The sequence below is a fragment of the Bos indicus x Bos taurus genome, chromosome 1, assembly GCF_003369695.1.
Source record: "Bos indicus x Bos taurus breed Angus x Brahman F1 hybrid chromosome 1, Bos_hybrid_MaternalHap_v2.0, whole genome shotgun sequence".
Lineage (NCBI taxonomy): Eukaryota > Metazoa > Chordata > Mammalia > Artiodactyla > Bovidae > Bos > Bos indicus x Bos taurus.
The window spans coordinates 111,247,568-111,824,283 of NC_040076.1; the positions used below are offsets into that span (position 1 = coordinate 111,247,568).

General features: G+C 40.3%; 4 protein-coding genes, 2 non-coding genes and 1 pseudogene across 17 annotated transcripts; 5 read left to right on the top strand and 2 right to left on the bottom strand.

Annotated features, from left to right (window-relative positions):
* The first annotated feature begins 361 nt into the window (after window positions 1-361).
* LOC113893162 lies at window positions 362-1,684 on the top strand (annotated as a pseudogene).
* Window positions 1,685-20,712: 19,028 nt separating this feature from the next.
* Window positions 20,713-41,530, top strand: SLC33A1 (solute carrier family 33 member 1). Of its 2 annotated transcripts, XM_027542957.1 has the most exons (6): window positions 20,718-21,944; window positions 32,167-32,357; window positions 37,692-37,876; window positions 38,150-38,267; window positions 39,252-39,467; window positions 40,483-41,525. In XM_027542957.1, the coding sequence occupies exons 1-6, from the start codon at window positions 21,170-21,172 to the stop codon at window positions 40,648-40,650; spliced, it is 1,653 nt and encodes a 550-aa protein (XP_027398758.1). In that variant the 5' UTR covers window positions 20,718-21,169; the 3' UTR covers window positions 40,651-41,525. The 2 variants fall into 2 exon arrangements, with proteins under 2 accessions (XP_027398766.1, XP_027398758.1); XM_027542965.1 differs by lacking the exons at window positions 32,167-32,357; window positions 38,150-38,267 and having other exon boundaries at window positions 20,713-21,944; window positions 40,483-41,530.
* Window positions 41,531-67,839: 26,309 nt separating this feature from the next.
* On the top strand, window positions 67,840-97,217 carry C1H3orf33 (chromosome 1 C3orf33 homolog). Of its 3 annotated transcripts, XM_027542984.1 has the most exons (6): window positions 67,907-67,992; window positions 68,343-68,443; window positions 69,852-69,911; window positions 72,743-72,890; window positions 89,968-90,128; window positions 92,909-93,976. In XM_027542984.1, exons 3-6 carry the CDS (start codon window positions 69,867-69,869, stop codon window positions 93,308-93,310), a joined length of 756 nt encoding a protein of 251 aa, XP_027398785.1. In that variant the 5' UTR covers window positions 67,907-67,992; window positions 68,343-68,443; window positions 69,852-69,866; the 3' UTR covers window positions 93,311-93,976. The 3 variants fall into 3 exon arrangements, with proteins under 3 accessions (XP_027398778.1, XP_027398785.1, XP_027398795.1); XM_027542977.1 differs by lacking the exon at window positions 68,343-68,443 and having other exon boundaries at window positions 67,840-67,992; window positions 92,909-97,217; XM_027542994.1 differs by lacking the exons at window positions 67,907-67,992; window positions 68,343-68,443 and adding an exon at window positions 68,067-68,090.
* Window positions 97,218-106,757: 9,540 nt separating this feature from the next.
* PLCH1 (phospholipase C eta 1) lies at window positions 106,758-360,322 on the top strand. Of its 9 annotated transcripts, none has more exons than XM_027543071.1 (25): window positions 106,758-106,983; window positions 137,266-137,384; window positions 248,265-248,411; window positions 250,411-250,654; window positions 261,060-261,189; window positions 265,261-265,431; window positions 277,284-277,377; window positions 279,347-279,550; window positions 285,458-285,578; window positions 290,799-290,970; window positions 297,782-297,889; window positions 317,924-318,085; window positions 322,724-322,795; window positions 325,839-325,930; window positions 333,465-333,562; window positions 338,171-338,350; window positions 338,442-338,549; window positions 341,055-341,179; window positions 349,951-350,035; window positions 351,983-352,129; window positions 352,351-352,430; window positions 353,945-354,004; window positions 354,445-354,799; window positions 356,858-356,885; window positions 357,179-357,267. In XM_027543071.1, the coding sequence occupies exons 2-24, from the start codon at window positions 137,306-137,308 to the stop codon at window positions 356,866-356,868; spliced, it is 3,045 nt and encodes a 1,014-aa protein (XP_027398872.1). In that variant the 5' UTR covers window positions 106,758-106,983; window positions 137,266-137,305; the 3' UTR covers window positions 356,869-356,885; window positions 357,179-357,267. The 9 variants fall into 9 exon arrangements, with proteins under 9 accessions (XP_027398872.1, XP_027398878.1, XP_027398833.1 ...); XM_027543077.1 differs by having other exon boundaries at window positions 357,182-357,261; XM_027543032.1 differs by lacking the exon at window positions 356,858-356,885 and having other exon boundaries at window positions 106,760-106,983; window positions 357,182-360,322.
* On the bottom strand, window positions 279,835-279,907 carry TRNAG-GCC. The gene has a single exon. It is a non-coding gene; the product is annotated as a tRNA-Gly (tRNA).
* Window positions 360,323-425,715: 65,393 nt separating the features above from the next.
* On the bottom strand, window positions 425,716-425,841 carry LOC113899712. The gene has a single exon (XR_003512968.1). It is a non-coding gene; the product is annotated as a U6atac minor spliceosomal RNA (small nuclear RNA).
* A 129,757-nt stretch (window positions 425,842-555,598) lies between these two features.
* On the top strand, window positions 555,599-559,036 carry LOC113893240 (sarcoplasmic/endoplasmic reticulum calcium ATPase regulator DWORF). The gene is made up of 4 exons (XM_027543086.1): window positions 555,599-555,670; window positions 555,756-555,949; window positions 558,750-558,848; window positions 558,946-559,036. Exons 2-3 carry the CDS (start codon window positions 555,937-555,939, stop codon window positions 558,842-558,844), a joined length of 108 nt encoding a protein of 35 aa, XP_027398887.1. The 5' UTR covers window positions 555,599-555,670; window positions 555,756-555,936; the 3' UTR covers window positions 558,845-558,848; window positions 558,946-559,036.
* Window positions 559,037-576,716: the final 17,680 nt, after the last annotated feature.

Here is a 576,716-nt window from a genome sequence, read left to right on the forward strand (position 1 = left end):
TTCACTTAGAAAGAATTTTACTGGCCAAATCTGGAGCAGTATACTGAAATAGTAATGATAAACAGAGTATATTCTCTGAATAAATTAAGAATCCATCAATCTGTAATGATATAGATAAATGAATGAGTAAATGGAAAAAAAATACTTTCTTAAATATAATGTCAACTAGTAAAATTCAAAGGATTGAGTTAGAAAATCATTATTTGTACACTCTACTATATATAAAATAGTCAACATGAACCGACTGTACAGGGAATTCTACACAATATTCTGTAATAACCTATATAGGAAAAGAATCTGAAATATGTGGATATATGTATAACTGAATCACTTTGCTATCCACCTGAAACTAACACAACATTGTAAATCAAGTATCCACCAACGTAAAATAAAAATTAAATTTAGAAAAAATCATCATTTGGCAAACATCATAGAAATAATAGATTCAGACAAGCAACATCACTGGATGGTAAAATTCATGGATGAAAATGCAGGATTAAGAACAGGTTTTATTTACATTGTCTCAATAATTATACAAGGAAAATAGTAACTTTACAGTGGAGAAACTTGAGGAACTTCCTTTCTCGAGTGATAGAAGTTAGCATCAACAGTAGTGGAAAAATCAATGTGTATCATGTGATGGCTGCAGTAAGCCAACCATAGTATTACTTCAGTAGTGTTTGCCTAAAATGTGTTACCTAAGGGTGAGTAAACATCAGGCAAAACCAAATGGAGGCACATTTCAAAAACTAACAGGTCTATCATTGGTCCATTACCTTTGCTTTGCAACAAATACCCTAAAATCTAATGGTTTAAAATAACATTGTCTGGGGGTGGGACCAAGAAAAAATGGAGGGTCTTCCACAACGCAGGAAAGGGGCCAGAAATGAACCCAGGTTGCAGAGTGTAAACTACAGCTTGTTGTGGGCAGCCCTGCTTCTTGCATGGAATTGGAGCTGTATGGACCTGACGACAAGTTCTACTGCAAGCTGGATCAGGATGATGCGTTGCTGGGCTCCTACCCCGTAGACGACAGCTGTCGCATCCATGTCATTGACCACAGCGGTGCCCGCCTTGGGGAGTATGAGGACATATCCAAGGTGGAGAAATACGAGATCTCACAAGAAGCCTATGAAGAGAGGCAAGACACAATCCGCTCCTTCCTGAAGCGCAACAAGCTAGGTCGATTCAGTGAAGAAGAGCGGGCCCAGCAAGAGGCCGAGAACTCCCAGCACCTTATCGAGGAGGCGGCCCAGGCCAGCACCATCCCTGTGGGCAGCCACTGTGAGGTGTGGACACCTGGGCAGCCCCCTCGCAGGGGCACTGTCATGTATGTAGGACTGACAGATTTCAAACCTGGCTACTGGATTGGCGTCCACTATGATGAACCACTAGGGAAAAACGATGGCAACGTGAATAGAAAACACTACTTTGAATGCCAGGCCAAGTAGGCGCCTTCGTCAAGCCATCAGTCATGACAGTGGGGGACTTCCCTGAAGAGGACTACGGTTTGGATGAGATGTAATGGCCAAGGAAGGGCAGCCCCCTGCTCCAGCTAACTCGCCTACTCACTGCCCTTCCCTGTGTGTGCCCATGGCCCTCTCCCCATGAGCCTGTTTTTATTTTATTGACTACCCTCACCATTGACTTTTGAGACACATGTATTAAATTTGCCGAAAACCTGAAAAAAATAACATTGTCTGTTGCTGTTGTTCAGTTGCTCAGTCCTATCCAACTCTTTGCACCCCCATGGACTGCAGCATGGTTTAAAATAACATTTACTTTATTACGGTTTGGGCAGGGTAAGTGGCTCGAACGGTAAAGAATCTGCCTGCCATGCAGGGGAAATGGGTTAGATCCCTGGGTTGGGAAGGTCCCCTGGAGAAGGGAATGGCAGCCCACTCCAGTATTCTTGCCTGGAGAATCCCATGGACAGAGGAGCCTGGCTGGCTCCTTTGGGGAGCTGCAGTCTTTGGGGTCGCAAAGAATCGGACACAACTGAGGGACTAACACTTTCACTTTTCACATTCAGCAGGAGCAGCTCTTGTCTGCCCTAATATGTCCGCAGCTCCACTGGACCTCAGCTGCTGCTGCTGCTGCTAAGTCACTTCAGTCATGTCCGATTCTGTGCGACCACATAGACGGCACCCCACCAGGCTCCCCCATCCCTGGGATTCTCCAGGCAAGAAGGTGGTCAAAGGCCGGGAGCTAGAACCATGTGAAGGCTTTCACACATCTCTAACACCTAAACTGAGAGACTCAAATAACTGAGAGCCAGGACAGTTACAGCCCATCTGGCATCTCTCTCTCTCTCTCTCTGTGATCTCCCCATTACCACAGTTCATGGTACCTGGATTTCCTATGAGTCAGCTCAGGATTTCCAGGGAGTATGAGTGTGTGTGAAAGAGACACACACAGAGACAGAAAGAACTGGTGAGAGCCAAGTAGAAGCTGTGTGACCTTTTCTGTCTAGCCTTGAAAGTTACAGTTTATTTCTCTGCACTGTATTCATAGAATAAGTCGAAAGGCTCTTCCAGGTTCTGGAAGAACATGAGAACTGCAAATGTGGTACAATGCTTGGAAAATATAATCAGCTAGTGATCTTAGAAAATGAAGGTCAGTCTGAGGAACTGTTCTAGGTTGAAGGAAAATAAAGAGACATGACAGTTGAGTGAAATATACACAGCTAGATCGAAATCTTTTGCTATAGGGTATTACTGGGTCAGTTGGCAAACCTTGAATACTCGAAGTGAATGGTTTACGGGAGCTCTTTGTACTGTTATTGCAACTTTGCTATAAGTTTAAAATAATAAATGAAAAAATAAAATACTCCTTAAAATTTATTGTTTAAAAATCTTACAATTAATCTTTTCATGAAGCAACAGATGACGGTGTAATGAAATAACCACCCACATTTGATACAGGCATATTTTTGAATGTCACGTTTTATTAAAGCAAATCTTTAAATGCTATTATCATAACTATATTTTTATTAATTACCCCTGCCGTGCTCTTTGTCTCAACCATTCTCTCAAATTTTCGTCCCTTTCTCTTAGAGTTGAACTGACAGTCTCCTGGTGAGAAATGATTCAGCCAAATCCTGTCTCTTCTTCATCTCTAGGAAAAGGAGGAATACAACTTTTGCCTTTGAAAAGTTTTTAAAACTGCTAATGAAGAAAACCTGTAACAACAGTAGTATCAACTTAGAAAAAATGCACAACATAAGAGTTGCGAGTTAAGTTTTATTTGAAGCAAAATGAGGACTTCAGCGCCAGAAGACAGCACCTCAGGCAGCTCTAAGAAACTGTCCCAAAGAGACGGGGGGAAGGTCAGTGTATATGTGATTTTGGTGAACAGGGAATACATGTCATCAAGCATATATTTTTTCAGATGGTTTCTGCTAGTGTTGTGAAGCTTTTAGTCATGAGGAAAAGTCATCACCTTGAAGGATGTTAGTGCCTTTGTATATATGAGATGATGAAAGAATTGGACTCATAAAATTGGCTCGTGAAAATATCTATCTGAAGACCTGTGCTGCCAGTTTTCGCCACCGCCCCTTCCCAGCAGCATGTGACTTAAATATTACAGAGGTAGATGGCAAGTGCCGATTTGTGGTTGACAGCAGTAGTAGTAAATCTTACATAGCACTTTATATGCCAAAGCACTGTTCTAAATTTCTTGTATATATCAACTCATTTAATCCTCATAACAGTCCTAGGAGATGGATACTATTATCATCAGCTTGTTGCCCTTTTATGACTGAGAAAACAGAGACAGACTAAGGTTATACAGCCAGTAAACCACAGAACTGAGATTCAAACCAGGTCAGCTAGCTGTAATCTTTTATTGTTTATTAAACATTCAAAATAGACACTGCCAGACAATCTTCAAAACCCACATATCACTTGGTACTTTTTAAACAGAGCAATGGCCCTGTTACCACTGTTTCTTTCAGCTGTTTGCAGTGCCATGATTTTGGTGGATTTTTTAAAAATTGGTTATCCTCAACAAAATTCACGGCACAAATTCACTGAGTGCTTATATATTTGTGTGCATGCATAGTGCCTCAGTTGCTCAGTAGTGTCCAACTCTTTGCGACTAGCCCACCAGGTGCCTTTGTCCATGAGATTATCTTGGCAGGAATACTAGAGTAAGTTGCCATTTCCTCCTCCAGGGGATCTTCCCCACTCAGGGATGGAACCCATGTCTCCTGTATTGGCAGGCAGATCCTTTACCACTGAACCACCTGTTAAGCCTTTGTTTATGTATTTATTTGTGGTTTTAAAGGGCTTCCCAGGTAGCTCAACTGGTAAAGAATCCTTGGCTGGTAAAGAATGTTTAGCTGGTAAAGAATCTGCCTGCAATGCAGGAGACCTGTGTTCTATTCTTCAGTCGGGAATTTCTCCTGGAAAAGGGATAGGCTACCCACTCTAGTATTCTTGGGCTTCCCTGGTGGCTCAGATGATAAAGGATCAGTCTGCCATGCAGGAGACCTGGCTTCAGTCCCTGGATTGGGAAGATCCCTTGGAGGAGGGCATGGCAACCCACTCCAGAATTCTTGCCTGGAGAATCCCCATGGACAGAGGAGCCTGGCAGGCTACAGTCTGTGGGGTCACAGAGAGTTGGACACAACTGAGTGACTAACCACAGCAGAGTGGTTTTAAAAAAATATAAAACATAAAATTTACCTTCTTAACCATCTTTAAATGTACAGTTCAGTAGTGCTAAGTATATTCACATTGTTGTGCAACAGAGAGACCTCCATAACCTTTTCATTCTGCAAAAACCAACATCCCATTTCTTCCTCCTCTCAGCCTCTGATAACCACCATTGCATTTTTTGTTTTTATGAATGTGACTACTTTAAATACCTCATATAAGTGAAATCATACAGTATTTGTCTTTTTGTGACCAGCTTATTTCACTTAGCATAATGTCCTCAAGTTTCAACCGTGTTATAGCATTTGACAGAATTTCCTTCCTTTTTAAGACTGAATAAAATTCTATTTTATATGAAAAATATATATGTATTATTGTTTATCCATATAACTGTCCATGGGCATTTGGGTTGCTTCCACATCTTGGCTATTGTGAATAACACTGCTGTTGGAGTGTTCATATATTAAAAACTGAAAATATAAGAATGAAACATGGTAACTCAGAAAATAGCTCACAAGAAGGGTGAAGAAAATGAAGCTCTTCAGGTTTTGGAATGTAGTATGCTTTCATACTTATACTTTTTGTATAATTGATGATAACACTTTACATGGAATTTTAAAATTTAGGACTTTAAGCTGTTTTCATATATCAAAATCACCTTTTATAATGTCCATGAGTTTAGAGTTCTGGCAATAGGCATCATAACACTTGTACATGTGTTACTGAACTGAACTTGGGGCTACTCACCTACCACACAGTAGGGGCAATTTATAACACTGAGTTATGGTAAAGGAAAGTACAGCGTTTATTGCAGAAGCCACCCAAAGAAAACAGGAACCTCATGCTCAAAGCCTAGAGAAGGAAATGGCAACCCACTCCAGTATTCTTGCTGGAAAATCCCATGGACAGAGAAGCCTGGCAGGCTACAGTCCATGGGGTCACCAAGAGTCGGACACCACTTAGGGACTAAACCACCACCACCATCCTCAAAGAACCTGAACTTCATGGTTTTCAGCGGAAGATTATTAAAGGCAACATTTAGGGTGAGAGCTGCAGGGTACATGACTTTCTTCTGATTGGTTGGTGGTAACAGATGTTTTCAGGAATCTGGATCATCAGCTTTCTGGTTCCACCAGTCTGGGGTCTACTTCTTGTGCTCAAAAGGTAATCACAATCCTCTGCCTTGGTAGGGGTCTTAGTTCCTGCAGAACAACTGAAAATATGTGTCAGATTGTTACCTAAGACAGCTTTATCGCTAAACATTGTTTATTGACTGATTTTCCTTTGTTTCCTTCACTTTCTTGATTAGTAACTGCTCCAGTCTGCTCTTTGGAATTCAGGGAAGGTCTAGGAGGACAAAGCCTTTTTGTTTTTTTTCTACAAAAAAGAACTGGGGACATGAAGGGACTTTGTACTATACTTGGGAGGGCCCCCAGGATGCTGCTCAGTTTCAACCCCCCCTTTTTCTTTAATACTCCTCAATCTTGAGGGGGATCAGGAGTGGGACAAGAAAGGGAATCAAGTTGTGGGTAGAGAGGTTAATCATAAATTTGACAGGGGAACCTGGTTTTAAGGGATCTCAGTTTCACATATATTATGGGCTTAATTTGTAACCAAGAGCTTGCTGTTTTTGAATTCCTACATTTTCCTAGTAACAAGCTCTACATCCAGAGCTTGAATCTGAAACAGGACTGAAAAGGGCAGGGCACAACCTTTAGAAGAATGACATAGCCATTTAGTTTAGTTTAGTTCAGTTGCTCAGTCGTGTCCGACTCTTTGCGACCCCATGAATCGCAGCACCCCAGGCCTCCCTGTCCATCACCAACTCCCAGAGTTCACTCAAACCCACGTCCATCGAGTCAGTGATGCCATCCAGCCATCTCATCCTCTGTCGTCCCCTTTTCCTCCTGCCCTCAATCCCTCCCAGCATCAGAGTCCTTTCCAATGAGTCAACTCTTCGCACGAGGTAGCCAAAGTACTGGAGTTTCAGCTTTAGCATCATTCCTTCCAAAGAAATCTCAGGGCTGATCTCCTTCAGAATGGACTGGTTGGATCTCCTTCCAGTCCAAGGGACTCTCAAGAGTCTTCTCCAACACCATAGTTCAAAAGCATCAATTCTTCGGCGCTCAGCTTTCTTCACAGTCCAACTCTCGCATCCATACATGACCACTGGAAAAACCACAGCCTTAACTAGACGGACCTTTGTTGGCAAAGTAATGTCTGTGCTTTTGAATATGCTATCTAGGTTGGTCATAACTTTTCTTCCAAGGAGTAAGCGTCTTTTAATTTCATGGCTGCAGTCACCATCTTCAGTGATTTTGGAGCCCAGAAAGATAAAGTCTGACACTGTAGGACATGACAAAACCTAGTTAAAACCAACTAGGTCCAAGATGGCAGATTTGACTTCCAATGGAGCTTGAGCCTCATTATATGCTCATTATGATACATTTAGTTCAGTTCAGTCGCTCAGTCGTGTCCAACTCTTTGCAACCCCATGGACTGTAGCACGCCAGGCTTTCCTATCCATCACCAACTCCCGGAGCTTACTCAAAATCATATCCATCCAGTTAGTGACCCAACCATCTCATTCTGTCGTCCCCTTCTTCTCCTGCCCTCAATCTTTCCTAGCACTAGAATCTTTTCCAATGAGTCAGTTCTTTGCATCAGGTGCCCAAAGTATTGGAGTTTCGGCTTCAGCATCAGTGCTTCCAATGAATATTCAGGGATGATTTCCTTTAGGATTGACTGGCTGGGTCTCCTTGTAGTCCAAGAGACTCTCAAGAGTCTTCTCCAACACCACAGTTCAAAAGCATCAGTTCTTCTACCTTGCTGGCATGTGAAATGAGCGTAATTGTGCAGTAGTTTGAACATTCTTTGGCATTGCCCTTCTTTGGGATTGGAATGAAAGCTGACCTTTTCCAGTCCTGTGGCCTTTGCTGAAGCTTCCAAATTTGCTGGCATATTGAGTGCAGCACTTTCATAGCATCATTTTTCTGGATTTGAAATAGCTCAGCTGGAATTTCATCACTTCCACTGCCTAGCAAATTGTGGGTACCCAACTAATAAAGATTCTGCCTGCAATGTAGAGGACCTGGGTTCAAATCCTGGGTTGGAAAAATCCCCTGGAGAAGTGAATGGCAACCCACACCAGTATTCTTGCCGGGATAATTCCATGGACAGAGGAGCCTGACTGGTTACAATCCTTGGGGTCATGAAGAGTCAGACATGACTGAGTGACTAGCACTTTCACTATATTCTCTGTCCTAATTTTTAAGACCATGTACATTAGAACATGACAACAAGTAGGAAAATTTTAACAGCAGAAGAACAGGTATGTTAATTTCTAAAATATATGCAGCACATTATAATAAATAAAATAAAAATTACCAAGACCTGAGTGAGAAAGGTGCAGGCAAAATTCACAAAATAGGCAGTTGTTGTTGTTTACTTGCTAAGTCATGTCCCACTCTTTTGCAACCCCATGGATTGTAGCCTGCCAGGCTCATCTGTCCATGGGCTTTTCCAGGCAAGAATACTGGAGGGGGTAGCCATTTCCTTCTCCAGGGGATCTTCCTGATTCAGGGATCAAACCAGCATCTCCTGCATTGACACTTTATTGCATCCACTCAGTGGATTCTTTACCACTGAGCTACTTGGGAAGCCCAAAATAGGCAGTACTGCTGCTGCTGCTAAGTCGCTTCAGTCGTGTCCGACTCTGTGTGACCCCATAGACAGAAGCCCACCAGGCTCCTCTGTCCCTGGGATTCTCCAGGCAAGAACACTGGAGTGGGTTGCCATTTCCTTCTCCAATGCATGAAAGTGAAAAGTGAAAGGGAAGTCGCTCAGTCGTGTCTGACTCCTAGCGACCCCATGGACTGCAGCCTACCAGTCTCCTCCATTCCTTCTTCTCTAGTCAGTTCTTTAAAACAGTGGTTCTCAAACCTAGCTACACACTCAAATTACTTAGTACACTCAGGTCCCATTACACATCAATTAAATAAATTCCATAAAATGAGAGAAGAAAAAATTTAAGTATGGCAATACTGGATAAATAGGTAGAAGGTAATAAGCAGAGAAAAAATGTTTCTGACAGGAGTGCAAAATGATACAACTACTTTAAAAACACTGGCAGTTTCTTGTAAAGTTAAATATACACATAGCATGCTCTGCTATGCTTAGTCACTCAGTCGGGTCCAACTCTTTGCGACCCCATGGACCGCAGCCTGCCAGGCTCCACTATCCATGGGGATTCTCCAGGCAAGAATACTGGAGTGAGTTGCCATGCCCTCCTCCAGGGGATCTTCCCAACCCAGGAATCGAACCCAGTTCTCCTGCATTGTAGGTGTATTCTTTATGATCTGAGGCACCAGGGAAGCCCATACACATAGCATACAACTCAGCAATCCTATCCTAGGTAATTGCCCAGAAGAAATGAAAACTTTATTTACATAAGAACCTGTATGCAAGGGTTTATAGTGACTTTTATCATCAAAATCTGAAAATAATCCAAATGTTCTTGAACTAGTGAATGGATAAACACATGCTGGTACATTCACACAATGAAATGTTACTCAGGAAAAAAAAAAAAAGCGGGGCTGGGGGGAGGTACACAGGAAGGAACTATCAATACAGGCAACAACATGGATGAATCCCAATGCATTATGTGGACTGAAAGAAGTCAGAGTTAAAGGCTACATATTGTATGATTCCATTTAATTGACATTTTGGAAAAGTGAAACTATAGGGATTAAAAACATATCAGGGGATCTTCCCTGGTGGCTCAGTGGTAAAGAATCCTCCTGCCGATTTAGGAGATGTGAGTTCCATCCCTGATCAGGAAGATCCCACATGTCTCAGAGCAGCTAAGCACCACAACTTTTGAGCCTGTGCTCTAGGGACCAGGAGGCACAACTACTGAAGCCCATGTGCTCTACAGTCCATGCTCTGCAACAAGAGAAACCATCGCAATGAGAAGCCTGCCCACCGCAACTAGAGAGTAGCCCCCACTTGCTACTAGAGAAAAGCCTGCACAGCAATGAAGACCCAGTGAAGCCAAAAATAAATATATACAATTAAAGATATTTATTTATTTATGGCTATGCTGAGTCTTCATTGCTGTGCGGACTTACTCTAGGGGATACTCTCTAGCTGTGGTGCACTGGCTTTTCATTGCGGTGACTTCTCTTGTTGTGGAGCACCGGCTCTAGGCATGTGAGCATCACTAGGTGAGGCACGTGGGCTGTCTAGCACATGATCAACAGGCCAGGCTCATGGCTTAGTTGCTCCACTGCATGTGGGATCGTCCAGGATCAGGGATCAAACTCGTGTCCCCTGCGCTGGCAAGCAGATTCTTTACCACTGAGCCACAGGGAAGCCCCAAAATAAATAAATAAAATTATTAAAAACAAACAAACAAACACATCAAGGTTTTTCAGGGACTGGGGGCTGGGTGGGGAGGCTGATTTCAAATGAGCCCAGAGAAGTTTTCAGAGTGATAAAACTATTCCATGTCTTGATGGTGGTTGTGGTTATTATAACTATTTGTGGAAAATGGCTCATATTTGTCAAGACTCATAGAACTGTCCACTAAAATTTTACTCCTCCCTGCCCCCGCCAAAAAAAGCAATTAAAAATTCTGAGGAAGATCCTGAAGATTCCAGTTAGAAAAGTTAAGAAATCTGCAACCACCCACAGTTTTAGGAAGAGACCACTAGATGGCGGTATTAATTTCTTAATAGAACCCAGGAAAAATTTGAAGCTCAAAGACCAAAGGCCTGGGGGTGGAGCAGTTCTTTGAAAAGTTTCCTGAAAATCCATAGCTATAACTCCTGCTGTCAAGACTGCAGTGGTTTCTGTGTTTTTCCTAAGGTCGGTCTTCCCAGTCTTCCACAGCTCTTAGTTTGTTTTTGTTTTCTGAAACAGATCAAATAGCAGAACCCTTGTGGCAGAAAGTGAAGAAGAACCAAAAAGCCTCTTGATGAAAGTGAAAGAGGAGAGTGAAAAAGTTGGCTTAAAGCTCAACATTCAGAAAACTAAGATCATGGCATCTGGTCCCATCACTTCATGGGAAATAGATGGGGAAACAGTGGAAACAGTGTCAGACTTTATTTTTTGGGGCTCCAAAATTACTGCAGATGGTGACTGCAGCCATGAAATTAAAAGATCCTTACTCCTTGGAAGAAAAGTATGACGAATATAGATAGCATATTGAAAAGCAGAGACATTACTTTGCCAACAAAGGTCTGTCTAGTCAAGGCTATGGTTTTTCCAGTGGTCATGTATGGATGTGAGAGTTGGACTGTGAAGAAGGCTGAGTGCCGAAGAATGGATGCTTTTGAACTGTGGTGTTGGAGAAGACTCTTGAGAGTCCCTTGGACTGCAAGCAGATCCAACCAGTCCATTCTGAAGGAGATCAGCCCTGGGATTTCTTTGGAAGGAATGATGCTAAAGCTGAAACTCCAGTACTTTGGCCACCTCATGTGAAGAGTTGACTCATTGGAAAAGACTCTGATGCTGGGAGGGATTGGGGGCAGGAGAAGGGGACAACAGAGGATGAGATGGCTGGATGGCATCTCTGACTCGATGGACGTGAGTCTGAGTGAACTCTGGGAGTTGGTGATGGACAGGGAGGCCTGGCATGCTTCGATTCATGGGGTCGCAAAGAGTCGGACACTGCTGAGCGATTGAACTGAACTGAACTGTTGTTGCTCAGTCGTTCAGTCGTGTCCGACCCTTTGAGACCCCATGGACCACAGCACGCCAGGCTTCCCTGTCCTTCACTAGTTCCCAGAGTTTGCTCAAACTCATGTCGATTAAGTTGGTGATGCCATCCAACCATTTCATCCTCTGTTGCCCCCTTCTCCTCCTGCCTTCAATCTTTCCCAGCACGAGAATCTTTTCCAATGAGTTGGCTCTTTGCATGTGGTGACTAAAGTATTGGAGATTCACCAACAGTCCTTTGAATGAATATTCAGGGTTGATTTCCTTTAGGACTGACTGGTTTGAATCTCCTGGCAGTCCAAGGGATTCTTAAGAGTCTTCTCCAGCACCATCCATAGTTCAAAGGCATCAGTTCTTCAGTGCTCAGCCTTCTTTATGATCAACTCTCACATCTGTAAATGACTACTGGAAAAACCATAGCTCTGATTAGGTAGACCTTTGTTGGCAAAGTGATTTTCAATACGCTGTCTAGGTCCATCAACTTTTTTCCAAGCAGCGTCTTTGGACAGCACGGCTGTCCTCACTGTCCACAGTGATTTTGGAGCAGAACATTAGTTAACCAATTTTTTGTTTGTTTTTCTTACTTTTCATTACCTAGAATCTTGAACATGTATGAAATAAACAGAATGGTATAATGAATTTCAGTATTACCAAACATCAGTAGTTATTGGTAATCTACTATTCTTAATTTATCAAACCTTCATCCTTCCCAATCCCCATGCAAATAGCTTTCTATAGTCATTTTCCTAATGAGATAAGTTTACATCATTTTGAAATGCAGTTTTTAAAAAATAGGCTTATTTTTTCACAGCTGAATTGAGCAGAACACAAATACATTTCCTACATGCCCCTTGCCCCACACATGCATAGTCTCCCCCATAATCAGCATTGCCCACAGAGTGGTACATTCGTGACACATCAGTATCACCCACAGTTCATAATTCATGTTGGTGTCACACATTCTATGGGTTTGGACAAAAACAGTGACATATAACTATCATACAGTATCGTAAGAGTAGTTTCACTCTACTAAGCGTCACTGTGCTCCCCTTATTCATTCCTCCCTCTCCCAAATCCCTGGCAAAATGCACAGATTTTGATTATGTAATTCCCATTTGTTTTGGATAGACCTAGTTTGGAAGTTTCTAGTAACATAAAGCAAAAAGAAAAGGGAACATTGAGGGAGAATGAAATGGAGCAGGACCTTATGGTCCTTTCCACCCCCACCCCCACGCATATCCTCCGCTTGCCTTTTGTCTGTGGAAAAACTTTAGCCAAAGAATAAATTTAATCAGAGAAGTGAGAAAATGCAAAAGCAAAGAAAAGCAGTCAGAAAGGACAATGCAATAATAGTTTGGTCAATAAGCAAGATCAAGGACCTTTAGTTCTTTCTCAAGGGCTATAGATAATATTCTGAGCCATATCCCATGAGCCATCTTATGGATATTGAAACCTCCACCAAGTGAGATGTTAACTACATGACCAGACTGTAGCCATGATATAAGCTGCCACAATTCCAAGAATTGACCTCAAAGAAATGGAAACAAACTGACCCTGTAGCTGAAGATTAACTATACTTAAAATAATCAAGATGACTCTGGTCAGACTAAGGTGACTGAGCTGACTGTGCTATTTCTGCCTGTAGCCCGCTCCGTCTATAAAAGCTCGTCTCCTAATTGTTGAGGATAGGCAGAGTTGGCCTTTGGACAGACATGTGTCTCTTCCCCGACCACTACCCTGGTTGTCTGAAAAAAAGCAAATTTTTCTTTTCACCAATCTGGCTTCTTTACTGGCTTTCGAGCAGCGAGCACCCAGACCCTACTTTCAGTAACAAGAAGGCTAAAGAGAGAAATCCAGTAAACAACTGGATTTCCAGGAAGAGTTAATGAAGAGGAAACAAAGAAAGGAAAAATCAAATGTATTATAAAAGAAAATTTCCCTAAATTCATGAAAAATTCTAAACTTTGTTCAAAAAGACCTAATAAATGTTGAATAAGGTTAACAGAAAAACATACATGGTGAAAATTCTGAACTCCAAAAACAAAGGAAAACTCCACAGGCTTCCAAATGGAAAAACAGGATACTGGCAAAGGAATAAAAATTGATAGTGTCAACTAAAAAAGTAAAGAAAGCACAGTGTGACAGCTGTGAGTTCAGTTCTGTTTGGGAACTTATTGAAGACTATAGCCCAAGAGACAGTCTCTCAGAGAGTTCTGATGAACCACTAGGAAGAGGTAAGGGAGAGATCAGTGTATACGTGATTTTGGCAAAGTATATGCAATTGAGTAAACATCCAAGTAGAAGGTTGCTGCTAGTCAGGAGGAGCTGATGTCTCCCTTAATGATTTTAGAGCTTTTCTAGACATGAGAACATGCAAGAAATTTGAGTCATAAAATCTTCTCCTGAAAATAGCTTACTATGAGAAGGTCTGTTCTGCCAGTTTTCCCGAGCAGAGAGTGCCTCATTCTTGATCTTCACCCTGAACTCCTTTCAGGGTATGTCAAAGGTCAGCAACTTCAGTGGCTAGGGACTTCATTCTTGTACAACCAGATGGTGAGCGACATTTTTTTTGTTGGTAAAAGTAAATAACAGGGAACTTCCCTGGTGGTCCAGTGGCTAAGACTCCTTACTCACAATGCAGGGGGCCTGAGTTCAATCCCTGGTCAGGGAACTAGATCCCACATGCTACAATTAAATAAATAAATAATTTTTAAAAGTAAATATCAATAATATAATAAGTAACTTTTTTGATGTAATTAATACCTTGTTTTTGAGAACTTCAGCCCTAAGTCATAGGAAAAAAGAAATAAAATTTTTTAAAAATTGATATAAAAATATGTATTTTCGTTGTTCTTTGCTTTTGGCTTCCTTGACCATGGACTGAACCCTGACCTCTGGGGGGTTCGATTCACTAGACTGCCAGGGAGTTCCCAAGGTGAACATATGCTTTTATCATTAATAGAAAACAATTAAAAATAGCATCACATTTTGGTGCTCTCATATTGGTGTACACTGACAAGTCTGAAATACAAAGGTTGATGAGGGGCAAGCAGATACAATTAATCACAGCTAAACATTATACATTAGTATAAAACTTTTTGGAGGACCATTTGGCAATATTATACTTTACATTTTAAATATATATTTCAACCCAGAAATTTAACTTTAAAATATATGTGTGTTTTATATTTATACTATTGATAATACTGATATATATTTTACATTTTACATGTGTATTTGGGGGAGTTTTGAAAAAACAAATCATCAAACCAGAAAGAAGCTAAATGGTCATCAGTGTTATAAGTATGAGCCTGGTTGGTAAATTTTAGCAAATCCACACGACTCTGACAGGCCTAGTGTAGACCCTGTGTTCACGCTTAAGATTATTCAAGTGTAAGTAACAGAGGATGGAGTCGGGCAACTGAAGGCAACAAAGAATTATGGCTACCTCCAGGAGGGTTTCGGAGAAGGCAATGGCACCCCACTCCAGTACTCCAGTACTCTTGCCTGGAAAATCCCATGGATGGAGGAGCCTGGTAGGCTGCAGTCCATGGGGTTGCTAGGAGTCGGACACGACTTAGCGACTTCTCTTTCACTTTTCACTTTCATGCATTGGAGAAGTAAATGGCAACCCACTCCGGTGTTCTTGCCTGGAGAATCCCAGGGATGGGGAGCCTGGTGGGCTGCCATCTCTGGGGTCGCATGGAGTCGGATACACTGAAGCGACTTAGCAGCAGCCAGGAGGGTTTTACATTGGCAGTTTCACTAGCTTTGTCAGAACGCACCAATCAAGGAAGGCCAGTTTCCCAAAGAAAAGGGAGTTTTACTCCCTTTTACTCCCTTTACTCACTTAACAGAAGTGAGTAAGGGGCATTCAGTATGTAAAAAGAGCAGCTGCTCTCGACAGTATTGGCTGAAAGTCCCCCGCAGTAGCCGCCTTATTTTCATAGTAGTGGTGACAGTTGTTCCACATTTGCTGAGCCTGTCGGGGGAGTGCTCCCAGATGTGTAGGAAAATGTCTGTCTGTCAGACAGGAAGACTACCACAAGGCCTTATGATGAGTAAACAGTAAATTTGGGTGTGACTTAACTGTGGACATCCCTGGTGGTGCAGACATTAAAGAATCCACCTGCAATGCAGGAGATGCAGGTTACAGCCCATGAGGTCACAAAGAGTCAAAACGACTGAGCAACTAACACCTTCACTTTTTTCACTTTAGCGGGGAAGACTTGCCTCTGTTCCATGTGATGGCTGCAAGGGCAGCTCAACCTGGGGCTGGAAGATTCCATTTTAAGATGGCTCACACACACAGCTGTCAAGCTGATGCTGTTGAGTGGGAGCTCAGCCAAAGCTGAGAGCCATGAGCCTTAGTTCCCTTCCAGGTGCATGGAATTCAATTCTAAGTGATTATCTCAAGAGACAGAAAGTAAAAACTACCAGTTCCTTAAGACTTGAGCCTGGAAATTATCCCAGCATCACTTAATCTGTATTCTATTGTTCATAGAGCCTAGATTCAAGGAAAGGGACATAGATTCTACTTCTCAAAGGGAGAAGTGATAAAGAATTTGGAAGCTAAGTTTTAAAACTGCCATATCAAGTTGAGGGAAGACATTAGGGTTGGAAGCTCTAAAAAGCCTCAAGAGTTTAGATACTTAATGTGAAATATACATAATGTATGACCAGCTGGCTTACTATACATAATATCTGGCATTATATTACACGTTACTTACACCAAGATTGCACCATTATCTTATATTAGAATTTCCTGACCCATCCTTCACCCTCAACATGCTTTTGGTCAGAATTCAGCTTCTAAATGAAAAGGAATTGACCAAGATGGCTTTGGACTCTTTGATTCAGTATCATCATTTGAATGTCAGATCTGGATAGCCATGCTATAACGTTTAAACCTCTGGCAGATTGTGGAAAATGGAATAATGAGGACAATCATAAATATATGAGACGTTTAGAAACTATTTTGTATTTTTTAGCTAGCCTGTACATAATCAGGGGACTAAGTATCAAAGACCAGTTTGATCAACTTCAGGTAACCAAGTGAAAGTGAAAGTGAAGTCACTCAGTCATGTCCAATTCTTTGGGACCCCATGGACTGTAGCCTACCAGGCTCCTCCCTCCATGGGATTCTCCAGTCAAGAGTACTGGAGTGGGTTGCCATTTCCTTCTTCAGGGGATCTTCCCAACCCAGGGATCGAACCTGGGTCTCCCGCATTCCAGGCAGATGCTTTAACCTCTGAGCCACCAGGGAAGCCTAACCAAGTGGCCTTTAAAATAAAAGAGTAATCATTTCATCTTTTCTTTTTGATGGGTTCAAGATGTATTAGCTATTATATGGCTCTATTGGTTGGCCTGAAAATAGTCAAAAGCAATTGTATTATTTTGGATTATTTTAGACAACAAATTAATATTAATTGTTGAACTTCTTGGTTTGTGCTTGTGCGTGAGTGTTGAGTCATAGCCAGTATGACCACATGTTTTAGATTAGAAACTTATAGTCAGAGTAGACACCTATGTCTGGATTCCTCCTGACAGGTTTACTGGACTTTAAAAAACAATATATTACTAAGAGACTTGTTTTGACTACTTAGAAATGCAGGATGACTTGTCTACACAGGTCACAGTTGATATAATAAGTACACAAAAGCTATCTGTACACCTAAGAATAGTTCTGAGGGCTTACATTAACAAGACACAAATTTTTTGTTTATAATAATCCACTAGTACCAATTGCTATTGAATTTCTTGGCCTAACAGACTTCAGTATATTTTGTTATGGCATCTGAATATCTAAAAAAATAATTGGCCTATAGCATATTTCAGTAGTCTATGTTCTTTTTTACCCTTGACGTTCCTAGAGTTTCTTTGAGGCTCTAGGAAACATCAGTAACAATATTGGTATCAGAGGTACTGAATACAGTATCAGAGTAGGTGTAGGTATTACAGAGTTGGTATGCTGAGGTTAGTTATATTAACAACAATAATAATATAAATAGTTATAAATTAATATATAAATATTTAATATATGTAAATATAGTTAATATTAACTCTGCAACCTATAGGATTTATGGGTTAGATGACAAATACAATAGCAAATTATAATTCAAATGATTTATAATATATCAAAGTCCTTCTATTGGTACCTACACTTGAATTAAGCCAAAATTGCACCTTTCCTTCATGAGAATGTCGCAACTTTTAAAACCCTTAAAAACCTACAGATAAATTATTACATGTAATTTTTTTTTTAATAATACAAGAAAACTTCACTGAACTGGAAGAAGATTTTTATCTTCAGATTGAAATGATTCACTGATTCCCAGTGTGACAGATTAAACTATGTTTACAAATCCTTTGACATGCTTCCCTTCAAAAACACTTTACTGCCTGAGCCCCAGGGAAGTCTCTCTTCAAGAGGTGGAGCTTTATTCTCCTTCTCTTGAGTGTTGGCTGGACTTTATGACTTGCTTCTGATGAATGGAATATAGTAGAGATTTTTTAAAAAGTGACAGTATGTGACATTTGTGACTGAGTCATAAAAGCATTGTAACTTCTTCCTTCCTCTTTCTCTTAGACCACCTTTTCTGCAGGAGACCAACCACCATGTTGGAAAACTATCTAACCAGTTTTACAGGGAGCTTCACATGGCAAGGAACTGGGGCCTCCTTCCAACAGCCATATGAGTGTGCCATCTTGGAAATGGATTCTCCAGCCCGTCAAGCATTCAGATGATTGACAGCCCAGCTGACATCTCACTGCAACCTTGTGAGAGATACCACGCCAGAAACACCCAGCTAAACCATTTCTGAACTCCTAGCCAACAACTGTGAGATAAAATGTTTACTCTTTTAAAGTGCTGAGTTTTGAGGTAATATGTTACTCAGCAATAGATAATGAATATAACCAGAAAGGATTATGATTTATTTTATAAAAGGCACATCTAGAAATTAAGAAAAAAACAAGTATCAGACAGAAAGAACAACCTATTTACAAAAGAAATAAAATCAGGTGAATATTTCTTCCTTATCAGTAATAGTAGAAGTTGGAAGTCAACAACTACATTTTTTGAACATGCAAGGATTCAGTTTACCTATACACCCAGTTTTTTAAAAATAATGAAAGAAATTCTCTAACCATATAAAAATTGAATAGAATTTAATCATGATTATACCAAGAACTTATGGGCAAGATAAAAAGCACACACACACACAGATAGCTATTCTGCAACATGTAAATCTAAATGGATGCTGACAATATGAATGGGAATTTGTAATATGTTATAAAATTAGTCTCGAAATGGAAATAATTTCCACTTCCATACTTACTAGCTTAGTATTAAACTTTCTATTACATAATTCACTATTCAGCAAGTATTTACTTTTAACTTAATATGCCTAAGTACTTTAAAAAAATTCTCAGCAAGTACATAGACCTTTGATGCTTACAAATGGAATTTCACCTAACAACTACCATCTCTGCCAGAACTTTCCCGAAACATTACAGAATGTTAGTCTTCAGAAATGCATTATTTGTATAGCTTGGTTTCATGTGTAAACTATAGGTTACATTTAATAAATGTGTAACTTTTTAATTCAAATTTAAGGTCCATCTTCAGGAATCCACACTTTTTCTTCCCTGAATAATTTTGAGATAAACAGTTGTCAAAATGTCAACATTTATATATGGAAGAGGCCAACAGTAAGATGCTTTATCTCTTAAATGGTGTAAGATTTAGTATGTTTATCTTGAATTATATGTTTTTCTTTTTGGCCAAGCCACGGGACTTACCAGATCTTAGTTCCCTGCCCAGGGAACAAAGCTGGGTCACCCAAGTGAAAGTGCAGAGCCCTAACCACTAAACCACCAGGGAAATCCCTCTTTAATTTTAGGATTTAGTTTTGTGGGGGTTTTTTTGGTATATGTAACCTAGTTTTTTATTGGACTATAATTGCTTTACAACGTTGTGTTAAGTTACAATTGTAGGATGAAATGAATCAGCTATATGTATACATATATACTCTCCCTCTTGGACCTCCCTCCCTCCACCCCATCCCACCCACCTTAGTCTTCAGGGAGCACTAAACAGAGTTCCCTGTATTATACACCAGGTTCCCACTTCACTTGATAGTGTATTTATGTAAAACTTAATCTCCCAATTCATCCCACCCTCTCCTTGCCCCCTGTGGCTACCACTGGTGTTCCAGTCTGCGTTTCTATTCCAGACCTGCAAATAGGCGCTACAGGTTGCTCAAGATTAAGTTCTCCGTGATCATTTCAACAACGCACACCTGTTAACAAGAAACAAAATTTTAATATTTGGTTTTTACTAGATATTTTACGGTAACTAAAAAATAGAACGATAAGGAATCATTCCAATCTATTCAATTTAACTAGTTATGCAGACACCAGTTCCCCTAAACTTCTTCCCCCACTTTGAAGAACAGACTACGAAGAAAGCTAGCGCGCCTTGAGCAGTTTCATTCATTCCAGGAATAAGGAGGTATTGTAAGGAAGGCGCTTAGCCTTTTAGCCAGGACTATTTTTTACCCTCTGGAAGGCACAAACCGTCTCTGCCTGCTAAGTAAATTCCATAAACGCAATCCTTCTCCTCACTGTTTCTACCCGGCCCATGAAAGCAGGAGTATCACAAAATACCCAGCCATTGTTTGGGCTTTGCCCACCTCCAGCCTAGTGACTAAATCAGTCCTGAATATTCATTGGAAGGACTGATGCTGAAGCTGAAGCTCCAATACTTTGGTCACCTGATGAGAAGAACTGGTTCATTGGAAGGGACCCTGATGCTGGGAAAGGTTGAAGGCAGAAGGGGACGACAGAGGATGAGATGGTTGGATCGCATCACCGACTGGATGGACAGGAGTTTGAGCAAGCCCCGGGAGTTGGTGAAGGACAGAAGGCCTGGCGTTCTGCAGTCCATGGGATCGCATAGAGTCGGACACGACTGAGCCTCTAAACTGAACTGAGCTTAGTGACAAGCCCTCACTGAGTCGCCGAGAATCAGAGGATGCACCGTAGAAACCTTCGGCTATCCGCACAGGCCTAGCTGACTCCGCCCCCACGTGCCTGCAGGGGCCCAATGACCGAGACCCACGCTTTCCATACAGTCGCATGCGCTCACAGCGCCGGAGCTCGTGCGATGCCCCGCCCCGGCTGCACGGTGCGTTCGCGTTAATCCTCCCAAGAGGTCTCGGCCACTCGGGCTTCAGGTTCCTACCGAGCATTGTTTCCGAACTCGGCCACGAGAGCGTCTCCTGATTGGCTTGCCCTGGAGGCGGGTTCAGGACTTATTTGAGACTAGGACCACTTCCTGAAGCTCCAGACAGGAAGTTATCAGATGTCTATGGTGTCCGGTGGAGAAAGTGCTGTCGGCTTTTTTGGTGACGGCGAGAGAGGACCGTGGATCGGCTGGACTGGCCGTTTGGCCTCGCCGCAGCTAGGAGCCCGTTTCCATAGCAGCACCACGGCCCCGTCCTCCAGCCTAGACCCCGGCGCGACTGCCCGGGGGATTTCTTCAGGCTCCTTGACGCCGCTCCAAGGGGCACCTACCTGGGTTTTGCCTGGGCCTGCAGCCAGCGGACTGGCTCCCGGCTTCAGCTCTGCGGGCCACAGTAAGAAGTGCCCTTATCAACCCGCGCCCTGCCCCACTTCCTGAGCCATAGAGAACCCGGTCCAGAGCGACAGCCTTGGACCTGGGACTAGACGGATCCAAGACGCTCAGCCCCGGCCCCCCTCAAACGGGGCTCTGCATCGTCTCTGATATGTCACCCACCGTCTCCCACAAGGACAGCAGTCGGCAACGAAGGCCAGGGACTTTCAACCACTCTCTAGATTTGAAGAGTGGTCCTCTGCCGCCGGGCTCCTGGGATGATAATCTTCCGGAGGTGGTGGGCGGGGAAGGGGACAAAGAAGCTCTTCTTCGGGATATCAGCACTGTTGATTTCTCAAAAACCCCACGGAGCTGCCGGGCGGAATTGAGCAGTATTTTGCTGTTGCTCTTTCTTTACGTACTTCAGGGTATTCCACTGGGCTTGGCGGGAAGCATCCCACTCATTTTGCAGAGCAAAAATGTTAGCTATACAGATCAAGCGTTCTTCAGTTTTGTCTTTTGGCCTTTCAGTCTCAAATTGCTCTGGGCCCCGTTGGTTGATGCGGTTTACTTTAAGAACTTTGGTCGTCGTAAATCTTGGCTTGTCCCAACACAGTATATATTGGGATTCTTCATGATATATCTGTCTACTCAAGTGGACCATTTGCTCGGAAATACAGATGGCCGAACCCCCGACGTGGTTGCTCTCACTGTGACTTTCTTTTTGTTTGAATTCCTGGCAGCCACCCAGGACATCGCTGTGGATGGTTGGGCGTTAACTATGTTATCCCGGGAAAACGTGGGTTATGCTTCTACTTGTAATTCAGTGGGCCAAACAGCCGGCTACTTTTTGGGCAATGTTTTGTTTTTGGCCCTTGAATCTGCCGACTTTTGTAACAAATACTTGCGGTTTGAGCCTCAACCCAGGGGAATCGTCACTCTTTCAGGTAGTGTATTTATTGTGCTGTTGGGTTTATTGTACGTTTATAAATCCTTTCGACAGTGTGTGTGACTGTGTGTGTTAGAACCGTTATTTAATGAACTGGAAATCATATTATGGGAGATGATCGGAGGTAAGTTATCTGTTCTGCTAACATGAGCTTCAGCCAGAATGATTACATTAAAGCAGTCATAATTGATCTGTATTCTGAAGTGATTAGGGAAAGGCAGCTCATCCAATAAACATTGTTGTGTAAGAGCAAACAAAACTCTGAGTCTAGGGATACCTTGGTGCTTGCATAATAATAGGTGCACATTTTTTAAAAGTCTGGCTGGTGTGAATGCATGAACCCAGCCTGACTCTATAATTTTCCTTTTGTCTTTTGTTAGATTGAGATTTCTAGCTCCATGCTTTCTAGTCCATTCCTACCCTTACTCTTATACCAAGACCCTGTTTCTATCTCATCTAGTCTTCTGATGAATGGAACAGGGTTAATCCATTCAAACATTAGTGAGTGGGCTAAGTGACAGAGTTCAAAGGGCCTTCTGTGATTAAAGCCAATTCCAGCCCTCAAAAAGAACTTGTGAGAGTCAGGCTTTACATTTGCCCTTGCTGAATAAGATTTCATGATGTGGGTAAGTAAAGTTCCCAGAAGCCACCAAACACCAGCTGAAAATACAGTGAAGCAGCAAAGTACCAAAAGATACAAGATAGTACATACAGTGTTCCAAATTCCTGAAGCACTGGTTTGTGGCATCTGCTTTTGGGAAATGGTGCTGAAAGAAAGGTTGTGACCAAATTGAAGGTTGTTGACTGAATTGTTTAATTGCTACCAGTAAGAGTTTAAAGTTTGTCCTGTAGGAAATTGTTAATCCTATAGATTTCCCCTTCTTTCTACATGAGCATAACACATAGCCCTGTAATGTTTTCTGTTTTTTTGTGTTTTGGTTTTCTTTTTGTTTTTTAACTTTCCTAAAAACTAAGAAACAGTGTAAAATTGCCATTATCAAAAATAACACTGGGACTATTCGTAATAAGAGTTCTTTATTACTATTGGTAATAGAGTTCTTAATTCTGGTAGTGATGATGAATTTAGGATGAGTTTATGATTGTCTTTTGAAGTATAAAAAGACAGTGGTAAAGTTTAAAAAGCTCAGTGGTGAAGAATCTGCCTACCAATGTAGGAGATGAGGGTTCAATCTCTGGGTCAGGATGATCCCCTTGAGAAGGAAATGGCAACCCACTCCAGTACTCTTGCCTGGGAATGGACAGAGGAGCCTGGCAGGCTACAGTCCATGGGGCACGAAAGAGTTGGACACGACTTAGTAAACAACAACAAGGTGAGTGGCAAGGGCATTTTAAGGGTTACAACATTCAGGGAAGGGAGGAAAGGGTTCACAACTGTATTTCTGAAATCGTATACACCCCCTCCACATCCCTACACCCTGTCAGGGACCCCCCTTTCTACTTTAAACTGCTAGTGAGCCACTATTACTGATAATACTAATAGTTATACTTTTTCTTAGTTGGTTTAAGGCTGAAGATAGTTGAGTGATACTGCTATGCACCTAGCCAGATTTGTCTCTTAGTGTTCTGGGGTGGCACTCCTGCTCTATGGATAATTTTCTGCTCAGAAATCCTTTGTGAATGCATCATATCAGCACCTTGTTGCTTTTTACGTGTTTTGCTTTTTGTTTTTTATTGGACGGTTCATATCACCAAAAAAGGCTAATAGGATGATGTGTTCCTTATTACGAGAAAGCCTCAGTAGAGAAATCAAGATTGAAGAGGCCATGGAACCTAAATTACGGAATAAGTTAGAGCTTTCTTGTGTGTTAACTAAGTGACTCATACAGTATCCTTCCAGAGAATGCAGTTATCCGTTCAAGGACCATTATGGCTATATCCTCCCTCAGCCACAGCCATGCCCCTTTGGGAAGATCAGAGACATACCACTAGATTTTTATTTACACTGGTTTATTATTTTGAATAGCTGTCTTTTTTTGAATTTGAACTGTGTTCTCTAGGAAACTGTAAAAATAACTTACTTTTTAATTGAGCTTTTATATCCGTAGTATATTGCTATTTTGGGTTCAAGCATTTTAATAAGAGTTGAAGAATTCCTGCTTTTTTCATTCTTATTTGTACAACTGTACATACCACATTTATAATTTTTTTTTTGAGGGGGTGGGGGAACTTAGTATAACTAAGAAGAACCAGTGGCTTTGAGAAATTTAGCACAGAGAGAATCATGGAGGAAATACAGTCGCTCAGGTAATAGAAGAGGCAAACACTGAGGTGACTGTTTAGAAAACGAGAAACTTTAAAAGAGGCATAATTTTTTTTTTTTAATTCTGAAATATATTCTTTGATTAGAACTTTGTTTTGAGCTACACATACATAGAGATAGAATACAATCAGAAAGAACAGTTTTTACATCAAGAAAGTAGTAATCTAAATAGTCAATTTAGAATGGAAGGATAGGATGAAAATATTTAATAGAATCCCTTAGAAAGAAAAACTTAATTATGCTGAGATTGCCTTTTGGTTCCTTCAGGAATACAGGACAGTCCTTAACCCAGAGGTAACCTTCTTTTGGTCCTGCCCCGTTGGTTTTCAAGGATCTTTAGTAGCAAAAAGAGACAACCTTTTAAGTTTCAATAAATACGAGAGTAACCCAGAAGAACACAGAGATTACAACATAAAGTTTTATGACTTGAAAAGATGTATTTTAGTCCTTTCATTCTTATAGATGAGGAAACTGATAAGGAAACTTAATTGGCTAGTTAGAGATTTACTTATGGCTTAGATTTGCTAAGCCATAAGTGTCTGGTGTTTATTTGGTGTTTTTCCTTCAGTTGTCAGAAAATTAGGAAAAACTTCAAGGAAAGCTTCAAAACCTAAATATAAGATATGCTGATTGGGCTTTTCTGCCAGAGAAATCAGCACTCTGACTGCTGATGTCTAAAAAAAAACATCAGCATGCTCCCAGAATGCCAGATGCCCAGAAGTGACAGATTAAGGGGTTTTTGTTATTTTGTTTCTAAAGTGACCCACATCTTTTTGTTTGCTTAGCATTGATTCCCTTTTTGGTACTAGTCATATGACAGGTGTTATAATTTGATGACTAAAACCTGGCCATTCTCTGCCCACAAGTAATTTATAGTGGAGTTTTGCCAACTAAAATGATCTGGTGCAAGACTGGTGCAAGTTATTGGAGAGGACAATGATGACCTGAAAAACTCATGCCCTTTTAAAGGCAGGTAGGTAGCCTCAGGTCTGGGCTTCTCAGGAGGCGCTAGTGGTAAAGAACCTTGCCAGTGCAGGAGACGCGAGAGACACAGATTCAATCCCTGGGTCAGGAAGATCTCCTGGAAAAGGAAATGGCAACCCACTCCAGTATTCTTGCCCAGAGAATCCCCAAGGACAGAGGAGCCCGGTGGGCTACAGTCCATGGCATTGCAAAAGAGTCCAACATGACTTGGTAACTAAACAACAACAACTGGGGCTACAAGATTCAGGAGATATTAAATATTAAAAGCTGGAGACCATACCCCAAAATTTTAAAACAAAGCAAAAGAGAAATGGTACTATAAGCTTTCTTTGTCCAGTAAAGAACTGTGAAATTTTGTGGATGGGGTGCATAAAAGCCAATTTACAAAATACACTGTAAACTAAAAATGCATTTGATTTTATTTGGTATATGTCTTATTTGGTATATGTTGAATTTCACTTCCAATTTCATTGAAATATACTTGGAGGCCAGTTGAATTAGCCTTTAGTATGTAAATGCATCAATAAAGGAATTATAGAACCTCACTAATTACAGTCTTCTACTTTGATTTATAGTGTTCCTAAAAACTCTTCAGTGGAGAAAGCAAAATAGACTTAATACAAGATACTCTCCTAGAAAATGAAAAATATAAAACCCCTGATTTCATCTGTTCTTTTAAATACAATTTGGGATAAATCTTGCATTTTTCATGTTCTTTTCATTATATTTTTTACTGTGGAGTTTATATCTTACAATGTGTGTGTGTATGTGTATATATATGTGTATATATATATATATATATATGTGCATGCATGCCGTGTTGCTTTAGTGTGTCCAACTCTTTGTGACTCTGTGGACTATAGCCCACCAGGCTTCTCTGTCCATGGGATTCTCCAGGCAAGAATACTGGAGTGGGTTGCCTTGGATCTCCCATACTCATATCTTGGTATGGGAGATCACAAATATGTATTTTATATGTCAATGTACATGCTGAAATATTTATTAAGGAAAGGGTGCATATTCAGAAAGCAAGATGTTTGTAACCTTCTAGGATTTCTATTTCTTGGTTTGGTGTTAAATAAGAAAAACTTTTTAAATTTCATTTTTTCCCCTTTACTTTTGAACATGATAGCTGAATTTCAGTTGTTATCAGTTAAAGCTATAAAATACATGATTTCAGCACATCTAAGGATTTCTTTCCTTTTAGATATTTTATATTGTCATGGGTTTGAGACCTACATTTCTTTACTTTAAAAATTTTTATTGTATAGTTGATTTACAGTGTTGTGTTGAGACCTGCATTTCTTATTCCTAGCCCAATCATAGAACTTTTAGTAGAACTTTTTCTCGTTTAAATTTCCCACTAGTTTTTAAAAACTTTATTTTTAAATAATTATAGATTCACAGGAGGTTGCAGAGAAATGTTTAGGGAAGTCCTATGCACCCTTTCCCTAGCCTCCACTGTTAAAATCTTATATAACTATAGTACAGTATCAAAACCAAGGAATTGACATTGGTACAATCCATAGAGTTTATTCAGATTTCAACAGTTATACTCATTTATGTTTGTATTGCTGTATGCAGTTTTATCACATTTAAGCTTATGTAACCTCCAACACCACTATCAAAATACTCAGCTGTACCTTCTCCACAATATACTTTGCTGTTGTTTCTTTACAGCTATGCCCATTTCCTCCTCTCCATCCCTAATCCCTGTCAGCCCCTAATCTGTTTTCCATCTTTATAGTTATGTTATTTCAGAAATGTTACATAAGTGAAATCATTTAGTGTATGTCCTTTGGTAATTGGCTCTTTTCACTTAGAATAATTTCTTCGAGGTTTTTCCAAGTTGTTACATGGATCAGTGATTTGTTCTGTCTTGTTGCTGAGAAATATTCCATTTTTTTTTTTTTTTACATACTACACTTTGTTTTACCACTCATTTGTTGAAGGTGATTTGAGTAGTTTCTAGTTTTTTGATGATTATTATGTGCAAATAAGTTTTCATTTCTCTCAGATAAGTGCCCAGGAATGCAAATGCTGGTTTATTTGTCAGTGCATTTTTAGTTTTGAAAGGAACTGACCAGATTTTTTCTGGAGTGGCTGTATCATTTTCTCTCCTTACCAGCAATATATGAGCGATTCAGTTTCTCTGCATCCTTGCCAGCATTTCCTGTTATTATTTTTCATTTTAGCTATTCTCATGTACCCTGCATCTTCATGCGATAGTTTGGACTACTTACTGTCAACTGTTTTAAAAAGTCAGAATTCAGCTTTCATCTTACAAAAAGTGATTTTTGGGGTGTCAGGATATAGGTTGTACAAAAACTGAATGCAAGAGCCTCCTATCATAGCATCAGAGTAGAGATATATATGTATGTTTAATTAATACGGATTTTGTGCTTGACCTGAACATATTTTGAAACATGGAAAAGTAAAAGTGAAAGTTCCTTAGTTGTGTCCAACGCTTTGTGACCCCATGGACTATACAGTCCATGGAATTCTCCAGGCCAGAATACTGGAGTGGGTAGCCTTTCCCTTCCCAACCCAGGGATTGCACTCAGGTCTCCCACATTGCAGGCAGATTCTTTACCAGCTGAACCACAAGGGAAGCCCTTAAAACATGGAAAGAGTGGTTCATTTTCTTCTGTTCAGTGATACATGCTCCAGATTTAGCATGAGATGGGAGCGTTGCATCTATTGGTCTCTAAGCTTCAGTTTTGCATCCTGGGCTGAGTTTAATGTTTTGGGACAATAGGGCTCTTGATAACCAGACAGCTGCTTAATCGGGTGCTTGATTGAAGAAACCATTTCTTCTACCCCAGAGGAGAACCTAACATTGCTGGAGTTAATGAAAAAGTATGTGATCTCAAACATGGCACCTCTCTAAGGGGTTAGGAAAACCAAAGGATTATGAAGATTTCAAAATTAGCTTTGTGTTTAGTCAGTTTTTCCATTGCATGCTGTCTTTCAAAAATTCTAATCCTCAAATAAGATATAGTATATTGTATAATCAAAACAGCATTTTCTGGGAATGCTCTTTGGCATAGATGTTTTGAGAAAATGCTTAAGGGAGTGGTTTGTGACATAGAAGAAAGTTCTGTTTTTTGTTGAGACTTAGCTAGTGATCCAGGGCCAGATACATAGTATTTCTATTTCAGTGTCTTCCATGGTGAAAGTGAGAGCAGTGGACTGATGATAGCTGTCTAAAGTCCCTTCATACTCTGACTTGTGAAGCAGAGAAAGCTGTGCTGAAAGCAAGATAAAAGGAAGGCCTGATGGTAATGTAAAACAGAAACTGAAAGTTTGTTTTCCTGCCACTGACTTCTGAAGGACTGAGGTTAATTCCCACACTGTGAGAGTTAGAGAGAAGCTGTTCTGATCCAAGGATGGTTCTTATCAGACTGTGCTTAATTTTTCTACCTTTTCTGATGGTGGAAGAGAATGAACCTACGCCACAGAGGATCTGGAGGCCTGGTCCAAAGCCTTGAAGGTTTGCTCCAGTATCTACGTTCCAGACTTCATAATTGGAGCTAAAATAAGTACCTTTTTCCTCAGGTCTGTCTGTTTGATTGGAAGAGAGCTTCCTTGCAGTAGGTGTGTCTGAGCATCTGAGTAGTATAATGGGACGCATTCTTGTTTCAGAATCAGATCTGAATTTGAATCCCCCCTCTGGTACTTTCTGGTTTGTGATTCTCTTTCACTGAGTATAAAGTAGGAATAACAATGCTTGTCTTAGAGAGTGATTTGGAGACTTACTGCACTGTCCTGTGTTTTGCCTTGGCATAATAGACATAATAATAGACATAATAGACAACAGGAGTTGACTGTTATATCCTTTATGAATACTGGTGAATTGTTGCATAAGCTTATCTGCAAACAATACTGAACCTGTTTAACTTGTTCTTATTAATTTTTTTTCTCTCTTTGCACTGGATCAAAGAGTTTAAATTTAGATAAAGATTTTGTTCATTAAAACTGGGAGAATAAACAAAAAATACTATACTAAAAAAGTTTTTGCTGAAAGTAGTATATAACTTAAAAGTTTAAATTTTCACTTAAGATTTTTATAAAGACCGTTAATTGAAATTTCTGGTGACAGTGAAAGCTTTTTTCAGGGTTTCTTGAATTGCTCATTTAAATCAAATAATGAACAAGAACTTTAATGAGAATAAATATTACAGATGATATTCCATAAATGTCATTATTTGTCAGTTTCACAGACGAAATTAAGAATGCAAAAATAATGAACATTAGCCTCACTTAATTGTAAGAATAATCTTTAAATTGTTGTTCATTGGTTTTGAACTAGATTTCAAAACTATGTTAATACAAACTAGAAGTTATGTTGTGATGTTATTTTAATGAGCTTTAATCATAAGATATGTATTTATTAGTGCATTTTAAAGTGAATACCTTTGCATTTAGGAATCTCAGTTTTTCCTATTTCCTGTTTTTCTTCTGATATCTAGAATTAATGATGGCTTCTTCTCAACTTTTGATGGGGTTATGTCTAGTAAGCCCAGTATAAGTTGAAAATTTTTAAGTCTTAACTTAGTCTTGCCTACCTTAAACGTGCTCAGAACACTTACATTAGCCCACAGTGAGGCAAAATCATCTAACACAAAGCCTGTCTTATAGCAGAGTGTTGAATATCATGTAATTACTGAGACTGTACTGAAAGTGAAAACCATAGTGCTTGTCTGGGTACAGAATGGTGGTGCATTTAGCCTTGTGATTGTGTAGCTGACTGGGAGCTGTAACTTTCAGGTGCTGCCCAACTTCACAGCAGAGGTTCATAATGAATATTGCTAGCCTGGGAAAAGATCGAAGTTTGAAGTGCAGTTTCTACTGAAGGCATATTGCTTTCACACTATCATAAAATTGAAAAATCTCAAGTGAGACCTTCATAAGTTGGGGTCCATCTGTGTAAATTCCTGTTATGGAGAGAAGAATTCATCTCAGAATACAAATTTCCATGTATGTTTGAGAAGATTTAGCTTTTTTATTTGCATAATTTGAATAGCAGAGCCTCATTTTTGGTTACCCTTCTGGAGACTAATTAGCCAATTCAAATAGATTCTTTTTATGTTTTAAGTGTATTGATTTAGTTTTGGCTGTGCCGGGACTTTGTTGCTGTGCCGTCTAGTTGCAGTGAGCAGGCTGCTCTCTGGTTGTGGTACATGGGCTTCGCATTGCTGTGGCTTCTCGTTGCAGAGCACAGACTCTAGGGCATGTGCGCTGCAGTAGCTGTGATACATGGGCTTAGTTGCCCCACTGCATGTGGAAGCTTCCCAGACCAGGGATCAAACCCATGTTCCCAGCATTGGTAGGCAGATTCTTAACCACTGGACCACCAGGAAGTCCTAGTAGATTCTTAATTCAACAGTATTAAAAAAAAAAACAAAAAACTTTATATAAGCAGTATGAAATAATGGAACCCAAATCAGAAGATTTATTAGGTTCTGCCTCTTAATTGGACCTATGGCAAAGATTTAAATATTCTGAGCTTTTCCTTGTCTCTCATAGTAATAATGCCTGTTTTGCTTGTCTCACATGTTGACTACAAAAATCAAATGAAATAGGGAGCTTGCCTGATGGTCCAGTGGCTAAGACTCCATATTCCCAATGCGGGGGGCCCAGGTTTGATCCCTGATCAGGGAACTAGATCCACATGCAACAACTAAGACCTGGTGCAGTCAAATAAATAAAGAAGAATATATAACATTTTTTTAAAAAATGAAAAAACAGCTAAGAAAGGATTATTTAAATACTAAGGTGAATTTGATCTATACTATGAGTTAAGTTGATCTATGATGCTGTTTGCCTTCATCATAAGTGAGTTTTAAACTGTAGTAGCTACCTTTACCTAGCACAGCAGAACAAGACTAATAGAGGAAAACCTTGACTTAAGGAAGGTCTACCTTTTTTGGAAAAAGATGGCTAGACTTCATGAACAGTTAGTTGATTGTGTTGCATTAGCAATAAACTAAAAAGCAAACACATGTAATACAGTTCCAGAATGTTAGAGCTAGAAAACACCTGGAATTTTCTAGGCAAGTCTTCTTACTTTACAAATGAAGGAACCGAGAGAGAGTTATGCATTTTCATAGAGATAAAATAAGATGCATTCTCATGGTAGTTAAGGAGATACAGTTTTTAAAATGGGTTGTATGAGGCGCTGACTTCAAATGTAACTTCAGGCAATGTTTCAGCCTTCTCTCAGCCTGTTTCATCATCTGAAAATTGGGACTGGTGATAACTTCATCTATTGTGTTGTTGTAGTAAAGGGAATGATATGTGTAAACTGCTTAGCACATTTATAGCACATGGTATGCACTCAAGAAATAGTGCCTCTATTATTAATATTATTTTTAGCTATTATGCAGAATCTTCCAGAACATTATTCACTCTCTCTGCTTGTTTAAAATATTGGCCAGTGGCCCAGCTCTCTTCCACTGAAACAACCAAAGGAGTGTGTTATGTTTATGTATCACAGAATTGAAAGAGAATATTCTTAAACAGATTAAAAACAAAGTTTAAAAACAAAAGGCCGAAAATTTAATGTAAATGATCATGTTTGTTGTCTAAGTTGTCAAAATTTAATAAAGAACTGAAATGATTTAGGTGCTTAAGAATTTCTTATGACTGATAGATCTTATGGGATATGGAAATCATCTCCTGCCCTTAAATAAAATGACATAATAGACTTTTATTTCATTCAACCCACTAAACCCTTTCCTTTTTCCTTGTTAAGTATCGCTGTCTGTTCTGGGTCTGTGTAATGTCTTGTATCTGCTGTGCTTGGTCTGGTGCCAATGACAAGCCCTATGTGTTGATTTTTTTTTTTTAACAGATTTTAGTTGAGAAAAAGTTGTGTACAGAATTATTTAGTATCAGTGAAGGTACATTATTTCACATGTTAATTATAGATATAAAACATTTTAAATTTCAGATTTCCTTTTCTTCTGGGGAACTGTATTTTTGATAACAACAACTTTAGTTGCCCTACTGAAAAAAGAAAACAAAGAAGTATCAGTAGGAAAAGAAGAAACTCAGGGGATCACAGACACTTACAAGCTGCTTTTTGCAATTGTAAAAATGCCCGCAGTTCTGACATTTTGCCTTCTGATTCTAACTGCAAAGGTAAGAGATTGATAAAGCAAATCCCCCATTCTGTTACAAGTACCGATATCATGGAATACTTCTGCTGCTGTTTTTTAAGTCCCTTTTCACTAATACTAGAATTTAACAATGATAACTAATATACTTTATTTACTAAATGTATTTAAACAGATGTGATGATAGCAAATCAGACATAATTTCAAACTAAGCTAAATGTCTTAGGATCTTGAAAAAATTATGCCAATTTGAAGTACTTCTAGTCATTGTCAGTGTTTTTAATGAATGATATTAATGCTCGGAAGGGAAATGAATGCTATGAAAAACTAACAGCATTCTGCTATTAGAATGAGTATATACTTAATGTCAAAGGTATTGAAATTACTTACTTAGAAAGTAATTTACAAAGATATGGAAATGAATATTAGAAGTCTATTTAAAAATCAGTTGAACTATTTCAAAATGTTAAAAAGAAATATACCATCAAACAAATGGATGTTTTGGTGACAATTCTATATGTTTTCTCTATTAAGATGTCTTAATTTTTTGTACTTCTAAAATATTTTAAAGATTTTATGCTACAAGAAAGGTAAGTATACTTTGTTATAATGAACTATTAGAATTATTATTCCTAAAATATAAAATTGGTTACAGGATTTTTGAACTATATATTTAAACCTATCTATATAAACACTTTCATAGCTATATTTTGATAACACTAAAGTAAAAATTATAGTCTCATTGTTTTGAAATAGTGAGTTTTCCCTCTCTGATAGGGAGGGTTGGGTTTTTAGGAAATTTTAGGAAGGTTTAAACTTAAGGTTCAACTTTAGAAAATGCTAAAAGGTTCAGTTCAGTTCAGTCACTCAGTCATGTCCGACTCTTTGTGACCCCCATGAACTGCAGCACACCAGGCCTCCCTGTTCATCACCAACTCCCAGAGTCCACCCAAACCCATGTCCATTGAGTCGGTGATGCCATCCACCCACTCATCCTCTGTCGTCCCCTTCTCTTGCCCTCAATCTTTCCCAGCATCAGGGTCTTTTCACATGAGTCACCTCTTCGCATCAGGTGGCCAAAGTATTGGAGTTTCAGCTTCAACATCAGTCCTACTAATGAACACCCAGGACTGATATCCTTTAGGATGGACTGGTTGGATCTCCTTGCAGTCCAAGGGACTCTGAAGAGTCTTCTCCAAAACCAGAGTTCAAAAGCATCAATTCTTCAGTGCTCAGCTTTCTTTATAGTCCATCTCTCACATTCATACATGACCACTGGAAAAACCGTAGCCTTGACTAGATGGACCTTTGTTGACAAAGTAATGTCTCTGCTTTTTAATATGCTGTCTAGGTTGGTCATAACTTTCCTTCCAAGGAGTAAGTGTCTTTTAATTTCAAAGGTTCAAGAAAGTTAATACTATTATAATGTATTATCTAATTACATCATTTAGAGATAACCATTGGTAATATTTTTGGTATATTTCTGCTTTCCCCTATGTAGGTACATGTATGTGCATGCACATGTATATACACACTTTACATGTATAAATGTAATTAATACATTAGCTATAGTTAATATATACACACAAATACTTTAAAAGTGAAATTGTATGTAATTTTTATCTTGTTATTGTCTTATTCCATATTCCTATATCATTAATATTTGATAACATACTTTTTAATAACTATAAATTGTTACAGTATATAAATGTGCTATGATTTACTAATTTTTTCTATTATTGTATATTTAATTTGCCATGTGTTTTAATTACAAAACTGTACTAGTGAATATATTTGGGTGTAATTCTTTGGTGTTCTGAATATTTCCTTCCAGTAGATTCTTAGGTTCTTTCCTTCCAGTAGATTCAGTGAGTATGATTGTTAAACTGCTTTCTAAAAGATTTTATAATTTATACTGTCACCAGGAGAAGGCAATGGCACCCTGCTCCAGTACTCTTGCCTGGAAAATCCCATGGACGGAGGAGCCTGGTAGGCTGCAGTCCATGGGGTCGCTACAGTCAGACACGATTGAGCGTCTTCACTTTCACTTTTCACTTTCATGCATTGGAGAAGGAAATGGCAACCCACTCCAGTGTTCTTGCCTGGAGAATCCCAGGGACGGGGAAGCCTGGTGGGCTGCCGTCTATGGGGGTCGCACAGAGTCGGACACGACTGAAGTGACTTAGCAGCAGCAATATATAAGGAGTTGCTTCAAATACAGAGTCTAGAATTCCATGTTCCCCCTTTAAAGTAAACCTCATTAAAAGTAACGTCTCTTCTAACTTTTAACATCATAGATTAGTTTTCCCTACTTTCCAGTTTTATATAAGTGGAGTATCCAGTATGTTTTCTTACGTCTGGCTCTTGTACTCTTTTACTCAACATCATATTTGTGTAATTTATCCATATTATTTATAGCAATAGTTTGTTCATCTTGTTGCTTATAATATTCCTTTGTAGGAATATACCACAGTTTATTTATCCCATTCTATCAGGAGATGTTTAGGTTATTTCTACTTTTGGACCATTATAACTAGTGCTTCTGTGAACTTTTGTGTACGTTACTTTTGGTGAATGTAGGTAAACATTTCTGCTGGGTAAATACCTAGGAGTAGAATTGCTGGGCCATAAGAAATGCATAGTCTATATGCATTAATATAAGAAATGCATAGTCTATACTATAAACAGTTTTGTGATTGTTCCAATTTTCCCTACCACAAGCACTGTTAGAGAGTTTTAGTCATTACACAGCCTTGAAACCATAGTATTATCTTTTCAATTTTAGCCTTTCTGGTGGGTATGTCATAGCATCTCATTAGGATTATAATTTTTAATTTCCCTGATGACTAAAGAAATTGAGCATCTTCTCATATGGTTATTGGCCATTTGAATATCCAGAGTTCCCCCTTTCTTTAAATTTGTAGAATTTTTATTTTTTATGTATCCTGGATATGAGGGCTTTTGTTGGATATATGTATTGCAGATATCTCCTACACCACTTTTAAGTTGGGAAGAGAAAGTATGAAATATCTTTGACTTTTAATTTTTTGTGTGTGAACTTTGCTCTTTGGCTTCATTCTGAGAAGTTAAAGTATTTGAAGTAATATTTAGTGTTAAAATATTTTTTGTTTGTATATTTTTACTTACTGAAAATTTACTTGTATAATTGGAGGAATACCCATATGTTTATCCAAATTCTATAATTAATTGTTAATAGTTAGGTCTACTTTTTTATTCTGTAAATTATGTTATTTTACATATTTCTTATGAAGTATTAGATAGTAATTTGTACATATCATGCCCTTTTATCCATAAATGCTTTAAGTATGTAGTATATCTCCTAAGAATAAGGACTTCGTCCTGCAAAGCCACAACTTGATAAAAAATCAGGAAGTTTAAATTGATACAATACCATTTTCCTTTTAGCAAATTATTTATTTTCTGCTATGCTGAGTCTTCATTGCTGCATGCGGGCTTTCTCTAGTTGCAGTGAGTGGGGGCTGCTCCTTGTTGCAGTGCCCTTGCTCCTCGTTGCAGTGCGCTGGCTCCTCCCTGCAGTTGGTTCTCCTCTTGTGGAGCATGGGCTTCAGTAGTTGCAGCACACCAGCTCAGTACTCGTGGCCCACGAGCTCTAAAGCACAGGCTCAGTAGTTGCAGTGCTTGGGCTCTAGTTGCTCCACAACATATGCGATTTTCCCAGACCAGGGATTGAACCCGTGTCCCCTGCATGGGCAGGTGGATTCTTAGCCACTACCACCAAGGAAGTCCAACACAATACCGTTTTCTAGTCATAGTCCGTATCCAGATTTCCCTAGTTATCCCCTAGAGCAGCCTTTATAACTTAATTTTTTTCTGGCCAGCAATCCAATTTAGGATCACATACTGCATTTAGTTGGTATGAGCCCTTCTTTGTTCTTCATGACCTGCTGGGCACACTTTTTTTTGTTTTTTTTTTTAAGATTACTTATTTGTTTATATTTGGCTGTGCTGGGTCTTTTATGCTGCATGGGCTTTCCCTATTTGCACCGAGTGAGGGCTATGTTCTAGTTGGAGTACACAGGCTTCTCATTGTGGTGGCTTCTCTTAGTGAAGCTCCTGGGCTCTAGGGTGCTGGGCTTCAGTATTGCAGAGCACAGGCTTAGTAGTTGGGGGGCTTAGTTGCTCTGTTGCATGTGGAATCTTCCCAGACCAGGGATTGAACTAGTGTCCGCTGCATTGGCAGGGGGATTCTTTATCACTGGACCACCAGAGAAGTCCATCCTGGACCTTTTAAAAAATATTATTTTATTTTATTGGATCATAATTGATTTACAATGTTGTATTAGTTTCAGGTGTACAGGAAAGTAGTTCAGTTATACATATACATATATTCATTCTGTTTTAGATTCTTTTTTCATATAGGTTGTCAGAATTTTGAGTAGAGTTTCCTGTGCTCTACAGTAGGTCATTGTTGGTTATCTATCTATATAGTGGTATGTAGTGATCTAGACACTTTTAAAGAAGACAGGCCGGTTATTCTGTAGAAAGGCCTTCCGTTTATGTTTGTCTAATGTTTCTTCATGTTTAGGTCCATTTTGTGAATATATGTCAGAAATATCACAGAAATAATACTGTGAATCTTCAGGGAAGTTTATCAGGAGCCATATCATGTCCCTTTAACCATTAATTATTGTGTTAACCTTGATTACCTTGTTTAATACATTGCAAGATTACTATTTTTCCTTTTGTAATTAAAAATTCATTTGTAGGGAAGTACTTTGAGACCATCTAAATATCTTGTTTCACCTCAAACTTTGCACACTACAATATTTTAGCATTCTTACTCTTTTTTTTGTGGTTGTTTTTAAGAATTAATCTAAGCATACTTTTTTTTTTATCCATCATTTAAATCAACCTCTTAGATATGTTTTCTCAGAATTACTTTTGAAAAGCTAGATGACTTTTTGTTGTCAGTCAGAAATCATCAAAAATGTGTATGGTATGTGGCAATGATACTTCATTTTAACCAGATTTATTTGGAGTCCAGAGCTTTTCTTTTAAACTTAAAATATACAGAGCAGTAAGTTTAGACTTGAACACTGTTGATTGTGAGACAGAAATTTTTGAAATGGAAATTTAATTGTAATTAAAATTACAGTTCAAAGACTGCTGAATTTTCACTTGTTTTCACTCCATATTTGTAAGTAGACCACAGAGCTAAGTATGCCTCCATAACTTGCTTGTTGTACCAGATATGATACTTACTTCTAACTGGCATGAGTCATTGATAAGACTGAGGTTTCTAAATTACTTACGTATACTTGGAAGAAAATATTTCATAAGTCATAAATTAAAATATTTTTTTGTTTTTATATTGCAGATTGGTTTTTCAGCAGCAGATGCAGTAACAGGACTGAAATTGGTAGAAGAGGGAGTACCCAAAGAACATTTAGCCTTACTGGCAGTTCCAATGGTTCCTTTGCAAATAATATTGCCTCTGATTATCAGCAGATACACTGCAGGTCCCCAGCCACTAAACATATTTTACAAAGCCATGCCCTACAGGTAAAAATGAAATGAAACCTTACTAAATAAGAGAGGTTAAATGAGGAACAGTCATCAGTATCACTAATGTCTATGTATAGAGTGTAAATGGTAAAAGGCTTGAAAAACATCTTAACTTCTGTATCATTTATATGCACTTTCATCTCTTTTAAACTTCCTAACAGGTTTTAGATTCAGGCTTCTTTCATATGGTAGGCACACAGATTTCTGTTTCTGTTATTCTTTTTTAACCTAAAATAGAAGTCAACTCCACCTTTCTTTCTTATTCTGTAGATTATTGTTTGGATTAGAATATGCTCTACTGGTCTGGTGGACTCCTAAAGTAGAACATCAAGGGGGATTCCCTATATATTACTATATTGTAGTGCTGCTGAGTTATGCGTTACATCAGGTAAGCTTGCAGTGGTTTTTCCCAGGCAGTAAACTGTCCTGTGTAAAATAAAGATGTTTTTCTACAGTTTCCTTAAAATAATGATAATAAATTTTAAGATTTATGCATGAATTGGATACTGAAGAAATTAGTAAACTTTAAACCTTGTGGATTTAAATATATATACACACACACACATATATATATATTTATTTGGCTGTCTTGGATCTTAGTTGTGGCACTTGAGATCTTCTCTAGTTGTGGCATGGGCTGCAGAGTGTGCAAACTCAGTAGTAGTGGCACACGGACTTAGCTGCTCCATGGCATATGGGATCTTAGTTCCCTGACCAAGGATCGAACCTGTGTTTTCATGTTCCTAAATGGAGGGTTAATTCTTGCTGCTTAAGCACTTTTTGCCTCTCAAGGAGATTTTCCTCTTCAGTTTGTCATGTAAATTTTTAATTATATATAAGAAAGTTATATGCATATAATTATATATTCATATTACCTTTGAATATTTGAGTGCTTACATGTATAATACATATATCCACACATATGATATCTTTAGGTATGGTATAAATATGAAGTTTTGCTTATTACTGTATGCATCCTTCAGTGCCACCTCACTTGTCATTCTCAATTGAGCCTTCCTTGAATACATGTGATAGAATTAATCTCCTATTTATTTAGGCCCTGATAGCATGATGTATGCACTTCCTCTTTTTACAGTATTTACTACATTTAATTGTATTTATTTATTCCCGTTTTCCCAGCTTAGAATAAATTCTTCAAGGGCACAGAAGGACTGTATCTTATTCATCTTTGTATTTCTGTGACCAGACTTAGAGCCTGGCCTGTAGCAGGGGCTCAATAAATATTTGTTGGTTTGAGTTTAAAAAGAGTCATGAAAATTAATTTTCAGATTTATGCTTTTAATGTTCTTAATTTAGACCATATCTTTCTAAAGTTTAGTTGTCCTGAAGATGTTTTATGTTTTCCTTGTAGGTTACATTGTACAGCATGTATGTTTCCATAATGGCTTTTAATGCGAAGGTTAGTGATCCACTTATTGGCGGAACATATATGACCCTTTTAAATACTGTGTCCAACCTGGGAGGAAACTGGCCTTCTACGGTAGCTCTTTGGCTGGTAGATCCCCTCACAGTAAAAGAGTGTGTAGGAGCATCAAACCAGAATTGCCGAACACCTGATGCTGTTGAGGTAAGTAAGTTGCAATTTTAGTTAATAGTAAGTGAATATTAAGATACTAATTTCCTCATTTTGCCTCTAGAGGTACTTCATCTTTTTAAAATCATATCTGCCCAGTCTCTAATAGTTTTTTTCTTTCCCACCGTAACTGAGGGTATAACACACTCAAGTCAGTAAAAGTAGCTCACTTGGAGTTCCTTCTCAGCAAGGAAGGAATCTCCTCTACCTTGTGTACCATTGTCCTATACAATAGGAATTTAATATTAGTACATGAAAGTTTTATAATGATAGAAGGGAAATTCCATTGGCTTTCATGTTACAAATGGAGCTAAAACTGAGTGGTTAGTAGTTCGTTGGTAAATTATTTCAAAGTAACATTAACCCACTTCTAGAGTAAACTCATTGAAAATTTCTGCACACTTCCAAATATGAAAAGCTGTATCTTGAAAATGAATATTGTTTACAGCAAGAGCTGAAAATTGTTTTTAATACTCTTAGTAGCATTAGACAGATTAAGATACATTAACTTTGGAGAAGGAAATGGCAACCCACTCCAGTATTCTTGCCTGGGAAACCCCATGGACAGAGGGGCCTGGCAGGCTACAATCTGTGGGTCCAAGAGTTGGACACGACTTAGCGACTGAACAACAACAACAAAATTTTACTTAACATTGTGACATGAGCATGACCCTGTATCCTTAAATACTTCTTGAGTGCATACCTTTTTTCTTTTTATAGTTGTTTTATTTAAATTAGGGTCCATATAAGTTCCCTTTACTGTGTTTTATTATTTTTCCTGTTACATCTCTTTAATTCTATAACAGTTCCCCTCTTTTTTGGGGGTAGTAATAAAAAATATATCTAACATTAAAAAAAAGATACATTAAGTAGTTTTTTCACTTGAATGAAATGTTTGAGCACAAAAGTGTTTTGATTAATCCTTTAAATCACAAAGTAGAAACGTATAAAGTGCTGAATACTTCCATTTTGAAATTGTGGAGTATTTATTATAATTTTGTTTTTACAGCTTTGCAAAAAACTCGGTGGCTCGTGTGTTACTGCACTGGATGGTTATTATGTGGAATCTGTTATTTGTGTTTTGATTGGATTTGGTTGGTGGTTCTTTCTTGGTCCAAAACTTAAAAAATTACAGGATGAAGGACCATCTTCATGGAAATGCAAAAGAGACAAGTAATGCATTCACAACTGGACATTCTAGGAAGGTAACTCTAATTTAGTTTTAACTCAGAGAGTTATGATAATCAGTGTACAGGAGTATAAAATATTATTTTAAACAGGAAATTATTAATATAAAATGCCAAATGGTTAAAAATATAGAAACCTCTCTGTATATTTAAATATACTTTTTCCTTACCTTGTCAATGTATTTAAAGTTTACTTAAGTTCAGGGAATTGGTACTAAAATAACTTTTCTGGTCTTGTTATTTGATTTATAGATCTTTTTAATTTACTGACCAAAGCATGTTTTAAGCTGCAGTGCAGTAGTCATGGGTGATAACCATGCAGTCAAGTATTGTTATTGTACCTATCATTGAGCTATGTTAAAATTTTTGGTAAAATATGATAAGTGGAACATAGCTTGATATTCATGTACTATCCACAACTAGTCTGGCCTTGTCAGTTAAATCTTATTTTGAATTGCAAATTGGTAAAATGTTATGTGGAATTTGCTGAGATGAGAATGTAAACTACTGAAATACCATTTTAGTTGTTATTTTCTGACTGTAACCACATTGTGCTAATGAATCTGTGTTAAAGACTATTTTAAATGTATTTCCTGCTTTTGTAAACATTAAAGATTTATAAGAAGATTATTCAAACTATTTTTTATAAAATGAAAGCTATGACTTCTAATTTATTGATTCCCCTTCTCCTCCCCCTTTTTGGAAGCTATCTTGATTCCTTTTTAACTCTTATCCTAAAGCATACATATGTTTTTTGTCATAAGTACTTCATGGCACATGGCCCTTGATGCTCACAAGGGCATCACATTTAATGTTGTATGTATGTTTGTGGCAAAGTTTTGAAAATAAAAATTAAATGTTTTTCTTCAAGTAGTTTGTTTTTGTTATTGATAGGAAAAAAAAAAAACAGTAAAACTTACTGATTAAGTAAAATTTAAATTAATAATACTGTAGTTTTAGAAACTAATGTTTTGAAGAGAGAGACAAAGACATTTTGTGCCTTTGACACGTTATGTACTGGAAAAGGTTTCTTAATTAAGCACTTTACTAATGAGAAAAGATCTCACAATTGCTTTATACCAAATCAGGTACTAATTTTTACTTATTAAAGCACAGCCTTCTGTTTGTAAACTGTAGTTTCCAATTGAGAATTGCTTTCCCAGGAGAATTAAGGTTTTGAGTACTTTAGCAATTTCCAGCATATTATGTGAACCTGGTGATAAGGTTCTATGCGTGTTTTGTGTTGTATGGTACTTTGACTCTTTAGAGAGTACATAAATCTTTCAAAAGTTTGAGAAAAGGAGATAGTAAGTTGACTCTCATTTAATAACTATTATCTTTGTGGGAAAATGCATACTAATGTTTGATTATGTTAATTTAATGACATAGATTGAGTTTTAGGGTGGGGTTTTTGTAAGTAATGGAGGAGAAAGTAGGTGGGAGAAAATGGCATCTGAAGAAACATAGAGGCACTGGCTTCTAGAACTCACACATTGGCATTGGAAAGCCTGTGTTAGGCATTGATGTCAGATCCTGAAGAATCACCTGAAAAATCATCCTAGAAATACACCAAATGATAGACTACAGTACTTTATCTGGTGGGTTTTCCATTGTCATGTATTATAGTCAAAATATGTACTTGAATAAAGAAAACCCACTTAATCCACATGTGAAATTTATTTGGATTTTTAACTTTTGGATTAAGACACATCGCCATGATTAACTTAATTTTTTCCCCATATTGTTACAAATTATACATAAACGTACTTTTAAGTTTATAGATCGTTAGGACTTAAAGTTTTAAAGTGTATTTTAAGCCTTAGCTATAAGGTGAAAGCCATTCTTTGCATTTGCTCAATAAATGAACTCATGGTTTAAGTTATAGTCCTTTGGGTATTTGGATACATGCTTGTAATATATGTCACAAATGACTTGTTAATATCAATGTTTATACACTGATCACTGATGGCATCTTATAAATGATCGACCTGAATGTGAGGATCTGTTTGTTGTAAATCTACTAGAAAATGCCTATTTTTGCGCGTAAGTGTTTTTCCTTGTATTAATAGATATTAATAGATATATACTAATAGATTAACATATTAATGTCTTCCCTGGTGGCTCAGACGGTAAAACATCTGTCTGCAATGCTGGAGACTCGTGTTTGATCCCTGGGTCGGGAAGGTCCCCTGGAGAAGGAAATGGCAACCGACTCCAGTACTCTTGCCTGGAAAATTCCATGGACAGAGGAGCCGGGTAGGCCACAGTCCATGGGGTTGCAAAGAGTTGGACATGACTGAGCTACTTTACTTACTTAATATATTAATAGATATTAATAGATCCTGATAAACTCTATCCTTAAGGGTGAACATTAACTCCTCCAGTTAATTATATATTTCAGTTCAGTTCAATTCAGTCGCTCAGTTGTGTCCGACTCTTTGCAACCCTGTGGTCTGCAGCACTCCAGGCTTCCCTATCCATCACCAACTCCCAGAGCTACTCAAACTCATGTCTTGAATAAGTGATGCCATCCAACCATCTTATCCTCTGTCGTCCCCTTCTCCTCCCACCTTCAATCTTTCCCAGCATCAGGGTCTTTTCTAGTGAGTCAGTTCTTCTCATCAGATAGCCAAAGTATTGGAGTTTCAGCTTCAGCATTAATCCTTCCAATGAATTACATATTTACTGGCTAATAATGGATATCAGTATCAGTTCAGTTGCTCAGTCGTGTCTGACTCTTTGCGACCCCATGAATCGCAGCACGCCAGGCTTCCCTGTCCATCACCAACTCCTGGAGTCCACCCAAACCCATGTCCATTGAGGCAGTGATGCCATCCAACCATCTCATCCTCTGCGTCCTCTTCTACTCCTGCCCTCAATCTTTTCCAGCGTCAGGGTCTTTTCAAGTGAGTCACTTCTTTGCATCAGGTGGCCAAAGTATTGGAGCTTCACCTTCACCATCAGTTCTTCCAGTGAACACCCAGGACTGATTCCCTTTAGGATAGACTGGTTGGATCTTCTTGCTGTCCGAGGGACTCTCAAGAGTCTTCTCCAACACCATAGTTCAAAAGCATCAATTCCTTGGTGCTCAGCTTTCTTTATAGTCCAATTCTCACATCCATACATAACCCCTGGAAAAACCATCAGATCAGATCAGATCAGTCTCTCAGTCGTGTCTGACTCTTTGCAACCCCATGAATCGCAGCACGCCAGGCCTCCCTGTCCAACACCAACTCCTGGAGTTCACTCAGACTCACGTCCATCAAGTCAGTGATGCCATGCAGCCATCTCATCCTCTGTCGTCCCCTTCTCCTCTTGCCCCGGATCCCTCCCAGCATCAGAGTCTTTTCCAATGAGTCAACTCTTCGCATGAGGTGGCCAAAGTACTGTTCAGCTTTAGCATCATTCCTTCCAAAGAAATCCCAGGGCTGATCTCCTTCAGAATGGACTGGTTGGATCTCCTTGCAGTCCAAGGGACTCTCAAGAGTCTTCTCCAACACCACACTTCAAAAGCATCAATTCTTCAGTGCTCAGCCTTCTTCACAGTCCAACTCTCACATCCATACATGACCACTGGAAAAACCATAGCCTTGACTAGATGGACCTTTGTTGGCAAAGTAATGTCTCTGCTTTTCAATATGCTATCTAGGTTGGTCATAACTTTCCTTCCAAGGAGCAAGCATCTTTTAATTTCATGGCTGCAGTCACCATCTGCAGTGATTTTGGAGCCCAGAAAAATAAAGTCTGACACTGTTTCCACTGTTTGCCCATCTATTTCCCATGAAGTGATGGGACCAGATGCCATGATCTTAGTTTTCTGAATGTTGAGCTTTAAGCCAACTTTTTCACTCTCCTCTTTCACTTTCATCAAGAGGCTTTTGAGTTCCTCTTCACTTTCTGCCATAAGGGTGGTGTCATCTGCATATCTGAGGTTATTGATGTTTCTCCCGGCAATCTTGATTCCAGCTTGTGTTTCTTCCACTCCCGCATTTCTCGTGATGTACTCTGCATAGAAGTTAAATAACCAGGGTGACAATATACAGCCTTGACGTACTCCTTTTCCTATTTGGAACCAGTCTGTGGTTCCATATCCAGTTCTAACTGTTGCTTCCTGACCTGCATATAGCTTTCTCAAGAGGCAGGTCTGGTCGTCTGGTATTCCCATCTCTTTCAGAATTTCCCACAGTTTATTGTGATCCACACAGTCAAAGGCTTTTGCATAGTCAATAAAGCAGAAATAGATGCTTTTCTGGAACTCTCTTGCTTTTTCCATGATCCAGCGGATGTTGGCAATTTGATCTCTGGTTCTTCTGCCTTTTCTAAAACCAGCTTGAACATCAGGAAGTTCACGGTTCCCATATTGCTGAAGCCTGGCTTGGAGAATTTTGAGCATTACTTTACTAGCGTGAGATGAGTGCAATTGTGCGGTAGTTTGAGCATTCTTTGGCATTACCTTTCTTTGGGATTGGAATGAAAACTGACCTTTTCCAGTCCTGTGGCCACTGCTGAGTTTTCCAAATTTGCTGGCATACTGAGTGCAGCACTTTCACAGCATCATCTTCTAGGATTTGAAATAGTTCAACTGGAATTCCATCACCTCCACTAGCTTTGTTCGTAGTGATGCTTTCTAAGGCCCACTTGACTTAACATTCCAGGATGTCTGACTCTAGGTCAGTGATCACACCATCATGATTATCTCGGTCATGAAGATCCTTTTTGTACAGTTCTGTGTATTCTTGTTACCTCTTCTTAATATCTTCTGCTTCTGTTAGGTCCATACCATTTCTGTCCTTTATTGAGCCCATCTTTGCATGAAATGTTCCCTTGGTTTCTCTCATTTTCTTGAAGAGATCTCTAGTCTTTCCCATTCTGTTGTTTTCCTCTATTTCTTTGCATGGATCACTGAGGAAGGCTTTCTTATCTCTCCTTGCTATTCTTTGGAACTCTGCATTCAGATGCTTATATCTTTCCTTTTCTCCTTTGCTTTTCGCTTCTCTTCTTTTCACAGCTATTTGTAAGGCCTCCCCAGACAGCCATTTTGCTTTTTTGCATTTCTTTTCCATGGGGATGGTCTTGATCCCTGTCTCTTGTACAATGTCACGAACCTCTGTCCATAGTTCTTTGGGCACTCTATCAGATCTAGTCCTTTAAATCTATTTCTCACTTGCACTGTATAATCATAAGGAATTTGATTTAGGTCATACCTGAATGGTCTAGTAGTTTTCCCTACTTTCTTCAATTTAAGTCGAATTTGGCAATAAGGAGTTCTTGATCTGAGCCACAGTCAGCTCCCGGTCTTGTTTTAATACTTTCAGCTAAATTTCTAAGAGTCTTTTTGCAGTACTAACCAGGAGATGAAATCCACCAACCCTCAAATTAAACTCCTTTAAGGACAAATTCTGAAAGAGATGGGAATACCAGACCACATGACCTGCCTCTTGAGAAACCTATATGCAGGTCAGGAAGCAACAGTTAGAACTGGACATGGAACAACAGACTGGTTCCAAATAGGAAAAGGAGTACATCAAGGCTTTATATTGTCACCCTGATTATTTAATGTATATGCAGAGTACATCATGAGAAACGCTGGGCTGGAGGAAGCACAATCTGGAATCAAGATTTCTGGGAGAAATATCAATAACCTCATATGTGCAGATGACACCACCCGTATGGCAGAAAGTGAAGAAGAACTAAAGAGCCTCTTGATGAAAGTGAAAGAGGAGAGTGAAAAAGTTGGCTTAAAGCTCAGCATTCAGAAAACGAAGATCATGGCATCTGGTCCCATCACTTCATAGCAAACAGATGGGGAAACAGTGGAAACAGTCACTGATTTTAGTTTTCTGGGCTCCAAAATCACTGCAGGTGATGATTGCAGCCAGGAAATTAAAAGATGCTTACTCCTTGGAAGGAAAGTTATGACCAACCTAGATAGCATATTCGAAAGCAGAGACATTACTTTGTCAACAAAGGTCCGTCTAGTCAAGGCTATGGTTTTTCCAGTGGTCATGTATGGATGTGAGAGTTGGACAATGAAGAAAAATGAGCATCGAAGAATTGATGCTTTTGAACTGTGGTGTTGGAGAAGACTCTTTGAGAGTCCCTCGGAGAGCAAGGACATCCAACCAGTCCATCCTAAAGAATATCAGTCCTGGGTGTTCATTGGTAGGACTGATTTTGAAGCTGAAACTCCAATACTTTGGCCACCTGATGCGAAGAGGTGACTCATCTGAAAAGACCCTGATGCTGGGAAAGATTGAGGGCAGGAGGAGAAGGGGATGACAGAGGATGAGATGGTTGGATGGCATCACCGACTCAATGGACATGGGTTTGGGTGGACATTCTAGGAGTTGGTGATGAACAGGGAGGCCTGGCGTGCTGCAGTTCATGGGGTTGCAAAGAGTCAGACATGACTAAGCGACTGAACTGAACTGAATTTGACAGTGCTAATTTTATAATGCAATTACTATTTAGTCTGAGATGGGGATCCGTTCCATTTTTTACGTGTTAAAATTACTATTAGAGTCTGTTAGTCTTCATTTTAGTCCTCTAAGTTGTTAGCAAGGTGAATGGGCATGGAGATTAGCTCTCCATGCTAATAGTCCTTCCTGGAATTCTGTTTTGATAGAAGCAAAACCTGTATCAGAGCAGAATAGTTAATGTACAGGACTCATATCCTCTCCTTAAGCGAAGAGAAACTTTGTTGGATATTGTTTTTAAGGAGGTCTGTTTGTTGTCTTTTTTTTTTGCCTTCAGGGGGCAGGCATTATTTTTGGAGAAAATAGTTTTATATAGCAGAATGAAAATTTTATTTATTTAAATAATTGATTTTATTTTTTTATTATTTATTTTATTTTTTGGCCACACTGTACAGCATGTGGTATCTTAGTTCCCTGACCAGGGATCAGACAGACTCCCTCTGCAGTGGAAACATGGAGTTTTAATCACTGGACCACCAGGGAGGTCCCAGAATGAAAATTGTATGATTAATTATAGTTTCTCTTTTTAAAAAATGTTTAAAAGATCATCTTAATGTATCAGCAATATTAATTTGCATAATTTATAAGAAGTCTTGAAGCATGGAGGAAAAGGTTGCTAAATTTTAATAGTTTTCTATTATCAATATAGGTATAACTTTTTATAATAATTTTGTGTGAAGAATAATGATTAAATAGCATGTTTGAAATAAAGATTTTGGTACAATTCTTAGGGAGTTATCCTAAGTATCTAAATTTAGCACCTTAATTTCAATAAATAAGTCAGTATTATAAATTATTATTTATATTAATAAAATTATTATTCTATATTAATAATTATTTCAACTAAATTGAGTCACTATTATAGAATATGAGTATTTAAGTCTAGTCTTAATTTCATCAAAGTGACTTTTAAATGTTGGGGAAAGTTTACTTTTTATAGCCTTATAGTTAATGAAATTGAAATTTTTTATCACAAGCAACTATACAATTAGGATAATATAAAATTGGGACAAAATTTTGATATTTTAAAAAGTGAAACATATCCCATAAATTGGTTGATTACCATTGTCAAATTATATTGATAAATCTGTATCTATTGTCCTCTGATAGTGCCTTTGCAAGGATTACTGTAAAATTGAAAAAATTACTCAATTTTGAAAGCCACCATTGTTGAGGTTAATCACTGCCCCTGTGTACAGTTTTGAGTTAAAAATGCACAGTCCAAAATCATTTTAATTATCATCTTTGGAAGATCTAGCATTAGTTTTGATAGCTTAGCATTAAGTACATGTGAAACATTTATTTGGCTTATTTATTAAAAGAGGTGCATTAAAGTTTGATACTTGTGCAGTATTTAAGTATGTAGAGTATATTTGAAATAAAGTCTCCATATTTTTATTTAAAGAATGATTTAATGCTCAAAATGATTGCTTAACAATCTCTAAAGTATAAAACAATGGAAGATTGCTTTCATTTTTATTAAGTATTAGCTAAGTTTACCTTCAAATCATTCATGTCAAAATTATGCTAGCTTGGCATTATATAATAAAGCAAATACGGTGATTTCAAGAGATACGCACTTAAACCACATTTCTTTTTTTCTGTTTTTATGAAGTCAGCCTGCAGTGTTGATTGTCCTGTTAGTAACCCGGGCAAAGTGAAAATAGGTAGAGGCATGCCACTTCTCCTTCAAGAGAAGGTAATATATATGGGCAGTTTGAAAATATGTAGAATTTCCTTTGACACATTTGTGTATGGATGTGGCTTCTTTAGTAGTTATAGTTTTGAAAATTTATTTAAAGGACAGTTTGGGACTGTAGGTAAAATGTTTTGTTTCTACAGAGTTAGAGCTTTCTGAACAAATTTTACTCAGACTTGGGACTGAGAAGAGAAGTCATGAAAGTTAAATTGTGACTGAACAGATAGTGAGAAACCATCCAGAATGTATTAGTTTGCTAGGGCTGCCTTAACAAAATACTGTGGACTACAGGCTTAACTAGTGGCTCAGACCATAAAGCGTCTATCTGCAATGCAGGAGACCTGGGTTTGATCCCTGCGTGGGGAAGACACCCTGGAGAAGGAAATGGCAGCATTTCCAGTATTCTTGCCTGGAAAATCCCATGGACTGCAGAGCCTGGTAGGTTACAGTCCATGGGGTCGCAAAGAGTCGGACACGACTGAGCGACTTCACTTTCACTTTCACAGGCTTAAACAAAGGAAATTAATTTTCTCACAGTTGTGGAGGCTGGAAGTCTAAGATGAAGATGATGGTAGGTTTGGTTTCTCCAGTCCCTCCTTGTTTTGGAAACTGCCACCTTCTTGCTGTCTTCACATGACCTTTCCTCTGTGTGTAAACATCCCAGATGTCTCTTCCTCTTACAAGGACACCAGTTCTGTTGATTAAGACACCCACCCTAATGACTTAACAACCTTATTTGCTTCTGTAAAGGCCCAAGCTCTGGGAGTCAGTGATGGACAGGGATGCCTGGTGTGCTGCAGTCCATGGGGTCCCAAAGAGTCAGACACGACTGAGCAACTGAACTGAACTGAACTGAATTGAAAGGCCCTATCTCTAAATACAGTTATATTGGAAGTTAGTACTTAAACATAAGAATTTTGGAAAGACACAATTCAGTCCATAACACAGATGGTTACATCTCTACTAGGCACAGTTCAAGGGGGATGAGAATGAAGACTAGGGAGACAGCTCTGGGCTGTAAATCTGGAGGTACAAGTCTTGTCTTCCCACTAAAGACATAAAACATTCCAAAGGATAAAAGTCTAGGATCCTTACCAAGGAGAATTTGGTTAAATTAAGGAGATAAGATATATCTTCCTTTTCCTGGAAGAGAGGAGAGCTTCCATACAGCTATCCTTTATAGGGCCCCAAATTCATATTTTGAAGTTCCTCCTCTATAGTACTAAGCCTGTTATATGTCAGCTTTTATAACTTTTATCAATCTGGCTCACTCCACAGGTGAGAATTGAGAATTGGAGTATGGGAAACCGGTGTGGTTATTAAAAGTAATAATTAAGTCCTGCTCCAGAAACTTTGTGTGTACATTCAGTACAATGTGGATAAATAATAGCTTAACAGACATGTAAGTTTCTTGAAACTGAAACCTACAAGTTTCAATTGAAATTGAATTCTGCTTAATTCACATTTTTTGGTTATATTATGGTCAGAGGCCTGGGGTTATGAAAACCTGTGTCTTAGAAGCAAGTCTCAAGTGATTAGATATTTCTTTTTATGTTTTCTTCTAGCCTAAATGGGGCAAATTATCTAAGTAATTCAATTTAAGGTTATAATGAAAACAAAAGTGCAGTCCTTTGGAGGAAAGGAAATTGTAAACTTATAAAAGTATTTCAGTAGTGAAGTATGAGCTGAGGCAAAAATTGTAAGGTTTAAGTGAAGAAGTAAGTTGGAAAATGAAAACTACTACAAAAGCGAAACAACTGACTATGAGTTGAAAAAAAAATTGATGCCCCGCAGGGCCTTGTGGGGCTCCTGGGCACAGAGGCCTTTTTGTCCCTCATTTTTAGAGGCAAGACTCCACCCTCCATGACCTTCTCTCCATTCCAAATGGCAGAACAGTTGCTAATGCCAATCAAAGGAGGGAGAGCAAGGAAACCACCTGAGGCAAGATTAAAGGACCAGATCAGGAGACCACCTAGGACCCTGCACATACCCTAATCTTGTCAGCAAACTGCCCACCCTTTTAAAACTTTGTAGAAGAAAAAATGCAAGACTGTTACTGCCTTGATCCTTAGCTTGTACTCCTACCTGATAAGAAATCTGGGAAGATTCCTTGGAGGAGGACATGGTAATCCACTCCAGTATTCTTGCCTAGAGAATCTCATGAACAGAGGAGCCTGGCAGGCTACAGTCCATAGGGTGGCAAAGATCAGACAGGACTGAAGTGACTTAGCATGCCACCCCTGACTATTTTACCTTTCCCTGCTCACCAGAGAGGGGGGCACAGTTCTTGAGGCACTGGCGTACTGTGTTCCTCCTTTGCCTCGCAAAGTAATAAAGCCCCTTTTTCCTTCTCTGTAACCATCTCTGTATTTCTGTTTGGCATCAGTACATAGCCAAGATTTTGGCAGCAAATTGATGAAGTGATTTCAAAATTGTACTTTAAAATTTTTTTGAACATTTTTGTTTACTGCTGCTGCTGCTAAGTCGCTTCAGTCATGTCCAACTCTGTGTGACCCGATAGATGGCAGCCCACCAGGCTCCACCATCCCTGGGATTCTCCAGGCAAGAACACTGGAGTACGTTGCCATTTCCTTCTCCAATTCATGAGAGTGAAAAGTGAAAGTGAAGTCACTCAGTTGTGTCCGACTCTTAGCGACCCCATGGACTGTAGCCCACCAGGCTCCTTCATCCACTGGATTTTCCAGGCAAGAGTACTGGAGTGGGGTGCCATTGCCTTCTCTGATTGTTAACTAGGCTTCTGATAAAAAATAAGAGTTTAAAAAAATTTTATTTCATATTGTCGTGTAGTTGATTTACAGGGTTGTGTTAGTTTCAGGTGTACAGCAAAGTGATATACATATATTAAGTAGAGTTCCCTGTATTACTTAATAGGTCCTTGTTGATTATCTATTTTATATATAGTAATTTGTAGATATTAATCCCAACCTCCTAATTTATCCCTCCCTGCCACCCACCTTTCCTCTTTGATAACTGTAAGTTTATTTTCTAAGTTTGTGAGCCTGTATCTGTTTTTGTAAACAAATTCATTACTGTAATTTTTAAAGATTCCACATGTAAGTGATATATTTGTTTTTCTTTGTCTGACTTAATATAATCTCTAGGTCCATCCCTGTGGCTGCAAATGGCATTATTTCACTCTTTTTTATGGCTGAGTAATATTCCATTGTATATGTGTACCACATCTTCTTTATCCATTCAACTGTCAATGGAGATTTAGGTTGCTTCCATGTCTTGGCTACTGTAAATAGTGCTTCAGTGAACACTGGGGTGCATGTACCTTTCGAAGTATGTTTTTTTCTGGATATATGCCAGGAGTGGGATTACTTGATTGTATGGTAATTCTATTTTTAGTTTTTTAAGGAAACTCCATGCCATTCTCCATAGTAACTGGACCAGTTTACATTCCCACCAACATGTAGAAAAGTTCCCTTTTCTCCACACCAAAAGTGGAGTGCTTTTTAAAAATTCATTTTTCAGTCCTCAAATTTTTAAAAAAATTGCCAATCAGATACTGCCTACACTGAGACTGACTTATACATGGATCATTAGGTATATACAGTCAGAGAATAAAAAAGCTAAGATTTTACAGACTATAAGCATTGGTTTATTATATTTATTATTTTTAGTATTGGTTTATTATTGGTTTATTGTGTTTACTTTTTCTTTTTTTTTTTTCCACCAAGTTCTAGTAAAATGAAATAGGGGGAGAGATCAGTTAAAGACCTTCATATGATACACAGTCTAAACTAGACTAGTAGCATTGGAAAAGAGGAAATGGATTCCAGAGACTGTGAGGGTGAATCGCAAGGACAGTTGGATGCCATTGGAAGCAAGGACATGAGATTTTGAGTTTAGATGATATAGGAAATGTGGATGGGGGAGCAGCTTTGAAAGAGAAGGCAGTTTTAGTCAGAAGATGATTGTTATGAGTGTAAATAGGCACTTGTTTTGAACTTTTTTTCTCCTAAGGAATTGAGACTTGAGCATTCTCTTGAGAAGAAAGGGCGAAAGTTTGTAGGACAAAGTTCTGGAGAAGTCAGGATGAAGATAACATAGTATTCTTTTTAAAAATTAACATTTATTACTGTAAAGAAATCTAATGGTACATCTTCATCATTCCAGTCCCAATAAAAATAAGAAAAGTTAAGAGTTGGAATTTTGTTATTAAAGCTCATACTCCTCATGGTGAATATCAAAAGTATTTTTTGAAGGGCTCACCATCTATCAGCCTAGGATTGGGCCATAGCCTTCTAATGGTTCTTCTTACTATCAGTTCTACTATATCTATATTTCTCATTACAGATATTATAGAGTTCTTCCAAAATGCAATCAGAAATTATGGGGGAAAAAAGAAGTCATTAACACCTTTCTTTAGAATAATTCTTCCCTTAAAGTAATAAAATCTATAATTTTCATGATCTTGTTGCATTTTCTAACAGTCTATGTTCATTGCATAATTTACATACCAGCCACAGTAAGAGAATTCCTGATTTTTAGAACACTGTATACTCACTCTTCAAGGCAAGCCCCAAGGTATTCTTCCTCTAAAATTAGCAGTGGGCTTTCATTCACTCCCTTGTCCCCAGGACCTCAGCTCATTTAATCTCCATAAAAATCCATAATCTTAAAAGGTAAGTATCATTGTAATTCCTATTTTATACAAGAGCAAATGGAGACATGCAGAAGGTAAGTGATTCATTCTAGGTGAGACTGCTAGGAAATGGCAGAGTCAGATTCCAACCATGGTAATCTAGCTGAGTTCACACTCTTAAATCACTTAAGTGCCAAAGCTGTGCTACCAATACAAGCTCACCCAGCCCACCTCACAGCTTAACATTATTCTATGCTGAACTTTTGGAGAAGACAGTGGCACCCCACTCCAGTACTCTTGCCTGGAGAATCCCATGGATGGAGGAGCCTGGTGGGCTGCAGTCCATGGGGTTGCTAAGAGTCAGACACGACTTAGCGACTTCACTTTCACTTTTCACTTTCATGCATTGGAGAAGGAAATGGCAACTCACTCCAGTGTTCTTGCCTGGAAAATCCCAGGGACAGAGGAGCTTGGTGGGCTGCAATCTATGGAGTCACACAGAGTCGGACGACTGAAGCGACTTAGCAGCAGCAGCAGCATGCTGAACTTTGCCTCTCAGATGATAACTCAATTCCTCATGAAAGTTAGAGCTCCTCATTCTTGAGCCAATATTCCATTTTCCTTTTTATGTTCTTTGGTTCATGCCATCTCTTATTCTTTAAATACTTTTCCTCCTAAAAGTGACCTTTAATGAGGATTAATTATTTGACAGGGATAAGAGTTGTAGCCAGATGAGACATATCATTCTCTGAACTTGGAGAAAAGAATATGAGACAAAATTTAGAATCTGTCGGAGTGGGAACAGAAGTTGAACTTTTCCCAGGTATTTTGGTATCATTGACTAAAAAAGATGCACAAGTTGAGAGTTGGGAGTTAAGTTTTATTTGGGGTAAAATGAGACTGCAGCCTGGGAGATAGCACCTCAGATAGCTGCTCCAAATAGGCAGTCAGGAAAGGTCAATATGTAAGATTTCAGTGAAGGGGGAGTTCAGTGCAATCAAATACTTTACCAAAGGTTTTCTGCTAGTCATAAGGAGCTGATGTCACCATCAAGGGATTTAGTGATTTTCCAGATATGAAAGGCTTCCCTGGTGGCTCAGATAGTAAACAATCTGCCTGCAATGTGAGAGACCTGGGTTTGACCCCTGGGTTGGGAAGATCCCCTGGAGAAGGAAATGGCAACCCACTCCAGTATTCTAGCCTAGGGAATTCCATGGACAGAGGAGCCTGACAGGCTACAGTCCATGGAATTGCAAACAATTGGACACAACTGAGCGACTGACTAACATATAAAGAGATGCAAGGATTAGGATCATGAAATCAGTTCCTGAAGACATCTAACTATCTAAGACCTGTTAGAGGTACCATGGGAATATTTCATGCAAAAATGGGCACAATAAAGGACAGAAACGGTATGGATCTAACAGAAGCAGAAGATAAGAAGGTGGCAGGAATACATAGAAGAACTATACAAAAAAGGTCTTAATGACCCAGATAACTGCAATGGTGTGAACACTCACCTAAAACCAGACATCCTGGAATGTGAAGTCAAGTGGGCCTTAGAAAGCATCACTACAAGCAAAGCTAGTGGAGGTGATGGAATTCCAGCTGAGCTATTTCAAGTCGTAAAAGATGATGCTGTGAAAGTGCTGCACTCAATATGCCAGCAATTTTGGAAAACTCAGCAGTGGCCATAGGACTGGAAAAGGTTGGTTTTCATTCCAATCCCAAAGAAAGACAATGCCAAAGAATGTTCAAACTACCTCACAGTTGCACTCATTTCACATGCTAGCAAAGTAATGCTCAAAATTCTCCAGGCTAGGCTTCAATAGTACGTGAACCGAGAACTTCCTGATGTTCAAGCTGGATTTAGAAGAGGCAGAGGAACCAGAGATCAAATTGCCAACATCTGTTGGATCATCAAAAAAGCAAGAGGGTTCCAGAAAAACATCTACTTCTGCTTTATTGACTATGCCAAAGCCTTTGACTGTGGATCACAACAAACTGGAAAATTCTGAAAGAGACGGGAATACCAGAAAAATAGTCTGTCACTGTTTCCCCATCTATTTGCCATGAAGCAATGAGACCAGATGCCATGATCTTTGTTTTCTGAATGTTGAGTTTTAAGCCAGCTTTTTCACTTTCCTCTTTCACTTTCATGAAGAGGCTCTTTAGTTCCTCTTTCCTTTCTGTCATAAGGATGTGTCATCTGCATATCTGAGGTTTTTGGTATTTCTCCGAGCAATCTTGATTCCAGCTAGTGATTCATCCAGCCCAGCATTTCACATGCTATAACCTGCATACAAGTTAAATAAGCAGGGTGACAATACACAGCCTTGACGTACTCCTTTCCCAGTTTGGAACCAGTCTGTTGTTCCATGTCCGGTTCTAACTGTTGCTTCTTGACCTGCATACAGATTTCTCAGGAGGCAGGTCAGGTGGTCTGGTATTCATCTCTTCCTGAATTTTCCACAGTTTGTTGTGATCTACACAGTCAACATTCAAAAAACTAAGATCATGGCATCTGGTCCAATCACTTCATGGCAAGTAGATGGGGAAACAGTGGAAACAGTGACAGACTTCATTTTGGGGGGCTCCAAAATCACTGCAGATGATGACTGCAGCCATGAAATTAAAAGATGTGTGCCCCTTGGAAGAAAAGTTATGACCAACCTAGATAGCTTATTAAAAAGCAGAGACATTACTTTGCCAACAAAGGTCTGTCTAGTCAAAACTATGTTTTTTCCAGTAGTCATGTATGGATGTGACAGTTGGAGCATAAAAAATGCTGAGCACCAAAGAATTGATGCTTTTGAACTGTGTTGTTGGAGAAGACTCTTGAGAGTCCCTTGGACAGCAAGGAAATCAAAGCAGTGTACCCTAAAGGAGATTAGTCCTGAATATACATTGGAAGGACTGATGCTGAAGCTGAAACTCCAATACTTTGTCCACCTGATGCAAAGAGCTGACTCATTTGAAAAGACCCTGATACTGGGAAATACTGAAGGCAGGAGGAGAAGACAGAGGATGAAATGGTTGGGTGACATCATGGACTCAATGGACGTGAGTCTGAGTAAATTCCCGGAGTTGGTGATGGACAGGGAGGCCTGGCCTGTTGAAGACCTGTTGAGACCATGGGGTCTCAAAGAGTTGGACACAACTGAGCTACTGAACTGAACTGAACACAGTCAAAGGCTTTGGTGTAGTCAGTAAAGCAGAAGCAAATGTTTTTCTGTAACTCTCTTGCTTTTTCTGTGATCCAACCCATGTTCGCAATTTGATTTCTGGTTCCTCTGCCTTTTCTAATTCCTGAAGGGACAGCTGTTTAACTGTCTATTTTCCACTTAACATAGTAGCGTGTAAGAATAATAACTGACTTCAATTAGAAATTATTCCCCTGTTCTTTTTGTTTGTTGCAATTCATACATACATAACACATGTGCACACACACAGAGTATTTGGATGTGTGTAATTTTGGACAACAAGCTCTTGTGGTTTAATTTGCATTTCCCTAATGACTAGTGATGTTTAGCATCTTTTTTTCTTCCAAGTGGTATCCAGAAAACATATTTAGATTGTGGATTCTTTGGTTTTGTGTAGTAACTCCATTCTAACATTTCAGTCCTTTTTTGAATCCATTCTTCTGCACTCTGCCGAGGCAGTTTAGCATCTCTGCTTCATTTACTATAGGCTGCTTTAAAGATAGGTGTCCTTGCTTTAAAGATCCATCCCACTTGTATAGTAGAATTGGCTCTAGGAGCTTCCCTGGTGGCTCAGAGGTAAAAATTTGCATGCCAATGTAGGCCACACGGATTAGATCCCTGGTCCAGGAAGATCCCATATGCCGAGGCACAATTAAGCCTGTGTATCACAATTAGAGCTGGTGCTCGAGAGCCTGGGGAGCCAAAACTGCTGAACCCATGTACCACAGCTACTGAGAGCCCGTGCTCTGCAGCAGGAGAAGCCAGCGCAAATGAGAGGCCCTCGCACCGCAATTAGAGAGTGGCTCCTGTTCTCTGCAACTAGAGGAAAAGTCTGCACCGCAATGAAGACCTAGCACAGCTAAAATATATATATAAGAAAAAAAATAATAATTAATAACCTGGCTGTAGATTTCTTTCCCAGGATGCTCACTAACCTTATATTCTGTTTCCCTGTTTCCACACCTGTAAGATTCAATCTCACAAGTGTTTTCCCATCCCCTGCTGGTACACTAAAGCCTAAGTTATCTAATTTTCTCTGTGAATAACATCTTTCCACCCTGAGCAGATTTGGTATATTTCCACTCAGATTGTGCTCAGATTGGCCTTATTATTGACCTGGAGGCATTGAGTGGAGGCTGTGCAGATCCCAGAGACTTGCTGCAGCAAGTAAGCTGTAGATGCAAGGATACAGAGACTGTGTTAGGTGTAAACTGTGAGGCAGATGATAAGGTTACTTAATTTCCTGTGTTTGTACAACAATACAAGTTTATGCTTGCTGTCCCAGCAAAATTTATTTTTTTATAATTTTATTTGTTTTTGACTGCATTGGATCTTTGTTGCATGCAGGGTTTCTCTAGTTGTGGCAAGTGGGAGCCACACTCTAGTTGCATGCATAGGCTTCTCTTGTTGTGGATCATGGGCTCTAGGTGATTGGGCTTCAATAGTTGTGGCTCCTGGGCTCTAAAGCACAGGCTCACTAGTTGTGGCACACGGGCTTAGTTGCTCCTTGAGATGTGGGATCTTTCGAGACTAAGGATCGAACCTGTGTCTCCTTCATTGGCAGGTGGATTCTTTAGGACTGAGCCACCGAGGAAACTGCCAGCAAAATTATTCCTAGAACTTTGTTTTAATACTGAAAAATGTCATGGTTTTTAATTGTATGGTCATCCTAGTGATAGAAAAGAGGGTAAGGAAGTTAATTTCATGATGAGAAGGAAAGTGTAAATGGAAGAAAAGAAAACCAAGATCAGGTAGGTATAGAAGTATTAGCAAAGAGTCACAAATCCCTGATGTGATTCTTAAGACTTCACTGGGGCTATTTTCCAGTGTCTGAGATTCCTAGTATGATAATTTTGTGAGGTTCCTTTCCCTCTCATTTCTACCTCAAACATTTACACTGGGAGGACTGTTTCTCTTATTTGAAGTAGAGAAAGTAAATCTCTCTTCTTAAACAAGAAGTCAATAAAATAAGTATGGTCCTACCACAAAGGCTAAGCTTGGGGCTATATATTAATATAATAAAGATTTCATCTGTATATAATTTCCAGTGTTCTGCCAGAAATTCCTTCCACAGACTTAATTGCCAGACTAATGCCCAGAAGTGAAAGTAAACAGTGCCTGCAAATTTAATAAGAGCTAAGGACTGCAGTGATAACCCTGGGAGGCAGACATTTCAGAGTTTTACTATCTCATTTTCTAAATTAAGCTTATTACATGATGGAGTGGAATGGCAGAACACTGTTCTATAAATAGGAAAATACTATAAGAATATTTAATTCTTGAACTTGATGTAATATAAAGATTACAAGTAACATTGCAGAAATGTATTCATACAGTGTCCTTGTCATGTTGGTTGTAGTCTTTAATTCTTACTTATTTTTAAAATAATTTTATTTATTTATTTATTGACTGTACTGGGTCTTCGTTTCTGCACGGGCTTTTCTCTAGTTGTGGCGAGCGAAGGCTACTCTCTAGCTGTGGTGTGAGGACTTCTAATTGAGGTAGCCTCTCGGTTGTGAAGCACAGACTCTAAAGTGTTCTGCCTTCAGGAGTTTCAGCACAAGGTCTCAGTAGTTGTGGCTCCCAGTCTCTAGAGCGAAGGCTGACTAGTTGAGGCCCACGGGCTTAGCTGCTTTGCCACATGTGGGATCTTCAAGGACCAAGGATCAAACCTGTGTCTCCTGCATTGGCAGGCAGGTTCTTTACCACCGAGCCATCAAGGAAGCCCTGATTCTTATTTTGACTCTTATTTTGATTCAGCAAAGTTATTATATTTTCTTCAAAATGTACACTGTGGAAAGAATAGAAATATCTTGACATGTCTTTTCCTTTAGAGGATCATAATTTACTGAGCAAAAAAGTGCTATGAAAAAATTGAGCAGACAGTAATTTTGTTTAGGAGAATGCTCTGGAGAGGAGGTTTTATCTTTTATATGCTTCCCACATCCCCTTCTGAGGGTGAATGCTATGCCAAGAGCCCCAGGCATAGCAAAGCAACTCTGGCTTTTTTCTTAAGCTTAAATGGCCATGTTTTTAACCACTAACCCTTGTCATACAGACTCCAGCTGATTGTGCTAGAGAAGTGAGCCCCTGACTGAAAGCCACTTTATAGACCAGCTATCAATCTATAAGGCGGCTTGGCCTGAAAACTCTTCTTGATAGGAATGATAATGCTTGGACCAATTACAGTTGGAGGTTATGTGGGAGAGGTACTAAGTGTGTGTTATACTGTCAAGAGAAATACACAATGAGACAGAAACTGAGTCACTAGGGATAGGTTAAACATTCATAGAGACTAATGAGCTTCTGATCCTGAGAAGAGATCCATGTTGGTGGCTGACTCAGAGTTGTATAAGTTCTTGAACAACTTTTTTGTTCTCAAACTGCATTCTAAACATAAGACCTAGCTAGACTGCAGTTACTGATCACTGCCCAATAACTGAATTGAGGTTCCAGGGTTCCTAATTTCTACAAGTATTATTATAGTATTCAAACTCCTCCCTCCTACCCTATTTTTTTTTAAATCAAGTTATAATTTACCTGTAGTAAAGTACACAGTTCAGTCACTATTCTACAAAAACTTTGCTCCAATATAATTCTGTTCCTGCCCCACTCCTTTGTGCTATTCTTTTGTCATAGAAATATCTTTATTTATTATAGGCCCTCAATACAGTTTGTATTATTGCTTTATCCAGTTGTATTTTGAATCATACAGGAGAAGGAAAGAATTAGAAACAAAAATATTTGTACAGTATCTTATGTTTACCTATATAGTTACCTTTCAGTTCAGTTCAGTCTCTCAGTTGTGTCCGATTCTTTGCGACCCCATGAATCGCAGCACCCCAGGCCTCCCTGTCCATCACCAACTCCTAGAGTTCACTCAGACTCACGTCCGTCGAGTCAGTGCTGCCATCCAGCCATCTCATCCTCTGTCGTCCCCTTCTCCTCCTGCCCCCAATCCCTCCTAGCATCACAGTCTTTTCCAATGAGTCAACTCTTCGCATGAGGTGGCCAAAGTACTGGAGTTTCAGCTTTAGCATCAATCCTTCCAAAGAAATCCCAGGGCTGATCTCTTTCAGAATGGACTGGTTGGATCTGCTTGCAGTCCAAGGGACTCTTAAGAGTCTTCTCCAACACCACAGTTCAAAAGCATCAGTTCTTCGGCACTCAGCTTTCTTCACAGTCCAACTCTCACATCCATACATGACCACTGGAAAAACCATAGCCTTGACTAGACGGACCTTTGTTGGCAAAGTAATGTCTCTGCTTTCGAATATGCTATCTAGGTTGGTCATAACTTTCCTTCCAAGGAGTAAGCGTCTTTTAATTTCATGACTGCAGTCACCATCTGCAGTAATTTTGGAGCCCCAAAAAATAAAGTCTGACACTGTTTCCCCATCTATTTGCCATGAAGTGATGGGACCAGATGCCATGATCTTCGTTTTCTGAATGTTGAGCTTTAAGCCAACTTTTTCACTCTCCTCTTTCACTTTCATCAAGAGGCTTTTGAGTTCCTCTTCACTTTCTGCCATAAGGGTGGTGTCATCTGCATATCTGAGGTTATTGATATTTCTCCCGGCAATCTTGATTCCAGCTTGTGCTTCTTCCAGGCCAGCATTTCTCATGATGTACTCTGCATAGAAGTTAAATAAGCAGGGTGACAATATACAGCCTTGATGTACTCCTTTTCCTATTTGGAACCAGTCTGTTGTTCCATGTCCAGTTCTAACTGTTGCTTCCTGACCTGCATATAGGTCTTTAATTCTTCAGGTTACTAGTTCTGCACTCCCTAATGCCTGTAGTACTGAATTGGTCTGAAAGAGAATGGGGGGAAATGGAAGGAAGGAAGGAAGATGAGGACAAAATAGAAGTGGAGAGAAAAGAGGTAGAGATTTTGCTGTGCAGAAAATGGAAGAGATTCTCTCTTATGCAATTAATACTTGGAAGATTCTTCTCTGTATCAGGAAATACACTAAGCACTGGCTGTTCAGTCATAGACACACACTAGTAAATAGACATAGGCCCTGACCTGCAGGCTAATGGGGAAGGAAGAGAATAAAAAGGGAAGTCTTACCAGTCCATCAAACTACACATTAAATTTTATGTTGTGTATGGTATGGGCCTATCTGAGATAGTGTTTAGAAAAGACCTCTTTGTGCATATGATATTTAAACTGAGACCTGAAGGATAAGGAGCCAGCTTGGTGGTAGTGATGGGCCAGGGAGGTGAAGAGGGAAGAGGGATCAGGACATTATAGACAGAGGAGCAGTATTTGCAGAGGCTCTAAGACAGGGATGAACTTGATGTGTGTGAAGACAGATGGTCAGAGAGGGGACTTCCCTGGTGGTCCAGTGGCTAAGACTCCATGCTCCCAATGCAGGGGGCCCTGGTTTGATCTCTGATCAGGGAACTAGATCCCACATGCCACAACAAAGATCAAAGATCCTTAGTGCTGCAACTAAGACCCTGAACAGCTAAATAAATAAATATTAAAAGGCAGCTAGGAAGCTGACTGTGCTTGAGGCATAGTGAGTGAAGTGGGGAGTAAGAAAGAAAAAATAAGCAGGGCCTTGATTATGTAGCACCTTGTATGTGATCCCAAGGAGTTCTGACATTACTTGAAGCATAAGGGAAAGCCATTAAAGCAGAGGTAATAAACTGAAGGTCTGTAGTCTCTGTCTCAAGACATATCTTGTACCCAGAGCAATGTGTTGCCAACACTTATTCTTTAAAATTATTTATTTATTTTGGCTGCACTGGGTCGTTGTTACTGCTCTTGCGCTTTTCGCTAGTTGTGGTGAGCACGAGCTCCTCTCCAGTTGAGGAGTGCAGGTTTCTCATTGTGATGCCTTCTCTTGTTGCAGAGCACAGGCTCTAGGGTGCTCACAGGCTCAGTAGTTGCGGTGTATGGGCTTAGCTTCCCCAAGGCACGTGGAATCTTCCTGGACCAGAGATTGAACCCATATCCCCTGCATTGGCAGGCAGATTCTTAACCACTGGACCACCAAGGAAGTCTGCCAACACTTAATTTTAATTTCAAAGTAGGATGATTTCATATAAATGGTTAGATTTGCAGCTCCTCTTTAAAAAAAAAACAAAAAACCTTGAAGACCTCCCTATACCAAACCCCAAGTGTTTGCTGAAGGTTCAGTATAATCCAAAGTTGGGGTTTTGCTGACAAGTATAATAGAGAAGTCAGAGGGGGATTGGAGTTGAGCCTATCTTTAAGAAAATGATTATAAAGCTAAATCATAGAGTCTAAGCTGGATAAGATGGGAACTGAGGTCTAGAGGGGGCTGAGGAATAGGACATGGTGCTTCAGTGGATTGCTCAAAGAATTATTGCTTTAAGAAGTATTTTGACAAGTTAACCAGAAGAACAGGAGGTTGTATGGGAGAGTGAGGTGTTAAGGGCTATGATGGCAGGCATGGTAATTTCTGGTGAAAATAAGATCCAGGGTATAATCATGGGAGTGGATGACTGACATGGGATAGAAGGAGAAGTCAGCAGGCATGAGACAGTCAGCCACCTGAGAGATCAGAATAATGACAGGAACTGAGATGAAGAGAAAGACTTTAAATTAGATGCTGAAGTTTTCAGTGAATAGGAGAACGTGGCAAGGAATCAGAAGATGACGGCCTTGATCACTCCTGACAGTCCTGAAGTGGGGCGGGAGGCTGACAGTTTAGGGAGCAAGGAAGTTAGGAGCTCCTTTCTGATCCTGCGGTACACAGGTGCTTTAGTTATCTCAGGCCACTAAGACAAATGGCCATAAACCGGGTGATGTCAACAGACATTTATCACAATTTCCGAGGCTGCAAAGTCCAAGATCAAGATGCTGCCAGATTTGATTCCTGCCACCTTCTCTGTGAAAGCGCTGCACTCAATATGCCAGAAAACTTGGAAAACTCAGCAGTGGCCACAGGGAGAAGGTCAGTTTTCATTCCAATCCCAAAGAAAGGCAATGCCAAAGAATGCTCAAACTACCACACAATTGCACTCATCTCACACGCTAGTAAAGTAATGCTCAAAATTCTGCAAGCCAGGCTTCAGCAATATGTGAACCGTGAACTTCCAGATGTTCAAGCTGGTTTTAGAAAAGGCAGAGGAACCAGAGATCAAATTGCCAACATCCGCTGGATCATGGAAAAAGCAAGAGAGTTCCAGAAAAACATCTATTTCTGCTTTATTGACTATGCCAAAGCCTTTGACTGTTTGTATCACAATAAACTGTGGAAAATTCTTCAAGAGATGGGAATACCAGACCACCTGACCTGCCTCTTGAGAAACCTATATGCAGGTCAGGAAGCAACAGTTAGAACTGGACATGGAACAACAGACTGGTTCCAAATAGGAAAAGGAGTTCGTCAAGGCTGTATATTGTCACCCTGCTTATTTAACTTCTATGCAGAGTACATCATGAGAAATGCTGGCCTGGAAGAAGCACAAGCTGGAATCAAGATTGCCGGGAGAAATATCAATAACCTCAGATATGCAGATGACACCACCCTTATGGCAGAAAGTGAAGAGGAACTAAAAAGCCTCTTGATGAAAGTGAAAGAGGAGAGTGAAAAAGTTGGCTTAAAGCGCAACGTTCAGAAAACTAAGATCATGGCATCCGGTCCCATCACTTCATGGGAAATAGTTGGGGAAACAGTGGAAACAGTGTCAGACTTTATTTTTTGGGGCTCCAGAATCACTGCAGATGGTGACTGCAGTCATGAAATTAAAAGACGCTTACTCCTTGGAAGGAAAGTTATGACCAACCTAGATAGCATATTGAAAAGCAGAGACATTACTTTGCCAACAAAGGTCCGTCTAGTCAAGGTTATGGTTTTTCCAGTGGTCATGTATAGATGTGAGAGTTGGACTGTGAAGAAAGCTGAGTGCCGAAGAATTGATGCTTTTGAAGTGTGGTGTTGGAGAAGACTCTTGAGAGTCCCTTGGACTGCAAGGAGATCCAACCAGTCCATTCTGAAGGAGATCAGCCCTGGGATTTCTTTGGAAGGATTGATGCTAAAGCTGAAACTCCAGTACTTTGGCCACCTCATGTGAAGAGTTGACTCATTAGAAAAGACACTGATGCCGGGAGGGATTGGGGGCAGGAGGATAAAGGGACGACAGAGGATGAGATGGCTGGATGGCATCACCGACTCGATGGACATGAATCTGAGTGAACTCCAGGAGTTGGTGATGGACAGGGAGGCCCGGGGTGCTGCGATTCATGGGGTTGCAAAGACTCGGACACGACTGAGTGACTGAACTGAACTGAACTGACCTTCTCTGTGTGCTCACATGGCAGGGAGTGAGGGAACTCTTCCTCTTCCTATAAAGACATTAATCCCATCATCAGAACTCCACTCTATCTAAACATCAGAATTCCACCTTATCTAAACCTACTACTACTACTAAGTCGCTTCAGTGGTGTCCGACTCTGTGCGACCCCACAGACAGCAGCCCACCAGGCTTCCCCGTCCCTGGGATTCTCCAGGCAAGAACACTGGAGTGGGTTGCCATTTCCTTCTCCAATGCATGAAAGTGAAAAGTGAAAGGGAAGTCGCTCAGTCGTGTCTGACTCTAGCGACCCCTATGACTGCAGCCTACCAGTCTCCTCTGTCCATGGGATTTTCTAGGCAAAAGTACTGGAGTGGGGTGCCATTGACTTCTCCAATCTAAACCTAATTACCTCCCAAAGATCTCATCTCCTAATACCATTGTATTGAGAGTTAGAATTTCAACAAAGAATTTTGGGGAGATGCAAACAGTCCATAACAATGGGTGTGTTAGAAAAATGGGATGAGTGAATTTAAAATCAGAAACCAAGGCTAGAAACTGGGATGTTTTTGTGAGTGGTCCCATTCAATTTGTTTTCCTTTTACTTTGGATTCTAGGAACATTCACTTTAATATCTAGTTATTTTTTTTAATGTAATTGCACCTCGTTAATATCCAACTTCCCCCAAACCTCTATTATAGACACAGTCTTTGTGTCTATGATATTGTGGGAAATTAAGGGATGGGCAGAGAATCTAAGTATACTTTTCTGTGCCTACTGCTACTGGCATAAGCAACATATCCAGTGAGTTCTCAGAGGTCATCAGCAGCAAAATAAGCAGGGTTCCTTGGTGGAGCTACTCCAGAAGAATGTTAAATTTCGGTTAATCTGCAGAAATCCTGGGGCAGGCACTATACTTCTCACACCAATGGTTAGTGGGATGATGCTAAAATATTACTGAAAAGACATTTTCAGAAATCTACAGAAGTTAGAGACACCCAGGTGACTGATTTCTGGGGTACAGAAAAAAGACTTTGGGGTGGAAACTAGGGAGAATGGACTAGTTATCTTCAACTAGGACAGCTGGAGTGGGAGCAGAAAGGAGGTAAGAGATACAGGACATTTAGGAAAGCAAAGGAAACAGAATTAGGCACATAATTGCCCATTGTCTTTCTTTTTTTTTTTTCATTTATTAAATAAAGCTATTCAAAATCTAATATGCAGAGCTTCTGTTTTCCCTGGTGGCTCAGAGGTTAAAGCGTCTGCCTGGACTGCGGGAGACCCATGTTTGATCCCTGGGTCGGGAAGATCCCCTGGAGAAGGAAATGGCAACCCACTCCAGTACTCTTGCCTAGAGAATCCCTTGGAGGGAGGAACCTGGTAGGCTATAGTCCATGGGGTCACAAAGAGTCGGACACGACTGAACGACTTCACTTTCTGTTTTTACATGATAGAGTGATTAAAGATTTTGGTGTAGTGTATCTTTTTTTTTTTTTTTTTTGGATTTTCCTTATTATCAGTTGTGTCTTTTCTTCCCTGGAAATGTATAGGGATTTAGGTGATTTAGCTGATTGTCTTTGTGGGAGTCAGTATTGTGGTTAAGTACACAGACTGAGCCAGCTGGCTGAGTTGAATCCCGGCACTACAGCTCAGCTCACCACTTCTTGGCTTGGTGACCTTGGCTGCTGGCTTAACACTTTCTAAGTACTTCCTCTTTAAAACTGGGGTTAATAACAGTGCCTGTCTCATAAAGTTGCTATGAGGATCAAAAGAGTTAATATATGAAATAAAGTATTTAGGACAGGGCCTGGCACATAGTAAGCAAGATCTAAGTGTTAGCCATTGTATTTACTATTAGCTACAGTACTCAGACAATATATTCCTTGCAGGCAATCCTTATAATATGTGTTATTAGGGATACAGCATACTCTATTTTGATCTTTAAAGGTAATGATATATATGCATAAGGTTTAAAAAAAAAAAAAAACCTGGCCAATATGGTAGCCACTAGCTAGTTGTGACCATTTAAACAAATTAAAATTAATAAAATTAAAAATTCAGTTCCTCTGTTACACTAGCTACATAACAAGCACACAATAGCCACATGTGGCTGTTTATGAAATTGGATAGTGCGATACAGAACATTTCTGTCATTGCAAAATGTGCTGTTAGAGCTGGTAGATAGTGAAACCTCCCTCCCATTTCCACAATCCCTCCACCCAGGGGCCATCCCTGTTACAGACTTCTTGCACAACTTTCCATGGCTCAGACACAACTTTTTTACACAAATATAATTTGCATTGTCCTGTGACTTTTTTGTTTTAAAATACATTAACTGTATTGATTTTGAACGGATATATAATTGACAGCATTTCTTAGTTGTAGGTGTACACTGTAATGCTTTAATATATTCATACTATATTGCAAAACAATTACCACAGTAAGTTTAGTATGTCAGCTCCCTACATTTAATCATAGATTTAGAGCATCTGATATTTAGCTTAGGAAGCAACTGTGACAACTTGAAAATACAATTCAAATATAAGGAATACACATTTTAATATATTTGGGAGCAGGTGTAAGAATGGTCTACTTCAATTTTCTTTCTTGTGTGGCACATGCTACCTACACTGAGTTAAGCGAGTTGAACTGATCATCTTCCATCAGCATGCCCTGTAATCCTGCAGCTCGCATCCCCTAACGACAGAGATCTCTCGCGCTGTGGGAAAACCTCGTGTAAATACTGGAGGATCACTGTAAAGACGTCTTCTAACTGGTCGGGAGGACCGCCCCCGGCCCCTTCTTGGTTGCTGAGACCCCGACCCGAAGGTCGGCTCGCGAGGCGCCCCCTCTAGCCGCAGGAGCTTGGATCCCGCCATCCGCCCGCCCGCGGAGAGCGGCGCCCCCTGTCGTCCGGTCGAGGAGGCGGCGCCCGCTCCTGGGAGGCCGGGAACATGGCGGGGCAGCCCGCGACCCCGGCCACACCGCCGCCCAACCGGGACGGAGCAGCGCCCAACGTGGTGGCGCGGATCTCGCAGTGGGCCGACGACCACCTGCGCCTCATCCGGGTACTGCAGGTCGGGCGGTGGTGGGCGCGGGCCGCGCAGCGCCAGGCTGAAGGAGACGCGTCCTGGGGGAGGCCCGGGCAGCGGCGGAGGGCCGCCGGGTAGGGGCGGCGTGTGCGGGGCGGCGGGGGCGCGCGGCCTGGCGGGGCTGCCGCGACCCCATCACTGCCTTGACCGTGCTGGGCGCCGGGATGCCTCCGAGGGGAAGCTGCAGCCCAGCGCTGGGCGCCAGCGGGGCCATTGGAGCAGTTGGGGAGGGGCGGGCAGTTTGAAAAAGGCGGGGCGTCGCAGGCGACCAGGGGAGAGAAGATTGTGACTAAGCCCTGGTGGTGATTTCTTTCTTTGTAACAAAGAATCAAGGGGGCTGCCTGCTTCGTGGATGATGTGGAAATTGCTAAAATGGAGGAGTTGGGATAAATGATTTGTTGGGGAAATCTACAGAGCTTTTTGCAAGGTGAAATTGAAGATGCCTATTAGACTTCTAATGGAGATGTGTGAACTTGAAGGTGGTCATTAGACTTCCCAACGTAGCTTAGGTGTTCTAGGCAACTGGATACAGGAGTCATGTCCTGAAGGGAGATCAGAACGGGAATCTGGGAGTGGGCTGCATAATACCTTAAGTATTTAAAGTGTAAATAAACCTTATAGTATTTTAGTATTATTATAGAAAACTTCTAGTATTCAAAGCTTGGAAGACTTCGAGCGAGTCAGAAAAGCTGAAAAAGCTCTAGGACTGAGACCTGAGGGCGTCTCTAACATTTAGAATTTGGAGAGTGAAAAGGAGATCAGCAAAGACTCGGAGGGAACAGACAGAGGGGAAGAGGAATATCAGGAAAACCAAGTGTGCTAGAAGCCAAACGAAGAGAATGTTTTCAGATGGGAGAATTCTGCTGAGAAGTTGAGTAGGCTCATTATGTTTGCAAATACTTGGCAGCCAAAGTGCCAGGACCATGTCTATTTTCACTCACCAGGACTGCAGCTCAATGCTGAGACCGCAGCTCACTCACCTGCAGCTCAGTCCTGAGAACAGTACCTGCCACTTATGTTAAACATAAATATGTTTAACATTAATGAATTGTATACATATATGTGTGTATATGTGTACACAGAAACACGGATGTTAATTGACAAGGCCTTGGTTCTTCCAATTAAGCAGGAAGAGATGCACTGGTTAATTTCAAATAAAAAAATAACCTCATCAGGATTGGGAGAGCACACAGTATTTAAATTAGTGTATGGATGTTTTATTCCAAATAATACAATCACAGAATGTACTCTTGTATATATATATACTATACATATAATCATCTCTTATATGCTTAGTTGTGTTTATTGAAGGAAAGCACGTTAGATTACCACTGTTGGTGAGGGAGTTGCAGGATCCTTATTAATTAAACTTTAGATCGATTTCAGTTTAAATGAAATACATTGCTATGATTTTCCTGACTGTTTGCCTCATCTGTTTCCCAAGTGCTGTGTTTTATGGTATCGGTAATAAAGTTTTCTACTAAATACTTTAATTCCACCTGCAGACTTAGGGTTATGGAGTTCCTATGGGCCTTGCACAAACAGTATTAATATTAGACTGATTCATTCAAGGGACTCATGGTTAAAGCAATACAATCAATAGAAAACAGTACAGTATTATGTATATAATTACTGTGTGTACTAGATTGGGAGAAAAAGGGGAAGATTAATGGGTGGTGGGCAGTTGGTTTTTTTGGAAGAAGTGGGCCTTAGTTGAAGGATAAGCCTTATTTGAGAAGTTAGGTATAAGGGATGACTTTTTTTCCTGCCTTCTATTTAGTACTTTCAGTATTGTGAATAATAATTAGAATTAATCATAAAATCTCTTTCTAAAGAACATCAGCACTGTAATGGCCATGGCCGGAGTAATGTTACTTCTAAGAAGTGTTCGACTGGTAAGTTAAAAAATTAAGACATTATGATAAGCACTAGACAGTTAATTTCTCTCACTTCAGATGATTTTTATCTTAACATGGGTATCATTTTGTTATTCATATTAGAAGCTTTTAAATAACATTTTAGAACAGTGAACGTACTTTAAGATGTTGGTTTAAAAATAACACATCCACAGGGTTTTATGGAAAGAATTGCACAACCTGTTATTCCATAATGACTTTTCTTCATGCTTGAAATAAATAATCACTAAATTTGCATTTTAGATGCTGAAGAATATCTCAAAAATGTTTTTTGTGGCGGTTTTAGGTTTAAATTGAGTTATGTCCCTTTGAACTAAATAATTTATGCTTATTTAGTGTGTTTTTTTGCCCTTTCAAAAAGTATTTTAATAACAGACATTTTGGAAATGTATTTGATAATTCAGGATTTACAAGTACTTTTAATGTACCTGATTGTTGTCATAGGATGTCATTTCAGTGTCATGTTATGAACTGGAATAGATATATTGCTTCTGTATATATTTATTTCCTATACTTATCTCTATATTGTTTTGTATTATCATTGACTACACCTTGTTACCATACTACATTTTTTCCAACTGTTGCCTTTACACCCAGACTCCGATTTCAGAACTTTTGTCTTTTTCCTTCTTTTTTTTTAACACCTTGAACTCACTTTTTTAAAGCTGAGATGTAATTGTCCTATAGCGCTGCCTAGGTTTAAGGTGTCCAGTATAATGATTTGACTTACATACCTCAGGAAATGATTACCACAGTAAGTTCAGTGAACCTCCATCATCTCATATAGATACAAAATTAAATAAACAGAAAACAATTTTTTTCCTTGTGATGAGAACTCTTAGGATTTACTTTCATGTATAACAATTTTCATGTATAACATACAGTATTATTAATTATATTACTCATGTTGTACATTACACCCCTAGTATTTATTTATCTTATAACTGGAAGTTTGTATCTTTCAAGTTCTCCCTCCCTCCATCTCCTACCTCTCATAACTGCAAATCTGATATGATTTTTTATGAGTTTGTTTTTGAAGTAAAATTGACCTACAACACTATGTTACTTCCTGTTACACAACATAGTGATTTGATATTTCTATACTTTTCAAAATGATCACAAGTCTGTCACTCTACAGAGATTCTGCATAATTACTGACTGTATTCTCCATGCTGTACGCTTCCTACCTGTGACTCATTTATTTTATAACTAGTCCCATAAAGACTTTGTAGTGTACTTGCTAAGAGCAGGATACTTTTCCTCCATAATCACATTAATATTTTTGCATCTAATAAATTTAACATTTTTGTAGTAATTTCTAAAATCCAGTTAACATTCATGTTTATCTCTTGAAAATATCCTTTGTAGCTGTTTTTTCTCCCAGTCTTAAGTTTCAGTCAAGGATCATGCACTGTATTTGGTTGTCATGTCTCTTTGGTCTCCTTCAGTCTAGACTTTTACGCCCACTTTAATTTTTGTCTCTCATGACACTGTGATTTTGAAGAGGCCGAGTTAGTCTTAGAGAATCTCCCACAGTCTGGATTTGTGTTTCCGCCTTAGATTTAGTGTGAACAAGAAGGTGATGGAGTATGCTGCTTCCTGTTATGCTGCATCAGGAGACTCACAGTGTCTGTCTGTCTGGAACATTATCACATCTAACATAATTAATAACCTCTTAGCATCATCTAATATCCAGACAATATTAATAATTCTTTGATTGTTTCAATGGTGTCTTTTTTTAAAAAAGTAGGTGATCTGTTCAAAGCAGGATTCTAATGGTCCATATATTGTATTTGTTATATCTGTCTCATTTATTTTATAACAGTCTATACTCCCACTCATTTTTTTCCCCCATAAGCCATTTATTTTTTAGAATAACCAAGTCATTTATCCCATTATTAATGTTCCACATTCTGGATTTGTCTGCTATAATGTTTTTCTTGTTTGGAAAAAAATTTTTTTAATGTTTAGACCAACTTTACTATCTTAGAAAGTTGGTTACTAGTTTATCCTTCTGCCTGTTACGAGGCTCTCACCCAGCCATGCTTATGAATTAAGCTTGTTTCTATAGTACTGTTAATGTGAAAGACACAGGTATAAAATGTTGAGTAACTCCAAGGTGTTAGGTATTTAAATAAATTCCTAATGTTGGCCTTTTTGGAGGGGAACAATTTCTCCTATGAGATTGAAAAATGAGGGCAAGAAACTTGTTGATTAGTAGTCTAACTTAAATGGCCTCAGTTTTGGCTAGGTTCTCGCAGGAGTTGCTGCTGTTGCTGTTTAGTTGCTAAATTGTGTCCAACTCTTTGTGACCCCATGGACTATAGCCTGCAAGGCTCCTGTGTCTGGCATTTCCCAGGCAAGAATACTGGAGTGGGTTGCCATTTCCTTCTCCATCTCCCAGAGTACCTGTATGAAGAGATAGTACATTTATAGAATGAGATAGTAACTTAACCAGTAAGATAGTAAGTTTAACCAGATTTGTGTAGTGCCAGGCACAGCTGTATGCTCACTGCTTCTTGATAAATTGTGTCACATTTTAAGGATGTAAGCTTTTCTAAAAGTGAGGAGTCTGTTTAATGTTCTCTATATAGTAGTCTCAAATAGTAAAACAATGACTAAAGGTTTCTAAAAATGTGCTTATAAACACCTCTGTTAAGTCTTTTAAAAATATTAATATAAAATTAAGAACCAAATTAAAAATGTTCAGTGGTTATGTCTTCTTTGAAATGTTTAGGGAATATAACATGCTTAATTTTAAAATGAAAATAGTAATAAAATATTATACTTTTCTCCTTGTAAATCAACAGACATCAAAATTCACACGTTCTTCAGATATTCCAGTAGAATTTATAAGAAAGAATGTTAAACTACGAGGCCGACTACACCGAATAACTGAGAATGGTTTAGAGATTGAACATATTCCCATTGCTTTACCTGCTATATCTTCATGGAGAAGTAAGTAAGGCATAAAAATAATAGCACTAAATAACTATTTTAAAGTTCCTGTATTAGAAGTTATTTTAAAATAGCAAAAAAAAGTCATTTTAATTTTTAATAACTCTCCATTGTCTATGAGAGAAAGTCCAAACTCTTAACTTACACAAATGAACTATTTATTATTATTTTATTTAATTAATTAATTTATTTTAATTGGAGGCTAATTACTTTAAAATATTGTGGTGGTTTTTGCCATATAGTCACATGAATCAGCTATGGGTGTACATGTGTTCCCCATCCTGAACCTCCCTCATACCTCCCTCCCCATCCCATCCCTCAAGGTCATCTCAGTGCACCAGCCCTGAGCACCCTGTCTCATGCATCGGACCTGGACTCGTGATCTGTTTCACATATGATAATATATTTGTTTCAATTCTGTTCTCTCAAATCATCCCACTCTTGCCTACTCCCACAGATTCCAAAAGTCTGTTCTGTACATCTGTGACTCTTTTACTATCTCACATATAGGGTCATTGTTACCATCTTTCTAAATTCAATACAGTATTGAATTGGTATATTGGTGTTTTTCTTTCTGACTTACTTTGCTCTGTATAATAGGCTCCAGTTTCATCTACCTCATTAGAACTGATTCAAATGCATTCTTTTTAGTATCTGAGTAATATTACATGAAATTAAAAGACACTTGTTCCTTGGAAGGAAAGTTATGACCAACCTAGAGAGCATATTAAAGAGCAGAGACATCGCTTTGCCAGCAAAGGTCCATCTAGTCAAGGTTATACTTTTTCCAGTAGTCATTATGGATGTGAGAGTTGGACTATAAAGAAAGCTGAGCACCAAAGAATTGATGCTTTTGAACTGTGGTGTTGGAGAAGACTCTTGAGAGTCCCTTGGACTGCAAGGAGATCCAACCAGTCCATCCTAAAGGAGGTCAGTCCTGGGTGTTCATTGGAGGGACTGATGTTGAAGCTGAAACTCCAATACTTTGGCCACCTGATGTGGAGAGCTGACTTATTTGAAAAGACCCTGATGCTGGGAAAGATTGAGGGCAGGAGGAGAAGGGGATGACAGAGGATGAGATGGTTGGATGGCATCACTGACACAATGGACATGGGTTTGGGTGGATTCCGGGAGTTGGTGATGGACAAGGAGGCCTGGCATGCTGCAGTTCATGGGGTCGCAAAGAGTTGGACACGACTGAGCAACTGAACTGAACTGAACTGAATATTCCATTGTGTATATGTACCACAGCTTTCTTATCCATTCGTCTGCTGATGGACATCTAGGTTGCATCCATGTCCTGGCTATTGTAAACAGTGCTGCAATGAACATTGGGGTACACATGTTTCTTTCAATTCTGATTTCCTCGGTGTGTATGCCCAGCAGTGGGATTGCTGGGTCATATGACAGTTCTATTTCCGGTTTTTTTAAGGAATCTCCACACTGTTCTCCATAGTGGCTGTACTAATTTTCATTCCTACCAACAGTGTAAGAGGGTTCCTTTTTCATCACACCCTCTCCAGCAGTTATTGTTTGTAGACTTTTTGATAGCAGCCATCCTGACTAGTGTGAGATGGTACCTCATTGTTGTTTTGATTTGCATTTCTCTGATAATGAGTGATGTTGAGCATCTTTTCATGTGTTTGTTAGCCATCTGTATGTCTTCTTTGGAGAACTGTCTGTTTAGTTCTTTGGCTCATTTTTTGATAAAGTCAGGTATTTTTCTGGAATTGAGCTGCAGGAGTTGCTTGTATATTTTTGAGGTTAATTCTTTGTCAGTTGCTTCATTTGCTATTATTTTCTCCCATTCTGAAGGCTATCTTTTCACCTTGCTTATGGTTTCCTTCATTGTGCAAAAGCTTTTAAGTTTAATTAGGTCCCATTTGTTTATTTTTGCTTTTATTTCCATTGCTCTGGGAGGAGGGAGGATCCTGCTATGATTTATGTCACAGAGTGTTTTGCCTATGTTTTCCTCTAGGAGTTTTATAGTTTCTGGTCTTATATTTAGATCTTTAATCCATTTTGAGTTTATTTTTGTGTATGGTGTTAGAAAGTGTTCTAGTTTCATTCTTTTACTAGTGGTTGACCAGTTTTCCCAGCACCACTTGTTAAAGAGATTGTCTTTTCTCTACTGTATATTCTTGCCTTCTTTGTCAAAGATAAGGTGTCCATAGGTGCATGGATTTATCTCTGGGCTTTCTATTTTGTTCCATTGATCTATGTTTCTGTCTTTGTGCCAGTGCCATACTGTCTTGATGACTGTAGCTTTGTAGTATAGCCTGAAGTCAAGCAGGTTGAATCCTCCAGTTCCATTCTTCTTTCTCAAGATTGCTTTGGCTATTTGAGGTTTTTTGTATTTCCATACAAATTGTGAAATTATTTGTTCTAGTTCTCTGAAAAACACTTTTGGTAGCTTGATAGGGATTGCACTGAATCTATAGATTGCTGGGTAGTATACTCATTTTCAGTATATTGATTCTTCTGATCCATGAACATGGTATATTTCTCCATCTATATGTGTCATCTTTGATTTCTTTCATCAGTGTTTTATACTTTTCTATATACAGGTCTTTTGTTTCTTTAGGTATATTTATTCCTAAGTATTTTATTCTTTTCATTGCAATGGTGAATGGAATTGTTTCCTTAATTTCTCATTCTGTTTTCTCATTGTTACTGTATAAGAATGCAAGGGATATCTGTGTGTTAATTTTATATCCTGCAACTTTACTATATTCATTGATTAGCTCTAGTAATTTTCTGGTAGAGTCTTTAGGGTTTTCTATGTAGAGATCATGTCATCTGCAAACAGTGGGAGTTTTACTTCTTCTTTCTAATTTGGACTCCTTTTATTTCTTTTTCTTCTCTGATTGCTGGGGCTAAAACTTCCAAAACTATGTTGAATAGTAGTGGTGAGAGTAGGCATCCTTGTCTTGTTCCTGATTTTAGGGGAAATGCTTTCAATTTGTCGCCATTGAGGATAATGTTTGCTGTGGGTTTATTATATATGGCTTTTATTATATTGAAGTATGTTCCTTCTATTCCTGCTTTCTGGAGGGTTTTTATTATAAATGGATATTGAATTTTGTTAAAGGCTTTCTCTGCATCTATTGAGATAATCATATGGTTTTTATCTTTCAATTTGTTAATGTGGTGTATCACATTGATTTGCAAATATTGAAGAATCCTTGTATCCCTGGAATAAAGCCCACTTGGTTATGATGTATGATCTTTTTAATATGTTGTTGGATTCTGTTTGCTAGAATTTTGCTAAGGACTTTTGCATCTATGTTCATCAGTGATATTGGCCTGTAGTTTTTTTTTGTGGCATCTTTGTCTAGTTTTGGTATTAGGGTGATGGTGGCCTTATAGAATGAGTTTGGAAGTTTACTTTCCTCTGCAATTTTCTGGAAGAGTTTGAGTAGGATAGGTGTCAGCTCTTCTCTCAATTTTCGGTAGAATTCAGCTGTGAAGCCATCTGGTCCCAGGCTTTTGTTTGTTGGAAGATTTCTGATTACAGTTTCGATTTCTGTGCTTGTGATGGGTCTGTTACGATTTTCTATTTCTTCCTGGTTCAGTTTTGGAAAGTTGTACTTTTCTAAGAATTTGTCCATTTCTTCCAAGTTGTCCATTTTATTGGCATATAGTTGCTGATAGTAGTCTCTTATCATCCTTTGTATTTCTGTGTTGTCTGTTGTGATTTCTCCATTTTCATGTCTAATTTTGTTGATTTGATTCTTCTCCCTTTTTTTCTTGATGAGTCTGGCTAATGGTTTGTCTATTTTATTTATCTTCTCAAAGAACAACCTTTTAGCTTTGTTGATTTTGGCTGTGATCTCCTTTGTTTCTTTTGCATTTATTTCTCCCCTAATTTTTATGATTTCTTTCCTTCTCCTAACCCTGGGGTGCTTCATTTCTTCTTTTTCTAGTTGTTTTAGGTGTAGAGTTAGGTTATTTATTTGATTTTTCTCCTGTTTCTTGAGGTAGGCTTGTATTGCTATGAACCTTCACCTTAGCACTGATTTTACTGAATCCCATAGGTTTTGGGTTGTTGTGTTTGCATTTTGATTCATTTCTATGCATATTTTGATTTGTTTTTTGATTTCTTCTGTGATTTGTTGGTTATTCAGAAGTATGTTGTTTAGCCTCCATATGTTTGTATTTTTAATAGTTTTTTTCCTGTAGTTGACATCTAATCTTACCGCATTGTGATCAGAAAAGATGCTTGAGATGATTTCAATTTTTTTGAATTTACCAAGGCTAGATTTATGGCCCAGAATGTGATCTATCCTGGAGAATGTTCCATGTGCACTTGAGAAAAAGGTAAAATTCATTGTTTTAGGGTGAATTGTCCTATAGATATCAATTAGGTCTAACTGGTCCATTATATCATTTAAAGTTTGTGTTTCCTTGCTAATTTTCTGTTTAGTTGATCTATCTGTAGGTGTGAGTGAGGTATTAAAGTCTCCCACTATTATTGTGTTACTGGTAATTTCCCCTTTCATACTTGTTAGCATTTGCCTTACATTCTGTGGTGCTCCTATGTTGGGTGCATATATATTTATAATTGTTATATCTTCTTGGATTGATCCTTTGATCATTATGTAGTGTCCTTCTTTGTTTCTTTTCACAGCCTTTATTTCAAAGTCTATTTTATCTGATATGAGTATTGCTACTCCTACTTTCTTTTGGTTTCCATTTGCGTGAAATATCTTTTTCCAGCCCTTCACTTTCAGTCTGTATGTGTCCCTTGTTTTCAGGTGGGTCTCTTGTAGACAACATATATAGGGGTCTTGTTTTTGTCTCCATTCAGCCAGTCTTTGTCTTTTGGTTGGGGCATTCAACTCATCTACACTTAAGGTAATTATTGATAAGTATGATCCTGTTGCCATTTATTTTGTTGTTTTGGGTTCGAGATTATAAACCTTTTCTCTGTTTCCTGTCTAGAGAAGATCCTTTAGCATTTGTTGAAGAGCTGGTTTGGTGGTGCTGAATCCTCTGAGCTTTTGCTTGTCTGTAAAGCTTTTGATTTCTCCTTCATATTTGAATGAGATCCTTGCTGGGTACAGTGATCTGGGTTGTAGGTTTTTCTCTTTCATCACTTTAAGTATGTCCTGCCATTCCTTTCTGGCCTGAAGAGTTTCTGTTGAAAGATCAGTTGTTATCCTTATGGGGATCCCCTTGTGGGTTAATTGTTGTTTGTTTTTCCCTTGCTGCTTTTAATATTTGTTCTTTGTGTTTGATCTTCATTAATTTGATTAATATGTGTCTAGGGGTATTTTGCCTTGGGTTTATCCTGTTTGGGACTCTCTGGGTTTCTTGGACTTGGGTGGCTATTTCCTTCCCTATTTTAGGAAAGTTTTCAACTATTATCTCCTCAAGTATTTTCTCATGGCCTTTCTTTTTGTCTTCTTCTGGGACTCCTATGATTCAAATGTTGGGGCATTTCACATTGTCCCAGAGGTCACTGAGGTTGTCCTCGTTTCTTCTAATTCTTTTTTCTTTTTCCTCTCTGCTTCATTTATTTCCACCATCTATCTTCCACCTCACTTATCCTATCTTCTGCCTCAGTTATTCTACTGTTGCTTCCCTCCAGAGTGCTTTTGATCTCAGTTATTGCATTATTCATTATTGATTTACTCTTTTTTATTTCTTCTAGGTCCTTGTTAAACTTTTCTTGCATCTTCTCAATCCTTGTCTCCAGACTATTTATCTGTAACTCCATTTTGTTTTCAAGATTTTGGATCATTTTTACTATCATTATTCTGAATTCTTTTTCAGGTAAGCTCCCTATCTCCTCCTCTTTTGTTTTGTTTGGTGGGCTTTTACCATGTTCATTTACCTGCTGAATATTTCTCTGCCTTTTCATCTTGTTTAGCTTGCTGTGTTTGGGGTGACCTTTCTGTATGCTGGAAGTTTGTGTGTTCCTCTTTATTGTGGAGGTTACTCCCTGTGGGTAGAGTTGGACAAGTGGCTTGTCAAGGTTTCCTGGTTAGGGAAGCTTGCGTTGGTGTTCTGGTGGTGCAGCTGGATCTCTTCTCCCTGGAGTGCAATGAAGTGTCCAGTAGTGAGTTTTGAGGTGTCTGTGGGTTTGGTGTGACTTTTGGCCACCTGTATTTTCGTGCTCAGGGTTATGTTCCTGCATTGTTGGAGAATTAGCCTGGTATGTCTTGCTCTGAAACTCGTTGGCTCTTGGTTGGACCTTGGTTTCAGTGTAGGTATGGAGGCTTTTGGATGAGCTCTTGTCGATTAATGTTCCCTGGAGTCAGGAGTTTTCTGGTGTTCTCAAGTTTTGGATTTAAACCTCCTACCTCTGGCTTTCAGTCTTATTCTTACAGTAGCCTCAATTCTTCTCCATCCATACAGCACTGATGATAAAACATCTAGGTTAATGCTGAAAAGATTCTCTACAGTGAGGGACACCCAGAGCGGGTCCCAGAGTTTCATGGAGAAGAGAAGAGGGAGGAGGAAGATATAGGTGACCAGGAGGACAAGAGGGGGAATCCAAAGGGGAGAGAGTAGTCTAGCCAGTAATCAATTCCCTATTTGCTCTCCAAGTCTGGAATACTCAGAGAGGTTCACAGAGTTCCATAGAGAAGAGAAGAGGGAGGAAGGAGGTAGAGATTACCAGGAGGAGAGGAGGGGCAGTCAAAAGGAGAGAGACCAATGTAGCCAGTGATCAGTTCCCTAAGTGTTCTCCACAGCCTGGAACACCCAGAGATATTCACAGAGTTAAGTAGAGAAGAGAATGGGGAGGGAGGAGGTAGAGGTGACCTGGGGGAGAAAAAGGAGAGTCAAAAGGGGAGAGAGCAATTAAGCCAGTAATCACACCCCTAAGTAAAAATGGGTACTGAAGATTGGATTCTTAAAGGTACAAAATTGATAACAAATACCAAAAAGCAAAGATTAAAAATCTAGAGTAGAAGTTAGATTCTCAAAAATACAGTATTAAAAAAATAAAACAAAATCACAAAAGTTATAAAATATATATATATATGAAATTTGCTTTAAAAATAGGGTCTTTTTTTTGCAAGGTAATAGGTTTTAAAAATGAAAATTAAAGGAGTAATAACTTAAAAATTAAAAAATGACAATAGTAGAATCTTTGGCTGCAGAGAATATAATCAGTTTGATTTCGGTGTTGACCATCTGGTGATGTCCATATGTAGAATCTTCTCTTGTGTTGGAAGAGGGTGTTTGGCCATGACCAGTGCATTCTCTTGGCAAAACTCTATTAGCCTTTGCCCTGCTTCATTCCGTACTCCAAGGCCAAATTTGCCTGTTACTCTAGGTGTTTCTTGACTTCCTACTTTTGCATTCCATTCCCCTATAATGAGAAGGACATCTTTTTTGGGTGTTAGTTCCAGAAGGTCTTGTAGGTCTTCATAGAACCATTCAACTTCAGCCTCTTCAGCGTTACTGGTTGGGGCATAGGCTTGGATTACTGTGATATTGAATGGTTTGCCTTGGAAACGAACAGAGATCATTCTGTCGTTTTTGAGATTGCATCCAAGTACTGCATTTCAGACTCTTTTGTTGACCATGATAGCTACTCCATTTCTTCTAAGGGATTCCTGCCCACAGTAGTAGAAATAATGGTCATCTGAGTTAAATTCACCCTTTCCAGTCCATTTTAGTTCGCTGATTCCTAGAATGTTGATGTTCACTCTTGCCATCTCCTGTTTGACCACTTCCAATTTGCCTTGACTCATGGACCTGACATTCCAGGTTCCTATACAATATTGCTCTTTACAGCATTGGACCTTGCTTCTATCACCAGTCACGTCTACTACTGGGTATTGTTTTTGCTTTGGCTCCATCCCTTCATTCTTTCTGGAGTTATTTCTCCATTGATCTCCAGTAGCATATTGGATACCTACTGACCTGGGGAGTTCCCCTTTCAGTATCCTATCATTTTGCCTTTTCATACTGTTCGTGGGGTTCTCAAGGCAAGAAAACTGAATTGGTTTGCCATTCCCTTCTCCAGTGGACCACATTCTGTCAGACCTCTCCAACATGACCCTCCCATCTTGGGAGGCCCCACACGGCATGGCTTAGTTTCACTGAGTTAGACAAGGCTGTGGTCCATGTGATCAGATTGGCTAGTTTTCTGTGATTATGGTTTCAGTGTGTCTGCCCTCTGATGGAGAAGCTCTACAGTCAGCAAAAACAAGACTGGGAGCTGACTGTGGCTCAGATCATGAACTCCTTATTCCAAATTCAGATTTAAATTGAAGAAACTGGGGAAAACCACTAGACCATACAGGTATGACCTAAATCAAATCCCTTATGATTATACAGTGGAAGTGAGAAATAGATTTAAGGGACTAGATCTGATAGACAGAGTGCCTGATGAACTATGGACGGAGGTTCGTGACATTGTACGGGAGACAGGGATCAAGACCATCCCCATGGAAAAGAAATGCAAAAAAGCAAAATGGCTGTCTGAGGAGGCCTTACAAATAGCTGTGAAAACAGAAGCGAAAAGCAAAGGAGAAAAGGAAAGATATAAGCATCTGAATACAAAGTTCCAAAGAATAGCAGGGAGAGATAAGAAAGCCTTCCTCAGCGATCAATGCAAAAAATAGAGGAAAACAATAGAATGGGAAAGACTAGAGATCTCTTCAAGAAAATTAGAGATACCAAGGGAACATTTCACGCAAAGATGGGCTCAATAAAGGACAGAAATCGTATGGACCTAACAAAAGCAGAAGATATTAAGTATAGGTGGCAAAAATACACAGAACAATTGTACAAAAAAGATCTTCACGACCCAGATAATCACGATGGTGTGATCACTCACCTAGAACCAGACATCCTGGAATGTGAAGTCAAGTGGGCATTAGAAAGCATGACTATGAACAAAGCTAGTGGAGATGATGGGATTCCAGTTGAGCTCTTTCACATCCTGAAAGATGATGCTGTGAAAGTGCTGCACTCAGTATGCCAGCAAATTTGGAAAACTCAGCAGTGGCCACAGGACTGGAAAAGGTCAGTTTTCATTCCAATCCCAAAGAAAGGCAATGCCAAAGAATGCTCAAACTACAGCACAATTGCACTCATCTCATACACTAGTAAAGTAATGCTCAGAATTTTCCAAGCCAGGCTTTAGCAGTACGTGAACCATAAACTTTCAGATGTTCAAGCTGGTTTTAGAAAAGGCAGAGGAACCAGAGATCAAATTGCCAACATCCGCTGGATCAATGAAAATGCCAAGAGAGTTCCAGAAAAACATCTATTTCTGCTTTATTGACTATGCCAAAGCCTTTGACTGTGTGGACCACAATAAACTGTGGAAAATTCTGAAAGAGATGGGAATACCAGACCACCTGACCTGCCTCTTGAGAAACCTGTATGCAGGTCAGGAAACAACAGTTAGAACTGGACATGGAACAACAGACTGGTTCCAAATAGGAAAAGGAGTACGTCAAGGCTGTATATTGTCACCCTGCTTATTTATCTTCTATGCAGAGTACATCATGAGAAACGCTGGGCTGGAAGAAGCACAAGCTGGAATCAAGATATTTCTCAAGCTGGGAGAAATATCAATAACCTCAGATATGCAGATGACACTACCCTTATGGCAGAAAATGAAGAGGATCTAAAAAGTCTCTTGATGAAAGTGAAAGAGGAGAGTGAAAAAGTTGGCTTAAAGCTCAACATTCAGAAAACTAAGATCATGGCATCTGGTCCCATCACTTCATGGCAGATAGATGGGGAAACAGTGGAAACAGTATCAGACTTTATTTTTGGGGGCTCCCAAATCACTGCAGATGGTGATTGCAGCTATGAAATTAGAAGACGCTTACTCCTTGGAAGGAAAGTTATGACCAACCTAGATAGCATATTGAAAAGCAGAGATATTACTTTGCCAACAAACATCCGTCTAGTCAAGGCTGTGGTTTTTCCAGTGGTCGGTCATGTATGGATGTGAGAGTTGAACTGTGAAGAAAGCTGAGCGCCAAAGAATTGATGCTTTTGATCTGTTGTATTGGAGAAGACTCTTGAGAGTCCCTTGGACTACAAGGAGATCCAACCAGTCCATCCTAAAGGAGATCAGTCCTGGGTGTTCATTGGAGGGACTGATACTGATGCTGAAACTCCAATATTTTGGCCACTTCATGCGAAGAGTTGACTCATTGGAAAAGACTCTGATGCTGGGAGGGATTGGGGGCAGGAGGAGAAGGGGACGACAGAGGATGACATGGCTGGATGACATCACCGACTCGATGGACATGAGTTTGAGTGAACTCTGGTAGTTGGTGATAGACAGGGAGGCCTGGTGTGCTGTGATTCATGGGGTTGTAAAGAGTTGGACACGACTGAGCGACTGAACTGAACTGAATAGTATAATATGTCTAGGAATTTCTCTGGAGCTGTTGAGGGCAATGGGGTCAGTTCAGTTTCAGACAGGTCCTTGTTCCAGCTTATACTTCCCAAGGTCTATATGTCCCTTCCAGTGTAGCCAATGCTAACTACAGGGTTTTAATCTGTTGCACCTGTCACTTCCAAAGCGGTTCCCTCTTGTTTGTTTATTTTGGCTTCCTCTGTTTGCAAGTCTCTTCAGTATCTAACTTCTGCCCTGACCCAAGAGGGCGAAGGTGGTCATTTATTTAGGCTTACTTGTTCAGTTGTGCTGTGGGGAGGCTGGAACACTGCAAACAAATATCACTGGTGTGTGTGGGGAGTGCTTGCAGTGACTTGGCCACACTGGGTTTGTCCCCACTGATGGTGTGTGTGTGCTTTCCCATCTACACTGCTCAGGCTCTAGGTTGCTCTGCAGGGGAACTGTCTAAGGTGGGCCCTGGGTTGCGTGCACTTCCTATGTCTAAGCCACTCAGGTTCCGGTTCTTGGGTACTCCACAAAGGCACTCAGTTGGGCCAGTGTTTTGTGCCCTTCCCAGGTCCGAGCAGCTCAGGCGACCAGGTGCTTGTCGAGCACACACTCCCCATGGGTGGCGCGTCTTGTCACCTCCCCTGTCCCAGCCGCTCGGTTTCCTGGGTGTGCAGCGGGAGTGCCATCTCAGGTGTGCTGTGTGTCTCCTCTGGGGAGCTGATCTCTGGCTGCGACCCCCCTGGCGGATGTCAACCGTCCAGGATCCCAGGAAGATTTGGTTAGCAACTGGGAGCCTGCTCACAGTTTGGTAGAGGATGCCGTCTCTGGGGCCAAGTTTGCCCCTTCCCTTCTGGCTCTGGCTGGGGCCCGCCTGCCTCCCTGCCTCCGGCGGGGATGGGCCAGTGCACTGCTGGCTAGCTCTCCTCTGGTATTCGCTCAGTCCTTTGTTCTGTGAGTGGCCTGGCGGTGCCGTAGGTTAGAGGTTTTTGTGGGAAAGTTCTCTCTCTCTCTCTCTCTGCTCTTTGTTTTTTTTTCTCTCTGGCTATCCCACAGTTTGGGTTGCTATCTCAGGTTAGCTCCCTCAGATTGCCCTCAGGGCATTCAGGCCCGGTCCTTACCCTAAGCAGTGCAGCCTGAGCCTCGCTGTTCAGCCCCCGCTTGCTGGTGGCAAATGCAAGCGTCTGGGGTACTTCTTCACTGGGAGTTGCTGTTAGGGGCATAATCTATGGGTTTTATTTATTTATTTTTTCCTCCCAGTTATGTTGCCCTCTGAGATTCCAAAACTCCCCAGGATGGGTCTCTGTCCCTAAATCTTTTGTCTCTCTTTTTATCTTTTATATTTTGTCCTACCTCCTTTTGAAGACAATGGATTGCCTTTCTGGGTGCCTGGTGTCCTCCGCCAGCGTTCACAAGTTGTTTTGTGGTATTTGCTCAGTGTTCAAATGATCTTTTGATGAATTTGTCGGGGAGAAAGTAGTCTCCCCGTCCTATTCCTCCACCATCTTAGGACCGCCCCCCACAAACGAACTATTTAATTTGGTTCCAGATTTCTTTTCTTCCTTCCCTCCTTTTTTCACTTAGCTACTCAGGCATTCAAACATTTATTCCACAAATACTGAACACACATTATGTTCTAGGTCCTAGCTAGCTGTACATGCTGAGTGAAACAAACAAGACCACTCTACCCCTTGGAGCTTACAGTCCAGGTGGAAGATGGGCAACAAAAAAATGAAAAATTGTCCTAAGGGCTATGAAGAAAAGGATCAGGGTGTAGGATGAGCATTACTGGAGCTTTTAAGAAGAGGAAATCCACATATATGGTGGTCAGAGAAGGCCTCATCAGAGGCCTAGAGAATGGGAAGGAGCTGGCTAGGAAGAACATGCGTGGGGATGAGCCCGGCTCTTTTGGTAAGGCACGTGAAGGCTCATGTGGCTGGAGCATAGGGAAGAAGGGGACAAGAGACACCAAAGAGGTTGGAGAATTGGGCAGAGTCCAGAGCTTGCTGCTGCAATTCCCTTTTCTCCCTGCTTCTCAGCAAAGACCACAGCCACACAGACCTTCCTGCTGCTTCCATGTGTTCTCATGCCCTGGGCATAGATCTTTTCCAAGTGCCTGAGCGTCTGTGGATTCTTTTTGTTTGTTTTTTCTCTTTTTCTTTACTATGTGGCATGTGTCATCTTAGTTCCCCAACTAGGGATTGAACCTGTACCCCCTCCACTGCAAGCATGGAGTCTTAACCACTGGACCACCAGGGAAGTCCCAGTCTGTGGATTCTTTAGGATCTAGCTCAAACTTCAGCTCTTTTGTGAAGCTCTCCTTAACTCCCAAGCAGAACTGGCCTCTTTCTTTCCTATGCCCCAAGCAATTTATACATACTGCAATTACAGTACTAAAACACATTTTCCTGTAATTATGTATCTAGGTTTATATCCTTCTATTGAACTATGAGCCCCTAGTGGGCAGGGAACTTTTCTTATCTAATTATTCACAGTCCCTAGAAAAATAATTTTTAGCCAACAGAGACTTGGCAAAATTGTCAGATGATTTAATTGAGTCATATTTAAAGATCTCCTTAATATTATTTTAATGTTTTAAAGAAAGTTCTTATTTCTTTACCCTGAGATGAATGAATCTCACTCTTCAATTGACATATGGCTATAAAGGAATAAGGTTGATTTTTTTTACCTCAAGCACACCTGACATGATTGATTTTATTTCTTAACAAATCAAGCAGAACTTACACAACTTACAACAGTCATTTGAATGACTGTTGTTCCCTAAAGAAAGATTACTTGGGATGTTTATTTGTTGGCCATTTCAGCTCTAAGCATGGTTTATACTTCTCAGTTGTTGTAATAATGCAGTAGTAATTTAAATCTCTCCTGTCAGAAATAGTGATGATTTTTTAGTGCTTAGACAGCAAGGCCATCGGTGCATTGCACAACTCCAGGGTTGGTATTCACCAGGTATCTGTCCTGAAAGGTGTGCAATGCCACAGCACTTTAATTGCTATATTAGAGTGCTATAATTGCTATAATATTAGTGTATTATTAGTATATACATCAAATAATAATGTTTGTCAACTTGGTACAATCAAAATTTTAAAGCTAAAAGGAAACTTACTTCCCCTACTTATTTTAATATTTTCTATAGAAGTTAAAGGTCATTTATGCAGTCATCTCTGTGACAGTTGATGGAACTAAAGATAGAAAATAGATTCTTTGCTACCCAGTCCACAACTTTGTGTATTGAGTTGCAAAAATTAAAGAAACAGACACACTGACAGATGCTAACCAGTGCAAATGTAATGATAGTGTTAATACTTTTTGTAACTGACATAAATTGTTCATTTAAAAAAATATTTATTTATTTGGCTACGTCAAGTCTTAGTTGGGGCATGCGGACTCTAGTTGAGGCATGCAGGCTTAGTTTGTCCCACTTAGTCGTGTGGGATCTTAGATCCCTGACCAGGGATTGGACCTGTGTCCCCGGCATTGCAAGGCAGGTTCTTACCAGAGAAGTCCCCAAATTGTTCATGTTAAAGAGATCAATTTGCATTTACATTGGTTAAACCTGTTTACCTATAAAACAGTTATAGAATCTAGAAGTTGCTTTCCAAGCACTATTTTGAATGACATAAGATGTTAGAGCATAATCTTGTTCATTTAAGAATAGCTATTAATTGAAAGCTCCTTATGTTCCTTTCACTGTTTTTACTACCTGGTCTATAGGATAGAGATGGACTTTTGATTTTATTGTAAGGAGGGCTAAGATTCAGGCCCCCCAGATTGAGGCCATTCTAACCAAATGGTTGGGCTCAGATAACTACATCAGAGTAGTCTGTGTGGCGTAGTTGAACGTGTTTGGTGTAGAGAGCTTGTGTTCTGTTTCCAGTTCAGCCAATGGTTTCCACCACTATCAAACAAGAGAATCATCACATTTCCAAGACTCCTTCCTCATGACTATTTTGTGATATCCTTGCCTTCCATGATCTTATCTTTGGTTTATGTGATGAGGCAAACACACAGAGCTGAAAATTTTTATGAAGTGAAACTCTTAGAACACTTCATTTCTTCAGTAGATGTTTACTGAAGACCTGCTCTATTGCTGCAGTTTCAGTACACAGTGGCAAACAATGGATGTGAGCCTACGGTAGTCAGAAAACCTGCAGTCTAGTGATACTATTTCAAAGCTTCTCCTATTCCTAATAGTAAATTTTACCATAATCTTTTTGATATATGTGATATACCTATCTCATGAAATTGTCCACTGTCATGAATCCATTTATAATATTTATTTATTCAGTCATTTATTATTTCTGTTGTAAGGTTGTGGAATCTGAGTTCCCAGACCAGAGATTGAACCCAGGCTTCCATAATGAAAGTGCAGAATCCTAGCCGCTAAACCACCAGGAAACTTCTTGATTTTTAATATTCTATAGATCTAGGGGATGAATCAGTTGTTTTGGGATCAAGTACTATCTTTCTAAAAACCTTAGGAATATTAAGTTGTGAAGTTTCCTACCCATCTGATAGAACATAAATGTAACAAAGTCCTTAGTGGCGGTTTACCTGAGTATTCATCTTATGTCTGCAGTTTTCTCCAGGTGCCCATGGTCTTTCCCTTACTTGACATGCTCACTCCCATTCCTCCCTGTGCCTCTCTGTGTTCATTCTGCAAAACCCAAGCCGTACACTTTTCATGGAGTGCTGTTGGGCTCCTCCACTGGAGCCCGTTTTGCTGTGCCCTTACAATCCTTGGCATTGTGTCATCCTACCCAGTATGAATTAGGTTTTTTAAAAGTATGTATGTAAAAGATTTATTGAAGAGCTGGAAAGACAGGGATTCACACAAAGCTAAAATTAGAAATCATAAATATTAAAAGTAACCTCTCCTTTTTCAAGAAAACATCAATTGTTTGGGCAAAAATATTTGATGGATATAACTTACCTTATTCAGTAGATTAGCTTCTGGAAAACTTATGTTTACATTGGTATTGACCATATCATATTTTAAATGCTTAATTGGGACTTTGCTAATTTTAAAGGAATCCCATGACCTTTGTTGAAGTGAAGAATTAGGACATTAATACTCAAGGTTGATAGTGTTGATTAGATTCATGTTTTTGGTCCTAAAGATTTGGTTTTAAAGACTAGAGGATACTTTATTGAAAGACAGTTGGTGTTGATGGTAGCATTAAAGGGCTGAAGAGAGGCCTCAGAATCTTTATACTTCCCTTCACTCATTAGGTATTTCGTCTAATGATTTCATCTAATCTTTGTTATGTGTGTTCTGCCTTAATAAAATTTGTGAATATACTGTATCACAGAGTTTCCTAAGGACATAATCCTCCTACTTATACCTTTTGAAACTTCTCTAACTGAAGCTCTAGGACAAGTTTCAAGAAACCCAAGCCTTAAAGAAAATGATTTTCTATCATCAAATAATATCATGAGAAACTTCTGGGATATCTTTCTGAACTCAAGTGTTACTTTTCCCTAGCAATTAAATGGACAAACTTTATACTTTCAACTATCAATACTTGTATAAGAGTTTAATATATGTTAAATGTATCATTTCTTTTAAAAAAAGCATTAACTTTTTTTTTTTTTTGCCAGCCATTTTCCCTTTTTGGAAAGTTGTAAACTTTTTCTAAAATAAGATCCTATTATTAAAGTTCAATTGGTAAAAATTTTATCCAGAGTTTGCCCAAACAAACTTTCTTAATGCTATGTTGTTGTTCAGTCATGTCTGACTCTGTGACCCTAATGGACTGTAGTACGCCAGGCTCCTCTCAGTTCAGTTCAGTTCAGTTGCTCAGTCATGTCTGGCTCTTTGCGACCTGTGAAGTCCAGGCTTCAGTCTGTCAGGCTCCTCTGTCCTCCACTATCTCCCAGAATTTGCTCAAATTCATGTTCATTGAGTCAGTGCTTCTATCTAACCATCTCATCCTCTGCTGCCCCCTTCTCCTGTTGCCCTCCATCTTTCCCAACATCAGGGTCTTTTCCACTGAGTCGGCTTTTCTTATCAGGTGGCCAAAGTATTGGAGCTTCAGCTTCAGCATCAGTCCTTCCAATGAATATTCAGGGTTGATTTCCTTCAGGATTGACTGGTTTGATTTCCTTGCTATCCAAGAGACTCTTCTCCAGCACCACAATTTGAAAGTATCATTCTTTAGCGCTTAGCCTTCTTTATGGTCCAACTCTCACATCCATACATGACTACTGGAAAAACCATAGCTTTGACTATATAGACCTTATTACTTGGAATATAAATTGATAAAATCCTATCTGGAAATCAGTTTTATAAACTGTATAAAAATAATGTTGACATTAATATTTATTGAGTTGGGAAAACAGCCTCAGTAAATTAAGTGAAAAAGCAGTTTATACGGTTTTATTGATAGTAGGAGGCTATATTATTGAAAGACATGACTTGTAGCTTTATGTGTATGTGTACATAGAAATAAATCTGGAAGATTTTTTTTTAAAAAAAGATAAATTGGTTAAACCCCACATCCTGTTCTGGATCTTACTGAAATTAGTTTTTTAAATTATTCCATCTGTTACCTACTTGTATTGTTTTAAAAGACAAGTTGACTATAGAAATAAATGGATCTACATCTAGAGAGTCTGGGTATTTATAAGTAACATATCCAGTTGTGTTTTGAAGCACAAATGACTTTGGAATTTGCTTTTGCAATTGTGATATTAAAGGTAAACTCTTCTACCTAACCTTTTTAGAAGAACCATGTGGCGTTTTGCTGATTAAGTTGGCTGGAGTAGAACTTACTGAAACTGGGAAGGTGTGGTTACAAAAAGAGCTAAAACCTTCCCAAGTACTATGGTTCCAACTTCTTGGAAAGGAGAATTCAGCACTCTTTTGCTACCTTTTAGTGAATAAGGTAAGTAGTGTGAAGAAAGAACTAACAATATTTTATTCTTATTATTTATGCATAAGTGAAAAGTGAAAGTGTTAGTCATTCAGTCGTGTCTAACTCTTCGTGACCCCATGGACTGTAGCCCAATATATAAACACATCATTAATTAGAACCTTGATTATATAATGAAACAGGTTTTCTTTTGTCTTTTGTAACTACTACTGCTAGTGATTATATATAAGGAACCAGGTTTCATATATAAATTTTTCTATAAAATTTATTATAGAAAATATTTATTACAGAAAAATAATAAATTAAGAAAAAGTAAAAAACTTCAAATTATTAATGACTGGCTATTGCTTATTTAAAGAGTATCATATATTTATTTATGGACAAGTGTATTATATCACACTTGTTATAAACAACTTGTTGAGTGTGGTGTCAACTGGTAGTTGCAAAGAGCAAGGATGTTTTCTGAAGGTAAATATTGCTCATTCTGATCCAATACCTTGTAGAAAGGTATGACTTAACATGTAAGTCTTTGAACTCTAAAAGCATTGATCATATTTAATATTACTGGACATATTTAAATGGAGCCTATTTAAGTACTATTTACTTTTTTAAAAAAAATACTGTTTATGATCCATAGTCAGTCATTGCTTTAGAATTTCCTTACTTTTGTGATTGACCATAGCCATTCTGTCGGAGAAGGCAATGGCACCCCACTCCAGTACTCTTGCCTGGAAAGTCCCATGGACAGAGGAGCCTGGTAGGCTGCAGTCCTTGGGGTCGCTAAGAATCGGACATGACTGAGCGACTTCACTTTCTCTTTTCACTTTCATGCATTGGAGAAGGAAATGGCGGCCCACTGCACTGTTCTTGCCTGGAGAATCCCAGGGACAGGGGAGCCTGGTGGGCTGCTGTCTATGGGGTCACACAGAGTCAGACACGACTGAAGTGACTTAGTATAGCATAGCATAGCCATTCTGTAACTGGGAATGCCACAGAGCCTCATTGCTGTTGCTCTGTTACTGTCTTGAGTTCTTCAATGTGCCTTCCTCCAATTTTCTTTTGGTGGACGATTACTGAAAAAAGGACATGGAAAAATGAAATAGTTGAAACGTTAATATGAAAGAATTAAGAATTGTTTTTTTAACTTACATTATTATGACAGCATTAAGGGTAGTTTTTCTTTTAAAGTTCTTTATTATACTACAAGTGAGAATAATCTGAAGAAAAATAATAATCTCACACTAAAGTGATTAGAATGGTAACCATTTTAATTATAAAAAGCTTTCTGAATTAATAGAACACCTAATGAAATCCATTAATTTTTGCATGTCCAGGTCATATTCAGTTCTTTCAAAATAAGAATTATCCAACCTTGATTGGTTGAGGCATCTATATTTAACTAAGTTGATAATACAAAATTATATAAAAATCCCAAAGGCCTTATTCAAATATTAACTTCTCTTTTAAATTGAGATGTATTATTTATTCTCAAACCCCGCTATGGAATCATTTTATTCCCATATAAAGGTGGGACTCTGAGTAACCAAGTGGAAAAGCTGGTATTGAAGTCCAGCTCCTTGGGGCTCCTGAGCCCGAACTTTACCTTTTCTGTCATTACCTTATACCAGACTATACGCATATTTCAGTATTTATTTCTGTTGAACTTTTCTGTAGTGTGAGGTTGAATTTTAATTATTCTCATTTTGGTTCAGCTCATTAAATTTAAAAGATTGAGACAAATATGATATACCCTTTAAAACTGTATTTATTAGCTGCTTATCATCATGTACCAAAAGTTACTGCATTTAAAGAAACAAAAGTTTCCTATATTCTTTTAATCTTAGAAAATGTTTACTACTTTAAACCTTTAGTTTTCACATTAAAAAATTTTAACTGTGAATTACTTGTCTAATGAAGCTATAAAATTTCTAACACCTTGTTAAAATTAATCTTAAATTAAAATCCCAGAGGGACTGTGGAAACAGCTAAGCAGGATCTCTTTTACACTGTAAATTAGTAAGGGGAAAAACGTTCCCATTTATCTGGTTTCACTAGGCAGTGAGGTATAACTAAAATTTCTTGAAGTTTGAAGATTCAAGGGCCAGGGCTATTTTTATGTTCATTATTTTATGGTCCATCTTTTAAAAACATTCTTACATGCCAGGCCTTGCTAAACACTGAAATTCTGAACCTAATTTAACAGTTCTGTGATGCTTCAGTCCATTTTGCATTTGTCTACTTTTTAGTTTTGTTAATTTCTTTTGCTGTGGCCTCCTGTCATTTTCCCTAACTGGTGTGTGCTCCATTCTCTATTCAAACATCAACCAAAAAATCAAAAATCTCTTTTCATACTTTATCGCTTCTACACACTTTTGAGTTAGGTGACCAGTGAACCTGTGGAGAGCTATGTGTTATAAAAGAGTCAGTTGTCTTTGAGCAAAAGTTTCATCTAGTAATGAAATTCTTGGATTTAACATTAGCTGTTTAAAGCTCTTAAGGACCCCTTTGCATATATATGTATATGTATGTGTGTGTGTAAATATATATATATGTATATTTTGTGGCTATACCACATGCCATATGGGAGCCCTACCAGGGATCAAACCCATGCCCCCTGCCGTGGAAGCACAGATTCTTAACCTTTGTGCCACCATGGAAGTCCCATCATTTATATTTTTGACTTTTCTCTGGAGGACTCAAATTGCAGATTGACTGATTTTAAAGTAAATAAGGTACTATGGGTATATTAGTAATTTTATTAAATAATTGGTTTGTGTTATTTTTTATTCAAGGGTAGATTTTTTAGTGTGAATCTGAATGAAGAAATCCTGAGAAGAGGTCTTGGCAAAACTGTTCTTGTTAAGGGGTTAAGTCATGATTCTAAAATCTACTGGAGAATTCACAGAAATTTACTTAAAGCTGAATTAACAGCCTTAAAAAAAGGAGAAGGAGTATGGAAGGAAGACTCTGAAAAAGAAAGTTATTTGGAAAAACTGAAAGGTTCCTGGAGAGAAATATGGAAAAAAGACAGTTATTTAAAAAAAAATGGATCAGATTTCAACTTGAAAAAAGAAAGTTATTATGACAAATTTAAAAGGTCTTATGAAACATGGAAAGAGACCATGAATAACTACTCCTTAATACTGAAGTTCAGAGAGCTTATGAGTCGCATACACTTTCGTAGAAAAGAATGAAATATTCCAAGCTGTCTGGAGGTGACCTACTCCAAAAAGAATAAAACGTGTAATTATAATGGATATTTTTCATTGAGTTGAAATGGGAAATTTCCCCAGAAGATCAAAGTTGCATTCTAATGGTATTTAAATATTTAAGAGATGATTCTTTGTACATGTAATATCAGAGTAATGTAAATAAATTGTGATTAATATAGTATGGTTTTAAGAAGAATGAAACACTCCATAAAAGTTACAGGTTGGGCTTCCCTGGTGGCTCAGTGGTAAAGAATCCACCTATCAATGCAGAAAACAACTAAGCCTGTCCAGCACAACTACTGACCTGTACTCTAAAGCCCAGGAGCTGCTACTACTGAATCCCTGCGCCCTAGCGCCTGTGCTCCTCAACAGGAGAAGCCACCACAATGAGAAGCCCATGAACTACAAATGAGAAAAGCCTGAGCAGCAGTGATGACCCAATGGAGCCAAAAAAAAAATTTTTATCAGGTTGAAGGAGATATACATATAATGATAGTACATGAAGAGAAAGTTTAACTACTGGCCATTGTATTATTTTAGTCATTTGGGGCAGCCATATTTAGCTTTTGTTGAAAGACAGTATTTGTTTATTTTGCCGGTTTTTTCAACTTTGATTACTTATAATAAAGGAACTCTTTAGGCAGCATGTCTGAGGCTGCTCTTTCTTTTTCACTGCTCTCTAACTGCTTGTGAATTTGGGGCAGAGCCACAAGGGAAGGTCACTTAGACCATTTCTAGTAATAAAGAGTAGCTTATTTCCACCTATTGTTAGATGAGGGGGACAGTCCTGAGAACAAAAGCACAAAAGTGTTGAGGATGGCAGCACAGAGACGGGAAAGAACAGGGATGCCTTCTGACATTGTCAAGATCCCGAGGACTTGAACTCTCTTGCCTCCCAATTTCTCATTATGCAAGGTAATATATTTCTTTCTTTTTTAGAGCCAGTTTGAGTGGCTTTGAGGATGTGGCATACAAAAACATGTACTTGCTGCTAAAATCTTCCTGACATTATAAGCTTCTTTCAAAACACCAGCAGTGATCTACTCACAGGGTCTCCAGAAGTTTTTCCTAACGGGTTGCAAAGCAACTGACCAAAGTCAGAGGACTCATCTGGTCCTCTTCATTCTGACTCCTATCAGAATGCGTGATTTAGAAGGGGAAGTTTACTGCTGCTACCTGATTAAAGCAGGAAACTGCTGCTTCTGGGATAAAACATAGCAAGGTAGCATTTTTCTGGTGGTCCAGGGGTTAAGAATCTGCCTGCCACTGTGGGGAACGTGGGTTCCATCTCTGGTCTGGGAAGATTTCACATGCTGAGGGGCAACTAAGCCCCTGTGCCACAACTACTGAACTTGCACTCTACAGCCCTGGAGCCGCAACTACCGAAGCCTGTGACCGAAGCGAGGGAAGAGCCCTCACTCACCACAACCGGAGGAGGCCCTCACCTAGCAGTGAAGACCCAGCACAGCCAAAAGGAATAAATAAATACTGTGTTTTTTTTTTTTTTTTAATAAATGTAACCTAAAAAAACCACACACACAACAAAGTAGATTTCCCAACATTTTCTAATTAAACAACATTAATTTTTAGTGAGGTCTCAAATCTTCCAAAGTTCTTTTTGTGTGCGTAACTTTATTTCATCATCTTTGGGGTAGGATAGGAAGTTATGTGGTAGATTTTGTTACCTGGATCTAATGCCTCAATAGCTTTCTATTTTGTTTTAAGGGAATGTGTTATTTTTGTTTACAGAGATGTTAAGATTTTTATTTACAGAGATGTTAAACTAGTTTTGTGGCAAGCTCCTGAGCCTTTCCCCCCGCCTCAGTTTGCCTCCAAGTGATGTCAGATCTCATCATAGTTATCACTGGAATTAGTTCTGATGACCTCTGCCAGCTCAGCCAGTGCACTGTGATCTTTCCAGTTGAACTGTTTGAAGGCGGGGCTGGTGAAGCCCCTCCTGAGGACTGTGTAACCTGGTCTATTCTTTTCCTTGAAGAGATAGTGACCTGAAAGTGAGTGAAGTCGCTCAGTTGTGTCCGACTCTTTGCGACCCCACGGACTGTAGCCTACCAGGCTCCTCCCTCCACGGGATTTTCCAGGCAATAGTACTGGAGTGTAGTGCCATTTCCTTCTCCAGGGGATCTTCCCGACTCAGGGATCAAACCTGGGTCTCCCGCATTGTAGACAGACGCTTTACCGTCTGAGCCACCAGGGAAGTTTGAAGAGATAGTAGGGAACACTAATTAAACCAGCTTTTGGTCCAAGGGCAAGATGAACTAGATAACTGCAGAGAGGCTAGATCTTTGTCATTGGGGATGGTTATAACAGGACTATCTAAAAATGTGAAAAAGTCCATTTAGGCTAAATTTCTGACCAAAGTCTAGGTTCTTAACCTTTTTCAAATAGAGGATTTACTGCTACTTAAAAAAAAATTAATTAATTAATTAGTTAGTTTTTGATTGTGCTGAGTCTTCGTTGCCGCATTTGGGCTTTCTATAGTTGCAGAAAGTGTGGGCTACTCTCTCGCTGTGGTATGAGAGCTTCTCATGGCAGCGGCTTCTCTTGTCGTGGAGCACAGGGTCTAGAGCATGTGGGCTTTTAATACTTGTGGCATGTGGACTCAGTGGTTGTAGCTCCTGGGTTCTAGAGCACAGGCTCAGTACTTGTGGCACACAGACTTAGTTGTTCCTTGGCATGTGAGATCTTCCTGGACCAGGGATCGAACCTTTGTCTCCTGCATTGGCAGGTGGATTCTTTACCTCTGAACCACCAGAGAAGCCCAAGGATTTACTACTTCTTGGTCTCTTGCCTTCAAAAATAACAGGGTCCATGACCACCTTTCCCCTTGGCTTTCTTTTTTTGGTATTTTGGGTATTTAGGCTCCTTTACTTTTTAAATATATTTCTATGACATGACTTTAGTTCTTACAGTATTTCTAAAGGATTGGATTATTATGGTCCTTTTCTATTTTGTCTTAGATCCACATTTCCTTTTGCGGGTTTTATTTATTTTTCATTTTAAAATCATACTTTCTAAAAAATATTTATTTATTTATTTGGCTGCATCAGGTCATAGTCGCAGTGCACAGGTTTAGTGGCTCTGTGGCATGTGGCATATGGGATCTTAGTTTCCCAGCCAGGGATTGAACCTGCATTGTGGATTCTTAAACACTAGACTACCAGGAAAGTCCCCACACTTTTTATATATGAAATGCTGATAGCATTACTAGTTTTATCATAATTAACAGTAAACAAAACTTGAGAAAAGAGTGAAAGCTAGTCCCATATATATCATTCAGCACTGGTCATTTTTGGCAGCCAAAAGCATATTCCACCAACATCCAGAGGAGGAAAACAGACATCCAAGGGCTCCTTACATGTGGCTTTCTGTTTGTGGTGCTAGTGTTTCTGTTAGTTCCATCCATGAGACAAGTTCTGGCTCTTTTCTAGCACATTGGGTCACAGTTGCTGTTCAGTGAGGAGTCTGTAGGGCTTTCTGTCATTGTCCCCAGGCTTGGGAGATTAACTCTTCTTTTCCCACTTGCTTGATTCCCAATGCAATCTAGTTCACAGCCTTTAACTGCTGGATTCCTACCATCTAGGGTGGGAAGTGCCCTCTCTATAGCTGGAGGAAAGAAGCATCCTTATCTCCAAACACAAACGGATGCCAAGAGGATTCCTAACAAACAGGCTTGCTAAATTTCCCCCCAGTAAATGTACTACGTTTACCTCACTCCTTTCCTATCATATTCCTCCACAACTGCATACTCTTCCATCAAACCTACCATAAAGTACTCAGGTCTATTTCTTTGGGTCTTTATTTCCTTATGAAGCCTCTTGTGTCACATAAAACTTGTATTAAATAAATTTGTGTGCTTTTCTCTTGTTAATCTTTGTCAGTTTAATTTTCAAACCCAGCCAGAGACCCTCAGAAGGTCAAGGAAAACTTCTCCCCACTCACACCACAAAGAGCCGGAAAAGCCATCTCTACCCCAGCTATCCCAGAAGCAGGTGCATCTCCTTGGTACATCTGCCATCACTTTTAATGGTGACTTAAGCAATAATAGTTCTGTTGGTGCCCTGAACTTCTGAAATGCTGTTTCTTGGCTTCTTGAAATATGGCCTGTTCCAGGGAAGAAGGAGGAGAGGAGGTCAGAGTGAACCTCTGCTTTTGCTGCTTTTTCAAACTCCTTAAGCTTAAAATATTCAGTATACTAAGGTGCCATATTTTGGGGAGAGTGTGTTTGTGTCTGTATGCTCAGTCATGGCCGATTCTTTGTGACCCCATGGACTATAGCCTGCTAGGCTTCTCTGTCCATGGAATTTCCCAGGCAAGAATACTGGACTGGGTTGCCATTTCCTTCTCCAGAGGATCTTCCCGACCCAGGGATCAAACCTGTGTTTCTTGCATCTTCTGCATTGGCAGGCAGATTCTTTACCACTGTAGCACCTGGGAAGCCCATATTTTGGGGGTAGCATGTCTTGAACACCAGCAGTGGTTTGGAACTTTTCTAATGTTACCAAGGTAGCTATTTCAATGAAGGCAAACCACAGGAAGAAAGTAATGCAAATTTATGAGAAGACTGAAGAAAATAAAAAGCCCAGGGTTAAAAATTAAAATGTCAATAGATATTTTAAGGTAAAATAGTAAAAAAAACTTAAGAAATGAACCATATTTCTATTCCAAAATGGTTCTTGAGCTCACTCATTTACCTTCTTTTCAAATTATGTCAAAATATCAAAGAAAGAATGGAGAAAAATGGTATCAAAGTTGGAAGGCTGTATTAATAAGGCCTTTAATTAGCTAGATATTTTGAAGTTTTGCAAACTATGATGAAAAGAGTTTGACTGAGATACTGATGATTCTAGGGTTCATTATTCCTCAGGAAAGAAGGTGAGTTCCCTCTAGGAAGTAAGTCCCTGCACCAGTTTGGGATCTCTGAGTGATGTGAATTCCTCTTGCTCAGGTCTTGAGGTGGGCTTCCCTGGTGGCTCAGCTGGTAAAGAATCAACATGCAATGTGGGAAACCTGGGTTAGATCCCTGAGTTGGGAAGATCCCCTGGAGAAGGAAATGGCTACCCACTCCAGTATTCTAGCCTGGAGGATTCCATGGACAGAGAAGCCTAGCAGGCTATAGTCCATGGGGTCGCAAAGAGTCAGACACGACTGAGCGACTTTCACTGAGGAAGTTCCTCATGATCTGGAAGCCTAAGGCCACATGTCAGTTCATCCAGTTTAATGTATAACACAGAGAGAAAATAGGATGTCAATAGTTTCTAGAATATGTTCCAACCTGCTGGACAGGGATAACAATGCCTCCCAGTCTTGGCAGTGTGCACATTTCTTAGTCAATCTGGGTGCCCAGTTCTGCTCTCTGGAAGATTACCTTTACCTTTCATAGCCTCTTCACAAGGGGGAGGATCTACCCTTTGAGGGCTGGGGAATTTCAGAAGCTCCTTTCTGTTGCTGTGGGTTCATGGTCAAAGGGTTGAGCAATCACATACATTTTTTTTTCTCCCACAGGTTTAAATCTTTATGGTTTTGAGATCTATCAGTGTACTGAAAACTACTGCTTTTCCTTATTTTCATTTAAAAGAAAATTATTTATTTGGCTGCTCTGGGTCTTAGTTGCGACCTGCAGGATCTAGTTTCCTGACCAAGGGTTGAACTTGGTCATCCTGCATTGGGAGTGCAGAGTCTTAACCACTGGAAGGCTAGGGAAGTCCCTTTTCACTTTTAAAGAACATTGTGGAACCACGTTTTTCAGCTGTACGTCATGAGCTCTAATTAATGAGATGGACATCAGTTTAATGTGTTGTTGCTGCTGCTGCTGCTGCTGCTAAGTCACTTCAGTCGTGTCCGACTCTGTGCGACCCCATAGACGGGCAGCCCACCAGGCTCTCCCGTCCCTGGAATTCTCCAGGCAAGAACACTGGAGTAGGTTGCCATTTCCTTCTCCAATGCATGAAAATGAAGAATGAAAATGAAGTCGCTCAGTCGTGTCTGCCTCTTTGTGACCCCATGGACTGCAGCCTACCAGGCTCCTCTGTCCTTGGGGTTTTCCAGGAAGAGTACTGGAGTGGGGTGCCATCGCCTTCTCCGTAATGTGTTGTTACTAGCAATTAAAAAAGATAAAGAAACAGAACAATATATGAGTGCATGGCACATAACAAAAATAAGTGTTTTTTTAAAAAAAAATTTTTTTTTACAAATATGTTTGAATGTGTGTACTGGCTTGGAATGCAAAACTATATGGATTACTGAAAGTCACAAGAGAAGCTTTCATTCTCCAACAAGCTCTTCTGGAGAATCCTAATCTGTAGATTTATATAACTAAGTTAGCACTACAGCTAATTCAGGCAGAAGTGAGATTTTTAGAAATTGAGGTACTGGGATCATTACTTCTATTTTCTGTTCTGTTTTATTATTAAAACAGTTTGTAGAGACTTTGTCAATGAAATTAAGTAATTAGCGCCCTCTTCTGTTCTTTAACACCACTGCTGCTGCTGCTAAGTCACTTCAGTCATGTCTGACTCTGCAACCCCATAGACGTCAGCCCTCCAGGCTCCCCCGTCCCTGGGATTCTCCAGGCAAGAACACTGGAGTGGGTTGCCATTTCCTTCTCCAATGCATGAAAGTGAAAAGTGAAAGTGAAGTCGCTTAGTCGTGTCAACACCACTACACATACCTATTTCAAAGAATCCCTGGTGGCTCAGATGGTAAAGAATCTGCCTGTGATGCGGGAGACAGGTTTGATCCCTGGGTTGGGAAGATCTCTTGGAGAAGGGAATGGCTACTCACTCTAGCATTTTTGCCTGGAAAATTTCATGGACAGAGGAGCCTAGTGGGTTACAGTCCATGGGATCACAAAAAGTTGGACATGACTGTATGACTAACACTTTCACACATATTTATTTTAGCACTTGACATGTTGTATTAATATGTAGGAAATCTACGGGATCTTCTTTCACATCTGAGGTATAGTGCATCCTGTTACTCAAACCATCCCTTATAAATTTTAAATCATTTCTGCTCCTTCCACTGCATTTAGCTTAGTTGCTTGCTTATTGGGAACTATGCTGCTGCTGCTGCTAAGTCACTTCAGTCGTGTCTGACTCTGTGCGACCCCATCCTGTCCCTGGGATTCTCCAGGCAAGAACCCTGGAGTGGGTTGCCATTTTCTCCAATGCATGAAAGTGAAAAGTGAAAGTGAGGTCGCTCAGTCGTGTCCGACTCTTAGCTACCCCATGGACTGTGGCCCACCAGGCTCCTCTGTCCATGGGATTTTCCAGGCAAGAGTGCTGGAGTGGGGTGCCATTGCCTTCTCTGATTGGGAACTATAAATATTCATTTAAAATAAAGGAACCAAATAAGGAATGAAGTGGACCATTACAGCAGTGCCTTCTCATTCTGACCAAAACTTGTTTTTCCAGTCTAATTTCCCCTTGTACCTCTCATGATCTTACACCAAGAAAATTGATTTGCCTTAAATAGTCTGAAGGAACATTTTTTAAGCTAGTCAAATTTGAACATGATATTTTGAACAGATCAAGCCCCCAAGTACATATTTAGTTTAAATATGCACGTAAATGAAACAAAAACTAACATATGGTTTTTAAAACGCAGTTTTTCCTTTCACTATGTTTGTGTGGGAAAACCTAACCATTTGTTGTCTGGTTTAAAAAAAAACAACTGTTACTAATAGAGATTGCATGCTTCATTAGGATTCCAAATAGTCCTGGAAATAGAATTTTCCTCATGGTGTAAATTGCCTTCCCAGCCCCCAGCTTTCAAAGTTTTGGAATTTGTATTGTCTCACCAGTTTCTTCATTTTTCACTCTGCAATATGATTTGCCCATGTGCCTAAACTTTTGTTCAGTGACTATAAAAATAATTCCTGTATTAGATGACTGGTCTGCAATTAGACTTTGATTATATTATGGGATTCTGCAGGAATTTGTAATAGTATGGGAGGGGGAAATCCCAGTATATTCCCTAAGGGAAATATGTAATGTCAAAGTTTCAATATTATTTCTTAGGCTGTAGGAAGCACTTCAATTATATGTCTGTCCTGCCCATCAGGCTCTGGCCATCTTGAAAGCGTAGATGTTGGCTCTGTGGGAGGTCTTTCTGGAAACAAAACACATAGAAGCTGAGTTGTGAAGCTTTTAAGAGGAAGGAGAGGGGACTCTGTCCTTCTCTGACACTATTGTTTCCTCCAAAATACTTCATTCTGCTCCCCAACTCCCAACAACAACACAAGTTGGGAAGAAACAGAAGATGGGAGAGTTCACATTAATTAGCATGCTTTCTTCCTTTTACAAAGTATTCATTCTGTGCTAGGAACTGAAACTCTTGAGATGTATAATTGGTTATAAGAAAATCTTAGTTGAATCGAAGGACTTAGGCGGGCATAACTCAGCTACTTTACCTTTATTCACATTCAGCATTCACAGGATGAATCTCTTTCCCAAGGTATTAAAATAGGGAACCTGGAGTTTAGAATTCGGATATCTAGTCCAGACTCATTCTTGATCTTGACAATTTAACCTATATTTTTTCCTTATTTGTAAGGTGAAAATTGCATTTGCTTGTAATATTTTTGACATTTCCATATAAAAGGGGAAACAATTATATAGGCTTGTTGTCTATTGGTAAGGAGTTTGGGGGCTTCCCTCATGGTTCAGACAGTAAAGAATCTGCCTGCAATGCAGGAGATCTGGGTTCGATCCCTGGGTTGGGAAGATACCCTGGAGACGGGAATGGCAACCCATTCTAGTATTCTTGCCTGGAGAATTCCATTGACAGAGGAGCTTGGCAGGTTACAGCCCATGGGGTCACAAAGAGTCAGACATAACTGAGCGACTGAACAGTAACAAGAAGAAGGAGTTTGCCCTTAAAACATTTTTTTCTTTTGTAGGCAAAATATGTTTCAGTGTGTAGTTTGTTAGCATTTAAAAGCTTAAAATGGGTTGCCAATAAAAACAGTGAACATAACTGACATTTTTGAGAGCTAATTTTGTACTAGACGCTTTGCTAAGAGCACATATATTGGTCTTCAGTTTAGTTATTTTGGAGGCATGCATTTCTTTCATTAACTAACATTGTAGAACCGCAGAAATGTGTTTATTATCAATTTAAGTATTCCAGTGAATTTTCCACATTCCTGAATAGATAAAAGATTACCAAAATATTAATAATTGTTGAACCTGGATAATACAATACCTAGAGTGTCCTTATACTATTCTGCTTTTGGGTACGTATGAAATTTTCCATAGTAAAAAGTGAAAAACAAACCGAAACCCATAATACAATCCCATCATCCAAGATCATCCATCTTGCTTATGTTCCTTTCTTTCCATCTCCTGCTCCACATGACAGTTGGCCACATATGTGGATACACGTCTCTCAAGCTGGGGAGGGAAAGACCAGTGACACTTACCCTGGTCTGCCCACTACCCCCTACCCCATCCTTCTTGATGGACTTAGGAAGTTTCTCTTCTCGTTTTTCTCCCTCTCATACGGGTATGAATCTGTACAAAACGTGTGCTGTCTTTCTTTGGTGGCACATTCAGGAGAGGGTACTTAGGGGACACCTGCTCTTTTCATCTGCCAGATTCTCCTCCTACCCTTATTTGGGAAGAGCAACCCCTTTCCTATGGTAAGCAAATCCTCCCCCAAGTTCTGGTGGGGCTGTTCCTCATAATATTCCACCTAGCCCTGGGGAGGCATGGGTATCTGGTCAGGAGTGGGACACATATATACTCTGTTGATGACCAAAATAATTGATCTATATAGATGGACACATGACTTGAAGCAGGTCAGTTAGAATCCTTTCAATCTTATTTACAGATGGTAAAAGCAGGAAGGCCTCCCTCCCACCCCCAATTCCTCCAGGGTGTTAGCTGAGATGGTTGAAACCTGGAGCTGTCCCTGGCCATGCTCCACCCCCACCAGCCTATAGAGGACGCTCATGTGTAGTAGGAGAGAATACAATCAAAACTTTGGAAAAAAGCAGAGAAAGAGTAGGAACAAAAGTGAGAATGAGCGTAATGATGACTGAACTCCAGGATCCAGTCATTACTGCAGCCCTTATCCTTTCTCCTGTCCTAAGTTAGGAGTCAGCACATTGCCTTTTGCCCTCAAGCTAATTTGAGTTGGGATTTTAATCTAAAAGTCTTCATCATTACAGGGAGCAGATCTGTGACAGCTACTGCTCCGTATTTCAGGAGTACTATCTATATTCCAGCTAAGACTTCAGCAACGCCTGGTACATGGCAAGTGCTTCAGACATAAGTGTTGAAAGCTCAATAGGTCTTCCTTGATAATTGTTAAGCTCTTTGGTCATCCTCTTGATTTCTTGGTGCATTGATTAAAATAGAATATTCATCTCCTTCACTCTCTTGTTTCATGCTGGTAACTTAAAGATTTGATTTGAGTCTCTCAAACACAGCTATTTTTGCAACTGAAAGCATGATTTTTTTGCACAGCTAGAGAAAGCTATTTCCAACACAGATTTCTAGTTCAGTTTTCTAAGAACTCCATAAGATTTGCAGCACAGCGGGCCCACCGCAAGGCACATCAATCATCTCCCGTTTATCAGGCACCTTTTACAGGATTTTCTGTGATCCTGGTGTCAGTGCGCACTGTGTATCAAGGCAGAGGTGATATGGAGGAGTCTGGCAGCTATTTAGAAGGGAGGCCAGGCAGTGCCATGCCAGTATAATTAATGAGAGTCATCGCTCTGAAAGCCAGAGGAGAGTGGGGGTTGGGAAGGATGTCTTTCACCAGTCAATGGCATTTAAGAAAAATTGGTGCTTTCATAGCCCTTTTACTGCTGTGAGGAGGTTAAGTCAAAGGAGTGCTGTAAAGGGCTTTCTGTAACTCCCTGCGAGGATGGAGGTCCCTGTGTATGGGGAAGCAGGGAGAATTCAACCCCAGATTTTTCAGCAAGGCTGATTTCAACCTTGAATTGAGCTCCCAGCAGGAGTTCCTTATGCTTGGAAATCCTTACTAAAAGATTATAGCTTACGTGACCAAGAGACCAGTCAAAAAAGGTACTTTATTACTATTTGGGACTTATGTTTTACCTGCTCAAAGAAGTGTTAACCTAGGTCCCATTTTCTCCAATTCCCTTGTAACCAGTGAAGGAAGAACGGGGTGTTATTTGGTTTGTTTTCCTATGGACTGTTCAGTAACCATGTAAGGGGTTGTGTAACCTAGAGAGGCTGTTTACTACCACTGTCTAATCCCTTTGTTATCGTTCTCCTTGATTGTCACAAGCAGGGGAAAATAGTTCTGTCCTGCTTCTAAAAACTTAGTGTAACAACCACGTTTTCTTGGTTTTAGTTAGTAATTTTTCTCTGATTAATGGTGAAAGAAAGACTCAGAGGGAAAAGCTACATTAAAAGATTTATGGATATATACACTTAAGACCATGATGAAGTATGATTCACACCAACTTCAGAATGATTGCCTTTGAGGAGAAAGGGAGGGAGAAGGGCCACGAGATGGGGTTTTAGCTGTATCTGGAATGCTTTATTTAAAAAATGAAGGGATGAAGGAATGAGAGTATGATTTGGGTTGTTTGCCTTGTTTTTGGTAAGTTTGAAATATTGTATAATTTAAAAAAATGTAGTGTTCTCAAAATTATGGTAATTGATTAAAACTATCAAAATAAAGGATGCATAGCAAACAAGTGCCCTTGTTCTGAACATTTTTATGCATTTATTTCACCATTTGTCTTCTTCCTATCTGAAAAATTGCAGATGCAAACACAGAAGGTTGGGGGGACATGGATAACTTCTAGGGTTGTGTGAGGGGTTGTCCTGAGTATCTTTCTCCCCCTTTCTCTTTCATGGGGGAGGGTGCTTCCTAATCACCAGGGAGATTAACAGTCAAACAACTCTCCAAAAAGCAACCTAGGGCTGGAAGGAGGATCTGCTTCATTTCTTCTAAGCTGGGAATTTGCAGCTGGGCCAGAAAATTTGGGACAGTGTCTTTCTATGGAGCCAAAGGACCTTCTACATCTTTTCCCAAACTGATTTCTTCCTGGTACTCCTGGCAGGAAGAAATCCAAGTAACTATTCAGGTGGCTTTTTCCTTTTTTCTGAGAGTCCAGGATCGCCTTCTGGGATAAAGTTTCTTCTTGCCCATGGTGCTTTGCTGTGACATTGTAATTGCCTCTGTTGAATTGAATAATACAAATGGGTTGTTTCTATGGTATCGGCTAAGTGGGATGAAAAGGTGAAACCCTAGATCTTGCGCTGGGAGGTCACGGTGCTACCACCCCCCAACACTAACTGTCCGTCAAAGCTGACCGGCAGCCAGGCCCCCTGTTCTCCGAGCTCTGGCGCTCATTTGTAACTTCCTGAGCAAATTCACGCTTGACAAAGAAAATGACTTTAGTTTATGTTGTCACTAAGCCCAGAAAATCCCTGCCAACCCCCAGCTGCCAGCTTTCCTAGGACCTTCTTATTGGTGGAGAATTTTAAACTGAAGGTGAGTGAGGAGCCGCGTCTCCCAGTCCCTCCCAGCCAGGCTTTGAACTAACAATAGGGCAGGTTGAATGAAGGCTGATAAATGCAAATCCCGGAATGCCGACACCGGATCACAGCGCGACCGCCTGGGTGCGCGCTCCAGCCGTCGCAGCGACCTAGTCACTCGCCACGTCGGGATGCTCGGTAGATTGCATCGTTTTAGCACCACTGGAGTCCCTACTGCTTCCCTCCGCAGGCCCGAGCTCTCGTTCATCGCCTGTGGGCCGCCCGAGTCCCCCTGCCACTAAATTGATCTGATTGAGTAACTGGCATGTTAACTCAGGAGAAGCACCTGGGAGAGGGGGCGGGGAAATAAAAGTGGGCTTTTACCCTCTCTTGCTCAGTTTTAGCTCCACTTTACTCAAAGCAGGTTTTCCTGGTTGTAACAGAATAAGAGATGCTATTTTCTTAGAATGGTAAAAGCAAACAAACAACAAAAAAACAAGAGGAGAGATAAGATGAGCAGGTGGGAATTTCCCTTAAAATGTACTTCTGGCACTTTTTACTTCGGTGCAAACTGCCCATAGTCCCTGCTCCCTTCCTTCCCAGTTTCATTTCGCCAGACTCCTTTACTGTCCCACCGCGGACGTTCTTGAGTATCTCAGCCCCGAACTGAGTATCGAGGGGTTTCCCTAGGTTTGGGACCCTTTGAAACTTGAGGGAGAAAACAAAACAACAACAACAAAAAGAGTTCATCTCCAGTACTCCTGACCTTGGCTGCCGGGGAACCCCTCAAGGAGGTGTAAGCCCTGGGGTCCGGGCCCAGCGCTCGGACCCTCGCGCCCAGTCGCTGGGTCCCCTGGCGGTGGCGCCAGCTCCAGTCCGCTCTCCGCGGCTCCAGTTCCTGATTTCCGCCGGAGCTGAGGCCTGGCAGGGAGGGGGCTCCGGAGTGAGTGTGAGGATTTGAATGAGAAAGCAGGTTGTGGCGGCGGCGACCCATTCTGTCCTGCCGGTCTCTGGGGATCTACAGGCTGGTGTGCAGACGAGTCCTTCTGGGGGGCTTTTCTGCTCCTCCACAGGGTTTTGGAGTTGGAGTCACAGGGACCAATAACTCATCAAGCCAGCACTTCGGAGGACTCAGAGGAATCCATCTCTCGAGCACTCAAAGTTGAGCAGGTCAGTGCTTTGGGGGGAGTCGGGGTGGCGGACGGGAAAGAAGAGGACTGGTACTGCAGTCCAGGTGTGCAAGTGGCTCGAGTTCCTCTCTCTGCAGTTCCGGCCGGGACACGCTCTTTAGGACAGTGTGAGGTGTGCGAGTGGGGATCCCTCAAACCCCCTGGCGGAGAACTGGACCACAACTGGTCTTGAGGTCCCGTAATTTCGAAGGATGGGTGTGTGAGCCTGCGCCAGGATTTAACTCTCAGGTCTCTTGTGGTGGTAAGTGGGGGTTTATGCACGGTGAGGGGGTAAAGCACCGCTCACTGCAGGGTGCTTCACCTCTAGGCGGGCCGCCTGTATGACCCGCAGTCGCCGCAAAGAGCAGGTCCGCTTTTCCCAGCAAGGGAAGTGCGGTGTCCATTACATTTGGTGTCTCACGAGCTTTTCCTGCGCCCAGTGACCTCACTCAGGACCCTTTCAGAGAAGACCGGGTGCTCTCAGTGCTGGGAGGATTTACTCCATTGCCCTTTCCTGGAATAAACCCGGGGCACCCGAGCGGCGCGGGGCAGGGCGGTGGAGGCTAGTCCTGGACACACAGCCGCGCGCTCTGCGCTTGCGTGGGGTTCCCATAGCGACGGCGCCGCGAGTCCGCAAAGCCACCCGGAGTGCCCCAAGCCTTGCTCCCTGTTGAGCGTCTGCGGCGCTCTCTCCCGCTCCCCCAGACTTTTTCTTTGTTATTTGTAACTCGGAATAAGTTTATGATCTCATTTTGACGTTAGGAGTTCAGCATTAGAACAATAACCAGGTAAAATTTTAAAGACCCCCCCTCCCACGTCCTAGGGCAATACCGCTTTGATCATCGACGGAAGAGATGAGAAATTGCTTATTGGGACGGTGTTTTGAGATCCACCCCCCCCCCCTTCTTTTAGCCCATGAAAGTGGACCCGAATAAAATATTCTTACTAGTTAAGCAGTTTAAAAAAACATTGGTCAGGTGTTCTTGAGCGTTAAGAGGACAGACCTGTGCCGCTTTCCCGCAGGTGTAGAGACGGGCGTGTACAAAGTAGAAGCACCTGTGTCCTCTTTTGGCTTGTTTATGAGAACTGAAGGCGATCCGAAGTGGACCAACGTAAAATGGCAATGAAAAGAAACAAAGGCTTTCCCAGAAGTGATTGTTTTTCCAGTTGCTCAGGCGTTTTGATCACTTCTGGGGTTAATCATCTGCAGGGAATGTTTCAAGAAACTTAGACACGAACCAGTCAGATCCCTCAAGCTTTCTGTTGAGAGAGTCACTTTTTCTTAAAATTGAGTCTTGACAACTCCATTGCCCTTTAAGAGTTTCACTTGTTTACGCATAGGTTAGCATTTGGCAAGGGTACACATCTTAAGGGTTATGCAGAAGGAGCTGTAGCTTCTTGTAGTACACTTCTTAAGTTACAACAGTATTTGGCAGCGTGATTGGTATACTTACTTGCTATTAAATAAACATTGGTAAGAATTAACTGCTAATAAATGTATGAAAATGGAATTACTCTTTCTGGGATAAAGTGCAGCATAAAAAATACCGTAAGTGTAGTAATACATGAGCACTGTCTTGCTATATCCTATTTTTAAGTAATTTGCCTTCAAGAATAGCAAATGTTTATTAGTAGTAGTATTCAGACAATATCCTTCCACCATCAGCAAATGAAGTCAACGGTAATATGACTTTTCAGATGATTAACAAATAACATGCTGTTAAAGTTCTCTTTCCCATCCCATTCATTATGAATGCCGAGACATTATGCAATCCATCTGGCTCAAACGTTTAGAAGTGTCCAATTAAGTTTTTTATCATTAAAAATATAAAAACTCTTAATTTTCAGGTTCAGATACTTTGTGACCCTATTTTGTGGCTTGTAACTGGCTCCAATTCCCTAATTCTCAGTGACATGTGTTTCTGCTGGTTCCAGGAGGTAAACTGCAGTTTAGCAGATCATGGGATAATGAGACTGGGAGTGCTTGGGGGAAGGCTGGGGAGAAGCCATGGGATGAGACAAAGGGAGGGAAGGTTGATGGGCAGAGCCAGGATTTATAGCTGCACCAGATTATTCATAAAAGCTGTTACAGTCATTGCTTCTGTTTGATACATTTCCCCACATCACCAACATCAATTAAACTTATTTTTAGAATCAGTTTTCTAAATAATTATAAAGACAGTTACAGAAATAGAATATGATAAAGGTGGCTTATATTAGGGTGCTATAATATACTGGGAAAACTCTTAAATCCTTCCTATTTAATTTATTCATTTAGTCAACAGTATTGAAAACCAGTTATATATAAGATATACAACAAAGTGATATATAAGATATAGATAAGTAAACCTAGATTTCTGTTCTCAGTGAACTAAGAATTGTGACTTAATCTGTGAAATAATTTTAATCCTGTTTCAGGTTTTCAGGGAAAAGATGCTATCTGTGGCACTCTTAAGGAGAGCGCTTAAATAAGTGCCAAGCAATCAGACATCTAGATTCGGAAACAAAGGCTTAAACTTTGATAAAAAATATCCTGAACCTTGTTTTTAAGCATTTTAGATGAGTCATATATACAGTAAGAAACATTATGTGCATCTGTCTTTTTACATTTTTGTAATACAGTCTCAACCATAAAACCTGCAGTCTTGGCAAGTGCAGTTCTTGAATTTGGGAGGAAAAGAGAAACCCTGTAATTCTCAGGTTTCTTAGATGAAGATAAGGTGAGTGATTCAGTAGTCCTTTGTTCTGGCTCTGTGTTTCATGACATAATAAACCTCCTGCAGCTCCCTTCTAAGAATAGTTCTGGTCTGCATGCTTGAAGGATCATGACTATTATTTGTCTGAGGAAAAAAAAAAAGATATAAAATTATGGTAGAAGGTTAAAAGGAATACAATAGGGTATGTGAACATTTTAACTTTTGAACTGGAATAATTTCTAGGCATTTTTCATGCATTTAGACTCCACTGAAATCCATTATAGTCATGACAAACCTCTGGCATAATAATAACCAAGGTTGACAAACGTTTCCTCTGGTCACTCTTGGGACACAGAAGATGAGGGAGACTGTAGCCTCCTTTTCTTCAGCCTCATGAATCTGCTCAACATTATCAGCTCAGAGAAGCTTGCTAAAGAGCATCGCCATTTGGTTATTGCTCTTTGTTTCAGAAAATCAGACTCAGCTGTGAATTGTGGCCGAAGTGGTGCAGAACTCATTTCTTTGAACAATGCCTCCTCGGCCTGGGAAGCATGTTCTCTCTCTTCACTAGTAGGGGCTTATTCCAGGCTGGCTTTGCTCACAAGGAAAATCATTTAGACACAGTTCAGTGGACACTCACTCACATTTCTTTGATACCCGTGACCATTTTTGTTTAAGGAGAAATCCAGGACTGTTGTGGTAGGGTGTGCCGAATTAGAAGTGCATTTTAAGAAGCCGTGAAGAAGTTTACACAGCTTTGTGTTGTTATCCTCAGGGTCTCTGTCTTCTGTGCTTCAAAGTAAAAGAGTGCAGGATGGACACAGAAGGGACAGCTAAGAAAACTTTTGTAGCAAAGTTAAAGTCTCATCAAGTTCTACATTTTCAATGCATTAAAAGCACCAAATGCTTGTGCCTCGTGATCTGTCGTGTTACAGAGCAGAAAAATATGTCTACTGTGTTTATTATATGACTCGGGAAGCCAGAGCCCAAGGTTTCCAAAGGATTTCTTAAAGTCCTACAGCTAATAAATGAAAAAACTGGGGTGAAAATGTTATGATTACTAATGATGCTGCTGTTTCTAGGAAATCTAGGGAGGGCGGATATGAAATCCTTTCTCTAGACTTTGGTGTTTGTAATATAAACTTGTAGTTATAAAGTGGTCAAACACCAAGAATGTTTTATGATTTAGTTTAATTTCACTGAGTGGAATTGACAGTGGGTACCTTCTGATTTAAATATTTGGTTATAAGCAAATGTATGTCATGAGAATGTGTATGGTTCATATGTATAAACAAGAAAGAGATCTTTTTTAATATGTGTTTTGGCCTGAAGAATTCTACCGTGATTAAGACAATGTAAGGGAGAGCAGCGTTTCTGGTTATTATACAGTAAATATCTTAAGGAGTTCTAGAAGAAAAGGAGAAAATGAACATTGATATAGTCCAATCATGTGCCTATGCATTTATTTTAGTTCAACTTTAAAATTCATGAAGAGATTCAGGAATTATTATCCCATACTACTTAATGAAACAGTGAGACTTGGAGATTAGTTTCCTTCCCCAAATCTAAGTGAGTATGAAAGTGTCTTGGAATTAGAACCCAGGTCTGTCTGCCTCCGTGTTCTGTTATGTCATGTTGTCATTCAGAAAAGCAAGGCTAAATTATGAAAAATAGTTTTCATTCAAACTCAGCATGCCATCCAAAATACAGACATTTAGAAGTTTCTCTGATAAGCTTTCTGGTGAATGGAGACGCTGCATTCCCTGTATGGAGTTTAGGAGGTTATAAATTCAGATCTGGTTCCAGAAAAACATTCAAGGCTTTGTTTATAAACTGTGTTGGCTATTTGTTTAGAAGTGAGTGGTGTTTAGATTCTCTTGTGCAAATGCTTTTCCACATCAAAGTGGCCCACTTATCACTTTGAGATTGTTGTCAAATTATGCTGGTTCTAAGAGGACCTCTCATGATTTTAATGTGTGTTCTCTGGCATCCCAAGACTTAAATGTTGATTTTTATCTTGTGTAAGCTTTGCTCACTTATTTTTCTTGAAATAATGACTTACTGCAGGATGGAATCAGATGGCATGTTTCCGTAATGTTTTTAAATTGGGGACCTGAATCACCTCGGACAGTTGCTGAAAATTTCTTAACTTTGGCCAGAGGCTGGAGTTTTGATACTCCTGAAACTACTCTGGCCATGGTATTGAGACTATACTCAGCTGGTTTCAGATTCACAGTGTTTTTGAGAGGGTTTACCCAGGAAGAAACTGAGGCTCAGGGATATCCATCTCAAACAGCTGGGAATTGAACCTTGACTTGCCAGCAGATGCCTGGTCTAGTGACCTAATTAGCACACTTCGCCTTAAACGCACCCCTTTCTCTCCTGGGCCTTCTTTTTCTGCCTGTATCTCTGGCTCCAGGGGAGAAGAAAAGGCTGAGGTTTTCAGAAGACTGGATGCCAGACTTCACTTTGGAATTCAGCCCAGCCTCGCTTCAGGCAATGCAAAGGACCCTGGGGTGTGCTCTGAGTTTCCCTCTGTTTCTCTGTGTCTTACCCTCCTAGTGGCCTCTTTTCTCTGTGGCTCCATTTTCAGAATCTAGCAAGGTGCTTAGGAACCTGTCCAACCATTCATGTGCCCATGCATTAGCTATTCTGTTGCCACTGGAAGGCAGAAAGATCTAGTTGGTGCTCTCACTTGTGAGTTACTGATTAACTGATCTAAGGCAGTCATGGTTTCTCTTTCATCTGCCTTCGCTTCCTTGTTGCTAGCCCACAAGAACCAAACATTTGAATTCAGCTTCCTACTTCCCTCTTCTCTCCCTCTTCAATTTAACTAAAGGAGCCACTGGATCTTGGAACAGGTCTCTGTGGAGCGCTAGTGGAACCTCTGGTGGGAACTTTAAAGACGTATTTGCTTTTTCCAGGGGTCAAAATCCTGGACCAGAAGTTAAGTGAGTGGATTTGCTGTTTGATTGCACGTAATTTAGTTTTCTAGACTTCCTATTTCTTTTTGCCAAACAACTCTTCCTTAACTTTGAGTGATATGGGATTGAAAATAATTTTTTAAAAGATGATTTCTTTATTAAAAAAAGGAATTAGGGTTATGAAAGATCCTTTGATTTTTATTTCAATTCAAAGACTGTTGGTTCCAGACAACCATTTGTGTAAAACAGAAAGAAAAGGAGAGGTGGGAAAAGAAGGTTTTCTTCTCTGCATATAGAATACCTCTGGAAGGGTACACTAGAAACGAATCATGTTGGTTGCCGGGAGACATACCAGAGGTAAACTCTTCACTGTATACCTTCTTATGCCCTTGGGTTTTGAAACTTAATGAGTAAAATTAAAACAAAAAAACTTGGGTTTCAATATTAAAGAAACAAGTAACTATCTCCTGGGACCTAAGTGAAAGAACTGGAAACTGGGAAGCAATATTAAAGAAAAGAAATTCTTTTTTAAGCTATCTTTTTAAGGCTCACCAGCATTCACATTTAGTAATTTCTTTTGTATTTAGTAATTTTTAAAAGCAGTGTTTTTCAACACTGGATTTCAATAACAGGGCTTGGGGAGGGTTTTTTTTTTTTTTAATTTTCATAGTTTTCTTCGCTCTCATAAAGCATCAGCTATTGGCTGCTCCCAGACTCAGTGGGCCAATGAGAATCTATTCCTTTCCTGAGTCACTAAACCTGTCTTCCGCTGGCAGTGTGTTTATGGAATGAAGTGTAGAAAGCCCTCTCCCCAACCCACTCAGCCCCCTGCCCTGTTTTTTTCTCCCATGGAGAAATCCCTGTAATGTGATTATTTTATTTTCCTAATCAGTGTCTAAATGCGAATGTTAGAGGAATCTTTTCTTCTCAAATTGAAAAGGGGGAAAAAAAGCTTATACAACTGTTTTATTCTGAACCACAGCTTTTCTTTTTGAAATAGGTTGTGAATTGGAAGTAGTTTTCTGTTTACTGGGTAAATCTTGAAAGTACAATCTTGGAAGAGAGAGAACACAAAACTGTGTACCAACTTCTTTTTCACTTGTCCAAAGAGAAGTGTGAAATGTATTATTTAGTGTCCAAGTTTCAATCAAAAGCAAAAAACTCAAGTCAGGGTCAGTTCTCAACTTTTTGAAAATTCCTCATTGAAAACTAAAGTTAATAAGGTATTCTTTCCTCACAGAATTCTTATTACTCTGTTACTTTTGTTAGAAAAGAATAACTGAATAGATCGTACGTTCTCATGTTTTAATTTTTTAAACCTAAAAGGGCATTTAGTGAAAATTCTCTAACCTCTGTCCTTCAGCCATCCAGTTATTTCTTTAATAGACCAATAGTTATTGGTTTCTTCTGTATTTTTTTTTCAAAATATATAAGCAAATGCATATGGGTGCTTTTTGGCTTCTTTCAAAAATCAAATGATACTGAACCATCCATATAAATCTGCTTTTTTTTTTTTTTTACTGTAATAATATATATTGTATGTCATTCCATATCAGCATATAGGGCTTCTTAACTTTTTTCCTTTTTACTTAATTTTAATTATTTTTTTGGCTACACCATATGACATGTGAGATCTTAGTTTTCCCAACCAAGGGTGGAACCCACACACCTGGTGTTGAGAGTGTGGAATCTTAACCACTGGACCAGCAGGGAAGTCCCCTTTTTATTAATAGTATACTTTAAAATAGCAGTTTTAGGGTCACAGCAAAATTGAAGGCAAGGTATAGACTTTCCCATGTATTCCCTACCCCCACCCAGTACATAGACTCCCCATTACCAACTTCCCCTACCAGAGTGGTACATCTGTTATGATTGATGAACCTACATTGAGACATCACAGTCATCTAGAGTACATGGTTTCCATTATAGTTAACTCTTGGTGTTGTGCATTCTGTGGGTTTGGACAAATGTGTAATGACCTGTATCCATCACTATGATATCATACACTGTGTTTTCACTGCCCTAAAAATTTCATGCTCTGCCTGTTCAGCTCTCTCTCACCCTTGAGCCCCTACCAGTCACTGACCTTTTCATTGTCTTGCTAGTTTTGCCTTTATCAGAATGCCCTATAGTTGGTATCACAGTGTAACCTTTTCAGATTGGCCTTTTTTCACTTAGTAACATGAAAGGATTCCTCCAAGGCTTGATAGCTCATTTCTTTTTAGTGCCAAATAATATTCCATTGTCTGCATGTATCAGTGTATCCATCCATCTATTGCAGAATATCTTGATTACTTCCAAGTTTTGGCAATTATGAATAAAGTTGCTCTACACACTCGTGTGCAGGTTTTTGTGTGGACATAAGTTGTCAACTTCTTTGCGAGCTGACAGTACCAAAGAGCACAGTTGCTGGATTGTATGTAAGAATATGTTTTGTAAGAAACTGCCAAACTGTCTTCCGGGGTGGCTGTAGCATTTTTCATTCCCACCAGCAGTGAAGGCAACTCCTCTGTTGCTCCACATGCTCGCCAACATTCGATGTGTTAGCTGGATTTTGGCCATTCTCATAGGGGTGTGGTGGTATCTCATTGTTTTAATTTGCATTTCCTGAGGACACATGATGAAAAGAGTATCTTTTCATATGCTTCTTTGCCATCTCTGTATCTTTGGTGAGGTGTCCAGGTTTCTGGTCCGTTTTTTAATTCCGTTTGTGTGTGTGTGTTTTAAGCATTCTGTGTATATTTTGAATAAATCTTTTATTAAATGTCTTACAAATATTCTCTCCCAGTCTGTGGCTTGTCTTCTAATTCGTTTGGCATTGTTTTAAATTTTAATGAAGTTCTGCTTATCAGTTCTTTGGTGTATCATCCCTTTGGTGTTGTATCTGAAAAATCACCACCATGCCCAAGGTCATATAGATTTTCTTCCCCTATGTTATCTATCTAGTTTTTGTGTTTTAAATTTAGGTTTGTGATTCATTTTGAGTTAACTTCTGTGAAGGGTATGGTTAAATTCATTTTTTTTTGCATAGGGATGTTCACTTGTTCCAGCACCATTTGTGGAAAACTGTTGTTCCAGCACCATTTGTTGAAAATTGTTTCATGGTATTGCCTTTGTTTATTTGTAAAAGATCAGTTGACTTCCGTTTATGTGGGTCTGTTTCTGGGCTATCTGTTCTGTTCCATTGATTTATTCATTTACTCTTTGTTCAATACCACAGTCTTGATTACTGTAGCTTTAGAGTGAGTAAGTCTTCAGAGAAGGCCATGGCAACCCACTCCAGTACTCTTGCCTGGGAAATCCCATGGACGGAGGAGCCTGGTGGGCTACAGTCCATGGGGTCGTGAGGAGTCAGACATGACTTCACTTTCATTTTCACTTTTCACTTTCATGCACTGGAGAAGGAAATGGCAAGCCACGCCAGTATTCTTGCCTGGAGAATCCCAGGGCCGGAGGAGCCTTGTGGGCTGCGGTCTATGGGGTTGCACAGAGTTGGACACAACTGACACGACTTAGCAGCAGCAGAGTAAGTCTTGAGTTGGATTGTTTCAGTCTTCCAACTTTATTGAATATTGTGTTGGCTATTCTGGATTTTTTTTTAATGGCTACATATTTTACAATGTATGGATATATTAAATTTAACCAGATTAATTCACAATTAGGTTGTTTCTGAACTTTTGAAAACAATGATGTAGTAAATAACCCTGTACATACTCTGCATGCTCAAGTATGGCTATAGAATATATTTTTGGAAGTGGGATTGCTAAACGAAAGGTATACACATTTGTAACTTTGATGAATAATGTCAAATCAACTTTAATGGAATTTGTACAGTTTTTGTTCTTATCAGAAATGATAAGAACATGATGATTTCTCCACATGTTTTCCAACACAGTTTGTCATCACACTTTTTGATTTTTGCTAATCTGATAGGTAAAAAATTACCATCTTGGTATAGATAAAACTTGCTTTTCTTATATTCACTTATGGGTGATTTTGCAAATTTCCATTGTGAGCAGAGTCTCAGAGTAGAAAGTGTCACTTCATTCTCCCTATTATAGATGAAAAAAAATCAGTTTTGAAGAAGCAAATGAATAGGTTTCTGATCACTGCCTGATCACAGAGTCAGCACACTTACTTTTCTTAAATGATAAGCATTTAGTTGCTTTTCATACTTCCTTCCAAGCCTCAGTATTTCACTCCTCTCCCCATGTCTGGGAAAGTTGATATCTTCGACATCTAAGAGCATCTCCAGTCCTGGCAGGGTGGTGTCAACAATGGACTCGGCTGTGGCCCTGCTTGTTACCACTCCCTGGTTTGAAAGCTAACTTAAATTCCTTATTGTTGTCTGTGGCATAGGTTCTTGTGTCCTAGCATTACTGAAGGAAAGAAGAAGTGGTGAGCGTTCAGACTTCGGTGGGTTCAGCTGCTGTTGTTTGGACACTCAAGAGATCCCTGCTCTTCCCTGAACATGGATGAGATGCTTAGGAATAATGGAGAATTCTGAGGGTGGCAGGGAACCAAGCCCTGGCTACAAGAATATTGTGCTTCCCTCTGGTTCCCATAATTTTAGTGTGAACATATTAGATATTCAAGGGGAGGAAACTGTGCAGGAAAATATAATAGGAGAAGACCCACAGGCCAGGGACAACCAGGAGTTAGCTGCTGTGTCTAAAATCTTGTTTGTACTAATTTAAGGAAAATACACCACACTACAAATTTCATTTGAGGAATTTGTAATACCGTTTGGTTTTATTTCCCTATTTTGTCTTGTTAATGCTTTCTATGACACCTTTTTTCAGATGGCAACTTTGGACAAGCTGTTTATTAGTTAGATTTAAAGAATCAAATACTTATACGCTTGACCAGGAAGTATGTTAGATGCATTTAACTTGGGCTAACTACATCAGCTTCAGATTTTTTTCCTCAGAGCTTCTTAATAATTAAGAATTCAGCACATGAAAAACAAAGCTTCCAAAATTTAAGACATTTGGCTAGATTTTTTGATGTTCTTTTGAGCTTGAAAATTTTTATAATCAAATTAGGTTTACTATCCCATCTTGTTCTTTACTGCTTTGAGGACCTCTAGCCTTTCCTTTTACAATTTCTGATGTCCTAATATTTGCACTGATGTAAGTTCTCTGTTGAACATCTAGAAGGTTAACTTCTCTGCTGGCTTTAGAGAAATTAAACTCTAAGTCTTTACCCCCGTTATCTTAGGCTAAAATCTTTGCAAAATTAGTCTTTATGGTCACTGCTGTCCTATTGCTTAGTCACTAAGTCTTGTCCGACTCTTTCACAACCCCATGGACTGTAGCCTACTGGGTGCCTCTGTCCATGGGATTTTCTAGGCAAGAATACTGGAGTGGGGTGCCATTTCCTTCTCCAGGGGATCTTCCTCACCCAGGAATCAAATGGCGTTTCCTGAATTTTAGGTGGATTCTTTACCACTGAGCCACCAGAAGGGCCCTTTATGATCATTGCTGCCGCTGCTGCTAAGTTGCTTCAGTCATGTCTGACTCTATGCGACCCCAGAGATGGCAGTCCACCAGGCTCCCCTGTCCCTGGGATTCTCCAGGCAAGAACACTAGAGTGGGTTGCCATTTCCTTCTCCAATGTGTGAAAGTGAAGTTGCTCAGTCGTGTCCCACTCTTAGCGACCCCATGGACTGCAGCCCACTAGGCTCCTCTGTCCATGGGATTTTCCAGGCAAGAGTACTGGAGTGGGGTGCCATTGCCTTCTCCGTTATGATCACTACTCTCCTTTTAAAGACAGGTGAGGTCAATCTCAGGATTTAGATTCTGAATAAGTTACATTTAAGCATTCTTGATGATATGTTATTTTTGCCAGTATCCTTATATGTACTTTGTTATATCACATTATATTTAAACAGCATATTAACAATGTACTTTAGTCATTTTTGCTTTGATAACTGAGAGCAGTATTTGGGGCACCTACAGTGCCTTCCCACTAAACTACCTTTCCCACTCCCCTCCCTTCTCATCTTTCCTCTTTTAAACCTACTGATCTTTTGACATCTAGCTCTATCCTCCCACCCAACAGGAACTCTTTCCTGACACCCTTGGTTTCTTTTCTTTGAACCATTACAGGATGCTTCATTTGCCAAGTATCATGTATTCTGCTTTTTTTCTGTGCAAGTTTTATATAATTTTTTTGGGTTTATCTATGCATTATTCTCCCATCTCCATCATTAGTTTCTTGAAGACTGGAACAGTGTTTAGCCATCTCTCCATCCCCTCAATATTTATAGCACCTGTAGTAAGGCTCAGAGCATACTTGTGGGTTATTTGATTCATAAATTGGTTTGACTGTAGCTTTTTGCACCTTAAGGGGTCCTGAACTCCTGTTTTTGAGCACAGATCAGGGGCCACTTCCCCTACTTACCCTGCTGTGTGGTCGGGAAGGAGAGAAGGTATTAACTGGAGGTTTAATTGCCCAATTAAAGGCAGATCTCTTGTTGGAGCTGCACGTATTGCTGAGTGGAAGGAGTAGGGAAAGCAGACAAAGATGAGAATCCAATACATCCTCTGTGATAAGCTCTCTTTCTCACTGGTGGGTGGGCAAGTGGATAGGAGAAAGGGTGAGATGAACTTGGGGAAGCTGGGAGATCTGCTCTTCTCCGGGGGTTGCCATTTCTGAGACTGAATTTTGGACATCCTTATATATGAAGGAATTAGGAGTAGAGGTATTCTGAAGTCCTTCTCTAGTTTTTAAAAACTATGGAAATCACTGGTTTAGAGATAACCAGTATAAATCAAAGGGTTTTTTTTGATGTTAGACCTGGACAGAAGTAAATGAAATTAGAATTGTGACCAAAAAAAGTTTGCTGTTAGTGTGTCATCAGGAATAGTCTGCAAATATGATCAAAGGTATTAATATTGGGCTGGATTTTGCAACTGGCGGCCACTGAGAGTTGATATCTAATTACCTAACAGTCATTCCTTCGGGGATTTTTTTTTTTTTTTTTAATGTAGTTTTAATTTCCAGTCTGTACTTTGTGTCTACTTTTAAAATTAAAGAATATACTTTTTAAAAGATGAAAATATCTCAACCGTGACATGAGCATAGGGAATTAGAAACGATTGTGCATTGAGAAGTCTGGATCCTATTACTGACTGTGCCATACTTAGTAATATGTTCTCTCCCTCTCTCTTACTGTCTTTTCCTCTCTTCCTCTTCATTATTTATTAAGTAAAATTACATAGATCTTAAGAGTGTAATCTCTGAAGTTTTATTTAGGCCACATACTAGTGCTGTCACTTGACTATGGGTAATTACCTAAGGGTAATTACTTAACTTCTCTGTGCTTCAGGTTCTCTATCTGTAAAATGGGATAATAATTTTACCTAGCCCTTAGGATCACTGTAAAGATGAAAAAAATAATACTTGTGAAATATTTATCAATATACTTGGCTCATAGAAAGTGCTAGAAGTATCAGCAGATATTACAAAGTAGCAGGTCCTGAGCTAATATGCTTTTGGGTTAGATCAGGTTCTGATTTGGCCATCAGACTGCAAGGTTCTGTGGCTTTGAATGTGAATCTCCAGGGTTGAATTCTGTTTCTAACAATATAATTCATCAATACTCCTGATGAAACAATTTGGAAATGTTGGGTACAATAGAAAGATTATTTCCTTAAGTGCAATACTCTATAAGAAAGTAATGACTACACAGGCCAAATGTTAAGTGAAGAGAGGTCTACTGAGCACTGAAGCTGGCTTTTTGCCTTGAGGACAATTGCCAAACCAGGTTAACTTGAACTTCTCCTTTCCTGGCCTGAGGGCACAGGGGACAAGAGATAAAGTAAGACATCTGGGGGGGGAACTCTTTGGTCTTAAACATAGGACTTCAAAGGGCTTCTCACTCTTTGGAAATATGAATGAGAATTTTTAAAAAATTAAAAATTATTTACCTTCTTTCTTTCTGGTCTTCCCAGATGGCTCAGTGTTAAAGAACCCGCCTGCCAATGCAGGAAATGTGGGTTTGATCCCTGGGTCAGGAAGATCCCCTGGAGAAGGAAATGGCAACACATTCCAGTATTCTTGCCTGGGCAATCCCATGGACAGAGGAGCCTAGTGGGCTATAGTTCATGGGGTTGCAAAAAGCTGGACATGACTTAGTGACTAAACAACAAACCTTCTTTCTAACCCTATGTCTGTAAGGAAAATCACTTATCAATTATTTTGGTTCTGAGCAGATCCTGATTATTTGGTCCTGAGAATTTGTGATTCTGAGTCAGCTCTGAAACGGATTTGTATCCAGAATCACAATAACTAAGTGGTCAGAAAAACCTTAGGATGAAAACTTTTAAGGAACTCCTGCATTGCAAGTGTCCCTGGTACCGAGGGACCAGTTTCTCCTTTCTTTTGGAGGAATCTATTTTTACCCTAAACTTCAAAGAATCCCCATCAATGAAATTAGAAGGAAAATAGGCATCTCATAGTTTGGGGGGAAAAAAAATCACTAAACACAAGGTATGAGCTGAGAAACAGAAACTGTAAAGACTAACCAAGCTGATTTGAGAAAGGACCAAATAGAACTTGGGGAAAGAAAAGAGGAGACTTCCCCGGTGGTTCAGTGGTAAAGAATCTGCCTGCCAATGCAGGAGATACAGATTTGATCCCTGGTCTGGGAAGATTCCCGGAGAAGGCAATGGCACCCCACTCCAGTACTTTGCCTGGAAAATCCCATGGATGGAGGAGCCTGGTAGATTGCAGTCCATGGGGTCGTGAAGAGTCGGATACGACTGAGAGACTTCACTTTCACTTTTCACTTTCATGCATTGGAGAAGGAAATGGCAACCCACTCCAGTGTTCTTGCCTGGAGAATCCCAGGGATGGGGGAGCCTGGTGGCTACCGTCTATGGGGTCACACAGAGTCGGACACGACTGAAGTGACTTAGTAGTAGCAGCCCGGAAGATTCCACATGCTGTGGGGCAACTAATCCTGTGTCCCATAACTATTGAGCCTGTGCTATAGAGCAACTACTGAAGCCCATACACCCTCGAGCCCATGCTCCGCAGCTAGAGAAGTCACCGCAATGAGAAGCCTGCACACTGCAACTAGAGAATAACCCTTGCTCGCTGCAACACTACAACAAGCCTATGCAGCAATGAAGACCCAGCACAGCCAAAAATAAATAAAATTATTAAAATAAAAAGGAAGAAAGAACTCAGTGAATGGATTTAACAACAGATTAATCCAGTCTGAACAGGGAAATTGTCAGATGAATGATAGATCTGAAGATAATTTTCTAGTGGCAACAGAGAGGCAAAGCAATGTAAAACCCAAAAGAAAGGTTAATCAATGTGGAAGATACCGAATTCAGACTCAAGGTAAGTTTAATTATAATTTCAGAAGCAGAAAGACAATGAGGAGAGGCTATATTTATACAGGTAATGACTGAGTATTCTCAAGGACCGATAAAAAGCATTACTTTAACATATTCATGAAGTCATCTGAATTCCATTCGGGATAAGGAAAAAGAAGATACACAGAGATAAAATATAATTAAATTGTAGAACACAAAAGATAAAGAGAAGATCTTAAGCAAGGTCAGAGAGAAGAGGCAGCTTATTTTTAAAGACATGACAAATTATCCTGACAGTGTGGCAATAGAAGCCAGAAGACCAGTATAATATTAAATTTTATGCCCCAATAGATGTTAATTATCAGCCTAGGATTCAGTTTTCATTAAAGATATCTTTAAAAAGCAAAGACAAAGACTTTCAAACTTAAAAAAAAATCCCTAGAGTTCTAGCAGATCCTCACAAAAAGTATACATTTCAGGCAGAAGAAAATTATTACCAGATGGAAGGTCTCAGAAACAAGAAGTAAAAAACAAAGAAAAGGAAAAATTTTAAGTAAAACACACATTGACTGTATGTAAGGTGATAATGATGTCTTTAGTGGAAACTGGATAAAGAAAGTGACTGAAGTTGAAGAAACAAAAGGAGTCAATGTTTTCCAAAGTTTCTGTGTGGTTTGGGAGGAGGTTAAAGATAGATTAAACTTGTACTTTGATAGATCAAGTGTACGTGTTAAAATTTCTAAGGCAACCACTAAAATTTAGTGAAAGAATGAATAACTTTCTAACTAAAGGGGAAACTGAAATGAGAAAACTATGAAATATGAAGGCAAGAAAGTTGAGAGAAGAGATATAGAATAGGCAAGACAAGTAGCAAACACAAAATAAGATGTAAAAGTAAAATGAAATGATTAGCAACTATAAAGAAATCAAAGATTGTTAGACTAGATGAAAATTTAGCTATTTGCTATTTATAAAAGACGTGTCTAAAACATAAGGATACAGAAAGGTAAACAGGTAATTATAAACTAAAAGCTGGCAATTCTGACATCTGATGAAACTGTCAAAAAAGCATTTATAGAGATAAAAGAATATGATATTGGTTCAAAAGTTTGAACTCATCAGAAAAAGCTTTTCTGCATCTCATAACGTGGTCTCAATGTATATTATGCACGTTATAGAAAAATTGAGAGAACTGCAATGGGAAACACATATATTCCCAGTGACATTGTAATGTGCTTCATCAGTACTTAATAAAGAGGGGAAAAGATCAGCTACCGCATACAATATTTGAACTATACAGTTAGTAAGTTTGAGCGGATAGACATGTGAAGGCATTGCATCTCAAAACCACAGAATGCACATTTTCAAGCACATGAAGAACACTTATAAAAAGTGACCTCAAACTTGGTCATCAAGCAAGTCTTAACAGTGAACAACTGATTGGTTTCATCCAGACCAGATTTGTGACCACAATGTAGTTAAACTAGAAACTGATAATAAACAATGACTAAATTGCCCAAGCCAGGCTTCAGCAATATGTGAACCGTGAACTTCCTGATGTTCAGGCTGGTTTTAGAAAAGGCAGAGGAACCAGAGATCAAATTGCCAACATCTGCTGGATCATCGAAAAAGCAAGAGAGTTCCAGAAAAACATCTATTTCTGCTTTATTGACTATGCCAAAGCCTTTGACCGTGTGGATCACAATAAACTGTGGGAAATTCTGAAAGAGATGGGAATGCCAGACCACCTGATCTGCCTCTTGAGAAATCTGTATGCAGGTCAGGAAGCAACAGTTAGAACTGGACATGGAACAACAGACTGGTTCCAAATAGGAAAAGGAGTTCGTCAAGGCTGTATATTGTCACCCTGTTTATTTAACTTATATGCAGAGTACATGATGAGAAACGCTGGACTGGAAGAAACACAAGCTGGAATCAAGATTGCTGGGAGAAATATCAATAACCTCAAATATGCAGATGACACCACCCTTATGGCAGAAAGTGAAGAGGAACTCAAAAGCCTCTTGATGAAAGTGAAAGTGGAGAGTGAAAAAGTTGGCTTAAAGCTCAACATTCAGAAAACGAAGATCATGGCATCCGGTCCCACCACTTCATGGGAAAATAGATGGGGAAACAGTGGAAACAGTGTCAGACTTTATTTTTCTGGGCTCCAAAATCACTACAGATGGTGACTGCAGCTATGAAATTAAAAGATGCTTACGCCTTGGAAGGAAAGTTATGACCAACCTAGATAGCATATTCAAAAGCAGAGACATTACTTTGCCAACAAAGGTTTGTCTAGTCAAGGCTATGGTTTTTCCAGTGGTCATGTATGGATGTGAGAGTTGGACTGTGAAGAAGGCTGAGCGCCGAGGAATTGATGCTTTTGAACTGTGGTGTTGGAGAAGACTCTTGAGAGTCCCTTGGACTGCAAGGAGATCTAACCAGTCCATTCTGAAGGAGATCAGCCCTGGGGTTTCTTTGGAAGGAATGATGCTAAAGCTGAAACTCCAGTACTTTGGCCATCTCATGCGAAGAATTGATTCATTGGAAAAGACCCTGATGCTGGGAGGGATTGGGGGCAGGAAGAGAAGGGGATGACAGAAGATGAGGTGGATGCCATCCAGCATCCATGGATCAATGGACGTGAGTCTCAGTGAACTCCAGGAGTTGGTGATGGACAGGAAGGCCTGGCGTGCTGCGATTCATGGGGTCGCAAAGAGTCGGACACGACTGAGTGACTGATCTGATCTGATCTGATGAATAATTATAGAAATATGTTTCAAAATGACCCTTGGATCAAAGAAATTGCAATGGAAATCAGAACCTATTTTTAACTGGATGATGACAAAAATATGATGGGTGAAGACTTGGGGTAGGGGTAAGCAGCTAAAGCATAAAATGTTAAAATTAGAAAAAAAGAAAGTCTGAAAATTAGCTAGACACTGAAGAGTTAAAAAAGATGCAAAATAGAGAAAACAGATGGAAGGAAATAATAATTTCATTATTCAATGGAGAGGATCAAAAATGATACAGTTTGGTTCTTGGTAAAACCTAGTAATGTTGATTAACACCTGGTGAGATCAATTTCAAAAGAGAGGCACAGTATTCCTAAGCAATATTAGGAGTGGAAAAGCAGATGTTGTAGATATTAAAAAATATTATGAACTACATGATGCTAAAACATTTGAAAGCTTAGAGGAAATTAATATATTTTTAGACAAATATAACTTACCAAAACTAGAAAAAATAGGCTGAATAGTTCTTAATTTTTAAAATAAATACTCCATTCATTAAATATTTCTCCATAAAGGAAGGTCTAGATTTAGATGGGTTTATGATCAAGTTCTACCAAGCACTCAAATAATTTCAAACTTGCATAAATCATTCCAGGGAATAGAAATGCATTTTTCAAGCTATGATAACCTCAATGTACAAATTTGTCAAGAACAAGAGGAGAAATGGAAATTATAGTACAAACTTACTTAGAAATATACATACAACAATCATAAAACCTGAGCAGGCCAAATCCAGCAATGTGTTAAAAAGGTAATACATGGTAAACAATTTGGTTTTATCCTGGAATTGCAGAGTTGATATAATATTGGAAAATTCATATTAACAGATTAATGAAGGCTTCCCTGATGGCTCAGATGGTAAAGAATATGCCTGCAATGCAGGAGACACAGGGTTGATCTCTGTGTTGGGAATTTCCCCTGTAGAAGGGAATGGCTACCCACTCCAGTATTCTTGCCTGGAGAATTCCATGGACAGAGGAGCCTTTTGGGCTACAGTCCATGGGGTTGCAAAGAGTCGGACATAACACATGATATTAAATAGATAGAAAATGTCTTAAAATGTTGCATATCAAATAATGCAAAAGCTGTTCAGAAAATCAGAATAGAGGGAGTTTTCTTAACATAATAAAGAATATTTACAAATAACATATGGCAAACATTACACTTAATGGTAAAATATTAAATGTACTTTGTTTCTTGTTAAGATCCATTCTATGCAATATTGCTTTTGATGGCTTTATATCATACTGTATGCCATTTTTTTCACATAGCATCATGAGCATTTTCCACGCTCCCTTACAAAGCCTTTTGCGAACGGAAGTGTTAATATCTGTCCTATATTGACGCTACCCTAAAAGCTGGCTATTTAGTGTTCTATCTTTTCTGCATCATGAAAAATGATGCAATGAATATTTTCTCATGTATACATTTTTGTCTGTATTTTTAGTGACTTCTTTTTGATATATTTCCAGCAGCTGAATTACTGAACCAAAAGGTACGAACTCTTTGAAGCAGTGGATACATATTATATATTTGAAACCAGTCCTTTCAAATGAGGCATGGCCATGTCTTTGGAGAGTGATTGTATCTCAGTGCTCAACTTAGCTCAGAGCATTTGCAGCTCCTGATTGCTTTAAAGAAAAGAAAACAGACGGAGAACTTGGGGTTTAGTGATGTCCCCTGTGAGCCTTACAAAATGAACAAAGTACTCTTTTATTTCTTTCCCTGTGTGTACATAGCTGGGAGGGGGCTAGCTATGGAATTAGGCTGTTTGCAGAGCCCTGTAACAACCAGTTTGGCGGTGCTTGGAAACCCATGGGGAGTGGGGGAGGGAGCTTATGAGGGGGGAGGGGAGGACAGTGAGATGCCGTCTGTGGAGTGGGGCCGCTCTGGCCTCTTCCCTCTGAGCCAGGCGTCTGAGCTGCTTTAGAACCTGTTAGTCTAGGCCTGGCCAGGGGACAGGAGCTGTGGCCCTTCCCACCCCATCCCTGCGCTATGTAATTCTTTTGATTTTTTTTTTTTTTTTTTTTGGTCTCAAAATTAGTGGAGAAATGAGAGAAGCAGCAGCTGTCTCTGAAATCTTAGCTTTTAACTGGCCTGAGTTTGAATTCTCAGTGTTTAGGGAGACCTTGGTGTGGAAATTCTCAAGTGTTGTGTCAGAGGCTATGAGGTGCAGGACACAGTTTGGGACCTTTTCTTGCTGCCTTCCTGTTTCTCAGTGCTTCTCGTTTCATGAATATTGCTGTCAGAGCCGATTAATTATGTCTTTTGTCCCTCAGCAAGGCTTAAGGAGAAGGAAATCATTCCTCCATATGAGTTAAAGGCTATACTAATGGGAATTAACTGTGGTTTCTCAGGGCTATTTTAATTTATAATTAAAGCTGTATGGCTGGGTATATTAGTGGGGGGTGGGAGTTGCCGACAGCCCTTATTAAGTAGAATATTAAGTTTGGAAGCTCTGAGAGAGCATCTCACTCATCACCACCCCTGTTTTGTTCCATAGATGAGGCAGCCCAAGACAGGGGAGTGAAGAGATTTACTTGACACTGTTTAGTCAGAGGATCAACTGGGTTGGAACCCTGGCCTCTTGACAACCAGTCAGACATTTTTCCATTGTTTCTCATGTCTTACTACCTCTCGTGAACTAGTTCCTCCTTTTCCAACAACAGGGTGTGTTTACACGTTTTAATTTCTGGCTGTAGCCTTCTTCCCTGTTGTTAGCAATTTGGAAAACACATGAGCCCCTCAGACAGTTTTCACAATGATTTCTGGCTCAAAAATTTGGCCTTGGTGTTTCTGAACTTGGTCCAAGTAGCTCACTCAGATTTCATTGCAAAGAAACCTCCCACTATTTGATTCTCAAAGGACTGATACTTTGCTCTGATCCCCTCCAATCTGTATACTCAAAAGGCTGCTGGATGGAGGGACAAGGTAGGTATTTTTTTAGTAAGTAAGGTTTCATTTAGTCATCTCCTCCCTTTCTCCTGGCTCTTCTCCTTCACTGGCTGGCCCATAGTAGCGTTGGATTGAATGGTGGAGGTGGGAAGAATTAATTTTATTAATCATGAGTAATACAGCTCTAGGCTCTTTCATAGGGAAGCAGAGATCAGGGAGGAAACACGGCTGGATACAGTGTAACCTTGGGATTAGGTCAGTGGCTTTGGGAGTCAGAAGACATAAATTTGCAACCTATTGTTTCCTATTAAGCTCTTTGAACTCATGCTTAATAATACCTGACTTGCAGGGCTGCCATAAAGATCATTTTTTAAAAAGACAAGATATAAATGGAAATATTGTATAAACCATAAAATGATTTACAAATAATATGTTTTTAAGAAAGAAAGAATGTAAAGGAATGGGAGTAGAAGTGTTGGTTTTTATGGAAGAGGCGTGCCAGAGGAGAATGGGCTGTGATGTAGCAGTCACAGGAGATGAAGAGGTGGAGATAGTCAGTATATAGTAGACAAATCCCTGTACTTAAAATATAAGTATACATAAAAACATAAATATATTCCCTTTCCCAAAGTTCTTTTTTAACATTCTCCTCTTCCTTCTTTTCCTGTGGCACAGTGTTAGAACTCTGTTTACCATATATGAACTTGAATGGTTTGCTTTTTAAGCCATTCAGTGGCTTGAACATGTTAGTTGAGTTCCATAAAACTCATGTTAAAGTACTAGTATAGATTTGCCTCACATGTAAAAATAGGTAAGGAAATTCTAAAGAAAAGATTTCAGGGTTTGCTCTGCTTAAATACACTTCAAGGGGATTGATGGAATCCTTTACTACTGGAAAAAAGAACTTGAATACAGCATATCCTTAGGGAAAGCCCAAGTAAATACGGAGTCATATTTTTGAAACTTAGTGGACCAGCTAAAAAAACTTGCCAAGTTTCCTCCCCCCCGCCTCCCCCTACCCCGCCTGTGATTCAATTGTTAGAGGTGAAACCAGAATAGTGAGCTCATGACTGCCAGCCAGGTGTCTCTTGATTCTTTGCTTTGCTGACATATTTCATCAGTCAGAACTCTTTGGATGCAAGTGACAGAAAACCAATGTGGCTTAAATAAAAGTAAACATAACATAGAAAGGAATATACTGGGTCATTTACCTAAAAAGTACAGGAAGAGATCTGACGTCAGGTGTGCCTTAAATGATATCCTTAAACTAGGACCAAGTTTCTCTTCATTCCTCTTGGTTGGATTCCGTCTCATCGATTTTTTTTTTTTTTTTTACCATTGTAGTGGCAAAGAGTTCTAGGTTTCCAGGCTTCACAACTTCATAACCTCACAACTTTGAGTCCAACAGAAAAGAAAGTTTCTCTTCTCCAACAGTTCAAACAGACTTCCGTGACTGACTCTCAGTGGTCCAGATTGGGTGATGTGCACCTCCTGCTTTATGGCCTGAGGGAGGTGGTGCTCTGAGTTGCCAGGCTTAGCCAGGCCCCCACCTGACTTGAGATGGAGCTGACACCAGCTGAATCTCATGGACAGAACTTGGGAGAAGGTGTTTCTTAGAGGACAACCGGAGGAAGCAGAGGGACAACCAGCAGATGGCTGTCACTGTGAGCTTTTTCTTAGGGCCTTTCTTTAAAATGAATGGGTGTTGGTGTGAAAACTTTTTTTCTCTCACTCTTTTTTTATTGTGTGTGTGTAGTTTTAAAAGCATTGACAGATGCTTCATAATCAAAATAGTTTCTACTTTTCTTAATGAAAAATGTCCTTGAATTTCTAATGTTTCCTTGGGCTTCCTTGCTGGCTTCAACATTAAAAGAAGTCTGCCTGCAATGCAGGACACACAGGGTTGACCCCTGGGTTGGGAAGATCCCCTGAAGAAGGGAATGGCTATCCATCTAGGATTCTTGCCTGGAAAATTATCATGGACAGAGGAGCCTGATGGGCTACAGTCCATGAGGTTGCAAAAGAGTTGGATATGACTGAATGACTAATATTTACTTACTTTCTTGGTGGTGGTCTGCTTTCGTAGTTTTATGTCTGGCCTGTAGTTTGACACTGGCAATTTTGGTCATGTACCTACACAGAAAATGTCAAAAATAAAAGTATTAATAGAATGATTATAAAAGTTACTAATCACTTATAAAATGAATTTAGGAACATTTTAACTTATTAGATACTTTTAATCCATCGCATGAATCCTGTGATTGTGGGTTCAGTCTGTCTGCCCTCTGATGCCCTCTCTCAGCACCTACCATCTTACTTGGGTTTCTCTTACCTTGGATGTGGGGTATCTCTTCACGGCCGCTGCTCCTGACCTTGGACGTGGGGTAACTCCTCTCAGCCACTCCTGCGCCATGCAGCTGGCACTTCTGCACCACAATCACAGACAACTAGCCAATCTGATCACACGGACCACAGCCTTGTCTAACTCAATGCAACTAAGCTATGCCGTGTGGGGCCATCCAAGATGGATGGTTCATGGTGGAGAGGTCTGACAGAATGTGGTCCACTGGAGAAGGGAATGGCAAACCACTTCAGTATTCTTGCCTTGAGAACCCCATGAACAGTATGAAGAGGCAAAAAGATAGAACACTGAAAGATGAACTCCCCAGGTCGGTAGGTACCCAATATGCTACTGCAGATCAGTGGAGAAATAACTCCAGAAAGAATGAAGCCACGGCGCCAAGGCAAAAACAATACCCAGTTGTGGATGTGACTGGTAATAGAAGTAAGGTCTGATGCTGTAAAGAGCAATATTACATAGGAACCTGGAATGTTAGGTCCATGAATCAAGGCAAATTGGAAGTAGTCAAACAGGAGATGGCAAGAGTGAATGCCGATATTCTAGGAATCAGCGACATTCTAGGAATACAGAACTAAAATGGACTGGAATGGGTGAATTTAACTCAGCTGACCATTATATCTACTACTGTGGGCAGGAATCCCTTAGAAGAAATGGAGTAGCCATCATGGTCAACAAAAGAGTCTGAAATGCAGTACTTGGATGCAATCTCAAAAACGACAGAATGATCTCTGTTCCTTTCCAAGGCAAACCATTCAGTATCACGGTAATCCAAGTCTATGCCCCAACCAGTAATGCTGAAGAAGCTGAAGTTGAACGGTTCTATGAAGACCACCAAGACCTTCTGAAACTAACACCCAAAAAAGATGTCCTTTTCATTATAGGGGACTGGAATGCAAAAGTAGGAAGTCAAGAAACACCTGGAGTAACAAGGAAATTTGGCCTTGGAGTATAGAAGGAAGCAGGGCAAAGGCTAATAGAGTTTTGCCAAGAGAACGCACTGGTCATAGCAAACACCCTCTTCCAACAACACAAGAGAAGAATCTACACAGGAACATCACCAGATGGCCAACACTGAAATCAGATTGATTATATTCCTTGCAGCCAAAGATGGAGAAGCTCTATACATTTAGGTAAAAACAAGACTGGAAGCTGACTGTGGCTCAGATCATGAACTCCTTATTGCCAAGTCAGTTCAGTTCAGTTGCTCAGTTGTGTCCAACTCTTTGCGACCCCATGAATCACAGCACGCCAGGCCTCCCTGACCATCACCAACTCCCGGAGTTCACTCAAACTCATGTCCATTGAGTCAGTGATGCCATCCAGCCATCTCATCCTCTGTCATCCCCTTCTCTTCCTGCCCCCAATCCCTCCCAGCATCAGGGTCTTTTCCAGTGAGTCAAGCCTTTGCATGAGGTGGCCAAAGTGTTGGAGTTTCAGCTTCAGCATCAGTCCTTCCAATGAACACCCAGGACTGATCTCCTTTAGGATGGACTGGTTGGATCTGCTTGCAGTCCAAGGGACTCTCAAGAGTCTTCTCCAACACCATAGTTCAAAAGCATCAATTCTTCGGCACTCAGCTTTCTTCACAGTCCAACTCTCACATTCATACATGACTACTGGAAAACCATAGCCTTGACTAGATGGACCTTTGTTGGTAAAGTAATGTCTCTGCTATTGAATATGCTATCTAGGTTGGTCATAACTTTCCTTCTATGCAAAGAAATAGAGGAAAACAATAGAATGGGAAATACTAGAGATCTCTTCAAGAAAATTAGAGATACCAAGAGAACATTTCATGCAAAGATGGTCTCAATAAAGGACAGAAATGGTATGGACCTAACAGAAGCAGAAGATATTAAGAGGTGGCAAGAATATACAGAAGAACTGTACAAAAAAGACCTTCACAACAAAGACATCACTCACCTAGAGCCAGACATCCTGGAATGTGAAGTCAAGTGGGCCTTAGAAAGCATCACTATGAACAAAGCTAGTGGAGGTGATGGGATTCCAGTTGAGCTATTTCAAATCCTGAAAGATGATGCTGTGAAAGTGCTGCACTCAATATGCCAGCAAACTTGGAAAACTCAGCAGTGGCCACAGGACTGGAAAAGGTCAGTTTTCATTCCAATCCCAAAGAAAGGCAATGCCAAAGAATGCTCAAACTACCGCTCAATTGCACTCATCTCACACGCTAGCAAAGTAATGCTCAAAATTCTCCAAGCCAGGCTTCAGCAATATGTGAACCGTGAACTTCCTGATGTTCAGGCTGGTTTTAGAAAAGGCAGAGGAACCAGAGATCAAATTGCCAAATCCGCTGGATCATGGAAAAAGCAAGAGAGTTCCAGAAAAACATCTATTTCTGTTTTATTGGCTATGCCAAATCCTTTGACTGTGTGGATCACAATAAACTGTGGAAAATTCTGAAAGAGATGGGAATACCAGACCACCTGACCTGCCTATTGAGAAACCTGTATGCAGGTCAGGAAGCAACTGTTAGAACTGGACCTGGAACAACAGACTGGTTCCAAATAGGAAAAGGAGTATATCAAGGCTGTATGTTGTCACCCTGCTTATTTAACTTATATGCAGAGTACATCATGAGAAACGCTGGGCTGGAGGAAGCACAAGCTGGAATCAAGATTGCCAGGAGAAATATCAATAACCTCAGATATGCAGATGACACCACCTTTATGGCAGAATGTGAAGAGGAACTAAAAAGCCTCTTGATGAAAGTGAAAGTGGAGAGTGAAAAAGTTGGCCTAAAACTCAACATTCAGAAAACTAAGATCATGGCATCTGGTCCCATCTGCTACTGCTGCTAAGTCACTTCAGTCATGTCCGACTCTGTCCCATCACTTCATGGCAAATAGATGGGGAAACAGTCGCTGACTTTAGTTTTCTGGGCTCCAAAATCACTGCAGATGGTGACTGCAGCCATGAAATTAAAAGACGCTTACTCCTTGGAAGGAAAGTTATGACCAACCTAGACAGCATATTAAAAAGCAGAGACATTACTTTGCCAACAAAGGTCTGTCTCATCAAGGCTATGGTTTTTCCAGTGGTCATGTATGGATGTGAGAGTTGGACTATAAAAGCTGAGTGCTGAAGAATTGATGCTTTTGAACTGTGGTGTTGGAGAAGACTCTTCAGACTCGGAGAGCAAGGAGATCCAACTAGTCCATCCTAAAGGAAATCAGTCCTGGGTGTTCATTGGAAGGACTGATGTTGAAACTGAAACTCCAATACTTTGGCCACCTGATGCAAACAGCTGGCTCATTTGAAAGACCCTGATGCTGGGAGGGATTTGGGGCAGGAGGAGAAGGGGATAACAGAGGATGAGGTGATTGAATGGCATCACTCACTCAATGGAAATTGGTTTGGGTGAACTCTGGGAGTTGGTGATGGACAGGGAGGCCTGGTGTGCTGTGGTTCATGGGGTCGGGAAGAGTCGAACATGACTGAGCAACTGAACTGAACATGAATCCTGTCTGCATGCTTACTTGGCTTCTTTTATTTCTTATTGCTGCTTTAGAGTTTTTGGAGTTGGGAGATTCTGAGTAGAGTTGATTACAATTTCTTATTCAAATCACATATGTAATTCTGTAGAAATATGTTTATTCATATGTCTAGAATGTCACAATATATTAGTAAGTTATCAAGTGAAAAAAAAGGCTTCAAAAAATAGAGTTTAGTTTTTGTTTAAAAAAAAAAAAAAAAAAAAGGACCACAGTGTCCATGGCAGTTGTCTTTGGCTGATAAGTGATACCACTATATAAGTTCTTTTTTGGTTTTTCTACTTGCTTCAAGCACTAAAAATGGATAAAAATAAATTGTTAAAGATAAATACACACATATAAGCATTTTATGTGACTTTCCCATCCACTAAAAAAATTTAGATTAACCGTGTTTCAAAGGCAGAATTTGAAACTAGTTTTAAGGAGTTGTTTCTTTAGGTGATATTCCTTAGTCACTGCCAATTATTAATTTTTAAATAAGGATTAGAGATTTAAATATTCTATAGAGTTCCAAATGTAACATATATTAAATAGCAAATATTAAATCAATGAAAGTGTATTTTAGTGGCAATTTTCACTCATTATGTTCACACAAATGGGATCACAAAACACTCAAAAGACTCCTGCTTTGGGACTGCTGAGACTGGAGTTCCTGCTAGCTTTCTTGAGGAGCTAGCAATGCGGTCTTGCAAGTTACACCTACTTTCTGAGCTACACCTACTTTCCTTCTGGCTACACTGCATGAGATTTGGCTGAGCTGGTTTCTAAGGTCCCTTTCAGTTACTTCTTCCTCAGTGAGCACCTGGCCCCTGGCTCAGCTAATTCTGGTTGTGGCTAAGGTTGGCTTTGTTGCGTAGCGGTTGCTCCCCCTGCCTCTGCCCTACTGACTCCATTCATTACCTTCACCTCCATTACCTCTCAGTTTTGAAATCATTTGCTCTGACTCTGGAAGCCAGAGCGGGCACTTCCTTCAGTCTCAGACTGGAGGGAATTCAGGAAGTGGGGTGTATGACAAAGGCGTCACTCGTGTTTACCAAGGGCCTGTAGTGTGTGCACAGCTCAGGGGCAGCTTACTGTCTGCTCTTCAGCAGCGAACAGATGCCAGGGGAGGTAAGACATGCCAGTAATTAACCAAAATAGGGGACACACAGCCTGGTGACCATAGTGCTCAATTACTTATCTTTGTGTTCTAGTTTAATCATTTAAACTGAGTCCCCTCCTCTTAAAAACACCTACCCAGCAGAGCTCGTCATCCAAACATACCACTTTAAGTCCCATTGCTGCTCACCCTAGCAGCAGAAGTGAGTCACTTACTCCAAGGTCCTCATCTCTCCCTACATCTGATTAAAAGGAAGGGCCAAATGAGGGTCAGGTATGTGTGTGTAAGTTTTAACTATGTACAAATGCACCTTTTTTTTTTTCATCTTCCCATCCCACTAATCTTACTTGGATTAAAAATGAACAGAGAGCAAAATAAAGACTGAAATAAAGAATAAAAAATAATAAAAGAATAAAAATAAAATAAGGACTAAAAAACCAAATTGTAAGATCAAGTTAGTAAGGAAAAATTAGCATGAATACAGACAGAGCTCTCCTTAATTCTGGATAACCTAAAATATTTCTAATCATAATTATACTTTTGTAGAAAATAGTTACTACTGGTATTACTGAAAATTATTTCTAGTTCGTAAAAAGTATTCTTATTAAAAACATAATGTATACGTGTATGCAAAAGTGAATACATGGATATATATAGAAATGAATATGCTGTTGCTCAGTCATGTCCAAAACTTTGTAACCTCATGAACCGTGTCATGCCAGGCTTCTCTGTCCATGGGGATTCTCCAGGTAAGAATACTGGAGTGGGTTGTCATGCCCTCCTCCAGGGGACCTTCCCAACTCAGGGATCAAACCCAGGTCACCATCATAGCAGGCAGATTCTTTACCATCTGAGCCACCAGGGAAGCCCAGAAGTGAATGTATGTATAAATAAGTAAATGCATAAAAAGACTGGAATGACGCACACCAAGCCAAAGTTATCATTCCAGGAAAGGGACATGAAATGAGGCAAGTGGCGATTTTGGATGAAAATATTTTTGATGCATTTCAGTATTGAGTTTTTTTTAAAAAAAATTGGTGAGCATATCTAACTATATAACTAGAATACTTAAGACAATCTTTGTAGTATGGTGTATTGGGTGGGGAGAGGGCAGGGAGGGTTGTCGCCATAATCATTTGTTTTCTGTCCCATTTTACAGTTGGTTGCAGGGGTGATTTTATCTTGGTGGGACGGGACTCGTCTTCAGCCTGAGGGAGTGGGAGAAGCAGCCAGGTTCAGCCGAGTGTCTGTGTGCTTAGTCCCTCAGTTGTGCCCGGCTCTTTGTGACCCTTTGGACTGTAGCCCGCCAGGCTCCTCTGTCCATGGCATTTTTCAGGCAAGAATACTGGAGTGGGTTGCCATTTTCCTCCTCCAGGGGATCTTCCCAACCCAGGAATCGAACTCTTGTCTCCTGTGTCTCCTGCATTACAGGCAGATTCTTTACCCGCTGAGTCTTTGCAGAAGTCAGGTGGGAGTGGGGTATTAAGAGGAGAAAATCATTTGCTCTGACTCGAAGCCAGAGTGGGCACTTCGTCCTGGAGCCAGAGAAAAGGTAGGTGAGGTTGTGGTTAGGGGAGGGAGGAAGAATGAACGTTGGGGAGCCAAGGAGAAGCGCTGGCAAGAGCTTTAGGAACCTCTACTAGTTGTGGTTCCATTAATGAATAGGCACAGCTCTGGTTGTTTATTTTCATCAGCACTTACTGACTGCCTTTACAAAAGTCTAGATTGCTTTAATAGGACAGATGACAAATTGTTACCCACCTGTTGGTTTTCCTTCGTGCCAGCCTTGCTTGGTTTTCCCTGGCTTTATTTTGTGATCAGAAAAGGAGTTGGAATTCTGAAAAGTTGCTTTAGCCAAATGCTGGGAACAAAGGGAACCTTGTTATGCACATCAGCTTTTGGAGGCATTTAATTCATCAGCTCGGATCTCTGCCTTTTAAGTCCTCGCTCTGGTTAGCACTGTGTTTCTCTTTCTGTGGAGGAGCAAACCTTCTGGAGAAGCCAGACCCACTGCTTGTGTACCCGGCTCTGGTTACACAAATAAGCTCAGTCTGATCAGAGGCAGGCCCTAGTGGTCCTAAGTGGCACCCATAGTGAGTCCAGAAGAGGGAGACAAGCTTTGTTACTATGTTTGCCTGACCCCTGGCTACATGGACACGTTACAGTTTCCAAGATCTCCATGGACGGATCATAAATGTAGTCCTCCAGAGTGTGTTGACTTAAAAAGTCAGGAACTGGGAATGACAGTCACCCTTCTGTTTTCACCTTCCCTCCTGCAATTGAGCTTTCCTGAAAAGCGACCAGCATAGGCTGGTTTGAGTCCTGGCTGAGTGGGCGAGGCCTGGAGCACAGAAACCAGTCTTAAAACTTGTTCCCTGGTGGTGGCTTGGTTTTCCCCCAGGACAGCGGTAACTTTGAGCCCTGTAAGGCACTATTAGAAAAAGCTCCAGCGATGCTGTGTTAAAGGACCTTCTACTGGGTGGGAAAACTTTTGGGAAATTTCTTGGGGCCTGGTGGGGTGGTACCAGCTCCCCGTGTGGAGGAGGTGGGAGCCCTGTGTGCTGTCCCCGAATGCCTGGGGACTGAAAGCATCAGGCAGCCAGTGTGGGCATGTGGCTGCTGCTTTCTTCTTTTTTTTGTCTCATTCTGTTTCCCTTGACAGGGCAATTTGGTTTTGATGCTGTGCCAGCAATCTTCTGACAATGAGTTACTGGAACTTGGAGAAAAGGAACTGTGTGCAGTACCGCAGGCATTTTCTGGTGGACAACAGTCCGTTTCATGGTGAGTTGCCTTTTCTACTCCTGTAGTTGGATCTTTTGTTTCTGACAGCACTTTTATTCCAGCACTCCGGATGCAAATGTGGTATAATTATCGGGTTGAACCAAGAGCTTGAGTTAACTTGCTGATGAAAAATTACCCAAGAAGCCCCACCGGACTCCTTGCCCACAACTGGAATTGGCATGCCCCACCTCAACAACCATAACCGCATCATCACTTTCTACCTTGAAAGTTAGTTTATGTCAGGGCCTTTCCTCCTCTTCCATGCTATCAACTTCAGTCATATTCCTTCCTTTCTGATGTTTGAAATTTGAGGGGCTAGACCCACAAGTAGTATTCAGTTAATATTGGTGGATCATCAATCAGGGCTTATAATGAGCCTGGTGTGTGCGTTCCATCAGGCACCGTACAAAACAGAGCAGGTCATGGCACGTAACCAGTAACAGGGTGGACGAGTGCAGCTGTAAATCAGAATGGTCAACATTAGTCATTTTCATGTAACAGGGTGGACGAGTGTGGCTGTAAATCAGAATGGTCAACATTAGTCATTTTCATGACAAACTAAGATGAATTGCCATTACCCTGCTGCTGTATTTGTCTTGTGATAGACAGTTAGGGGTAAACTCTGTCAATCCTGATATCAGGATGCCCTTGGGTGAAACTGACTCCAGTTGAAACGCGTGTGTTGGCAGGATTTGGGGAGTGATCTCCATCAAGAGTTAGTGGAACTGTAGCGAGAAGAGAGATTTCATGAGTAGAGTGCTGCTGAACAGAATCCTTAACCTAACCTGCCTTCTACTTTGTCAGTTTGGTTTTTCTTCCGCAAGTTAGTGCAGACATAATGTTTTTTATTGCTTTAGATTAACTTTAAGATAAACTTAACTCTACTTTGTCAAAGCATGCTTTGCCATGTTTTTTTCACGTTCATTATACCACCTTGCTATGGAACTTTGCTAGATAGAGGATGCCTTCATTTACAGGTCAAGAAAGGGAGGAAGAGAGGAAAAGACCAGCCCAAGTTGGCATAACCAGTTATTAGCAAAGTCAGAGCTAAAATTTTAGCCTCTACTCTTCCAGGCTGACTCTCTCTCGGCATTGTATTGGTGAAGACCTCTTAGCAGAGGAGATGAAAATATTGTAACTTAACACTTTGGCACTGAGTTCTGTTTTGCTTTCCTGTGAGCCTCCCCTAAGGACCCTGTTCCTAGCTTCATCTCTTCACACAGTGTTTGCTGTTAAAAATTTACAAATTTGTTTGCTGTTACAAAGTGTGGTGTTTTCTGTTACAAATTTACTTGTAATAAAAAAAATACGATAATCAAGGAAACACAGGAGTTAGAAAAATTGCATTCTTTTTCCAAGTTTTGTGCCAGTTTTGAAAAAGTTCAGGTTTTATTCATTTGTTATTTTAGAATACCTTTGTCCAGACATCTAAAGGCTATAACAACTTAAAAACAATTTTCTATGTATTTGTATAGTTTTGTTACCACTTAGTGAATTACCGTATTGCTGGTAGTTATGCTGACGGCTTGAGAAACATGGTCCTACCGAATCCGTTTAACACCTTTGCCTTTGTTAGTATTCATCCCATTTTGTGGATGGGGAAAGAGGTTTGCGGACGGTGCAAAGTGGTGATCCAAAATCACATTCATATCTGCTTAACTCCAGAACCCCAGTGTTTTCTTCCAGGCTCCATCTCCATTTTAATAGAGCAATTAACACTCTGAGAGGTTGAAGTTCTATTCAGCAGTGTTTGCTTCCTATTAACTAACCGTATCTGATCTTGACCAAGTTATATAATCCTTCAGATCTCAGTTTTCTCCTCTGTGAAATGAGTGTGCCGTTCTCCGTAATTTTTTAGGTTCTTTCCAGTTCTAGGTTCCAAGATTCCATTGAAGTATTTCTGAGCTTTACATTTGTATGTGTTTCGGGAGCTGTCTTGTTTCTAAACGTGAGATACACAAGGGGGCAGCAGAATACTTAAAATATGAGTTGATTCCTTCTTACATTGAGGAATTTCTCTTTTGAGAGGATTTAGAGATAGCAAATCTTCTCAAGATTAAAAGGATTAAAACCAATTAGAATTATGATTCTCTTCATTTATAGTAAAGCAGTAGCTTTAAGTATTTCTGATAGTATAAAATATCATTTGGATCTCTGTGCCAAAGGCTATGTAATTCAGAAAAGTATGATGCTTCTGCTCTTGCTGTGTATTTACCTCTGCAGAAAAATAATGCCTGTAAAGACAGGAGTTTATTTAACTTAATGGAGAATTGTGAGGATTCTTAGTATATTTTAAGCCAAGGGAGCACTAGTAATATAATTTTTATAGAGAATGTCTGAACATTTCTGAGAAAAGATAAGGGACAGGACATGTTGAATTAGAAAGGTCAGATTTCTTTTAGAGGAGCTTCTCCAGGTCTGCTGGTAACTCTCCTTACAAAACCAAGGCAAACAAAATGAAACAAAACCCCATTAATTATAAACAGAAAAGAACCATTTCCTCTGCAAGATAATAGACTTTTAGAATATGCATACTTAAGTAGTATTCCCAGGAGAAAAGAGCCACTTTAAAATGAGGGCTAGATGGGCTGCCCTGGTGGCTCAGTGATAAAGACTCCACCTTGAATGATGGAGATTTGGGTTGGGAAGACCTCCTGGAGGAGGGCATGGCAACCCACTCCAGTATTCTTGCGAGGAAAATCCCACGGACAGAGAAGCCTGGCAGGCTATGGTTCATGGGGTCGTAAAGAGTGGGATATGACTAAAGCCACTCAGGTCAGTTCAGTAGCTCAGTCATGTCTGACTCTTTGCGACCCTATGGACTGCAGCATGCCAAGGCTTCCCTGTCCATCACCAACTCCCGGAGCTTACTCAAACTTATATCTATCCAGTTAGTGATGCCATCCAACCATCTCATTCTCTGTCGTCCCCTTCTCATCTTGCCCTCAATCTTTCCCAGCATCAGGGTCTTTTCCGGTGAGTCAGTTCTTCGCATCAGGTGGCCAAAGTATTGGAGTTTCAGCTTCAGCATCAAGCGGCCAAAGTATTGGAGTTTCAGCTTCAGCATCAGGCCTTCCAATGAATATTCAGGACTGATTTCCTTTAGGATTGACTGGTTTGATCTCGTTGCAGTCCAAGGGACTCTCAAGAGTCTTCTCCAACACCACAGTTCAAAAACATCAGTTCTTTGGCACTCAGCTTTCTTTATGGTTCAACTCTCACATCCATACATAACTACTGGAAAAACTATAGCTTTGACTAGATGGACCTTTGTTGGCAAAGTAATGTCTCTGCTTTTTAATATGCTATCTACGTTTGTCATAGCTTTTCTTCCAAGGAGCAAATGTCTTTTAATTTTGTGGCTGCAGTCACCATCTGCAGTGATTTTGGAGCCCAAGAAAATAAAGTCTGTCACTGTTTCCATTGTTTTCCCATCTATTTCCCATGAAATGATGGGACTGGATGCCATGATCTTCATTGTTTGAATGTTGAATTTTAAGCCAGCTTTTTCACTCTCCTCTTTCACTTTCATCAAGAGGCCCCTCAGTTGTTCTTTGCTTTCTGCCATAAGGGTGGTATCATCTGCATATCTGAAGTTATTGATATTTCTCTGACAATCTTGATTCCAATTTGAGTTTCATCCAGCCTGGCATTTTGCATGATGTACTCTGCATATAAGTTAAATAAGCAGGGTGACAATATACAGCCTTGACGTACTCCTTTCCCAATTTGGAACCAGTCCATTGTTCCATGTCTGGTTCTAACTGTTGCATCTTAACCTGCATACAGATTTCTCAGGAGGCAGGTTAGGTGGTCTGGTATTCCCATCTCTTGAAGAATTTTCCACAGTTTGTTGTGATCCACACAGTCAAAGGCTTTGGCATAGTCAATAAAACAGAGGTAGATGTTTTCCTGGAACTCTCTAAAGCCACTGAGCACCTTCAAGCTCTCACATAGCTTACAGGTGGGTTATAGAGGTCAAGAAAAGTAAAAATAAAAATGTAACATTTGTATACTGTTTCACAGTTCATAAAGTGCATTCATAGCCTCTTTTTCCGAATATAGAGGAGGTGAGTTCTCATTGGAACAATGTAGAAAATTACCCACAATCCCACAAACCAAAGAGTAACACTAACCTTCAGTTTCTGTCCAGTCTTTTATCTTTTCTCATTTTTGCAACAATCCTGATCTAGGAATAGAATATTTGGAACAGGTAGGAAATGGTGGGTGCTGGCTAACAGTAATGAGCTGGTTGAATTGACTTAATTCTGTGTCAGTGAGGAGAAGACCTCTGGTAGGAATTATGATGAGGTTTTTTTTTTTTTTAATTTCCCACTTGTCTGTCCTTTGCCCCGATTTTTAGTGAGTCTATTGAATCCAAAGGGATTATAAGCCTATCAAAGAAGCCAGTTGCTAGAGGCTTTTTCTAGTTGGATTTTGTTTCTAATTTGTTTGATATAGAGAAAAAACTTGGGCAAAGAATAATTTGTGTAGTATGAACCTTGCTTTAATGGCTGATATTTTCGTAAATTGTTCTCATTTGAAAATGACCTGTATCCTCAGCTCTTTCTCTTGGCTGTTGTGAATTGCTTCATTTTTATCTGATTTGGGACACAGATACTTAAACCAATTGTCAGTATATTTACTATTTAACATATATAATTTCTAATGCACACAAGTTTTTTCAAACATTTGAGTTTCTCCAAGTCACCTTGGAGGTGACTTAATTTTTATTTCTAGCATTGCTTTTTATAATTGTAATACTGGAAAACCAACATAAGTAGGATTCTTATTTGACTGTAAAATTTGTAGTTACCTTTGCACTGGCAAAAAGCAGCATATCCTTTTGGGTGGAGGTTGTGGGGGGTTGGTGTGTGTGTGTGTGTATGTGTGTGTGTGTGTTTTCCTAAGTCCTTCCTGATCATAGAGAGACCAGTAGCAAGGACTGACAGGTTTTTAGGACAAATGTCATTTATTCACAGAAGAAGAGTGGAGAGGTTTACCTCACTGGAATTTCATCCTGTCAGATCCTGCCTGGTAAATATGCAAGGAGAATGAAGTTATATAGAAGTGAATTAGGGTTCTTATTAATTTAGGCCAGTTTATTAGCAAGTTATGACTTAAGCAGCCTGCCTGCTTTAGGGGTTTGGGGCATTACTACCTTTTTGTTTTTTTTTTAAGAGTGTCATTGTTTTACTGAGTCAAAGCCTAGCTTTTCCAGCCAATGACTGTATAAACATTCTCTTCTGGGTCCAGAAAAATACCAGTGCATAGAGAATACCTATTAATGCAATGATAGTCAAGATATTGTGGGCATCATTAAGATCAAAAGTATTATTTCTTGGAGAGGAACACTACATGGAAAAAATTTCAAAGACAAATTGAGACAAAGAGTTAAAAAAAGGCCTTAAAGGAGAGAATGCATAATATATATAAATGTTGTAAATTTAATAGAACTAATTTTGGAAGCAGCTTTGCCCAGTGGATTCCTCTTTAGCCCCATACTCAGGCAGAAAGCATGGAGGACGGGTCTGTGATGTTAAGGGCATCTTGCAAATAGCCAGAGGCAGTGGAGGCTCAGCAAAAAGAGTGAGGCCTCTTGCAGGGGTCACCCTCCCACTGGGTTGCTGTGAACTTTGTGCTTTGGACCAAGTTTCCATGTCAGCAAATGCTGCTATTTAGGACAGATAACCTCTAAACATCTTCCTATGTGTTAAAATGTCAAGAAATGCTTGTTTCCCCACCTCCCCTCCTCAGGCCACTTTTAAATAGAGGCTGTTTGAGGAATTTGCTATGAATTAACTGACCATCAACGACTCAGTAGACATAAGTTTGAGCAAACTCCGGGAGATGGTGAGCGACAGGGAAACCTGGCCTGCAAAGAGTTGAACATGACTGAACAACAGCAGCAACCAACCAAATTGGTCTACGTACTTAATCCTCGCTTGTGACAAGTTAGAGTTCGCCATTCAGGCCTTAACAAAAGTAGACACTTGTGTGTAGTTAGACATAAACTTTATTGTGAGCTGGTGAGGCAGACTTACTCTATAATCTTATGGTCACATGATGTTCTTCCTTCATCTCTTGGAGACAGAGAAAATTCTCAAAACCTCAGTGAAATGCTTTTTATATCAAAATTCAAAATTCATTATTTTTACTCCTCTTCCCCCCTTTCTTCATGATGGGCATTCCATTTATAACTTGTTTATTGAGCATTCTCAATTTATTGTAGCATATACACAAAGTTGTTTTATTTTTCACCAATTACTAAAACAGCTTCCCTGGTGGCTCAGATGGTAAAGAACCTGCCTGCAATGCAGGAGAATTGGGTTTGATCCCTGGGTTGGGAAGATCCCCTGGAGAAGGGAATGACAACCCACTCCAGTATTCTTGCCTCGGAAATCCCATGGACAGAGGAACCTGACGGGCTACTGATCGTGGAATCACAAGTTGGACAAGACTGAGTGACTAACACTAACATACACAAAATTGTTTTATTTTTCACCAATTACTACTTTGAAAAATAATCTTTGCAACATCTGGGGCAAATTCTATTACTTTTTGGCTACTTTTGGTTATTGAGGTGCTGTGTGCTCATGCGTGCTTAGTTGCTCCTGATTCTTTGTGACCCTATAGACTGTAGCCTGCCAGGCTCCTCTGGCCGTGAATTTCTCCAGGCAAGAATACTGGAGTGGGTTCCGTTTCCTACTCCAGGGGATCTTCCCAACCCAGGGATTGAACCCAAGTCTCCTGTATCTCCTGTATTGGCAGGTGGGTTCTTTACCACTGTGCCACCTGGGGAGCCTAGTTGAGGTCTAGTCCAGTTTGAAATGTTAAAGTCAAACTCATTTAAATCCTGTCTCCTCCCTTACCCCTGGCTCAGGGCTGAGAGTGGGCATTCTTCTGGCCCTGCTATAGTTCTTCTCCTTAAAGAAGAATTCAAAATCCTCAGATTTTGGTACTAGGAAGAGGGATGGGGGAAGCAAAGGCCTTTGAGCCACACCCCAGCCCTGTTTGTTTGTCATTGGTGGTGAGATGATCAAGACTCTGGTTCCATCTTTTATGAATATTTGGTTTCACTCTGACCCCTCTGTCACCTAAGACTCTGCAGAGAGGAGCTGCTGTCTCCCTTCAGCCCCACCCAATGTCCATTTCTAATTCCCTCTAGCTGAGGCCTGGCTTCCCTTGCCCTGAGGACTCTTGGTGAGGGGGAGCGGGTGACTGCCTGGTCCCTGCCCCTTTTCTAATCTCCGTGTTTCTGCATGTGGATTTCTGTGGGCTCTGGAGGTTGGGCCGGCTATAAAGTTGCTCCCGTCCTCCTCCCAGACCTGCTGACCTCTGTCTCTGTCTCTTCTCACACTGTTATGGGCGCTACCCCTATAAGCCTTAGGAAGCCTCTCTGAATTATCTGAATTATTCTTTTATAGAAACATTACTTTGCCAACAAAGGTCCATAGTTTTTCCAGTAGTCATGTATGGATGTGAGAGTTGGACTATAAAGAAAGCTGAGTGCTGAAGAATTGATGATTTTGAACTGTGGTATTGAACTGCAAGGAGATCAAGCCAGTCTATCCTAAAGGAAATCAGTTCTAAAAATTCATTGGAAGGCCTGATACTGAAGCTGAAACTCCAATACTTTGGCCACCTGATGCAAAGAACTGACTCACTGGAAAAGACCCTGATGCTGGGAAAGATTGAGGGCAGGATGAGAAGGGGACGACAGAGAATGAGATGGTTGGATGGCATCACTAACTGGATGGATATGAGTTTGAGTAAGCTCTGGGAGTTGGTGATGGACAGGGAAGCCTGGCGTGCTGCAGCCCACTGGGTAGCAAGGAGTCAGACGCGACTGAGTGACCTGACTGAACTGAAATGAGCTCTTCCCCCGCTTGTCTCTGGGAATGACTGGTGCTCTGATTTTAATTCTCAGAGTACTGTCTGTGCTATTCCATGTGCCGAGGCTGTACACGCAATAGGGACTCAGGTCATGTGATTTTGAATAGATGGAATCCCACCTCCTCACCCCTGGCAGTTCTCCTTGGTCCTCTGTAGAGCCATGCCAGGCCAGTCTGTGTCCACTAACATTTTGGATTCAAGTGATGTCCTTTTCCCAAAGGTACTGGTGTTCTTTATTGTGCTTGCTTCTTGCAAGATTGTGTATCTGGACTAATCAGAACCAAACAACAATCAGATTTATAAAAATCTGTGGTGAGATGTCTCAGCCTCTTTTCCCCATTGGGAATCTGATTCAGTGGGCTTCTGGGGGGTGACTGGACCCACTGTGTTCTCTTTTGTCACGCTTTCCGTGTCAAGGTCATTCACATTCTGTAATGATGGAGGGCATGAAAAGACCCAGGTGGAGTGTGTACGAAAATGGCAAATTGAAGATCTGGACACCTGGGAAGCCCTGGTGGATGAGAAGTGAACAGTGTTCGGTCTTTGAAGCTTTAGTTGTTGTCTGCAATGAGCCTGTTGGGTTAAGTGATATCCTTGGCTGGCCCTTCCTGATAATCTCTCAAATTCTCTCAAACCTCTGGTCACTGGGAGTCCAGCCAAGCAGGCAGGCTACTGATTGTTTTATTCCTTTATGCTTGGGAATACCAATTTTCCACTTAACTAAGTTAGAAAGAAATATCTAATAAACAGTCAACTTTCCCTTCTGATTTGCAGACTTCTCACGTTTTAAATGGCTACTTATGAGAATTACGTCCCCTTAGACCTGTGTTACAAATTTAAGCCTTTGTTCTTTAAGCTGCATTTCCATAATTATAATTAATTTTCCTTTGCTCTCTCATCTTCCCCATTGTCTTTCCTACTCTGTGCCTAATGTATGCACAGAGATTGATGAGAGGATGAAATGTCTTTCCACAAGTAGTTTCAGGGTTCTTCCCGGGCAGCATAATTATGTAATTTAGTTATACAAAAGATCCAGATTTTTTTCTTTGATCAAAGTAATAATTATTAGTGATTGTATTTATAATCACAAACAAAGATTGAAAATTCCAGCTTGGTCCTTTACTCTGTGTACATGAAAAGTCATCCAATTGAATGGTGATAGTTGATATGTTTTTTAGGGCTCATTCCTTGAAGCAGGTATGTTTGGGGTTGTTATAAGTGCAAACTGTTGATTCCAAAGGGATATTCAGATTTTTTAAAAATTGGAAGCCCATAGCCTAGTGTATTTTTCACCCACTCTTGTAGCTTTTCCCATCTCTACATCCATAGCTCCCATCAGTGTGTACTTGGCTTAGATGGCTCCTCTTTTGCACCACGCTCAGATGTCCATCTTCCTATCTGATGGCTCCACTGATGCCTGCCGGTCCTCACACTCAGTATGTCTGGAGCAAAATTGCCTCTTCCCACTGGTACCTGACTGCCTTGCCAATCTTCTCTTGCTTCTCCTCCTTTGTTGCACCACAGCTATGCTGACTTTTGCATTCCTTGCCCACAAAATTAACTCCTTCTTTGCTTGGTTGGCTGCCACCCCATCCTTCAGAGCCCAGATTAAGGGTGCCCTCAAGAGAAGTTTATACTGACTTCCCAGACCAGATCACTCCCCCTTTTATGCTACCCTAGCACCCCATATTGCTGCCTCATTGCATTATCACTGTTGTAGTAAAACAGTTTTGTGATAACCAGTTTAATTTCTGTCCTCCTTGTATTCTAACTCCCAGGGTAGCAGAGACTGCTGTGACTTGTATCTCCAGTACACATAGAGTGGCAATGTATGTGCATGCTTGTGTGCTAAGTCACTTCAGTCGTGTCTGACTCTTTGTGATCCCATGGACTGTAGCCTGCTAGGCTCCTCTGTCCATGGGATTCTCCAGGCAAGAATACCGGGGTGGGTTGCCATGCTTTCCTCCAGGGGATCTTCCCAACCCGGAATTTAATCCTCATCTCCTGCATTGCAGGATTCTTTACCGCTGAGGTGTTTAATAAAATGTTGCTGAATGAATTTACTCACTTTAATAGGGGAGATAAGAACCACCTGTTTCATTATTTTTTTCACTCTTAAGTTTGGCCTTTAATCTTTGTGCTGTGGAATGCATCAGTTCTCCTGCCGCACGCTTTCTTCTCCCCTTCACTCATGCTTTTGGCTTGGAGAACAAAAGAATACACCTAATACACCTAAATCACACCTTCTGGGACTGAGAAGGAAAAGACAAGTCTGCTGAGAATCCTAGTATGCTCTAGAAAAGATGATTGCAAATGTGTAATGCCTCAAAGTGGAAAAGGATGAACCCATGTCTTCAAAAGAATTTCTTAGACGTTTTGAATTCATTTAATAATACCCTCCAGAATTTCCCTGTTGGTTATATATACTGTGACACAAGTTGGTGGACAGCCAAATGGAGGGCGATTTAATCTCTCCTTGGCTTCCCAGTTGGCACAGTGGTAAAGAATCTGCCTGCGATGCAGGAGAATAGGGTTCAATCCCTGTGTCAGGAAGATCTCCTGGAGAAGGAAATGGCATCCCAGTCCAGTATTCTTGCCTGGAAAATTCCATGGACAGAGGAACCTGGTGGGCTACAGTCCATGGGGTCGCAAAGAGTTGGCCACGACTGAGCACATCAGCACAGTACAACTATGAAAATAGAGGTTTTGTTCATGTAAAAATAACAGTTAATAAAAGCTGTTTAATTGCAGTGTTTTGCATACTATTAAAATTCTCTGCTGCTTGGGTCTGGAAAGTCTTCAGGCACAGAAGTGAGTGTTATCTGTGGGCTAATTCTTACCCCAGAAAGCAGAGAATAGATCTGCCCCAAAACCAAAGCACCAGTTTCCTCAGTAAGGGAGGAGGAAAGGAGGCCTGGGGGGTGCATGGTGAGAATAATCAAGCACAACAGAGCTTCTTTAAAAGTTAAAGAGATGCACTTTTATTTCAGATTTACAAACAAGAAAATGGTGAGCATCTAGGCCTTTTATCTGAGAATCTCAGGCAACATGAGAGTACGATTCTGACTTCTAGGCAGCAAAGTTATCCTGAGAATAATACCTACTTGGGTAGAATAAATGTAGAATCTGTGAAAACATTTTTTTTTCCTGTCAAATTTTGTCTTGTCCATATTCCTTTCTTGGTCAGAATGTGTGACTGACATATAACAGTGATTTCAGAACTTCTTGTATTTAAATGTAGAAGATGGTGACTTATTCCCAATTAAAAAGGAGAACAGTGGACGCATTTATTATTTAGTGTGCTGTTTTATTCCTTGGCAACTTGAAATTGAATATCAATGCATATCCACAGTGACCATTTTTTGAAATTATACCAGTGTCAGAATTTCAAGGTATTGTGCTTTCAAGCCAGTAGAAGCTTATCTCTAGAGACTTGTATTAATTAATTCTTTAAGTCAGTGGTTCCCAGCCTTGGTTGCATGTTGGAATCAGCTGGGTATATTAAAAAATACCAAAAACTGTGGGTCCCAGCCCAGAGGTTCTGATTAATTGCTCTGGGTTATGGCCTGGGCCTGGGGGAATTTTCAGAACTCTGCACATAATTCCAGTGGGGGCAACCAATTAGATTCTGGTGGGTTATAAACCCCAGACTTAAGGTGGCAAAAACATATTCTCTCACCAGAACTATAGAATTCATGAATTTGATCATGATTATTTTCTGTGATGATAGCCTGTTTTATACTGACTCTTGAAGGTATGGAAAGAGGGGACATCTCATAAGATTATGGATTCAAGTGTGTGTTTGAATATAGAAGCAGAAAATATAAAAGTCATTTATGCTTGGCATTTTGTGGTTTTCTATTAATTTTTATTCACAATTTTTTTTTATAGCAATACAGGCTCACTGTTGAAAAGTTGGAGAGTACAGGAGAGACTAAAGAAATAGGAAGAAGTAGTCTATAATCTCAGTATGTGTTTTAAGTCTGTACTTTCTTAAAGTGATTTAAAAACCAAAGACCAAGTAGTGATTCTCCACTCTAGTTATACATTAGAATCTGCTGAGGTGCTTAAAAGATATTGGTGGTTGGGTTCTACCCAATCCTCGTTAAATCATCTCTGGGAGTGGGATGAGTCCTCCATCTTCATCCTTTCATTCCTTCTATCTGTATCTTTCTGTCTAACTTTGGGTGATTTTGATGCATTGTGAGGGGTGATACTCACTGGGCTAAAATTGTTTGTTTGTATTTTTCCCCCCCAAAAGGTAATTGTATTTATTTCTTTATTTTTGGCTGTGCTGTGTCTTTGTTCCTGGGAGGGCTTTTCTCTTCATTGCAGCGGTGTGGGTTACTCTCTAGTTGCGGTGCCTGGGCTCCCCATTGTGGTGGGCTCTGTTGCTGCAGGGCATGGGGTCTAGGCACACTAGCTTCAGTACTTGTGGCTCCCAGTCTCTAGAGCATAGGCACAATAGTTGTGGTGCGTGGGCTTAGCTGCTTTGAGGCATGTGGGATCTTCCTAGACCAGAGATAGAACCTGTATCTCCTGCATTAGCTGGCAGTTTACTGCTGAGCCAACAAGGAATCCTTGAGATTGTTGATTTACTAAAATATTGATCTAATCAGTAAACTAAGTTAAATTAATTTACTGATTGAGGACAGTATGTAATTTGCTAGTCTGAGCAAAAGTGATGCACGAAACTCTTTTATGCAGAGGAGTGAGAGGGGCAAGTGATATGTTCACCTTCATATAGTTGTTTTTTCCTAACAGATTTATTTCGTATTCCTTCTAATATTGTGCTTTCTTAGTGCCCTTTTAGTGTGACTTGTCTGAACTTTATAGCTGAGATATTTGTTGCATGAAACACATATATTCCCTTTAGTGTTAGTTGACCTCACAAGGTTATTCATAGCCTCCTGATGGTGAACAGAAATACTTAGGGAAGATTCTTAACAACAGGAAGCAGAATGTATAAATGTTTTGCTTTGATTAATCTATAATGAGGACTGCACAGTTCACAACCTGTTAAAGGATAGATGCAGAAATAAATGTGAAGCACAGGAACTGGGAGAACAGTACCATCGTTTGGAGTACAGCAGATTAGTCTTGAGTGTTATTAGAATTGTGTTTATCTACACTGGAAAACTAAGGGGTGCTTAGAGATTGAGAGAGGTGTACACGTTTTGTTGTTGAAGGCAAAGTTTTTAGCTCCTGTAGACATTTGTTCTGCCTCACTTCACATGTGAGGAAGCTAATTCTCCAGGTCCCTGTGTTGCTAGAAGTTCAGAGTTGTGAAGGAGAAGAAATCTTGTCTTCTCAGATCGTTCTTTGCACATTGGAGTCATATAGGGGGACACAAAGAGGATGTTAAGATATTTAGGTTTAGATCTTGTCAGGAGGAATTGGTGGATTCTATATTCCACTATTCTTGGGGTGTTTCTATATCAGGAAAGGTTAGGGCTGATGCTGAATCAAGGTTGTCATTAGGACTGGCAATGCTGGTTGCTTTACTAGCACTGTCTTTTTGAAAAAACCTTTGTTGCAGTATAGTTGATTTATAATGTTGTATTAATTTCTGCAATACAGCAAAGTGGCTCCAGTTACACATATGTATTCTTTTTCATGCTCTTTTCCATTATGGTTATCACAGGATATTGAATAGAGTTCCGTGTGCTATACAGTAGGACTTTGTTGTTTATCCATCCTATATATATAATAATTTCCATCCAGTATTATCTCTTTTAAGTTTTCCAACAGACAGTTTTAGAGATGAAACTAAGAGAGGTGAACATTGGGCCAAAACCACATGTTAGATTATGGTGTTCAAACCGAGGTTTGTCAGCCTAAAATCCAGTTTTTCTACTATTGTGACACAGTGATGTATTCAGTTCAGTTCAGTCTCTCAGTCTTGTCTGACTCTTTGCAACCCCATGAATTGCAGCACCCTAGGCCTCCCTGTCCATATGATGTATTACACATAGTTTTTTCTTCTAGAGCAGTTGAAGGTTGGGGACAGGTGGGATGGATTTGAATGTTTTAAAAGAACTTGAGACTTTTTAGAAGTCATTTGAGGATTTCACAGAAACACCATGGTGAGCTGCCCTTGGGCTGAGAAGGGGGCTTAGGGAACTGGGGTGGGGGTTGAGAGGAGGCATCTACTGGAGTGGTGCCTCAGAGCTTGTTAGAAATGCTGACTCACAGCCCTCCTGAACCTGCTGAGTTGGAATCTGCAATTTCCCCAGATCTAGGTGGTTTGCGAGCACAGTAAAGAGGGGGCAGCACTGCTCTGAGAGATGTACTGGGCTTGTCCTCATGAGTGAGAGATTAGTCCTTTTTCTTCGAGGAACAGGTTAGAAGAATGGGGTTAGAGGAAGAGAATGACCTCCACCAACCAACACACTGAGAGGATGGAAACTTGTGTGTGTAGTTAAGGATATGAGCAACACCCCAGTCTACAGCATGCATGGCATAGCAGAGCTAGAAAGGATTTGAGAAGCCATCTCATGGGGAATTCTAAGCAGAACCTGTAGCTGGGCTTCAGGACGTTGTAAAATCTCTGAAAACATTATTCCAGATACTCTGTGTTTATATGGATATACATTTGTTCATCGCCTCCTATGAACAAAGTCCTTAGCTTTCATCATATTTCAAAGTGATCTGTTACTCCTTGCCCCTTCTGAACACTGTAAACCTTTGACTAAAACCACTCTCCTTCAGAGATGAGAAAGCATATTCATATTCAACCATCTAGTAGAAGGGTTAATTCAAAAAGCCAGCATTCTGCCAATCCAACTCAACTGGGCTTTATGATCTGACTGAGCGCTATGAAACTCTAAGTGGATTTTCTGTGAGATAAATCTTGCAAACCTCTGTGTTTTCTGATTATGGGAAATGGTTAGATCTTTTTAATAGCATTGGAATATTGTGACATGAAATCAGTTTTACCTGAAAGCATGTTAAAATCTCTTTGTGTTGGCCAGGTGAGTATGAAGTGTTCATTGCAGGGCTGCTGTAGGAGGGCCTGAGCATCGTGCATCGGTTCCTCCATCACTGAGGGCAGGCAGCAGGGCTCTGTGAGACAGGCCTCTCCTCATCTGGGGACATCCAACTGACTTTTTTGCGTCTTCATGGCTAATAAATGGTTAGTGACAGGGAGGCCTGGCGTGCTGCGATTCATGGGGTTGCAAAGAGTCAGATATGACTGAGCGACTGAACTGAACTGAACTGAACTCTCTGTGGGGAACCAGGTGCTGAACTTTACAAATAGTCATATAATCCATGTAGCATTTAGATCAAGTAATGATTTCACTATCTGGTAATTTACTATCTGGTAAAGTGTTGACTCCATGAATCCAAAGGACATTTAGAACATTTTTCATTTCTAGGGATAAAAATTTTAAAACTACCATTTTGTAAAACCACAGATGAATACCTTTAGTTGTGGAAGTTAACTCTTTAAAGTGGTCCCTCTTTAGTACTTCCCTGGTGGCCCAGTGGTTAAGACTTCGCCTTCCACTGCAGGGAGTGCTGCCTTGATTCCTGGTTGGGGAGCTAAGATCCTACTTGCCTCAGGGTCAACGAACCCAAACATAAAACAGAAGCAATATTGTAACAAATCGATAAAGACTTTAAAATAGTACACATCAAAAAATCTAAAAAAAAAAAAAAAAAGTCCCTCTTTGCATCTCCCAAGAAATAGTAAGAGTGTCCAGGTCTTTGTGAATTATGTTAGTGGATGGTTGTTTTTCAAGGACAAATGCTCAGTCTCAATATCTCAACTTGTAGCCTGTGAGTGCAACTGTCTTTCATGGATGTATGTTCCTATGTTAGCTCCTGAGAACCCATCTGGGAAATAATATTCTTATATGTCCCTTACTTTGAGCATTTGGAATCTCATAATTCTATTTTTTGATCCCCTGTCCCTTCCCATTTCTCCTAAATTATATAAATCAGTGTGGATGTTTAATATCTGGCAACCGTAGGTACCATGCTTCTGATACTAGTAATGTAAAAATTTTCTTGGCTAGATAACAAGTCTGCATAAATCATGGTACTAAATTATTTCTAAATTAGATTAATTTATATAAAGTGATAAAATGTTATTGGTTTCCTATTTTATCATCTTTAGTATTCATGAAGGAGCAGTTCTTTCCTCTTTTCTCCAAGGTCTTTAACAAAATTAGCCTTTGTAACCATTTTTGTGCTAGTTGACTGTGAATGAGGAGGACTGATGAAGCAGAAAATTAAAATACTTCTGATGTTGTAATTTTAATACTAATCATTAATCTACACTTCAAACTTATTTTTCTCATTGATAAATTTATTGCTTTTAAAAATGTATTTCTATCTTAATAATGTTTTTTTGTAGCTACTTTGCCCAGTTAGATTTTTGAAATTCTTGCTATTTGTATAACTTGTCAAGGAATGAGAATTTTGGCAACTAAAATCACCTTGATCGTTTGCAGAAGGCTTAATTATATATGCTGTCAGGCATTTCCCTGCCTGTGTGTACAGATTTTTAAGTTATGAAACATAGGATATCTTGGGTGTATTTTCACCTTTAAGAGAGCATGCTTTTGTTGTAAGTTCTTCCGAGAGGTTAAATTAATTCCTATTTTTGAAGTAAAAAGCCCCAGAGTTTTCGTATAGAATTTTCAGGGTTGGAAAAGACCTCAAGAAATTATTTAGTGTAGTCAGTTGTAAGATTGTTCCCAGAATGAAAGCTCTAGAGAGCAGGGAACATGACTTGAGGGCCTGGCATATGGGAGACATCCAGTAATTGCTTGGTGAATGAGTTAGTAACCTCCCACATCTTATCAGTGAGGACCCTGAGGCCTGGGAAGGTTAAATGGTGGGCCCAAGGTGGGTCTAAGTGAACTCTTAGTAAGCCAGTAAGCAGTGAGAACCAAGGCCTGTGCAGTGTAGTGCAGTGTGTGGTATACACCACGTCACACCTTGTGCCTGTGGTCTCATTCTAAGTAGAGGCAGTTCGCTGATTTCCAAGCGCCGCTGTAAACTATCAGTCATTTGTCCTTGCTCCAAGCCCTCACTCCCCCATGGGATATTGCCCTTTTCTCCTTCCTGCCTGAAATATTTATTGACCTGGGTTCTGTGCTAGAGATTCAGCAGTTAACAAAGAAGAAATGTGCTGCCATCTAAACAGAGCTTCAGCCTCGCCTCTCTGCTGTTACTCTCGTTCCCCCAAAGCTCACATGGGACCTTTACTTTTCCTTTGGAAATAATTTATTCTCATAGAAAAGTTGTGGAGAAGGCAATGGCACCCCACTCCAGTACTCTTGCTTGGGAAATCCCATGGACAGAGGAGCCTGGTAGGCTGAGGTCCATGGGGTCGCTACGAGTCGGACACGACTGAACGACTTCACTTTCACTTTTCACTTTCATGCATTGGAGAAGGAAATGGCAACCCACTCCAGTGTTCTTGCCTGGAGAATCCTAGGGACGGCTGAAGCAACTTAGCAGCAGCAGCAGCAGCAGCATAGAAAAGTTGCAAGAATAAAAGTGCAACAAAGAACCTCCATATATCCTTTGCTGCTCCTGCTAAGTCGCTTCAGTCGTGTCTGACTCTGTGCGACCCCATGGACGGAAGCCCACGAGGCTCCCCCGTCCCTGGGATTCTCCAGGCAAGAACACTAGAGTGGGTTGTCATTTCCTTCTCCAGTGCAGTGAAAAGTGAAAGTGAAGACGCTCAGTCGTGTCCGACTCTTGCCGACTCATGGACTGCAGCCTACCAGGCTCCTCCGTCCATGGGATTTTCCAGGCAAGAGTACTGGAGTGGGGTGCCATTGCCTTCTAGAGTTACACTATTACAATCATTGATCTTATATCGAACTATACATTTGATCAACTGCTTCAAGTCTAGTCATCATTTCCGTTGAAGTCTCAGTCATATACTTGGTAATACAAGAAATAATAATCTTGTGAAACAAGTAAAATACCAATGGTATATTTAATAACATTAGTGGAATTAAAAGTAAATATTTTAGCCATGAGCCTCCCACACCAGTTTTTTTTTTTTTAAAGATTGTCAAGACTAGGGAATGGGTCACTTCGAACAGAAATCTGATTTTTCATGTGGTTCAAATGTGTTACATTAAAGCATTTATCAGGTACAAAAATACAGCATTCAGTTTGAATTATAGCACAGATATCTCCCTGAGATGCTGTAAGGTGTCAAGGGTCTTGTTACCCAGATTTGTTTACTGTTAAATTTTACCCTGTTTGCTTCATCATTGTATGCTTGCATACCCCCTCTCTCTCACCACACACACACACACACACACACACACACACACACACACACACACACACACAGAGTTACTTTTTCTGAATAACTGAGAATAAGTAGCGTATATAGTTCTTTGTCCCTAAATGCCTCAGTGTGGATTTCCTAAGAATAGGAATATTATTCTCTTATATAAGCAGGGTATAATTATCAACCTAAGTAAATTTAACATTGATAAGGCCATTTAACTTCTTTCTAAGGTTCTTTATTTTTGAAGAATTTTTTTTTCAACTGTTATCTACAGGGAAACAGATGTGGGAGACGGAGAATAACAAACATGTAGAAAATGTTATAGCATCGTAAAACCTTCCAGGCTCTTAGGGTGAGGGCCAGCTTCACATGCACGTGATCTGTGCCTTAGAAGGGCCCTGTGCTTAGTTTAAAGCTCTGCTATGGCTGTCCCGAAATCCTTTATTTTGGGGAAAAAGCGCCATATATTCATTTCATACTGAACTTGTAGATTATGTAGCTGGTTGTGCTGAGAGTCCTTCTGTACTGGTCTAGGATCTTTTGCATTTGTTCTTGTAGGTCCTGTTGGAGATGAGGAAACTGAGGCTTAGAGGGGCTCAAAATAACTTGGCTCAGATTGCTGAACCACCTGGTGGAACCCAGATTTGACCTCAGGTCTTTTTTTTTTAGTATTTGGTTTTATTTATTTGGCTGTGTCAGATCTTAGTTGTGGCATAGAAACTCTTAGCTGTGGCATGTGGGATCTAGTTCCTTGACTAGGGATTGAACCCTGCACTGGGAGTGCAGTCTTTAGCTGCTGGACCACCAGGGAAGTTCCAACCTCAGGTCTTTTTGATCCCATATCCAGTGGTTGTCACACCGCTTCCAACTACTCCATGCCTGCAACTCTCCCTGTATGGTGATATTTCTAGATTTGGACTTGACCTGTCCTTTCTGTTTTTCTCCTTAGGTTTCTGCTTTCTTTTTGGTACCACTGGCTTGCTCTTTCATGCTAAGTTCCTGGGGTAAAGTGTTAACTAGAAGGCCATTTGGGAAACTTAAATAAGTTGTTAATTTTTGTCTCAAAGGAACTGCCTATGAGTAGTTTCTATATTAATCTTTTACCATATTTGTAGGGAAAAGGCTGCCTGTGGTCACTTCCTCATTCACCCTTACTGTGTATCACAATTCCGGCAACTGGTTTCCTTCATGCTTCCAGCTTTTGGACTCCCTCTTGGTGGCTCAGATGGTAAAGAATCTGCCTGCAATACAGGAGACTGGGTTCTATCTCTGGTTTGGGAAGATCCCCTGAAGAGGGGAATGGCAACCCACTACAGTATTTCTGCCTGGAGAATTCCATGGACAGAGGAGCCTGGCGGGCTACAGTTCATGGGGTGGCAAAGAGCTGGACATGACTGAGCGACTAAGCATATACACTGTCATCCTTTATGGTCCAGGTCCTGCTTTATTCCCAGTCTGTCTGGGAGTTGGAGAGCTGTTTGGAACCTGAGTTCCTATGGTGGGTCTTCCTGCTCAGACCTTCTTGGTGTCGTTAGGCCTGATCCATTCTAGGCCCAGGGATATATCAGTGAACAAGGCAGACACCATTCCTGCTCTCAAGGAGCCTACGTTATGTTCCTATCCATTCTGTGTCCCATCTACCTGTCAGGATGGTTATTAGCCAGAAAAATAACATTAGTATCATTGTTGAGGAAAATAAGATAAGGAAAAAGGCTAAGGAAGTGAAGTTATATGACTTGGGGAAGGGAGACAGCAAAATACGTGTGAAAAATGTGCTGCTGAAGTTGAGACAACAGTCACTTTATATCTCATCAAGAAGGAGACAAAGGAGTCGCGTTTTCACTTCTGTGGCGTCATCTAGGTTAGGAATTTAGACTGTTGGGATAGTACTGTGTGTTGTAACTTGATAGTTGTTACCAGAGGAACCAGTGCCATCTCTTACTTTGGTTTTCTTCCAGAAAGATGGGTGATGTCTCTCTGCTGACAGGTGATATCACATTATGTTATGAAAATGCCCTCCCCAGCCATTACAGGGTTAGATTTTCAGGGGAGTGCATCTCTTTTCCTGTCCTTCAAGGGGTTTACTGCCCATCTGGCTCTTCCAGAGACTAGCTTCCTGTTCTGTGGAGAGTCTGATCAGTTGCACAAAGGCTGATGGCCCTGAGGCCAGCATGCTGTGCTGGAGGAGCCTTGGCTCTGGCCCCTCCTGAGCCAGGCCTTGGCTTGGGTTGGCCTGTGAGAGACTTTCCAGACATGTGGCTGCTGTCTCTCATGCCTGAGCTTTTGTGGCTACTGACTCTGTATTCTGGGCACCTGAGTTGCTCTCAACTCTTTGTGCTAAGAAGAACTTTGTATAGAAGGAGGTGGTTTCTTTTCTTTTTTTGCTGATCACATTCTTCCTTGTGACAGTGGTCAGTATGTTTTTTTTAAGGGTTTGATCTTTTTTAAAAACATTTTTATTGGAGTATAGTTGCTTTACAATATTGTGTTCATGTCTACTCTACAGCAAAGTGTATCAGTTATACCTATACATATTTGTTGTTGTTGTTTAGTAGCTAAGTTGTATCTGACTCTTTTTTTAACCCCATGGACCATAGCCCACCAGGCTCCTCTGTCCATGGGATTCTCCAGGGAAGAATACAGGAGTGGGCTGCCATTTTCTTCTCCAGGGGATCTTTCTGACCCAGGAATCGATCCCACGTCTTCTGCATTGGCAGGTGGATTCTTTACCACTGAGCCACCAGGGAGGGCCACATATACATATATTCTCTCTTTTTTGGATTTTCTTCCCATTTAGGTCACCACAGCGCATTGAGTACAGTTTCCCTGTGGTGTATATAGTAGGTTCTCATTAGTTATCTATTCTATACATGGTCGTGTATATATGTCAATCCCAATCTTCCAATTCATTCCACCTCCCCTTCCCCCCTTGGTAACTATAAGTTCTCTACATCTGTGATTCTATTTCTACTTTATAGATAAATTCATCTCTCCCATTTTTCTAGATTCCACATATAAGCGATATTATACGGTATTTGTTTTTCTGTTTCTGACTTACTTCACTCTGTATGACAGTTTCTAGGTCCATCCACATCTCTACAAATGACCCAGTGTTGTTGAAGGAGGTTGTTTCTTAATCTAAAATCTCCTTTCCCCCCTTTCCCTGCTCCTCTCTCCTCAGAGTTGTCTTTATGTCTGCCTTCCTCATGGGACCAGTCTGTACATGTAGAGTTCAGAGGTTCAGTATCACCACATAAGGCAGTTGCATGATGATGACCACGCGTGCCTCCCATTTGAACACACATATTGTAATCCTTCTTAAATTGGCTGTAAGCCAAGCCAGGCCTGGAAGATAATATTACCTTTTATTAGACCCAAAGATGTCAGATTGAAGCATGGCAATATTTCCTTTTTTAAAACATCAGATATGCATGAGCATGGTCATCATATAAGAAAACAGTCCTCGGTTAGTTGGAGAGCATAAGCACCTAGCGTTTCTTCTTCTAGACTTTTAGACTGCAGGTGTCCAGCTCTTCCCCCCCACAAGGAAGAAGGTAAAGGTGCTTCTCTGTTCAAGGTACAAATTCTTTGTGAATGCTATTGGGGAGGTTGAATATGTCACTATTTCAGTCTTGAGAGTTTAATTAACGCGTCAGCCCGCAGGGTAGATATTTGTTTTAATATATGTCACTGTCAACAACCATTAGCAATTCCTATGTGCCTACCTATCTCTGGTTAATTCCCCTCTGTTAATGTTATAATTAGCACTGATCAGAACTGATGGTTGATATCTAAACAGTTGATGCTGATTTATAAAGTCTGGGTACCTTTATTTATGTCTTGATATGAGTTCATGAAACCCAAATGTCAATTGAATTTTCACACTTCCTGAGTCTCTACCCACAGCAGTTCAAGTGCTGTACACACAATCACTGGCTGCTTTCCTACAGGGCCTGGGAATAAATCCTGCCCATGAGGTCTCAGTTGTTTTCATGGATAGCTCAAGCTCAAATTGAGCTTTGAGCCTACCAGGGATTTTATCCTGAATTATATTGACACCGTCATCAAACTGACAGTGATGTACTTATACATTTTTATACTAACCTATAAAATTTAAAGTGACATGACCCATAAAGAATCAAGTCTCTCTCAAAAAAAATGAGAATTTTCTTTTAAAGCCGAGTCATTAAGAGGAGATCAGTAAATCATCAAGGAAGCATCATTTCAAAGAACTGTTGGCTAAAGGGTGGCTTCTTTCTGTCCTGTGAAACAAAGCAAAATTAAATATGGGTAATACTCTGTTTGTTTTAGAATTCAGATGTTTAAAAATGTGTAACAATTGCTTCCAACTGAGGTATGTCAGGATTTTGCTGTAGGGCAAGTCCAAATCGGTTTATTTGAAAAGCATGTGTGATCTATAGGACATGTTCTATGTCATTCTCTCCAATGATGAATAAACAGCTATGTTAATTAAGACTAATGTCTAAAACCCTTGTTTCTGCCATTTTCAGTATTAGTTTAATAGGCACTGAATGGAAACCTCCAGGTCTTTCTCTACTCTTCGCTGAAATTTTTGTTGTACACTGTGTTTGCAGTTTAAGTTTTTGGTTGCACTGTGTTGTCTAGCAGCTAAGGATTGTTGGCAATCATCTGTTAAGCGCATACCCAGGGTGTGCAGGAAGAGCTACTGCTGCTGCTAAGTCACTTCAATCATGTCCAACTCTGTGCGACCCCATAGATGGCAGCCCACCAGGGTCTGCCGTCCCTGGGATTCTCCAGGCAAAAACACTGGAGTGGGTTGCCATTTCCTTCTCCAATGCAGGAAAGTGAAAAGTGAAAGTGAAGTCACTCAGTTGTGTCCCACTTGAAGCGACTCCATGGACTGCAGCCTACCAGGCTCCTCCGTCCATGGGGTTTTCCAGGCAAGAGTACTGGAGTGGGTTGCCATTGCCTTCTCCGTGCAGGAAGAGCACGACGTTATTATTGAGGCTATAGGTACTTTGTATACACCTTCGTCTCTGGAGTGCCTTAACTCCTGCCTTGAAAAATGAACTCATGGTAGCATTTCATTTTGTTTGGTGGGACTGGAGGCAAAAATTCTAGCAATTTTTCATCATAGTCCTGACAGCGTTTTCTAAGCCTTTACATAAAGGCGAGTCCCTCAAATAGGCCTCAAATAGGTGATGAATAGGCCACAGGCATGTACTGTGCTGGTTTGTTTGAATTGATGTATGATCTCTACTCTTTTAATCCATTTAACTCCAAATTTGCAGCGACTGCATAAGCTTTAATCTAGTGAGTTGAGTCCATTGTAAATATAAACTGAGAGCAGGTTTTCAGTGCCACCCCCTAGATTAATAGACATTCAGAGGCTAAAGTCTCTACCCTTCAGTTGGCTAACTTCTTTTTTTTTTTAAAGTCTCTGTGATTCACGTAGGCCAATTAATGGGATGGTACTGCTTCTACTTCAAAGCCAGACACTGCTCAGGACATCTAGTTGAGTACAGAAGGCCCTGAGTAGTCAGGGGATTTTGATGGAGTACTGGTACCCAGTGTCCCCAGGATGACTGGGAGCAATAGTCTGGGGCCAAGCCAGGGGGCTTAGACAGGATAATGTTGGAGTGGGAGGTATCCTCTGGTTTGTGGAAGCAAATGTGTTTGTTCATCCTGGGAACACCTCCATAAGACATCTGCTTGGGAGTTTCCTCACGTCTAGCTCTTTTGATTTGTATGTAAGTGTAGAATTCTTGTTTTGAGGTTTCATGTCTTTGTGTGTTTACATATGTGACTTTGCCATATAACTTATATTGAGGATTTTAGGTTTCCTGTGTAGTTGAGTCTACAGTGAAATTTCCTTAAAGGAATTAGGCTCCAGTAGCTCTATTTGCTGTTCCATGAGGCTTCCAGATGAAAAAACAGACAGCAGGATGTAAATGACATGCTCAAGATCTCCATGCTACCTTATCTGGAGAAGAATACTGGCTCTAGAGACAGACTGTGGGCATTCAGAGCCTATGTCTATCACTCATCTGCGGTGCCAGCTCAGGAAAGTTACTTCTCTCTGCCTCCGTCTCCACGTCTGAAGCTAGAGAAAGGATAATACCAAATTCACTCCTAGGGACATTGTAAGGCTCAGATAAGACACTGCTAGGAGCAGTGTCTGAAAGGTAGTAAGTGCTTCAGAAATGTTAGTAATCCTCAAAGTTCTCCATTGTTTAACACACCAGTGGGAAAGGATCATCTCCCCCCAAATGAGTGCTACTGAATTGGCTGCACTTTAAAAAATGTGATTTTTTTTTCAAATAAAAGAAATGCTAGCTCTAAAAAAATTATAGTTAAACTTTAGAAGAAAATAACACCTAGAAATCTTTTTTCCAATTATTTTATTTATTTTAATTGGAGGCTAATTACTTTACAATATTGTAGTGGTTGTTGCTGTACATTGACATGAATCAGCCATAGGTATACTTGTGTCCCTAATCCTGAACCCCCCTCCCACTTCCCTTCCCATCTCATCCCTCAGAGTCATCCCAGTGCACCAGCCCTGAGCGCCCTGTCTCATGCATCAAATAACACCTGGAAATCTTACTGTTAGTCTTTTCCACATATTTTTTCTAGTCTTTTATTCTGTATTTCTATACACATATATCTTACATAATTAAACTCAGATGTCTGGGTCCTTTTACCACATAGATTGTCAAGCATTCTCTAGGTAATAGCAGTGTTTTAAAAGTATTGTTAATGGCTAGATAGTATTCCAAAGCATGAATATATATTTAATCATTCCCTTGTTGATAGGCAGAGCTTCCCTGGTGGCTCAGATGGTAAAGTGTCTGCCTGCAATGCAGGAGACCTGGGTTTGATCTTTGGCTTAAGAAGATCCTCTGGAGAAGGAAATGGCAACCCACTTCCTTGCTTGGAAAATTCCATGGATGGAGGAGCCTGGTAGGCTACATTCCATGGGGTCGCAAAGAGTCAGACACTACTGAGCAATTTCACTTTCTTTCTCTTTCTTCTTTTGTTGATAGGGATTTAGATTTACTTATTCGCTGCTATAACTAATACTAAGGAAATATCCTTGTACATAGGTTTTTATATTTCTAGTGATTGCTTTAAGATTGCTTTATAGCTGTAACGATTATTTATTGGCTGTGCTGGATCTTTGTTGCTGTGTGGGCTATCCTCTAGTTGTGGAGAGCAGGGGCTGTTCTCCAGTTGAGGTGTGCAGCCTTCTCATCGGGATGGCTTCTTTCGTTGTGGAGCACGGGCTTTAGGGCCCTTGGGCTTCAGTAGTGGTGGTGCACAAGCTCAGTAGTTGTGGTGCACGGGCCTAGTTGCTCCGTGGCCTGTGGGATCTTCCCAGACCAGGGATCGAAACTGTGCCTCCGGCATTGTTGTTGTTCAGTCACTAAATCGTGTCTGACTCTTTGTGACCCCATGAACTGCAGCACGCCAGGCTTTGCTGTCCTTCACTATCTCCTGGAGTTTGCTCAAACTCATGTCATTGAGTCAGTGATGCCATCCAACCCTCTCATCCTCTGTCTGGCAAAGGTAGATTCTTTACCAATGAGCCACCAGGGAAGCTCTATAATGATTATTGGCTAAATAAGTACAAACATTTTTAGGAATCTCGCTGCATCTTGCCTGGTGACTAACTTCATCCGCAGTGTGTGACAGTTCTGTGAAACCCCCTTTTCACCAGGTTACCTAGATGCTTTGAGGGAAGGGCTGGAGGACAGGGTCTGTGGAAGGTCCAGGCTGGTCACACCTGGGGCTCTTACACTGTGAAGCCACTTCTGCTCTCCACTTACTTCAGTGCTACTTTGCATCTTGAAGAAAATTGAATAGGCTTTAAAAATTGAGTGGTAATTTGGGATTATTTTGGGCTTCTCTGGTGGCTCAGATAGTAAAGAATCTGCCTGCAATGCAGGAGACCCAGGTATGATCCCTGGGTTGGAAAGATCCCCTGGTGGAGGGCATGGCAACCCACTCCACTATTCTTGCCTGGAGAATCCTATGGACAGAGGAGCCTAGCAGGCTCCAGTCCATGGGGTCGCAAAGAGTCAGACATGACCGAACGAATGACTGACACTTTTCCTTTTGGGTTTTATAGGCTATTTTCTTTTTAAGCGTCTCTGTGTTCTTATGCCAGAGGCCCATACAACTCTGGCATTGTGTGGGAATATTCTCTAACTGGGAAAAGCAAGGAATTCTGGTGGTAGGTCTGAAATCTTACAGGTGGTTGCCATGACCTGAAGCATGGAGCTGGTGGGAAGGGCCTGGGTCTAGAGTTGGTTTGGGTTTGAATTTTTGTTCTAACACATCTTGTCCAACCTGTATATGTTTCCAGGGTCTTGCTCTATCTCCCTGCAGAAGTTTCATGCAGATTTAGAGAAGGGCATGTTTGTGTCATGGTCTTTGGTGAACAGTAGTTTTTATAATCATTGACTCATGAAGTGACGTGGCTCCCATGTTGGTGCTGGAACTTTTCTAGTTGGACTTGGGAGTCACAGGGCAAATACTTGCCATGCTTTTGCCCAGAGTTGGTCTAGATTCAGAGTTATATGAACTTGTGAGACTGTGGTGTGGGGACAGTATACCGTCTGCATGTGACTTGATTAAATGACATTAGACTAAACCAGTGATTGGAGTGGCCACTTAACTTGTAACTGTTGAATATGTATTTGTTGAGGTATGGGGACTTGGCCCTTGGCCTGTACTAGCTCATCTAGTTCATAGAAATGCCCTATGAGCTGGGTACTATAGTCATCAGAAGAGAATGTTTAGGCTCAGAGGCTTAGAGAGGCCCTCTCAGTGGGATGATCAGACTCTAACAGATAAAATACAGGAAATATTTCATGGGACATATACTAAAAAGTTATTTGTTGTTTATCTGAAATTCAGATTTAACTGGTCATGCCCATAACTTCCCCAGGGTCACACAGTGAGTAGAGGAGAAAGCTGGGACTTGGACTTCCCTCCACCTGAATTTGAAACCCGGGCATTAACCTGTTTCTCTGTGATGTTTCTTTAAGAAATCAAAACTCAGATGTGAAGGATGAGGAAAATGCCATCAGATGGGGCTTCAGATCTGTCACTCCTTATAAATTCAGAAGCTGAACACAGAGACACTTTTCTTTTTGACCAGATTTGTTAGAGATAATTCTATATTTGGTTGAATAATTTTATACACTATTTATGCTATGTATAAAATAGAAAACTAGTGAGAACCTGGCTTCGTAGGTGGCACAGTAGTAAAGAACCCGTGTGCCAATGCAGGAGGTGCAAGAGACTTGGGTTTGATCCCTGGGTGGGGAAGATCTGGAACAGGAAATGGCAACTCTCTCCAGTATTCTTGCCTGAAAAATTCCACAGAAGAGCCTGATAGGCTGTAGTCCATGGGTTGCATAGAGTCAGGCATGACTGAGCACAACCCACACACAAGGAGAACCTACTGTGTGCCATAGGGAACGTTACTTAGTGCTCTATGGTGACCTACTGCTAAGTCACTTCAGCCGTGTCCGACTCTGTGCGACCCCATAGACGGCAGCCCACCAGGCTCCCCCGTCCCTGGGATTCTCCAGGCAAGAACACTGGAGTGGGTTGCCATTTCCTTCTCCAATGCATGAAAGTGAAAAGTGAACGTGAAGTCGCTCAGTCATGTCTGACTCTTCGCGACCCCATGGACTGCAGCCCACCAGGCTCCTCCGTCCATGGGATTTTTCAGGCAAGAGTGTTGGAGTGGGGTGCCATTGCTTTCTCTGGTGGTGACCTAAATGGGAAGGAAATCCGAAAAAGAGCAAATATATGTATATGTGTAGCTGATTCACTTTGCTGTACAGCAGAAACTAATACAACTTTGTAAAGCAACTATACTCTAATAAGAATTAAATAAAAAGGAGAAAGCTAATGAGAATTTATAACATACTTACTATATGCCAAGTATTGTGCTAGAACTAATCTGAAATATCCCTGATCTTTTCAAATGAGGGTTTTAGTTAAGAAGTTAGAGATTCTAAATCTGTCTGATTGTTGAGGTTGTCCGTCAGAGGAAGCACCACTCCCCACCCCTAAGGTGTGTTATCCTAGACTTGACATCATCTGTGACCTTCTGGTAGGAGAATACTGGAGGACTAATCAGGGGTGATGTATTATTCACCCACTGCCCCTGCTGACCTTAGAACAGGTGTTTATTTTATGATTTTTTGAATGGGCAAATAACAGAAGGTTATTTGCTGCTGCTGAAATATTTGGTATTTAATAAGGAGTAGATATTTCTGGGCTCTCAAATCCATAAATGTTCCTTGGTGATCAAATGTTTACTCATGGGCCATGACTGCTTTTTAAAAGTCCATCTACCTGCCTTGTAAAACCTCTGAGCATTGGTGTCTGTCTTGGCTCTTGAGGACACCCCAGAGCCATTCAGGATAAACCCAGGGCCCTGCCCTTTGCTGTGGTGTTAGGCTCCATATTTAACATATACCCAAACTTCTCTAGGGAAAAGCCTACAGAGCTTTGAGTGTTAGAGGGGCGGAGAACTTGTGGGGAGAAAAAGATTCCTTGTGGATGAGGAGGGTGAGGAACAGTTGGCTCCCTCCCCTCTCCTGACCCACCCTTCTCTTGGCATCACAAGAATGCCATGGGAGATTTTGTAAGGAAAAAAAGAAGAAAGGCTCAGAGGTTAAAGCATCTGCCTCCAATGAGGTAGACCCGGGTTCAATCCCTGGGTCGGGAAGATCCCCTGGAGAAGGAAATGGTAACCCACTCCAGTATTCTTGCCTGGAGAATCCCATGGATGGAGAAGCCTGGTAGGCTACAGTCCACGGGATCGCAAAGAGTCAGACACAACTGAGAGACTTCACCTTCACCTTCACCTGTCCAAGCCTGCCTTGGGACCACTTTGGTATCCATTTCTTTCCTGGATTGAGTAGGAAATTGACCTGAAGATGCCTTTTGCTTTTTGGATAGCTTTGGTTCTAGGGGGCTAAAGGAATTAGAAATCTATCACATGGTGCCAGTTTTGTATTGATGGAACCATCTCTGTCTTTTTGTATAAGATTATCTAGGAGTATTGTGCATGCGTGTGTGCTAGTCGCTTTAGTCATGTCCGACTCTTAACAACCCTGCAGCCTGACTGTAGCCCGCCAGGCTCTTCTGCCCATGGGATTCTCCAGGCAAGAATGCTGGAGTGGGTTGCCAGGGAATCTTCAGGGAATCTTCCCGATCCTGGGATTGAACCCGGGTCTCCTGCATTGGCAGGTGGGTTCTTTACTACTGGCACCACCTGGGAAGCCCATCTAGGAGAATTAGTCATTTGAATTATTTGACAGAAGTATTTCTGAGATATCTCAAATTTTGGGGTGGCATTGTGTGTTCCAAGTGCTGGTTAGTTAATATTAAACAATGAAATCCAGTGGTTTACTGGATTAATGTGAAGGATTTCAAAGACTAGTAACAGTAGCATGACAATGATAATATAAAACAGTTGTGAGTCTAAGCATTTTTATGTATGAACATTTTGTAATTAATATTCTATTAATATGTTTATTGAACAAATAAGGAAACCAAGGAGCAGAGAATTTAAGTAACTTGCCCAAGGTCACACAGCTAATTGGTGGCAGAGTCAGGATTTGAACCTAGGTAAACCTATACTCTTAAACTCTTAACTGCTGTTGTGTATAGTTGTGTGTATATATATATGTCAGATAAAATCTTGCTGGAAGGATATTTGAATCCAGTGTGCCCCCATACACCTTTGAAATTCAAATTTCTCAAGAGTAAGAGTAAATAGTGTGGGCTTGCCTGGTGGCTCAGATGTAAAGAATCTGCCTGCAATGTGAGGGACCTGGGTTTGATCCCTGGGTTGGGAAGATCCCCTGGAGTGGAGATCCTTCCCACCAGTATTCTTGCCTGGAGAATTCCACAGACAGAGGAGCCTGGTGGGTCAGAAAGAGTCGGACACGACTGAGTGACAGACACTTTTCACTTTTAGTGGGGTTTGCAAATTGGCTGAAAGATATGCCAGTTGGGAAACAGGTGACCAGGTACTGGGGTAGAGAGTGGCATCTTAGAGGAGGGGGTTAACCAGGGTTTTGGGGGAGAAAGTGGCATCTTAGAGGAGGGGGATGACCAGGGCCTGGGGGAGAGAGTAGCATCTTAGAGGAGGGAGGGGTAGGTTAGCAGTCTGGGCTGGGTGGTCCTGATGGGAATGGAGTTAGGGACTGACACTGACATGGGAGATGCTGGGAATCTCAGGGACCACATCTGAAGCTGGGGACAAGACAATGGTAAGAGGGGTTGATATTCGATAGAGAATTCTGGGAGTAAGGGGGTTAATCCTCCGGATGGAGAGACCTAGTCGCAAGTTTAAACACAGGACTGCAGTAACCTGTTTTTGAAACATCTACCTGTCAGTCTACCTATGTCTGTGAAGAAGTTGATTAAAACATGCAAATGATGCTTCTGTATACTTGAGGGAAAATTGTCCTCTGATACCATGCTGTTTCATTCACTAAAAACTGGCTTTTTCAGACCCATTCATGCTACTTACCTTACCCACCGGGATATGCTTTTTACCTGAGAAGTACCCTCAGTGCTCCAGTATTTTGTAACTGTAGCCTCATTCAAAGTTGGAAGCATTCCAGTCTATTCTGTGAAATCAGGACAAAAATCAAGAAAAAGCTTCAACACCGTCAGTACGTATGTGCTTAACCTGAGCAGCGCAAACAGTGTGCGGTGTAGAGGACCACACGTAGCTTATTGCCAGTGGATTGTGTTTTTTTTTTTTTTTGCCTCGAATGGAGTGATGTTTGCCTCTGAGTGTGCGTGTCTGTATGTGTGCTTCTGTGTGTCTCTGTGTGTTCGCATTCATTTTCTGCATTCAGCCTGCGTCACGACCATGGTAATCAGTGTTTCTCAATGGCCTCTGTAGGTGAGGAGGGTTTCTTTGATGCTTAAAGACCTACACTTCCTGGACATTAAATGTGCATAATGCCTTGAGGGCTTTAAGCACTGCACTAAGCATGCATATCTCATACCCAAAGTAGCCACAGCGCCCCGCATTCCCACAATAGCGGCAGCCCTGAGCAGATGCTTGCAGTGTTCTTATCTGGCTGTGCCTTTCACTTTGAGACAAAGTTCTCTACTCACATCTCATGGATTTATTTTTCCACCTTGTAAAGCCTGAATTGTGAAGATCCCCTCATACCATTAAGGGCTGCATGAGTCAAGTTCTTGGGACTGCTAAGGATTTCTTTGCCTTTTTTTTTTTTGCCTCTTTCCTTTTTGGAGATGTGTATCAGGAAAAGGCTTTGCCTTTAGAGAGAAATTTTACTGCTCTTGCCAATAATGTGTAACAATATTAAATTTAATGGCAGACCTTGAAGTGTATAAAAACTTAAGTCCAGAAAAAGGTAAGTCGTACTACCCATTTTAAGGTAAGCGTAATAGTCCTAGTAAAAGATGCTGTACATGTCTTATTTTATTTCATGCTTAAAGATTCATTTGAACTCTTGACAACATATTTGAGATATTATATTTCAATGTGGGATGAAAAGGTAACAGTATTTTTGAGAAGTCTTTTGTTGACAGTGTGTACTTTTATAATGGTAGAATTTGCATGCTGACAAATTGGAAGTGTATCATTATAATAAAGTGGTCAGTGACAAAACTGTTTGTATTCTTTGGTTATAAGTCAAGGAAACAGAAATACTTAAAAATCTAATTTGTCTGATACTTATAAACAATTGGTTTTAATTTAAATATTGTGTAGGCTTCTTCAGTTTGAATAATGATGTATAAAGCTCTGTTTTAACTTCCTACAATAATCTGGACAAAATCATTCCCAATTTGTATCAGTTAAAGAAAGTCATGAATAGTGAAAATAATTAGGTTTCAGAATGAAATGGCATAAGTATTCAGCATGGATAAAATGGAGGCAGAATCCATGTCTCATGTTTTCAGAGCCTATTTGTCAGCTCCCCGGCTGAAAGAAACATCTTAAAGTACGAGTTAGGAGATCAGGAATTTGAAATACATGGAGATTGTTTTTGAATTATAAGAAATGTCCCTACCTGATCAGACAGAATAAATGACATGTCAGGAAATATCTTCTAAACTTATCTTGAAACTGAAATTTATCTGTCATTTGAGATTATTCATGTGCAGCTACTCAAATGTAACTTTATTATGTGAATGCTCCATCTGAGAGCCTGTCTCGAGGTTGTTGCTAGTTGATGGTATCAACTTTAATGTGCCATGTTCACAGAGAGGCTTGCTTCTTATTTAGAATATGAATTAAACTGTGGCTGAGGTTTTTCTGAGTGGAACTGACTTTTCTAAGACTTAAGAAAGAGCTTTTACACAGAAATAGGGAAAGATTTGGTTTACTCAGTATGCAGTTTATTAGAAGGGTTTTTCATTGAGAGTTTTATCTTTTAATATGTTTGGAAACTTTCATATGCAGAATGTGGGAGTCAGTTGAATGGCATGACATACTATCAGGATTGTCTTTATACATCTTGAAAGTAAGGATGAAAATGACTTCTATTACTTTTATCACATGAAGTAATCTTTAAGATGAACGTTAAAGTTAAGCATTAATTCTTAAACATAATGGAAATGTGAATGAATTTTTCTAGTCAGATAAGCTTTTAAGATTGACACATATAAGGTGTCTGTTTGGAGGTAGATGTAGTCACATACTGATGGTCTTGCTAGATGTTTGTCTTAATGAGCATATACTTCATATTTTACTTAATAGACTTTCAATTATTCATTTTAATGATTTATTTTACTGAGTGAAAAAATTTCTTTATTAACTGTCCATCTTGGTATTAAAATAATCTTAGTGGGTAGCAAGACTTTTTCAGAATAAATCTTTTGAATTTCATATCACTATTAAGTGGAACCTTTTAAATTATATAGATCAACTCCATTTCCAAGTGTGTGGAAATTAATAGACTCTGAATTCTCATGAAATCTGAGTTGCATTATTAAACAGTAATGTTCATTTTTCACTCTCATGCATTGGAGAAGGAAATGGCAACCCACTCCAGTGTTCTTGCCTGGAGAATCACAGGGACGGGGTAGTCTGGTGGGCTGCCGTCTATGGGGTCGGACAGAGTCGGACACGACTGAAGCGACTTAGCAGCAGCAGTGGAAGTAATTTCAATTTATGGGGAGACAAAATTGAAAAATATTCATTCAGAGCCAGGAAGACTAAAGAGCAGAAACCTGAGTTTTGACGGTATACCCTTAGTCTTAAAATGTCTATTAAGTGTAAAATTCATGTCTGCGCCTACATTGTGCTTATCCTCGGAGAATTATTATTATTGTTGTCCTTTGCCTCATAATGTAATACCAGGTTCTATAAACCTCCAAACTAGAAGGCATCTTACTGATTCTTAAAACAATGCTGAATATGTAAGGGACTTGATTTGCAGCATAAAAACAGAAGTCAGAGCAAGCTTTGGGCATGTAAGGCAAGTGTTTTATAATATTATGTCTAGGAATTCCAATATCCTCTTTGGTAATAAGAGAGAATAGTGCTTTCTTGCTTACTTCACAAAATTGTTATAAGAAGTATGGGTATAATGTCTCTGAAAGCATTTGAAAGATGGAAAATGATGACAGGTATGGAAAATGAGATAGTCATGGACATAAGGACAATGCATATTTTGTCTACTTTAGTTGAAAAGCATTTGTATTTGTTCTGGAGTGCAAATCGAAAGCACTATGACCTAGAACCTTGGTACCATCTGCTACTAATTTTCCCCTTGGCTTAGTGTAACCTACATGCCCGCAGTGTTCATGCATTGTATGAATGCCTTATGGAATGGCTGAAGTCAAAGTAGCAGTGAGTCCTAGATTCCTAGAGCAGGAATAAATTATAGCAATCTTACTCTTTTAAAGAGAAAAAAATAGATTGTGCAATTTTTTCTAAGACATGGAGCAGATCTGTGTCTAGAATTGGACCCTCCAATTCACAGATGATAATGGCTAGACCCACTCTTTTTAAATACACAAATTTTTGCTTTTAGCAAATGCTAAACATTTAGATACTTATGATCTCTCTCATCTTGTGTCATTTGAATTCTTTGTGTAAGGCCATTTTTAAGGAGGGAAAAATGGACAGTTTCTTGCGTAATTCTTAACTGCTAATAAATAATAATCAAATATACCAAATATATACTTTATATATAAGGTGTTGATTGTGGATATGAAAGTGAATAAAAGTATTAATCTGTTTTGCAGTAACTCATGATCTAGTGCAAAGACACGCTCATATCACTATAACTAGCTACATAATGATATGAGCGTGTCTTTGCACTAGATCATGAGTTACTGGAAAGTAGATTAATACTTTTATTCACTCATGCTCATATCACTGTAACTAGCTACATAATGGAGAAGGCAATGGCACCCCACTCTGATACTCTTGCCTGGAGAATCCCATGGACGGAGGAGCCTGGAAAGCTGCGTTCCATGGGGTTGCTGAGGGTCAGACACGACTGAGCACCTTCACTTTCACACATTGGAGAAGGAAATGGCAGCCCATTCTAGTATTTTTGCCTGGAGAATCCCAGGGACGGGGGAGCCTGGTGGGCTGCCGTCTGTGGGGTCACACAGAATCGGACATGACTGAAGTAACTTAGCAGCAGCAGCAGCAGCAGCTACATAATAGAGGAGCATTCCAGTGGTACCTTGAGCTTGGAGAATTCAGCAAAGTATTTCTGGAGGTGACATTTGAACTGAGCCTTGAAGGATAAGAAGGATTATATCAGGTGAATAGGCAAGGATTGAAGATGAAGTAGGCAAGGGCCAATAAAGACTTCATAATCCAGGTTAAGAAATGTAGGCATTATCCAAGAAAAAAAAAGGGATGATTATAAGCTAGGGAGAGATTAATCTGATTTGAATTTCAGATCTCTCTGACAACAGTTTAGAGAAAGCTGGGAGGGATGAGTCCAGAGCAAAAGAGACCAGAAGGCTGTTGCAGTAAATAGGTGAGAATACACTGGACCCTACTCAGGTTTCTTAGCTTAGATGTTCTTTTAGGAGAAATTTCTGGACTCTGATGTCCACCCTTGTGCCTTTGCTCTGGTCGTAGCTGCCCTGGAACTCGCACGGCTTCTCCCTCTGCATATGCTGTGTATCTAGTCACTGTCTTGTAGTTGAGCTAAGTTAGCTACAAGTAGGTACTTTCCTGGAGAAGGCAATGGCACCCCACTCCAGTACTCTTGCCTGGAAAATCCCATGGACGGAGGGCCTGGTGGGCTGTAGTCCTTGGGGTCGCTAAGAGTCGGACACGACTTCACTTTCACTTTCACTTTTCACTTTCATGCATTGGAGGAGGAAATGGCAACCCACTCCAGTGTTCTTGCCTGGAGAATCCCAGGGACAGAGGAGCCTCATGGGCTGCCATCTATGGGGTCACACAGACATAACTGAAGCGACTTAGCAGCAGTAGCAGCAGCAGCAGGTACTTGCCTTATATGAAATTTAACATTTCTGCTCTTACTGAGTTTACAATCTCTAGTCCATTAGACAGAATTGTGCCTAATGAAATCTCTGCTCTTCTTTTACAGAGAACAAAAAAATTGTTTCCCCAAGAATCTCAGAGAACCCCAACTCCACATTTTTTAGGTTGCAAGATATTTGTTTCAGTGTTGTCATGTTGCTTGCATAATCAGTCCAGCTAAAATTAGAGTAGGGAGGTCTTTGGTCATTTCTTGGTACTTAATTTTGTTTTTGGAGAAAAGGGCTATTTTCTCATTTAATGAAGATGATGTTCATGATGCTGTATACTTTATTGTGATCCACAGATCTGTCAGTGTTTCTTGAACTATCTGTTAGGGCAAGTTCTCCATCATTACTCTTACTCAAAAAATGTTGACTCTTTTAATGTATTTTTCTGTTCCTGATAAAGATTAGATATAGGCTGTCTAGTTCCAAGAGTAATTTTGTTGGTTTTTTTTTTTTTTAAGTGGAATCGCATTGCATTTATAAATTAACTGAGCAGAACCATCACTATTAAGACATTGAGTCCCTCCCTTTCAGGAACACAGTAGAAGGCACCGTATTTAGGTCTTTTATGTCAGTGAAGATTTAAGGTTTTCTTCATGCAGATTGTCCATGTTTCTTGTTAGGTTTATTCTTATGGTTTTAGTTGGTATTGTGAATAGATCTTTTTCAGTTACATTACTTTGTTTTTGAAAACAGTTAAAATTTAAACACAATAGTATAGAAGAATTAATACAAAAAGTGTCCTTCCCTCTCTTAACCCTCTCTACCTCTTTCTCGTTAACTCCTTTCCTGTTTTTTGTAGAGTTTTAGTATTAGTTTCATATCTCTAAATGATGTACTATATTACTACTTACAGATTTTCAGTTTTTGATATTGTCTATTGATTTTATTCTATGTTAGATGAGGAATTAACTCACTTTTACCACCCCCGTCTCTGAGTTACTCCATTGCTTACCTTTGTGACTTTAGCAATTATCTAGACTTTTGTGTTTCCTGCTCTGCCAAATAGAAATACTCCATTCAGTGATCATAGCATTCCCTTTTACCAATCCTTTCTCTTGATTATCCCTCCTAACTTTTCTCACATAAAGTAATTTTTCCATTCTTTTTCTGTATTTATACTCAGTCCATGCTTTGATAATAGGTTGATTTAAAAAGTTTATTGGGGAAACAGTGGAAACAGTGGCAGACTTTATTTTTGGGGGCTCCAAAATCACTGCAGATAGTGACTGCAGCCATGAAATTAAAAGATGCTTGCTCCTTGGAAGAAAAGCTATGACTAACCTAGACAACATATAAAAAAGCAGAGACATTACTTTGCTAACAAAGGTTCGTCTAGTCAAGGCTATGGTTTTTCCAGTAGTCATGTATGGATGTGAGAATTGGACTATAAAGAATGCTGAGTGCCGAAGAATTGATGCTTTTGAACTGTGGTGTTGGAGAAGACTCTTGAGAGTCCCTTGGACTACAAGGAGATCCAACCAGTCCATCCTAAAGGAAATCAATCCTGAATATTCACTGGAAGGACTGATGCTGAGGCTGAAACTCCAATACTTTGGCCACCTGATGTGAAGACCTGACTCATTTGAAAAGACCCTGATGCTGGGAAAGATTGAGGGTGGGAGGAGAAGGGGACAACAGAGGATGAGATGGCTGGATGGTATCACCGACTCAATGGACATGAGTTTGAGTAAACTCCGGGAGTTTGTGACGGACAGGGAGGCCTGTCGTGCTACAGTCCATGGGGTTGCAAAGAGTTGGACAGAACTGAGCGACTGAACTTAACTGAAAAAAGTTTATTATCAGTAACAAAGTTTATAAACTCTAGTTACATACATTTACATTATTTTGGCTATATAAATGCTCACCAGAGAGAGGTAATTGCTTAATTTTAAGGGTACTAATTCAGAGGATGAGCTCCCCAGGTGGTGTAGTGGTACAGAGCTCACCTGCCAGAGGAGGAGACACAAGAGATGCAGGTTTGAGCCCTGGGTCAGGAAGATCCCCTGGAGGAGGGCATGACGACCCACTCCAGTATTCTTGCCTGGAAAATGCCATGGACCGAGGGGTATGGTGGTCTACAGTCACAAAGACTCAGTGGGCTGGAGTCACAAAGAGTCAGACATGACTGAAGTGACTGAACATACACATTTCAGAGAATGGTACCTGAGGAAAAGGACAGATTCTGGAGATTTCTGTGTCACATGATGGCATCACATTTATTAGAATTGAATGGCTGGTAATTTGACAGCTAGCAATCTTGATCATAACTCAGGTGAGTGTAGGTATCTCCATTTTGGGGGTGAGGAATTTGAGGTTCAGAGAAAGGAACATAACTCACCCTAGGTCACACTGTAATGAGTAGAGCTGATGTTTGAATCCTGTTGGCTGACTTCGGAGCCTGACTTGCAGTCACGTTCTGTCTTAGTGATGATATTATTGTCCTGGAGGTGCTGAGATGCTGAGTAAAAGATTCTATTTATATTTCTACAAACATCTCAGTTTAACTTTGCTTTCTTCAGATGTCTTCCCCCAGCCATCAGTTTGGCCAGACATTCCCTTGAGTAAATGGACCTACAGATGGGTACTTCCTGAGTAAGAGACAAGAAGAAGAATGTGTGGTAGATTGCATGGGGTTGGTATAGGGAAGCAGTGGGTTAAGAATGAGGGCTTCCCAGGGGGCTCAGTGGTAAAGAATCCACCTGCCAAGCAGGAGATGGGCGTTTGATCCCTGGGTTGGGAAGATCCCCTGGAGAAGGGAATGGCTACCCCTCCAGTATTCTTGCCTGGGAAATCCCATGGACAGAGAAACCTGGTGGGCTATAGTCCATGGGGTTGCAAAGAGTCGGACATGAGTTGGTGACTCAGCAGCAGTGGGGTTAAGAATGGTTAGGGTGGGAGCAAATTACACAAGGTTTTTGATATCCCCATGAGGAGTTTGGGTTGGATTTAATGAAGAAGGGAGAGGGATGGTAAAATTTGGAGTGAGTGAGTGATATAAAAGCAGTATCTTAAGAAAAAGGAATGGTATTTTATGAGAAAATAGGGTATCTAGAGAAAAAAAGAAGTGCTGCAAAGGATGGATTCAACAGGCAAAGGTTAAGATCAGTCGCTCAGTCGTGTCCTACTCTCTGTGACCCCATGAATCTCAGCACGCCGGGCCTCCCTGTCCATCACCAACTCCCGGAGTTCACTGAGACTCACGTCCATTGAGTCAGTGATGCCATCCAGCCATCTCATCCTCTGTCATCCCCTTCTCCTCTTGCCCCCAATCTCTCCCAGCATCAGGGTCTTTTCCAATGAGTCAACTCTTCGCATGAGGTGGCCAAAGTACTGGAGTTTCAGCTTTAGCATCATTCCTTCCAAAGAAATCCCAGGGCTGATCTCCTTCAGAATGGACCGGTTGGATCTCCTTGCAGTCCAAGGGACTCTCAAGAGTCTTCTCCAACACCACAGTTCAAAAGCATCAATTCTTCGGCGCTCAGCCTTCTTCAGAGTCCAACTCTCACATTCATACATGACCACTGGAAAAACCATAGCCTTGACTAGACGAACCTTTGTTGGCAAAGTAATGTCTCTGCTTTTGAATATGCTATCTAGGTTGGTCATAACTTTCCTTCCAAGGAGTAAGCGTCTTTTAATTTCATGGCTGCAGTCACCATCTGCAGTGATTTTGGAGCCCAGAAAACTAAAGTCTGACACTGTTTCCACTGTTTCCCCTTCTATTTCCCATGAAGTGATGGGACTAGATGCCATGATCTTCGTTTTCTGAAGGTTGAGCTTTAAGCCAACTTTTTCACTCTCCACTTTCACTTTCATCAAGAGGCTTTTGAGTTCCTCTTCACTTTCTGCCATAAGGGTGGTGTCATCTGCATATCTGAGGTTATTGATATTTCTCCCGGCAATCTTGATTCCAGCTTGTGTTTCTTCTAGTCCAGTGTTTCTTCTAGTCCAGTGTTTCTCATGATGTACTCTGCATACAAGTTAAATAAACAGGGTGACAGTATACAGCCTTGACGAACTCCTTTTCCTATTTGGAACCAGTCTGTTGTTCCAGGTCCAGTTCTAACTGTTGCTTCCTGACCTGCATACAGACTTCTCAAGAGGCAGATCAGGTGGTCTGGTATTCCCATCTCTTTCAGAATTTTCCATAGTTTATTGTGATCCACACAGTCAAAGGCTTTGGCATAGTCAATAAAGCAGAAATAGATGTTTTTCTGGAACTCTCTTGCTTTTTCTGTGATCCAGCGGATGTTGGCAATTTGATCTCTGGTTCCTCTGCCTTTTCTAAAACCAGCTTGAACATCTGGAAGTTCACGGTTCATGTATTGCTGAAGCCCGAGTTGGAGAATTTTGAGCATTACTTTACTAGCGTGTGAGATGAGTGCAATTGTGCGGTAGTTTGAGCTTTCTTTGGCATTGCCTTTCTTTGGGATTGGAATGAAAACTGACCTTTTCCAGTCCTGTGGCCACTGCTGAGTTTTCCAAATTTGCTGGCATATTGAGTGCAGCACTTTCACAGCATCATCTTTCAGGATTTGGAATAGCTCAACTGGAATCCCATCACCTCCACTAGCTTTGTTCATAGTGATGCTTTCTAAGGCCCACTTGACTTCACATTCCAGGATGTCTGGCTCTAGGTGAGTGATCACACCATCGTGATTATCTGGGTCGTGAAGATCTTTTTTGTACAGTTCTTCTGTGTATTCTTGCCATCTCTTCTTAATATCTTCTGCTTCTGTTAGGTCCATACCATTTCTGTCCTTTATTGAGCCCATCTTTAAAGAGGCCTTCAAACTGCTTGAGAAATTGGTTCAGGCATATCAAGGCCATGACCCCTAGTCATTGAGAGTTTGACAAATGATCTGTTACTGTCTCTAATTACTTGTCAACAAAACAGAAGCTATCATAAGTGAGCTAGAGTTACTTCAGCAGTCTCTTTGAAGAAAGGTGAATGATTGTTTCTATTGATCTGTTTAAAGAATAAGTCATGGTGGTTGATGTGTGTGACATAAGGTTTTCGTCTAATCCAGTGACCTGTTGCTTCTCACTTTTCTTTAAAATCGTTGTCAATCTTGTCTGTTTTTTTCCCCAAGGAGGATATACAAAGATAAAGTTTGAGAAAATATACAAGCAGGAGTCTGAGGCATATCTGCCTCAAATGTACAAATTCAGGAGAAGAGATAAAAGGGATGATGTAAAAGACAGCTCCAAAGGATGATTTTGTTACTTTCTTTTTTATAGTCTCTCATTGCATATTCTCCTCTCCTGTCTTAGCTTTTCATCATTTGCGCTCTTCTTTATTCTTGGTTTTGAATGTCCGAAGTTATACTCAATGACTTTAAAAAAACAAGCAGTATCGATTTACATTAAGTACTAAGTGAAATCGCTCCTTGCGTTTCTCACTCCTCAGATATAACTGTGCTTGGTATATTGGCATCTGGGTTGCAGGTTTGCATCCTTCCAGGAGTGTGTGCTGCGTGTGTGCATACATATCCAGGAAAGGGTCACATCAGCAGGGACGGTTTCCTAGGGAAGTAAATTTTTATTTCGTTTTAGTCAACAAGGAGGATGAAAATATAAATTGTATGGACCATTCCGAAAATCACCTTCCCATCTCTACTTGTGTCCCAGTGTGAACATGAGATAGGGCCTCAGCTATTACTTATTCAGCTGGTATTACTTAGTTACTAAGCCAGTACTTAGTAATGAAATTACTCTCATATGGTGAGTATTCTCTTGATATAGAGGTTTTATGGTCGATTTAGATGATTTCATCCTATTCTCTCATTTTTATACTTTTTCTTTACTCATTTCTTTTCTCAGGTTTGTATCAATTATTTGAAAAATGAAAAGTTCAGAAAATTAGGAAAATGAAAGAAGGCAGGCATAAGGAGCATAATAAATAGTAATATACAAATTTTGTTGGTGTGGGGGGAGGGGAAGAATGATGTTCCATATTTCTTATTTACCATTTACTTTTCACCTTATTTAAAAATTTTCGTTGACAGGTCTTTTTATCTGATCATGGTGTGTAGTCATTCTGAACTTCAGTTCATTTTCTTTCACTATTTACTTACCTTTTTTCTGTCTCAAATTTACGCCTATTTGCCCCTGAAGAAGTGGTAGATGGATACAAGACAGGCAAACAAAGGAACAATACAGTGAATGTGGAACAAAGCCACCCTGTCCTTCTTAGGCTTGCGTTTCTTTTTCTACTCCGGGCACCCACTCTTGTTGATTGTGATCTCTCCTCCACAGCATCTTCCTTTTGGTTTTTAAATGTCCCTGCCCTAGTGTTCTAATTTTCTTTTTTTTTTTTTCCATAGAGAAAAATTTAGAATGTATTTGATTTATAAAGTCACATGCAAATCTGTGAAGATAAGAATCAATGGATCAATGGTTGGTATTACTCTGACTCAAACATGCATCAGCTGACATGTCTTGCAGCAGTAACCTACACTGTGTGAGGCTAGGGGATCTTTCTAAGACACTTTCTGTGATTTTTCTCATTCTAAGCTCAGAAGTATTGTTAAGAACAGACAAAGCAGCACAAACATTGGCAGACTCGGCAGAAGCCATGAGGATCTTGGAGAGCAACAAACGGATGAAAGTTCTAAAGTTATCAACTGTTAGTACAAACAGCATCAACCGGCTATGACTAAGGTTCTCCTGTAATTCACTGGGTGGATGTGGCCCTTATTTGAAAAGAGAGTTCAGTTTTGGTCACTGCGTTTAAAAAGGGTGAAAACTGGCATATCATAATGAATACTAACAATAGAAAATGGATTCCTTTAGGAACAGGTAAAGATCAAAGGGCTGAACATACTGTTTCTTGGTTGAAAAATTCAGTTTTGTAATTCTGTTGTTTCTAGCTATTTATCATTTTATACCTTTAAATTTCTTCATTTGACTAATGTGTTCTTTCTTCTTTCTGTAATCTTAAGTTTTTAAACTTAAATTATTTTATATTGGAGTATAGTTGATTTACAATGTTGTATTAGTTTCAGGTGTAGAGCAAAGTGGTTCAGTTATAAATATACATCCATCCATTCTTTTTCAGATTCTTTGCTCATACAGATCATTACAGAATGTTGAGTAGAGTTTCCTTTGCCATACAGTAGGTCCTTGTTGAGCATCTGTGTGTGTGTGTGTGTGTGTGTGTGTGTGTATGTACGCTGAGTAGTGTATATATGTTAATGTGTGCTTTTTATGCCACCGTTTTCTGCTACTTCCTTTATTCTTCTGGACACAGTTCCAAGTTTGGACTTTCTTCAGTGTCTCATTTATTCATTACATAATTTCTTTGTTCTTTTATTCATATTTCTGAGACCTTCCCACATTTTCACATGTAGGCTGCTCTCTTTTTAACTTTATCATGTCTTTGTTTCTTTGTATTCCTCAGTGAAACATGAGGGACACTGGTGGCAGGGAGAGCACTGGAAGTTCTAATCCAGGATTTTTCCAGTGCTGTGGAACACTGGGGGAGAATGTGGGATTTGAAACAAAATAGCAGCAAAAACCCAAAAGTTTTTTTTTTTTTTTTAAATATTTATTTCTTTATATGTATTCTGCTGTTCTGGGTCTTAGTTGCAGCATGCAGGATTTAGTGTCCTGACCAGGGATTGAACCTCGGCGGCTAGCATTGGGAGCTTGGAGTCTTAGCACTGGACTACCAGGGAAGTCCCCCAAACAAGCAGAAGTTCTGGTAGAAGTTTACCTTTTTAGGTAATCACCTAGGTCAATTTCTCTGACACCCTTTTTCTCATTTAACAAATATGAATTCCGTGCATTTCGAAGAGTTGTGAGGATTGAGAAGATGCGTGTTACAAGTTTTGCCCAGTGGTTGGTACCTAGGCCTTCAGTGTAAGTTGCATCCCCCCCAATATTAATAATTCATGTGTGTTCATTGCAGTACCTGTGTTCTGCACACACCCCTCATCTGTGTCCCTTCCTCCCTTTTTCTTAGTGGTAACAACCTGTATCAGTTTCTTATTTAAAATTAATTTTTATTGGCGTACAGTTGACTTACAATGTTGTGTTAGTTTCTGCTGTACAGCAAAGTGACTCAGTTGCAAATATACATATATCCGCTCTCTTTAAGATTATTTTCCCATATAGGTCAGAATACTGAGTAGAGTTCCTTGTGCTGTACAATAAGTCCTTATTAGTCATCTATTTTATATATAGTAGTGTATATATGTTAATCCCCATCTCCCAATTTATCCCTCCTCTCTCCCTTTCTCCCTTGATAGCCATGTTTGTTTTCTACATCTATAATTCTATTTCTGTTTTATAAATTATTTTATGAATCATTTGTACCATTTTTTAAAGATTCCACATATGTTGTTGTCCAGTCGCTAAGTTGTGTCTGACTCTTTGCGACCCTATGGACTGCAGTATACCAGGCTCCTTTGTCCTCCATTATTTCCAGGAGTGTGCTCCAATTCATGTCCATTGAGTCAGTGATGTTATCTAACCATCTCATCCTCTGCTGCCCCCTTCTCCTTTTGACTTCAGTCTTTCCTAGCATCAGGGTCTTTTCCAGTGAGTTGGTTCTTTGCAGATCCCACATGTAAGCAATATCATATAATATTTGTTTTTCTCTGTCTGATTTACTTCACTCAATATGACAATCTCTGGGTCCTTCCACGTCACTGCAAATGTTGTTATTTTGTTTTTTTAAATGGCTGAGTAATATTTTATTGTGTGTATGTACCGCATGTTTATCCATTCATCCATTGATGGACATTTAATTGGCTTTCATGTCCTGGCTGTTCCCAGTAGTGCTACAAGGAACATTGGGGTGCATGGATCTTTTGAAATTATGGTTTTCTTGAGATATATGCTAAGGAATAGAATTGCTGGATCATATGGTAGCTCTATTTTTAATTTCTTAGGGAACTTCCATACTGTTCTCCATAGTGGCTGAACCAATTAAGATTTTCATCAACAATATAGGAAGGTTCTCTTCTCTCCACACCCTCTCCAGTATTTACCTCTCAGCACCTATCCAGTATTTAGTATTTAAATAACATATTTATTATTTTTTTGATGCTGGCCATTCTGACTGATGTGAGGTAACACCTTTTTGTAATTTTGATTTGTATTTCTCTAATTATCAGTGATGTTGAATATCTTTTCATGTGCTCTTTGGCCATCTGTATGTCTTCTTTGGAGAATTGTCTGTTTAGATCTTCCACCTATTTATATTGGATTTTTTTTTCTTCTAGTAGTGAGCTGCATGAGATGTTTGTATATTTTGGAGATGAATCCCTTGTCAGTCAATTCGTTTGCAAATATTTTCTCCCTTTCTGTGGGTTGTCTTTTTTTTTTTTTTTTTAAGATGGTTTCCTTTGCTGTGCAAAAGCTTTTAAGTTTAGTCAGGTCCCATTTGTTTATTTTTGTTTATCAGTTTCTATTTGTATTTTCCCTCACGTTTGTGGTATTCACCCTTTTTGTTTGTTTAGTCACTAAGTCATGTCTGACTGTTTTGTGACCCCATGAACTGTAGCCCACCAGGTTCCTCTGTCCATGGGATTTCCCTGACAAGAAGACTGCAGTGGGTTGCCATTTCCTTCTCCAGGGACTCTTCCTGACCCATGGATCAAACCTGCGGCATTGCAGGTAGATTCTTTACTGCTGAGCCACCAGGGAAGTTCACAAACTTATCTTTTTACTGAACTACTATGTAACCAAACCCCTAAATAAGTCAAACATTGATAAAAGTATAAAAAAACCTAAGGAAGCAATAAGTTAAATACATTCTAGTTGCTTTATGTAGCAAAACAGCTAATTATTTAGAAGCATATTACCCATTCAGTTTTGATAGTCATGGCTCACCTATAATATGCAGATTACTTGAGAGTATCCTCTAAGAAGAGTTAATATTTGATCATCTTTGCTGATTTTTTTCATGCTAAGTCTTTCAAATTCAAAATTTGCTTTGCTTCTAGTCACTTAGATCAATTGTATAAATTAAGCAGACTGTCAGCTTAAAGGTAACTTCTCAACGTTATGTCCTTAGTATCTCCTACAGATGAAACAGGATTTTTTTTTTTAATGCAAGGAAGAGGACTAAAAAAATTACTTAACTGTGTTCTCAAAAAGTAAGTGAGAGGGTTTTTTATTTTTCTAACCTGATTGGTGAAGAATTTTAAGAAAAGATCCAGGTCAGCCCAGGTAGGAAACTGGTCACTTTTATACATGGCTACTGGGAAACTGAATCAGTATTTTGGGAGGGCATTTTGACAATGGAAAAATCTTTTAGCTTATCGGCTTTACTTCCAGGCACTAGTCCTGAAAAAGAACTTGCGCATTTGCATAAAGATGTATCTATCAATAGGAATGTTTGTTGCAGTAATTTTTTTGTAACAGCAAGAAAAGGGGAACAACTTAAATGTACACTAGGGGATAACTGGTTTTCTTTTTTGAAAAATAACATCTATGTCGTGGGGGCAATGCAACTACTCACAATGATGTGAATATAGTTTGATATGAGAAGATCCCCATGATTATATTCAATGGAAAATACTATATTTTCATTTTTCTTAAGGCCTAAATATATGTGCATAAAAAGGCAAAATAAGATCAGAAGTTTATGTGTCAGAACTATAATACTAGTTATTTTCGACTATAGGATTCAGTTTAGTTCAGTCGCTCAGTCATGTCTGACTCCTTGTGACCCCATGGACTGCAGAATGCCAGGCTTCCCTGTCCATCACCAACTCTGGGACCTTGCTCAAACTCATGTCCTCAGAGTCAGTGATGCCATCCAACCATCTCATCCTCTGTCATCCCCTTCTCCTCCCACCTTCCATCTTTCCCAGCATCAGGGTCTTTTCCAGTGAGTCAGTTCTTTGCATTAGGCGGCCAAAGTATTGGAGCTTCAGCATCAGTCTTTCCAATGAATATTCAGGAATGATTTCCTTTAGGATGGACTGGTTTGATCTCCTTATAATCCAAGGGACTCTCAAGAGTCTTCTCCAACACCACAGTTCAAAACCATCAATTCTTCAGTGCTCAGCTTTATGGTCCAACTCTCACATCCATACATGACTACTAGAAAAACTGTAGCTCTGACTTGACGGGCCTTTGTCGGTAAAGTGATGTCTCTGCTTTTTAGTATGCTGTCTAAGTTGGTCATAGTTTTTCTTCCAAGGAGCAAGCATCTTTTAATTTCATGGCTGCTGTTACCATCTGCAGTGATTTTGGAGCCCCCCAAAATAAAGTCTCTCACTGTTTCTGTTGTTTCCCCATCTATTTGGCATGAAGTTATGGGACTGGATGCCATGATCTTTGTTTTTTGAATGTTGAGTTTTAAGGCAGCTTTTCCACTCTCCTCTTTCACCTTCGTTAGGATGCTCTTTAGTTCCTCTTCACTTTCTGCTATTAGGGTGGTGTTGTCTGCATATCTAAGATAATTGATATTTCTCCCAGCAATCTTGATTCCAACTTGAGCTTCATCCAGCCTGGCATTTTGCATGATGTACTCTGCCTATAAACTGAATAAGCAGGGTGGGTAACAATATACAGATTTGACGTACTCCTTTCCCTGTTTGGAACCAGTCTGTTGTTCCATGTCTGGTTCTAACCGTTGCTTTTTGACCTGCATACATGTTTCTCAGGAGGCAGGTAAAGTGGTCTGGTATTCCCATCTCTTTCAGAATTTTCCACAGTTTGCTGTGATCCACACAGTCAAAGGCATTAGCATAGTCAATGAAACAGAAGTAGATGTTTTTCTGGAATTCTCTTGCCTTTTCTATGACCCAACTGATGTTGGCAATTTGATCTCTTATACCTCTGCTTTTTTTTCCTAAATCCGGCTTGAACATCCAGAAGTTCTTGGGTTCAGTTCAGTTCAGTTCAGTCGCTCAGTCATGTCCGACTCTTTGCGACCCCATGAATTGCAGCATGCCAGGCTTCCCTGGCCATCACCAACTCCCGGAGTTCACTCAAACTTACATCCATCGAGTTGGTGATGCCATCCAGCCATCTCATCCTCTGTTGTCCCCTTTTACTCCTGCCCCCAATCCCTCCCAGCATCAGAGTCTTTTCCAATGAGTCAACTCTTCGCATGAGGTGGCCAAAGTACTGGAGTTTCAGCTTTCGCATCATTCCTTCCTAAGAAATCCCAGGGCTGATCTCCTTCAGAATGGACTGGTTGGATCTCCTTGCAGTCCAAGGGACTCTCAAGAGTCTTCTCCAACACCACAGTTCAAAAGCATCAGTTCTTCGGTGCTCAGCTTTCTTCACAGTCCAACTCTCACATCCATACGTGACCACTGGAAAAACCATAGCCTTGACTAGACGGACCTTTGTTGGCAAAGTAATGTCTCTGCTTTTGAATATGCTATCTAGGTTGGTCATAACTTTCCTTCCAAGGAGTAAGCATCTTTTAATTTCATGGCTGCAATCACCATCTGCAGTGATTTTGGAGCCCAAAAAGATAAAGTCTGACACTGTTTCCACTGTTTCCCCATCTATTTGCCATGAAGTGATGGGACCAGATGCTATGATCTTCATTTTCTGAATGTTGAGCTTTAAGCCAACCTTTTCACTCTCCACTTTCACTTTCATCAAGAGGCTTTTTAGTTCCTCTTCACTTTCTGCCATAAGGGTTTACATACTGTTGAAGCCTGGCTTGGAGTATTTTGAGCGTTACCTTGCTAGCATGTGAGATGAATGCAGTTGTGCAGTAGTTTGAAAATTCTTTGACATTGCCGTTCTTGAATGTACCCCTTCCTTATTTTGATATATCTCTTGTCTGAAATCTAGCTGGTAAACACATCCTTTACAACTTTTCTATAGCTGAGTGCAAACAACACCAAATCTGGACACAGGCTGTGTTAGTTAAGGGAGTTGCTATAACACATAAAACTCTGCATCTCAGTGGCTTAATGAAGTTTCTTGCAGTTTTCACAGTCTAATAATGCACTTCTTTATGGTTGGGTGACTTTCTTCCAGGTTGTGCTTCATGGACTCAGGCTCTTTCAATCTTGTGGCTCTGCTTTTGTCAACATGTGACTTGCAAGGTTACTCTAGGAATGTCTCCTTTCCAGCAAGCTGAAAGGAAATAGAGAATCATGTTTAAAAGTTTTTTATGAGGAAATTTTAAGGGGCAAAGCCTAAATTCTACTGACCAGAACCCAAGCACATGGCTATGCCCAAAGGCAGAGGAACCTGGGAAATATAGTCTGGTATAAGCCCTGGAGGATGAGGAAACTTTGGTGAGCACATGGCAATTTCTGCCTATTACACAGAAGCTCATATCTTACCTCCACTCTTAGTTGTATAATGACTTAAAGTTCTTTAATTGAGCTTTAGTTTTCTCATTTATAAAATGAAGATACTAAAACCTATCCACTGTAAAGGGTTGGTGTGAAGATTAAGCTTTCAGTCATATATGAAATAGCTTCATTGTTTATGAAATGTTTTATGGATACAAGGGGGAAGTTTTCATTAACACAGATATCCTTGTTTTGTATTTTGAAAAACAAATGTATCTGACATGGGTTAGATTAGGAATAGCAAACTACATCTTGTAGGCTAAACCTAGCCAACTGCCTGTCTTGGTAAATAAAGCTTTATTGGAACATGACCATGTTCAATAGTGTATATAATTTTCTAAGGTTGCTTTTGCACTACATGCTAAGTTGAGTGATTGCCACAGAGACTGTATGGACTGCAAAGCCTAAAACATTTACTATACGGCTCTTTATGAAAAAGTTGGCTGACCTGTGGACTAGAGGGGAGTGTCTGAGCTCTTATTCATGTGCTATTCATTGTAGTGTCTGAGAGGTAGCAGATGCTCAGAGAATCTTTACCAAGGGGCTGAAAATCCCTTTTTAGAGCCCTGTAGCTGAGAAATTATGCAGCTGGAAGGCAATTTCAGGAGGAAAGATACCTCTCAGTCAGAGTGGATGAGTACCGTAGGCTCCTTTGCCCTCTTTGAATAGCCAAATAGCCAAGATAATTAGGCACCCTGACTGCAGGCCCGCTGAATCCTCTCTCCTGTGCAGCCTTGCCTAGGTTCTTTTCTGAACAGGAGCAAATGCCCCTCTAGTCATTATAATTGGTTCAATCATCAAAATGTTTATGGTGCATCACTATTAATCTCATAATCATTGGCAAATACTAAGTGAATGATTATTGCAGGGAGTAAAAGGCAGAGTAAGGGATAGATGACTGAGGAATGCTTTAATTTCGCAAGTGCACAATCTTGTGAATGTTTGCTTCTGATTGTTATGCAGCCTAACTTTTGCAAGTTTGAAGACATGACAGTTTGAGTAAGAGTAGCACAAATTTGATTTAAACTCTTCTCATGATTGGCTAATTAAGAGTATATATCAGCCAATCAATACACATTCAGCACATGGAAATATTAAGCTGGATATTAGAAGGGAAGTTCATTGAGCTAATATTTATTGACTGCCTAGTAGCTGTTATGCACACACATTGGACTAGGTGCCAAGAAATAGGATAAATAAGCCATAGTCCCTGCTTGAGGCACACAGCTTAGTGGGAGAAGATATAGAAAGAATTGGCAGATCCCTTTTTACCTTTGAGAGATAAGGACGGTAAAGAATCTGCCTGCAGTATGGGAGACACGGGTTTGATCCCTGGGTGGGAAAGATCCCTTGGAGAAGGGAATGGCTACCTACTCCAGTATTCTTTCCTGGAGAATTCCATGGATAGAGGAGCTTAACAGGCTACAGTCCATGGGGTTATAAAGAGTTGTACATGACTGAGTGACTAACACTTTCACTTTTTTTCCCTAGGAGATAATATTTTTATAGACATGAATATCTGGAGCAGCAGTCTCTTCAACTGGAATAATCAGGAGGTTGAAATCTTTGGATTATGGAAAGTGAGGGAGAGGGGCAGAAAAGGAAACAGGAAAAGTACAAGGTTTCATCAGTTGGTGTTAGAATTAGGTCAAGATTTACTTCTCTAGGCATATTCTTAGTTACCCAAATCTAACCAAAGGCACTTGTCTAAATTAATTAAATCACACATTACAAAAGAGGTGTTTTTACAGCTATGTTTAGTACATACATTTTTGTAGCTTTCTCTCATTTTTGTTTTGCACAGTTATATTTTATAATATAATCTTTGTAGAACTTAACTGTTAAAAAATGCTAGGATATGTTACTCCTAAGAAATTTGCAGAGAAAGGATAGAGTCTCATGTCACTTGGAACCCTGGAATCTACAATAGTGTCCTACATGGTGTAGTGGGGTGTGCATGTGCTCACTTGTGTCCGATTCTTCGTGACCCTGTGGACTGTAACCCTCCAGGGTCCTCTGTCCATGGAATTCTCCAGGCAAGAATACAGGAGTGGGTTGCCTACTCCAGGGGTTCTTCCCAGTTTAGGGATCTAATCTACATCTCTTTTGTCTCCTGCATTGGCAGGCAGATTCTTTACTACTGTGCCCCCTGAGAAACCCTGATACATGTTGGGGCCTGATAATTGTTTACTGATAAAATATTAGGAAGTTTAATTTAATAGTCCTTTTAAAAAGAAATACATAATCACAGAGGCAAAGATCAACCAGTGAATAATTCAGAGTTCTCACTGGAATTGGGAATATTTGTTTGCAATGCATTTTGTGTTCTCTCTGATCTCTTACTTTCTAGTCTCAGTCTTTTGGTTAAAATATATACATGGTAGTTCCTCTAATTACAGTGAATGTCCCCATGATAAGCTTGTACAAAGCAGTAACTTCAAGACCTTTTGTTGAACTATGTGGGTGATGGGCCCCCAGCCAGGATATGGAGATGATAGCTCCAATTTGGGTCAGTTGTTGGGCTTTCCGTATTGATTCTGCTGACCTACCAAGGAGACAATACTCCCCTGTTCCTCAATATGCCAGTTTTCCACTTGGTATTATGTTTGAAAGCCTCAGGTGGGTAGGGATTTGGGCTATATGGAATGTTCTGCAGAGCACAGCAGACCTTTGTTATTTGGTAAATTTCATATGAAATTCAATTACCTGTGAAGTCACCCTAGGGGACTAAGTTACATAGGAAAAGCAAAATTGTCAATTCATTTTCCAACTAGGGATTTCTTTTCAAAAGGAGACTTGATTTTCTTTTAATAATATAAAATCAAAATGCACAAGAGAGGAAGAAAAACTCATGAGACTGATATGGATAAATAAGTAGAAGAATTATTTGATGCCCTTCTACTCACCACCCCACCATTCCTGCAGTAGTTGAAGTAATTTATCTAAAGTTCAGGTGCAGCTGTAGCTAGATCACTTCTAATATTAAGATATTGAGGATGGAGTATGTTTCCAGGGGCAGAAACTGTGCTGTTTTCCTTTGTGAATCCCTATACTCTTTAGTATAGGGATTGTGCACATACTGGGTTTCCAGAGGTTACTAACTGTTGAAATCTTATTCGGCAAGACCAACTGTAGCTGGCTGGAAATAGCCTTGGAGTTGCTCTGCTGCTGCAATCCCAATATCACCTGCCTTCAGCTTCTGCAGCATTTTAAAGGATTTCAGAATTTGTTCTGAGAGCCAGCTTAGAAGAGGTTGGTAAAAGTGGCTGTTGATTTCTGCAAAGAATACAGTTCCCCTGAAGATGGTGTGCACAGGTGGCCAAGGGCTCTGCACTATTAGAAAAAGTCTTTCATTGCGTTCAACCTGTTAGACACTGAAAACTGCCTCACAGAGGCAACAGTGCCTTTATAGTCCAGGTGTGGGTGACTTGGCTAAAGATCCTTCCTTTTTAGAAGACATCTGGCTCCCCCATTCATGGGTATCGGTAATAAGTTTAGAGGTAGAAATGCTTTCCATGTGAAGAGAAATCACATAGTAGGCACTTGATATATTAGTGTCAGATGAAGCAGAAAGCCTCATTCTCTGATGATTAACTCATGTTGGAAGAAAATTAAGGGTGAGTGAACATCTCATCTCTGTTGCGTGGTCAGGAGCAATAAAGTATTCTGCAGTTTTGAGTTAGGGAAGTCTCCTTGGTTGTTGAGACATACCCCTTATCCTGATGGACTAGGAACTTAACTGTCCCATGCCCAATGTCCTTCAGCATCTTCAGCTCCATTGCTTCTTGATGCTTCAAAGAAGGTGGGAGGCTTGGTTTCCAGTGACTGGTAGGTTGTAATGGACTCTTGTTATTGTTGTTGTTCAGTCACTAAGTTGTGTAAAAGTCTTTGTGACCTCACGGACTGCAGCACACCAGGCTTCCCTGTTTTTCACCATCTCCCGGAGTTTGCTCAGACTCATATCCATTGAGTTGGTGATGCCTTCCAAACGTCTCATCCTCTGTCACTTTCCAGTGAGTTGGTTCTTTGCATCAGGTGGCCAAAGTACTGGAGCTTCAGCTTCAGCATCGGTCCTTCCAATGAATATTCAGGATTGATTTCCTTTAGGATTGAATGGTTTGATCTCCTTGCTGTCCAAGGGACTGTCAAGAGTAATGGGCTCTACCCATCTTTCCAGATGGTGGTGATGGGATAGCTAGAGAGATAGTCTGGGTTCATCTTTGTGAATGTGGTACTGTTACTTTGACAAGTAGATAAGTTAGTTCTATGGTCTGCTGGGTAATTATATTTTTTAAGTAAGATTAACTTCTTAATTACTCCTAAAGGAGAAGCTGTAATATCAAACTGTGATTGTTTTTGGCAGGCAGCCAGGGAAAAAGAACGTAATTAAATGTGTGACTACTTCTTTCCAAATATGAAAGGCATACTTCTCAGTAGGTTTATTTAACCATTAGATAAAAACAGACTTAAAAATGAATAGAGATTAGCTATGGAAAGAGACTTCTTTAAAAAAAAATTTTATTTTTTAAGCAATAGTCTACTAAATGAATTGTCTTATACTGTACTAATAAAACGAGTAAAAATGAAAAATTATGTGAAATATCTTAGATTTTTCTCAAAAGTATAGTTTCAGACTTTATAATTCAATAAATATTTTTGAAATAATATACTACACCTAGGAAAAATTGTATTTCCTACAATCCTCCTAGGTTCTCTAGCAGAGGGCCCTGTAAATTGGACTGACCAAAAAAGCATACAAACTTACATGTGTTTTATATGACACAGCCTTCATAAGGAAATGAAGAAATGGTTACACTTGAGCATTTTTATACTAGGTTTGATGGGGAGTGGAAGAATGTTGGGACAAAGGGTATGAGCTGAGGGTAGTAAACTGGGGGAAATTTAGCAAGACCTGTGTATTTGGATTCTTCTTGTCATCCCTCTGTCTAACCATCCCCTGGTAACCACCACTTTGCTTCTATAAGTTCAGCTTTTATAGATTCCACATGTAAATGATATAATATTCATTTCTCTGACTGACTTATTTCACTTAGCATAATGACCTTAAGATTCATCTGTGTTGTTGCAAATGGCAGGATTTCCTTCTTTCTCACATCCAAATCATATTCCATTGGATATATATGCCACATCTTCTTTATCCATTCATCCATTGTTGGACACTTAGGTTGTTTGCATGTCTTGGCTATTGTGAATAATACTGCAGCAAATATGGGAGTACAGATACTTCTCTGAGATACTGTTTTCATTTCCTTTGGGTATATACCCAGAAGTAGGATTGCTGGGTCATATGGCAGTTCTGTTTTTAATTTCTTTAACTCCATACTGTTTTTCCTAGTAGCCAATTTTCATTGCCACCAATAGTACATAGGATACTTTCCCCCCCACATTCAATACTTGCTATCTTTTGACTTTTTGGTGATAGCATTTTAAATACGTATGAGGCAATATCTCATTGTGTTTTGATTTGCATATTCCTTATGATTTCATGTACCTGTTGGTCATTGCCTATTTTTTAATCAGATTTTTTGGGTGGCTATTATGTTGAATGAATTCTTTATATATTTTGGAGATTAACCCTGTATCAGATATATTATTTGAAAATATTTTATCCCCTTTTGTAGGTTACCTTTTCATTGATTTTTCTTTATTGGCTGTGTTTTCTAGTCTGGTATAGTGCTGCTTACTAATTTTTGCTTTTATTGCTTATGCTTTTAGTATTAAATCCAAAAAATTATTGCTTTGCCCCCTAGTTTTGATCTAGGAGTTTCACATTTTTTCAGTTATTATGTTTAAGTCTTTAATCCATTTTAAGTTAATTTTTGTGAGTGGCATAAGATAGGGATCCAATTTCTTCTGCATGTGGTTATTCAGTTTTCCCAATACCATTTATTAAATAATATTCTCTCTCTGTTGAGTATTCTTTGCCATCTTGCAAATATTAATTGGCCATATGTGAGAAGATTTATTTCTGGGCTTTCAATTCTATTCTGTTGGTTTATGGGTCTACTTTTCTGCCAGTACCATGCTATTTTGATTACTATAACTTTGTAATATATTTTGAAATCAGGAAAAGTGATGTCTCCAGCTTTGTTGCATTTTCTCAAGATTGCTTTGGCTGTTTTGGTTCTTTTGTGTTTTTATACACATTTTAGGATTGTTTTCCCTAGGTCTGTGAGAAAAAAATCGTTGGACTTTTTAGTCAAAGCTACAGTTTTTCCATAGTCATGTACAGATATGAGAGTTGGACTATAAAGAAAGCTAAGCGCTGAAGAATTGATGCTTTTGAACTGTGGTATTGGAGAAGACTCTTGAGAGTCTCTTGGACAGCAAGGAATTCCAACCAGTCCATCCTAAAGGAAATCAGTCCTGAATATTCATTGGAAGGACTGATGCTGAAGCTCCAATACTTTGGCCACCTGATGCGAAGAACTGACTAATTTGAAAAGACCTTGATGCTGGGAAAGATTGAAGGTGGGAGGAGAAGGGGATGACAGAGGATAAGATGGTTGGGTGGCGTCACTAACTTGATGGACATGAGTTTGAGTAAGCTCTGGGAGTTGCTCATAGACAGGAAAGTCTGGTGTGTTGCAGTCCATGGGGTCACAAAGAGTCAGACACAACTGAATGACTGAGCTGAACTTGAACTGAGAGATTGAATTGAATCTATAGACTTTTTTGGGTAATATAGCTATCTTAATAATACAAATTATTCTAATCCATGAATATGGGGTGTCTTTCCATTTGTTTGTGTATTTTTCCATTTATTTTATCAACATTTTATAGTATTCAATGTACAGATTTTTCACTTCCTTCATTAAATTATTCCTGAATATTTTATTGTTTTTGATGATATCGTGAATGGAATTGTTATTAAAATTTCTTTCTCAAAATTTTTTTCTTGGTGTATAGAAGCACAACTACTTTCTATATGTTGATTTTGTATCCTGCAACTTTACTTAACTAATTGTTTAGTTCTAACCACTTTTTGGTGGCATCTTTAGGACTTTTTTATGGGTGAGGTCATGTCCTCTGCAAACAGATAGTTTTAGTTCTTTCTGATTTGGATGTCTTTTATTTCTTGTATGATTGCACTCACTAGGGTCTATAGAGCTGTTTTGAATAGGGGTAGTGAGAGTGTACATACTTGTCTTTTTCATGGTGTTAGAATAAAAGCTTTCAATATTTCACCATTGAGTTATGATGTTTGCTGTAGGTTTGTCATATATGGCTTTTATTGTGTTGAGATTCCTTGTATACCCAATTTGTTGAGCCTTTTTTTTTAAATCATGAAATGATCTTGTATTTTATTGATTGCTTTTTCTCCATCTATTGGAATGATCATATTATTTTTTTATTATTCATTCTATTAAATGTGGTGTATCACATTTGTGTATGTTAAATCATCCTTGCACCCCATGGATAAATCCCTCTTGATTGTGGTGTATGATCCTTATAATATGCTGTTGAATTTGGTTTCCTAATATTTTGTTGAGAGTTTTTGTGTTTATATTTATTAGGGATATTGGCCTATAGTTTTATTTTTTTATAGTGTCTAGCTTTAATATCAGGGTAATGCTGGTCTTTTACAATGAATTTGAAAGTGTTTCCTAAGAAGAACTTTCTGACCTTCCTCTGAAGCAGGTTAATAAATTTTTTATGTGCGAGGTGCCCATATAACCAGAGGAAAAGTGTTGCTTTATTTCTAAAGGGGGACAGAGGATATTGGAACAAGCAGGCTTTGCTAGGTTTCTCCAGTTAAACGAATTTACCTCATACTTTGTCCTATCTTCATATTGCTCCATGACTTTCCATTCTTCATAAGACCTAGCATTAAAAACACTCGGTTTTAACCATTTCTTTGGGTCTTCATTTGCTTATGAAGTCTCCTATGTCATGTAAAATTTACATTAAATAAATGTATATGTTTTTGTCTTGCTAATCTGTCTTTTGATGTTAAGTTCCAAGTTGAGAATTTACATGGATAGAAGAAAAATATATTTTTCCTCCTTTATACTAAAGTCTTGAAAACTATTGTTTCATATATTTTGTTCACTTTCTTTTTTAAGGTAGGTTACTCAGTCTTGGTCAGAAGCAGAATTCCTTTTTCTGAACTTTGGCTTGTTTGTTTTTTTTTGCACTAAGAATCAATTTATTTATCTGCAGAAACACTGAAAAAAAGGAGATTTTTTTGTTTTTGCTTATGTATGGGATTTGCTTTCCCATTTTTATCTTCTAACTGATTACCATATGACTATATGCAGATTATGCTATTTTGTTTCTTAATCTCATAAGTTTCTGTTTTACTAAGTTATTTAAAATTTTCTCTTTGATTGCCTTGGTTTTATAGGTGTGTTGTTTAGTTGCTAAGTCATGTCCAACTCTTTGCAACCCCATGGACTGTAGCATGCCAGGCTTCCCTGTCCTTCACTATCTCCTGGAGTTTGCTCAAATTCATGTCCAACTGTTGCATAATCTACAAATAGAAAGGAAATACAATTGTATCTAATTTTCATGTTTTTAGTTGCTTTTATCTGATTATGTTGGCTAATGCCTCTTATAATATAATAGTACATAAAGATAATGAGCATCCTTGCCTCATTTCAGACATTAGTCAAATGATTCCAGTGTTTCCCTATTAAATAAGATGCTGACTTTAGGATTGAGAGACACACACACATATCCATAATTTCTGAGTATTTTTTTCTTTTTTGAAATCGGGAATGGTATTGAATTCTATTGGAGGGTCCTTTTAGTGTTTCTAGAGATAATCGTATGAGTTTTCTCCTTAAATCTGTTAAGACGGTGAATTACATTAATGAATATGTAATATCTAAAAGTGAACCATTTCATGAAGCTATCACAATATTGTTAATCGACTATACTCCAAAATAAATGGGGAAAAAAAAAGTGAACCAGTCTTACATTCCTAGGAAAGAATTCCACTTGTTAAAACAATTTATATTTTTTGTTATCCACTTTATATATATGATTTTACATCCATATTCATAAGTGAGGTTTATAGGGTTTGTTTTTTTTTTTTGCAGTTTTTTTAAAAGTTAAATTTAGGTATCAGTATTATATCTTCTTCATAAAATGAAGTTGACAATTCTTCTTTTTGTTTGCTCTTTTTATTAACATAGGAGCAATTTTATTAACATAGGAATTATCCATTCCTTGAAGGTTTGATAGAATTTCCCCCATAAAATCACATTTCTGTGATGTTTTATTGGCAATAGTTTTTTGAAAATTTATTTATTTTTTAATTGAAGGATAATTGCTTTACAGAATTTTGTTTTCTGTCAAACCTCAACATGAATCAGCCACAGGAATACTTATATCCCCTCTCTTTTAAACCTCCTTCCCATCTCCCTCCCCATCCCACCCTTCTTGGTTGATATAGAGCCCCTGTTTGAGTTTCCTGAGACATACAGCAAATTCCTGTTGGCTATCTATTTTACATATGGTAATGTAAGTTTCCATGTTACTCTCTCCATACATCTCACCCTCAGCAGTAGTTTATTTGGGGGAATAATTCTATTTCTTTTATGAAAATTGATGTTTACTATCTGTATTGGGGTCAATATGCAGAAGGTATGTTTTTTAAGAAAATTATCCCTTTTATCCAGGTTTTCAGATTTATTTGCTTAGAGTTGGTAAAAGACTTTTTTGGGATTTTAAACATAGCCTCTGTTTCAATATTCTTTTCCTTTTATAGTTTTTTATTTATTTATGGTTTCTCATTTTTCTTTTTGTTGAGTGGGTTTTGGTCTATTTTGTTGTCATTTTCTACCATGGCATCTGCACTCTTAAATTTATTTAGTAATCTTACTGAAAAAATTTTTTCTTTCCTTTCTTTTCCCTTAGGGTTTGCTAGCCTCTCAGACGGTTCCTTTTCTTTCTGAGAGAGATTTTTGTCCGTTGCCCACCATCTCTAGGTCCCTCCTGCTACCCTTTTCATGCAATTGACGTCTGATTCTGGGACTGGCTGTGCTATGCTGTGCCATGCATTTGATCACTTACATGTAGATTGAAATTTCTATTATCTTCTCTGACTCCTATCTCTGCTCTGGGATTGGGTTATACATGGTATTATTTGTTCTTCTTGGGATGTGTGGATAGATTCCTTCATCTGCAGAGATTCTGAAAGTACAAGAATGATCCAAGTATCAGAGAGAAATAGCTACTAAACAGAAATGTTTTAGATATAAGGCTCTAAGAAGGCCTTTATAGTGAGGTGACATTCCTCAAAAAAAGGAGTTGAATTCTATTGAAGGGTCATTTTAGTGTTTCTTTTTTTGACACAAGAAGATGACACTTTAGCAGAATCCTGAATAAGGTGAGAAAGTGACCATATAAGAGCCAAAGGAATATTTGGACTTGGAGTCAGAGAAGTAGCCGTGAGTCAGACCATGGAGTTTAGATTTTTTCCTAAGAGTAACTGGAAGCCATTGGAGGATGTTAAGGGAGAAGTAACAGAGTTCTCTTTAGAGGGACCTCTTGGACTGTACCTCAGAAGATGAATTGAATGAGTTGAGAGAAACTGGGAGACTAATTACAATGTTATTGTATGAGATGATGGTGTCTAAACTGGAGTGATAACTGGACATGTTGTATAAGAAGTGATCAGACTCAGAATATGTTTTAAAGTTTTACTGGATGGGACTTCCTGATTGAGTGGATATGGATGTGCAAGAGAACTATCCAGGATAAATAGGGTGAAGGTGATGCCATTTTCTGAGATGGAAAGTCTTGACTGAAGAGCAAATAATGGTGGTGGTGGTGGGTGTCAATAACTCTTCTTTAGACATGTTAAGATTGAGATGTTTGTTAGACCTCTAGGTGGAGATGTTGATAGGTGAGAGGTTGTAGCTTTGTAGATAAATACATTTTTGAAATTGTCAGCAAACTTAAAATCACAGTCACTTTCTAAGCGCTGTCAGGAATGAGTAAAAGAAGGGCACAGACTGAGCCCTGGGTTTGTCTAGATTTAGAGCTCAGAGAAAGGAGGAACCAAACAACAGGCCCCAAGGAGGACTGGCCAGTATGAGATGAAAGATGTTAGGGGAATATGGTGGTGCAGGACCCATGGTAGGCCAGCCTTTCAAGGAGAAGGTGTGGTCAGTGGGTCAGATGCCACTGTGGAGGTGAGTACAATGAGTAGTAAGAAATGGCCATCGGGTTTGGCAACATGGAGGTCATGAGCATGCTTGATTAGCATGGTTTCCGTGGAGAGGTAGAAAAGTCTGATTGGAACAGATTAAGAAAAAAGTGGGAAAAAAGAAGTGGAGAGAGAGCCAGATGACTGTTTTTTTGAGGAGGTTTTTGTTTTTCTTACTAAAAATATATAGAGATATGGAGTGGTCACCAGAGAGGAGTGTGGGCTCAAGGGGTGGAATATTTAAGGGACACTTAATGGTACATTTGAAAACTGTTACGTATTATCTGGTACAGAGAAAACAAATTGATGCAGGAGCGAGAGGAAGCAGTGTGTGTGGACATTAGATAAAGATGGTGGGTGAAATGGGTAATTTCTCTACCTATTTCTGGCATTTTGGAGTGTGATAGAGTGAACCGAGAAAGGAAGTGAGGGCCCATTTGAAAACTGAGAGTGTTACCTTAAAAATGGACCTTGTTCCTGTATTTCATTCTTGCCAGTCAAGTGCAAGCGCAGAAGTGGAGATAGGGGCTCACCAGGGCAAGGGATAGTGGGGCGAAGGAATTCCGTGTGGATGCAGGACTGTCTAACCAGCGCTGGGTAAAGAGGGCCACGAGGAAGACTATGGACGTCTTACAGATAAAAACTGAGAACTAACGGTGGGGTCAAAGAATTGGGATCACAGAGGAAGGGAGGAAACGAAACAGGACTGGTGATGATAGTCTAAGCGGAAATATAGTCGGAACGGAGGTTTTAGGAATGAAACAGTAGTATATACAATTAGAAGCCTAGGGTGGGACCACTGACATGGGAGGCCGAGGTGGTGAAGGACAAGATTTTTGCAAGTGAGGAAATCCAGGAACAAGAATGCCAGTTTTGGGTGTGTCTTCCAATTTTAAGTCCGTGTCAGCAGGAATGATGACAGAAGTAGAGGTGGAGCTGGATGCAGAAATTGTCAACAGGGGAAGTGCCCGAACAGGTGGTATACGGGGCTGCAGCCAGATGATGTGGCAGGTGCTATAAGGGGAGGTATGTGCTTCGGTTTAAATGTGAGAGGGAGCGTGGCCTGAAAGCAGCAGTGAGAAGTAAATGGGATCAAGTACTTAAAGAGACCTTCCTGTGTATAATAAACACTCTACAAACGGCTGATAGTGTCTAGTCCTAAATGTTTGGTGAATACATGATCTTGAAAATGTAGTGCCGTGTACAGAGTGGGCTCAGAAAATGTGAATGTGTTCAACAGGGTCCCAGACCAAAAACGAAACAGAACTCTCCGTTTGCTAATCTGAAGGGAGATTTTGGCCTCCCAGAATTTTGAGTGTGGATTTGTCTTACTGACCGTGCAGAACTCTGGTGGATAATAGTCTGTGTCTAGCCATCTAGGCCATGTTGGCTTCTTTGTGTACATTAGATAAATGATGCTGTGCAAATGTAGATTATTAGCAAGCTATAAAATGATCTCATGTAAGAAGTTTAATGTGGGGCCTTTTAAGCATTCTAGCTGTTTGAAGGACGGAGCAGCATGAGTGATTAAAGCTCACTGGCTCTCGTGGCCTCAACGCTCCTGGAATGCTTGGAAAAATGAGATCACAGGGTTTGATGTACAGTCAAATAAATGTGAACATCCCACTTGGACTTTGCTCTGTCTTCCTGCTCGTTTAGAATGATTAGACCATTATGTTTGCAAGAAAGTCAAATTAATAAGCTTGTTATGCATGGTTAACTGCATGGATCCACAGGCTCTGAGGCATAACTCACATATTTTTAGAGATTCCTGAAGAGAGGAAAATTTAGGAAGTTGAGCCTTGAAAAATGGAGGCCAACAGATACTCAGATTTCCTTTTAGTTTATCTTAACTAATAATTGATCATTTCCAAGGACTAATTTAGAAATAGCAGCATTTCAGAGAAGATAATTGGAACAATTTAATCTGCCTATCTATAAAAGTGGAGGAAGAAAGCAGGGATTTCTTGTTAATGTTTCATGTGAGATCAATAGGTAAGTAATTTCACACAGAAACAGAAAGTGACCCAGAAGTAAAGAGAAATAACAGAGTATATTTACTTGCTGAAGGACATTAAACCCCAGAGGTTCTTTTCATATTTTTTTTTTACTAGTTTAAAAACTTGATATATGCTTATCACTGGAAATTTTAGTGATACCAAAGTATATGAAATAAAAGGAAAAGTCATTTTTTGAGCTAGGCTACTTTGCTGCCCGCTGGCTATTCCAGCCTTTGTAGGTTTTCACAGCTGACCGTTTTGTGTATACCTGTGCACATGAGAACGTACTTCATCTTAACAAGAAGATGTATGATCTTATACATTGTTTCACTGGTTTTGTTTTACTTCCTTCTCTCTCCCCCTCCACCCCCCCCCCCACATACATATATGTTCATGTTGTTGAATACACATCTACCTCGTTCAGTTTAACAACTGTTTTCAATAATGGTGGCTGTACCATATTTTAAGAAACTAGTTTCCTGTTGATGGATGTTTAGCTTTTTTATTCTTACAAATAGAGCTATGACAAACATTCATTTACACATGTCTTTGTACCCTTGTGGAGTGTGTGAACTCTGAGCTTTGAAGTGTCAGGTTTAAAGAACAGGAAAATTTTTAGATGTGGCTAGATTTCCCCAGTCTTAGAGACTGCCTGCTTATCCAGTACTCTAGCCAACACTGGATATCAGCTAGCAGCGGAATATCATTGTTTTAATGTACATTTCTGGAAACATTAACATTGCTGAGCATCATTTCATGTTTCTTTGTAGTTTCCTCTTCTATATATTGTCTGTCCTATAACCATTTTTGCATTGGTTTATCTTTTTCTTTTTAAAATATATTTTATTTTAAATTTATTTTTAATTGAAGGATAATTGCCTTACAATATTGTCTTGGTCTCTGCCACACATCAACATGAATCAGCCACAGGTGTACATATGTCCCCTCCCTCTTGAACCCCCCTTCTCATCCCCACTGTTGTCACAGAGCCCTAGTTTGAGTTCCCTGAGTCATACAGCTAACTCCCACTGGCTGTTTTACATATGGTAGTGTATGTGTTTTTCTTATCGACTTTCTCATTGAATGAGGCAAATGCAGTATGTGTCACATATGTTGAGAATATATTTGCCATTTTCTTTTAAATTCTGACTTCAGTGTGTTTTGCCATATCTTCTGTAGTTCAAAAGAAACACTCTAGTTTGGTGACTTAGGGGATTCCCTGGTGGCTCAGATGGTAAAGAATCTGCCTGTAATGCAGGAGACCAGGGTTTGATCCCTGGGTAGGGAAGATCCCCTGGAGAAGGAAATGACAACCCACTCCAGTATTCTTGCCTAGGAAATCCCATGGATAGAGGAGCCTGGCAGGCTATAGTCTGTGGAGTTGCAAGGAATCAGACACGACTGAGTAACGAACACACACACACATACACTTCAGAGACTTGAGGCTAATTCCAAGCTCCCTAAAGTAGCATTTGATGTGTGAGGGCCCTAGCCTCCTGGCTGTAGCAGCCCCTGCTGCAGGCTTGCCAGCTTATCTCCTCTGGCAGCCTCTCCAAGATAATAGAAGTCCACTGAGTACTTGTCTGGGGCAGTATTAGATTATTGTATCATGTACAAGCAATGTGCTTTAGTGGCAAGAGGGTGGGTCTGGATTCAGACTCTTGGTTTGGGTTTGTTTTTTTTTTAGCAATTGTATGTAATTGTGTGATCTTTGAGCTTCACTTTTGAAACAAGGATTAACCCTGTCATGTCTCACAGGACTGTTGTGGGAGTCACATGATACATCCAAAATAAATTGGTTTAAGTTAAAAAGGGCTCTGTGTAAATTTTTATTAGTCACGTGACAGTTTTTTTTTTTTTTTTTGCTAGTAAAGAACTCTTTGAGGGGGACCCTAGGAAGCTGTAAAAGTGTGACTCTTCCCTCTCCCATGCCTCCTTATCCCTGTGTCACAAAGTCTTTGATTTTATTGATTTTGCTTCCTAATAGACTTTAGAATCGTTCTCTTTGTTTCCATTCCCATACAGTCATCCTAGTCTGGATCATATCTGGGTTAAAGGTGGGTCAGCAGGGTAGGCCTGTGATACGGGAGTGATATGACTAGAAACACGAGATAGAGAAAATGGGTTGGATGACATTATGGGGGTAAGAGGTAAAATTTCTGTCTCCACCCCCACCGCCCCATAACAGGGCTGCCCTGTACTGTAGCATAGAATGTACACTGTGCTATACACAGCCTGCATAGCCAGCACACCACATGTGCCAGGGCTACCTGAGGGTATGTGCTCGTCAGATGGTCCCCGTCCTCCCTGTAAAGAGGACAAGGCCTGCTCAGGGGCAGGTTTGTTCTGTTGATCAGGATATTATTTGGCGGCTCTGAAAGATAGGCTTCTTTGCCTCGCTTTCTTCAAGCAGTTGCAGACATGTCTCTAAATCAGCTTTGGACAAATATGTGAAGACTGCTGGTTGAAGAAGACCCCAAATTATGAGCCCCCATAGCTCGGCTCTGCCCTTGTGTAAGTTACCCCTCTCAGCCTCACTCTTGTCCTGCCAAACTGTCCTGATCTTTAGAGAAGAGGAACCTCATCATGTCATCTCCCTACTTAAAAGCCTTCAGTGGATTTCTGTTGCTCTTATTATGAAAACCGAGATCCTTAGTGTGACCTAAGAGACCCTATGAGGTCACCCCTGGATCTGCCCATGTCCACACCTGCACGGTTCCCGCCTGCCTGTTCCCTGCTGCTCTGTCTGAGCTCAGATGAAAAGCCATCTCCGTAGAGAAGCCTTCCCGGCAGTCCAGGCTCCATCAGGTCCTCTGTTGTTGGCTTTCTCTTTATACCCTGCTCTTTTCATAGCACTTATGACAAATATTTGTTGTCTAATTTGCTGTGTATTGTCAATCACTCTTGCTGAATTCTGTATGTCGTTTTCATTATTGTATTTTTAGTACCTCACAATACATCTTGTACACAGTGGACACTTTATTTGTTGACAGATAGAATGGATGAATAACTGAGGCACTCTGGGAAATTTACATGTGACCAGGACTTTCTCCCTGTTGGAAGCTGACGTCCCCCAGGGAACGGGGGCCTTTGCAAAGGACAAGTCTCCTTTTTCTGGAAGGATAGCAAGACCAGAGACCTGTAAACCTACCTAGGCTGTAAGTGGTCCCACCTGCTCTGAAGTTGCCTTTTAGTGACTTCTCTTCCTTTCAAGGTTACCAGCATCTTATAATGATGGTTCCTCTGCCTCCTCTTTGTTTGTTTTTAATCTGACTTGGTGAATGTAAGAGGGATGTGGTTAGATATCAGGAAATCTCCAAGAACACCACCCTTGCTCCTTAGAGTTAAATTCCTGAGCTGTGACCCTCTGTATAAAGTCTCCGGAGCCAGTATAGTAGAGCTGTCCTTTACTTCTAAGGCTGGGGGACTTTTAGGTGACTGTATCACTGATTTGTTATGCTTTTTCTGTCATTTCACCCAAGAGTAAAATTTTCAAACTTTCTCTTTGAGAACATGTACAAATTCTTCTTTTACTGCCTTTGTGTAAACTTGGCAGATTGAATACACAAACTGCTCCTTCCAAGAACCCTGCCAGAATTCCTCTACTACATATAGTGAGGATGGTCAGTATTAAGGAAATGAAAGAGATCAGGTTAAGTGCCCAGGATTTAAGTCTCTACCTCTGACTTAGGATCAGAAATTCTTAATACTTGACTAGCTATTCTACAGATATTTAAAACTACTTGCTTAGTGAATAAAAGAATTAATATTTATTCTTCAGACAATCATCTCGTATCTCAGGAATTAAAATTTTTTTTCTTTTTTTTTTAAAAGGCATTCAAAGTTCTCATTAAATCTTAGAGTGCGGGCAAGGGATGAATTAAAGTGTCTGCTGATCAGCTGTTAAAACATTTTCCATGTCAAAGATCACATAGGCATTGCTTTAACAGAAGCCTTTGGATTCCGTATTTTTTTCCCTAAAACTCTGTGTACATCTTTTTTCTCTCTGATCTCCTAAATTGGCCACTTTGTTGATTTGCAAAGAAAATGCAATTTCCTGTTAATTGTGTCCTTTGATCTATCTAAAAGATTCTGCAAGTTTGGGAGAAAGCTGTTTAGGAAATGTGCCTTGGTTGATAGTGCTGTCCCCAGGAACATTCTCTTTAGAGTACTTTTGCATGAAGCCGGCAAGCATCTTTCATCCTGGGACTGTTAAAGTGCGAGCAGGGAGTTATTTAAATTGTTAGGAGCACAAATGCTTGTTGTTCTGCTGGATGGAAGAGCACATTCATTTTCCTTATTGACTCTCAGGTTAAGAATACATGCATTTTGGATTAGCTCAGCTTTTATATCTTCAGCCTGCTGAACAGGAAAAGCAAATGGGGTTGGCCGTGCATGATATTGCATTTATATAAAATTGTCTCACTCTCTGGAAAGAGTTGTAAATCAAGAACTAAGGTGATGATTAATTTTGCACAGCTGCAGGAGCGTCTTGGTTCCATATCGGTATTTGTTCTGGTGTTGCATTCTAATTGTCAGATATGAATCACTAAGGTGAGGCCGTATCCAAGAGGTGGGGAGTTGGACTTGATTTCTCAGTGATAGGAGTGACAAAGAATTTATGGCCATGTCTTAAACCGCCATAGATATGTATTGTAATGTCCCCTGTACACCATTGCTTCATTGAACTGTTTCATGAAGAGCCAGCCCAGCAAAATTGGGTCAAAGACTATTAGAGGCAAGATGTGTTCAGGGTTTACGTTTTCAGAGTTAGTGGCATGTCAAAGGTGAACTTGGGGCGGGAGGCAGGCTGTGTGGGAAATGAGGTTGTCTGCTTAGGAGGCTGCTCCAGGAAGGCCTTGATTTAGGGTCTCTGCTTTGGCCTGTGTTTCCTGAATTGTGGCCTTTACCCTCTGGGTCATGAGGCCATGGGGTCGCAAAGAGTTGGACACGACTGAGCAACGAACACTTTCACCCTCTGGGTCATTTGGGGGAGTGTCAGGGCAAAAGCACGCTTTTCTGAGAAGGCTTGTTTTACTCAAGGATTCTGGGGAACTTTAATTAGGGAGCTGAGGATACAATTTCACATGCTTTTTATAAAGATAAAACAAAGGTCTTTGAAGGGTTTGAGCATGGGAGTGAGGTGGTTAGAGCTGCACGTAGAATTGGTCACTATTGTCAGGACTGAGGAAGGGGTGGGTGAAGCAGGACCAGGATGCTGGCTAGCTTCTAGGATAGCATTCAGAAAGTATGGTGTGACAGCCAGGGTTAGAGATGAAGGACTGAGCAGTGAGGGGACCGAGGAGGGAGAGAGGAGGTGTGTGGTGTAGCAGAGTGGAGGAATCAGTAGTGACCAGGTGTCTGGCTTGGGCCAGTCGCTGGTTGGTGATGCCACCCACTCCTGAGACTGAAATCAGGAGGGGAAACAATGTGTAGGAAGGCGTGTTAACCATATCCTTTTTTGTTTTCTATATTCTGATGCTTCACATCTGGGACCTTACTGATCCTGGGGGACTGTCCCTCCCAGGTTAGCTAATTCCTAGAGACAAAAACTCACGTGTGGGCAGTACAGACCAACCGATTGTCACCCCAACCACCTCCTTTATCTATCTCTTCTATCCACTATTCACCTGCCTTAATCACTCAACACACAGACACCAGATAACTATGGATAGCCCCTAAGCCTCACAGTCTGCTAAATTACTTACATTCATCTACCGTGCCTGACCTGATCCTGTGAGACCACAGTAAAGGCTCTTGCCTGCATTTCACCATTACCTGACTCCCACCCCACCCCTCTGCCTCCCGACTGACCCTGCCTGATCCTTCCTCTGTGCCCCTTGCCCTACACTGCCTCCTGTTTCCAGGGAGCTGAATGTGTACAGAATTTATTCCTGTATGACAATATTTCCATATTTATGTGTCTTACTACACATACTAGAATTCTAAAACAAATTCCAGGAACTCTTAAGACCATGGGATTGATGGGGAGTTTGGTGTTATAACCTGTTGAGTTTGAAGTGGTCTGGGGTATTAGAATACTTGGATATAGATATCTAGGAGCTGTTAGACATAGGGATTTGGAGCTTTAGGAAAGAAGTCCCAATATTTCCTCTCCATTATATCTCCTAGGGTTGCTGTGGGATATAGGTGAGATTCATGTAGGAGGAGGCCTTTGAAAATTATGAAGTGCTGTGTCAGTAAAAAGTACTCTTATTTTATCACTTGCCTTTAGAGTCTGGAGCTATATACCTTGCTGAGAATAAATGGAATTTTGCCTTATCCGCTTGTTGGCCAATCTCTATTCAGACAGAAGCTTTCATAGGAGTTCCCTTAGCAGGATGTTGCTGCCACCATACTGGCTTGGGTTTGATTTTTTTTTTTTAGAAAGAGCAGTCTGACAAAAATAGAAATATAGATCAATGGAACAGGATAGAAACCACAAAATAAACCCATGCACCCATGGGCAATTAATCTATGACAAAGGAGGCAAGACAAATGGTGCTGGGAAAACTGGAAAGTTACATGTAAAAAAAAATGGAATTAGATCATTCTTTAATACCATACACAAAAATAAGCCCAAAATGTGAGACCAAACACTATTAAACTTCTTGGGGAAAACACAGGCAGGATATTCTCTGACATAAATCACAGTAGTATCTTTTTTGATCTGTATCTAAGAATAATGGAAATAAAAACAAAAATAAACAAATGGACCTACTAACTCTAAGCTTTTGCATAGCAAAGGAAACAATAGACAAAGTTAAAAGACAGCCAACAGATGGAGATAATATATTTGCAAATGATGTGACCAATAAGGGATTAGTCTCCAAAATCTACAAACAGCTTATGACACTTAACAGCATCAAAACAAACAGCCCACTCAAAAAATGCACAGAAGACCTGAATAGACATTTCTCCAAAGAAGACATACAGATGGCCAATAGACATGTGAAAAGGTGCTCAACACTGTTGCTTATTAGAGAAATGCAAATCAAAACTACAATGAGGTATCACCTTATACCAACCAGAGTGGATATCATCAAAAAATCCACAAACAATAAATGCTGGAGAGGGCATGGAGAGAAAAGAACACTCTTAAACTGTTGGTGGGAATGTAAATTGGTACAGCCACTATGGAGAACAGTATGGAGGTTCCTTAAAAAACTGAAAATAGAGCTACCATATGACTCTGCAATCCCACTCCTAGGCATATATCCAGAGAAGAACATAATCCAAAAGGATACATGGACCCCTATGTTAATTGCAACACTGTTTACAATAGCCAAGATGTGGAAGCAACCTAAATGTCCATCAACAGAGGAATGGGTAAAGAAGATGTGGTACATAAATACACTGGAATATTACTCAGCCATTAAAAAGAATGAAATAACGCCATTTGCAGCAACATGGATGGACCTAGAGTTTGTCATACGGAGTGAAGTAAGTCCGACAGAAAAGGAGGAATATTGTATGACATCCCTCTTATGTGGAATCTAAAAAGAAATGATATAAATCAACTTACAAAACAGACTTACAGACTTAGAGAAGAACTTACAGACTTAGAGAAGAAACTTATTGTTGGGGGAGAAGGATGGGGAGAAGGGATAGTTAGGGATGGACATACACACTCTTATGTTAAAAATGTATAACCAACAAGGATCTACTGTATTGCACATGAACTCTGCTCAATATTGTGTGGCAGCCTGGATGGGAGGGGAGTTTGGGGGAGAATGGATACAAGAATATCTATGGCTGAATCCTTTCGCTGTTCACCTGAACTTATTACCACATTGTTAACTGGTTATACCCCAACACATAATAAAAAGTTTAAAAAAAGAGCAGCTGTCCTAGCAACAAAAGAGGGGAATATCGGAAAGTGAATGCAGTTGGTCCTTGAACAATATGGGTTTAAGACTATGTGAATCAACTTATACAAAGGTTTTTTTTTCAATAAATGCTACAAATGATCCTCAGTTAGTTGATTCTGTGGTTGCAGAACCGCAAATACAGAGGGTCGGCCAACTATGGTACTTGAGCATCTGCAGATTTTGGTGTCCACTGAGGGACAACTATATTTTCCTTTATCCTGATCTAAGGATTGTAATTGAAGGTATAAAATAAGAATAAAGTAAATATGATTTGGCATAAAATCAAGATTTGAATTTCCTTTCTTGGAAATAGTTTTCCTTCTCCTTCAAAAAACTGTTTATTTTATATCTACTTTTTGGAATTAGTACTTTTCAGTTCAGTTCAGTCGCTCAGTCGTGTCCGACCCTGCGACCCCATGAATTGCAGCACACCAGGCCTCCATGTCCATCACCAGCTCCTGGAGTTCACCCAGACTCATGTCCATCGAGTCAGTGATGCCATCCAGCCATTTCATCCTCTGTCATCCCCTTCTCCTTCTGCCTCCAATCCCTCCCAGCATCAGAGTCTTTTCCAATGAGTCAACTCTTCGCATGAGGTGGCCAAAGTACTGGAGTTTCAGTGTTAGCATCATTCCTTCCAAAGAAATCCCAGGGCTGATGTCCTTCAGAATGGACTGGTTGGATCTCCTTGCAGTCCAAGGGACTCTCAAGAGTCTTCTCCAACACCACAGTTCAAAGGCATCAGTTCTTTGGTGCTCAGCCTTCTTCACAGTCCAACTCTCACATAGTACTTTTAGATTTATCTAATTCACCTCAAGATTTTCTTAAACTGGGTATTAAATAGCTCTGGACCCCAGAAATCAGAGAGAGTGATTAGAGAGATGACAGAGCCTCAGGGGAGTGGGGCCGTGTGACCCCACCCTTCACATCCCTTCCTCTTTCTGTAGCTTTGTGTTTGTTACCTTCTGTGCTACAAGGTGCTGCCTCTGTGATTACACCTGTCTGTCTACATCACTGGCTCCATCCCAGGGGAGTCTGGTTTTTATTTGGAATTCAAAACAAAATGGAATGGAAACCAATTCAGGATGTGATCCCAAGTTAATTATCTTTTCTGAGGCTGATAACAAGGACTGGACAGGCCCTTTCCTGTACAACATGCCACTGGTCAGACAGGAGTAGACGACAAAGAGAGAAGAAAATGAAAATCACTCAACTAAATAAACCTTAGTACCTGGCTACACTGTTCCTTCATTCTTCAGTCATACATCTAATTGTTCACGTATTCAACAACTACTTATTGAACATGCCAAGTTCTGTGGCATTTGTTGTTGTTCAGTCACTAAATTGTGTCTGACTGTGACCCCATGCGATCCCCTGAAGCACACCAGGCTTCCCTGTCCTTCAGTATCTCCCAGAGTTTACTCAAACTCATGTCTGTGGCATATATTGGGGAAATTCAATGATGAGACAGATCCCTAATCTCATAGAGCTTATGTTGGTAGGTCTAATAAAATGATAATGCAGAAATACAGTCAGCCCTCAGTACCAGTGGAGTTTGAGTTAGGATTGGTTGAGTCTGCAGATGTGGGACGCACAGACACGGAGGGCTGACTGCACTACACTATATAAGGGACTTGAGCATCCATGGATTTTGGTATCCATCAGGGGTCCTGAAACCAATTCCCTGTGAATACTGAGTATAACTAATGAAGTAATTTTGAGCAGTTCAAGGTTAATTTCATGGGCACTAGATTACAATACCAGGGCGTTCTGGAGGATTAATGTCAATAGACAAACATTTTATTCTTCATTGCCAATAACAAATTACCCCAAAATAATTTATTTTACTTATTACCTTTCATAGTTTCTTTGAGTCTGGAATTTAGGAATATCTGGTTCTGGCTTGAGGTGTCTCATGAGAATACAGTCATCTGAAGGTTTGACTGAGATGGGATGATGCACTTTCAGGGTGTTTTCCTTGTATGGTTCTCAAGTTCTTGCTGAGGGAGACCTCACTTTCTTTTCACGTGGGCATCTCTACCGGGCTACTTGAGTTGCTTTGTGGTGTTGGTACTGGTTAACTCCAGAGTGGAATAATCCATGAAACCAAGTTGGAAGCTGCCAGACCTTTTACGACCTAGCTTTGGAAATCACAGGTCCCTTTGGCCATATGCTATAGACTGCCTAGTTTAGTGTGGGAAGAGATCATACAACAATATCAGGAGTCATGGTTACTTTGACTGTCTGGCAGGGTAAGCTCCTGTAAGCTGACTCCCATTAAGGCCAGGTGTATAACATGAAATTAAAAAAACAGCACCTTAAAAAAGAATCGATTTTTTTACATGTAAAAATCTTGAGGGAAGGCAGTGTACAGTTATGGCAACTCCGTGCCCTTCCAGGTTTCAGGTTTTTTCCTAAGCTTCCCTACATTGTTAGGACTTTTGTAAGTATTACACTGCATGATACAATGGAGAAGAAGTGGGAGAGAGAAGTGAGAAGGGAAAGACCTAGGTTTCTTGTTCAAGGAAGTCTGTAATTATAAGATGACTGCTATAGTTCAAGCTGTCATAATTTATATTCAGATAGCGGGAAGGATCAAGAACAAAAGGGTACCTGTTAACTGAATTAGTCCCCTAGTGGATTAGTCCCTGTAAGTGGAAATCCACTTACGGACTTGCACTTATATTACACTGGCCAGAAACTAGTAATATGACTGCACAACACTATTTTATATAAGATACTTTAGCATCCATGAATTTTGGTATCCTGTATGTGCAAAGGAGGCTGGGAAATGTTTTTAAGCTAGGCACATGGCTAAAGTGTGCCTGAATAAGCAATGGGCAGTATCTGCCTGAAGTTAAAAAGAAATCTCATGCTCTTTTGCTTCTTATGTAGATTGATTGTGGACTATCAAACCCACTTATTTTCAGTAACAAACAATTTGCAAATGTGTTTCTGATCTCTTGGGCCATTATTTTTAGGAAAATTCCTGACAAAATAAAGCCAAAATGTATATTTTCATGAATGAGGTGATTTCTAGGGCCTTAATGTTAGAATCATTTTACCAGGAGACTTTGTTTTCCTAACATGCCCAGGGTGTGTTAGTCCCTCAGTCATGTCCAACTCTTTGCAACACCATGGACTATATAACCCTCCAGGCTCCTCTGTCCATGGAGTTCTCCAGGCAAGATTACTAGAATGGGTTTCCATTCTCTTCTTCAGGAGATCTTTCTGAGCCAGGGGTCGAACTTGAGTCTCCCTCATTACAGGCAGAGTCTTTACCATCTGAGACATCAGGGAGGCCCAAATACAAACTCCAGGGAGGAAAGATGTTTCTGGCCAGTTTCGAACTGGGGACCTTTCTTGTGTAAGGCGAGCCTGATAACCTTGGATGTTGGTGGTGGTGGTGTTCATGTGCTGGTGTTGGTGGTGCTCGGTCATGTCCAACTCTTTGCAACCTCATGGACAGCAGAAGGCCATGCATCACTGTCTTCACCATTTCTCAGAGCTTGCTCAAACTCAAGTCCGTTGAGTCGATGATGCCATCCAACCATCTCGCTTCTGTCATCCTGCATTCTTTTCCTGCCTTCAATCTTTCCCAGCGTCAAGGTCTTTTCTAATGAATTGTCTCTACACATCAGGTGGTCAAAGTATTGGAGCTTCAGCATCAGTCCTGCCAATGAATATTCAGGACTGATTTTCTTTAGGCTTGACTGGTTTGATCTCCATGCAGTCCAAAGGACTCTCAAGAGTCTTTGACCACAGTTCAAAAACATCAATTTTTGGTGCTCAACCTTCTTTATGGTCCAACTCTCACATCCATACATGACTACTCAGAAAACCATAGTTTGGACTATATGGAACTTTGTTGGCAAAGTAATGTCTCTGCTTTTTAATATGCTGTCTAGGTTGGTCATAGCTTTTCTTCCAAGGAGGAAGTGTCTTTTAATTTCATGGCTGCAGTCACCATTTGCAGTGATTTTAGAGCCCAAGAAAATAGTCTGTCACTGTTTCCATTGTTTCCCCATCTATTTGCCATGAAGTGATGGACCGGATGCCATGATCTTCGTTTATGAATGTTGAATTTTAAGCCAGCTTTTTCACTCTTCTCTTCACCTTCATCAAGAGGCTCTTCAGTTCCTCTTCACTTTCTGCTGTAAGGGTGGTGTCATCTACATATCTGAGGTTATTGGTATTTGTGCAAGCAATCTTGATTCCAGTTTGTGCTTCATCCAGCCTGTCATTTCACATGATGTTCTCTGCATATAAGTTAAATAAGCAGGGTGACAATATACAGCCTTGACATACTCCTTTCCCAATTTTGAACCAGTCTGTTGTTCCATGTCTGGTTCCAACCGTTGCTTCTTGATCTGCATATAGATTTCTCAGGAGGAGGGTATGGTGGTCTGGTATTCTCATCTCTTTCAGAATTTTCCACAGTTTGTTTTGATCTACATGGTCAAAGGCATTAGTGTAGTAAATGAAGCAGAAGTAGATGTTTTTTTCTGGAATTTTCTTGCCTTTTCTATGATCCAAAGGATGTTGGCAATTTATCTCTGGTTCCTCTGCCTTTTCTAAATCCAGCTTGAACACCTGGAAATTTTCGGTTCACGTATAGTTGAATCCTAGCTTGGACAATTTTGAGCATTGTTTTGCTAGCATGTGCAATGAATGCAATTGTGTGGTAGTTTGAATATTCTTTGGCATTGCCCTTCTTTGGGACTGGAATGAAAACTGACCTTTTCCAGTCCCGTGGCCACTGCTGAGTTTTCCAAATTTGTTGGCATATTGAGTGCATAGCTTTCACAGCATCATCTTTTAGGATTTGAAATACCTCAGCTGGAATTACATCACTTCCACTAGCTTTGTTCATAGTGATACTTCCTAAGGCCCACTTGACTTCACACTCCAAGATGTCTGGCTCTAGGTGAGTGATTACACCATTGTGGTTATCAGGGTCATTAAGATCTGTTTTGTATAGTTCTTCTGTGTATTCCTGTCACCTCTTCTTAATATCTTCTGCTTCTGTTAGGTCCATACTGTTTCTGTCCTTTATTGTCCATACTTTATTCTGCCCATCTTTGCATGAAATGTTCTCTTGGTATCTAATTTTCTTGAAGAGATCTCTAGTCTTTCCCATTCTATTGTTTTCCTCTATTGCTTTGCCTTGTTCACTTAGGAAAGATTTCTTTTCTCTCCTTGATATTCTTTGAAACTCTGCACTCAGATAGGTATATCTTTCTTTTTCTCCTTTGCCTTTAGCTTCTCTTCTTTTCTCAGCTATTTTTAAGGTTTCCTCAGACAACCGTTTTGCCTTCTTGCACTTCTTTTTTTGGGGGATGGTTTTGATCATCACATCCTACACAATGTTATGAACCTCCATCCATAGTTCTTTAGGCACTCTGTCTATAAGATCTAATCCCTTGAATCTATCTGTCACTTCTATATAGTCGTGAGGGATTTGACTTAGGTCATAACTGAAAGGCCTAGTGGTTTTCCCTACTTTCTTCAATTTAAGTCTGAATTTGGCAATAAGGAGTTCATGATCTGAGCCACAGTCAGCTTCCAGTCTTGTTTTTGCTGATTGTATAGAATTTCTCCATCTTTGGCTGCAAAGAATATACTCAGTGTGATTTCAGTGTTGACCATCTGGTGACGTCCATGTGTAGAGTTGTCTCTTGTGTTCTTGGAAGAGGGTGTTTGCTATCACCAGTGCCTGCATTCTCTTGGCAAAACTGTTAGCCTTTGCCCTGCTCATTTTGTATTCTATGGCTAAACGTGCCTGTTTATCCAGGTAACTTTTGATTCCCTACTTTTGCATTTTTGTCCCCTGTGATGAAAAGGACTTTTTTTTTTTTTGGTGTTCTAGAAGGTCTTGTACTTCATAGAACTGTTCAACTTCAGCTTCTTTGGCATTAGTGCTTGGGACATAGACTTGGATTACTGTGATATTGAATGGTTTGCCTTGGAAATGAACAGACATCATTCTGTTGCTTTTGAGATTGCATCCAAATACTGCACATTGGACTCTTTCGTTGACTATGAGGGCTACTCCATTTCTTCCAAGGGATTCTTGCCCATAGTAGTAGATATAATGGTCATTTGAACTAAATTCACCCATTCCGGTCCATTTTAGTACACTGATTCCTAAAATGTCAATATTCACTTTTGCCATTTCCTGTTTTACCACTTCTGGTATACCTTGATTCGTGGACCTAACATTCCAGGTTCCTATGCAATATTGTTCTTTACAGCATCAGACTTGACTTCCATCACCAAACACATCCACAACTGGCCATTGTTTCCACTTTGGTTTAGCCTCTTCATTCCTTCTAGAGCTATTTTTCCAACTAGAGCTCTTCCTGGGTAGCATTTTGGGCACCTACAGACCTGGGGAGTTCATCTTTCAGTGTCATACTTTTTTGCCTTTTTATACTGTTCATGAGGTTCTCAAGGCAAGAATACCAAAGTGGTTTGCCATTCCCTTCTCCAGTGGACCACATTTTGTCAGGGCTCTCCAGCATGACATGTCTGTCTTGGGTGGCCCTACGTGGCATGGCTCATAGTTTCATTGAGTTAGACAAGGCTGTGGTCCATGTGATCAGTTTGGTTAGTTTTCTGTGATTGTAGTTTTCATTCTGTCTGCCCTCTGATGGATGATGATAAGAGGTGTGGAAGCTTCATGATGGGAGGGACTGGCTGTGGGGAATACTGATTTTGCTCTGGTGGGCAAGACCTAACCACTACACTACAGAAACTTAGAAATGCCCATAGAAATTAAATGCTATAGATAAAGGCCCGTATATGAATAGCTTTTCATGTGAATTTTTTTTCCATTGTTCATTCAAGTGCCTGACATCATCCAAAATGGACATAAAATACTTGTGCATTCTGTCTGTATTTTGTAATTGGGTTAGCTAATTATTGTGTTTTGTTTATTTTTTTTGCCTGTTTGCCTAAAGCCTTATCTCCCTAAACCAGAAAATAGGACCGTTTGGTCTTTTTTCTACATTTAGGTCTAGTTCCCTGCTTATTTAAAAAGCTAAACATGAATTTAATGTCTAGAAGAGATAAGGGGAAAGTCTAAATTTTCTACGAGTTAGCATGGCAGGCAGTTATTTAGAATAAATTGGTTAATCACAAAGGATAAGAGGAGCTTTTTAGATTAGTGATTCTTAAACCACAGTCCCATAAAACAAAAATTTTGGTGAGCTAAATTCAAGTTAGTTAACATTTGGTTACTGGAGTTTCCCCCAACCTCCACTACACAAACTAGATGAATCTTGTTAGTGGAAGGATATTCTTGTGCATTAAGAAAAATTGGGGGGATTTCATCTGTTTCCACATGAATACAGACCATTGATAAATAATGGTCTAACTTGTTATTTTGAAATGAACAGTAATACTAATGGGGACAATCCAAATAGTTGACCATACTTCATTGATTTCTTTGACATTTTGGCTCTTTGCTGTGTGATTGTCACTGGTATGTGTGATTGAGTTAAGTGTATGGGTATCCTTGAAAAGCCTGGGTCATGTCTTCAAAAGAACTCTGTGACCTGTGACTCTTGGCTTTGGGGGAGATCCTTACTTGGGAAATGCCCTTCACCTCTGGGTGCCCTAGGAATGTTATATTGAATGTAATTTTAATACATAAAGTCTTGAGGTTGCCACTTGTTTATTTATACATTTGTCTCTTTAAAATTGGCTATTTAAAACTGGCTATAGAAACTACTGCCAAGTGGAGTCCCTTAGGCTTTTTTCAGTGAAAGTGATGGTGGAGACAGTGTGGAAAAGTCTGCAATTTATCCTGAATATTTTTTCTTTCTGCTGTCATTGTACTAAAGAATTCAGTGCCCTTTTTTTTTTTTTTTTTTTAAACCCAAGGTAGTACATGAGTCTTGGAAAGTAGCTCAGTGTGGATGCTGTAATCCTACTCCACCACTTCTTGGTTGTGTGACCTTGGGGAAATTACTTGGTTTATTTATGCCTTAGTATCCTCTGCTGTAATATAGGAATAATGATAGTACTACTCATAGGGTTATTTTGATTATTAAATGACTGGAAGCCATGCCAAGCACTGTGAATAGTGCCCTGTGAGTTCATGTTAATGGCTCAATAAAGTTTAGCTGTTCTTTTTTATTATTGTATTAATATTTTCACTATTCTTAGAACTGGAAAGAACTATACTTGACCCATTTTTTAATATACCACCCTTGGGTAGTTGGCCTTTGAATTAGTGGTTTTATTAAATTTTTGGCTGATAGTGTTTAATAACTTTTCTGCCAGAATAAAACAGATTTTGGGGGAAGGTTTAGTATGAATTTTCTGTTAGCAAGATTTAGGTGCCCTAAACTTCAGATTTGACGAAGATCGCCCCTGCCCCAAATTTTGACCTCAGAATGGATCAAGCATAGTTAGGGAGTATTTGGGCTTATTAAACAGGTAGAAATATAAGTCAGTATAACATCAGATCTGGCCATTTAACTCTGAACAAAATTCTATAAGGACAAGTTATGGAAAACATTGACTTGAATCCTCAACATTTCTAATTAAAAAGGATAAATGTTAGTGGCAGTGAAAGAATCTTAAATATTTGTTTTCGTGATTTATTTTTTAGCATGAAAATCAGTTTTTAAAATGTGTTCCATGAGCTGCACCTGCTGTAGATCTTGAATTGTAGAAAAAGTGAAGTTCATGTTTATTGCAGAGCCACGATGGTCCCCATTTCAGTATCTACCCTGTGTTCTCCCTCTCTCTAAGCCATCTTAACAATCATTATATTTAGAAGTGTACAAAGCCCCCAGTCTTAAGGGATTTAGGGACAACCTGTGAAATTAGTAAAAATATCTGCCACCAAGTATTACTATATGGATATATGTGTTGAAATTACTTTGAAAAACTTAGGAAAGAGAACAACAACATTCAGGAAGAAATGTTAGCGTCTGCTAAAAGCAGTAGAGTGATATTCTTTCTGGGCGATTCCAAAATACAGCACTATTGAATTATGGAGACTCTGGTGACTTAATCTCTAATCCTAATGATTTAATTACACACTCATAAAGATTTACACTAACATTCTAATAACTCATTGTGCTGGGGTGACAAAGAACGAGTTTTGTGTTTAGAGAGAGCTTACATAAAACATGTTCCTTTGAAAAGAAGTAGCCTATCTGTTTAAATTATGCCAGCAGGCAGCATTGCACATTAGCAACAGATACTTCCTTGGTACCGTGCACTGTTAAACTATCACAAAACCCTCTTCACTGCAGTCTTGCTCCATTGGAACCCATTCTCAGGGTGGTGTTTGTAAAGATGATTCCCAAATATGAGTCACTCTGCTTAAAGCCCTTAAGTGGCTCCCAGAGCCCTCAAAGGAAGTCCAGCCCAGCACTGCATCCTTTTTCTTTTTTATTCTTATTCTACCCACCATTTTATTACATAGACATCTTGGCTACTGGGGATTCCCTGGTAGCTCAGATGGTAAAGAGTCTGCCTGTAATGCAGGAGACCTGGGTTCAATCCCTGGGTCAGGCAGATCCCCTGGAGAAGGCAATGGCAACCCACTCCAGTATTCTTGCCTGGAAAATCCCGCAGATGAAGGAGCCTGGCAGGCTATAGTCCATGGGGTTGTGAAAAGTCAGACACGACTGAGCAACTTCACTCACTTGACTATTGAGTCAGCTCAAGGAACCTCACTGATGGCTAGGTGTCACAGGAGACTGGAGCTAGGAGTACAGGCAGTTCTGGAGGTCCGATTCTCATCTCCGTGGCTTTTCCTACTCCCTGTCTCATTCTCTTTTTCTGTAGACTGCCTTCTTCTGCTTTGACGTGGAGGAAATGGCCATCTCACAACTCCTAGTTTAGGTCTTCACTGCAAGTGTTCAGCAGAGATGGAAACTGGTTTCATGGGCCCTACAGCAAGTTCCTGGGAAAATGAATCTAATGGGCAAGAGGAAGATGGGCTCACTGGTGCACTGAGCCTGGGCAGTGGTCCCAGGGGTAGTAGTGGCTGTGAAAACAGGCTGCCATTTTGCAGGTTGGGAGTGTTCAAAGGGTTCCCAGATAAAAACACAGGGAGCTCTTTGAGATATCCCACCTTTGATTCCCTTCTCCAATTATCCTCAGATGCCTTCAAATAGACTTGGGCTTTGTCTTTGGTATCGAGGACTGTGATTGCCTTGTATGTAGTTTATTTATGGGAAGCCTAATGCCACCAAGAAGTTGCCTTTTCAACCAGGTGATATATCTTGTGTTTTTGAAAATGTATTCATTTTAATACATATTTATTAGTTATCTCGATTATTTAAGTTGCTATAATATAGAGCTGCATGGAATATAATTGTGTCTAGTTTAAAGGTTATTTTTTGAGGAAATTAACGGTATGTATTTAAGCTGCATTTACTTGCATGTCCAGGGTTATAATCCTTTATTCATTAATGTTTTCTCCCAGATCTTGTTCCAGTGTTGCAGCAGGCAGTCAGACTTTTTAATCATTTGCCTGTACAGATGCCTTTGATATATGGGAAGCTTTTTTAAACTCATTCTTGTATGTGTAAGAGAAAGGACATGTTGGAAAAACAGAAAATTTCCAACAGCTTTATTGCAGGACATTATGAGTTTGAGATTAACTCAATAACAAGAGACTTTGTATAATCTGAGAAGCTGGAAGATTTACGATTATGAACATGGCAACTTGCCCAAATTATTTCTAGAGCTGGAGGTAGTTCAGAGTTCAAGACTTCACAAATAAATACTCACACTCAAAGAGAAAAATCAGAAACATCATTGACTAAGTCCAAAATGAAGTCACAGTCCTACTGGTGGGAGGACTTGTCCATGGTTAAAGATACAAACTTGTATTTTTAAAGTTCAATATGGGAACTGTTGAGGGGTTATATCATGGGACTATTTCTTAGAATGACAGTGGATGAAAAGTAGGAAACCCTTACAAAGACACATGTTGGTGAACTTATTTGTTAAATATTTGAAATTGCCTTCTCCTGCAGTGAGGGAGGGAGTGTCCTTACTCTTGTGTTCTTAAAATTGAATACCTAAAAAATCATTTGGAGAGCTGTGCCAGGATCACCAATGGGAAATACATAGGGAGAAGAAAGTGTAACTCACTAACATGGCATCAGTAGATGTGCTAAAGCTGAGAATGATCCTTACTCTCAAGCTTCAGTCTGAGAATCAGTTTAGAATTCTTTTTTAATTTTTTTTCTTCCTTTTTTTCTTTTGGCTGCACTTTGTGGCGTACGGGATTTTAAGTTCCCCAACCAGGAATGGAACCCGTGGCCCCTGCAGTAGTAGTACGGAATCCCAACCACTGGACCGCCAGGGAAGTCCCAGACTAGATTTCTTAACTGTTGGACATCGTGTTTCCTTTGTGCCCTGGTTAGTGCTCTCAAAGATGGTGGGGAGCTTTTCCTATGAAGATGGTATGTTAATAATTTCATAAAGATACCATTCAAGAGCCCAGTTTGAATACATTTTGAGGTGGAATGTTTTCTCAGCAGTTGGTGATTTTAAAGTTTACTTTAAATTTACTGCATAACCATATTCAAGTAGCTGGAAAGAAAAATGTACTACTGATATGTACTAATTATGGCAAAGGTGGTCTCCTACTTTCAGCATTAACTATAGGTCTGTCCTTCATCGAGTGGTGCAAGAATGAATTAATGTGACTTCTGTTTGAGAAAAATAAGTATAAGATGATATATTTACAAAACATTTTCCACAGGAGAGGAGCTAAAGTGCTAATTGAATGTAGGTGATTTTCTCGTTTGAAGGAAGGAGTGATATGAACTTTGAAGCCAGTCCTTACTGACAGTGGCATTTTGCTTATCCAAAGGACTTCTTTTCATCTTGTGTTAGGATGGGACATAACAGGTTTTTCCAGTAATACTGACCTGCTCAAATTCATACACAACTCTCTTCTGCTCCCCTTTTACTTGATGTATCCAGGGGCTGGCCAAAGTTAAAGGTCTGATCTCTTCTAGAACTGACTAGCCAAACAAAGTAATGGACTTCTGACCTAGAGCTCAACAGTCCTAGCCAGTTTTATTTTTTTAATTCAATTTTTACATTCAAGTATATTTTACAATGTTCAGGTCACAAATTTAGCTCTCAAAGTCTTAGACCTTAATCAGTTTTAGAGGAAAAAGCTGCTGAGACTTGTTACGGCAGTTGAAGGTAAAATTTAACTTGTTCTAGGTATAACACTTAAAGTAAAGTTAGACATGTTGCGTAGGTCAATCTATCTCTGTTGAATGACTATTTTGGTTATTATTTTTTTTCAGGCCATCATAGACTCAAAATTTCATAGAATACAGTGAAAAGCAATTATTAAAAATAAAAACCAAGGCATAAAAAAGACAAGTTCCAAATTTTCATTAGGCTTAACAGATATAAAATCTGCCAAATGTTATAAACGTGCTAAATTCTTTCCGTTTCTGCACTTATCTCATTTTGGACCCATCACAACCAGTGTACAGACCAATGTGGGTCCTGGGATTACTTTGAGACATTGAATCTAATTATTTAGTTGAAGTTGAAAAGGTTACATCATGGCTAGATGTTCCTGTTTAGGAAATCTCTGAGAATTGTATCCTGACTTAAATTTGTTATATCAATATTGCTGCCTAAAACAACTTCCTTTTTTCTGAGAGAGCCTCAATCAGATCAATTAATCCTATTTAAGTGAAATCTGAGCATCTGCCCAGTCTGGGTGAGTCTTGATCAGATTGGTTACTCCAGTTTCCTCTGAATAATTGGTTGTAGGCAGGGACATATGACACAGTTCTGGCCAATTAGATGTGAAGAAAATCAGGGCACTTTGGAGAAAATTTTCTTTCCTATTCAAATGATATGGTAAAATAATAGGAGGGCATGATGCCTGGAGCTGCTATTATACATTTGGTAACCTATCAGTTTAGGGAGAAACTTGGATTTTATAGTGAATTATTAAACTGCTAAATGAACTAAACATGTTAGTACCTTTCACAATTACTATGCAGGATTTAAAAAGAATCCTCTTTATTATTTAAGCAATTTGTAGTTGGTCCTTCTCTAGTTTGCAGCCCAAAGCATCTACACAGAGTAATTTAGGAGTAGTTCAATGCATAGATTTTAATAATGAGTTAATTTTTAAGGAAAAAAAAATTGAGTAATGTTTAAAAAATCAGTTTTCCAAGTAGTGCTCTGCCCCTGGGCCTGTTTTTCCAATAGGTGGAAACTCCTAGACTTGCAGGTAAAAAAGCCCCAATGACTAAACAGACCTCTGTCAGATTTGCTCTGCAAGTCCGACATTTCAGCATTGGCACATGTCATAAAAACAAGAGGCACCGCAGCTGATGTTTTTGTTTGGTGATATAGGGCATTTATAATATTTGGGGTTGGATAAGAGAAGGCAATGGCACCCCACTCCAGTACTCTTGCCTGGAAAATCCCATGGATAGAGGAGCCTGGTAGGCTGCAGTCCATGGGGTCGCTAAGAGTTGGACACGACTGAGCGACTTCCCTTTCACTTTTCACTTTCATGCATTGGAGAAGGAAATGGCAACCCACTCCAGTGTTCTTGCCTGGAGAATCCCAGGGATGGGGGAGCCTGGTGGGCTGCTGTCTCTGGGGTCGCACAGAGTCGGACACAACTGAAGCGACTTAGCAGCAGCAGCAGGTTAAAAATCAAGTCTTCATCTTTTGTTTGGAGTGTGAAGGAAAGCACACAGTATAAGCGGTGCTCTCAGAGTAGGCTGTAAGATTTGGATTATCAATAACTGCTGGAAGCTCTGACTGAAGGCTTGCACATTCCTTTCTCTCCCCCACCCCTGGCCCTGAGCACTCTGCTCTCAGCCTTTAAAGTTTACTGAAATACCGGAGGAAGATAGAACCTTTGCAGCTGGAGAAATATCTTGTGGTGCAAAAAGAACCATTACCAGGCATTTTGGGAGTTGGAGTGTTTGAGAAGTGGTAATAGAGCTGGGAAGTTTTAATTTTTAAAATTATGAAATAAACGGCACTGTAAAATCTGACATTATGTGGCAGGCATTAGTACAAGCACTTATTCATTTAATCCTTGCAAGAAGCCCACAAAACAGATACCATTATTTTCACTCTCTGTTACATCAAAGGAAGGGATTCCAGAGAAGTTAGGTCATTTAGAGACTTACAGCCTCTACCATCCATGCTGTTACCATTGAACCACACTCTCTCCAAATGGAATATTTCAGCTGTACAGATAAAGACAGAAACGGGTTAAGACTCCCCCAGGTATCCAGTGCTTCCTTTGTCCTTTAGAGAGATTTGACGTTATGGATATGGTTGGTCCTTGAGTGTTTCTCCCTGCTCCTACCCCTCCCTCTCTTTCTGTGATCTTTCTTTCTCTGGCATGAAGTTTGGTTCAGTTTTTGGTTAGAGGGGCTGAGTCTACTTTCTCCTACCTCCTGGGTCCTGCTTACTTAATTAATCAGCAGTTCTGAAGGCGACTGGAAGTCATTTTCTCGAGCCTTCTTTCTGTAGCCCAGAGCCCCATCCTAGACAGTGAGCCCAGCTCTGGACCACAAAGAGTAATCGTTTGGCTTTCATTTAGTCGTCATTTCTCTGCCGGTGTTCAGTAACATCCCACTTCCAGCTGTTGGTCCTGATGACCTGCTGCCCCAACATTTCAGCCCCTCTCACCACTGTGAGGCTTATAGGAAAACAGGGAAGATATTAATACCTTTTTCAGTGCCATCTTGACGTGCCTATTGCTCATTTGCCAGTCATCAGTAGGTGGCGCAAACGAGCGCCGTTTTCCCTCTATGTACAGCGCAGGCCCACCATCCTGGCACTACCCACTGCGTGTTTCTAGATTCGAGGGGAGATTGGCCAGACTCTTTGATTTACTGTGCATCCTTTTTTTGGTCAAGAATGTCCCATTTTCTCTGAGCTGTTTTTATTCCAAGAAATTAGGTTGATCATTTTGGAAGGTTGGTGAGATTGGTTTAACAGCTAATTTGATATTGAAAGTTTTCCCGCAACCCTATGGTGATAAGCTGTAGAGTGTTGTAGGTCTGCTCAAGGCTTACTACTGATACCTTAGGCAATTCACAGGAATTTGGAGAAGTCATGGCTTTCAGCCTATAACCCCCTAAATACACATTTCCCTTAAGTTAAAAAAATAAAGTCGGGAATGCACCAGCATGGAGACTGCTGTTTATAGAGTGTTTACTGGCAGGTATATGGGCTTCCCAAGTGGCTCAATGGTAAAGAATTCACCTGCCAGTGCAGGATTGATCCCTGATCTGGGAAGATCCTCTGGAGAAGGAAATGGCAACCCACTCAAGTGTTTTTGCCTGGGAAATCCCATGGACAGAGGAGCTTGGTGGGCTACAGTCCAGGGAGTCGCAAGAGTCGAACACAAATAGCAACTAAACAGCAACAACAGATGGGGAACATAGCACTAGTAAAACAGATAGAAATTCTTAACTTCATGGAACTTACATTCTAGTGGGAGAGACAGACAATAAGAAAACAGGAAGATTATGACATTTAAAATATGTAGACTTTTAGGTCATTTATGTTTTTGGACTCTGACACATTTGAGAAGCTTGGCATCCAGACAGTAGGGAACTCTTGGTATCACCACCAAACCCCTCTCAACCCTTAAGAGCGACGTGTTTCATGTTCTACTACCTCTTGTCCTTTCTTTCCTCTGGACCAGTCAGTAGAACTGACCACTATTTAAAAAAAAAAAAAAAAGGGAAATACTTATCAGCTCTTCATACTCAAGGGAGGGGAGACAAAGGGTCATAAAAAATATTTTATGGTAGCTTGTTGTGGTCACTGGCAGTGTTAGCACTAGAAGTGAAAGTGACTTTTCTTTTCTAGGAAAGAATTTTGATGTGTTGTCTTAGTGGCTTAGGGCAACGAGGTCTGCCTATGTATCTGGCAAGTTAGAAAGGAGCTTTATATTAAGATCAAGCTTTACATTAAAATTCAAATGGGGGCTGCTTCCACGAGGATTCTTACTATTACTATTATAGGTCATCCGCTGACTGTCCTTTTCTGTTTACATAAGATTCCCTTAACTCAGATAAAACTTTAAGAAAGTCTTCCTTTCCCTCCTTGCTTCCTCTCTCGATTTTTCCCTACCTCCTTTCCTGTCTTTCTCACTTTAAGTAAATTGCCACAGGGGAGTTTATTTTTCCTTTTGTAAGATCTTCCTTTAAGCAGAACCCTTAAAAGTCTTTTGTGATCAAGCATTTTAAAGTGCCTACATGGGCATGGCTTTATAGAAACACAGTTAGATTGAATTCAGTCTAGTGATCTCAGAATACAGATGAAAAGCAGAAAATTGTATTATAAAACTGCAGCTTGGACTGGGAACCATCTAGTCACCAATGGTACACACTGCTTTATAGCTGGTTTGTTCACGGGTATGATGATGGCCCTAGAAGGTAATAGATACTTGATTCAGTTGCCCTGAATAATTCTGAATTCTGGACTCAGTTCAGTTCAGTTCAGTCGCTCAGTCATGTCCGACTCTTTGAGACCCCATGAATCGCAGCACGCCAGGCCTCCCTGTCCATCACCAACTCCCGGAGTTTACCCAAACTCATGTCCATCGAGGCGGTGATGTGATCCATCCATCTCATCCTCTGTCGTCCCCTTCTCCTCCTGCCCCCAGTCCCTCCCAGCATCAGGGTCTTTTCCAATGAGTCAACTCTTCACATGAGGTGGCCAAAGTATTGGAGTTTCAGCTTCAGCATCAGTCCTTCCAATGAACACCCAGGACTGATCTCCTTTAGGATGGACTGGTTGGATCTCCTTGCAGTCCAAGGGACTCTCAAGAGGCTTCTCCAACACCATGGTAATTGATTTAAAGATGTGACTTTTTTTGTTTGGATAGAGATACAGGGAGTTGGAGTGAACTCCAGGAGTTGGTGATGGACAGGGAGGCCTGGCGTGCTGCAATTCATGGGGTCACAAAGAGTTGGACGCGACTGAGTAACTGAACTGAACAGGGAGTAGTGTGTGCGTCCAGTGGGTTTGCATAGGATACTTTATAAATACAAATCAGCTGGTTTCATGGGGTTTCCACTTGTAGCTTTTTCGTAACTGGTATGTTTATGCCACCAAAAAATAGCTCTTTCAACAAAGAAATTGTCATTTGCTAAGATGGCCTGCCACCATCTGATAGAATTGATGGTTGCTATGAAACTACTGAAACCTGCTTTAGATGAGTAAACCTGGCTAGAGTGGCCTTTAAACCTCAAATCCCCAATTTTAAGGACAAAAGGAAGGGTGCACTGGTCGGAAATATGATTCTAGTTAAATGAACCTTGTTGATTATTTTTATGTGCCTGAATTGAATATTTAAAGAAGAGTCCTTCTGGTTATTTTATTTACCTAGAATGCACTTGTTCAGGTGGTCAGTAGTAGTGATGGTTCCTAAATACTGACAGATGCTTCTGCATTATTCATCAAAAGAGTTTTCTATCATTAGAATCACACTGCTTTCACAGTGCTGCAAATGTTTTCTGAGATTTAAAGAAGATGTGGGCCTAGTTGGTGCTTTTTTAGCTTTCAGATCTGGATTGTGGGGATAAACTGATGTTTGAATTGCCCTTGTTCTTCCAGAAGAAAAGGATTTCTGATTACAGCACTTATTAGCAGTGGGAGTGCTGAGTCAGTTGCAAAAATTTAAAATAGCATGCAGATTGGGACGTGATTGTCCTGTGAAGAGATCTTTAGGGAAGCAGCCTTACAGGATGAGGGCCTACATGTTGTTGAATTCCATACTGAATGTTTCCTAGGGTAGAGTGAACAGGTGTCCTGGGGAGGCTTGTGTGTCTCTTGGGTGTTGACTTATGCTGCTACCTCAGTGCTTTTTGGACTGAAGTCTGGTTGCTCCTGGTGAATGTGTTATGTTTAAACATAGCATACCTTGAATTTGGCAATGATCTTAGCTTGACTGTACCATAATTTCAGCGTGAGGCTGATACAGTCATTTATGTGCAAGGGCACAATCCCATTTTTAAGGCTTGTGATTTGTTTGTTGAGCATCTACTCTGGGTCTACTACTATGCTTTTCTGAATTTACCAAAATTACTAGAATTGTTTTCTATCTTATGCTTTGCTATGACTCTAAGTCAGGCAAGTATGACTTAAATATGGATCAGAAAATTCTTAGTAATAAATTTTGGATCAAGTTTGAGGGTTGGGATAAATGACTTCTAGGAATAAGGCAGAATTTTTTCTCTTCAAAATTAAAAATTAGAAGTAGTTTCTGTGATAACTGAAAAAGAATATTTTAAATTCTGAAAATTTTCTCCATTATATTAAGGTATTTTAGTATTTGTCTTTTAAGTTTTCAATCTTTTTTTCAACTCTTATTCCATATGGGCAAATAGCATAATAGATATTAAAACAAAAAGTTATTTTTTAATTTGAAAAATACTGCTTAACTGAGAAAAAAAAAGGTAAATCCAGAAGAAAATGAAGATGATTATGAATCATCCATAATTCAGAAACAACTATAGTTGGCATTTTGGTAGTTTTCTAGTTTTTTCTCCTTTTCCTATGATGTACAATTTACAAATGTAAGGTTGGAGCCTCTCTTTCATGTGATTCACTGGAGTGTAGGAGTCAGAAAAAAGCAAGTATAGATGGTAGATACCAAACGAGGGGATGAATCACAGAAGAACTGAAAGGGCTTCTAAGAATGCTGCCTCATCTGTGATACAGTGAAATCTCACGGACAACTCATGAACAGCTTTAAGAAGTTTACTTATACTGAACTTGGAGTTCTGAGAGAATAAAAACTCTGATTAGATGAGTTCTTTGGCCAGCTTGGTGACTCCACTATACTCTGAAAGGTCTAATAAAAACACTTTCAATCATACTGTTCATTATTAGCTTAAATGAAAACATATTGATTGCCATTTAAGTTAACAGTTGTCATTTCTCACCATTCATATTGACTCTTACTCAAACCTTAGTTTTAAATGCTAAAAAAATCACTGTTCCTGAGATAAATATCAATACAAATCAATCCCCAGCTTTTATTGATAAAGTTTTTTCTTTTTTTTTTATGGCAAAAGTTAAGAATTGGATCTCTTTTAGATCTACATCGGGAACCACAAAAATCATTAATCCAATGAACAAAAATTTGTGGTGTCACCACTGTGTGCCAGGCACTGTTCTAGGCACAGGGAACCATGAGTGAATAAAACATTTCTATTTTCGTGAAGTGAATATTTTAGGGGGAAATGACAGAAAATAAAATTACTGGTTGTTGGTGGCTCAGACGGTAAAGCATCTGCCTATAATGTGGGAGATCTGGGTTCAATCCTTGGGTTGGGAAGATCTCCTGGAGAAGGAAATGGCAACCCACTCCAGTATTCTTGTCTGGAAAGTCCCATGGATGAAAGAGCCTGGTAGGCTACAGTCCATGGGGTCCCAAAGAGTTGGACACAACTGAACGATTTCACTTTCATTTTCAGGAGGTCTCTCCAGACTGGGTGATTAGTATCTACTCCTCTGGATTACTTAATCCCAGCCTAAATGGCAAGGAGGAGTCAGTCTTGCAAAAATCTGGAGAAAAAGCATTTGAGACAGAAGGAACAATGAGTCAGAATGAACTGGGGAACCGTGTGGAGCCCATGATCATAGGACGAGGAGTAGGAGAGGTAGGCTGGAAGGAGATCGTGTCGGCCTACAGGCAAGATCGCGTAGGCTACAGTGAGGAGTTTGGGATTAATTATACTTATTGTGAGAGGCCATTGGATTGTTCTGAGAAGTCTACTTGACCTTAAAAAGTACCACATTAACAAAAAAAACACAACCCAATCACAAAATGAACAGAAGACCTAAATAGACATTTCTTTGAAGAAGATATACCAATGGCCAGTAGACATGTGAAAAAAAAAAAATGCTCAACATTGCTACTTGTTAGAGAAATGCAAATCAAAACTACAATGAGTTGCCACCTCATACTGGTCAGAATGGCCATCACTACAAATAGTAAATGCTGGAGAACGTGGAGAAAAGTGAACCCTTCTACACTATTCATGGGAATGTAAATTGGCACAGCTACTATGGAGAACAGTATGAAAGTTCCTTAAAAAACTAAAAATAGAGCTGCCATATAATCTTGCAAGGGCTTCCCTGGTGGCTCAGTGGTAAAGAACTTGCCTGACAATGCAGGACATATGAGTTCTATTCCTGGGTTGGGAAGATCCTCTGGAGAAGGAAATGGCAATCCACTCCAGTATCCTTGCCTGAGAGATTCCATGGACAGAGGAGCCTGGCAGGCTACAGTCCATAGTGTCACAAGTTGGGCATGATTCTAAACAATAACACCGACATAATCTTGCAATCCTATTTCTGGGCATATATCTGGAGAAAATTCTAATTAAAAAAGATACATGCACCTCAGTGTTCAAAGCAGCACTATTTACAATCACCAAGACATGGAAGCAACCTAAATGTCCATCAGGAGATGAATGGATAAAGAAGATGTGGTACATATGTACAATGAAATACTGTTGTTCTTCAGTCACTCAGTCATGTCTGACTCTTTGCAACCCATTAGATTGTAGCATGCTAGACTTCCCTGTCCTTCACTATCCCAGAGTTTGGTCAAACTCATGTCCATTGAGTCAGTGATGCCATCCAACTATCTCATCCTTTGTCACCCGCCTTCTTGTCCTGCCTTCAGTCTTTCCTAGCATCAGGGTCTTTTCCACTGAGTCTGTTCTTCATATCTGGTGTCCAAATATTGGAACTTCAGCTTCAGCATCAGTCATTCCAATGAATATTCAGGGTTGATTCCCTTTAGGATTGACTGGTTTGATCTCCTTGCAGTCCAAGGGACTCTCAAGAGTCTTCTCTAACATCACAATTCAAAAGCATCAGTTCTTTGGCACTCAGACTTCTTTATGGTCCAATTCTCACATCCATACATGACTGCTGGAAAAACCATAGCTTTGACTATACAGACCTTTGCTGGCAAAGTGATGTCTTTGCTTTTTAATACACTGTCTAGTTTGTAATAGCTTTCCTTCCAAGGAGCAGGCGTCTTTTAATTTCATGGCTGCAGTTACCATCTGCAGAGATTTTGGAGCCCAAGAAAATAAAATATGTCACTGTTTCTACTTTTTCCCTTTCTATTTGCCATGAAGTGACGAGACTGTTTGCCATGATCTTAGTTTTTTGAATATTGAGTTTTAAACCAGCTTTTCACTCTTCTCTTTCACCCTCATCAAGAGGCTCTTTAGTTCCTCTTCATTTTCTGCCATTAGAGTCATATCATCTCAGTTCATGTGCTGCTGAAGCTGAGCTTGACGTATTTCGAGCATTACCTTACTAGCATGTGAATTGAGCGCAATTGTACAGTAGTTTGAACGTTCTTTGGTATTGTCCTTCTTTGGGATTGGAATGAAAACTGAGCTTTTCCAGTCCTGTGGCCATTGCTGAGTGAGTTCTCCAGATTTGTGGCATATTGAGTGCAGCACTTTTAACAGCTTCCTCTTTTAGAATTTGAAATAGGTCATCTGGGATTCCATCACCTATACTAGCTTTGTTTTTAGTAATGCTTTCTAAGGCCCACTTGACTTCACACTTCAGGATATCTGGCTCTAGGTGAGTGGCCACACCATCATGGTTATCTGAGTCATTAAGATCTTTCTTATATAGTTCTTCTGTGTATTCTTGCCACCTCTTCTTAATCTTTTCTGCTTCTGTTATGTTTCAGTAATGAAAAAGAATAAAATAATGCCACTCACTGCAACATGGATGGGCCTAGAGATTATCATACTAAGTGAAGTAAGTCAGGCAGACATAGACAAATACTGTAGGATATCACTTATACGTGCGATCTAAAATATGATACAGGGCTCCCCTAGTGGCTCAGTGCTAAAGAATCTGCCTGCCAATGCAGGAGACACAGATTCGATCCCTGGCCTGGGATGCCCCCCCATGCTGTGAAGCAGCTAAGCCTATGCACCATAACTGCTGAGCCTGTGCTCCAGAGCTGGGAGCTGCAACTGCTGAAGCCTATGTGCCTAGAGCCTGTGCTCTGCAACAAGAGAAGCCACAGCGAGAAGCCAGTGTACTGTTAACTGGAGAGTAGTCCCCACTCACTGGGGACTAGAGAAAAAGTCTGTGCAGCAACGAAGATTTAGCATAGCCAAAAATAAATAAATTATTTTAAAAATATGATATAAGTAAACTTATATACAAAACAGAAAGAGACTCATAGACATAGAAAAGAAGCTTATTACCAAAGAGGAAAAGGGGTAGGGGAGGGATAAATTAGGAGTCTGGGATTAGCAGATACAAACTACTATAATAAAATAACAACAAACCCCTATTAAAAAAGAAAAAATGCCACAGTGACTATGATGTGGAGAACTTTTATGAGGGGAAACAGAGAAGTCAACTGGAATGCTTAGACATCCAAGAGAGATGATCGTTGGTTTGAATCACAAGGTTGCTATACTGATGGAGAGAAACAGTGGATTGGGGCTGTGCTTTGGATGAAGAGTCGAGGCTTTCTGAAGGATGGAGAAAGGAAACAGTGATGTTTTGGGTTTAAACATTCGGGGGTGGGGGCCCATTTACTGAGATGGAGAGGCCAGAGCAAGAGCAGGTGTAAGATTCATGTAATGTTTAAGATTCTGAGATATCACAGCACTGTCGTCTGGCAGTTGTACATAAAACTGGGACTGAAGGCGGAGGATGATACTGGAAATTTACATTTGAGGTCATCTGTGTGTGGATGGGAATCAGTACCCTGGGATTAGGCCACACGACTTAGGGTGACATAGAAACTCAAGTCCCTTCAACATTTGGAAGCATCTCTATTTTCCTGTCAGAATTTTCAGCAATTGAGAGTCTGCTGACAGTACCCTGAGCTGCTGCTTTTTCTGAGCTCTGATATGGTTTAGGAAGAAGGAAAGAAACTAATGTTTGTTCAAGGTGTGACATATGCTGCGAATTGAGCATGACACCTTTACTTTATTTCATTGAATCTTTACCATGATTCTTGTTTTTAACATGTGAAGCGACTGGCTCAGTGTCAGTGAAGTCAGCCAGGAGACAATGTGACTGAGAAATGAACCCAGGATTTCAGTGCAGGTCTTTGGGCTTGTTTTTTTTCTTCTTCATTCATGTTTGCAATTGGCAAAGTTGCAAAGGACTGGCAATATTTGCTTTTGCAAATTGTATGTGATTTTAAAATAAATATAGCATGTCACATGTTAAAATTTTTTTTCAAAGCAGTGCTTGCTCATGGCAAACACCAGAAAATTCTTTAACAATACAAAAAACTCTAAGGTGGGAATTGAAGTACGCTTGTCTCTTCCTGTTTAAGTACCGTTTCTTTTCTGCAAATTATAGAAAATTTCTAAGACTATATAACATATTTTTCTGTATGTTACAAAACAAGTAGAAATGCCATGCAACAAATATTGCTTTGTAACTTTTTATTCACTTAATAATGTATCTTGGACAGCTTTCTGTTTGCAGATCTATGATATTGTTTTTAATGACATCATAATGTTTTATGATTAGCTCATTTATTTAATCAGGCCTCATAGACATTTAGATGATTTCTGGTTTGTTTTTTAAACAATTGCAAACAAGGTGGTAGTGATCAACCATATAATTTCTATTTCTTGCTTTATTATGCTGGCGTTTATCCAGAATAAATCCCTGGTACTGTAATTGCAAGGTCAAAATGAATATTTTAAATTTAGAAAAATATTGCTAAATTGATTCAAATAATATTACCTAATTTATAATCTTACTATTAGCCCCACAACTTCATCCTCAATATCTTTTTTCACATTAAAATTTGTGCTTATCAGGTGAAACACTATTTCACTTTTGACTTTAAGATTTTAACCATGGGTACTGTTAAGCATTTTTCTATTTATCAGTCGTTTCTTCTGTGAATTGTCTATTCTTATCCTTTTGCTGGTTGATTTGCAGGGACCCTTTCAGATCATGGATATTAATCCTTTTTTCTGTTATGTTTCTTTACAAAAGTTTTCTCCTAATTTTTTTTGCTTATTTTGAATGATGTTTATGGTTTATATAGATATTTTTACATGTAGTTAGATTTATCGTCCTTTTCCATAAGGACTTCTATCTTTTGCCAGCGTTAAAGAAAGTGTAGAATTCTTACTCTAGAAAGGCTTCCATAAGGACAGACTGTTATATGGCAAAGCTTATGTCTTAAAACTGTGTAGACCACAGCGACTTCCCAAGTGGCTCAGATGGTAAAGAATCTGTCTGCAATGAAGGGGACCTGGGTCAATGTCTGGGTCGGGAAGATGCCCTGGAGAAGGGAATGGCAACCCACTCCAGTATTCTTGCCAGGGAAATTCCCCTGAACAGAGGAACCTGGCGGACTACAGGCCGTGGGATCCCAAAGAGTTGGACATGACTGAGCAACACACACACACGCATGCAGAAGCAGGTCCCGCATTCCATTGACCCACCAATGTCATGTATGACTCTCCCAGTGTTCTGTGTTTCTGCATTAAGAGGTCTGTCAGATGTTCAGCAACTTTCCTGTCTACCTCCTATTTTTTCTTGGACCGCAGCTCTTTCTTACTCTTTGGTTATTTCTCACTGACTCCCTTCTTCACCATCAAAATTTTTGCTTCCAGTTTCTCCTTCTTGTCCCTGCCACCATTGTGTTTAATATTTCCTACTCTCTCAATCCATCCTGACACTGCCCTCCCTGATGTTTTTTCTGTCCCTTGTCAATTTCTATGTGCTTCCCAAGATTTATCCCAGCAGTCAGAGCGTAATCATGGACACTTCTCAGCCCTGGTGTTCTTGCTTGGTGGACTCCCTTGTACTGCTGAAGAAGTGTGCAAATGTTTGTGTCCACATGAATGTGCTTGTGTGTTAGTGTGTGTAGTTATTTCTGAATGCAGAGAGGGAATCTTGTAATCAGATAGTTTGGGTTTTAATGCTGGCCTTCCTTTTTATTTTTTTCCCCTAGGATTGGCTATTTAGAAAACTTTGTAGCACATCTGCTCCAATTATATATGCAAATTTTGCTTAAAAGAAAGTTTTTGGGTTTTTTCATTTTTCTCCCATTTTTAGATTTTTCTACTTAAAGAATGATTTTAAGATCTATAGTGCAGTGATTTGAAATATGGACTAATCAAAATGCCACTTATTTGTGACAGTTACTCAACAATGTTTACATGGTATTTTAATAAAGGGAAGCTTTTGATACCAGGAGCAGAGTTTGAATGGGGACAGACAATTGTTGAAAAATCAACTTGCGTGGATACTCCTAGGCTTTTTCTTTACCACAGGGAGATCTATTTTTATGTTTTTTTTTTTTTTTTTTTTTTTAGCATGGATTTTTTTTCCCCCCCGCAAAACCACCTGTCACAGAAATAAGGTGCCTGCTTTAAATGCTGTTCAACTCGATTTCCAACTGGCTGTGGCTGGAATGTGCCAGGCCTGCTTCAGATCAGCAGGCAGTTTCTCTGAGCCCCTCACTCCTCCGGAGATGGAGACTTTGATCTGAAAAGACTTGGGGGCGGGGAAGTGCTTTGTTTTCTAGGGAAAAATGTGATCTCTTCCTCCATTGTCCTTTCTTTGACTTGTAGCCAGAAAGCCTTACAGGCTCACAGAAGTCAGACTTCTATGGACAAAATTAGGACAGTTTGCATGAAATCAGTTGCTCTTTCTTGACTTTTTTTTTTTCTCTCTCTTTTTGGCAAAAAATAATTGACTCCGTAAACCAGTAGTTAGAGATATAGAGGCTTGAGGGTGAGAATTTGGAAACTGGTTGGGGTTTATGAATTTGTTAGCATACAAAGCAGACTTTCCTTTAAAATGAAATTAAAACACAGGAGGTAGGTGGCAAGTGTGTACGGTGACTTTAAGAAATGAATGAGACGCTAACAACCTCGACAAATACTTCCTCTACAGTTAGTGTGTGTAGCCCACTGTGTAAGTTTCCTGTCAAGGTATCTTTTTAAAGAGGCGACTCTGGATGGGATGTAGGTGAGATCAGATAAAATACAGATGGTCATAAGGCTCAAAATTTTAAAAGTACCTCTTCCCCACTTAGCAGCTAATTACAAGTTAGGGTAAGGGCTTCTCTGGTGGCTCAGAGGTAAAGAATCTGCCTTCGGTGCAGAAGATATGGGAGATGTGGGTTCAATTCCTGTGTCAGGAAGATCCCCTGGAAGAGGAAATGGCAACTCACTCAAGTGTTCTTGCCTAGGAAATCCCATGGACAGAGGAGCCTGCAGGCTATTGTCCATGGTGTCTCAAAAGAGTCAGACACAACCAAGCGACTAACACACACACAAGTTAGAGTGGATCTGAAATTGTCCTGAGCAGCCCCCAAGGGGACAAAAGGTTATGGAGACATAGTCAGTAATGGTTAGTTGAAAGTCAGAATTTCATATCTTTTAACTCTTGCTTTAACTGGGATATTTCATATTTTATCAGTAGGGGATGAGACCTTGTGCTGATATCTTAATATACAACTAAGCTAGCAAGCCTTTGCGTCTTTCACTTACATGACTCTGAATTAAGTGCTGTGCCTCGGAAACAGATTGACTCCCACTGACCACACGCTCAACAGGTCTGGTGGGCGGTAATGCTGCCTGGAGCTGTGGTTTCCAAACTTAAATGGGACTCAGAATTACCTGGGAGAGCTTTTAAAATACAGATTCTCAAGCAACAAGGATTTCTGGAGACGTGTGTAGCAGTTTGTACAAAGAAAGCCAAGTTTGGGAACCTGTGGCTGCCTTAAAAGAAGCTGGATATGTCTGAGGACCACACTTGACTTCTATCTCCTAATAGCTGTGTACATTTTGACCTATGCATGCATGCATGCTCAGTCACTTCAGTGGTGTCTGACTCTTTGCAACCCCATGGACTGTAGCCAGCCAGGCTCCTCTGTCCATGGGGATTCTCCAGGCAAGAATACTGGAGCGGGTTGCCACGCACTCCTCCAGGGGATCTTGCCAACCCAGGGATGGAACACATGTCTTCTGTGTCTCCTGTGCTGCAGAGGGTTCTTTACTGATGAGCCATGGGGGAAGCCCACATTTTGATCTAACCATCAGTCAAATAACAAGCTAGCATTTTGAAGTTAATGTGTAATATAGTCAACTTTTTATTCTTTTTAATATGCCCAGTAGAGATGCTTTTGTGCTTTGACATGAGTGTTCTTGTAGAACTAAGAGAAAATATTTTAATATCTTTAGGGAAGGTTAAGCCTCACTTAAGTCCCCTTGTCCAGTGTCACCCAGGAAACAACCAAGATTAGGAGTAAGCAATAATGAAACTTGCTTTCCAGTTACTAAGAACAGATGTGTGTGTGTTAGTCATTCAGTCGTGTCCAACTCCTTGCAACCCCACAAACTGTAGCCCGCCGGTCTTCTCTGTCCATGGAATTCTCCAGGCAAGAATACTGGAGTGGATTGCCATTCCCTTCTCTAGAGGATCTTCTTGACCCAGGGATCAAACTCTGGTCTCCTGCATCGCAGGCAGATTCTTTACTATTTGAGCTACAGGGAAGTCCTACAAAGAACAAATACCAAGGTCTAAATTTTTACTGTGGTAAACAGAGTATTTATAAAGTAATCATAGCTACTGTTTGCATACTCTAAGTAAAAAGAAAAGTACATGGCCTAGAACAAGAAACGTTTTAGAACTGTATCAAGTGTTCTTACAAATAGCTGTGAAAAGAAGAGAAGCGAAAAGCAAAGGAGAAAAGGAAACATATACCCATTTGAATGCAGAGTTCCAAAGAATAGCAAGGAGAGATAAGAAAGCCTTCCTCAGTGATCAATGCAAAGAAATAAAGGAAAACAATAGAATGGGAAAGACTAGAGATCTCTTCAAGAAAATTAGAGACACAAATGTAACATTTCATGCAAAGATGGGCTCAATAAAGGACAGAAATGGTATGGACCTAACAGAAGTAGAAGATATTAAGAAGAGTTAGCAAGAATACACAGAAGAACTATACATAAAAGATCTTCACAACCCAGATAATCACGATGATGTGATCACTCACCTAGAGCCAGACATCCTGGAATGTGAAGTCCAGTGGGCCTTAGGAAGCATCACTATGAACAAAGCTAGTGGAGGTGATGGAATTCCAGTTGAGCTATTTCAAATCCTAAAAGATGATGCTGTGAAAGTGCTGCACTCAATATGCCAGCAAATTTGGAAAACTCAGCAGTGGCCACAGGACTGGAAAAGGTCAGTTTTCATTCCAATCCCAAAGAAAGGCAATGCCAAAGAATGCTCAAACTACCGCACAATTGCACTCATCTCATACACTAGTAAAGTAATGTAATGCTCAAAATTCTCCAAGCCAGGCTTCAGCAATACATGAACTGTGAACTTCCAGATGTTCAAGCTGGTTTTAGAAAAGGCAGAGGAACCAGAGATCAAATTGCCAACATCCGCTGAATCATCGAAAAAGCAAGGGCGTTCCAGAAAAACATGTATTTCTGCTTTATTGACTATGCCAAAGCCTTTGACTGTGTGGATCACAATAAACTGTGGAAAGTTCTGAAAGAGATGGGAGTACCAGACCACTTGACCTCCCTCTTGAGAAACCTGTATTCAGGTCAGGAAGCAACAGTTAGAACTGGACATGGAACAACAGACTAATTCCAAATAGGAAAAGGAGTACGTCAAAGCTGTATATTGTCACCCTGCTTATTTAACTTGTATGCAGAGTACATCATGAGAAACACTGGGCTGAAGGAAGCACAAGCTGGAATCAAGATTGCCGGGAGAAATATCAATAACCTCAGACATGCAGATGACACCACCCTTATGGCAGAAAGTGAAGAAGAACTAAAGAGCCTCTTGATGAAAGTGAAAGAGGAAAGTGAAAAAGTTGGCTTAAAGCTCAACATTCAGAAAACGAAGATCATGGCATCTGGTCCCATCACTTCATGGCAAATAGATGGGGAAACAGTGGAAACAGTGGCTAACTTTATTTTTCTGCGCTGCAAAAATCACTGCAGATGGTGATTGCAGCCATGAAATCAAAAGACGCTTACTCCTTGGAAAGAAAGTTATGACCAACCTAGACAGCATATTAAAAAGCAGAGATGTTACTTTGTCAACAAAGGTCCGTTTAGTCAAGGCTATCGTTTTTCCAGTGGTCATGTATGGATGTGAGAGTTGGACTGTAAGGAAAGCTGAACGCTGAAGAATTGATGCTTCTGAACTGTGGTGTTGGAGAAGACTCTTCAGAGTCCCTTGGACTGCAAGGAGATCCAACCAGTCCATTCTAAAGGAGATCAGTCCTGGGTGTTCATTGGTAGGACTGATTTTGAAGCTGAAACTCCAATACTTTGGCCACCTGATGTGAAGATCTGACTTATTTTAAAAGACCCTGATGCTGGGTAAGATTGAGGGTGGTAGGAGAAGGGGATGACAGAGGATGAGATGGTTGGATGGCATCACCGACTCAATGGACATGGGTTTGGATGGACTCTGGGAGTTGATGATGGACAGGGAGGCCTGGCATGCTGTGGTTCATGGGGTCACAAAGAGTCAGACATGACTGAGCAACTGAACTGAACTGATTATGTTCTTCAGGGGTCAGGCTCGAACTCTGTGTCTTCTGGTATTCACCTGATCCAAGCCACATCCTCCACCTTCATTCCTTATTGTCCTTATTTTATTGTTATTTTTATATACTACTGACTAGAGTTGTCATTCCTATGTGCTAGATAAAATTTCCAAAAGCTAGACCTAGTATGTTATAGATTTCTATATTTACTAGAAAGGGTCTGAGGAACCAGGACATAGAGTCCTTGTTTTTATAGATCATAAAACTGGAGGCAAAGCTGTTGGAAAGACTTAGCAGTGATGATCCAGTTTGTGCTTTAGATGGGACTTGAAGGCAGACAGTCCATATGATGAAACAGAATGAGAGTTGCTCTAGGGCCAAGAGCACCTGATTTCAAGCCTGACTCTGTCATATCCTAGCTTTATGACCTCAGACAGGGTCTTCATTTCTCTGACTCTATAATAAGAGGCAATTAATTATCTCTACCTACTTCACAGAAATATTAAGAGGAATAAGTCACATAATGTATGTCAGTACTCTTAACTCTGGATACACAGTAGAATCCTTGGGAAGTTTAAGCAAATCACCAAACAAAACAGATACTCAGTCCAGTCCCATCCTGAGAAATGCTGATTTAACTGATATGTGGCGAGGCTTTGTGATCAGCACTTTTAAGAAGGTCCCCAAGTGCTTTTAATGTGCTACCAGGGTGGAGAACCATGAAAGAGCCTTACTGGATGCCAATGATCTTTATAAATTCAGGTCAATATTTACTGTGGCTTGGGAATTTTGCTCCTAGATATTCAGTACAATGTCGTATCACTAAACAAATAACAGAACAGTGCCATAGTCTTTTATATATATACATAAGTGTTATGACAAGCCATATTGTTGAATAGTGACAACAGTGTCATTTCTGATCTTATGTTGACATAGAAAACTGTTTACATAGTAGTTGGAACTAAATTTAGAATTTTAAAATTAATTCATATCCCTCTTCCCCATGGGATAACACTGAAACAAAATGAACAAAGCTATATTGTTATGAATTCTTGTTTGTATTTCATTTGTTTCCCAGGGCTAACAATTATAGAATATAAAATAGGTCTTATTGAAAAGGCAAGTATCATGTGAAAGGCTTTAATAAAATAGAAACAAGGTTCTGACATTTGAAAAATTGCTGATTAATTCATTTCATCCTTTCTTTGACCTAAATCCTCCCATATGTATTTATCAGCTTTGCAAACAGATTGACTTTGTGCATTTAGAGTTTGCAAACAAGTCCCAGAATGTTACTGCTAACCAATTAGTTTCTAAAAGCCTTTCAAATAATCTTATCGTCTCCACAGGAGTGATTTAGGCAATGAAAAAAAAAAAAGTTTGTTCTTCACTGAGAAGAATCATGACTTAATAAGAGTGGAGCTCACCATGGCTGTTCGTAAGCATACTTATTCATGAGCTGATATTTGAGTTTATGCCTGATTACTGGAAAGGAAGAGCATTTACAGTTGAAGCCAATCCTCTGTGAGAGCAGTTATATTTTGTGTAGAGATCATTTTTGAAAATTCATATCTGTAGTAAGAGATCCGGATGTTAATCAGCTTTTTTTTTTTTTTCCTCTTTAAAGTTAGTCTAATAGGCTTTTGGATTGAATGAGGCTTTCAGCTTATCGAAAGATAAAATAATATTTGTGAAAGCCAGATCAGCTGTTTGTAGACTCATGGAGCTTAGAGGAAAATGCATATTGAGGGAAGCAGGATGATCAGTGATACTCAGTGACCCTCTGAAGTCCGCACAGCTAGTTAGTGACAGAACCCAAACCAGAGCTCTTTCTGCCAGCCCTCTTTCTGCCCCTCAACCCAGACCAACCATGTCATCCAGCCCAGCAGCAGGGTATCTCAGGACTCACTGTGAACCAGGTCCCCAAATATGTCCTGGGTCTGTGCTGAGAACTAAGCATGCCCTGTACTTCTGCTCTGATGGTTTTAGGAAATCTCTCTTTTCCTTCCTTTGACAGAAGCATTACCTGCACCTTTTCCACGTAGAAATGAAATTGTTTTCAGAAACGAATCCCTTTCAGCCACTCAGCTTTACTCTGATCTGTGGAAGCTGGCAAGAAATCCATTCACATTTTTTGTGTAGTTTTTGGTTGAAAAGATTCCATTGTAGAGGGTCTGTACTTTGTTGTTGTCGTTGGCCCGCTAATGCCGTTTGTTGATCAGTGTCCCAGAATAGACGTGTTTACAAAAGAGCGCAAGTGATATTTTTGTGTGTCCTCAACACAGACACGGCCATGAGACTGTGTGAGAGACTGCCTCAAGGTGACCTTTAGAGCAGAGAATGAGCAGGGCTCCAGGTGTGCTCAGTACTGTTGGAGGGGATTTTGCTTCTTGGCCTTTCAGAGAACAGAGCCTGGAAATACATGCAGCTCCACACACACACAGACATACAAGTATGTACACAAACACCTGTGTCTCTGTGTATATGATTTTGTTTACATTTTGTCTTGTTTTGCACTCCTCTCATCCTTATTGATTTAAGTTTGAACATGTAGGATCCTACAAGAGGTGTCACACCGTTCTTTACCCTCATCACTCAATTCTCTTCCACCCTCATAGGTAACCACCTTCACTGTTTTCTGGGTTATCCTTCCTGTATTTCTTTTTGTGATGATGAACAATATTTATATATTTAAAAATTCATATACTTTTTATTACACAAGAATTAGCATACTCTAAGTTATATATGCTTGTTTATACTTGGCCTTTTTCACTTATAATTTTAATGTATATAAATTATATCTCAAAGCTATTAAAAAGTCACCATCAGGTGGCATATATGGCATTCCTAACACAATATGATTTTCTCTGATTTGACCTTGGCTTAAAGATTCAAACCCATTTGGATGCCATGTAGACTAAGTGGAAATGTTGGGAATCTCCCCTCAAATGATTGTATTATGATACTTTAAATCGGAAGTGTATTTTTTAACAGCATTTTCTGCTTGAGGGACTTAGTGAACTGATAACCCCTAAAGAAATTTACTTAATATTTTAAACTGACTGTGGCAGAAATGATTGATTTAATCCCTCTGTGGTATTGGAGAAGACTCTTGAGAGTCCCTTGGACCGCAAGGAGATCCAACCGGTCCATTCTGAAGGAGATCAGCCCTGGGATTTCTTTGGAAGGAATGATGCTAAAGCTGAAACTCCAGTACTTTGGCCACCTCATGCGAAGAGTTGACTCATTGGAAAAGACCCTGATGCTGGGAGGGATTGGGGGCAAGAGGAGAAGGGGATGACAGAGGATGAGATGGCTGGATGGCATCACTGACTCGATGGACGTGAGTCTGAGTGAACTCCGGGAGTTGGTGATGGACAGGGAGGCCTGGCGTGCTGTGATTCATGGGGTTGCAAACAGTTGGACACGACTGAGCAACTGAACCGAACTAAACTGAACTGAAAGACTTGAATTCTAAAGGACCTTATAGACCACTTTGCTACGCCTTTTATTTTACAGATGAGACTCAGAGAGCTTTAAAACTCTAATTATGTAATAAAGTTAGAAATGCAGTCCTCGACTCATCTGTTCTACTCTTTAAATATTTATACTATTTTGTTAGGCAGTGATTAAAATGATAATTATTAAGACTCTGTAGAAACATGGAAAGCTGTTTATAATACAAATGAAAAAAAGAGCAGCATGCCAAATGGCTTAAATATCATGATTGCAACCAATATGACAAATTTGTGTTCGTATTGAGGTCTGGAGCATAACAGACAAAAACGGTATGTGTGTTATGTAATGGGTTAAAGGGCATTTCTCCCTTAATGTTTTGGAACATTGCGGCATTGTATCCAACTAAACTTCCTTTCTAAAAATATTAGGGCTACCACAGGGGGAATGTGAAATCAAAGAGATTGTTGGTAGCTGCCTGAATCTGTCGCCTGTATTTGCACTTTCCCCAGATACTTTCCAGCACTGGAAATGTGTGATGAGGTTCTATTATCCTATGCCTCTGACACTCTTCCATTGTTTACCCACCCCTGGAGTTTTGCCTTTATTCCCTTGTTTCTCACCCTGTTTTATGGAATCTACTGACCCAGCATGGCTGGTGAATGACTTTTATAGCAGGTAGTAACTACTGTTACTTATCTCAACTGAATGCAGAATATAAAGAAATTATGCTGACCCTTAAGTAATTTAGGGCTTCCCTGCTCGCTCAGATGGTAAAGAATCTGCCTGCAGTGCAGGAGACCTGAGTTTGATTCCTGGGTCAGGAAGATCCCCTGGAGGAGGACATGATGACCCACTCTAATATTCTTGCCTGCAGAATTCCATGGATAGGGGAACCTGGAAGGCTAAATACAGCCCTTGAGGTTGCAAATAGTCGGACACGACTGAGCAACTAATACTTAAGTAATTAAAGTGAAGTTGCTCAGTCATGTCCGACTCTTAGCGACCCCATGGACTGCAGCCTACCAGGCTCCTCTGTCCATGAGATTTTCCAGGCAAGAGTACTGGAGTGGGGTGCCATTGCCTTCTCCAAGGAATAATATTTTGTCTCTAAGATGGGTGATTATTACCCAGTGGAATGAGCCCCAAAGATTGAGGGTGCTCCTTCTCTGGTTAGCTGTACCACTCCACAGGACCGTCTACTATCAGGTTTGAAGAACGGAGCGATAGGTTTAGATGACTTTCAATCTGGTTAAAAAACAGAAATCATTTGTGGATTTGCCTATCGCATGGCTCTGATTCCTGAAAAGTAGCCAGAAAGAAAAGAAAGCACTGTACCATGATGAGCCTGCCTCAGTTCTTTGTGGCTTTGGGACCCTGCCCTCTGTAAGAATTCTATTTCTGGTCAGAGTTGCCACATCAGCTTAAACTTCATCTAAATGCAAGTTCACTAGACTTGTTTTTTTTCAAGTTGACTCTAACAATATGGTTTTTTTGTGTGCTAGAGAACATCACAGGGAAAGCATAAAGCAGCTACATAAACAATTTAAGCAGCACTTTGTTTCAGACCCTAGCTCTGCCAAGAATGTTTGGATCATATATACTAGTTCACGGCAGTGGATAATGCTAGGGTTTCAGCCTATGACTGAGCTAGTGCAATAAACGTGAAGCTAGTGAATATTTAATGTACTATTCAAACACACTCCCTCTCTAAGGGGTTGGGTCTCATTTTCTAAAACGTTCGGCTTTCTTTGGATGACGCTTGCTAAGTGGCACGTGGTGTTATCTCAACTAACTGATTAAACTTTTATGTCCCTGTGCTTTTCCTGTTAAAAAGTTGAGAATATTATATCCATAATGGTTTTATTTCAGGGAAAAGAAATGGGACTGTGAAAAGTCCAGGGAAAGAAGAGGCAGCGTGAACAGGGCAGAGGGCACTGTGTCTGATATATAGACAGTCCTTCCTACAGGTCTACAGTCCTCGCTTTAGGTCTTGGTGATACAGTTAAGTCAAGTTAAGTTAAGTCAACTTTCTGTTCTGGCATAAACAGTTCATTTTATTCTCCTTTCCCAAGCAGACATCTTCTTGAATTATATCTTTTATGCCCCCTCTCCTTTGCTTAGAAATATCTAATGAATCTGTTATTGCCATTGTGTTTAAATCTTAGGTCAGGCATTCCTACCTCTATGCATCTAGTCTTATCTGACCCCAAAAATCAAATATCCTGTTATAATAGCCTTTTAGGACACTGCACCAAAGAGAGCGAAGCATCCTTTCCTATCCTCTGATTACACCCATGCTCTTTCCTGTCCTCAAGGCTCCACTGACACTGTTTTATTACCACATTCTCCCTACCCCCACACACTGTATTCTCTTTTTGCTATGGACTCCCATGTATTTTTGTTATGGCGTTTATTTTTGAAAATATCAATAATAAAATCGTAATAATAGCTACCATTTATAGTGTTTATTTTGTGCCAGGCACTGCTTTTGGTACTTTACATGAATTAACTCATTCAGCCTTCAACAACATTTCAAGGGGTAAGTAACATTATTCCCATTTTGTAGACAAATCCTGGAGACATGTTCTTGCTCAGTTGCTGAACAAGTCATGTCCAACTCTTTTTCGACCCCATGAACTGCAGCCTGCCGGGCTCTTCTGTCTTCTACTATCTCCCGGAATTTGCTCAAATTGATGTTCACTGAATCTGTGATGCTATCCAACCATCTCATCTTCTGCTGCTCGCTTCTCCTGCCTTCAATCTTTCCAGTCATCAGGGTTTTTTCCAATGAGTCGTTTCTTCACATCAGGGGGCCAAAGTATTGGAGCTTCAGCATGGGTCCTTCCAATGATATTCAGGGTTGATTTCCTTTAGGATTGACTGGTTTGATCTCCTTGCAGTCCAAGGGACTCTCAAGAGTCTTCTCTAGCACCACAAAAAAATTGAAAGCATCAGTTCTTCGGTACTCAGCCTTCTTTGTGGTTCAACTCTCGCATCTGTACATGACTACTGGAAAAACCGTAGCTTTGACTAGACAGATCTTTGTCCGCAAAGGGATGTCTTTGCTTTTTAATATGCTGTCTAGGTTTGTCATAGCTTTCCTTCCAAAAAGCAAGTGTCTTTTAATTTCATGGCTGCAGTTACCATCTGCAGTGATTTTTGGAGCCCAAGAAAAGAAAATCTGTCACTGCATCCACCTTTTCCCCATCTATTTGCCATGAAGTGATGGGATTGCCTGCCATGATCTTAGTTTTTTGAATGTTGAGTTTTAAGCCAGCTTTTTCACTCTGCTCTTTCACCTTCAACAGAAGGCTCTTTAGTTCCTCTTCACTTTGTGCCATTAGGGTGGTGTCATCTGCATATCTGAGGTTGTTGATATTTGTCCTGGCAATCTTGATTCTAGCTTGTGATTCATCCAGCCCAGCATTTTGAATGATGTACTCTGCATACAATTTAAATAAGCAGGGTGATAATACACAGCCATAACATACTCCCTTCCCAGTTTGGAACCAGTCAGTTGTTTGGTGTCTGGTTCTAATTATTGCTTCTGGATCTGCATACAGGTTTCTCAGGAGGCAGGTAAGGTGGTCTGGTATTCCTATCCCTTTCAGAATTTTCCACAGTTTGTTGTGATCCACACAAAGGCTTTAGCATAGTTGATGAAGCAGAAGTAGATATTTTTTGGGAATTCTCTTGCTTTTTCTGTGATCCACCAGATGTTGGCAATTTGATCTCTGGTTCCTCAGCTTCTTTGAAACTCAGCTAACACATCCAGAAGTTCTTATTTCATGTACTACTGAAGCTTAGGTTGAAGGATTTTGAGTATAACCTCACTAGCATGTGAAATAAGCATCATTGTACAGTAGTTGGAACATTCTTTGGCATTGCCCTTCTTTGGGATTAGAATGAAAACTGACTCTTTCCAGTGCTGGGGCCACTGCTGTGTTTTCCAAATTTGCTGGCATACTGAGTGCAGCGCTTTCACAGCATCATCTTTTAAGATTTGAAATAGCTCAGCTGGAATTCCATCACCTCCACTAGCTTTGTTCATAGTAATGCTTCCTAAGGTCCACTTGATTTCACACTCCGGGATGTCCAGCTGTAGGTGAGTTACTACACCATTGTGATTATCCAGGTCATCAAGACCTTTCTTGTACAGTTCTTCTGTGTATTCTTGCCACCTCTTCTTAATATCTTCTGCTTCTTATGGGTCCTTATTGTTCTGTCCTTTATTGTGCCCATCCTTGCATGAAATGTTCCCTTGGTGTCTCTAATTTTCTTGAAGAGATCTCTAGTCTTTCCTATTCTATTATTTTCCTCTAATTCTTTGCATTGTTCATGTAAGAAGGCCTTATCTCTTGTTGCTATTCTCTGGAACTCTGCTTTAAGTTGGATATATCTTTCCCTTTCTCCCTTGCCTTTCACTTCTCTTCTTTTCTCAGCTATTTGTAAGGCCTCCTCAGACAACCACTTTGCCTTGTTGCATTTCTTTTTCTTGAGGATGGTTTTGCTCACCACCTCCTGTACAAAGTTATGAACCTTCATCCATAGTTCTGCAGGCACTCTGTCTGCCAGATCTCATCCCTTGAATCTATTCACCACCTCTACTGTATAATCATAAAGGATTTGATTTAGGTCATACCTGAATGGTCTAGTGCTTTTTCCTACTTCAATTTAAGTCTGAATTGTAAAGAGGAGCTTGTGATTTGAGCCACAGTTAGCTCCAGGTCTTGTTTTTACTTATTGTATAGAGCTTCTCTATTTTTGCCTACAAAGAATATTATCGATCTGATTTCAGTACTGACCATCATGTTCAGAGTTGTCTCTTGTGTTGTTGGAAGACGGTGTTTACTATGACAAACACCCTTGACAAAACTCTGTTAGCCTTTTCCCCGCTTCATTTTGTTTTCCATGGCTGAACTTACATGTTATTCCCAGTATCTCTTTGACTTCCTACTTTTGCATTCCAATCTCCTATGCTGAAAAGGACATCTTTTTTTTTTTTTGGTGTTCTAGAAGGTGTTGTTGGTCTTCATAGAAATGGTCAATTTCAGCTTCTTCAGCACCAGTGGTTGGGGCATAGACTTGGATTACTGGGATGTTGAACAACGGTTTGCCTTGGAAACAAACAGATCATTCTCTCATTTTTGAGACTGCACCCAAGTACTGCATTTCAGACTCTTTCATTGACTATGAAGTCTACTCCATTTCTTTTAAGAATAGTAAATATAATCACATGTGAATTAGATTTGCCCATTTCTGTCCATTTTAGTTTACTGATTCCCAAGATGTTGATGTTCACCCTTGCCATCTCCTGCTTGACCACGTCCTATTTACCTAGATTCATGGACCTAACATTCTAGGTTCCTATGGGATATTGTTCTCTACAGCATTGGACTTTACTTTCACCACCAGACACATCCATACCTGAGAGTCACTCCTGCTTTGGCCCAGCCTCTTCATTCTTTCTGGAGCTGTTAGTAATTGCCCTCTGCTGTTTTCCAGTAGCATATTGGACACCTTCTGATCTGGAGGACCCATCTTCTGACATCGTATCTTTTTGCCTTTTCATGCTGTCCATGGGATTCTCTGTGGCAAGAATGCTGGAGGGTTGCCATCAACTCTTCCAGTGGACCACAGTTTGTCAGAACTCTCCATTCTGACTCTTCCATCTTGGGTGGCCCTGCACAGCATGGCTCATAGCTTCATTGAGTTACCCTCGCCCCTTTGCCATGACAAGGCTACAATTCATGAAGGGGCATGGAGGCATTGAGGGATAAAATAATGAACCTAAGCTCATACAAGCAAGTGGAAGATTTGGAATTCTGTCCCAGGCTGTCTGGATTCAAATTGTGTTCTTAACCACAGTTCTAAACTACTGTTTGTAAGTTATCTTTTTAGAGGCTTCATTCTTTTAAAATTTAACTCTGTAAGTCAAAGTCTCCTTATTCTCTGCTTTACCTCATTATATAACCCTGTGCCTGGAGCAGGGAGTGACTCTGTGAATATTTGTTTATTGATGTGACCTGATGTCAGAGGTCAAAGAAATTCTAATAGGTTTTTCTGGGAGTTTTGACTTGCTTGGTTAGACTTGATTTTTCCTTGATAAACTGACTGTTTTCTGTTCTCCCTCTAACTGTTGGTATGAGATGGTCAGGGTGACTGTCAAGAATTTAAATCCATGACATTTATTACCTAAATGAATGGTGCTAAGTGGTGGGTAAATTTACTAATGTGTGTGAAATCAAATCTCAAATTTTGTTCTGTGCTTCAAAGTAAACATTTTAAATTTGCATGTTTTTTTCTTAAGCAGTATTTTTTTACTTGCATATTTGATATGTCAGATCAAAGGCATAAGAGCAACCTGTACTTCACCTTTCTTGCAATATCAAGTCCTAGAAATATATTTAGTTTTGCACAGTTTTTCCTTGATTTCTTTGGGGGAAGAAAAGACTCTTCATGGAGGAAATGGTCAAAGTTGGTTATGTTAAAGTTACTTTGAGAATTCTGTGCCTACTGTGTTAGGCTCTGGGATCAAATTCTTTCCTATTTAATATAATGACAAGTTAGCCAAAGAAGCTGAAGTCTAACTTTGAAGTTTTGTTTACCATGTTTCTTTTCTCTAACAGCATGCTGCTTGATAAGGTAGGTGCTCAGAGCTAGTTGTTTCTGGTTCTCTAAAGGTTACATCTGTGCCTGTGTGTTAGTCAGTGAAACAGAAGCAGTTTCTGGCTGATGCAATGAGAAAAGGGCATTTGGAAGAGTATTGTATAACTTGGAGAACCAAGGGGGAAAACTGAATAATTTGCCAGCTTTAGGAAGGGTGACTGTGACAATTGTAACATCTTGAGTGTCCAACCAGGAGCATCTCTGAAGTTCTGGCCTTTGCAATGACTCAGTTCCGTTTTCATTCAGTGTTCTGCTCAGGATTTCTGTTTCTTGGAAGGGAGCCAGATTTGCTCTCCACCTAAGCTAGGTGCCCATTTCTTGCTTGGGATGGTTGACAGGTCACCGGAGGCACATAAGATGGGAAAATAAGTATTTCCAAAGGAAATGTGGATACTATTAGCAAAGAAAAGGAAACGGACATTAACAAAAGATGCTCATTGCCATCAAGTTTCATCTCAAAGCAGAGAGTTTAAATGAAAGCATTAACTTGGATGATAAGTGAGTTGGATTTTACCTGAGTTCAATCACCAAGTTACTTCTCTACTTAGAAAATACTGGCAGCCAAATTCCTTAACAAATATTTTATATTTGTACAAACTTGATTTTTTTTTTTCTGACCACATTTTAAAATGTTTACTTAGTTGTTTTCAAGTATATACAAAATTATAATACGAACCCATATGCAACTTCAATGATTGTTGAAACATTTTGCCATTCATGTTTTTGTTAATTGCATTTGGAAGCATTAACATAAGATGATTTTATAGTTGGCTGTATAAAAGCTCACAAGATTTAACATAAAGTCTGAAACTTGCTTTATGAATGTATATTCAAGTATCAAATTATTTATTATTGGTTTTTATACCAAAAACATGTTGCCAGTTAGAAAAAAAGATACACTGTTCAATGTCATGCATTGTTTATCTAGAAGTAGACTTTTATTTCCATCAGTGAGGCTTTTTTCTGGCTTAAGCCTGATAAATCAATTCTTTAACAACTCTGTTTTCAGGTTACCTCTTCTAAATTTGCCTTCTGGCTCTTGGAGGCTTTGGGATGTGAATCAAAGGTTTCATTCAGCAGTGTCTCTGAACAGCAGGAGGCACTTGCACTGCGTGAAAACTGACTGTGCTCCAATCTCGTTTGCAGTTGAAAGATGCATGAGCGTAATGCAGTCTGGGACACAGATGATCAAGCTGAAGCGTGGGACCAAGGGGCTCGTCCGGCTCTTTTACCTGGATGAACACCGGACCCGCCTCCGATGGAGACCCTCTAGGAAGAGTGAGAAGGCAAAAAGTAAGACTGGCTTTTGAATTCTTGACTTGACCCAGTAACACATGGCTTCTATTGGATGGGCTCTGTGGAAGTTTTAGCTGCGTAAAACTTTCATATTTTTACAAGTTTTAGGGGGTCAGTGGTTAGAGAATGTGCAGAGACAGAATAAGTGATGACCATTTTTGCTTTTGTTAATTCATCAGGAACTTTAAATCCATAAAAAGTTCTCTTATCCACTAGTGCTGTTGAAGGTAATATTTATCCTACATTGAAGACATGTTGTATTTAGTTGGGATATGAAGTTTTATAGCTTGAGGCCTTTTATTTTTCTTTAAAAAAGTGAAGGAAGTCATAAATCCAATAGGATTAAACTGTTTTGACATATTCTGTGCACAGTTAACTGACGAATGGACTGACAAAATTGTTTTAATGATATCAAATAAAATAGCTTTGATCTGCCTCCTCCATAAAGCCTCTCTCCCAATCCTAAACTCAGTTTCTAGTCCATGCTGAGTCCCCTGGAGCATCTCTCTTCATCTGCTCCTTCCTCTTGTTTTCACATGGACCTCCTTCATCCAGGGTCTCTGTCTTTCTGGTGGCATACGCAAAATCTCCTAACCAAGCTCCATTTGCTAGTTTCTTCTGCCCTGACCAGTGAAGATGCTTTCCTCTTCATGTCACAGATGACCTCCACTAAATCAGGCTTACGTGATATACAATTTATTCTCACTTAACAAGAAACCCAGAGACTGGCTGGCTCCAACTGTGGGACGTTGAGCCTCTAGTTCTGTCTCTCTGAGCGCTCTTGGCTCTCTCCCTTCTGCACTGACACTGTAATTGAGGCAGCAGTAACATGGCTTCACAACTGATAGGCTTCAAGAAGATGCAGAAAAGGGACCTTCTCTTCCAGTGCTTCCTTTTCAAGAGGGGAGAGCCCCATTCCATGCCCTTCCCTCAAGCAGAATGCATGTCTCCTTGGTTACAAGTGGGTTATGTTCCCACACCTAAAGCCATTATAGGAGTCCAGAGTGGGGCCACCCCAATGCCTTAGCCGTACCAGAACTTGCCCTGCAATGGTCAGAGGCTCATCCCCATGAGTGGAAAGAAAGAAAAATTGGGACTTGCCATTAAGGCAGAGCAGAGGCATGGATGGTGTATATGGGCAGTCAGTAAGATTACAACTTTCTGATTCATGCCCCCAAACAGGCAAGTGAACAAACAGAACATAGTGTTTAATCCAAAGTAATTCTCTCTGCAAGTGTTCCCCTGACCCAAGCCTGCAGTGTTGCTCCACCACCTAAATAATGCTCATCTCTGCACTGTCACTCCAGCTCCTCATAACCTAGCCTCTACCTGCCTTTCCAGCTTTGTCTCCTGTTACTCTACTTCCTGAGCTTTTCAGTCCAGCATCTCTGGAGTGGGGCTAATGTTTCTGTATCTTTATGCCTCTTTTCCCTGATTGACCATCTTGTTTTCCCCTCCACCTCTCAAGCCTCGCTCTGCCTTCACCCTTATAGCTTTCTCTCTATGAATCCAAATCACATTTAGCTATGCTATTTGGTTGCCATCAAATGTTTTTTCCCTTCAATTTTTTTTTTCCCTTCAATTTTTAACTGCTGTCGTATGCATATTGTAAAATATCAGAGTCGGCTCTAGGTCTTTGTATGTTTTCCTTGCATAAATGTATAAACTATACATTTGATATATTTACATCCCCCTTTTCTACCAGTCTTCTTGCCCCCTGCTGGGCTTATCTGTTTTCCTATCATAAATTTTAACACTTCCTGACCCAGTGCCTAGGAGGGTATTGTCTGAGTGCCCAGGAGGGTTGAGTAGTACATGGAGAAGGTTACTAGCAGGAAATGATAAAGCTTGTATTGCACATTTGGACTTTTCAATTGTCTGGACAATTCACAGACAATTAATTTTATTTTTAAATCTTTAGATGATTTTACTTTTCTGAATCTGCACACATATCTTCACCTGCCAGGTAACTGCACTTTCCTCACTTTCCTCACAGTACTTATTGACTCCATTTACAAAGTCACCGAGGGTCGGCAGTCTGAGATATTCCACAGACAGGCTGAGGGGAACTTTGATCCCAGCTGCTGCTTCACCATCTACCATGGCAACCACATGGAGTCCCTGGACCTCATCACCTCCAACCCCGAGGAGGCGCGCACCTGGATTACAGGCCTCAAGTACCTCATGGCTGGCATCAGTGATGAAGATTCCCTTGCCAAAAGGCAGAGGACCCACGACCAATATCCTCCCTAGAACTTTAATTCTGCACTCTGTATGTGTCTGTGTGTCTGTATGTGGATTAGACTATACTTTTCCCCATAATTTTGAGGCTTAAACCCACTTTCCTTGCTGTCTTTTTTCTTTACCCTTAGCAGCTTTCTGCCCACTCCTCACTCCCACCCCAAGTAAACGAATGTGTAGAACATGTAGAAACTTAAGCTTATGTGAACTCAGGAGCAAACTTCTTTGGAGGAGACTAGATTCAGCTTCATAATCTGCTAGGTCTCCAAATGCATCGTAAAGTTTCCTAAGAGAGACGAAGCAACGAGCAAAATGTTTATTTGAGTTAGAGTTTCCTCCCACTTTGTTATAGAGTCCGTCTAGTTTAACAAACTCTTTTTTTTTCTTTTTCAAATTCATAAATTTTATCACAACTTCCTAGGCGGTGCAGTGGTAAAAAATCTGCCTGCCAAGGCAGGAGACACAGGAGATGCAGGTTTGATCCCTGGGTCAGGTAGATCCCCTGGAGAAGGAAATGGCCACCCGCTCCAGTATTCTTGCCTGGAAAATTCCATGGATAGAGAAGCCTGGTGGATACAGTGCATGAAGTCATAGAGAGTCAGTCACGACTGAGCAGCCGAGCACATACATATTTACAGAACACTTTTTTGAGTTCCAATTATATACCAGCTGTTAAGTTCTTTCCTGGTTTTTCTCTCTTCTTAATTTACAGTTTGGAATCTGAACTGATTGATCCTTAAGGGGAAGTTATTTTTTACTTATATTTACCCTGCCTAAATTGTTCAAGAAACTGGAGTTTCTTGATTAAAATTCTGATTCTCATTCTTGATTAAACCCATTCTTTGGTCCTGCAGCATGACAGGATAAATGATTAATGTGATTAGTCTGCAGGCACCTCTTCTGCTAGGATCACCTGGACATGTGACATGCATGGCCATTCTGGCCTCAGTTTCCTTATCTGTAAAGTGAGGGTATTAGACTCATTGACTGCTTTGGCTCCCTTCTTCACATTTTTAATGGTCTTAAAATACATGTTTCTCCCTCCGCCTGTAGGAATTAGTACTACTTTCCTGCTGTCATTGGAATGTGCACCCTAAATTTTTTCCAGAGTAGGGGTAAATTTGTGCTGCTTGAGCTATAGTCCTCACCCAGGGTACTGTTGAAGCAGGGTGGAAATATTCAACCCATGAAAGGATGTTGACAGTGCAAAGGTCTAAGCGGATGAGCCCTGATGTTTTCATCAATATTCACAGCATGCAGATAAATCCAACTGGGATTCATAAGTGAACAAAACATAAGCATAACAATTCACTTTGTGTGCTTTTTTTTGTTGGTTTGGTTCTTAACTCCCTTACATTTGATAAAAAACCAAATAATGAATGCTTTCTGGTGCAAGCCACAGAACCATACTAACAGTGCCTCAGACAATACAGAATATTCATTTTCTCATGAACAAGAGACCTGAGGTAGAGTTAATTCAGTGGGTCAGTAATGTCATTAGAAGAGATGTAGGTTCTGCCATTCTCAGCATTTTGGCTTGGTTCATTAACTGGCTACGCTTTGGTCAAAGAGAACTGCAACAGCTCCAAACAGAGAAACGCTGCCCAGAGGGAGCGAAGTTTCTTCTCATAAACCTCCCCCTCCTTTTTTTTTAGGAGTAAAGAAGAACTTCCCAGGAGTTTCACAGAAGACTACCTCTCATCATTGGCCAGAAATGCTATTGTGGGCCCATTTCTAAACCAACTCTGACAAGAGAAATTAACATAATTGGACTTTGATCTCAGGACCCCTTTTGTATTTTTAGAACCTGAAGACTCCAAAGAGTTCTATGTGGGCTCCATCTACTGATATTTGTCATATTAGAAATTAAATGTGAGAATTAAAAAAGCTCATTAAAAATTATAATAAACTATTACATATAAACATTTTTATGGAAAGTAACTTTTTCAAAGCAAAACAAATTAGTAAGAAGGGAGGTATTGCTTTACTCTTCTGCAAGTCTTTAAGCTTTTCTACATGTAAGATTGTATCATCTGTAAACACATAATTTTACTTCTTCCCTTCTGATTTGGATGCCTTTTATTTCTTTTTCTTGCCTAGTTGCCCTGGCTAGAACTTCCAGTACTTTGTTGAGCAGAAGTGGTGAAGGCAGGCATTCTTGTCTCATTCCTAATCTTACAGGAAAAGCTTTCAGTCTCTAACTATTGCGTATAATATTTGCTGTGTTTTTTTCATATGTAACTTTTATTATGTTTGGATAGTTTTCTTCTATTCCTATTTTGTTGAGTGTGTTTATCATGAAAGTGTATTGAATTTTGTCTAATGCTTTTTCTGCATCAACTGAGATGATTGTGGTTTTTCTCTTCATTATGTTGATGCAGTGTATTACATTGATCAATCTCATGTGTTGAATCATCCTTGTATTCAGGAATAAATCCCACTTGGTCATGGTGTATAATCCTATTAATATGCTGGTGAATTGTATTTGCTAGTATAGCTGACCCTTGAACAGTGTAGGAGTTGGGGTGCAGACCTCTTGAGCAGCTGAAAATCTGAGTATAACTTTATAGTTGGCCCTCTGTATTGAGGTTCTGTATCCGTGGATTCAACCAGCTGCAGTGCATGTAGTACTGTAGTACTTATTTATTGAAAAAAATCCACATATAAGTGAAACCACACAGTTCACACCCATGGTGTTCAAGGGTCAACTGTATTTTGTTGAGTGTTTTCCACCAGTGTAAATAAGAGATAATGGTCTGTAGTTTTCCTGTAGTGTCTTTCTCTGCCTTTGGTATCAGGGTAATGCTGTCCTCATAGAATGAGGTAGAAAGTATTTCCTCCACTTTAATTTTTGGGGAAAAATTTGACAGTTTGGTGTTTGTTGTTCTTTAAATATGTGGTAGAATTAACCAGAGAAACCATCAAGTCTAGAGATTTCCTTTGTTGAGAGATTTTTGACTACTGATTCCATCTCCTTACTAGTTATAGATTTATTCAGATTTTTCCATTTCTTTGTGATTTAGTCTTGGTAGTTTTTATATTTCTAGGAATTTGTCCATTTCATCTAGCTTATCCAATTTTTTGGTGTACAATTGTTTACAGTGGTATCTTATAGTCCTTTATGTTTCTGTAGAATCAGTAGTAATGTCCCCACTTTCATTTCTGATTTTAGTACCGAGTCTTTTTTTTTTTCTCTTTGTCTGTCTAACTAAAGGTTTGTTGATTTTTAGTAATCTTTTTGAAAAAAATACTTTTGATTTCACTGATTTTTTTTCCTCAGTTGTTTTTCCACTTCATATCTGTTCTTGTCTTTCTTATTTTCTTCTTTCTGCTATCGTTTTAAATCTATTGAGACTTCATTGGTGGCCTAAAATGTAATCTATCCTGACAATGTCCCATATGCCCTTGAGAAGAATGTATATCCTATACTGTTGGGAAGAGTGTCTATATATGTCTGTTAGAGCTAGTTGATTTATTGTGTTGTTTAAATTCATTTCCTTAGTTCTGTCTGGTTGTTCTATCCATTATTGTGAGTGCAGTCTCCAAGTATTATTGTAAAACTTTCTCTCTTCAATTTTCTCCGTTTTTGCTTTATATATTTTGATGGTCTGTCGTTAGATACATGCATGTTTATAATTGTTATATCTTCTTGTTGTATTGAGACTTCTGTTAATACATAATGACAGTCTCTTACAGCCTGTTTTGATTTAAAGTCTATTGTTTGATGTTAGTAGAGCCACCCCTGCTCTCTTTTGGTTATGATTTGCTTCGAATATCTTTTCTCATCCTTTCATTTTCAACCTGTTTGTGTCTTTGGATCACAAGTGAGTTTCTTGTAGACAGCATATAGTTTAGTCAGGAATTTTAATCTATCCTGCCCATCTGTCTTTTGGGGAGTTTAATTGATTTACATGGAAATAATTATTGATAAGGATTAATATGTTATTGTGCTATTTGTTTTCTTTATGCCTTATATCTTTTTTTGGTCTCTTATTTCTTGACTAATAAGAGACCATCCTCTTTTTATGTGTTTTTTTTTTTCTTTTTTGATTGCAAAATAAATTCCTTCATTGTTTCTTTTTATGTAAATTCTATAGCTGTCTTCTTTGTGGTTATCTTGAGGATTACATTTAATGTTCTAAAGTTAAAATACTCTAGTTTAAATTTATACTACTTTAGATGAGTAGGTTTTTGAATCTGATTTGTTTGTTCATGTTTACTAGCAGTAGAAAGTTTTCATATTTGAGTTCATTGACAGCTGAAGAATTGTATCTTTTGAAAATATGCTATCTGGAAAGTGAGCATGCTCTAGAATCACACAGAGGAACCATTTTATAAGAAATATAGAATAGTTGCTGTTTATGTCAGTGAGGAAAGAAAAAGAAACAGGAAGTTAATGAATAATGAAGAGGAAGCTAGTGTCACAAATAGGGAAATTTATGTTGAGTCAGGGAGCCATTCTCATAGAGATTTGTCAGAATTTGATAGGGGTTTAGATAATGTCTTACTATCAGGGTTTAGATAATGTCTTACTATCAGAGTGACATCCCTGATTAGATGTACATTTAATTATATTAATTGGGGAGAACAGAGCTGAGATGTTCATTATTATTACATTTCAATTAGACCTGAAAATTTCAACTGTGAATGAATAATGAGAATAATGAGTCTTAAATGATTGCATGAATAAAATGCATCCAGTGTAAAGTGAAATTCAGGTGATTTCTACAGTATGGCCATGTTGAATGGAGGTAGATGTGGTACCTCTGTCTATCAGCAGCAACACAGTGTTGTAGTTAACGACAGACTGGTGCTGCCCTGTCTGGGGTCCAGCTCCAAGGCTGCCATGTACTGTGTAACTAGGGGAGTTACTTAAACTCTTTTGCTTCAGAGTCTTGAACACGTTGATGATGGTGCCCCCCCTGTCTCACTGTGTGACCATCAAATGAGTTGGTTATACACAAAGTACTTTGAATGTTCTCTGGCTCCTAGTAAGCATTTTATAAATAGTAGCTGCTGCTGTTATTGCTAGAGAGGGATAAGGATTGGCAGACTTTTTGCTTTTCCTGGTCAGATAAAAATGCAGTGTCCACAGCATACAAAGATGATGATGCCTAGGTACTTAGCCTCACCATGTTCCTCCATCACATCCTCCATCACATCATTCTCCTCTGTGATTCCTCCACCTTACCTCTTGACGCCACTAGGGAAATTATTACCTCTAGAAGACTCCAGGCAGTCCTTTATGGATGTTGTCAACTGAAGCCTTACACCTTCCCTATAAATTTGGAGTTTTGCTTGTCGGGCAAATCTGGCCCTCCCTTCCGGTTACATGGCCTCCTGAGCTAAGAATGGGTTTTCTATGGCTGAAAAAAAAAATCAAAAGGAGAATAAAATTTTTTGACACATGAAGTTTTATGAAATTCAGAGTTCAACATCCTTAAATTTTATTGAAACACAACCATGCCAGTTCATTTATGTATTGCCTGTGGTAGCAGAGTTGGGTGTTTGCAACTGAGACCAAATAGCCTGTAAAACCTAAAACATATACTATGAGGCCCTCTTCAGGGCCCTGTTTGCCTACCCCTGAACTAAATAATACTGTTCAATGCTTTACATTCTCCTAAAGTTTTTTCATTAAAAAATACTAGGCCAGAACTTTTCATTCAGTTTTTACTCTCCTAGTTTTTCTTTGTAAAATTGCTATTTCTTTTCTTAAATTTATCGTGTATTAGCTAGGAATCATTAATTCAGGGCTTTCTTGGGCACTCATGTGTTAATTTTGAAGAACAACTTCGGGGTATCAGAATACTTTTACCTGCAGTTATATCTTATCTTATACCATGGGTACCGTTACTGAGAGAATGGTGTTTCTTTTTTTTTTTTTTCTTTAATAGAAAATTATTTAATTAGTATACATGTGTTCCCCATCCTGAACCCTCCTCCCTCCTCCCTCCCCACACCATCCCTCTGGGTCGTCCCAGTGCACCAGCCCCAAGCATCCAGCATTGTGCATTGAACCTGGACTGGCATCTCGTTTCATACATGACATTTCACATGTTTCAATGCCATTCTCCCAAATCTTCCCACCCTCTCCCTCTCCCACAGAGTCCATAAGACTGTTCTATACATCAGTGTCTCTTTTGCTGTCTCGTATACAGGGTTATCGTTACCATCTTTCTAAATTCCATATATATGCATTAGTATACTGTATTGGTGTTTTTCCTTCTGGCTTACTTCACTCTGTATAATAGGCTCCAGTTTCATCCACCTCATTAGAACTGATTCAAATGTATTCTTTTTAATGGCTGAGTAATACTCCATTGTGTATATGTACCACTGCTTTCTTATCCATTCATCTGCTGATGGACATCTAGGTTGCTTCCATGTCCTGGCTATTATAAACAGTGCTGCGATGAACATTGGGGTACACGTGTCTCTTTCCCTTCTGGTTTCCTCAGTGTGTATGCCCAGCAGTGGGATTGCTGGATCATAAGGCAGTTCTATTTCCTTAGAAATAGAGTTTTTTTAGGAATCTCCACACTGTTCTCCATAGTGGCTGTACTAGTTTGCATTCCCACCAACAGTGTAAGAGGGTTCCCTTTGCTCCACACCCTCTCCAGCATTTATTATTTGTAGACTTTTGGATCGCAGCCATTCTGACTGGTGTGAAATGGTACCTCATAGTGGTTTTGATTTGCATTTCTCTGATAATGAGTGATGTTGAGCATCTTTTCATGTGTTTGTTAGCCATCTGTATGTCTTCTTTGGAGAAATGTCTATTTAGATCTTTGGCCCATTTTTTGATTGGGTCATTTATTTTTCTGGAGTTGAGCTGTAGGAGTTGCTTGTATATTTTTGAGATTAGTTGTTTGTCGGTTGCTTCATTTGCTATTATTTTCTCCCATTCTGAAGGCTGTCTTTTCACCTTGCTAATAGTTTCCTTTGATGTGCAGAAGCTTTTAAGTTTAATTAGGTCCCATTTGTTTATTTTTACTTTTATTTCCAATATTCTGGGAGGTGGATCATAGAGGATCCTGCTGTGATGTATGTCAGAGAGTGTTTTGCCTATGTTCTCCTCTAGGAGTTTTATAGTTTCTGGTCTTACGTTGAGATCTTTAATCCATTTTGAGTTTATTTTTGTATATGGTGTTAGAAAGTGTTCTAGTTTCATTCTTTTACAAGTGGTTGACCAGATTTCCCAGCACCACTTGTTAAAGAGATTGTCTTTAATCCATTGTATATTCTTGCCTCCTTTGTCAAAGATAAGGTGTCCATATGTGCGTGGATTTATCTCTGGGCTTTCTATTTTGTTCCATTGATCTATATTTCTGTCTTTGTGCCAGTACCATACTGTCTTGATAACTGTGGCTTTGTAGTAGAGCCTGAAGTCAGGTAGGTTGATTCCTCCAGTTCCATTTTTCTTTCTCAAGATCGCTTTGGCTATTCGAGGTTTTTTGTATTTCCATACAAATTGTGAAATTATTTGTTCTAGCTCTGTGAAGAATACTGTTGGTAGCTTGATAGGGATTGCATTGAATCTATAATTTCTTTGTTTCTTTAATAGAATCTTCGAGTTGGAAGGGGCTTCAAGGTCATCTAGTTGTGCTCGCTGACATTATAGACGAAGAAATGGAAACCCCAAGAGGTAATATAAGTGACCCACTATCGTAGGCCAGGTCAGAATGAAGTCAGAACTAGTGTATATTACTTGTCTGAGTCTACTTCTGTTTCTGTCTTACCAACCCTAGATCCCTTAAACCAACAGTCCAGGCCAGCTCATGCGTTGACACTGAAGGCCTTGCAGACACAGGCTCATCCAAAGCCTGTTTGTTTCTGCAGAATATTCATGCTTAGGGTTTGTTTATCCCTGCTTCTTCCCTGGAGAAGTCTTTAAGGTGCTTTGGTAAAGAAGTTTAGCATCAAAGGATGAAAATACTGCTGTCCTTGGACTAATTTAATCATTTCTTTGAATTCTGACCAAATATTTTATGGGGCACAGAGCAGTGTTCATGGTCAAAAGAAATAAAGCTCATGCAATGGGCACTATAGGCCCAGAAAACAGAAACAACAAGATTCAGGTTCTAACTAGTAATTGGTCCAAATGTTTTACTCTTGATTCTTCAGTTATTTTTCCCCCTGGGTCCTGTGTCACCCTTTAACTTCCAGGTATCATATATAATGAGGTCCTACCTGAACTCTATGAGAAATAATTGAATTTGAAAGAACCGACCTGGTTATTCTCAAATGTTATAAAGGGAACAAGATGTGAAACAGATATTTACAGTTGAAAAATCACTTCTGATTAACTTTAGGAGAAATAAGACTATCATATTTTATTTTCTTTCTAAGGTATAATCTCCTATAATCATACTTTGAATTACCTAAAAATATAAATGTTCTGAGTTACTACTAAGAGGTCAGTTAATATTTTGACTTAAATGAAAATCTCTCTGTCTGAGGTCACCTGCTTGATGAATATTTTTCATTGACCTCTTCCTTTGACCTACTCCCACCTTCATTCTTTTCCTCTTCTTTATTCTTTGAATTTTAAAGCTGATTTTGGTTTTCTTTTCTTTCTTCTTTTTTAAAAAAGATTTTTTGACGTAGATCTTTTTTTTTTTATGTTGTTGTCGTTCAATAGCTAATTCATGTCTGACTATTTGCATCCATAAACTGCAGCATATCAGGCTTCCCTGTCCTTCACTATCTCCCTGAGTTTGCTCAAACTCATGTCCATTGAGTCAGTGATGCCATCCAACCATCATATCCTTTGTCACCCCTTTCTCCTTTTGCCATCAGTCTTTCCCAGTGTTAGGGTCTTTTCCAGTGAGTCAGTTCTTCACATAAGGTGGTCAAAGTATGGGAGCTTCAGCATCAGTCCTTCCAATGAATATTCAGGACTGATCTCCTTTAGGATGGACTGGTTGGATCTCCTTGCAGTCCAAGGGACTTCAAGTGTCTTCCCCAGCACCACAGTTGAAAAGCATCCATTCTTTGGTGCTCAGCTTTCTTTATAGTCCAACTCTCACATCCATACATGACTACTGGAAAAACCATAGTGGACCATTTTTAAAGTCTTTATTAAAGTTGTTAAAATATTTCTTCTGTTGCTTATGTTCTGTTTTTTCGGCCACAAGGCATGTGGGATCCCAGCTCCCTGCTGCTGCTGCTAAGTCACGTCAGTTGTGTCCGACCCTGTGCGACCCCATAGACAGCAGCCCACCGGGCTCCCCCATCCCTGGGATTCTCCAGGCAAGAAGAATGGAGTGGGTTGCCATTTCCTTCTCCAGTGAATGAAAGTGAAAAGTGAAAGTGAAGTTGCTCAGTCGTGTCCGACTCTTCGCGACCCCATGGGCTGCAGCCTACCAGGCTCCTCCGTCCATGGGATTTTCCAGGCAAGAGTACTGGAGTGGGTTGCCATTGCCTTCTCCACCCAGCTCCCTGACCAGGCATCAAACCTGCACCCCCTGCTCAGTAAATCTTTAATCCAATTAAATTCCCTCCCTGTTATTTGACCTGAGGCCAAACTGTGGTGGAGGTAATGAAGATAATGGTGATCTCCAAAAGGTACCATGCAGGCACTGCTGCATTCAGTGCCCCTAACCCTGCAGCAGGCCACCGCTGACCCATGCCTCCACCGGAGACTCCTAGATACTCACGGGCAAGTCTGGGTCAGTCTTTTGTGGGGTCACTGCTCCTTTCTCCTGGGTCCTGGTGCACACAAGGTTTTGTTTGTGCCCTCCAAGAGTCTGTTTCCCCAGTCCTGTGTAAGTTCTGGTTGCGCTATGGTGGGGTTGATGGCGACCTCCTCCAAGAGGGTGTATGCCATACGCAGGTCTACTGCACCCAGAGCCCCTGCCCCTGCAGCAGTCCACTGCTGACCCGTACCTCTCCAGGATATACTCAGACACAATTCTGTCTCAGTCTCTGTGTGTTCTCTGGGTCCTGGTGTGCCCAAGGTTTGTTTGAGCCCTCTAAGCATCTCTGGTGGGTGTGGGGTTTGATTCTAACTGGGATTTTGCCCCTCCTTCCATCTTGCTGGGGCTTCTCCTTAGAGATATAGGGTTGACCAAAAAGTTCATTTGGATTTTTCTATAAGATGCTACAGAAAAACCTGACCAAACTTTTCTGGCCAACCCAATATATAAGCTTCCCGGGTGATATGATTTGACCCTCATTTCCCAGTGAAGGGAATGACCTCCGTGTGTCCTCCTGTCACCATTCTCAGTGTTATTGTCACTATTAGTAACTCACTAAGAGCCTGTGGATTGTGGGGTCTCCTCAAAAGAATTTCTTCTCAAGTTCGGTGTTAATGATCAACCTCCTTGTGCATATTCTGTGAAAGTGGTTTTTATTTTGATGACCGTGTAAGTGGCAAGTGTTTCCTTGACCTTTCTGCAAGTGGGTGAAGCAGACCTTTGAGGAAGCTGATAAGAATGGCGATGGCTTATTGAACATTGAAGAGATACACCAACTGATGCACAAACTAAATGTCAATCTGCCCCGAAGAAAAGTCAGACAAATGTTTCAGGTATGTTTTCACAACGGGATTGACCTTATGTAAAATACACTTTGGAGGGCAATGGTATACTGAGATATTTCAAAAGGCTATTTTGTCTTGATGGAAGCTAATATTACCTGCTGTATATCGTTTTGTTTTTCTTTGAAGACAGAGGCATTTTATTTCATCAGAGAAAACTTCCCAAACTTAACATGCATCCACAATTTCACTTCCTAAAATGTGTTGTTGTTGCCATTTTCAGAGTGATTATAAGCACTTTACTTGACAGTTAAATAATGGGGTAAAAAGGATGAAGTCCCTTGGAGAGGATAAGATCTCATCCTTCAACCTCATGGTCTGTAATGAGGATCAGAATAAAGACTAAGTAGTGTGAAAAAATAGCACTTGTGGAACTCCTCAAGAGCCCTCTATTTTGTTTCAGAGGAGTTGAGGATTTTAGAATCCCTAAGATTTAGAAGTGCTGTATCACTCCTGCCATTTAGGGAGCTCTCCAGAAGTTCACGCCACTCCTTCTTGGTATTAGATGAGATGTTCTTTCCCTGTTTGAAAGTCCTGGAGGAAAATTCTTGGACCCAAATTTATCCTGTGTCCCCCGCTCAGATTGTACTCAGCCTTCCATCTAAGATGCTGAAGTGAGTTCTATTAAGATTGGCGCAAAGACAGTGTTCAATTATTAGTAATTCCTAGAACATGAATTTTGGAAAGGCTTTTATTTGAAGATAAGTCATACATGTAATTCATGTGTTGTAGTAATTTGCTAAGTGAGTAGGTAGTTCATATTTTTTATGTGTAAAATTAAGTAAGAGGGTTATATTTTATGGTTAATGCGTTTTGCTCCCTTTGTTTTCTGACCTCCTGTTATCAGAGGTGGTAAGGGCGGAAACGACATGAGGGCTGAGTTGCAACGGTGAATGGAAGATGGAGGCTGGCTTTGATCTGTGACCACTTACAGTTACACATCCTGTGGTTCTGTCCTCGGAAGCTGGAGATAGTTTGCACTGTGGGAACTTGGTCCCATTGCACTGAAGAGAAAGGAAAGAAGAGGAAGGAATGAGACACACTATGAAAGGAACTAGAGATGGAGAAGGGGACTTTGGAGGTGAACTGAGTTGTCACAGAGTGAACTGTCTGTAAACCGCATGGAAAGGTTTACCATGTTCCTGGCACTCCCTGTGACACCTAACTTTTGTTCTGTTGTGAGCCCATCTCCCATCTGTTCCTTTTCATAGATGTTCATCATACTGGAGAGAGAGCCCTGATTAAATCAGAGAGGGCACACTTATAGAGGGGAGCAAAGTCTATACCTACAAAAATAATGATCTGGGAGTACTTTTTGGAAGTAAGAGAAGTAACATTTAATTTTGACTTATTTTTACTTCTGGATTTTTAACCCTCTTCAGATACCTTTTGTCTCTAATGCACAAGTATTTTGAGGATAAACCATGAAACGTTTATGTTAAAAGTCTTGTGAGTTCAAAGTTAATACTTCAGAGAAGTTTTTTTCCCAAAAAACTTTAAAATTCTTATTTTTTGTATTGGGGTATAGCCAATTAACAATATTGTGGTAGTTTCAGGTGATCAGCGAAGGGACTCAGCCATACATATACATGTATCCACTTTCCCCCAAACCCTCCTCCCATCCAAGCTGGCATATAATATTGACCAGAGTTCCATGTGCTATGCAGTAGGTTCTTGCTTGTTATCCATTTCAAATACAGTGGTGTGTACATGACTTTCCCAAAGTCCCTAACTATCCCTTCCCCCTAGCAACCATAAGTTCATTTTCTAAATCTATGATTCTCTTTGTTTTGTGAGTTCATTTGTATCATTTCTTTTTGGATTCCACATATAAGGGACATCATATGATATTTTCCTTCTCTGTCTGACTTCATTTAGTATGACACTCTCTAGATCCGTCCATGCTACTGCAAATGGCATTATTTCATTCTTTTTAATGGCTGAGTAATATTCCATTGTATATATGTACCACATCTTCTTTATTCAGTCCTGTTGATGGACTTTAGTTGATGGACTTGATAGTCCTGTTCAGTCCTTTATTCAGGTTGCTTCTATGTCTTAGCTATTTTAAACAGTGTTGCAATGAATGTTGGGGTACATGTATCCTTTTGGATCATGTTTTTGTCTGGATATATGCCCAGGAGTGGGATTGCAAGGTCATATGGTAGCTCAATTTTTAATTTTGTAAGGAACCTCGATACTGCTCTCCATAGCAGCTGCACCAATTTACATTCCCACCTACGGTGTAGGAAGGTTCCCTTCTATTTTGGAGATGTTTTAAGAAAGCATTAAGATCTCTTTTTGTGACTTTGTATTTAAAGATTGAAAGACTTCTCAAGCAAGGAGTGACTAGAGAAGTAGCTGGGCTTCTAGTGTAAACATAGATTATTTCTACCATAGATTTTGCATGTAGCTCAGGATGTAGTAATGGGAACAAGGACCTTAGCATTGTTTTTTTTTTTTTTTTTAGCATTGTTTTAATGAGCATATTCTCTTCTTTCTTTCTTTTTTTTTAAACTGAATTACTGGTAAAGACATTAAATGCTTCCTGGAATTTTCTTTGTCTTCTTGTTGCAGTGCAAGATTCAACTGATTTTTAAAAAGTAATCTGTTAGGGTATGGATAGCTTCTTTTGAAGTCTTTGAGGCTGTTGCTTAAAACCTCAGAGTGGTACTGTTCTTAATGGTTTAGGTATTTCCAAAGAAATCTTGAAAAATGTATCATCTCTCTATCCAGGGTTATATATTTTGAAAAAAGCTACAGCAGAAATATGAACATTAGACATACTTTCTTAGGATGCAAAGACTACAGCCAAGAGCCTTAAACACCAAAATTGTTAGTATTCTGTAGATCACTGTATCACTGCTTTTAAAATGACAGAAGGAAACAGCAATCAGCCTCAAAAAGAAACTCTGTGTGATGTAAATATCGGTCTAAGTGTTTGTTCATAGTTGACTCAAAGTTAGCAGAGTTTAAAAAGATATATTTTTATACACACTTTGACTTTCAAAGCTATGTTTAAAACCACATACCAGCTGACTATATGTCACAAAATCTATGTATTTCAAAATGTCATTCATCCCCTTTCAGTTTTTGTTTGGTTTTACAACTGTGTTCACTTAGAATAGAGAACATATAAATGGATTGGTTACTCATTATATATTCTCAGCAGTTTTATGGTTTTATGACAAATTCAGCCAGTCAGACGGCAGGTACGTGGTAAAAGATCCTTTTTCAATAATTACTAGGAGCAAATAATTTCAACTAGAGATAAGTGCAAATGGATTTTTCAGGCAGGGAGGTACCAATGATGCTGCTGGCTATAAGAGCAATAAGCTATCTATGTAGAATTAAGAGATTCTTTTATAGGTAAAAGTTACATTTGATTGAATCACAGTTTAGAAGCTGATAAGAGACTAGTATTTTTGTCATATATTGAATGTATTTTCTCTTTTGCTTATGATTAGTCTTCTCCAAGGTTTCTTTTATTAGTTTTGTCAAAAGACCAGCTTTTGGCTTATTTGCTCACCTTTGATGTTATATCTTCTCGTTTTCTATTGTTTAGCTTTCTTCTTTTGTTTATAATTTATTTCCTTCTATTTTCCTTAGCTTAACTTTTTAATAGCTTTTGGAGTTGAATTGTTAGCTCATCTGGTTTTAATTTGCCTTGCTTTCTAATAAGTTGAAAACTTCAAGTTCCCCTCTAACTACTGCCTTAATGTCATCACACAAGTCTTAATACATGGTGTATGTGTTTCCTTCTGTTTAATTTCCTATTTAGAAATCGTTGTTTCCAGACAAGGTTTTTTAAGCTTTCTTTGTTGCTTTATAAATTTACTGTGGTCAGAGAAATTAGTTTTTATAAAGTTGATTCCTTATAATTTGAAACATTATTGTGGCCTAATGTATAGTCAATTTTTAAATTGATCCATGTGTTCTTGAAAAGAACATGTTTACCATTTGCAAAATGGGCATTAGCTTTTTATTGTAAATATTATTTCCCACTGCTGAATTTCCTATTTCAAACTCTTACTGCTTTATTTTTTTCTATGCCCCTTTCAGGAAGCTGATACAGATGAGAATCAGGGAACTCTGACTTTTGAAGAATTCTGTGTGTTTTACAAAATGATGTCTTTGAGACGAGACCTTTATCTGTTGCTTTTGAGCTACAGTGACAAGAAAGATCATCTAACTGTGGAAGAACTGGCTCAGTTTTTGAAGGTGGAACAAAAGGTATCATTAGACTGTTGAACTGAATGTTTACTTAAAAATACTTGTGAAAGATACATGGGTTTCTCTTAGGGCTGGGTGTAGGTATATTTTAAATTTAAGTTAGAAGGGTAAATATCACAATTGCAAAAAAATCTTATCTATGAGATTTTAAAAATGTGTTCCCAGCAGCTTTAGAGAAATTGAATTAGTAAATTGAACACATACATAATTTTTAACCTTAAATATGCATATTTTCCCACAAAGTGGTGACTGCTGTCTCGTGTGTTTCCTTTTAGGTACTATAGTAATATTTTCTTTATGTTGGTAATATAGCTAGATATTTATTAACTATGATATAATTCTTTTTAAAAATTATTTATTTGGCTATACTAGGACTTAGTTGCAGCATGTGGGATCTAGTTCCCTGATTGGGGATCAAACCTGGGCTCCCTGTATTGGGAGCATGGATTCTGACTGGACCACCAGGGAAGTCTCCTATGACATAATTCTTTTCTTTTTTTTTAGTTGGAAGATAATTGCTTTACATTGTTGTCTTGGTTTCTGCCATACAACAGTGTGAGTCAGCGATAAGTATACATATGTCTCCTCCCTTTTGAACCTCCCTCCCACCCCCAGCCCATCTAGGTTGTCACAGAACACCAGCTGAGCTCCCTGTGTTATATAGCAACTTCCCATTAGCTATCTGTTTTACATATGGTAACGTACATGTTTCAGTGCTACTCTTTTAATTCATCCCCCCCTCTCCTTTCCCCTCTGGGCCCACAGGTCTATTCTTTATGTCCCCATCTCTATTCTTGCCCTTGCAAATAGGTTCTTCAGTACCATTTTTTTCTAGATTCTAGATATATATGCTTTAATACACAATATTTGTTTTTCTCTGATTCCCTTCACTCTGAATAATAAGTTCTAGATTCATTCACCTAGAACTGAGTCAAATTTATTCTGTTTTATGGCCGAGTAATATTCCATTGTATATATGTACCACAAATTCTTTATCCATTCATCTGCCCTTTGACGTAATTCTTAACTAGCAAAATAGTACTTCACTGGTAAATATCTGCCCTCACACCTTGCCCTTATGCATCTCTTCCATATGGCTGTTCCTGAGTTGTATACTTTATAATAAACTGGTAACAGTAACTAAAACACCTTTCTGAGTTCTGTAAGTCATTCTCGTGAATCTTAGAAACTGAGTCACAGAAACCGACAAAGACTTTCTCCTTAGCTAAACAAACTCTAGGCAGGCTCTTTGGAGCCACTTTTTCTACTGGGTTCCATCCTTTGGCCTTGCCCTTAAGAATCCAGTTGTAGCAATAATTCTAAGTCGGTTTAACCAGAATTTCTATCCTTGACATCTACTCACCTTCGATGTCTGATAAAATTCCTCATCTACCACTATTCCCTGGGTGATATTTGATCACCTTGGCCTGCGTTTCAGGAAGAATCCTATTAGGTTGGGTTAGCCAAAATCCTCACTTCTGCCTGGTGTTTCTTCCATTGATCCCTACCTTGCTCCTTGGCTGTAAATACCTACTTGTATTCAAAGTTGAATCAGTTCTATACTGAGTTCTCTTTTCCCCTTTTGTAGTAGTTAACTGATTAAAATCTGTTTTTAGTTTTAACCCACTTCCAGTTCTGATTATTCCTTGACAGAACTCCCAAATCTGTTAATAGGTCAGGTAGAGCTGGGGTAGTCTAAGCAACTCATTTGTGGCTGGCATCTGAAATAGGGGCAGCCTGTGGGCCTGAGTCTTGTGAAGTCTAATGCTAACTCCAGGTGGTCAGTGTCAGAACTGAATTGCATCATTGGAACCCAGTTGGTGTCAGAGAATCAGAGATTCGGTGATGTCAGAAAAAAGACACTAGACCTGGTAATATTTTACTTTGTTCCATTACCACCATCACATACATTTAAGGCATAACAGATTTATAAATTTCATTGTTGCTTTCCTAAGGATTAAGCCAGATAGTATTAGCAAAATGTTTTATCCCAATCAGTTATTAAATTAGTTTGATAATTTGGCAAAGGCTGAGCTTCTCCATTAACAAAGTTAGCTCTAAGACAAGTAGAAAATGGGAATGGAGTAATAGAAGAATCCCTACCCCTCCAAGAGAATATGCCTTTCTAAATCTCTATTACCCTGTTTCTTGCAATTATAACTACTCTCGCTTTCTCATCAGAAGAACTCTTCCTAGTATAGTAGAAAGACCATTAGACCAGGAGTCTAGAAAGTCTGCATTTCACACCTGGCAAGTTGTTTTTTTTTTTTTAAACTTAGAGGATAATTACTTTACAATGTTGTGTTAGTTTCAGTAAGCTTTATTGGTTGGAGGATCTTACGCAGGCCAATCAATATTGTTTCTGAGCCTTGGTTTCCTAATCTGTAAAAACGGGAGTTAATACCTACCTTCCTTATCTCACAGTGTCAGATTGAAGATTGATAGCGGTGATGAATGTGAAAGCCCTTTGACAGAGATATTTGGAAGCACAGTAGTGTGAAAAATTAAAACGTTTAAAGATATTGACTTCAAATTAATTTGTGCTAGCGGAATTTACCCAATCTAGCTGAATAGCAGTAGTGGATGTCACTTGCTAAGGGGCACGTATTTTTTGCCTCCTTTTGTTATATTGACATTCAACCAGTAAATTTTAGTTGGGCAAAATAGAAGCCACTGTTCTGTGACTTCTGCTCCTGGCAGGTGATTACCCATTTCCAGTTTAATTTTCTAAACTAGCTTGAAGCTACATGTGGATTTAACACAAAATAAATTTTAAAAAATTAAGTAAGCCAGAAGGAAAAACATAAATACAGTATACTAACACATATATATGGAATTTAGAAAGATGGTAACAATAACCCAGTGTACGAGACAGCAAAAGAGACACTGATGTATAGAACAGTCTTATGGACTCTGTGGGAGAGGGAGATGGTGGGAAGATTTGGGAGAATGGCAATGAAACATGTAAAATATCATGTAGGAAATGAGTTGCCAGTCCAGGTTCGATGCACGATGCTGGATGCTTGGGGCTGGTGCACTGGGACGGCCCAGAGGGATGGTATGGGGAGGGAGGAGGGAGGAGGGTTCAGGATGGGGAACACATGTATACCTGTGGCGGATTCATTTTGATATTTGGCAAAACTAATACAATTATGTAAAGTTTAAAAATAAAATAAAATTAGAAAAAAAAATTATCGTGTATCAAGAGGCATAAACCAAAAGGAAAATATTAGTGTTCTGAAACTTTTATATGTGGTCCAATATATCAAACATGATAAAATGAATGTCAGGTTCAAACTAGTAAAATACAATATACAAAAGAGAGAAATAGTGAATTTCCCTAGTGTAGAAAGTGCTGTACAGACTATTGGGGGGAGAAATGAATACTCAGTAGAAAAATGTACAAAACATAAAAAATTGTACAATGTCAATAACATTAAAAATGTTCATCCTTCACTAGTAATTAAAAAATGTGAAGTAAAACAAAGAGACCATTTTTCAGCCATCAAATTAATAAAGGTTAAAATATAGTATGAAACATGGTATATGTATATTTCTGGTGAAGTTGGGAAATGATACAATCTTTTTATAGGGTAGTTTTATTATTTATCAATTTTTACATAATATATAAAACTTTGACCAATCCATTTTACTTCTAATAATTCATCCTAAGGAAATAGTTGTGCATAGAAAAAAGTTATCAAGTTGTGCATTTCAGCATTTTTTAGCAGAGAGAAAAATTGGACATAATCTAAGTGTGCAGCAGGAGAGTCATTAGTCAAGAGTTTTGTAGGGTTTTGAGTTTCGAAATGGGATTTTCACAGTGTAACAAATCTGAGGCAATTTGACGATCCATATGGCAGTAATTCATTCATTTCTGATGGCATCAGATTGGTGTAGACACCAGCGTATTCAAATTTTACAGATTTACTCAGTTGTGAAATGAAATATCACTGCTGGCCACATATGCTGTCCAGGATTATGGGAATTCAAATATTGGCCTGTAGGCCAGACATTTTTATTTCACTTAAGCACTTTGAAAATTGAATTGATGACTTTGACAAGTCCAATTGCAGTTTGATTAGGACTTTCATCCTTAAAATACAATATGCTCAGAGAAATTCTCACTGCCTTTTATATCCATGAAGAAGTGCCAGTTAGGGAAGAAGCCAGTTGGCTGGATTTTCCCTTCCGTCACTTCCTTGCATCCACAGATCAATATCACACACATCCATTAGTCTGTGGTTCTAGAGTACAAGAGTTGGTTGAGACCCTTTTCCAGTTTTTCTATTTTTTTTTAATTTAAATATATATATATGCATGTATATTTTTTTAAGTTCTACAGTGTTGTGTTGGTTTCTGCTATACAACAGTGCAGATCAGCCACAATTATAAATACATCCCCTCCCTCCCTAGAGTCCCCCACTACCCCCATCCCATCCCTCCACGTCGTCACAGAGCAGCAGACTGGGCTCTCCCTGTGCTACTCAGCAACCTCCCAGAAAGGGATAGTTCTAGCAGAGAAGAAAGGGACCAGCCATCCATCTTATACCTGATCGTGTATAATTGATGCTGCCCTCTTCATTCATCCCACTCTCTCCCCGCCGCACTGTGTCCACAAGTCCACGCTCCACATCTGCATCTCCATTCCTTCCCTTGGGCTGAATGTCTTTTGTGTTTGATTCTTTTCAGAGTTTTGGTTTAGGAGTAAGAATCTTATTTCATTCCCTCCACCCTCCTCGACAGCCTTTCTTAGCAAGCCTCTACCTTTTTTGTAATCCTTTTGTTTCTTATGTATTGAAGAGTGAGGAAGAGAAGGCAGGAATATTGAAGCATCTTTATAGTTTGCAAATGCTTCTAGCTGTTAACCAAGAGCAAAGGCAGTGCCATAGATGAGTCAAAAGCAGATTTCTATTTATGTATGGCTTTTTATCTGAAATATGCATGTGGTTGGTTAATTCCAGGGGAATTTTCAGAACTTATGTGATCCCATGCTAGAAGGTCCTCTTCTTGTTGAACTTTATATGACACAGACCTATATATTATCCCTTTGTGGTGGTTCTAACAGTTGCTCATTTTGCTTTTTTGTTTTTTCTGTTGAAATACACCCTTGATTTTTCTGACTCAATTATATAAGTGCCATTTTTGCCCTTTCCTTTCATTACCCTTTACTGAATCCAGACTGGTTTGGTGAGAGTCATGGTCATTCTAATATCACATCTCTTGTGGGAAATAATTATAAATTCTTCTCTGATAGAACTATCCCTTTCTGGTGTTAGTATTCCTTTATCTTTTATTTTTAAAGCATTCTCTTCATCATAAAAAGCATTCCATTAAAAGCCTTTCCCAAATCTATTTCATTTTTCTTAATCATTCACAATTAAAGCAGTTGAGAGACTGTTCAGAGTAATTGTGTTTTGTAATATTTTTTCTCTTGAATACAGTTCCCAAAAGACATTTTCTATGAAATAGCTTTGTGTTTAAATGCTTTGAAATTTGTACCTTAATTTTAGGATGAGTTAGAGTAGCCATTTTGGGGAGATAAACAGTTACCGCAGTTGTTTTTTTCAGTTGGAAACTGAACGACCGTTCATCTAGAGATGTTTCTCTGCTCCCTCCTGAAATTGCCAAAAAATATAGTAAAAAGACCCCTGCTCCCTGTAAAGCCACAAGGACAAAGAGAATAGGAGAGGATACAGAAACAGCAATATCTTGAAACTTGTCTGGTCTAAAGGAGACCCCAGAGCACTGAAACCCAAGCCCACTGAGCAAGAAACCAAAAAACATGTTCATTTGCCTGGAAGAACCCAAGAAAGCTCAAGAATGAAATTCACACAATACTCTGAAAACAGGAGAGGAGCAGGGGTTGAAAGCACAAGCATTGGTTGGAAGTCTGATCCAGATGCTGCTAGGCCTCCAGATCCTCTCCCCTCCCTGTGGTAGCAGGGCAGCTGTCCCTTCTACACCCTGGCATGAAACTGAAAATAAAAACTGGAGGAGGGTGGACCAGAAGACTCTGGACTAAGTCATGCCAGGCACACCTGAGCCAGGGCCCTGAAACATAGATGTGTCAGGCGGTTTTTAAAGATGGCTACAGTAGTTCTCGACTTCCCTGGTGGCTCAGATGGTAAAAGCATCTGCCTACAAAGCGGGAGACCCAGGTTCGATCCCTGGGTTGGGAAGATCCTCTGGAGAAGGAAATGGCAACCCACTCCAGTATTCTTGCCTGGGAAATCCCATGGATGGAGGAGCCTGGCAGGCTACAGTCTGTGGGGTTGCAAAGAGTCAGACATGACTGAGCAACTTCACAACAACAGTAGTTCCCATGTCCCTGTATGTGTGTTGCTTTACAACATGACTTTGCTTCTCCTCCTGTCAAGAAGTGGAGTCTATTTTTCTGCCCCTTGAACTTGGCCTGACTTTGTGACTTGGATTGACTAGTGGATTGTGGCAGAATTGATGTACAAGGAACGTAGGCTTCAGAGTCTTGGCAGTTCCCTTTGTGCCCTGTTGCGGCTGTGAGACTATCATGTGGGGAAGCTGGGTACTTTCTCCGAGGAGGAGAGACCACATAAAGAGGCTCAGCCAACAGCAACCACAGTCATGTTGGTGAACCCATTTTGGATTATATGACTGTAGTCATGTGACTAGCTGCCTACTTTTAGCTAGAAACCCCCAGGTGAAAACAGAATAATTGTGTCGCTGGACCCAGTCCCACTTACCATCCTACATAGCTGTGAACAAGTTAGTGGTGGTTGTTTTAAGTCTCTTAAGTTTTGGAAATGGATAAAGTACAAAGATTAAGTGAATATTTATGAGCTGAAATGTGAGAACCATAGCCCCTACTCTTCCAAGTAGGACACTGGAAAAATTTCCTTAGAGGAATATTACTAACTTTGGTCGGTTAAATAGTAGCTTGAAAAGATACGTCCAAGTCCTAACTCCCTGTATCTGTAAATGTGACCTTATTTGAAAGTAGGGTCTTTGCAGATGTACTAAAGGGTGTTGAGATGAAATTATCCTAAATTTCGTGTGTACTCTAAATCCAGTGATGAGTGTCCTTATAAGCAACAGAAAAGAAGACACAGACACATGGAAAGAAGAAGGTGGATGTGTGAAGATGGAAGCAGAGACTGTAGTTATGAAGCCTCAAGCCAGGGTTTGCCAGCAGCACCAGAAGCAAGGGGAGAGAAATGGAATGGATTCTCCCGCTGTGTCTCCAGCTCTAGGAAATAAACTCAAGGGGGAGAACCCCCCTAAAGATATTTACATCAGAAATTTCCTAAAAGTCCCACTGGAGAACTCTACAGTGAAGCTTACTAGTCACTAAGCTCTGCTCCAGAACACAGAGCTTTCAACCAATTTTTCCTTGCCTTAGTTTTAAATAGGTTTTTAAATAGTTGACTTAAAAAATGAGCTTTAAATAACCAGGGCTTACCACACGTTTGAGGAAATCCTCTGCTATAAAGAAAGAGACAAAGGCAAACAAGTAACTCAAGAAACTTAGAGGAAAGAGACAATGCTGGGTAAGGAAACTTTAGAAACTGACATTAATACATCAGAGTAATTAAAAAAGTTGCAGCCATGAAGAAAGAGCAAGGTGCTATGAGAAAAGAAGACTCAAGAGGAAGAGAAGAGCAGGGAGCTACATTTGTTAGTTATCTTAGATAAAGTTGAGAAAATTTTCCCAAAAAGGAGAACAAACAGCAAAGAAACAGATAAATGAGAAGAAAATTATTAGATTAATCCTGAAGATCAGCTATCTGAATGATAGGAGTTACAGAAAAAGATGTGATAGAAGGGAGGATATTTATCAAACAAGTAACAAAAGATTATTAGCACCAAAAGGTAGGGGTGTCTAAACTGTTGGCATCCACTGAGTGCCAAGCACAGTGAATATAGAAAGATCCACATAGAGACAAATCACAGTGAAATTGTGCAATGCTAAGGTTAAAATGCGATGGCACCCCACTCCAGTACTCTTGCCTGGAAAATCCCATGGATGGAGGAGCCTGGTAGGCTGCAGTCCATGGGGTCTCTAAGAGTTGGACACGACTGAGCGACTCCACTTTTGCTTTTCACTTTCATGTACTGGAGAAGGAAATGGCAACCCACTCCAGTGTTCTTGCCTGGGGAATCCCAGGGACGGGGGACCCTGGTGGGCTGCCATCTCTGGGGTCGCACAGAGGCGGACACGACTGAAGTGACTTAGCAGCAGCAGCAAGGTTAAAATGAACCCCTAAAAGCTTGCATAAAAGGGGGAAAAATCCCTTACCAAATTAACAAACAAAAATAGGTCCTGTGGAAAGAATTGGAATCAGAATGGCTTCAGACTTCTCAACAGCAATTCTGCAAGCCAAAAAAAAAAAAACATTAAGCAATGATTTCTGACCTAGGATTTTCTGCCTGGTTAATTTGTCAACCAAATGTGTACACAGAATAAAAAAACAGATAACACAGAAAAATATGTACAAGAAATAATTTACTTTTCAAGTGCTCTTCAATAAGAATGACACAATGAAGTTAGGACAAAAAGCTGAGTGAAGTTCTAGAACACAACCAGCCTGGAAGAAGGAGGACCTTTATAGAGGAGAAAATGAAATTCATGGATTACCTGTTGCCTTGATGTGGAAAATAATACTGAGATACCATTAGAGTCACTGGGAAAAATTTGTGATAGGAACATTGTAAATTAAACAGATGAGTGGGAATTTCAGCAATTAAATCAGAAAAAAATTCTATACGAGCAGAAGCACAGGAGGATGGATGGAGAAACTATGCATATGTTACTTTGGTAAAAATAAAGGGAAGAGAGTTTAGCCATGTTGAAATTCTTTGCAAATTATGTTATGATTTTGTGTTTGGGGAATCATACCAATCTGGAATTATCAAAGAAGTCAAATGAATGGATTTGAAAGTTACAAAAATTTCAAAAGTTAAGTTAAAATGCGGGAATTTCAGCTATACTAAAAAAAATACTCACTTTGGAAAGTATTTCAATTTCTCAGTAGAAATAAAGAAAAACTCCCAGACAATAGATATAACATAAGAAAAAAAGCTTTGGACTTGAATTCAGAAAGTTGAAATTTGAACCTTTGTTCTGCCTTTTAATGATTGTATGATTGATTGTGATAGGTAACCATTCTTTGTGTCCATTTTCCTACTTACAAGATGAAGATAAAAATACTAAGTTTACAAGAACTATAAAGATTATGGATGTAAGGACTTTTAATAAACTGCACAGCATTGATTACATTATGAATGTGTTATCAAGTTTTCCTCAAGTTCTTTTTCACACCATTTGCCTTATATAGAATAAACAATCGTCAGTGTTAAAAGACAGTGAGGAGCTCAGATATTGATAGCAAACAAGACTTTCAAGTGAACTCCGTGGGAAAGGGGAGAAAATGTTCCTATTCTGTCTTATCAGTCATGTCAAATAGAACACAAAACAATGGGGGAAGGACACTAAAGAGTATTAACGTACATTGAACCTTCATTCATAAAGTAAAATCCCAATATAACTTTCCAAGTGAGGTCTGGAAAACTTTCCAAGTGCAGGATTTTGCTCTTGGGAGGTTAATTAAATGAAAGGAAGGCTGGAGGAAGGATGGGAACTGATTTGCTTACATTTCCATTCTCATTGTTATGAGGTTTTACTGTATTTCAATGAGTTAATCCTTAATACTTGTATTTTCGGTTAGCTCTCATTAATTTTTATATGGTGCTCAGAAAATTGTGGGCTGTCTAGAATGCCTACTGATATTTTCACTAATTTAATGATACTTTTCAAATATGATTTTCGTTAGCACCTTCTTTGTGTTTTGAGCTGGTAACATGTTCTCATGGGCAATTAACTCCATCCTAGGATGCCAGGATTTTTTTTCTTGTTGTTTGTTTGAATTTTGTTTTTAGATCTCACAGGCTCCTGGTAGACTGAGGCTAGTGCAAGGCCCTGATGTCTCTGAACAAATGGCCTCATAAACCAAATAATTGCAATGTAAGCTCAGTCTTCCAATGGAACGTACAATTTTTTTTTTTATCAATTTCTTTCTGTTTTGTGAGAAATTATCTTTTAAACTGCAGATGAATCAATGAGTTAATCAAAAGCCAGACTGGCTCAATCAAGTTACTCACAGGTAGCATGATATCATGTATTTATGTATTTTGGGGTGATGTCTGCTAAGGAGGCCTCTGCATGCAGTAAAGACTGTAAAATTTATGCAAAGAATGCAGCTAGTCTTAGGGGAACAAAGCATTCTGTGCTCCTTCAAACATGCAAAAATGGTTGCACTGTAGAGCTTTTTCTTTCCCTGCAAAAATTTAAGTGATATTAAATAGATGGTTTGAATTTAGAGTTCACTAGAACATAAGTATTGCACCTAAGAGGTAATGAAATTTTTGAAAATATCATAGAAATATAAAATACTGGCTCCCAATTTATCTTCTATTGTTATTCGTTAGTATATTTAAATATTGTTGTTCAATTGTGGGACTGAATGAATTTTTGATCAAAATATCACATCCTTTGTTAATACTAAAGAGATTATTCTCAGAGTTTGCTTTTCCTAGTAACACACTAAGCATGTAATTTACTTGCAGCAAAGTGAAGGTGGCTCAGTCCTATCTGACTCTTTGCAACCCCATGGACTATACAGTCCATGGAATTCTCCAGATCAAAATACTGAGTGGGTAGCTTTTCCCTTCTCAAGGGGACCTTCCCGACCCAGGAATCGAACCGAGGTCTCCTGCAGGTGGATTGTTTACCAACTGAGCTATCAGGGAGCAAACTTCAGACTAACTCAGTACTGTTAGCATATACAGCTTTTTTGGGTACCATACATTTTTCTTAGAATTATTAATCTATTTAATCCTCACAGCTACCTTATAAGGTAGCCACAGAGAATGTGAGTGACTTATGTAAGAACACACTGTTACATGTGTTCTTAAGTAAGGCAGTTTATTTGAATATTAAGAGCACACGCTATATGTTAATATGAGGCAGTTGATTTGAATATAAGCACTCTCATTCCAGAGTTCTCACCTACCTTTTTATTTTCTTTTGCTAACCTTTATGTTCTTGAATCACTATGGCAGATTGCTCCCATGAATTGGTGGAAGGATCTGTAGATATATACACACAGGTGGATTTACCTAGAACATTATGGTTTGGTAGGGAGTCATTTTCTTTTTACATACAATTTATGATTAGCCAACTTCAGTGTTTGTATGGAAGGCATTACTTTTGCTAGCTACTGGCTTATAGTGGGAGAAGGCAATGGCACCCCACTCCAGTACTCTTGCCTGGAAAATCCCATGGACGGAGGAGCCTGGTAGGCCGCAGTTCATGGGGTCGCTAAGAGTCAGACACGACTGAGCGACTTCACTTTCACTTTTCACTTTCATGCATTGGAGTAGGAAATGGCAACCCACTCCAGTGTTCTTGCCTGGAGAATCCCAGGGACGGGGGAGCCTGGTGGGCTGTCATCTCTGGGGTCGCACAGAGTCAGACATGACTGAAGCGACTTAGCAGCAGCAGACTTATAGTGAGCGGATTTTCAGTCATGCATTTGCACTGATTATTGACTTGGTTTTATTAATCTTATTGCTTCATGGAGATCAACAGTTGAATGACTATTTTCACTGATTAAATCTGAAAGATGCAGAGGAATACTGAGTTCATAATCATTTTCCAAAGATTAAGTAGTTATGACACAAGTAATGTCAAACACTGCTCATTTCACCATTTTGCATTGTATCAAGAACGCTTAAAAAATCAACATGCCTTTTTAGCATGGAGGAAAATATCTCATGAAATTGCAAGTATTCTACTATTGTTCTGTTTTGTTTAGATGACAAATGTGACAACAGACTATTGTATTGACATCATAAGGAAATTTGAAGTTTCTGAAGAAAATAAGGTGAAAAATGTCCTTGGCATAGAAGGTAAAATGATTAATATTCTTAATTTCTCATTTCTCCATTCAGTATTGTTAAGTTACCTTCTAGCAAAATTTTTAGGAAAAGAAATCGGGAGATATCCTTGGAATTACAGATGATTCAAACAAAATCCACAACACACACATAATTTCCTACAAATCAGATGTCATGATTTTGGTGTTTCTCTTACTTTTGCAATGACAATATCATTTTCTCCTCTGAGCAAGTCAGCTTGATACCACTATGTATAATATATGCCAAGAAATATTTTGACTTTTCTTAAATGCCTAATTTTTAGAAATAGTCTCAACCTAAGGAAGGAGAATTTGGTCTTAAATAAACATGTTTCTTTTAAAATGTTGGCAACTCATTTGTTTTACTTAGTTGGTAGTGGTAGAGAGGTTGTAGGAACTGAAAATTTTGTTAATGACTATCTCATTTTATAGTTGAAGAAAGTGAGACTTAAAGAAATTAAGTAATTTGCTCATAGTTCTATACTCAGAATCTAGCTCCTAGGTTTTTGCATATGAATGAAATGGTATGTTATATAGCTGCATGTATTTGTAAGTTCCATGTATTTAAAATATATAGGGAAATGAACTGTAGCCTGCTACCCAAAAGAGAACAGGTCCTAGGCAGAACACATAATCTTAATTAAAAAAAACCACAGGCACCCCCCCACTGCCCACAAGAGCATCCGAAGCCATGGTTTATCTCACCAGTTTTGATTGTTGGCCTCCTATTCCCCAAACAGGCTCAGTGTAGACAAGGGGGTTTTGACACTGTAGGTTTACTTCCGGGGACAGAGGCTAATTAAAATGAAGAGAAATGATTTAATGTTTATATGTTTAAAAGCTATTTTAAAAACAATGAAAGAAGATAAACTAATTTGGACCTTTCTTTACCAATAAATGAATTACTTCCTTGGTGTAGGGCCTTAAGAGATGGAATTAAACATGCTTTCTAAGTTATGGCCATAACCATGAAGATGAACATAAAGAAATTCTCCAGTTTCCCAGGATATCTACTGGTGGTTTTACCACAGGATTTTTGAAGAGCTGAAATGGTTTACCCTAGTGATCATTTAAGTACTTGTAGGACATTTACATATTTGTTGTATTAATGAATGCCTCTCCTACCCAGAAACTTATGTTTTTGAAAAACTTAGAAAAACTGATAGGGTTTTCTGCATAATCTTACAGCACTTTATCACTTTTATCAAATGTGCTAGCCATTAGCAGCATCTTCCCAAACCAGCTTCATAGTCAAATAATCATACCCTGATTTTAGGCTATGCCTAATTCCTGACCTTTACCTCCACTATGACACAGACAATACTGTTTTTCAAATCAGCTTAACAACCTATCAGATTGCTGTTGATCAGTATATCACTTTGGATAAATACGGCTTTAACACTGCATCAGCCACCTGGTAGGTCACACTGCATACTCACAGCTGGAGCTCAGAAGTTACTGAATAGCGATGCAATAAGCCCCTCACTCCCCCAATCAAAATTCTTAAAAAGTCTGTTTTTCTTTAGGTTACATTTAAACTGCTACTCCCCAAAGTCACACTGCAGTTTTTGACACTATTTGACCTGGGCAATCCCCCTATTGCCTCAGTATTCCCTGCAAAGGTTGTCCTGAAGGTAAATAAGATAAGCACTCTGGACAAACTTTGATCTCTTTTGTACTTCTTGGAGTCGGGTAAGTATATAGGCTTTATTTACTAATTTATTTTGAAGATTTTTGTTTTTTTTTTTTGATGTGGACCATTTTTTTAATCCTCTGTTGAATTTGTTACAGTACTGTTTCTGTTTTATATTTTGGTTTTTTGGCCTTAAGGCCAGTGGGATCTTAATTCCCCAACCAGGGATTGAACCCACACCTTCTGCCCTGGAAGGCAGTCTTAACCACTGGACCGGCAGGGAAGTCCTTGGCTTCGAAGCTATAACACTTCCCTTTCTTTTCCAAAGGCTTCACGAACTTCATGCGTAGTCCTGCTTGTGACATCTTTAACCCCCTGCATCATGAAGTGTACCAGGACATGGATCAGCCCCTGTGCAACTACTACATTGCTTCCTCCCACAACACATACCTGACTGGGGACCAGCTCCTGTCTCAGTCCAAAGTGGACATGTATGCGCGGGTGCTGCAGGAGGGCTGTCGCTGTGTGGAAGGTGCGTGCCTTGTCTGAGCACCAGTGTGTGTCAATGAATATGTCCTTTAGTTAATAAAGTCTAGTGGAAATAATGGAGACCTAAAAAATGTACTCATACTAATCAAAACCATGTTTCCACTTATTATAAAGTGATTCTTCTTCTTTCTTTTTTTTAAAGAGTGAGCAGGACCTGGTCATTGCCTGTGATCTTTCTTTTTAAAAAACATTTATTTATTTGGACATGTGGGATCTTCCAGTTATAGTATGCAGGGTCCTTTTTCAGTTGTGGTGTGCAGAATCTAGTTCCTTGACTGGGGATTGAACCCAGGCCTTCTGCATTGGCAGTCCAGAGTCTTAGCCACTGGACCACCAGGGAAAAACCCGTCTGTAAAGTCATTCTTAATTCATAATCCTGTCTCCCCCTTACAGATCAAGCAGGGAGAGAGATATGTACTAGCAGTTGGGAGGCACACCTTCAGGTGCTGAAAAATTGTGATGAACATGGAAGTTTTTTGATTAAATGATGGTAAAAACAGTTTAGAATAACTTTATTTTTAAGATACTTAATGATGTGTCAATCAGCCAACACTTATTAAATTTCTAGGAGGTTCTTGGGGGTGAGGACACAGATGTGAGACATAGTTTCTGTCTTTAAGTAGCTCACAGTCTAATAGAAGAAGTGGACACTAAAAACAATAATACGGTGTGAGAATTCGACCAGTTGATGCATACGTGGTAGAAAGGGGGTACAGAGAGTGAAGGGGTGCGGTAAAATGAGATAAGTCAGTCAGGGAAAATAGATGGGTCTGCGAGAAAGAGTTTTGAGTGCTGTGATAAGGAGCTTCAGGTTTAGCTTTTGGTAATAAGCATCCAGTGAATTGTTTTAATACCTACATTGATATGGTCACACTTGCAGTTTAGAAAGATTGCTTGGGCAGCAGTGTAGGAAGAAAATTTTTTTTTAATGATATATGTTTGTAGAGGGGTAAGAGAGGTGAAACTGGGGCAAGGAGAATGGTGGGAAAGCTACTGAAATGATTCAAAGGAAGGATTATAGAAGATTAGATTATGAAAGCTTAGACTAAGTGAGAACGAGGTTTATATGGATATTAAAGAAGTAAACTTGCAGGACCTAGCAAGAAAAGTGAAGGAAGTAAGGCAAGCAGGGGAGAGCTGGAAGGAGTGATGGAGCCATCATCTACTCTGGGGCCCGAAAGGAAGAGCGTGGATGAGTTCAGCTGTCCCTGGGTTGGGTTTTTAGTAAGTCTGTAACGTTTATGTAGACATTCCTATCAGTCAGTTAAATAAGAATAGAAGGATCCAGACAAGATAAAGATTCCACAATTCTGAGTTTTCTATGTGGTAGTGTACGAGATCACTTACAGAGACCTTCATGTGTAAGTGTAGGTGAAAATGTACAAGTCCCACTTAGGGGACTGCAGTCTCTCAAATATCTCCCTCCCCAAACCTGCATCAACAAATTCCTCCTCTGTGGTTTGGTGTGAAGTTTTCACTGTTGCAATAGTCTACGACTGGATGGTGAAAGTCAGTTTCTGGAAGGTTTTATTGAGAAGAAGAAGTGTATTTATCTGGGAGACTTGGTCAGCTTTGTACGTACTCAGCTTCCTGTTTGAAACTATGGTGGTCACCTTGGCTTTTAATGTACTGGGAAGGAACAGGGAATTCACCATGATTTCATCCCCTTTTGTGGGCTAGATTCTGGTTAATTGCTTTCCATACATTCTCATTTAGTTCTTACAGCACTAAGGAAGATGGAGTGATCTCCTTAAGAAGAGGGGTAGGGTTGATGACTCAAGGTACCATAGCTGGAAAGGTTGGAAGCTGGTATTTCAACTCAAGCTGTCTGACTGCACCACTTTGCTTCTCCAGGAAGCCTGTGTGGTCTTTGGAGGAACAAGCATTGAATGACATGACCAGCCCAAGGTGAGGTCAAATGCAGGCCATCTGGTCACATAAGGAAGGCCAGAAAACATAATGCAAAGCACAGAGGGGAGGTTGGCTTTAATAGGAGGCATTTGCTTGGCATCTAAATATCTACATGTTTCTAAAGACTTTAGAACTTGATAACCTGATCTTTCATGCTCTCTTGACAATTTGTCAGCCCTGTAATATGAAGATCTTAGCTTACACTTCAATCTTGCGTCCGGAGGCACCAATCTATAGACACCCAGCAGTGCTTTATCTACCTTGGTTCCGGATGAAGTTGTTTTTATTGTTAAGCAGCTGTGGCTAGGATTTAAGGAACTTGATTTATAGAATGTAGCAGGTGGTGGATTAAAAACTGCAGGCCCACAGATAATTTTCTGAAGCAGCTCTTGGCAAGTATAGTACTTAGAGAAGGAGAGTAATGCTTCTGGACAGTTTCTTCATGGTACTGTGACCTGAAGAATCTCTCCACTTTCAAGCATCTGTGTGGTTAATATTGTGTTTTCCATCTCTATTAGTTCAGTTGCAGCAATATCCTTGGTCAGGGTGTATATCGTGACTTGAGGAACACTAATCAGTCTTGTTTTTGATGAAGTGAGTTTGTCAACAAATCACATAGACAACATTTTTTTTTTCTTTTTTACATGGCCTTTCATTTCCCTTAATTTTCAGCCCTAGTTGCTTAATAAATATGGATGTTCTGTCCAGGGGATTTTCACTCTCATTATGGAACTGATGTTGCATTGCCATTATAATCGGTTTACAGCTTTCCCTGTTATCTCTGGGAGCGCTATCAGGGTGGAACATTTCTAAGTTCCACTGTGAAAAGCTGTCATGTTAACCTCTCAGCTGGTCCTCAGATCTGACCAACTCTTTGTCAGGGTGCTTTCAGGGGCCTCTATTGTGTGGTCTGATTGAAAAAAATGGACTTGGCTATTTCGTGGCTAGGAAATTGGTTAAAGGATTTCTACTTTGCCAATGTTCTCGTCACAGCACTAGCTCTTACAAGAGGTCTTCATGGCCATTTGAACTCAGCTACTGATGCTGAGGCTGAAACTCCAATACTTTGGCCACCTCATGCGAAGAGCTGGCTCATTGGAAAAGACCCTGATGCCGGGAGGGACTGGGGGCAGGAGGAGAAGGGGACGACGGAGGATGAAATGGCTGAATGGCATCACCGACTCGATGCACATGAATTTGGGTGAACTCCGGGTGTTGGTGATGGATAGGGAGGCCTGGTGTGCTGTAATTCATGGGGTCGCAAAGAGTCGGACACAACTGAGTGACTGAACCGAACTGAACTAAACTGATCGATGCTAGTCATTCACATGCCAGCACCATTTGGGAGTGTTGTTTTCCTCATTTAACAGACAAGTGATAAAACAGACATAAAAAGTGAATATTAGGAGACCATCCTCAACTATGCAAATTCTTCTTATTATAAATGTTAGCAAAAGAACACCTTCTTTCATGTGTTAGCAAAAGAATACCGCATGACTAATGTGGTTACTCATGAAGAGATATTTTTTTGGGTATATGATAATCAAGTTAGTGTGGCATTGCCTACTACTTTGCATTCTTTTTCAAAAGAAAGTAACTCATTTATAAGGAGCCCTGTTATGCCCTTTTTCTTCTAAGATGGGATATAAATTGGAGTATATTGTTAAGTTACATACTTTTGAAACATCTGTTTATTTTTTCATGTCTGTATTCAAACAAAGAATATAAAATACATGTCAAAAGATGGATGGAGCTTCTCTTCTGAGAAGATACCTTCTTATATTTGACTTCATTCAGGCCCAAAGACAACCCTGGTGGCTTAGTGGTAAAGAATCTACCTGCCCACACAGGAGACGTAGGATCGATCCCTGGGTTGGGAAGATCCCCTGAGAAGGAAATGGCAACCCACTCCAATATTCTTACCTGGGAAATCCCATGAACAGAGGAGCCTGGAGGGCCACAGACCATGGGGTGGCAAAGAGTTGGACATAACTGAGTGACTAATGCTTTTGCTTTCAGGTTCTTGTTGGTATTTGAATTTGTGACCCCCTATCATAAGGAAGGGCAACATCACGAGAGCTGGCAAGGTTATCTGTGGGGGATCCTTGTTTAGGATCCAAATTCTTAATTAAGGATTTGACCCTTGATTGGGACTGAAACGAACAAAGTGAAGGAGGACATGTCAGTTGACCTTAAATGAAAGAAGCAAAGACATAGAAGTAGGATTGTATGTGAGGAAGCTTGCGTAACTGGAAGAAGTCTGGTAGTTTTGTTGTTAGGAGAAAAAAATGTTTGACTTGTTAAACAGAAGCTAGGATACTAATTAACTAGTTTTTCAATCCTAGTGCCTTAAAACAAGTGAAGTTTATTTTTTATGTGAAGTCCAATATAGCTGTTCCTAATGGGGGAGTCTTTCTGGCAGTGATTTAGGGATGCAGGCTCTTTCCCTCAGCATCTGTGCCATCTTCAGCACAACTTCCAAATCACAGCAGAAGAGGGAGCATGAATGACTGTGTAAGGCAGGCTTTCATAGGCCAGACGTGGAGGTGATTCATCACTTCTACCCACATTTCAGCAGCATGTCCTACTGCAAGGGAAGCTGAGAATTGTAGTCCAGCTCTGAACCAGGGCCAGAGAGAAGACAACCTTAGCTGAATGGCAAGTCTCTAGCACCAGAGATAGGGAGGGACCTTGGAGTTAAGCAGGCAGCAGCTTCCATAGACTTTATTTATAAATTTAACATATATCTACTGAGTACATAATATGTACTGGATGCTATGTTATGCACTGAATATGCTTCAAAGCAAAGTAGTGACATGGAGAAAGCAGTGTTTGGAGAAATTAGTCTGGTAGTGGAGTGTAAAACAAGGGAAGACAAACTCTGAGTTAGGGAGGATGGTGAGGAAGCTTTTGTGTTTCTTCAGCTGGGGGCCAGTGAGTTTGTCCATATACATAACAGTATCAATAGTATCAATAACAATAATGATTACTATGTGCCATGCAGGATTATAATCATCTTCACAGGTACTTATTTATGAATCACTCAGACTTACAATTCAAGCCTTGTTCTTAGTTTTCCTTTTATGGATGGGGAAACAATACTTTAAATTATTAAATCATTTGTCCATGTTCACATAACTCTTAGCAGGGCCTAAAGATTTGAACTTCAGAAGTCAATGCTGTTTTACAACTACTGTAGAATTAATAAAATGGAAATAAATCTAATGAAAACATAATGAGTTTAAGTGAACAATAATGAAGAGGACTGGTTTTGATTTGAGAGGGTCATTGAGACTTCATAAAAGAACAGTAAAGTGAAAGAAGTAAAATTAGAGAAATAATCTGATAAGAAATATCACTATCCTCAAGCATACTCAGTTGGATTTAGATCAATTTCTTTTTTTTTGAAAAACTTATTTTGTACGAGAATATAGCTGATTAACAATGTTATGATAGTTTCAGGTTAACAGCGAAGGGGTCCAGCTATACATACCCATATATCCATTCTTCCCTAAACTCTGCTCCCAACCAGTCGGCCACATAATGTTGACCAGAGTGCCCTGTGCTATACAGTAGGTCCTTATGGGTTATCCATTTTAAATATAGCAGTGTGTATATGTCCATCCCAAACTCCCTAACCATCCCTTCTCCCCATACTCCTCCCCGCTACCCCGGCAACCATAAGTCCATTCTCTGAGTCTCTTGGATTTAGATCAATTCTAATGAGAGTTCTTGGTAAATGCTAAGCTGATTGTATGACCTCCTTGTTAACTATAAGCATTCACAGTAAATCATTTATAATCTTTAATTCCTTATCCTGATAAATATGCCAGAACACTCATTTTGGTCTGACATCTTTGTCATGATCATCCTAGTGTATAATCTCAAACAACAAACTTAATACGTGTCTGATATTTCCAGAAATATTGGGAAATACCGGAAATTTTGAGTTGTTGATGTGATGTTCTTTTTCTGGCAGTTGACTGTTGGGATGGCCCGGACGGAGAGCCAGTGGTGCACCACGGTTACACGCTCACTTCAAAGATCCTCTTCAGAGATGTTGTGGAGACCATCAACAAGCATGCCTTTGTGAAGAACGAGTAAGTCAAGCACAGCGGGGAATCAGGCTCAGCTGGCACACGGGACGCTGACTGCTGTAACTTGGCCACCAAACCACATGCTTCCTTGGAGGCCACATCTCCCTTTCTCCTGCCGCAGTTCTCTCCCTCCTTCCCAACAAAACACTGAACAAATAGTATGGGCCCCATAACCATGCTTTCTTGTGCTCTCTTCATTCCTTACCCCATTCTCTCTCAAGATGCTGCCTCCTTGAAGCCTATTCTTCCAAAGAGTGACCTCAAAGTTTCTAAACCCAGGGTTTACAGTGTCCATAAAGTTTAGAAATGCAGATTACTGTACACAATAAATAGCTTATCAGTATTGTTCAGTTCAGTTACTCAGTCGTATCTGACTCTTTGCGACCCCATGAACCCCAGCACGCCAGGCCTCCCTGTCCATCACCAACTCCCAGAGTTTACCCAAACTCATGTCCATTTAGTTGGTGATGCCATCCAACCAGCTCATTCTCTGTCGTCCCCTTCTCCTCCCGCCCTCAATCTTTCCAAGCATCAGGGTCTTTTCAAATGAGTCAGCTCTTCGCATCAGGTGGCCAAAGTATTGGAGTTTCAGCTTCAATATCAGTCCTTCCAATGAACACCCAGGACTGATCTTCTTTAGGACGGACTGGTTGGATCTCCTTACAGTCCAAGGGACTTTCAAGAGTCTTCTCCAACACCAGAGTTGAAGCATCAATTCTCTAGCACTCAGCTTTCTTTATAGTCCAACTCTCACATCCATACATCAGTATTGTATGCCAATACAATAGAATAATAATGTCTTGATTTCCAGACTTGTTGGATTTCCTATACATACTGCAGTGTCTGGAATCTGTATGTCACTTGACCCCTCCTTGGCATTGGATGACGGTGAACATTTTCTCCTTAATACTTGCTTTTGGCGGGGCGGGGCGGGGCGGGGCGGGGGCGGGGCGGCGGTGGTCTTCTGTTAAAACACTCTCTCCTCTATTGCTGCCATTGCTTCTCATTCTCTTTCTTTAGCCTATGGTCTTCTAGTCCACTTTCTCACTCCTTTAATAGTCACTATTTCCGGGACTTCTCTGATGGTCCAGTGGTTAAGACTCAGCACTTCCAATGCAGGGGATGCAGGTTGGATCCCTGGTTGGGGAACTAAGATCCCACATGCCAAGTGGAGTAGTCACCAAACAAAGAAAAAAGTCGTCATTTCCCAGCGTGTCTTTGGTCTACTTCTTGGTTATTTGCCAATTTATATCGAGAATGTTCTTCCTAAGTTTCAGAGATATATTGAAAAATTCTTAGTACAGATTCATCTGAGTATCTCATAGGTACCTGAAAACCAACAAATTTCATTGTTTATTCAGACATTTACTTAGCTATTTAATGGTGCCTACTGTAAGCCAGGCATACTGTAATAGGTGTAAGGAGCCACAGCACTGAACAAAGATAAAACTCCTGCCAGCACGGGGTCTCCATCCCGAACTGAACTCAGCTTCTCATTCTGCCAAGCTTCCTCTTAGTTAGGAAGGTAGCACTGCTTACCAATGATTTTATAGGAATTGGGAGTTACTCTTGATTCAGCCAGTCTCGTCAGTGCTACTTGCTAAATCATCTTTTGACTCCATTGCCTTCTCTTCATTTTCACTTCTCTTTGGTTCATCCTCCACACTGGAGTAGTATCTTTCTTTCTGAAAATATAAGCTGATGTTGTAATTCTTCTTAAAGTCCTTCAAAGGCTCCCTGTTGTACAGAGTCATGCCTTCTGTGCCGGCCTCTTCTTGCTCTTCCCTGTCACCTTCTACCATTGCTACACAGGGACTTCGGCTTCTGCCATCACTGACAGTTTCCGAAGTCCCTAGGCATCCCCTTGCCTTCACCGCCTCCCCCCCACCCCTGCACCAACCCCCTCTCCTGTGCCCTTCTCTCTATCTAATAGTCATCCCCATTATTCCACCCCCCTAATTCTTGCTCATCCTAGCAGACTGCTTAGGCATTGTCCCTTTGGCAAACTTACCCATGCCACAATTTATTTAAATGCTCCTTTTCACTGTCCTTAGCACTCTGAGCATATTTCTGCCATATCATACAGCACTTTCTTGCAATTGTTGGTGACTTGCCTCCTTTTATGTCTTTAGGATCATGAGCTCATTGAAAATATGTGGCTATGTCTTATTCTTTAAAAAAAAAAAACTTTTCTTTTTTGGCGGGGGAGGGAGTGCTGTTTATGACTTGTGGGATCTCAGTTCCCTGACCAGGGAGTGAACGAGAAAGGAAGGAACCTGGGGCACCACAGCAAAAGCCCAGAATCCTAATCCTAACCACTAGGCCACTGGGAAACTCCCCTGTATTCATTCTGTAGTGCCTGCAATATACCAGATATTCAATAAATGACTTCTGCATTAAAAAGAGGCAAGTTAAAATTAACAGTTGCATAAAGTTAGTCTTATAGACCTTGCTGCTGCTGCTGCTGCTAAGTCACTTCAGTCGTGTCCGACTCTGTGCGACTCCATAGACGGCAGCCCACCAGGCTCCCCCGTCCCTGGGATTCTCCAGGCAAGAACACTGGAGTGGGTTGCCATTTCCTTCTCCAATGCATGAAAGTGAAAAGTGAAAGTAGTGGCCTTTAAAATTTCTAATGTTTGGTCTTCTCATTAATTAAATATGAAGTTAAAATGCTGTTCTGATAAGAGACACTTGCTGCATAGCAGGTTTGGATTCTGGTGTCTTCTACATGGAAGAATCTCGAGGACTCAATTATGATGGATCAATTTACCCTGATTGCTCCTCAACTTAGCCAGGTTGCTGAAGGATTTGCCCCTGAAATAGAGCCTTGAGAAGACCTGCTATCTATGTACTCTGGTGACGACCATGCTAACTTCAAGTTTGGAAGAAAACTTAGGAAAAAAGGACTTCAAATGAAAGTAGTCAATAAAGTTGTTAACACCTTTTATTTATTTATTTTTAATTTTATTTTATTTTTAAACTTTACAATATTGTATTAGTTTTGCCAAATATCGAAATGAATCCGCCACAGGTATACCTGTGTTCCCCATCCTGAACCCTCCTCCCTCCTCCCTCCCCATACCCTCCCTCTGGATCGTCCCAGTGCACCAGCCCCAAGCATCCAGTATCGTGCATTAAGCCTGGACTGGCGACTTGTTTCATACATGATATTATACATGTTTCAATGCCATTCTCCCAATTCTCCCTACCCTCTCCCTCTCCCACAGAGTCCATAAGACTGATCTATACATCAGTGTCTCTTTTGCTGTCTCGTACACAGGGTTATTGTTACCATCTTTCTAAATTCCATATATATGCATTAGTATACTGTATTGGTGTTTTTCTTTCTGGCTTACTTCACTCTGTATAATAGGTTCCAGTTTCATCCACCTCATTAGAACTGATTCAAATATATTCTTTTTAATGGCTGAGTAATACTCCATTGTGTATATGTACCACAGCTTTCTTATCCATTCATCTGCTGATGGGCATCTAGGTTGCTTCCATGTCCTGGCTATTATAAACAGTGCTGCGATGAACACTGGGGTACACGTGTCTCTTTCCCTTCTGGTTTCCTCAGTGTGTATGCCTAGCAGTGGGATTGCTGGATCATAAGGCAGTTCTATTTCCAGTTTTTTAAGGAATCTCCACACTGTTCTCCATAGTGGCTGTACTAGTTTGCATTCCCACCAACAGTGTAAGAGAGTTCCCTTTTAAAAGTTCAGTCTTTTTCTTGAGTTTTAGTTGCATCTTTATACCAGGGTTTCTCAAGCCTTGGCACTACTGACATTTTGGGCCAGATTATTCTTTGTTATGGGAACTGCCTTGTGCATTGTGGGACAATGAGTACATTTTACTCATTCATACAGTACATTCGTGACTGTACTCCCTGAACACCAGTAGCAGTCCCCTCTCACAACATTGTGACCACCACAAATGTCTTCAGATATTGACAAATGTCCCTTTGGGAGGGGTACTACACAGCCACCCCCACCTCTGTTGAGAACCAGTGCTTTATACACCAAGCATCATTAGACACTAATAGACACAGACTTTTTGTAAACAGATTGATAATTTTAAAATTCACTGCTAGAATTCCCTGATGTGATTTCACAGACAACTCAGGGTTGCTAGTTTGTTGTTTTTTTCTCTTTCTAACACACTGGGTGAAACCCATGTGAGGACACAAGAGTAAACAAATTATAGTCAGGTAATCAAACCAACCTCAGCCACAAAGGTTCATCTCTTATATTACCTCTGGCATGAGATTTACTAATGAGGATAGAATGTAATTTCAGAAGGTCACAGCCTATATTGTGGAGCTTGTGCTTGTCATATAAGCCCAGAAATAAAATTTTTTCTCCACATAGACATACTAGGTAATTTAAATATTGGTTTGTATGTTATGAAAAAAACTATTGCTTATTACTTCAGAAGATATATGATGGAAAACTAGGGGAAAAAATAAGCCTGAGTTTGTTTTTCCGAGGAAAAAACAAAATCAAAAGAGGAGTAAGGTCATATAATCATTCCTGGTTCCTCAGGCTGTCTGTGATAATAACTTCACTGGGGCCCCACATCTCTGCACAGAAACCTGAGTGCTGGAGGAGAATGCCTGCCTTTTTTTTCCTTTCTGAAAGTAAAGACTAGTATATAATTCTGTACAAATGACTTTGAAATGCCTGATATAGGACACTATAAAACACAAATTCCTTTATGTTATTTTATCCTCAATAGTAATTTTCAAGCTGGGTACTAAATATGTATTTTTAGAGTAAATATATGCATTTAATGATAGTGGTCTCCTAGATGTTTCTAGAATTTGAATGAATAAGACAAAATTACATTATGAGTTTTCTTTCTGTATGTTTCTTATCTCTCAAAATTTTCTCTTTCATTTTTTCTTGTAAAAGAGACATAATGTATGTACCATGTGTGTGCATATATATGTGTGAGGGAGAGAGATGCAAAATATTAGACTAAGTCATCCCATGTGGATTGGTATTGAGTTTACCCATTATGCCTGGTAAGGTATATTTGGCCAGAGGAGTTTTTTAAAAAATGTGTCTCTCATTGTTTTCATTTTAGAAGCATTTTAATCATCACCTCTTTAACAAATACTGTCACCAGGCTTGTAAGAACATAGTGAACATGGAATGATTTTCAAAAGTCCCTGTGAGTTGCTGTGGTCGATGCCTTTACAATGTGCTGCTGTTTTCTCAGGTTTCCAGTCATCCTGTCCATTGAGAATCACTGCAGTATCCAGCAGCAAAGGAAAATTGCTCAGTACCTGAAAGGAATATTCCAAGACAAACTCGACCTGTCATCTATAGACACAGGAGAGACCAAGCAGCTTCCAAGCCCTCAAAGTTTGAAAGGCAAAATCCTAGTGAAGGTAAGTACCTCAGAAATGAAATAAAAAGCACTCATGACCTACTAAGCCCTTCCTCTCTCAAAGACTAAAAATGGGTTTATCAAGAGAATAATAAAGTCAATAATAGAGTCAAGAGTGAAGATTTGTCTAGACTTGTGCATGCACCTTGTTCCAATTTATTTATAGTCATACCTTTAGAAAAAGCTGATTACTGACTGAACATGTATTTTGGGGGCTGTTTTTATGAAGCAAGAACATCAATACTGTGAGCCAAATGTTGAATGTTTTAGTCAGTGGTGGTTCATGCTGGAGAGAAGCCTGTGTACAGGAGACAAGCCTTACACGAGAGGAGAGGCTCCTTCTGTCCATATCCAGAAGCATTTCTTTCAGATCCTTTTCTCCCATTTCAAGCTCCAATAACTGTCTGTCAAAAAAAGTCTTCATGGTTGATCAGCCTGGGTTATGTAAGTGAGAAGAGCTGGCTTCAAAGTGGAGCACAGGCATAGACATAACTCCCCATAGGATTCGTGTGTGCGCGGAGGAGCAGTAGGCAAATAGAATGACATTTCATGAACAGATCTTCTCAGAGAGGAAACCTACTACCTGAAATGAATATTATTAATACAAGGAATAGCCGGGAAGACAGCTTTCTTGAGATTTCAGATTGCTGATATGATTCACTTAATCCCAGTTAATTTTGTGTATTTGGACTAAAAACATTTTGGATAGTTGTATTGTTTTGAAACTGAAAACCTAAGGAAAAGCAGTAGAATATTGATATTTAAATGGAGTTATATTTTACTTTAAAAGGTGTGTACAAAAACCAAATAGCACAGTGGAGGCCTAGGAAAGTCAGACAGTGTAATTTCATAGTGAGGCTAGAATTGGGGTGTTAAGAGAGGACAGCAAATGGAAAAGTTGTATTCATCTTTGAAATTGGTCAAAACCTGTTTTTCTATCAGTTAAATGAGAATTATAGGCTGAATCCATCAAAGAGATGTCGTTGGGCATGTGTATGTGTGAAAGCATTTTGAATAAAAGCTCCAATTATATAATGCAAGAAATGATGTTAAGGTCAGTGTTCCTGAAATCTTGCTAAAGTAAACTCTTGTGGTGAAAACTGGGCTAGAAAGTTGGATTAGAAAGCTCAGTGTCACCTTTATAATCTTGTAAATGTTTTCATGTCTTTAGCCAAGCAGTCAGAAGAATAAATACCAAATGAGTCCATTTGGACAGTGGAACCTAAGAAATATTTGATATAAACTCACTGAGTTCCCTTCTATATAACTCGGCTTTGGGTTGTTGGGCACCAACTGTCTGAAGGCTGATGGGCACCAGGATGAATCAAAGCCAAAAGACCTAAGACACTTATTGGAAAGAGTGGCAGTGATGTGGGCTGTGGGTATTTCAAAACAGCTGTGGTCAATTTGCTGGTAGTAACCGTCTCCAAACTTTAAGGAGACTTCCTAGATCTGTGGGGGCAGAAAACTCCCATTTGAAGCAGCAACAGGGGAACTGATTTTCCTAAGTTCCTTTAGCATCTGAGCAATCTTTAGCATTGCTTAGATGCTAAGATCCTTTAGCATCTCTGATCCCAAAGGCAGTATTTGAATGACTGCTTACTACTTTGGAGATGGACAAGTCATTCATTATTATAACTATATACACATGCCTTCCCATATATTTAAAACATACCAATATACTTGCCTGGAGAATCCCTTGGACAGAGAAGCCAGGCAGGCTACAGTCCATAAGATTGCACAGAGTTGGACATGGCTGAAGTGACTTAGCATGCATGCATGCACAATACACACACACACATATATGCACACATAAACACACACATATATGTGCACACACATACACACAGATATACACAGTAGTCTCTCAGTATCCATAGGGGATTATTTCAAAATCTGTGATGCTCAAGTCCCTCATATGAATGGTCTGGTAGAGTTGGACCTTTGCATCTGTGGATTCCGTTGACCCTTAGATATGGAGGGCCAGCTGTGTGTGTGTGTGTGTGTGTGTGTGTGTGTGTATCTCCTGAAAAGTAAATGAAAGTTTGCTTTTGAACAAAAATAGTAACAAACTTAGTAATTTTTCCACAGGCTTACAGATGAAAGAAACCTTATCTAGCCCAAGCATTTTACTTCTGTAGAGATATCACAGAGTTGTTAACCACTCTCCTAGGGCCATGCTGCTAGACGCTAAGAGATGGCTATGGTTCCAGTTTCTAGAAATATTTCCATAGACTATGGAGAAATCAATCTAATTCTTGAGTGCAACTCCTGCATGAAATAGTATGTATGTCAGAGGGGGACTTTTAGGTCCTTTTTTTGTTTATAACAAACCCCTGTTAAGTTCAGAAAATTCTACCTTGCATGTGTGCTCAGTTGCTCAGTCGTGTCCAGCTCTTTGCGACCCTTTGGACTCTAGCCCACCAAGCTCCTCTGTCCATGGGATTATCCCAGCAAGAATACCTTAGTTTATTCTATAATTTTCCTTGTGAGTAGCACTGTTCATGAGAGGCATTAAGAAATAATGTTCTGTTCTATTGCTTTTCTTCCTATCTGCCTGGAAAACATATCTTTCAAGGACCAGGAACATTAAAAAAGCTAGCAGAAAATATGGCCCTCCTGTCTTTTAATGAGATAGTAAAAGGAGTGAAAACAAGGATGCCTTGTGAATACTCTGAGATGGCAACTTTCCTTACCCTGCACCCACTGCCGCATTTAAGTGAAAGGACTTTGAAGTCTTAGTGCTGCTGCCAGGCCTGCCCGTCACAACTGCTTATGGTGGTTACATTTTCCTTTCTTTCTTGTGGTATCAGAACCATGTGCAACACTCCAGAATTGCTCTTGCTTATTTGGTATCACCTCACACCAGTCAGGATGCCCATCAACAGATAAAGACGTGATGGTACATATATACAATGGAATATTACTCAGCCATAAAAAGAAACAAATTTGAATTAGCTCTAGTGAGGTGGGTGAACTTAGAGTCTATTATCCGGAGTGAAGTTGAGTCAGAAAGAGAAAAACAAATGTTGTATATTGATACATATATGTGGAATCTAGAAAAATGGTACTGATGAACATATTTGCAGGGCTGAAATACACAGACATAGAGAACAGACATAGAGAACAGACTTGTGGGCACAGCCAGGGAAGTAGGGGGGATGAATTGAGAGAGTTGCATTGAAACATCTACATTACCATATGTAAAATAGATAGCTCATTATACAAACCATATGTATAACACAGAGAGCTCAACCCTGTGGTCTGTGACGACCTAGAAGAGTAGGATGGGGTGGTGGGGGAGGGAGGTTCATGAGGGAGGGGACATATGTATACTTGTGGCTGATTTCCTTTGTGGTGTGTCACAAACCAACGTAGCATTGTAAGGCAATCATCCTCCAATTAAAAACAGCTGAAAAAGCATTGACTAAGATGGTATTTCAAGAGAGGGAATTGAGGTCACTAGGTTTTAAATGTCTTCTGTACAGCTCCATCTTGGTGTTTGTCATTGTGCTCAAAACAAAGTTGACTGAAGAAATTAATTGGTGGTGAATAAATGAAGGAGGTTCATATATCCCTGAATCTGTCTGGTCACCACCTAATTGAGTACCTTTTTCTGGTACTGCTAGGCATATTATCTTAGCTATTTTACAATACTCTCTAAAATGAAGAGATATAAAACTTGTTTTATAGGGACCTTCTATCAATAACACTTAAAGTAATATGTAGACATCAATACCTTAATTCCAAGCTACCTTGTTATTAAAGATATACAGGAAGAAGTGAAAACAATATTTTGCTATTCTAAATTAGAATCATAGTAAAAATGTATATATATACTCATATATCTATGTTATATATATTCTTATGGGAAAGAATGTAGTTTTCACTTCGCAAATAGCACTTACAAACAAGAATGGTATTACATAGTGGTATGAAGGCAAATTAAATACCAACTTTTTAAGCCTATATACATCCTTTTGTAATTTGAAGAAAATAAGTATTCATTCAAACCCTGAGTTTGGATTCTTAATATAGATTTTGTTTTCATTACACAAATGATTTAACCAGCTTTGAATTTATCACTATGCGAAGCACCCGAGACCAAGTGCTTGGGTATCAGGGAAGGTACAGGAAAACTGGGAGGGAGGAGTTCTCTGAAAATCTGACTATGCTGTTGGCCCCGTGAAGGTAGGAGAAGTGGATGAGGGAAAGATCCAGAGTGATGAAGGTGGGCCAGCCATGGTGTGAAAAGCAGAAATACTAGAAGTCCCTGGAACCTGAGTTTAGAAAAGACAGCCTGGTTAGTTGTTTGGGAAGATATTTAGAAATGTATTATTAATTTTGGCTGCCAAGCATTTGCACATCCTTCTATGTTTAAAGAATTTCCCCCGTCATTATGTGTTTAGGAATCCCCTCATAGAACTAAAGTTATTAGACATTTTGCTTTTGCTGTCTTCCATTCATTAGAAGGAGCAGTAGGTCCAGCCCACAGTCAAGGAAAAGGAATTCTAGAAGGGCATGAAAACCAAGACGTAGGAGCCACTGGGGGTATTTTAGAGGCTGCCTACCACTGTGACCTTGGCCACTTAGCCACAGAGCTTGATTCTGTCTCCCCAAATCCCCAAGATTTGGGGAGGGATTCAGTTTCCTATTAATTTTCCTTTCTGCTTGCAAGTGTGATTCTTTACCGATACAGATGGTTAGCTGCCCTAGCAGCTCTTATCAGGCCGCTGGGCCATGCCTTCTGGTTATTTACTTTTTCTTTTTCTGAATATAAATCTGGAAATGTAGAAAAGGAGAAAATAGCTATCATCCATAGTGCTGTTACCCAGAGATTTGTACTCTTAATAATGGACCATATTTCTTGCCAGAGATTTTCCTTCAGTTTTTATACATCACTGAGATCATAATGAGCATGTACCCTTTTGCCATAGGAATTCCCCCTTGTTTTCCAAAAGCCCCTGATTCCTGAAGTATGTTAGTTGTGAGGGGTATGCTCCAGCTGGGCAGGCATATCATTGCACTGTCCTGTCATAAAAACTGGCCTGCTCTGTGCAGAGGGGATCACCAGCAGGAGGGAAGGGCACTTTGAATCTGCTCAGGAGAACAAACTGCTCTAAGGACATGGGATGGACATGATGCCTATTATGGCAAGTCATTATTCTCAAACAGAAGCCTGGTCTGACTTGCATTTGTTAATATAGTAAGTACCCCTAATTGTTGTTTTTCAGTTGCTGTCGCATCCACCTCTTTGTGACCCCATGGACTGCAGCACCCCAGGCTTCCCTGCCCTTCACTGTCTCCCGGAGTTTGCTCAAACTCATGTCCATTGAGTTGATGATGCCATCCAACCATCCCATCCTCTGTAGTGCCTTTCTCCTCCTGCCCTCAATCTTTCCCAGCTTCAGGGTCCTCTCCAGTGAGTCAGGTGGCCACAGTATTGGAACTTCAGCATTAGTCCTTCCAGTGAATATTCAGGGTTGATTTCCTTTAAGATTGACTGGTTTGATCTCCTTGCTGTCCAAGGGACTCTCAAGAGTCTTTCCCAGCACCACAGTTCAAAAGCATCAATTCTTTGGTGCTCAGCTTTCTTTGGAAGTAAGAAAAATGCCTTTTCTTTAAAGTCTCTTCTCTCCAGTGCGTGCGGGCGGGCGGGCTCTGGTGAGGGTCCCGGGGAGTGGCAGCCGTAAGGTGTGCCCCTGCCCAGGAGAATTTTTTTTTATTTGAAAAAAAATAAATAAATAAAGTCTCTTCCCCTTTTGTTTTGTCCCTAATTCAAGCAATCTGCCTTCAAGTCAGTCTGAAGTAAGGAATAACACATTTTATTTTCATTTTTCAATTTTTAAAAATTATTTTTAACTGTGTTAAAATACAGCATAAGACTTACCTACCATCTTAACCATCTTTATACCATCTTAAGTATACAGTTCAGTAGTGTTAAATACTTTCACATTGCCTTGTACAGAAAGCTCTTTCCTTGCAAACTGAAACTCCATAGTCATTAAACAGCTCCCCATCCTCCCAGCTCCTGGAGACCACTGTTTTACTTCTTGTTTCTATGAATTTGGCTACTCTGGGTACCTTATATAAGTGGAATCATATAATACTCTGTTGTGACTGGCTTAATTCCTTTAGCCTAATATCCTCAGGGTTCTTCCATGTTGTAGCAAGAGTCAGAATTTCCTCACTTTTTAAAAGCTGAGTAATATTTCAATGTATGTGTACCACATTTTGTTTATCCTTTCATCTGTTAGCAGACACTGGGTTATTTCCACTTTTTGGCTATTGTGAATTTTCATTTTTGTTTTGTATTTTATTTTTTAACTGAAGTACAGTTAATTTATATTATACTAGCTTCAAGTGTATAACATAGTGATTCAATATTTTTATAGATTAGACTCAATTTAAAGTTACTATAAAATAATGACTATTTCCCTGTGCTGTACAGTATGTCCTTGTAGCTTATTTTATACATAGTATTTTGTACCTCTAATCCTCATACCCCTATCTTGCTGAATTTTCATTTTTTAAAAATTTATTTATGGCTACACTGGATCTTTGTTGCTTTCTCTAGTTGTGGTGAGTGGGGACTACTCTTCACTGCGGTCTGTGGGCTTCTTATCATGGTGGCTTGTGGTGTTGCAGAGCACGGGCTCTAGGTGTGAGGGCTCGGTAGCTGCCCTGAAGCATGTGGGATCTTCCCAGACCGGGAATTGAACCTGTGAATAGCAGGCAGTTTCTGAACCACAGGACCACCAGGAAAGTCCCTGAATTTTCATTTTTAAATTGGGTGTTGTGTTTCATTTCAGGGCAAGAAGCTGCCTTACCACCTTGGAGATGATGCCGAAGAAGGAGAAGTTTCTGATGAAGACAGCGCAGATGAAATTGAAGATGAGTGCAAGTTCAAGCTCCATTATGTAAGTTACAGGCTTGGCCATAATTTTTACCCTCCATGTGCTATAATAAAAACTGCTGCTGTGCTGGAATATTCACAAATATTCTGGCTGTAGTGTAGAAAGAATATGTATTGAAAATCACGTTGTGTGCTGGCACACAGGACTCCCAAATGTTTACTGAGTGACTGAGTCAAGGATCGTTGTGTCTTAGAGTTGGAAGGAGTCTTAGTGATTAATCCATTTGACCCTCTCTCCAGGGACCAATTCCCTTCTATTCCAACTTGGTCAAAACTCAAATTGCAGTTGGAAATGTCACTGTTTGGTGAAATAAACTGGCTTTAGCATTGTCTCCCTGCCTCCCTCTAGCAGCCCCACCATGCTGCCATTCAAAGCTGGCTCACAGAACCCAGCTGCAAGAGGATCTGCTTCTCTAGAATGCTCGTCCCCTCCCTGAGACAATGCAGCTTGGACCAGAAGATCTCCAAGTTCTTCCAGACAATGAGACTCTTGGCTAAAACTTTAATTTGCCACATGTTAGACAAAATGGCAAAGAGCAGTTTGTCACCTGCATGTGGCTTCAGACTTCTGTCCTAGAACAAGGAGCTCTGTTTTTAAACAGAGCAGCACCATTTAGCCAGGTACCCCAGTGGAAATGCAAACCTGGAAGAAATGTAAGGCTTACAGATCTCCCTATCCCCCATCCCTTCTTGACCACCTCCACCTTCTATAGCTCACATGATTTCCAGGATCATGTGATGATCTGAGAGTAGCACCTGCTCATGTTAATTTGTTGTAGAGTTTACAATTTCATTTCTATAGAAAAGTAGTATTTCTCTAGATGTCAGAACTATTATCCTACCTCCTAAAAAAGAAAATATTACACAAAATCTTCTAATTTACAGTATTGCCCTGAATTCAATTATTACATCATTAAAAACAGTCTTCTTTCTTCGAGATAATAATAATGGCAGTGGCTTCCTATAGGTATTAAAGATAGCTGGTATTTTCAAAGAGGGCAAGAGCTTAATGACAACTGAAGTCTCAGTAGATAATTCTTTCTTGGTGTTAATGCATTTTAGAAGGGATGACATGGACAAGATTCAGCCTTGAAATGAAAAGGAAAAATTACCATCTGTATTAATCTATTGCTTTTTAATAGTTTTTATTAGCTCAATTAAATACCACGAATAAGGCTATGGTTACAGAAAATTAATCTAAATAGATTTACATAAGTGAAAATACAGTTAATATTTTAGTTTCTTTGCTTTTGCTCTTATAGCTACTTGCCATTTTGGTAATTACTTGTGATTATAGGTAATCTAGTTCTTTTTCTAAGCTTTATTTTATAGACTAGATTTTTGTCTCTGAATTTCAGTATCTTTGCCTCTTTTTTTTTTTTTGAACATAGACGTAAAAATCTTTAATAAAATTCTAGCAAACAGAATCCAACATTTTATTTTTTTTTCAATGCTGAATTTTTTTTTTATTTTTAAACTTTACATAATTGTATTAGTTTTGCCAAATATCAAAATGAATCCACCACAGATATACATGTGTTCCCCATCCTGAACCCTCCTCCCTCCTCCCTCCCCATACCATCCCTCTGGGTCGTCCCAGTGCTCTAGCCCCAAGCATCCAGTATCGTGCATCGAACCTGGACTGGCATCTCGTTTCATACATGATATTTTACATGTTTCAATGCCATTCTCCCAAATCTTCCCACCCTCACCCTCTCCCACAGAGTCCATAAGACTGTTCTATACATCAGTGTCTCTTTTGCTGTCTTGTACACAGGGTTATTGTTACCATCTTTCTAAATTCCATATATATGCGTTAGTATACTGTATTGGTGTTTTTCCTTCTGGCTTACTTCACTCTGTATAATAGGCTCCAGTTTCATCCACCTCATTAGAACTGATTCAAATGTATTCTTTGCCTCTTGTCTCCACTTGTTCTCTTGGTTGCCAGCCTCAGAGTAGTCCACAGTTTGGAAGCAATAAACAGAGTGTTTATTTTTATTTATTTATTTGACTACACTGGGTCTTTGTTATGACTCTTGGGATCTTCCATTTTCATTGTGGAATGTGAACTCTTAGGTGCGGCATGTGGAATCTAGTTCCCTGACCAGTGATCAAACCCAAGCTTCCTGTGTTGGGAGCACTGAGTCTTAGCCACTGGACTACCAGGGAAGTCCCAAGGAAGGAACAGTCTTGGCCAAGTTATGTGTTTAGGGAATGTAGTTTTTCATGAAAAAGAGTGGTGGAAATTTAGCTACTATTACAATAGTACTTATTGCTCTGAGGAAACCCATTATTCTTGTTTCTAAATCCACCCAATAGTATAAAATTTCTTCTAATGTCAGTGAGCCTTCTAACTTTCTAAGTTAAATATCTATAATTACAAAAGAGAATTAGCTAAGGTGTTATGGAAGCAAATCAATTACTTCACTTGTGAAACTATCCATCTGGGTTCCTCTCAAGCTTCATAATCTCTTGGTTGATGTCTAGGCATCCATATAGGTAGACAGTTTAGAACATGAGTCCATAAAGATAGACATGACCTTTCACTTGGATTCTTTGATTTGGGCCGAAGTGAATGTGAAGAGCACCTTACCTATAACATTTTACAGGTGTCTCTTTGTTAGACTTTAGGAGAGAAAATATATGCAGAAACCAACATTCTAGCAGAAATAGATAAGATTTTTACTCATCCTTTTCAGATCTGTTTTCTCTATTTTTGAGCTACTCTGAGAAGAGGCAGTACTGTATTTAGAAAGCCAAAGCATTATCCTGCAATCAGTCAATTTCTAGTTTAGTTGTCAGCAGAGGGCTCAGATGCCTTATCTGAGTGTTGAATGTAAATTGCCTGATCTAAACCGAGTGATCAGATTTCTACAAAAGTGGATGTACTGTGCATAGTTGGTATGAAACCAATAATTACCTTAGAGGAGGTTCTTAACCTCAAGTTGGAGTTAACAGAATGTGGTTAGATTTATAAGTTATATCTGAATTATTGCAACAGATAAAGATTTTTAACTTAGCATTCAGGGATACTGAAATGCTAGTTGTCTTGGGGCTTATGCAGGATTCATTTGCACACTCGACAGATTTTTATGGAGGTGCAGCCATTGTGCTGTAGACATTGGGGCACATATCAATGAACAAAACAGAACAGCCTTTGCCTCTGTGGAGTCTATACCTTGGTGGGAGGAGGGAAGACAGACAAGAAAAAAAGCAAATAAGTAGCACGTGTAGTAAGCAGTGATAAGTAATAAGGGGGAAAGGGAGAGAAGAAATGAGTAGAGGGTCTATGGAAGGTTTAGATGTGAGGGCCAGGAAAGGTCTCACAGAGAAGGTAACACATGGGCAAAGACTTGAAGGAAGTGAAGTTAGCCATATTGATATCTGAGGAATATTCCAGGCAGAGGGCACAGGAGATGCAAAGATCAGAGGCAGGATTTGCAGCTCGCCCAGCTTCACCTTGGGGTTAGAAGCAGGGTGGAAGGCAGGACCCTCATGCTGGCCCTCCTTCTCCTCTTAGTCTACTGTCTAAGGAATTCAAACCTACACCCACACTGAAAACTTTTGCTCTTTTAATAAATGCTTTCTGTTGTTGAATTAATTGAATCCTTTAGGCATCTGCCCTATTATTTTGAGGCTTCAGCCATAGAGAAAATCTGGCTTATGATGTAATAAGCCATAGATAAAGCTGATGTGTTCAGTGACCCAGGAAGCACACAGATCAAAGACTCGGGGGACAGTTTCCTTTCAGCCACAGAGCAGTAATCTAACAGATGTGATTCAATAAGGCCAGCTCACCATTATTCATCTTTTTGGGGTCCTCTAATGTCAGTGTGCCTTACAGACTTTCTAGCCCATGTTTCAACCTTACAGATTATTTTACTCTTCTGCTGAGTTATTTGATACCTTTTCTCCCCCTGCACTCTCTAAGGCTGAGTTCAACCGGTTTCTTAAGCACAAATATCAAACTGTCACGTATGTAAAGCTTATCCTGTGAACACCAAGCTTTCCAACAAGTTTAAGTGAGCCTTTGTAGAGTAACATGCAACCACTTTTTGTGTCATATGAATACCCCCAAATCATATTTACTCTGTGTATGTCTCGCAGTAAACACTTTAATAGTCTGCTGCCTTCCTACCACCTTAGATTGAGCTTCTTTCATAAGTTATTCATTGTATGATTTGAGCCATTTTGAGGAGGATTAAGAATCTTGTTGGTTGAAGACTTGTCAGCGCTCAGGGAAGGGATGAATTCCTTCATGATGTTGTGAGATCCCTGTTACTCAGTAAATGCCCGTGTGCCAGGCCTGCTGTTGCATCCTGGTGATAAAGGGTGAGGAGTGGAAGGAGAGTTGAAAATTCCAGTTATTTTTTAATATGTGATACAACTTCTTCCTCCTTGCCCTGCCAGAGAGTTCAGGTAATGAACATTTAATGTCTAGTGTACAGTATGTGTTATCTACATGTATATGTAGATATTTCTCTTATATTTATAAGGTATTCAGTTCAGTTCAGTTCAGTCGCTCAGTCGTGTCCGACTCTTTGCGATCCCATGAATCACAGCACGCCAGGCCTCCCTGTCCATCACCAACTCCCGGAGTTCACCTAGACTCATGTCCATCGAGTCAGTGATGCCATCCAGCCATCTCATCCTCTGTCGTCCCCTTCTCCTCTGGCCCCCAATCCCCCCAGCATCAGAGGCTTTTCCAGTGAGTCAACTCTTCGCACAAGGTGGCCAAAGTACTGGAGTTTCAGCTTTAGCATCATTCCTTCCAAAGAAATCCCAGGGCTGATCTCCTTCAGATTGGACTGGTTGGATCTCCTTGCAGTCCAAGAGACTCTCAAGAGTCTTCTCCAACACCACAGTTCAAAAGCATCAATTCTTCGGCGCTCAGCCTTCTTCACAGTCCAACTCTCACATCCATACATGACCACAGGAAAAACCATAGCCTTGACTAGACGAACCTTTGTTGGCAAAGTAATGTCTTTGCTTTTGAATATGCTCTCTAGGTTCATCATAACTTTCCTTCCAAGGAGTAAGCGTCTTTTAATTTCATGGCTGCAGTCACCATCTGCAGTGATTTTGGAACCCAAAAAATAAAGTCTGACACTATTTCCACTGTTTCCCCATCTACTTCCCATGAAGTGATGGGACCGGATGTTGAGCTTTAAGCCAACTTTTTCACTCTCCACTTTCACTTTCATCAAGAGGCTTTTGAGTTCCTTTTCACTTTCTGCCATAAGGGTGGTGTCATCTGCATATCTGAGGTTATTGAGATTTCTCCCAGCAATCTTGATTCCAGCTTGTGTTTCTTCCAGTCCAGCGTTTCTCATGATGTACTCTGCATATAAGTTAAATATGCAGGGTGACAAAATACAGTCTTGACGTACTTCTTTTCCTATTTGGAACCAGTCTGTTGTTCCATGTCCAGTTCTAACTGTTGCTTCCTGACCTGCATATAGGTTTCTCAAGAGGCAGATCAGGTGGTCTGGTATTCCCATCTCTTTCAGAATTTTCCACAGTTTATTGTGATCCACATAGTCAAAGGCTTTGGCATAGTCAATAAAGCAGAAATAGATGTTTTTCTGGAACTCTCTTGCTTTTTCCATGATCCAGCAGATGTTGGCAATTTTATCTCTGGTTCCTCTGCCTTTTCTAAAACCAGCTTGAACATCAGGAAGTTCACGGTTGACATATTGCCGAAGCCTGGCTTGGAGAATTTCAAGCGTTACTTTACTAGCGTGTGAGATGAGTGCAATTGTGCAGTAGTTTGAGCATTTTTTGGCATTGCCTTTCTTTGGGATTGGAATGAAAACTGACCTTTTCCAGTTCTGTGGCCACTGCTGAGTTTTCCAAATTTGCTGGCATATTGAGTGTAGCACTTTCACAGCATCATCTTTCAGGATTTGGAATAGCTCAACTGGAATTCCATCATCTCTACTAGCTTTGTTCATAGTGATGCTTCCTAAGGCCCACTTGACTTCACACTCCAGAATGTCTGGCTCTAGGTGAGTGATCACACCATCGTGATTATCTGGGTCTTGAAGATCTTTTTTGTACAGTTCTTCTGTGTATTCTTGCCATCTTTTCTTAATATCTTCTGCTTCTGTTAGGTCCATACCATTTCTGTCCTTTATCGAGCCCATCTTTGCATGAAATGTTCCCTTGATATCTCTAATTTTCTTGAAGAAATCTCTAGTCTTTCCCATTCTGTTGTTTTCCTCTATTTCTTTGCATTGATTGCCGAAGAAGGCTTTCTTATCTCTTCTTGCTATTCTTTGAAACTCTGCATTCAGATGCTTATATCGTTCCTTTTCTCCTTAGCTTTTTGCTTCTCTTCTTTTCACAGCTATTTGTAAGGTCTCCCCAGACAGCCATTTTGCTTTTTTGCATTTCTTTTCCATGGGGACGGTCTTGATCCCTGTCTCCTGTACAATGTCACGAACCTCAGTCCGTAGTTCATCAGGTACTCTATCAGATCTAGGCCCTTAAATCTATTTCTCACTTCCACTGTATAATCATAAGGGATTTGATTTAGGTCATACCTGAATGGTCTAGTGGTTTTCCCTTCTTTCTTCAATTTAAGTCTGAATTTGGCAATAAGGAGTTCATGATCTGAGCCACAGTCAGCTCCTGTGGCTTGTTTTGCTGATTGTATAGAGCTTCTCCCTCTTTGGCTGCAAGGAATATGATCAATCTGATTTCGATGTTGACCATCTGGTGACGTCCATGTATAGAGTCTTCTCTTGTGTTGTTGGAAGAGGGTGTTTGTTATGACCAGTGCATTTTCTTGGCAAAACTCTCTTAGTCTTTGCCCTGCTTCGTTCCATATTCCAAGGCCAAATTTGCCTGTTACTCCAGGTGTTTCTTGATTTCCTACTTTTGCATTCCAGTCTCCTATAATGAAAAGGACATCTTTTTTGGGTGTTAGTTCTAAAAGGTGTTGTAGGTCTTCATAGAGCCGTTCAACTTCAGCTTCTTCAGCATTACTATAAGGTATTATCTTCTGAAAATTACTATTACTGAGAACTCAACTATTCCTTGTTTTCTTTAATTTTTATTGAAGCACAGTTGATTTACAATGTTGTGTTAGTTTCTGCTATACAGCAAGTGAATCAGTTACACATATGCATATATCCACTCTGTTTTAGATTCTTTTCCCATATAGATGGGTAGAGTTTTAAGTAGAGTTCCCTGTGCTATACAGTAGATTTTAATTAGTTATCTGTTTTATATATAGTAGTGTATATATGTCAATCCCAGTCTCCAAGTTTATCTCTTTCCTCCTTGTTCCCCCTTGGTAACCTTGTTTTCTACAATTATTCCTTGTTGGTAATTCATCTTCCCTTTCTATTCTAAATGTTCTGTGACTTCACTAGTAAATGACTGGGAGTTTATTTTTCTTAGCACTCAGTGTTCACTTCTTACTAGAGAACTTATGTTTTCTTTCATTCTAGAGAAATCTCAGCCATTTTTTCTTTGAATATTGTTTTTATGCCATTTCATCATTTCTCTTTTTCTGGCAGTACAATTAGATTTAGGTTCGAGTCTTAGTTTATTCTCTGTCTTAATTATCTGTCAATTTTTCTTTAATGTTTTATTTATGTCTCTGCTGATTCTGGGTACTAGCTATAGTATTATTTTCCAATTCATTAATTATCTCTTTGGCTATGTCTGATCTAGAGTTTACCCCGGCTATTCTTTTCATTTCAATGACTATATACTTGATTTATAACATTTTTGTATTGTTTTTTCATAGATACTTGTTTTTATTTTACTCTATGGCTTCTTAGTTTCTTGTTCTTTTTATGAGACTATTTCTTTCTATCTTTGAGCATCTGAACATATTTAATTCAAAGTGAGTTTCCTTTTCATGTGTTGGTATTTTTGGCACTTCATCTTAGCATTAGTCTTCCACATGAATTTTAGAATTTCGAGTTGAAGGTTCAGTTTTCAGTGGAATTTTTTTCCCGCTTCCATTCTCCTCCTCTATTTAACGTGCTTCTCTAGTGGTATGGAGATTGCTTCCACTTGAACTCTACGCACCACTCCACCTGGCACCCACACATATAAACACAGCCTACCTGTGTCCCAAGTTCCTAACTGGACCTTACATTGATTGATTGGAGTTCCCTGCCACTGGAGACGTTGAAGATATTTCCCATTCAGTCACCAGACAAGTGAACATTTTGGTTGTCTTCTTATTCTTAACTCTTTTGATATTCAATTTCAAATCTTCCTCACAGTAGTTTTTTTTTATTGCTTCCTATTATAAGTGAGGGGCTTCCTAGGTGGTGCTAGTGGTAAAGAATTTGCTTGCCATTACAGGCGACATAAGAGACACCGGTTCAATCCCTGGGTTGCAAAGATTCCCCCGGAGGAGGGCATGGCAACCCATTCCAGTATTCTTGCCTGGAGAATCCCCATGGACAGAGGAGCCTGGAGGGCTACAGTCCATAGGGTCGCAAAGAGTTGGACATGACTGCAGCAACTGAGCACTCATAAGCCCATACGTAAGGCTTTCATTCCCGCTTTCTTCACCACCTTGGTTTCGTGTTGTGAGGCCAGCTCTAATCTCCCAAAGCGTGTGGAGCACCTTTAGTTTCTATTGTACTATAAAAGCTAAAGTCTTGGTCACCTTTGCCCTCTGTGGATATGGAGCTCACACATTTATGATCTGCAGTGATCTTGTTTATTTTATTTTTTTGATAAACTTATGACTTTTCTCTTTGTTTTTCTATCATTGGAGCAGGGAAGATATCAAAGCATGGAGGTACACTGTTGTATATAAACTCACATGTATGTACAGATGTATGAACCCAGACATATTCATTTTGAACAGTATTTTTTGTTAAAGTATCTAAAGAGTGGTTGCTAATATATTTTAGAATGTATGCTTAATAGCTCCGAAGAAACATTACCTTTTGCTATTTGCCTGTCATTGTACTGTTATTTTTTTATACCTAAGCTAAATTCAGCTTTTAAATGTGAAAAATTTGTTGAAAGCTTATTAGTACCAGCACTATGCTAATATACAATTTCTCTATTCAGATATAGGTCAATGGAACTATAGGATAGAAAGTCCAGAGATAAACAACACATCTATTGTCACCTAATCTCTGACAAAGAAAGCAAGAATATACAATGGAGAAAAGATAGTCTGTTTAATAAGTGGTGGTTGGAAAGCTGGACAGCTATTAATACATGTAAAAGAATGAAATTAGAATACTCCCTAACACCATACACAAAAATAAACTCAAAATAGATTAAGTACCTAAATGTAAGATTGGATACTTTAGAACTTTTAGAGAAAATCATAGGAAGAATACTCTCTCACAGAAGTCGCAGCAATATCTTTTTTGATCCACCTCTTTGAGTAATGAAAATAAAAGCAAAAATAAATAATGGGACCTAACTAAACTTAAAAGCTTTTGCACAGCAAAGAAAGCCATAAACAAAACAAAAAGACAACCCACAGAATAGGAGAAGGTATTTGCAAATAAATTGACTGACAAGGGATTAATCACCAAAATATACAAACAGCTCATGTAGCTCAATGTTAAAAAAACAAACAACCCAATTAAAAAGTGGACAGAATATCTAAAGAGACATTTCTCCAAAGAAGACATACAGATGGCCAAGAGTCACATGAAAAGATGCTCAACATCACTGATTATTAGAGAAATGTAGATCAAAACTACAATGAAGTGTCACTTCACACCAGTCAGAATGACCATCATAAAAAAAAAAACAAACCCTACAATAAATGGTAGAGAGGTAGTGGATAAAGGGGAGCTTTCCTACACTGTTGCTGCTGCTGCTGCTGCTAAGTTGCTTCAGTCGTGTCCAACTCTGTCATTGTGACCCCATAGACAGCAGCCCACCAGGCTCCCCCATCCCTGGGATTCTCCAGGCAAGAACACTGGAGTGGGTTGCCATTTCCTTCTCCAATGCATGAAAGTGAAGTCGCTCAGTCATGTCTGACTCCTAGCGACTCCTACACTGTTGATGGGAATGTAAATTGGTGCAGTTCAGTTCAGTCCCTCAGTCATGTCTAACTCTTTGTGACCCTATGGACTGCAGCACTCCAGGCTTCCTTGTCCATCACCAACTCCTGGAGTTTACTCAACTCATGTCCACTGAGTCGGTGATGCCATCCAACCATCTCATCCTCTGTTGTCCCCTTCTCCTCTTGCCCTCAATCTTTCCCAGCATCAGGCTCTTTTCAAATGAGTCAGTTCTTCACATCAGGTGGCCAAAGTTTTGGAGTTTCAGCTTCAACACTAGTCCTGCCAGTGAATATTTAGGACTGATTTCCTTTAGAATGGACTGGTTGGATCTCCTTGCTGTCCAAGGGACTCTCAAGAGTCTTCTCCAACACCCCAGTTCAACAGTATCAATTTTTCGGCACTCATCTTTCTTTATAGTCCAACTCTCACATCCATACATGACTACTGGAAAAACCATAGCTTTGACTAGACGGACCTTTGTTGGCAAAGTAATGTCTCTGCTTTTTAATATGCTGTCTAGGTTAGTCATAACTTTCCTTCCAAGGAGTAAGCATCTTTTAATTTCATGGCTGCAGTCACCATCTCCACTGATTTTGGAGCCCAAAAAAATAAAGTCTCTCACTGTTTCCCCTTCTATTTGCCTTGAAGTGATGGGACCAGATGCCATTATCTTAGTTTTCTGAATGTTGAACATAAGCCTACTTTTTCAGTCTCCTCTTTCACTTTCATCAAGAAGCTTTTTAGTTCTTTTTCACTTTCTGCCATAAGGGTGGTGTCATCTGCATATCTGAGGTTATTGATATTTCTCCTGGCAATCTTGATTCTAGCTTGTGCTTCTTCCAGCCCAGCATTTCTCATGATCTACTTTGCATATAAGTTAAATAAGCAGGGTGACAATATATAGCCTTGACATACTCCTTTCCCAATTTGGAACCAGTCTGTTGTTCCATGTCCAGTTCTAACTATTGCTTCCTGACCTGCATATAGGTTTCTCAAGAGGTAGGTCAGGTAGTCTGGTATTCCCATCTCTTTGAAAAATTTCTGCAGTTTGTTGTGGTCCACACAGTCAAAGTCTTTGGCATAGTCAATAAAGCAGAAATAGATGTTTTTCTGGAACTCTCTTGTTTTTTCAATAATCCATCAGATATTGGCAATTTGATCTCTGGTTCCTCTGCCTTTTCTAAAACCAGCTTGAACATCTCAAAGTTCACGGGTCATGTACTGTAGATTGGTGCAGCCATTATGCAAAACAGTACAGAGGTTCCTTAAATAAATACTTAGGAATATATCTACCTAAAGACACTAAAGACCTATATATAGAAAACTATAAAACACTGGTGAAAGAAATCAAAGAGGACACTAATAGATAGAGAAATATACTATGTTCATGGATTGGAAGAATCAATATAGTGAAAATGAGTATACTACCCAAAGCAATCTATAGATTCAATGCAATCCCTATCAAGCTACCAACGGTATTTTTCACAGAGCTAGAGCAATTTCACAATTTGTATGGAAATACAAAAAACCTCGAATAGCCAAAGCAGTCTTGAGAAAGAAGAATGGAACTGGAGGAATCAACCTGCTTGACTTCAGGCACTACTACAAAGCCACAGTAATCAAGACAGTATGGTACTGGCACAAAGATAGAAATATAGATCAATGGAACAAAATAGAAAGCCCAGAGATAAATCCATGCACCTATGGACACCTTATCTTTGACAAAGGAGGCAAAAATATACAATGGAGAAAAGACAATCTCTTTAACAAGTGGTGCTGGGAAAACTGGTCAACCGCTTGTAAAAGAATGAAACTGGAACACTTTCTAACACCATACACAAAAATAAACTCAAAATGGATTAAAGATCTCAATGTAAGACCAGAAACTCTAAAACTCCTAGAGGAGAACATAGGCAAAACACTTTCCGACATATATCACAGCAGGATCCTCTATGACCCACCTCCCAGAATATTGGAAATAAAAGCAAAAATAAACAAATGGGATCTAATTAAAATTAAAAGCTTCTGCACAACAAAAGAAACTATAAGCAAGGTGAAAAGACAGCCTTCAGAATGGGAGAAAATAATAGCAAATGAAGCAACTGACAAACAACTAACCTCAAAAATATACAAGCAACTCCTGCAGCCCAATTCCAGAAAAATAAACGACCCAATAAAAAAATAGGCCAAGGAACTAAATAGACATTTCTCCAAAGAAGACATACAGATGGCTAACAAACACATAAAAGATGCTCAACATCACTCATTATCAGAGAAATGCAAATCAAAACCACAATGAGGTACCATTTCATGCCAGTCAGAATGGCTGTGATCCAAAAGTCTACAAGCAATAAATGCTGGAGAGGATGTGGAGAAAAGGGAACCCTCTTACACTGTTGGTGGGAATGCAAACTAGTACAGCCACTTTGGAGAACAGTGTGGAGATTCCTTAAAAAACTGTAAATAGAACTGCCATACGACCCAGCAATCCCACTGCTGGGCATACATACTGAGGAAACCAGAAGGGAAAGAGACACGTGTACCCCAATGTTCATCGCAGCACTGTTTATAATAGCCAGGACATGGAGGAAACCTAGATGTCCATCAGCAGATGAATGGATAAGAAAGCAGTGGTACATATACACAATGGAGTATTACTCAGCCATTAAAAAGAATACATTTGAATCAGTTCTAATGAAGTGGTTGAAACTGGAGCCGATTATACAGAGTGAAGTAAGCCAGAAAGAAAAACACCAATACGGTGTACTAACGCATATATATGGAATTTAGAAATATGGTAACGATAACCCTGTATGCGAGACAGTAAAAGAGACACAGATGTATAAAACAGTCTTTTGGACTCTGTGGGAGGTGGGGGGGATGATTTGGGAGAATGGCATTAAAACATGTATAATATCATATAAGAAACGAATTGCCAGTCCAGGTTCGATGCAGGATACAGGATGCTTGGGGCTGGTGCACTGGGACGACCCAGAGGGATGGTATGGGGAGGGAGATGGGAAGGGGGTTCAGGATTGGGAACGTGTGTACACCTGTGGTGGATTCATGTTGATGTATGGCAAAACCAATACAATATTGTAAAGTAATTAGCCTCTAATTAAAATAAATAAATTAAAAAAAATTAGAGGTACCATATAATTCAGTTATACATATATATATGTTTTTCAGATTTTTTTTCACTTGTAGGTTACACACCAAGTGTTGAGTAGAGTTCTCTAAGATGTATAGTCCCTGTTGATTATCTATTTTATATATAGTAGTGTGTATCTGTTAATCCCAGCCTCCTAATTTATCCTTCCCCCAGGACACCTTTCCCTTTTGGTAACCACAAGTTTATTTTCTGTCTGTGAGTCCCTTTCTGTTTTCTAAATAAATTTGGAAACAGAGCTTATTTAGACCTGGACTGCCAGGAAAGTCCCAGGACCTTGTTGTATATCTACATATATCAGTTTAAATCTGCTAATCCCAAACTAAATAAATTCATTTGTATCCTTATTTTAGATTCCCATATGGTATCAGTCAATCGGCTCTGTATTATAAGAGCCTATTGTATCAGTCAGTCAATTGATACATATGATATTCATCTTTCTCTGTTTGATTTACTTAGTATGGTAATCTTAGTTCCCTGTGCTGTGTAGTAGAACTTGGGTTTTTCTTTCTTAAATTTTTTGGCCATGTTGTGCAGCATGCAGGATCCTAGTTCCCTGATTAAGGATCAAAGCCACATCCCCTGCAGTGGAAGCATGGAGTCTTAACCACTGGACAGCCAGGGAAATCCCAGGATCTTGTTGTTTATTCATTCTATATATATCAATTTGTATCTGCTAATTCCAAACTCCCACTCCCAATCCTTCCCTCCTGTTCCCACCAAAGCAAAAATTTGTTTGCTAATTCCAAACCCCCCTTCTCCTCCCCCTTAGCAACTGCCCATCTGTTCTCTGTGTCCCTGATTCCATTTCACAGATAGGGTCATTTGTGTCATAATTTAGATATCACAATAAGTGATATCATATGGTATTTGTCTTGTTACACTGCTTAGTATAATAACCTCTAGTTGCATCCATGTTGCTGCAAATGGTATTATTTCATTCTTTTTTATAGCGGAGTAGTATTTCATTGTATACATGTACCACATCTTTATCTGTTCCTTTGTTGATGGACATTTAGGTTGCTTCCAGGTCTTGGCTATTGTGAATACTGCTGTTATGAACATAGGGTGTGTGTATCTTTTCAATTATAGTTTTGTCTGGATATATGCCTAGGAGTGAGATTGCTGGATCATATGGTAATTCTAGTTTTAGTTTTCTGAGGAACCTCCATACTATTTTCCAAAGTGCTTCTGCCCATTTTTTGATAGGGTTTTTTTTTTTTTTTTGGTAGTGAGCTACATGAACTGTTTGTATATTTTGGAGATTTATCTCTTGTCGGTTGCATTGTTTGCAAATATTTTTTCCCATTCTGAAACTAATATAATACTGTAAACCAACTGTACTTCAATTTTTAAAAGGGAATAGTGACTTTTCCTGGTTGGAAATATCAGCCACTCTTATCCTCTGCATAATTTTGACTTACTATGTACTAAAGGAATGAAATTTCTGTTTAACTGAAGGAAAAAAAAGGAAAATGATTATCATGATGGCTGAGTTAAGTTCATACTCAGTAAAGAACTCAGAATAGTGCCTGGCACATAATTTATACTCAATAAATGTTAGCTAAAATCAGTAACAAGAATAGCAGCTGTGTCATGATTATTGCTAATGTAAGTCCTGAGCAGAAGAAGGTGTTTCAATGGGAGCTAAAGGAGCAGGCAGGAGAGGACAGGAGTAATTGCAGAGCCTCGGATAGCTAAGAGGACGCTGCTCTTCAGCCCGACACTCAGGTAACCAGCTTGGAGAGCTCTAAGGCTGTCACAAAGGGCAGCTAAGGTATTATCCTTCCTGTCTGCGGCTCTAGTCCAGAGAGGGGAAAAGACATTTGGGGATGGTGAGATATTCCAGTGTTTTTGCTTTTTGTTTTTAAAGTCGAGGCCTTCAACTTTGGCTGCACATTGGAATGACGGGGAAGCTTTCAAAAATCCCACTGCACTGGTCCCAGCCCAGAGATTCTGTGTCTTCAGTCTGGGCTGTGGTCCCTGGCGATTCCAATGTGCAGCCCAGGTGAGCACCGGTGTCTGAGGGAGTTTCTCTTTACAGGGCAGCCCTCTATCCGACTCCCTCCTGCTTCTGGCTGCTCCCCAGCCTGGAAGTGGTCAGCTCTCTCTTTTTCCAGTCACTTTCATAGTACCCTGGAGATGAAACAAAAATGTGTTTTGTGTTTGATTTCTTATTTGTGGTCAATATTCCTAGGTCATATTTACTTCTGGAGAAGGCAATGGCACCCCACTCCAGTACTCTTGCCTGGAAAATCCCATGTACGGAGGAGCCTGGTGGGCTGCAGTCCGTGGGATCGCTAAGATTTGGACACGACTGAGCAACTTCACTTTCACTTTTCACTTTCCTGCATTGGAGAAGGAAATGGCAACCCACTCCAGTGTTCTTGCCTGGAGAATCCCAGAGACGGGGGAGCCCAGTGGGCTGCCGTCTCTGGGGTCGCACAGAGTTGGACACGGCTGAAGCAGCAGCAGCATATTTACTTCTCAGAAATGGCAATTAGGAAGCCCGACTGGGGCTCAGGTGGAAACTACCCCAGACCATATTGAAGGTCTGCCCTCCCCTCTCCCTATTCCTCCTGCAGCATCCTCTCTCCCTTGTGGGCTCAGGGAACAAAAGAGCAAGAGGCATGACTTTCTGCTCTGGTCCCTGCAGCATCTGCAGAGTGGCTGACAAGTCACCAGGTCAAGTGTCCATCTCAGCTTTCCTTCAGTATTGATAATATACTAGTGAAACCTCAGCCACACATTTATTTATTCTCAGTGCTGTAAATCACAGGGAAGGAAAAGACCAACAGGCAGAAATATCATTCCTTCAGCTGCTCCAAATGTTGAGAGGATGTGAAATGAATAATTATAGCCTTTGTATTAAGTATTCATTATTTCACCAGCCCCATCGCCCCAGCTTTGTATTTTCAGCCTTGTTTGCTGCTGGTAAAAGTGTTTGGGCATAACTGCCACAGTTCATCTCCTCATTGTCTCCAACTCCTCACATATCCCTGAGCCGGGGAAGGAAGCTGATGCTTATTGGGGAGTGTTTGTGTAACACTGAGCACACTCATGCTCTTACACACTTTCTCCTTTGGACCTTCCAACACATGTGTTCCTTGCAGACTTTGGGTTACTTGATGAAACGTATTGGTACTTTGAGACCTGAACTTCCTTTCTCAGATTCATTTCTGACCTTAAGTGAAACCTACTGTTTTTCTCCAGTAGATTTGTGATGATCTATTCCCAGGTGTCACATAGGAAAAAAGATTATCTAAAATATGAGCCTGTTCATGATTAATTTCACTCAGAAATTTGTCTTTTTCTCTAACAGTAGAACTTATCTTTTTCTGCAGCACCATGTAGTGAAATACACAGAATTTCGAATTGGAAGTCTTAGGCTCCAACTCACACACTTCATGTGTGTTTGGACAAGTCATTGAATCTTTCTGCCTGTACTCTTATGATTAAAACTGGACTAGACCTACACAGCCTTAAAGGGTCTTACACAGCTCAAAGGAAGCATTGTCATATAACCATGCTTTGTGAGCCACAATACAATGTATAAAGTCTTAGCTGTTTCATCGGTGTCCTCAGTATTTTCTCCATGTTCATGTGGTTACTAGTTCTCACTGATACTGTTTTCTCTAGGCTTTTGCTCACATTGGAATGATTTGTGGCCACCAAAAGATGTGTCTAAGTCCTACTCTCTGGTACTTATGACTATGACCTTAATTGGAAAAAGAGTCTCTGTAGATGTAACTAGGTTAAGAATCTAGAAATAAGATCATTCTAGATTAACTCTGCTGCTGCTGCTGCTAAGTCACTTCAGTCGTGTCCGACTCTGTGCGACCCCATACACGGCAGCCCACCAGGCTCCCCCGTCCCTGGAATTCTCTAGGCAAGAACACTGGAGTGGGTTGCCATTTCCTTCTCCAATGCATGAGAGTGAAAAGTAAAAGTGAAGTCGCTCAGTCGTGTCCCACCCTCAGCCATCCCATGGTCTGCAGCCCACCAGGCTCCTCCATCCATGGGATTTTCCAGGCAAGAGTACTGGAAAGCAGCCACCTTTTATTAATGTTAGGAGTGGGGACACACCAAAGGCCATGTGAAGACAGAGGAAGAGGCTAGAGTTCTGCTGCCATGAGCCAAAGAAAGCTTGGCACCACCATAAAATGAAAGAAGTACGGAAGGATTTTCCCCTTAGAGATTATAAGAGGCTGAATGTAGCCCTGACAATAGCTTGCTTTCATAGTTCTGTCCTCTGATGCTGTGAGAAAATAAACATCTCTTGACTTTAAGCTACCAGGTAATTTATTACAGCAGCCACAGGAACCTAATACACTCTTCTTTTTTATTTTTTGCATTTAAAAAAAGAATTTTATTGGAGGATAATTTCTTTACAATGTTGTGCTAGCTTCTGCCATATATCATCATGAATCAGCCACGGGCGCACACATCTTTTAAGACCTGGCTCCAGTGTCCTCTGCCCCTGGAAGTCTCTGCTGCATTCCCAAGGCTGGGGGCAGTGGCCCTCCTCCTCACACCCATGAAACCCCTTACATCTGTCACCCTACTTGCACCTGTTATGTAATTATCCACTGACGTGTCTGTCTCCTCGGTGACACTGAGAGTTCTATGACAGTGGGATTGTGCATTATCAATGCTTTCATCTTGCATGTAACAGCTCAGTATGTGTTTGTTTTATGCAAAATGCTCTCAGACTCTGTCATCTTTATTAAATCCCCCACCAGCACATTGACCTTAATGCTTGTAGTGGGAACTGATGTGCCTGGGTTTCCGCTATAGTTATCTTTCATCTTTCTGCACACGCTGCCTGGTTAATATTAGTTCTACAATGTGATCCAGACACTTGTCTACTCAGAGTCTCTCAGCAACTCCATACCTCTTGACCACTGGCTTTCAGGTGTCTCCACAGCCTGGCCCCAAAGTACTTTTGCAGTTTTATCCACCATTACCCTCCTTCATGGGGACTTCCTTGGTAGCTCAGTTGGTAAAGAATCCGCCTGCAATGCAGGAGACTCTGGTTGGATTCCTGGGTTGGGAAGATCTGCTGGAGAAGGGATAGGCTACTCACTCCAGTATTCTTGGGCTTCCCTGGTGACTTAGCCAGTAAAGAATCCGCCTGCAATGCAGGAGACCTGGGTTCAATTCCTGGGTTGGAAGATCCCCTGGAGAAGGGAATGGCTACCCTCTCCGGTATTCTGGCCTGGAGAATTCCACGGACTGTATAGTCCATGGGGTCTCAAAGAGTTGGACATGACTGAGCGACTTTCACTTCACACTTCCTTCATGAACTTCTGCTCCATGAAAACAAAGCTGTTCCTGTGTTCATAAAACACACTTTGCTAATATAAAATCTTTACTAGAATGATGGGTTATAGGAAAGCCCATCTCTTCATCACTATTGAAGTTTTAGTTGCCATACAGAGTCCCCCCCTACCCCACCTTTCTATGAGGTCTTTGTGGTCACTAGGGCAAAAATGCCATGTTCCTTCTCAGAACCACTGTTGTGTGGTCATTTGTGCCTTTTGCAGGCAGCTGTGCAGACCAGGGTAGGTTATTTGAGGACATGCCTTTGTTAGCCTAATGCGGTCTTTGCTGATGTCAAGGGCCAGCTCTTTTCCATCTCTGCATCTCCTGCAGGACCTGAGGGCCTCTAGTGCCTCATTCACTGGGTATATTAAAGATATTCATACATGTGATGTTAATATAGGGAAATTCAATAACCTCTCCTGATGTAGCCTTTTTTCCCCTCCAATTTCCCTTTGTATTTATATTGCTTTGCCGTTATAAGATTTTGTGAAAATGAATGTTATTACTGAAAAACTGCCTGTTCTGTATTTTAAGTATAATAACCTCTTAGTAACAAATTTGCAAGCAGAAAAAAATGGGTCTTAAACTTTTAGTGAGGACTAGGGGAATTGTTTTGGTGGAGAAGTATTCCTTACCTTTGGATGCGTTGGCCTCTAACAAGTGGTTGAAGAGTTCACAGAAGAATGTTGGACACTGGGAGAGGGGTTAGGAGCTGAGAAGGAGAGGAGAGGTGGGCAGAGCTTGGGCCATTAGCTTCAGGTAAAACAAGGAACCACAAAGCTGTGCTGCTAAGCAGACTTCTAGGAAATCTGAGTCCCTTGATCATCTAAAAATTGTACAAGTTATCTGGACACAAGCAGATCTTTTTTATCCAAAACAGTTGAAGTTAGTTGTCATCTTAAAGTAATTACAGTGCCTAGTCATGGCACAGGTCAATAGTGAGTTCCCTCCAATTACATAGGGGTGCAGAGATAGGAAAGAAATTTTATCTCAGAATAATCCTTGCTTCCAGAGATTTCTACAGCACTCTTTTCCCCTCAGTGAAGGAAGCGATTTAAGTAGCATATGCTTGCTCAAATTTACCTGTGTATTGGGTTGGCCAAAATGTTTGTTCAGGTTTTTCCAGAACATCGTATGGAAAAATCCAAACACGCTTTTCAGTCAACCCAATAGATGTAGAAAACCTAGTCTCCAAAAGACCTGAGTTTGAATCCTGCCTCAGTTACTTACTGGCTTTGTAACCTGGAGCAACTTATTTAATTTCTCTAAGCATCAGATTCTATATCTCTGAAATGGAAATGAGGATAACACTATAAGGTTACTGAAAGTTGAATGCAGCCATAGTCATCATTATTTTATGGGATTGGTGGAGGGCTGGCGGGAGATGGACAAAACTGGTACAATAAGCTTAACTCCTTACGGGTAGTTGAGAGAGAAATTATAGCAGCAATGCTGGTTTGAGTGAAGGGTGCGTTCTAAGTGACTCTGTGTTTCTTAAGAGACATGATTTCCATTGCTTAATTCTTTGCAGAATAATGGGACCACTGAGCATCAGGTGGAATCTTTCATAAGGAAAAAACTGGAGTCGCTGTTAAAAGAATCTCAAATTCGAGACAAGGAAGATCCTGATAGTTTCACAGTGAGGGCACTCCTGAAGGCCACGCATGAAGGCTTAAATGCACACCTGAAGCAGGTATACAATTCCCTCTTGTGCTTGTCCTCAACAGGAAAAAGAAAGCACCTCATGCTTTGTTTCTGATCATCTGTCTCTTTTTGGAATGCTTCTCCAGTTTCTTCCATTTCTGCCCTTATATTGTGGGAAAAATGAAAGTCTCCTCCTGCAAAATGATGTTAGAAATAGTGAATAATAGATTAAAGGGCATGGGTTGGGGTAGACCTGCTTCACTGGATCCTTGGGACAAAGCCCCATGTCCCTGCAGTCACCCCTCGGTGAGTGCTCAGGTGAGGTTGAGGGCTCATTCAGGCGGCCTCCATGCCCTATTGATCACACCTCCTAAATGTGTATCTGTCCACCTCTCTTCTCTATGGCATGTCCTCATTCAGGCTAATGTCAACTCTCACTTAGACTTCTCTTGCCCTCTTTCAATCTAACCTCCTCTCTGAAATCAGCAAAAGATTTTAAAAATGCAAATCTGATCATGTCACTCCACTGTTCAGAATTTTTCAGTGGCTTCCTGTTATGCTTGGGATAAATGACAGACTGTTTAACAGGGCTTTCAAGGACCCACATAATTGCATTCTCACCTACCTCTCCAGTCTCATATCTCCCCATTTCCCCTGTCACACCACCATCCACAATTGTCACACCAGCCACAATCATCTAACTGCCTTGGTCTTCCTCACTTTCCGTTTTCTCTACTTGAAACACTCCATTCCCACATCTACTCTAGCTAACTTCTACTTAGGCTTTTAGATTCCAGCATCTATGTGGTATTCTGAATAAGTCTTGCCTTGACCCCTAGATTACGTTAGTTATCCCTTTTATATTGTTGATGGTAGTCTGCTGTATCTTCTTTTTAAAGAAGTTTATTTGCAATTACTTGTTCAATATTGATCTTCTCAACTAGACTATAAGATCTCATGAAGGCAGGAACCATGTCAGTCTTGATAACCATTATTTTTCTGACTTGTCTAGTGCCTGGGACTTGTTATGACCCTCATGCATAGTTGTTGAATGAATGAATGGTTTAGGCTCTGGGTGAGATTTTTATTCTTCCTCCTGATAAAGTACAAATGGGCAAGGGAAAGAGATGGTGGGTTTATTGATGTTATCATGGCAGGACATTGAGGGCATTTATTCTGGCTCAAAGGAGATCCATGTGGTCTCTGGCTAAGCTGATAGCAAAGGCCTCCCCTGCTACTGCTGTCTGTCCTCCAGGGCTCAGCATGCCCCAGCAGAGGGAAGATCATTACCCTTGGATCTGAGTGACCACTCAGCATTGGTGGTTACTTTCTAGACCCTACAGAAGTCCAGCCATTCAAACATCTTGTTGATTCTCAGGTCTGCTTTGCTTCCAAACATAGAAAAACCTCATTCAAAATGGCTTAAATAATGAAGAAAGATGTTGGGTTAGGTAAGTGGCAAGTTCATTTGCAGAATGGCCTTCAAGGTGGGCTTAATTCAGAGGCTAAGCAGGGTCATCAAAGACATGTCTTCTGTTCTAGCTACCATGTAATTAGCATTATCCCCTGTCAGTTTTCCCCTCTCCTGGTGGTTGCAGGGTGACTGCCAGCAGGCCCCTGAACTATGTGTTTCTTGGTCCAAGCCTGGAGAGAGTGAAACAGTGGATATGCCTCATCCAACAAACCAGAATTTGTACTGACTTCTGGACGGGCAGCTTAGCTCATTTGATGACCCCTGAGCTGATCCCTGTGACCTTGTGTATGTGTTCTCCTTGGAACAGTAAATCAGCATGGGCATAGGATAACATTGGCTTGCTGATGCCAATGATCACTTATCCCTGGAACTGGTACTTCTGAAACTCCATGCTGGATGGGCAGAATGAATTGTTGGGGGACAAACAGAATGTCAATTACAGCATCACTGCCCTACAGTTTATCATACAGTTTTGTGTTTTCTTAAACATTTCTGTAAATAGCTGTAAGCCTCACCCCTTCCTCCCTGGCCTCCAGCCTCTATTTTCAACCACACAAATGTCTGTTAAATCACATTTGGTTTGCCCAGCTTGATTTTTCTGCTTCTTGTTCCTGGTGAACTCTCTTTGGCTAATCTGGACCAATCACTTCCCCTTATGCTTTTGGAGAAGTCTTTGCTCCATCCTGGATCATCCCAACTGGAAAGGCAACAGCAGGTCTTAGAGATTTGTGAAGAGACAAAACAGGTTCATCTTTCTTTTATAGAAGAGATCCTAATGGTAATTTCCTCATCAAGTAAGATGGCAGGGGACTTCATATTTCAGATATATGGTAGAACAAAGCTCATCCTCCTTTTTCTTGTTTTTTACTCTCCCTTAAATCTGGGTGACTGCAAGAATGCATTAGACTTGCATAAAGTAAATGGAGCCTGTGACTTAAACTGACTACAAAGTGTTAAGATTTTTTAACCCTGCTGTCGTGTTAGTTTTTCAAATATGGTTTTGACTCAGTGGGCAAGCAAAGACAGGTTACTGTTGAGAGAAGTCTGTCTGTGTCAGATACATATGCATATGTGAAGCCAAGCCTGAGAACATGCTGTGGGGTTCAGGACGACACTCACGTCAGCTTCGTTCCCCCCGGATCAGCACCCAGCAGTGCAGTAGAGTGTGCTACTCTGCCATCTTTTTCCTGGAGATCCCTGACATAAAGTAGCAATGAAATCTCATCCTTTACACTGGAAGAACTTAGTATATACAGGAAGGATGCTTACCTTAAGTCCTTGAATCCACCCCTTTTTTACATCCCAGTTCTGGTCATCTGGGTAGCCTTAATAGGTCCTTAAATAGACTTTTCCAGCTCTCCCAAGGTCCCACTCCCTCCATTCTCTCATTTATACAACTACTACCGTAGTGATATTTCAGAAATACGTGTCTGACCATGTTATTTTTCTATCGTAAACCATTCAGAAGCTGTTCATAGCTTGGAGGATAAAGTTCACATTGCAAGCTATAGCCCAAAAGACGATCCAACCCCTGCTCTGACTAGTCAACTAATGCATGTGTATAATATAAACACACACACCCCGCTTAGTTTCCTGGAAGGTACCATGTTTACAGCATTTGGCCTTTGTGTTCACACTTTCCGGGCCACAGCACCCTTCTTTTTCACATCATGTAGACAATGTCTACCTATCTTTGGCTTTAGCTTTTGTAACATGTGCCCTTAGAAGTCCTTCTTAATCTGCCTTCTCTGTCATGAGGCAGCATGCTGGACCTTCCCCATCATAGTCTTGTTCAAGTGTGTTATGATCATTTGTGTTCATCATTAAAGTGCAAGCCCTGGGAGGAACAGGGTCTGCCCCTCTCTTGCTTGCTGTCTCCCTTGTATACATGTCAAGCTCTTACCATGATGTCTGATCCATTAATTCAATTAACAGTGTGGTGTTGATGCTCAAGGAGAGGTCAAGTTGGGGGGAGAGATTTGTATATACTTTTACATAAAGAGGGAATATAGAATAGGGGAGAGGTAGCAAGTCAGACAGGAGACTTAGAACTATACAGAATCCCTGTTTTATCATCAACTGGCTTTGCAACTTTGGGCATGTTATCTAACTTTGCTATACTTTAGTTTTTATTATCTGTAAAACTGGGATTTTAATTACAGTTGTCTCTAGGCATGGTTGTATATATTAGAATTAGAGAATATATGTAATGTACTTGGTATAGTCCTTGGGGCATAGTAGGTGCCTGTTAAATACATGACGTTATACCTCAACCTGCCTGGGACAGCCCTACTTCATACCTGTTGTCCCAGTGTCATTACTAAAAGTGCCCCATTTTACTCTTCAGAGTCTTGTTTTGGACAATAGATGACATGTTCCCCTACTGAGGAATGAGCTACTAGAACTAGAAAGGAACTCAGAGGTTAATTGGTGTATTCTTCCCCGCAACTCACAGATAAGAGAACTGAGGTCAAGAGAGTGAGTTTTGCCAAAGACCTGTGATTACTTGGTGGCAGAATTGAGTCTTCTAACTTGGAGAGCAGAGTTACTTCTATGCCACATCTGAACTACTTTCTTAATTCCAGTGTTTTTGAAGGGTTAATGATCAGCTTTAATAGATCTTCAAAGGCAGTCAATACATATAAACCAGCTAATATGTATAAACCTGTAAACCCGCTACCCACCCTTCTCCAGCATTTTCTGAACTACCTCTTTCCCCAACCCAGCCTCCCTCTTCTGAACTGCATCTTTAATTAGTTTCTATAGATATATGTAGATGCTCTCCCTGACCTTTTGATTTGGGGTGGTTTTGCTCACCCACCCACATTCTTCCCTTTTATGAGATGATCTCTGTTCAACTGGAAGTCCTAGGAGGCAGGGAGGGCCTATAGGTGTCCCCCTAGATCATGTGAATCACCTAATACATATTTTTAGGGATGGCAATTGGATAAGAGCCTAAACCCTTTTAGCAGGGTGGCTTTCTGTCCCCTGGGGTACAGACCTCTAGCCTGTGCATGTCCCCCTCTCTGAAGACGGACACAGCACCTGCAGGGAAGTGGAGGGCAGAGCAGGAGGAAATGAGCAGCACTTGCTTGCTGCCCACCTGGAGGCAGAAGGAGAGAGGGGCCCCATTCCCTTCCACCAGAATTGAGGACGAAACAAAAACAAAGAAGATAAACAATCGAACAATCATATTATGCTTTATTTACTCAGCATCCAGATGCAAAGGAAAGTGGAAAGAAAGCACATGGACGATCCCTCATGACCAACTTCGGAAAACATAAGGTAAATGAATTAAGAGTGATAATTTGCATAACTCAGTTAATTTAAAGAGTCGAGAAGGTAACAGGAGAATATCATCATGACCTTGGAATAACTGTAGATTCCTTAAACAGGACCCCAGAAAAGGAAAAGATTGACAGTGAAACTACTTTAAAATTTAAGAACTTCTGTTCATCAGAAGTATGAAAGAGCAAATAGCATACTGGGAAATAATATTTTCACTACACTTATCACACAAAGGACTTATATCCTGAATATATTAAAATATCTCTACAAATCAATAGAAAGCACCCTAATTTTTAAAAAATGAGCAAAAGACTTAACTGTGCTTCACAATAGAAGATATTCAAGGGACTGATATGGAAAAACCCTGATCAGCCCTGGGGAATGTAAATTAGAATGATGTTGAGATTCTGCATACATCCTCCACAATAACACCCTCACAGTATCTACTCAACCACTCTGTGAACCATGAGCGGCTTATCAGCTCTATTGTTAGGTGTGTGTCATGAGACTGAAGCAATGATATTTATAGGGGTCTTATTTGTAATAGTACAAATAAGAAACAGTTCAAATGTCTATCGATGATCGAATGAATAAAAATGATGGTGTATTCGTGTAAGAGAATATCAGCAATGAGAATGACAAAACTACAACTACATGCAGTAGTGTGATCTTTGTAAACATGACATTGAGCAAAAGAAGCCAGACCCAGAAGAGTGCATATAGTTTGAGTCCATTTATATGAACCTCAAAAATAGGCTAAAAAAAATCTATGGGGTTAAAGTCAGGATAGTAGTTACTTCTGGGGAGAAGGTGATGACCAAATGGGAGAATCTGAAGATTTGGGGGCAGATAATATTTCATTTCCTCATTTGGGTGGTTTCACATGTGGAAAGTCATCATGCTCTACACGTACAGTTCTTGTACTTTTCTAAGTGTATGATACGTCAATAAAAAGGTAAAGCAGTTATTAAGTGATGAATTTTATGCATGAGGTTTCCCAAGGCCATTTCTTGTACTTTAAAGAACGTTGTACCTAGAATTTCCTGCCCATCAACAGGATAATTTATTAAAAGTTTGGACAAAATAGTCATAATAAACTGAAAACAATAAAAATGTTCTCCCATATAGACTGCTTAAGTAAATTATGATTCATTCACACAGTGGACAATTATGCCATTGAAAGATGATCTCTCTAAAGAGTTCAACATGCAAAACCTTAAAAAAGTAAGATGAAAACTGATTATATGGTATACTAATGATGATGTATCAAAACTTCATATAAAGAAAATATATCATTGTTTCTCCAAATACCTGTTGTTGATGATTATTACTTATTTCTGCTTTTTGCATTTTATATTTTAAAATGAACCTGAGAAATAGATTTATTATTTTTGTAACTCTTCAAATTGCTAATTGTATATGGAATTGAATATTTCATTTCTTGATTACAACTACTCATTTAAATTAAAATTATTTTCCAAAGTAAAGCTTTTATGGAGTGCTTCAGCTACTACAGAATCAGACTTTATTATGTCTTAAGTCATAAGAATGAATGTCCTCAAGACTTTATAGGTTATTTTTTAAAAAGTTAATAGTATTTTAAACTGAAAGTTTATACAAAGTTTATACAATTTTCCATGCCATCTTATTTAACCACCACAAAAATAGTAATCCTTTAAGATAGATGTTATTTTTCTGCCCTTTAGAAAAAGTACAATAAGAAACTTGAGAGATTAACTGATTTATCAGCTTGGTGAGAGGCCAGTCTGAAACAGGAGCTCATCAGATGCTTGGGTTCCCACTCCAGGTACACTGTTGTGCTCAAGGCATAACCAAGACCTGAGAAGGTTCCAGACTAAATTGGCGCCTTGCTGCCAGTGCAGTAGAGTGCATTTATGGCAATAGTGTGGCTTGCTTTTTTATTGATTATGAATGAGGAAATCTGGAAGGCAATTTGGTCCCATGGTAATGTGGGGATGGAATCCCTTTCCTTTTCTAAGACATGTTCCCCAGATGTCCAAGGTACTTGTCTAAAAGTTTTACCTTTGTTTGTAGAAGCTGAGTTTTTGGTGACATGGTTTTCTGCAGTTGGGTCCCTCCCCATTGTTTGTGTTGTTGAGATATGTGTTGCCAAATATTGGATTTATTTCCAATGTTGTGGGGATGAAACTGCATCATTGCTAAGGTTTTGGGTCTAACAGCTAATCTGTCCAAAGACATCAGGTTAGTCCTACAGTCTTTCAGCCTGAATACCATAGGTAATAATCTTCATTCTGCTCTAGAAATTAAAATGGGTCAAAATCTCAAAAGAACAGTTTGACTTAGATGAGTTTTTGAGTCCATACTAAACAAAAGCAGGAATGGTAATTATTCATTAAAAAATTACTGCTTTTGTCTTTTTTTTTTTTTTAATAAAATCTGCCTTTTATAAGTAATTCAAAAGGAACAGTGAGCTTTCTATATGAGGACATTTTATCCCTTACAATCATTTAAATATATATTACAACTTGACTCTACCCCTCATAGAAACCTTTAATGCATGACTAATAGTCTAAAATCTATATTTTATGTGCCTTAGAAGTCAGTTTTACAGCATGAAACCATCAGTTTTGCCTTGATTATTTTAAGATAATTTTGGCCAAAGACACTCTTGTTATTAGGCTTTCCACATGGGTCAGTGGTAAAGAAACTGCCTGCCAATGCAGGAGCCACAGGAAATGAGGATTTTATCTCTAGATTGGGAAGATCCACTGGAGTAGGAAATGGCCACCACTCCAGCTTTCTTGCCTGGGAAATCCCATGGACAGAGGAGCCTGGCAGACTACAATCCATAGCGTCCCAAATGAGTCAGACATGGCTTAGTGACTAAACAGCAAATGCTTGTTGCTAAAGCAAGCTGCAATGTTTGGTCAATTCTTTTCCTCCAGGTTACTGTCCTTGTGTGTCTATGTATATTTTAAAGTTCATTTCATTTTCTGTGTATTATAGAGGTACCTGATGCAATGAGTTTGTGTTAAGTTTGCTCTGATTTTTCTGGCAGAAAACCACAAAATCACGGTCTAAATCTTATAGTACTGATGATGAGGAGGACGCACAGCAGAATCCTGGCAAGGAAACTGGCCAGCTGTACCGGTAAGAAAACTCCCCATGTTTCTTACTCAGGCTCCCAGGACCTCCATATCCCCATCAGCTTGGCTGGTTAGTTGTATGTATCTGGAAAATCAGATAACAAGGTAAAGGGCTCAGTGCAGTGGGACATGTGATCAGGATATGAGATGATAATATATGTAGGGGATTTTACAGCCTGATGCGCAGTGGGCTCTTAATAAATGCTGGCTGTAACAGGCAAGAATCCCTTAGAAGAAATGGAGTAGCCCTCATAGTCAACAAAAAAGTCCGAAATGCAGTACTTGGATGCAATCTCAAAAATGACAGAATGATCTCTGTTCGTCTCCAAAGCAAACCATTCAGTATCACGGTAATCCAAGTCTATGCCCTGACCAGTAATGCTGAAGAAGCTGAAGTTGAACGGTTATATGAAGACCTACAAGACCTTTTAGAACTAACACCAAAATAAGAAAAAAGATGTCCTTTTCATTATAGGGGACGGGAATGCAAAAGTAAAAAGTCAAGAAACACCTGGAGTAACAGGCAAATTTGGCCTTGGAGTACAGAATGAAGAAGGGCAAAGGCTAACAGAGTTTTGCCAAGAGAACACACTGGTCATAGCAAACACCCTCTTCCAATAACACAAGAGAAGACTCTACACATGGACATCGCCATATGGTCAACACTGAAATCAGATTGACTATATTCTTTGCAGCCAAAGATGGAGAAGCTCTATACAGTCAGCAAAAACAAGCCATAGGAGCTGACTGTGGCTCAGATCATGAACTCCTTATTGCCAAAGTCAGACTTAAATTGAAGAAAGTATGGACAAACACTAGACCATGCATGTATGACCTAAATCAAATCCCTAACTATTATACAGTGGAAGTGAGAAATATGTTTAAGGGACTAGACCTGGTAGAGTGCCGGATGAATTATGGACAGAGGTTCATGGCATTGTACAGGGGAAAGGGAGCAAGACGGTCCCCAAGAAAAAGAAATGCAAAAAAGCAAAATGGCTGTCTGAGGAGGCCTTACAAATAGCTGTGAAAAGAAGAGATGCAAAAAGCAAAGGAGTAAAGGAAAGATATACCCATTTGAATGCAGAGTTCCAAAGAATAGCAAGGAGAGATAAGAAAGCCTTTCTAGTGATCAATGCAAAGAAATAGAGGAGAACAATAGAATGGGAAAGACTAGAGATCTCTTCAAGAAAATTAGCAATAGAATGGGAAAGACTAGAGATCTCTTCAAGAAAATTAGAGATACCAAGGGAACATTTCATGCAAAGATGGGCTCAATAAAGGACAGATTGCAATAGGTGAACCGTGAACTTCCGGATGTTCAAACTGGTTTTAGAAAAGGCAGGGGAACCAGAGATCAAATTGCTAACATCCGCTGGATCATCGAAAAAGCAAGAGAGTTCCAGAAAAACACCTATTTCTGCTTTATTGACTATGCCAAAGCCTTTGACTGTGTGGGTCACAATAAACTGTGGAAAATTCTTCAAGAGATGGGAATACCAGACACCTGACCTGCCTCTTGAGAAACCTATATGCAGGTCAGGAAGCAACAGTTAGAACTGGACATGGAAAAACAGACTAGTTCCAAATAGGAAAAGGAGTACGTCAAGGCTGTATACTATTACCCTGATTATTTAACTTATATACAGAGTACATCATGAGAGACGCCAGGCTGAAAGAAGCACAAGCTGGGATCAAGATTGCCAGGAGAAATAATAACCTCAGATATGCAGATGATACCACCCTTATGGCAGAAAGTGAAGAGGAACTAAAAAGCCTCTTGATGAAAGTGAAAGAGGAGAGTGAAAATGTTGGCCTTAAAGCTCAACATTCAGAAAACGAAGATCATGGCATCTGGTCCCATCACTTCATGGGAAATAGATGGGGACAGTGGAAACAGTGTCAGACTTTATTTTTCTGGGCTCCAAAATCAGTGGAGATGGTGATTGCAGCCATGAAATTAAAAGATGCTTATTCCTTGGAAGGAAAGTTATGACCAACCTAGATAGCATATTCAAAAGCAGAGACATTACTTTGTCAACAAAGGTCCGTCTAGTCAAGGCTATGGTTTTTCCTGTGGTCATGTATGGATGTGAGAGTTGAACTGTGAAGAAAGCTGAGCGCTGAAGAATTGATGCTTTTGAACTGTGGTGTTGGAGAAGACTCTTGCGAATCCCTTGGACTGCAAGGAGATCCAACCAGTCCGTTCTGAAGGAGATCAGCCCTGGGTGTTCTTTGGAAGGAATGATGCTAAAGCTGAAACTCCAGTACTTTGGCCACCTCATGTGAAGAGTTGGCTCATTGGAAAAGACCCTGATGTTGGGAGGGATTGGGGGCAGGAGGAAAAGGGGATGACAGAGGATGAGATGGCTGGATGGCATCACTGACTCAATGGACGTAAGTTTGAGTGAACTCCAGGAGTTGGTAACCCCAATTCATGGGGTCGCAAAGAGCCGGACAGGACTGAGCGACTGAACTGAACTGAACAGAAGAAGATTTAAGAAGAGGTGGCAAGAATGCACAGAAGAACTGTACAAAAAAGATCTTCATGATCCAGATAATTCATGATGGTATGATCACTCACCTAGAGCCAGACATCCTGGAATGTGAAGTCAAGTGGGCCTTAGGAAGCATCACTATGAACAAAGCTAGTGGAGGTGATGGAATTCCAGTTGAGCTATTTCAAATCCTGAAAGATGATGCTGTGAAAGTGCTGCATTCAATATGCCAGCAAATTTGGAAAACTCAGCAGTGGCCACAGGACTGGAAAAGGTCAGATTTCATTCCAATCCCCAAAAAAGGCAATGCTAAAGAATGCTCAAACGACCGCACAATTGCACTCATCTCACACGCTAGTAAAGTAATGCTCAAAATTCTCCAAACCAGGTTTAAACATTATGTGAACTGTGAACTTCCAGATGTTCAAGCTGAATTTAGCAAAGGCAGAGGAACCAGAGATCAAATATCCACTAGATCATCGAAAAAGCAAGAGTTCCAGAAAAACATCTATTTCTGCTTTATCAATGCCAAAGCCTTTGACTGTGTGGATCACAATAAACTGTGGAAAATTCTGAAAGAGATGGGAATACCAGACCACCTGACCTGCCTCTTGAGAAATCTGTATGCAAGTCAGGAAGCAACAGTTAGAACTGGACATGGAACAACAGACTGGTTCCAAATAGGAAAAGGAGTACATCAAGGCTGTATATTGTCACCCTGCTTATTTATCTTATATGCAGAGTACATCATGAGAAACGCTAGGCTGGATGAAGCACAAGCTGGAATCACGATTGCCGGGAGAAATATCAATAACCTCAGCTATGCAGATGACACCACACTTCTGGCAGAAAGTGAAGAAGAACTAAAGAGCCTCTTGATGAAAATGAAAGAGGAGAGTGAAAAAGTTGGCTTAAAGCTCAACGTTCAGAAAACAAAGATCATGGCATCTAGTCCCATCACTTCATGGCAAATAGTTGGGGAAACAGTGGAAACAGTGGCAGACTTTACTTTTGGGGCTCCAAAATCACTGCAGATGGTGACTGCAGCCATGAATTTAAAAGACACTCCTTGGAAGAAAAGTTATGACTAACCTAGATAGCATATTAAAAAGCATAGACGTTACTTTGCCAACAGAGGTCCATCTAGTCAAAGCTATGGTTTATCCAGTGGTAATGTCTCGATATGACAGTTGGAATATAAAGAAAGCTGAGTGCCGAAGAATTGATGCTTTTGAACTGTGGTGTTGGAGAAGACTCTTGAGAGTCCCTTGGACAGCAAGGAGATCCAACCAGTCCATCTGAAGGGAAATCAGTCCTGAATATTCACTGGAAGGACTGATGTTGAATCTGAAACTCCCATACTTTGGCCACCTGATGCGAAGAACTGACTCATTTGAAAAGACCCTGATGCTGGGAAAGATTGAAGGTGGGAGGAGAAGGAGATGACAGAGGATGAGATGATTGGATGGCATCACTGATTCAATGGGCATGAGTTTGAGTAAACTTCAGGAGTTGGTGATGGACAGGGAGGCCTTACGTGCTGCAGTCCATGGGTCAGAAAGAGTCAGACACGATTGAGCGACTGAAATGATCTGAACTCTAACATCTGTCAGGTAAAATGTATCTTCAGAGGAGAAGGGCCACATGAACTAGCACAAAGGAGCTTTACAGGAGATTGAAGTAGAAGACAGATGATAAGCACATGAGAAGAGCTGGGAATCTGAAATCAGCCAGACTTCAAACTCTTGTTCCTCCAACTTTTACATGGGGCTATGTAGGCTCCTCATTTATATCTATTTCATAGGGTCACTCTAAGGATTAATGGACTTCAACTGTTTAGCCTGATGAGCCCTACCCCAATTAACTAAGTGCTGAAAAACATCAGCTGCTGCTCTATTATTTGTTGTTGAGTCATTAAGTCGTGTCTGACTCTTGTGACCCCATGGATTGTAGCCCACTGGGCTCCTCTGCCCATGGGGTGCTCCAGGCAAGAATACTGGGGTGAGCTGCCATTTCCTCCTCCAGGGGGTCTTCCTGACCGTGGGATCAAACCCATGTCTCCTGCATTGCCAGGCAGATTCTTTACCACCGAGTCACCAGAGAGGCCTGCTTTATAATTGCTGGTAGAATTTGGGATGAGTAAAATGATCACAATTTTAGAACCCAAATTGTGATACATGATTTGATATAGGATTTTCTGGAAGATTATACATACAGTAAGTCTCACAAAGGAATATAAATTATATGCTTCATAGATAGACAGATATACAAACGTGCACATCCACGCACACACCTTGGCTTTATTGAAAGACTAAAGCAAAATTGGAGGCATAGAGGTCCTGTAGGAAAGAATCACTTAATGTTGAATTCAATTTTGTATTTGAGCCTCACTTCAACAGAATGTCCATATATAAGATAGTAGCTAATTAGTAAGGGCAAAGAAGATGTGTATGGTCCTTACCCTTAGGGTACAGAAAATCCAATATGTATAAATAGTTAAAGGATATAAGAGAATAGAGTCACTTTCCAGGAGACCTCTGCTGTGAATGTTCTCAAATATAAGTTTGACAAAGGCTCAACTCTGAATCATCTTCTAACACAGGGATCAAACCCACATCTCTTATGTCTCCTATTTTGGCAGGTGGGTTCTTTACTGCTAGTGCCTCCTGGGAAGCCCAATAGCCAGGGAAGCTATCGAATAAAGTCATGTTCCATGCTTCACTTAAATTAATTAGAAATTTGCCCGTAATAGCTACCAAGGCCCAAGCAGCTATGACTGTAGCCTTTTGGGACTTCAATAAACTAACTCAATTTTTAGATAAGAATTAAAAAAAGCAAACTGTATGTAGAAATTCTCTGTAATATGGAGTGTCTTGGGGGTTTTACTTGTCCTTTCTAGGCATGGCTTCCCTCACATTCATTTATAATCATTTGCTTTCACAAAACCAGATTTTTCACCTATGGCTACAGAATTTCCTAATTACATGGTAAAGGAGGAAGATAGACTGTTTCTTCCCATTGATTTTTATTCCTGTTTGTGCTCATGTCTTCTTTCTCAAATGCGTTATTGACACATTTTGACTTTAATTTTTTTGTTGAATGTTTATAAATATCATCATGATAAGAATTTTTGTCTGATTTGTTTACTATTTTATCTCCATTAGGTGCTCAATAAATATTAACAGAGTGAATAAATCTATATCATCACTATCTAATTCCAGAACATTTCACCACAACAAAAAGAAACTCTACCATTAGCAGAGATTTCCCATCCCTCTTTCCCCTAGCCCCTGATACCAACTAATCTACTTCTTTTTTTTTTTGGCTGCACCCTGTGGCATGTGGGGATCTTAGTTCCAAGACCAGGAATCAAACTTGTGCCTCCTGTTTTGGGAGTGTAGCGTCTTAACCATTGGACCACCAGGAAAGCCCCCCAACTAATCTGCTTTTTGTCTCTATAAATTTGCCTTTTCTGGACATTACCTATAAATGGAATCCTACCATATTTGGCCCATTTTGTCTGACTTCTTTCACTTAGTATAATATTTCCAAGATTCATCTGTGTTGTAGAATGTATCAGTACTTCATCATTTTTATTGTTGAATAATATTCCATTGTATGAATATATTGCACTTTATTTGTTCATTAGCTGAAGGATATTTAGGTTGTTTTTACGTTCTGGCTATTATAGATAATACTGCTATGAACATTCATTTCTAAGTTTTTTCTGTAAATATAGGTTTTAATTTCTCTTGGGTATATAGTTAAAAGTGGAATTGCTGAGTCACATGGTAACTGTTTCATTTTTTGAACTGCCAAACTATTGGCAGTTGAAATTGAGCAAAGCAATTGAGCCATTTAAAATTCTCCAGTAGTGTGTGAACATTCCAATTTCTCCTCATCCTTGCCAATGCACATTATTACCTGCCCTTTTGGTTATAGCCAACCTAGTAGACATGAATAGTATCTCATTTTAGTTTGGTTTGCATCTCCTCAATGACTAGTGAGCTTCTTGTCATGTTCTTATTGGCCATTTGTGTATATTTGGTGAGGGCTGAAGTTTTTAATGATTATATGTTTTCTGGGAGGAGAAAAGTGCTTCTGTAAAGGGAATGTGTTATTCTGTGGAGAATTTACTGAGGCAAAGAGTAAGTGGTAGAATTTGTAAAGTTGTGGAGGAAAAGAAATCCTAGGAGTGGTTTATAGGATATATACTGTATAGATATATAGAGAGAATAAGTGATGTTTGTCTTAAAAAAGTTGAAGAATATATTAATAGAAAAAGCAAAGAAGAAAATCAAAATCACTATAAATTTACCTCTAGAAGATAATGACTATGGAAAGTTTGGTGTATTTCTTGTTAGATGTATTATTGTTCAGTCACTAATTCGTGTCTGACTATTTGTGACCCCATGGACTACCATACACCAGGCTTTCCTGTCCTTCACTATCTCCTGGAGTTTGCTCAAACTCATGTCCATTGAGTTGGTGATGCCATCCAACCATTTCATCTTCTGTTGCCCTCTTCTCCTCCTGCCATAAATCTTTCCCAGCATCAGGGTCTTTTCCAATGAGTCAGCTTTTTGCAGCAGGTGGCCAGAGTATTGAGCCTTCAGCTTCAGCATCAGTCCTTCCAATGCATATTCAGGGTTCATTTCCTTTAGGATTGACTGGTTTGATCTCCTTGCAGTCCAAGGGACTCTTAGATGTATAATATGCTTTTTAGTCTAGGGAGGTTCTCCTGCCAAAATAGGGTGATTCCCTGGTAAACTCTGGTATTACTCCACAGTTGGGTACTGGTAGGAATCCAGCCCCTCACAACAGAATTCATAAATTCAGGAGAAGAGACTGTGGATAAAATCTGGCTGAACAGTGAATAAAGCCACATGAGTAGAGTGTTGTGGTGGAGACAGTGCTAAACTAAAATCACATTTAGGTTCTAATCCTGGCTCCATCAGAGCATGTAGGGAAGGTGGAGTAACCAAAAGCCCAAACTTCTTCCAGCTCTAAAATGTCTTGAGTCCTGGGTGTGTTTTACAGGTTGGGCCGCCGAAGGAAAACCATGAAGCTGTGTCGAGAGCTCTCTGATTTGGTTGTGTACACAAACTCTGTGGCAGCCCAGGACATTGTGGATGACGGTAAGGCCTGAGTGTTTTTACTTCTGGATAAACACCCCTGACCTTTCTTTGTCAATTGTTAATTAAACTTTTGTTAATCGAATCATCAGCACACATTGCTGGAACTGCGTAGAATCCAACTTGAGTGTCAGGAAACTGATTGCTGGAACAATGCTTAGCTCACAGGGAGCGCTCTATTGATCACTTTGTTTGCCTAACTGGCTAGAGGTCAGAGACATTTCCTGCAGGGCAGAGGAGGACTTTATTATTAAAAAGGCAGATGGATCAGAGGAAGGTCTTCCCTGTGTTTAAACTATGGAGACTTGACCTAGTTTGATGGTCAGATCACAGATGGCCATTCCAAGTGTGAATGACTAGAAGAAAGAGGAAACTAATTGGCGGAAATAATATCCTGAAACGCCCCATATTTTCTCATTAAGAGTTTTGACCTTGATGAAAATAATTTAACCCACAGATTGCAATTTTAACAAAAAGAGCAGAAATTTCAAAAGCATTGTCTCTTTCACAGTTTTTTACCCATCAATTGCCATATGTGGAACCGAGAAATCCTAGTCACAACTCTTCTTACCTTGACTTCCTGCTGGCTGCACTTTCTCCTTAGCCTCTTCTCTTCTCACTTGTGTTTTGTCCAGTTATTGAGTGCTTATGAAAATAAACTATGATCATGTGGGTTTTCAGTATAATTGTAGTTTCAGTGGAAGTGAAAATTACATCAGAGTCTTCCATTTTCTCAGTGATGCTAAAACAACGTTGTGCTGAGTTTTGTGTCTTCACAACCTCCAGGATTTTTCCTCAGATCTTTCTTTTTTCTTCCCCTATTCTACAAGTATATATTTTTTTATCTAAAGATTTTCTTCCCTTTGGTGTTGAATCCTTCTTCAGATGATGATAATTATTAAGAAAAATTGAACTTCGTGTATGAGAATATGAGAACCTGTAGACTTCTGAGAAAGTGAACATTCTTTTTTTCCAGATTCTTTTCCATTATAAGTTATTATAAGATGTTGAATTTAGTCCCTTGTACCACTTGTTGTTTACGGTATGTATTTTGTTCTTGTTTTTATTCAGTTTCTTAGTCATGTCTGACTCTGTGACTCCATGGACTGCAGCACACCAGGCTTCCCTGTCCTTCACCATCTCCTGCAACTTGCTCAAACTCATGTCCATCAAGTTGGTGATACCATCCAACCATCTCATCCTCTGTCATCCCCTTCTCCTCCTGCCTTCAATGTTTCCCAGCATCAGGGTCTTTTCTAATGAGTAGGCTCTTGCATCAGATGGCCAAAGTATTGAACCTTCAGCATCAGTCCTTTCAATGAATATTCAGGACTGATTTCTTTTAGGACTGACTGGTTTGACCTCCTTGCAGTCTAAGGGACTCTCAAGGGTCTTCTCCAACACCACAGTTCAAAAGCATCAATTCTTTGGTATTCAGCCTTCTTTATGGTCCAACTCTCACATCCATACATGACCACTGGAAAAACCATAGCTTTGACTATATGGATCTTTGTTGGCCAAGTAATGTTTCTGCTTTTTAATATGCTGTCTAGGTTTGTCATAGCTTTTCTTCCAAGGTACTTCCCTAGTGGCTCACACAGTAAGGAATCTGCCTGCAATGCAGGAGACATGGGTTTGATCCCTGGGTTGGGAAGATCCCCTGGAGGAGGACATGGCAACCCACTCCAGTATTCTTGCCTGAAAAATTCCATGGACAGAGGAGCCTAGCGGGCTACAGTCCACGAGGGTCACAAAGAAGCGGACTTGACTGAGTGACTAACACTTTCACTTTCTCCCAAGGAACAAGCATCTTTTAATTTCATGGTTGCGGTCACCATCTGCAATGATTTTGGAGCCCAAGAAAATAAATTCTGTCACTGTTTCCATTAATAGTTGTATATATTAATCCCAAACTCCTAATTTATCCCTCCTCTTTCCTCTTTTGTAACCATAGGTTTGTTTTCTGTGTTTGTGAGTCTATTTCTATTGTGTAAATGAGTTCATTTGTGTCACACTTCAGATCCCACATGTAAATCATATCATGTAGTATTTGTCTTTCTTTGTCTGACTTACTTTACTTAGTATGATAATCTTTAGGTTCATCCATATTACTGCAAATGGCATTCTTTTGTTCTCTTTTATGGCTGACTTTTCTGTTGTGTGTGTATGTATGTATGTATGTATGTATGTATGTATACACACACATACACACGCACCCCCCACATCTTCTTTATCCATTCATCTGTGGATGGACATTTAAGTTGCTCCCATGTCTTAGCTGTTGTGAATAATGCTTCTATGAACATCAAGATGCATGTGCCTTTTTGAATTAGAGTTTTTGTGTTATCTGGATATATGCCTAGGAGTAGGATTGCTGGATCCTATGTAGTTCTATTTTTAGTTTTTTAAGGAACCTCCACACTTTTTAATATAGTAGCTGCTACAATTTGCATCCCCAGCAATAGTGTAGAAGGTTCCATTTTCTCCACACTGTCTCCAGCATTTATTATTTGTAGACTTTTTGATGATGAGCATTCTGAACAGTATGAGGTGATACCTGAATGTCATATTCTTATAGTAACGGCCTGGTAGGGGTGGTGGTGGTGTAGTCGCTAAGTTGTGTCCAACTCTTGCGACCCCGTGGACTATAGCCTGCTAGGCTCCCCTGTCCATGGGATTCTCCAGGCAAGAATACTGGAGTGGGTTGCCATTCCCTTCTCCAGGGAATCTTCCCAACCCAGGAATCGAACCCAGGTTTCCTGCATTGCAGGCAGATTGTTTACCGACTGAGCTACACGGGAAGCCAATAACTGCCTACAGCTAGAAAATAAACTTGGGAAGTATTTAAATGGAGTTAGAGGTATATTTGGTTCATAGAAATATAATTTCTACTGCATGCCTCAGGAAATCATAATCCCATTAGCTTAATGGAAAATAATATTGAGGATTGTTTAGTTCTTGAACATCACCTATTTTTGTCTTGTGTGTGTGTATGTGTATGTACACCACAAAATAAGTAATAGATAATGAATGCATGGCTTATCCTAATGCAAAACAACTCAGCTCTATTAATATACTAATTGACATGTGCCTAGTTAGCAAGGTCATCTTACTGATGATGTGGTGTGCCTAATTTATGTAGAGAGAGGAGAGAGTGGTACTAAATTTAGTGCTGTTACATCTGAAGGTGGTTTGTCAAAAAGACTATATTGTCTTTTATTATGTTCAAAGTATTCCTCATCTACAAGTATGATCATTTTTAGTATGCTTGAGATGTGTAATCTCTGCTAAAAAGTTATGTCAATAAGATATATACGATAAGGAGTCTATATGTAGGAAATCATCAAATTAAACACTGTAATTCTCTAATTTCTTTGCCTCTCATTTGTATTTATGAATGTTTCAAGTTCCAACTCTAGAATGTAGTTGCTAGTCAATTTGGCCAGTATTTAATATCTAAGACTGTACAACCCCGAGGACCACAGGGGCCCTGGGAGACTGCACAAATTAATTTGTACAGTCTGGATATAGCTCAGGTCCAGTAAAACAGTAATTCAACTCTGGTTCATGGGCCATGTCCTTCAGTCTGGGTTCAGAGTACACCCTGGAATGAAAATGAGACTCTGGGTAAGTTTAGGTCTGTATCTAGGCTGGTCTTTTCCAACAGGTCCCGATAAGATTGGGTGGTCATTTGGGGATGCGGTATGAATATTTAGTGAAGGAGTGGGAGTGGGGCATTCTAGATGTGTGGCACAAAAAGACAGAATTGGGAGAAAGGGGTAGGATATTAAATATTTGGAGGTTTACTCCATCGTGACCCCCTAACTTGTAGCATCGTTGGTCCTAGATTATCCCTTTCTGATGATGCTCTAAGCAGAAAATTTAATATCGGCTTCCTCGTTTATTTTTTTTAACCTCCCATTTTTTCCCCATTATTTATAAACTTGGCTAGGTGAATGATGTTATTTCTGAAACTTTTACTTCCTCATAATATTCTTTTGAATTCTTTTCCATTATTATTCCTTTCTCCCAAACAGGTTTCGACTGGCTTTAAGATTCTATTCAAATCAACTTTAAAACCCAATTTTCCTATTTTGGAATTACTCTTTTCCCTTTATTTTCTTAAGCCGCAAATGCAGTCACTTAATGTGTTTCACATGTGTGCTTTCTAAATGCTGCCTTCCATGATTGTCTCCCTTTTATCAGGAATGAGTTGCACAGATAGTTTTATTTATCCATAGGTGTCTTGCTCTCTGCCAAAGCTATTCTGTTTGAATCAGGCACCTAGAAAATGTTTCTTCTCTGCCCTCTTCCTACTAGCCAGATCAACATGAAGTAGGGAGATAAGAGAATTCTCTTGAGAGAATATGGGATTCAAAAATAGATAGTTATCTGAACAAGATGCAAAGCTCTGATCTGAAATGGCAAAAGAGTCCTGGGAGTAGGATTTTATAGATCTTTCTTGCTCAGGAGCTGAGCCTCTTCCGGTTGAATTCGCTCTTTTGCTCTGCCTTTTATTATTGGTGTAATCGGCCTCAGGATCTTTCATGAGTGGTATTTTCTTTGCTGCAGTTCTCACTTTTCTGTTTTCTTTGTTAAAAACTGTGTTAGGAACCACAGGAAATGTGTTATCCTTCAGTGAAACAAGAGCACATCAAGTGGTTCAGCAGAAATCAGAGCAGTTCATGATTTATAACCAAAAGCAGCTCACGAGGATTTATCCCTCCGCCTACCGCATCGATTCCAGTAACTTCAACCCTCTGCCCTACTGGAACGCAGGTTGCCAGCTAGGTGTGTATACCTCTGGGAGGAGCAGTTCTCCGTGGGTCTTGAGTCTAGGCTGCTATGTTACCTAATTCTCTTAAACTTTGAACTTGCACAGTGGCACTGAACTACCAGTCTGAAGGGCGAATGATGCAGTTAAATCGAGCCAAATTCAAGACAAACGGCAATTGCGGCTACGTTCTCAAACCCCAGCAGATGTGCAAAGGTGTGTGTTGATTTCATAGTCTTACCTCTGAATGCAAGACACCTTTACTGAAGGAGCACTCGGAAAAGCAGAGTGCCTCAGTGTTTTGCAACATGATTTTTAAAAACGAGAAAAATTATGTATTGGAATGTAAATAAAGAACTCTTTTTAAAAAATACTTATTTTTAATCGAAGGTTAATTGCAATATTGTGTTGGTTTCCAGCCATACTTCAACACGGATCAGCCATAGGTATACATGTGTCCCCTCCCTCACACCTCCCACCCATCCCAGCCCTCTAGGATGTCACAGAGCCCTGGTTTGTGTTTCCTGAGTTATACAGCAAATTCCTGTTGGTTGTCCCATTTTACATATGTTAGTGCATATGTTTCCACAATCCTGTTTCTGTTTGTCCCACCCTCTCCTTCCTGCCCCCGCTACCCTGTCCATAAGTCTGCTTTCTATATCTGCATTTCCACTGCTGCCCTACAAATAGGTTCATCAGTACCATCTTTCTAGATTCCATATATATATGTTAATACACAATATATTTGTTTTTCTCTTTCTGACTTCACTCTGTATAATAGGCTCTAAGTTCATCCACCTCATTAGCACTGACTGAAATGTGTTCCTATTTAATGGTTGAGTAATATTTCACTGTATATATGTACCACATATTCTTTACCCATTCATCTGCCCATGGGCATCTAGGTTGCTTCCATGTCCTAGCTGTTGTAAATAGTGCTGCAATGAACACTGGGATACATGTGTCCTTTTCAGTTATGGTTTTTTCAGTGTTTATGCCCAGTATTGGGTTTGTTGGGTCATATGGTAATTTTATTCCTAGTTTTTTAAGGAATCACCATACTGTCTTCCATAGTGGCTGTATCAACTTGGAATGTAAATAACTCTTGTCACCAGTGTTTAATAATTTGGTAGCCTTCCCTAGTAGGCTGGTGTTTGGCCTTCCATTGTAGCTCAGCTGGTAAAGAATCTACCTGCATTGCAGGAGACCCCAGTTCGATTCTTGGGTCAGGGAGAAGGGATAGGCCACCCACTCTAGTATTCATGGGCTTCCCTTGTGGTTCAGATAGTGAAGAATTTGCCTGCAATGCGGGAGACCTGGATTCAATCCCTGGGTTGGGAAGATCCCCTGGAGGAGGGCATGGCTACCTGCCGGAGTCCAGCCCTGGTGGATCTAGGGAATTCGAAGCGGGGACGGCGTCGGCGAGGATCAGGACACAATTGCTTAATTAAACGTTAATTAAGGATATAAAAAGTGGTGAAATAAGGATAGCTCAGTGAGGAAATTCAGCGGAGAAAAGAGGCTGAATAATTCAGCCAGAAGGTGAGAGAAAGAATGACATGGAGAGACCAAGCTTCGGTGAACAAGGCCCGCACTTTATTTTCCAAAGTAGTTTTTATACCTTAAATTATGCATAGAGGATAATGGGGGAAGGGGTAGAGTCATGCAGTAAGCCAGGCTTTCTTCCTGCAAACTTATCATATGCAAAAGTTTAGGTGATTTGCATCATCTTCTGGCCCGGAGGCCTGTTGACATTTTAAGACCCTTTCTTCAGAAAACTTATTTTTCTCTAAAGGTGATTAGTCAGGCGCCACCCTCCAAAAGCATTAGATAAAGTTGCATTCCTACAGGGCAAAGGTGTGGTGGGCTATAACAAGAAAAAGAATTAATTCAAGGGTCCAAGGTTACAAACATTAAAGCTACTACTTACACCAATGATATTAATCAATACACTGCCAGGGACACAGCAGGTAAGGGATATGGAAACTTAGCAGCAAACATTGGCCCAACAAGTGAAAAACCCTTCACCAATACAATTTCTAATCAGTCTTTTAACTGCTCAAAGGAATCTGTATTTAGACAGTTTAGAACATCTCATGCTTCTCACATTTGGGAGGCTCTGAATAATCACATGTGGCCGGAAAAACCTATTCAGGCAGGCTAGAGGATTTCCAAAGGAGTTTGTAGGTTGAAACACTATCACACCCAGGAACTTTATTAACTGGAGCTGTAAGTTAACTTTTTTCAGAGAGAGGTAGTAGGGGACAGCCCTCTGTAAAGTCAGAGGTGTGGGTGAGAGCACAAAGCAGAAAGTAGGCAGACTCTGGTTTTGGGTGTAAATGCTTGAGAATTTCCAGGGGGACTCCTGAGGCTCAATTCCGCCTTTGCATATGCCTAGCCTCCTTCCTCATGACCTTTGCCATGGGCAGAGTTCCTCACACTGGCTCCTGACAGCTACCCACTCCAGTATTCTTGCCTGAAGAATCCCCATGGACAGAGGAGCCTGGCAGGCTACAGTCCATGGGGTTGCAAAGAGACATGACTGAGTGACTAAACCACCCACACAGTATATTTAATTCTTTAAATCCCAGGCTCCTCTGTCCCTGGGTATTCTCCAGTCAAGAACACTGGAGTGGGTTGCCATTCCCTTCTTCAGCATGTGTGCATATGTATGTGTAATTTCCATGCTACCAACCTTAGATTTTAACCTCTATTTCTCAGGTACCTTCAACCCTTTCTCAGGTGATCCACTTCCTGCCAACCCCAAAAAACAGCTCATCCTGAAAGTGATCAGTGGACAACAACTCCCCAAACCTCCAGATTCCATGTTTGGAGACCGAGGAGAGGTAAGCCATGTATGACCAAGTGGTTAGTTATGTGATTATCTTATTGTGTTTACATTTCATCTGAGGGTGCTGTGTATGTATGTGTGTGTGTGTTTGTAAATGAGCCCTGACCTCAGCTTCTCAGATATTAACTGACTTACTGGCAAAGTACACACAATTCCTTCTGGAGTGCAGTGCATCATCTATTTTGGAGGCATGAGTGCAATACAATTCAATTGACAATCCAAGAAGGACACTGGCGATGCTAAGTTGAGATGCAAGGAGCAATTTTGTTATTAATAGAAACACTGAACAGGAGAATGTCTTACGCTCTCTGCATTTTTCATCTGCTGAGACCCTCGTCTCTGCTTCACATCGGCCACCTGCTCCCTGGTCACAGGCCACTCTTCCCTTGCTGCACTTCTGTTGCATGACTTTACAATGTCTCCCTCTGTGACCACAGCCTTCGCTCTTCCCAGGGCTGTCATTCCATGATTCCCACTATACCTGCTCTTGGCCTTCTTGGCCTCTGTTTCCTCTCTATCTGTCAGCCCCACCTCTGCTCTTGTCCTTCCTCTCAGGAGTTGTCCATCACTTCAGGCTATTTGCCACTCCCACCTATTAAACTATCCTTTCTGGATCTTGAATATCAATGGGGAAACCACATAGCTCTGAGTGGTCCCACCATCAACTCTGTCTCTAATCTCTGATGAATTCTGCAGTGCCATCCCAGCTCCACCTGATCAGCCCTCCATCACATTTCCCGCAGCAGATATTGTCAACCTCTTCTCTCCTCATACATGTATTCTCATCACTTTCTCATCTTTAGCAGATGGCTCCATGTCCTGCCTCTTAGGAAGTAGAGCTTCAGGTGGGACCGTGTCTTCCGTATCATCTGTAATGCCTCTGGCCTAGTCTCAGCCACCATCAGCTCTTGGCATTTCTGCTGCAGTAGGCTCTCAGCTCACTGGTCTCCCCTCTTCCATTCTGTTCTCTCAGCAGCAAGAATAATTATGTTGGTAGTATCAGAAAGTTTCTCCTTACTTCCTCTTCTTTCCCTTTTTTCTTTGTTGTCTGCAGAAGGGAAGAGTCACTTCCTATATTTCCCTTAAACTTTTTGCTTTGAAAAATTTCAGTCCTTAGAAAAACTGCAGGAATAGCAGAATGAACACTGTATCTTCAGCATCTAGATTCATCAATTAAGTTACTAAATTTTGTTACTTTCGCTCTATCTTCCTTTCATGTGTAAATGAGTATATGGTAAATATTCATATACAGTTTTGAAAGGGAGACGTAAAGCAAATATAACAAAGTTTAATTATATGTGTGTGTATTTAATTATACACACACACACACACACTCATACATATATATATATATATATATATATACCTTTTCTTTGGAGAATTATTTGAGAGTAAGTTAACATCATGACCCAAACCCCTAAATACGTCAGCATTTCTCTCTCTCTCTTTTTAATTTAATATAAATAAATATACTTATTTTTAATATTTGGCTGTTCCAGGTCTTAGTTACAACCTTTGGGATCTTTAGTTGCAGCGTGTGGGATATAGTTCCCTGACCAAGGATGGAACCTTGCACTGGATGCAAGGAGTCTTAGCCAATGGATCACCAGGGAAGCCCAGGCATTTCTCTCTTAAAGACAAGAAGATTGAGACTTTCCTGGTGGTCGAGTGGTGAAGACTCCATGCTCTCAGTATAGGAGGGGTCCAGGTTCGATCCCTGTTCAGGGAACTTGATCCCACATCCCACAACTAAAGATCCTGCATGCTTCAATGAATACCCAGCACAGCCAAATTAATTCATTAATTAATTTTTAAAACAGAACAAAGTTATCCTGTATAACTGCAATACAGTCATTACACTCATGTTATTAGATATTGGCACAATAATATATTTTTCTGCTATTTTATTTTATTTTTTATTTCTTTTAGACCCTCAGAACAACTTTATCCATCTTTTTAAAATTTTAAAATACAGTTTTGAAAGATTACTTTCCATTTACAATTATTGCAAAATATTGGCTGTATTTTCTGTGTTGTGAAGTACATCGTTGACCATATCTTACACCCAGGAGTTTGTTGGTACAATAATTTTATCTAAGATAATATCTGTATTCAGTTTTACCCCATTGTCCCAAAATTGTTCTTTTATTATTTTTTTTCTTTTTAGATTCAGAATCCAATTAAGAATCACACATTGCTTTCAGTTGTCATTTCTCTTTGGTCTTTTAAAATGTAGAACGGTTTTCCAGTTTTGTTGTCATTATATTGCTATCTTTTAAAATAAATGTCCAAGCTAGTTGTGTCCATAATGTCCTTCAGTTTGGATTTACCTGATTGTTTGTTCATGATTTAGTTCAGTTTCTCAGTTGTGTCCGACTCTTGGCAACCCCGTGGACTATAGCACACCAAGCTTCCCTGTCCATCACCAGCTTCTGGAGATTATTCAAACTCATGTCCGTCAGGGTCTTTTCCAACTCATGTCCATCAGGTCTTTCGCATCGGTGGCCAAAGTACTGCAGTTTCAGCTTCAGCATCAGTCCTTCCAATGAATATTCAGGACTGATTTCCTTTAGTATGGACTGGTCTGACCTCCTTGCAGTCCAAGGGACTTTCAAGAGTCTTCTCCAACACCACAGTTCAAAAGCATCAATTCTTCGGCACTCAGCTTTCTTCACAGTCCAACTCTCACATCCGTACATGACTATTGGAAAGACCATCGCTTTGACTAGATGGACCTTTGTTGGCAAGTAATGTCTCTGCTTTTTAGTATGCTGTCTATGTTGGTCATAGCTTTTCTTCCAAGGAGCAAGTGTCTTTGAATTTCATGGCTGCAATCACCATCTCCACTGATTCTGGAGCACAAAAAAATAAAGTCTGTCACTATTTCCATTGTTTCCCCATCTATTTGCCATGAAATGATGGGACCAGATGCCATGATGTTAGTTTTCTGAATGTTGAATTTTAAGCCAACTTTTTCACTCTCCTCTCTCACTTCCATCAGGAGTCTTTTTAGTTCTTCGCTTTCTTCCATAAGGGTGGTATCATCTGCATATCTGAGGTTATTGATATTTTTTCCAGCAATCTTGGTTCCAGCTTGTGCTTCATCCAGTCCGGCATTTCTCATGATGTACCCTGCATATAAGTTAAATAAGCAGGGTGACAATATACAGCCTTGACGTACTCCTTTCCTGATTTGGAACCAGTCTGTTGTTCCATGCCCTGCTCTAACTTTTGCTTCTGGATCTGCATACAGATTTCTCAGGAGGCAGGTAAGGTGGTCTGGTATTCCCATCTCTTGAAGCATTTTCCACAGTTTATTGTAATCCACACAGTCAAAGGCTTTGGCATAGTTGATAAAGCAGAAGTAGATGTTTTTCTGGAACTCTCTTGCTTTTTTGATGATCCAACAGATGTTGGCAATTTGATCTCTGGTTCCTCTGCCTTTTCTAAATCCAGCTTGAACATCTAGAAGTTCACGGTTCATTTACTGTTGAAGCCTGGTTTGGAGAATTTTGAGCATTACTTTGCTAGCGTGTGAGATGAATGCAATTGTGCATGATTAGAATAAACATATTTGTCAGGAATGCTACATGGGCAATGTGTTTCCTTCTCAGTGCATCATATCAGAGGCCACATTATGTCAGTTTATCCCAGGACTGATAATGTTACTTGGCTAAGGGAGTTTCTTCCAGATGTTTTTCATTGCATAGTTATCTCTTTATCTTTGTAATATATAGTTTGTGGTATTAAAGGATCTTTTAAATGTATGAGTATCTTTATTTTATGGTTAAAATCCAACCTCTTTATCATGGCTCACGAGGTTCTCTGTCAGAAGATTTTAACTCTTTCTTGAGCCACAGAACAAGATGGTATCAGATGAGGCCTTTGGGCACTTTCTCAGTGTTTTTAAATGCATACAATAAACAGATAAAGTGATACTTTAGGAAGCTGCTGCTGCTGCTGCTAAGTCGCTTCAGTTGTGTCCAAATCTGTGCGACCCCATAGGCGGCAGCCCACCAGGTTCCCCATCCCTGGGATTCTCCAGGTAAGAACACTGGAGTGGGTTGACATTTCCTTCTCCAATGCATGAAAGTGAAAAGTGAAAGTGAAGATGCTCAGTCGTGTCCAACTCGTAGTGACCCCATTGACTGCAGGCTACCAGGCTCCTCCATCCATGGGATTTTCCAAGCAAGAGTACTGGAGTGGGTTGCTATTGCCTTCTCCATTAGGAAGCTAATTATATTGAAATTAACTTATCAATATATTAGAAAGAAGTTGTGACATACAACTATGTGTGCAATAAATAGCAGGATCTAGAGAGGGGTTGAATAACTATTAGATGAGTATGGGTGACATAGAGATTTCTGTCACGACCGTAATGTGACTTAAACATCTGTGATTTCTGTCAGACACAAAGTTATAGTACTAATATTCTACTATTTGTGCTTTATGGAAAATGAAAATGAAAATACAGTTTTCCTCTCGTCTTGGCTCGTTAAATTTGCCATGAACCCTACTTATTTAACTTATATGCAGAGTACATCATGAGAAATGCTGGGCTGGAAGAAGCACAAGCTGGAATCAAGATTGCTGGGAGAAATATCAATAACCGCAGATATGCAGATGACACCACCCTTATGGCAGAAAGTGAAGAGGAACTAAAAAGCTTCTTGATGAAAGTGAAAGAGGAGAGTGAAAAAGTTGGCCTTAAAGCTCAACATTCACAAAACTAAGATCATGGCATCTGGTCCCATCACTTCGTGGGAAATAGATGGGGAAACAGTGGAAACAGTGTCAGACTTTATTTTGGGGGGCTCCAAAATCACTGCAGATGGTGATTGCAGCCATGAAATTAAAAGATGCTTATTCCTTGGAAGGAAAATTATGACCAACCTAGATAGCATATTCAAAAGCAGAGACATTACTTTGCCAACAAAGGTCCATCTAGTCAAGGCTATGGTTTTTCCAGTGGTCTTGTATGGATATCAGAGTTGGACTGTGAAGAAAGCTGAGTGCCAAAGAATTGATGCTTTTGAACTGTGGTGCTGGAGAAGACTCTTGAGAGTCCCTTGCACTGCAAGGGATCCAACCAGTCCATTCTAAAAGAGATCAGTCCTGGGTGTTCTTTGGAAGGAATGATGCTGAAGCTGAAACTCCAGTACTTTGGCCACCTCATGTGAAGAGTTGTCACATTGGAAAAGACTCTGATGCTGGGAGGGATTGAGGGATGGAGGAGAAGGGGATGACAGAGGATGAGATGGTTGGATGGCATCACTGACTCGATGGACATGAGTTTGAATAAACTCCAGGAGTTGGTGATGGACAGGGAGGCCTGGTGTGCTGCGATTCATGGGGTCGCAAAGAGTCGGACACGACTGAGCATCTGAACTGAACTGAACTGATGGGACCAGATGTCATGATCTTAGTTTTCTGAATGTTGAGCTTTAGGCCAACTTTTTCACTCTCCTCTTTCACTTTCATCAAGAGGCTCTTTAGTTCCTCTTCACTTCCTGCCATAAGGGTGGTGTCATCTGCATATCTGAGGTTATTGATATTTCTCCCGGCAATCGTGATTCCAGCTTGTGCTTCATCCAGCCCAGCGTTTCTCATGATGTACTCTGCATATAAGTTAAATAAGCAGGGTGACAATATACAACCTTGTCATACTCTTTTTCCTATTTGGAACCAGTCTGTTGTTCCATGTCCAGTTCTAACTGTTGCTTCCTGACTTGCATACAGATTTCTCAAGAGGCAGGTCAGGTGGTCTGGTATTCCCATCTCTTTCAGAATTTTCCACAGTTTATTGTGATCCACACAGTCAAAGGCTTTGGCGTAGTCAATAAAGCAGAAATAAATGCTTTTCTGGAACTCTCTTGCTTTTTCCATGATCCAGCAGATGTTCGCAATTTGATCTCTGGTTCCTCTGCCTTTTCTAAAACCAGCTTGAACATCTGGAAGTTCACGGTTCACATATTGCTCAAGCCTGGCTTGGAGAATTTTGACCATTACTTTACTAGCGTGTGAGATGAGTGCAGTTGTGCGGTAGTTTGAGCATTCTTTGGCATTGCCTTTCTTTGGGATTGGAATGAAAACTGACCTTTTCCAGTCCTGTGGCCACTGCTGAGTTTTCCAAATTTGCTGGCATATTGAGTGCAGCATTTTCACAGCATCATCTTCCAGGATTTGAAATAGCTCAACTGGAATCCCATCACCTCCACTAGCTTTGTTCATAGTGATGCTTTCTAAGGCCCACTTGACTTCACATTCCAGGATGTCTGGCTCTAGGTCATTGATCACACCATTGTGATTATCTTGGTCATGAAGATCTTTTTTGTACAGCTCTTCTGTGTATTCTTGCCACTTGTTAATATCTTCTGCTTCTGTTAGGTCCATACCATTTCTGTCCTTTATCGAGCCCATCTTTGCATGAAATGTTCCCTTGGTATCTCTAATTTTCTTGAAGAGATCTCTAGTCTTTCCCATTCTGTTGTTTTCCTCTATTTCTTTGCATTGATTGCTGAGGAAGGCTTTCTTACCTCTCCTTGCTATTCTTTGGCACTCTGCATTCAGATGCTTATATCTTTCCTTTTCTCCTTTGCTTTTTGTTTGTCTTCTTTTCACAGCTATTGTAAGGCCTCCTCAGACAGCTATTTTGCTTTTTTGCATTTCTTTTTCTTGGGGATGGTCTTGATCCCTGTCTCCTAATGGAGTAGCCATCATGGTCAAAAAAAGAATCCCGAAATGCAGTACTTGAATGGTCATATTTATTAACTGCCCCCAAATCCAAGACCTCCAGTGGTACAGTTTTACCATATGGTTCTATTCTAAGGAAAAACTTCTGTTTGCAAAGAATTAATTCAAAATGTGTAAACTTTAGCTGACTTATTTAGTAAACCAAAAATATGTCTATCCATCTGTCTCAAAGTGTTCTTCCATCAGACCTCTATCTTATATTCTCTGACACTGCCCTTCCCAAACTGTATTTTTCTTACTCTCCAAACTCCTAAAACATTGTTTTCCCAGAGTTAGTAACTCCCTCCTTTCTGGGTCCTTTAGGATTTTATTCCTTCATTGCTCCTTATCTGGTACTGGAATGACAAAAGAGAGCTTACAAATGGCCAACAAAGGAAGATTCCTCCCCCAGAGGACAGGGATGTGGGGGAGGTAAAGGTTTTTTTTGGTCGTGCTACCTGGCATGTGAGATCTTAGTTCCCTGCAGTGGAACCACTGGACCACAAGGGAATTCCCTCATATTTTTCACCTTTTTAAATATTTTAAAATTTGCATCATAGTACTCAATTGATTTAACTATGTTACATTGCACAAGTGTGGATAACTTGATTAATTATTATGTACCCAGATCAAGATAGAACATATCCAGCACCCCCAGAAGGCTTCCGTACACCTTCTCAGTCAATATCTACTCCTAAGCCTCTGCTCCTTCCATCAAATACCAGCCCAATCACAATAGATTGATTTAGTCTGTGCTTAAACATTATGTAAATAGACTCTGACATATATGTAAATAGACCCTTATATATACATCAGTTCAGTTCAGTCACTCAGTCGTGTCAGACTCTTTGCGACCCCATGAACCGCAGCACGCCAGGCCTCCCTATCCATCATCAAATATTGGAGTCTACCCAAACCCATGTCCATTGAGTTGGTTATGCCATCCAGCCATCTCATCCTCTGTCATCCCCTTCTCCTCCTGCCCTCAGTCTTTCCCAGCATCAAGGTCTTTTCAAATGAGTCAGCTCTTTGCATCAAGTGGCCAAAGTACTGGAGTTTCAGCTTCAATATCAGTCCTTCCAGTGAACACCCAGCACTGATCTTTAGGATGGACTGGTTGGATCTCGTTGCAGTCCAAGGGACTCTCAAGAGTCTTCTCCAATACCACAGTTCAAAGCATCAATTCTTTGGTGTTCATCTTTCTTTATAGTCCAACTCTCACATCCATACATGACTACTGGAAAAACCATAGCCTTGACTAGATGGACCTTTGTTGAGAAAGTAATGTCTCTGCTTTTTAATATGCTGTCTGGGTTGGTCATAACTTTCCTTCCAAGGAGTAAGCGTCTTTAAATTTCATGGCTGCAGTCACCATCTGCAGTGATTTTGGAGCCCAAAAAAATAAAGTCAGCCACTGTTTCCACTGTTTCCCCATCTATTTGCCATGAAGTGATGGGACCAGATGCCATGATCTTAGTTTCTGAATGTTGAGCTTTAGGCCAACTTTTTCACTCTCCTCTTTCAGTTTCATCAAGGGGCTCTTTAGTTCTTTTTCACTTATATATGTAAATAAATATATACCCTTTTATGACTTGTTCCACTATTTGGTTATGTAGAGAACTTTGTTATCTTTTCATTGTTCTATAGTTTTATTAAATGAATATTCCACCATTTATCCATCCAACTCATTATGGACATTTAATTTGTTTCCAGTGTGTGGCTATTATGAATTCACCTGCTCTGAGCATTTTTGCATAGACAGAAGCTCTCATTTCTGTTGGGTACATAACCTCAACTAGAGTCATAGATTCATTGGATAAAGTTTGTGTAGCATTAGTAGATATTGGTAAATAACAATGTAATCTTTTTTCTTTCATGCCTCATATCTGCCTCTGTTGCACCTGAAACAATTTTTCTTAGTAAGCACCTAAGTGGATTGCTGTTGATATATGACATTTTGGCTAATATTCTTCAATTAACATATGTGTAGAAATGTATCAGTGGTAATAACTAATGCTTTTAATCTTTTTATAGATCATCGATCCTTTTGTTGAAGTTGAAATTATTGGATTGCCAGTAGATTGTTCTAAAGATCAAACTCGTGTGGTAGATGACAATGGTAAGATCTCTGTTCACTTTTAATAAAGATGCTCTAGAGGTAGAATTTGCACCAAAAATGAAAAACATGTCTGTGTGGGCTTCCCTGGTGGCTCTGACGATAAAGATCTGCCTGCAATGCAGGAGACCTGGATTCAGTCCCTGCATTGGGAAGATCACCTGGAGAAGGGGTAGAACGTCAAGAGGTTCATTGGAAAGACTGATGCTGAAGCTGAAACTCCAATACTTTGGCCACCTCATGCGAAGAGCTGACTCATTGGAAAAGACCCTGATGCTGGGAGGAATTGGGGGCAGGAGGAGAAGGGGATGACAGAGGATGAGATGGCTGGATGGCATCACCGACTCAATGGACATGAGTTTGAGTGAGCTCCGGGAGTTGGTGATGGACAGGGAGGCCTGGCGTGCTGCAGTTCCTGGGGTCGCAAAGAGTCAGACACGACTGAACGACTGAACTGAATTGAACTGAGATAGGCTTTCAGAGGAGTTTAAAGAAAGTGATTTGAGGGTTCAAGAGTAGTAGAAACTTGTTACTTAGGAAATAACATGCTTAAAGTAAGTAAGGTTCCCATACTGCATTTTCCTACCAATGCTCAATGAATTTTTTTAGTCTCAGAAGTAATTGAGATGTCATCACTAAATCAACAAAAAGTATGAATTCTCTTGTTCAGGAGGGACATCTCAATGATTTTAAGTCCATAATTATTTCATTAGCTAAGGCATTAGGGTTAAGTGGCTGATGCCTCCTTAATACATATGTTTAATAACACTGATTTTCAGTTTTAGAAAAGAAAAACAAACTTATAGAGTACTTGAATTTTTATCTATTTAATTAATTCATCTGGGAGAATTTTACCAAGAAAGAAATGTTTTTGGCTTATAGAATTTTAGTTAAATTATATGCTTTTCCTATTTTTTTTCAGTACCTATGAAAATATATCATCTTTCTTGTATTAAGGTCTTGCTTCATGAGATGCCTCTGGGAGTCAACAGGGCCTCATCTCACTTGGCTCTGTCACTAGTGTATGACATTAGGCACATTATTTCCTCTGAATATCTGTTTTCTCAAGTATAACATGAGCATTATATTTCCTGTGTTAAAAAATGAGCATGGATTACTTGTATATTTTTTGTAAGAGCTACATATTTTTGAAAGTCAGTAATGTATATTTTTTCATCAGTTAGGGAAAGAACCCCTGCCCTACCACCCTTAGAGGATTGCCATAAGAATTAAATAGGATAGTATATGTATAGTGGGTCTCCCTTGGTGGCTTAGCAGTAAAGAATACACCTGCAATGCAGGAGACAAGGGCTCAATCCCTGGGTTGGGAAGATCTCCTGGAGAAGGAGATGGCAACTACTCCAGTATTCTTGCCTGGGAAATCCCATGGACAGAGGAGCCTGTGGGCTACAGTCTACAGGGTCACGAAAGAGTTGGACACAACTGAAAAATTAAACAGTGACAACAACAACATTTGTACAATAACATTGAAACCTTACAGAATGCTTGCTGGTGATGATAACAGCAAACATCTTGGTGGGTGAGAAGCATCGCTTTATTGGGGTGGGGTAGGGGTGGGGGAGAGGAATCATTCTTTATTGTTTTTGCTAAAACAGTATTCTTAGCTCACTACTATAGATGCTTTTTGAGCTTACTGAAACATTTTAAATATTGTCTAAAAGAGCCTTCTCTACAATGCAGTTTTGCTTCAAGGATTATTAGAATTGATGTAATAATTTACAGGCAATTTTCTTACCAATTATTTTCTAGCAGTGGGGGTAAGTTCCAAGGCTTTATTTCAGTAAGGCATCCTGGGGTGGCTCTGTTGTCTTCACCAGTTTAATAACCATTGCAAGCAATTTTCACTGTCTGCTTTGCAGATGTTGCCGCTAAATAATTTTTAGCCAACCGCTTTTGCTTTTTCAATTTGTTTTTTCCTATTTCTCTCAGGATTTAACCCTGTATGGGAAGAAACCCTGACATTTACAGTACACATGCCAGAAATAGCTTTGGTCCGGTTCCTCGTGTGGGATCATGATCCAATTGGACGAGACTTTGTTGGGCAAAGAACTGTGACCTTCAGCAGCTTGGTGCCTGGTAATTCTGGCTGAACTTTTCTCTCTAGACCATTCCTTGTTCTTTGGAAGATGTGATATGCAGTATACACGATACATGGCATATATGATATATAAAGTATGTGTTATATGATAATGTGAGTGTTAATATAACTATTGTAAAGTCAGGTATTTAATTCTATTTCACCCATGGAAAAGCCAAACATGAGTTCAACTAAAAGGTAACTACTTCTCTTTTATCAGGCTACCGGCATGTCTACTTGGAAGGACTGACAGAAGCATCTATATTTGTCCACATAACAATCAATGAAATCTATGGAAAGGTGAGAATGATCACAGGGCTTAAAGTCACATGCAACAATAATATTGTCCCTAACAAAGTTTTTAATTCATTGCATAAAAGGAACGTAAACCTCGACAAAATTTTTTGAAAGGAAACTCTAAGAAGGCCAGCCCACGCCATGCTCCATGTGCTCTCCTGCCCTGAGGTCCTCATTCATGTGCTCCTTTCTCTGTTTAGGGGTGTGTACATGTCCCCTCCACCCAGTGGCCCTTGCTGGGCTTAACAGACCTGAGAAAACTATTACTCTCTCAGGCAATCATTTGTTTGACTAAAACAGTCAAGCTGGAGTTACATGTTTGAATTTTATTATAATCCTTAAAAAAAAGACTCAGCTGGCTGCAGTTGGAAATGTAGTCTCAGATGTTTGAATTACCTGTACTAACTGGGTTGTGATCCCAGCCAGTTCTAGACAGGATGCATTCATTCAAGTGTCATGTATTTAACCGGAAACCTAAAAATCATGAATGAATTAAAAGCCACCCACTGAACTTAAAAGGAAGAGACCGTACCAGTGTCTTCGGGCTCTCTCCCAATGACAGTTTCTTCACTGTGGAGCTCACTTGAGGTTTACATATCTATAGGCTCTCGTCTGGTAACGCCAAGTCACTGGGGATTTAGTGACTGGAACCATTTTCAGGACTAGATGTGATTCGGAGGGCCTCTGGCCCAGGAGTGTCTGGTGCTCTTTATCAGAAGGTCAGCATATCAGAAGGTCTGGGGCTCCTCCTCCAGAGGAGGTTTATACATTTATTATACAGAGGTTTATACATTCTCTGTGCTTCTGCTTCCTTATCTGTACCTACTTCATGAACAAATACTTTATCTTTAAGAAGCTGCCTGGCACATAGTAAATGCTCAGAAATGTCAGCTAATATTAATATTAAAAAGACTACAATCTGACTGGTAGGGAGTAGACCAGTTTGCCCTGAAATAGGAAGTATGTGTTTATTCTCACATCCGTCAGTTGGGAAGGGTGAGGATCCTAATTTCTAAGAGTGGTAAAGTTTTATGTCTTCTTGTGTTCAGTCCTAGATTGTGCTGCTTGCTGAGATCTCTCCTCTGGCCTAAACATACACAAATGTAAATTATCAAAAAGTGATTCTTGAATTTCTTAGGAATCCCAGGCAAACTAAGCACCATCTCTAGCATTTCACATGCTTGAAGGAAATAATAAAATTCAGAATTTGTTTAAAACTTGAGCCAGAAATAACAGGAAAGAGAATGTGTTCTCTAGGGCTTATGTCTCTCTCCTACGTAAATGTCCATGTATAGTGTAAGTCATTTATTACCTTCAAGGTGTGTTTGCATTGAGAGGCATAAACCACAATGTGGTGGTAGTGAACTGAGCAATGAATGAAACCTGCAACTAAAAATTCAAAGTGGGAGAAAGGGTTTACAGAGCATATGTGTTGTATCATCTTCTGGTTTTACTTGTGCAACCTTCTTGAATGAGGCCCAATTGTGTTTTGTTGTGCTTTTTTTCCCCCCTTGCAGTGGAGCCCTTTAATACTCAACCCCAGTTACACTATATTGCACTTTCTAGGAGCTACAAAGGTAGTTTCTCAGCATGGTGTTTGGTTCTGGCTGGCGTGTTTCTATCAGTGGTCATGGCGGCATGCTCTCTCACATCGCTCCATCGTCCTGCTTACCACTTTGAAACTTGCGTCTGTTGCTTTAAGGAGGCTCAAGTTCATAACAGTCTGTTCACTGTGGAAACTCTTTCTACCACCTTGTCCTACCTTCTTTGGGCAGGAAACTCGTGGGCAAGCTTGGTTGTGAAAATGGGAGGCTGCCTTCCTCCCAAAGTCAGGTTGATGAGACATGCATGATGTAGTGCAAACGTGCTGTGTGCTGCCGTTTTCTTGGTTTGAATATTCTTCAGTGGCTGTGAGATTTCGTTTTCTATCCATTTTTCATGCAGATGTCACTTGAGAGGCAAGTGGTTGACACAGTGGTATTTGCTTAACTTCTGCTTGGTCCTTTTGTGTCTTCAGAACAGACAGCTCCAAGGTTTGAAGGGGCTGTTCAATAAGAATCCCAGACACAATTCTTCAGAAAACACTTGCCATTACACTCGGAAGCGATCGATTGGAGATAAGATTCTGCGACGCACAGCCAGCGCTCCGGCCAAAGGCAGAAAAAAGAGCAAAATGGGCTTCCAAGAAATGGTAGAGATGAAGGATTCTGTTTCTGAGGCTGCAAGAGATCAAGATGGGGTCCTGAGAAGGACCACGCGGAGTTTGCAAGCGCGCCCTGTCTCTATGCCTGTTGACAGAAGTCTTCTTGGGGCTCTGTCGCTGCCTGTATCTGAAACCACAAAAGACACTGAAGGAAAGGAAAACTCTCAGGGTAAGATGCTTTAAGTTTCTCTGAGAATACACCATTTTAAGACACATTTTGGTGTCCCTAATTACCATGATAACATGGTTGGCATTTTGTAGTCAAAGTAAAATATTCTGAAAAATAGGTAATTACATTACAGTGTTACCTTTTAGACCAGATTTTAAACTTTGGCGAGAGGGTGCTGGAAGAGCAATTTCCTAGTCACCTACAGCCTCAAAATAACGTTGACATCTGAAGTCGACAGTGAGGGACCAGGGGCGATGGTGGAGAGCGTATGGGCCTATGAGGTACAACAGAGGGAGGTGAAACCGGCAAACTATGAGCAGGGAGAATGGTTTTCTTAGCGGGTACCATAGTTACTGATTTTCTGAGGAGGAATAGAATTATATTGACTTTTCTGAGGTGTAGTTTAGTTGTATTTCTTTCTCACTATGCAACATGTTTCCACAATTGGAAATGTTTATGGAGAAAGAGGAAACGCCAGCTGTTAAAAGTAAGCCACTTTCTTCACTTGAGAAATCTCTGCTTCCTCAAGAGGGAGCTTATTTGATGTTTTCCTGTGGCCTCTGTTTCCCTCCCCTGGATGTGGGCAGGGAAGGAAGCATGTCTGTAGCTCCTGTCCAGTTATAAACTCCTCAGGCACAGGGACCAGGTGTTACCTATCTTTTCCTCTAATGTGAGCATAATGGTTCACTTGAGAACTTGATAAAGAGTGGTATCTGTTTTACACGGTACCGAAGAGCTCTGTCCTTGTATCAGTGACTCCTCCCCCACCCTATTTTAGATAATTCAAGTGCCAAAACTGTATGCATTTGATGTCTCTGCAACAGATACGTTTTAATTAAATCAGAATCACCTCAAACAGTAGAAGGTGATCCCTGTTCCTTTTAGCAGAATTCTTTCATCATGCAGTCTAATTTCAGTGATTTCTTTTCTCATGAATACCACTTATCGATTTTTATTGTCAGATATGATAGGAGGACAAATCAATTTTTCAATGGCTTCTGTGAAGGAGAAAAGGGGAGTTTAATGTTTGAAATGTTGCTAAGAGTAGTATTGGAAAAGAGATGAATACATGCTTTAAAATTTATTTTAAAACTCCACTTTGGGGGAAGTAAACTATAAATAAAGTCCATTTGGGGAGGGAAATAAAGCAAAAAATGGTAATAATTAATCCCGTTAAAACCACAATTAAGATGCTAATACTATTTAGGTGAGTTAGAAAGCAATAGTTGATATTTCTTTCTTGCATTTAAAAAACAGGAACTTTATATAAGTTATTCATATATATATAGCATAATATATTTAGTAATACATAAATATAAAACTTGTAAATATAGAGCAATACATAACCATGCAATGATTCAAGTTACCATGTAGAAGAAAAATTAAGTGGAAAAAATTCACAATACAAAATTGTATACATAATTTTATAAAAGCTTACAGTATCTATCTGAGTGATAACACCATATAATATTTATATTTTTCCTTATAATTTTGGGGTTAATCAAGTTTTTATGATGATTTTTTTAGTTAGGAAAATAATAAGTTAAGTATATTCTTTTTCAATTTTCATAACTGAAAGCATAAAGTGCTATTAAAATAATGTGAGTAAAAATATTAGCACACCTAATATTGTCTTAACAGTATACTAAACAGGATGGGTTACCCTGAATTAATTTAAATTGTGTATTTTTTTAAAGTTTTCCTTCTTCTGCCCAAGATCTTGCTGCCTTTTTTAGGGGAGAATGAAATATGAAATTTATGTATTTAAACTCCAAAAAATATGATCAATGGGAAATTAGATATTAGCAATGCCATAGAATTGGTGACCAAGTCTTTATTTTTACATTTTGAAGTCAACAGATATTGATATTCTAATGCATTTATTGCACTTCCAATTTGGTTTTGAAATTAAATGGTCAAATTAAGTCTTTTGCCAAAATGTTTTTCAAAATGATTTGTGGGTTTTTTTGTTTGTTTTTGTATCTTGCTTACAGTTACCACAATACTTTGTTTAACAGAGCTGTCTTGTTCTGTTTTTATTGCCATGCTTCTGTGTAGTACAAATCTGAATAGGAAACAACTTAAGGTAATCTTCACTGTAAAAGTATGGTAACTCATTGACATTTTTTTTTACAATGAATATTACATCCTTAGCTGATGTAATAGCTATTCAAAGGGAGGCTCCAGTGAAACTATATAAATATATTTTACCATTTATTCATCACACAGACACTTTGTTGCAAATCTATGCAATCCATGATTCTGTCACAATGTAACAGATTTACATTTTCCATTTGTCTGTCTGAAGGCAAACATGAGTGTTTGCAGGTCCTATATAAAGTGATATATGTCACTTAAAATATTGTTTGTTTCATTCAGCAGAAGATAAGGATGCCAGGAGAGATGGGAAGGCAAGTGTAAAAGACCAGCATCTTCCAAATTTCAACAAAAAGTTATCCTCTTCCTCCAGCGCTCTCATCCACAAAGACATCAGCCAAGGGAACTCTGCTGTTTCTACTGCCAACTTGTCAATCACAGAACAGTTAGTGCCAGGTCCAAAGGGTGGGAGAACCAAATCAAACATGTTAAGTGATTGCTGGGAACATCAGTGCCTCAGCAGATCCCTCTCTCCAAGGCAGCATTTGGCTCATGATCCTGCAGTTAGCCCATCAAAAGATCTATGTGGTGTGAAAACCAAGGAAAATGGGAATGCTGGGGGCTTCGTGGTAGGGAAAAGCACATTGTCAGGAAGCATCCTTTCTCAAAGCAATCTGGAGATTAAGAAGCTGGAAGGTAACTGGGATAAGGGCAGAGCTGCAACATCCTTTTCTTTGTCAGACGTCTCTACACTCTGTTCTGATGCACCAGACTTACATTCCACTGCAATTCTCCAGGAGAGTGAAATTTCCCACCTTATTGACAATGTCACTTTAACAAATGAGAATGAGCCTGGCAGTTCCATCTCAGCACTGATTGGCCAGTTTGATGAGACCGGCAACCAGGCTAACCCTACAGTTGTTTCTCATCTTCAGAGCCCCAGTGTGATGTCGGGCCATCCTCCTGTGCCCACCATGGACCTAAAAATGCCCTTCAAGCCTGGCTTTTCCAATGGAAAACCCAAGTCATCCTTCCTGTGCTCGTCTCCTGAGCAGATTGCACTCTCTGGACACGAGACCTGTGAATGTTCAACACACACAGCTGTTGGTGAAACTATGTGCACTCCTGTCTCTAAAATGAAACCAGACAATGACCTTTCTGGGAAGGCCATGACTGGGGCCATAGAAAACAACCTGCCTCAGTCCTCTAATACTTCTCACTGCTGGTTACCAGAAAGTCCCACCCATGGGAAAGACTGGGAAATCCTGAAGAACCCCAGCCCTGCCACTTCCACTGACTTGACACTGGAGGATGTAATAGCTGCTCCTACTCTCAGTTTAAATTCTGGGGAGAGCAGTCTCGTAGAAATGGATGGAGACTCAGAAAATCTGTCCCTAACAACCTATGAATATAGGAGAGAGGGCACAAGTCACCTCACTTCTCCTTTAAAAGTGAAATACAGTCCAGCTGCAGTGGAACATTTTCAAAGAGGCTTGAGAAATGGCTACTGTAAAGAGACTCTCCACCCTTCTGTCTCTGAAATATTCAACAATACTCAAGATGTCAAAAATCAAAATATCTCTCATCTAGCCTATCAGGGTGCTGGGTTTATGCATAATCACTTCTCAAATTCAGATGCAAAAACGAACCAGACCTCTGGGCCCCTGCCTTGTGCTCATGACTTGCATGCCCCTGCCCCGGAGCAGTCCACACACTCTGCTCTGAAGCTGTCCAGTCCGTGCAAATCCAAAAGTCTTGGGGACTTAACATCAGAGGACATCGCCTGTAATTTTGAAAGCAAGTACCAGTGTATTAGTAAGAGCTTCGTTACCACTGGCATCAGAGACAAGAAGGGCATGACTGTAAAAACAAAGTCGTTAGAGCCTATGGATGCCCTGACCGAGCAGCTGCGGAAACTTGTGTCCTTTGACCAGGAAGATGGCTGCCAAGTGCTGTACTCCAAGCAAGATGCCAATCAATTCCCCAGGGCCTTGGTCAGAAAGTTGTCATCCAGAAGTCAGAGCAGAGTGCGCAATATTGCTAGTCGTGCCAAGGAGAAGCAGGAAGCCAACAGGCAGAAGAGTGTGAACCCCAGCACTGTGGGAGGAGTGGTTCTTCGAAGCAAGCCGTGCGCGCCGGCCCCCACAGGGAACAGGCACTCCACCGGTTCCTACATCGCGGGCTACCTGCGGAGCGCCAAGGGCGGCAGCTTGGAGGGCCGCGGCATCCCCGAGGGCGCATGTGCAGCCCTGCGCTCCGGCCATGTCGACAGGTTCTGTTCACATCATTCTGTTCTGCAGACCGAACCCAGCAGTGATGATAAACCAGAAATTTATTTTCTTTTGAGACTGTGAATTACATAAAGCTGCATTTTCACTGTTAATAAGATATTCTGTAGAATGTCTGAGTTTTTAGGAAATATGGTCCTTGGCTTTGAGATGATTTTCAGATGTATTTTTAAACTCGTATTACAGCCTCCTTTTGACTCCGTGTGTTCTTTTTGCGTTTGTATATAGACCCGGGTGACATTTCCTGTGTATCTCTGATCTTTCCTCACTGAGGTGTGAACTCTATTGGTATGATATATGTGCTTGCCCTAGATGTGAAACTTCTCAGCAGTTTGGGTTCTATGCTTCACCAAGACGCTCTTTACTCTGTGCTCTCAGCTCACGGTCACAAATACAGTCATTTTTACTCTCTGCTAAGAGATTTTTACAAAGGACAAAGGGATGAATTCTTTATTTTAAAGCCATTACCATCTTTCCTAGTTTTCCTTCTTTATTGAGAAGCTCAGATGCATTTTTATAACTCAGTTAAAAGAAGATTTAAAAAGTTACCTACCTTACCTTTCAATATTTCTCTACCCCACCCAGAAGGAGAGTTCAGAGGAGATGGGTAGCCGCCCTCCCCACCCCCCAACCATACCCTCTCATTTTAGAGCCAGGTGTGAGGGTCTGAGGAATAAAGCAAACTTCTGTATATAAGGACAAAATTGTTTGTTTTACATAAATTTTGTTACATATTTTTGCTAATGGCTTTGTATGTAACAAGAACACAGTTGCCAAGCTATTTGTTGTATTTTTGAATTTTCTGATTAAATTATAGGCTGCAAATAATGGCTTTCAGGATGAAGGACTTCCAGCATATGCTAACAATGACAGTAGCACAAATTGAAAACTTCCCAAAGCTTTCAAGAAAAAAAATATTTTCTCATGCTAAAACCCAAGTGAATATAGATAATTAGAAGAAATCTTTTCCCTTCAGGGAGCCAAGTAATTCTATTTTAGTACCAACATACATTATTTTCACTGTGAATCCATTTTTTATTGCATGTTCAGATGTCCCTCTTTGCTTTTTTGTAATGTTAACTGCAATGATGTTCTTCTTGGAATTCATGAAAATATAATTAAAGGAGATTTTTAAACACTTGGTGATTTTTTTTTTTTTTTTTTCAAAATTGAAGTTCATGTGATGACTGTTGAGTAGGGAACCCAGAGCTCTTGGAAATATTTGCCTTTTCATCTCTTTGCAATAGAAGAGATCACTTCTACGGGGACAGTTTTAAGCAGCATTTTATGTCCTTGAGTGTTTTCACTCTGCTTTCAAGACAGTATTTGCAAGGTGACTTGAGAAGAAATGGAAATGTAATGAGTTTCTTTGCATTTGGTGATGATGTTGCAAGTTAAAAAATCCTTCCCAAATCCTGCCCATGGCAGGAGTGGAGTTGGTAAGCAGGCAATGCCGGCAAGAGGCTGTGTTTGACAAATTAGACCACCTGAAGCTTTGCTGTGTGGGGGGAGACTGGAGAGGAAAGCAGTTGGATCCTGCTTTCTCTCATCAGCCTGCTGCTGCAGAACCTGGATCCTGTGCTTCACCACCTCCTGATCCCAGCCAGGTGCCCACCCAACTCCTGCTCACCTTCAGTTGCTGCTGCCACCTCTTGGCACTGCAGCTGCTTCTCACTCCTATGCCAGGACTCCATGTAGTCCCTGTTTCTGGAATCGCATACAGGTTCGGAGCCTACCACCATGGCCACTTTGCTCATTAGTCCATTGCACAAGCAGTGAATCTAGCAAGGAGAGAAACTGACCGGCGCTCAGAAAATAGGTCATTCTGTCTCTCTGGTTGAAGGTCTCTTTGTGGCTACGCCTATTCTTTCAGAGTCACTCCTGAGAGACTGTAATGTGGCCGTGATCACAAACTGTCTTTGACCTGAGTTCAGGGTCTTTCTTTCTCCATCAGTTGGTTATGGGGAATAGGTGTGGCTGAGAGAGTGGCATTGATGCAACAGAGGCAGGTGATATGGAGATCAAGGCCAACAGGCATATTTTTTGCATCTTCTGGAGTACTTGAGTCTTCCTAAGTCTACTGTTTCTTTCATGTAATAGTTCATTTTTGTCCACTCAACCCTTTCCTGGGAGTTTCTGTTAACACTGAGCTCATGATGGGCCGCTTCAGCTGCACAGTTACTTGATGTGCCATTGTTAGGCTCTCCTGCTTTACTTCAGAGGGTATGGCCCTTCCTATTCCAGACCACTGGACCTCTAAAAATCTTACTGATGTTGCAGGCCCCTTGATCATCAAGGACTTGCTGCCTTCCCTCTGACACATTTGTGTTTTAATAGGACATTTGAATTACTTGACTGTTCTCCTTATTAGGTCCAATTAGTAAAATGTCAATCAGTGTAGAAGCCTGGCACAATGCACTGAAGAAAAGCAAGATGGTGGAGATCAGTATAGACTAGACCCTGACAGACAGCAGAAAATTGATCCAGACCTAGAGAGAGACAGTGAAGACTTACTGCTGTCCTTGCAACATGAAGATGAACTGCTTTTGATCCTCTCTTTTGATGAGAATCAGACATAAAGCATTCAGCAAAACAATAGTCACAAATGAAGTGCCAGAGGTTGAGTTGATCTCCTCCCATAAAATTCCTATCTAGCGTAGAAGCTGTAATTGGAATAGTATTTTAAATTTATAGTAGTCCACTGGCACCCACCATGATCAACATGGTTTTGGGGAGAAGGCCTGGTAGGTGAAATGAACAGATGTATTATGGGAATCACCATCATTGAATCTTTTAAGTCTTTTGGTACTGATTTCTGCAATTTGTCCTGGCAGATATGGCTCCTGATTTTACTATCTTGGCCTGGATGGAAGGTGCATTGTACCTTTTAAAATCATATTATTCCTTAATTCATAGGTCAGGAAACCAAGGGCCAAGTTCTAAGTGTATCTATCCCATTAGGCATTCAGAGACTAGAGACAGAGCAACAGAGTGGGTCCCTGGAACTATTGGATCCATTGCAAGATGAACCCAAACACCATTTACAATCTGGGGTCTCTAAGTCTCCCTTTTAATTGGAAGACCATGGTGGTGGTGTGGGTTCTCTAATATTGTCAGCTGTGATCTCATTCTAACCATCCTCAAGATGTCTAGAACTTCCCTGGTTGTCCAGTGGTTAAGAATCTGCACTTCCATTGCAGCAGGCACTGGTTCAATCTTTAACTGGGGAATGAAGGTCCTGCATGGTGCAGCAAAAAAAGAAAAAAAGATTTCTGGGAATTCCCTTTTCTGCAGTGCACAATTACTCTGGCAAGTTTGAGGAAAGGTTAGAGAGAAACTTGCCATGATCTGGTGGCATTGTGGGAACCCTACATTCCCTTTAATCAACAGGCTCTGGCTCTGTGAACTGACTTAGATCTAGTAACTGAGGATTACAGTTTTCCATCAGTGTCTGACAGCAGCATTATGATCATCAGTTTTCCATTCTTTTTGGTTGTATAAATCAAACAAAAGACTAGTCAGTGGTCTTCAAACTGTAGCATACTTTAGCAAATTAGAGGATTCATTCAAACATAGATTGTTGGCCCATATCCCCAGAATTTCTGCATTAGTAGATCTGGAGTGGGGCTTGAGAATTTTCATTTCAAAGAAGTTCCTAGGTGATGATAAAGCTGCTGATCTTAGGACCACTAAGAGCTCCCACCCAGGTGGCATGTTCCCTCCTAGAGAATACACTCAGGTGGTGGGTTTGCATGTCTTCATTCTAATATTCTCTTTTTCCTGAGCCTTCTGATTCCTTTCTCACTACTCTGCCAAGTAAGTTCCCACAAACTCACCTCAACTTACTGAGCCATTGTGAATCCAGGCTTAATGGAGTCATCTTAGCTAACTATTAGGACTGGTAGACATTAAATTTTACTAGGACATTATTAAGACTTGCTGGACTTTAAATTCCAACTTAAGGATGAGTTGCTCATTTCAACAAGTCTCTCCTGTTCAGTGGTACGTTCCAGGTCCACTTGAGGGTCCAACACCCTTAAGATCTACCGCCACAGATGTTTCTCTGGTTCTTTCTTAATGTGTTCATGATATGGTATTACTCCCTGCCTTAAAAGCATCTATGGCTTTCACAAAATGCCTGAAAATGACAGTCACTGGCCAGAACCTATCTAGGATTTCAGTGCCATCATAAGTAGCTAACCACTACAGAAGTACTAAAATTAGCATTACCCCTAATTTATTCAGTTGTTAGAGCTACTTGATATCCCCAATCTTACCCTAAGCCTCCACTCATCCCAATCAACCCCAAGTGAGAGCATTAGTAATTCACACGCCAAAGCATGCCACCTACTATTACTACCCTACTTCTGGTACAGTTGTCTCTGGTACAGTTGTTCTCAGGTTCTTAGAGAAGACTGTCAGAGCGGATGGCTTTTGTGCTAATGTTTTATTGAGGCCCAGTCCTAGGGAAGTTAGAGTGAGAAGAAAAGGAAAGAGAGGTAAGGAAGTAGGGAAAGAAAGTATGAAGAGGAGTATAGCAGGCTGGCTGTGATGTCAGAACAAACATAGCTGGTTGCCTGACCTTATGAGACAAAGAGGCCAAATAAAATGACTGCCCTTCAGAACAGTCCAGGAGGGGAAGGAAAGACTGCTATCTGCTGACTATTTTCTGTTTCTTGCCTTTGTTTGTTGAATTCTGCCTCCTTAGGGTGTTAACTTTCTCACCTTTCCAGCTATGTTACCCAGCCTCTACCAGCTTCCCTGAGGAAGCCAGAGCTCTGTGGGTCTCCTCTAGTAAGTGTTCAAATGTAGTCATCTCTACTTGTCAGTAGGAGCTGTGTGTGGAAACTTCCTGATTCATGGTGGTGGCAGTGGCCATAGTAGTTGGGATGTAAAACTGTGAATCAGGTGTGATCCGTGGCTGGGGTTGTGGGGCTGGGATGCAAGGGAGACAGCCATGGTGGGGGTGTTGCCAGGGCCAAGCAAGGTTCATGTATAAATTGGCTTTTTTTGCTCAGCAAGTTGGTATAGGTGTCTGGTCATTTGAACACCTATCAAAGGTCTATGTGATTGTGTGCTAAGTTGCTTCAGTCATGTCTGACTCTTTGTGACCCTATGGACTGTAGCCCGCCAGGCTACTCTGTCCATAAGATTCTCCAGGCAAGACTACTAGAGTGGGTTGCCATGCCCTCCTCATCAAAGGTCTACTGATAAGCAATTTCAATACTGAGACCTAGAAATTAAAAAGAAAAAAGGATTTAGCCAAATTCCTTGACCTTATGAAGTTTACAAAATATTCTGTGAAACAGACAAAAAAGTAGATAAAGGAACACAGTGGGCTAAATGGAGTGATACATGCAAACATGGGGGTAAGCAAGGTGCACAGAAAGGGGCGGCTAGTTTGGTTTGGGGGGACAGGTCAGAGAACGTTTCTTGGAGGCAGGACCAGTTTCAAGGACAAACCACCAGTATCTCAGGTTCTAACACTCAGAAGTGCTCATGCTTGGGGTTTAATGCTGTATGGCCCCCTTTCGAAATTCTTAATCCTGCAGCTTTATCTTTGATACGTGTGTTTTGTATGAAGGACAGTGGGGCACGTGCCCAGGGCTTGGAGCCTCCCGCTCAATGCAGTCTCACCTGCTGCCTCCCTGTCTCCCCAGGAGGGGTTCTCAGCAGCCTGCCTTCGGCCGGTGGAGCTAGGGAGCAGTGAGCCTGGCAGGGAGAGGCCTGCACACTGCCATCACCCTCCATCTCCAGCAGAGACCAGGCATGGGGGCAAGGAGAGTCAAGGCTGGGCTTGTGCTCCACTGTGTCTTGGGTGGGGCAAGATGGCATTTGTTCCCAGCCTGGGTTGGCAGTTCCATAGTGTTCTTGTCTAGGCAGCTCATGGGGGCCTCTCTTTTACCCTCAATGAGGTTCCAAATATGTCCTGTGCAGAGGCTCCAGTTCCTTGGCTTGGGGTAGCCAAATGTGTGATGAGTGACTGAATAAGCCTACTTTTTCATTTTGCACTGGGCTCAGAAAATTTTGTGATCAGCCTGCTTGGGGGTGATGCTGGAACTGATTCTTGAAGGATAAATAGGAATTTTCCTGATATAAAGGGCAAGGGAGGGGCCGAAAGAGTCTCCTAAAACAACATGAACAAGTGAGTGAAGCATGAAATTGTACCACACATAGATACATAGAGTTCCAAATGCTGCTGCTGCTGCTTCTTTTTTTTTTTTTTTTTTCCTGTTTTTGAACATCTTGGTGGATGGTGTTCCATCCCCTGAGATGGGAAGGTGAAGGCATGCATGGGTGAGGGGAGAGCTCCCTCTTGGCCACTTTAATTTGAGATTCCTATTATATGGAGATGTCAAGGTGACAGTGTCCGGAGTGACAGGCAGAGCTTAGGGTATGGGTTTGGGAATCTGGCACAGGTGACTGAAAGCCATGGGATGGGTGAGGTTGCCCAGGTAGAGAAAGTAGATAGACCAGAGAAGGGGATCCGGGATACCCTTATTTTAGATGATGGGGAAAAGAGGAGGACCCAGAAAAGGAGATGAGGAGTATCTGATACAGGAGGAAGAAACTTGGGAGAATGTCATGGAGATGATGATGAAAGTGTTTTAAGAAGGAGGTCTGTACCTAGTTTGAAAGTTTTAGTAAATACTGGAAGGTCAAGATACTTCATATAAAAATGTAGGTTTTCAGTCTTTCACGAAGAATCAGCAACTCTGAAAACACAGGACTCACAATCTGCTTGGTAAAAAGCAGCTACCGGCCGCTGGAGCCTGAGCTCATCAGTGCGCATGCGCTGTGCATCTTCGCAGTCTCCCACCCACTGCCTCTTGTCTCCCTGACTATCAGGATTTGTCAGTCTGCATTTATCATCATGCTTACATTACTGAAAGTCCCACAGGAGAGGGACTGTCTCCCCATCAAAGCCAGGAAAACAAAAGATAGCCCCAACGAGCTGTGTGTTTTAAAAGCAAAGTTGGAGAGAGCATATTTCTGTGAGGAAGGGATGAATAGTCTATGTGTTTAATAAGAAAATAAAGCCTCTTCAAAAGAAACAGCTCTGTTTTACTCGATTATAATCTACTACCTCCATGTCTTCTGCAGGCTTTTGAGTTGACCCGATTTTAAATTCATTTGCAAATTCTGTTTCCAGAAAAAAATATTTCTCAGATGTTTCATCATGTCATTTTTCATATTTAATTAACCTCAGTGAGTCCTGTTGGTGTCCATATTGTCTGAACACAGAATATATGCACTGACTGAGGATGTTTTTCAAATCTAAATTCACACTTAGGAGCATTTTTCCACTGTCCTTTGCTGGCTCTCCTCCCAGCTGCCAATTTGGCGCCTAGAGGTACGTGTGACAAGGCCTGACAACACCAGTTCAAATCCTACCCCAGAGATCATTTTCTAATCAACAAGGCAGTGCCTGTGTGGCAGGAGGAGTTCACCCTGGTCCCTTTAAGAGCCCTGGATGGTACAGAGCTACAGGGAGCATCAGTGCTGGGATGAGGGCTGTGGGCTTTACATCCTATGGTCTGAGCCTTCTTGTCACCCTTTCCCCCACTTCATCTCTTCATCTTGCCACACATGCCCTAGTGTATCACCTCCTGGTGACAGGAAGATTCCAATCCTGAGCTCTGATCATATTAAGGCATAAAATTGTATTGTAAATTAGAAGTTTCATCTCCCAGGAGAAGGGAAGACCAGTCTGTTCAGTCAAGTCTTTTGCAAATTCCCAGCAGTGGTTAAAAGTTTGTGATTAAAAACTTTATCTCTGGGCCAAACTGCTTGCATTCAAATTTCATTTTGCCCCATGTACATTTTACCATTATCTGTAAAATGGGAATAATAGTAGACTAATCTCATATGCTGTGAGGATTATGTGAATTGACATGTAAAGTCCTTGATTAATAGTGGTCGGTATTTGGTAAATGTTCAAATTTCTGCTGCTGTACTATAATTATCATCATCCTGATTGTTACCTTATGGCATACTCTTTGATCTTTCCACTTAGTTATTATGTAACTACTGAGTTGATCAGTTTCTTTCTCCCTGAAGTACAATCCATTTTTTGGGGAGGGGGGCAGAATTTTCTAACTTATACACAATTATAGAATTGTGTATATCATCCTTTTCTACTGACAGAGACAGAAATTTCTCTTTATAATTTATAGACACATGCATGCTTAGTAGAAGAAATAGAATATATTTGCCTATAAATACATACAATTTCTAAACAGAAATAGTCAAGGATGGAAATCACTCAGATGTCAAAATTCTTCACTTGTGTCCAGTCTCATTTTTCTTAAATCTTCCAAACCCCTATTCAATCAATTGTCTACTCTGAATTCCTTTCCATTCATGTGTTGAATAAGTGGTCATTTTGCCTTGTTCCTCATGCTGTTTCATGATTTTTTTTTTACATCGTTTCATTTCCATTTGGTTTTCACAGTGATAGCACAGAGAGTTTTGAACACAGTATGATTTCAGAGAGCCTAATCAATATCCTGAATTTTTTGTTCCAATTACTCCCTCAGTATATTCTCTATCTCCAGTTGCTATTTCAATGCATGTTTGTATAATTCACTTTAAATTATGCTTTGAACTTATTTCTTATTTTGGAATTTTTCATTTTGAGACTAGATAAGATTTATAAAATTGTTGTAAAAATAGCACAAAGAATTCCTGCATACATTTCACCCAGCTTCCAAAATGTTAATGTCTTACATAACCATAATATAATGATTAGAAACAGGAAGTTAATATTGATATGGTATCAGATCAGTTGCTCAGTCGTGTCCGACTCTTTGCAACCCCATGAATCGCAGCACGCCAGGCCTCCCTGTCCATCACCAACTCCCGGAGTTCACTCAAACTCATGTCCATTGAGTTGGTGATGCCATCCAGCCATCTCATCCTCTGTCGTCCCCTTCTCCTCCTGCCCCCAATCCCTCCCAGCATCAGAGTCTTTTCCAATGAGTCAACTCTTTGCATGAGGTGGCCAAAGTACTGGAGTTTCAGCTTTAGCATCATTCCTTCCAAAGAACACCCAGGGCTGATCTCCTTCAGAATGGACTGGTTGGATCTCCTTGCAGTCCAAGGGACTCTCAAGAGTCTTCTCCAACACCACAGTTCAAAAGCATCAATTCTGTGGCGCTCAGCCTTCTTCACAGTCCAACTCTCACATCCATACATGACCACAGGAAAAACCATAGCCTTGACTAGACGGACCTTTGTTGGCAAAGCAATGTCTCTGCTTTTGAATATGCTATCTAGGTTGGTCATAACTTTCCTTCCAAGGAGTAAGCGTCTTTTAATTGATATGGTATACTATTAGCTAATCTATAGTCTTATTCGAATTTTATTAGCTATCCCACAAATGACCTTTTTGGGGACCAGATTTCAACCAATGATCCCACATTGCATTCAGTTGCCACTTCTTCTTGGTCTCCCCTCATCTGTGAAGTTCCTTAGTCTTTGTCTGTTTTTCATGGCCTTGACACTTTTGAAGAGTACTGGCCAGTTATTTTGTAGAATGTTCCTCTGCTTTGGTCTGTCTGATATTTTCAGACATACTTTTTCTCTATGAGTTCTCATGTTCAGGTATGTAAGATGAATGTAATTAAACAAGGTTTCTCTATGACTTCAGCATTATAGATTTCTTTACATAGAAACCTCTTAAGAACTTTTTATTCTTAAAAATGTCTTGAAAGGTTTTGCTCCCTATAATGGGAACTGAATAGTCACCCATGCATGCTAAGTTGCTCAGTCATGTCTGACTCTGTGTGAACCTAAGGACTGTAGCCCATCAGGCTCCTTTGTCCATGGGATTCTCCAGGCAAGAAAAATAGAGTGGGTTGCCATGCCCTCCTCCAGGTGACCTTCTCGATTTATGGATTCAACCAGAGTCTCTCAAGTCTCCTACATTGGCAGGCAGGTTCTTTACCACCAGTGCCACTTGGAAGTCCTAATAGCCACCCAGAGAAAAACAAAACAGCAACAACCACAATGACCTCTCCCTACAAAGTTATTTTTCTCTTTCAGATGAATAACTATTTGTGAGAATTGTAATTGAAATATTAGAAAGACCTTCTCACAAGCTAGAGATGCTAGTTCAAGTAAAATGTGAAGAAACATGAAAACATTGACATTTCAAAGTGATTTCTATGATCTGACTTTATGAATAACATACAGCATTTAGTGGTCTTATATTTTTTATAACTCATTCATTTTTACTATGAAATCTTTATAGCCAAAAGAAGTCTAATATATCATACATGTTCATTGATTTATTTGAATGCAAGTCACAGAAAGCAATTCTAGCTGCTCATCCCAACGTGAATCTATTGAAAGGATATGGCTTAAGTCATAGAACCAGGGGAAACAACTAAGATATTGGCTCAGAAAAGACAGTTGCCAGAAGGCCTGCAGGAATCTATAAAGAAGGAACTAATGAGTAGACCTTTTGAACAGTCTCTGCCTTCTTGAAGGTACTTATTGTGTGATCCTATTCAGGTTTGAATATAAAAGACAGAGCAAGTAATGCACCTTTACTGATGATCCCAGAAAGATTGGGTCCACATGGGGAGGGATAGTGTCTCTTTGGGTTCCCAAAGAGTCTGAGAGAAGAGTTCAAGAGCAAGCAGCTTCATTTGGGAGCTGCCCCCAAGGAGGTTTACTCAAGAGTGGGAAAGAAAGGCAAGGAAGGGGAAGAAGTCAATAAAAGATGTGTTATCAAAGCAGTTTCCATGCTTGGCAACTGAGGTTTACTGTCACAGCAAGAGAGTTTAGAACACACATCAGAGTTATTTCAACTGAACGATGAGGAAGCTAGGATATTTCCCAACCATTTCTCTTCACATGGTTGGTTGAAAGCCTCTGGGACATTATGTTGCTGTTGTTCAGTTGCTCAGTTGCATCCAGCTCTTTGTGACCCCATGGACGGCAGCATGCCAGACTTCCCTGTCCTTCACTATCTCCTGGAGCTTGCTCAAGCTCATGTCCATTGAGTCAGTGATGCCATCCAACCATCTCATCCTCTTTGCCCTCTTCTTCTCCTGCCTTCAATCTCTCCCAGCATCAGGGTCTTCTCCAGTGAATTGGCTCATTGAATCAGGTGGCCAAAGTATTAAAAATTCAGCTTCAGCATCAGTCCTTCCAATGAATATTCAGGATTGATTCCTTTTAGGGTTGACTGGTTTGATTTCCTTGCTGTCCCAGGGACTCTCAAGAGTCTTCTCTAGCACTACAGGTCAAAAACATCAATTCTTTGGTGCTCAGCTTTCTTTATGGGCCAACTCTCACATCCATATGTGACTACTGGAAAAACTATCAGTCAGTTCAGTTGCTCAGTCGTATCCTACTCTATGAGACCCCATGAACCACTGCACACCAGGCCTCCCTGTCCAAACCCAAACCAGAGTCTACCCAAACCCATGTCCATCGAGTCAGTGGTGCCATCCAACCATCTCATCCTCTGTCGTCCCCTTCTCCTCCTGCCCTCAATCTTTCCCAGCATCAGGGTCTTTTCAAATGAGTCAGCTCTTCGCATCAGGTGGCCAAAGTATTGGAGTTTCAGCTTCAACATCAGTCCTTCCAATGGACGCCAAGGACTGGTCTCCTTTAGGATGGACTGGTTGGATCTCCTTGCAGTCCAAGGGACTCTCAAGAGTCTTCTCCAACACCACAGTTCAAAAGCATCAATTCTTCAGCACTCAGCTTTCTTTATAGTCCAACTCTCACATCCATACATAACCACTGGAAAACCATAGCCTTGACTAGACGGACCTTTGTTGACAAAGTAATGCTTTTTAATATGCTGTCTAGGTTGGTCATAACTTTCCTTCCAAGGAATAAGTGTCTTTTTATTTCATGGCTGCAACCACCATCTGCAGTGATTTTGGGGCCCCCCAAAATACAGTCTGACACTGTTTCCACTGTTTCCCCATCTATTTCCCATGCAGTGATGGGACTGGATGCCATGATCTTCGTTTTCTGAATGTTGAGCTTTAAGCCAAATTTTTCACTCTCCTCTTTCACTTTCATTAAGAGGCTCTTTAGTTCTTCTTCACTTTCTGCTATAGGGTGGTGAAATCTGCATATCTGAGATTATTGATATTTCTCCCAGCAATCTTGATTCCAGCTTGTGCTTCTTCCAGCCCAGCGTTTCTCATGATGTACTCTGCATATAAGTTAAATAAGCAGGGTGACAATATACAGCCTTGACGTACTCCTTTTCCTATTTGGAACCAGTCTGTTGTTCCATGTCCAGTTCTAACTGTTGCTTCCTGACCTGCATACAGGTTTCTCAAGAGGCAGGTCAGGTGGTCTGGTATTCCCATCTCTTTCAGAATTTTCCACAGTTTATTGTGATCCATAGTCAAAGGCTTTGGCATAGTCAATAAAGCAAAATTAGATGTTTTTCTGAAACTCTCTTGCTTTTTTGTTGATCCAGCGGATGTTAGCAATTTGATCTCTGGTTCCTCTGCCTTTTCTAAAACCAGCTTGAATATCTGGAAGTTCACGGTTCACGTATTGCTGAAGCCTGGTTTGGAGAATTTTGAGCATTAGTTTACTAGCTTTGACTATATGGACCCTTGTTGTTAAAGTGATGTCTCTGTTTTTTAATACATGGTTTAGGGTTTGTTATAGATTTCCTTCCAAGGAGCAAATGTCCTTTAATTTCATGACTATAGTCACCATCTGCAGTGATTTCAGAGCCTAAGAAAATAAAGTTTGGAAAATTAACTCTTGGTTAATTCTGGCTTGTCCTCTGCATGTATCCAGCACGTTATTACAATTAGAAGTTTTCAGGCAAGGAGTCACAGGAGTTTGAAGTGAGCAGCTTTCTGTGAGTAGAAGCAAGTGCTGAGAAGACACAGTCAGGGAATGAACACATCTGCTGGAGTGGTTTCCTTAAGCAAAATTGAGATGTTGTTACCAGAAGGTGGAGACTAAAGTCTGAGCAGGAGAAAATGGTAAATATTCATTTCCCAACCAGTACAATCCTCTCATTTTACAGAAAGAGTTGTCTGCAGGTCAAATTGTTGTATATGTTGATTCAGTTAGGATACTTTCAGCTACAAGTAGGAGCATATCAAAATACAAAATAAAAGTGGCTAAAAGAATAGAGATGGTGTCTATTATTATAGTGCAGTAACAATTGCTCATCAGTAGCTTTATACAGCAGAAGTTTATTTCTTACACATGCAAAATCAGCTGAGGGTTCAGGCAGCTGTCCACAGCAGCTGACTTTTTTTAGGCATTGGCTTATCATTCCAGGCTTCTTGAATCTTGGGCAGCTCTGCAAATGTACATGTTCCCATGATTACCACTGTAGGAAAGAGTGGCTGGAGTCAATCACTGAACACAAAACATGACACTCCGGTCACACATCATTTCAAGTCACAGAGCCATGCTTTGGTGGAGGAGAGTGCTGTGCTGCTGGGGTCCAGAAGTAGAGAAGAATAAGACATTTGCAACCAGAGGTAACAGGTACTCCCAAGGGTTTATTTTTCTTTCCATTAGAAAATCTGGAGGTAGGTAGTCTCATGGTTGTTTCAGAGACTTGGCAATCATTGAAGACTCTGGCACTTCCTGTCTTCCCAATTTGGCATCCCTGATTTTCAGGGACATTGTTTTGTCACAAATGACTAGAGCAGCTCCAGAATGTCACATCCTCTCATGTCAATATCCAAAGGCAGGAAGAGAAAGGTGAGATCTCCTTGCTTCTTTACCAGGTAGAGTGGGGCCTCTCTCTCTCTCAATTCCCCTCTCATTCCAATCAAGGAAAAAAAAATCTCTCTATAACAGACTTCCCATTGTACCACACCAGAACTGGCTCACATGGCCTCCTGTAGCTGTAGGTGAGCCTGACAAAGTAAGCATTTGAAGTTTTCAGCCTTTCTTATGAGAAGCAGGCTCTGCCGGTGTAGAAAATCGGGTAGGGGCATGGCGGTTGGGTTCAACATCAATGGGATAAGACACAAGACAACAAGATTCTCAGTGTCCAAGAACAACAGTATCAAATATTTGCCCCAGATCACCATGCTGTTGAAACACATGTTCCTGAATTCCTACCCTGTGGAACTTAGAATTACAGTCACTGATGGTAGGGTTGTATTCAGTCACAACCTTCTATTTCTTAGAAAATTGAGTCTTTCCTGAGATCCAATATTAAGCAACCTTCTGGGAACAAGTCTGTTTGGCTGATAAGATGAGAAATAATGGCTCTTGCTTGATAATTCAAAGTAATTTAAAAGAAGCTTCCTTTATAGTGTTTTTTTTGGAACTCATAATCAAAATAATAGACTATAAATGAGTCGGAAACTAGGACTTGATTGCAAAAAATTTTCCCTCCTGAAAGAAACCACAACTTGGCTTATTTTTCTAAGAATCAGCTCTCTGACTCTAGGCAGATAGATGAATAGCACTAAATAAACAGTTACTGTATATTTCAGAATCATACACATCTGGGACTTTAATAAGGGTTTTTTTTTTTTTAAAGAAGACACAGTAGCAGAGACTTTTGTTACAAATAAAAATTGTCTAACAGCTTCCAGTTAACTTGCTATGACAGCAAAAGAAAAAGGTTGCAATGCCATTAAAAGCTAAAACTTAAAAAGAATCATAATAAGCTAGGAAGAAATTCACTAAGTCTAAAACAAATGGAGCTGGACTGAGGAAAGAAATCTTATTTGGTCTTTTATCCTGGAAACAAAGAGAGCATAAAAACAGTAGGAAGATACTTTCTATCCCCTCTGTTGACACTGGGGAGTCAGAGTCTACCTACATCAACCAAAAACGAACACTGGCTTCTTTAAGAAGATTGTTTCAGAGATCCCACCTCTGTCGCCCTACCTTGCACACTGAGAATGCCACACAGCAGTGTGAAAGCTACCCTTCCCAGAATGCAGTGCACCACTGGGATTTCACAGACCAAGCACTGTGAGAAGGGAACTGGGTAGGAACCCCTGGTGGCAGTGTGTTGCTGGGACTGTAGAGCTCCTTGCTTTCTTCTACCCTGGGTATCAAGCACAGGATGCAGTCTTTTCATGGGTCACTGGGGATTTTGGGACTCTTCAATTTATGGGAGACTCCCCTTTTCTGCCCTCAGTATGCTGAATAACCCTAACCCAGTTTCAGAGTGCTATGGAAACACCATTTGTGAGCATTGCTTGCTGTATGTGCAATATCTGATACGTAACATTTACGGAATACCTACTATGTGCCCCTCATGACTTTAAACACTCTCTATATTTGGATGCCTATGTCAGAAGCTTTCTCTATCTCCTTTATACTTTAATAAAACTTTATTACACAAAAGCTCTGAGAGATCAAGCCTCGTCTCTGGCCCCGGATTGAATTCTTCTCCTCCAGGGGCCAAGAATCCCGGTGTCTTCGCGTGATTCAACAACAACCTTTCATCTTGGGGGCTCGTCCGGGATCCTTCAGGACAAGGTAAGAATGCTTGGAGCTCTAGTTCTTTGTTCTCTTAGTGACCACGTTTTCTGCTGTGCTTTACTAACTCTACGGTGTGCTTGTGTGAATGAATGACATGCCCTGCATGAAGCAAGTAAGGAGCCCTGCTCTGTGGTTCCACGGTGATCTCACAGGGCTTATGGCAGAAACCTGTTGGGGGTTTATACCGACCTGCCAATGCCAAGAGGCACCCAATGTCTCCTTCCGAACCGACCAGAAATGGGCAAAGCGTGTGGACTGAACTCTCCTTTCTTGGTCAAACTTTTCTGTCTCTTTGACCATTTCATCGGAGAAGGCAATGGCACCCTACTCCAGTACTCTTGCCTGCAAAATCCCATGGATGGAGGAGCCTGGTGGGCTGCAATCCATGGGGTCACTAAGAATCGGACACGACTGAGAGACTTCACTTTCACTTTTCACTTTCATGCATTGGAGAAGGAAATGGCAACCCACGCCAGTGTTCTTGCCTGGAGAATCCCAGGGACAGGGGAGCCTGGTGGGCTGCAGTCTCTGGGGTCCCACAGAGTCAGACACTACTGAAGTGACTTAGCATGGATCGATGAGTAATCCTCACAATAACTGCATGAAGTAGGTGCTGCGATTATTGTTGTTTTACGTATAAAGAAACTAAAGCATAAGTAAAAGGGGCTTCCCTAATAGCTCGGTTGGTAAAGAATCTACCTGCAGTGCAGGGGACCCTGGTTTGATTCCTGGGTGGGGAAGATCTGCTGGAGAAGGGATAGGCTACCCACTCCAATGTTCTTGGTTTTCCTTTGTAGCTCAGCTGGTAAAGAATCTTCCTGCAATGTGGGAGACCTGGGTTCAATCCCTGGGTTGGGTAGATCCTCTGGAGAAGGGAAAGGCTTACTTTTTTTTCTCTACATATTTTTCTTTTACATACAAAGAAACTACATTTCCATTGTGTTTTACATATAAAGAAACTAAAGCATAGAGAGGTTAAATTGCTTGCTCAACTTTTCAGTAAGTGGCCAAAGTGGGATTTGAACCTAGAGACTCTAGCTTCCAATTCCAGACTCTTAACTTCCTTTAGTTAAAGCCATGGTTTTTCCAGTAGTCATATACCGATGTGAGAGTTGGACTGTAAAGAAGGCTGAGAGCCAAAGAATTGATGCTTTCAAACTGTGGTGCTGAAAGTCCCTTGGACTGCAAGAAGATCAAAGTAGTCAATCCTAAAGAAAATCAGCTCTGAATATTCATGGAAAGGACTGAATGCTGAAGCTAAAGCTCCAGTACTCTGGCCACCTGATGCAAAGAGCTGACTCATTGAAAAAGACCCTGATGCTGGAAAAGATTGAAGGCAGGAGGAGAGGGTGGCAGAGGTTGAGATGGTTAGGTAGCATCTCCGACTCAATGGACATGAATTTGAGCAAATTCTAGGAGAAAGTGAAGGACAGAGGAGCTTATCATGCTGCAGTCCAGGAGATCACAGAGTCAGACTGAATAACAACAAATGCTGTCCTTGAAATATATGTTCTTCTCTAGAGATAGAGAAGTTGTTTGTATTGGTGTGTGTATTTGTATAGGAATAACCAAATATACACAAACATATGTTCATCAACTGATCAAGATGATGACAGAGAAAATCACCAGCTAATAAAATGGTACAAGGCAGGGTGGGAATATGTTATAAGCGAAATCTGTCTTTTAAGCCAGGGACCCCAAAACACAGAGAAAATCGATGAGGAGCCCCTGGTGGAGAGATAGATGGCACAAGATGGGTATTCATATCAGGTAAAACATTGCAGCTGGGAGATTAAGCTCCTGGCTGTGACTTCATTGTGAGACTACACTCAGTTAATGCCATTACAATCCTAAACAAGCTACCTCAAGAAGAAATAACTTTCCAGGACTGCTTCTAACTCAGAATTCAATAAGAGGCATCTCTATTTGCCTCCTACACCTCATCTGCAAAGAAGTGTAGGAATATTGCTCTGTTTTGTTCTATTAGCTGTACGTTCTCTATCTCTCTGTGCCTGCCAAGACCAGGAGGTAGGTGAGAGAATTTCTCCCACCTTCCTCTTGTCTTCTTTTATGTTCTTTGGAGGTAAAAGGGCACATGGGGTAGGAAAGAGACAAGTATCCTTTCAGATATGCCTGTCTTTATGTTTGTTTTCAGATCTTAAATAACTGTTGATAGTAACAGCAATAGAAAGATATAAATTCATACATGTTAAAACTCTGGAAGGATAGAAATTGGTTGTATTAAAACTTCCAAACTTATCAAAGGGAAAAATGCAGGAAAAAAAATGCAACAAATTACCAAAAAGACCAAAGCATAAAAGAACAATATCAAGGGAAAATAAGATTGCAGAGGTAAGTCTGAAGTAGTTATGTATTTATGATAAATCTGAGTGACTCTGAGACTGGGTTAAAATCTAAGAGCAATGTGTACATGAGCTGTCTAAGATGAAATGACTTCTAAAGACTGAAAAATCAAGAAATGAAAAATGTATCCCAGGCAAATAGTGGTTAAGGGCATGTTCCCTCTCTCTGCCTCTTGCACCTGATTGTAGGGGACCCAGTAGAAAACAGCAGAGACGCTCAAAGAAATGCAAGAGCCATCAGGGGTTGCAAATTGTAACCTGGGGTTCGTGAACTTGGATGGAAAAAAACTGCATATTTTTCACTAATCTCTAACAAATTTAATATTATTTTCAAATATTACAGTAATATTTCAAAATATCACTTTTGAAATATTACTATGTTTGTTGTAGGCAATAAACATAGTAATTAGAAGTAATTTCTTGTCCCTTAGAACTCAAATGTATACTACCACCCTTTTTTCCTCAGCCAGAAATTTTCAGGAGTGCAGTAGATAGAAACAGAACAAAAAAGTAAGCAAGCAAGTAAGCAAATAAAAACCCTCATAGGAACAACAGAAACTAAAAGGGAAAAATTGATTCCTTTCCAAATCACAACTAAAAATATAAAATGCTTATTTAACCTCTCCTCTATAAGAAAGCTGAAACATTTTGCTGAAGGGCATAAAAAACTTGATTAGAAAGACAAAGCTGTTGAAGGAAAGGCCAGATTTTGTGAAACTGTCGATTTCCCTTCCTATTGTGTAAATCTAAAATATAGTGTAGTCCTGATCACATAACAATGAGATTTTTAAAAAACAAACCGGAAATTGCAGAATGACCTTAAGGAAGAATCTATGTATAGGAGGGGTTTATTTCTGGGTTTTTAAATTTTGCTGTTGTTTTTGTTTTTGTTTTTGTTTTTGTTTTCAGTTAAAAAGAGTGATGAATAGGGTCAAATTTATGTTGATATGTTGAAAGTATTCTTTATCCTTATTTAGTAAATCATGGACAAATTGGCCAACGTGCTGTGTGTGTGGGGTGGGGCATAGAGGAAGAGGTAGCTTCCAACTTCCATTTTAAATCTAAATAAATTCCTGGTGGATTAAAGGTATTAAATATAAAAAATCGTGAAAGTTGCAGAACAAAATATAGGTGAATATTTATAAAGATTCAAGGTAGAGAGTCAGTGCTCAGATAGACACCAAAGGTAGAAACAGTAAGGTACAATAAAATATATTTTATGTAGTGAAAACGAAAATCTTCAGGACATTAAAAACACTTCAAAGATATAAAGACAAATGATCAAAGTGAGAGAAAAGAAAAAGATTTTAGTAACATATGGATATGAGAGTTGGACTGTGAAGAAAGCTGAGCGCCACAGAATTGATGCTTTTAAACTGTGGTGTTGGAGAAGACTCTTGAGAGTCCCTTGGACTGCAAGGAGATCCAACCAGTCCATCCTAAAGGAGATCAGCCCTGGGATTTCTTTGGAAGGAATGATGCTAAAGTTGAAACTCCAGTACTTTGGCCACCTCATGCAAAGAGTTGACTCTTTGGAAAAGACTCTGATGCTGGGAGGGATTGGGGGCAGGAGGAGAAGGGGACGACAGAGGATGAGATGGCTGGATGGCATCACTGACTCGATGGACGTGAGTCTGAGTGAACTCCGGGAGTTGGTGATATACAGGGAGGCCTGGCGTGCTGCGATTCATGGGGTCACGAAGAGTTGGACATGACTAAGTGACTGAACTGAACTGAACTGAACTGAATGAAAGACAGAGGGTTAATATCTTTAATACAGACACGCTAGTGAGAACAAGGGTGAATACCTTACCCAGGGATCAAACCCAGCAGCAAATGCTTTATCATCTGAGCTACTATGTAAGAGAAACAGTTCCTGAATTGGTCATATATTTTTCAACTTACAATCAAAGAAATTCAAAACAAAACGTGAGCTACATTTTCCTACTATGTTGACAAAAAAGATCTGTATTTCTAAAATCATAGCCATTATGAGGTATGGTGACCCAAGGACGAAAGAGCAGATAAAACCAAGGAGGGTATTGGAATGTAGGAACAGAAAAACCAGACCTTTATTGTCTTTCCCTCCCCCATGTTGTAACTATTAACAGAACAGTATAACCTGTCTCCCCTCCTTACCCCATAGGGAGAAGGCAATCACCCTACTCTTCCCCCACCCAGTATACATGCCTTAGCCAATCAGCAAATGGCCTGCAAGACCCTGATCCCACTCCTTGTACCCTGGGTATAAAAGTGAACCAAGGACCCCTGTTCAACCTCGGTTCTCCCTTGAGCTGGCCTGCTGTTCCAACAGCGTCTCCCATTCTTATAAACTTTATTTCCCTCTCCTTCTGTCTCATGTCTGGAAATTCTTTTCCAACTCGCACACAGACCATGACATGAGGGGAAGAAGATTTTCATTTAATGTGGTAGACACATACATGGGATTCCCAGGTGATGTGAGTAGTAAAGAATCTTCCTGCCAATGCAGGAGATGTAGCTTTGATAAGGAAGATCCCCTGGAAAAGGGAATGGCAACTGTGGAAAGCAATTTTTAAAATTCATCCAAAATTATTAATGATAAAAAATATTCAGATCACTTAGCTAAGTTAAGAAAAAGTCATTTATAAAATTATTTACACAGAAATAACATTTTTATATTTGAATTTTATATTCAATTACACATAATTGAATATAGGACATTTTATAATTAATACAAATTACTCTTTAATGAGAAAAGCAAACAATTTAATAAGTAGTAGTTCTGTAATTATAAACTGCTGTATTTAATGTTATTTTCTCCCTATGAAAATTTTAAATATCACTAAATTTCCATTACTCATTCAAATCCTGTACATAAATTTCTTTTACTTGCAGACCATCATGTGAGATGTATAATGAGAAATGATTTACTGAAATCTTATGAATATCTCTATCCTCCTATCACTAAGCATTTACCAAGAAGGAAAAAAAGGAGGAAGAGAAAAGATGTATAGTTTTTTTATTTTTTCAATATGTTGTCTAGCTAAAAGCTAATGGAATGTATCTCCAATGTTATGTGCAGTATAGTGTGATATTAAGTTATATAAAATTGTGGAAGGGAAATGAGACCTTTTTTTTTTTTTTTTTTCAACTTGAAAGAATATGATTCCTCATTTTGTCTGTTCCATTCCATTTCTCTTGTGTTGGTGTTTCCCTCATTCCTTTATTAAGAATGAAGTTCTAGGTCAAGTTCAGTTCGGTTCAGTTGCTCAGTCGTGTCTGACTCTTTGCAACCCCATGAATTGCAGCACGCCAAGCCTCCCTGTCCATTACCAACTCCCGGAGTTCACTCAAACTCACATCCATCGAGTTGGTGATGCCATCCAGCCATCTCATCCTCTGTCGTCCCCTTCTCCTCCTGCCCCTAATCCCTCCCAGCATCAGGGTCTTTTTCAATGAGTCACCTCTTTGCATGAGGTGGCCAAAGTACTGGAGTTTCAGCTTCAGCATCAGTCCTTCCAATGAACATCAAGGACTGATCTCCTTTAGAATGGACTGGTTGGATCTCCTTGCAGTCCAGGGGACTCTCAAGAGTCTTCTTCAACACCACATTTCAAAAGCATCAATTCGTCGGCGCTCAGCTTTCTTCACAGTCCAACTCTCACATCCATACATGACCACAGGAAAAACCATAGCCTTGACTAGACAGACCTTTGTTGGCAAAGTGATGTCTCTGCTTTTGAATATGCTATCTAGGTTGGTCATAACTTTCCTTCCAAGGAGTAAGTGTCTTTTAATTTCATGGCTGCACTCACCATCTGCAGTGATTTTGGAGCCCCCCAAAATAAAGTCTGACACTGTTTCCACTGTTTCCCCATCTATTTCCCATGAAGTGATGGGACCAGTTTATTGAGGATTCTCTGTTCTGTTTTATTATCTCGCCTTACAAGGAATGAGAGAAAGCTTTAAGTTAGCTTATGTGTGACATGCATCATTTAGAGATAATAGATTGAATCTGTATGAAGCAGTCACTTCTGACAGCAAGCATATGTGGGTGTCCAGTATTGCTAATTGTTAGTTTACTAAGAATTATATAAGCTGATGGGTCAGTGAGAAATAAACCCTCATTGCTGTGACTTAGAAGGAACCTAGTGAATGGGGAAGTAAGCTGTTTTTCATATGGTAGTTCCAGTGGATATGGCTTTTGATGGTCAGTTTTATGTGTCAACTTGACTGGGGAACAGATACCTGGTTAAAAATAATTTCTGGGTGTGTCAATGAGGGTATTTCTGAAATAGATTCACATTTGAATTGAGTAAAGCAGATGTCCGTCCCCAGTGTGGATGTGTCATCCAATTGGTTGAGGGCCTGAGTAGAACAGAGAGGTAGAGGAAGGTTGAATTTGCTCTCTGCTTCACTTCTTGCACTGGGGCACCAATCATCCTAAGCATTCCTACTGCCCAAGCCTTCAGACTCAGCGTAGAATCTGCAGCTCTCAAGGCTTTAAACTCCACCACCAGTTTTCCTGGGTCTCTAACTTGCAGAAGTCAGATTATGAGAATTCTCAGTCTCGTTAATAATGTGAGCCAATACCTTATAAAATATCTTCTTCTATATGTATCTCCTACTGGTTCTGTTCCTCTGGAAAAATCTGACCAGTATGTGGACCAGTGAGAAACAAACCCCAATTTCCAATAATTGATTTGAGGGAAAACACTAGAAGAGGACAGAACCCAAACTAACCTGCTCATTTAGAAAATACTCCAAGATCTGATTCCACTTCCCACTAAATCAGAAACTGAAGTGGGAACTGAGAATCATTTGAGCCATGCTCTAAAAAAGAGGTGTCTTCTGCTGCTGGCCATTCCATCTGAAACTGGGTCGAACTATCAAGTCACAAATCTAGGTGATGAAATTGCTTATAAAACTTCTAAATACTAATGTATTATCCATAATTTTCCAGAATAAACTTACTGCAAATTAGTTCACAAATTCCAAACCATGGAGATGCTAATAACTGTGTCCACTGGGTTAACCCAGGCAAAATAGGAGATGCTGGGTAGGGTTGGGGAACCCGGAGGTAGAGAAGCAAGGAATAGAAATGGGGGTTGCTCTTGAGGAACAAGGTGAACTGGACTCTCAGTTTCTCAGACTTGTATTTGATATGCCAGGCACACTTGTGCCTCCTTTGAGTTCAGAAGAATCAGCCTACTTTGTTTAACTACCTCAGATGTTCAGACTGAATAGTGTTGCAAGTAGATGAATAGACTGGGAGATCACGGAGGACACATTTTTGAGAATAGATACCAAGTCTAATAAAAGTTAGAAGGATATTAACTATGTGTCCTCCAGAGTGATATTGGACACTGATAAGCTGTCTCAGTTATTGAGTATGACACATTGTCTTGGATACTTCCCTTTTTCCTTCCCACCCCCAGGTTTCACCATACAATTGGCATGATTCAAGTACCTGAGGCACAGATGACGTAACCCTTCTGGAAACTTTGAGTCATTAAATTCTTCAGGGTCTTCACCTAAATATTAAAGGAGAAAATTAAGCTCGTGTTGCTGCCCAGGACTGATTCTTCTCATTGAGCTTTTATTTGATGGAATCTTCAGAATTCTTTAGGAGTTTATATGGGAAAAGATAAGTATTTAGACCTTTATGAATAGATATTTTTTTCCCTAAGATAGGGGATTTTAAGGGAAAAATAAGATTTAGGTTTTATCAAAACTTGAAAAGCTGATGGAAATTCCCTGGAAGTCCCATGGTTAAGACTTGGTGCTTTTACTGCTGAAGCCCAGGTTCAATCCCTGGTCAGGGAACTAAGATCCTGCAAGTGGTGTGGCCAACTTGAAAGCTGAAGGCAAAAAATAACTTTAGTTTCTGAAATAGATCCTGGGCTTGGGGGGCAGGTGTGATTCTGAAATTTCAGCTCTGTGTAAAACTAATATGCTTTCTAAAAGCCTATTTCCTGTTAATTTATCTTATGGTACTGTTTATTCAAAGGACAGTGGAAGGATTTTTTTGTTTTATTTTGTTTTGTTTTTGAAGAGCATACTTCTAAAGTAGGTGAAAAATTCACATTTCATTGAGCCCAGCTAAAATGGATAAATAGGTGAATGATAATTTCTTGGTCTTGCTTGAGTACGGAAGCAAGTAACTGCTCAGGTAACAAAAAACATAAAGTTGGCAAGTGGACAATTCATTTTCTGTACAGTTTTATTGACTCTGATGACTTGTTCAGCACATACTGTTAATTAAAGTTAATAAATTTCAAAAATATTTTTATAATTACAAACAATATTATGAGCAAAACTAATTGAAAAACACCATGAGCATTTGAAAAATAGCCCATTTAAAAGTTGAGTTTTACGATGCCCCAAAGACATATCTGTGTTAAAGATAGAAACTTGGAATAAAAAAATGTTCATAGTTTTTATGTAATTGGAGAGATCTATGAATCAGTGGGTGGGAATACAGTTTCCTTGCTGTTCATTTAGCAACAAAACAAGAAGTTGGCAGAGTTCATTTCTAATTACCCCTAGAGGCTGTCTTGTACCAGGGAGATGCTTTATTCCAGGGATTCTTAACAGAGTCAATGAGTGGGCAGTGTTGTGGGTTGGATCGTGTGATTTCTCCTCTCCAGAAAGATATCCAGGGCTGTCACAGAGGTCATCAAATTAAAATGAGGTCATTAGGGTGAGTCCTAATCCAATATGACAGGTGTCCTCACAAAAGGGGGACACTTGGACCCAGAGACAGACACACATAGAGGACAAGCAATGTGAACAGACACAGGGAGGGATTGGCCATCTGCAGGCCAAGGGGAGGGGCCTGGAACAGCTCCTTGGCTCACAGTCCTCAGAAGGGACCAGCCTGCTGACGCCCTGATTTTGGATTTTGTAACCTCCAGAATACTACAAGATAATACATTTCTGTTGCTTAAGCCACCCGGTTTGTGTCACGGTAGTCCTAGAAAATTAATACAGGTGGTTGGCATACAAGATGGTGCACAAGATGTGTGTGTGTGTGAGTGGAAGGACTTCTCCTTTCCCTTCCTCTTCCCAGCACAGGACATATAAAGCACCAGGATAATGGAAGGAGGAAGAGTCTTTAAGGAAAGTATAATATAAAAAAACGGGCAAAAATGGATCAAAGTACCATGCTGCAGATTCTGAATGCTTTAGATGCTGGGAAAGGAGCCAGTGTTCTCATTCTTATGTTGGAGGAGTGGTTGTATTGGAGACTCCTGATTGAGAAGACAAGGTACGCCCTGGAGAGATGCCCTTGCACTGCGGTGAATTTTTGTCAGGTCAGGCTCCTCACCACTGCCTCTGTGGGAATGGGGTGGGCAAAATCCTCAGTGAGAAGCCTCAGTGCTGTGGGCCGTGGTGAGCCCTGTAGTAGCTTTTCCAGGACCAGGAAGGCTCTGCTTCAGCAATGGCGTGTCATGTAAAGCCATTGAGCCCCCCAGAGGCGGGTGATATGTGATGACCTTCTAGGGCTCAGGGTGATGTGTGATGACTTGGGGAGAAGAGAAACACTGAGGGTTCTTAGGGCAGTGCTTCTGCCTCTGATAGTGGGGATGGGGTGACAAAATGAGACCACTGGGTTTGCTACATTCAAGAAAATACTTTCCCCTAAAGGCAGCCCATCTAGAAGTTATTTAATCACCAAAACCTTAGAATTAATTCACATTGACTTTTTTTTTTGAGGTCTAGGCATCTGAATCCTTGGTGATACATTGTTGGCAATGGATTGTTTACTCATTCCCCCCACCCCCTACCCCCAGGCACATACCATACAGGTTCAGAAAAAAATCTTAGCAATTTAAAGATTTCTCTCTTGAGTTCCTTCTAATCAAGGAAAACATTTTGAGAGCTGTTTACCACTCAAAGTATTTCAGTTGTTTGGGATTAAAAAGCCTAGGAGTGGTCCATTGTCACCCATAGTGGCATCGACAACCCAGGATACTTAATAGACGGGTACTAACCAGTACTCTTGCCTGGAAAATCCCATGGAAGGAGGAGCCTGGTAGGCTGCAGTCCATGGGGTCGCTAAGAGTCGGACACGACTGAGCGACTTCCCTTTCACTTTTCACTTTCATGCATTGGAGAAGGAAATGGCAACCCGCTCCAGTGTTCTTGCCTGGAGAATCCCAGGGATGGTGGAGCCTGATGGGCTGCCATCTATGGGGTCGCACAGAGTTGGTCACGACTGAAGTGACTTAGCAGCAGCAGCAGCAGCAGCAAACAGTATTTGAACTCATTCAGTCTGACAAAAGGCCAGCTAGGATACCACCACGTTTATAGAGTTTGCTTCAAAGTTGCACCAAACCAGGGCTGGGGTTGCTCTTCTATTCAGCTTGGATCTGGCAGAGAGAGTGTCTGCTGCTTCCCAAGAGGCTGACTTGCCTCTCATGAAGAGGTTAGTGGTTTCTGCTACTAAACCAGGATAGTCCCGTCTAGTCTCCGTAGGACTACAGAGAGATGTACGGTGGGAGGGTGACATTTGAATTGAGGGCATGAGCTCAGAATCCCTCCTCTCAGATGCATGGGGAGATTTCTACCATTCCTAAACAAAGAAGAAGTACACCCCTTGTTAAGAACTTAATCTGGAGCCAACAGTGTCCAGATGGGGGCTGCAAATGGTACACTGGAAACAGAGTGACCTAGGATGTGTGTGGGTGTGGCAAAAGGAGTGGTGGAGTGTTGTGTGAGCTCTTGGTTCCAGGACCAAATGGTGTAGGCAAAGCATGTGTGGAGAAACCTCAGGACCTTTCACCCAGAAGTGGGGACAGGAAGGGATACTGACCTCTGTGAGGACTGAGGTTTCTGTGGAGGGGGGCATAGTCGGATGGGTCTGTTTTCTCTTACTCTCATTCTCATCGGTGGAAAAACACATAAGAACACATTGAAAATGCCCACAGGATTTCTGAGCATTGAACATACCAGGAAGCTATACATGGCTCTTTCCCTCTATCCCTTGTCTCTTCTCCCTCCCAAAATGCCCTGCCCAAGAACCATCTAGATGGCATTTGGTGGGGTGGAGGAAGGATTCAGTTCAGTCACTCAGTCATGTCCGACTCCTTGCAACCCCATGAGCCACAGCACGCCAGTCCTCCCTGTCCATTACCAACTCCCAGAGTTTACCCAAACTCATGTCCATCGAGTCAGTGATGCCATCCAGCCATCTCATCCTCTGTTGTCCCTTTCTCCTCCTGCCCCCAATCCCTCCCAGCATCACAGTCTTTTCCAATGAGTCAACTCTTCGCATGAGGTGGCCAAAGAACTGGAGTTTCAGCTTTAGCATCATTCCTTCCAAAGACATCCCAGGGCTGATCTCCTTCAGAATGGACTGGTTGGATCTCCTTGCAGTCCAAGGGACTCGCAAGAGTCTTCTCCAACATCACAGTTCAAAAGCATGAATTCTTTGGCGCTCAAGGATTACCTGCACATTAAATGAGAATATGCTAAAGTTCAAAATTAAAGAGAAATCTTTTCAGTGTCCAAGGAGCCTTGGAGAAGTTAAAACTGGAATAGGAGAGGAGGTTTCTCTCCTGTCTCTAAGGTGGTGGCTATGTGGGTGTGTGTCTTAAGCGTTAAGAACTAAGGTCCCACTCCGGTAAAAAGTGAAATCTGAGGAAATACACTGTTTTATATATTCTTTGGGGCTCTATGTGTCTGATAGGTTAATAGTAAGATAATTTAGATCTAGACTTTACTACTCCACTCTTTCCACAAGAAGCCAAAAATACTGGGGTTTCAGGAATATATGTGATTTTTTTCCTAGGCAGAGGACATAGAGATGAAAAACTGGATATAATTTAATAACTAGTACTGGAGTTCTTTTATTATTCCTTGCCAGCCTATAATAACTGGGGAGTTGGGAGGATGAAGGTGTGATGACCACCGTGGTAGGATGTGAACCTACTATGTGCCAGGTTCATGGACACATAATAGCTTACTTACCCTCGCAAAACTATAGGAGGTGGATATTACTATCTTCATTATCCAGATGAAGGACTTGCATTTCAACACAGTTAAATGGTTTTAACCATGATAAAAACTCATGTACAGATCCCTACTCATCCCTGTCCAGATTCTGTTCATTTTGTCACACTGTCTTCTAGAATGTGTATGAGTGTGTGCCTATAAAGAGTCCCTTTTTTCAGTAGAATGGTGCTGCTTCTATGGCTAAAGACTAGATGTCTTTTTCCCTTAGGTCTTCACCTTAGCAGCTTTAGGATAAGCAGTTATGACTGATCCTACCTCTGCCTTGAGGACCCAAATGAGACGTAAAGCTGGCCTTGTCTTGTTGAATTATGTTTTGACTACTTTTAGCAAGTGAGTCACTTTCAAAATGCATTATTCCTCTGAATGTATTCATAGGTGGAACACTGAGTGAATTCAGTGGGAGATTAAAAGGATTTGGGGGCCTTTACCAGAACTGTCAATTTAAATGCACTTGTTTTCCCAAGGGACATTTGTAAATTATCAATATAATATTTTATTCAATCCCTTTCTTCCTAGTCATGCAAAATATTCTGGAAACAACTTACCTCATTGCATCAAAGAGCAAAGAAAGAGCTCTGGAGGTGATGGTACCAGGTCTGTTTCAGTAAGGGTGGGGTTGGAGAGAATGAAGTAACCTTTAGTGAAATTGAAATCCAAATTACTACAGATGATGGAGTTGATATTGTGCCATTTAGCTTGTTTTGATGATTGCACTTTTCAACATCTCCCATAGTCAACAGTGGTAAACAAAACCTTTGAAAATGTTGCTTCACAGAGGTCTTACCGTGACAGGAAAACACCCTGAGTCTAGCCATTCTTGCCTTTGATAAGGAGAGCAGAGTTTCATTTGCTTATCCATTTTGTGCTGTACCTATAAACATATTTACCAAGTTGATTCTCAGTAATTTTTCTTCTTTCTTAATGTAAACACTGATGACTTATATAGGTGGAGATACTGACATTCCTCTGAATTTGGATGGGCCTCTGAATCTACTGTATCTTGCAAAGTTGTGCTTAGTTGTAACACTGTGTTGGAAATGCACAAGGAAGCTTTTCTCATTTAAGCTTAATATGCTTATTTAGTGGCAGAAAGCTAAGAATGCAGCAGATGGTATCTGAGAACCATGAAACCCATAAAATGTCTCTAAGAATTCTAAAACAAATTATTTTAATATATAATCGGTTGGAGGAGGAGTTTGTTGTTAGTTGCTCAGTTGCTCTTTGCAACCCTGTGGACTGTAGCCCATCAGGCTTCTCTGTCCATGGAATTCTCTCAGCAAGGATACTGGAGTCGGTTGCCATGCCTTCCTCCAGGAGATGATTAATGTTAATATCCAATGGGCTCTACAGCTCTCTAACAAGAAACTCTGAGAGCGAGAGTCAGTGACAAGAGAACTGGACTATAGTTACTTACATTTTTCTCTATGTAACCATTTCTGCCCATTTCCCAGCCCCCTGCCGACTCTAGTTTTGTGGATAAAATCTATAATCTCCTTAGAATCTAATGCATTTTTCAATCTTCAGTCTTGCAGCTGAGAATGGCAGCAGATACCATGCAGGACGCCCTTGTTAAGGCAGTTGAAACGGCCAGAAAGTTCCTGCTCGTAGAATGTTTCCTAAATGTTGCCAAGCTGCACAGTTCCTTAGTATATGGCTTTCTTCTCTGGGGTCTCCAGGCCTTTGGTTATACTTGAAGGCATTTTAACTTCCAGGATTTTGCCTCACTGCCCCACCGCTGTTGTAAAGTATTTTCCCTGAGTGGGGGTAATTACTTCAGTAAATATGAAACACTTCTGTGGCAGCCTCCTCATGTTCATTTGCCTGGAATGAATCCAGTTCTATTCAGAATATCTAGAACCTCAAAATGCAGGGTTTACATTCTCTCATGTCTGAGGTTTATAAGTGTTCATATATTAGAAAGGCTCTTCTTCCAGAAGATTTTAAATGATATTTGGATGTGCTAATGTTACATTTTTAAAAGCATAGGTTCTTGGCTTTTAGTTGCTTATAATAAATGCTGAGAAGTGTTCCAAGTTGAAGATGTCTGTTAATTCTCATACAATGCTCATTTTTCTTCTTTTAGATATTAGTTTTTTCCCCTCACAATTCCAAGAAAGCAACATAGGTGTGATTTCCCCCCCCCCCCAACTGTCTCTACTATATCTCTAGAGTGCACTAAAAAAGAGTTTAGCCCTCTGCCCATCTCCATCCACATTTTTTTTGGTTACAGCATTCTGCCTTTAAAAAGAAAGAAATATCATCATTTGCAACAATATAGATGGACTGAGAAGACATTTTATGTATATACCACATAGTCTTTATCAGTTTATCTATCAATGAACATTTGATTTGTTTCTATATCTCATTGTTGTTCAGTCACTCAGTCATGTCCAACTCTGCGACCCCATGGACTGCAGCACACCAGGCTTCCCTGTCCTTCACCATCTCCTGGAGCTTGCTCAAACTCATGTCCATTGAGTCAGTGATGCCATTCAACCATCTCATCCTCTGTCATCCCCTTCTCTTCCTGCCCTCAATCTTTCCCAGAATCAGGGAAAGTTTTTTTTTTTTTAGGGTTTTTTCTAATGAGTCAGCTCTTTGCATCAGGTGGCCAAAGTATTGGAGCTTCAGCATCAGCATCAGTCCTTCCAATGAATATTCAGGGCTGATTTCCTTTATAATTGACTGACTTGATCTCCTTGCTGTCCAAGGGACTCTCAAGAGTCTTCTCTAACGCCACAGTTTGAAAGCATTGATTCTTCTCATGTTCAATCCTTGGGTCAGAAAGATCCCCTGGAGAAGGGAAAGGCATCTGCTCTAGTATTCTTGCCTGGAGAATCCCATGGACAGAGGAGCCTGGTGGGTTACAGTCCATGGGATTGCAAAGAGTTGGACATGACTGAGTGACTAACACACATGTGCTATTCTAAGTAGACTGGAAAAGAGAATCTTGCCTTTCCAGCTATACCCTAGTTGAAACCAAAGGAGGCAGCATAGTTCTTTAAGGACTCCTCAAGCAGCTAGAGTGGACAGGATGGCCTTTTCTATCTGAAGCCCTCCAGAGAGCTCCATGCCATTGGTGTTAGTCAGGAGAAGGTAGGTAACACTGCAGTAACTAATAACCCTCAGTCACAATGCCACATACATTCATTTATTGCTCATGTCACATGAGGAAGGTAGGTCAGTGAAAGGCTTTACAGCACACCATAGAAAGGGGACTCAGACTAAGAGAGGTCCCACTATTCCGGGAGCTGTCCTATGGAAATACATGACCTTCTCAGTCTCTGCAACAGGAGAAGAGAGTACTAGAGTGACTTTCACTTGGCAATTAAATGCTTTGACCCAGAAGTAACTTGCCACTTCCATTCATAGCCCATGGCCTGAACTAATTACATAACCCTGCCTAACTGCAACCCTGTGTACCTGGAGGAAACATGAGCAGGACTTGAATAAGCACTCAGGATCTTTATGACCAATGGCAAGGGAAGCAACATGGATCAACGAATGCATGATAAAGGCATTGGCCTGGGTGGCCAAATGGACACACCACACATGCCCTCACCTGGTGCCATTTCCCCCATGCAACACTTTCATAATGCCGAAAAGGGAGACCCACAAGAGTCTCATATCCATATAAGGGAGCAGAGCCAGTAGTAGTGACTGGAAGCCATTTGAGAGATCTGGCTCCTTTGGTAGACGCCTGAGGATAAATGATGATTAGAAAAAAAACATGGCTTACATAAACAGTGGAAGCCAGCTAAGGACACAGTGCCCCATTTTCACTCATACAGTGGCCTACATAAGCCACCTCACCATTCACACACATAGAATTTAGGTGCTATTTTAGGCAGAAAGGGAGAGATCCTGAATTTATTTGAGAATATCCTAGAAGTGACTAGCCCTGCATTATTCAGGATTAAGTTTTGGCTATAAGTGGAATAAGAGTTCAAGATCAATGTTATATTATTTTGAGTAAAATCATACCTTCAACCATGGTGTGTAAGTATGACTGGTACATGATGATGAGTTACTAAGATAACTGAGTGACAGAAAGACATACCTTTCAGGAGGGGAACAGGATGGGAAAAGTGAAAAAAAAAAAAAAAAATGGGAGAGACGCCAGTGCCCAACCCTGACACACAGGCAGAAAACAGGTGTTCCTAGGAGTAGGCAAGAAGGATTTGACTAAGTGGGAATTATATTTAGCATCCTCCAATTTTATATTGCTTTGCCTCAGTGCTTTCTTAGGATAAGAACTGGAGCCCTGATGGAAGGAATAAGTTATCTCTGTTTGCAGATGACATGATCATATACAGAGAGAATCCTAAAGACTCCAACAAAAAACTACTAGGCCTAATAAACAAATTCAGTAAAGTTGCAGGCTCCAGAATCAACGTACAAAAATCAGTTTTGTTTCTATACACTAATAACAAATTATCTGAGAGATAAACTAAGAAAGCTGTATTTAAAACAGTATTGAAAAGAATAAAGTACTTAGAAATTTAACCACATAATGAAAGATCTGTGCACCAAAAACTGTGAAACATTAATAAAAGAAATTGAAGACACAACTATGGAAAGATATCCTGTGTTCATGGATTGGAAAAAGTATTATTAAAATGTCCACTACCCAAAGTGACCTACAGATTCAATGCAATCCTTATCAAAATTCCAAAGGCATTTCTCATGGAAATAGAACCAAAACCCTAAAATTCACATGGAACCACAAAAGACCAAATAGCTCAAGCAATCTTGAAAAAGAACAAACCTAGAGGTATCACAGTTCCTGATTTCAAATCACATTGCAAAGCTATCAAAACAGTATCATACAAGTATAAAAACAGGCACTTAGATCAGTGTAACAGAGTAGAAAGCCATGCATATAAGGTCAACTAATCTTTGACAGACTAACAAGAATACATAATGGGGAAAGGATAGTCTCTTCAATAAACTGGATGACCACACTCAAGAGAATAAAATTGGACCCATATCCAAGCATGCCTTGGATCCAGCAGAAGATTCTAAGCCATGGTTGTGAATTTGGGTTTGATTGGAGAAGGCAATGGCACCACACTCCAGTACTCTTGCCTGGCAAATCCCATGGACAGAGGAGCCTGGTAGGCTTCAGTCCATGGGGTTGCGAAGAGTCGGACATGACTGAGTGACTTCCCTTTCACTTTTCACTTTCATGCATTGGAGAAGGAAATGGCAACCTACTCCGGTGTTCTTGCCTGGAGAATCCCAGGGACAGGGGAGCCCGGTGGGCTGCCATCTATGGGGTCGCACAGACTCGGACACAACTGAAGTGACTTAGCAGCAGCAGCATACGGCCACAAGATTAAAATGTTTTCAGCAGGGGGAACATGACTTGATTGATATTATCAAATACCCTAGCTTCTGTGAGGAGACGGTGCTAAGAAAAAGACTGAAGAACGGATAGCAGGTAGGTGGCCCGAAGGAGAGATGCTGTAGGCCCACCCCACATGGTGCCCATGAAGACAGGCCAGGTGGGAACTTCTCCAACTGGTCACTAGCCCTCAGAACCATCCTGCCAGGAAAGTGCTGGCATCCCTCAGCTGGGTGGCTTCTGTTAATGCATCAGAATACCACAGCTGTCTGACTCCCAAGCCCAGCCTTGTCTGCTGTGCTGCCAGCCTCCTACTGCCTTTGAAGACTCCCTGTCCCACATCCATTTCCCTGCTCCTGATGAGAGCCTGAGATACCACTGTTACTGCCAGTAGAAAGAAATTCTTTCTCTTTTTTTTTCCTTTCTTAGAACATAGGTTCTCATCCTAGGCTACCTGTGCCCATTCAGCTAGCCAATAACAGTCAGGGGAATGTCCCCTAGATCTTCACCAGGCTTAGCTGTGACACCTATTTCCTCTGCCGCCTTCCTTCAGTCACCCAAAAAGGGTTAACAGAAATCTGGTGGTCTGTCTCAGGGTTTACTCACCCCTGTCTAAGTCTAATAATGACGACTGAGGTCCATGGATGACAAGCACACAGCCAGTGCATTGAGCCTTAAATAGTCCCAGAAGGGACTTCCCTGGTGGTCCAGTGGTTAAGAATTTGCCTGCCAATGTAGGGGACAGAGTTTTGATCCCTGGTCCGGAAAGATCCCACATGCCGCGGAGCAACTAACCCTATGTGCCTCAACTACTGAGCCTGCAGTCTAGAGCCAGCGAACCACAACTACTGAGCCCAAGCGCCCTAGAACCCGTGTTCTGCAACAAGAGAAGCCACCTCAACGAGAAGCCGGAGCACTGCAGCTAGAGAGTAGCCCCTGCTCACTGCAACTAGAGAAAGCCTGCAGGCAGTAATGAAGACCGAGAGAAGCCAATAACAAAATAAATTTTTTAAAAGTGCTGCATTATGACTGAATCACTTTGCTGAACACTTGAAACCAACACAAAATTGTTAATTGACTATGCTCCAGTATAAAATGTAGGAAAATTTCAGAAGTCCCAGAAGATTCTTTTTTCCAAACACCAGCTGACAAAACCAAAGGTGTCATGCTCAATCACCTCTAAAACCTCTCATTGGGAATAAAAATTATCCCCATAACAGGCTTACTTTTTGATTGTGAGAAATGCACTAACACATGGTCTCTTAAAAGTCCATGTCCCTTTCATTATGCTTTTAAGAGAGTCAGAAATACTGGTCCAAGAAGGCATTCCTCCTAAAGAATTCTTTGGGTTTAAGGCCAGGTCTGCTCCATCTGCTATAATAAAAACTATAGACCAAGTGGCTTAAACAACAGACATTTATTTCCCACAGTTCTGGAGGCTGGAAAGTTCAAGATCCAGGTACCAGCTGACTCTATTCCTGGTGAAAGCCCTCTTCCTGGCTTTCAGATAGTCACTGTCTTGTGTCTCATTCTTATAAAGCCACTAATCCCATTGTGAGGACTCCACTCTCATGACCCCATCAACCCTAATTACCTCCCAAATGTTCCTTGTCCAAATACCACCATATTGAACTTCATGGTATGAATTTTTCAGGGGGACACAATTCAGTCCATAACACCATGTGATATTACGGTTTTGAAGCTGCTGTGCTATGCTCAGTCCTGCTCGACTCTTTGTAATCCCTTGGACTGTAGCTCATGGAATTCTCCAGGCAAGAATACTGGAACAGGTGCCATTTCCTTCTCCAGGGGATCTTCCCAACCCAGGGAGTGAACCCACATCTACTATACTGGCAGGCAGATTCTTTACCACTGCACCTCCTGGGAAGCCCACAGACTTGGAGAGCTTTCTCAATTTATATTATTTCTTGATTCTTATTTGTTTCCCCATTCCCAATACCCAGGGTGACTAATAGTGTCAGTGAGGCTATGCTGGGTTCATTTAGTTGGGCTTCAATAAGACACAGGATTTCAAAGCTTCTCAATTCAAGTACCACAATCAATTCATAGACCAGGGGAAACATCAGAGGCCCACAGTAGGTTAATTTACCCATTGCATATTCCATGTGGCTGAAATTCCATAAGTTCTCTGCTGAGAGGTATGAGGAATCTTAGAGAAATTTAGGTTTCTTGTGTGTTGCTTCACACTTCTCAAATAATGAAATGGATGTAAGAATTCAGTCTTCAGATCTCATTATCAAAACTGGTGGTGAGTCGGGTGAAGCGGATTGGACTTCCTGCCTGTCTACAAAGGCATGCAGGGGGCAATGCCTGAGTTCCAGCCCTGCTTCTGCAACAAATTGGCTGTGGACCTTGACAAGTCACTTCACTCTCCCGAGGCTGCTTCTCGATTTGCAAACAGGGGTGATAAGACATCCTCTGAGCACCTGACCAGAATGCTTAGAAGGGCCAATACCAAGGCAGCAGTTTAAGACTGTGATGCTGTTATGGTCACATCTAATACTCACCCTCTAGAAATTGTTTAAGGTCTTGGTTTCCCAGAATTACTATACAATCAGCATTCCAGAGCTGGTGAGTAGAAGTAATCAAACTTTTCTGCTGGTTTTGTGCATGTGGTTGTCCCCAACATTTGTTTAAGATCCTTAACATGATGACCAGGAATAAGATATGTCCCTAAAACCTGAGCTCTCCTCCAAGCACAGGCACTTGTCTCAAATGTCACTTAGGAGACTGTTATCAAGGAACTCTATTTTGCCTTTTTCTCTTCACAGCAAAAGGCTCTTAAAGGATTGACTCTTTAATGGTAACAAAACAAGCCACTGTTTAGCTCCTTATAAAAGGTTAGGGTACTTGGCAGGCACGAAGAGAAGGAAAGTTATTAATTTACACTTTTCCCTTTCCTCTGACTCTAGCTGTCTTGTCTCTCAACCAAATACATCAAAGTAATCTGTGCACCAAAATTGAGGTGATCAGTTCTAGAAAGGGGAACTTTAACAGGTAGGCAGATAAACCAATTTAGAAAATCTAGCTGGAATGGAAGGCAAACCGTGTGTGTACAAACAGAAGAGTAAAGCTTTGAAATGAAACCCGAGATGTTAGCCAAACCTGTAGACAGCTTGCCTGGCTCGGTGGATGTGGTGCGGTGTGGGAGACTGTGTTGGAAGGAAGGGAAAGGGTGACCAAGGTCCTTCCCTGGGTGGCCAGAGCATCTAGTTCAAAAGCAAAAAAATACAAATCTTAAGAAAAGGACTAAGACAGTCATCAAGCTGTTTAAAGTTTCAGGAAATTCCACTAACAGCTGAGTCATCCCAGGAGTCCAGACTCAGTTTCCAGCCTAGCTCAGGGCCTTCCTGAATACTGGACAGTCATTATGGACTGGGTTCTCCCTAAAATTAACACACTGAAGACCTAATCCCCAGTACCTTAGAATGTGGCCACATTTGGAGATAAGTCTTTTAAAGAGTTAATTTAATTATGGCTAAATGAAGTCACAAGGATGAGGTTCTAATCCAATAGGACTGGTGTCCTTATAATAAGAGGAGAAGATGCCAGGGATGCACACACAGGGAAGGTCCACTCAAGGACAGAACGAGGAGGCACTATCTATAAGCCAAGGAGAGAAGCCTCAGGAGAACCCTCCAGAACTGTGAGAAATAAATTTTGTTATTTAAACCACCCAGTCTATGCTATTTTGTTATGGCAAGTCTAGCAGACTAATGCATATATGTGTGGGCTTCCCTGGTGGCCTAGACGATAAAGAATCTGCCTGCAATGAAGGAAATCCAGGTTCAATCCCTTGGTTGGGAAGATCCCTTGGAGAAGAGAATGGGTAGCCACTCCAGGTTTCTTGCCTGGAAAATTCCATGGACAGAAAAGCCTAACGGGCCATAGTTGTACATACAGATGCTACATATTACATATGTATATGTAGTGAGGACTAATTACAATCCATATACTACATACTGGGCTTCCCAAGTGGTGCCAGTGGTAAAGAATCCACCTGCCAATGCAGGAGATGCAGGTTCAATCTATGGATTGGGAAGATCACCTAGAGAAGAAAATGACAACCTGCTCCAGTACTCTTGCCTGGAGAACTCCATGGACAGAGGAGCTTGGCGAGTTATAGTCCATGGGGTCACAAAGAGTCAGACACAACTGAGCTCCGAGTGCACATGCTACATACATATATATAGTGGGGACTAATTACAATCCAGAAAACCATTACTACTTTATTTTTTAGCGTTCAATTTACAAGTAATTTCAGAGTCTGAACCCCCATATTTTCTTTACCCCAGAGAGGGAACAATTGAAGCATAGTCAAGGCATGGAGAAAGGGAAACAAGGACTATATCTGGTCCTTAGGTCTTATGACATCCTTTGTTCACATTGGTCCTTCAGGTGGGGATCTCTGTAAGACTCCAATGGTCCTATTGGCCTAGGTACACTGTTACATATTTTTTCTTTTCTGGAGTCACACCATCTCCCCTCAACACTGACAGAAAGCAAGATCTGGGACCCTTATGCAGGGTACAGGGGACACTCTCTCTAGTTTAACCAGATGTTCACCTTCACTACCAACTTTTTTTGTCTGAGTACAATTTCACTGACTGGGGTAGAATCAGAAGATGGGCCTGATACGCTGAGAAATGGGCTACCATCCTTCCATACTCTACTTATAGCTACAGGCTAGAGTGGTCTAGCTTGTTATCAACAACAAGCCAGGAGCACTGGCAACAAGCCTGGGAGCCTGTTAGAACTGCAATCTCAGGTCTCAACCTAGAATCAGAAGCCACATCTTAACCATACGCCCAGGAGAGTTTTAAATCCATATTAAAATTAGAGAAGCAGCAGTGTTGCCCAATGACTCTCAAAGTTTAGAGGCACAGAGTCACCTGGAGCCACATGGTGAAGGCCATGTACCTTGGCTGCACCCCAGACTCTGACTGTATGTCTGGGTGGCCTGAGGATTTGTGTTTGTAGCAATCTTCCAGGTAATGGTGATGCTGCCAGTTTGTGGATCATAATTTGAGTAGAATTAATATAGACCTGCAGCAGTCCCCAACCTTTTTGGCACCAGGGACTGGTTTCATGGAAAACAATTTTTCCACAGATAATGGGGGGACAGTAGTTTGGGGATAATTCAAGAGCATTACATTTATTACGCACTTTATTTCTATCATTATTATTACATCAGCTCTTCAGATCATCAGGCATTGATCCCAGAGGTTGGGGACCCCTGGGTACAGAGTATATAAAGATACATTAGTAATATTTAAGTTAAGAGATCTCAAGTCACTTTTTCTAACTATTTCTTTATTAGTTGAGGCAGGCCTGTCATAACATTTGTAGAGTTTGGGGCACAAATACAAAAGGACACCCATATACCATTTGTATGAGTATTTAACAGTTATAAATCAGGCTGAAAGAAAATGGATTTAAAAATATTCTGTCCTCTATCTTGACAAATACATTTGCATGATGATGCGGAAGATCAGATTCAAAGGTAGAATTATCAGAAGTTCTTAGGATCCTCAGAATTCCATGCCTATTTTTGCCTCAGCCTGCCCCTTTCTTTTCCCAGTCTCACCTCCTTCCTCAACCTGGGAAAAGACTCAAGAAGTGGGTTCAGGGCCTTTTGGACAAGGAATCATAGCATCTCAGGAATTCAAAGGAATGGTTTTAGAAGGGTGACATAGGCTCCAGGTGGCATATCACGTACCTCATGGACTCTGTGCCATGGGGAGGAGTGAGGCCAGAGAAGGACCAATATGCACACAACAGAAACACAGAACAGGACTCAACATGGTCAAATCTAAGTGTAATACAGACTGGAGTGCTTGAGGCAGCCTATGGTTTTCTGATAATATTCTCCAGTTCAGTCGCTCAGTTGTGTCCGACTCTTTGCGACCCCATGGACTGCAGCACACCAGGCTTCCCTGTCCATCACCAACTCTCAGAGCTTGCCCAAACTCATGTCCATCGAGTCAGTGGTACTATCCAACCATCTGATCCTCTGCCGTCCCCTTCTCCTCCTGCCTTCAATCTTTCCCAGCATCAGGGTCTTTGCTAATGAGTCGCCTCTTCACATCAGGTAACCAAATTATTGGAACTTCAGCTTCAGCAGCAGTCCTTCCAATGAATAGTCAGGACTGATCTCCTTTAGGGTTGACTGTTTTGATCTCCTTGCAGTCCAAGGGACTCTCGAGAGTCTTCTCCAACACCACAGTTCAAAAGCATCAATTCTTTGGCTCTCAGCTTTCTTTATAGTTCAGCTCTCATATCCATACATGACTACTGGAAAAACCATAGCTTTGACTAGATAATATTAGAGTTATAAAATTATTTAGCACCACCCAGGAAGTCTGCCTGCTACGTGGGAGACCTGGGTTCAAACCCTGGGTTAACAAGATCCCCTGGCGAAGGGCATGGTAACCCACTCCATTATTCTTGCCTGAAGAATCCCAAGGACACAGGAGCCTGGGAGGCTACAGTCTATGGGGTCACAAATAGTTGAACATGACTGAGTGACTAACACATTCACTTTCACTTCCAGGAAATCTGCAGGGTTTCCCAGGTGGCACAGTGGTTAAGAATCTGCCTGTCAAAACAGGAGACGTTGGAGATAACCTAAATTTAATCCCTGGGTCAGGAAGATCCCCTGGAGAAGAAAATGGCAGCTCATTCCAGTATTCTTGTCTGGGAAATTTCATGGACAGAGGAGTCTGGTGGGCTACAGTCCATGGGGTTGCAAAGAGTCAGACATGACTGAGCGAGTGATCATGTGTGCGAGTGCACATATACACACACAGAAGTCTGCAAGATAAAAATGTAAGAGTTGACCTACTAATTTCTGTGACCTTCAGTTTGGTGCCCAGAGCAGCAGCATTGTTATAGACTGAATGCATGGATCCCTCCAAAATTCGTATGTTGAGTTGCTGTGAACAGAATGTTGGTAGAGTGGACAGTAAAGTCCATGCTGGTGGTAGACAGAAATGAGGAAAGGATTATTAGGAAAGGGACAAAAGGTGATCCTTGTTACAAAGTGGCAAAGAATTAGGCTCAACTGTGTTCTAGTGTTTTGTGGAAGACAGAATTTGTGAATGATAAAATTGAATACTTAGCTGAGGAGATTTCTAAGCAGAGTGTTAAAGGAGGGACTTGGTTCCTCCTGACCACTTTTAGTAAAATGTGAAGGCAGAGAAGAATCGAGGAAGGAATTGTTAAGCAAAAAGGAACCAGAACTTGGAGATTTTAAGAATCTAACCACATTGTGAAAATGAGATGCTTGTTCTGAAAAGAACACTGAACAATCATTTAATAAAGAGATTATGTTGCAACTCAGGGACTCATCAGTCATCTCTGAAGAAGTTAGGCATAGAGATAGGATTATACCAGCAGAAACAGTGCCAGCTGGAACTAAAGGGAGAAGGGAAAAAGTGGATGAAAGAAGATGGTCAGACTTCTGGAATTCTACAGGACTGGACAACAGGAACAGAGCTGTCCAGCTGCAAACGTGTTTTAATCTTCAAGAAAAAGAAAGAATGACCCTGAAGGTAACTGAAGTTCATGAGGCTATTATCCTCACCATAGGCCCAAGGCCAAGGCTGCATCTTCCTTGGCTTCAAAGGGTAGGGCACTTTCAGAAAGCTGTGGGTCTGACGCCCTGTGAAGTCATAGGGGTGACTGTCCCACTGAGTCATGCTGGTAAACCTGCTACCCCAGTCAACCTAGAAGGCAGAGCATCAAACCAAAGAGGATATTCTTGGGACTTGTAAGCTTGTGGATTTGTCTTGCTAAGTTTTCAATTTGCTTGGGGTCCACTGTATTTTTATTTTCAATTTCTCCCTTTTGGAATGGAAATGTCTATCCCATGCCTATTCCACTATTGCATTTTGGAAACACATAGTTTGTCTGGTTTCACAGATTCACTGTTGTGGAGGAGTTTTGCCTCAGGCTGAATCATATCTCAAGTTCAGTTCAGTTCAGTTCAGTTCAGTCGCTCAGTCATGTCCGACTCTTTGCGACCCCATGAATCGCAGCCACGCCAGGCCTCCCTGTCCATCACCAGCTCCCGGAGTTCACTCAAACTCACGTCCTTTGAGTCAGGGATGCCATCCAGCCATCTCATCCTCTGTCGTCCCCTTCTCCTCCTGCCCCCAATCCCTCCCAGCATCACAGTCTTTTCCAATGAGTCAACTCTTCTCATGAGGTGGCCAAAGGACTGGCGTTTCAGCTTTAGCCATCAGTCCTTCCAAAGAAATCCCAGGGCTGATCTCCTTCAGAATGGACTGGTTAGATCTCAGTGATACTTAAACAAGACTTTGAACTTTAGACTTTTGAGCTGATGCTGGAATGAGTTAAGATGTTTGGGGACAATTGAGATGTTATTTCCCTAAGTTGAAGATGCTATTAAAATTAATTCCTTCATAGAAAGACAAGGACACACCTTCCAGATCCCCTTTTGGGAAAGAGAGGAAACTCAAGAAATTGGTTCTTCAAGGTTCTACACAAGTGGGACCCTGACAGTGGTTTTCATCATCTTCCTTGCTTCCAACCTACACAGGGAAAGGGGTGGGGCTGATGAAGGTCACAGGTGATCTTCATGAGCCACTGTGATGATCAAACAGAGGTTAAACCTCTCTGGAGGAAAAACAAGCTGTATACATATGTGATAGTTTCCAAGCACCATCAAGGGAGAAGGCAATGGCACCCCACTCCAGTACTCTTGCCTAGAAAATCCCATGGAAGGAGGAGCCTGGTAGTCTGCAGTCCATGGGGTCGCTAGAGTCGGACACGACTGAGCGACTTCACTTTGACTTTTCACTTTCATGCATTGGAGAAGGAAATGTCAACCCACTCCAGTGTTCTTGCCTGGAGAATCTCAGGGATGGGGAAGCCTGGTGGGCTTCCGTCTATGGGGTCACACAGAGTTGGACACAACTGAATCGACTTAGCAGCAGCAGCAGCAGCAGCAGCAGCAGCAGCAGCAGCAAGCACTATCGAACAGCTAAGAATCCCCCTGAATCCAGTATTCCACTCAGAGTTCTTACTTCTTGGAAGAGCTAATTTGGTCTCCTAGAAAAGACAGATGACCAATGGCCTCCAAGAAACCTGCTAGTTTAAGAAGGGGATGGGTATTATCAAATTTCTCTCTTTCCCTTCAGAAGTGGCACTCCACTAGATTCAGGGCATTCCACCTTCTTGAGAATCTGCCTAAGGAAGTCCTAACACAGGAAGTTTTAACCTTTTTGTCTAAAACCACAGAGTTTGTCTGGCCAGTCAATTGAAGGAAGTCTAGTTGACCACTGGCTAAAAGAGGGGCCAGAGAGCTCTGTGGCAGGACTTCAGGAAAGAGAAATCTTACTTATTTTTCCCTGAATTGGAAGGGCAATGCCTGGCCATTAGGAAAACAAGCACATCCCTGGTGCTGGAATTGTAGCCGTTGCCATGGCACCCAGCCAGCCAAAGCTTCAGATGCTGTGGAGGCTCCACAGAGACCAGGTCCTCAGAGCTGACAGCAACAGTAAGATGCAGCTGCTAATTATGTATTAAAGCAACAAGAAAACCCCCTCTGACATGCTGCAGATGGTGTCATGTCCTGAGGTAAGCTTTTGGCAAGAACAGAGCCACCATTGATAAATTCCCCTTGTTTGCCCTTTAAAAATGTACAGGGCCAGGTCATGTCTAGGAAGCCAAACCCAGTCTGTGGAACATTGAAAAGATATACCTCCTCTGCTGGTCCCTGCAGTTTATGCTGTAATTCTGCCCTTAATTACGTCTGGCGCATTAGGGCATCTTTTCTTTTCATCGTGTGATTTTGGCATCCATTTATCCAATTCCTTCATTTAACAGATGAGGAAATGCATGTTCAAAGATGTATATTCCCTTGTCCAAACTGTATAACTAATAAACAGTGGAGCCAGGATCAGAACCCAGGTATGTCTGATTCCAAATGAAACCCATGCATTTCCTCAATCTTCATTGTTTTTCTGGACTGGTGGAAACTTTATTTTGTCCTATATCAATTAGGAATGATTCTTAAGTATATTTAATTATTCATTAATTTATTTAGCTGACCAGATCTTCGTTGCAGCACGTGGGATCTTTAGCTGTGACATGGGAACTCTTAATTTTGGTGTGTGGGATCTAGTTCCCTGACTGGGGATTGGACCTGGGAATGTGGAGTCTAAGCTACTAGACCACCAGGGAAGTCTCCCAATTAGGAATGACTTTGAAACCGCAACCAAAAAAAGAAACCACAAGAAAGAAACCAAAAAACCACAACCAAAAAAACACAAAACAAATTAAGAATATCTTAAACCACACAGAAATGAAATCTGAACACAGGTAGTTCACAGCTGCTTCACAAGCAACACAGAATCAAGACCCCAAGTCAGCGTCTCTGCAATTCTCATGCCTTCATCACATAACCACAAGAGGGTCATTGCAGACGCTGGAATCAGGGCCACATGAGTGTGTCCAAGCCCGATCAGTGGACAGCTTTGTAATAAGAGGAAAATGGGCACTATTGCAATGGTCTCTTCTTTCCTCAGGGAGTAAAATCCATCTCAGTATCCCCTCAGTAGATGTTTACATTTCCCTGGATGAAACCAGACTATATGGACAGCTATAGATGCAAGGGAGGCTGGGATAGGGAGGATTTGGTTTTGCGCAACTGCTCTAGTGGGAAGTAGTTAACAGAAGTACACTGAAGCAGCAGTTAAGTAGCCAAACACAGATGTCTGCCAAAGGTCCCCTCAGGCTTCAGGGAAGCTGGCTCAGTGGCAGTTCCCTTGCTCAGTGCTCTTGATCTTTTTCTAGCACGTCTCTCTAAGAGCCTCCTAACTGATGTTCCCTGTCCAGGATTCATCCATTTAGTGGAAGGATTTGGCTGAGTTCCAAATTGTCTTACTCATACCCTCAAGCCTTTTCTGTCACAGGATCTAACTAACCATCTATACATTAAAAACACCAGCATTTAGAGAACTGTTGTTTAGATTTTCTGTTCTGTGCTAAGTGGAAAATATTTTCAGCAAAAATACATCAGAAAAACCTACTGTCTTTCTCTTCCCCACACCACCGTTCTCACCATTCTTAGCCCCAGAGGCACTTCAGACAGATTCTCCAAACGATCTCAGTCCCAGATGAGCTCGAAATGTACCTTGTCTGAAGGAAGGAATACACACACACACACATGCACACACACACACACACGCACACACACACCCTAAAATCAAGAGTGAGACAAAATCCTTACAGACTTACAAATTGCCTATGTGGAAAACTTAGAGGTTTTCTTTTTTGTTTCTTTTTAATATAATCACTTCAGTCTGGTTGCTGGTTTTCAAATTTACTGATTTAAAATTAAGTCTTGCCTATGGGACAGTTTATGCTTGTCACTTGAGAAAGTCCATGCCTGTCTGAAACCTGGGTTCGATCCCTAGGTTGGGGAGATCCCCTGAAGGAGGGCACGGCAACCTACTCCAGTATTCTTGCCTGGAGAATCCCCATGGACAGAAGTGTCTGGTGGGCTACAGTCCATTGGGTCACAAAGAATTGGACACAACTGAGCAACTAAGCACAGAGCATCTGATTCAAAGCTGTAGACTCATAACTTCATCTTCAAAGGCACAGAATAATATTTGCATTTACTTTTTATCCATAAACTAAGGGCAGGAATGAAGTATTCATAAGAATACACAGCAACAACCCCATCCCCTCACAAGCATTATAAACTCCAGGAGACACTCCACATATTATATGTAAATGCAGCAGCCCCTTTCCCCCAGAGCTTTGCAGGTGGAGTCCTAACAGTAGCTGCTCCTTGAAACGGCAAACAGTACACCAATTAGCCTGAGAGCAAATCTCCCCAAGGTCTGTGCTCACAGTGATGAGCCAGTCCTTTTGGCTCTTAGCAGAGGATGTGTGAGATAGTTACACATAGAAATTATTATCCTGTTCAGAGTCCAGGCTGATTGCACCTCAAGAGGTGCAGCTGCTCCTTTGGTCTTTGTATATGATGAAGAGCTCTTGTTTTTATTTTATTTTATTTTATTTTAATTTTCTTTATTTTTTTTATTTTTTTTTTAAATTTCAGGTATACACATGCTCCCCATCCTGAACCTTGTTTTTAAATGACAAAAAGAAACAGCCCCCTGGTGATCCAAACCGCCCCCCTCCCCCCGCCCCTGCCCCGTCTCCTCAGACAGAATAAAGACAAAGGACAGAATAAGGGAATGAAGATTAGGCGAGGGACAGAGGCCAGTGCCAGGAAGAGACTGAGCAGAACTGGGAGCGCGCGAGCAATTAATTCTCCGAGAGGAAGAATGCAGGTGATTTTTCAATCAGAGAGCATGCCAATTTGGGGGAAGCCTGCATAGAGTGTGTTGGAACAAAGAAGAGAAATTCCAGCAGTTCAATTAGTCCATAGGGAATCAGATTTAGCAGAAAAGAGCAGTCATGAAAGTTTTATTGTGCTTTTCATTCATTCAACAAAAATGTACTGTCAAGTAGAGTTTTTTGCCAGACACTGAGACGGGGATTCAGCAGCGGAGGCGCCCAGGGTCCTTGTCACCAGGAAACTGACAGTCCAGTGGGTAAGGAAAACATTTAACAAATAATTATACAAATATGTGTACGATTTGAATTGTGACAAGTGGCAAAATTCAAGATACACTACCCAAAATATGGCACTTTGGCAAATTAAATATCTCAAGCTGAAGGAATTTGAGAAATGGTGTATGTAAGAAGGGCTTTCTGACTTCCCCCTGAGGTAGATCATTAAACCCTACTGTGAGAGGTGCCCTCCCTATACCCAGACTTGAAAGGAACATCCTTATCTATCTCTGAAGATGGAGAGACACAGCGAAATCTGAACTAACAAGCCTTGCTGGGCTTCCTACAATTTACTACACTTAGCTCACCTTTGTCCTGTTATATCTTTCTACGACTTTCCACTCTCCATCAAACCTAGCATAAAACACTCAGGTCTAGATGTTTCTGTGGGTCTTCCCTTTCTTATGAAGGCTCCTGTGTCACATAAAACTTAAATAAATCTATATGCTTTTCTTCTCTTACTGTTTGCCAGTTTAATTTTCAGACACAGCCAGAGACCCTAAGGGGATGGTCAAGGGAAATTTTTTCCTCTCCTACATGAGCGTTTCAAAGGAAAAATTCAGGGTACCAGAAGAGTGAAGAAGAAAGGAACATATTCAGACTGGGCAGAGTACACCCAGTAAGTCGATGTTTAAGCCCATGAAGGCTAAGCAGGGTTTGGCCAGTGAAGAAAACAAGTGTTGGAGGCAGAAGGAACAGAGTGTGGGAGAGTGTGGAAGAAGCTGGCACATTTGAGGAGAGGAAAGAGGCCAGTGCGAGCCAGGAGCACAGCACTGAGCTGAGAGCTCAGATCGGCTATAATGCAACAGGGACTTTTAGAGATCACCCTCTTCCAGAATCCTCTCTTCAGCTGTGATCATATCAAGTCCACTACAAAGGTATACCCTCTGGTCATCTCATCAAATACCAGGCAGGAACCCAAATCTTGCTTTGAGAACACCGTCCCCTGCTCTGAATCGTCAACAGAGTATAAATGCATGCCCTAAAATACTTTAGCGCTATTATCAGGGTAAGGGGCAGATAAGGGCAGGCCAATACCTATTCAATCTCTGATGTTTGGGGCACTGCATTGGGTTCCTAGGGCCTCCCTTGTGTCACATATGGCAACTGCCAATGACATCAGGTGGGCTTCTCAGGTGGCACTAGTGGTAAAGAACCCACCTGCCAATACAAGAGACATGGGTTTGACCCCTGGGTCAGGAAGATCCCTTGGAGGAGGAAATGGCAACCCACTCCAGTATTTTTGCCTGGAGAATCCCATGGACAGAGGAACTTGGTGGGCTACAGTCTGTGGGGTAGCAAAGAGTCGGACACGACTAAGCGACTGACTTATCAGGTGGGGGAACTGGCCTCAGACCAAAGCAGTAGATCCTCTGCAAAGAGCTCCCTCTCCTTCCTGCCTCCTCCCACTGCAGACTAGCAACAGCCCAAGGCAGCCTAGTTCCTGGCTGCCTTCATTTCCCAGTATTTGAAAAAGGAAGTCATTTCCATAACCTGAGATTTTAGAATCTCAGTCCCCTGTTACCTCAGGTATCAGCAATCCCTCCCCAGTAGACAGGAGAAGAGAGGAGAGCTGGGCAAGTGGAAGGAGGCTGTCATCCAGGGGTCCTCACAGGCACAGGCTTGACATTCAAGGAGCCAAAAAGAATTTGCCTACCCTAACTTGCTGCTGCTGCTGCTAAGTCGCTTCAGTCGTGTCCAGCTCTGTGAGACCTCATAGACCGCAGCCCACCAGGCTCCCCTGTCCCTGGGATTCTCCAGGCAAGAACACTAGAGTGGGTTGCCATTTTCTTCTCCAATGCATGAAAGTGAAAAGTGAAAGTGAAGTTGCTCAGTCGTGTTGACTCTTAGCTGTCCATGGACTGCAGCCTACCAGGCTCCTCCATCCATGGGATTTTCTAGGCAAAAGTACTGGAGTGGGGTGCCATTGCCTTCTCCGACCCTAACTTGCACTAAAGTGCTAATGTGGAATCACCCAGAACTCTTCAGATCTGTACACCCCAGAGAGAGGCTGCTCCAGAACTCTCCAGAACAGCCTTGAGCAAAATAGCAAAGTGGAAGGCTTAACTGTAGTCTTACTTTGTTTTTTAAAACACACACACACAAAACCCAAAATTACTAAACTAAAAGAACTGAGTATTGAGAGGTGAAATGTTCAAACAGACAATGGCCAGACAATATATAAAATAGAACTCTGACCCACAACCTGTAGCATCCAGGCCAGGAAAACAACTCTTTACTTATATTAGCCATGTCAGGAAGTCCACAGCTATCTAAGTCAGGCTTAACAGAAGTCAGACAGCTCTCTAGTAAAACCCAGGAATCCAATCAATAACCCCTGTAACAATAGGCAAAAAAGGCCAGGACTTGGTTAGTAATTGACATCTTCTCATATTTGTCCCTGCTTCCAACTTAGGACCAATTGGAGGAAAACCTGCCAGGCACCCCTAATCAAGCCCAATGATACTACCTGCAACATATCTGACACCTTCCCTTTTTCCACTACAAATCCTTTTCATTCTTTTGCCAGCCTTTGAGCCTCTGCCTGAACGTAAGTGACAGAGGATGACTCCTTTGCTAGAGCAAGCGCTGACTAAATGGCCTTTGCTTGCTCTGATTTGGTTGGCCTGCCTTTATCTCCACATTAGAGTTCTATCTTTTGCTGGGTACCTGATGCCTATCTGATCATCATCTCCAGACCTCATTCTCTTCCTCTATAAAATAGGGTTCATGTTGCTAAGCTCTGCTTTTTCATAGTATTAGGAAGACGAAATAAGTGCTTTGGAAATGAAAGCTCTGAAGCAACAAAGTTACTACTTTGGGCATCAGTGCTGCCCTTCCATCACCTCCCTCTGCTCTCCTTGTTCCTCTTCTCATTTTCTCTTCTCTTAGCCTTAGTTCCGGAGAAGGCAATGGCACCCCACTCGAGTACTCTTGCCTGGAAAATCCCATGGGCGGAGGAGCCTGGTAGGCTGCAGTCCATGGAGTCGCTAAGAGTCAGACACGACTGAGCGACTTCACTTTCACTTTTCACTTTCATGCATTGGAGAAGGAAATGGCAACCCACTCGAGTGTTCTTGCCTGGAGAATCCCAGGGACGGGGGAGCCTGGTGGGCTGCCATCTATGAGGTCGCACAGAGTCAGACACGACTGAAGTGACTTAGCAGCAGTCTTAGTTCAGTACTTCAGTTTTAGTATGCAATACATGCAAGAATCCATGTCAGTGTCTCAATTTAAAACGTTAGGAGTAGAGACATGTAGTGTTTTTCTCTACTGCAGTGCCTCTTTTAGCCCTTCTTAGCATCCTTCCTTATCTCTCTCTGGCCCTCCATCCCCTCCACTTTGATATTTCTTCCCCAAGATGTCTTTTGAATTATGAACTTCTCTTTCTCCATCCTTACTTTCCTCATTGTTGGTGATTTCTGTTCTCTGATGCTAGATTCAAGATTTTTTGATACCTTTCACTTTTTTGAAGAGAACTATATATATATATATATATATATATATATATTCAAATATATATATATGAAAGTGTCGCTCAGTCATGTCTGACTCTTTGCGACCCCATGGACTGTAGCCTACCAGGCTCCTCTGTCCATGGGATTTTCCAGGCAATAGTACTGGAGGGGATTGTCATTTCCTTCTCCAGGGGATCTTCTCAACCCAGGGACTGAATCTGGGTCTCCCACATTGTAGACAGACGCTTTACTGTCTGAGCCACCAGGGAAGCCCTGTCATATATATATATATATATATATATATACACACACACATATATATATATATATACATACACACACACATATATATATTGGAGAAGGAAATGGCAAACCACTCCAGTATTCTTGCCTGGAGAATCCCAAGGAAAGAGGAACCTAGAGGGCTACAGTCCATAGGGTTGCAAAGAGTTGGACACAACTGAGCAACTAACACACACGTACACATGTATATATTCTTTCTCAGATTCTGTTTCATTACAGGTCTTTATAAGATATTGAATATAGTTCCCTGGGCTGTACAGTAGGTCCTTGTTGTTTATCTGTTTTATAATAGTAGTGTATATCTGTTAATCCCAAACTCCTAACTTATCCCTCCCCTATCTTTTCCCTTAAGGTCTGTGAATTTATTTCTGCTTTGGAAAGTAATAATAAAATTTTTAAAATTATAAAGTCCTGCAAGTTTTCCCTATATGAGGACAAATGTTTATCTGGTGACTCTGAGAGTATTTCAGAAGAAATACAGTCTCATTACTCCCAAGGAAGAAAGATAATGCTGGTTGAGAAGGGAATAAGAAAGCCTTGTACTTGAACAGATCAGAGTTGTAATTAGCCTATTCATTGTTTAAATGCAAATTCAGGCTCATAAACTAATAAGCATTTCCCTTGTTTGTGCTTTTAATTCCATTAGCAAATCTTATTCTTTGAGATGCAGAAAATCCCATTACAGAGTAATATTCATCACAAAAATTAATCCCAGGGTCTCTCATAATCACAGCTATTAATCTCTAGAACTGGTCCAGTGCTGTGCTCACATGATTACAAGTTTCCACACATAATAACTTCATACAATAGATGCTGTCACAAAAAATGGCTGGCCTTGCTCGTGTGCCCAGAGTGGTGATTCCCCAGGGCACTGTTCTCAAACTTGAGGGTGACTCTGCACTGCTTCCTCTTCCCCTCACCTTCCTGACTTTCTGAGTCAGTATATCTGCAGTGTGCAAGACATGAGCATTTCTAAGACGTTCCAGACTATGCTGATGCTGCCCATCCAGTGCCCACACATCACAGCTGCTGCTTTAGGTGCCTGAGAGATTGGGATAGACGTGAGACCAGCCAGACCCACTCTGTTCTGCTGATGCACGCTTCCAAGTTACACGCTTTCCACCTGAGACTAAGACTCCTGTCCTTAGAAATCAAAAGGTAACCAAGGACTTCAGTTCATATTAAGACACAAATGATTGGAGGGAGGACAATGACAGTGGGCAGCTGAGATGGCAGTGCCAGAGGGCAGAGCTGAGGCCCTTTGAGCACAGAACAAAACTGGGTCCACACTGTCTGGTCCCAACTGGTCTTCTCAATAAGATCCTCTCCCCACGAGGACATGTCTGTTTCCACATCTTCTGGTTGTGAGTGAAATGATGAAAGGAGAGCTGCAAGTCAGGGCATGATTAAACGATTCTGGCTTCTTGGAGCGTTCTTACAGTTCTGCCTGTAGCTATTTCACTGTGGGATTTTAGAATCCAAGAGGATGAAAGTCACATTTGATGGCTGATGTGTTTGGTTTAGACGTAAAAGAAACGGACAGATTTGTATTGATTCTCCCGACTTGGAGTTGTAAGAAGGCTTCGATTTTCAGGTATTACTTCATTGTGTGTATGGAGCCTGATAAAGCAGTAGATCCAGAAGGAGTTGGGTTCCAATTACTCTGAGTGTCTGAGGGTTACATAAGACAAGGCAATACGCTTCTGTTGCTAATGGAATAACCTGGAGTAGAAAGGTGTGTTTGGGGGATGATGAGCAGGCTTGGAGTAAACTGAGGAGCCCTGGAAGAAGGCTAAGTGCAGGCAGGATACCTGCCTGTTGGTCACCTATGCATTTTTTGCCCATAGGTGATAGGCTGAGGCCATCTTGATTTCACTGACTTTTTCAGCAAGAAAACCAAGCAATCAAAATACAGTATGTGAGGTCAGAGACGAGTCTTATCCAGGGTGGAACTGAAGGGGCATGGCTGCTACCACAGGGCACTTTCTCAATGTTGGGGACTGTTTAACAGTTTTCAACATAATGTTGTATGGACACGGTAGTTGTTAAGACAGTGATGAAAGAACTTAAAAATGAAAGCAAGGCTTCCTTCATAGGTTCATTCTACTCCTGTAACTCCTGGATTCATCTGTGAGTTGGTTAATAGTGGACTAAGAATACCTGCTATAAAAATCACAGTTTGTAGGTTGATTATGGAGGGAGACCAAGGTAGTTGTGAAAAGAGCATATTTCTAAGTAAAATAGTAAGAATCTAATTGCTTCTGTGAAGAATCATATTGAAAATGGTAGGCGAACAGATCCTAAGGGGTCAAATCCATATTGGTGTTGGCTTGATTTTCCCGTGAATATATTTAATTGTGATCTTCAGATTATGATAATGACTAAAACAGAAGTGAATGCTGTCTTAATTACTAGTGATCTTTCAAATTATTTCTCTCTTGGATTTATGTCAAAAGTACCTCATTTGATGTCAGTTATGCCATTAGTACCGGAAAAGTAGGCTTCTCATCAACAAATTTTTTCATAATAGAACAGTCATATGACATCAACCAAAGGTCAGTATCAGACAGCAGCTTCAAACCAAAAGCACCAATTAAATGTGAAGTAAATTTGAAGTAGTTGATTTGGAAAGCATATGATTAGGAGTGCTATGTCAATAATCACATGTGATCCATGACATCCCATTTCTCTGAGCGATGCTGAGACACAGATGCTGTCCATTCTTAGTTACTGCTGGAACTGGGATGAGAACATACAAAAATATTTTCAGTTCTTCTTCAACCAAAAATTCCTTCCACTTACTGATGTCTATCAGGTGGCACACTGTGCCTTTCAAGAGATGAGAAGTAACTGTACATCTCAATGGCCAACACAGGAGATTTCAAGACTACACCAAACCTTTGTGTGAACTCACCACAGTTCTTCCCCAGAAGCTTCTATTCTGAAATGTTAAAAGGTTGCTGAAAAGGAGAAAGGGTGAATTTTTTTCCCCAGAAAGCCTCCTCCTCTCTCTCTCTTTCCATGCCTACTTCAATTTTAGTTCTTAGATAAAATCATCTCACTCCATTCACAATAAAACTAAAAGACAATTCACTCAAAAAGTACTAATAATGACAGACATTGTCAGAGGAAAAAATAAATAGTATAATGATTTTTTTCCCTTGCTTTTGGCAAGAATTCATTTTTAAAGAAAAAAAAATGAGTATGTGCTTTGCAAAGTCAAAGTGATTCATCTTATTCCTCCAAGGTGAGGTGACCCACACCATTTCATCATTTCAGACTAGCAGTCATATGATATTTCAAAATGAAATGTGATCGCTCAAAGGTAAAAACCAAGCATACCACCATGAAAAGTCATAATATTCAAATTTTTCATTTCTCTGTTTTGCATTTTCCTGCCCTCCCTGCTTACATCTCTTTCTACCTTGCCAGAATAAGACTTAAAAAAAAATAATATTAAGCATTCAGATGTGGAACTGTCTGCCTCAATTTCACTGTATATGGAAGAAGTCCAGTAAGAAAAGCCTCAAATATTCTTTTGATCTCCCTAACCATCTCAGGATCTTGACTCATTTCCCTAGGAAAGATCAGAACCTAAGTCTTACATTCTAAATACTTATAATCCCAATACTGGGAAGGAGAATGGCAAATTTGCCTACTCTAAGTGGTATGGATTCCTCAAAACATTCCCACTAATGTATTGGATTTTCCAGCTTTCTTGCACAAACAGTGTAGAACTTTACAAATATTTCTTTGTCCCTCTCTTTTTATTCCTGGGTAACACTTTAAGACTTGCCTTAGGTTTTGCCTCTAAGCTTCTCTCCCTCTTCCTCTGAGACAGGTACTCCTCCTTTCTGCTCTCACATCCATGCATCGTGGATAAAGTATCTGAAGGCCGAGATTTGAACTCTGTTTTTTCCATTTATTAGTTTATAACTTAGAGGGGGAAAAAAGGAAAAAGAAGATATACTCTCTCAATCTGAGCTTTCTTATCTGTAAAACCCAATGAAATGAATTAAAGCAAACACAAATAAGTGGAATGATATCTCATGTTCATAGCTTGGAAGAATTACTATTGTTAAAATGCCTATACTATCCAGAATGATCTACAGGTTCAATACAACTCATAAAAATCAGTTTTTTTTACAGAAATAGAAAGAAAATCCTAAAATGCATATCTATCCACAGAAGACCCCATCCAGCCAAAACAATCTTGAGCAAAAAGAACAAATATGGAGGCACCATTCTTCCTGATTTCAAAATATGTCACAAAGCTACAATAATCAAAATAGCACAAAACAGTTACTCAAAGCAGACACATAGACCAATGGAACAGAATAGATTTCAATTGATTTCATGCATATGAACATTGATTTCAATGCATATGTGGTTAACTGATTTTTGACAAGTGTGACAGAATACACAATAGGGGAAAGAATAGTCTCTTCAATAAGTGGTTTTGAAAAAGTGGATATCTACATCTAAAAGATTAAAATTGGATCCTTATCTTACACCATGTACAAAAATTAACTCAAAATGGATTAAAGACTTCAACATAAGATCTGAGACTGTAAAACTCTTAGAAGAAAACATAGGGGAAAGTCTTGACATTGGTCTCAGCAACAGTTTCTTGGATGTGATACCAAAACATAGGCATCAAAAGGAAAAATAGACAAGTGGAATTATATCAAACTAAAAAGCCTTTTTACAGCAAAGGAAACCATAAACAAGATGAAAAGCCAGTCTAAAGAATGGAAGAAACTATTTGTAAACCTTATATGTGATAAGGGGTTAATTCCCAAACTACATAAGGAACTTCAACAACTCAATAGCAAAAAATACCCCCACAACCCTAATTTTAAAATGGCCAAAGGACTTCAGTACACACATTTTTCCAAAGAAGACATACAAGTATCCAATGAAAACATGAAAAGTCACTCAACATTACTAATCATCAGTTCAGTTCAGTTAAGTCACTCAGTCATGTCTGACTCTGTGATGCCATGAATCGCAGCAGGCCAGGCCTCCCTGTCCATTACCAACTCCCAGAGTTCACTCAAACTCACGTCCATCGAATCAGTGATACCATCCAGCCATCTCATCCTCTGTCGTCCCCTTTTCCTCCTGCCCCCAATCCCTCCCAGCATCACAGTCTTTTTCAATGAGTCAACTCTTCGCTTGAGGTGGCCAAAGTACTGGAGTTTCAGCTTTAGCATCATTCCTTCCAAAGAAATCCCAGGGCTGATCTCCTTTAGAATGGACTGGTTGGATCTCCTTGCAGTCCAAGGGACTCCCAAGAGTCTTCTCCAACACCACAGTTCAAAAGCATCAATTCTTTGGCGCTCAGCTTTCTTCACAGTCCAACTCTCACATCCATACATGACCACTGGAAAAACCATAGCCTTGACTAGATGGACCTTTGTTGGCAAAGTGATGTCTCTGCTTTTGAATATGCTATCTAGGTTGGTCATAACTTTCCTTCCAAGGAGTAAGCGTCTTTTAATTTCATGGCTGCAGTCACCAGCTGCAGTGATTTTGGAGCCCAAAAAGATAAAGTCTGACACTGTTTCCACTGTTTCCCCATCTATTTCCCATGAAGTGATGGGACCAGATGCCATGATCTTAGTTTTCTGAATGTTGAGCTTTAAGCCAACTTTTTCACTCTCCTCTTTCACTTTCATCAAGAGGCTTTTGAGTTCCTCTTCACTTTCTGCCATAAGGGTGATGTCATCTGCATATCTTAAGTTATTGATATTTCTCCTGGCAATCTTGATTCCAGCTTGTACTTCTTCCAGCCCAGCGTTTCTCATGATCAGTTAAACACAAATAAAAACCAGGAAATATCCCCACATACCAGTTAAAATGGCTATTAAAAACAAAAAGGAAAATAAAAGATAAGTGTTGGCAAGGTTGTGGAGAAAGGAAACTCTGATAAACCACTGGTGAAAATGTAAATTTGTATAGGTACTAAGGAAAAAAGTACTGAGGTTCTTCAAAACAGTAAATAAAGAACTATCATATGATCAAGCATATGAAATGATATTCATTTCTGAGTATATATCTAAAAGTATCGAAACCAAGATCTCAAGAAGATATCTGCAATTCCATGTTCATTGCAGTATTATTCACAAGATGGACACAATAAAGGACAGAAACAGTATGGATCTAACAGAAACAGAAAATATTCAGATGAGGTGGCAAAAATACACAGAAAAACTACACAAAAAAAGATCTTAAAGACCCAGATAACCACAAAGGTGTGATCATTCACAGAGCCAGCCACTTTTTTTCTTAGTACCTATACCAATTTACATTCTTATCAACGGTTTATCAAAGTTTCCTTCCTCCACAACCTTGTCAACAATTATCTTACAGCCAGATAGTGTGACTTCTTGGAGTGCAAAGTTAAATGGGCCCTAGGAAGCATCACTACGAACAAAGCTAGTGGAGGCGATGGAATTCCAGTAGAGCGATTTCAAATCTTAAAGGATAATGCTGTGAAAGTGCTGCACTCAATATGCCAGCAAATTTGGAAAACTCAGCAGTGGCCACAGGACTGGAAAAGGTCAGTTTTCATTCCAATCCCAAAGAAAGGCAATGCCAAAGAATGCTCAAACCACCGCACAATTGGACTCATTTCACATGCTAGCAAAGTAATGCTCAAAATTCTCCAAGCTAGGCTTCAACAGTATGTGAACCAAGAACTTCCAGATGTTCAAGCTGGATTTAGAAAAGGCAGAGGAACCAGAGATCAAATGGCCAATATCTGCTGAATCATCAAAAAAGCAAGAGAATTCCAGAAAAACATCTACTTCTGCTTCCTTGACTACGCTAAAGCCTTTGACTGTGTGGATCACAACAAACTGTGGAAAATTGTTAAAGAGATAGGAATATCAGACCACCTTACCTGCCTCCTGAGAAATCTGTATGCAGGTCCAAAAGCAACAGTTAGAACCAGACATGGAAAAACAGATTGGTTCCAAATTGAGAAAGGAGTACATTAAGCCTGTATATTGTCACCCTGCTTATTTAACTTATATGCAGAGCACATCATGTGAAATTCCGGGCTGGATGAAGCAGAAGCTGGAGTCAAAATTGCTGGGAGAAATATGAATAACCTCAGATATGCAGTTGACATCACCCTTATGGCAGAGAGAAACTAAAGAGCCTCTTGATGAAAGTGAAAGAGGAGAGTAAAAAAGTTGGCTTAAAACTCAACATTCAAAAAAATATCATGGCATCTGGTCCCATCACTTCATGACAAACAGATGGGAAAACAATGAAAACAGTGACAGACTATTTTCTTGGGCTCCAAAATCACTGCAGGTGGTGACTGCAGCCATGAAATTAAAAGACGCTTACTTCTTAGAAGAAAAGCTATGACCAACCTAGATAGCATATTAAAAAGCAAAGACATCACTTTGCCAATAAAGGTCTGTATAGTCAAAGCTATGGTTTTTCCAGTGAGAGTTTGGCCATAAAGAAGGCTGAGTACCTTCTCTCATTAGAGGCAGATTCTTTACCATCTGAGCTACCAGGGAAGCCCAGAATAGATATGAACTGATGCTAATTCATTAGTACAGAGAAATCTCAATTAACCTGAACATTCAAATAATCAGGGAGAAAGCAATGAAAAATGTTAGGAAGAAATGATACTATGAATGGGGGATCCATAATTATACTATACCAGGGCCTCAACTGGAATGAAGAAAATGAAATCTTCCTAGCACATAATGATTTCAAGAAATATCTATTGATGAAGCAAAAGAGTTCTTATACTAAGAGTTTTTTTTTAAATTTAATGTAATTTTATTTTGTTTTTAAACTTTACACTATTGTATTGGTTTTGCCAAATATCGAAATGATATACCACCACATGTATACCACCACAGGTATACATGTGTTCCCCATCCTGAATCCTCCTCCCTCCTCCCTCCCCATACCATCCCTCTGGGTCGTCCCAGTGCACCAGCCCCAAATAGACATTATAGGGATTTCCCTGGTGGTCCAGTGGCCAAGACTCTGAGCTCCCAGTGTAGGGAGCCCAATTTTGATCCCTGGTCAGAGAGCTAGATCCCACATACTACAACTAAGACCCAGAGCAGCCAAATAAATAAATAAATAAAATAAAATAAAAAGTAAAAAAAAGACATTATAGACATAGTGGATTTAAAAAATATACTTGATAGAGACTTCCCTGGCGGCCCAGTAGTTAAGACACTTTACTTCCACTGCAGGGGAACACTTTACTTCCCCTGGATGGGGAATGAAGATTCCACATGCTGTGTGAGGCCAAAAAATAGAAAAAAAATTATATAAAAAAATTAAAACTAAATAAAAATATACTTGATAGGAAAGCTTACTTGAATTAAAAGTACCATTAATAACTAGAAGAAATGTTTTATAATGTATCCAAGAATGTTATGTATCTTTAGATCATTCTAAAATAGAATGAAGTTAGCCTTTAATTTCAGTTTGAGAGTCCAATGTAGGGAGAATGAGAGAAAGGGATGTATCCTACTGTTTTGAATAGGGTTTTATTTTAGTGGATTATTTAATATTAATAAACAATAGTCTCAGTCCAGCACACTAATCCTCATAGGATGTTCTCCTTTTACTTTAATTTCATTCATGGCTTTTTTGTGGTAAAGCAATTTAACAAAATTTAACAAAATTTTTTATTCTTAATGCCACTTTAGACTATTGAGTTACTGATATAGAAATCACACTGTTTCTGTGGCACCAACCATTCAGATCAATAAAAAAAAAAAAGACAAGCCTGTTATTGTAATTCAGTATTTTACTTCTTTGCAGTGTACATACAGTTTCTGAACCTATAACTTGGGTCATAGTAATATTTCTTGCCCTATTAACAGTCATTTTCCTATTTGGTATGTTCATCCTCAAATAATTTCTGAAAATGACACAGGAATTTATGGTACTTAAATGCCTTCTTGTTCAGAAGAAAGTAACTCTTACTTACGAAAATAGTCAAGTTAATGAAAAGACCAAAGGAAATATTAGGCGTGACCTCTTTATTTGTTTATGTATTTATTTTTGGTTGCCCTGGGTCTTTGTTGCTGCAGGCAGGCTTCCTCTAATTGCAGCGAGCAGGGGCTACTCTTCATTGTGATGCATGGTCTTCTCATTATGGTGGCTTCTCTTTTTGCAGAGCACAGGCTCTAGTCTGTGTGGGCTTCAGCAGCCGCAGCACATAGGCTCAATAATTGTGGTGCTCAGGCTTAGTTTTTCCACAGCATGGAATCTTCCCGGACCAGGGATTGAACCTGTGTCCCCTGCACTGGAAGACAAATTCTTATCTACTGTACCATGAGGGAAGTCCTAGGAGTGACCTCTTGATCTTGCCATTTGAGGTAAGAACAGGGTACCTGTCATCGTTCGATTTCACTAAATGAGCTTTCCTCTTTGTCCCTCTGTCATTGCCTCACTTCATTGCCAACATTTATAGGAATGAATTTTGGGAAAAATGATTCTGTCTTAGCTTACAAACTAACCAAGTGAAACACAAAGCTTCCTGCACATGGAATAAAGTATATTAACTCCTCAGTAAGAATGTTACTCTACATGGGTGATGATGAGTTTTGACATGGGTATAGTTACTGTTTTCTGTAAGTCAGCAAAGAACGCTAAGGCTCCATCAGCCAGGGTCAAGGCCGGACAGACCAAAGGATGCCTTTCAAGGGCATTAGAGTCACATCAGAAAAAGCCACAGCCCACCGCTTGCCTAATTAGGTTGCCCATGGACATTCCATTTAGCATATTGAATCCCTATTGTGAACAAACAGCCGTGTTTGATGTGTATCTGCATTAGCAGGAGAGGTCAATTGGGGTCAAGAAGAAAATCCTATGGGTTTATAAATACTTTGGTGTCATCTAGTCCTGTACTCTTGATGTGCTGCTGAGGAAGCAGAGGTCCTCAGAGGTTAATCGACCTCACACAAGGTCACCCTGCTGCCAGGATGGGCAAAGTTGGGGCTCTCACACATGCTCCTGAATTTCAGTTCAACTCTATTTCCACTCCATCACCTGTCTCCCCAGATGTCTGCCTTTTGCTTACTTTGCACAGTAAACAGATGCTAGCTCCCACCCTCTCATTTAATGGAATTTGCCATGCTGTATTCTTTGCAAGAATGAACTTGCCTCTCTCCAATCTTCTCCCAAATGGTAAGCATGCTGATACTCAGCTCTCAAGAACGGCTCATGAGAGCGTCATGGCTACACTTTATATCAGTCAGTTACAGGCTATGAATATGCCCTCCCAGGGCACAGACCTGGTGCACAGAACACAGCTGGTTTTCCAGGCACTAAGATGAAGTAGGGAATGGTGTGCGCTCAGATGAGGCCAGAAAGGTAGCAAGCAGGGAGCTGAGAGTGACAATGGGCTTTGGAAAATATCTCTTCATCCTCCCAGCTATTTCAAAGAAAATAATTCAAAGTTAAAAGAATATAGTCATTGACTATTTTATTACTTTTGAATATTCCTATCAAAAGTTATGCTTAAGAAGTTCTTTCAAAAGCTCAGCTAAGTGAGAGTATTTCCAAAGTGGTGGTTCAAGAATGTTTTCAGGTATACCTGTGAGGATCTAATAGGATAGATCGTGGGACTTTTATTGTTGATTCACATCCATAAACATCCAAAAGAAACAGATGGCAAAAGTACTGCTATACATGCAAAATTTTAGAGTCTAAAGATGTAAATATATATCATATAAATGTATATATATGTGAGTATATATATATGTAAAAGAATATGGAAAAAAAGACTAGAATGTGATACTTGATTTACCTATTCCAAATTTGGTATCAGTAAAAAATATGCATCTTTATCATAAAAAATGACTTCAAATTAGAGGCAAAAATGATAACCCTGAAAAGCCATGTATTAAATGCATAACAAATAATGGCCGCCCCCAAACAAACCCTGATCAATAAGAGGGTTGTGATTTGAATGAATGAAGTAAAAAAAATTTCCGTATGGAAAATAATTATATTTATACATAGCAATGGAACAAAACAATTAAAATGTTCACCAGTGTGTGACTTCAAAGATTGAAACAGATTGAGCCAAAATTTTAAGAACTTGCTTTTGGCCTGATCAGAATGTAAGTCAGGTCTCTTCCTTTCTATAACTGAAGTAATTTCCTACTTTCTAGTGGACTATTCTGATTTATTAATATGGAAGTACAAAAGACAACACAAGAAACCTTTGTTTTTCCATTCTTTTATATCCTAGTTGATAAAGAATGCCAAATATTCTGGAAAAAGGAACTGTATTCATTAATTTATAAGAAGACACTTGTGTCTTTTGTTTTACTAAGATGAATATATTTATAATTTTCCATTTTTATTCTTTATTGATTAATCAAGTTTAGAAAGCAATCATGTATAATGCACGCAAATTTATTCATTTTTGCCTCATTAAGAAAAATAAAGTAATTATATAAGGTGCAATATCTAATGGAATTGTAGAGCTGTCTGAGAACATTCATTTCAAAGATGATGTTCTGAAGTTTGGCATATTCTAATTTCAGTGCTGCATTTTAATATAATATTGTATTATCTAAAAGTGAAGTGAAGGGTCTGGGACATTGGATGTGGTTCTTTGTCAAATGGGAAAATAATGTGATGTCTGCTGTGAGAATGACTTGGAGCCCAGGGGGGTAATGCCATATCTCAGAACAGGATTGTAAGAATGGCTTGAGGAGGTAGAAATGGCCAAGCCTCTTTATGCCAGAGGCAGGAGTGGAAATACAGGGGCTTGGGTGGAAGGGGCAACGGGTATGGTGAAAATGTGGGAAGCATGCATAGAGTAGCCTGGGGGAGTTTTCTTGTTGTATCCCACATTTCCCTGAGTGGACATTGCCTTCAACAAAACCATTGTGAGGAGGGACAATGGCAGACCAGCCCCTTAGCTGAAAGCTGCAGGACAGTGTCAAGCACTGTGGTCTGGCTGTCAGGGAGAGTGGGTGAAAGTGCAGCTTTGAGCTGGACCCTGAATGTCCCCTCCTTTCCTTGCTCTTTATCTTCTTTGCTGGATTATCACTGACGCAGCCACTGAGAAAGAGCAGTGCCTGTAAGTTCTTTTAGAGACAGCATCACTTGATGAGTGCTTTGGGAAGAGGTAGATGAAATGGCTAATAACTGAGCCTAGACTAACAAAAAAAAGGAGAGTAAAATTAGGGAAAAAAAATGAAGACAAAGGAAACTTGTCTAATGATCTAGAGAAGAAGTGTTTTAGTAGCAACATTAGACACAAAGTATTGAAGGAAGCAAACTTCAAAAGATGAACAGTGAGTGTAAAATAAAGATACTCTTGGTCATGCAAGGTCTCAAAAGTGTCCACTTTGACAACATGGTTGAAAGAATTATATGTTCTGAAAGAATAAAAATGAACCGACTACTCCAGGAAATAAATAAGTAAAGTGTATTATCTCAAAAAGCAATGTCATGTACACATTTATTCACATGGAAAAAAATCTACACGTTCAGAACGAAAGCTGAAGGTATTATTGCATTGCATCCATATACGACATTGTATGCACACACACATGTAGGTGCTCACAAATGCCCAGGATTCACAACTTTGTGCAGTCCCCTTCTCTACTGAAACTGTGCTGGCCCTGTGTAAGCAATAGAATATTCCAGAAGAGACACTGTGTGACTTTTGAAGGTAGGTCAGAAGAAGCCTGGAAGCTTCTGGTCTGATCTCTTTGAATGCTTACTTTGGTGAAAATGAGCAGCCACATAGGGAGTTTTAATAACCTGAGAAGGCATGTGGAGACTGTCGAAGCTAGCAGCATGGAGAAGCCAAATGGGAGCAAGTCCTCAGGTATTTCAGTCATGTCAGTTGAGGCACCAGACATGTGATGAAAGGAACTATCTTGGATGTCTAGCCCAGTTGAGTCTTCAGACCACTCCAGTCCCAGCCATCCATCATCTGACTCCAGTAATGACATTACCGACCCCAACTGAGAACTTTTCAAAAGATCTGGTTACCCTACCAACTAAGAAGATATAGTAGTGAATGTTGTTGTAAGCCATGAAATTTTGGGGGTTCTTTATTATAAAATAATAGATAACTGAAACAATTGAATGGTAGATTGATTACAAAAGTGATCCTGATTATGTTTCTCTCCCAGTGTCTGTGCCCTTTGCAATGTGAATTTGTAGTTAATTTAATCAAGAAGTGGGCTTCCTAGGTAGTTCAGTAGATAAAGAATTCACCTGCAGTGGAGGAGGTGCAGGAGATCCAGTTTCAATCCCTGGGTCGGGAAGATCCCCCAGAGTAATGGCAACCCACTGCAGTATTCTTCCCTGGAGAATCTCCTCAAGGACAGAGGAGCCTTGTGGGCTACAGTCTATGGGGTCACAAAAATTCAGACACAACTGAAATGACTGAGCACACACACAATCAAGAGGCAAAGTCTATTTCCCTATCCTTTGAGTCTGCATTGGTTTTGTGACTTGCTTTGGCCATTAGAATTTTGTTACATTAGAATGTAGCAAAAAGTGATACTGTGCTCAGTTCAGTTCAGTCGCTTAGTTGTGTCCGACTCATTGCGACCGCATGAATCGCAGCACACCAGGCCTCCCTGTCCATCACCAACTCCTGGAGTCTACTCAAACTCATGTCCATCAAGTCGGTGATGCCATTCAGCCATCTCATCCTCTGTCATCCCCTTCTCCTCCTGCTCTCAATCGCTCCCAGCATCAGAGTCTATTCCAATGAGTCAACCCTTCACATGAGGTGGCCAAAGTACTGGAGTTTCAGCCTCAGCATCAGTCCTTCCAATGAACACCCAGGACTGGTCTCCTTTAGGATGGACATGTTGGATCTCCTTGCAGTTCAAGGAACTCTCAAGAGTCTTCTCCAACACCACAGTTCAAAAGCATCAATTCTTTGGCACTCAGCTTTCTTCACAGTCCAACTCTCACATCCATACATGACCACTGGAAAAACCATAGCCTTGACTAGATGGACCTTTGTTGGCAAAGTAATATCTCTGCTTTTCAATATGCTATCTAGGTTGGTCATAACTTTCCTTCCAAGGAGTAAGTGTCTTTTAATTTCATGGCTGCAGTCACCATCTGCAGTGATTTTGGAGCCCAAAAAGACAAAGTCTGACACTGTTTCCACTGTTTCCCCATCTATTTCCCATGAAGTGATGGGACCAGATGCCATGATCTTAGTTTTCTGAATGTTGAGCTTTAAGCCAACTTTTTCACTCTCCTCTTTCACTTTCATCAAGAGGCTTTTGAGTTCCTCTTCACTTTCTGCCATAAGGGTGGTGTCATCTGCATATCTGAGCCAATCTGTGCTGTCTTTTGGAACTCTGCTACCATACTGAAGAAGATATATACTGTACATTAACAAGGGCTTGATATCTATGACATACAATGAACAAATCAATCAATAAAAATGGTCAACAAAATCCACAGATGGAAATGTAAATGGGTATCATGTATGTAAAGAGATGTCCAATTTCAGGAGTAGAGAACTGCAAATGGGAACAATAATAAGACCCACTTTACAAGCATCAGATTGTCCAAAGTGAGAAAGTTGGATAAAACCAAATGTGGGCAAACAGAAATTCTTGTGTATCCCTCCTCTCAACTCCGTGCTGTGGCAGGGTGGAGATTTGAGAGGGAGCTCAGAGGGACTAAACCTTTCCCACCCAACATCAATAAAACCAAGCTCAAATCTGGTTTTCAAGTTTCTTCCCAAAAGTCCTGCATCCTAATACATTGTTTATGAGATGGGAATAATTTGATAGTGAAAATATTAGAAATGCTAGGTTAGTGCTCACCACCATGACATGGTGTCTTAGTTGTAGATGCTATAACAAAGTACCATAGACTGGTGGGCTTCTAAACTACAGACATTCCTCAGAGTTTAGGAGGCTGGAAGTCCAAGATCATGGCCAGCATGTCAGGTTCTGGTGAAGTTCTCTTGGAGGTTGGTTGCAGATTGCTGTCTTCCTGTTATATCCTTACAGAGCAGAGAGCAGAGGGAGGGGGCGTACTTTCTCGTAACTCTATAAAGGCACTAGTCCCACTTATGAGGGCTGCACTCCCATGATCTCATATAATTCTAGTTATCCCTGAAAGATTCTACTTCCTATTAGCATTGCATTATGTGGTAGGGTTTCAAGACCTGAATTTGGGGAGGGTTACTAGCAGTCAGTCCATTACATGTTACATAATCTCATTGGCAATACATCACTGGGCAATTTGAGAGCATACCAAGCCTCTCTTTCCAAAAAAAAAAAGAGCTCTTTAAGGAACAAAAGGCACAAAATGCACACCTCTCTCCAGGACCCTCACAGAATTTCACCTGGCCATCCTCTTATTGTTTGTGTGTGTGCTCAGTCATGTGCAACTCTTTACGACCCTATGGACTATAGCCTGCCAGGCTCCTCTGTGCATGGAATTCTCCAGGCAAGAGTACTGGAGTGGGTAGCCATTCCCTTCTCCAGGGGATCTTCCCAACCCAGGGATGGAACCCACATCTCCTGGGTCCCCTTGCATCTCTTGCATCTCCTGCATTGGCAGGCAGATTCTTTACCACTGAGCCACCTGGGAAGTGCCATACTCTTATTAGTCTCATGATGTTAGAGTGGTTCTTCCTCCTATCAGAGCATCATACCCAGAGACTCTGCATGCAGGGTGAAGGCCCCCCCTTCATCAGCCTTGGCCCACAGCATTGCATAGAACTTGGGATCCAGTTATAAATTAGTCCCTAAGGGGCATGAGAACATCCCAGTAATTTGTTCTGACAAAAGCTAGATTAAACATTTCTAGGTCATTTGGTGCTCAGTGTGGCTCAATTAGACATACCCGAACCCACAGGCATCTGGTTTGTTGTATTTTTGGAGAGCAAAACAATTTGAGATAGAAAGTCACCAAGGCAACTTCGTGTGTCTGAGAGACAGGAAGCCATAAACCCTCCTCATCCCAGGCTTTGGGACAGACACCCTTTAGGTACCATTTGCTGCCATCAGCTTGTTAGGTTCTGTTGGGTATATGCATTCTAAAAGAACATGGATTTACTTATTATTTTCTTTTTCATATAGACTTCAAAGTGCCATTATTAATACAAGCACTGCTATCAAAGATGTCAGATCTCATTTTTTAAGATTTTAAATCTCAAATTTAGATTGTCTTTGCTATTTTATATTTAGAAGCTTTGTGTGATTCATCCCACAGCGTGTGTCATTGGATTCCTTAGGATTTCATATATTCCAGCAACTTGTAATGGTTTGGGTAAACATCATACCTGGCTTGCACTAAATGAAAGAGTTTAGTCATTTTAAATGCAGAGTAGTCCCCATTGGACCTCTATCTTTTAAAATTGATTTTACTTTTAAGCTAGTGGCTTCATTATTTTTCTTTTAAAACTCAACTTATTTAGAACCATTTTCCCCTGTGACATTAGTTTCAAACTAGCTTTTATCTTGTGTAATTTCCCTGAAGAATTTTTGGTCATAATGGGGGTGGCTGAGCAAATCTGACAAGCTAGATACATTTCCCCTGATTTACTTAATTTGAACAGCTTGGTATTTGCTTAGTATTCCATGGTATAAATAAGAGGACTTCCCTGATGGCTCAGTTGGTAAAAAATCTACCTGCAAAGCAGGAGACCCAGGTTCAATTCCTGGGTTGGGAAAATCTCCTGGAGAAGTAAATGACAACATACTCCAGTATTCTTGCCTGGGGAATCCCATGGACAGAGGAGCCTGGCAGGCTACAGTCCATGGGGTTGCAAGAGTCAGACATGACTTAGCGACAGACAGACCATGGTATAAAACAACAGAAGGATTTTACAAATTGTTTTCAGGTTTAAATTACCTAACAAAGTTCTATATATTTATTTTTTTACAGGTTTAATGGGTTTGATAAGTTTACCCTTTCAGTTCCTATTTGCGCAAAACAAAACAAAAACCAGTGGTTAGATGCTACAAAGTAGGTAGTAGTGACTTAACCATATGCACGTTGCCAGGCCCGAGGACCTCTTCCATCCTTGTTAGGGGGAATGCTAACCTTCTCTCCTTTCATATAACACCTATACATATTTTTAAAGGGGAATTAAAACCACCAACAGCAACAGTGGTAGCTCTTAAACATTAAGTTAGGATTCTTGTTGAAAAGTAAAGATGTGGACTAAATCCATCTAATGTCTGATTGCACATCAGATGATAAAGATCAGCTTCCCCTCTGAGGGAATGCTAAACTATTCTCACTGCATCTCCTTTCCTTCCTTTTGAATATTTGCATGGGATATTATTTCAGTGCTATATAGGGAGCCAGCTACATAATAAGCACTTGTGTAATGCTCTGGGCTTGCCAGGAAGCTTAGCAGTTACTTGTCCAGTCAACCATTGAATAAAGTGTCATAGGACTTTTCTCAGGTTAGAGGATGTCTCTAGAGGGTTAGCAGTTATTGATATAATTTTCCTTGCAATGAGATGGACAGTTTAGGACTCTTTAAGTCAAAGGGTTTTGTCTACCCGTTTTTTGCTATCAAATACAGTGCTAGGAAATAATCTTATTTTGTCTACCTTGCTTTGAGTTTTCTGTCAAAAGTGAGATTTAAAGATATGAATAGCTCTGGAACTCAAGGTGGCAGAGCTTGGTGACGGGATATAGCAGAAAGGTTTTGCTCATAGCTCTCTCGTCTTTGGCAGAAATGCGGTAGATATTTTAGTAGAGAACAGTAGTAATGGGAAGATGGTCTGGTTCTTTTCTTGGACTTTATTCAGAGCAGAAATCTTGGGTCCACTGTGTCTGTCAATGATAATTCTCTTAATTCACCCAGGACGATGGGAGATGAGAGACAGACAGACAGGTTCTTCTGTCCTCTGGAAGAACCATAGGAAGCAAGTTAGCACAATCTTCTAACAAAGAAGCTTTTTGAAAAAGTATATGTTTATTTATTTTCGGCTGTGCTGTGTCTTCATTGCTACATGTGGGCTTTCTCTAGTTGCCACAGGCGGGGGCTGCTCTTTGGATTGTGGTGCGCAGCTTCTCATTGCGATGTCTTCTCTTGTGGAGCACCGGCTCTAGGCTTGCAGGCTTTAGCAGTTGTGACCTGTGGGCTCAGTAGTTGTGGCACGTGGTCTCTAGAGGGCAGGCTCAGTAGTTGTGGTGCACAAGCTTAGTTGCCTCATGATGTGTGGAATCTTCCTAGACCAGGGATTGAATCTGTCCCCTGCATTGGCAGGTGGATTCTTAACCACGGGACCACCAGGGAAGTTCTAATGAAGAGCTTTGAGCAAAGTTTGTGGCAGGTGTTATATTTTCTCCTCTTGCAGTGTATTCATCTTCTGGAAAGGAGGCACATAGATCTTGTAAATAGCTTACAAGCAATAGTTATGGTCTTATTAACTTCCTTTTCTTCCTCAAGGAAAAGAAAAACAATTCCATAGTTACATTAGATTGTCCCAAGAGTTTTGAAGGTCTCTTCTAACATCTCTTCTAACATATGGTTCTTTGATTTTATCAGTTGGAAACCAATGTCTGAGACATTATTCTTTGATGCATAAAATATCCTCTTATTTGATCTCTTAAGCTAAAAAAGACGGATGATTGTCTGCCTTGATGACAGTGTAAGAATACTAAGACCATAATCCCAAGTCCAATAAATGCTTAGAATTTCTACGCAGGAGTATTTTCATCCGGGCAGTCTGGAGATGACCATTTACAGATTTCAGATTGGTCACAAGTTTGTATACATATTTGACTTGTTGTTTTGCTTTCACTTAGTTTGCAACTTTAGGATCTTGTTCTTTCTTTTTTATTTTCCAAATGTGAAAATATAAAGGTTTATGATAAATCTGTAAGTAACAGTAGGGAGACCAAAGATATTGTCTATTGTCGGCTGTTGGTAGGATAAGGAGAGGGGCAAACTTTATTTAAGATGAGAAAAGAAACAACAAAAGACCAAAAAGTAGTAATATGACTATGCTGGGCAGAATGGAGATGGGTCAGTGTAAATGAGCTCATTTGTGAGAAGATTAGTTAATACAGAAAATTAGTAAATCAAGAAAGTATCAAAAGTGTATTGTTTAGAGATATCAAAGTAACCATCAGAAGAACTATAAACAATATTGGGAGAAAGTGGTTCCTTCTGAGGAGTGAGACTGTTTATCATGAAATCTGTACTATTCGATATTTTTTATGTACAAGCATCTATTACTTTGATGAAAAATTTAAGAAATTAACCTTGTGTATGGTTTAACTTTCCAAAGCTACAATACAATTAAGTCTCCACATCTTCACACTTCCTCTCTGCTGAAGTGACTGATGTGTTTTTCAGGTATTTACACGCAAGTATGTTGGTGTGTCATGTATATATTTCTGTTCCATATAGGAGTCTTTTTCTTGTGTTATCTTTTCTTATTACAACAAATACATTTTCTAATTAAGTCAGATCTAAATTGGAGTCTAAAAGCGGAGGCAAGGTTTAATTCACCTCAGTGTACTGGATTTGAGGCAGATGTTACGGCCCTAAACACTGTTTATGAATCTTGAGCAGCACCATTTTCCTTCTGTAAATAAGGTACTACCTTAATTACAGACTCTTGGGTATCATTGTTTTTTGCATTTGCAAGGTACTGACTGTAACATAACTCAGCTTTATCTATCTATTTATATCTGCTTATCTGTCTTATTGAAGTATAGTTGACATACTATTATCAGTTACATGTGAAAAAAGTGAAAGTGTTAATTTACTCAGTTAATTTAATTTATGTCCGAATCTTTATGACCCCATGGACTGTAGCCCACCAGGGTCCTCCATCCATGGAATTCTCCAGGCAGGAATACTGGAGTGGGTAGCGTTCCCTTCTCCAGGGAATCTTCCAGACCAAGGGATTGAACCCGGGTCTCCCGCACTGCAGGTAGATTTTTTTTTACCATCTAAGCCACCAGGGAGTCCCTGTGTGCAATTTTAAATGTCATACACTATATTATCATAAAATAATGGTTATATTTCCTGTGTTGGACAACATATTCTCACAGCTTGCCTATTTTATACATGACAGTTTGCTCCTCTTAACCCCTCAGCCCTATTGGTCAGCTTATTTAAATTAACACACATGGTTTCTTAATCCTGCTAAGGTTTTTCAGTGATTAACACTTCAATTATTTTGTCCTTATTTAGTGCCTAATTTATAACCTTGGTCATTTAAATATAAAAAACTCATTGGAAGGTCAGGTCCCTGCAGCTACTAGAATCAAGCATTTAAATCACAGTTGCAATATGTCCCTGGATTCTGTATCCCTCCACATTCTAGGGCAACATGAATTTCTCAAAAGGTCAAGGTAGGCCTCTGTCACGTCCCTGACACATGATCATCCTTCTTCTTCCTAAACATCCACAGGAATAAGAAGCTCACTACCTCCTAAAGCCAAGGGACTCGATGCTGAAAAATGTTAAAAGTGGGTATAGGGATTGAGAGATTGAGTGTACTCGAAGGACAGGAAATCATACTTAAGGATTGGAATCTTAAGAGTTTAAATTTGGGTCCTTTTTTTTTTTTGGTCCTTGAATTATTGGGGATATAGGATATAGGATTTGGGCTACACCTATATGGATGATTGAAGTGGATAAAGCCTAATAAGGTAACTGAAGCTCATGAAGTTGTGGAGACAGGAGCCCTCCTGTTGGATAAGTGGATTCCTGTTGTCCAAGATGATGGCAGAGGTGGTTGGGTAGAATGGTGTCAAAGAGTCAGTGAATATTGGAAAGAAACCTAGAGGTCACTAATTGCCATCTACAAAGAAAGAGAGGAAAAATATCTCCAAAGTTACCACTTCAGGTGTTATTAGGATGATTTCCTATTTCTCAGTCATATATCTTTCATAAATCAGATTTATTACTGTGATTCTCTTTCCTGAATGCCATTCTCCTATACATATACTAGGGCCTGGAGGCTTTTCCAAGAACAACAACTACTAGAAAAAAGTCATGGTGTGTATTTCCACATAGAAACTGGCAGCAAAAGATTGCACAGTGAGGGTGATGCACTCAGAAGTTCTATACACTCAGCCCCTGGAAAAAAAGAAAACTCAACAACAACAAAAATGCCGTTGTCCTGCAGAGAAATAGACTTAGTTTCACCAAAAAATGAACATGAACATTTTTTGGAGACTGCACCATTTTAGAAAAAGAAAATCATGGAACAATGGAAAAGCTAAGCTATGCTTTGTTGTGCATATAATTTGAAAATGTTTGTTAATTACATGATCTATGCCCAACGATGGGCTTATGTGCATGGTGTCCAGACTATGATAGTTTCCAAATCTTGGACCAAGTCTGATAAGAATGGTGTTGATTTTGTTGCCGTCTTTAAAGTTTCATCTTCTACAAAACTGGGACTTGGTGTGCTTTCCTTAACATTTTATTCAAATGCCAGGGTGCTCTCTCTTTATGGGGAAAACTGACATGTTTTAAACATAGACAAGTAGAAATTCTTAAACTGTGGAATGTTGAGACCAGGGTATCTGTGTCTGCCTGAGGTTGAATTCCCAAGCCATCTGACTATCCCTGACCTAAGTTTGATTTTGGTGAGAATTGTATACTCCAAAAGAGGTGGTAATGCTCCCTCATATTCCATGTGCTCCCCTACTTTGCTGAGCCTCTTTGAAGTGAGGTTGAAAACCATGTCTCTGATTTTGGCTAACAGATAGTGAATAGAAGAGAGATGTGCTTCTTTTAATCAGAGGCATTTCAGAGGCAGTGTGAGCTCTTTACCTTTTCTCTTCACAATCCTGAAATCATGATGGAGAGAGCCTGTATCTCTAAGTCGCCACGTGGGAGATAAGTTACCTTGGGGAATTGCTTATCTGTGTTGGCTTTAAATGACTGGAGAAATAAATTACTGTCATGTTAAGCCACTGAGATTTGGAGGTTTGTAATACTTTGTTAGAACAGTCCAGCTTAACCTGATTAATAAACCTCCTAGCCAGAAGACTCTTCTGTGGGAGCTGAAAGCTCAGGAGGGGTATGATTTGAACCTCTTCATGTCTCTTTTAATCTCTGGTTTCCTTTTAGTCCAACCCATCAGAAGATATGCTGGCTACTAAAGATTTGCTTAGGAAGTTGGATATTTTTCACGAAAATGAAATTTGGGGCTTTATATATTAGTTTTAGTTATCTACGTCATCTTATTACTCGGATGCAAAATTGACTATGAGAAAAGTGAGAAATTTAATTTTTGAGGAGTGTGCAGAGAAATGGAATAGATAATTATATTGAAGCTACATGACTAAAGCATTGCATAGACTTCTTTTGCCTGTAAAAATGGTCAGTCTTTTTATTTTTGGTTAAAAATCTGAGATGTTTAGCAGAGGTTCTTGCTGCTGCTGCTAAGTCGCTTCAGTCTTGTCCGACTCTGTGCGACCCCATAGACGGCAGCCCACCAGGCTCCGCCCCTCTATTCTCCTCCTCTTTGTGGTAAGAAGGAATTGCATGAGTCATTTGCATTTTCCCCAGGGAAATAAGGACTCTGTTTCTTTTCCTGAGGATTTGGGCCATAATCAAGCATTTCACCCTGTCTTCATTGTCCCCTCTAACATCCATCACGGGACTCTGCTGATTCCCTGCATTCATCTGTTATAATCTTTTTTCTCTTCTTAAATATTGAAGTATTCAATATAATTGACTTACAATATTACATTAATTTTAGGTGTACAGCATAGAGATTGGATATTTTTATATATTGCAAAATGGTCACCAGCATGAGTCTAGCTACCACCCGTCACAAAGTTTTTACAGTATTATTGATTATATTTCCTATGCTGTACATTACATCCCCATGACTTACTTATTTTGTAACTGAAAATTTGTATCTCTTAATCTCCCTTCAGCTATTTCGCTGAACCGCCCCACTCTCTTTCCTCTGGCAACTGCCAAGCTGTTCTCTGTGTTTACACATTTGCTTCCATTTTGTTGTTTGTTCAGTTGCTTTGCTTTTTAGATTCTACATGCAAGTGAAACCAGACAGTATTTGTCCTTCTCTGATTTATTTTACTTAGTATGTTACCCTCTAGGCCCATCCATGTTGTCACAAATGGCAAGATTTCATTATTTTTTATGGCTAATAATATTCCATTATTAACCACATTTTCCTTATCTATTCATTTATTGATAGACACGTTGCTGCCATATATTGGTCACTGTATATGTTACAATGAGCATTGGGGTGCATATACCTTATCAAATTAGTGTTTTTATTTTTTGTTGAAAAATATTACCCAGAAGTGAAACTGCTGGATTGTGTGATGATAATTCTATTTTTAAATTTTGGGGGAAATCTCCCAAACAATCTATGCTGTTTTCTATAGTGGCTGCACCAATTTAATACTATCCCACCAACAGTCCATGAGGGTTTCCTTTTCTCCACATCATCGCTAGCGGTTGTTATTTTTTGTCTTCTTGATAATAGTCATTTTTACAGATGTAAGGTGATATCTCACTGTAGTTTTGATTTGCATTTCCCTTATGATTAGTAACACTAAACATCTTTTCAAGTGTCTTCTTGATCAGGTTATTTATTTTTGATGTTAAGTTGTATAAGTTCTTTGTATATTTTAGGTATTAACCCCTTATCTGATATGTGATTTGCAAATATCTTCTCTCATAAAGTAGGCTGTCTTGTCATTTTGTTGATAGTTTCTTTCACTATGCAAAAGCTTTTTAGTCTGAAGTAGTCCCATTTCTTTAGTTTTGCTTTGGTTTTCCTTGCCTGAGGAGATAACATGAAAAAAAAGTTTCTCAGAATGATGTCAAAGACCTATGTTTCTTCTAAAAAGTCTTATGATTTCAGGACTTACATTTAATTTTTAATCATCCAGGATACAAGCCTGAGTAATGAGGCTCCAGAATTTGTGCTCCTTACACAGGAAAGGTCATGGATGGAAGGGGTCTGTCTCCCACACATTCTCATAATTGAGATGATTTTTAAATTTTCTCTTTAAAATATTGCTGCCAAAGCACAGTCATTTTCCCCTTTAGACATTTTCAATGACAAACAACTCACTACCTTTTAAAGTAGACCACTCATCTTCTGAAAAATTCAGATTTTTGAACAGCTTCTCTAATTATTGAAACAAAAGCTTTACTTCCCCTGTTCCTATTTCTTTCCCTTGGCACAGGAAACAGCTCTAATCCTTCCTCCACTTGACAGTCCTCTGACACAGGACACCATCTTCCATGAGCCCCCTGAATTCTCTCTTCTTCTGATGGTACACCCTTAGCTTCCTGATGGTTGCCCATTTAAGACATGGTTTCACATGTAATGTCCTGGCCTCCGATACCTCTTCTGAAGGTACTCTACGTGCTTCAATGTTTGTCTTTCAACTCAAAGCTCTTCTTGAATTAAGCCTCTCAACTGAACCACACAAATCATAGTAACCTGTCCACTCCCTTTAAAGTTTCTCACCTTTGGCTTTGATTGTGGTATCTGAATATATTTCTTTTATTTGCTAATATGATGCCTTAGTTAGGTTCTTTTAGGTTTCAGGAAGCAAAGACAAAACTCGAGTTCAGGAGATGAAGAGTTGTGGTAAGGCTAGGTGAGGAATGGGGAGCTGTGGGCCACACTGAGGCCACTGCAGCAACTCTGGGCACCGCAGGAATTTCAGGAGGTTTCCTCCGGGAGCTGAGCCTGTCCCTGCATCCCCTCTCTGCAGCCCGGTCACTACGGTGACTCAGCGAGTCTCTGCTGTGCACCTCTTCCTCCTGCCTTCTGGCTACTTGATGCTTTCTTCTCTCCTACCCTTGGCTCCTACTGCTCTGGGGCTTCTTCCTGCTGCTTCTCTCTGTAGTTTTTCAGGTTCACATTAAGACATTTTAGACCAGAAAATGTGTAGGCTGCCCTCCTTCTCCTGATCCAAATTTCAAAGTAAGTGCCATACAGAGTTTCATAAGATAAATATAAATAAATCTAGGAAAAGTTCTGATATTTTTCCTCCATGATGATGAATTTTTTATAAAATAAAATAGCAGTTATTTCTAAAATAATTTTTTTGATACTCTGGTGGTTAGATATGAACTTGGTTTGCATATTTGGTAAACAGAATGTTTTTTATTCCCTCTACCAACTGCTATTTCTTGCTTCTTACTATTTTTTAATAATGTTGGGGTCTCGAAAGGTCTAATCAATGAGATCTGACAGCTTAATTGGGTCACAGTTGTGCCTGTTGGGCAGGGTCCCTGAGCCAGGCTGCTCTTGAGTCAGGCATGCCTTCATGGTCCAGCCAGCTGTAACCAGGGTTGCAGGGCTACCTGGTACCAATTAACTAATTGGGTGGGTGCGGCTGGAATCCCAGAGCAGGTGATTGGCCTGGCAGACAGAGTGCCTGGCTGTTCATACATTTACTATACACACCACTGCAGGACTTGCTTATGGCCACATGCTACACCATGATCAATTCCTTCACTATGAAATGTGATACACTCAGCAAAGTTCAAACTGTTGCATGTTGCCAAGCTTTCCAGGGACACTGGTCTTTACAGACTAAGGCTCCAGGAAGCCATGTGGCCCTGGCCAGGCCATATTAGTGTCTACAGGTGGCAAGGGGGCAGGAGCAGCCACCAGGCTCTCCATCTACATGGGCACTTTCACCCTCCTTTCATCTCCACCTGAGTTTTGAGGGCAGACCAGCTGGGAACCTTTGGAGGGTGCTAGGATTGTTATGACTTTATGTTGGTTGAAGATTTCAGTGATATTGGATTAGATGTATCTATTTTTTTTTAAATTTTTCCTTCTCTTTAATTTACAATATTGTGCTGGTTTCTACCATAAAACAACATAAGTCAGAAATAGAAAAACAAATTTCATAGACGTGTCTATTTTTGCTCTAATCTTGCCATAATCTTGTTTTTCCAAGGAGGTGAGATTTGTGTGTAGAAATAGTCCATGAATTGTCCATGTGAACACAGACATTGAACCACAGGCAGACCCTGGAGAGCCGTCTGCTGGGCCCTCATCTTCCCTTGATGCTCCCTTATGCTTATCTGGAGGACCCTTTGGTGGGCATATTTGAACTCTCCTGATTGCTTCTACTTGGCCCTGGAGGTTTCCATTCTCCTTGCAGTCTGCCTGTGACAGCTGATGTTTGTTGTGGGATAGCCTGTCAAGATGCCCAATGGCAAAGACCTTGTTTCCTGAGGTGTAAGGTTGGGGAGGTTGCTGGTAGGTTGTGGAGAAAATGTGGATTGCTTTTATTTTCCTGCCTGGGAGTAATTATACGGAAAAGCGATGTCCTGGGCATGTTCCCCCACCAGCAGCAGCTGTCACTGCTCATGGGGGAAGAAGTGCAGGCTCTCCTCCCCTCGCTACTTCCCTTTCCCCTGTAAGCCCAAGGCAATAAAATCAAATCAAGCATTACTCTTTTTACATTGAAAATGCTCTTGAATTTGAATTATGGATTTAAGTGGCTCCTAAACAGAGTCCCCAAGGGGCTCCAAGTGCTGCCAGATGGCAGGGGAGCCAGCAGGGGAGCTGCATCGGCTGTCTCTGACAGAGATGATGGCTTCCTCCTTGGGGGGAATCTTCTCCTTCCTCCATGGGGGGAAACCAGTCACTCTCATCTCCAACTCAAGGTTTTTCTCGCCTTTCTGAAACTGTATTTTGTATTTGGTCAGATTCCCTGCCCAGGGTGGATTCAGAGACCTTCTTCCACCTTTTGCACAGCTGGATCCATTTACAGGTCACATACAGGCCCCTGATGTTGAGTCAGATTATTCTCTTGGGCTTTGAAGACCCTTGATATCAGTTTGGGGAAGACTGGAAAAGCTACTGGTCTATAAACGTCTTTGAGGAAGTGGGAGATATGGGGAAGAAATGCACAGGGAGAAGAGAGAATCTATCAGAAATTAGATTCAATTTCCTTCCCAGGGTGGGGCTTCCCAGGTGGCGCTTGTGGTAAAGAATCTGCCTGTCAGTGTAGGAGACAGAAGAGATGTGGGTTCAATCCCTGGGTCAGGAAGATCCCCTGGAGAAGGGCATGGTAACCCACTCCAGTATCCTTGCTTGGAGAATTCCATGGACAGAGGAGCCTGGTGGGTTACAGTCCACAGGGTCGCAAAAGAATCAGACATGACTGAGCACATGGTATACACCTCAGGGTAGCCAAGGCTCTCTGGAACTGGATGTGGGGCTCAATTCTGCCACCTATTTCCAGACTCTGAACTAATTCGCAATTCTCTTTCAGGATCCTCTCAATCTTGCAGTGGTTCAGAACATCTTGCTTTCCTTCAGTGTCCACTGGACATCTGTTCAACTCACCCATGTTCCCACCAAAGATGGTAGTATCTTCTACTACAAACTGATGCTCTGCCACCTGCTGCATAAGAAAGGATAAAGGATCAAGGGTGTGCTTGTCTAATGGGGAAACGTCCCGGAGTAACCTTCTCACAGAGGTTTCTCCTTGGTTGCAATGAGCATTTCTCCTCCTGACTCATCCTGTCCTCTAAATTGTATGTTATGCCAGTGATGGGTGTGATTCTGGTGCTATTCCTTTACAGTATTCTAGCAAAATGATTGTGGAGCATGCTGTCTGTGCCTAAGTCCTTTATTCCGCATCTTAAAATTCCCATCCTGCCTCGCAATGTTTAGAACAAATAGATTAAATGGATAAACACTTTGGGGAAAAAGCATAAGCGCTATTACCTAGGATGAGGTTCCCATACATAGCTGAGCTCCAGAATCCCCTCAGGAGCTTTAATTATTATTTAAAAAATTTTTTTTAATTTATTGGTTTTTGACTGCAATGGGTCTTCATTGCTACATGTGGGCTTTCTGTAGTTTCAGAGAGTGGCGGCTACTCTCTAGTTGCGGCGTGTTGGCTTCCCACTGTGGTGTCTTCTCTTGGCGTACAGCATAGGCTCTGGGGTGAGAGGGCTTCAGCAGTTGTGGCCCTCGGGCTTAGTTGCTCTGCAGCATATGGTATCTTCCTGGACCAGGGATTAAACCTGTGTCCCTTGCATTGGCAAGCAGATTCTTAACCACTGGATCACCAGAGAAGTCTTCCTCAGGAGCCTTTAGAGATTCAGCATCCCTGGGTTCCACCCCAGACTTATTGAGTCTGAATCTCCAGGTATGAGGCCTGGGAATTTCTGTTTCAAAAATTCCCCAGATGATTTTGATGTTCGCTTGGCTTTGAGAACTCTTGGTGGGGGGTGTGACAGTCACAGCCAAGAGGCGACAACTAAGCTCACAGATAAATGACAAGTGCTAGTTGAACCCCTGAACAAAGTTCTCTGGAAGCTCACTCCATGCCAGAGGAGCAAGGAGAGGTAAGGAAAGAAAGTGATATAGAGTTCTTGAAAGACGATAAGTTTTCCAAGAAAGGTATAGGTGCGAGGCGATCTCAGGCACTGGAAAAGCCACTCACCAAAGTGTGGAGGTGTTGAGGAAATGCGGGGAGTTGAGTATGGAAGGAGAATGGGGTACCCTTGGCAAACACAAAGAATGAGTCTGGTATTGGGGCCCACAAGCTGTAGTGCATGGTTCAGAGGAAAGTCTACGGCTTGAGTTTGGCATTTCTATACAGTGCCCCTGGGGTGATGTTCAAGAGAAAATGTTAAATGGTTTGAGATCCAGGAAAGCTGTCTGGCTGGAGACCTAATTTTGGAAGCCAAATCACACAGTTAAGCTGCTAGGGATCTGTGCTGCTGGGTGCTGCTATGAGAGTTGCTACATAGACTCTGGGGGTAGTCCTGGGAAACTCAGGCCTCTAAAACTCTGGAGGGCACCCAGCACTTTCTATGGACATAATTTCAGAGGATTCTCATGTCTAGACAGTCCTCTTGAGGTTGACTCTGCAGTGAGTGCAGGTTGTAGGGTGAGGTGCCTCATGGACTGTAGCCTGCCAGCTTCCTCTGTCCATGGGATTTTCCAGGCAAGAATACTGGAGTGCATTGCCATTTCCTTCTCTAGGGCATCTTCCCCACCCAGGAATCAAACCCTTGTCTCCAACATCTCCTGCCTTGGCAGATGGGTTCTTTACCTGTCGAGCCACTGGGGCTTCTTTTGAAATATGATCCTCTGCTATCTTCAGCTGCCCATGATCACAAATGTGGTAAGGCTATTGACTGAACCCCTCTGACCACCATTTCTTCTTCCAACAAAGAGCTGATACCAGAGCACAGGATCTTCTCATTCATGGGTTTATTTGACAAACACTTACTGAGCATCTGCTCTGAGCCAGGCATTGGGTTTGGCTTGGTGGACATGAAGTTGAATAAGACATGATACGTGGGTATGTGTCTACTCCTGCCACAGGTGTTATTTTTAAAGGTCTGTGTTCCCTCCTGTCCGTTTTGTCTCTGAGCAGAGGAGGGTCAATAGCCTGCCATTTCTTATCAAAAAATGTGCTACGGGTTGAATAAACTCCAATGAACAAAGAAAATCTGAAGAATTTATTTTTAACTTATTTTATTCTTCAACAATGAGTTTTAATATTGCATCGAGGGTATAAGTCATTCCCCTAGGAGAGCTCTATTTGAGAAAAATTGGTTGAATACAGTTCCTAGTTTTGAATTATCTTTTTGGATAACAAAAACTTTTGGTGAACAATGATGATAATAATATGAAGAAATAGATGCTCTGGAAGATGCCATGTGTTAAAAGAGGGAACAAAAATCTCAGACATTTTTAATGCTATGTCCGGTCTCCATACAAAAACCTGTCAGCTTCATGCTGTTTTTTAGTCAATTTCACAGTGGGGAACAGAGAAAGGCTGATGGCTTAAGAGAAACAAGCTCAAAGTTGGCAACACAATCGCTGAAATATTTTCTCCAAAGGAGAGCTTTTTATTTGTAGCTAAATATATGGAAATAAAAACCAAATGGAAGTGTAGGCGCACTTATGGGCATGGGGTAGAGGGCCAGGCGATGTTTGTGGGAACTACAGCCTCCAGGGAGGGTTGGGGAAAACGGGGAACTTTAGGTACCCAAACCAACTGTAAGTGTGTGGAGTGCAAGCTTTGCTCTCTTTCTAGTCTGAGAAAAGGGCATCGCCCAGAGTCAGCACCTGATCCTCACCCCAGCTCTGTCACTACTCAGTACCCATGGTAGGTCTCAGTAAATATTTATGGAGTGAATAATTTGTTTGTATTTTATTAATATTAGCATTAACAAGTGCTGTACGGTAATGATGGTTCTGGCAGTATTATCATTCTCCCGGAGTTCAGCTATTAGCAGCAAACCCAAGAGAAACTTAATTGAATTACTCTTCATTTCCATGTCAGCCTTTTTAAATGGAAGGGGGCTATTTAAGTTGTAGGAACCAGCACTTGACCCTCATGATCACCAAGTGTACCCTGGGCTTTGCCAAAGGAATGTCACTAAAGGAAGGCTATGAAGGGAACGTGCCCCACACAGTCTGTCTTGTATACTGAGGAAAAGCAGCTGTTTGGATCTGACAAAGGAGGCCACATTAAATCTGGTGTGGCTGGTGAATGACGAAGGGGACATAAAGGCAGCAGTAGGTGAGGACAAGATGTCTGTGGAGGTGTCATTTTTCTTGAGAGAAAAGGAGGCAGGAGGTGTTAAGAGTGTTGAGAAATGAAAGCAGGACTCTTTCCTGGCTACTGAATGTCTCAAAAGTCCCTCCTTCTGGGAGTCCCTTTCTTTTTTTAAAAAATTTATCTTATTGAGGTATAGTTGATTTACAGTGTTGTGTTATTTCTCTTGTACAGCAAAGTGATTCAGTTATACATAAATGTATACACATATATATTTTCATATTTGTGTCCATTATGGTTTATCACAGGATACTGAAGATAGTTTCCTGTGCTATATAGTAGGACCTAGTTGTTTAACAACTCTATATATAATAGTTTGCATCTGCTGCTGCTGCTGCTAAGTCACTTCAGTCGTGTCTGACTCTGTCTGACCCCATAGACGGCAGCCCACCAGGCTCCCCCATCTCTGGGATTCTCCAGGCAAGAACACTGGAGTGGGTTGCCATTTCCTTCTCCAATGCATGAAAGTGAAAAGTGAAAGTCAAGTTGCTCAGTCTTGTCTGACCCTCAGCGACCCCACGGACTGCAGCCTACCAGGCTCCTCCGCCCATGGGATTTTCCAGGCAAGAGTTCTGGAGTGGGGTGCTATTGCCTTCTACAGTTTGCATCTACTAATCCCAAACTCCCAATCTGTCTCTCCCCCCAACCCTGTTCCCCCTTGGCAACCACAAGTGTGATCTCTATGTCTATGTGTCTGTTTCCATTTTGGAGATAAATTCATTTGTGTCATATTTTAATTCCACATATATGATATCATATGGTATTTATTTTTCTCTTTCTGAATTACTTAGTATTAGGATTTCTAGGTCTATCTATGGTGCTACAAATTGCATTATTTCATTCTTGTTATGGCTGAGTAGTATTCCATTGTATATATGTACCACATCTTCTTTACCCATTCATCTGCCAATTTAGATTGCTTCAGTGTCTTGGCTATTGTGAATAGTGCTTCTATGAACATAGGGGTGCATGTATTTTTTGAATTAGAGTTCTTTTCTGGATATATGCCCAGGGGTGGGATTGCTAGATCATCAGGCAACTCTGCTTTTAGGTTTTTTTAATTTTTTTAAAAATTTTATTTTATTTTTAAACTTTACATAATTGTATTAGTTTTGCCAAATATCAAAATGAATCCACCACCGGTATACATGTGTTCCCCATCCTGAACCCTCCTCCCTCCTCCCTCCCCATACCATCCCTCTAGGTCATCCCAGTGCACCAGCCCCAAGCATCCAGTATCGTGCATCGAACCTGGACTGGCATCTTGTTTCATACATGATATTTTACATGTTTCAAAGCCATTCTCCCAAATCTTCCCACCCTGTCCCTCTCCCACAGAGTCCATAAGACTGTTCTATACATCACTGTCTCTTTTGCTGTCTCGTACACAGGGTTATTGTTACCATCTTTCTAAATTCCATATATATGCGTTACTATACTGTATTGGTGTTTTTCCTTCTGGCTTACTTCACTCTGTATAATAGGCTCCAGTTTCATCCACCTCATCAGAACTGGTTCAAATGTGGAACCTCCATACCATTATCCATGGGCAGTCTTAAGTTGCTTCAGTTGTGTTAGACTCTTTGCAATCCTGTGGACTGTAGCCTGCCAGGTTCCTCTGTCCATGGGATTCTCTAGGCAAGAGTACTGGAGTGAGTTGCCATGCTCTCTTCCAGGGGATCTTCTGGACCCAGAGATCGAACCTGCAGCTCCTGTGGCTCCTGCATTGCAGGCAGATTCTCTACTACTGAGCCACCAGGGAAGCCCACTGTTATCCATAGTAGGTGCAACAACTTACATTCCCACCAACAGTGTAGGAGGGCTCTCTTCTCTCCACATCTCCTGAGAATCTCTTTCTGATCCATATAATAAATAGGATGCATAGTGTTTCTATCAACCAGCATGTGCACTCTTTAAGTCTACTGAAATATGTTTGAATATTTTGTCTTCAGTGATACCAATAAAAATTCTAAAGGGAAAAGTGAGTCCATAATCAACTAACAAATGGTTGGTTTTGTTTACCATGTTCCTTTGCTGCTCTTTTCTGTGTATGTGCATCAAGGGCAGCTCCTGACAGGCCCAGCTGGTCACTTGGATTACATGTGGCGCAGATGGTATTGCGCTGTCGCCACACACCTTCCCTCACTGTGTGTTACATGCCTGACATCCCCAGGGCTCTTCCCAGAGGCCAGATGCTTTTGGCTGCCATGTGGCCACACTTTTCTGGTCCTGCGGGAGCCTTTCAACCTATCAGCCCAGACTCTTCCAAGCCCTGCTTTCACATAACAAGGCTGTTCATTCAAAAGGTTGCATTTTGGTGGGGGGTGGGGTGGGGTGGGGGGGGGTGAGTGAGGTGTGGGGTGTAGTAACTCCTTGGCGGGGGGTGGGGTGGGGTGGGGGGGTGAGTGAGGTGTGGGGTGTAATAACTCCTTATTCCTAGGACATGCATGGGAAATTCTATCAAATCTTCCTATATTTTGATTTATTTCAAGGTAATACCATTTTATTGATTTATGCATGCATGCTAAGTTGCTTCAGTTGTATCCAACTTTGTGTCCCCATGGACTGAAGCCCATCAGGCTCCTCTGTCCATGGGGATTCTCCAGATAAGAATACTGGAGTGGGTTGCTACACCCTCCTCCAAGTTGTTGATTTATATTATTCCAGAAATCAGTCTATAGTATCCTAAAGCACATATATCTTGCTTTGTTTAGTAACTTTCCTATTTGGGGATTGTTATACCACTTCCCAAATAATGCCAAAATAAACATTTGTAAATGTTTATTTTGTTAACTCCGGGACACAGTGAAAGACAGGGAAGCCTGGTGTGCTACAGTCCATGGAGTCACAAAGAGTCACACATGACTAAGCGAGTGAACGACAACAACAACAAACGTTTGTAATCTACTGTTCTTTCTTTTGGATTATTTTCTTATTTAATTAACCTTAATTCTTGAGGTTAAATCCCAAGTCCAATCATGAATCAAGGAACTTAAATTTATTTTGGCTTTTACCAAGATGCAGGTCACTGGGACCTGTCTGCAGCTTACAGTCCTGAGACAGAGACTCATAGTGGGTCTCTTGACAGATTTCCATTCTGTGGAGTGGGGAGCGCTGTTTCCCATGTTGATCAGTGTGTATGTATGTGCGTGTGTCAGGCCAGAGAAGTGAACTGCCCCCAATGTGGGTCTTCTTTCTGGAGCTTTTCATTGAGATTCTGTGAAAACAGATGTGAGCATGGAGAATTGGTGTGACTGAAAAAATAAGGCAGCCTGTGATTTATTTTAGCAACTTTGAGTCTTGAGGTGTGTAGTCTCTGTGGATTGGTCAGATACCTTTCTGCCTGTGCTGTCACTGGTTTAAATAAATTGGGGGGGAAATATCTACTTTCCCTCTAGACATAGTGCTGAGTGAAGTTACTTGCTTGGGTAGCCTATCCCTTCTCCAGTGGATCTTCCCAACCCTGGACATTTGCTTTAATATCATGTTAAATCAACTGGGCAAAGCCTGGGCAGAGAAACCTCCTAGTCGATTCCCTCAGTGGACACAGTGTGAGCTCAGATGGTGATGCTGGGTCCTGAGGCCTGTGGAAGGTGGTGGAGCAGCAGGCCACTCCTCAACTGAGAATAGCAGTGCAGAGAAAGCCAGAGAGAAGGTGAAGTGTTAGCAGAGATGGGAAGCCATTGCCCAGGAAGCTACTCACCTCTGCAACAGAGCCACAGCTAACCCTGGTGACCATGTGGCCGAAAACTCAGACAATCCCTTTTGTTCCACCTGAGGGAGGTGAGTCATCAGAGAGTGCCAAGCAAAAGGCCTCTCTACATACAAGGGATTCACCTTCCGTCTCCCCCAACCCCTGCGTCCTCTGGCTTTTAGAAATAAATGAGTACAATGAAATTTAGGCTTCCCAGTGGCACAGTGGTAAAGAATCCACCTGGCAGCACAGGAGATGTGGGTTCGACCCTCTGGGTTGCGAAGATCCCTTGGAGGAGGGCATGGCAACCCACTCCACTATTCTTGCCTGGAGAATCCCATGGACATCGGTGCCTGGGGGTCGCAAAAAGTCAGCATGATTGAACTCACACATAAACACATAACAAAAACTAAAGCCACGTTAAAGCTAGTTAAAAGATTATATATATGGAAAGTATTCAAGTAAACATTATAGGTAAATGTCCGTGGTTCAGAGGTAAGAAATCTGAATTTAAAAATATCATCTTTTACATGGGGTATTAAAAACAAAGCAAACAAATGAGATTTAACAGCTTGTTAGTTTATTTTGTTAATCACAAATTGCAGGTTCTCTGCCTATGGATCTATAGATTCGTGGCAGTGAAGTGAAAGCCTCCTGCAATAGTCTGCTAGGGCTGCCACGACATGGGTTGAGTTCAGTAACAGAGGTGTGTCTTCTCATAGGTCTAGAAGCTACAGGTTAAAGATCAAAATGTCAACAAGGTTGCTGTCTTTTGAGGGCTCTCTTCTCAGCTTGTAGATAGTCGTCTTTACTCTGTTCTCATATGGTACTTCTGTGTGTGTGTGTGTGTGTGTGTGTGTGTGTATCTGTGTCCTAATCTCTTCTTATGCAGACCATTATGCAGTCAGATTGGATTTGTTGTTGTTTAGTTGCTCAGTCATGTTGGACTCTTTGCAACCCCATGGAATATAGCCCACCAGGCTCCTCTGTCCATGGGATTTCCCAGGCAAGAATACTGGAATAGGTTGCCATTTCCTTCTCCAGGGGATCTTTCCGACCCAGAAATTGAACCTGAATTTCCTGCATTGGCAGGCAGATCCTTTACCACTGAGCCACCTGGGAAGCCCAGGTTGGATTAGGACCCACCATAATGACCTTATAAAACTTTAATTATCTCTTTAAAGACCCTATCTCCAAATACAGCCACATCGTGAGGTATTGGGGTTAGTTAATATGATTTTTGTTAGTATGAATTTTCAGGGAATAGAATTTAGCCCATCTCATTTCTTCCTAAGAATTTTGAGGAACATTCTTAAAATTGTACAAATTTTACTGGAGATATTAGAGAGGAAAATTATTGTATTTCAGGGGAAAAAAATCTAGTTTGTGATAAAAGCACTGAACTGGTAACCAAAATGAATACTGATAACTGCTTCTTGGGTAAAAGCAAATCAGGTTTTGTCACTAAGAAGATCTGTAAAATTTTCTTAGTCCCAGGAAAATACAGAAATAGCATTTTAATGTGAGGATGAGAAAAGTCTGCTAAAACCCTAACCTCCATGGCGGGCCTCACTTGTGCTCACCGAAGTATCTGGATCGTGTTTCTGTTCATATTTTGCACGTTCTCACCCAAAGCCTAGTGTGAATGGCCTTTATTATACATTTACTCATTAGGTGTTCCACCTGTGAATTCTCATACAAGGAAAAAAATAATCATTTTTACTGACCGACACATTACTTCTCTATATAAATTTTAGGGATGCAGGAGTGCACTTCCACTGAGATTAGTGTGTATAATACTAGGTGCAAGAGTGTTCTGGTGGTGGCCATTGTGCTATTTCTTCTACAGAAAGAAGAGATAAGGATGATGTAAGTAATAAAGGGAGGAGATGGAGGAAGGAAAAGGAAATTCAAACTTTCCTCCCACCTCAGTAGAGAGACAAGAACCACCAGATCCTAGAATTTTTGTTCTAATTAAACCCCAAAAAGATGTAGACATGGGTATGGAGTTGGTAGAGCTTGAAAAAGAAGGTTGGGGTAGGAGAGGGGAGACAGCATATTATCTGTGTTCTTGCTAAAAATTGACCTCTTCTGCAAAACCTGCCTTGAAAATTCCGACTGACATTCATTTAAGCAAATTGTTATAAATTATCCTTTTCACATTCACATTTTTAAAGTTATCATTCATTTTAACTTCCCTTTGAAAAGTGCTTCACCTTCTCCCCTTGAGTCCCATAGTGGACCTTGCAAAGTTCTGGGCACATACTTGGTAGGAACTTAAAATTTTTTTAATATCCTCTTTAGCCATAGAAATTATTCCTATCAATCAGACCACTAGCACAGATGGAAAAAACAATGAATTGATATACTTTGTGAATGCTACAATTGGAGTTCTTAGGAAAAAAAAAAAAAAACACCTCTGGGCCTCAGCGACTCTGCTGCTGCTGCTAAGTCGCTTCAGTTGTGTCCGACTCTGTGCGACCCCATGGACAGCAGCCCACCAGGCTCCGCCATCCCTGGGATTCTCCAGGCAAGAACACTGTAGTGGGTTGCCATTTCCTTCTCCAATGCATGAAAGTGAAAAGTGAAAAGTGAAAGTGAAGTCGCTCAGTCGTGTCCGATTCTTAGCGACCCCATGGACTGCAGCCTACCAGGCTCCTCCGTCCATGGGATTTTCCAGGCAAGAGTACTGGAGTGGGTTGCCATTGCACTCTGCTAAAAAGACTGAAATTCTCTTACTCAGTAAACATGTTTGTTGAGCACCTACTACATGCTAGGCATTGTGCTAGCTGATATGGTTCAGTTCAGTTCAGTCGCTCAGTTGTGTCCGACCCTTTGTGACCTCCCTGTCCATCACCAACTCCCAGGGTCTACCCAAACTCACGTCCATTGAGTTGCTGATGCCATCGAACCATCTCATCCTCTGTCGCCCCCTACTTCTGCCCTCAATCTTTCCCAGTATCAGGGTCTTTTCAAATGAGTCAGCTCTTTGCATCAGATGGCCAAGATACTGGAGTTTCAACTTTAACATCAGTCCTTCCAATGAACACCCAGGACCGATTTCCCTTAGGATGGACTGAAAAATACACAACTCTACACGCAGGAGGCTCACATTTTGGTGGAAGAGATGCTCAAACATCTTAATATTATATAATGAGGATGATATTGTAACAGAGATATATAGAGTGATGTAGAAACCCAGAATAGAAAGTAACTAACCCAGAGTAACTAAGTGGCTGACCCAGTTAGCTACTAACAGGTTAGCAGGCAGAAGTGGTGACACCTGAGCTGGGACTTGAAGGGCATGTGGGAGTTTACCAGGCAGAGAACAGCAGGGAAAATGTGACAGGCAGGTGATAACATAATGACAGCAGAGGAGCATAAGGTGCACCTGATCAGTACACATTATCATAGTGAAAAAAGGAAGCCACTTAAATGCTGGGCATGGCAGGGAAAAGCCCAGGTGTATCACTGAATAGTCACACCATGAACTTTTACATGATGTTTACAGAGAGATTTTAACATCATGGGGAGGTACTTAGACTATAGAGTTAAAAGAAAAGTAAGGAAATGCAATTGTCTCTATGGAATGAGCCCACCTTTCTTCCTTTAAAATATAAAATCTAGAAGAAAAATGTACATATTGTTTTTTGCTCCGCTATATTTTTTGAACTCACCTTTTTACGAGTTTGTATTATTTTAATAGAAAAATATGATGTCAGAAAATTAAAGAAAATGTAGGGCAGATTTTAGGCCTCCTTGGTGGCTCAGAGGGTGATGAATCCGCCTGCAATGTGGGAGACCTGGGTTCGATCCCCAGGTTGGGAAGATCCCGGGGAGAAGGGAATGGCTACCCACGCTAGTATTCTGGCCTGGAGAATCTCATGGACAGAGGAGTCTGGGCTATAGTCCATGGGGTCGCAAAGAGTTGGACATGACGAGTGACTTTCATTCACTTCAGGGCAGGTTGCAGAATGAAGACTGAGGGAGGGAATGAAATAATGCCATTTGCAGTAACATGGATGGACCTAGAGACTGTCATACTGAGCGAAGTAAGTCAGAGAAAGACAAATAAGATACTGCTCATACGTGGAATCTAAAGAGTGGCACAAATGAACTTATTCACAAAACAGAGTCACAGAGGTAGAAAGCAAACTTGTGGTCACCAGGGAGGAAAGGGGGAGGGGGGATAAAATGGAAACTGGGACTGACATATATACATTACGATATATAAAATATGCTGTTGTGTCTGTGTTAATCGCTCAGTCATGTCCTACCCCATGGATTGTAGCCTGGCAGGCTCCTTCTATCTATGGAATTCTCCAGGTAAGAATACTGGAGTAAATAGCCATTCCCTTCTCCAGGGGATCTTCCCAATCCAGGAATCAAACCCAAGTCTCCAGCATTGCAGACAGATTCTTTACCATCTGAGCAACTCAATGGATAGGAGTTTGAGCAAACTCTGGGAGATAGTGAAGGACAGGAAGCCTGGCATGCTGCAGTCCATGGGGCTGCAAAGAGTTGGACATGACTGAGTGACTGAACAACAATATAAAAAAGATAATTAATAGGGACCTACTGGTGGCTCAGAGGTTAAAGCGTCTGCCTGGAATGCAGGAGACCCGGGTTTGATCCCTGGGTTGGGAAGATCCCGTGGAGAAGGAAATGGCAACCCACTCCAGTACTCTTGCCTGGAGAATCCCATGGAGGGAGGAGCCTGGTAGGCTACAGTCCATGGGGTTGCAAAAAGGCTGACACGATGAGCGACTTCACTCACTCACTCACTCACTGCATAGCATAGGAACTCTACTTGATACTCTGTAATTGAGTCCCATTGAATGGACATATGTATAATTGATTCACTTTGTCATAACCTGAAACTTACCCAACATTGTAAATCAACTACAGTCCAATAAAAATTATTAAAAAAGAAAAAAAGGCTGCAGGAGGGCAATGAGGCTGGCGGGCCATGCTGCTGTAGTCACTTACTTATCCTGTGGGTAACAGGGAATTACAATAACTCCAGTCTTATACTGAACACTGAAGAGCTGAGTTAAAATAGAAAAAAATGACTCATAAAGGGTAAAATATTGAGCTTTTCTCACACATTAATTCTTTCCCTTGAGTTACAGTGGAGTTGCATGCTCCTAGGTTTGTAAAGACTGTGGGCCTGGTTTTCTATGACTTCTTTTGCCTCTTGATAAGCCTACCCAGCAATTCTTTCCTCTAGAGTTGGAGTAAATTACTGCTGCTTCTACTGAACACTAGAAGAGGTGCTTGGCTTGTATTTACATAAATTATTTCAAAAGCAGAGACATTACTTTGCCAACAAAGGTCCGTCTAGTCAAGGCTATGGTTTTTCCCGTGGTCATGTATGGATGTGAGAGTTGGACTGTGAAGAAGGCTGAGTGCCGAAGAATTGATGCTTTTGAACTGTGGTGTTGGAGAAGACTCTTGAGAGTCCCTTGGACTGCAAGGAGATCCAACCAGTCCATTCTGAAGGAGATCAGCCCTGGGATTTCTTTGGAAGGAATGATGCTAAAGCTGAAACTCCAGTTCTTTGGCCACCTCATGCAAAGAGTTGACTCATTGGAAAAGACTCTGATGCTGGGAGGGATTGGGGGCAAGAGGGGAAGGGGACGACAGAGGATGAGATGCTTGGATGGCATCACTGACTCGATGGACGTGAGTCTGGGTGAACTCTGGGAGTTGGTGATGGACAGGGAGGCCTGGCGTGCTGTGATTCATGGGGTCACAAAGAGTTGGACACGACTGAGCGACTGATCTGATCTGATCTGATATATATATTTCTACTTTGTCTTTCTACCTGTGTATAACTCAGTTTGCTATAATGGCTTTTCTGGCAAAAAGCTATGTACTAATGGACAGGGATTTAGGATTTCTAGGTTTTGAAGGAAACAGAGGGACAATGGGTTTGAGATGCTTTTTGCCATTAAGGAGTGCTTTCCTGGAATATCCTGGGAACCAGAGGGAGACCTTCAGTGTTGGGGTTGAAAGACCACCAGTAAAGATGGAGGGACCCTAAGCTCATACATGGGTTACCTGTTTCTCTAATTTTTTTTTTCCTAGGGTTGGAATGAAAACTGTAACAGAGTCATATTGTTAGGATGTGACATCAGTATGTCCAACTTGCTAGATTTTATTCAGGTCAGTGCCCACCTCCCTCAAAAAAAAATCAAGAATGACAAATTCTGACTTTGTTTACACAGAGCCGTTCACTTGAGGCCAGGCTAGTTGCATTGGTCTCGGAGGACAGAGGCTGTTGCAGCGTCTTCTTGCTTCCACCCTTTGGACAGCAGTACTGTGGAGATGATCCCACACGGTTCCTCGCTTCCACCCTCTGTCCCCAGTCAGTGGGTGCAAGCAGCCCTCAGAGAAAAGTCTCGAGACATAGCAGAGAGAGGAGTCTGCAACTGTGCTGATGGTTTATAGGGCGTGTTAGGGGCTTCAGATACCCAGCAATGAGTTTCCCTGGGATGAATGTGTAGCTACACAGAGCACATTACTGCCAGGAGACAGACTCTGGTTAAGATCAGACTGCAAGGAAAATACTTCACTAATATCTCTACCTCACTACAGCCCAATTAAGTTTGCAGAAGTTTCCAGAAACAAAACAAAACAAAACAAAACAAAATCTTCTGTTATCAGAATTGAATGAATAAAAAGCCTAGACTCAAAAGTTTAAGGAACTTAACCAGTCTCCTCTCCTCGCTGGTCAGGGGCAGAAGTGGGGCTAAAACTCAGCTCCCCAAGTCTCCCTTTGTTGTTGTTGTTAGTCAGTCATGTCCGACTCTTTGTGACCCCATGGACTGCAGCACGCTAGGCTTCCTTGTCCTTCATCATCACCCTGAGTTTGCTCAAACTCATGTCCATCGAGTTGGTGATGCCATTCAACCATCTCACCCTCTGTCGTCCCCTTCTTCTCTTGCCTTTAATCTTTCCTGGCATCACGGTCTTCTCTAATGAGTCGGCTCTTCACATCAGGTGGCCAAAGTATTAGAGCTTCAGCATTGGTCCTTTCAATGAATATTCAGGGTCGATTTCCTTTAGGATTGACTGGTTTAATTCCTTGCAGTCCTAGGTACTCTCAAGAGTCTCAAGTCTCCCTAGACTGTACTAAAGGTGCTACTGCTGCTTACCTCCATTATTTCTTTTAGGAACATGATATCACCCTCATCTTTTTCTCTTTTAAGATAGTGGCATTAATATGTTTGAAATGTTTTTTCCCGTTTGGATTCCAAAAAGGCTGGTGATGCCCTCTTTTTTAGAGATGCTAGCTGCTGCACACTGATTGAGCAGGCTAAAGCTGAAATGTGAAAAGTGCTTTTCCCCAGACAGTTAGAATACATAATGAAGATGGAAATTTCCAAGACCTAAATCCCCAAACTCAGGTTCATCTCCCCTCTCTCCTTGAAATATAAAACCAGCAAGATTTTAAAAATTGGACTCAAACAAATATTCATCATTTTCCTTCCTCTATTCTGGATCCTATGGAGTAATACATGGTACTCTTTGCATTGGCGCTCACATATTTAAGTGTGTAAGTGAGAAAGTGTGTGTGACAGCATATGTGACTGCATGAATGTAGGTGTGAATGTGTGTATGATTCTGAGTGTAAGTGTAAGTACATGTGAGTGAATGAATATGTGTGTAAATGCATATGTATGAATGCTGCTGCTGCTGCTAAGTTGCTTCAGTCGTGTCCGACTCTGTGTGACCCCATATACGGCAGCCCACCAGGCTCCCCCGTCCCTGGGATTCTCCAGGAAAGAACACTGGAGTGGGTTGCCATTTCCTTCTCCAATGCATGAAAGTGGAAAGTAAAAGTGAAGTCGCTCAGTCCTGTCCGATTCTGCAACCCCATGGACTGCAGCCTACCAGGCTCCTCCATCCAAGGGATTTTCCAGGCAAGAATACTGGAGTGGGGTGCCATTGCCTTCTCCTATGTATGAATATGTATGCATTTAGTTGCAAATAGGAGCTGAGATATTTATTTCTTTTGAAAACAAGTCAAACTTCTGTAGACCTTTGACACTTATTTTCAGTGCTTTTTAGAAGGGAAATTGCATCCATATTGACAGTACAGTTTTCAGAAGAGTGGTTTTGATAGGTTGAGGACACATCGATGGTATTTAAAGATGTTTGGCAAGGTCAGGAAATATTTGCCTTCATTTCTTCACTGTTCCAAGTTCTGGTATAAGCACCAAGGCACATGTTAAAGGCCAAGATTTTACTTTCAAATACAGCAAAGCCTTTATTTATAGGAAAGATATCCATTCCAGTCTTGCCTTCTTGCATTTAAAATCTCACACTGCAGCCAAAATGACTTCAAATCCATGATTGGATGTCACTCTACTTAAATATCTTTAATTGCCTCTTCAGAGAACAAATACGGATTTCCTACCCAATTCATCCCGATTCCAAATTCTTTTCCTTCAGTTGAATGTCCCTACCCTCAAAGCTCAAATCCTGCTCCAGAGAAGGATGCTGAACAATTTAAGGCCATCGCCACCTTCACCCTTATGATAAGTCTCGGGTCCACAGTCATTGGCACAAGGCTGACGTGTGCTTTTAGCTGGGGCAACAGAGTGCATCTCAGGACCCTTTCTTGAAATTCTGGGACCTGTCACATTTTCCTTTGGGATGGAGTTGAAGCAGATGCAACCCTAGGAAATGACATCATGAAACCAGAATGCTAGGCAGCTTTGAGAAGACTTGATTGTTCAGAAAGTGAAGTGAAGGAAAAGAAGCTATTACAACAGTCTTGAAGTTCACCTACTTCAGGACTCCCTGGGATACTTGAGCATTATTGGGGAGAGTGCCAGTGACTCCACCCCTGCCCTTTCTTGCTCAGCCTCATTCATCTCTTGCCTGAAAGCATCTCTAGGTGAGTAGTGGGCCCCAGTCTCCACTCATGCATGTCTGCAACTCAAGAGGATGCTGGCATGTTCTCCTAGGTGCTCTCTCCCTGTGCTCCTCCTTGGAAGGGTGGGCCTGTGAGGTTCTGCAGCTTGGCTGATTCCAGATAAGGAGCCTGCTGTCAGGTTCCCCTCCCTGCAGGCACTTCTAACCTCCCAAGAGGAGCTCTTTGAGCTCTCCATCCCTTGGTTCCAGAGCGGGGAGAACCAAGGCTCTCTCCTCAGGGCTCTTTAATGCCTTCCTTCTGGATTGCTATTCTGTTTCTTACATGGGACGTAGAGGTAAATGAAGGTCTGGGGGGTCACCTTTTGCATCTTTCAGTGATTCTGACAAAATATGTCCAACAGCTTCTCTTTAGGATATGGGAACATTATCACTAATTACCCTCAGCATTGGGACTTACACCAAAAATTCTGAGACAAGAAGAAAAATACTATTCAATCTCCTATGATATGTCTCAAGACGAAAGGTACATGTTAAAGACTCCCGTTGTGAAAATATTTTTAACTGATACATTATAAATGCACAATGTTTCATAGACTAATAAAAAGCATACATGGATTTCTAATTAGCACTAAAAAGAACTTTTTCAGAAATACTTTGTTGAGTAAAAAGCAGATGTTGCGAATTCAAATGGTTCAGGCAGGTAATATAAAAGTGAAGTGTAATGGGTTGTGTGTAAGGCAGTAGAAGGTAGAGAGGACCATGGTGAATCAGAGGCACCAGGTTCTATCTGAAAAGATCAGCTGCCACTCAACTCCAGAGATTTTTGTTTCATGAAGAAATATAGTCCTAAACTTAGGAAATCTTATTATTTCTTAGGAGAAGATGGAAATACATTTTAAAAAAATTATGTATTTTTATTTTTCGGTTGTGCTGGGTCTTCATTGCTATGTGCAGGTTTCCCCTAGTTGTGGTGAGCAGAGGCTACTCTTTTTTATGGTGTGTGGGCTTCTCTTGTTGCAGAGCACAGGCTCTAGGCACATGGCCTTCAATAGTTGCAGCACCACGGGCTCAGTTGTGATGTGGGGGCCCCAGAGCGTGCAGGCTTCAAAGGCTGTGGCACAGGGCCCAGATTGCTCAAGGCATGTGGAATCTTCCTAGACCAGGGATTGAACCCATGTTCCCTGCATTGGCAGGTGGATTCCCATCCACTGGACCACCAGGGAAGTCCTGGAAATCCATTTTTGAAATGTAAAGTGTCCCAAATTTTAGATGATGGTGACAGATTAAATAAAAAAAATATCCTTGGGCCCAAGAAAAGCCTGGCAACTGGCCAAACTTGGTATTTGGACCAATAATTTACCACCTCTGAGAAAGTGCTATGTAAATATTGGTTGTTATGATAATGGAGTTGATGAACGCTCTATCAACATTTTGTAAACAATGCTCCAAAATGTAACCATACATTTCAGTGATCTAAGAAATGCCGATCTCATCCCATTCTCCGAAGCTCAGCTCAGCTCTCCAAGGTTGCCTTGCTGGGAGGGCAGACTCTGCAGTGATTGGATGCATGCTGTGCGCTAAGTCACTTCAGTGTGTCCAACTCTTTGCCACCTTATGGACTGTAGCTTGCCAGCTTCCTCTGTCCATGGCATTTGCAGGCAAGAATACTGGAGGGGATCCCTCCTCTAGGAGGTCTTCCCGACTCAGGGATCTGACCTGCGTCTCTTACATCTCCTGCACTGGCAGGTGGGTTCTTTATCACTAATGTAGTGATTGGGTTTAGTTCAGTTCAGTTGCTCAGTCGTGTCCGACTCTTTGCGACCCCATGAATCACAGTATGCCAGGCCTCCCTGTCCATCACCAACTCCCGGAGTTTACTCAAACTTATGTCCACCAAGTCGGTGATGCCATCCAGCCATCTCATCCTCTGTCATCCCCTTCTCCTCCTGCCCCCAATTCCTCCCAGCATCAGAGTCTTTTCCAATGAGTCAACCCTTCACATGAGGTGGCCAAAGTACTGGAGTTTCAGCTTTAGCATCAGTCCTTCCAATGAAAACCCAGGACTGATCTCCTTTAGAATAGACTGGTTGGATCTCCTTGCAGTCCAAGGGACTCTCAAGAGTCTTCTCCAACACCATATTTCAAAAGCATCAATTCTTCAGCACTCAGCTTTCTTCACAGTCCAACTCTCACATCCATACATGACCACTGGAAAAACCATAGCCTTGATTAGATGGACCTTTGTTGGCAAAGTAATGTCTCTGCTTTTTAATATGCTGTCTGGGTTGGTCATAACTTTCCTTCCAAGGAGTAAGTGTCTTTTAATTTCATGGCTGCAATCACCATCTGCAGTGATTTTGGAGCCCCCCAAAAATTAATTCTGACACTGTTTCCCCATCTATTTCCCATGAAGTGATGGGACCAGATGCCATGATCTTCGTTTTCTGAATGTTGAGCTTTAAGCCAACTTTTTCACTCTCCTTTTTCAATTTCATCAAGAGGTTTTTAGTTCCTCTTCACTTTCTGTCATAAGGGTGGTGTCATCTGCATATCTGAGGTTTTTGAGATTTCTCCTGGCAATCTTGATTCCAGCTTGTGCATCTTCCAGCCCAGCGTTTCTCATGATGTACTCTGCATAGAAGTTAAATAAGCAGGGTGACAATATACAGCCTTGACGTACTCCTTTTCCTATTTGGAACCAGTCTGTTGTTCCATGTCCAGTTCTAACTGTTGCTTCCTGACCTGCATACAAATTTCTCAAGAGGCAGGTCAGGTGGTCTGGTATTCCCATCGCTTTCAGAATTTTCTACAGTTTATTGTGATCCACACAGTCAAAGGCTTTGCCATGGTCAATAAAGCAGAAATAGATGTTTTTCTGGAACTCTCTTGCTTTTTCAATGATCCAGCCAATGTGGCAATTTGATCTCTGGTTCCTCTGCCTTTTCTAAAACCAGATTGAACATCTGGAAGTTCACGGTTCATGTATTGCTGAAGCCTGGCTTGGAGAATTTTGAGCATTACTTTACTAGCGTGTGAGATGAGTACAATTGTGTGGTAGTTTGAATATTCTTTGGCATTGCCTTTCTTTGGGATTGGAATGAAAACTGACCTTTTCCAGTCCTGTGGCCACTGCTGAGTTTTCCGAATTTGCTGGCATATTGAGTGCAGCACTTTTACAGCATCATCTTTCAGGATTTGAAATAGCTCAACTGGAATTCCATCACCTCCACTAGCTTTGTTCGTAGTGATGCTTTCTAAGGCCCACTTGACTTCACATTCCAGGATGTCGGGCTCTAAGCGAGTGATCACACCATCGTGATTATCTGGGTCATGAAGATCTTTCTGTACAGTTCTTCTGTGTATTCTTGCCACCTCTTCTTAATATCTTCTGCTTCTGTTAGGTTCATACCATTTCTGTCCTTTATCGAGCCCATCTTTGCATGAAATGTTCCCTTGGTATCTCTAATTTTCTTGAAGAGATCTCTAGTCTTTCCCATTCTGTTGTTTTCCTCTATTTCTTTGCATTGATCGCTGAGGAAGGCTTTCTTATCTCTCCTTGCTATTCTCTGGAACTCTGCATTCAGATGCTTATATCTTTCCTTTTCTCCTTTGCTTTTCTCTTCTCTTCTTTTCATAGCTATTTGTAAGGCCTCCCCAGACAGCCATTTTGCTTTTTTGCATTTCTTTTCCATGGGGATGGTCTTGATCCCTGCCTCCTGTACAATGTCACGAACCTCCGTCCATAGTTCATCAGGCACTCTGTCTATCAGATCTAGTCCCTTAAATCTATTTCTCACTTCCACTGTATAATCATAAGGGATTTGATTTAGGTCATACCTGAATGGTCTAGTGGTTTTCCTACTTTCTTCAATTTCAGTCTGAACTTGGCAATAAGGTTCATGGTTCATGGCAATAAGGCAATGGTTCATGATCTGAGCCACAGTCAGCACCCAGTCTTGTTTTTGCTGAATCTATAGAGCTTCTCCGTCTTTGGCTGCAAAGAATATAATCAATCTGATTTTGGTGTTGACCATCTGGTGGTGTCCATGTGTAGAGTCTTCTCTTGTGTTGTTGGAAGAGGGTGTTTGCTATGACCAGTGCGTTCTCTTGGCGTTCTCTCTCTCAGGCCTTGCCCTGCTTCATTCCATATTCCAAGGCCAAATTTGCCTGTTACCTCAGGTGTTTCTTGACTTCCTACTTTTTCATTCCAGTCCCCTATAATGAAAAAGACATCTTTTTTGGGTATTAGTTCTAAAAGGTCTTGTAGGTCTTCATAGAAGCATTCAACTTCAGCTTCTTCAGCATTACTGGTTGGGGCATAGGCTTGGATTACTGTGATATTCAATGGTTTGCCTTGGAAACGAACAGAGATCATTCTGTCATTTTGAGATTGCATCCAAGTACTGCATTTCAGACTCTCTTGTTGACTATGATGGCTACTCTATTTCTTCTAAGGGATTCCTGCCAGAATTCTGACACAATGTGGTCCATTGGATAAGGGAATGGCAAACCACTTCAGTATCCTTGCCTTGAGAACCCCATGAACAGTATGAAAAGGCAAAATGATAGGGTACTGAAAGAGGAGCTCCCCAGGTCGGTAGGTGCCCAATATGCTACTGGAGATCAGTGGAGAAATAACTCCAGAAAGAATGAAGGGATGGAGCCAAAGCAAAAACAATACCCAGCTGTGGATGTAACTGGTGATAAAAGCAAGGTCCGATGCTGTAAAGAGCAATATTGCATAGGAACCTGGAATGTTAGGTCCATGAATCAAGGCAAATTGCAAGTAGTCAAACAGGAGATGGCAAGAGTGAACATTGACATTCTAGGAATCAGCGAACTAAAATGGACTGGAATGGGTGAATTTAACTCAGTGATTGGGTGGTGGCATTTAATTCCTAGAGCAGTGGTCCGTGGAGTGACAGGCCAGCACGCCCTTCAAAAGAGGGTGCAGGAGGACAGTTCTCCTCACTTGCATATCACTGTCTTTCAATCAAGGAGGTGGGATAGGTGGGGAAAAGGATGAAAGGTAAATAACTTGGTCCCAAATAGAGTCTTACCCAACAAATGAATGACTAGGATAGAAGAGTCATGGTTATACTTGACTCGGTTATCCATTTACTTTTATCAAGTGATTTTAAAATTCAGTCTGATTCATTCATTTTCAGTTCAGTGAACCCTCTGCTATGGAAATGATTTTTGCAAACATCTCTCAGGCCAAGAGGCTTTTGTTTAGGCTTCATGAAGAATCAGCAATGCAATGCTCTTAGAAATTTTGCCCTCCAAGTCAATTTATGTGACGACGTTAGAATAATTGCTTGGGTGATATGCAGAGAAATATGCAGGAAGAAGTGGTTTCACATGAGAGCTTTTTGTAAAATGCACGATTCAGAAAGTCCACCAATGGCTTCCAGTAGTTCTGCTTGCTGAGATCCTTACTTGTCATACTGGAATCTGTTTCATTCGTGGTAGGAATATTGCTTTCCTGAATGTATATGCTTTTATATCAGCTCCTTTAAGTGGCAAAGAAGTGGCAGGCTGCTTCCTAGAGTTTTCCCCTCCCCTTCCCATTCTTGCTTGTCTATCTCTCCCTCTGTAACTCATGCGTGTGTGTGCATGCAGATGTATACACATACACATTACACAGCATATACCAACTCTTAGATTCTCACTTCACCTCCAGACTGGTACTGGGAGAGGGTTTTCTTGGGCAGTGTTAGCATTGGCATGGGGAAGAGGGAAGAATAGAGAAAGGATAAATAGCATCTTAACAAAAATCACAGTTCTCATCAAGTTTAAAGTTAATCTTTTAGAATCATTCTATTTTACTTAAAAATAACTTTTCACAAGGAAGAATGCCCCTGGTTATGTTTATAGCTCTAAAAGAGTAGATACTGACTTTTTAAAAAAACTGGTTGACTTGATCACTGATACAGTTATTATTTCTTGAGCCTCTTAAGTGTCAGGTACTGTTTGAGTCAGTGGGAAGAGCACAATAGGAAAATATCCAAAACACCGATCTTTCTGGTGGCTGTAAGTAAATTAGAATAAAGCAGTGAGCTTCTCATCAGAGGGCAAATTATCGGTAGGTGACTGGTGAGATCAAGCACCCATGACTAATGTGATTTGCATTTTAAGTGCACAAACACTGTTTTCTGCAATGAAGCATAGTTTCTTATTTTTTTTTTTTAATCACAATCTTAGAGAATGAGAACAGAGATAGGAAACAGAGAATGAGAACACACAGTCAACTCTATCATATACCAGTGTTAAAAAATAAACTGAGCATTATTAAACATTTTAAGAGTGCATTCCAACAAAAATCAATTTGAATCAGGCAGCATCCCATCTAGCAGATATAAAGGAGCTCAGAAAAGCTGTGTAATGTTAAGATTTCTGTAGGCAAAAGAGAAAGAACAAGGGACTCACAAAAAAAAGCTGGTTGGTTACTGCAAGTTTACTTTCCTTTAGGGGGTGGCAAGATCTATCAGGCAGATTGCCTAACTAGTGCTGATCAGGTGATTCCTGATTGACTGGTTTCGGCTTCCATTTCTGGGACATTTGAAACTGAACAAAGCTGTAATTACCCTTGGTTTGGTGATGCAGGGCTTAACATAAACTAAATAGAGCAGGACACTGTGGGGCCTCCCTGGGGACAGACCCCCTGTGTCCCTCAGCTGCTTGTTGTTTGTAGAAAAGCTTTAGTCTTCTAGGCCTTTCCCCAAAAAACAAATTTAATCAGAGAAGCAAGAAAATGCTGAAACAAAGGAAAACAGTCAAGCAAGACAAAGTAATAATAGTTTAGCCATGAAACAGTCACAGGCTTTTAGTTCCTCCTCAAGTGCTATAGGGTTCGATCCCTGGGTTGGGAAGATCCCCTGGAGGAGGAAATAGCAACCCAATCCAATATTCTTGCATGCATAATCCCATGGACAGAGGAGCCTGGTGAGTTCCAGTCCACAGGGTCACTAAGAATCAGACACAACTGAGTGACTGAGCACACATGCACGCAGTGGCTATAGATAATACTCTGTGCCACAGCCTTGAGTTGTTTTGCAGAGACTAAATCCTCCACCAGGGTGGAAGAAGTTACCGGCATGCTGACCACAAGCACTTAGACCCCAGATAGTTGGAACCACAAGGCTGATAATACTGATTCCCAATTACCTTATCACGAACCAAGCAGAAGAATGTTCAGGAGCTGATCAAGCACCCTGCAGCCCTCTCCTCACCTTGCCCTTCAAAACATTTTCCTGAAAGCCATTGAGGAGTTCAGGTCTTTGGCCCACTAGTTGCCCTGCCTGTTCTCCTTGCTCGGCTCTCCATGGGGTGCCTTGTAATAAACACTGCTTTTCTTCACCACAACCCACTGGCAGTAGATTGGCATTACAGGGCGCTAGCAGACCCACGTTTGGTTCAATAAGAAAATGAACTTGTCTTGTTTTTAACATTAGCCTGGCCACCTTGGGGGCTTCCCTCATGGCTCAGATGGTAGAGAATCTGCCTATAATTTGGGAGACCCAGGTCTGATCCCTGGGTCGGGAAGATCCCCTGGAGAAGAGAATAGCAACCCACTCCAGTATTCTTGCCTGAAGAATCCCATGGACAGAGGAGCCTGGCAGGGTACAGTCCATGGGGTTGCAAAGAGCTGGACATGACTGGGTGACTAACACTTTAACTGCCACCTTGGGAAGGTCCCCCTTCCCTCCTCAGTACCCTTGTTGGTAAAATTGAGTTGACCCCTAAGATAGCACTCAGGTGGAATCTAGGCAACGTGCTCTCAGGTAAAAGCATTTTATCCACTGTATAGTGCTATAGAGAATATTATTAAGTTCGGATGGAGTTAGGGAGAGTGGGGAAGAGAGAGACATGGCAGGCATAGGGAGACCAGAACTGAAATGGAGACAACCGTAAGAAGTGATATGACCCAGAGCAGGGCAGTGGCCATGGACGTGGCTGCTCCTGATCTCATCATGACTGAATGAGATTGAGGCAGAGGGAGCCTCTCTGGGGAGACGCTGTCCTCACTAATCTGTGTAATGTGAGTGAATCTGATGGACTTTCAACTCCGGACAGATACTAATGAGAACCAGTCTGCCATCCATGTTCATTAACGAGCCAGGCAGCACTGGCAAGTCACTGTGTTTTTCCAAGTCCCTAGCAATTGCCTGCAGAGCAACATGGGAGCTCCCACTATTGGCAAGTAACAGGCCGGAGCGTGCCATCTGTCTGGAATAGAAAGCTGGCTGCCCTCCTCTTTAGACCCTTGGAACCTCCCCACCCAGTAGTCCACTTCGCCTTCTTTACAGAGTTGAAAGTTTTGGTGTGTGCAGTTTGATATGCCCTTTTCAAAAGGATGTTAGAAATAGAGACTATGCTCTATTGAAGATGTATATATCAGATTATAAAATCAGAGAGTGGCAGGAGACACTAGAGACCGCCTAATCCAAGTCCCACACTTTGTAGGTAGGGACTCAGGTTGGCAATGATCCTCCATCTGACCTTCCCTACGGGGGTTGGCATCATGTCATCTTTTCTCCACACCCATTCTGACTGCCTAAATAGTCTGTTATTAGGGTATATCTTCAGCCATAAAGTTGAATTCATATCCATTTGTCGAAAAGGATGGGCTCCCCTGGTGGTTCAGTTGGTAAAGACTCCCCTTGCAGTGCAGTAGACTGGGGTTTGATCTCCGGGTCAAGCAGATCCCCTGGAGGAGGAAATGGCAACCCACTTCAGTATTCTTGCCTGGAGAATCCCATGGACACAGGAGGCTGGAGGACTACAGTCCATGGGGTTGCAAGAGTCAGACACGACTTAGCAACTAAACCACCATAACCACTATCAAAAAGAGTTATGAGTTTTCTTATTATTTTTAAGGTTCGTTATACTAGTTTACTGAACTCTTGATTTGTGTGTGTGTGTGTGTGTGTGTGTGTGTGTGTGTGTGGTTTTCCCCAGCTGTGTTGGGTGATCTGGTTCACTGCAAATCCCAGTTTTTGGGAAAGAGAGCAGAAACCCTCCAACAAGCTCAGTGAAAGGCTAATAACTGCACAGCCCCAAGGATGACCATTAGTTTCTAGTCACTTCAATTTTATCACAATCTTATTTTCATATTTGACTAAGTTTCACTCATTTTTAAATTTCAAGTTCAAGCTCCTTTGAAGTTCTCTTCCCCAACCCCCCATAGGTCATCCCTGTTGATTTTCATGGCTCTGTGTGTGTGTGTGTGTGTGTGTGTGTGTGTAGGGAGAAGCATGGCCTGTCCTTTATAAGCCTCACATCTCCCACCCACCCCCCACTCCCCAGCCAAGCCCTCCAGTCCCTGGGACAGAGGGAGGGCGAGGCCCCCGGGCAGACTCTTCTCTGGCTCATCCAGGCTGTCCTTTCTGGTGCAGTCTTCATGGGGCTGGGGTTCAGTGTTGCCCTGGTGAGCATGGCTGCTGCAGGTCTGTCTACTCTGGAGCTCCCCACCCAGCCTGGGAGAGCCAGCTCCTGCTACGCACCCCCACCTCTCCCCTCAGACCCTCCGAAGACTGCCCAGCCCTGGCCCCTGTGCTGGGTTCTTTGCAATGCCTCCCTGCCCTGTACCCTTCCCCCACCCAGCTGGTGCACATTAGGCTGAGGATTGACGAGGCAGTGTGAGCTCAGCTACCATCTGAGGTGACCACCCCATCCTCGGGGAACCCTGGCACCCTGGCCATGGCCATCAGAGGGGTGTGGGCTGCTCTCCTGCCGCCTCTCCCCAGCCTGGACCTCACCTCTTGCCTTCTGCTGGGGATGGATCAGCATGTCAGGGGCTAAGCAGACATGGGTGATGGTATGGACTGCCCTCCTCTCTTTCTTGCAGACACCCCATCTTAACAAGGGAGTCTCTTGGGGGTTCTCCCCCACAGTGGACCCTGGGGAGAGTCAGCACAGCCTGTTTCCCCACAGGAAGGCTTTGTTTCTCTCCATGGACACTGACAGACTCCCTCCCTCTTCTTTTCTAACCTGAGTCAGGGTGGGGGTGCTCTTGGAGCTCAGGTTGGTTTTGGGACCCCTCAGGAAGCCTGCAGGTCCTGCTCCAGGTGCAGGTGTCGTCAGCTCTGTGAGCTAAGAAGGGGCCTTTAGAGCCTTTGTTCTTGCATTTGGGCCTTTGCTCAAACGACTGGAAAACAATCCCTCTTGACAGCTTGCTCTGTTCTCGGCCAAAGAGTACAATCGTGACCCCTGGTGGTCCAAGGCAAGAAGTGCAGTCCCAAATGCCACATAGACCAGCATGTAGTTCAGAGGAACAGGTTTCAGTTTTAATTAGCAAACATGTCTGATTTTTCTCTAGGCCTTCTATTACTGCATCAGTTCAGTTCAGTTCAGTTCAGTGGCTCAGTCGTGTGCGACTCTTTGCGACCCCATGAATCGCAGCACGCCAGGCCTCCCTGTCCATCACCATCTCCCAGAGTTCACTCAAACTCACGTCCATCGAGTCAGTGATGCCATCCAGCCACCTCATCGTCTGTCGTCCCCTTCTCCTCCTGCCCCCAATCCCTCCCAGCATCAGAGTCTTTTCCAATGAGTCAACTCTTTGTATTACTGCATAAAGAGCTAAATTTTCTTTAAGAAGTTATTTTTGTGTGTTTTTAATACTGAATAAAAATTGCCAAAAATAAGATTTTCAGCATAAGTTGAAAAATAGGTAACAACATTTGTTTGATTATTTTAATTTTAATTATTATTTACTTATTAATTATCCAAAAACTCTGTAGCTAGGTCATCTGGCTGGATCAGTGAGTGGCCAGGGAAGGCCAGATTCCAAGGCTTCCGATACAGGGGGCTTTGTATCCCACTGGGTTCATGGATCCCTATTGTATAGCCTAAAGCCAGCACAAGTCATTCTGATCCCCAGGCCCCCAGTTTTGTAGTTTAACTGCATGCTAAGTGTACCCCAAACTGTGCTTGAGAGTAACAGACCCCCTCATTACAAGGCCCCGAATGACATTCTTTAAAGTTCATGTAATGGTAGGTTAATTATTTTGGCACCAGTGTCTACCTGGAACACGCAAGCCAATTGTCAAACTAACCCTTTAGCAATGAGGCAAAATTCCTGCAATGATGCAGGATTATAGAAATAATCAACCCAGAGGATTTCAACAGAAAACAAACTTACTTTTAGTAGTGGTTAAAAATCAAAGCACCGGGCTTCCCTAGTGGCTCAGTGGTAGAGAGTCCTCCTGCCAATGCAGGAGACACAGGTTTAATCCCTATACTGAACACAAGTTCCGTATCCAGGAAGATCCCACGTGCCGTAGAGCAAGGAAGCACGTGGGGCACAGCTATTGAGCCTGTACTCTAGAGCCCTGAAGCCACAACTACTGAGCCCACGCGCCCCAACTATGAAATCTGTGCACCCTCGAGTCTGTGCTCCTCAGCAAGAGAAGCCACTGCAATGGAAGCCCATGTACCACAACTAGAGAGGAGCCCCCGCTCTCTGCAACTAGAGAAAAGCCCGCACAGCAACAAAGACCCTGCACAGCCAAAAATCAATCAATCAATAAGCAAAATTATTAAAAGGAAAAAAAACACCCCAAAGCACCATGACTACTCACAGACAGAGTGGGGAGGATGTTTCCAGTCTTCTGATCTTCTGAGCACATGGGGTTTAACCACAGGATCACTTCCTATGGTCCAATGTTGGGGAACCTGTTGGACCAGACAACACCTCCTTTATTTCATGACCAAAGAGTCTAAAATGTTTTTATATCTGACTTCATTCACCTTTTGCAGACATATTAATACATGCTTTTTGGGTGACAGAGGAAATAGTAAAAAAAAAATGCTGATGGGAGGAAGTAATTTAGAAAATTACTTCTTCATGGGGTATAAGCAATAATTTTGTTAAAGGACTTTTTCTGAAAAATTAAAAAGATAGACATCTGGCTTCATGGTGGCTCTAATTTCCCAAATCTCTAAAGTAAAGCATAAATGGAATCAGGAAGCCTCATGGTTATGGAGATAAAGCTGTTGATCTTGAAGCAGAAGCAGCTGAGTAAAGGTCAGCCAGCAAGCAGGTGAGTAGGAAGTAAGGACCTAGACAGATGCTTGGAAGCTAATCATTTAGGGACAGTGTGACTGACCACTGTGATGTTTCTGAGTCCCCACATTACACCAGACACTGCTTTAATGCCCTGCTTTGTGGGGTCCCTAAATAACCTCTTTGGAAAGAGTTCTTGCCTTATGGACAGCTTACAAAGACTTGTTGTTTAGTCACCAAGTTGTGTCCGACTCTTTATGACTCTCTGTAGCCTGGCAGGCTCCTCTGTCCATGGGATTCTCCAGGCAAGAATACTAGAGTGGGTTGCCATTTCCTACTCCAGGGGATCTTCCTGACCTAGGGATTGAACCCACGTCTCCTGCATTTGTAGGCGGATTCTTTACCACGGAGCCATCACTTTCAGGTATCTTCCTTTGCTTTGTTTGGCAGATGCTCAGTATTCCACAGTTATAGATTCAAGCTTTTATCTTGTGTGTACGTGTGTGTGTGTGTTTGCTAGGGCCTGCTTCTGCAGGCACCATACTGTGTAGCTTCTACAGGAAGACCAGAGTGCTTCTTAAACTAGGGCAGGGCCTGGTCCTTCCATAGAGACCCATCTTAATGGCTTGGGCTGCCACAACAAATTACCTCAGACTGGGTGGCTTAAACAATACATATTTATTTCCTTATGGTTCTGGAGGCTAGAAGTCCGCAGTGGACTAAATGTTTGGGTTCAATCCAAAATTCATAGGATGAAACTCCAATTGCAATATGATGGTATTTGGAGATGGAGCCTTCGGAGGTTATCAGGCCATGAGAATGGAGTTCCTTTGTAAGTAGAAGCCAGAGAGCTAGCTAGCTGTCTCTCTACCCTGTGAGGTTGCTGAGAAGTTTGTAGTCAACCCAGCCAAGGGCCCCCACCTGATCTTACTGGCACAGTGACCCCTGCTTCTGGCTGGTGAGATTGGAGAGCCTTCTCTGAGAAAGAGAATGCAAAAGCCAGAGCAGGCTTCTAGTGCGTGTGAAGCTTTGCTTTCAGAGCATGAGACTTGGGGGGCCCTGGGGACTCAGTGGGGGTGCTCAGAGTCCACTGAGACTGGGTGCCTGCTCCTTACCCTCTCCTTCTTTGGTGCCACCTTCTGCCTGAAAACTTTTCTCCTTCTGGCTGGCAGGTACTCGGGCCTTCCCTACATGCCTTTCCTCCTGAGTGCCTTGGGGGGGCTTCTCCCCGGAGCATCACTTTGCCCACCAGATCCACTGCAGACTTTGGGCCTCGAGTGTGATTATTTGGTCACAACCTCTCTGGTCCTGCCCAGCCCCATCCCAGCCCTCCCTTTCTGTGCAGTCAGATGCAACTCTGCCCACCTGTCCCAAGCTGGTTCTGCGTGAGGTTGAAGAGTTGCTGCGTCTTGTCACTCCCTGATAGCTCTTCACTCAGATGCTGTGGAGTCCTCACCTCTTGTAGGTCTGGACCATTCCTGGGAACATTCAGAACGTGAGGGAGCAGGAAGAGAACACAAGAACATTGTCATCACAAATCCTTTTTGGAAAGTAGATGAGATAGTAAATACAGAAAAAAAAAAAAAAATCAAGACACAGGTGGACACTTTCCCAGAGAGGAAACAGTACAGAAGCAGGGCTGGGTCTTTCAGGAGGTGCATTTTGCCCTCTTCATCATTTTGTCAAATTCAGACCAGAGAACCGTTTATGTAGGGTCTGGAGGAAACGTAAGGTGAGAGGCTCCATTTTCAAATGGCAATAACAACAGTAGCAGCTGATATTTCTTGAGTATTTTGTGCCAGGCACTAAGTGCATTGTGTGTATGGTCTCATTTAATCCTTACAACAATACCATGAGACACATATTGTTAATATTCCTTTTTATCAGATGAAGATGTGGTGATGTGGTGCTTAGCAGGTTACATGGCTTATTCATGCATCTCACAGCTCACCTCCAAACCTGGCTGCCCATTGGGTGTTGCAGTGTGTACGGGGATGAAGAGTTTCCCCCACAATCCATGTCCACCTGAACCCTCAGACTGTGACCTTACTTGCGAACAAGATCTTTGCAGATGTAGTTAGTTAAGATGAGGTCATGTTGAATTAGGGTGGGCCCTAAATCCAGTGACTGGTGTCCTTGTAGGAGGCCACATGACGACAGAGAGACACACAGAGGAGGCACGTGAAGACCGAGCAGAGATGGGAGGGGTGCATCTCCAGGCCAAGGAAAGCCAGGGGTTGCTGACGACCACCCGAAGCTAGGAGAAGCTTGGAGCAGGTTCTTCCTCAGAGTCTCAAGAAGGAATCAACTGTGCCAACAGCTTAGCTGCTGACATCTAGCCTCCACAACTGTGAAGTAATACATTTTTGTTGTTCTAAGCCAATTGATTTGTGGTTCACTAGGAGTACATCATGAGAAACACTGGACTGGAAGAAGCACAAGCTGGAATCAAGATTGCTGGGAGAAATATCAATAACCTCAGATATGCAGATGACACCACCCTTATGGCAGAAAGTGAAGAGGAACTCAAAAGCCTCTTGATGAAAGTGAAAGTGGAGAGTGAAAAGGTTGGCTTAAAGCTCAACGTTCAGAAAACGAAGATCATGGCATCTGGTCCCATCACTTCATGGGAAATAGATGGGGAAACAGTGGAAACAGTGTCAGACTTTATTTTTGGGGGCTCCAAAATCACTGCAGATGGTGACTGCAGCCATGAAATTAAAAGACGCTTATTCCTTGGAAGGAAAGTTATGACCAACCTAGATAGCATATCCAAAAGCAGAGACTTACTTTGCCAACAAAGGTCTGTCTAGTCAAGGCTATGATTTTTCCTGTGGTCATGTATGGATGTGAGAGTTGGACTGTGAAGGCTGAGCGCCGAAGAATTGATGCTTTTGAACTGTGGTGTTGGAGAAGACTCTTGAGAGTCCCTTGGACTGCAAGGAGATCCAACCAGTCCATTCTGAAGGAGATCAGCCCTGGGATTTCTTTGGAGGGAATGATGCTGAAGCTGAAACTCCAATACTTTGGCCACCTCATGTGAAGAGCTGACTCATTGGAAAAGACTCTGATGTTGGGAGGAATTGGGGGCAGGAGGAGAAGGGGACGACAGAGGATGAGATGGCTGGATGGCATCACTGACTGGATGGACGTGAGTCTGAGTGAACTCCGGGAGTTTGTGATGGACAGGGAGGCCTGGCGTGCTGTGATTCATGGGGTCGCAAAGAGTTGGACACGACTGAGCGACTGAACTGAACTGAACTGGAGGAAAATAATACAATGGCTAAATGGTTAATTTCCCATATTATTTCCTAACTGTCAAAAAGATAATAGGTTTCCAGGTACTCTCCATCTTTCTTCATTTCAAAGTCGCGGATATGTTGATTTGACAAGGCTTATTTTAACCCAGATTCATTTCCTCCCTTCCACGATTTCCTTGGTTTAGTTATGTGGCAGTGTGCCATCCAGTGGCAGCAAGTGAGAATGCATGTCATTTTTGGAAATGGCTTAAAGATATTGGCTTCCCAGGTGGCTCAGTGGTAAAGAATCCGCCTGCCAATGAAGGAGATGCAGGAGACACAGGTTCGATCCCTGCTTTGGGAAGATCCCTTGGAGAAGGAAATGGCAACCTACTCCAGTATTCTTGCATGGGAAGTCCCATGGACGGAGTCCCTGGTGGACTACAGTCCATGGGGTCACAAAGAGTAGGACATGACTGAGTGACTAAACTCATGCACACACATGATTTGAGTGATCTCACATCACCCTCATGGCAGAAAGTGAAGAAGAACTAAAAAGCCTCTTGATGAAAGTGAAAGAGGAGAGTGAAAAATTTGGCTTAAGGCTCAACATTCAGAAAACTAAGATCATGGCATCCGGTCTAATCACTTCATGGCAAATAGATGGGGAAACAGTGGAAACAGTGGCTGACTTTATTTTTTGGGGCTCCAAAATCACTGCAGATGGTGATTGCAGCCATGAAATTAAAAGACGCTTACTCCTTGGAAGGAAAGTTATGACCAACCTAGATAGCATATTAAAAAGCAAAGACATTACTTTGCCAACAAAGGTCCATCTTGTCAAGGCTATGGTTTTTCCAGTGGTCATGTATGAATGTGAGAGTTGGACTATAAAGAAAGCTGAACGCAGAAGAATTGATGCTTTTGAAATGTGGTGTTAGAGAAGACTCTTGAGAGTCCCTTGGACTGCAAGGAGATCCAACCAGTCCATCCCCTTTAGGATCGGTCTTAGGTATTCATTGAAAGGACTGATGTTGAAGCTGAAACTCCAATACTTTGGCCACCTGATGTGAAGAGCTGACTCATTTGAAAAGACCCTGATGCTGGGAAAGATTGAGGGCAGGAGGAGAAGGGGACGACAGAGGATGAGATAGTTGGATGGCATCACCAACTTGATGGACATGGGTTTGCGGGGACTCTGGGCCTCCTCAGGGAGGCCTGGCATGCTGCGGTTCATGGGGTCGCAAAGAGTCAGACACGATGAGTGACTAAACTGAATTGAACTAGCCCCTGAAGAGAAAAAAATTCTGCAGTATAATCTTCCCTAAATATCTTTTGTAGTGACATGGGATGGAGAAGACAATGGCACCCCACTCCAGTACTCTTGCCTGGAAAATCCCATGGATGGAGGAGCCTGGTAGGCTGCAGTCCATGGGGTTGCGAAGAGTCGGACACAACTGAGCGACTTCACTTTCACTTTTCACTTTCATGCATTGGAGAAGGAAATGGCAACCCACTCCAGTGTTCTTGCCTGGAGAATCCCAGGGGCCGGGGAGCCTGGTGGGCTGCTGTCTATGGGGTCGCACAGAGTCAGACACGACTGAAGCGACTTAGCAGCAGTAGCAGTGACATGGGATTATTCAAATAATTTCCCCAAACTGTATCTAGGTTTTAAAAGACAAGTAAAATTAAAATGTTAATTTTAAGTCAGACTTTAGGCAGAACTGAACTTTTTTTGCATTATCTGTATAATTCAAAGTATATGAGGCAGCTTGCATTAAAAATATATGAATATTGTGGGCATATTTTGTAGTCTTATTGGGGGTTAAAGTCTACACAGTTCTCTTTTTCTTTTCTTATATAATTGGAACAAAGCTATTCGATGGACATTTTTTTTTCTATTTGTAAAGATGAAGAAATTGAGCCAGACTAACTTGACCCCAAATAACATAAGTAAAGAATAACATCTCCAAAACTCAGCCCAAGTCTGTCTAACTTTTTTTTTGCAGACTTAAACTTCTATCCATTGGTCTTGTCAGATAAAGCTGTTAATTTAAAAGGCTCAGAGTAATTCACGGCCACACTATTTGGTTATAAATTCCCAGTCTCTGAAGAAGCCTATATCCCACTAAAGTCTTGTTCCTATGGGAAAAAGTCAAATGAGTTTTACACTTATTGGCAGAAAAAAATTCCTATGAAAAGGAAAGATCATGCAGTTTTATCTTCCTGGAAGAAAAAAAATAAAAGTGATTGTAAAGTTCCAATAATAAAGTCCACTTCCTAAATACATTATTAGAATAAGAATTTAGAGGAAAGGAATAGAAACATGAACAGAACCATTTACGTTTGTGGCTTTGATTTAGTGGGTGACAAACTTTTATTCTTACTGGTTTATGAATATATTGATTAGTTACATCTTTTGGGGAAGTACATCATTCAAAAAGGGTGGCAAGAGATCACATTTGAATGTTTCATTGATTTAAAAAATTCCAAGGTGTGCTTTTAAGATATTTCAGAATTTAGTATTTCTAGAAATTTCTGAACAAAATGAGTTGGGGGAAATTATTTTACTGTTTAGAGCTCTTCCTTTTAGGACAAGTTAACATTTTACCCAAGAATCATATATATTCATACAAAATTAACATAAATCAGCCCAGTTAGAGGCCAGCACTATCAGCTTCCTCAAAGCTCAGTGTTTTCTCCTAGAAATGTTAAGTTCCTTCAATTAAAAAAAAAAAAAAAACCAATGTGCTTCAGAGGTTCTCTGCCCATCAGCATGGGAAATGAGCATTTTTAAAAGACACATCTGCTCTATCTTTACTAGACTTTTGAGGGAAGTTTGGAGTTGGGACATTGGAGAGGGGATGGATATCTACTCATTAAAGTAGTAGAAATGATTCCCATTGACCTTGAACCCCAGGATCTGAACATGTTTCCTTGATTGTTTAAAAGTTAATTCCCTCTCCAGGAAGACACGATTGAATTTTATGATAGTGCTGAATCTGCTTGGCTGAGAAAATTAAAAAACACTTTCCATTTTCTTGTGTGCTCTTGCCAGAAATATAAGGTAATCTGTTCTGTTTGGTGGGTATGCCTAACTTTAAATTATCTTTCAAGGTTTGCATGAAATGTATTTTATTAGCTACTTACTTTTTTTTAAGCAAGAAGTTGACTTCATTGTCGAAATTGGTAAGGTGATTCTGAAGTTCATATGGGATCATAAGGGACCTGGATTAGCCAAAACAATATTGAAAAAGAAGAATAGAGTTGGAGGACTCACATTTCCCAATTTCAAACTTAACTACAAAACAATGGTAATCATGACAGGGTAGTACTGGAACAAGGTTAGATCCCTGGAATAGAACTGAGAATTCTAGAAATAAACCTGCACATCTGTGGTTAACTGAGTTTTGAGAAAGTCACCAAAACCATCCAATGTGGGCATAAAAGTCTTTTCAATAAAAGGTTCTGTGACAACTGGAGAGCCACATGTAGAATAATGAAGTTGAACCCTTACATCACACCATACACACTATTAACTCAAAATGAGCCAAAGACCTAAATGTAAGGGCTAAGACTACAAAACTCTTAGGAGAAAACATAGGAGTAACCTTTCATACCCTTGAATTTGGCAAAGACTTCATAGATAAGATCCTAAAAACAGAAGAACCAAACAAAAAATAGATAAACGGTTCTTCATCAAAATTGAAAACAAATTTGCTTCAAAGGACACCATCAAGAAAGTGAAAAGGCCTTCTCTCAGGATGAGAGAAAATATTTGCAAATCACACATATGATAAGAATCTAGTGTCTAAAATAAAGAGCTCTTAAAATTTAATAATAAAAAACAAATAACCTAATTAAAATTGGGCAAAGGAGCTGAATAGACATTTCTTCAAGGAAGATGGATAAATAGCCAATAAGCATTTGAAGAGATGCTTGATATTGTTAGTCCTTGCTAAGTCACTTCAGTTGTGTCCAACTCTGTGCGACCCCAGAGATGGCAGCCCACTAGGCTCCTCTGTCCCTGGGATTCTCCAGGCAAGAACACTGGAGTGGGTTGCCACCTCCTTCTCCAATGCATGAAAGTGAAAAGTGAAAGTGAAGTCGCTCAGTTGTGTCCGACTCTTCACAACCCCATGGACTGCAGCCTACCAGGTTCCTCCATCCATGGGATTTTCCAGGCAAGAGTGCTGGAGTGGGGTGCCATCACCTTCTCTCTTAGTCCTTAGGGATATGCAAATGAACACCACCAAGAGATACCACTACACCACCACTATCCCCACTCGTATGGCTAGAATAAAAAATCAAATAATAACCAGTGTTGATGAGGATGTAGAGAAATCAGAACGCTCATTCACAGTGGGATATAAAAGGGTAGAAATGTCCCTTAAATTATTGAACATAGAGCTACCATATGACCGAGAACTTCTACTTCTACGTATAAATCCAGAATAAATGAAAACATGTCTACAGAAAAACTTGCACACAAATGTTTATTGCAATATTATTCTTAATAGCCAAAAGATGGAAAAAGTCCTGATGTCCATCAGTTGATGAATGGATAAAAAACAATGTGGAACATACCTGTATACAATGAAATATTATTTAGCCATAAGAAGGAATGAAGCAGTGACACATGCTGTGACTTGTATGAATGTTGAAACCATCATAAATGAACAAAGCCAGTTTTTAAGACACCACGCATTATATGACTCCATTCATATAATGGAGAGTAGTAATCCAGAACGGAGAGTAGATTAGTGGTTGCCTAGAGCTGGGAGTGCACTGGAGAGGTAGGGGGTGATAGCAAAAGGGTTTTTTTTAGAGGTGAGAAAAATGTTCTAAAATTGACTGTTGTGATGGTTGAACATATCTGTAAATATACTAAAAAACACTCATTTTAAATGGGTGAGTCATATGCTGTATGAACTATCATCTCAAACCTGTTTTAAAAAGGCACACTGACATTAATAATCTTAGGACCTGAATCAATTCTTTCTCTCAATGTATATATGTGTACAGATATACATGCATGCATGTATATATACACATATATGTATGCTTTATAAGATTTGATGTTATTACAAGGAGTGAAGTGAAATGAAGTTAAAGTTGCTCAGTCGTGTCTGACTCTTTTCCACCCCATGGACTCTACAGTCTGTGGAATTCTAGAGAATATTTGATAAAGAGTACTCAGAAAAAGAAGATCATGGCATCTGGTCCCATCACTTCATGGGAAATAGATAGGGAAACAGTGGAAACAGTGTCAGACTTTATTTTTGGGGGCTCCAAAATCACTGCAGATGGTGATTGCAGCCATGAAATTAAAAGATGCTTACTCCTTGGAAGGAAAGTTATGACCAACCTAGACAGCATATTAAAAAGCAGAGACCTTAATTTGCCAACAGAGGTACATCTAGTCAAGGCTATGGTTTTTCCTGTGGTCATGTATGGATGTTAGAGTTGGACTGTGAAGAAAGCTGAGCACCAAAGAATTGATGCTTTTGAACTGTGGTGTTGGAGAAGACTCTTGAGAGTCCCTTGGACTGCAAGGAGATCCAACCAGTCCATCCTAAAGGAGATCAGTCCTGAGTGTTCTTTGGAAGGACTGATGCTGAGGCTGAAACTCCAATACTTTGGCCACCTCATGCGAAGAGTTGACTCATTGGAAAAGACTCTGATGTTGGGAGGAATTGGGGGCAGGAGGAGAAGGGGACAACAGAGGATGAGATGGTTGGATGGCATCACCGACTCAATGGACATGAGTCTGAGTGAACTCCGGGAGTTGGTGATGGACAGGGAGGCCTGGCGTGCTGTGATTCCTGGGGTCGCAAAGAGTCAGACACGACTGAGTGACTGAACTGAACTGAACTAACAGACTAGTTACATTTAATCTGCAGAAATAGGATAAATTTGCCATACAAAATTCGAATGAAAGTGGATTATGCTACCTTCAACACTGTCTCTTTTGGTTGATCCATGAACTATTTCTCAAAATTCCCCTGGGCTAGTCTTCCTGGCAGTACCTCTCACCTCACACCTCACAGCTGTGTGCTACTTCTGTGCTCTCCTCTGCCTTATATATCGCTGCTTGGCTCATCTTACAAAATGCTGACTTCTTTCTCCTGCCCTGTACATATGCATGTGTGCTCAGTTGTGTCCAGCTCTTTTGCGATCCTATGGACTGTGGCCCCCCAGGCTCCTCTGTCTATGGGATTCTTCAGGCAAGAATACTGGAGTGGGTTGTTATTCCCTTCTCCAGGGGATCTTCCCAACCCAGAGATTGAACTCGAGTCTCTTGCATCTCCTGCATTGTCAGTTGAATTCTTTACCATTGAGCCAGCTGGGAATTCCCTTCCCTTGCCTTGCCAGTGTATTTTTTCCTGCTACTTCTCCAGTTTTTTGGAGAAGGGAATAGCAATCCACTTCAGTATTCTTGCTTGGAGAATTGTATGTACAGAGGAGCCTGATGGGCTACAGTCCATGGGGTCGGGAAGAGTTGGACACAACTGAATACTCCAGGTTTTCTCCTCCAGAGCACCATTTGGAGCCCAAATAAGACATTTAGAGGCCCCAGGACTAAGGAGATAATGGTACCAGCCCCTCCACCCATCTCTTATCTGACATAATTTCATGTATCTTGGGGCCTCTGCTGTTCTTATATCCTCAGTCAGTTCAGTTCAGTCACTCAGTTGTCCCCTTTTCCTCCTGCCCCCAATCCCTCCCAGCATGAGTCTTTTCCAATGAGTCAGCTCTTCGAATGAGGTGGCCAAAGTACTGGAGTTTCAGCTTTAGCATCATTCCTTCCAAAGAAATCCCAGGGCTGATCTCCTTCAAAATGGACTGCTTGGATCTCCTTGCAGTCCAAGGGACTCTCAAGAGTCTTCTCCAACACCACAGTTCAAAAGCATCAATTCTTTGGCACTCAGCTGTCTTCACAGTCCAACTCTCACATCCATACATGACCACAGGAAAAACCATAGCCTTGACTAGATGAACCTTTGTTGGCAAAGTAATATCTCTGCTTTTCAATATGCTATCTAGGTTGGTCATAACTTTTCTTCCAAGGAGTAAGCGTCTTTTAATTTCATGGCTGCAATCACCATCTGCAGTGATTTTGGAGCCCCCAAAAATAAAGTCTGACACTGTTTCCACTGTTTCCCCATCTATTTGCCATGAAGTGATGGAACCAGATGCCATGATCTTCGTTTTCTGAATATTGAGCTTTAAGCCAACTTTTCACTCTCCTCTTTCACCTTCATCAAGAGGCTTTTTAGTCCCTCTTCACTTTCTGCCATAAGGGTGGTGTCATCTGCATATCTGAGGTTATTGAGATTTCTCCCGGCAATCTTGATTCCAGCTTGTGCTTCTTCCAGTCCAGTGTTTCTCATGATGTACTCTGCATATAAGTTAAATAAGCAGAGTGATAATATATAGCCTTGACGTACTCCTTTTCCTATTTGGAACCAGTCTGTTGTTCCATGTCCAGTTATAACTGTTGCTTCCTGACCTGCATACCAATTTCTCAAGAGGCAGGTCAGGTGGTCTGGTATTCCCATCTCTTGAAGAACTTTTCACCGTTTATTGTGATCCACACAGTCAAAGGCTTTGGCATAGCCAATAAAGCAGAAATAGATGCTTTTCTGGAATTCTCTTGCTTTTTTGATGATCCAGCAAATGTTGGCAATTTGGTCTCTGGTTCCTCTGCCTTTTCTAAAACCAGCTTGAACATCTGGAAGTTCATGGTTTACATATTGCTGAAGCCTGGCTTGGAGAATTTTGAGCATTACTTTACTAGCGTGTGAGTTGAGTGCAATTGTGCAGTAGTTTGAGTATTCTTTGGCATTGCCTTTCTTTGGGATTGCAACGAAAACTGACCTTTTCCAGTCCTGTGGCCACTGCTGAGTTTTCCAAATTTGCTGGCATATTGAGTGCAGCATTTTCACAGCATCATCTTTCAGGGTTTGAAATAGCTCAACTGGAATTCCATCACCTCCACTAGCTTTGTTTGTAGTGATGCCTAAGCCAGTGCTTAGTTTGCTTCTTTGATCATGCGCCTTGCCAAGCTGATTTTCCTTATTCATTCCCTCTCTCCTCACTCTCCTCCTCCACCATTGGTCTCACTCTCACCCTGACATGTGCTCCTTCTGGTCTGCATGGCAAACCTGAAAAGGCATGAGCCATAAGCCCAATGCCAGCAATTCTCTAAGGCCTAGCCCAAATCATGCCTCCTCTTAACCTGACTTTGGTGCTACCAGAATCAACATGAGTTTTCTGTTCTCAATAACTGAAAATTTGGAAAAAACAGGGAGCTGGCTTTCTATAACAATTCAAGATTTCTTTATAAATAGTTAATTTTAGAGAATTTATAATCTAAAGGACATAAACATTGGAAGTGCTATTTGGCTAAACTCAATAAAAAAAAAAACAAGAAAGATTTTCCTTCACAGCTCTCTGTGATGCATGGTTTGATAGAGCAATCATTTTTAGACTGATAGTGTTTGGCAGAGCTTTCTGTAGGAAATATTCTTGACTCATATTCAATGAATAATTTTTACATTGAAATTCACATCTAAATTATCTGATGTTTCTATTTGCTCAGACATGTTAGCAAACATAAAAATGAAAAATATTGGCATATAATGAAAAGAATATTTTTAATCTAGCACTTTTACTAGAAACACATTATTGCCTTTTCAGACAGAAAAGTCAATTATCCTACATTAACAACAGAATCATTCAAGTCATAAAGGATTTTTAAAAAGCATTTAAAAAGAATAAAAATGATTGACATATAGGACTCATTGCATTTACACTATATGTTCTAGCTTACAAATTTTCTGATTTCAGAGAAAGGTCATTTTTCTGACATCACTTCTTTCCACATACATGTTTTTGGTGAGAAGGGGACAGTTACGCACACTTAATGACATTTTGATGTGACATACCTGTTTTCCAATTCTTTGATTGGATTTTCAGTTTCTCCTACAGGCATGCTATATGATGCCAGAAATTGATCAACAGTTGTGGCTGTGGGGAAAAAAAAGGAGAATAAAACCTACTGTGTCGTGGTGCTTGCTATGGTGAAAATAGTAGATTCTGAACTGTTTGTCAGTGGAGATGCCTGTTAATCCATTGCCATGTGCTACAAGATCTGTAATCTACTTTAATATATTCTCTGCAGATCATGTGAAATGAGTATATGCTAGTTAACACAAGTTTTAAATCTAGGGCCAGAGATTTGCCCCATGGAGAATCCACATATCAGGGGTCATCAGCTTCTAGACTACAGCAGTCTCATATTAAATGTGGCTACTTTAAGTGTTATTGGTATCTTGAGAAAACCAAGTACCCTTGTAGCTTTTAAAAAAAAATCTAATTATTCTTGATAATTAGATAGACCGTTAAAACTGAACGTCAGAACTATGCTATTGATAAAAATGGGAACCTGTGTATGTTAGAAATGGGCTCTTCTTTGTGAACTTTGAGGTGGTTAAGATAAGAGAACTGGTTATACCTCTGACATGACCAAGTATAAAAACCAGGGAAGGCCTATGGTCTCTGTCTATAGGGAAGGCAACCCAGGCTCATTCCCCACATGATCCTCTGTCCATTGGTTTCCTAGGGTTCTGGTTGCATGGTGATGTCAAAAACAACTAACAGAATATTGCCTTTGAAATGTTGTTGTGTCTGCCTTGAGAGAACTTGCTGGGTAACTTTAAAGGGATCCAGGGAGCTAGAACCTCTCTGAATTTACACAGTTTATCAGAGCTGTTTTGTGCTGCTTGCTAATGACTGCTCAATCCATACCTACATGCACGTTAGTCTTGCTTTTGTTGTAACTTAAATAGCAAGTGTGGGGCATCAATTCACCCCCATCTACCTCAAATTGCTCTACAGATTATTGCTATCAACCAAAAAGGGGAGTTGTGTTTGACCTTGTTGGCTAAGGTAGGTAGTGTGTGCGCGCAGCTGCTTGACTGTGCTCGACTGTCTGCAGCCCCATAGACTGTACCCAACCAGGCTGTCCATAGGATTCTCCAGGCAAGAATCCTGGAGCAGGTTGTCATTTCCTACTCCAGGGATCTTCCCAACCTGGACCTGAGTCTCTTGCATCTCCTTCATTGGTAGGTGGATTCTTTACCACTAGTACAACCTGGGAATCCCAAGGTAAGTAGTAACAGTATGGAAACCTGTCCTTACCAGATACAGTAGCTGAGGGCATATGTATCATTTTATCAGCCAGGGCTGCTGGTTTACTAAGCTAGGCTGCATTGGGGCATAACCCAATTAGATAGCATGCTAGATGACGAAATTATGGAAAGAGGTCAAGGTAGATGAGGGTAGGGAGAACAGGCAGGATAGCTGGCTCCTATGGGATCTTAGAGACTATTGTAGGGATTTTTATCTTTTCCTCTGAGACAAATAGGGAGCCATCACTGGGTTTTGAGCAGGGGAGTGATATAATCTGATTTATATTAGGGCCATTTTGATGGTTGGATTGAAAAGGCTTGGAATGCTGGGTTGGAAGCAGGTTCACTAGTTAGGAGGCTCTTGGAAGAATCCAGAGAGAGTGGAGAGTTACTCAGACAGTGGGTATTAAAGCATGGTTACATCTTGATCTGTTTTATAGTTAGAACTTATTAGATTTGCTGGATTGAATTGGATGGGAGGTGCATGAGAGGAAAAGGGCCAGTACTGACCTGGGCATTTGGGCTGAAAGTCTGGAAAATGGAATTTTCATCAGGTGTGAAACAGAAGACTGCATAGAGTAGGTTTAAAAAAAAAAGTGTGAATATCTTATAATTTATGAATTGCTATAAAAACATAGAGTTTGGCGTATTTATAAACTCTCTATAATTTAGCATGTGTTTAGTCTAGAGGGTTGCTTTTTGCCCAATTTACGCTTATGTTAATTTCCTAGTTTCTGATGGTCACGCCATACACCACGCAAGACATCTGCTTTCACTTGTCGTCTGAGTGTTTTCTGTCTCCCCAGCTTCCCATTTTGCCTGGTCCCACATGGTGCCGAGGTAAGGTTGTCTCAAAGATGCAATCACAGGATTTGCACTTGTTGACTAGCGAGGAAGCCTGCCATCTGCTTGGCTCATGAAATCATTCAGAAAGCAAAATGAGGTTTGTGTTACATTTGCCTCTTACAGTCATCAGTAACCTAAGATGTTTACTGAGATTGGGGTTCCTTGGGTCTGATCTGCCAGGCTCTGATTCACTCTTTAGTTTTCTCTTTTGTGGAGACTTCACAGCAAACCTACTGGTGCCAAAATGATACGTGATACGTTTCACATCTGTATGGAGTAGTGACATGGGATGTGCATTCCAGTTACTAAGAAGGGTAGGGAAGAAGGAACTTGAAAACACCATATCTTGTTTACTTAAAAAATCAAATAGCATACTTTCCTTCCAGCCATGATGTTGTAATAGGGACTGGATGCTATCTTCAACATAAAAAACAAAACAAAACAAAACCCAGAAAATCAGATAAAATATGTGAAACAAAGACTCCCATGAATTAGCCAAGGGCAGTGCAGGACTGTGATATTTGAGAAAAAAACAGTCAAATCAATAAAATGAACTCCACAATCGGCTCAATGTACCACCCAAAGGCAGTTTCCAGTTTGCAGAGCCCAGAGATCCGGCTGAGTAGAGAAGATAGAAATCGGAATTTTGAGAGAGAAAGTGCCTAGAATTTGTGGAAGAGAAGACCAGAGAAGAGAGTGTGACCCGGAGAATTCCTGAGATGGGCAGATGGGTCCTCTCCAGTGGTTGGCTGAGTCTTGACCTGCAGAAGTCTGAGAAAAAACTCCCCGAGGCTGGGGAAAGCCCATTGACAGCAACAAGTCAAATATTTCCCAGAGCTCATGCTGGGCTAGAAATAGTTCATGGTCCCATCAGCCAGAGTGGGGAAGCCTTGTAAGACCTGGGCATTGAGTAGAGGGCAAAGAAGGGTGTTAGCACTAGACTAAAACTTTGAAAACAAGTTTCGGGAATTCCTTGGCAGTCCAATGGTTAAGATTTTGCATATCCACTGCCAGGTTTGATCTCTGGTTTGGAAACTAAGATCCTGCAAGCCACATGGCATGGCCAAAAAAAAAAAAATAGTAATAATAATAAATAAAATGAAGTTTAAAAAAACAAATTTCACCAAGATGAGACTGTTCCTAAAATAATTTAATTGCATGCTGGAACCGAGTCCAATACTTCTTAAATCCAGTACCCAAACATTCAAAAATCACAATATCCAGCATGCAATCCAACTTGGCAAGTGTGCTGGTTTCCCAGGGATGCTGTAACTAAGGAACACAAACTAGGTGGCTTACAGCAACAGAAATGGATTCTGTCACAGTCTTAGAGGCTAGAAGGATGAAACCAAGGGCTCTGCAGGACTGTCCTCCCTCTAGGACTCTGGGTAGAGCCCTCTTCTTGCCATTTCTGAGCTTCTGGTGGTGGTTGTCAACCCCTGGCACTCCTTGGCTTTTAAGTGTAGAATCCCAGCTTCTGCCTCTGTCATGTGATGCTCTCCTTGTGTGTTTCTGCCCTGTCCTCTTTTAAGGACACCAGTCATATTGGATTAAGGGTCCACCCATGTCCAGTATGACCTTATCTTAAATAATTACACCCACAACCAGCCTATTTCTAAATAAGATCACACTCTAAAGTACGAGGTGTAATGTGCTAAGCCTCTTCAGTCCTGTCTGACTCTTAGTGACCCTATAGACCACAGGCTGCCAGGCTCCTCTGTCCATGTGAACTCTTCAGGCAAGAATATTGGAGTGGATTGCCATGCCCTCCTCCAAGGGATTTTCCCAACCCAGGGAAGATCCAACCCATGTCTCTTATGTCTCCTGCTTTGGCAAGTGGGTTCTTTACCACTAGTGCCACCTGGGAAGCTCACCAGAGGTTAGGACTTCAACTTATCTTATTGGGAACAAAATTCAGCCCCAAATACCAGACATTCAAAGCAGTAGGAAAATAAGACCTATAACCAGAAGAAAAATTCATGAGTAGACACAGAGTAGAAAGTGTTGTGGTAACGGAATTAGCAGACACAGGTGGTGGCCCCAGTGGTAAAGAACTAGCCTGCCAATGCAGGAGACATGGGTTCAGTCTCTGGATGGGGAAGATCCCCCGGAGGAGGAAATGTCAACCCACTCCAGTATTCTTGCCTGGGAAATACCATGGACAGATGAACCTGGCAAGATGCAATCCATGGGGTTGCAGAGAATTGGATATGACTGAAGCAACTGAGCATGCAGATGCTATCACAACTATAATAAAAATGCACCATATGCTTTATTTTGGATAGTTTTATTGCTATGCATTTTTGGTTTTTTTTTTTGGTTATTTTTTAGATAATTCCACTAATCTCTATAATAGCATAAAGAACAGAGATAAATACTAGAAATCATAAAGTAACTCCTAAAAAAGATCTCTATGAAAGTGAGTGATGGATATTTTCAGAACTGCTTCTTCATCTCTAAAATGGGAATAATACTTCCCAGATAAGGTGCAATAATCAAATAAAATTTTTATAACTTACCTGGTACATAATCAACTCATAATAAATAGCAGCAATTCTTGTTACTAAAGCCTGAGGCAATGATTAAAGCAATTATAGGTCAAACGATTACAGACCTATGATGGATGAGGCTGAACACAGTCAGTGTAATTATAATGGGCTTGATTCATTGCTCTTGGTAAGAACTTTACTAATTTGGACAAGTTGGGATAGGGAAAAAGTCAAATCTGACTGATGAGCCATCTTAATTACAGAATATTTTTGAAGAAATGGCTTTTGATTACTTTTAACTGTATGCAGTAATAGAACCAGGCTACAAAGTTTTGCCTAGTATATATCCTTAAGGGACTGGTTTTAATGATTACATAAAAATGATTTTTCATTAGCATAACAAGGCTTTCAGCTGTTGTAAATGAGTTTATTTTCATAAGCCATTTTTCTTTAGCAGTAGAGTAAGTTCTATTGGAATGATTTGTCCATCAATGACCATGTGGCAATTCCCTCATGGTTTTGGGTATCAGTCACAAGGCTCCAGCTGAGGGTTCTAGCCTTGGCTGTTGGCACATCTACATCCTGGGGAGCATTCCTGTGACTGCACAGCCTCCAGTGACACCACTTCTTTCCTGTGGTCCTCTCACCTGTGATGGTGGCTGCTTCCTGAAATGAGGAATCTCTGGGTCATTTCTGCCTGCTACTTTTTGCTCTTTCAGTGTTCCAATAACCATATAACCAAGTCCTTGAATTAAATTCCCTCTGTTTTATTTTTTAAAATTTTAAATTGGAGGATAATTGCTTTACAATATTGTTCATTTCTGCTATACAACAAAGTGAGTCAGTCTTGAGTATACATATATCCCCTCTCTCTTGCGCCTCCACCCTCCCCATCCCACTCCTCTAGATCATCACAGAGCATTGAGCTGAGCTTCCTGTGTTATACAGCAGCTTCCCAGGAGCTATCTATTTTACACATGGTGGTATATATATTGGAGAAGGCAATGGCAACCCACTCCAGTACTCTTGCCTGGAAAATCCCATGGACGGAGAAGCCTGGTAGGCTGCACTCCATGGGGTCGCTAGAGTCGGACATGACTGAGCAACTTCACTTTCACTTTTCACTTTCATGCACTGGAGAAGGAAATGGCAACCCACTCCAGTGTTCTTGCCTGGAGAATCCCAGGGATGGCGGAGCCTGGTGGGCTGCCATCTATGGGGTCGCACAGAGTCGGACACGGCTGAAGTAACTTAGCAGCAGCAGTATATATATATGTCTGTGCTACTCTCTCAGTTCATCCCACCTTTATCTTCCCCTGGGGGCTTCCCTGGTGGCTCAGATGGTAAAGAATCTACCTGCAATACAGGAGACTCAGATTTGATCCCTGGGTTGGGAAGATCCCCTGGAGAAGGGAACAGCTACCCACTCCAGTATTCTTGCCTGGAGAATTCCATGGGCAGAGGAGCGTGGCGGGCTATAGTCCATGGGGTTGTAAAGAATCTGACATGACTGAGTGGCTTTCACTCACTCACTCCCCTTCCCGCTCTGTGTACACACGTCTGTCTTCTGCTCCTGCCCAGTAGTGGAAATCCCCTCTGTTTTAAATACCTGGCCTAACTATCCTCTTGACTGAACCCCAGCTGACACCATACACAAGAGGAACAGCTGGAACTAACTAGAGAGATGCCAAAGGTGGAGCAGAGGGTCGGTCACCAGAGAAAAGGTCTGGGGTTGTGTGGGAGGCAGTTACTGGGGGCGGGTTTCTAAGGCACTTCAGCTGATGCCTTCTCTCTGGCAGGGAGCACTGTCATATCGCACACACTGCTGTCAAGCTGCGTGGACTTGTAGACATCTCATCCACTGTTTAGGAAATGAACTTTCAATTTGCAAAATGTGAGGATTAGTCTAGATGAATTCCAGGTTTCCTTTCAGCTCTATGTTTCTCTCAAACTAGCTGACAATTTTGCTCAGGGTTGGTTGGGAAAAGCTCTTCTATTCTTTCCATATGCTGAGAGAAGACAGGATTAAGGAAGCAGAATGGCCCACGGTGGGCACTGACTCCTGGACAGGTAACAGAAATGTTCTGTACATTCCCTGCCAGGTTTAGATAAGACGACGCAGCCAGAGGAGGCACCATGTGCCAGACTTGGCAAAAAGCACTGTCGTGTAGCAAGGAGCAGTCACAGGGCAGCGTGTTACATGTGAATGTGATTGTGCTTGGGAAGTGGTCATTCCAAAACTGTAGCAGCAAAGGTGATAATCAGAGAAAGCTAGTTAAGTTGCCTATAAAAGTAGGTGCTGGACCAGATTCCTGGGTGTAGTGTGATTAAAATGACTGTGTATTTGTCTTCCTGTATGTAAAATGTAATGCCTTTTTTGAACAAGTTTTCCAAGGGATAGTCATTTGTTTACCTCTTTTCAAAGAACCAGTCTTCCCTTTAAGTATGTTATTTTAAGTGGCAGCCAGGTTTTGCCACTTGATGTAGTTAAAATGGGCAGAAGCTTTGCATTTGTTCCTGCAAATTGCTGAGGACCTGCCTGTACCCTAGACTGCTATAGGCTTCTGGCAAAACCTGTTTTGTATTGTGATATGAGGTGACCCAGTATCAAAACCTTATCCCCTCTGTAGGTAAAGAAGATGATATTAGAAACTGAGGAGATCTGGGCCACTGAATTATATCATTTACAATTAGCTTGAGGGTAGCCCAGCTGCCTGGCCTTCAGGTTGTCAGTTAATATAAGAAAGTTGCATCTGCTGGATAATGAACCCCTGTGACAATGATCATCTCCTGGGTATCCATCATTGAAAAATAAATCCTTTCAGCATGGATCAGATGCTGCTGGTGTTTAACTTTCATGGGCTGGACCATTTTCTGGTCCTATTGTAAGCAGTCAGAGGCCCTGAAACTCTACTTTCAAGAGAGGCTGACACAGCTGCCATCCATTTCTAGTTTGTATCACCCACTGAGCCAACCCATGCTTAAAGCATGGTGGTCAGCTGATCAGACTCGACTTCCCAAATGGCCATGGGCTTGAGCTGAGTGAACGGCAAAGTGGTTGATGAGGGGTCTGAGCTGCTTGCCCACACAGCTTGCTTATGTCCTCTTCTCTGGCTGGCTTTTGACTCTTTCCATTTTGTGGTGAATAGCTGCTGGGCCTACTCAGTGGGTCTGACTAGCCCAAGCTCGTGCTGAGCAGTTGGTCTGCATGGCTGCCTGTGGCCAAGCACTCTGTCTCTCCCAGAGCTCAGGAGTCAATGAGGAGCTGTCTTTAAAAAGGTGTCTAGATCTTCTGAAAGGTTGTTGTTGAATCACACGAATACACCAGGATTCTTGGCCCCCGGAGGAGAAGAATTCAATCCGGGGCCAGAGACGAGGCTTGATCGCTCAGAGCTTTTGTGTAATAAAGTTTTATTAAAGTATAAAGGAGATAGATAAAGCGTCTGATATAGGCATCAGAAGGGGGCAGAAAGAGTACCCGCTTGCTAGTGTTAACAATGAAGTTATATACTCCAAAGAATGTCTGGAGGTTGTAAAGACCTCCCATAATTTACATTTTAAGATAACAGAATTAGCCAGAAGGTTTGATTCAGAGACTGTCCTTAGGCAGGATACATTATTGTTAAATAATCCTAAGGAATGTGGAGAAAGAAAAAAAGATTGTCCTTTCTTCCTCCTTGAGAATTCCAGACCCCTCTCTCCTTGGGGACCCCTAGACTCCCTATCAACCTGCCTAGGAAATGACTCTCTCATTCCCCCCTTTTCTTTTAGGAGAATTATGTTGCCTAGGGAAAAGGGGCGTCGTTCTCGTTCCATAACTGCTTCCGAGCTGACAAGGGGCGTTGTCCCTAAATTGGTGAGGCAACATATTCTCCTAATCCTCATATTGAGGATATCTGATCCAGGGGCCCCAAATAGTAGCTGGAGGAAGCTACAGCAGTAGCAGGAGTTTGAGCAACCATTTGTAACTTAAAAGCTTTCATGCAGTTAGAAACAAATCCAGTTATACAGTTACAGATGCAGGGAGCAAACAGCAAGAACAAAACAATCAGAATCAAAATTAAAAGTCACATTATGTCCATAGTTAAAGTACAAAGTGTTGCACCAGTCCATTTTAGGGTTGGTAAATGTCATCAGATGAAGAAGAGGGATTGCATGTGATTGTTGTCGAGGGTATTCACAGACATGGAGAAAGTCTTTTCCTTGAAGTGGGGATGTCCACCATGGGAAGCCTTCCACTGATGAAGAGGGGAGTGCTCCACAGACCCAGGAGTTTATCCTTTAGATCCTCCCGAGCTGCATAGTTTAAAGTTAGGAATTGAGAACAATCGTGATCAGGTGTTTCATCTTCCTTCTCAGGAAGGAAAATGGCAGGATTTAAATTTCCACAAACTTTAAGCTTAGTTACTGGTCCTTCTAACAACAATGACTGATACTTAAGAAGCCTACTGTCTGTCATCCAAATATTAACCTTAGAGATTCCATTCACATCATGAGAAGTCAGTACAGTAAGGTTTCATCCATTAATTATTTTTAAAGCTTCAGGTGCTAATAAAGCTGCTGCCCCAATTACTCTTAGGCAGTGGGGCCACCCACGTGAAACTACATCTAATTCTCTGCTTAGATAAGCAATAGGTTGCTGATGAGGCCCTCGGGGTTGTGTCAAAACTCCCAATGCCACACCTTTTCTTTCAGTGACAAACAAATTAAATTCTGACCCTGTGGGCAAGCTCAGAGCTGGAGCTTACAGGAGAGCAGTCTGAAGAACCTTAAAAGCCTTTTGAGTTTCTGGAGACCAAACCAGTTTGTCGGTTTGGGCCTGCTGAGTTTCAGCTATAAGTTTATATAAAGGCTGGGCAAGTTCCCTGTAACCCGGAATCCAAATGCGACAGTAACCTGTGATTCCCCAAAATCCTCTCAATTGTCTTAAAGTCATAGGTAGGGGGTGATTTAGTATAGGTTTAATTCTCCCAGGGCCTATGGCCCTAGTCCCTTCTGATATGATTAGGCCCAGATATCTAACCGATTGTTGACAAAGCTGAGCCTTTTCTCTTGATGCCTTGTAACCACAGTCTGCCAGAAAGTTTAAGAAATCTTCTGAGGCTTGCGAACAAACTTCCTCTGTCTCAGCACAGAACCAAATATCATCTACATATTGTAACACCACTGCTTCAGAGCTATTAAAGTTTTGTAGATCCCGTGACAAACTTTGTCCGAATAAGTGAGGACTGTCACAAAATCCCTGGGGCAAAACTGTCCAGGTTAACTGAGAAGCTGGCTGTGTAGGGTCTTCAAAGTCAAATAGAAATTGACTTTCTTCTGCCAAAGGCACTGAATAGAAGACATCCTTTAAATCAATTACTGAGAAATATTTGGCCCGTTCAGGAATTTCAGACAATAGACTATAAGGATTAGGCACCACGGGGGTGTAAAGGAACTACAGCCTCATTTATTATTCATAAATCTTGAACTAGTCTCCATTTACCATTCGATTTCTTTATACCCAAAATAGGAGTGTTGCAAGGACTGTTACAGGGAATTAATAGTCCCTGCTCCTTTAAATTTTCGATGATGGGTTTTAACCCTTCCTTAACTTCAGGTTTCAGTGGATACTGCTTCTTATGTGGATATACATGTGGGTCTTTGAGCTTAACAACTACAGGAATAGCATTTTGTGCTCGACCCACAGATTTTCCATCAGCCCATACTCCAGGATTTACATTTTGTTCAACTAAAGGGAGAGAAAGGAAGGGCTCCATATTCATGAAAACAGAGGCATGGACCTTGCTCAGTATATCCCTTCCCAAAAGGGGTGAACTCAGAAACTCGTGTGAAAACAGCACAGAATCCCAGTTGCAAGATAAAGAATAAGTGAAATAATACCTTTTGGCTCGTCCAGACAGTCCCATTATGGAAGCAGATCGGGAAGAAAGTGGGCCAGGGGCTTCAGTAAGCACAGAATAAGTTGCCCCAGTATCTAAAAGGAAATCAACGGATTGGCCCCGCACAATTATTAATACCCGGGGTTCCTCAGGTGTAATTAGGACAGAGCTTGTGTAGGGACCCCCGGGCACCTTCAGTCCTGATTGTCTTGAGAGTCCGACCCCAGAGACCTACACCTCTGGGGGCAGTCTCTCTTCCAGTGTGGTCCTTTGCAGACCGGACATGGAGCCGGGGGCGGCTTAGATGCCTTAGGGCAATCCCGCTTGAGTTGCCCCTCCTTTCCACAGTAATAGCAAGCCCATCCCTTTTCACCTGGGCCCCTCTGGGCATTTTTCTCAGGCTGTTTAAGAACATTTTTCATAGCCATGGCGAAGGCTTCCGCCTTTTCCTTTGTCTTTTTTTTGCCTTTCTTTCTTTTCCTCATATTCCCTACCATAATAGACTGTCAGAGCCAGTTGTAACAGAGTATCTAAAGACTGATGTGGTCCATACGCCTGTTTTAATAGCTTACGGTGGATATCTGGAGCCGACTGAGTGAGAAATCTATCCTTCAAGGTCACTTTTCCCTCTTCACTTTCGGGATCAATCTCAGTGAATCTGCGAAGGCCTTCTCTCAGTCTATCTAGGAATTTACCAGGAGCTTCCTTCTCCTCCTGTTCTATGTCTGCCAATTTGCCATAGTTTAAAGGCTTAGAACGCGCCTGCCTAAGTCCTTCAAGAATACATCTAACAAAATGACTCTGATCCCATCTTCCTTTAGCTGTGTTGTAGTCCCAGTCTGGTTCTATAGTTGGGACCGCCTGATTCCCAGTGGGGAGGGCCGCTATCTCGTTCTCCCTCTTCCCTACTGATTCATTACCAAGCCATTCATCTCCATAAGCAACTGCTTTTCCCAAAACTCGAGTCTTTGACTCGGGAGTCAGCGTTTGTCCCAAGATATATATCACATCCTTCCAAGTGAGGTCATAAAGCAGAGTAACACCTTTACAAGCTCTAATATATTTTTCTGGGTCCTCTAAATAGTCTCCCAGATCCTCTTTGATTCTTTGTATTTCTTGATAAGAGAAAGGCTTATTAACTCTCACAGACTGATTATTTCTCCCGGTGGGTGTTTCATAAAGAGGCAACAGCTTGTGTGGCTGTTCCTCAGTCTCTTTGGCTGCTCTGCACATATGATCCCAGGGATAGATTGGAGAAACCTGTTTTTCCTCTTCTCTTTGTCTCCTCTCCTCCATCTCATCTCTTACTTCGATGGTCTGAGTTTCTACCGAAATCAGAGTAGTCTGAGGTCGTACTGAGACAGGAGTTGTTTGGACCTCCATGTGGGCAGTTTGAATCCCAGTTTGGAGTCCCCAGTACGGGGGCAAAGTAAGAGGACAGGAGGGAGCTGAAGGTTTCACGCCCAAATCTATACCCTTAGGACATAAGTCTGGCATATTTCGCAGAGAGAAAAAGGGCAACACATATGCTACTTCTACCCATTTCCCTTGTTCCTTACAGAACCGGTCTAATTGTAGAACAGTATTATACTTAAGAGACCCTCCAACTGGCCACCGTTCGGCATCCTCCAATGGATACCGTGGCCATGCAGTATCACATAGGAAGACCAGGTGTGTCTTCTTTAAGCCCTAGGGATCAAATCTATCCCAGTTTTTCAGGATACAGTTCAAAGGAGTGAGGCTGAAATTGTTAGCTCCCATCTGTAAGAGAGAAAAAAAGTGACCAAGGCCATTTTTCTACTGGAGGTGTCCCTCCCTGCTCTAGATGGGGGTGTAGACAGACGTTACACCAAAAGCTTTTCCTTCCTGGTCAGACTTAGTGTGTCCCTTACCGACGCAGGTGCTGTACTCGTCCCTCCCGGTTCTGCCACCGAGATGGGGTGGGGATGTACCAGGAGTAGACTTGATAGCATCCCTACTTGACGTCCAGCTCTTCACCCTTAACCTTGCTTGCCTCTGATGTCACCTGGGGTGAATTAGAGTAACCTTCCAGAATGCCTCCCAAGCTAAGACCACTGTGGGAAACATTCGTCACCTGAGTGCCTGTGCACGACCCTGAGTATTTCCTGACCACAATAAGACCGACGCGAACATAAAACTGAGATGTTCTTTCCAAGCATCACCACACCAGGATAACAGCCTCTTCTGATCTACTAAGAGCCAGCGTTACCAAAGAAAAAAACCCATTGCAATCCCAATCTGAGTAACCTTTTAACCTCAGAGATGTTCTGGGAGCTAGAGCTCCATCTAGCTTCCGAACTTTCAATTCCTAGCGAAGCTAGGCGCTTTATTGGCTACCAATCCAAGTTTGGGACCTAAGCCACAGTACACAATAACAGTATAGATCACAAGTCCCTTGAAAGTCTATGATCTGATAGATTAGGTTAGTACTTCTAATTCCCAAGGAGTTATGAAATGGTCAAAGAGACCGAAAAGTTTGACCGAGAAAGGAGAGTTCGGTCCACACGCTTTGCCCATTTCTGGTCAGTTCCTGAAGGAGACATTGGGTGCCTCTTGGCATTGGCAGGTTGGTATAATGCCCCGACAGGTTTCTGCCATAAGCCCTATGAGATCACCGTGGAACCGCAGAGCAGGGCTCCTTACTTGCTTCACGCAGGGCATGCCATTCATTCACACAAGCACACAGCAGAGTTAGTAAAGCACAGCAGAAAACGTGTTCACTAAGAGAACAAAGAACTAAAGCTCCAAGCATCCTTACCTTGTCCTGAAGGATCCCGGATGAGCCCCCAAGATGAAAGGTTGTTGTTGAATCACGCGAATACACTGGGATTCTTGGTCCCCGGAGGAGAAGAATTCAATCCGGGGCCAGAGACGAGGCTTGATCGCTCAGAGCTTTTGTGTAATAAAGTTTTATTAAAGTATAAAGGAGATAGAGAAAGCTTCTGACATAGGCATCAGAAGGGGGCAGAAAGAGTACCCGCTTGCTAGTGTTAACAATGAAGTTATATACTCCAAAGAATGTCTGGAGGTTGTAAAGACCTCCCATAATTTACATTTTAAGATAACAGAATTAGCCAGAAGGTTTGATTCAGAGACTGTCCTTAGGCAGGATACATTATTGTTATATAATCCTAAGGAATGTGGAGAAAGAAAAAAAGTTTGTCTTTTCTTCCTCCTTGAGAATTCCAGACTCCTCTCTCCTTGGGGACCCCTAGACTCCCTATCAACCTGCCTAGGAAATGACTCTCTCACTTCCCTGCCATGGCATGGCCTTGCTGCATGGACTTGTGTTGTGATCCTCCACTGAGGCTTCTGTACACTCCACACAGCATCTCCTCCTACCATGATGTCTTTACCACTGTAGGTTCTGCTGGTTCGTAAGACTCAGGAGGCAGGGGTGTACCACCAGTTTGGACCTGTGGAGGAACTCTATCCTTCCTGTAGCCCCACTCAAGGCTGGCAGTACGTCATGTCACCTGGTACAGAGACTGGAGCAGTGTTCCCAAGTATGGAATATGCTGCCATCAGAGCCTGAATGCACTGCACTTCCTATTTCAGGGTAGAAGGTAAGTTGCAATCATTCTTTTACTTTGGAGAGGATTTATTGGCATGCCTAACACCACTGGACACCAAAATGTTTCCTGATGTAGCCCCTTGAATCTTTGTAAGGCTTGTCTACCACCTTCTGGGGCGCATGGGTCTTACCAAGGCCTTGAGTATGCTGCTACTGCTAAGTTGCTTCAGTCGTGTCTGACTCTGTGCGACCCCATAGACGGCAGCCCACCAGGCTCCCCCGTCCCTGGGATTCTCCAGGCAAGAACACTGGATTGGGTTGCCATGGCCTTCTCCAGTGCATGAAAGGGAAAAGGGAAAGGGAAGTTGCTCAGTTGTGTTCGACTCTTCCCGACCCCATGGACTGCAGCCTACCAGGCTCCTCCGCCCATGGGATTTTCCAGGCAAGAGGACTGGAGTGGGTTGCTTTCTCATTTATCCAGCCTAGCTGTTATGTGTGTAGTGAATGAATGTGATTCTTTGTGGGAGATCTAGATAGTCCAGATATATATAGCTCTTGGGCAAATTGTAAATGTACAGTGCGACCCGTTCATGTGAATGCAAATTGTTTCTCATGCTTGTTTATGATTAGAATAGAAAAAAAATTACCACATATGCCAAATGAGTAGTCACATACCATGTGATTACCTGAGGCTGTTTTCATCTGCTCTAGAAAAATACCATTTAGTGACTGCAACTGGGGCAGTTACCTGGTTGGATCTTTAAAGGTCTACTCTAAAACCCCTCTGCTGTTTCTTTTTTTTCAAACCAACTTTTTATTGAAGAATAGTTGATTTACAGTGTAGTATTAGTTTCAGATATACAGCAGAGTGGTTCAGTTATACATATTTATTTTCAGATTCTTTTACACTATAGGTTATTACAAGATGTTGAATGTAGTTCCCCCTGCCATACAGTAGGTCCTTGTTATTGATCTACTTTATATATGGTAGTGTGTATCTGTTCATCCCAAGCTCCTAATGTATCCTTTACCGCCCCTGGTGGTAACCATAAATTTGTTTTCTATGTCTGTGAGTCTGTTGCTACCTTGTAAATAGGTTCATTTGTATCATATTTTTAGATTACACATGTAAGTGATATTACATCATATTTATCTTTCTGACTTTAGTTAGTATGATGATTTTTAAATCCATCCAAGTTACTGCAAATAGCATTACTTCATTCTTTTTATGGCTGAGTGTTATTCCACTGTATAAATGCATACCCCACACCTTCTCTGTCCATTCACCTCTTGATGGACATTAGGTTGTTTCCATGTCTTGGCTGGAAATAGTGCTGCTGTGAGCATTGAGGTGCAGGTATCTTTTTGAATAGTTTGTTTGTTTCCTGGATATATGTCCAGGAGTGGGATCAATGGATCATATGGCAACTCTATTTTTAGCATTTTAAGGAACCCCCATACCGTTTTCCATAGTAGCTGCACAAATTTACATTTCTACCAACATTGTAGGAGGGTTCTCTTTAGCACCCATCTGTTTCCCTACCCTCATGGGTCAAGCTAGAGAATCAAATGAGATCTAATGGGACCACCACCCCTGCGTCCTTTAGATCCTTAAAGGTGGCACTGATTCCTACCATTCCCCCACCCCCTGAGATATGATAGTTTTTTAAATTGGGGGGTTGACTGTTCCAGAAGTTTCAATTTGACCTTCCCCACCATGAGATCCCTTATTTCACAGACTGAGGATCCAATGCGGGCATTACAGCCACTGACTAAGCATGCTGATCCCAACCATAAATTCATGAACAAGGTAGACACTCACTTGGTGGGTTTACAGACCCAGTGGACTCCTCTGATCACACCAAAACCCTGTCCCCCCAAGGAGGAGAGCCAGGGTGACACTTCAGCTAATGGCGCACCAATGTCGACATGGACAGTCTAACAGTCCCTTCTTTCTAACCTGGAGAGAGGACATAGCTTGAAAACAATGGTCTACCAGGAAGTGCTTAACAAAAAACAAAAACACCTACATTGTAATAAATCAGGAATATACAGAAAATGTCCAAAGAATGGCTTTGACAGTGATGATGCAGGAACCCAAAGGAGAACATTGGTGCTGAAGACCTTTATCCTAAGATGTCTACTAAGATGGCATATTCCTGGAGAGAATTCTTTAGGGGTTCATACGTAAACATAAATCTGCCAATAATCAGTAGAAATACATCATCATTTCTATTTCAGAAATAACATCCAAAAAGCATCTCAGACATTTCCATCAAAACTAACCAAATGACTCATTTGGAACTTAATAATTTTGAATTGACAAGCACATGTCCAATGGAAAGAAGGCATCAGCTACAGTTTACTTTTATCCTTAAGTGTGTATGGGCCTTGACAGTTTTAATAACTTTTTATCTAAGTCACAGAGCTATTTGGCTCTCAGTTAAAATGATTCCCTGAAAAGGGAATATAAGCCAATGCTCCGTGTTCTAATTACTTTCTAGTAAAGCAGATTAGCAATATTATGCATCCCGTTGCTTTCTGTTCTATAACTATAAATGTTGATATGTTTCCTCAAGAGTGTATTCACCACATATGGTGTTTTCTAAAAGACTGAAATAATGGCTCTTTTTTGGAAATGGCATAATAGCATTTTCTAACCTTCATGTTGATAATTGCCTTTGGTTGATTATATATATATATATATATATATATATATATATATAACCAGTGTTTGGATACATATGTGTATAGAAAACATGTTTTGACGCCCATAAGCAGAATAGAAGGCCCACCTCTATTTCCAAATAGACTGCTTTCAAAACTCACAGGGCTCCCAGCTCTGGCTTCAGCTGATAAAGGGCCCAACAGGAGCTGGTTCTGTTGCCCTTGGCTGTCTCCCACGGTGATGAGGGTGCTTTATCTTGCAAGGGACATCAAAGGTTGTCCAGTGACAAGACAAACCCATTCCTGACATCAGGTTTATCAGATTCACCTGGGGAGCTTAAAAACACATAACTTTTCATGCCTATCTGCTTTGTAAATCAGAATATCTGGAAGAAGGTCTTGAAAAAACATCAGCCAGATCTGGGAACCACTGCTCTGCTTCAACCACCTTCATGATTTTATTAAGTCTTCACATTTAGAGTCAGAAGTAAGGTATCATTCAGTCACTAAGTCATGTCCAATTCTGTGTGGCCCCATGGACTGCAGCATGCCAGGCTTCCATGTCCTTCATTATCTCTCATATTTGCTCAAATTCATGTCCTTTGAGTCAATGATGCCATTCAACCATCTTATTCTCTGTTGCCCCCTTCTCCTGCCCTCAATCTTTCCCAGCAAAAAGATCTTTTACAATGAGTCGGCTCTTCGCATCAGATGGCCAAACTATTAGAGCTTCAGCTTCAGCATCAGTCCTTCCAATGGGTATTCAGGACTGATTTCCTTTAGGATTGACTGGTTTGATCTCCTTGCTGTCCAAGGGACTCTCAAAAGTCTTCTCCAGCACAATTCAAAAGCATCAATTTTTCAGTGCTCAGCTTTCTTTATGGTCCAACTCTCACATCCATACATGACTACTGGAAAAACCATAGCTTTGGCTAGTTGGACCTTTGTCAGCAAAGTGATGTCTCAGTTTTTAATATGCTGTCTAGGTTTGTCATAGCTTTTTTCCCAAGGAGCAGGTGTCTTTTAATTTCACAGCTGCAGTCACCATCCACAGTGATTTTGAAGCCCAGAAATAAGCAGGTCTCCTTAAAATGTATTCTCTTTAACTTCCGGTTGTTGGACTGTCTGTGAATGTCCCAGTGTGGATGGACCAGACCTATTTGTTTTGATCTGATGGTACATCACACATGTTTATCTCAGTATCCTTCCACAGAGCCTCCGCTGTACCTGGTTAGGAGCCATAGTGTAATATATTTGGGGTCAGATGAATGAATGAATAAAGTTAGATTTCAGATTTCTTTTTATTCAGACAAAGAGGGAAAAATAAATGTCATTCAGAAGAAAACAGTTTTCTTCTTAGATCTAAACATTGGTTAGATCAGAACAAAACCTGTTGTAATCCAAGTGTCCATCAGCACAATATGACTCACCCATATAGTAGAATGCTGCTCAGTAATGAGCAGGAACAAAATACTGAACCATGCTACAACAGAGATGATCCTCAAATATGTTTTGTTTACATTACAGAAACCAGACACAAAAGATTCATATTGTATGATTCAATTTGTATGAATTTCCAGAAATAAGCAAATCTGTAGAGACATGGAAGATCAGTGGTTGCCTAGGGCTGGGGGTGGGCACAGGGATTCACCTTAGATGGACACAGAGAAATCTTGGGTATGATGGAAATATTCTAAAACTTTATGTTGGTGATGGTTGAATGAGTCTATTAATATATTAAAAATTGAGTTGTTTAAAAAAAATTTTGTAAATCACTGAAGAGCATAAACTGCGTTCCTCATCCATTTGTGGGAATAAAGTTCTTCATTGCCATCTGTTGGAATCACTGTGCATTAAACCCAAACAAGCATAATTTACCCAAAGCTTCTCCCTTAAAATAGCTTATATGGCCAATGATGCTGGCATTTGGGTTCACCTTAGCGTGTGTGTATGCTACGTTGTCTCAGTCATGTCTGACTCTTTGCAATCCTATGGACTGTAGCCCACCAGGCTTCTCTGTCCATTGGATTCTCCAGGCAAGAATATTGGAGTGGGTTGCCATACCCTCCTCCAGGTAATTAGACCCCAGACTAAAACCCAGAAGCCAGCATGAGGCAGTGTGGGTGTGGGGTGGCAGGGGAAGAGGAGGCCTGGATTCCAGCTGGGTCTGGACCTCTCTGAACTGGTTCAAGCTTAGCTGTGTGGCCTTTCTGGCCTTCACTTACGCATGTAAAATGAAAGCTTCTTTAGTGAATGATTCTGATCCTTAAACGCAAAGAGAAACACTCCCTTCTGCAGTTTCTGATGGAGAGCAGAGTTTGGAGGGAAGCAGGCTCAGTGTTGCAGGACTGAGAGCATGTGTGTGTGTTTGCACTTGCACACCTATGAGAGGCCTTGTGTACACTTGCACACCTATAAAAGGCCATATGTGATGGTGGAGATCCAAGGAGACCAGATATGCTCAAAGACTATTACATCCCATCTTTATGACAAAGTATTTGGAACCATCTGAAAAGTGAAAGTGAAAGTTGCCCAGCTGTGTCCAACTCTTTGTGACCCCATGGACTATACAGTCCATGGAATTCTCCAGATCAGAATACTGGAATGGGTAGCCTTTCCCTTCTCCAGGGGATCTTCCCAACCCAGGGATCAAATCCAGGTCTTCTGCATTGCGGGTGGATTCTTTACCAGCTAAGCCACAAGGGAAGCCCAAGAATACTAGAGCGGGTAGCCTATCCCTTCTCCAGTGGATCTTCCCCACCCAGGAATTGAACCAGTGTCTCCTGCATTGCAGATGGATTCTTTACCAACTGAGCTATCAGGGGAGCCACACCAATCAGGGGAGACACAGCAAATCCAAAGTGACAGCAGCAAGGGGGCTAAAGAACTGTTGTATGCTAGACAAAATTAAACATGTGCAGATGGCCTCACCTATAATAATTTACATACATAAAATCATTTATAAATATCATCTCATGAGATCCTCTCATTTCTATAATCTTTATTATTTCCACTCTACAGTAAGGAAGGGAGGAATTTAGATTAAATTACCCTTGGATAGTCCCAGTCTTTCTGGAGGGCAGAGTTTGAAAGCTTGGAGGGTGAGGTGGGCATGGACAGGTTACAGGCAGGGGACCATGCAGGAGGGAGTGGTGTCAGTAAGAGAACAGAAGAGGCCTGCTGGCTTGTTCTCAGCATGGTTTGGGTCCTTTTGGGTTTCTGTTGTTGATGATGTCAAGTTGTAATGTGGGGATTCCCTGGTGGCTCAGTGGTAAAGAATCTGCCTGCCAAATAAAAGACACAGTTTCAGTCTCTGGGTTGGGAAGAGCCCCTGGAGGAGGAAATGGCAACCCACTCCAGTATTCTTGCCTGGAGAATTTCAAGGACACAGAAGCCTTGTGGGCTACAGTCCATGGGGTCGCAAAGAGTTGGACATGACTTAGCGACTAAACAACAAAGGTGGGGCTGTGTCCTTGGAGGACTGTGGCCCCAGGTCTGTTCCACCCAATCTCATGCTTACAACAGGAGACTATTAGGAATGTTGAAAAAACAAAAGTTCATTCTATTCCCTATTTTAAGAAGGATGAGTCTTTTCCTGCTTTCTCAACATACATGAAATGTGATGGTTCAAACCAAGTGAGCCTGAGCTCAAAGCTTCGAATTTGCTGGGAGTGTTGCTTCCTCCCTGGGCTGGTCATCACGAAAGAAACTCTTCTTCTCTGCACTATAGCTGTCACGTGGCCAATAGAAGGTCCATGCTTACTCGGAGCCCTAAGCACGGACGTGTCTTGGTGTAGATGTGTTTTACCTGCACGATACCCTTGCTCCTGGGCCCGCCCCGAGTTACACCTTGAAAGGGGAACCTGCAGCAGGTATTTGCTGCCCCTGCCTTGAGCCCTTTGCCTGTCTCTCTGGAGCATTTTGTCTTTCTCTTCAATGTCCTGTCCTTTGTGCTTTTTTTGTTTGTTTGTTTTTTCCCCTATGTCTACCTCCCTCTTGACTTCTGATCAACCCCTAGCTATGACTTAGTTCTGAAGGGTGATAGGCGCACACACACACATTCACACACACAAGGTATCTGTTGGAAGAGGAGAGGCTGGTGCAGAGGAGAATGGAGTAAGAATGAGCAGAGGAAAGATTTTGAGCTGAGTTGCTGTTTAAGACCCTGGCCACCTTCTCCCTGAAGTCATCTGTGACAATGGCACCACTGCCTCCTCACAACCCCCTTCATTTGCAACTTTCACAGGAGCCTCTTGTGACATCTGCCTCACTTTACAGTTACTTACATACAGATGTGAGTGTCTTTTCTAGATGAGCAGTTGGCCTGGGGGAATTTTTCCATTTTCAACAGAAGGTTAGTTCATCTTTACATTCTATACATCATAATAACTTAACTTCTAAAGGGATCATAGTAGTGTTTGTTGAACCAACAGATGTAGTAGATGTGGAATGGTTTTCAGCCTGAGGTTCATATGCCCTGAAGAGCCCTCCTCCCAGTCTAAAGGGAAATAAAAGACTGTGTGGACTTGCTGCTGGGACTTTCCTGGGGCAAAGATGTGCCAACAGTATCTCCATCAGGAGTGAGTCGACCTCAGGGAAGCAATGGATGATAAATCTAGTAAGTGAGTAAGATATAATTACAAATGAGTACATACATTAGATGTTCATTTATTCATTTAAAGCATCAAATTAGAATTTTCACAATAAGCTAAAACCACAGTAGTTCAACCAAAGGATAAACTGAAATTCTGTAAATGACTGATGTTGATAAAATTGCTGAATAAAAGCCAGTCCATTCTAAAGGAGATCAGTCCTGGGTGTTCTTTGAAAGGAATGATGCTAAAGCTGCAACTCCAGTACTTTGGCCACCTCATACAAAGAGTTGACTCATTGGAAAAGACTCTGATGCTGGGAGGGATTGGGGGCAGGAGGAAAAGGGAACGACAGAGGATGAGATGGCTGGATGGCATCACCGACTCAAAGGACGTGGGTTTAGGTGAACTCCGGGAGTTGGTGATGGACAGGGAGGCCTGGCATGCTGTGATTCATGGGATCGCAAAGAGTCGGACATGACTGAGCGACTGAACTGAACTGAACTGAACATTAAAAGTCATGTTCTGTATCAGCCCCCAGCTTCATTGTGTGGCATTTAACCCTTCAGCCCATCTGTACTAGGTCACACATCTGGTTCTTCATGTCAGTTCTGCGGACATTCTCCCTGTAGCACGTGTACTAGGTAACAGAGGTAGGCTGCACTGAAGTGAGAAAGGTGGGGGACTGTCACAGTCTTTGTAGACCAGGACCTGGGGACTGGGGTCGATGAAAATGAGAGGGTAACAGGCAGGAAGGCCAGGGGTCTCCAAAAGGAGGAAATAGCCTGCAAGTGTCAGACATTTTTATCTCTCTTAAGCGGCAGGAGGAAACACACTAGCAATACTTTTTCCTTCTCTATACAAATTTAAAGGGAGGTTTCTCTTAAAATACTGTGTTGCCATAATGACACCTGGTTTCGCCTGAAGTTAGCTATTCTCGAGCCTAGAGATAACCAATGCCTTTTTCTTATGGAAATGTCCGTCTTAAGCTACGCTAATGTACTATGCCTTTACCCCAAACTCTGTCTCCAAGTTGGTTCCGCCTCTTGGCCCAGAACCTACTTGACAAACCAGTATGGATATTGTTCCCCTAATCTATGTAAATGAAACTATTTGTATGGTGGTCTGCCCTTCTTCAAGATTCAAGTTAATCATTTTATGGCCCAGGATAAACCATTTGGTGCCAAGATTATCCCAAAATGCATCTTATGGGTGAGGGGCCTGGTGCCATTCTGAATTTTAAGACATTCCTTTCTTTCATTAACAGACTGCTAGTGACTATATAACATCCAGCTGAAGACTAGCAGGGGGGTATTCTTCTGCCCTCTTCTGATGCTGATGTCAGAAGCTTTCTCTATCTCCTGTATACTTTAATAAAACTTGATTACACAAAAGCTCTGCGTGATCAAGCCTCGTCTCTGGCCCCGGATCGAATTCTTCTCCTCTGGGGGCCAAGAATCCCGGTGTCTTTGCGTGATTCAACAACAACCTTTCAAAAAGAAGGATGCAGGGGACCCAAGTCTCGGGTGAAACAAGGGTACTTTATTTGCAGAAACACATGCTTCTATGTCTTCAATAAAATGATTACTTAGTCATTAGAATTAAATTTCACCAGTTGCAACAAAATGGATAGTCCTTTAAGTACAAGGTCACTGAAGGGAGTCACAAGGGAATCCAAGCAGGTGCCCTTTCCCATGATCTCAGTCCTGACAACTGCGTGCAGCTCTGCTCGTTCCTGTTTTCCAGGAACTGATAAGGAACAGAGAATCCTTGAGAAACAGCACGCAAAGAAAGAAAACATATTGGATCCCTTAAAGTTAAATGTCCCCTGACAGGGGACCATCCAGCTAACCCTGGTGTCTTTAACATTGTGATACCATTGAATTGAAGCTAAGGACTGGACCCGTTAACAAAGGAGATATTGGACATGTTGGCCTAGGAAAATAAAAACAACTCATTTAGGAATGCGCTTGGAATATTCTGCAATTAAAAACTGCTAGAAAGAAGGCTGGCATCTTATGTGTGGGTCCTCTGTTTCCAAGTGCAGTTTCAAGAGTGAGCTGAGACTTTGCAGTTTGCTCACTAGAGGGAGTTAGATACTAAAGAGCTGCCTTCTCAAGACACATTGACCTGAATCTAATGCAGGAAATCCGACCCAGACTTTGGGACACTAGAAGCCAGATTCCCTGTGGCAGAGCCATCTTTTCATAGATTAAAAAAAAAATCTTTCCCAGTATGGTGAATAAACCACAGAACGTTTTCAATTGTTTTTCTAATTTAAACGTAAATGCTCAAGGTAGAAAAATAGAAAAGGTAACAGAAATACCTCAAAATACAAAGAACATTTACCTATAATGTTCACATCTAGAACTAAACACAATTAATAACAGGTTTAGCCAGATGGACTTTCTGGGAGCTGAATATTCTTTTTAATTTTTTTAAAAATTCATTTATTTTTGGCTGTGCTGGGTCTTCATTGCTGCACGGGCCTTTCCCTGGTCGCAGGGAGCTACTCTCTGAGTTGCAATGCGTGGGGTTCTCATTGTGGTGCCTTCCTTTGTTGCAGAGCACGGGCCCTAGGGCTTTGGTAGTTGCGGCCTGGGAGCCTGGGAGCACAGGCTTAGTAGTTGTGCAGCATGGGCTTAGTTGCTCTGCAGCATGTCAGATCTTCCTGGATCAGGGATCAAAATGTGTCTGCGTTGCTGGGCAGATTCTTTACCATTGAGCCACCAGGGAAGCCCAGCTGAACGTTATTGAGGGGGAAAAAAAAAAAAAAAACCCACACTTTCCTATAGTCTAATGTATTATCTGTCCTTATTTTTCTATACATATAGTGATAATAGTTTGATTTTCACTTGATATTGTATAGAGACTGTGTATTAACATTCATGTATGAATATATTACTTACTGGTTTATGTTTAGGCTTTGCATTTTGTGTGGATTAAAGGTTATTGTCAATGTTTTGAGAGAGAATTTTCAAGGAAATAAATTCTCAGTCAAAATTTTATCTGAAATCACCATCTTCCCTCTCAACTGTAATTTTTTTTAGCTGCTTAAGAGCAATAAAAAAGGAATGATCAGTTGGTATCAGTAGATTGATGAAGTGTGTGACATATCAGTCACTCAGTCGTGTCCAGCTCTTTGTGACCCCATGGACTGTAGCCAGCCAGGAATTCCTCTGTCCCTGGAATTCTCCAGGCAAGAATACTGGAGTGCGTCGCCATTTCCTTCTCTAAGGTATCTTTCTGACCCAGGTATTGAACCTGGGTCTCCTGCATTACAAGGAGATTCTTTACCGTCTGAGCCACCAGGGAAGCCCCTAATAGACTAATAACTCATGTTAACTGCTATGTGGGACAGAGAATAAAGAGTGATGGTTCTTGATTTCAAGGAGTTTGTAATCTAGTTGGGGTAACGAGACCCTCTTGTGTTGCAGAATGGATGAAAATACAACAAGAGATACCAGTGGAACATACTCTAACACCTGGTTACAGACTCTTAAGTGCTATAGGAGCTCAAAGAAGAGAGGAAATCGGAGTTAGTCAAAATTTTCCAATAAGCTTCCTCAAAAAAGCAGAATTTGGAATCCAGGGATCGTATCCAACTTTCTCACTAATGTGTCTGTCCCCAGGGTCCAGGGAAAGGCCTGTAGTTCTTTTTTTTTTTTTTTTTTTTTATCAGTGCCTCTGCTTTGTGTATATGGAAATAGTGCTACTGGCCTGTGGACATTGTGCCATTGGACAATGCGCCATTGAAGATAATTTCCAGTAGAGCCAGGAGGCCATTCCCTCCTTTATGGGGTTTTCCTAACATCTTTCACTGGAGGGTAGTTAGGTTCTGGAATACTGTCTAAGGACACAGGTCAGAGTCAAGGTCATTGACTCTTGTTGCAGTTGAACTTTTAACCTGGGCTCCATAAGCATGGAAGAAGCCAAAATGCCATACATAATATATAAAATTTGCTCAGCAAAAGTGTATTGTGTCTGGAAATGAGGATGAAATTATGGGAAATATGAGAATATATATATATATATATGTTTCCTTGTAAGACCCATAATAGCAAAAGCAAAAAGTAGTAAAAGAACTTTTAGAGGTTGGGAAGATATACGGTTATGGATTTTTTTCATCTGTATTTTCTTTAAAAGTCTTAACACAAAATCCCATTCTGAATAAAGTGGGAAAGCTAGAATGAAAATTACAGAGCAGACTTAGCCAGACATTCAAAATGCCTTACAGATTTTGAAGCTATATTCTGGTTTTAATTTTTCATGCTGTAAGACTGGTGCTGGCTTTAAGCCATGCATCCTCTCAAGCTGGAAGCCTCTTGCCAGACAGAACATCGCTGGCGGTTATTAGAGCTGCTGATTCCATCAATACATATGGGTCTCATGGACTCAATTCTCTTCCATGGGCCTGGAGCCTAGGTAAAGAACTAACATTAGATGCATTTAAAATTTTGTGACTTAGTAACCACATTACCTAGCTTTAAGAGCCATACAAAACACATAACCATGTTTATCTGAGATACAAAATCTAGCTACAGTTTCCTGTAGTGTTCACAAAATACTGAAGTAGCTTAAACATTAGCCACCACATTAGGAGCCACAGTCTCCTGCTGGATTAAATGTTAATTGCAGTGACACAGAAAACAAGAACACATTGAAACTTCCTGAAATGTTAATAGAGCTATTGTTGCAGAAAGAACACTGCTTTGAGAGTTGGATTCTTAGGTGGCAGTGGCTCTGATTAGCTCTGTGTTCTTTGATGAGTGGTTTCTCATTTACGGCCTCACTTTCCTTATCTGTAAAATGGCTAGATTTTACTAGATGATCTAAGATCCTTTCTTACTCTGAATCTGTATGCTTCACGTGTAATAGTTCGATGTATTTTATGTACCAACATATGTATATGTGTGTGTGTGTGTTTATATATATGTGGTGTTGGAGAAGACTCTTGAGAGTCCCTTGGACTGCAAGGAGATCCAACCAGTCCATTCTGAAGGAGATCAGCCCTGGGTGTTCTTTGGAAGGAATGATGCTAAAGCTGAAACTCCAGTACTTTGGCCACCTCATGCAAAGAGTTGACTCATTGGAAAAGACTCTGATGCTGGGAGGGATTGGGGCAGGAGGAGAAGGAGACCGCAGAGGATGAGATGGCTGGATGGCATCACTGACTCAATGGACATGAGTTTGAGTGAACTCTGGGAGTTGGTGATGGACAGGGAGGCCTGGCGTGCTGCAATTCATGGGGTCACAAAGAATCGGACATGACTGAGCTACTGAACTGATCATATATGTATGATTCTGAAACTAGGTGTCTTAGTCTTGAAAAAAGAGTAGGTTTCTGGTTGAGAAAAAAATGCACAATATATATTTCATCAACATCTCCACTCCAAAATTGTGCTACTGAAAACTGATTGGATTTCTAGTATTTTGTTCCTGTGACTTAAAAAAAATTAATGGTTTCATGTTTTTCAAGTTGATTTTAGTGAATGCAACTGAGAGCATCATGTAACTATCTTGTCTGTTTTATAGCTTGTTAATTTGAAAAAAATCTGAGTGAATTTTGTGGGGAGATTGGTGTGAGCCATTTTAGATTTGAGATGCAGTGATGACTGAGAAATAGGAAATAGAGAGTTACATTTTACTTTTTATTTGGGTTAGGTGTTTGGAAATAGGACTTTCTCAGCTCCAAAACCCTGTCACTGGGGAAAATAAAATGCTATTGCTAAACCAAGGTCCCTGTGCATTCGTATTACCTATAAGTGTGTGATTTTCATTTTGGCCCGAGTTAAATAATAGCCTGTGGATATCTGTTCAATAAAGTTGTGTCACATTTCTCTGACCAGGAGTTATGGCTAGACTAAATTTTCTTAACTAAAGGATCATGCTGTGTTTGGTATGTGCATATGTGTGAGGGAGAAAATCTAAATAAACACTTAACAGCAGACTTCAGCAGGTATCAATTGTCTCAGAATTAACATCTATTGCTGGTCCTCCCAAACTTACACTCTAGCATTTATTTATTTTGGTTCTGCTGAGTTCTCTTCTTTGGATTTTACCTGAGTAGACAAGCATGAAATGAGTTTCTCATTGCATTTCACTAATGTCAGGAATTCTTGCAGCTCAATATCACAGATTAGTAACAGTCCCCACTCTCGAGACCAGTAGTGGATGCTCCCTGCAAAGCCTGGGTACCCCTTGTTTCACCAGCTGCCCAAGCATGCTGCTAGTTCACAGCTGAGTCCTTCCCTAGGCATCACTCTTGGCCAGAGGGTGTGAGCTTGTCCCCGGTGCCATCTCCTCCCTGGGTTCTGTGTCCCAAAACCAGTCAACGTGAAGATATGACGGCTTGGCTCCCTCGCCTCAAGTTTGCACAGCTCTGAAGGATCATCCCAGCTCTCAGTTTCCTATGGGATTCACTGGAGCAGACTGGGGCTTTGATCACAGCTGCATCACAATTCAACTTTCCCCTCTACCCAGTCACATTCCTTTCTACCTCCTGGTGTTCTGCCCCCCAATAAGCCTTCTGCATGCTAATTCTAGCCTCAGCATCTGTTTTCCTGGAACTGATCAAAGACGCGGACCTTTTACCATTTCATGGCATGAATTTTCCATGTCCACACTGAATCTTAATAAAGTGAACTCTTCTGGAAATGTTAATATTCACTGTCTGGAATTTTAACACATTAAATTCAGTGTTTGTGGTTTTCAATCCAGTGTCTAGTTGTTGTTTAGTCGCTAGGTTATGTCCAACTCTTTTGTGACCCCATGGACTGTAGTCCACCAGGCTCCTCTGACCATGGGATTTCCCAGGCAAGAATACTGGAGTGGGTTGCCATTCCCTTCTCCAGGGGATATTCCTGACCCAGGGATCGAACCTGAGCCTCCTGCATTGGCTAGTAGCTTTTTGGGGAAAAAATGTGATTTTATGATTCTGGAGTAAAAATTACTCCTTTTGCTTATTGCAAGCATCCTTAAAACCTTATTTCCTCTCTTGAGGGAATATTGAAGCAGTCTTCAAAAATTGCAAGATACTGCTCAGTGTGATAATCCCTGCTTCTTTTTGTAGTGTTGCTATATGATTTATCCACTAGTCTTTTTCATCTTCATTAGAAGAAAAAATTAAAATGCTTGATATTAGTGTCATAAGAAAAAAAATATAGCTGAACCACACACATAACTGTTTTTTTTTCTTAGACTAATAGGTTTTTCATGGTTTTGACTCAAATCACAACCATGAAAAACAATGAAAATTTTAAAGAGATAGCCTAACTTATGCTAATTATACCAGTCCATATGCCTATACCTTGTGTTTTGTGTGAAAAGACAATTTTTGGAAATATTTAGGAATTTATTTGGGGGGAGTCAGAATTGATCTAGAAACTTTTTTCCACCTTTTAACAAAGCCAAAAGAGATAATCAACTGAGATTCTTGATTTGTGCCTCTTAGACAAAATGTTGGGTTTTTAGTAGTAGTATCTCTTGCTAGTTTTAGAAATTAGCAAACAAAACAAAGTAGATTTTATATGCAAGTGATGCCTAGAAATTTTGATTGATGTAGTTTTTTTTTAATTGAGCTTTATGAGCTGTTTGTTTATTTTGGAGATTAATCTCTTTCTTTCTCCTTTTAAAAAATTTAATTTAGTTATTTTTAATTGAAGGATAATTGCTTTATAGTATTGTGTTGGTTTCTATCAAACATCAATATGAATCAGCCATAGGTTTATCTATATCCCTTCCCTCCTGAATCTCCATCCCACCTCCCTCCCCATCCCCCCCTTCCAGATTGTTACAGAGCCCTAGTTTGAGTTCCCTGAGTCATACTGATTGATGTACATTAATAAACATGACATACAGAAGTTTTATTTCTCTGGTAAATAGCAGAATTAATAATTTTGTAATATCTTTTATGAAACAAAATTATGACTCTTCAGTACTGAAATCAAGGTACATTTGAAAATTTATTTTAGGCTGAAGCTCTCCAAATTTTTGTGCGTGGAATGTAATACTTGACATTTTAAACTCTGGCTTATTCCAAGCCCAGCGTGTTCATAGCCCAATGCAGTGTGCATACTGGATGCTCTCCTTTATCAGATGCCAGCTGTCTGAGTGGATTGATATTGAGAGGATCATGGAGTTGTTCAAGCTGGGGCAAGGACACACTGAATCATTAGCATCTACTGTGAAGGCTATTTCCAGCTAGTGCCTGCCCTCTGCCAACATGAAACTAGCAGCAGAGAGGCATCATGGCTATGGACATGGTGAAACAGAGCCAGTGAGACACATGCTATTTATAGAGTTTAGAGAATAGTCTTGTTAAAAAAAAAAAAAAGTTACACAATCTGTCTGGAAGCTCATTCTCTTCCATCCTTGTCTTTCTACTTGAGTGTCAAGGTAAAGAAGATTCTGAGTAGACATTTCAAAAATGATTTCTGATTGGTCAAACCTTTTCTCTGGGGCTAATTCTGGATCTCCCAAATTTTACTTCTGTCTCTCAAAGCCAATGAAGAAAAAACAAACATAGAAACAAATTGCACTAATGCTGACATTTAAGGGACTAAAATGTCCTTTGAAAGATCTAAGCACTAATATAATGTATAAATGGAGAATTGTGTAGTACCTGTCAGGCTTACAAAGTGTTATCAAGTCATTATTAACATTTGAAGTAGGAATTGTGGTCTGTGTCTATTCTCTTGATGAAATCTGATGTTTCTAAATTGACTTGGTCATCCCTAGGTAAGGTTTTTGCTTTAGGAAAGGTTTGGGGCCCCCAAAAGAGAGAGTGAGTGCTTGCAATCATTTAAATAAATTTGGGAAATTCTTGGTTACATTGGTGTCTTTACTGTAGAACTTCTTAGAGTCTTTTATATGAAAATGTTTTATGAGTCTTCAAGAAAGCGATGACATATGCAGCACTTTTCTAAGTTGTTTGATCATAAAATCTTTATTGTGTGTACACCATTCATTCATATGTATAAGAGGCATTTCTGGATCAGTTTCAGCAATGCTGACCTATAGTTTTGTTTTTGATTATATTTTTTTCAAGCTTTTCTAGCTTTGTAAACTGAATTTGGAAGCTTTAATTTTTTTTTTTCCTCCAATGCTTTGAAAGTCACTAAAATAATGCAAATAATTTGTACCTCTTTCAATTTCTTTTCTGGTAAGATGGGCCAGACAACAAAAGTCAGCTGCCAGGGCTGGCTTCTCCAACCTAATAGATCCCATATTTGAGGATCAATGAGAATTATTTATTAAGCAGCACGACTTTCTTTTCTTCCTTTTCTTTATTTTTTTAAAATTTATTTTGTTTATTTTTGGCTGTGCTGGGTCTTTGTTGCTGCACAGGGCTTTTCTCTAGTGGCAGAGATGGGGGTGCTACTCTCTAGTTGCGGTGCTCAGGTTTCTCTTGTTGCAGAGCAAAGGCTCTAGGGTATTCAGGCAGCGCAGGGGCTTAGTTGCCCTGTGGCATGTGGAATCTTCCCAGACCAGGGATCGAGCCTGTGTCCCCTGCATTGGCAGGTGGATTCTTAACCACTGGTCCACCAGGGAAGTCCTCTTCCTTTTCTTTTTTGAAAACACCTATCTTTAGCAACATAGTTGTTTTTCATTACCTAACTGACAAACAAACAATTCAGAGGATGCAAGGAGATGACATATTTATGACAGTGTGAGTGCACTGGGCTTTTGGACACCACCCTTGCTCCTCATGGAAGGGTGCTGCCCTCTGGCCTCAGCTGTCCATGTGAAAGCAGGGCTCTGTTAGGCTGGAGAAGCCACCCCTGGGAGCTGACTGTTTGATACCATCTCCTGTATTGGGGGAGTGTAGGTGGGTTCTCAGCAGTTGGTTCTAAAAAAGTGCATTTCTATTTTATTTACACCACGTTACTTAGACCCATCTTCTGGGTTCCAGATTCATATTTTTTTGAATGCCACTGAGGTCTCTGCTTTTTAATACACTGTCTAGGTCTGTCATAGTTTTCCTTCCAAGGAGCAAGCATCTTTTAATTTCATGGCTGTAGTCACCATCTGCAGTGATTTTGGAGCCCAAGAAAATAAAATCTGTCACTGTTTCCATTGTTTCCCCTTCCATTTGCCATGAAGTGATGGGACTGGATGTTAATGATCTTTGTCTTTTGAATGTTGAGCTTTAAGCCAGCATTTTTACTCTCTTCTTTCACCTTCATCAACAATCTCTTTAGTTCCTCTTCACTTTCTACCATAAGGATGGTGTCATCTGCATATCTGAGGTTATTGATATTTCTCCCAGCAATCTTGATTCCAGCTTGTGCTTCATTCAGCCTGGCATTTCGCATGTACTCTGTATATAAGTTAAATAAGCAGGGTGACAATATATAGGCTTGGCTTACTCCTTTCCCAATTTGAATGAATTTGTTGTTCCATGTCTGGTTCTAACTGTTGTTTCTTGACCTGCATATAGGTTTCACAGGAGGCAGGTAAGGTGGTCTGGTATTCCCATCTCTAAGAATTTTCCACGGTTTGTGGTGATCCACACAGTTCAAAGGCTTTAGTGTAGTATGAAGCAGAAGTAGATGTTTTTCTGGAACTCCCTTGCTTTTTCTATGATCCAACGGATGTTGGCAATCTAATCTTTGGTTCCTCTGCCTTTTTCTAAATCCAGTTGGAACATCTGGAATTTCATGGTTCACGTACTGTCGAAGCCTGGCTTGGAGAATTTTGAGCGTTACTTTGATAGCGCATGAGATGAGTGCAATTGTGTGGTAGTTTGAACATTCTTTGGCATTGCCTTTCTTTGGGATTGGAATGAAAACTGACCTTTTCCAGTCCTGTGGCCACTGCTGAGTTTTCCAAATTTGCTGGCATAGTAAATACAGCACTTTAACAGCATCATTTTTTTAGGATTTGAAATAGCTCAGCTGGAATTCTGGGTTTCCCTGGTAGCTCCCTGGTAGGTAAAGAATCTGCCTGTAATGCATGATACCCCGGTTCAATTCTTGGGTCAGGAGGATCCCTTGAAGAAGGGATAGGCTACCCACTCAAGTATTCTTGGGCTTCCCTGGTGGCTTAGATGGTAAAGAATTGTCTGCAATGTGGGAGACCTGGGTTCGATCCCTGGATTGAAAAGATATCCTGGAGGAGGGCATGGCAACCAACTCTAGCATTCTTGCCTGGAGAATCTCCACAGAGAGAGGAGCTTAGCGGGCTACAGTCCATGGGGTTTCAAAGAATAGTCACATGACTGAGTGACTAAGCACATAGCATAGCTGGAATTCTATCATCTCCACTAGCTTTGTTTGTGGATGCTTCTCTAGGTCCACTTGACTTTGCACTCCAAGATATCTGGCTCTAAGTGAGTGATCACACCATCACGGTTATCTGGGTCATAATGATCTCTTTTGTATAGTTCTATGTATTCTTGTCACCTCTTCTTCATATCTTCTGTTTCTGTTAGGTTGATACTGTTCTTGTTCGTTATTGTGCCCATCTTTGCAAGAAATGTTCCCATCTTTGAAAGAAATGTTCCCTTGGTATCTCTGATTTTCTTGAGATCTTGAGTCTTTCTCATTCTATTGTTTTCCTCTCTTTCTTTGCACTGATCACTGAGGAAGGCTTTCTTATCTCTCCTTGCAATTCTTTGGAACTCTGCATTCAGATAGGTATATCTTTCCTGTTCTCCTTTGTCTTTAACTTCTTTTCTCAGCTATTTGTAAGGCCTCCTCAGACAATCATTTTGCCTTTTTGCATTTCTTTTTTCTTGGGGATGGTTTTGATCACCACCTCTTGTACAGTGTTAAAACCTCCATCCATAGTCCTTCAGGCACTCTATCAGATCTAATCCCTTGAATCTATTTGTCACTTGCACTGTATAATTGTAAGGGACTTGATTTCAGTCTTACCTAAATGGCCTAGTGGTTTTCTCTACTTCAGTTTAAGTCTGAATTTTGCAATAAGGTGTTCATGATCTGAGCCACAGTCAGCTCCTTGTTTTTGCTGATTGTATAGAGCTTCTCCATCTTTGGCTACAAAGAATATAATCAATCTGATTTTGGTATTGACCATCTGGCGATGTCCATGTGTAGAGTTGTCTCTTGTGTTGTTGGAAGGGGGTGTTTGCTATGATCAGTGTGTTCTCTTGGCAAAACTCTGTTAGCCTTTGCTCTGCTTCATTTTGTACTTCAAGGCCAAACTTGCCCATTACTCCAGGTATCTCTTGACTTCCTGCTTTGCATTCCAGTCCCCTATGATGAAAAGGACATGTATTTTTGGTGTTAGTTTTAGAAGGTCTTGTAGGTCTTCACAGAACTGTTCAGCTTCAGCTTCTTCGGCATTACTGGTTGGGGCATAGACTTGTATTACTGTGATATTGAATGGTTTGCCTTGGAAGTGAAAAGAGACCATTCTGTCGCTTTTGAGATTGCACCCAAGTACTGTATTTCAGATTCTTCTATTAACTATGATGGTTACTCCATTTCTTCTAAGGTATTCTTGCCCACAGTAGTGGATATAATGGTCATTTGTATTAAATTCACCCATTCCAGTCCATTTTAGTTCACTGCTTCCTAAAATGTCGATGTTCACTCTTGCCATTTCCTGTTTGACCACTTCCAATTTGCCTTGATTCACGGACCTAACATTCCAGGTTCCTATGCATCATTGTTCTTTACAGCATCAGACTTTACTTTCACTACCAGATACATCCACAACTGAGCGTTGTTTCTGTTTTGGAAACAGAAGGCCTGTCCTTTCTCTCTCTCCATCCACATCACCACCAAAGTGCCATGCACAGTGTAAACGTTTATAAAATGTGGTGAAATTGTGTCTGTACATCACTGTTATCATTTTCTTAGCACCATCGTGCATGCTTTATAGTGACACTGTGACAGTAAGAAACATGTATGTGGTTTTTATCCAATTCCTGGCATAGAGCTCCTAAAGCTCTTAGAATTTCCTGAGTGACTGTGGAGAGGGGAATACCTTTTTTATTCATAACTAGACTCTTTCAGCTATACCTGAGTTTATGATACTGAAGTGATTCTTGGAGGATGGTTCCTTGTTGCTAGAGAAACCAACCATGTGATTAGAGGGTGGGAACTTTCAGCTCCACCCCCAGGTCACCAGGGAGGGGAGAGGGGCTGAACATTGAGTTGATCATTAATGACCAATGCTTTAACCGGTCATGCCTGTGTGATGAACTAATGAAAACTTTACAAAAATCCTGAACAATGGAGTTCAAAGAACTTCCAGGCTAGTGAAAACATCCTGTGCTGAGAGGATTGGGCACCCAAGGGAGGGACTGGAAACTCCATTCTGCCTGCTGTGCTACGCCTTTGCACCTTTTCCACTTGGCTGCTCCTCGATTATAAGACTTATGATAAACCAGTCATAGTAAGTAAACAGCTTTCCTGGAATCTGAAAAAATGAGCAAACCTGAAGGTCCTGGGAACCCTCAATTTATTTAACCCTCCAGTTAATCAGGAGGACAGGAAGTCAAGGCTTGCGATTAGTATCTGAAGCAGAATTAGTCCTGTGGGACCAAGCTCTCAGCCTGTGGGGTCTATACTAACTCTAGGTAGTGAGTGTCAGACCTGAATTGTAAGACACAGTGTTGGAGAATTTGTTGGTGTGGGAAAAACTATCACATGTTTGGTGTCAAAGGTGTTCTGAGAATAGAAACAGATCATGGTACTAGTAATAGCTATCATTTACTTAGTGCCAGGTATTTTGCCAATGCTCATCATATACTATTTCCAGTTCCAATGATCTTTTAAGATCATTTTCTTGGCACCATTTTACAGAGGAGAAAAACAAAGACTTAATTACTCAGCAAAGGATATATTTCTGATAAAGTGGATTTTCAGTTCTTTCAGACTCACAATCCCTGCCTCCCCTCCTCTTCTCACCTGTACTAGGCTACTGCTGCTGCTGCTGCTGTTAAGTCGCTTCAGTTGTGTCTGACTGTGCGACCCCATAGACGGCAGCCCACCAGGCTCCCCTGTCCCTGGGATTCTCCAGGCAAGAACACTTCTCCAATGCATGAAACTGAAAAGTGAAAGTGAAGTCTCTCAGTCATGTCTGACTCTTAGCGACCCCATGGACTGCAGCCTACCCAGCTCCTCTGTCCATGGGATTTTCCAGGCAAAAGTACTGGAGTGGGGTGCCATTGCCTTCTCTGGTACTAGGCTACTACATGCCTCTATAACCATATAAAATCTACTGTGGCTGATTTATTCAATAAATATAACTGAGTGCCGCCTGAGATACCATTATTCTGCAGGCCTCTGTGAGCCAGAACATACAGAAGGAAAATAATAGTAATAGGAACAAATGCTTAATTGATCCTCACAAAATAGAAATATAAGGATAGCTCTGTAAGTTGTCCAAGGCCACATAGCTAATAAATGGCAGAGCCATCACTGAAACCCAGGACATCTGACTCCAAACCTGAACTGCCTTTTGTGAATATGCAATCATTTATATCAATATATTTCAGTCTAATTTGGAAACAAACACATATGATACAGCCAAAGAACTATTATTTCATAGTGCTCATACAAATTTGAAACAATCAGTTATAAACTTCAATTCAAGGGGTTCAAGATAGAAAAATATCTTCATGGATTTCACGTGCTATTTTCAGTAGTTACAGTATGATTCAGTTGCTAAAAAAGATCATTTCAGTTAGTTACTACATGGTTTAACTTGGTTGAACCCATTCTTGTTCATTGATTTTTAGTTATATTCTGATTGAAATTCTCTAAAGAAAAGAAACTTCCATCATGACTATTCCTGCTTTTACTAATCTCAAAAAGACAAGGACCACGAAGATCACATATAAGCCTCTGAATAGAATATAATAGCTTTGGTGAAATGCAGTTGGCTCATTTAGACATAGTTCTCCCCAAAATAGCCTAGATGGACTGAATGGAATTTATTGCATTACTAATGTTCTAAAGGCAGATTTCCCAGTAGTTACTTACTCATAAAACTACTTTAACAAAAGGCTACTTGATAGCATAGAATAAACTGGAATGCATTTTTATAGCCAGAGATTTCCAAATCATAAATACATCCATCCCTGTAAGCAAACGTGTCAGAAATATCTGTGAGGCACCCTGCATTTTTATCACCTCTGTGATGGAATACAGCAATTTCATCATGACTACATTCTATCTCTACCTTTACCCTGGTGATGGACTCCTTAGCATATCATAAGCAATCCATTAGTGAGAGGAACTTTGGCATTCAGAAAGGAATGAAGAGAAAAATATCATATGGAAGTTGTTGAAACTGGTTATTTCTGAACAATATGTTATTTACAGCAAATTAAATCCAATAGTTAATTTCAGAACAGTGTCAGTATTGGCAGTTGAAAAGATGATTGCCTAGTAATTTAATTTATCTGCTGATGGTGCTCAAATTTATTTTTTTTCCCTAATAGAAATAAACATTCAACTGGGAATTGAGCTTGGAAAATTCCAGATTGCTGACATTTGGGATATGGTGTGAGACTCATAATTTTAAAGTAAGCCTTTTCTTTTCCTTTTTTAAAGGAAGCCTATGGAAGTAACTGCTTTAAAAATATCTCTTTAAAAATGTCAAAAGGTCGAATTAAAATATTATGCTGTCGATCATTGTCACTATTTTGTCTCTCTTTCTTGTTAGAATGGTAGATAGAAAAAACCAATCTTGATTTTACATTAATCTTAAAAGAATAATGTTATTTGCCTAAATGTTGCATGCTTTTTATTTAAAATTCAAGCAATTAAAAAATTCACAAAAAGGAAATCTTAAAAAATGAATTAGGAAAGAAACATATGACGTTAGCTAATATAAGAGTATGAAAAGTCTAATATATGAAATAAAGATTGAGTAATATATACACTTTTGTTTTAGAAACAGTGCTTAAAAATCTGGTAAGTCAACAATCAAATCTTGCTATATAGTGTGACATGCATTGTTAAAAATAAAATTTGTAGATGCCCTTGAATTAAATGTTAGTTTCAGATTCTTCTAGCTATAATTTTTAAAAGGAAATATTGCTTTGTATTGATACAAGTTTCTTTGTATAAACTGTTATTAATTTATTGTTAATAAAAGTACCTATGAGCAAAATATCTTGTTAGTCACAAAGAAAACCAGACATAATGGCAGAGATGGGTAGGTACTCATCAAACTTAATTCCACTTTTTGAACACATAGCTAGGTTACATTTCCTGGGCTCCTTTGGCATTAGTACATACATGAGATGGAGTTTTAGCAGATGGAATGTAGGGAGACTGACCTACATTTACCTCTGGTTTGGTGGTTGGTTTATTCGCTAAATTGTGCTCTCTTTAGGGAGAACCCAAAAGGTCTCCTGTGTATTTCTGTAAAGGGTCTTTTTCTGTTTTTGCCTCCCAAAAGATGTAGAAGATTTCTAAGCCTTAGGGGTAAGTGACTATAGTTACAGAGATAATGCCTGTAAGCAGAGACCCCCACCAGTGATCCACACTGAATTATAAACCTTTGCTGTGGCAAGTTGCATGGACAGAGGGATTTTTTGTTTTGTTTTTGTAGGCAGTTTTATTTTTTAATTTTTTAACAGCTCGTTTCTTGCCCTATGCCAAGTTTTCTCTACTTTGCACTATTAACTTATTGGACTAGGTAAATCTTTGCTGTGGGGGCTATGCATTATAGCATCTCTGGTTTCTATTCATTAGATGCTCACAGCACCTGTCCTCCTCCATCAGTGACAATCAGAAATGTCTCCAGTATTCCAAACATCCCCTTAAGGGTAAAATCACCCCTATTTGAGAACTACTGGTCTAATATAGTCAGGTTTCTAATATAGTCAGGTTTATAAAAGAGTTCTCTACTTTTTTATATAATGAGTTTTTGAAAAATTTGAATTCAGAGTCTGAAAGATGAGCAATATATTTATGTTATAAAGAGTTTTGTTATAGAAGACAAATAAAAGGGAGATAAACCTTTTTAACCTACCATTGCGTTCAGTAGCACATTACACGGAGAAGGCAATGGCATCCCACTCCAGTACTCTTGCCTGGAAAATCCCATGGGCAGAGGAGCCTGGTAGGCTGCGGTCCATGGGGTCGCAAAGAGTCGGACACGACTGCGACTTCCCTTTCACTTTTCACTTTCATGCATTGGAGAAGGAAATGGCAACCCACTCCAGTGTTCTTTCCTGGGGAATCCCAGGGATGGGGGAGCCTGGTGGGCTGCCGTCTCTGGGGTCACACAGAGTCGGACACGACTGAAGCAACTTAGCAGCAGCAGCAGCACATTACGAGGCTGTTGTTGCAGTAATTTTTCCATGTTTTCAAACTCTGCGTTTTTCCTTCACCACTGAACCCACATTTGATCACCATAAATCCATTGAACTGTAGCTTGAAGTTCAAGCATTATCACTGAAAGCATAGAGAAGGACTTTCATCTGTGTCACAATTTTGTAAGACCTGTGCTTTTTGTTTTTATAAGGTACATTTCAATCTTCCATTTTCCATTCATTTTTATGAAATGAAAATAAATATCAAATTAATCAAATAAATATCCCTATATAACAAAGATGGCCACAAAGCCAGACTCAAATTGGTGACACTCATTTTAATTTTTTTTAGTTTCATTCTTCTTTTATATTAGATTACAGTTGATTTACAGTGTTGTTAGTTTCAGGTGTACAGCAGTGATTCAGTTCTATATATACAGATGTCCAGTTTTTTCATTCTATTCCCATATAAATTATTAAAAATTATTGAGTAGAGTTTCCTGTGCTATATAGTAGGTCCTTGTTGATCATCTGTTTCATATATCGTACTGTGTATATGCTGATCTCAACTCCTAATTTACCCCTTCTCTGTCTTTCCATTTTGGTAACAATAAGTTTGTTTTTTGAAATCTGTGAGTCTGGTTCTGTTTTTTAAATAAGTTCATTTGTATCATTTTTAAAGATTCCATGTATGAGTAGTAGCATACAATATTTGTCTTTCTTTGTCTGATTTACTTCACTCAGTATAATAATCTCTAGGTCCATCTATTTGCTGCAGATGGCATTATTTCATTCTTTTTATTGGTTGAGTAATATTCCATTGTATATATATATTTCATCTTCTCTATCTATTCCTCTGTCAGTGGACATTCAGGTTACTTCCATGTCTTGGCTTTTGTAAATAGCGCTGCAAAGTACATTGAGGTGCATGTATCTTTTTGAATTACAGTTTTCTTCAGATAAATGCACAGGAGTGGGACTGCTGGGTCATTCTATTTTTAGAACTATTGTTCTTCATAGTGTGTGTGTATAAAGTTGCTCCTCCATATTGTTCTCCATAGTGTGTATGTGGGTGTGTGTAAAGATGCTCAGTTGTGTCTGACTCTTTGAGACATCATGGTCTATAGCCCACCAGGCTCCTCTGTCCATGGAATTTTCCAGGCAAGAATACTGGAATTGGTTGCCATTTCCTACTCCGGGGGATCTTCCTGAGCCAGGCATTGAACCCACATTTCTTGTGTCTCCTGCATTGGCAGGCATATTCTTTACCACTGCATCACCTGGAAAGCCCTGTTCTCCATAGTGGTTGTATCAATTTACATTCTCACCAACAGTGCAAAAGAGTTCTTTTTTCTCCACACCCTCTCCAGAATTTATTGTTCATAGACTTTTTGATGATGGGCATTATGAGTGTGAAGTGATACCTCACTGTAGTTTTGATTTGCATTTCTCTAAAGATTAGCAATTTTCATATACAGCATATTTTCATGTGCTTTTTGGCCATCTGTATATCTTCTTTGGAGAATATCTATTTAGATATTCTGCTAATTTTGATTAAGTTATTTTGATGTTTAGCTGCATGCTAGTTTGTATATTTTGGAGATTAATCCCTTGTCTATTGCTTCATTAGCAAATATTTTCTCCCATTCTGTGAGTTGTCTTTTTAAAAAAATTTTTATTGGAGTATAGTTGGATATACAATGTTATAGATTATACAAGGTTATTGGATATACAAGGTTATAGGTTGTTTTATCACTTTGTTTATGGTTTCCTTTGCTTTGTAAAAACTTTTTAAGCTTAAGTCCCATTTGCTTATTTTCATTACTCTAGGAGGTGGATCCAAATATGGCAAATAATGTTCTGCCCATGTTGTCCTCTAAGAGCTTTATAGTATCCAATTTTACATTTATTTAGGTCCTTAATCCATTTTGGGTTTATTTTTGTGTATGGTATTAGAGAATTTTCTAGTTTCATTCTTTTACATGTAGCTGTCCAGTTTTCCCAGCATTGCTTATTGAAGAGATTGTCTTTTCTCCATTGTATATTCTTGTCCCATTTGTCATAGGTTAATTGAGCATAGGTGCATGCATTTATTTCCAGGATTTTTATCCTAATCCATTGATCTAGATTAATGCTTTTGTGCCAGTACTGTTACTGTTTTGATTACTGTAGCTTTGTAGTATAGTCTGAGCTTAGAGAACCTGATTCCTCCAGCTCCACTTTTCTTTCTCAGGATTGCTTTGGCTATTTGAGGTCTTCTGTGTTTCCATACAAATTAAAATTTTTTAATTCTAGTTCTGTGAAAAATGTCATTGGCAATTTAATAAGGATTGCATTGAATCTATAGATTGTCTTAGGTAGTATAATCATTTTGGCAATATTGATTCTTCCCTCCAAGACCATGGAATTCTGTTTGCCTTCTGTGATTTTCATTGGCATCTTATAGTTTTCAGAGTACAGGTCTTTTGCCCCCTCAGCTGTGTTAATTCCTAGGTATTTTCTTCTTTTTGATACAATAGTAAATGGGATTGTTTCTTTAATTTCTTTCTGATGTTGTGTTGTTAGTGTATAGAAATGCAAGAGTTTTCTATGTATTAATTTTGTATCCTGAAACCTTACCATATTCATTAACAAGCTTTAGAAGTTTTCGGTCAGCATCTTTAGGATTTTCTATGTATGGTACCGTGACATCTGCAAATAGATGCCAATTTCCAATTTGTATTTCTCTTCTTATTCTTTTCTGATTGCTGTGGCCAGGGTTTCCAAAACTATGCTGAATAAAAGTGTCAAGAATGGACATGCTTGTTTTGTTCCTGATCTTAGAGGAAGTGCTTTCAGCTTTTCACCATTGAGTATGATGTTAGCTGTGTGTTTGTCATACATGGACTTAATTATTGTGTTAAAGTAGTTTCTCTCTATGCCCACTTTTTGAAGAGTTTTGTTTTTTTTTTTAAACCATAAATGGATGTATGTTGAATTTTATCAAAAGTTTTTTTTTTTTTTGCATCTATTCAATATGGTTTTTATTCTTCAGTTTGTTAATGTGTATCACACTGATTGATTTGCAGATATTGAAAAATCCTGCATCCTTAGGGTAAATCCCACTTCATCATGGTTTATGACTCTTTTAATGTATACTTGACTGATGCTGAAGCTCAAACTCCAATACTTTGGCCACCTGATGTGAAGAACTGACTCATTTGAAAAGACCCTGATGCTGGGAATGATTGAATGTGGGAGATGGGGATGACAGAGGATGAGATGGTTGGATAGCATTACAGACTCAATGGACATGAGTTTGAATAAACTCCAGGAGTTGGTGATGGACAGGGAAGCCTGTCATGATGCAGTCCATGGGGTTGCAAAGAGTTGGACAGGACTGAGCAACTGAACTGAACTGGATTTGGTTTGCTAGTGTTTTGTTGAAGATTTTTGCATCTATTTGCATCAGTGATATTGGCCTCTAATATTCTATTTTTTGTGTGTCTGGTTTTGGTATCAGGGAGATGGCAGCCTCATAGAATGAATTTGGAAGTGTTCCTTCCTCTGAAGTATTTTGGAATACTTTTAGAACGATAGGTGTTAATTCTTCTCTAAATGTTTGATAGAATTCTCCTGTGAAGCCATCTTGTCCTCCACTTTTGTTTGCTGAAGTTTTTAAAATCAGTTTCAATTTCAGACTTGTGATTGGTCTGTTATATTTTCTATTTCTTCCTGGTTCATTTTTGAAAGATTGTACCTTTTTCAAAATTTTCCAATTTCTTTTAGGTTGTCCATTTTATTGGCATATAGTTGCTTGAGATTCTTTAAATCATAAAGAATGATTCTTATGATTCTTTGTATTTCTATGGTAACTTCTATGGCAACTTCCCTTGTAACTTCTCCTTTTTATAGATTTGGGCCCTCTCCCTTTTTTTCTTGCTGAGTTTAGCTAAAATTTTCTAAATTTTATCTTTTTAAAGACCCAGTTTTTAGTTTCATTAACCTTTTCTTTTTCTTTTGTTTTGTCTCTAGTTCGTTTATTTTGCTCTGATCTTTACGGTTTTTTTCCTTCTACTAACTCTGGGTTTTGTTCTTCTTTCTTTAATATCTGTCAGTGTAAGATTAGGTTGTTTATTTGAGATTTTTCCTATTTCCTGAGGTAAGTGTGTATCACTATAAACTTCCTTCTTAGAACTGTGTTTGCTGCATTTCATAGGTTTTTGAGCAGCATGTTTTCATTTTCATTTGTCTTTAGGTATTTTTTTATTTCCTCTTTCATATCTTAAGTGAACTATTGGTGTTTGTAGCATATTATATAACCTCCACATGTTTGTGTGTTTTACAGGTTTTTTTTTCTTCATGTAATTGATTCCTAATCTCATAGTGTTATGGTTAGAGAAGATACCTGATATAATTTTAATCTTCTTAAATTTACCAAGGCTTGCTTTGTGGCCCAACATGTAATCTGTCCTGGAGAATGTTCCAAGTACACTTGAGAAGAATGTATATTCTGCTGCTTTTGGATGGAATGAATATTAAGTCCATCTAGTCTAATATGTCATTTAAGACCTTTGTTTCCTTATTGACTTTCTGTCTGGATGATCTGCCCATTGATGTAAGTGGAGTGGTAATGTCCTCCACTATTATTTTGTTACTGTCGATTTCTCTTTTTATGGCTGTAAGCATTTGCCTTATATATTGAAGTGCTCCTATCTTGGGTGCATATATATTTACAATTGTCCTATTCGTTGGATTGATTCCTTGATCATTAGGTAGTGTCTTTGTCTCTTATTACAGTCTTTATTTTAAAGTCTATTTTGTCTGACATGCATGTACAATTGATGTAATTGTGAGCTTTCCCACTAATAATTTTCTTGTTTCTGGTTGTAGCCTTTTCTTTTCCACCTAGCGAAGTTCCTTTAGCATTTGTTGTAAAGCTCATTTGGTGGTGTTAAATTCTCTTAATATTTGCTTGTCTGTAAAGCTTTTGATTTCTCCACTGAATATAAATGAGAGCTTTGCTGGGTAGTGTACTCTTGGTTGTAGGTTCTTTCAATCACTTTAAATGTATCATGCCTCTTCCTTCTGGTCTGCAGAGATTCTGTTGAAAAATCAGCTAATAACCTTATAGGAATTCCCTTGTATGTTATTTTGTTATTTGTTTCTTTCCCCTTGTTGCTTTTAATATTTCTCTTTGTTTTTAATTTCTTAACTTGATTAATATCTCAGTGTGTTCCTCCTTGGGTTTATACTGTATGAGACTCTCTGTGCTCCTTGGACTTGAGTGTTTCATTCCCCATGTTAGGGAAGTTTTCAGCTATTATCTCTTCAAATATTTTCTCAGACCCTTTGTCTCATCACCTTCTGGGACCCTGTAATGTGAATGTTGGTATGTTTTATATTGTACCAGATGTCCATTACACTGTCCTCATTTCTTTTCATTCTTCTTTCATTCCCCTGTTGTGCAGCAGTAATTTCTACCAATCTGTCCTCCAGCTCACTTATTCATTCTTCTGCCTCATTTATTCTACTCTTGATTCCTTATAATGTATTTTTCACTTCAGTTATTATATTGTTCATTTCTGTTCTTTAAAGATTCTAGCTCTTTATTAAAGCTTCTTGTATTCTGTCAGTCTTTGCCTCTGTTCTTTTTCTGAGATCTGGATCATCATTACTATTACTACTCTAAATTCTTTTTCAGCTAGATTACCTACCTCTACTTCACTTATTCTTCTGGAGTTATATATTGTTCTTTTGTTTGGGACATATATCTCTGCTGTCTCATTCTGTGAGAAAATTTTCTGTGTTTGTGGTCTCTGTTCCTCAGGCTGCAAGGTTGTAGTTCCTCTTGCTTCTGGTGTCTGTGCCCTGGTAAGTGAAGCTAGTCTAAAAGGCCTGTGCAGGCTTCGTAGTGGGAGAGACTGGTGCTTGCCAACTGGTGGGTGGACCTGGTTCTTGTTCTTCTGGTGGGTAGGCCCATGTCAAGGAGTGTGCTTATAGGTGGCTGTTGGCTCAGGATGAATATAGGTAACCTATCTGCTGATGGAAGAACCTCTTGATGAGAGTGAAAGAGGGGAGTGAAAAAGCTGGCTTAAAACTCAACATTCAAAATACTAAGATCATGGCATCTGGTCTCATCACTTCATGGCAAATAGATGGGGAAACAATGAAAACAGTGACAGACTTTATTTTCTTAGGCTCCAAATCTTTGCAGATAGTGACTGCAGCCCTGAAATTAAAAGACGCTTGCTCCTTGGAATGCTCAAACTACTGCACAATTGCACTCATCTCACATGCTAGTAAAGTAATGCTTAAAATTCTCCAAGCCAGGCTTCAGCAATATGTGAACCGTGAACTTCCTGATGTTCAAGCTGGTTTTAGAAAAGGCAGAGGAACCAGAGATCAAATTGCCAACATCCGCTGGATCATCAAAAAAGCAAGAAAGGTCCAGAAAAACATCTATTTCTGCTTTACTGACTATGCCAAAGCCTTTGACTGTGTGGATCCCAATAAACTGTGGAAAATTCTGAAAGAGATGGGAATACCAGACCACCTGATCTGCCTCTTGAGAAATTTGTATGCAGGTCAGGAAGCAACAGTTAGAACTGGACATGGAACAATAGACTGGTTCCAAATAGGAAGAGCAGTACGTCAAGGCTGTATATTGTCACCCTGTTTATTTAACTTCTATGCAGAGTACATCATGAGAAACGCTGGACTGGAAGAAACACAAGCTGGAATCAAGATTGCTGGGAGAAATCTCAATAACCTCAGATATGCAGATGACACCACCCTTATGGCAGAAAGTGAAGAGGAACTCAAAAGCCTCTTGATGAAGGTAAAAGTGGAGAGTGAAAAAGTTGGCTTAAAGCTCAACATTCAGAAAATGAAGATCATGGCATCTGGTCCCATCACTTCATGGGAAATAGAAGGGGAAACAGTGGAAACAGTGTCAGACTTTATTTCTGGGGGCTCCAAAATCACTGCAGATGGTGATTGCAGCCATGAAATTAAAAGATTCTTACTCCTTGAAAGGAAAGTTATGACCAACCTAGATAGCATATTCAAAAGCAGAGACATTACTTTGCCAACAAAGGTTCATCTAGTCAAGGCTATGGTTTTTCCTGTGGTCATTTATGGATGTGAGAGTTGGACTGTGAAGAAGGCTGAGTGCCGAAGAATTGATGCTTTTGAAGTGTGGTGTTAGAGAAGACTCTTGAGAGTCCCTTGGACTGCAAAGAGATCTAACCAGTCCATTCTAAAGGAGATCAGTCCTAGGATTTCTTTGGAAGGAATGATGCTAAAGCTGAAACTCCAGTACTTTCGCCACCTCATGTGAAGAGTTGACTCATTGGAAAAGACTCTGATGCTGGGAGGGATCGGGGGCAAGAGGAGAAGGGGATGACAGAGGATGAGATGGCTGGATGGCATCACTGACTCAATGGACGTGAGTCTGAGTGAACTCTGGGAGTTGGTGATGGACAGGGAGGCCTGGTATGCTGTGATTCATGGGGTTGCAAAGAGTTGGACATGACTGAGTGACTGACCTGATCTGATCTGATCTGCTTCTTGGAAGAAAAGTTATGACAAACCTAGACAGCATGTTAAAAAGCAGAGACATTACTTTGCTGACAAAGGTCCACCTAGTCAAAGCTATGGTTTGCCAGTAGTCATGTATGCATGTGAGAGTTGGACCATAAAGTAGGCTGAGCACTGAAGAATTGATGCTTTTGAATTCTGGTGCTAGAGAAGACTCTTGACAGTCCCTTGGACTTCAAGGAGATAAAATCAGTCGATCCTAAAGGAAATCAATCCTGAATATTCATCAGAGGGACTGATGCTGAAGCTCCAATACTTTGGCCACCTGATGTGAAAAACGGACTCATTGAAAAAGACCCTGATGCTGGGAAAGACTGAAGACAAAAGGAGAAGGGAATTATGGAGGGTGAGATAGCATTACTGACTCAGTGGACATGAATTTGAGCAAACTCAGGGAGAGAATGAAGGACAAGGAAGTCTGACTGCAGTCCATGGGGTTGCAAAGAGTTGGGCACAACTTAGAGTTGGACTGAACAACTGCTGATGGGTAGGGCTGTGTCCCCACTCTATTGGATGTTTGGCCTGAGGCATCCAGCTCTGGAGTCTAGAGGCTGTTGGGTGGGGCCGGGTCTCACTGGCTAAATGGAGCCCTCCAGGATGGCTCATGTCAATGAATAGTCCCTTGGACCTCCGCCACCAGTGTTCTTGCCCCACAGTATGCCACAGCCATCCACTGCCTCCCCAGGAGTCCCTCCAAGATCCACAGATAGGTCTGGCCCCAACTCTTGTGGTTTTCTCTGGGTCCCAAAGCATGTGAAACTTTGTCTACACCCTCAGAGGCAGAGTTTCTGTTTTCACCAGCTCTGTAGAGTTCCTGCACACAAGCCCTGTTGGCCTTCACTCTAAGTGCTCTGGGGGCTCCTCCCCCTAATGCCAGACCCCCAGGCTGGGTAGCCTGATGTGGGGCTCAGAAGTCTCACTCCCATGGGAAAACCTCTCTGCTATGATTATTTTCCATTTGGGGTGTTGCTCACCCAGTATGGGATTTGATTATATTGAGAAAGTGCCCCTGCTATCATGTCTCATGGCCTCTTGCTTTGGATATAGAATATCTTTTTTTGGGTTGAGTAGGGTTGAGTCTTTTTTGTCAGTTATTATTTGGCAGTTCGTTGTGATTTTGATGTTTTTATGACAAGAGGTGAGCTCAGGTCCTTCTACTTCACCATCTTGTCTTTCTTCTAGACCTGTCCTTGATTTTCATTGAACTGTTCACTGTACAGACTGAATGAGATAGATGCTTGTCTGCTGATATACAAAAGCACATTTTACTTTTACTTTCCTTAGTCTTAATTCATTTTTCCTATGCCTAGTTTCTCCCTTGCTGAGTTTATTTCCTCTTTCCCATCTCAATCTCTAGACTAGGCAGTGTAGTGTTTGGACTATTTGTGTGGCTCAGCAGAGGCATCCTCAGGTCTCAGTACTGAGCACCTGATCTTATACACAGACCCCCCTGATGTTTAAGGCACTTTGCTCTCATTGAAGTTGAACACTTGCCTGGGAACACCCTCCATTGGCTCCTGCTTTTGTGGAGAAACATTACAGATAGTTGAATGTCTGATAAAACAAGGATAAAGAGGGCAGAGTCCTTGCTCTTTTAGGCATTTGTCATTTAGAGATGGAAACAGATGCAGCCTCAAGTAATACTTAGAAGAATTGTGTAAAAAAAGAGGGACACTGGAGTGACTAAATTCAAAGTAGAAATACTGGGGTTGAAGTGTGTTATCCAAGTGCACTCTAGTGGAGAGGGTTAAAAGAATATCTCCATCTGAACCAGCAGCACAGATCTGATGGAGGTCCTCTTTTAGAACCCAACTACAAGTATGGTCTTCCTCAATCAAACCTGTGATCAGAGCACAGAAAATATTGCATTTGAAATTCATTTCTCTGAATGCTTGGAAATGGTTTTGTTGAATTAGTGGATTCAATAGATCAGTCTTTGGTTAAGTCTTCTGATATTAGTAGACAGTGTGATTAAAGACCCTTTGGTCAGACCACCAGTGTTGGGATTAAAAATCTGCCATGTACCACTGTGTGACTTCCACCATATAATAATTTAAATTCTTTGCTTCAGTTTTCTTATGTGTAAAAATTGGATCAAGAAACTCTATTTGATAGAGTATTGTGAGAATTATGATCCTAAAGGAAATCAGTCCTGCGTGTTCATTGGAAGGACTGATGTTGAAGCTGAAACTCCAATATTTTGGCCACTTGATGCAAAGAGCTGACTCATTTGAAAAGACCCTGATGCTGGGAAAGAAGATTGAAGGCAGGAGGAGAAGGGGACGACAGAGGATGAGATGGTTGGATGGCATCTAGATTCAATGGACGTGAGTTTGGGTAAACTCCAAGAGTTGGTGATGGACAGGGAAGCCTGGTGTGCTGTGATTCATGGGGTCACAAAGAGTCAGACACAACTGAGTGACTGAACTGAACTGAACTGTGAGAATTAAATGTTAATGCCTGTCATGTGCCCAAAACAGTGTCTGGCACCTAGTAAAGTTCTTGATAATTGTTATCTCTTATTAATATTTATTTGTGATACCTTATAGAATTAATTTATTCTTTCAAGCAGTATACTATAAGAACTGATGATTTTATCTTTAAAAAAATCACATTTGTAATTATAATTTCTTTTTTGTATAGTGACTCAGTCCCAATAAATCTCTTCATCTTTTTGTTGTCGGTAACATGTGACTAGATTTCCATCATTAACAGACTATTTCTAGAGATGCCAATGTCTCAGAAATCATTCTATTGTTTCAAAACAGGAAGCAACTTTGATGGACTATCTTTTTTTCCTTTACTTAAAAAGTGTGTTTCTACTGTTATTATAGAACTTGGGTGTTCATTTTATTTTTCTACTCTCAAATTTTTCTGACTTTTAAAAATAAGAATAAATGCACTCCACAAAGCACTGCAAAACTCTCAAATTCATTTGCTGTTCTTATGCTTTTCTTAGACATGTGCAGTTTTGATTTTCCTCAGCACCTTGAGTGTGAGAGATGGATGGCTAGTGTCTGGAATCTTCTGACCTAGGTTAAAAGGCCTCAAGAGGCATGAACAGACTAGACTCATAAATATCATAAAGTAGTCATATTACAGCCACCTTCTCTATGCAATAGCCCCTTAAAGGTGAACATAACAACTTTATGTAGGCCTCATAAACAGCATCTTTCTCTCCTGGCATAAAAATAACCACACTTTTAGAAAACATTTTTGAAAGAAAAAGATCAGATTTAGAGATTAGGAGTTTTTATCTCAGAGACAATTCCTAGGGAAGGCTTCAAGTTTATGAAGGGTATTATTGCAGAGAATAGGGACCAGCTGTTCTCCATCTCTCAAGAATCCCAAAGAAAGGGCTAAGCCTCAGCATGAAGTAATTAGGTTGGTATGAAGAGGAATTTCCTGATGGTGAGAGTAAAACATTGAAAGGAATGCCTTAAAATCTGAAAGAACTCCGAAAGCAGAATGATTCTCCTGGAGCACTCTCCACATCTGAAACCTACTAAAGCCTTAAGCTTTCCAGAAGTGTGAAATAACACATCTACGTTCCTCAACAGGCATTCCTAACATGCTAAAGGATCACATGTGGTGGTGGTGTGTTCGGTATATATTTTCTATAGATGGTCTGCAGTTTGTACTTTGCTTTCTCACGTGGTTCCAGTGATATAGTCTAGGAGGTAGAATTGTGTCATCTTTGAAATCAGACATATGTGGCAGGCATCCACGTTCTACTGTTTTGATTCAGAGGCTCACTGTGTGGTGTCTGACAAGTTGCTTCATCCCTCTGAGACTTAATCTTCTATAATAAAGGAGGATATGTGTGTGTGTTAGTCGTTCAGTTGTGTTTGACTCTGCAATCCCATGGACTGTAGCCCACAAGGCTGCTCTGTCCATGGGATTCTCCAGGCAAGAATACTGGAGTGGCTAGTCATTTCCTCCTCCAAATATAGGAGGACAGTTAAGGAAAAAAACTAATCATTGAATTTAGGTCACAGATAAAATGCTAGCACATAGTATTTAACATCTATTAGTTAAAATAAAGTATGAAAGTGAAAATGTTAGTCACTCAGTCATGTCCAACTCTTTGCAATCCCATGAACTGTAGCCCACCAGGCTCCTCTGTCCATGGAATTCTCCAGGCAAAATTACTGAGTGACCATTCTATTCTCCAGGGGATCTTCCCAACCCAGGGATCAAACCCAGGTATCCCACATTGCAGGGAGATTCTTTACCATCTGAGCCACCAGGGAAGCCTATATTTATGTATGCACATATACATATGCATACATTAAGTAGGAGTATTTTGTAGAAAAAAAATCCTTATGGGAGACAAAACTTAAATAGATGCATAAGTACATAGTACCTGACATTAAAGTCTTTGTCCTACAAAAATGTCACAGATTCATTTTAAAAGCAAAATGCCACCTGGAAATTTAAAAATTCTCTCAATTCTTGGTCAAAAAGAAAAACCAAAATAAAATGTCAGAATATCTAGAAAATATCATTAATTAAAACATTAAATGTGAGGACCCATGGGATACAGCTAAAACCATGCTTAGAGGAAAAACACAACCTTCGGTGTTTTTATAGATGAAGGAGACTAAATGAATTAAGCATCAATTTAAAAAATTAGTCAAAGACAAGACAATAAACCTAAAGAAAAATTGAATGAAAGAATTCACAAGTTAAAAGCAAAAATTAATGAAACGCAAAACAGAAAAACCCTAAGCCTGAAAAATTAATTCAAGAACTGGCTCTTTGAAAAGCTAGTTAAAAGGAGAAAAGCACAAAATAAGAAATAAGGATGGGTAAATGTTAAGTTGTACAGACTATTTTTTAAATCTTCATAGTCTCAATTTTCCCCACCTGCAAAAACGGGGATGTTTATAATAATGGCTTCATAGAGTCATGGTGAAAACAAGGAAATTAATCCTTATAATGGATTTATCAGAGTATCTTGAAATGAGATAAACTTTCAATAAATGATAGTTCGTATTTTCATTATTAAAAATTTTCTTCTCCCCCCACCCCCCAAAAAAGAATGGATAAATGACGATACAGAGGAAATGGAAATAATTGATTCTTGTTCAACTCAAAACTGCAGTGAAATGGAATAATTTTTAGAAATAGGTAAATTGCTAAAACCATGCTCAGAAGAAGGCCATTTATTCAGAGTTCATTTACAATACAAGAGATTGATGAAATTTGTTTAAAGCACTAGTGATTCCTTATGAGATCACTAGCATTTAGATGCAATTATAAAGGTAAGAAAAAAAGGAGACAGAAATTTAAAAGAAAGAGGTAAATTAATGTTTATAAGCAACAATTTATATATTAAAACCTAAGAGAATCAATTAAAAAATTCCTATTGACCATAAAGAAAATTGGTAAGTTGTTTGTATACAAAATTCATGTTAAAAGTATGGTGGGAAAAATATATTAATAATAACAATGAATAAGTATTTTAAAAAGGAATAATCTTAAGAAATGTGTAAGAATTTTATGAAGAAAATTCTAATACACAAAAGAAGGCTTGAATAAATGGAAAAGTACCTGCTATTCTTGGAAGGAATATTAAAAAGCAGAGACATTACTGACAAAGGTCTGTATGGTTTTTCCAATAGTCATGTATGGATGTGAGAGTTAGATGATAAAGAGTGCTGAGTGCTGAAGAATTGATGCTTTTGAACTGTGGTGTTGGAGAAGGCTCTTGAGAGTCCCTTGGACAGCAAGGAAATAAAACACATCAACCCTAAAAGAAATCAGTCCTGAATATTCATGGGAAGGACTGATGCTAAAGCTGAAGCTCCAATACTTTGACCACAGGATGTGAAGAACTGACTCATTGGAAAAGACCCTTATGTTGGGAAAGATTGAAGGCAGATGGAGTAGAGGATGACAGAGGATGAGTTGGTTGGATGGCATCACCGACTTGATGGACATGAGTTTGAGCAAGCTCCAGGAGATGGTGATGGACAAGGAAGCCTGGTGTGCTGCAGTCCATGGGGTCGTAAAGAATCAGACACGACTGAATGACTGAGCTGAACTGATTCTTCAAAGGGAAGACTGAAAATTACAATGTTTCTTGTATCTCCAAATTAATCACTCTACTTAATGTAAGTCAATTAAAAATAATAACAAGTTTTTCCTTTTCTTTCCTTTCCTGTTTTTGAACTAAGGGATTTGAATATTTAAGAGGAAAATTAAACATGCCATAATAATCAAAATAATTCTGAAAATAAGAGTAATGAAGAGGAATAAGAGATGCAGATTTTAAAACATTTAAAGCTAGAATTTTTATGTTTTTAATTTTTATTTTATATTGGGGTATAGATTTACAATGTTGTTTTAGTTTTAGATGTACAGCAAAGTGGTTCAGTTATACATACACATATATTCATCCTTTTTCAGATTGTTTTCCCATATAGGTTGTTTTCAGAATATTGAATAGAGTTCTCTGTGCTATTCAGTAGGTCCTTGTTGATTATCTATTTTATGTATAGTAGTATGTATATGTTAATCCCAAACTCCTAATGTACTCCTCCTTCCTCTCTGTTCCCCTTTGGTAATGATAAGTTTGTTTTTGAAGTTTATGAGCTTGTTTCTGGTTTGTAAATATGTTCACTTGTGCCATATTTTGGATTCCACATATAAGTGATATCATATACTTGTCTCTCTGGCTTACTTAGCGTGAATCTGTAGGTCCGCTCATGTTGCTGCAAATGGCATTGTCTCGTTGTTTTTAATGGATGAGTAATTTTCCACTGAATATATGTACCTCATCTTCTCTCTCAATTCCTCTGTCAATGGACATTTAGGTTGCTTTTGTGCCTGGCTACTATAAATAGTGGTGTACTGAACATTGGGGTGCATGTATCTTTTCATGTTACGGTTTTCTCCAGGTTGACGTCCAGGAGTGGGCTTGCAGGGTTGTATGATATGGGAGTTCTATTTTTACTTTTTTAAGGAACCTCCATATTGTTCTCCATAGTAACTATACCAAGTTACATCCCCACCAGCAATGTATTCTCCATACCTTTTCCAGCACTTATTGCTTGTAGACTGTAGAATTTTTAATGATGGACATTCTGAATGGTGTGAGGTGATACCTCATGGTAGTTTTGCTTTGCATTTCTCTAACAATTAGTGATGTTGAGCATCCTTTCATATGTTTTTTATCCATCTGTATGTCTTTTTTGGAGAAAGGTCTATTTAGATATTCTACCCAGTTTCTGATAAGGTTGTTTGTTTTTCTGATATTGAGCCACATAGGCTGTTTGTATATTTTGGAGATTAATTCCTTTTTGGTTGTAAAGCTGGGGTATTTAAACCAGATTGTTATTAGGGCATGAAGAGGCAGATCATTAGTAAAAGCTAGCAAGTCAATAGATTCAGTTTTAGATCTTGACGGAAGTTTGGGTTACAAAGGTGTATGTAGTTGTCAAAACTCAATGAATGTATGGTTAAGACCTGTACATTTCTTGCACATTGTATGTAAAGTTTATTTTGAAAGAAAAAAATCCATGAAAATGTATTAGACTTTAGTCCAAAGGCATGCTTACTAAAATATTTGGTTTATGTTTAATATTTTTTATTGAAGTGTAGATTTACAATGGTGTGTTAGTTTCTGATGTACAGCAAAGTGATTCAGAAACACACACACACACACACATATATATGTAATTTTTCAGATTCTTCCCCATTATAGTTTATTACAAGATACTGAATATAGTTGCCTGTGCTATACAGTAGTACCTTGTTGTTAAAGCATTTGGAGCAAAGTGCACTGATTGATATCTGCAATTTATTTGGAAACAAATCAGAAAATAAGATGGATTGATGATTGACTAGCAGATTGCAAAAATGAAAATTTTGTAATTAGTAAAATTATCTCAACATTGACGTGAGCTTAAAATTTTCATCATGTATAGTATACAGAGAAATTTAGAATAAACTAAAGAAACTGTAGGATGTTTAGAGCACAACTTTCATTACAGAATGAAAGACTTCTGTCTCCGTAATAGTTTCAAGAACCAGAATGCCAGTGGGAAGGGTTGGTTGTGGGGAGCAGAGTTGCTCCTGGGGTGAATTTCCCAGGCTGTCTAGGGTGTCCTGGTGTCCTGACCTGTAAAGCTGCCCAGAAAGTTGGCTCCACTACCTGTGAGAGTTCTCTGCTGGGCAGAGGCTTTCCAGCCAGCAGCCATGTGGGTTAGCAAGGGGCGATCTGATCCCCAGGGGCTACACGTATTTAAAGGTCTAGGAGAAAAATGCGTCACTGTATCAGAGTGTATGTTGTTCAGGCCCAGAACGGTTCTGCTGTTCAAGCATGATGACTATTCACTCCTTTCAGTTTTTTGTTAAGTTGCTCTTTTTTACCTTAAAAGAAGTTATATCAGTTTATTCAGGAGTTTTGGGTAGTTCATAAAGTGCTATTATTTAACTATTTGTCTTATGAGGTTTTATGCTACTCAACCCTATATTTATATTTCTCAAAGACTGCATGGAGTGGGTGTTTTGGAAGGAGCATTGTTCTGCTGTTCTGTGTAGAGTTTGGAAACAGTGGGGTTCCAGGGAACTCAGCCCAGCTCCTGGCAGTTGTCACTTTGCTGCCAGGTGGAAACAGCCAGGTATCCTCAACCTTAAAGACGTGCTTAGACTCTGATGGGTAAAATGGGGCTCTTTTAGTTGCAGTGTGGAAGTGGGAAAGGGTGTATACATTTTGGTGGAAAAAGGGAAATATATTTTCTGAAATTTGAATATATGAGGACCTTATAGTTTTGAGCTTCCAGGGCTTCCCTGGTGGCTCAGATGGTAAAGAATCCACCTGCAATGCAGGAGACATGGGTTTGATCCCTGGGTTGGGAAGATCCCCTGGAGAAGGGCGTAGCAACCCACTCCAGTATTCTTGCCTGGAGAATCCCATGGACAGAGGATCCTGGCGGGCCGCAGTTTATGGGGTCTCATAGAGTCAGATATGACTGAGCGACTAAGCACAGCATGTAGTATAGTTTTGAGAGCTCTCAGGGAGGGAAAAGTGTTAAAACATTGTACAGCATATGATTTAAACTGATATATCTTCTCAGTATTTCTTCATTGAAAATATTATATCTCATGTCACGCTTTTGTCTCTTGAAAACTTTGCATTTGAAATATGGAAATGCTAGTGCAAAGTTTCTGAGAAAATCCTTTCTTGTCTTCTGGTTTAAATGTACTTCATTGACAACACTGTGGGCTTTTTAAACCTTTTGCCTGCCTGAGCCCTATTGGAAACAGCACTGGAAAGCTTTCAGTGATGAAGGTCACCCAGCTCTTACACAGAGTTCCCAGTGGGCATTATTTCCATGAGGTGTGAGGTATATAATTAGCAGAGAGTCAGCAAATAAGATTTTAAGGAATGTGATTATGGAAGCAGAAGAGTCATTTCAGGCAAGTTTGTAATATGTGTTTCAGGAAAGGAGCAGAAGTCAACCAGTGAGGGCCTGGACCACAGCCCTGATTCCAGCTGCCTTAATACCCTCGTTAGAAACTCAGATTTCAAGCTCCCAAGCTCCAGGCCTCATGTGCATTTCCTTGTCAACAGGTGCCGTGCTAAGTGTCTGGCTTGACCTACCACTCAATTCTTGTAGGTCTTATCTTCATTTTACAGATAAGAAAACTGAGGCCAAGAGAGTTAATCGTGCTAAAGTGTAATTCTCAAAAAGATAAAATCAGAACTCATGGGCAAATATAAAAAGGAAAGGAAAGGGAAAGGGTTAGTTGTTCAGTTATGTCTGACTCTTTGCGACCCCATGGACTGTAGCCTGCCAGGCTCCTCTGTCCACGGGATTGTCCAGATAAGAATATTAGAGTGGACTGCATGCCCTTCTTCAGGGGATCTTCACGACCCAGGGGTCAAACCTGGGTCTCCCACAGTAGAGGCAGATTCCTTATCATCTGAGCCACCAGGGAAGCACTAATATAAAAAGGGCAAGGTATAAAATATTTTATTGAATTTATTAGTTAAGGAGAGGAAAAGATGTGATGAATTCAAAGAGCTTGTAAGAAGCTAGTGTATTTGTTGGTAACTTAAAGAATTGTTAGGGTGAGATTGCAGAGTTAAACATATGAGATCTATTAATCGCCCAGCCATGTTTGACTCTTTGTGACCCCATGGACTGTAGCCCACCAGGCTCCTCTGTCCATGGAATTCTCCAGGCAAAATGCTGGAGTGAGTTGCCATTTCCTTCTCCAGGGGATCTTCCTGACCCAGGGATTGAACCCAGGTCTCTTGCATTGCAGGCAGATTCTTTACCATCTGAGCCACCAGGAAAGCCCCTAGAGTTAGATATAGAACTAATAAATGTTCAGCTGGCCCTTGATTTAGAGGGTTATCTATTTTACTACATGGAAATTATTTGTATCTCTACTGGACAAAAAAACTACAAGTTCGCAAGTAAATTTTTTATGTATGGAAACTTTAATCAATAGTAAAAATGAGATGAACTAAGTACAGGTCTTGACACTCCTTGGGTGATCCTTTGTCCCCCGTGATACTGAAAGAATCTGCCTCCACTTCTTTGCTTTCTTTCCGAGTTTGGAGAATTTTTCTGACAGTAGCCTGCCCCCAGGTCCTGCAATATTAGTTAGAGGAGCAAAGATTTGAACCCCTGTCACTGTATGAACCAGCCTTGGTAGTCAACTCTTTGTAATGATTCAGTAATGTTAACTTGTTTTTTATTCATAAAGAATGTTGGAATCTATCAGGTCTGTGCAGATAATTATCTCTCATAGCCAAGGCATCTCTGAAGCACAAGGGTTCTCTGGATGGCAAAACCATCTGAATCAATCAATAAACATCAATCTGAAGTAATAGCACCTTTTATTTCTACATTAGTGGAGACTGCTGAGACCACAGACCTCAGGAACATGAACATGGCCGTGAGAATGACATTGAGCATCTTTTCACGTGCCTGTTGGTCCTCTATATGTCTTTTTTGGAAAAATACCTGATACTTCAGCCCATTTTTAAATCAGTCTTTTTTTGTTTTGATATTGAGTTGTATGCGTTCATTATCTATTTTGGATAGTAACCCCTTGATTACAAGGAAGCAATGTATGGCCCAGGGAATATAGCCAATGTGTTATAATAACTATTTATGGAGTATAATCTATAAAAATATTGAACCACTGTAATATACCTGAAGCTATTATTTTAAGTAATAACCATACTCCAATTTAAAAAATGGCACTTAAATGGCACCTAAATTTTTACTTCTGTATCTATAGTAAAACATTTGAGAAACAGAAAGGTTTAGGCAGGGAGCATATTCTATAAACTGCTTTGCAAGGTAGTGACTTGAAGTTTAGGGAATGTCTCTTGGAATAAGAAATAGATAAATAGATGCTGATATTTGGGCATTCTCCTGCCAACCTTCTTTCTTGTTTTACATTTGAAGTAGGCTAATAATAGGGGGTTTCCAAACTGGGTTCTCAGAAAAGGGGCTCTCATGTAATCACTGAACACGTCATGTCACCAGGATGAGTCATGAATGCCAGGAAAATAGCATGAAGGTTAGAGGTTGGGAGTCAGGAGGCTGACCCTAAGTTAGGAAAAACAGAAAAGTCACTTCACTTTTCTGTACATTAGCTTGTTTCTTCCTATATGTGTGATCGCAGCAGATGGGAGTTATCTAAGCTTTGTAAGCACGGAGAACACTATGGTTACAGGAAACAAGAAAGAAACAGATGTGGAAGGCCCTGCCTTCTTGCTACCCCGTTGTCTCTTTTCCTTAGGGGAAGAATCAGGGCTGACGACAAGATCTGGAGGGCCCAGTGCAAGATGAAAATTCAGAAATGCTGTTCAAAAAATTAAAGAGTGGCATTAAATGTGCTATGAAATGTTTTCCTTTAGAAATATTTGATGACATTAAGTGTAAAGGTATAGTTGTGACACATGAGCATTAGCATAAACTTACAAACTGCAAAAAATATTTCAGGTGCCATAATTTTATGTAATATAATATATAATAACACTTTAATAATTTCATATCTTTATTGACCATAAGATTATTTTGGCTCGCTTTTCTGCAAATTATACATTAGATCATCAGAATTTATATTTTAAGCAATTTCATTTACTATAAAATTGACAGCAATGTTAGTCACTCTTGACAAATGCAAGATTGCAAATAATTTTTGATAATTTTTAAAAATATCTTTCTGCCAATGTAACTGTTACTGGAGAATATGAAGAGTATTTGATAGGTGGTGACAGTATTAGGACACATTTCCAATAAATTTATATAAAAACCCATCAAAACATAAATTTTAGCACATCTGGAGCTGATTTTCTAGAGAAAGAATAAAGATTTAACTCTCCATACAAATCAATTCTGTGTAAGTCTGAATTTAATTTTAAATGTATATTTATACAATGGCATTTCAGTATTTCTTCTGACATTTTTGGTAATTTATGGAAGTTGTGCAAGAAATCAAAAGTAGCTTTACAATTTGTATATATTTCAAAATTTCTGTTCTGCATCCTATTGTCTTATCTTCATTTATAAGAAAAATTTTTATCCTCTTCTTAATATTTGATTCATCCAAAGTTTCCTGTGAAAATATTGTTATTTTCCATCGAACATGGCAATCTTTACATTTAATTTCTATTTCAAAACCTGTGAATAGTTTGTCTTGCAAGGTTGTAGCAGTTTTGAAAACAGATTTCACAGTTTACTGCTGAAACTGTCCACTTATCCACCAGCAATTCATCCAGGCATGCCTGCTGCCATCCCTACTGGCATTCTGTGCCCAGGTCCTGGTCCTTACCTTCCCCATCCTTACACTCTGTATCTCTGGACCATTCCAGGCCCTGCTGTGCACTCAGGACTGACTGCTCTGTGGACGCAGTCTGCAGTGCCGGGAGCCTGAGCTTGCACAGCCACTGACTGCTGGAGGACCACTGCAGTTCAGATGTGCTGCCTCCCTTACCACCTCTGCTTGTGTGGATGCTCCACCATTCCATCACTGCCGACAAAACTTAAGTTCAAAGATAAAATTATTAAGAATTACAAGGCACTGAGAGCAGAGAGTATTAAAACAAATATGAGGTCCTTCTCAGCTTGGAGTCCTAAGTGACTATACAGGTTGCATGCCTGGTAAGCTCGCCCTGGGAGGAAGTCTCAGGCTCTGTAAATACACATGACAAACCTCACTTACCAGCTCTCTCCAATTCATTTCCCATATCATGAGAGCTCAATTCTGATATTTTAATCAAGAAGCCATTATTTATTGTGTAGGTAGATGAGGATAAACCTACAAGGCTAAGAATGAACTGTCAAAAATGGGAAAAGTCAGAAGAGTCTGATGCCAAGAAGCCAAGAGAAGAGAGGATTTCAAGGAGGATAAAGTAATTGGTGGTGTCAAGTGGTACCAAGAGGTCATCAGGTAAGGGAAATCAGGACTAAAAAATTTCCATTGACTTTAGCAACACGGAAGTCGCATGATCTTAGTGGTCTTCAAAATAAATTGTTTCAATGGAGAGATGCAGGCTGAAGCCAAATGAAAATTTGCATGGAAGAATGAATAGAAGCCAAAAAATAGACTCCTGCAACCCCTTTTCTGCTGGGGCCTGAGGGTCAACAGATACGAGCCTTCTACTTCAGCAGTTGCCAACCTTTTTGACACCAGGGACTAGTTTGGTGGAAGACATTTTTTTCCACGGTCTGGGGTGGGAGGGATGGTTTCAGGATAATTCAAGCACATTATATTTATTGTGCACTTTTTCCTAATCTAATGCCACTGCTGATCCAACAGGAGGTACTGGTTCATGGCCCAGAGGTTGGGGACCCCTGCACTTGAATTGACCCAAGTTCCTGCTTCTCCATCATCATAGTGCCACTTTCTGCTCTGAACTACCCTTCCCTTTTGGTAACATGAAGAAGGGATCCCAGAGAAGGAGATCAGGTAGTCTGTAATCCTTTGTTGACTCTTGTTAGTCTTGATACATTTCACATTTTGGTTATCTCAGATTGGATAAATCTTAATACATTCTGCTGCAGTTTGCTAAACTGTTTAATTGGAGTTTAAATATATAAACCTTTCCACATAGCAACTCAGTCAGCTAATAATAGAGGAAAGTTAGTCAGACCCACCACAATGACCACCTTACTTTGGTCTCATTGACAGTTCCCCTTCTTGAGAATTAATCAAGTACCACCCTGGTCTGGGTCTCCATCATCTCCTGACCCTTGTTTGGATTTTTACAATATAAGTATCTCTGCTTCTATCTTTGCTCTCAATCACAACAACCAGAATGATACTTTAAAAATGTTGTCAGATTATGTTAGTTCTCTCTTTAAAACTTTCCTTTGGTTCTGTGTTTCACTCAGAGAGAAAAAAATCTGACATCTTAACAATGGCTGATAAAGCCCTCCCTATTCACCTCTCACCTCTTCCCTTATAGCTCACTTCCTTGTTCATCTTGCTGGAGCCACATCAAGCCCTTGTTTTTCTTCAGTCCTGCCAGGAAAAGCCAGCCCTAAGATCAACCTAATTATTAACCTTAGTCAGCCCTACTTTTTCTTTTTCCATAGCATTTATTATTACCTTTCTAAATCATAACTCTGGGAGGGCAGGGATCTTCTTCACTGAAGTTTTGCAAGTGCCTAGAATAGGGTCTGGCCCACAGTAGGTACTCCACAAACATCTTTTTTAAAAACAAAAATTTCGAAAGAACAAGATGGTGGAGGTGTAGGTGGACATGGAGTACATCTTTCTCCATGGATACATCAGGAATACACCTTCACACACAGAAGTGCATGCAGAACACCAGCTGAGAGTAGATAGGAGTACCTGACCAGCGGAAAAGAAAATATAAGACCACGCAAAACTCAGTAGGATGAAGGAATTAGGGGGAAAAACAGGAGTGTCAGTAGAACTGGACCTACCTTTGGTGGGTGGGGGAACTGAAGCAGGAGTCTGATCCCCACATCGGGGCAATTATCTGAGTCAAAGGAGAAACATTTAAGGCCGAGAGTGAAACAGCTGATCTGTGGGAGCCTAAATGGAATGAGAATCAGACAGTCCTTGCCGCAGCCATACATACCCCAGACAGGGATGCAGGTCCCTAGAAGGTGCAGTGGCTGGGAGCTGGAGTTTAGGGATTGTGGAGCAATCCCAGGGCTAGGGCTGCTGTTGACTGTGCAGATACAATCAAGGGGATGTGAGGGAGGAGATCATGGTGGGGAAATGCCTGTGGAGGAAAGCCAAGCAGCCATGGAAGCAAGGTGATACTGCTGAGTCACATGTACGGGGTGGAGCCATCATCATAGCCTCTTCCCGCATAGGCCAGCATCAGCAGCTGAACAATAGAGAGGCTGGCCTATCAAATGCCTGACACACTGAACTACAGAGTAGGACCCCACCCAGGGTCCCCCTTTAAGTGCCCAACATGCCAGTCTACAGAGTAGGACCCCACCCAGGGGGGCTCCTCTATGTGTCTGATGTGGAACAGAGAAGGACCCCAGACAAGGGAGCTGTCTAAGTGCCTGAACAGCCAGAGCTATGGAGAAATACTGGCCAAAGAGGCCTTCTGATTGCCAGCTACAAGAGGCTTGAAAAAAGACTGATAGGGCCATAACTCCTGTGGTGGAGGCAGTCTATGTCCCTGCACACTTTGCACTGCCAGGGTCCCCGCAAGCCAAGCAGCTGTGTTACCTTCAGGCTTAGCCCTCACTGGGGCAGAGCTGCCACAGGCAAAAAATGTCTTGCATCTATTTATGCAGGATCGCTTTGGTCATGTTCAACTCTTTCTGATCCTGTAGACTGTGGTCTGCCAGGCTTCTCTATCAGGGGGGTTCTCTAGGCAAGAATACTGGAGCGTATTGGCCAATACTGGTTGCCATACCCTTCTAGAGCACTATGTTTCCTGCTGCCCTAGCTGCCAACCCCCCTGAGTACCTGGTGCTGCCAGAACCCCTGCAACCCAAGCAGCTGCACCACCTCCACACCTGGCCCTCACAGGGACAAACCCAAGTCTGCCAGGGCAGCCTCAGGAGCAAACCCCAGTGGATGACCCACATGCAGAGGTGGAAATAAAACCACAATTGAAACCCAGGGGCAGTGTGGCTAGGGAAGAACACCCAAACATTCCCACCAGCTGTGCAAGCTGCAGATTAAATCCACTCTGTGTCTATGGAGTATATATAAGATCATTGAGAGCTCCCACAAAAGAAAACACATTAGTTTTGATAGTGGTTGACATTGGAGGCTAGAACACACAAGGAGTAGGACCAGATTAGAATCTGAGCTGCCCCCACAGCAGGTCCAGAGACCAGCACAGTGTTGGAGGGCATCCTAGGGAGGTGAGGTGGACTGTGACTCCGAGAGGGAAAGGACTCTGACAGCAGTGATTCAAGAAAAACATTCATTATTTTTATGTTTTGACTACTTCTGTAGAGTCTTTTGGATTTTTTTTTTTTTTTTACTTTTTTTCCCTTTTCCCAACCTCTGGTGTAATTGTTGATTTTATTGGCACTATGAAATCTAATTAAGCTTTTGAGCTTTTTTCCCCCTCAGTCACATTTTTTATTGTTGTTATAAACCTCTGCCTCTACACTGGGCATTTGCAGTTCTGTGGGGTTTTCCTTTTCTTTTCTTTCTTCTTCCGTTTTTTTTTTCTTTTCTCTTTAATTTTTTAAAAGCTATCATTTTTTCTACATTTATTCCTTTGTTTGCTTTACCTACTGTTCTTTTCCCCTTGCAGTTAAACTTTAATGTATATAAACTTCTTTATCTACCTCTATTTAACTTTGCATATCTATTCTTTCTTTCCTTTCCTCTCAACATATTCGTTAGTTTTGTTTTCATTGTTTTAGTCCCCAATTGGCACCTTGCTCTAGTTTTGTTTTCCAGTTTGTGCTTTAGTTAGTTTTTGTTCTTAACTGGTAGACATAATTTTTGATTTCCTTTGTTTGCCAGGTCAATCTACTGTACTTTATTTTTGTTGGACTGTTTTGATTTTGCTTATGGATGTATATATATATGTGTATATTCCATTATTTTCATTATTACTTGCCTGATTTTGTAACTGCTATTTGTCTGGGGTTCATCTTTACTTTCTCGTTTCTGGGTATTTGTTTTAATCTCACTTAATGCCATAACAAACCACTTGTGGAATCTTTGTTCCTGACCAGAGATCAAGCCTTGAGCCTTTGGTGTGGGAGCACTGACACCAAGACCCTAGAATACCAGAGAACTAACCCTTGGGAGTATCAAATAGTGAGAACTCATACAAAGGAAACCACTTGAAACACAAGACCCGGCATCACATATCACCACTAACACCCTGTGGAGGATGCCTCATCTAAACAACAAACAAAACAAAAATACAAACCAAATCATCAGCAGACAGGATTACCACACATTCAGCCTTGCCCATCAGAGGAAAAACAAAACTCAGCACAAATCTCACCCTATATGAAATTTACAGAAACCACTGAACCAACTTTAGGAGGGCACAAACCAAAAGGAAGAAATAATTCAACCTTGAAGCCTGGGAAAAGGAGACCTCAAACACAATAAGTTAAAAAAAAAATAATGAAAAGGCAGAGAAATACTACACAAATGAAGGAACAAACTAGAAACACAGACGTCCAAATAAATGAAGAGTAAATAGGCAAACTACCTGAAAAAGAATTGAGAATAATGATGGGAAAGATGATCAAAAACCTTGAAAACAGAACGGAGAAAATGCAAGAATTAATCAACAAAGATCTAGAATAAAGAATAAGCATACAGAGACAAACAACACAATTACTGAAATTAAAAATACTCTAGAAGGAATCAATAGCAGAATATCTGAAGCAGAAGAATGAATCAGTGAGCTGGAAGATAAAATGGTGGAAATAACTTCTGAAGAGCAGAATAAAGTAAAAAGAATTAAAAGAACTGAGGATAGCCTCAGAGACCTCTGCTGCTGCTAAGTCACTTCAGTCGTGTCCAGCTGTGTGTGACCTCATAGACGGCAGCCCACCAGGCTCCCCTGTCCCTGGGATTCTCCAGGCAAGAACACTGGAGTGGGTTGCCATTTCCTTCTCCAATGCAGGAAAGTGAAAAGTGAAAGTGAAGTCGCTCAGTCGTGTCCGACTCTTAGCGACCCCTTGGACTGCAGCCTACCAGGCTCCTCCGTCCATGGGATTTTCCAGGCAAGAGTACTGGAGTGGGGTGCCATTGCCTTGAGACAATGTCAAATGCACCAACATTCGAGTTATTGAGGTCCCAGAAGAAGAAGAGAAAAAGAAACAGTATGAGAAAAGTTTTGAAGAGATTATGGTTGAAAATTTCCCCAACATGGAAAAGGAAATAGTCAATCAAGTCCAGGAGGTGCAAAGAGTCCCATGCAGGATAAACCCAAGGAGAAACATGCCAAGACACATGCTAATCAAACTAATAAAGACTAAACACAAAGAAAGAAGGTTAAAAGCAGCAAGGGAAAAGCAACAAGTAACATACAAGGGAAACCCCATACATTTAACAGCAGAGTTGTTTCTTTCAGCAGAAACTCTGCAAGCCAGAAGGGAATGACAGGACATATTTAAAATACTGACAGGGAAAAATCTACAACCAAGATTATTGTACCTGGCAAGGATCTCATTCAAAATTGATAGAGAAATCAAAAGCATTTCAGACAAGCAAAAGTTAAGAAAATTCAGTACCATCAAACCAGCTTTACAACAAACGTTAAAGGGACTTATGTAGTCAGTAAATACAAGAGAATAAAAAGATCTACAAAATCAACACCAAACAATTAAGAAGATGGCAATAGGAACATATATATCAATAATTACTTTCAGTTAACCAGATTAAATACTCCAACCAAAAGACACAGACTGGCTGAATGGATACAAAAACAAGACCCATATATATGCTGTCTACAATAAACCCATTTCAGACCTAAAGACACATATAAACTGAAAGTGAGAGAATGGAAAAATATATTCCATGCAAATGGAAAGCAAAAGAAAGCTGGAGTAGCAATCCTCATATCAGACAAAACGGACCTTAAAGAAGATTACAAGACACTACACAATGATCAAGGGATCAATTCAAGAGGAAGACATAACAATTATAAATATTTATGCACCCAACATAGGAGCACCTCAACACATAAGACAAACACTAACAGACAAAAAAGGAGAAATTGACAGTAACACAATAATAGTAGGAGACGTTAACACCTCAGTCACACCAATGGACAGATCCTCAAAACAGAAAATTAATAAGAAAAGAGAAGTCTTAAACGATACATTAGATGAGATGGATCTCGTTGATATCTTCAGGACACTCCATCCAAATGCAGAAGAATACACCTTTTTCTCAAGTGCACATGGAACATTCTCCAGGATAGACCACATCTTGGGTCACAAATCAATCCTCAGTAAATTTAAGAAAATTAAAATTGTATCAAGCATCTTCTCTGACCACAATGCTATGAGGTAGATATCAATTACAAGAAAAAAAAAAAAAAAAAACTATAAAAAACACAAACACGTGGAGATTAAACATTACATTTCCAAATAACTAACAGGTTACTGAAGAAATCAAAAGAGAAATAAAAAAATTTCTAGAAACAAATGACAATGAAAACATGACAACTCAAACCCTGTAGGATGCAGCAAAAGCAGTTCTAAGAGGGAAGTTTATAGCAATGCAATCCTACCTCAAGAAACAAGAGAAACATCAAATAGACAACCTAACTTTAAACCTAAAACAACTGGAAAAAAAGGACAAAAACCCCCTAAATTAGTAAAAGGAAATAAATCCTAAAGATCAGAACAGAAATAAATGAAAAAGAAATGAAATAAACAGTAGTAAAGATTAAAAAGCTGGCTCTTTGAGAAGATAAAATTGACAAACCTTTAGCCAGACTCATCAAGAAAAATAGAATCAAATCAACAAAATTAGAAATGAAAAAGGAGAGGTTGCAACAGACAATGCAGAAATACAAAGGATTATAAAAGAGTATTATGAACAACTATATGGCAATAAAATGGATAATCTGGAAGAAATGGACAGATTCTTAGAGAAGTTCAATCTTCCAAGACTGAACCAGGAAGAAATATAAATTATGAACAACCCAATTACAAGCACTGAATTGAAACTGTGATCAAAAATCGTACAAAAATCAAAAGCCCAGGACCAGATGGTTTCACAGGAGAATTCTATCAAACATTTAGAGAAGAACTAATGCCTATCCTAAAACTCTTTCCAAAAATTGCAGAGGAGGGAACACTTCCAAACTCATTCTATGAGGCCACTGTCACCCTGATACCAAAACCAGACAAAGTCAACACAAAAAAGGAAAACTACAGGCCAATATCACTGATGAATATAGATGCAAAAAACTTCAACAAAATTATAGCAAACAGAATTCAGCAACACATCAAAAAGCCCATACACCATGATCAAGTTGGGTTTATTTCAGGGATTTGACGATTCTTCAATATATGCAAATCAACCAATGAGACACACCATAGTAACAAATTGAAAGATAAAGATCATATGATAATCTCAATAGATGGACAAAAAGTCTTTGACAAAATTCACCACCCATTTATGATTCAGTTCAGTTGCTCAGTCATGTCTGACTCTTTGCAACCCCACGGACTGCAGCAGACCAGGCCTCCATGTCCATCACCAACTCCCTGAGTTTACTCAAATCATTGAGTAACCATTACATCAAAATCATTACCTCAAAACCATTGGTCAGTGATGCCATCCAACCAACTCATTCTCTGTCGTCCCCTTTTCCTCCCACCTTCAATCTCTCCCAACATCAGGGTGTTTTCCAGTGAATCAGTTCCTTGCATCAGATGGCCAAAGTATTGGAGTTTCAGCTTCAGCCCTTCCAATGAATATTCAGGACTGATTTCCTTTAGGATGGACTGGTTGGATCTCCTTGCAGTCCAAGGGACTCTCAAGAGTCTTCTCCAACACCACAGTTAAAAAGCATCAATTCTTCGGCGCTCAGCCTTCTTCACAGTCCAACTCTCACATCCATACATAACCAGTGGAAAAACCATAGCCTTGACTAGATGGACCTTTGTTGGCAAAGTAATGTCTCTGTTTTTTAATATGCTGTCTAGGTTGGTCATAACTTTCCTCCCAAGGAGCAAGAATCTTTTAAATTCATGGCTGCAATCACCATCTTCAGTGATTTTGGAGCCCCTCAAAATAGTCTGCCACTGTTTCCACTGTTTTCCCATCTATTTCCCACGAAGTGATGGGACCAGATGCCATGATCTTAGTTTTCTGAATGTTGAGTTTTAAGCCCACTTTTCCACTCTCCTCTTTCACTTTCATCAAGGGGCTCTTTCGTTCTTTGCTTTCTGCCATAAGGGTGGTATCATCTTCATATCTGAGGTTATTGATATTTCTCCCGCCAATCTTGATTCCAGCTTGTGTTTCATCCAGCCCAGCATTTCACATGATGTATTCTGCATATAAGTTAAATAAGCAGGGTGACAATATACAGCCTTGATGTACTCCTTTTCTTATTTGGAACCAGTCTGTTGTTCCATGTCCAGTTCTAACTGGTGTCTCTTGATCTGCATACAGATTTCTCAGGAGGCAGGTCAGGTGGTCTGGTATTTCCATCTCTTTCAGAATTTTCCACAGTTTATTGTGATCCACACAGTCAAAGGCTTTGGCATAGTCAATAAAGCAAAAGTAGATGTCTCTCTGGAACTCTCTTGCTTTTTCAATGACCCAACAGATGTTGGCAATTTGATCTCTGGCTCCTCTGCCTTTTCTAAATCCAGCTTGAACATCTGGAAGTTCATGGTTCACATACTGTTGAAGCCTGGCTTGAAGAATTTTGAGCATTACTTTGCTAGCGTGTGAGATGAGTGCAATTGTGCAGTAGTTTGAGCCTTTTTTGGCATTGACTTTCTTTGGGAATGGAATGAAAACTGAGCTTTTCTAGTCCTGTGGCCACTGTTGAGTTTTCCAAATTTGCTGGCATACTGAGTGCAGTACTTTCACAGCATCATCTTTTAGGACTTGAAATAGCTCAAGTGGAATTCCATTACCTCCACTAGCTTTGTTGGTAGTGATGCTAAGACCCACTTGACTTCACATTCCAGGATTTCTGGCTCTAGGTGAGTGATCACACCATCGTGATTATCTGGGTTGTGAAGATCTTTTTTGTATATTTCTTCTGTGACCCAGTTTCCTCCTCAGTCAGTCTCTCCCATCGGGTAGCTTCCATAAGCCTCTTATCCTTCTCCATCAGAAGGCAGATAGGCTGAAAACCACAGTCACAGAAAACTAGCCAATCTGATTACATGAACCATAGCCTTGTCTAACTCAATGAAACTATGAGTCATGCTGTGTAGGGCCACCCAAGACGGACGGGTCATGGTGGAGAGTTCTGTCAAAACATGGTCCACTGGAGAAGGGTATGGCAAACCACTTCAGTATTCTTGCCTTGAAAACCCCATGAACAGTATGAAAAGGCAAAAAGATAGGACACTGAAAGATGAACTCCCTAGATCAGTAGGTGCCCAATATGCTACTGGAGATCAGTGGAGAAATAACTCCAGAAAGAATGGAGAGATGCAGCCAAAGCAAAAACAACACCCAGTGGTGGATGTGACTGGTGTTCAAAGTAAAGTCCGATGCTGTAAAGAAAAATATTGCATAGGAATCTGGAATGTTAGGTCCATGAATCAAGGCAAATTGGAAATGGTCAAACAGGAGATGGCAAGAGTGAACATCGACATTTTAGGAATCAGAGAACTGAAATGGACTGGAATGGGTGAATTTAACTCAGATGACCATTATATCTACTACTGTGAGCAAGAATCCCTTAGAAGAAATGGAGTAGCCATCATAGTCAACAAAAGATTCCAAAATGCATTACTTGGATGCAATCTCAAAATGACAGAATGATCTCTGTTCATTTCCAAGGCAAACCATTCAGTATCACAGTAATCCAAGTCTATGCCCCAACCAGTAACGCTGAAGAAGCTGAACTTGAACAGTTCTATGAAGACCTACAAGACCTTCTAGAACTAACACCCCTCAAAAATGTCCTTTTCATTATAGGGGACTGGAATGCGAAAGTAGGAAGTCAAGAAATACCTGGAGTAACAGGCAAATTTGGGCTTGGAGTACAGAATGAAGCAGGTCAAAGGCTAACAAAGTTTAGCCAAAAAAACACACTGGTCATAGCAAACACCCTCTTCCAACAACACAAGAGAAGACTCTACACATGGACATCACCAGATGGTCAACATCAAAATCAGATTGATTATATTCTTTGCAGCCAAAGATGGAGGAGCTCTATACAATCAGCAAAAACAAGACTGGGAGCTGACTGTGTCTCAGATCATGAACTCCTTATTGCCAAATTCAGACTTAAATTGAAGAAAGTAGGGAAAACCACTAGACCATTCAGGTATGACCTATATCAAATTTATGATTAAAAGTCTTCAAAAAGAATGGGCATAGAAGGAACCTACCTCAACATATTAAAGGCCATATGTGATAAGCCTACAGCAAGCATTATTCTCAGTGGGAAAAAACTGAAAGCATTCCCTCTAAGATCAGGAACAAGACAAGGGTGTCCAATTTCACCACTATTGTTCAACACAGTTTTGAAAGTCCTAGCTACAGCAATCAGAAAAGAAAAAGAAATAAAAAGAATCCAGATTGGAAAAGAAAAAGTAAAGCTTTCTCTGTCTGCAGATGACATGATACTGTACATAGAATACCCTAAAGATGGTATCAGAAAATTACTGGAGCTAATCAGAGAATTTAGCAAAGTTGCAGGATACAAAATCAATACACAGAAATTACTTGCATTTCTAAATACTAACAGTGAAAAATCAGAAAAAGAAATTAAGAATTAATCCCATTCACCATTGCAACAAAAAAATTAAATATCTTGGAATAAACTTAATTCCAGGAGTTGGTGATGGACAGGGAGGCCTGGCGTGCTGCAGTTCATGGGGTTGCAAAGAGTCGGACATGACTGAGTGACTGAACTGAACTGAAGGAGACAAAAGAACTTACACAGAAAATTATAAGACACTGATGAAAGAAATCAAAGATGACATAAACAGATGGAGAGATATTCCATGTTCCTGGGTAGGAAGAATCAATATTATGAAAATGACTATACTGTCAAATGCAATCTACAGATTCAATGCAATCCCTATCAAATTACCAATGGCATTTTCCACAGAACTAGAACAAAAATTTTCACAATTCATATGGAAACACAGAAGACCATAAATAGCCAAAACAGTCTTGAGAAAGAAGAATAGAGCTGGAGGAATCAACCTTCCTGACTTCAGATTATACTACAACACTACAGTCATGAAGACAGTATAGTACTGGCACAAAAACAGAAATACAGACCAATGGAACAAGATAGAAAGCCCAGAAATAAACCCATGCACCTATGGGTACCTTTTTTTTTGACAAAGGAGGCAAGAATATACAATGGGGCAAAGACAGCCTCTTCAATAAATCATTCTGTGGGAAAACTGGACAATTACATGTAAAAGAATGAAATTAGAACACTTCGTAATACCATACACAAAGATAAACTTAAAATAGATTAAAGACCTAAATGTGAGACCAGAAATTATACATCTCTTAGAGGAAAACATAGGCAGAACACTCAATGACATAAATCAAAGTAAGATCCTTTATGACTCACCTCCTAGAGTAATGGAAATAGAACCAAAAGTAAACACATGGGACATGATTAAACTTAAAAACTTTTGCACAGCAAAGGAAACTATAAGCATGGTGAAAAGACAACCCTCAGAATGGGAGAAAATAATTGCAAATGAAATAACTGACAAAGGATTAATTTCCAAAATATACAAGCGGCCCATACAACTCAATACCAAAAAAACAAACAACCCAATCAAAAGGTGGGGAAAAGACCTAAACAGACATACATACAGATGGCTAACAAACACATGAAAAGAGGCTCAACATCACTCATTATTAGAGAAATGCCAATCAAAACTGCAATGATATCACCTCACACTGGTCAGAATGATCATCATCAAAAAGTCTACAATGAATAAGCACTGGAGAGGGTGTGGAGAAAGAGAACAATCTTGCACTGTTGGTGGGAATGTAAATTGATACAGCCACTACAGAAGATGCTATGGAGATTCCTTAAAAAACTAGGAATAAAACCACCTGGGGGACCCAGCAATCCCACTCCTAGTCATATACCCTGAGGAAATAAAAATTGAAAAAGACACATGTATCCCATTGTTCACTGCAGCACTATTTACATTAGCTAGAACATGGAAGCAACCTAGATGTCCATCGAAAGTTAAATGGATAAAGAAGTTATGGTACACATACACAATGGAATGTTACTCAGCCATAAAAAGGAATGCATTTGAGTCAGTTCTAATGAAGTGGATGAACCTAGAGCCTGTCATACAGACTGAAGTAAGTCAGAAAGAGAAAGATGAATATTGTATTCTAACACATCAAGAGCCTCTTGATGAAAGTGAAAGAGGAGAGTGAAAAAGTTGGCTTAAAGCTCAACATGCAGAAAACTAAGATCATGGCATCTGGTCCCATCACTTCATGGCAAATAAATGGGGAAACAGTGAAAACAGCGGCTGACTTTATTTTTTTGGCTCCAAAATCGCTGCAGATGGAGATTGCAGCCATGAAATTAAAAGACACTTACTCCTTGGAAGGAAAGTTATGACCAACCTAGATAGCATATTCAAAAGCAGAGACATTACTTTGCCAACAAAGGTCCGTCTAGTCAAGACTATGGTTTTTCCAGTGGTCATGTATGGATGTGAGAGTTGGACTATAAAGAAAGCTGAGAGCTGAAGAATTAATGCTTTTGAACTATGGTGTTTGAGAAGACTCTTGAGAGTCCCTTGGACTGCAAGGAGATCCAACCAGTCCATCCTAAAGGAGATCAGCCCTGGGTGTTCATTGGAAGGACTGATGTTGAAGCTGAAACTCCAATCCTTTGGCCACCTGATGCGAAGAGCTGACTCATTTGAAAAGACCCTGATGCTGGGAAAGATTGAGGGCAAAGGAGAAGGGGACAATAGAGGATGAGATGGTTGGATGGCATCACCAACTCAACAGACATGGGTTTGTGTGGACTCCAGGAGTTGGTGATGGACAGGGAGGCCTGGCATGCTGCAGTTTATGGGGTCACAGAGTCGGACATGACTGAGCAACTGAAATGAACTGAAATGAACACACATATATATGGAATCTAGAAAAATAGTACTAAAGAATTTATTTACAGAGCAGCAATGGAGAAACAGACAGGGAGAGTAGATTTATGGACATGAGGAGAGGGGAGAAGAGAGTGAGATGTATGGAAAGAGTAACATGGAAACTTACATTACCATATGTAAAATAGACAGCCAACAGGAATTTGCTGTACATCTCAGGAAACTCAAACAGGGGCTCTGTATCAACCCAGAGGGATGAGATAGGGAGGGAGATGGGAGGGAGGTTCAAAAGGAAGGGGATTTATGTATACCTATGGATGATTCATGTTGAGGTTTGACAGAAAAACAACAAAATTCTGTAAAGCAACTATCCTTCAATTAAAAAATAAATAAATTTTAAAAAGCAAAAATTCAACTTTGTTATCATTTTGCCTGGCATTTCTGCCAATCCTGTTCTATCTCCCTTTCCCATTTCCACCTTGCAGGTCTGGGGGTTTTTCTCTAAATCTTTCTTGTTTCAAGAACCAATTTGAACTTAAAAAAATTAAGATAGGATTCACATACCATAAAATTCACTCTTTTGAAAGCATGCAATTTGGTGATTTTAGAATATCCATAAGGCTGTACAACAATCGCCACTGCCTAATTCCAGAATATTGTCATCACTCCTCAAAGAAACATCATAGCTCTTAGCAATCACTCCCCATTTTCACCTCCCTCATTGCCAAGTAACCACTGATCCACTTTCTGCCCCCATAGATTTGCCTGTTCTGGATTTTCATAAAATGAAATCATAGAATATGGCTTCTTTCATTTAAGATAATATTTTCAAGGTTCAGATGGGTTTCGGCATATAGCAGAACTTCACTCCTTTTTACTGCTGCACAGCATCACATTGTATGGCTATAACATATTTGGCTTATTTATCAGTTTATTTCTACTTTTTGACTATTTGATAATGCGGTTATAAACATTTGTGTACAGTATTTGTCTAACACCTGTTTTTAATTCTCTGTGGTATACATGTAAGGATGAAATATCTGGGTCTTAAGGTTAATTCCGTACCTCACATGAGGAAATGCAAAATTGTTTTTCAAGGTGACTGTACCATTTTACATTCCCACCAGCATCTCCATGTTCTGGTTTCTCCACATTTTTGCCAGTACTTGTTATTGTCTTTTTTTATTATACTCATCTCGGTGGAGGTGAAGTGGTAGCTCATTATGGCCTTGATTTGTATTTCCCTAATGACTAGTGTTTTAGGTATATTTTCATGTGTTTATTGGCCACTTGTATATCTTCTTTGGATAAATGTCTATTTAAATTCTTTGCTCATTTAAAAATTGTTTTTTCTTAATTATTTAAGAGGTTTTTAAAAAATGTATTATAGACACTAAAGCATTATCAGATGTATGATTTGCAATATTTTTCCATTCCAAAGATGGCTTTATTACTTTCTTGATGGTGTTCTTTGATGTACAAAAGTTTTAAATATGGATGAAGGTCAACTTATCTATTTTTCCTTTGATTGCTTCTACTTAGGTGTTATATCCAAGAAATAGTTGCCCGTTTCATCCCTGTTTTCTTCTGATTTTATAGTTTTAGATCTAACGTTTCGGTCTTTGGTGCATTTTGAGTTAATTTTTGAATATGTTATGAGGTAGGGAGTCTAGCATCATACTTTTGCATATTTAAAACTAGTTGTCCCAGCACCCTGTGTTGAAAAGACTATTCTTTCCCTAATATTTTGTCTTGGCAGCCTGCTGAAAATCAACTAACTGTAAGTATTTGGGTGAACTCTTAATTCTATTCCATTGACCTACATGTCTGTCCTTATACCTGTACCACACATTCTTGATGATTGTAACTTTCTAGTAAGTTTTGAGATCAGTTAAATGTGAGTTCTCCAACATTGTTTTCCTCTTCAAGATTGTTTTGATTACTCAAGGTCCCTTGCAATTCTGAATGAATTTTGAGGTGAGGTTTTCCATTTCTGCAAAACAAAAAACAACCAAAAAAGCAACAAGTCATTGGTATTTTGATAGAAATACATTATATGTGCTTAGTCAGCTGGTCGTGTCTGACTCTTTGTGACCCCATGGACTGCAGCCCTGCCAGGCTCCTCTGTCCATGGGGATTCTCTAGGTAATAATACTGGAGTGGGTTGCCATGCCCTCCTCCAGGGGATCTTCCCAACCCAGGTCCTCTCACATTGCAGGCAGATTCTTTATTGACTGAGCCACCAGAGAAGCCCAGAAAGACATCGAATCTGTAGATTGCTTCTGGTAGTATTGCCATCCTTAACATTATCAAGTGTTTTAATCTATAGGATAGATTAAAAAACATAATGGAATGTCCTTCCACTTATTTTTTCTCCTTTTAAATTGAAAAAGATAATTGCAACACTGTGTTGCTTTTGTCATACATCAACACAGATCAGCCATGGGTATACATATGTCCCTTAAGTGGCAACCCATTCCAGTACTCTTGCCTGGAAAATTCCATGGATAGAGGAGCCTGGTAGGCTACAGTCCATGGGGTTGCAGAGTTGGACACAACTGAGCGACTTCACTTTTTTTCTTTCTTCCCTCTTGATCCACTTATTTAGATCTTCTTTGATTTTCCTCGGCAATGTTTTATTTGTCTTCAGTTACAGACCTTGTATATCTTTGGTTAAATGTATGATGTTGGGTAGGGGGGAGCATCTAGTCTTTCACAATTCAGTTCAGTTCAGTAGCTCAGTCGTGTCTGAGTCTTTGTGACCCCATGAATCGCAGCACGCCAGGCCTCCCTGTCCATCACCAACTCCCAGAGTTCACTCAGACTCACATCCATAGAGTCAGTGATGCCATCCAGCCATCTCATCCTCTGTCGTCCCCTTCTCCTCCTGCCCCCAATCCCTCCCAGCATCAGAGTCTTTTCCAATGAGTCAACTCTTCGCATGAGGTGGCCAAAGTACTGGAGTTTCAGCTTTAGCATCATTCCTTCCAAAGAAATCCCAGGGCTGATCTCCTTGCAGTCCAAGGGACTCTCAAGAGTCTTCTCCAACACCACACTTCAAAAGCATCAATTCTTCAGCGCTCCGCTTTCTTCATAGTCCAATTCTCACATCCATACATGACTACTGGAAAAACCATAGCCTTGACTAGACGGACCTTTGTTGACAAAGTAATGTCTCTGCTTTTGAATATGCTATCTAGGTTGGTCATAACTTTCCTTCCAAGGAGTAAGTGTCTTTTAATTTCATGGCTGCAGTCACCATCTGCAGTGATTTTGGAGCCCCCAAAAATAAAGTCTGACACTGTTTCCACTGTTTCCCCATCTATTTCCCATGAAGTGATGGGACCAGATGCCATGATCTTAGTTTCCCAAATGTTGAGCTTTAAGCCAACTTTTTCACTCTCCACTTTCACTTTCATCAAGAGGCTTTTTAGTTCCTCTTCACTTTCTGCCATAAGGGTGGTGTCATCTGCATATCTGAGGTTATTGATATTGCTCCCGCCAATCTTGATTCCAGCTTGTGCTTCTTCCAGCCCAGCGTTTCTCATGATGTACTCTGCATAGAAGTTAAATAAGCAGGGTGACAATATACAGTCTTGACATACTCCTTTTCCTATTTGGAACCAGTCTGTTGTTCCATGTCCAGTTCTAACTCTTGCTTCTATATGACCTATATGACCTGCATATAGGTTTCTCAAAAGGCAGGTCAGGTGGTCTGGTATTCCCATCTCTTTCAGAATTTTCCACAGTTTATTGTGATCCACACAGTCAAAGGCTTTGGCATAGCCAATAAAGCAGAAATAGATGTTTTTCTGGAACTCTCTTGCTTTTTCCATGACCCAGCGGATGTTGGCAATTTGATCTCTGGTTCCTCTGCCTTATCTAAAACCAGCTTGAACATCTGGAATTTCACGGTTCACATATTGCTGAAGCCTGGCTTGGAGAATTTTGAGCATTTAAGATATACTTTATGTTTTTATTGAAGTATAATTACTTTGAAATGTTGTGTTAGTTTCTGCTATACAACAAAATGAATCAACTATATGTATACATATAGCTCTTTTTTGGATTTCCTTTCCATTTAGGTCAGCACATAGCATTGAGTAGAGTTCCCTGTGCTATACAGTAAGTTCTCATTAGTTATCTATTTTATACATAGTACTGTATATACATCAATCGCTGTCTCCCAGTTCATCCCACTCCCAGCAATGGGATTTTTATATTGATAGATTCCCTTCATGAAGTTGAGAATTTATTCCTAATTCATTGATTGAGTGTTTTTATCTTGAAGTAGTATTTGATTTTTATCAAATGTTTTTTCTGCATCTACTGAGATGATCATGTGGTTTTTGTTATTCTATTAATGTAGTATATAATATTAACTTGTATTTGAAAGTTGTATTGACTATATACTCCTGAAATAAATCCTACTTGATCATGGTGTATAATTTTTATGCTACTGGATATGGCTTGTTGGTTTATTGCTGAGAAGTTTTGCATCTACTTTCATCAGCAAGATTGGGTCTGTAGTGTTCTTATAAGATCTTTGGTTTTGGTTTTAGGGTGACACTGGCAGCATGGGGTGAGTTGGGAAGTCTTCTTTCCTTTTCTATGCTTGCAAAGAGTTTTTAAGCGTTAGTATTAACTCTGCAAGTTTGGTAGTATTCACCAGTGAAGCCATCTATTCTAGGACTTTGGTTTGTGGGATATTTTATTATGACTTCAACTTCTTTACTTTTTATAAGTCTATTCAAATATGCTATTCTTTTTGAGTCACTTTTGGAAGTTTGTGTGTTTATAGGAATTTGTCCATATTCAGATCTGTAATATTGACATATAATATCTAATATTTATATTATATCTATAATTCTGGATATAAAAAAATGTTTGAAAAGTGAAGAATTCTGACTTCTTTTGAATAAGGAGACAAGTATTTGAAAATTTTTTAGCTTAAATACCCTAGAAGAAACTAATGTCACCTTGATAATAAAGGAAGTGAAGTCGCTCAGTCGTGTCCGACTCTTTGCAGGGCCATAGCCTACCAGGCTTCTCCGTCCATCGGATTTTCCAGGCAAGGGTACTGGAGTGGGTTGCCATTTCCTTCTCCAACAATGTCACCTTAATAATAAAGGAACTGAGATCTAAATATTCAAGAAAACTTGCAAATTAAAAATAGAAAATGTACCTATATACCTAAGTGATATGCCCTAAGAAGATGATGAGAAAATGGTCAAATACAGGCCCTTGGGTTTATGAGTTTAAAGCAAAACTAGTCTAATAATGAATAAGACATTTTTTCCTGAATAAATATTATAAAACTTTTTTAAAAACTGATAACAAGGAAATGAGATTTTAGATTGAAACTTTCTCTGAGATCTGGGCAATTCATGTTCATTGAATTAGTTTTTCTTTTTTTCCCTCTCTCTATAGAAAACTAGCTTCCCTGGTGGGTCAGATGGTAAAGAATCCACCTGCAACACAGGAGACCTGGATTCAATCCCTGGGTCTAATATGTAGTCTATAGATTATAAGATGAAGTCAACCATGTATCTGCTGATACTTTATAAGTTGACCTGTCTTTATACTTAGAAATGTTTCTTAATAGTAGGCTTCCCTGGTGGCTCAGATGGTAAAGAATCTGCCTGCAATGTAGGAGACCCTTGTTCAATCCCTGAGTCAGGAAGATCCCCTGGGAAATGGCAACCCACTCCAGTATTCTTGCTTGGAAAATTCCATGGACAAAGGAGACCAGCAGCTTACAGACTATGGGGTTATGATGAGTCAGACACAACTGAGTGACTATCACTCCCTCACTCATAGAAAATTAAGAAAAATAATGAGTTGTAAAGTAATCCACCCTCAGAATCAAAATTTGTGTAATAATGTTAATATACCACATTAGAAAAGAGTTTAAGACATGTGACATGGAAATAACTATTTTTAATGTATACACTTTCATACATTCTATTTTTATCCATTTCAGGCAGATTATTTTACCCTAATACATATGTATCTTTGTTTGTTCTCTGGATGGTACTTTACTGTTTCTTTTGAATCTTTTTTTTTTTTTTATAAGTGTTCATTTGAGCCTATTTGTTTAAAGTGTTCAGCTTTTAATGAGATTGAACATTATGCTTTTCTTCTTTTTCTATCTATCTTGCCCTCAATTAAGTTTTGTTCAATATATAGCTATTTAATATTGGGAAAACACCTCCTGACTTTACCAGGCATTTTGTTACATAACCTCTCTTCTTATCTGGTAAAGCCAGTCATTCTTTCAATATTAAATTGGAGAGAGATGACAGCTTGGCTTAAGTGATATTAAACATGCAGTAACCTTATCAGATTTTTTGGCTGCACACTCTAATCTGTAGGTAGAAATTCATAGGTTATCCTTGCCTGTGTGGGTGGTAGCATCCTGGATTCATACAATAGCAAGTTCAGTGTGGCTGAAGCATCATTGAAAATGGGAAATTAGAGGGGTGAGATTTTTTAGGGATCTTAACAAGAAACCTGCTTTTTATTCTCTAGGAGATGGAGAACCATTGGTGGATTTTGATGAGTGATAAGATGTGGTCGTTTGCAAGAAACATTACTCTTGGAACTCTGAAGGTGGATCAGATCAGGTAAGTCTGTCTTTAGAGGAGGACACTCAGTCTTGTGCTGGATTTTTTCAAAGTCAGTTAAAGGTCATTTTGCAAAACTTTTCCATCCAGACCTAAAAGTTACTCCAATGAGAATCTAGGGCATAGTCTAGGTCATGTTACATAAACGAGGTTGGACTTGAAAAATGGAATGTCCCATTTTTATACATTGCTAATAAAAACAAGATTATAACTGCTCTCTGAAAAGTCTAGGCAATACCACAATTTTTTATTGTTTTCATTTCTAGGACATTTATATTTACAATTTTCTGTTTTTAGATTGGTTCATAGAAGGGGCACCATTTATTTTATCTTTTGCATTCTGTAATGTAATAAAGAATTGTCTAAATTTCATATAGCTTTTTCATCTTTTTGACACTTCCTTGGGTAGGTATTAGTATCTTCATTTTAAAACTAAAGAAGCTGATGCTCAATTAAGCTACTTTCATTTATTACAGAAATAGCAATTGGAATTTGAATCTAGGTCTCTCCAACTTCAAAGTCCTTTCTCTCCATCATACCACCCTTCTTCTTTAATAGGACTTGTCTAATTGAAATGTCATCTTTCCTCTGTACACCCACTTCCCTGAAGAGTTCCTTCATGTTGTCTGAGGCATTGAGTGAGTAAAAAAATCTGCATATCTCTGAGTTAGAATTATTCAGCTTAACTTTAGATCCTATAGTCCCTTGTTTCCTTCATAATAGGATAAAGAAAAAGACAGAGGAGTTCTGCTTTTCAGTGCCTTACATCACCCAGACAGTTGGCAGCCAGGAGTCAGGCAGCTGCCACACTCTTCACGTATCTATTTAAAGTTCAAAGAGACACTGGATAACAATAACAAAGAGGTAAGAGTGGCCCTGACCAGCCCACCCAACAACAGGAAGAATGGCTGAAAAAGGTAAGATTTAAGGCACCCAACTCTCTTAGCAAAAAACATTCCAGGCTCCCAGGTTTATTTTCTGTTTCCCTGTTATTCTGAAGAGCAAGGTATCTCTTCTAAAGGAGCATTAATCACATTATGTTAGTGTGACTGCAAAAATGCATTAGATATGCAATTTATGGACCGCATCTATACATTAAGTGAGTAACTTTGAAAGGTTCAAAGAAACAAAAGAGTTTAATTTGCTCATGCTTGTTTTGAAAATTGAGTTAGAAGCAGGTTATTCTCCAGCGTTGTACTGGATTTGAATTTGAAGTACGGTGGTGCACTGGGCTAGAATTAAGGATATTTTAATTTTGTGTTGGATGTGCTACTCAATGGCCATGTGAATTTGGGGAAATCCTTCTACCTTTCTGTGTTTTTTGACTGTCAAAAATAAATAAAATAGGCTTAGTCATTTCTAAGATGCTTCACATCTGAATTTCTTTTCTTCTGGTTTTTAAATGTTTTTTATATCTAAGAAAAATAATTGATAAGATGGGCTAAATATATATACTGCGTCCAAGAAAGCTTTAAATGTCTATGGAAATTAATGCTTTTAATGCTGACAACAATCTCATGAGATATCACCATTTCCATTTTACAGATAAGGAAACTGAGGCATAACAAAATTTAGTAACTTGCTTGTAATCATATGCAAGAGCGTGGGGGCACCGGCTTTTAAACCTGGATAGTCTTATCCAAGAGCACAGTGTTCTTAATATGTATAAGTCTACCTGCTTGGGCATGCTCAGGATCAGAGAGAAGTATTTTGAAATTATTCTTCATGTTTAAAAAGAGATTTTGTGCTTATTTGTACTATTGATGTAAGTGATATATGCAAATGTTATGTTCCTATATATTCCTATTTCAAACCAATGCTACAGATTATAATAAAACTTAAAGTACTAGTGTTAACAGAAGACAAATGCAGGTATGCTTTGAGTATTTAAAAGCACAATCAATGTTTTTTTTTCACGGAATAATAAATAATGAGATACTATAAAGTGCTAAAAGTAGTAGTATTATGTACATTTTAGAATTGTATTAAAATATGCTTGTAAAATTAGAGAAAAAAAAAATAAAATAAAATATGCTTGTATAAAATACAAATGCTCAGTTAAAATATTGGTATTAATTCTAAGTTCCTGGAAATCAGGAAAAATACTAAATCAATATAGAAACAGTTCAAAAAAATTATTGTGACCTCCAGTGTAATGGTACCTTAATTCATAAAAAGACTTTTATCCAAATGAGAGTAAAGAGCATATCGTAATGTTCCCTTTATCCTTAAGGCAATGCCACATGGCAGGTAAAGAGAAAAAAATTTTCACGTTGTTGTGATTAATGCTTTGTTCAAGGTCACAGTGTGATGGAGAAGTTAAGTAAAGCTGTTGAACTTGTGAGAGTTGAGACACTCCAACAATTTTGGAAACCCACTCCAGTGTTCTTGCCTGGAGAATCCCAGGGACGGGGGAGCCTGGTGGACTGCCGTCTATGGGGTCACACAGAGTTGGACATGACTGAAGCGACTTAGCAGCAGCGGCAGCAAGCTATTAAAATTCATATTAATTTCAGGAGATTTGCTATTATGTCTCCAAATTTTAGAAGTGTCTCATTTCTTGATGATTTTAACAGCATTAAAAAAACTTTATTTTTAGAGTGATAGAAATTGTAATAGGAATGCAGTTGCTAAGAATATGCATTTTCTTTGTTAGCTAATTGCATAAAATCTAATTGTGCTTTCAGTTAAGAATATATCTGAGCCTTTAACACAGGGCATTATTCTATAATGATGTCTTTCTGTGTTTTGAACTATTTTGTGAGGTGTCTGAAATAAGATTGAGATGCAGTGAAAAAATAGTTTTATAAGTTGCCTTTTTACAGGTAAGGGTATAAGTAGGAAACTTATAAATATATAATATACATATAAATATAAAAATATAATAAAGAGGAGTTATTATACTTTTGTCTTCTATGTGTGTGTTGGATCAGTGTTGGTTGCTATACTGAACCAGTTGACAAAATAGAATCTCTTTGCTCTGTTCAGGAATGATTACATGATTACGTAAAGTGTAATGCTTTCTTTTCCTATGATAAAGTCAGCTATCAAATCTAAGAACAGTTTTCAACACCTTCCCTACTTTATGATTATTTAGTAGTAATTACCTCACTTTCCAGTGTTTCTATGTAAACAGCTGGTCTCTGTGTTGTTGAACAAATGCAGGAATGTGTTCTGTATACAGCAAACACACACATGGTGGTTAGAGTTTACAAAGTCTTGGCACTTACTCAATGTCATTTGATTCTTAGAACAATTCCTGGAGGTGGATATCATGAGTTTCACTCTCTGTATTTTACAAACCGGGAAGTTCAAGCTCAGGATTGCCCAAGGTCACCTAACTGTAAAAGGAAGGCATATGGTTTGAACACAGTCCTCTGTCCATGGGATTCTCCAGGCCAGAACACTGGAGTGGGTGGCCTTTCCCTTCCCTAGGGGATCTTCCCAACCCAGGGGTTGAACCCGACTCTCCTGCGTTGCAGGCAGATTCTTTACCAGCTGAGCCACCAGGTGGCTTTCACACACACCCTTCTCTTTCAAATACCCAGCTGAGTCACAAGCACCCTTTGTAGAAAAGAAAATAATAATCATGTATGGGTATCATTAGAGAGTGTATTTTTTTTCCCTTGATATTATATCAAATTTCCTCTTATCCTCTTGATTCAGAAGATTTAATACCAACATGACCATTCTAATCTGATTTCTCTTGTTTTTCAGCAGAGGCTACATTATCTCGCTATGTGGTCCCTATTCTTCTCTTAATTGGCTGGATTGTGGGATGCATCGTAATGGTTTATGTTGTCTTCTCTTAGAAAGGTAAAGTTTTCAATAATTGAATGTTTATTCATTAAGAGTATACATTACTCCAGGAATAATGTTACTTGTTTTACTAATAGAACATTTTATCATGCAGGCCAGAAGACTTCAGACTGACATCATTTAGAAGAATTAAGAAAAGCATGAAATGACAGATTATTAAATGTTTCTCATGTAAATGACTGCAATGGTTGACATCAGTTTATAAACTTGCATTTGTAAACTGTTGCTTTGAACCTAAGAATCTCATCAGAAACATATTTTATAATTCTGGGTACAAATAACTATAGGAAAATATAGATGAATTTCTTTATCACTTGAGAGTAAGAAAAATGTTCCTAACTATGACTTAAAATGCATAACCAATAGGAAAACATTTGGTAAATTAAACATAAAAAAGTGAGCCAGAAATAAGAGACATAGTTCATAGAAAACAAAATGTAAATGTAAACTTGTCCCTTAAAACTCTTATTACATAATAAGAGAACTGTAATTAACTCTGAACGGAAGAGGCATTATTCACCTGTCAGATGGGAAATATGAAGATATTTGACAGTATATACTGGTAAGGCTGTGGGGAAATAAGTACTCTTCTATACTGTTTTTAGAAATCCAAAATGATACAATACTTTTGGGAGTATTTAGCAATCACAGTACCAGAATTACCATATGCATTTAACTTTTGACCCAGCTATTCCTCTTCTAGGAATACTGATGTTTCCTCAGATACACTGGTAAAAATACAAAACCATATATGCACAAGTCTATTCATTATAGCATAATCTATTAGAGCAAAACCCTGGAAAAAGCCAAATATCTATTAATAGAAGACCAACTGAATAAATTGTAGTCAATCCACATACTGTGGCACTTAAGCATCTGTAAAGGGCTTCTCTGCTCTGGTGGCTCAGATTGTAAAGAATCTGCCTGCAATGTGGGAGTCCTGGGTTCAATCCCTGGGTCAGCAAGATCCCTTAGAGAGGAGAATGGCAACCCACTCCAGTAGGAAAAGGAATGAATGAAGGGGGTCTCTATACAGTGATATGATGTCATCTCTGGAAAAAACAAAAACCCCAAACAGGTACAGAACAATCTATGTTCTCTTTTGTGTAAGAAAGGAGGGGCTATACCAACATGCACACATACCTGCATGTATTAAAAATACCGGAACAGAGGAGCCACAAATGGATGAGAACTTCATAACTTCATTTCTAACAAGTTTTCAGGTAATGCTGATGGTCCTGGTCCAAAACCCATAGTTTGAAAACCACTGCTGTAGAAGTGCTATGGTTTGATTGTTTGTGTCCCCTCAAGATTCTTAAGTTGAAAGCCTAACCCCTAAAGTTGATGATATTTGGCAGTGAGGGTGAAGTTTGGGAGGTGATTAGAGCATGAATGTGGAGCCCTCACGAATGGGATCACTGCCCGTTTCTTCCTCATTAACTACAGCATCCTTTTCTGCTGCTGCTACTGCTAAGTCGCTTCAGTCGTGTCCGACTCTGTGCGACCCCATAGACGGCAGCCCACCAGGCTCCCCCGTCCCTGGGATTCTCCAGGCAAGAACACCGGAGTGGGTTGCCATCTCCTTCTCCAATGCATGGAAGTGAAAAGCGAAAGTGAAGTCGCTCAGTCGTGTCCGACTCTTCGGGACCCCATGGACTGCAGCCTACCAGGCTCCTCCGTCCATGGGGTCCTCCAGGCAAGAGCACTGGAGTTGGGTGCCATTGCCTTCTCTGCTTCTAGTCAACTAATTTTTCTATAGAAAAGGAAAATCTCTTACCAAAAAAATTAGGGAAAGCTTTGGCTTTGTTCAGTAATTTTTATCTTATAGACTTGATTAAACATTTCAAAAAAGCTTTTTAAAAAATCTGTTTAAAGCAGTATTTTAAAAATGCTAACAGAAAATGTATATAAAATTAGGCTCAACTATGCTCATGAACCACTTGACCTAATTTTAGTTTTCTCATGACTTGAGAAGATTGAACTCATCCTGAATCAGAGGACCACTGGATCTGGCTCCTGTAGTCTTGTGAAAGCCGATTGTTAAATTTTCAGGAATTTTCTAAGTTAGTCTCCATCTCATTGGCAGCTTTAAATTGGCCACAGAAATCAACAAGTACTATAAATCAGGGCTTTTCCCCACTGGACAGCCAGTTTTTAAACATTCACCAGGACACTGCTGACCTGAATCCTCTAGACTTCCCTGACAGAGGTTTGTAGGGGTTTCAAAACCATCTACCATTTGCCCCCTTCTTCACATTGTTTGAATTAATTAAAAATATGGCTGTTCTATTCCCTTGACCTCTTTCTGTATGATAGACTTTAATGAGAAACCCATGAAAGCCATAGCTTTCTCAGAACACATACATTCAAACAAAACTGTAGATGCCATTTCAATGGATTTCCTGAAATCCATTAAAAGACTTGCTAGGTGAAGCAGCCTGTGGGCTGTCACCAACCTTCTGAAGGCTTTAGGCTCCTTTACAACTGGGCTCTGCTTTCACCTGGGTTAAGGACATCGTCTCATATTTTAGCTTTCTTCCTAGAGACTGCGTTTTTCTCTACTTCTTTCTGCTGATACCATTCCTGCATGACCTGTCAGGTTTCTGGCATTTATATACCTCTATACCACAGAGTTCTGACATTAGATTAGAAAGTTAGAAAACAAGATTGAGGTAACCTATGTACTTTGTCAGAACAACTTTCTTTTCTTTAGTCTGGAGTATTTTTCCTCCCTACATGCTGGGCCTTTTCCTTAGTTTTTTGAAGCTACAGGATATCTCGTTTCTTGTTCAAATGTGTGTCCAACTTTTCCCTGAAACACAAAAGCTTCAGCATTCCCACACATCTTAACTTTCCACCTTGAACAAAGACTTTCTTACTTTAAGAGCTCAATATTCTTTAACACTTTAAAACAGATTGTAATGTTGTTTTCAAGCAGTAGTAGAAATGAATTTTTCTATAATTATTTTAATGCTATGTTTTCATATCCAACTGGATCATTTGCTCAGAGAACAAAGAAATTTTAGTGCAGTGAAAAGAACAAAAGTTTTGAAAGTCAGATTGTTGTATTCTAGTTTAGGAGTCCTTTGAGGAGTTAATTAATCTTTCTAACCTTAGTTTTCTCAACTATAAAAGGAGAAGAAGAATGTTTTCATGGAATTGTTGTGAAGACTGCAATGTTTGCTAAGCCTGCCTGAACTTAAACAATTGAATCATTTATTAAAAAGACAGATTCTCAAACTTCTGCTCTGGAGAGTTCATTTCAGTAAGTCAAGAGAAGGCCTATTAAGAAATAAATTCCCCAGGTGATTTTTGTCATCACAGAAGTTTAGAAACATACCTATCATATATATGTGTGAGTCTATGTAGGCGTTACTTCTCTGGTACATAAGACCCTGATCAATGACAGCTTATATTGGTAAACCTCAATCATATTCCTGTTTATTGCTACAACAGAAAATCAGCACTTTGTATGAGCTTATATTACATCATACTTTTTAATTACATAAAGTATTAATGACATATTATTTGTTCACTCATATTTTCATACATGTGAATTTTTTGTTAAATTTGAGCCCTTTATGAATGAATACATTTCTCATTTCTCCAAGTCATAGCACAAAGTATCAAAATACACAACTAATAAATGTGTCATGCAACTAATAAATGGGTAATTATTTTTCCCTTACAATATTCTTGAATGCACAATGTTAATGTTCTAACTTTGAACTTTCTAGATGTCTTTGGAGCAGTGTAAGCTGGATTGGAATTCTCAAAGAAGTGATTAGTGATCTGTGAACAGTAGGATTAGGTAGGTGGCAGCATACAGATTTCACAAGGCATAGAATCTTAAATGCTTTAAGTTTACAAAATCTTCAGCTTACATAAGTGCAGATGTAATTATTTGAGAAGACGACTCTGAGTTAACTGTGTATCATTTTGGTTGCATAACTTCCCACCTTATATCATCACAGCCCTCACTCTGTGCCCCTCCCTCTCAAGGTATGTATTGATGTCAGAGCTAAAAATGTTAATTTCTCTATACCCTGTATTAGGACATAAAACATAAGAACATCTTAAAGCTTTTTATTACTCACTATGTCTGGAAAAGAAAGAAATTCCAATGAGTTCTGAAATATCTAAGGAAACTCATCCTGAGCAACCAAACCTGGTAGAGCTGAGGCGATTCCCTAGAGAACAGAAGGCTACAGGCGAGGTCCCTGTGCACAAGACCTGTAGCAGTCGGCCTTCTGTGCCCACAAGTTCTGCATTGTGGATACAACCAACTGCAAAACAAAGCATTTGAAAAAACAATTCCAGAAAGTTCCTCAAATTGAATTTGCTATATGCCAGTAACAACTTACATAGATTTACATTGTATTTACAACTATTTGCATTGGATTTATTTTGTGTTAGGTATTATAAGTAGTCTAGAAATTATTTAAAGTGGATTAAACATTTAAATGTAAGACTGGATACTATAAGACTCTGAGAGGATAATATAGACAGAACACTCTGACCTAAATCACAGTGATATCTTTTTGTATCTACCTCCAGGAGTAATGAAAATAAGAACAAAAACAAATGGGATCTAATTAAACTTAAAAGCTTTTGCACAGCAAAGGAAACAATGGACCAAATGAAAAATGGGAGAAAATATTTACAAATGAAGAGGTTGACAAAGTATTAATCTCCAAAATATACAAATAGCTTAGATAGCTCAATATAAAAAATAAAACCCAATTAAAAATGGACAGAAGCATGGATGGACCTAGAGAGTATCACACTGAGTGACATAAGTCAGAGAATGGAAAATATCATATGACATCCCTTATATGTGGAATCTAAAAAGAAATGATACAAATGAATTTATTTACAAAACAGAAACAGACTCACAAACTTCAAGAATGAGCTTATGGTTGCTGGAGGAAGGATGGGGAGAAGGAACCGTTAGGGAGTTTGGGATGGACATGTACACACAGCTATACTTAAAATGAATGACCAACAAGGACCTACTGTATACCACATGGAACTCTGCTCGGTGTTATGTGGCAGCCTGGATGGGAGGGGAGTTTGGGGGGAGAATGGATGCGTGTATATGTATGGCTGAGTCCCTTCGTTGTCCACCTGAAACTATCACAACATTGTTTATTGGCTGTCAGTCAGTTCAGTTCAGTTCCTCAGTCTTGTTTGACTCTTTGCAACCCCATGGACTGCAGCACACCAGGGTTCCCTGTCCATCACCAACTCCTAGAGCCTACTCAAATATCCATCACATCGGTGATGCCACCCAACCATCTTACCCTCTCTTGTCCCCTTCTCCTCTCACCTTCAATCTTTCCCAGCACTGGGGGCTTTTCCAATGAGTCTGTTCTTTGCATCAGGTGGCCAAAGTATTGGGGTTTCAGCTTCAGCATCAGTCCTTCCAATGAACATTCAGAACTGATTTCCTTTAGGATGGACTGGTTGGATCTCCTTGCAGTCCAAGGGACTCTCAAGAGTCTTCTCCCCAATACAAAATAAAAAGTTTAAAAAAATAGGCAGAAGATCTAAATAGACATTTCTCCAAAGAAGACATACAGATGGCCAAGAGGCACATGAAAAGATGCTCAACATCACTAATAATAGAGAAATGCAAATCAAAACCACAATGAGATATTACTATCACTTCACACTGGTCAGAATGACCATTATCAAAACATTTACAAACAATAACTGCTGGAGAGAGTGTGGAGAAAAGGGAACCCTCCTACACCATTGGTGGGAATATAAATTGGTAACCCCACTATGAAAAACAGTAGAGGTTCCTTAAAGAACCAAAAATAGAATTGCCATATGATTTAGCAATACCATTCCTGGGCAGTTATCTGGAGAAAACCATAATTCTAAAAGATACCTGTACCCCAGTGCTCACTGTAGCACTATTTACAATAGCCAAGACACGGAAGCAAATGAAATGTCCAAAGACAGATGAATGTATAAAGAAGGTGTGTACATATATACAGTGGAATACTACTCAGCCATAAAGGAGGAGGAAATAATGACATTTGCACCAACATGTGTGGATCTAGAAATGATCATACTAAGTGAAATCAGACAGAGAAAGACATATGATATAGCTTATATTCGGAGAAGGCAATGGCAACCCACTCCAGTACTCTTGCCTGGAAAATCCCACGGATGGAGGAGCCTGGTAGGCTGCAGTCCATGGGGTCTCTAGTAGTCGGACACGACTCAGGGACTTCACTTTCACTTTTCACTTTCATGCATTGGAGAAGGAAATGGCAACCCACTCCAGTATTCTTGCCTGGAGAATCCCAGGGACGGGGGAGCCTGTTGGGCTGCCATCTATGGGGTCGCATAGTCAGACACGACTGAAGTGACTTAGCATAGCTTATATTGGAATTTAAAAACAGGGTAAATGAACTTATTTACAAAGCAGAAATAGACTCACAAACTTCAAAAACAAACTTATGGTTACCAAAGGGGAAGGTATGGGGGTGAATAAATTAAGAGTTTTGGATTAATATATACACTACTATAAAATAGATAACCAACAAGGATCTACTGTATAGCACAGGGAACTTTACTCAATATTCTGCAATAACCTATATGGGAAAAGAATCTGAAAATCAATGGATATACATATAACTGAACCTCTGTGCTATACACCTAAAACTAATACATTTTAAATCATCTATACCCCAATATAAAATAAAAATTAAATAAAATTAGATACATAAAAAGTAGAGTACACAGGAGGGTGTGCATAAGTTATATGCAAATACGATGCCATTTTGTACAGGGGACTTGAACATCTGTGAACTTAGGTATCTGCAGGGGTCCTGGAATCAATCCCTTGCAGATATGCAGAGATTGCTCTAATATCCACCTGTAAATCTTGTAATTAATTTCCTCAGAAAATGAAAAGAGAAAATTCATTTATCTCCTACTTTTAGTGTTTTATTTGCTACCCTTTATTTTTGCTACTATTATTTCTCAGACATGATCTCTCATTTTTCCTTTCTTTTCTTTTTTGACAAACAGAGGAATTCCGCTTAAAATATGCACTAGCTTAATATTCCTTTATAGGAAAAGAAAGGACACCAAAAGCTGAAGAATACTATTTTGAGTTGGTTATTTCCCAAAGATTGAGAGGGATGAATATTTTACTTTCGTTCCACTCTTATTTGAAAGTGATTTCTTGGTTTGTGATGAGTGAGATGGGTATGCAATTTCTTATAAATCATCGTGAATCTGGAGTGGGCCCAGAGTTGTGGATTTTTTCAGAAGGTCAGAAATAGTCCAGAGTTTAACACTTTGGTTATTATTCTAGATTTAAGTTTATTTTCAGTCATTTTCTTGGGCCGGGCATATATGCTCTTATAAATTCAAAATTCCAAACAACACAAATATATATCTGTCAAAGTTCTAAATTTTAGGGGTCTATGCCTATGAATATTAAAAGAAATAGGACATTGATTGGAATCTTGATGTTGAATGAAACAGCGTCATGGAGAAATCATTTGAGTTTTTGTAAGTTACTCATCCTGTACAATTGGTCCAGAAGTGAAAAGTAAATGGAAATAGGCTTCTCAGTGGTTTGCATATTTATGTGCTCAAAGCCCCATTTTCTCTCAGCTACACCTTGTGAAGGTATACTCAGGATAGGGTGCATTTTGATTTAGAAAATACAGTTCTTTAGTCTAACAAACATGCTAAGCTCATCAGCATATTGTAGACATTGAGAGTATTCCTCATTTATCTTTCTAAAGGTAGAAACTTGATTTTGAACCTGTTGACAATCAATGGACAGATTGCTCTGGAGTCAGACTGTAAACACCTTTTTAAGCAAGCAACCAGATTCATCTTTCTTTTTCCCCTTTCTGCTCTTGTCTTTTTATTTAATATCCACTCACTTTTCCTATACTCAGGTAATATGTAACCAACACTTCACTTCTGGTTTCAGTAGCCTATGTAAAGTAATGGGATCGCCTTTAGTATTGGGAGTTCAAACTTCCCTGGTTGTTGCCTCTCTCCTGATGAGGAACCCAGGAGGGTACATAAATGTCTGCTCCCTCTAGTCACCACTTCTCCTGTTTTTCCCAGGCACTATGGATGGCTTCCCACTTCTCCCCATCTCTCCCATCCCAGCTCTCATAGTTGTGGTCTATGGGTAAGTTGCTGTTTGTGGAGTTCTCCAACAGTGCTGCCTATGCCACATATATTACCACACGTAAGCAGATAGCTAGTGGGAAGCTGCTGTATAAATAGGAACTCAACCTAGTGCTCTGTGACAACCTAGAGTGGTGGGATGAGGACGTGCTGTGGAAGGGAGGTAAAGACGGAGGGAACACATGCATACTTCTGGCTGATTCATGTTGTATGGCAGAAACCAACACAGCACTGTAAAGCAATTATCCTCCAATTTAAAAAAATACTATTTTCAACTCACCAAAATGATTTCAAAATCAGTGGCTTGACCCACAGTTTGAAACACATTATTTAAAATTCAGTATTTTTAGACATTACCATCTTGGTAAGAGTTTTTTCTGACCACCCACACCTTCAAATACACACACACACATTACTTAAAATTCAGTATTTTTAGACATTACCATCTTGGTAAGAGTTTTCTCTGACCGCCCACACCTTCAAATACACACACACACACACCCATCCACCCACCCCTAAGCTTCTTTGTTCTTTCTAAGTGAGAACTTTTTCCTTTTGCATCCTTAATCAAATAGTGGGAATGGAACCCTTACTAGTGAGAGGGTAACAGGTAGGAAGGCCAGAGGTCCCCAAGCTGCAGGAGGAAATAAACTGCAAGTGGCAGATGTTTTTCTTCCCTTCTTTATACAAAATTAAGAGAGACTTCTTTTAATTCTGTGTTGACAACACCTGGCTCTGCCTTGAACTAACCAATTCGTTTTTCCTATGGAAATATTTTTCTTAAGCTGTGTTAATCAAACTATGTATTTGTTTTGGAAACCGCCTTTCTCCAAAGTGGTTCCACCTAAAACTAACTTTTTTTCTTTTCTCAAGCCTTGGGATGATAATGACTCAACAAACCAGTATTCTTGTCAATTGTTTTATGGCTGGAGATGACATACCTCATGCCTTTCTATCTCAAAAATGCATATTGTGGAGAGGAGCCTGGTGAAACTCCCTCAGCCTTGAGGTGTCTCTCTTATCTGTTTAGCAGCTCATGAACAGACATAAAACACCTTGCTAAAAAATAGCAAAATTCTTTCTGCCCCCTTCTGATGTCAGAGGCTTTCTCTATCTTTCTTATACTTTAATAAAATTCTGTTACACAAAATGTTGCAAGTGGTCAAGCCTGGTCTCTGGCCCCAGATCGAAGTCCTCTGGAAGTCACTAATCCTGGCACACTACTTGTAGCAGCAACCTTTCACTAGGTACTAAACTTTTTAAATATAGGATATGTGACAATGTAGGATTCATTGGGTATAACTAGAAAATGTCCAGTAGATATATGTCAAAGGAATGGAATGAATAAATGAATGAATGTCTAAACATTACCTTTAATCCAACAGCCTCATGAGATACAAGTATATGAAGCTCTTAGCAGAGCATCTAGTGATTAGTCATGTCATGTCCAACTCAGTCGTGGCCAACTCTTTATGACCCCATGGATTGCAGCCCACCAGGCTCCTCTGTCCATGGGGATTCTCAGGCAAGAACACTAGAGTGGGTTGCTATGCCCTCTTTCAGGGTATCTTCCCAACCAGGGATCGAACCCAGGTCTCTCACATTGCAGGTGGATTCTTTAAGGACTGAGCCACCAGAGCCTCTAGTACTTACTAAATGTCCAATTAGTACAAAGGATTATTTTAGTTATTATTAATATCACAATTTTCCTTATTATTTCTTACACACATTCTTATTTATTGCACCCAGCAACTCCCTGAAGTAGATGTCATCATCTCCATGCTGTGGAAACAGGAGTGCAGAGATATTGAGACTTGTTCATGATTATATAGTTAATATTGATATAACCAGAACTTGAACCTATGTCCTTTGATTCAAAATTGCTTTTCAACTATGCTGTATGATCACCAAATTACAGTTTTTTTCCAACTATACTGTGAGATGCACCAAATTTCAGAAGAAGGAAATCATCAACCTACATTTGTTTATTCTGGGCAACACTATTTTCATGCTTCTTGAACTCCACAGTTAAATTCTATAGCAAGATCACCCTTATCCCCTTTCTCTAACTTCCTTTCTGTTTTCTATTATTTTGGTCTCATTCTATGCAATGTAGTCAAGTTCTTAGATTTCTAAGTCCCTTGGTATAAGGGCATCTTGTATCACAGAACTTAAAGGTTCTTGATCAGCTATATCTGGGCTGCCTGCTCTAAGCCCATTTTGTACATTCTGTTCCAGAAAAGAACAACTGTTGGCCCTAACATACCTCACCCCCTTTCCCAGAACCTATATTTTATTCAACTACTTTCTTCCAGCTTTTCAATTTTGTCTCAACATGAGTCTCCTTCAAGAAGCAAAGGGACATAGAACTTTAAACCCTTCTCCATATCTGCAGATACAGAGAGTAAGTTGAGGGTTTTCACATTGTAAATCACTGTATGGAGATACTCATGCTTAGAAGTAAAACTAAAATACCTATATGTCAAGGGTTTTCAATGCTTACCTAGTTCTCACTAACAATAACATATGAAGAAGACTATCACTAAAAGATACATATGTAAAAAGTGACCTCTTTCCTCAAACATTTCAAGCAATACAGAAGAAAGTAAAAAGCTTAGATTCCCTTCACCTGTCTCCAATTCTACTCCCTTCCTCAGAGGTAGCCAACCACTATTAGCAATTCAGTGGGTATCAATCCAAAATCATTTTGATGCAACTATAAAATAGCTTGTATATTATAATTGTAAAAATACTGTCTTATACATTATTTTGTTTGATTCTCATGAAAGATAGGTGTATCTAGGTGTGTGTTATGAGACTTATGAAGGTGGACTTGTCCAAAGTCTCATAGCTGGTTACCAGCTCAGCATAACTTAAATTCTTGACCAAGGGCTCTGAATCACATGCCAGGTACTGTTCTAAGCATTTTGCACATGTTAGCTCACTTACTCCTTAGGACAGCCTTCTCAATTAGGGTGATTATTATGTCCATTTAAAGATGAAGAGAGATTCAGAGAGGTTAAGTAACGAGCTCTAGTCATGCAGTTAGACTGTATCAGAACTTGTATCAAGAAGTTGAACTTGAACCCAAGAAATCTCCTTGGGTATTAGAACTTGAACCCAGGAAATCTTTTGAGCCTGGAGATGACTGGTTATGTTGTATATTATTTCTGCTATAGTCAATTTCATCTTGAAGTCTGTGTATTTAAGCCTAGTAGAGCTGTAGTCAGCATTGTACTCTTACAGCAAATAACTTAGACCTTATTTATGCTGCTGCACATATCTATTGCTTTTACTTTTGTATCCCATTAGACTGTATGTTTGGGTTTCCCAGCTGGCGTGAGTGGTAAAGAACCCACATGCCAATGTAGGAGACGTAAGAGATGTGGGTTTAATTCCCGGGTCAGGAAGATCCACTGGAGGAGGGCATAGCAACCCACTCCAGTATTCTTGCCTGGAGAATCCCATGAACAGAGGAGGCTGGTGGGATCCCGTGGAGTTGCAAAGAGTCTGATGTGACTGAAGAGACTTAGCGTACATGCAGACCATATCTTCATGTATTTAAAACACTCTGAATAGCTTTGCTTGGTGTGAGATGCTCAATAGTGTACTTTCTTTCCTCCTCTTTCCCTCCCCCTTTTCTTTTTCTTCTTTTTCTATGACAGAGGTATTCACTTTCCTTCCATTCTTCACTGTGTATCCACTGAAAACAGCTTCAAGTGACAGTGATGTGGGAGCTCTGAAAGTCTCCCTGGGGGCTGCCTGGTAAATGTCTCCAGAAAGTGATGATTTAAAAACTTTGAAGTTTAGGGACTTTGCTTCACAGTCTTGGGACTTATATATGATGCAAAAATAATCCTTTAGAAGACTTTATAAAAACTATATCTATATAAAATTCACTTAAGAGAAAAGTGAAAAAATAAAGCAGTGGACATTTTAGTGGTGACTGTAATCCAGGAATCCAAAGAGGTTTTACAACAATAACAGCAGCAACAGCAACAACTCATCAATCTTTGTAATTTTATGGCCAGTTAGTGACAAGAAAACTTTTGAGAAGAAAAGGGGCATGGTGTATAAACATGTCAGGTCATAGGAACAGAATAGAGTCAAAGCAGACAGCAAGGTTTTGTGATGCATCACCTGGAGAAAAAGCAAATCCAAGGTCAAGTGGAGGGCAAAGCTCCATGTTACATTTTCAAACCATATCTGAGTTTTCATTGATGTCAAAGTAAGAAATTTAGCTACTGAGAAGCATTTGAAACTCACTGCCTGAGATAATTTTGCTTAACAGTTATCACTGGAATTTTATCTTTTAGGGAAAGGTCATAGCCCAGGGAGTGAAAACATTAGTGCCTTCAGATTAATCATCTTAGTCTAGGAAAGAGTAACCTGACTCAATACCCAGCTTTGGAAAAAATGGTTAGAATTCCTCTGCCCTAGGGGCTTCCCAGGTGGCACTAGTGGTAAAGAACACGCGAGCCCATGCTAGTGGTGTAAGAGATACAGGTTTGGTCCCTGGGTCAGGAAGATCCGGGCATGGCAACCCACTCCAGTATGCTTGCCTGGAGAATCCATCCCATGCACAGAGGAGTCTGGCAGGCTACAGTCCATAGGGTCACAAAGAGTTGGAACAACTGAAGCAACATAGCAGGCATGCATGCATGCCCTTGGGATAGATGGTATATGAACTAGTGATCGCTTGTAGAAGAACTTGAAGAATGATGGGAACCTAAAGGCTCAGTAATTGTCAATCATATTGTAATTAATTGGACTGATATCTGACAAAACCACTCAACTTATTGTTTCTTTTTCATGTCTGGTGCATAGTATGATAGAAGAGTGAAACAGATATTTTTTTTCCCAAGCAAGCTGATAAAGATGTGTTTTATAACCAGACCAGAGATCTGGGTAGTATGAATCATCTTTGCAAATAAGTATCCAAAGTTTTATTGTTTGTTGTTGTCTAGGTAGAGATTGGTTTATGTCAAGTCAGTGTGCATGTATGTTCAGTCTTGTCTATCTCTTTGCAACCTCATGGACTACAGCCTGCCAGGCTCCTCTATCCATGGGATTCTCTCAGTAAGACTATTGGAGTGGGTTTCCATTTTCTTCTCCAGGGAATCTTCTCGACCCAGGGATTAAATACACATCTCCTGTGTCTCCTGAATTGACAGGCCAATTCTTTACCTCTGCGCCACCCAGGAAGCCTGCAAGTCAGTGTACTCTGTATTATAAAACTGACCCCTCAAACCACCTTTTTAACCCATCCCTGAACTATACATCCCCTCTAAATCTTATTTACTGCTTTACAGTAACTCACTACTATCCTTGTTATCCCCACTAGGCTCTATCTAGTGGAATTTGCATCATTTAGTAAAGAAAATTAAGTCTGTGTGGCTGTGTGTGTGTCCTGAAAGAGAAATCTGACAAAGAAGTTTCCTTCCTTTTAAAACTATATCAATAATTAGAAATGAAAAAGAAGTTACAACAGACAATGCAGAAATACAAAGGATCATAAGAGGCTACTATGAGCAACTAACTATATGCTAATAAAGTGGACAACCTAGAAAAAAATGGAAAAATTTTTATAAAAGTATAACTTTCCAAGACTGAACCAGGAAGAAATAGAAAATATGAACAAACCAATTACAAGCACTGAAATCAAAACCGATCAAATATTTTCCAACAAACCAAAGCCCAGAGCCAGAAGCCTTCATGGGTGAATTCTACCAAATGTTTAGAAAAGAGTTAACACCTATCCTGCTCAAAGTCTTCCAGAAAATTGCAGACGAAGAAAAACTCCCAAACTCATTTTATGAGGCCACCATCACCCTGATACCAAAACCAGACAAAGATGTCACAAATAAAGAAAATTACAGGCCAATATCACTGATGAACGTAAATACAAAAATCCTCAACAAAATTCTAGCAAACAGAATCTAACAAACATTAAAAGGATCATACATCATCATCAAATGGGGTTTATCTAAGGGCTGCAAGGATTCTTCAATATACACAAGTCAATGTGATACATCATATTAACAAACTGAAAGATAAGCATATGATCATCTCAATAGATACAGAGAAAGCTTCCGACAAAATTCAACATTCATTCATGATAAAAACTCTCCAGGAAATAGGCATAAAAGGAACCTACCTCAACATAATAAAGACTATATATGACAAACCGAGATGAAACATTATTCTCAGTGGTGAAAAACTGAAAGAATTCCTCTAAGATCAGGAGCAAAACAAGGGTGCTCACTCTTGCCACTGCTATTCAATATAGTTTTAGAAGTCTGAGCCATGAAATCAGAGAAGAAAAAAAAAATAAAGGGAATCCAGATTGGAAAAGAAAAAGTAAGACTCTCACTGTTAGCAGATGACACAATACTGTACATAGAAGATCCTAAAGATGCCATCAAAAATTACTAGAACTAATCAATGAATATTATACAATCACAGGATATAAAATTAATACACAGAAATCCCTTGCATTCTTACACACTAACAATTAAAAAAATCAGAGAAATTAAGGAAACAATCCCATTTACCATTGCAACAAAAAGATTAAAATACCTAGGAATAAACCTACCTAAAGAGACAAAAGATCTGTATGCAAGGAACTATAAGACACTGATGAAAGAAATCAAAGACAACATATGGAGAGAGGTTCCATGTTCTTGGATTGGGAGAATCAATATTGTAAAAATGACTAAACTATCCAAAGCAATGTACAGATTCAATGCAATCCCTATCAAACTACCAATGGTATTTTTCACAGAACACAACAAAACATTTCACAATTTGTATGGAAACACAAAAGACCCTGAAGAGCCAAAGCAATCTTGAGAAAGATAAACAGAGCTGGAGGAATCAACCTTCCTGACTTCAAAGCTACAGTCATCAAGACAGTATTATAGTGGCACAAAAACAGAAATACAGACCAATGAAACAAGATAGAAAGCCCAGAGATAAACTCATGTATCTATGGACACCTTATCTTTGACAAAGGAGACAATAATACACAATGGAGAAAAGATAGTCTCTTCAATGAGTGGTGCTGGGAAAACTGGACAGCTACATGTAAAAGAATGAAATTAGAACATTTATGAATGCCATATACAAAACTAAACTCAAAATGGATTAGAAACTTAAATGTAAGGCTAAAAACTATAAAGCTCTCAGAGGAAAACATAGGCAGTACACTCTGACATAAATCACAGCAAGATATTCTTTGGCCTACCTCCTAAAATTAAAGTCACTCAGTCGTGTCTGACTCTTTGTGACCCCCTTGGAATTCTCCAGGCCAGAATACTGGAGTGGGTAGCCTTTCCCTTCTCCAGAGGATCTTCCCGACCCAGGGATTGAACCCAGGTCTCCTGTATTGCAGGTGGATTCTTTACCAACTGAACTATCAGGGAAGCCTGATTTACCTCCTAAAGTAATGGAAATAAAAGAAACATAAAAAAGTGGGATTTAATTAAACCTAAAAGGTTTTGTACAGCAAAGGAAACAATAAACAAGATTAAAAGACAACCATCAGAATGGGAGAAAATAATTGCAAGTGAAGCAACTGACAAAGGATTAATCTCCAAAATATGTAAGCAGCTCATACAGCTCAATATCAGAAAAACAATCCAATCAAAAAATGGGCAGAAGACCTAAACATATTTCTCCAAAGAAGATTTACAGATGGTCAATAAACACATAAAAAGATGCTCAACACTGCTCATTATTAGAGAAATGCAACTCAAAAATACAGTGAGATATCACCTCATACCAATCAGAATGGCTATCAATAAAAAACTGCAAACAATAAATCCTGGAGAGGATGTGGGTTATAGAGAACCCTACTGCACTGTTAGTGGGTATGTAAACTGATAAAGCCACTATGGAGAAGAGTATGGAAAGAATCCATCTGTCAATGCAGGAGATGCAAGAGATGTGGGTTTGATCTCTGGGTGGGGAAGATCCCCTGGAAAAGGAAACAAAAACTGGCTCCAGTACTCTTGCCTGGAAAATTCCATGGACAGAGGAGCCTGGTGGGCTACAGTCTATAGAGTCACAAAGAGTTGGACATGACTGAGCATGCATACACACACACACACACACACACACACACACACACACACACACGTTCCTTAACAAACGAAGAGTAAAACTACCATATGACCCAGCAATCCCACTGGGGGGCATATACCCTGAGAAAACCACAATTCAGAAAGAATCATGTACCCTAATGTTCACTGCAGCACTATTTACAATAGTTAGGACATGGAAGCCACCTAGATGTCCATTGACAGTTGAATGATAAAGAAGTTGTGGAACATATATACAATGGAATATTACTCAGATATAAAAAGGAATGGATTTGAATCAGTTCAACTGAGGTGGATGAACCTAGAGCCTGTCATAGAGTGAAGTATGTCAGAAAGAGAAAAACAAATATCATATTAATGCATATACATGGAATCTAGAAAAATGGTACTGATGAGGATATTTGAAGGATAGGAATAGAGATGCAGATGTAGAGAACAAGCTCATGGGCACAGTAGGGGAAGGAGAGGGTAGGATAAATTGAGAGAGTAGCATTGACATGTATATATACTATCATGTGTAAGATAGGTAACTAGCGGGGAGCTACTGTATAACACAGGGAGCCCAAGCTGGCACTCTGTGACAACCTAGAGTGGTGGAATAAGGTGGAGGGAGGCTCAAAGGGGAGGGGATACATATAAATATAAATATGACTGACTCATGTTGTTGTATTGGTTTACAGAATTGTAAAGCAATTATCTTCCAGTTAAAAAAAACTTCAGATACAATTCTACAAAAGAACCCAAAAAAACAAAAACGATAAAACTATACCAAGTCTCTGGGTATTTCTTATTCTAGTAGTTTTCAAAATTTGGTCCCTTAACAAGTAGTATCATCATCATTTGGAAACCTGTTAGAAAGGAAAATACTTGGTTGGACTCCAGGGCTACTGAATCAGAAACTTTGAGGGTAGGCCCAGCAATCAGTGTTTTGACAAGATTTCCAGGTGAATCTAATGTACAGTTGCTCAAGTCTGAGAACCACCGTCTCCAAGCCATCTCTCCAATATTCCTAAAAATATCACCTCAGCTTGGACATACATCAAAAATACTAACACAGGCTATTTCTTTGAAATCCACAAATTTCTTTTTAAATTAAAGATTACACAAATGTTTTTGCTCTCTTTCTGAATCTGGCACTAATTTAGTCATGGTGAATTCTATGTTATTATAATACACACATCAATAATTCATGGGTCCCCGACTCGTATGCCTTTGGGGACAGCAAGATAGCAGAGGTAAGAGAGATGGAAAACCAATGTAAGAAAGTAGAATATACTAACAACTTTGTTAACAAATGGAGGCTTTGCTCCTTCCTGCTCAAGTTCACTAAAATATATATTTAAAAGAATATTGCCTTTAGAACACATCTTTGTACAACCTTTGGTTTACACTGAAGTCAATATAACAAAAAAATCTATTTAAACTCTACTCTGAAGAATTTGTAAATAGTGATTTTAATTCTGATTGCTGTTGGAATTACTTATATTAATATATAATATACACACACACATATATATATATGAGTAAATGAAATAAAAATGTATAGTACAGTAAATTTCTTTGCTTTGTGTTAGACTTTGGGAAACCA

Coding starts and splice junctions, on each gene's coding strand:
- SLC33A1 (XM_027542957.1), top strand. CDS start 21,170: ATGTCACCCACCGTCTCCCACAAGGACAGCAGTCGGCAACGAAGGCCA. Junction 37,877..38,149: donor TACAAAGCCATGCCCTACAG/GTAAAAATGAAA, acceptor CTTATTCTGTAG/ATTATTGTTTGGATTAGAAT. Junction 38,268..39,251: donor TGAGTTATGCGTTACATCAG/GTAAGCTTGCAG, acceptor TTTTCCTTGTAG/GTTACATTGTACAGCATGTA.
- C1H3orf33 (XM_027542977.1), top strand. CDS start 67,879: ATGGCGGGGCAGCCCGCGACCCCGGCCACACCGCCGCCCAACCGGGAC. Junction 69,912..72,742: donor TTCTAAGAAGTGTTCGACTG/GTAAGTTAAAAA, acceptor GTAAATCAACAG/ACATCAAAATTCACACGTTC. Junction 90,129..92,908: donor GCTACCTTTTAGTGAATAAG/GTAAGTAGTGTG, acceptor TTTTTATTCAAG/GGTAGATTTTTTAGTGTGAA.
- PLCH1 (XM_027543005.1), top strand. CDS start 137,306: ATGAGTTACTGGAACTTGGAGAAAAGGAACTGTGTGCAGTACCGCAGG. Junction 322,796..325,838: donor CCAACTTCGGAAAACATAAG/GTAAATGAATTA, acceptor TTTTTCTGGCAG/AAAACCACAAAATCACGGTC. Junction 333,563..338,170: donor CCAGGACATTGTGGATGACG/GTAAGGCCTGAG, acceptor AAACTGTGTTAG/GAACCACAGGAAATGTGTTA.